Source organism: Carettochelys insculpta, chromosome 3 (assembly GCF_033958435.1).
Source record: "Carettochelys insculpta isolate YL-2023 chromosome 3, ASM3395843v1, whole genome shotgun sequence".
Taxonomy (NCBI): Eukaryota; Metazoa; Chordata; order Testudines; family Carettochelyidae; genus Carettochelys; species Carettochelys insculpta.
Window position 1 is genome coordinate 27,970,064 of NC_134139.1, and position 576,716 is coordinate 28,546,779.

Here is a 576,716-nt window from a genome sequence, read left to right on the forward strand (position 1 = left end):
TTCTAAAGCGGCTGCTCTTCCATGGCTTGCTGAACAAATGGGTCAAAGGCAAATATAGACATAATCCACAGAAATACATGGTTGCCTTGGGTTCAGTGCCCTGTAAGAAATGTCTCAAATACAATATACAAAATTGGTATTTCAGGGGCTTAATGATTAGAAATGATGCCTATGACGAGGTGGTGTGCCTCAGCTAATATACTAACAGCTATTTAAAATGAGACAACTTTTATGGAGTTCTGCTATGTAAGTTACTGAAATATATTGTGAGTTAGGGAACACCTACAAAGAAGCTCTTCAGGTGCAACAATGAAGTAGCCAGAAGTGATGGACATTTAAAGAAAATCAGTTTGCCAGAAGACTTCTCAGAGAGCACATAGATGATGGAAAATCTCCTCTACCAACACCCGACTATTGTGGACTTAAGATGGTGAATTAATTCTTCCCAGGAAAAAGAATTAAGCATTATGAGACTACAAAGCCTGTCAAAAATGCTCAGCCAACAATTGATCTCATGTTTTCACTGTAGTTTCCCATAAGCTATGTGGCCACACAGCTGCCTTGGTCGTGCCATGCAGGTGCTTAAGGAATCTGAGTAGAAAAGGGAGAAGAGCTTCCCCTCCCCACATCCTGGCCTGTGGCTGGGAGAAGTGGGGGATGGTCTGAATGAACTAGGCATCTCCCACCTGCCTGAAGGCAACTGGAGTAGTCTGGGCTGGATACAGGGCCCTCCCACATGGCCAAGACCAGAAGTTCCTCCACCCCCCAGTGTTCCTCCACCCCAGCCCAGACCCTGCCACCATGTCCCAAGTGGCCCACTCCCCTTCCACCCCATGAGCCTCTCTGGCCCTGAAGCCTCCTTCCTCAGACTGGCTCTGAGTCCACTCCACATCCCACCCTCGGCCTCAGCCCACCCCAAAGCCCGTACACCCCAAACTCCTTCACTCCTGAACACCTTATCCCCAGCCCCACCCCAGACCCCGCATTCCCAGACAGACCCCACGGTACTGCACACCCACCACCTGCCTCAAGCCTGATGCACTTCCTACAGTCAAGCACTCCTGTGCCCCACCCTGACCACATGAATATTATGATGTGTGACACATCACCCGCATACTGGTCTGTATTTACCTTTCAAGGGTGTTTCATATAACTTGGGTTTTGGTTGCCCTGATGGGATAAAGGTTTTGAATGGGAGAAAAAAAAACACAGCTTTTGTTCTGTGATTTCAATAGACCGAAGACTCTTTCAAGCGAATACATAAAAATATACATAAACTGCTTTCAAAGCTTCATAGACGTCTTAGCAAACTTAGCAGAAGGTTCAATCATCCCTCTAACCTTAACAGTATAAAAATATTAAAATTACAAGAGTGACTGCAAAGCTCCTCCATTCGTCCATGCTACAGATGCCACATTGCATCTGCAGCACTCACCATTAAAGAAGTAATATTTGCCTGCTGATACTGCATAGTGGCATCTGAGCCATTGTACTAATCCACTATGACTGGCATTGGATAGAAAACAAGGGCAGGTGCATGAAAATATTGGGTCTAACTATGGACATTTTGGGTTGGGGCTGCAAATGTTGAAGGGTTATTTACAGAGACCAACCTATGCAAATACCTGAATGTCAATGACAGCATCCACCTATGTAAGGTATTTTTATAGCCTTGCTACCATAGCAGCAGTGCCTCATACTACTGTATAGCTGGGGAACAGAATTATTTGTCCAAGGTCACACAAGCTGCCTTTGGTAAAGTCCTGGCTTGATCCCAGCTCTAAGGAGTGCTGGTCTAGTGTACTAAACACTAGCCCATCCACCCTTTAGAAGGATCTGCTCACTCTTATATGTAGAATAAAGCTCCAATGAAACCACCTGGCTAGCTTTGTTCTTACTGGAACTCATCAGACATGCATAAACTGCTGTCTATAGTGTGATTGGAACCCAGGACCCCCATCATCATAGTCAAGAACAATACCACATCTCCATAGCATTGGCTGTGGGAAAGGAGTGTATGTAGATCAGTTGGATTGATTGCTTTCCCAGACAATTGAACCAACAACTGTGCTTGTGAATGTAGCACACGTGGCCAACAGTTGTCAGTCCAATTATCTGGGAAAGTGATCAATCCAACTGATCTACTCTTGTATGTATTCCAACCACTGTTAGCTAATCTTCTTAGTAGTTATCCATCTTTTCTCTTTGACACCCAAACTCATGCTGAATTCTCACTTTGCTGTCAACTTATATCAAACTCTGTTCATGCCTGAGTCAACTTGTTTGCGTTATGTATATATTGTCTCCTAAAACTCTAGTTATCTTAGGCTCAACATATATATATTTGGAAATATACAGATGCTACATTACCCTACAGACACACAAACAACTTTGCCTTTTGTATATTGAGTATACAGCAGCCTTTTTATTCTTTCAGATGCCATGTGGTGTAGCAGCTTGCAACTTTTTTTAGCTCTCCAGTTACTGTTGAATAATTAAAAATGAGATTTCAGTGATGAATTTTGCTTGTGAGTTAGGTAGATGTGTACAATTACTTTTAGAGTTTTTGACTTGATCAATGCCACTTTCCTTGGGGTGTTTGTTTCTTTGACACCTTACACGCTTCTTGTGCCCATGAGGCACATACTATATTAACGAAATAAAAAACTGAGGATGTTTTGCTTGTAAGCCAAAACCCCAGTGTTCAAAGTGTATTTCTAATAAGCTCCATACTCACAATATCCAACTTACTCTAAGCTTTTGAAATGTTAAATAGAAACTCACATTCTTCCATTTATCTATCAGATTTTCTCCAAGTCTTATGCCCCTATGGTGTGATGTGACTCTATATTATATTCCATTTATATTTGAAAACTATAACAAACATTTTCATGTTGGGTGATCATCTGAGTGATTTTGCCTTCAGCATGTCTTGCCAGGGATGTGTGCTGTCACATTAGGGGACACGGTGGACAAGGCAGTTAGTCAGTCAAAGCTATAAGCACAGTAAAGGAATCATGGACTCTCCCAGTTTGGCTTCAGAATTGGCAACCAAAACTTCCAAATCCAGCAGACTGCCCCCCCCCCAAGCTGCTGATTTTCCTCCCACTTGTCTCTCATGATGCATTCATACATTCAACTGATTCCTAAATGCTTCTGTTTTTACACTACATGTGCTGTAACTTCCCCTTCCGACCCTTCTGTGTGAGTTAGTAGGCAGAGACCCTAAACTGCCAAATACTTACTCTGAGCAGTTTGGAAACTGTTTAGAATTTGAAGTATGCCTACAGTTTGCTAATGTGTACACACACCACTCCCAGCAGATAAAGCTGTTCAGTAAGTATAGTGTCTTCACTGCTGGCCTCCTACTTCTTGTTTTCCTCCCCCAGGGCTGGGGGAAGGGAGGAAAGGTGTCAACATGATGCTGTCAGATCCTATTCCAGCTCATTATGAGGCCTGTGATCCTACTGAATACTGACATACATGTGATACCAACAGACCAAGGTTGCCCACCCCAGGAATAGAACCTGTAAGCATAGGCCTAAAACCCTGAACACTACCATATGAGCTAAAGGCCAACTGGCACTCAGCTGAGGCTGTAGAGCAGAGACTTCACTCACCCCAGATGAGGTCTCAATGCCGCCGGGTACTACATACACATAGCTGGAAATCAGTCTGGCTTAGCATTGGTGTTAGTATATTGGTTTAAATGTAAACTTCCCATCACATGTATGCAGGGAAAGGTGGGTTACGAAGTACATTTGTTAACTATGTTCGGTGCTTGCTACTGCTGTAACCCACCTCTGTGCCATGGATGACTTATTTTATTAATTGGTTGTAAATATTCACTCAGTAAAATGTGATGATACTTAGAAGAATGAGTTTAGTCTATGCTTGTAGAATTATTTGGGAGAACTCCAACCAAGCCCCATGGGTCCTGCACTTCTTGGCAGTTATTCTATGCCTCAGGCTCACTGACACCCTCCACACTGCCTCTTACCTTTTTTTCTAGAGGCCAGGATCACAGTTTACTGAGCCATCCTCATCATTGGGGTAAAACTGCTCCATAATCCATACCCCTCCCACTCAGTTTCCAGGAGCAGACTTTTTGTGGTGTGGGTAGGGTTGGGGCGAAACTCAACTTCAGGTTTCCAGCTCAGAGACCCTAGGTAGTGGCAACCGATGGGGTTTTCCCTACCCCCAATACAGCAGCCTTTTTCCCTAGGCAATTTCCCCAAACACTCCCCTAGTACTTGAGCAAATCTTGACACCTCTCAGTCCTTCACTCAACACCTTCCCCAAACTTTACCTGAAGGGAAACCTTCTAAAGTAGCCAGCAGGCCTCAGTTGGTTGCAGGGGCCTGATTAGCTTGCTGCTTCCAGCTAGCTCTTAAGTAGCGTCAGGTGCCTGCCTTGATTACACGGCAGTAGTCTCTGTCAGTTTTATTCAGGGAACAGAAAACCATTCATCCAGCTCCTAGTATGTCTGTTCTCCACCAAACTATTGTAGCCAGCTGCCCTGGGTCTGTCTCAATTGATACAGGCAGTATCCTACTTACAGTATTTCTAACCCATGCTACAAGGCAACATTTACTCTGGGACTATAAAAATATTTGCTAAGATTATAAATCCCACCCTCCCCATACCCCCAGTTGGCATTAACACATGTGAAATACCAGTTTACAACAGGAGCTGTTATCTCTTCCCCAACAAAAGAAGCTACACAAATATCAGACAATCCATTGTAGATGAAAGACTTTGCTTCCCTTGCACCACTTAAGAATACATTCACAAGATCCTTGTCCTATAGGAGCTTGAATATTGGGGAAAGGGAATACAATGCGTGTTAAAGAGAAATTGTTATCCCATTGCTGCTTGATCTCCGAGGGGTGAAGATTTCTAAGCATAAGTAAGGAGTCCCTAGCTACTCAGCTTGTGTTAGCTCTAAAGGACATGCAGAGTTTGAATATTATAGACCTATTATCTTGTGTATTTGTCTGGTTTAACCCTGTAACTAACTCACTACTTTTTCCCAGTTAATTGCAGGGTTGGCAATAAGTATTGTCCTTGGCTTGACATCTGAAGTACAGATGAGCTTGGGTAAGTGGCTGTCTCTTTGAGACTGGGAGTAACGTAAGTATTGATGTGAGTTTTGTGTGTAAGGGACCCTCTAAGACTGGCTTCTCTGGGTGGCATGATAGATTGGTGTGCCTGAGGGCGCTGCCTGCGGCTTTGTTATTATACAACCATTTTGCGGTTTGTTTCCTTTTCTGGGCAGTCTGCTCTGAGAATGGATTTTTTTTTTCTAGGCGTTTGTAGGAATTTAATCTGGTGGTATGGTTTGTAGATTCAGGAAGGTTTGATCGGTTAGTGTAGCTTCTGTGACAGAAGGAAGAATATATTGTCTGCTAAATTAAATGTGGATAGATGAAAAATGGGAAAATACAGGACTGTCTGCCCTGCACTCACACTTGTGAACTACTCCAGATAACATGATAGCTGGCTCTTGGTAGGGTGACCGTATTCCCATAGGCTAAATACAGGACACCTGATGGTGAGGATGGGTGTCCCAGCCAAAACAGGAGGGATGGTCATCCTGAGTCAGGCAGTGACTGCCCTGTGGGGGCTGCCACTCTCCTGGGTGGTGGAGTGCTCCCTGGCTGCTGGGGTCAGCTGTGGCTCCTGGCTGCCCCATGCCTTTGGATGCTGGGAACTGGCTGCAGCCCAGTGGGTGAGATCCTTATGCCAGTGCTCCTCCCAGCTCCCAGAACCACAGAGAGCTGGGAAAGCGGCAGCCACACCAGTTCATTTCCCTGCTCCCGCAAGCACTGGAGAGCCTGGAGCCAGGTGTTGCAGCACTGGTCAGTTTCCCGGCTCCCCCAAGCTGTAGGGACGTGGGAACCAGGCATCAGCTGGGCCCTTGTGTTCCTGACTCACAGCTGCCATGCGAATATGGGACAATTAGCCGCTTTTTAAAAATAAAACAGTCCTCCAGGAAGGCATCCCAAATACAGAGCTGTCCTGCCCAAAATGGGACAGATGGTCACCTTAGCTCTTGGTTTTAGCTGTCGTACTTCCAGTTAGTATATCATTCACCCCTGTCCACTGAGCATCCAAGAGGAATGCATGTACTGTGTGATCATTCAGTTGGTACTAACTAAAATTTTGAGTTGGGTCCTTTGACTGATCTAGATTCAGAACACGTGTATCCTGCAAGTTAGACTGACGGTGACAATAATAAGAAACCAATGCATCCAGGAGGGAGTCAGTCATCACCACAAGACAGTTATGGTACATAATGTTCACTGTACAGTGGCTCTGATGAAAAGCCCTAGGCCTGTTTGCTTTCTGAGATTATTGAAAACTGCCACAAAAAAGCCTTGCTTTAAAGTGCTACAGGACTGCTTGTTATATGCAAATGAATTGGTACACTTAATGCTCTTTTGAGAGTCACACCCAAATGAATAGTTCTGAGACTCTGACCTGGTCTGGTCTGTCAATGTCACAGTTGCCACTTGTCATGTCCTGCCATAAATTTAGTTGCACTTCTCAGCATGGAAACCCTGTATTTCTTTTTGTACATCTCACCTTTGAACACTATAAAAATATAATGTAATTCCTAGTGTGTGGAGAAGGCCCTTCTGTATCATCATCTTTCCTAAGAACAATAGGAGAGGATGTACCAGGAATAATATGTGGTGTGATGTGGAGGGTCATCTGAGGTGTGCTTCCCTATCAGACTGGAAGCAGTGAAGGACTAGTGCAACTCACACACCTAGGGATGTGTTTCACTGTCCCATATAGTGGCACCTAGACCACCTATAGGCTATGTGTAGACTGCTGGGTTCTCTCGACAAAACAGAAATTTGCGTATCTTTTGCCAAAGTTTCCCAGCAGTCCATACACAGCCATCGAGAAAAAGAGAGAATGAGTTTCCTCTACAGCCTTAGAAGAGAGTCAACTGGCTTTTAGCTCAAACTGTAGGGCCTGCAGAAATCCCAGGTTGGAGTCTGCCTGTGGGTGGTTACACTTAGCGCAAGGTCCTGACTTCTGACCTGTGCAGAAGCTGAGGATCTGAAGGAGAAATCAAATTTTGAATCTTCACAGCAATTCCCCTCCATGTGCCTACTGGCCTGCAACACGAATGCTACCGCTCTCGTTGCCACCCCTTTGGTGGTGAGGCAAAGGAGGACTTCCTGCTCTGAGGAACAACACGAAATGTATTATGTTTTTCATTGTACTATTTCTGGGAGTGGGGGGGGGGCACATTCCTTGATACATTTCCTGAAGCTACTGGACATATTCTTTGTTTCTTTCTTTCTTTCTTTCTTTCTTTCTTTCTTTCCTTCCATTGCAGCTCTTTTAAGCAATGGTGCCATTGCTAGACACAACATAACCTAGCAAAGCTGCACAAATAAAAACAGTAGCAATGCCATATTAGCACCATTCAATTCCATGTGGTGTACCAAGCTTCACCTTCAGAGATGTATAGATGAACATGGAAGACGGTGCTACAAAGCTGACAGATGAAAAGAAGCCTGGGCTTAGATGCATGTTGTCTGTCTCCTTCCACACTATCTGATGCTGGAACAGATTTGAAAGTCTGGCTTCTACCCTCCTCCTCCCCACCAGAATTTCCGAAGTGTTCGGCCCTCACATGTAAAGAGATTTATTCAGATGCATAAATGGGAGCCGTTGCATACTGAGCTCTTAAATCTGGTCCTGTTGCATTATGTGTGGATAGCTAGGCAGATTTCTTACCTCCCTCGCACCTCTCAACTCACCTCCTGGTAAACAGAGCACTTCTTCTCTGGCTAGAGCTCAGTACCAAAAATGGAGGCCCTGGCTACACTGTTTCTTCACCAGTTTCGGGAGTCAACCACTGTGGCTTTTTTCTGTCCGTCCCTCCACACTGAAAGTGTTAGTCGGAGTGCACTTCTGATAGTTGGACTATTCAAGATTCACATGCAGGATAGTATGCTTTATAAAGGATGTTAAATATTACAAGCACATATCTCTGGGCTTAATTTACCCGAAAAGCACCCAAATATATAAGCTCTGACTCTCCACAGCATCACTTCAGCTTTGTTTGGTGTAATTACCTTTTATTTGAATGCTGTAATACTGGTATAAATGTGTAGCAATACAGTGGCAAATCAATTCAGAAATCACTTTAGGGAAAGAATGATACCAGTCATTCTGGCAAAAAATATTCAGTTCTTACATTTTAAAGGGAAAAACCCAGAGACTTCTGGGGGACCTGCATTCATATAAATGGATTCCATCCTGCTATGCAGAACGTTTCTTTTAGATCTCTGTTGGGAGGATATTTTTCTATCTAAATATCGAATGTCCCCTGGAAGGTAAGATGCAAAATTCTGAAACACTCTTAAGAAGGACAGATTTCCAAAAAATAATTACCATATTGTGATAAAATAAGAGCTGTGGTAGCTTTTGCAAGCTCTGCAAATGACTTGATTAAAAAACTTAAATAATTACAAATATACGTAAAGTTAATAAAAAAGGAAAGGAAAGCTCATAAACCTTTTGTCAGTTAGAGAGGGGTAAATTCTATTAGGCTTATATGTAACTTCATATATAAAAGATTGGGGGTGTTCAGGATATAGTTTTGGCAGTTATATTAAATGCTACAAAGCCAATGACTTTAGTCTATCCTGACAGATTTTGTAAAGGTTGCTGATCTGAGAGGGTTCAAAATGTTAAATGTCTGTAGACAGGCTTCATTAAAGTGAATACATTTCATTAACTGATATAGTATGTGTAGCTCCTTAATTAGCACTGAAAAGAGTGTTAACTAAATGCTTGGGACCTTGACAGTTGTCAGATCTGAAAAATTACTTGGGTTCTCTTGTTTAAATAGTTCAAGACAGGGAGACACATTAACTGAAGAATTTTAAGGTTGAAAACAAGTAAACGTCCTATTTTGTATTTACATTATGCAGATAAATATTCAAAATTCAATGAGGTGTGACCTAAGCAGTTCTTGTTATCTAAATATTTTTTCTGTGTGTGTATATACAGAAATGTAAAAACCCCACTTTTCTCTGTAGTTTGATTAAAGCAATTATTCTGTTTTTGAAAAGGTATTTTGGGAAGACAGGGGAAAAAGGCCTGACTTGGCTAATTGTGACCAGAATACGCCTAGCCTGCAGCTCATTAAAATCAATTATGGCCTTGCACTCTTAGGCTGTGTCTACACGTGCCCCAAACTTCGAAATGGCCATGCAAATAGCCATTTCGAAGTTTACTAATGAAGCGCTGAAATGCATATTCAGCGCTTCATTAGCATGCGGGCGGCAGCGGCGCTTCGAAATTGACGAGCCTTGCCGCCGCGCGGCGCGGCCAGACGGGGCTCCTTTTCGAAAGGACGCCACCTTCTTCGAAGTCCCCTTATTCCCATGAGCTCACGGGAATAAGGGGACTTCGAAGTAGGTGGTGTGCTTTCGAAAAGGAGCCCCGTCTGGATGCGCCGCGCGGCGGCAAGGCTCGTCAATTTCGAAGCGCCGCTGCCACCCGCATGCTAATGAAGCGCTGAATATGCATGTCAGCGCTTCATTAGTAAACTTCGAAATGGCCATTTGCATGGCCATTTCGAAGTTTGGGGCACGTGTAGACGTAGCCTTATTGAAAATAGCAAGAGACAATAACAGATAAACAATAACAACTGAATTTAAAACATTTTTCTCCTGGCGTTCAGGCAGCATTCCCAACTGTGACCCAAGTCAGAACCTGGGTTCAATAAGCTTCTGCCCATACTTCAGCTGCCAGGCTGAAGTGAGGTGAGAGTTTGTCTTGTGTATCTTTTTTTTCCCCCATCAGTTCATGATCTGAGGGAGGGCATTCCCATGGAACTTCAGTGATAGAAACACTAAAAATTATAGCATTGTGAGAATACTGGTGCTATTAGAAAGCAGTCTTAAAAGATCACTTTCTCTGACATCCTGTTTGAAAACAGAGGCATGGGGAATGTAATAGGACAATCAGAAACACACAGAGAAAGAAGTGGTGATATGGGCCAGGTGCAGAAATTACTGAAAATAACAAGCAATTCTGTTCAGGGATGATGTGAGACAATGGTAGCCTCTCAGATAGGGCTGTGTAGATGGAAACAGCCACTCGAGATTTGAACCCCCATTTCTTGCAAGCAGTCTCTTAAGCAGTGCCTTGTCGGTGATGACAACCTTTCATAGGGACAATTTTAACACAAGGATGAAAATTAATATAAAATAAATGAGAACGGTCCCTATGTGCAGTGTTTTAGATCACTCCATACCTTTGTCATTCTGTGGCAAATTGTTAGAAGTTGTAGCTATTGCTTACAAGAAAATTACTATGGTGATAGCCCCCAGTTTCTGTAATATACAATGCTGTGGGGGTTTTCATTAGTTTTGCAGCTTACAGTGGCCTGGCTTCCAACTGTATTTAGGCACCTAACTCTCCACTTTCAGTGCTTGAAGTCCAAAATGTAGGCACTTCTGATTAAAAAACCCTGCTGCTGCCTAAAATCTCTTGGTGCGTAAGTTTTTGCCAGAAATGATTTCCAGGCATTCTGTTTCTGCAGCTGGCCGTGTGTACAGTGCCTCATTCTAGGTATTTCAGAGGTCTGTCTCTCCCCATAGAGTCTGCAGAAAGGATCTTCAAACCAGGTGAAGACAAACATTTCCCCACCCGCCTTGCTTGCAGGCATGAAAGGCATGCTCAGAGATGCTCCACTTTGGATAAATACTTAAACAGAAATTGGGCCAGACAGGGTACAGGTTGAACTTCTCTAATCTGGCACCCTTGGGACCTGACTGGTGCTGGACAAGAGAATTTGCTGGACCATGGGAGATCAATATTGTCTAGCAGCATTACTTTCAGTGCTTACTGGGCTGTTAGAAGACATTTAAGAGTAAATTTACAGCTGAATACCAGCAAGAACACCAAGAGCCAGGACTGGTGGCTGGAAACAAACTTTATGGGACCATGGGAAACTTGGCCACACCCATAATAAGTGGTCATCCAGCTAACTAAAAAAGTACTGGATTAGATATGTTCAGCCTGTATAAGTGCATCTATATTCTCATGGTCAGGACACCCAGCTGGGTGATTCTGACTATCTCCCAAATCTGTTTTTTTAAAATAATAAACTTACAGTTGATTTCCTTATAACTATATCTAAGTGCTTTGGTGTTTAAGCAAAGTGTCCTGAATTGAATCTTATTATAAACTGGTGTATAGTTTCCTTTGGGAACAGCAGGCCTGGTAATTTCTGGAAGTGCCCCATGGACAATGGGCTGGAATTGGGCGGTTAGTTCCTGTTCATAGTGAGAGGCTGGGAAGTTAGTGCTTATGTTGCCAGATGTTTCAGGGAGCTGATCCACAGCAATCACACAACAAGGCTTCCTTCACTAGTCACACCCGATACTTCAGACGGACAACATATTTTTAGAAAGAGAAGGTGGGTGAGTTAATAACTTTTTATTACTGCAGCTACTGCTGGTGAAAGAGAGAAATTTTGGAGCTTGCACAGGGCTGTTCTTCAGGTCTGGGAAAGGCAGGGTTCTGCTAGACTTATGCTAGCTGCCTGCCATTTTATCTTTCACAATTGGTTTAAACTGTGAAGAATCCTTAACTTCTCAGAAATTTCTTCCCTGACCATAAAGGATAAGGAGTTGTTAAAAAATGTAATGATCAAGACTGACTTGCTAATTCAATTAAAAGTGATTGTACTCCATCAGGCCTCAGTCTAATAAAGTATTTAAATGTCAGGGGAATTTAAGCACATGCCTAATGTTTAAGCATGTGCATGCCTGCTTTCCTGGATTCAATTCACAGCTGTTCTTTGTGAAATGTGTTTAATTTTGGTTCTTGGAGTACTGTCAGATGTTAGCACAAAGCAATGTGTTCACTGTGCCTCCTGAGCTACGTCTACACGTGAACTCTACATCGAAGTAGCCTATTTCGATGTGGCGACATCGAAATAGGCTATTTCGATGAATAACGTCTACACGTCCTCCAGGGCTGGCAACGTCGATGCAACATCGACGTTGCGCAGCACCATATCGAAATAGGCGCTGCGAGGGAACGTCTACACCCCAAAGTAGCATACATCGAAATAGGGGTGCCAGGCACAGCTACAGACAGGGTCACAGGGCGGACTAGCACTTCTGGGGCAACAGCTAGTCGCTCCCTTAAAGGGCCCCTCCCAGACACACTCAGCCTGCACAGCACACGGTCTGAAGAGCCATAGGCACGCAGACCTCGGGCGATGCAGTCATGGACCCCCAGCAGCAGCAGCAGCAGCAGCAGCAGCAGCAGCCAGAGGTCCACCCAGCCGCCCCTGAAGGAGCAGGGCTCACCCTGCTCCATGCCATGCGGGAGGCAGCTGAGAACCTCCTTGCCACACCGGAGGAGGAGCGGCCCGCAGGGGAGCAGGACTCACGCCCCAACCGTGTAGCACCCCGACCCCGCCCCCCCGCCTCACACGCTGCCGCCTGTGGAGCTACCCCACCAGCACTGACTGGTGGGAGCGGCTGGTGCTTGAGGAGTGGGACGACGACCGCTGGCTCAGGAACTTTAGGATGAGCCGTCAGACATTTATGGAGCTGTGCCAGTGGCTCACCCCCGCACTCAGGCACCAGGACACTGCCATGAGGCGTGCCCTCCCAGTGGAGAAATGGGTCGGCATCGCTGTCTGGAAGCTGGCCACTCCAGACAGCTACCGATCCGTGGGACAGCAGTTTGGTGTCAGCAAGGCCACCGTTGGGGCTGTCCTCATGGAGGTAAGAGGACCCACGGGGGGAGTGGGGGAGGCAGCCCTGGCAGGGCAGGGGGGCCCGGGCAGGACAGGGCAGGGGAGTGAAGGGGAGGGGAGGGGAGGGCAGGGGGGCCCAGGAAGGGCAGGGCCATGCACACCCTGCTCACCCCTCATTGGTGCTCTCCCATGTGCTTCCCCTGCCGGTCGTGCGTGCCATCAACACCATACTCCTCCACAGGCTCGTGAGGCTGGGGGACCCAGATGCCACGATTGCGGGCTTTGCTACGCTGGGCTTCCCCAGTTGCTTTGGGGCTCTGGATGGGACTCACATCCCCATCCGTGCCCCGCAACACAGTGGAGGATGCTACATAAACCGCAAGGGCTACCACTCAGTGGTCCTCCAGGCCTTGGTGGACAGCTGGGGCCGTTTCCAGGACGTTTATGCGGGCTGGCCTGGCAGCACCCCTGACGCCCGGGTTTTCCAGAACTCGGGCCTGTGCCGCCGGCTGGAGGTGGGGACCTATATGCCCCAGCGGGAGATCCCTGTGGGGGACACCACCATGCCCCTCTGCGTCATCACAGATGCGGCATACCCCCTCCGGCCCTGGCTCATGCACCCGTACACGGGCCATCTGTCTGCCAGCCAGGAGCGCTTCAACACGCGCCTGAACCACGCACGCCAGGTGGTGGAGCACTCATTTGGCCACCTCAGAGGGAGCTGGGGATGTCTCCTCACCCGCCTGGATGAGGGCCCCACCAACATCCCCCAGATTGTGGGTGCGTGCAGCGCCCTACACAATCTGGTGGAGAGCAAGGGGGAGGCCTTTTTTCGGGGCTGGGCTGTGGAGGCTGGCAGGGCCAGCGTGCAGCCACCCGCTGCCCCCAGTCGCCCGGTGGACCCCGAAGGGACCCAGGTCCGGGAGGCCCTGCGGGCCCACTTCGATGAGGCTGCGGGGTGAACTCTGCCAGGTCCCCCACTGTGCCCCCCCCTTCCTCCACAACACTCCCTGCCCCTACGCCCACACCACGGAGCAACCAGCAGCACCCCCCCCACACTTTTCCTGGACAAATAAAAGCACACACTTGTTTGTAAAATCAAACTGATTTTCTTTGAACTGTTGTTTTAACTAATACCAAACTATATCCAAGAACTTTTAACTATTATAAGTGAAAAATAAAAAAGTATGCATATATTTACAAAAAAAACTCAGGGATTGCAAGGAAGGGGAGAACTATTTACATGGGGGAGGTGAAGGGGCAAACGGGGAGCACAAATAAATAAGTCCAAACTATATATGAGGGGGGAGCCACGTCCTGGGCCCCACGCCCCTATAGTCTGGCACTGGGGGTGGGCGGCCGGGAGCCCCGCCTCGGCCGCAGCCCTGTCCAGGGCTGGCTGGGGGCCGGGCGGACCGGAAGATACATCCGGCGAGTCTCAGCTGGCCCCAGGTCTCCCTCGGTGGTCCGGCCCTCAGTGGCGGGTGGCGGGGCGACGGCAGACGGCGCGGCGACGAGCGGAGCAGCGGGTGGCATGGTGGGTGGAGCACTCAGGGCGGGCACAGTGGCGGCCGGCGTGGCATGGGGGGCCAGGTAGTCCACTAGGAGGTTGAACGTCTCCATGTAGGCCCCCCATGCCTCTTGGCGCCAGGCCAGCGCCCGCTCCTGGAGGTGGAGGTGGCATTGCTCCACCCGCAGGCGCTGCTCTGCTATCTCCAGCTGCCGACGATGGATGGCCAGCAGCTGGGGGTCTGTCACCGTCGGGTGGTGGTGCTGGGTCTGCTGTCTTGCCCGCCGTGGGGCTGGTCGGTCCTCCGCCAAGGGGCTGGCCTGGAGCGATGGCCCAGGAGGGGATTCCGGGACCACTGAAGCCTCGCCGGCGCTCTCCGGTCCTTCCGATGGTGCAGCTGCGGAACACAGGAGGGGGGGAAGAAGAGTGGAGACAGCCGTTAGTGTGGGCCCCAAGCCGTGGCCCTTGTCCCCCAACCCCTGTGCTGCAGGTTCCCCATCCCCGTCCCTGGGAGATGCTGCTGTGATGGGGTTCACGGGTCCCCCTGCACTGCACCCTGTCCCCCGGCGGGAGTGACTCTCACTTCACTCAGCAGGGTCTGACAGGAGAGGTTTCTTAGGCCACAGATGCCCAGTTTCTCCCAGAAGTGACAGTACAGCAGTCAGAGACAGTCCTTCCAACCCGTCCTGGGGAGAAGACCCCGAGGGGTGTCCCTCTGGGGTGTAGCTTTCCCCCTCCTCAGGCTGCTTGCCTTCCAGCTCTCCCTTCCCCTAGCCTCTACCTGCAGCCCCCCACCCCCCGATTCCAAGCCAGCTCGGCTCCTCCCTCCTCTTTGTTCAGGGCAGAGGTGTAACCTGCCAGTTGTAGCCCCAGGATCATCCTTTGCCCCTGGGAGCTATTCAGCTTGTTGCTCATATCTAGCCTGAGACTCGCATTTGCACTCCCCCCACTCCATCACATGCTGTGGCTGCTGCTGCTGCTGCTGCTGCTGCAGGGTGTCCCACCCCCTCCTCCCGGGGGACCCTAGAGATTCCGGTCCCCCCTGCCCCGGGGATGGGGCATGGCACTGTCGTGCTGGGAGCAGGGTCAGGGGCTGATGCACTCCTGTGAGGGACATGGCACTGCTGTCCTTGGGGCCATGGCCATCTGGGCATGTGGAGGGCCCTGGCCACATATCTATTACTCCTGCCCCTCAACCCTGGGGGGTGTACACCGGGGGGGTACATACCTGTAGGTCCACTCCCACGGTCGGGGGACACCCAGGGGGCGTACGCCCGGCTGCTGCTCCGGGATGGGAGGAGGATCTGCAGCCCCGTCTTAGTGAAGGAGGAGTCCCCCTCCTCCTCCTCCTGCTCTGGTGCCCCGGGGGTGGGCTCCAGGGGGGGCCCCTGGGGTGCGGGGCTAACCTCCGGGGCGGACTCCTGCTCTGGGGCCTGCTGGGGCTCCTCAGCCGAGGTGTCAAGAGTGGCCGGAGGGGAGGAGGTGTGCCGGGGGCCCAGGATGTCCCTGAGCTCCCTGTAAAAGGGGCAAGTGACGGGGGTGGCTCCAGATCAGCCGGCCACATCTCGGGCCCGGGCGTCACCCTGCTGCAGCTCCTTCACTTTACTCCGGACATGGTCCGGAGTGCGGGCAGCGTGACCCCGGGCAGCCAGGCCCTCGGCCAGCCGAGCGAACGCATCCGCGTTTCGCCTCTTGCTCCCCATTACCTGGAGCACCTCCTCCTTGCTCCAGAGCCCCAGCAGGTCCCGAAGCTTGGCCTCCGTCCAGGAGGGGCCCTGCTGCCACTTCCCGGCCTGGCTGCCAGCCTGGGAGCCCTGGCTGCCCTGGATCCCCTTGGGGGGGGACCCTGGGGGTGCTGGGGGGGCTGCCGGGTGACCATCACAGCTGGGGTGGCTGTCTGTGCTGGCTGTGAGGCGTGCAGGCTGGCCGCGTGTCTGGGCTGCCACCTGCACGTTCTCTCAGCTTCCTGCACAGGAAAGGGATGGGGAGGGGACCTTTAAGGGGCTGCTCCACACGGCCACCATTGAGCTGAGGGGCTGGAGAGAGAGTCTCTCAACCCCTCAGCTGATGGCCGCCATGGAGGACCCCGCAATTTCGATGTTGCAGGACGCGCAACGACTACACGTTCCCTACTTCGACGTTGAACGTCGAAGTAGGGCGCTATTCCTATCCCCTCATGGGGTTAGCGGCTTCGACGTCTCGCCGCCTAACGTTGATGTTAACATCGAAATAGCGCCCAACACGTGTAGCCATGACGGGCGCTATTTCGAAGTTAGTGCCGCTACTACGAAGTACCGTGCACGTGTATACACGGCTCTGGAGTCCGAATAACTGCCTTAAACATCTGTGTAACATATCTTTTAAAAGTTTTCTCCCACATAATAAAGTTTTATACTGGCATTGGGCACCATTTAGTAAAGTGTGAGCATCACATTAAACACATAAGCAGTCCCATTTGTATCAGTACTACTCAAGAACATAAAGTTAAAAGTGTGCTTAAGTGCTTTGTTGGATCAGGGTCATGAATGGGGACCACTAAGACATCCCATGGCAGGCACCTCATGGGACAATTTATGGGTTAGTGGTGCTGCTAGGCAGAATGGAGAGGGTAGGAAGCTCTCATGGAGGAGTGCTGAATCTTTGCATGAATGTTCCAGGACTTACAATCAGATATCCTCATGAAAACCTGGGCTGTTACAGCTTTTAATGTGTTCTTGTCCCTGTTGTGCGGCCAAGGATCTCCCCTTTGTATGTAGGGGAAGAAGAGTAGCAATAGCTCTGTCTGAGATTTGATTGATTTGTGGTGTTGTGCGTGAGGTAGGATAGAGATTGGCCTGAGGATGAGTTAATGTATGAGTGAATTTCTTGTGTGGGGATTTGAGGAAAAAAAATCTCAGCTTTGCGGTACTCCATCCCAAATTCATGTGATTAGGGATTATTCATTCTTCATGCTCAATATGCCAAGAATAGGCACGAACATACATTAATGATGGTGAGAACTATCAACTTGATCAAATGATGAGATTCTAGGAATGCATTAATAATTTCCTCTTTAATTGCTGGATTTTACTGTCTTATGTATTAAATGTTTGTTCATATTCTTAAAAATATATAAAAAAGCAAATGACTCAAGGAAAATGGTCAAAATCTGGTAACTGGCAACTATGTAGCTGACTGTAACATTCTAAATGCCTATTAAGGCTCCATTGGCAGTAGCATGTTCATTTAAAGTCTGATCCTGTGTCCATTGAACTCAACGGCAAAATGCTCATTGACTTTTCAGGACCTTTACTCACTCTCCTGGACTTTTTCAGTTCAGATTGCCTGAGGTTTTTTCCTGGTATCCTCTCATTATACTTAGCAGATTATAGCCTCACTGTACCCTACAGTGACAGATTAAAAGGTTATACCATGCACTCCCCACTGCTAGAAATGCGAAGATAGGGGGTTTTCTTATTGGCCCTCCTGTCAGATGTCCAGTATGAAATTGGACCCCTCATTTAAGGTTTGATCTCAAGGGGAGTTCGTCAACTGATTTTTTTTTTAAAGCGTGGATGCGGGACTTAATTATCTTGTGCCTCACTTCCTTCATCTGAAAAAAGGGATCATAATACTTGCCTGCCTCATAGGAGTTTGTGTAAATTCTTTGCTTTTGATTAGGTGCTTTCAGTTCAACAGATAGAAAAAGCTGAGAAATGCCATTTTGCTAGGTTTTGGAATTGTAAAAAACACTTTTCTGCTTCATTCATGCAGTAAGTACTGCCTTGGATAACGGGAAAATTGAAAGCTCATTACATAATAAATAAAATTTAGTCTTTAAGGTGCTACAGGACTTCTTGTTTTTGAGGAGAATTTTAATTTGGGACTTTGTGGGGTGGCTCCTCTTCCGAAGATGTCTTCTGGAAGATCCTCTTCTGGAAGAGTGCATCTACACACCAAACAGGACCCCGAAAGAGCCACCCCTTCTTCCGGAAGAGTGCGTCTACACATACATTTGCACTCTTCTGGAAGAACAGGGCAGGAAACAATGTGGATGAGGTCGCACAGACAGGAAGCCTTTCTGGGGCCGCCAGCCATACAGCTCCTTAAAGGATCCCACTCAAACAGCTCCTCCCTGCAAACACTGCTGAGGCCAGCCACGTCTGTGCACAGCAAGCCAGACCCAGGTCCCCGTCCAGCGCCCGCTGACCAGCAGGCATGGACCCCCAGCAGCTGCAGGACAGCAGGCTTGCCCTCACCTGCATGCTAGCCATCCTTCTGGCCACCCTTCTCAGCCTCCTGCGGAGACAGAGGCTCAGGCCTGTGGGTCCTGAACACCCCCCACCCCGCGGGGCCCCCTCCGACCGTTCCAGTGCATCTGGACCCATGCCACCAGCATGGACTGGTGGGACAGGGTCGTCATGGGGGAGTGAAAAAATGACCGCTGGCTGCAGAACCTGCGGATGAAGAAAGAAAGCTTCCTGGAGATCTGCAGCTGGCTCGCCCATATGCTATGATGCCAAGATACCTGGATGAGGCCAGCTCCCTCCCCAGAGAAGCGCATGGCCATCACCATATGGAAATTGGCCACTCTGGACAGGTACTGATCCATTGGGCAGCAGTTTGGGGTGGGCACATCCACTGTCAGGGCCGTCGTCCTCCAGGTAAGCCCTGCCCCAGACCCTGCCCCACTGGCAGGAGGGAGGGGGCCGGTGGGCTCAGGGGACCACAGGCGCCGATTGGGAGGAGGAAGGACCTGGGGGGTGGGCAGGCCTAGCTCAGAAAGGATACCACATGGCTGCTGCCAGAGGGGTCCCCCAGCAGGGGGACCTTGTAGGGAGGGAGAGGGTGGAAGGGGAAGGGGGCAGGGACCCCTCTGCATCTGCCCACAAGTGCGCCCTTTCCCCTGCAGGTCATGAGGGCCATCAACCACATGCTGGTGCGGTGGCTGGTGAGCGTTAGGGACCTGGACGCAGTCATCGAGGGCTTCACCGTGCTCAGGTTACCCCAGTACTTCGGGGCAATTGACGGGATGCATATCCCTATCAGAGCCCCAGACCACAGTGGCAGCCAATACATCAACTGCAAGGGCTACCACTCCATTGTGCTCCAGACAGTGGTGGATGCCCATGGGAAGTTCACGGACATTTATGTCAGCTGGGCAGGCAGGGCACATGACACACAGATCCTGCGGAATTCCACCCTGTTCCACAGGATGGAGGCCAGGACATTCGTGCCCCGGCAGGAGCGTGCCATTGGAGACATCGGGTGCCTCTCTGCCTTGTGGGTGACCCAGTCTACCCACTCCAGCCCTGGTTGATGCGCCCATACACGGGCCACCTCACACCCTCCCAGGAGCCGTTTAACGCTCGTCTCACACAGGCCTGGTATCCCATTGAGTGCACTTTCAGCCATCTCAAGGCATGGTTCAGGTGCAAAATGTTAACATGTATTTAACTCTCAACCTTTAACAACTGTGACCAATGTAAATAGTAAATAGGGAATTATAAAAATAATGGCTAAAACCTCATATGGAACGAACTATATACATAGGGGTAAGGGGGCAGGGGCACTTAAACTTGGATGGGAACTGGGGCAGGAATGGTGGGGGGCCCTAATTAAGGGATGGGGTGGAAGACCATGAGCTCTGGTGCCCGTGGGTGTCCCTCCCACCCCGGGTGTACAGTCCCCTGTGGGGCACTGATGGGGCCAGAAGCACCAGCAGGTAGGACTGGTCAGCACCTGGCTAGGCCTCAGCGGAGGGGCCAGAGGGGGTGGGGTTGTGGCTTGGGCAACCCTCCACAGGGCTCACCGTGGCCACAAGCCATGCTGCAAGGTTCCTCAATGCAGCATTGGGGAGGCCTGAGGGCAGTAGGGTCCTGGAGCTCTGGCTCAGTCCAGGAGGGGGCCCTCTGTTTTGGAGCATGATCAGGGTCTCGGCTGCCCTCATCTGGGTTCCTGGGGCTCCCCTGAGCAGTGCGGGGTGCTGGCCTGCTGGCCATCTCTGCGGGTTGGGACTCGCTGGGCACTGCGGGGCCTCGGGGGTGTGTGGCAGGCAACCCTGCATGTGCTGCCTGTCTCACACTCTCAAGCTTTCTGCCACAGGGTCTCCAGGTCCTTGTAGCTTTAAGGAGGCTCGCTGGGGGTGTGTAGGGCAGCCCCACTCTCCATCAGGCTGCCGCCATGGAGGACTGCTTCTTTCAGAAGAAGGTGTCTGGGAACGTCTAAACATGCCTTCTTCCGGAAGATTCTTCCGGAAGAAGGCCCTCTTCCTGATTGTGAAGTGGAGTACAGAATCTGGAAGAGGGAGCACCTTCTTCCAGATTTCTTCCAGAAGAGCGCCTTGCATGTGTAGATGCTCCTTAGATCTTCTGGAAGAAGGCACCGTTCTTCCAGAAGATCTCGCCTGTGTAGAAACAGCCACTGTGTGATGCTGGAGCAATTTGTCAGACCAGGCAAGGGTAGTCAAAGCACAGCCCCACCCGGCGCAGCCAGCATGGCTTGTCAAAAGGTTAGACAAGGGGTCAACAACTCTGGCACAGGTGCCAAGAGTGGCACGTGAGCTGATTTTCATTGGCTCACGAGGCAGGAGCTCAGCCCTGCCCCTCCTCCTGTCCGGGAACTATTAGTGACTGTAGAAAGTGTCAATGGCATTTCGACTGCACATAGAGGCCAAAAGGTCAAATTTTGGGATTCCACCTCTGACAGATTGCTGCCCCGGGGCTAGACAAAGATGTAGGAAGGCCACCCAGCCTCACGCTGTGTGCATGCAGAAGGGAGGACTGGATCGTTTGTGGCATCAGGCACTCTGTGCTGGTCTGTCCTTGGTGCCTCGGTCAACTAAGTGGGACAGGCAGAGCAATAAGTGGCCAGGAGCAATGAACCCACTTCCGCCTGGATCAGGGCCCATCAGAGCATTCCCACAGGTAGGCAGTGGCTTGAGCATGGGCAATTAGTTTTTTTTTTTTTTTACTTGTTCAAATTCTGTGATGGGCAGTGCATGGCTGGGAAGGGCAATGAGGTTGAGTAGAGGGTTTGGGGGAAAAAGGGGGAGCAGAGTGGGGAGGGAAGTGATGGCAGGAGGAGAGGAGTTATTGATAGGATAGGGTAGGTCTCAGCTCTTTTCTGTGGATGGGAGATTACATTTGCCTGGTGAGAGCAGGGCTGGACATTTGGTTCCTTCAGTGCAGGGGTCTGTCAGTCTGGTGCATAAAGCTGGCCCATGATGCTACCTCAGTGGGACGTTTTACCTTCTGTGAGCTGAATGGGTGCTTTTGTTGTTAAAGCAGCAGCCAGCCAGCCTGTATTTCACTGACAGATCCCCTGTCGCTTGGGGATTCTTATTCATTGTCTGAGATGGTTACTGCCCGTGAAACAATCAACAAAGGCAGCCCGCAACTCAGCTGTAGGAAGAAGTGAAAACGAGGTGGCAACTTTTGCAGTCTGATGCCAGACATTTTCTTCCTGTCCTTTGGGGGTGAGGCCTGACTCCTGGTTTATTGTGTGAAGAAAGACAGAGATTCCTAAATTAGCTTTAACGGGTGCTTTCTACTGTGTGTTTCCCAGGAGCAGTGAGAGGGCTTGGGGCATTTGCAAGCTGCTTGCATGTCAGCTATCAGAGTGATAGTGAGTGTGTGTGCGTGCGGGGGGGGGGGGGGCGTACAAAACATGCTCCATTTTGTTGAGGAAGAAATTGCATGAAAGGGGAGATTTTTCCCAAAATAATTTGCTTGGGTTCAGGGAATTGGCTGGAAGGGGGCAAGCACACAGGGAGTAGGGACATGGAATGCACAGGGAAGAAGAGATGAGAGAGTGTGGGAAGGGGGCATGGTCTGGATGGGGCAGGGGGTGGCACATGGCCAGTGGAGCTACTGCCTCCGGAAGTGGAAACTTCACCCACCACTCAAGGGTTTGGACCTCCTGCAGTGAAGGCTCAATCCAGTTTCCCTTTGAAATTAATGGACATCCTTCTGCTGAATCTAGTGAGCCCTGCATCAGGCTCATCTGTTTCTCTGAGCCCAGGTGGTATGGGGAAGCTCCACTTTGCCCCTACTGAGATCTGTAACTCAAGGCAATACTAGAGTCCCAAGATGCTCTCTTTCAAGCAGGGTAGTTTGATTTAGCACATGGTAATGCAGTCTATAACACACAGCAGTACAATTACAGTATAGAGTTCTCGTTCCTGCTGAAGAAGATGGAGAACAAATCAAACAGGTAAGTGCCCCCCGTTGCTTCATAGCAGTGAATCAGTTTAAAAGGCATACGCACAAACCCCTTTTAAGATCCATAGATTTTCTGCCTTTCCTTTTTTAAACATGCTACATCAGATTCATCAAGAAGAGATTTCCTGAGTAATTTTCTATGAATGATCACTGGACTCGAAGGAGATGTGCGAATTAAATACCCATTGTTTGACCAAATAAGGAGGAAATAAGCATTTGGAAAAAGAAGGGTAACTGTCATGAGGGAGAAATGACCCTTGGGAAAGGCAGGCATCATTGAAACAAAGCCTACTATTTCTAGGGCTATGTCTAGATGGCAGGGTTTTGATGACAAAATGGCTGTTTTGTTGACAAAACCTGTGGAGCATCCAGACTGCCAAGTGCATTCTGTCAGCAGCAAGTTGACAGACCAGAGCACTTTTGTAGACAGCTGCACCCCACTCGCCACAAGGAAGAACACCACTGTCAAGACATCTGTCAACAAAATGTGGGTCTAGCTGTTTTCGGGGAGCCTGCTGTCAACAGAGAAAGCATCTGGGATGCTGTGCAGCTGCCCCAGTGGCCACCCTGTCCACAGCAATCAGCCCTCTATGGTTGCTGCTGCAAAGATCCTGGGGAATCACGTGGCAGGAAGCTGTGTGTTGGGGCAGCAGTGTTCTGCGTGGTTCTCTCCAGTGTGCTAGCAGCCACACCCAGGTGCACCACGGCAGAGCCACAGGTCCCATCAGACCTGCCCCCAGGTCCTCATGGGAGCAGATTCAGGGCTCCCAGGACCCTGCCTGGGGCTTAAAGAGGTGGGCCCTGTGCTGGTCCAGCCCAGTGATTTGAGGCCCTCCAGGATCTCTGGAGACAAAGAGGAGACCCTCCAAGACTGCTGTGCCAGGTGCCGCACCATGGAAATCCATGGCCTCAGCACTGAATGAATAGGGCCACCCCCACTGCAGCCTTTAACAGGTGTGAACCAAAGTCAAGGAGTTGTGGCAGGAGTATGAGTAGGACAGGCATGCTGCAGGATGCTTGGGAGCAGGACCACCCACCTGCCCCTGCTACAGGAGCTGCAACACATCCAGTGTGGGGGACACCTCACCCCCTTGCCTGAGCCTTGACACAGGGCTTGAATCCCCTCCAGCACAGCAGGAGCCCAAGGAGCAGGAGAAAGCAGAGGACCAACCCCCACAGAAGCTGGACTCCGAGGCCAGCATCCTCATCCTGGTGCTGGACGCAGTCCCCAGCAGCCAGACCACATCCTGGGAGTTCTGTCAGCTTGGAGAGGTTCCCTCCACTGAGTACCCTGTGTGTTGCACACCACAGGGTGTGGGAGGCCAGTGCAGATGGGGCAGGGTGCAAGCATTGCTCGGGCAGTACCTCACGCTGTGGTCCCAGCATGCGGAACCACAGGCAGTGGTCGTGTGTGCCATCAGGACCCAGCAGAAGCCCCAGGGCCTGGGCAGCATCCTGTCGCCAGGCTCATGGAGGCTGGATGAGCCTCAGGCCCCGCTGGGGTGGGCCCATCCCAGCACCTGCCACAGCTGGAAGCCAGCTAGCCACAAGGGCGCCAGCCTGACCCCAGACACACCAAGGAATGTGGCACCCGGCACATGGGCATGCCCACAGATGAGAGGCAGCACCTGCTCCTGTGGGCAGCACTGCAAGCTGCCAGTGTAGGAGTGGGCCCTGAGGAGAGGTAGGCTGCTCTTGGTTCACCCATCACCCATGAGGGGAGGCTATAATTGGGTATCTGCAGTCGACTGTAAGGTCTAGTGTAGACCAAATCTCTGTGTGCAAACTGAAATGGTGCAAGTTACATTGATCAGGAGCCAGGAAGGCCTTTTATTTTATTTTTTTTTTAAGTTGCTGCAAAACCAACTTAGTGTGGCTGGAGACCTCACTGAAAGACCTACTGTGGAGACCTGGCTGGCACTGCAGGAAGTGCTGATGGGCTCCCGGTAGAGCCCTGAGAACTCTGTTGAGACCCACAGCACGCGAGAAGTGAAAGGACTCTTTTGAGAGCCATTATAGGAAAGGCACCAAGATGGGCCCTGTCAACAGTACACCCCAGGGAAAGGGTGTGTTTCTCCACAGGGTGTGGCTTGGCCAGAGGGCTGAAGCCAGAATGACTACTCGGACTGATATGGCCAGTGTTCCATTGTGATGGCTAAGTAATTGAAAGACTTGTGGCGTATAGAAGGAGGCTGAGTAGATAAAAATCTTTATTGAACTTTGGGGGTGTGCAGACATTCCCCCCTGCCCCAGATGGGGGGTTCCCACAAGAGATGAGGCAAGAGCCATTACAAGTGATTCGTAACATGTACAGCTGTGAATTGGTTCTGGGAGACTGTTGAAAATAATCCTAATGTTTTGGACAGGGATGAATGCAAGAAAAGCCCAGGGAAACTAACCTTTCCCCCATAATAGAGAGAGAGCATATTTTATCTGGCTGATTCTAAATTTATTACAAAGGAGTTAGCAAAACTATTATTTTATAATAGTCCAAAAATGTATTTTTAAAGCAAAGCTATCACAAAGATAAAGATAAAAATGATGGAAATGCTACAAATTTAAAAAAAAGTCAGTTAAAATGGCTGTATTAAATGAGAAATATCTCTGGGCTGCTAGTTACTATAAATTGTCTACTAATCATCAGGTGACTTTAATTGCCATTTAATTATGTTCCCGTATACAGTTTCAATGTGAATTTTCTTTTTATGTTTGACACATTAATTCTATTTGTTCAGTGTTAAAACAGTGATTCAAACAGAAATCTATAAGAAATAATTATAAGATGCTTACATGATGATTATAGGGATACCATCTGACATATAATACACTTTTATGTATAGGCTTTCAGAAAGTGAGACAGGTGGTGCTTCAGGCTTTTTAGAAAGTATGTGTGCATTTGTGCATTTGCTATAGATAGCTTTTTTTTTTTGAAGGAAAATGACAGAGCTTGGAACAAAGGGAAGAGGGGATTAAAAAAGTCCAAGACCTGTATTAGCCCACAAAATGAACAGGAAGTTGCACTGGAAGTGTGGCATTAGAAGGAAGTAAAAGTATGGACCATTTCCTTGGACCTAGCTAGTTTACTTTTATACTAAACTACCTTTTCCGATTGGCACAGCCTTTCCAGGAGTGTTTAAGGTGCTTGAGACAGGCTAATTTCCTAAGAGGTTCAAATTTGAATGTAATAAGTGAGAGAGAATGTGGATGTGTCTCCTAGTTAAAAGATGTGAAGAGCCAGGAAAGCAAATACAGTAAAACCTTCTATCTTTTATCTTTATTTATGGCAGCTAAGCAACTGTTTTGTGATATTCCCTGAAATGTTTGGTTAATGTTGGTCTTATCTGTTACTTAAATATTCATATAGATTTCATGCAATCATGTCAGCTGTCTGCAATACTTTAAATTTTGCGAAAGCTCATGAGAATGCATTATGAATGAAAAGAACAGCATTTTTATACATTTATAAAAGGAACATTGTACTTTTATAAATCCCCTGCGTAAAAAAAGCTGTGCTGAAATCAAAAATGATATAACTTATGAGGACCACTGTAGCCAACCAGGCTCGGGTTCCCCAGAGACGAGGCTGCACCCAGAAGGCGAGTGCTATATTTGGTTTACTGAAAGCGCGTGACACCCGCGACGGGAGCCCCGGAGACGCCGCAGTCACCAGTGGGGGAAAACCCGACGCGTCGGAGCTTCGCTCGGGGAGAGGCTCTGTAACAGGCCTCCTAACACTAGCTGATAAAGCTGAGCTCATTAACATAAGATTGCCTAAAATTGCCTATGCATTCCTTATCACTATCTCTTGTGGCCTACTGCCAGCGTAGCCTTGAAATCTTGGCAAGCGCGGCTTGTTCTGCAGCTGTTCCCATGGCAGTTTGCAGCTTTCACCTTGCACAGACTGGTCTGTTTAGATTCTCCTGAGGATTCACAGAGGGGTCGATCTGCTCTCATGAGACCGTTACAAACTCTTCTCGCACCCTACAACCACATATTTCTTTTGCTGTTTTTTTTAAGAATAGCTATTTATGGGTGTCCAGGTTTATAATGGCATTAAATGCTGTGTGATGCACGTACAATGTTGTTGTCCTTCAGAAATTATACCACTTTAGTAATCTAGGGGAGGATTTAATAGGTTTAACAAAGTGCTTTGGCAGTACACAGTGCATTGAAGGGATCTTGAGAATTTAGGTGATCAGTGTAACTGGGATCTTGAAACTGCACATCAACAAAAACAGAAATCTTGTCTATAGAAGAATAATGGCACAATCCATTTTAAAAGGAGACAATGTGTATTGTTAAAAAACATCCAAGTTTACAATGTAACAGAATTAGGAATATTATTATCAGGATTTAACAACAAGAGACATCAGTTCAGTGGGAGTATTAGGATTCTGCAGGATTAGAGTGGAAGTGCAAACAATTCTAATTCTGCTTAATAATAGATTTCGGCAATTAAAATTGCTTAGACTGTTACAATAATTTACCCCTCTTGCAAATTACATGTAAGCCCCCTACTAAGTCTATGTCTAGATTGCAGAGATTTGTTGGCAGAAACTTGTGTCAGAAGTTATCTTGAGAAAAAAACTTCTGCTGACAGATTGTGTCTTGACCTTTGGGTGGATTGAAAGAGTAAGCCACTCGGTCGACTGAGAGTGACCAGACTGGGTTGCGTGGTGTCACAGAGGACTTTTCTGTCACAGAAGTTCCCCCCGCAACCCCCTCCCCCTCAGAATATCCAGATGGACGTTCTGTCAACAGTCTGTCAACGGTGACATTTTTTCTTGTGGCATCCTTCCTTCCTTACTGTTGACAGAACGTACTTGACAATCTGGATGGTCTGTGGGCTTTGCCAACAAAATGGCCATTTTGTCGACAAACCCTGTAGTCTAGACATAGCCTAAGATGGTGGAAATCTGTGGGAAAATAGGTTAGAGAGAATCTAGGCAACAGTCTTTTAATTTATTATTTAAGAAGCAGTTAAATATTTATAGCCAGATTGTGAATTTCTAACTCACAGGCAAGCTTCTGGCCCTTTGACTTCAAGCAGATATTTGATTGGAATTTTTATGCTGCTGGGCCATGTATGTTCTGACATGCTGCTATGTTATACGAGCTTGATTTTTTTACAAAGTATATTCTTTGCATCGGGCCTTTATCCCTGAGGGCTTTCTCAGATGAGTAATAGATACAGTGCTGTCTTCTTACCTAGGACCTCATTTGCAAATATAGCTATAAAAGGTTTTTTTCAAACATAAAAATACTGGCTAGAAATTAAAATTATTTTCTGGCTCCAGTCTCATCACTTGATATATGAGACGGAATTTCAAAGAGATAGTTCTCCTGTCCTACGACAGGAGCATGAGCCAGTGTCTCAGTGGCTCATGTTACAGCTAACAAGTGCACTTCTTACTACGGTGAATAACATCATTGATTTCTAATGGTGGTGAAAGTCTGAAAGCATTTGATTCTTAGATTGTAATTTATCTTGAGGAGAGGCTCTTGTCATTATTTGCACTATCATGAGTATTTATGATGCTGTATAAATAACATTATAAATACATTTGATCTTTCAGCTAAATCAAATCCATATGTGAAATGTAGTGTTTTCAGTTGTATTGTCTTCCATTCTCTTGCAGTCTGGAGAAGTTCTCCCACCACTATTGTAACAGTGGTACACATTGGGTTTTTAATGTGCATGCTGCTCAGTGCTTATGTTGGAGAAGGCAGGGCAAATAAGTAATCCTTCACTGGAGGGTGATAAGGTTAGTTCCTGTAGTATGGCCAACCCTTGAGAAATTCTGTCTCCTGCACAGACAAGCTATTCCCTCAGACTTTGAGTGACCCCTGGCAAATTGCTCAAACTCTGCGCCTCTCTTCCTAATTTATTTGTATTTTTTCTCATTCCCATTTTCTGCACGATCTATTGATTTAAAACTTTCTAGGACAGAAATTGTCTCTTGCCCTATGTTTGTACAGTATGCTGCACTGTGAGAACTTGATTGGGACTTGTAGGCACGGAAGTAATACCAATAACAGAACGGAACCCACTAAATACAGGATGTAAGAAGGAATTGCAATATTTTATGGTGCTTACTGGATTTTCAGTTAAGTGAAAGACATTTCCCACTCTGGTTCCATCGATGAGGCATGCCACAAGTGAAATGTTAGCTTGTGATGTGCCTTTCACTTCTCAAAGATACATGCCACACGGTGACAGCATATTGAAAGGAGAGAGTGTGCAGTTCTGAAATTCATGACAAGACAGAGTTTGTGTATGTCATTCAGCTTATAAGGTCAGTGTCAATAAGCCATTTTCAACTGCTCGGTGGCTCAGATAATATCCTCATTATCTGGAGTAACTCATATCTTGTGTCATGAACTATCAAAATTTTAAACTGATGTTTTTTTCCCTATGAAGATTTATTTTTAAATCCTAGTATACATACTTTTTTGTATGGAGGGGGCTGCTCCATATTTCCTAATTTGATTTTTGTCAGGTGTGAAGCAAACATAGACTCATGCACTCCAGAAAAACTCTGACAGAAACTGAAAATAACCATTCAGTCTCAGTCATTATCCCCTAATTATTCTCTAAACCTGTCAAAGTACTTTTTTTCATAAAGTTTCATTCATTTTCTGCATGTTAGTGGTTGAAATACTCTACTCCAACACATTCAGACTATCATCACTCCACTACATGAGCCTGGAGGTCCCGGAGCTTCAGGGACTGGACAATTAAGTCCCCTGGTAAGAGATGGGGGACTTGAAGTTTGAAAAGATAGAGAGGGAACAATTACTTACTTGGACTCTTATGAAGAAATATGGATTTTTTTGGTCTTCAACAATTGGATCCTGCATACTACAGATCACTCCAAATTCATGGAAAGAAGGAGTGGAAGAGCACTTTTGAAAGGAGCACTGTGTTCTTTTAATTAAATTTCAAAATGGTTTCTGTGTGTAGACGCTCGACGGGATATTTTGAAAGACCCCCTTCTTTTGAAAAATATTTTGACAGAACTTGCTAGATCAGATGTGTCTCCTGTCTATACAGCTCCTTTTCTGCAATACCTGTTTTGGACTAGTGCTATTTCTCGTAGATTGAGGTTTACAGAATTCGAAATTTGCCTTTTGCTATTTAGAAATTATTTTGAAATAATGGTCTTACTGTGCAGGTGCTTGCAACGTTATTCTGCAATAGTGGGAACTTCTTGTTCTGTTTTTGACTCTTCATTTTTGATTCTGAAGGACCTGTCTTTGTAAGCTGCGTTGCTTTTGTCTCTCTGACAAGGTATTGAAACGTTCCAAAAATAGGTATTTACATAGTCAAAATTTCAGTGACATAAAATGGAACATGATACAGTAAAAGCAATTATGACCTGTAAAAACTACTGAAGCCTACAACACACCTATCTATTTCTGTAGGAGTTACCTATTTTTCTGAATATTGTATGTGCCTCTGTCAGATTACTAGCATGGCTTCTACCTGGGTAAGAAGAGTTAATATAAGGTATAGCTGCACTTAAAATGCTACTGCTTCCATGTCCCAGTATGTGCACTACTGCAGCTGGAGGGGTTCTGCATTCCTATAGCTCACCCTGCTCCCAAAGAGGCAGTAGCTGGGTCAAAGGAAGATTTTTTTTCTCTTCCATGGCACTATCCCTGCTGGAGGCACAGCTACATCTTTCAGGGCTGTGAATTCTTCATGCCCCAACAGCCGTATAGCTGTGCCAGTGTAAATTTTTAGTGTAGACCAAGCTGTAATCTTGTGAGGGTTCATACATCTGACATAGGCAAACAATGGTTGTAGACAGTGAAATCACTGATGATTAATAAACAATGCAGTTGTCAAAACCTGTTGTTTTGTTAAAATCCAGGGTGTGTGTTCGGGGGGAACTAGCAGCCAAACACAGAAGATTGGAAATGGGAGGTGGGAGAGGGGGGTACCCAGGAGAACAGGAAGGAACAGCTGTTAGAATCTGCTATTCAAAGAGACTGGCTGGCAATGAAAGACGAGACCAGAACCAGCAAAGACACTGCAGAGGCAGATGAGGAAAAGTACGCCCTAGACTCTCTGAAGGACGCTAAGACCCATATAGATCTTGGAGGGGGAGAAAATTGGCATTCAAATGTGTGTGTGTGTGTGTGTGGTTCCCCCCGCATACATCTATATCTCTTGTTTTTTGTCTGAGTTTAACATGTGGTAGTTAGAGGTGGTTTTGCCAAATCTGATTTTTTATTTGTTTTTTTTCTTATTTTCTTTCTTTCTTTCTTTCTTTCTTTCTTTCTTTCTTTCTTTCTTAAGGGATGGACCAGTAATCTAGAGCATCCATGAGGATGGAGCTCAGGAGCGGGCTGAACAGACATTCAGAGGATGTGCAGGTTGGAATATTGGACCACAGTCTATTCTCAGAAAAGGCATACCAGACTTGGGAGTCTGTATCCTGGCAATGTGTCTAAAAGGCCAAATACAGGAAAAGATTCTAGGCACTGATCCGACTCAAAGGCATGTGGAATCCAAGGGTTGGGTCCAGTAGAGCGGCCTGGTGACTGTCCACTATGGTGAAATCAGTCAAGGCTGCAACACTAAGGTACGTGGCCCACATTATGTTAGCATCTGAGCACCACATTACAATGTGTTTATCCTCATGATACAGAAAAGTAGCAATAGCCTCATCCTTTTCACTAAGGTGAAATTCTTGCTACATGTAATTTAGTGGAAGTTTTGCTATTGACTTGGATGGGGCTGGGATTTCACTCTAAGCAACTTACTCATAGCCCAACAGGAAGTCTGTGTCAGAACAGGAAACTTCTCTTGGGTCTCCCAAAGCCCAGGCGAGGTTCTTAGTCCTTGGGTTGTTCTGGCTTGTTTAAGAAGTTCATCTAATGGGAAATTACAATTAGCAAATACAAAACAACTCCCTTTCCCCTATTTGTATTTGATTTTCATTTACCCCTCTAAAATTCCTCAATATATTTCTTTCTTTTTCAAAATTGGATGGGATTGTATTGATGGGAAACAGAACTTCTGTCTGTAATTCGAAAGCTATAAATGCTCTTGTAATGTAAAAATCAGTTTATTTCCTAGGAACTAGTTTTTTTTTTTTTTTAAGAATAAAACTGGTAAACCAAACAAAACCACTGAACTGTTGCTCTTAAGATTTACATATTATCATGTTCAGTTAACTTGAAATCACTTCTCAGGTTACAGCTGCAGGAATAACATATCAGACACAAGTATACTGACTGAAGTTAAGAAAAACATGCCTACTTTAAATCTGTTTAAATGATAACCAAGAAAGAGCCTCAGGGCACAGGAAAACAGCAACAACAAAATCTAGAGAATTATTCATAAGACCCTATGGCTACGTCTACACGTGAAGCCTACATCGAAATAGCTTATTTCGATGTAGCAACATCGAAATAGTCTATTTCAATGAATAACGTCTACACATCCTCCAGGGCTGGCAACGTCGACGTTCAACATCGATGTTGTGCAGCACCACATCAAAATAGGCACTGTGAGGGAACGTCTACACGCCACAGTAGCACACATCGAAATAAGGGTGCCAGGCACAGCTGCAGACAGGGTCACAGGGCGGACTCAACAGCAAGCCGCTCCCTTAAAGGGCCCCTCCCAGACACAGTTGCACTAAACAACACAAGATACACGGAGCTGACAACCGGTTGCAGACCCTGTGCCTGCAGCATGGATCCCCAGCTGCAGCAGCAGCAGCCAGAAGCCCTGGGCTAAGGGCTGCTGCCCACGGTGACCATAGAGCCCTGCAGGGGCTGGAGAGAGAGCGTCTCTCAACCCCTCAGCTGATGGCCGCCATGGCAGACCCCGCTATTTCGATGTTGCGGGACGCGGATCGTCTACACATGCCCTACTTCGACGTTCAACTTCGAAGTAGGGCGCTATTCCCATCCCCTCATGGGGTTAGCGGCTTCGACGTCTCGCCGCCTAACGTCGATGTTAACATCGAAATAGTGCCCAACACATGTAGCCATGACAGGTGCTATTTCGAAGTTAGTGCCGCTACTTCGAAGTAGCGTGCACGTGTAGACGCGGCTTATGAGACCTAAATCAAGGAAAATAACATTCATCTATCACTTAAACTGCTACTCTGAGGCTGGGTCTACACGTACCCCTTCCTTTCGAAAGGGGCACGTTAATGAGTGGGTTTGAAAGATGCTAATGAGGCACTGCAATGAATATGCAGTGCCTCATTAGTGTAATGGTGGCTGTGGCGATTTGAAAGTGCGGCTTTTCGAATCGCACGCCACCCATGGGCCGTTTCTACACAGGCCACTTTCTCCAAAAGTGGCATGGTAATACATGGCCCAAAATATGCTAATGAGGCACAGATGCAAATTCCCCATGCCTCATTAGCATACGGTCACGTGATTTGGAATCCGGAAGACCATTCTTCCCGACTCCAAAACACCGTGTAGAAGCGTGGCCCTGGGGAAGTTTCCAGAAGGAAGTCCTTCTTCCAGACGCCCCTTCTTCCTGAAAATTTTTGGGAAGAAGGGGCCTCCGGAAGAAGACTTCCTTCCGGAACACCCCTCAGGGGCCACGCTTCTAAACGTCGTTTTGGAGTCCGGAAGAACGGTCTTCCGGATTCCAAATCACATGACCATGTGCTAGTGAGGTGTGGGGAATTTGCATCCATGCCTCATTAGCATATTTCGGGTCATGTATTACCATGCCACTTTCAGAGAAAGTGGCCTGTGTAGAAACGGCCATGGAGACGGGACCTTCCGAAAGGACCCCCCACAGTTTTCCAAAGCTCTTCTTCCGATCACCAGATAGGAAGAAGGGCTTTTGAAAACTGGGGGGGGTCCCTTCGGAAGGTCCCGTCTCCACGGGCAGCATGCGATTTGAAAAGCCGCACTTTCGAATCACCGCGGCTGCCATTATGCTAATGAGGCACTGCATATTCATTGTAGCGCCTTGTTAGCATCTTTCGAACCTGCTCATTAACATGCCCCTTTTGAAAGGAAGGGGCACGTGTAGACCCAGCCTGAGAGCTTAAAAAGCAAAGTACTATACCCAATTGAGTCAACTAAATACTTAGCTAGAAATATCAACAACATTGGTGTCATTTTCTTCCTATTCATTATGGAGATATCTGTAGCACTTTCAAGAATTCTTCTTTCTTCTGTTTCCTGGTTTCAACTGGTGCCTGGGAGGCTAAGTCCTTAAAGGTGCAACCTTAGCCCTGAGGTTTTTTTTTTTTTCATTTAGGGATTCAAGTATTTTGTTATATAAGAAGACTATACTGTCTCCTAACTTACAAAATTTACTCTCTCAGTACAGGATACCTTTTTTTTTTTCAAATTCAAAGTAAATCTTTCCATTAATTTGAGTTAAAATTAATTTTTAAAAATGATCCTCTTAAAACTTTTTGCACCCAGTGACAGGCTGTTTTTATTTATTTATTTATTTATTTACTTTTATCCTTTATGCAGACACTTCCAATTTCTAATATAGTTAAAGCTCATTGCAATCTAATGCACAGCCTATATACGAATAAATTAAGTTGTGGCTAAACTAAATTATGAATGACTCTTGTATCTAGCTGTTATGACTATAGCCAAAAGTAGGTTAAAGGTTTGGGCTTTATGTGCCTGCAGCAAAATTGGTAAGGGGCAAATCTTAACTGTGCCTGGTACAATGGTAGCTTTTGAAAATAAATGCTGTAGGATGAATGTTCATTTACTGCATAAAAGTTTAAAGTAGCCAAGCACTAGTAAATTTGTCCCTAAAAGCTAGTTTTAAAAACATCTACTACAGATCTCCAAATGTCAAACTTAGCATTTTCTTTGGCTTTATTGTTTAAGACTGGCCTACAAACATTTCAGTAATTAAGTCTGGGAATTTCCTTTTCAAAAACTTGAGTACATAGTAATCTGGAGAGTTAAGCATTACTGGAATGTTGTAGTTAATTATGAAATCCAGCAACTGAGTTACAATTAAATCAATGTGAAGTTCAAACATATTTGTTGTCGGGACTGTACAGCTAAGGCACCAAGTAACCTTAATTCTGCCCTGTATTGGTACTTGGGGGGAAACAGTCCAAAAATGAGTGTCTTTAAAATTTATTTGGCCAAACCTAAGACCACAAACAATATATAGCAATAATAATTTTATGGAAGTTATTACATGGTGTCACTGCAGATTCTTCCACGTGCATGACATGGATTAATATTTTTAGCTCACATCAGTGGTGCAAGTAAAATGAATTTCTTACCAGTCACTGGCCTCTTGTCTCTCCCATTCAAGTCCAAGTGTTTTGTCATTGACATTCCTTAGAAATATACTATGCAGGGATAGACTGCAGTCCCTTCTGTTTCATAGGCCGTGTCTACACGTGCCCCAAACTTCGAAATGGCCATGCAAATGGCCATTTCGAAGTTTACTAATGAAGCGCTGAAATGCATATTCAGCTCTTCATTAGCATGCGGGCGGCAGCGGCGCTTCGAAATTGACGCGCCTTGCCACTGCGCGGCGCGTCCAGACGGGGCTCCTTTTCGAAAGGACGCCACCTTCTTCGAAGTCCCCTTATTCCCATGAGCTCATGGGAATAAGGGGACTTCAAAGTAGGCGGGGCCCTTTCGAAAAGGAGCCCCGTCTGGACGCGCCGCGCGGTGGCAAGGCGCGTCAATTTCGAAGCGCCGCTGCCGCCCGCATGCTAATGAAGAGCTGAATATGCATTTCAGCGCTTCATTAGTAAACTTCGAAATGGCCATTTGCATGGCCATTTCGAAGTTTGGGGCACATGTAGACGTAGCCATAATTACTCAAACTAGTATATTTCTACTCTATAGCTCTGTTTCGTCAGTTTTGTTACCTGTATCCAGGGCTGTAAATTTACCAATTCTGTGCACTTTTTTTTTTTTTGGTAAACATTTTGCAAATAATTAGGAAAGAAAATTGAGGCATTTTAGTAGTATTGGGAAGTACAAGTGTATAAACATTTTTGTTTTGTCATGCCCAGAACAAAAGAGCACTGTATTCTGATGACAGAGGGAAGCATCTATCCCTAGCAATTGTCTGTAACATTTACTATTTTTAGTTAAGTATTATATTTAATAAAACTAACTCAATTGCTGTTCAATATGTGCTCCTCATATTAACGTTCACATTTCTTAGCTCCCAGGAACATCTGATACAGAAACTACATTCTGTATTACCCTCTAAATTGCTTTGATCATCCACTTGGTTTTTTACTGATTAAGGGAGTTCTACAGCTTCATCAGAGATGAAGGTTTCATTTCCCTCTATTACAGGTCTGGCGGGGGTGGGGGGGAATTAACATGATTGAGCATATAATGTGCTAGCGTAAAGCTGCCTATGTAAGAAACTAAATAGCTTCTCTTCTGCTGTTATTGCTGTTGACAGGCTGACTGTATTATATGCTTGTCATCCAAATAAATTGCTGGTGAGGGCTCTCATTAATTCTAAAAGGCATATGTAAAAATTCTCATATTAGCAGCCTTTAGCTTTTTTCCCCCCTTTGCTAAATGAATGTAGGGAGACATACAAAAAAAATCCAATTACCTTTTTTAGCAGTCCCCAAGTTCTGACTACCTCATCAAAACTGAATTCTAAACAGTTCTGGTTAATCAACAGTTGACAACTTTCTAGCTATAACTGCAGGATTATAACGGCTGACTGAACTGAAGTTAATTTTGACTTGGCTTTTACCTTCTAATTATTAAACCGCTCAGCAACAAAAATCCTTCACGGGTAACATGCCTGCAGGGCCTCTTGTAGGTAGGTGTAGCTCAGTAGAGTTTAGCTACTGATAAAGAAAATTACATCTAAAATGATGTCGAAATATTTGAAAGCTGAGACTTCGCTGCACTTAAGGATGTAATAGAAAGTTATCAATTAGAATTATCAATTACCAATTAGAATGTAAATGTACTAATTAAAAATTAAAACAATAATAAAAATATAATTAAACCAACACCAGTCTTCCTGATGTGCAAAGTTAAATATATGCTGAATACTATATATTTTTAAAGTAAGTTACGCTGTCGTGTAAAACTGGCATATAGCATTGAGTCAACAAAAGGGCAGGAGTGCTCCTAGGTTTTGTCTTTTTTCTGAGATGGTGAGGGATTATTTGTCTACTTCATGAACTGAGATGCACACTAAGCCTCTGTTTTAAGAAACGGGTGTCTTATGTATTCAGCTTTGTGTGCACATGTCCAGGTCCATGTCTGTTTTTGTGCTGAAACCTATTGAACATGTGCATGCCCATTCCTAACCGCCCAGTGCCTTCAGGTGCACAAGTTGTAGGTGGTTTTTGCCATATTAAAATTGTTATTTATCTTAAATAGCATTACCAAACCTGGAAAGGGGTGAGCAGAATTTTCATAGGTTGCCCTTAATGTTTGAATGCAAAAAAACCCCCTGGTAGCTATGAAACCTATAATCTAGTTACATGGCTGTCCTTAAAATACTTTATTAAATATAAGCAGTCCTGTAGCACCTTGAAAGACTAACAAATTTATTTATTAGGTAATAAGCTCAGTCATGAAATCTCATCACCTAATGATTTTGTTAGTGCTAAAGGACTGCTTGTTTTTTGTGAAGCTACAGACTAAAATGGCTATATCTCTGAATATTAAATATATGCAGCATTGTTGCACCCATTCTGGTTTCTGGACATTAGCCCTTGCCTTCATTGCTGTGCTTGATTGACAGAAGTCAGCTTTCATCACCAAACCAGTGATGGTGTTTACACAACAGTGCTCCTCCTGACACAACTCTCTTGTTTTACACTCAAAACAAAATCACCTCAATGAGTGTTGTAAAGCTTTATGTGGCAAAGTTAGAGGGGCCCAATCTGAAGCCGCATGCATGCAGAAGACGCATTCTTGCTTACCCTCAAGAACGAGATATCCGCTTCAATGACTCCTGCCTGTAGAAATTGGCAGCAGAATTTACCATAGCATCCCTAGTCACTAGATCCCCTTGAAAAGCAATCTAGACCCAAGGTGAAAAAAACTTAATCTTCCTGATAGAGGATGTGGCAAGGGTCACTCTCCTCCAGCCAGTCCTACAGTACTGCGTGGTGCATACTACAGTAAACTCTTTCATCCAGTATTCATTCAACTGGAACTCAGATAATCGGCACAGACGTGCTGCAACATGGAAGTAACTCCAATCCCCAGGGCTGCTGGAGTTTCCCCAGCCCCCTTGCAGCTGGAGTTTCCCTGTCTCTGGCGTGTTCCCTTGGCCCTGCAGCTGCCAGTATGTTCCTCTGACCCCTGCTGGCTTCCCTGCCACTGAGCTGCTGGTGCATTCCTCTAGCTCAGACTGGGGATCCTGCATCTTTGTCTCTCCCTGGCTGCCTGTGACACCCCAGCTGCTCTCTGTTCGCCAGCATATTTGCATATCTGGCAACCTCACAGTCTCAGGGTTGCTGGATTTGAAAGAGTTTACTGTACCTGAAACTCCAGAAGTGATTTAAAGTGTGTGGGGCTCTGGCTGCTGCCATGGTAGTGGTGGCCAGGAGCTCTCCAGGCCCTTATAAATGGTCAGGCCTGATGGTACCTGCCCTTTTCACTCCCCCCTTCCTGTTTGCTGGCCCAGCTGGTAGGGCTGGCAGAGCTGCCGCAGCAAGACTTTAATGTCAGCTGTGTATGTACCAGTACTGGTAGCCACTCCTTATCCTTATGTAATACCAGCCCACTTTCACCTCTGACCCAGGCACGTCGTACCATCTTGCATGCCTAACATGTTATTTTAGGGCATTTGTGAAGTCCTATGCCTGCCAAGGGGCAATGAGAAATAAGTGTATTTAACTATTGCAACTTGATGCTGTAAGTTCCCCAATCATTGTGCTCTTCTTTAGTGTTTCTTGTGCTTGTTTGGTGATTCACAAGTGCCTGCAATAGACGAATACCTGTTTCTTGAGGTGACCAACCGTCCCATATTGGGTGGGATGGTCCCATATTTGGGATGCTAAAAAGGTGTCCCAACTTATTTTTTAAAAGGGACAAATTAACCTGTATTTAGGCCCTTGGGGGCTGGGCGTGGGGGCAGAGGTGCCCACTGCTGTCACTTCCCCAGGGCTGTGGGTAGGGAGCACCCTTGGCCACCACGTCCCCGGGGCCCTGGGTGGGGAGGGCTGGTGGCTTCCTGGGGCTTGGTGCAGCTGGGAGGAGCTGCCCCCCCCCACCCCATATGGTTGCCCTACCCTTTCTATTGATCCACTCATTGCAGGATGATCTGGGGACAAAACTGAGAGGTACCATTATATCCCTGCCACTGTTTTCCCACTGCTGCAAAGCCATCCATGATTTCATGCATCCTACTAAGAGTCACATTCCTTCATAGCAGGATATGATCCAGGGCCCTGCATGCTGGTGTGACTGCAACTGCCAAGGTGGGTTACCTGATTCCAAACTGCTTTGTGACTGTCTGGTAGTAGTCTGGCATTGCCAGCTTCCATACAGGGATCGCCACATACTTTTCCATGGAGAAAGCAGTTCTCATCTTGGTGTCCTGGTGCCTCAGTGCTGGTGCAACTGCTGCATGCACATTCATGAAGGTGGTTTTGTGCATCTGAAAGTTCTGCAGACCCTGCTCCTCTTCCCAGACCTGCATAATGAAGCCATCCCACCTTTCCACTCTTGTTTCCTGAGCCAAGTAGCAACAGTCCATTGTGTGCAGATGCTCCATGAATGACCAAAGTAATCTGGTATTGTACCATGGAAAGTAACATGACTGGGCAACCACCTCAGATTCCTGCTCACATTTGAACCTCAGGATCAACGGATTGATCAATAACAATGACTACAAAACTCACTTTCACAGAGAGATGAAGGGTGCAAAGTAACCAGGAACAAGGGCTCCCTGTAAAGATGAGTGCTTGGGTGGCTGCCCATGAGCGATTCAGGTGCTGTTCAGCTGATTAGCAGAGCACCCACCGCCTTCCACAGCTGGCAACATGTATTTCTATTTGTGGTGCACATCTGCACATGCTTTGTTGTACATAACAAAACTTATTCCACCCATGGATGGAAAAAATTAGAGGGGACCATTGCCAGGAATGGTTAAAAATGGCAAGAAACATAGTTAGAAGCCAACACATTTAGTAAGGGTTGATCCTGCTTTGAACAGTGGGCTGGACTAGATGACATCTTGAGATCCCTTCCAACCCTAATCTCCTGTAATTGTGATTCCATGGTATGACTAAACAGAATGAGTCCTATTGAGCCCACAGCCATGATGAACCACTCCTCCTTCCGAGAACTGCTAGCTGCAAAAGGTGGTGAATTGCATAATAGGGTAGCTACCCACAGTGCACTGCTTTCACTGTTGATGTTAGAGCATCAGCTGTGGATGCGAATCACCAGCCCCAGGGAGGATTCTAAGAACATGCAAAATGATGTAATTATATTGGTTTGTGATTGATTGGCATTACTGGTGTCAACTCTAGACATAGTCTTAGCAAGAGAAGGTCATCAAATCCAGTGCCCTACACCCATGGCAGGACTAAGTATTATCTACACAGTTCTTAATAGGTGGTTGTATAACCTGCTCTTAAAAATCTCCAAAATGGAGAGTCCATATACTTGCTAGGCAATCTATTCCAGTGCTAACCACCCTGATCATTAGAGAGTTAATCCTAATGTCAAACATAAACCTGCTTTGCTGCAATTTAAGCCCATTGCCTCTTATCCTATCCTAAGAGGATAAAAGGAACAACTTTTCCCCCTCCTCCTTCTAGCAAATTTTAGGTGCTTGAAAATGATTCTTATGTCCCCTCTCATCCTTCTCTTTTACAGACTAAGCAACCCAGGTGTTTTTCACTCTTGTAAAATTTTCTAGAGCTTTAGTCTTTTTTGTTGCTCTTCTCCTGGACTGTCTGTCTATCTTTCCTGAAGTGTGGTGCCCAGAACTGGACACAATACTCTAGTTGGGGCCAACCAGTGCCAAACAGAGTACAAGAATTACTTATATCTTTCTACTACATTCCAGAGTTACGTTTGCTGTTCTGAAACACTGTCATACTGTTAATTCATATTTAACTTATGGTCCACTATGACCCCCAGATCCCATTCCACAATACTGCTTCCTAGGTAGTCCTTTCCCATTTTGTATGTGTACAACTGATTGTTCCTTCCCAGGTGAAGTACGTTGCATTTATCCTCATTGAATTTCAGCCTGTTTTCTTCAAATCATTTCTCCAAAATTATTTGTACAAACTGGATTTCAACTCTACCCTCTAAATTGATACCATGTGCAGTCTTTATAGGTGCTATGTTATACTATTATGTAAATTATTGATGACAGCATTGAACAGAGCTGGACTCAGAATTGATTGCTGGAGGACCCCACTCATTATGCCATTTCAGCATGACTGTGATCGATTTGATCAATATTCTCTGGGAATGAGTATCAGAGAGGTGGCCAAGTTAGTCTGTATCTTCAAAAACAACAAGAAGTCCTGTGGCACCTTATAGACTAACAGATATTTTGGAACATAAACTTTTGTGGGCAAAGATCCATCTGACAAAGCTGTTCTTTGCCCATAAAAGCTTATGCTCCAAAATATCTAAACAAAAAAGCAGTCCAGTAGCACTTTAAAGACTAACAAAATAATTTACGAGGTGAGCTATTAATTTATTAGGTGAACAGACTGTTCTGGTCTGGCTATGGTCTGAAGAACTGGATCTGTCCCATGAAAGCTCATCACCTAATAAATTATTTTGTTAGTCTGTAAAGTGCTACTGGACTGCTTTTGTTTTGATAGTATACAGACTAGCACGCATTTCTCTCTGTTACTATTCTTAGAATAGCTCTTTATAGGTTGTATTTACCTATGTTGTTTATGATAAGATCAGGCAAGACAATCCTAACTTTAGTATCAGAGAGGTAGCCGTGTTAGTCTGTAGCTTTGAGAACAACAAGAAGTCTTGTGGCACCTTATAGACTAACATATTTTGGAGCATAAGCTTTTGTGGGCAAAGACCCGTTTTATCAGATGCATGAGTGGGGGCAGTTGGGTGAAACCCTCTGAAACCACCCTCCACTCATGCATCTGATGAAGTGGGTCTTTGCCCACAAAAGCTTATGCTCCAAAATATCTGTTAGTCTATAAGGTGCCACAAGACTTCTTGTTGTTCTCTTAACTTTAGTAAAGCTTTTGATACTATAATGTCTACCGCTTCACCCCATCCACAGGGCTTGTCACTCTGTCAAAGAGAGCTATCAGATTGGTTTGACATGATTTGTTCTTGACAGAGCCATGTTGATTGTTAATTATCACCTTGTTATCTTCTAGACATTTGCAAATGGATTGCTTAATTATTTGCTCCATTATCTTCTGGGTACAGAAGTTAAGCTGACTGCTCTGAAATTCCCTGGGTTGTCATTATTTTCCTTTTTATAGATGGGCACTATATCTGCCTTTTTCAAGTCTTCTGGAATCTCTCCTGTCTTCTACGATTTTTCAAAAATAATAACTAATGTTGGAGATATCTCTTCCATCAGATTCTTTGAGTATTCTAGGATGCATTTCATCAGGCCCTGGTGACCTAAAGACATAGTTTTTATTTTGTTCTTTTTTAACCTCATTTTTCACTGGCATTCACTATGCTACACATCCAATCACCATCAACCTTCCTGGTGACAACTGAAACAAAGAAGTCATGAAGCACCCCTGTCGTGTTCACATTTTCTGTTATTCCTCCTCACTCTTGCACTGAGTAGTGGTCCAGTCCTGTCCTTTGTCGATTTTTTTGCTTCTTATGTATTTGTACTTTTTCTTGTTACACTTTATGATTTCAGCTGCTTTGATCTTGTTTTGTGCCTTGACCTTTCTAATTTTGCCATTACATACTTGTGTTATTTGTTTACAGTTACCCTTTTTAATGTGACTTTTTGTAGGCTTCCTGTTTGATGTTTAGGTCATTGAAAGTCTCCTGATTAAGCCAGGGTAGTCTCTTGCTATACTTCCTGTCTTTCTCATGCAGTGGTACAGTTTGCCCTTGTGACTACAATAATGTCTCTCTGAAAAAGTGCCAACTCTTAAGTTGTTTTCCCCCACTTAGTCTTACTTCCCATGGGACCTTACCTGACAACTACCTGAGTTTGCTAAAGTCTGTCTTCTTGAAATCCACTCTTTGTTTTGATGTCCTCCCTCCTACCATTCCTTAGAATCATGCATTTTATGATTTCATGATCACTTTCAATTTCTCAAATGACTTCTCTCTTTTTATCAAAATCAAATCTAGAGCAGCTATCCCTAGGAGTTTTCCTTATGTTCTGAAGTAAAACACTGCCTCCAATACATTCCAAAGATATTTTGGGTAAGCTGTGCCAGGCAATGTTATTTTCCTGAAGGAGGTCTTGGAAGTTGAAGTCCCCCATTATCACCAAATTCCATGCTTTAGATAACTTTATTAGTTGATTTTTTTTAAAAAAAGCCTCATTCATTTCTTCTTCCTGGTTAGAAGATCTGTATTAGACTCCTACCATGACATCATGCTTGTTTTTTTTTAAAATCCATTTTATCCTTGCCTAAAGACTTTTTACAAGTCTGTCTCCTATTTCCATCTCAACTACCCTCCAAATTTTGCCAATATTAATATATTAGTCTTGGGAAAATTCTGTAATTGTTGCATGTGGAGCCATAGCAGAATTGAAGAATGTCCCCAGAATGAAATATAAGGCAACACCTTCCATCTTTTTCCCCTGCCTTCCTGTCTTTCCTGTTCTTCCTGTGATGCCATATCAGGGTCACAAAATAGTGCCTCTGTCTCCCCCAGAAAAGAATCTCCAAGTATCTTCAAGTAAAGTAATGTCTTTCATTGGTGAGACAAAATTCCAAGCTACAGAGAGCTCTTCTTCAGGTCTGGGGAAGGTACTAAGAGTGTCTCAGCTTAAATATAAAATCAAACAAATAGTTTAGTGCAAGTAGTTAGCAGGTATTCTAAGATACAGTTCTAAATGAAGTGGCCCAAGAGCACTTGTGTAGTAATAGAACAAAATGGGGCTTAGTGAGTTACAGATTATTCCAATAAGATGCAAATTCAGTGTCTTTAAGACTAATTTTTGTGGATAGTTAACTTATGAATTTGAGTCTTTGGATTTGTCTTTTGAAGGTTTGTTGCAGTTTTTTTTTTTTTGAAGATGAAGACTGAGAGGACAGATACAGAGGGATCACTTTCTGAAAAGTTTTAAGGTAGAGATTATGAGATGTTTTTGTCTTATTCTCCTATGTAATCATTCAAAGCACAGTGATTAATTTCATTCACATAATTGCTGGAATGTGTAGTGCACTGGATGAGGAATATGTTGTCGTAGGCATCTGTAGGTCCCATGAATAGTCAAAGTTGTGTTGTGGAGGACAAAAGAGGAAGCCACAGAGCTCTTACTTCAGCCACAGCCTGGAATCTACACTGAAATTTTATAGTCCCTCAGCCTGAGTCCTGGAAGTCAGCTGATGCAGGTCAGCTCCAGGTGTTTTATTGCACTGTAGACATACTCTAAGGAGCAATGACAAAGTTAGCTAGTGACCAACCAACTCTCAAAGCAAATTACTATTTATTCAGTACAAAATTATTACAGAGAAAACATATAATCATACAGCGTACGTGCAGGTCTGGGCTCTGGAGCAGTCATCCATTCTCCACCTAGGGACTCTGCTAGGACTAAAGAACCTTAGTTTCTTTTCACAGGCCTTACCTTTCTTGGAACTGAGTGTGCCTGAAATCTCCCAGGTCAGATCCCTTACTTTACTCAAGTCTTTCATATTTTTAGGATTCTCGAAGGAGGCTAAACCAATATATGCTGTTTCTCCAGAAAGTGAAACTCCCAGGAACACAAGCATTAGCTAGCCCCTACAGATACATTTAACACTTATAGAGTTGATATAATAGCTTTTGACTATTCCATGCTTCTAAAGCATTGCATTTGTCACAGATCCCATCTTTCCTCTGAATCATCTCTTTGATTCTCTCCACCTAAATTTCCTTCAAGCGGTGCGACTATGTGGGCATGCAGCTAGCGTTCAAGGTCGCACAGGTGCTCAGGGCTGTGGTGGGGACAAACGTCGCTTCCTGGCCCATTCAGCCTCCCAGACCTGATACAGCGGTGTAAGGTGCCTTTTTTCAGCCCAGCCCCAGAACCGTGGTGGTGAGAGTTTTGGGGGGAGTTATCTCTGTCAGCTGCAGCCTTGGAATACCCTGCACCCAGGCCCCACCCCAGAGCCCTCACCGCCAGCTGGTCCCCAGAGCCCCACCAGCCCTCTGCCCCAGCCTAGAGCTCCCCCCGGCCACTCTGAACCCCTGAGTCCCATCCCCACCACACGTCAGCTCCATATTGGTGCACATAACAAAATTCCTTCCGCACACACATGGAAAAAATTAGAGGGAATCTTGTTCTTCACTCTCCAAAAATACAAAAACAAACAAACAAAAAAACAAACAAAAAAAAGATTGCAGGCAATGATTCCTTTATGTTAAGGAGGAGAGAAATTTCTTGTAGGGCTCACCCCGAAAGCTAGAGCAGGCTCTTTCTAGTGCTTCTATGTGCTGCAGGCAATTTCGTAATATACCTGAACTCCTTAATTCAGATGTCTGTGATCTGAGAACATCCATGGTTCAGCCAGTAAATGAAGCAAGTTAAGTAGGGTGTGTCTTATTCCTGTGAATATCAAAGGTGTGGAAACTGATAAAAGAGGTGAATTCTCTAAGCAGGCCATGATTCAATGTGTCAGACCTGTAAATGAATTCCAGTTCAGACTGTCTGCCCCTGTAATCTTGTTCTGAAGTTCTTCCCCCACCCCCCACCCCCAGATTTTCATGGAACCTGAAATATCAAAGCAAAATGAGTATTTACTGGCATTGCCCACTCCTGCTTCCAGCACTTCAGAACTGGACTGCTGGTGCTGAGTAGACAGTTGCGGGGGTCAAAAAGAGGTTTGGTGTCATCAGATGAGCCTGTCACTTATTCCATAACCTCTACAACTCAGCTGCCTTTTCCACCACTTTATGCTGGGGGTTGCAGCTGCTGGCCACTGCTTCCAGTCCCCTGGAAGTATTCATGGGGCTTTAGGTGGTAGAGATGGGGTTGCCACCAAGAATGGTGTTCCTTGCAGAAATGGCATGTTTTCAGTGCCACACCAGGGTGATTGTTGGTATTCTGTGCCTTCTAGTATGCCTTCTCCTGGATCTTAACCGAGCACTGCTGCCTGTCCCTTCTGTGTAGGGTGACCACACTGCCATATGGCAAATATGGTACACCAGTCACCGGGGACGGGGGGGCTGCTGTCCTGTGTCGGGGCTCCTTGGTGATGGGGGCTACTGCCCCATAATGAGGCCTTGTAGATGGGGTTCCGCAGCCTTCTGAGGAGAGGGAGTGGAGGATGGGAGCTCCACAAGCTCCTGGTGGGGGAGAGGGATGCCAAAAATAAGGGCTCTGCAGCCTCTTGGTGGTGGGGAGAGGAGCAGGGAATGTGGAAGCTGCCCTGCAGCAGGGATCCCTGGCTGCAGGGGCTGCCACAATGGGGAACTGGGGAGCTGCCCCATGGAGACGCCTCCTTGCAGCAGGTGCTGCTTCTCCAAGGCACAGGGAGGTCTCTCACCAAAGGCTGTTAGTTAAGGTAAGTTGTTATGGGATAAAAGGGAAGGTCCTCATGGATTGACAGCTGGTTAAAAGACAGGAAACAAAGGGTTGGAATAATGGTCAGTTTTCAGAATGGAGAGAGGTAACTAGAGGTGTCCCCAGATAGTCCAAACTGGGACCAATTCAATTTAACATATTCATAGATGATCTAGCATTGGCCACTGTTAAGAGGCAGGATATGGGGCTAGATAACTTTCGTCTGTTCCAGTATGGCCATTCTTATGTTGTAGATTAGAATCATATCATAGAATCATAGGGCTGGAAGGGACCTCAGGAGGTCATCTAGTCCAGCTCCCTGCTTCAAGCAAGATCAACACCCACTGAGTCATCCCAGCCAGGATCTTGTCAAGCCGGGACTTAAAAACCTCAATGGACGGAGAATCCACCAACTCTTTAGGCAACACATTCCAATGCTTCACTACCCTCCTGGTGAAATAGTTTTTCCTAATATCTAACCTACACCCCTCCCTCTTTAACTTCAGGCCATCACTCCTTGTTCTAACATCTGACACCACAGAGAACAGTTTCTCACCATCTCCTTTAGAGCTCACCTCCAGGAAGTTGAAGGCTGCTATTAAATCACCCCTAACTCTTCTCTTCTGTAAACTAAACTAGCCCAAATCCCTCAGCCTATTCTCATAGATCTTGTGCTCCAGCCCCTTAATCATTTTGGTTGCCCTCTGCTGAACCTTCTCCAGCACATCCACATCCTTTTGATACTGGTGGGCCCCAAACTGGACACAATATTCCAGATGTGGCTTCACCAGTGCTGAACAGAGGGGAACAACCACTTCTCTAGATCTGCTCAAAATGCTCCTCCTAATGCACCCTAATATGCTGTTAGCCTTCTTGGCTACAATGACACACTGTTTACTCATATTCAGAGTTTCATCCACCATAACACCTAGGTCCCTTTCTGCTGTACTGCTGTTTAGCTAGTCAGTCCCCAGACTATAACAATGCTTGGGAGTCTTCCATCCCAGCTGGAGGACTCTACATTTCTCCTTGTTGAACCTCAAGAGATTTCTTTTGGCTCAATCCTCCAATTTATCCAGGTCACTCTGGCTTCTGTGTCTACCCTCCAACGTATCTACCTCTCCCCCTAGCTTTGTGTCATCTGCAAACTTGCTGAGGGTGCAATCCAGTCCCTCATCCAGGTAATTAATAAAGATGTTGAACAACACTGGCCCCAGAAACGAGTCTTGTGGCACTCCACTTGAAACTGACCTCCAATGATTGTCAATGATGCGCTGGAGGGGTTTAAGTTGGGGGCTATAAGAGATGAGGGGTGTATGGGGTGTACAGGGAGGGGTAGTACCTCTGTTGGAGGGACTTGGCATACCCCTTTGGGGGTAGTCCATCCACTTTGGTCCCCACCTGTCACTCAGCTCTCACTTGTGGCTCCAAGTAGCTGCAGCATGTGCAGCGGCCACACCCCGGGCAATGGCTTTGACAGGCTGGCCGAATCAGGTGAGTGTAACCAATGGGGCTCAACCCCTTGGTGAATTTTCGGATGTGCCTACCCAGCATGTGAAGTCAGTTCCGGCGGACTGGGCGGAAGAGCTCATTTAAATCCAACGGCCAAGAGGGCAGTTCTGCAATGCTTTGTGGAAAGTGAAGGGCTTGACAAGGCACGAAAGACATCAAGGCCATCCACTGCAACCAAAGAAGTTACCAGTCGTGACAATTCTACATACCACTGGTGCCTGGCTTCCAAGGTCGAGAGAGTGGGATTGCTCTTGTGCAAAGGTTCTACCACTTAAAAAGCTTTCACGCACAGGTCCTGTGCAAATCATCATATCATCACATCACCCAAGTCCTGCGGCGATGGGGGAGGGGCGAAGCGACAGGTGGAGGTTACCACTGGGAGTCGTAATCCCAATTCTGCATGTAGGCGGCCTGTGGACAAGTGGTCGTCCAGCTCTGTATCTGGGGCAGCAGAGTTGCCCAGCAGCATCCCTGGTGTCTGAGCAGTCCTCTTTAGGATAGCACTGCTTACCCTAGTAAGGGAAGGGCCTACAAAAGGTGGCCTAAAAATTGCCTGCCCTACAACAATAACTGGCCAGGAAGCCGCGGCTGGCAGTTCAACCCTACTTGCGGTTGAAACCAAAAGAAAAATTTGAGAAAACTTACTATTGGTGTATGGAACGTTCGTACACTCATGGATCAAGAAGCTGTTGCAAGACCTGAGAGAAGGACAGCTCTCATGGCTTGTGAACTAGCCCTCTATAACATCAATATAGCAGCATTAAGTGAAACAAGATTGGCTGGGGAAGGTTTCTTGAGTGAACCAGGAAGTGGTTATACCTTCTTCTGGAAGGGTAAGACTGAGACAGAGGATAGAATACATGGAGTCGATCTGGCAATAAAAACCTCATTGATGCGTCAACTCCCAGACCTTCCAGTGGGTATCAATGAAAGATTGCGGAAACAATGCTTCCCACTAAATGCCAAATGTCATGCCACCATCATCAGTGCATATGCACCCACTCTAACATGCCCTGACAACTCAAAGGAACAATTCTATGAAGATCTCAACAGACTGATCAAGGCCACACCTGCAACAGACAAACTACTCCTACTTGGAGATTTCAATGCCCGAGTCGGGGCTGACAACGAGAACTGGAAAGGAGTAGCCGGGCCACATGGTGTAGGCAAAATGAACAACAATGGACTACTCCTTTTGAGCCTTTGTTCTGAAAACAAGCTGACTATTACCCACACTCTGTTCCGACAAGCGGATAAATACAAAACAACGTGGATGCACCCTAGGTCTAAACAGTGGTATCTGATAGATTATGCCGTTGTCAGAAGGCGAAACATCCGAGACGTACTGATCACCAGAGTAATGCGAGGCACAGAGTGCTGGACAGATCACAGATTAATCAGGATGACTCTTCAACTTTACATCGCTCCCTCTCGGCACAAATGCCTTAAGCATGTGTGACCTGCTTTTAACATAGCCAAACTGAAGGATGCCCAATGTTTAAACAATTTTCAGAAGAGTTTCGATGACAAATTAACATCCCACGGTCAACTGGTCGGTACTGTAACCGAAAAGTGGGATCAGTTCAAGCAGATAGTGACAGACAGAGCAATAACATCGCTTGGACCAAAGAAAAGAATACATCGGGACTGGTTCGATGAGAACCAAGAAGAAATATGTTCAGCACTGGAAGTAAAGAGAAAAGCCTTTATTGAATGGCAGAATGACCCCTCCTCAGCCTCCAAATGGGACCATTTCAAGCACCTTCAGAGCAAAACACAGAAAGACCTCTGTCAGATACAAGACAGCTGGTGGGAGAGCAAAGCCAAAGAAATTGAGCACTATGCTGAGACCCACAACTCAAAGATGTTCTTCAGTGCTATTAAGACTGTCTACAGACCTTCTAAACCAAGGACTACCCCACTGGTCTCATCAGACAACACAACGCTGGTCAAAGACAAAGGGGGCATCAACGAAAGATGGCGAGAACACTTTAGCAACCTCCTTAACAGACCATCGACTGTGAATAACAACATCCTCAATGAAATTCCACAACAACCTGTCCTGACAGATCTTGACTTTCCGCTCACTATAGATGAGATTAAGAAAGCTGTTAGCCAGATGAGTTCAGGAAAAGCTCCTGGAAAAGATGGGATACCAGCAGAGATATATAAAGTGGCAAGTCCAGCAGCACTAGCAGCGTTCCATAGCGTGATCATCAGCATCTGGGAGGATGAAAACATACCACAGGACCTCCGCGATGCTATTATTGCCTCCCTTTTTAAGAATAAAGGCAGCAAAGCGGAATGTGGAAACTACAGAGGCATATCCCTCCTCTCCGTTGGAGGGAAGATCATCGCCCGCGTCATCTTGAACCGCCTGATAGCCAGTATTTCCGAGGCAAATCTACCTGAAAGTCAATGCGGTTTTCGACCTGGCCACAGCACAGCCGATATGGTGTTTGCTGTCAGATACATACAAGAAAAGTGCATTGAACAGAACATGCACCTCTATGCTGTCTTCATAGATCTGACAAAGGCGTTTGATACCATCAACAGGGAAGCCCTTTGGACCACTCTAATATGACTTGGCTGCCCAAGAAAATTCATCCAGATTATACGCCTTTTCCATGACGACATGACAGGTGAAGTACTGTCTGATGGAGCCACATCAGCCCCCTTCAACATCACCAACGGTGTGAAACAAGGATGTGTTCTTGCTCCTGTCTTATTTAACCTGTTCTTTGCATGCGTCCTTAACTATGCAATGAAAGATCTGGACCGAGGTATATACTTGAAATACCGGCATGATGGTTCACTTTTTGACCTCCGTCGCCTGAACGCAAAGACTAAGACAGTGCAGAAACTCCTTTCTGAGGCACTCTTTGACGATGACTGTGCCCTTATGGCTCACACTGAAAATGATCTTCAGCACATTGTCAACAAGTTTGCTGAGGCCTCACAACTTTTTGGACTATCTATCAGCCTTGGAAAGACAGAAGTTCTCCATCAACCTGCACCTGGATCAAATGCTCCTGTCCCGAGTACCTCCATTGATGGCACTCAGCTTAAAGTAGTGGAGAACTTTAAATACCTGGGTAGTGTCATATCCAATGATGGATCACTGGATAAGGAGATCAACGCGCGAATATCCAAAGCGAGCCAGGCACTTGGCTGTCTGCGTGTCAAAGTTCTAAACCACCATAACATCCGGATGTCAACAAAACTGCTTGTGTACAGAGCTGTTGTTCTTTCATCTCTTTTGTATGGGTGCGAAACATGGACACTATATAGGCGTCACATCAAGCAGCTTGAAGCATTCCACATGCGCTGCCTCCGTAACATCATGAAGATCCGCTGGCAAGACAAAGTGCCCAGTCTTGGGGTCCTCGAGAAAGCCCAGATGACAAGCATCGAAATGATGATTATGAAGTCACAACTACGTTGGACTGGTCATGTCAGCCGCATGGATGCCAGCAGAATCCCTCGCCAGCTTCTGTATGGTGAACTCTCCCAGGGCATCCAGCATATAGGTTGTCCACGGAAACGCTACAAGGATGCCATCAAAGCCAATCTGCAGTACAGCAGTATCAAACCTAGGGACCTTGAGAATGCCACCAGTGACAGAATACAGTGGCATGCAACAGTCAGAAATACCTGCATTGCCTTTGAGGAAGACTGATGCCGGCATCTACTAGAGGCACGTGAACGACATCACAGAGCATCAGCAATGCACCACCCACAGATTGCAAACTTCCCATGCACCATCTGCGGCAAAATGTGCACCTCTAGAATTGGCTTATGCAGTCACCAGATGGCACACCATAAGACCAATAACAGATGATCTGCACAGATTTGTCATCATCCGATCGATGGACTACCATTATTATAAGAGATGACCAGTGGCATTCTGGTATTTTCCTTGCCGAGCCTGTTTTGAAGTAGGTAACTTGTAGACAGCCCCTCAACTTGAAGCTCATATATCTGCACATCCACTGATGTGATAAATGACAGCAGTGCCCCTCTGCCATGTATATTGGCCAAACCAGGTAGTCTCTTTGCTAGAGGATAAATGGACACAGATCAGGAATCGGAACACCCATAAACCTGTATGTAGAGGAACATCTCAACCTACCAGGACATGCAATAATGGATTTAAATGGATTTAAAAGCAGCCATTCTTGTACAAAAATGTTATCACCCAATTACATAGGGCTGAACTGGAGTTCATTCACAAATTCAACACTATTACCTTAGGTTGGAATAAAGATCTTAACAGGTTAATGCATTACAGTTTCTCTGCCTTTGATGTTCATATTGCTACGTCATGTGCTAAGAATGAGACACATCCAGCCTGACTTAATTTGCTTCATTAGCACTGGTCCTACAATTGACAGGCAACTTCTTTTACTGCTATATACACCAGGATTCTGTAATTTCCATTCTAACTCATCTGAGGAAGTGAGATTTACCTACAAAATCTAATAAACCTTTTCGTCTGTAATGTGTCACAGATATGAGTCTGCCAGGAAAATGGACTCCAGAGGTGGCGGGATGCATCTTAAAGAGGTCTGTATCAACTGTGTATAGTACATAAATGTTTTTCCGTTAATTGACAGGCCTGCAATCTACAGCTGGCATCTTAAAGCCCAGCAATGTTCTGTCTGGCTCACCGAACACTACTACAAAGTGTACCTTGTTGGTGCAGGCTATTAAGATGTTATAGTGCAATGAAGAACTGTACTTCTGAACACCTGGACATAGTCTGGCCTGAGAACTCAGGGTGTGTGTTGGGGGGGGACATTGGCATGGAAAGAATGTGTGGAGGGACATACTGTAGTCTTCCCTGGGATCTGTGAACAATGTTCCCCATAAGTTGAGCACTTGGGCAGCTGCCCAGCAGAGAGTCAGGTGCCACCCAGCTGATTAGCAGAGTGCCCACAGCCAGCATCATGTGTTTGTGTGGGTGGTGCACATCTGCACATGCCTTTGTGCACATAACAAATGTTTTCTGCACGTGGATGGAAAAACGGAGAGGCAATCCTGTCTGTGAGCCGTGCAGATGTTATGCTAACAGGCAGAATCAAACTCGAGACCTCTGGAGCTTGGTATACGAGCTAAAAGCCAGCTGGCTAGCAGTTAAGGGTGTAGAGCAGACTCATTATTTTCTCTTAGTGGTCTTGTTACCACTAGGTGGGATAATACAGTGCATCTAGAAGGTGTATGGATTACACATTTCCCTTAGCTGAGGCATCTTCAGAGACTTCCCAGCTGAAATCCCAGACAAGTACCCTTTATAACACTATCAGGCAGACTTGAACCTGGGATATCTGGTGCTCGGTACACAAGTCTCAACCACATAAGCTGGAAGCCGACTGGCTTGGAATTAAGCCCTCGTCCAGTGGTGTCCAACAAGAATTCAAAGATCACCTTTGTTGTGGTTGTCTTCCTTCCATATTCACCACAGCCCCCACCTAAATAAATGTTCTTCCCCTCCCCCAGAGCCAGGCACCCCCGGCTCTGCTCCCATTCTAAATCAGTGCCACTGAATCACCAGAGCTACTGCTGGGGTGGCCACAGCCAGCAGGGCTGGAGCTGCTGGAACCGCTGGTGCTGCCCTCACACACTTCTCCCACCAAGCAGTGGGGCATGTGCGCAGAGTAGACAGGCAGCACTCCCTGCATGCAGCCCTAGGAGGAGCTGCATTCAAAGGCTCCAAGAGCCATATGAGGCTCCAGAGCTGGAGCTGCCACACCACAGTGTCCTGTTCATCACATGTGGCGAGTGGTGAACGTAGTGTACACCGCAGCTCTTGTCTATACTTACCAGGGAATCGACATTCTGGAGGTCGATCTTCCGGGGTTTGATTTTGCAGGCCTAGTTGGGGTGCACTAAACTGAACAAAGCCAGCAACCCTGTCAACCCTTCTACTCCTCTGAGCCCTGAAGAGTAAGGGAAGTCAATGGAAGAGTTTCTCACATCGACCTCCCACTGTGGTAAAAGTGTCAAAACTTGATGTAAGGTACATTGACTGTCTCCAGCTATGCAATTCATGTAGCTGGAGTTGCATATATTGCACTGATTTTTCTCTCCTAGCGTAGACCTGGCCTAAGGTGGTAGATCTATGGTTTTATTTTCTTTGTAAGTGGTTTTGGTGCCACTGGATGGGACAGGACAGCACACCCACAAGGTGTCTGGGTTACACAGGCAGGGCAGATTGTTACCTTTTGGGGCATGTAACATACGTAACATAAAAGTGAACAGTCTGAAGTCCCCCGTTTTGTGGGTGTTGTGCTATTGACTGCTCATTGGCACCATGGAGATATGTAACCTGGGAGCCAAAGAAGGGGCAAAGGGATGTAGCATTGATGCACACGTGTACTCTGAGGGGGTTTGTTGGGTTCTGAGGGGGATAATTCGTTCTTTGTTTCATGGGAGGGCAAAACCCAAAACATATGGGAAAGTCCTCAAGATTTTTTTTCTCTTTGCAACAAGCTTCTACATAGAAAGCAATAAACAGGTCTTCAGTTAACTCTGATATAGGGGATGGAATACCTCATTTTTGTCTTACCAGTGTTTGGTATGCAGAGCTCATAAGAGTAAAGAGTTGCATATCATTGGCACTACTATTACTTAAGTCAGCAGATATGACTTAGAATGCACAAGGGGCTATCTGATGAGTAAGGCTATATCATTTTTACAGATCATACAGTTTCTTTTGCTGGTCCTAACTGTACCCTGTACATTTAAGAAGAACAATGGATAAATAAACTCCCCAATATCTGTGCTGTTTCTTTGTTCTGTCCAGGGTTTTGTAATGTCACATGGAAGTAAATTCAAATGTTCCCACAGGTACAGGATTTGTACTTGTCCGTTAGCAGAACTCCAGCAATCTGCCCCATGCTTTACCAGCTACACTAATCTTCAGTAGCAGAGATGTTCTCATATTTCACTTTAGTGGACTTAAAAGGATGCATCATGCAAGCTTTCTCAGACCATTATTTTCCTGCAAGGAAGGAGTTAAAAAAAACAGAAGATAGTTTTGGTCAGACAAGCAAGTAGATTAGGCATATATGCAAGGAGGTGTAGGAAACAACCAAAATTAGCATTTGTGTTGGATCTAACTGGCTAGCAAGGCCTTGCAGTTATTACTGAAAAGGTTGCCTATGGCAACATTTGACTGGATCTTTCAACGTATTTTGCAGGGGAAGAGTGGGATTTCTCAGTCTTGTCTGCCTGTGATACAAGAAGGCGAAATAAGGCTTAAAGTTAATCTGAATATTAGTCTTTCCGAACAAGAGGAACTGATGCGTTATAAGATTTTTAGTTGTGACACTCTGGCTGAGAAGCACAATGGCCAGGAGGCATTGCTAAGGTTTTTAAGCTGCAAGAAGAATGGTTGGTTGAGATTTCATGACTTGGAAAGGAACCCCAGTTGGGGTTTGATGGGGACAGAGAGGGTTTGTGTTCTATCAAAACAGAGCAGCAGTCATGTAGCACTTTAAAGACTTACAAAATAATTTATTAGGTGATGAACTTTTGTGGGACAGACCCACTTCTTCAGATCAGAAAGAGTTGTGACTGGCCTGCTATGTTACCTGGTTCCAAGGATCCCAGGGGAAAGAGGCTGAGGTAGAAGTACAGGATTTGGTGATAGCAGTAGACTTGTCTTTTTGGGCAAGGTAATTACTGCCTGGAGAGTGACCTCTAAAAGGGGAGTTTTACTTGCTCTGCCATGCCAGCCAATAACCTTTTGAATCCTTCTGGAGAGCTAGCTCCCTGCTTTCTTCTGTCTAGAAATTCAGAGTTTGTTCCGACAGTCCTGACTGGGGAGATGTTTTCACACCTGGCATGCCATCCCTAGTGAATTCTTCACTTCAGCCACCGCAACTGCCCGAAGGATGGGAGGAGTGGGGAGGGTTGAGGGCTGAGGCATGGCAGAGGCAGCAGGCCCCCCCCCCCAGTACTCACCACATGGGCAGTGGGAGCAGCAGCCTGCCATGCCCTACTGCACTGCACCATGCTTCCCGCCAGAGCATCCTGTTGGTTCCCGCTCTCTCTGGAGAATGAGGTGTATTAGGCCGGAGGGTGGCTTTGCTCAGCAGAGTGGAGGTGGCTGCCACTCCTGCCCCCGATGTGGTAAGTGTGGAGAAGGGGAGATGACCCCTGCTACCTCCACCACACCCTGCCCTGGGTCCTAAGTAATCCTCAGGCCCCATTTCCTGCAGAGAGAGAGAGAGAGAGAGTGTGTGTGTGTGGGGAATGGGACCTGCAGTATGGGAGGGGAGATTGTTGGGGTCCCCATGTCCGGAGGATGGGGTTGATTGCCCCAGGCCCTGCCCCTCCTTGCAATGGCCCTGCATGTGGTATCTGCTCCCACACAGTGAAAGCCCACCACCCACTGAAACTCAATATGGTGACGTGCTCCTGACACCTTGCTGTAAATTCTGAGAGTAGGCCATATTTAAAGTGCCTCCAGGTGAGGGACCTTTCTGTAGTTTCGGTGTCCCCTCCCTCTTCATTTCCTCATTGCTGTGCACCAGATGTTGCATTTATTTACCTTTTGTTGGGCAGAGCCAGGGATTTTAAAACCCCTGCTAGTTTTTTTCTTCCTGACCCCCAAATATGATTCAGCTCTATATAGGTGGTAGTCAGGCAGAGGAGTTATTTTCTGCTTCTTGTACATGCCATATATTTTCCATGAAGAAGTTGGTAGTGGTATGTCCCTTAGGAATGATGGCTAGAGCGTACTCTCTGGTTCAAAAAGCAGAGTAACAACATGCTTAACATTAAGTATACTTCTAAGCCTGCATGATGTGTTCTGCTGAATTTGGGGCAAGCTATAATCTCCATTTATTGCCTGTAAATGTTTTGAAAAACTGAGTATGCAAGCAATAACTGTCCTCCATGCACACATCCCTTGCCTGGCCTATAGTCATAAATTTTTCCTGAGCATGAGTGCATTATAGGGGTCACCTAATGTCTTCAGAGAGCTGAACTGCTTTTGAGCTTTTTCTCCAACACATTAGGTACACTCTTCCTTCAGTGTCAGGCAGACCCTTTATCTCTTTCTACCTACTTCTTTTTTCTTCAAAACACAGTTTTGCAGGCATTGCACATAAAACTAGTCTCTGTTAATGTTTTAAAACCTGTTTGGAGGTATCTCAAAGCAGTGATTGAGTGTAAGAGATTAATCAGTACTTGCAATATGTCTTTTTTGGAGAAAAAATCTGTTCAGGAAGACTCCAGTGACAAAGAGAAACTGGTCAAGTTTATTACTCTGTTCCATCAGAAATTCCCTTCCACCGCCCCTCGCTCCCCTATAGAGAGGTAGGTTTATTTAAACTTTCTCAGTTAGTGGAGATTCAGAGTGGCACAAACAGGTTATTCTTCTAGGCCCACAGGCCTTCTCAGTTCAGTTAATCAATCCTAGATATTGAAGACAGACAATGACAATGAAAATTCCACTTTGTCCCTTTTTTAATTGCTCTCTTTTATCTGTCTGGCTACAACACTTTGAAATTAAGGTTTCCTCAGCATTTCAGTTCTAATCCCTTATTTTTTCATAACTGTACAATGTTCATCCTTCAGGATTTGATCAAGTCACCTCAGGCATGTGACATGTAGGCTTCAACATTTGAGCACAAATGATTTGATGTGGGAATATATGAGATGTGTGTGTGAGAGAGACCATTTCCCCTTATTTAAAATAAAGACTTGTCACATTGTTTGGAAGAGGTCTAGCAAAATGGCTGGCTGAGGAAGGATGAAATTTGACAGAGACACAGCCCTCATTGAGAGCTGTTAACTACCATCTTAAACCACTTTGGATACGGACTAGATTAATGCTTGTGAAACTCACTCCCACCCATGTGCATCACAATCTATGTACTCTTAAGCACAATGTCAGGCAAAGACATTGACTGAAGAGAGCTGTGGGACACGGGAGTATCTAAGAACACGTAAAGTAAACACAGAATTGGCACTGCCTTGTCTAGATTAGCTGTATTGCCCAGCTCAGTCTCTGCTCCTGGTCTGAGTGAATGGCTGGGAGACACAGTGGGAAGGTGGCACTTCAAAGTGTCCTAAGCTGTGTCTACACGTGCACGCTACTTCGAAGTAGCGGCACTAACTTCGAAATAGCGCCCGTCGCGGCTACACGCGTCGGGCGCTGTTTCGAAGTTAACTTCGACGTTAGGCGGCGAGACGTCGAAGTCGCTAACCCCATGAAGGGATAGGAATAGCGCCCTACTTCGACGTTCAACGTTGAAGTAGGGACAGTGTAGACGATCCGTGTCCCGCAACGTCGAAATTGCCGGGTCCTCCATGGCGGCCATCAGCTGGGGGGTTGAGAGACGCTCTCTCCAGCCCCTCAGCTCACTGGTGGCTGCGTGGAGCGGCCCCTTAAAGGTCCCCTCCCCCGCCCTGACTCTGCAGGAAGCTGAGGCAACGTGCAGTCTGCAGCCTGCACACGCGGCGAGCCTGCACAGCCATCAGCCACCCACCCAGTGGCGATGGCTAGCCAGGAGCCCCCCCAGCGCCCCCAGGGCCCCCCCCCCCAAGGGGAGCCAGGGCAGTCAGTCTGGAAAGCGGCAGCGGGGCCCCTCCTGGACGGAGGCCGAGCTGCGGGACCTGCTGGGGCTCTGGAGCGAGGAGGAGGTGCTCCAGGTAATGGGGAGCAAGAGGCGGAACGCGGATGCGTTCGCTCGGCTGGCCGATGGCCTGGCTGCCCGGGGTCACCCTGCCCGCACTCCTGATCATGTGAGGAGTAAGGTCAAGGAGCTGCGGCAGGGTTACGCCCGGGCCCGGGATGCGGCCAGCCGATCTGGGGCCGCCCCCGTCACTTGCCCCTTTTACAGGGAGCTCAGGGACATCCTGGGCTCCCGGCACACCTCCTCCCCTCCGGCCACACTTGACACCTCGGCTGACGAGGCCCAGCAGGCCCTGCAGCTGGAGTCCGACCCGGAGGCAAGCCCCGCACCCCGGGGGCCCCCCCCGGAGGCCATCCCCGGGACATCGCGGCAGGAGGAGGAGGAGGAGGAGGAGGGGGGCTCCTCCTCCGCAGAATCCAGCCTGCAGATCCTCCTCCTGCCATCCCGGAGCAGCAGCAGGGCCTCCGACCCCCGGGGATCTCCGGACCGTGGGAGCGGACCCACAGGTAGGTACCCCTCTCTGGTGGACACCCCTGGGCTTGAGGGACGGGGGTAACAGAGATGTGTCCAGGGCCCCCCCACATGCTCACATGCCCATGGCCCCAAGGACACCAGGGCCATGGCCCTCACAGCACTGCAGCCATCAGCCCCTGCCCCCCGCCACCCTGCATGACAGTGCCATGTCCCATCCCCGGGCCAGGGGGGAGCGGAACCTCGAGGGGCCACCGGGCGGAGGGGGTGGGACACCCCACAGCAGCAGCAGCATGTGATGGAGTGGGGGGAGTGCCAAAGGGAGACTCAGGCTACATGTGAGCCACAAGAGCCGAACAGCTCCCAGGGCCAAAGGAGGATCCTGGCGCTACAGCTGGCAGGTGACACCTCTGCCCCGAACAAACAGGAGGGAGAAGCCGAGCTGGCTTGGAATTGGGGGGCGAGGGCGGGGGCCACAGGTAGAGGCTAGGGGAAGGGAGAGCTAGTAGGCAGCCAGCCAGAGGAGGGGGAAAGCTGCATCCCAGAGGGGCCCCCCTTGGGGTCTTCTCCCCACGACGGGTTGGAAGGACTGTCTCTTCCGACAGCTGGTGCTGTCACTCCTGCCAGAAACTGGCCATCTGTGGGCTAAGAAAGCTCTCCTGCTCTCAGACCCTGCGGGGTGAAGTGAGAGTCGCTCCCACCAGGGGACGGGGTGCAGGGCAGGGGGACCCCTGAACCCCATCCATCACAGCAGCATCTCCCGGGGACGGGGATGGGGAACCTGCAGCACAGGGCGGGGGGGACAAAGGCCACGGCTCGGGGCCCACACTAACGCCTGTCTCCATTCTTCTTCCCCCCCTCCTCTCCTGTGTCCTGCACCTGCACCTGCACCATCCGAAGGACCGGAAGAGAGCGCCGGCGAGGCCTCAGTTGTCCCGGAGAGCCCTCCGGGACCATCGCTCCAGGGCAGCCCCTCGGCCGAGGAACGACCGGCCCTGCGGAGGGCTAGACGGCGGACCCCGCGCCTACTACCGGCGACGGCGACGGATCCCCAGCTGCTGGCCATCCTGCGCCGGCAGCTGGAGGTCTCGGAGCAGCACCTCCAGCTGCAGGAGCGGGTGCTGGCCTGGCGCCAGGAGGCATGGGGGGGCCTATATGCAGACATTTAACAGGCTTGTCGACTACCTGGCCCCCCATGCCGCGCTGGCCGAGCCATCGCCTGCCCTGCCCGCTCCTGCAGCCCCACCACCAGCTGCTCCGGCCATCGCCGGGCCGTCCGCCGTAGCCCCACCACCCACCCGCGAGGGCCAGAGCGCCGAGGGACCCCTGGAGCCACCTGAGACTTGCCGGCACCGATACCTTCCGGTCCAGCCCGCTCCCACCCAGCCGCGGACCAGACTGCAGGCACGGCGGGGCTCCCGGCCGGGCACGACCAGAGCTGGGCTATAGGGGCGAGGGGCCCGGGACGTGGCCCCCCCCTTCTCGTATATAGTTGGACTCTTTTGTTCTGGTGCCCCCGTTTGCCCCGTCCCCCCCATGTAAATAGTTCTCCCCGTTCTCCTCCCTGGTTTCCTTTTTTGATGGCGCACAGTTGTTTGCTTTGTTGTATTGTTTTATTTGTGCACATATTGCTTTTGTGGAACGTTTGTCCCTACTTTTTGGTTTGTGTTTGACATACATTTATTGACCCAAAAAAAAAAAAGTTTCTGAAAGACAAAAAAAAAGTTTACGTTCAGCCACAAGTTCGTGCTGTCATTTGTCCAGGACAAGTGGGAGGTGGGGGCGGTGGGGTGCTCCATGGTGTGGGCGTTGGGGCAGGAGTGTGGGGGAGGAAGGGGCGGGCAGTAGGGGGCCTGGGCAGAGTTCACCCCGCGGCCTGTTGGTCGAAGTGGGCCCGCAGGGCCTCCTGGACCCGGGTCCCCTCTGGGTCCACCTGCCGACTGGGGGCAGCAGGTGGCTGCACGTGTGCCCTGCCGGCCTCCGCGGCCCAGCCCTGCAGAAAGGTCTCCCCCTTGCTCTCCACAAGGTTGTGCAGGGCGCAGCAGGCACCCACAATCTGGGGGATGTTGTTGAGGCCCGCATCCAGGCGGGTCAGGAGACATCGCCAGCGTCCCTTGAGGTGGCCAAATGAGTGCTCCACCACCTGGTGCGCACGGTTCAGGCGCTCGTTGAAGCGCTCCTGGCTAGCGGAGAGATGGCCCGTGTAGGGGTGCATGAGCCACAGCCGGAGGGGGTAGGCCGCATCTGCGATGACGCAGAAGGGCATGGTGGTGTCCCCCAGAGGGATCTCCCACTGGGGGATGTAGGTCCCCGCCTCCAGCCGACGGCACAGGCCCGAGTTCCGAAAAACCCAGGCATCGTGGGTGCTGCCAGGCCAGCCCACGTAAATGTCCTGGAAACGTCCCCGGCTGTCCACCAAGGCCTGCAGGACGACAGAATGGTAGCCCTTCCGATTGAGGTATCGTCCTCCACTGTGCTGCGGGGCGCGGATGGGGATGTGAGTCCCATCCAGAGCCCCGAAGCAGTTGGGGAAGCCCAGGGTGGCAAAGGCGGCGACAGTGGCATGTGGGTCCCCCAGCCTCACGAGCCTGTGCAGGAGCATGGCGTTGATGGCACGCATGACCTCCAGAGAAAGCACATGGGACAGCCCCAATGAGGGGTGAGCAGGGTGTGCGTGGCCCTGCCCTGGCCCCCCTGCCCTGGCCTGCCCTGCCCTGGCCCCCCTGCCCTGCTCTGGCCCCCCTGCCCTGCCCTGGCCCCCCTGCCCTGGCCTGCCCTGCCCTGGCCCCCCTGCCCTGCCCTGGCCTCCCCCTGTGGGTTCTCTTACCTCCATGAAGACAGCCCTGACGGTGGCCTTTCCGACACCAAACTGCTGCCCCATGGATCGGTAGCTGTCCGGAGTGGCCAGCTTCCAGACAGCGATGCCGACCCGTTTCTCCACAGGGAGGGCACGCCGCATGGCAGTGTCCCGGTGCCTGAGTGCGGGGGTGAGCCACTGGCACAGCTCCAGGAATGTCTGCCGGGTCATCCCGAAGTTCCTAAGCCAGTGGTCGTCGTCCCACTCCCCAAGCACCAGCCGCTCCCACCAGTCGGTGCTGGTGGGGTAGCTCCACAACCGCCGGCGTGTGAGGCGGGGGGTGGAGCGGGGTGCTGCAGGGGTAGGGGTTGAGCCCTGCTGCCCTGGGGGCATCTCCTCCCCTGGGGCAAGGAGGTACTCAGCTGCCTCCCACATGGCATGGGCCAGGGCAAGCCCTGCTCCTGCCGGGAGGGCTGGGCGGACCTCTAGCTGCTGCTGCTGCTGCTGCTGCTGCTGCTGCTGGGGGTCCATGACTGCGGCGCCCAGGGTCTGTGTGCCTATGGCTCCTCAGACCGCGTGCTGTGCAAGCTGAGTGTATGTGGGAGGGGCCCTTTAAGGGAGCGGCTAGCTGTTGCCCCGGAAGCGCTAGTCCGCCCTGTGACCCTGTCTGCAGCTGTGCCTGGCATCCCTATTTCGATGTGTGCTACTTTGACGTGTAGACGTTCCCTCGCTGCGACTATTTTGACGTTGGGCTGAGCAACGTCGAAGTTGAACATCGACGTTGCCGGCCCTGGAGGACATGTAGACGTTATTCATCACAATAGCCTATTTCGATGTCGCAACATCGAAATAAGCTATTTCGATGTAGGCTTCACGTGTAGACGTAGCCCTACTGTCCTTGTGGCAATGCGGAGCTTACTTTCAAGCACATCCTGGAGATGCAGGTTGCCAATGGCTGTTTTGGCCTGGGAAGATGATGCATTGTGCTTACATGTGGGTGCGGTGGGGGAACTGGCATAATCACTATTTAGTATATTAAATAATTGATATTTAGTTTTTAGCCCACTTCTTTATGTAGGGAAAGATTAAAAAATAATCTGAGGGACCATCTGCTCTTTCTGTAAATCATGTAGATGCCTCCTTCCCATGATTCTGCTGGAATGCTCTGAAGGCAATGTGCCAGCCAAAGCAGGGCAGAATTACAGCAGACAGCTCAAGAGCAAAGCTGGCCGGTGACTCATTGCCCAATGTGAGAGGAGTGGTTCTTGTAGACAGGAGAATTCTTGGCAAGTGATGTCTCTAAATATTGCACTTCCTATCTATGGAGATAGACAGGAAGCAATCTCATCACCTGGCACTTTCACAGACAGCATCTTTCTTTCCCTTCATCCCACAGAGCAGATTGTACCATCTTACAATGGCTGGGTCACTGCATCAGTTTGTTTTGGCTTGTTTGGGATGTGCATAGCGTCATAGTCAACCTGTGGAAGTCTTTTGCAAGACCTATTGGAAGGCCAAGACTATAAATTCATGCAGGATAGATCCATCAACAGCTATTAGCCATGCTGAAGTATCTCTAGACTCTGTTTGCCAAAAGCTTGGAGTGCATGACAGGAGATTACTCATCATCTGATGATGATGAGTAATGATGATAATGAGTAATGATGATGACAGATCATGTCAAACCAATCTAATAGCTTTCTTTGCTAGAATAACGAGCCTTGTGGATAAGGGAGAAGTGGTGGATGTGGTATACCTAGACTTCAGTAAAGCACTTGACACGGTCTCACATAATATACTTATCAATAAACTACGCAAATACAACTTAGATGGGGCTACTATAAGGTGGGTGAACAACTGGCTGGATAACCGTACCCAGAGAGTAGTTCTTAATGGTTTTCAATCCTGCTGGAAAAGTATAACTAGTGGGGTTCCGCAGGGGTCTGTTTTAGGACTGGTTCTGTTCAATATCTTCATTAACGATTTAGATATTGACATAGAAAGTACACTTATTAAGTTTGCAGATGATACCAAGCTGAGAGGGGTTGCAACTTCTTTGGAGGATAGGGTCATAATTCAACAGGATCTGGATAAACTGGATAAATGGGCTGAGGTAAACAGGATGAAGTTTAATAAGGACAAATGCAAAGTGCTCCACTTAGGAAGGAACAATCAGTGTCACACATACAGAATGGGAAAGGACTGCCTAGGAATGAGTACAGCAGAAAGGGATCTAGGGGTTATAGTGGACCACAAGCTAAATATGAGTCAACAGTGTGATGCTGTTGCAAAAAAAGCAAACATGATTCTAGGATGCATTAACAGGTGTGTTGTGAACAAAATACGAGAAGTCATTCTCCCGCTCTACTCTGTGCTGATTAGGCCTCAGCTGGAGTATTGTGTCCAGTTCTGGGCACTGCAGTTCAGGAAGGATGTGGAGAAATTGGAGAGGGTCCAGAGGAGAGCAACGAGAATGATCAAAGATCTAGAGAACATGACCTATGAAGAAAGGCTGAAAGAATTGGGCTTGTTTAGTTTGGAAAAGAGAAGATTGAGGGGGGACTTGATAGCAGTTTTCAGGTATCTAAAAGGGTGTCATAAGGCAGAGGGAGGGAACTTGTTCTTCCTTGCCTCTGAGGATCGAACAAGAGGCAATGGACTTAAATTGCAGCAGGGGAGGTTCAGGTTGGACATTAGGAAAAAGTTCCTAACTGTCAAGGTGATCAAACACTGGAATGAATTGCCAAGGGAGGTGGTAGAATCTCCATCACTGGAGATATTTAAGAAGAGGTTAGATAGATGGCATTCAGGGATGGTCTAGAAAGTGCTTGGTCCTGCCATGAGGGCAGGGGGCTGGACTCGATGGCCTCTCGAGGTCCCTTCCAGTCCTACTCTTCTATGATTCTATGATTACTTATTCTGTTCATTCCCTCTAAAATACCTGGCATTGTCCACTGTTGTAAGACAGGATATTGGGCTAGAGGGGCCATTGGCCTTACCTGGTTTGGCCCGTCTTAACATTTGTATAATCTCTGTGGGGTATAGACAGCATGGCCCCTTTAAATCTTTGTCCTGAGGGAGAGGAAGTGCTGATTGTTCCAGGAAGACAAAGTACTATTCGAGGGGAGCAAGGAGACTGGGAGAGCAAGTGGGTGTGTGTGTCTGCAACTCCTGGCAGAAGGGCTTGAGCAGGGGTGGGCAATAATTTTTGATAGCAAAATCTTGAAGTGGCCTCTCAAGTGCCCAAGGGTGGCACTTTTCTACAGATGGGGCTCAGGGTCTGAGGTGGAGGTTAGGTGCAGAAAGGAGATTGGAAATAGGGGACCAGGGTGCAGGAGACAGTGGGGGATCAGAGAGGGAGTTTGGGTGAAGGAGGGGGTTGTGACCTAGAGCAGGAGTTTGGGTTCAGGTTCAGGAAGAGGTTACAAGTGCAGGAGAAGATTCCGGCCCGTGGGAAGGCAGTAGAATCAGTGCAGCATCTGTGAGGGAGCTGTGATCTGGGGTGGGAGAGAAGAAAATGCAGAGGGTTTGGGTGGTGACCAGAGACAAGGGGGTGGGGTACAGGGCTGAGGAGGGACCATGGCTGCTGGAGAGAATTCTAACCTGGGGAGGGGTGTAGGACCTGGGAAGTCATTGGAGTGTGGTGCCAGAAGCAAGCTCTGGCCAAGAGACTCTTACCTGGGCAGATCCTGGACAGCAGCACTCTCTGGCAAGGTTCCCTGCCTGCCAGGAGCCCCAGCCCACTGGCTGTTCCACATGATTTTCTGTGCTGGGTTGGGAGGGGGCTTTAAGTGCTTCCCTCAACCCCAGCAAAAATTTTAATCAGCTCCTATTGGCTGTAAACTGGCCACTGGAAGCTGAAAAGCTGTGCTGCTTCTTGTGGTGCTGAAGTTACATTTGAGTGAAAATTCACTGCCATAGCCCCTTATATGCGGCTCATTACCCTTTCTTCAGCATTTTCCCAGGGTTTACCCAAGCAGACACATGATGTGAGGGATTAGCCATACCTCACTGAGTGGTCCCAGAGAATCAGGGAATTACAGACTGGTCAGCCTTGTCTCAATCCCCAGAAAAATCATGGAGCAGGTCCTCAAGGAATCCATTTTGAAACACCTGGGCAAGCCATGCCTGACCAACCTAATTGCCTTCTACCATGAGATAACTGGCTCTGTGTATATGGTGAAAGTGGTGGACGTGATATACCTTGACTTTAGCAAAGCTTTCAGTATGGTCTCCCAAATGGTATTCTTGCCTGCATGTTAAAAAAAGTATGGCTTGGATGGACAGACTATAAGGTGAACAGAAAGCTGGCTAGCTTTCTAGGCTCAGTGGGTAGTGATCAATGGCTCATATCAAGTTGGCAGCCGGTATCAAGTGGAGTACTTTAGGGTTGGCCGTGGGGATGGTTTCATTCAATATTTTCATTAATGGTCTGGATGATGAGATGGATTGACACTAAGGTGGGGGCAGAGGGAGATATGTGGGAGGGTAGGGATAGGGTCCAGATGGCCTGGAAAAATTGGAGGATTGGGCCAAAAGAAATCTGATGAGGTTCAATAAATACAAGTGAAGAATCTTTCACTTAGAATGGAAAAATGAAGTGCACTGCTACATCTGGGGACCAACCAGCTGAGCATAATTTCTGCAGAAAAGGACCAGGAGATTACAAGGGAGGAGAAGCTAGGTATGAGTCAACAGTCTGCCCTTGTAGCCAAGGAGGCTAAAGGCGTATTGGGCTGCATTCATAGGAGCACTGTCAGCAGATCGAGAAAGAGATTATTCTCCTCTATTTGGCACTGGTGAGGCCACATCTGGAGTATTGTGTCTAGTTTTGGGCTCCCTACTACAGAAAGGATGTGGATAAATTGGAAAGAGTGCAGCCGAGGGCAGTGAAAATGATTAGGGGGCTGAGGATCCTGACTTACAAGGAGAAGCTGAAGGACCTGGGCTTGTTAGTCTTCACAAGAGAAGAATGAGGGGTGGCGGATTTGCTAGCAGCCTTCAACTATCTGAAGTGGGATTCCCAAGAGGATGGAGGTAGGCTGCTGTCAATGATGGTAAATAACAGAACAAGTAGCAATGGTCTCAAATTGCAGTGGGGGGTAGTCTAGGTAGGATAATAGGAAAAATATGTCAGTATGAGGGTGGTGAAGTATAGGAAGTGGTTGCCTAGGGAGGTGGTAGAATCTCAGTTCCTAGAGGTTAAGACCAGGCTTGACAAAGCCTTGTCTGGGATGATTTAGCTAGGGTTGGTCCTGCTTTGAGCAGGGGTTGGAACAGATGACCTCCTGAGATCTCTTCCTATTCGAATCTTCTATTATTCTACGAGTGGTGTTTGTATTTCTGATGTAAGTTTGCAGTGTCAGTAAGGGTTCTTGCTGTTATCCATGAATCACCACATAAATCCTATTTGTCTTCCTCTATTTACTACTCTGGGGCTGTGTCTACACGTGCCCCAAACTTCGAAATGGCCATGCAAATGGCCATTTCGAAGTTTACTAATGAAGCGCTGAAATGCATGAGCTCATGGGAATAAGGGGACTTCGAAGTAGGCGGGGCCCTTTCGAAAAGGAGCCCCGTCTGGACGCGCCGCGCGGCGGCAAGGCTCGTCAATTTCGAAGCGCCGCTGCTGCCCGCATGCTAATGAAGCGCTGAATATGCATTTCAGCGCTTCATTAGTAAACTTCGAAATGGCCATTTGCATGGCCATTTCGAAGTTTGGGGCACGTGTAGACACAGCCAGGGTCAAGTATGGGAATTGGAAACAACTCTCCAACTCTTGCTGTACTGTGATTGTCTGAGGTGACAGGCAGCTGTGTTATGATAATCCCCATGGCTCAAAATGCTGATAAAGGCATCAGGAGCCACATATTCTAAATTTTGGCAATGCCCAGTCTCAGTCTTGAAAACATTCCCAATTTTCAGATCCGAACAGCATCCGAATGCCCAGATCACTTCCTTTGAAAATTTCCCTTTGTGGCATTGGTTCAAAATCACACATGAACTTTGTGTCAGAGCTGGGAGTAGAAATAACATTTCTATGATAGACCTGTGACTTGCTCCCCTGCATTAGGGATGCTCATAAAAATGGTTTCAGGTGAATGGCTTCTAATTGGTCTCTGAGCACATATTTGCAAAATTCTGTGCACAAGTAACTCATTGTTCAATTCATTCTGTACATTCTCCTTCATGCATGCATAACCCGTGGGTCAGTGTGTGTCCTCTATCTTCCTCTGTGTTCAACCAGCAGAGGATAAAATTGCTGCAGCTTGCAGCTGTAGTACTAAGTCATTTAGCTTGAGCTGTAAAAAAGCTAATGTTTAGCTTCTGCAACTTATAGGTTCAATCCCAATAGATGGTCAGGCTCGTAATTCTTATGCAAACAGGTTTGCACCTTCACTTGGGAAACAACTGCAGAATGCAAGTTTGCACCAGAAAAAAGCTCATTAGAAGCAATGGGCTTTATGAATGCAAATTCAGACACGTTTGTACACAGATGCTAGATTAAAGTGCACATGTAAAATATCTTCAGTGTGCATGAATGTTGATGCAAAGCTCTGCGCACATAGTTTTGTACATTGTGAAAAACAGAAGCTGGCTTTTGAAAACTTGGATCGTGTTGTCGCTCAGCAGCCATCACTGGTAACTGTTGCTCAACGTTGCATTGCATCTTTTTTCCAACTCCTTCATGGGCTTTGCTGGCAGCAATAAACCTAATCATAGCCAGTATAGTGTGCAGCATTACATTGCTATAGTTCCAATTCCTTACTTGCTTTTGACCACTGCCTTTAGCCATAATGAAACATATCGTGGGACATCAGGAACCCCTGCAGATGAGGACCCTGCCAGTCCTTGGGTTGAGTTCTCACTCCCTATCAACACATATTAAATAACGCCTAGGAGAACCCAAGCCTGAACAGCCTGACAAAAGCTGGATGGATGAGCAAATTCCCAATTGATAGGCGTTTGCTGTGGTAGCTCTGTGAGGTGGAATGAGTCCGTCCCACTAGATATCAGTGACCTCTGTGGCAGGGTGGGGCCAGGAGTGGGGAGACAGGAGTAAAAACAGAGAGGAGACAGAGCTGGCAATCAAAGTGGGAGCAACTGAGGAGTAGGCCGCCCTAAATCAATTAGGGACAGCTGATCCTACTCAGGGCTACCTTTATAAGATCTTCTACATGCAGGGCAAAGTGAAGGTGGTGAAGGAGAGTTTGAGAGATGAGGGACACTGGACACCTAGGGCCATGAAAGAAGAGAGAAGCCTCAAAGCCAGGGGGGCCTGGACCCCACCAGAGACTTTGAGGAACTGTTCAGCTGAAGGAGCCAAACTAAGGAGGGGACTTGCTGCCATGGCTACCACTAGAGGAAGGTGGCACGAGGGAGAAGCGTTGGGGGAAGTGGCCCAGGGAGTGGAGCTTCAGGGGCCAGGGTGATGGGAGTTAGCCCTCATGGGCAGTGGCTGTCCAGGGTCCCTGGGCTGGGACCTGGAGTGAGTGGGTGGGGATGGGGTTCCCCCAAACTGCCCCCTGCCCCAACAAGGGTAATGGCGTTCATATGGTGGGGCCAGTGGACTAAACAGGACCTGGGGCCCAGGAATGAGACTGACTCTGCCATACCTCCCGCACACCAAGCATTGAATATTTGGTCCTACCTTCTCTCACTATTGAGGGAGTGCAGGAGGTGCTTTAGGGGTGTTCAAATGGGGATGGGGGGTTGGAAAACAACTAAATTGGCAACACTGTTTATTGGATAAGGTAACTAGTTGACCACTGGGGGAGGAGTTGAGAGTTTATGAAGGATATTGGAAAATCTGTGTAGAAGTTACTGTAATAGTACTTCCATGGCCCTTGCTATGGGAAAGGAGGAGAACAAGGTCAAGGTTTGATTAGTATGATTGAAACTAGAAAGAAGGGGGGGTGGGATCCCTGAAGATGGAAGCATCTCTTTTCTCTGGCTCCTTTTCCCCTTTTGTCACCCTTTTTTGGTGAGGTTCAGTGTCTTCATTTCACACTGTGTTCCCTGTCTGTTTCCTTGGTAGAAGGCCTATTTAGCGCTCTTACTCATACAGAGACCTTTGGGCAACACTGGACATTCAAGCCTTTAGCTGGCAGAGGAACATATTCCCTGCTGAGGCACAAAAGAGGCCTTCCCTGCCCACATTCTCCAGAGCCCAGCTGTCTAGAGTGGAAACACCGCATTCACCCTTTGTGCAGCTGATCTTCCCCACTGTGTTATTCTGAATATGCACCTCAGAGGACTCTTTCTACAGAGTCAAATATAGAAATCATTAAATTTTTCCTCCTTCCCTCTCCATTTAATTTGCTTTTAAGTGCTATAGTGGATGACACTTTCACAGCTCTTAAAATGGCTTTGTTTATATATTAAGGTAGTCTGTGAATTAATGAACTAAATCACTTTTGTAGGTAGGAGTCAAATTTAGCAAACAAATCATTAAAGTAATTTGAAACTGATACGCCAAAGCATATTTTCCCCATGAATTCTGCAGAGGTAGGTTGGATTCTTCTCAGACAGAACTGCAGATATTCATTTAATTACAATGATACAGTTTGTGAACTGGAGGGCTATTTCCCTCCCCCCCTCCACACCACTAAAGCCTTTGACTCAAATTCCAGCATGCATATTTATATCAAATCCATGTAATTAGTTGAAGCAACCCACACACAAGTTCCAAGGCCCGCTTTTCAAGTGTTCAGCACCCATTAGTTTTTAGTACTCAGCAGCTTCTGTTCTAAATCTGGATTTTAGCACAGAACACTAGAACTGGAAGGAACCTCAGGAGATCATCAAATCCACGCCCCTGCTCTCATGGCAGGGCACCATCTAGTCACCACAAAAGGGCTTTGAGCATCTAAATGCGCTTTTCTTAAAATCAAAAAGGGTGGAGGGGAGGAGGGGGGTTCTGAGCTCTCTTGACAGTAAACTTCCCTACACACCCCAAACAACATCCTGCTTATCAAATGACTTTGGGCTGGCTTTTCAGAATATTGAATCAGAATATTTCAGAATATTGAATTTTCATTGAATATTGATTTAATTCTGCTCCCATTGAGGTCAATGCAAATTTTACCACTGACTTGCATGGGAGCAGTATGAGACCAAGGCTGAATGTGATTGAAAATCCCCTTATACAATGTAAATTGCTATATAGGGCTAGATCTTTAAGGATACTCAGTAATGAGCAGCTCTCACTAAGAACAGTTTATGAATTTTGAAAATCTAGTTAACAGTTTATAACTATAGTGTTCTACACCTGTATCCAGACCACCTGGTGATATAGACTCTGACAACATCTGTAGCCTGAAAGGAGTCCTCCAAGCAGTATCCTGATGCTTGTGATGGGGCACATCAGTTCCACACTGGTACTGAAAGGGCTAATACTGCTCTTTGGGCTGAGCAGGCCACACCCACATGGCCCTGATGGGCATGCTCCAACTGGGGACCAGATAAAGGCAATAGTGCAACTGATTCAGGGCAGGTGGCCAGAGAGGAAGGGCTGGTGGCAGGAGAACTGCTGAACCTTTGGCTGGAAAGCCCTGCATGCTGACAGAGCCTGAGCCCAGGGCCACCCAAGAATATACTTTGCAGAGGAGTTCAGTGGCGCCCCTGGATGGCAGTCTCAAGTTGCAGGGTAGGAAGTGACCCAGATGGAACAAGGAAGGGGCACCTCTCACCCAAGGCAGCATGCTGCTATTGGATTCCCTGCTGACCCACTGGTGGGCCACCACTCTGCAGTTAGGGCCCGCAGGAAGAGGGCTGCAGTGATTGACTTTGGCCACGCTGTCCTGAGAGTAAGGGTTATGGCAACTGTCCATTAGGCCACACTGTCCCAGAGACTCATTTTGACTCTGGCCCTCAGGCTATGCAGCCCTAGAGACAAGAGTTGCTGCAACTGAGTATAGCCACTAGGCATCATTGCCTGAGGGCAGGGGCTGCTATGATTGACTCTGGTCATTAGGCCACTATCATGAAGACAAGGCCACTGGTACTGAGCCTAGGCACTAGGCCATGCTGCCCTAAAGACAGAATCTGAATCAGGCCATTAGGTTGCAGAGTTTTAGATGTGAAAGTGGGATCATGGGGCACATAAATAGCTCCTTCCCACTCCAAGTGGGATTGGGATGTGTCAGCCTTGCAAAAGTGCTGGAGAAATATTGTTAATGATTTAGCATTTAGCATGCTGCCCACTGATTCAATGCTGACGCAGTGCTCTAGCAAGGGATTAGAGCACACTGTGCAGCTAGAGGCACCATCTTCAAAAGAATCCAAACTGCAGAGGTCTGAACACCTTAAAATATTTTTATTTAGGGTCAGAGATGCTTGTGAATCGTTACAGCCTCTGTCCACAACAGCGTAAACTCTAATTTGGATAGCTACATTATAAACAATTTCCTGGGGAAATAAGGAATTGTTTGCCAGATAATATATACATCACAAAAGCTACATGGCAAAAATGTTCCCATTTAATGACATCAAAAAGTTAAAAGTAAGGGACTGGTCAGCTAAACTTATGTAAATAAAATACTGTAATTTGTTTTCTTAAAAACAGATGCAAAACCAGACATTTAAAGAACAAGCTTAAATTGAGATAGCAAATGTAGCTTTTATACTGAGACCACTATTGTTTGTTCATTAAATGTTGGATCAGGTCTGGGGCCCCTGGATTCTACTGGAATAAAACTAAAGCAGACAAAGGATCAAAATAGGTTCTCATTGGCTTTGCTGATATTGACATCGAAATCCAAACCTTGTGTGTTCTGAGGGATAATGATCTAGGGGCCTTGCAATGGATTTTAATGGAGTTATGATTTAACTCCAAGCATGGTGAGTCAGTTTCAAATGCAAGTTAAAAAGGGTTTCCAGATCTAGGTCCAAAGTTGATATGCAATATGAATTCAGTTACAACATAAAGAATGTTTGAGAAGCCCTTGCAATCCTTTTGCTTTGTATTTTCCACAAAAAAACCCACACGTTCGTTACAGAGAACAAGGTGTGCACAACAAAAACAGGGCATTTCCCTTGCTGAAATACAGTGTAGTGTAGCAATTTTCACCTCCTATAGGGTGATCTTTGGGGAAGCAAGCATCACTTTTTTTTTCAGATGTCAGTTTGAGCTGGAAGCTCCTGCTTATCAGATCATTACATCCATTGCCTGAGAAAATCTACCCTGAACTGCAAAAGAGACATTGCTATAGTCAACCTGCCAGAAGTTATGACTTACTGGTTGTCTGCTGATTCTACAATAACTGGAATGTGTTTCTGATACATCTCAAAATCATATATGTGCTTGGTCATGGTTAAGGGGCATCATTGGAAGCAGTGAAGTATAGACACCTTAACTGATGAGAGATTGTCCAACATAGTTCCAGACCAGATAAATTCTGCCCCCACAGTCTGTCCAGTGCAGCTGCTTCATATGCTGGGGAAAATCTTAGCTATCTGGCAAGCTCAAAGAAAAAAATCTGAGTAGGACAACTGGTGCTTGTGTGGCAATATGTATGTGAGTGCACGGATTGTAACCAAAGACTGATCTTGTTGTATTATCCCATTTTGATGCTCTCAGACAAGCTCAGTCCAGAGCCATAGGCCAATTCACTTGTGGGTAGATGTCAAAAAGTGTTAAATGTATGAATATGCTCCCGTTCCTGCCCTCTGGGGCTCTCCACCATCCTTTCCTGTTGAGAGCCAGAAGCTCTGGTCTCACCCAAGCAAGGGCCAGCGTTAGGGTTACCACCTGCCCTGCAGAGCAACAGATGCTGAACCATCTCAGCTCTGGGAGAGCTCAGCTATAAGGCCCATTGACAGCATCTGGGAATCCAACCCTCCAAAAGGGACCAAAATCCCAGACAAATCTACCTTACACTGTGAAAAGTTTTATGCAGAGACAGCTCATAAGGTCAGCCCTCCTTAGCAGTTAAAGGGAGACTGCAAGTAGTTGCTCCCCCCTCCTCCACCCAGGTAACCATTATTTACAGTGGGTTTGATAATAAACAGTTTTTGTTAAATATAAAAAGCAGGATTTAAGTGCTTGCAAGTGAAAACTGACAGATGAAAGCATGTTACTAAGATAAAATAAAATACTCCAGCAAATACCAATATACTAAGAAACCTGTTACATGCAAATTCTTTCCCTAAATGGCTGTTCTTATCTCATGTAAAATACTTTAAATCAGGGCTTTATCTTACTCTGGACTGGGTCTACAGCTTTTCTTCGAGTTTGGTATGGTGTTTTGCTTTCAGGTTTCTTCATGTGTATCCTTTTAGAGTGGGTGAGGCAGATTGAGATGATTGCTTTCCATTCCTTAAAGAGACTTTCCTTCAGTGAAGGAACGTTTTGCTCAGTCTCCCACTCCCCATGGAAAAAATATAAGATTTGAAATGGATTCCAGTGCCAGATGGCATGGTCATACATCTTTTCTAGGAACAACCACAATTTGGATTTAATGGACAAACAAGACCATTCACAAGTCAGTGGTTTGCATACTCAGTCATTGAGTTTCTAAAGTATCACGAATGGCCCTCCTTAACATATTTAGAATTAAAGCCAGATTCTCACATTGTATTTCTAATTTCACATGAAAGAATGATACATGCACAAAAATAGGATATTCACATTCAGCAGATTGTAATCTTAAAATTGATGTTACAATATATTTTGAATAAAACAGCTTGGAGTAATGCATATTCATAAGTCATTTTTTGTAAAGCATGAAGAGGCCATGACAGTATGTATTCAGACTAATTTGTCTGTATGCTAAGACAGATCAAAAGGGATCCTCATTCTTTTGTATTTGCCTATCTGTTACCAGTTGTGTGTTATTAGATTGCATTTATGTTGCATATAATTACATTTACATTATGTATAAGCATGTAATTAGATAATCCTAGATTAAAGTATGTGCTAGTATGAGAATATATTCATATGCTCAGCTCAGGAATATTGGTGAAATAGCAATTTGAATTAGTGTATAACACTGTAACTAAATTACCCACCAAACAAATCTTCTGAAATGCTAAGAATTTAAGAACTTTAACAGAAAATGTTAATTTTACAATAAGTGGTCACTGTACATGATAACTGAGGTCAAGGACTCTAAGTCGTTCCTCACTATCTGTTATCAAAGAAAAAATTCACATGGTTAAAAATGCTAACAGCATGATTTGTAACAAGGAAAAGCTAAAAGTATGGATTCAAGAAGGAAGCCATAATCTCTGGGCATATTGGGATCTAACAGGGTAGAATAACTGAACAAGAAGACTGAGATCCCCAGAGTTATTCTGGTTAGCCCTGAAAAGACTTTGGGGAAAACTGAAGAATTATTGCATTTCTGCCATCATTTTGGACTTCCAAATCTGACTCACTTGTTGTTTTACTTTATCTGCTTTAGCATCTCAATAACTCTTTCTTTCTTCTTAGCTAATACACTTGTAATTAATTTATAAGAGAATTGGCTGTCAGTGTTGTCTTTTGTATAAGATCCAGAGTATCAGCTGATCTGTGGTAAGTGACTGGTCCCTTGGCACTAGGAGAAACGTGAGATTTTTGGTTTTAACAGATTTTATTTACAAAGTTCAGTTTATCTGGGTGGCAAGATAAGATGGAAAGCTTAAAGAGACTGTCCGTGACTTTGTGATAGAACTGATATAATGATCCAGGAGTTCATTTGTTATGGGCTTGGTGTAATCTAGTTATAGAATATCCCACGACTTTGGCATGTCTGCCCTGTTTTATGACTATCTGACCGAAGATTGGCACTCACGGTTGTGATCCTCTCAGCATGATAATTGGCACAGTTGTGACAGGATTCACTTGCCACAGGTCAGCTGGGATTAAAGATTATAATTTATCACTATTAAAAGTTAATCCTTACAACACCCAATATCAAATTTAAAGATGAGTTATAATGGCTGATTCACAGTTATGAGAGTCTTGAGAGAAAAACCTTCAGCATTTCTGCTCACAAAGGGGGTTACAGTTTAAGAAGAAAACCTAAGATCAGAAACTGAGACCTTTGCTCATTGACTTTAACCAAAAGGTAGGGCCTGAGCACCAGATGTAGCAGCAGAAGAAATCACTCGGCGCTGGAAGCTCAGAACCATTGTAAACATGAATGAATAGCAATGGGGTAGTGGGTCAGAGGAACAGGCTGAGAAAGAAGGCCACCAAAGAGGCATGAAACATATGACATCCATCAACTCTCAGTTAAGGCTCAGCTCTCTTGTTCTGTTTGAAGTAGAAAAGTATATCAGTTCAAAGCAAGTTTCTTTTCTCATGAGTATAGTGGTGTGTATCCCTGCCTGTCATGCATGAGACTGGGGTTCAATTCCCCACCAGGGAGTTGGTGGTCCCTTTGCGCTGGTGAGGGTGAGGCTGCATCTTGAATATTGTGCCCAGTTTTGGGCCCCCCAGCATAAAAAGGATGTGGATTTGCTGGAGCAGGCTCAGTGGAGGGCAACAAAAATGTTTAAGGGTCTTGAGCACAAGACCTATGAGGATAGGCTGAGGGATTTGGGCTTACTTAGCTTACAGAAGAGAAGACTTAGGGGTGATTTAATAGCAGCCTTCAACTTACTGAAATGGAGCGCTTAAAGAGGAGGGTGAGAAACTGTTCTCAGTAGAGTCAGATGTTAGAACAAGGCGTAATGGTCTGAAATTAGAGGGAGAAGTGTAGGTTAGATATTAGGAAAAACTACTTCACCAGAAGGATGGTGAAGCATTGGAATGTGTTGCTTAGAGAGTTGGTGGATTCTCCATCTGTCTAGGTTTTTAAGTCCCAGCTGGACAAGATCCTGGCTGGGATGACTCAGGGGGGGGGTTGATCCTGCTTGAAGCAGGGAGCTGGACTAGATGACCTCCTGAGGTCCCTTCTAGCCTTTTGATTCTGTGAAAAGCACTGAGAAAGCTCAAGTTATGAAAGCATCTGGGTATCTGTTTTAGCCTTTATTTTCATTGTAAGTTTTTCTTTTTATAGAATACTTCAAAATATGGTATAAATGTTTGGGCCTGTGCAACAGCCCAGGCTTTAGGACCCTGTGATGTGGGAGGGTCTACATTGTAGTTAAACAGCCCCAGAGTCTGAGCCCGAAGAGCCTGAGTCAGAGGCATGGGCCAGCTGCAGATACCTAATTGAAGGCATGCCATGAGGGTACATCTTTCTTGGTGCAAAGTATGAGGCATTAGTGAGCATGACCCCCATTAATTACAATTGTTATCAAGTCAAAGGACTGTTCAGAAAAGGACTTTTGAAAAAACTTTTGTTATGTGTAAAACAAGAACCGATCTATTGACTCTGTTAAGAGCCTTGTATTTTGTAATGTATTGTAAATCTTGTGAATTGTGGAGACATATTGGCTATGTCTACACTAGCCAAAAGCTTTGAAATGGCCATGCAAATGGCCATTTCGAAGTTTACTAATGAAGCGCTGAAATACATATTCAGCTCCTCATTAGCATGCGGGTGGCCGCAGCACTTCGAAATTGATGCGGCTCGCCCAGTTGGGGATCCTTTTCGAAAGGAACCCACATACTTCGAAGTCCTCTTATTACTATGAGCAGATGGGAATAAGGGGACTTCGAAGTAGGCGGGGTCCTTTAGAAAAGGAGCCCCATCTGGATGAGCTGTGCGGCGGTGAGCCGCGTCAATTTCGAAGTGCTGCAGCTGCCCGCATGCTAATGAAGCGCTGAATATGTGTTTCAGTGCTTCATTAGTAAACTTCAAAATGGCCATTTGCATGGACATTTCGAAGTTTTTGACTAGTGTAGACACGGCCATTATGAATAAAATATCTTATAGCAGTCTGGAAAATAACCCTGCATTTTAGTACATTTATTTAGTGTTCCCTTGTAGACATCTGGGGAGCCTCTCATAAATTACATTAGAGTGTTGTTGGGTTTTCTTGTTTTTTAAACAGAACTCCTCTGCTCTTAGATTTTATACTGCATTGTTCCCAAATATTTGTCCTGAGCTCTGTAGCTAATTAGATCATGAGATAATATGCAAGATGTAGGATACTGTAATTAAAAAAAAAAATTCTTAATTTTAAACCTCATTTCTGGACTATTTGAAATGTATATGAAAATAAGTGTGTAAACAAATGTTAGCCCTAACAAAGACAATATAAACAGTGTATTCATCTCAGTTGCATCCCATACAAGATCATGTCAGCTCACTAAATTTTCTGAGACTGTATGTAGGAGTTGTTGGTGACAATATCTTTTGGGGGCTGGATTAGGTGGTATTTCCAACTGTATGTAAAAGGCTATGTGCACTGAATATGGTCACAAAATTCCTGCTTTTAAGACTTTGGTTTACTAACAAGTGACACAAATTTGAACTTTAGGCGCTTCTCATGATAGTCTGTTTCACTTTTGTGATGACACAACCAATATATTAGATTCCAGTGCTCAGAGCGTGTTCTCCTCCTTCTTAAATCAGTCTGAGGTTACTGAGATATACCTGCCACAGTTAACCCAGCAGAACTTAAGTAACATGTCTCTGTAGAGTCACTAAAAGTGGGCCAACAGAACCCAGCTTTCCAGTCACAAAAGTGGGCTGTTAACAGAACTATTATGAGTTTCATTCTGATCAGAAGTAATTGTTTTCACACAGCGTATTACTCCATTGGTTATTCATTTTAATCTAGTCTAAATGTGATCAAAGTGAGGCCCTAAGCACCATTTGAAGTTTGCTGACTGAAATATGAATATTTTGTCTTTCTGTGCATATCTTTTTTGGGCGGTGTTCTACAGCGGATAGGTTCGTATTTTAAGTGAACCTTGTCGGGGAAAGAACAGATGGGGATGGGAGTGGCAGGTTTGTGGAAATTTTGATTGTGCCCTCTTGCCTAAGCTCTGGGAGGAAGTTTGAGTGTGGGCTCTCGGAGGGAGTTTGGTGCAGCCAGGGGTCTATGGCACCGGCTGCGTGAAGGATTTTGAGTGCAGCCTCTGGGGTGGGACAGGGGATAGGGTTTCAGGAAGGGGTGCAGACTGGGAGGGACTTTGGGGATATGGCACTTACCTGGGCACCCCTCTAGCAGCAGCTCCCAGGTGGGGGGTTGGGAAGGTTTCTGTATGCTGCTGCCAACAGGCAGTGTCCCTATAGCTCTAATTGGCCACCAGGACGCTTGGGCTGCTCATGCAGCAAGTTGGCAGGAAGCCACTCTCGCCCCATTGCTCTGCTGGTAGTGGTAGCATGGCCACCCAGCCCCGCTTACATCATCTGGGGGTGGCAAGTGGGACCAGGGAGAGATCCAGCCCCAGGCCTGCTGACAGGGGGCAAAGGAGGCAGTTGCCCCAGGCCCCTCTGAAATGCTGTGACGATGCTCTGCTTCCACTCTGTGAGTGGCTATGAGGAAACAGGGGAAGAGGGGCTGGAGGGGGAGCAGGACTGACTGCCCCAAGCTCTGTCCCTTCCATCCTTGGCCCTGGCCCTTTCGGATGGGGAGCCATGCCCCCCTCTGCCCACCTTGACCTGGGGCCCCTGGTGAATGTCAGCCCCACTGCCCAGTCCCACACTTTGTTGTAGCCAGGTGCCTGGGGCTGGAATGTTCCTGGAACCTGGGCACCATGGGCCCTTATAAATGGATGTCTCTGGAGGGGACTAGTTTGTTTTTTTTTTGTTCTGTGTCCATACAGCCCCTAGCTGAATGGGGTCTATGGTGATACAGATAATAATTAGGTAGTATTTCATTGTACAGGTTGAATCTCTCTAGTCAAGAACCCTCTTGACTGTCAACCTCCATAATCTGCAATGATTTTAGTTATCCAGATGACCATTTATCATGGCTGCAGCCAACTTTCCTGTGGGCCCATAAAGTTAGTTTAAGCCTCCAATCCAGGCTCTGTGTTCTGTGCTGCTATTTAGCTGTAATTTACCCCTAAATGTATTAATAGCCCAGTATTAAAAAAGGGATAGGAAATAAGACAAGGAGGCTGTGTCTACACAGGCACAAATCTTCGAAAAAGCCGTATTTCAAAGATTACTAATGAGGCGCTGAATTGAATATTTAGTGCCTCATTAGCATTAGGATGCTTCCAGCCGCAGCGCTTCGAAAGTGCTGCTTTCAAAAGTGTGCAGCTCGGGGCGACTACACAGGGGTCCTTTTCGAAAGGACCCTGCACCTTTCAAAATCCCCTTATTTCGATCAGTGAGCAGGATAAGGGGATTTCAAAAGGTGTGGGGTCCTTTCAAAAAGAACCCCCGTGTAGCCGTGCCATGGCCGGAAGTGTCCTAATGCTAATGAGACGCTGAATATTCAATTCAGCGCCTCATTAGTAATCTTCAAAATGGCCATTAGCATGGCTATTTTGAAGATTTGTGCCCCTGTAGGCACACCTGGAGTGTCTCACTGCCCCTACATAAATCTATGGTATGCCCACATCTTGAATACTGTGTACAGGTGTGGTCTCCTCACCTAAAAAAGATATCCTGGCACTGGAAAAGGTTCAGAAAAGGGCAACTTGAATGATTAGAAGCTTGGAACAGGTCCCATATGAGGAGAGGCTAAAAAGATAGGGGCTTTTCAGTTTAGAAAAGAGGAGGCTGAGGGGGATATGATAGAGGTATATAAAATTATTACAGGTGTGGAGAGGATACACACCTCTCCTAGAACTAGAAGGGACCTTGGAAAGTCATCTAGTCTAGTTGCCTGTTCTCTTGGCAGGACTAAGCACCATCCTTGATGCTTAGTTGCCCCAATTGGCCTCCTCAAGGGTTGAGCTCATAACACTGGGTTTAGCAGACCAATGCTCAAACCACTGAGCTATCCCTCCCTCTAGGAATAAGGAGAAGTTGTTTACTTGTGCCCATAACACTAGAACTAGAGGCCACCAAATAAAATTAATGAGTAGCAGGTTTAAAACTAAAAAGAAAGTTCTTCACTCAGCACATAGTTAACCTGTGGACCTCCTTGCCAGAGGAGACTGTGAAGGCTACAACTAGAACAGAATTTAAGAAAAAGCTAGGTAAATTCATAGAGGTTAGGTCCATAAATGGCTGTTAGCCAAGGGTAGGAATGGTGTTCCTGGCTTCTGATTGCCAGAGGCTGGAGATGGATGGCAGGAGACAAATCACTTGATCATTGTCTTCAGCCCACCCCCTCTGGGGCACGTGGCACTGGCCACTGTCAGCAGACAGGCTACTGGCTGGATGGACCTTTGGTCTGACACATTACGGCCATCCTTATGTTCAGTAAGCAGTGGAAGTGTTGCTAATGTCCTAGACAATATTGCCCTCCTGCGGTCTGGCAAATTCTATTGTTCAGCACCAGTCAGGTCGCAAGGGTGCTGGATGAGAGAGGTCAACCTGTAGCACATTTCACACATTTGTCAAACATGTAGACTCAGCCTTCCAAAACTGAACACCTGGTGCATGCCCTTATCTCTCAAGACATTAAATTGTACAGCCAGTTAATCTACTATGCAATATTAAGACCACTTATGTAGGGTGACCATATCCCCCTATCCTGAATATGGGATGGGGGAGCAGCTCCCTGGCTGTGCCTGCCAAGGGCTGCCACCCCGGGGGAACCTCCCTGGCTGCCCCATGGAGTGCTGGGAACAGGGCAGCAGCTGTGCCTGTGTGCTCCTGGCCTCCCCTTACCTTGAGGAGCAGGAACCAGGTGGCACCTGCACTGGGGGAGGGGGGGAAGGGGGCGGCTCCTGGCTCCCTGCACCTCAGGGAGCTAAGAAGGAGGCGGCAGCTGCACTGTTGCTCCTCCAAGGCATGGGGAGGCAGGAACCAGGCAGCAGCCATGCTGATGCGCACTCAGCTTCTGCAAACCTCAGGGAGCTGGGAGCCAAGCAGCAGCTGTACGGGTGCACTCTCGGCTTCCTCAAATATGGGGCAATTAGCTTCTTTTTGAAAAATAAATTGGGCTGCCTTCCCAGTGCCCAAAATACAGGGCTCTCCTGGCAGAAACGGGATGGACGGTCACCCTGTTAGCATGTCTGTGGCCAAGTGGTCCCATAAAGTTTGTTTACAGCCACTGTCCTGGCTCTCAGTGTTCTGTGCTGTTCTTTAGGTAACAGTCCAGTAAGCAGTGGAAAGTGTTGGTGATGCTGCTGCACAATCTCGACCTCTCACAGTCTTCCAAACTTTCTGGTTCTGAACCCACCAGGGGCTGAGGGTGCCAGACAAGAGAGGTTCAACCTGTAAAAATATGGATTTGAAGGTCGGTTGAAGCATTTGAATAATTACTAGTACGATTAGTATTTTAGCAGCCAAAACATGGTCTTGCTAAACTCGTTTGGTTTTTAACAATTCATCCATTCAGAGATCATATTTAGAAGTAGCTATTTTTATATATTTTCTGGAGACTTGACAAATTACTCTAATTAAAAATACAGGATATCTGCTTTTCTATTTCAAGCTTTTAATAGGGCTACAAAATGATTCATACCAAACTTTAAATTCAGTATTATTGCAAGCGTAGATACCTTAAAGATACAGCAATTTCTATCTTTTGTAGTTTGGTCTAGATGAAGCTGCTTACACAAATGATTGATATTTTATTTTAATAATCATAAAGTAAACATTTTATACCTATTTTGAAATGAGCTATGCTGTGAAATCATAGGAAACGTTACATAGAGTCAGAAAAGGGGATTGCCATTTATAATTTTGCACCAGAATATAATAGCACCATGACAATTAAGAGATGGCATACATTGTGTATGATATTATGAACAGCTAGATATAAGCTGAAATGGGTACACCAATCACCTGATCTGAATATTACACCTGTGCAAATAATTGTCTTTTCAAGCTGCTGCAAGCTCCAAACAAAAACAAAACAAACAACTCCCTCCATTGTTTGGGATTTATGCAAAATCTGTGGATATGGGGAAGTCAGTAGATGTGATATAACTTGACTTCGGTAAAGCTTTTGATACAGTCTTCCACAATATTCTTGCCCCTATGTTGAGGAAGTATGGACTGGACACGTGGACTATCAGATGGATAGAAAGCTGGCTTGACAGTAGGGCCCAACAGGTAGTGGTTAGTGGCTCAATATCTGGATGACGGTTTGTTTCAAGTGGAGTGCACGAAGGCTTGGTTCTGGGGCTGATGTTGTTCAACATCTTTATTTATGACCTGGATGAGGGACTGGATTGCACCCTCAGCAAGTCTGAGGATCACAACAAGCTAGAGGGAGAGCTAGATACGTTAGAGGGTAGAGATAAGATCCAGAGTGACCTGGATAAATTGGAGGATTGGGCCAAAAGAAATCTGATTCGGCTCAATAAGGAGAAGCATACAGTTCTGCACCTGGGATGGAAGAATCCCAAGCATTGTTGTAGGCTGGGGACCAACTGGCTAAGCAGCAGTACAGCGGAAAGGGACCTAGGGATTATAGTGGATAAAAGGCTGGAATGAATGAACAGTGTACCCTTGTAGCCAAGAAGGCCAATTGTATATTGGGGTGCATTAGGAGGAGCATTTTGAGCAGATCTAGAGAGGTTGTTGTTCCCCTCTATTCTGCACTGGTGAGGCCACATCTGGAGTACTGCATCCAGCTTTGGGGCCCCCAGTATAGAAAGGATGTGGGAGTGCTAGATCAGGTTCAGTGGAGGGCAATGAAAATAATTAAGGGGCTGGAGCACATGACCTATGAGGAGAGGCTGAAGGATTTAGGCTTATTTAGTTTGCAGAAGAGACGACTGAGGGGTGATTTAGTAGCAGGCTTCAACTTCCTGAAGGGGAGCTCTAAAGAGGAGGGTGAGAAACTGTTCTCAGTGGTGACAGACAGCAGGATAAGGTGTAATGGTCTGAAGTTACAGAAGAAGAGGAGTAAGTTGGATATTAAGAAACTACTTCACTAGGAGGGTGGTGAAGCACTGGAATGTGGACGTGGTGGAATGTTCATCTCTGGAGGTTTTTAAGTCCCAGCTTGATACAGTCATGGCTGGGATGACTTAGTTGGGGTTGATCCTGCTTGGGGCAGGGGGCTGGACTCAATGACCTCTTGAGTGCTACTGGACTGCTTTTTTGTTATACTCTAGTGTAGACATAGCCTAATTGAAGAATTGGGCAGACTAGAGAAGATAGAACTAATATAAATTCAAAAATGGGATTCTTCTCTCCCTTTCCCACTCAAACCCCAGTGAAATTTTTGACTTTTCATTGAAAAGAAAAAAAATCAGTTGAAAATCAAAATCTTTGGATCCAGAAAATTTGGATCTAATGAACTGTCTGGATATTTCACCATTCAAATGTTTCATTTTGATTGGTGGAACTATACTGAAAGATTTGTTTGTCTTGGTTTGGCAATAACATTCACCCTCTGAGGCACCTACTGTGCCTGATGGGAGTTGTAGTTCAGGTGCCTCATGCCCCCATGGTTTTCTATGTGCAGGTCTCCTGGCCTGGACTACATCTGTTATGATGATGCACCTTTTTCATGCCCCTTGCAGAGCTGGCGCAGTGCTCTATGAAAAACCCCTGTGTGTCATGCATCAAGGGAGGTGCAGTTTGGCGAGGGAGCCCAGCTCTAACAGGAGAATGGAAGCACGTGACTCTTGAAGCGCGCCCCACAAGACACTAGAGCTTTCTGAACTGAAATGGTCAGATGTTGGTGTTTGTTTTTCTTCTTCCAATCAGAAGCAATGTTTTATGTGTTCTGAGGCAAGTGTGAATGTGCACCATCAGTAGCAAGAAAAAAAACGAGCTGTGGGCAATCTGCTAACCAGCTGTGTGGTATCTCAATCACTCCTGAATGGCCAGACAAGTGCACAGCACACAGGGAACACAGATCAGAAATCTTAACTTTCTGTTGAAAAGGTATACACTTTGAGGAAAAAAACTGAAACCCCAATTTTCTATTCATAATGGTTTCAGTGGGAAATTTTTCACCAACATGGAGATAGAACATTCCCTTAAAGGGGAGAAGCAAGGAAGGACATAGCTCATGAATATATTAGAATTCTGTTCTGCAGTTTTGTCCGGTTCTGTGCACTTTAAATAATACACTCTTTAAAGTGTTTTAAAATGTGAATGTGTTGTCATTCCAAACGTCTTGTATTTCATCACTCACTAGTGAAGTTTGCCCAGGGCTTTTGAGCTTCTGAATGATGTATTTCATCCCACTATAACTGTATTATGCAAAATTATGTTTCATTTCATTTTAGACATTAATTCCTTGGATTTACAAGAGTGTAGACTATTCTAATATATCTCTATGGCTGTCTTCAAAGATATACTGCAGGATAGAGAACGGACATCCAGAGAAAATTGTATACTGCAAGATTTGACAAGGAATAGATCTAACATTTTTCAAACACACAACTGTGATATAAATCAAGTATAGCTGATAACTTCAGCTGGTAGCTAGTACTGAATGATGCACTTGCAATGACTAATTTATTAATTGGATTTAGCCCTACCTTCCATTTTTTTATTGTTGGTGGATAGAACACAATTTCCCAAAATTTGTCAGTTGTTTGAATTTATTCTGCAAGTAGCTTATAAAAAATAACTCAGCCTACGGCTTGCATGTGAGCTGCTAGTTGTGAGCTTTGGAAATCTGAAATGTAAAACTTGAGCTGGTACCTTGCTTGGACATAAGGTATTTGATATATTTCTGGACCCAGGGTATAGAACTCTTTCTATAATTGCTGTATTTATAATCCTATCCTGCCCATGGAGTTGGGTATATGTTACCTAAATTTTACCCCAATATTTGATTATACTTTAACATGAGGTTATCCAAATGAGTGATGCAAAATCAGAATTTCCATAAACTCAACAGTTATCAAGTACAACCAAAGCCCAAAACCAAAATGCCTGTCTCCCAGGTGTCTGTATACCTCAGAATGCTTTTACTTTCTGTTCCCACAGCTTCACCCTACCACCCACCTCCTAAAGTTCAGCTGGTGCAACAAAGAAAACACCATCACAATATTCTAAGTGTAACAAACACCAGAGTACTACAGGCTGAACCTCCCTCCTCCAGCACCATTGGGACATGAGTGGTGGCAACTAAGAGTTTGCTGGAATATGGGAGGTCAATATTGCCTAGCACATTACCAACACTTCCACTGCTTAGTAGGCTCTTTGGAGACATTTGGGGGTAAATTACAGCTGAATAACAGCACAGAACACTTAGAGCCAGGGTTGGTGGCTGTAAACAAACCTTATGGGACCACAGAAAATTTGGCTACACCCATGATAAATGGTCGTCTGCCTAACTAAAACTGTGCCAGATTATGGATGTTGCCAGATGAGAGAGTTCTGGGTTAGAGGGGTTCAATGTGTAGCAATGTTGTTGTCATTTCTGGTGGTTTTATTGTGAGTTTTCTTAGTGTTTTTCCTGAAGTCACAGATCCTGGAGTCATATGCTCTGAAAAACCCCCAAACCAAATAGTTTTATAAAGTCTCAATGTTTCATGGTGTTTTGGGAACACTATGAATATCTTTATGGTAAATTTTTCTTTTTCAGTTGTATCTACTACAGGGACATCTCTGGTTACAACTATACTTTAGGAAGAATATTTTTTCAAGCTATTTTCACTCTGCATAGCATACAATTATGCCACTGTGGTCTCAGAGATTGACAGGAAAAACAGAATTGCTCCTGTGTGGGAAATTCAGAGATTTTGAAAATTAAAGTACAACTCTGTTTTTTGGTGAAATAAGAGATTTTGACATGATTTGAAGGCTCTGTTTTGAGTTGTTACATAATGTTATAATAAAATTAAAATCAAAATGAAATTTCAATATTAATGAGACTTCAAATGTTTTGAAAGGAAACATATATTCAATTGAAAATTTCTACCAAATTAATACATTACCATGAAAGGTTTTTATTTAGTTCAATCAACATTTCCTGATTGAAACTTTTCCAGTAGAGTTATGCTTTCCATAGTATCTATCCTCAGACTCTTCCTCCAGCACTCCTTTTCCTAGCAAGTGTACCAGGGTAGCCATATTTTAAGCCATTGTCTTATTTACTATTCCTTTTCTTTCTTTCTTTTCCAGTTGACATATCTCATGTTAGCCATATTTTGACACCCTTCCATCAAGAAGCTATTGAGAAGCCACCGCAGCTCCTTTACATCTCTTTGTTGCTTGTGTTGGAACCAGTTGTGGTATACAAAAATCCACTCCACCAATGGAGTTTTTTGTGACAAGTAAATTGGTACAAACTTTCACCCATTTGTATCACAATCTCTAGATAATAATCACTTCACTCTCTCAAGTACTGACCCCAGGTGTTCAAGTTTTATTGTTTGACTTGAACAGAATGCATTCACTTGATTATTCATCATAATGAAAGCGTTAATCTTTGAGAGCAAAACAAATTTGGTGGGTGCACATATACACCTTTCTATTTCCTAACCTAAGCAAATAAATACACTATACAATTCCCATAAGACATTCTTTTCAAAATCTATCTTGACAGATTTCCTTTCTAAATGTAGAAATAACATAACTACATGTATTTGGTTGAGATAAGCAGTGTTCAGTGATTAGCAGCATAACTATAATCATGTACTAATGACTAATAAGTTACAGATTGGAAAACTTGCTGAGTCTGGTGGATGGGATGTTGGAATCAGATCACCTGGATTCCAGTCTCAGTTCTGTCCCTGACTAACAGAGGGGAAATGGACATATATTTCAGACTATTTTTTAAAATATGATTACAGTTTTGAATACCTTTTTTTCTGACAGCCAACCTGAGACAAACACATCAAGCGGGACACTTTAGAAATGCTAGCCTGAACTTCTCAGTTTTCCCTCTTATGCAAAATGCAGATAATCATCCTTAAGCTCCTTTGTGAACGGCTTGACATCCTGGCTGTGGCCACACGAGCCCCTCCTTTCAGAGGGGCTATTGTAATGTGGCACTTCAGGAAATGCTAATGAGGTGCTGTCATGAATATGCAGCTCTCCATTAGCATAATGGCGGCTGCATGCGTTTCGAAACTGCCAGCTTTGAGATGCATGCCGCCTGTGTAGCTGGGGGACCTTTTCAAATGACCTGAATTTCGAAAGCCCCTTCTTCCTCAAACCAGATGAGAATAAGGGGGTTTCGAAATCAGGGGGTTGTTTCAAAAGGCTCCCCAGCTACACAGGCAGCTGCATTTCGAGACCAGCAGTTTCGAAGCCCTTGTGGCTGCCATTATGCTAATGAGGTGTTGCATATTCATGGCAGTGACTCATTAGCATATCCTAAAGTGCCACATTACAACAGCCCCTCTGAAAGGAGGGGGTAGTGTGGCTACAGCCCCTGAGATAAAAAGTGCAATATCAGAGCTTAGTATTGTTGTATTGCTGTTTGTCGTATGGTGCATTCCATTAGTTTTGTAACATTTTGAAGCCATAATTAATTAAGCTTATAACAGCTATGTAAAGTCAGCCTCAAATGTTTTGTATTTAAAATTTACCCACCAGCAGTAAACTTGCAACTATCTTTAGTTTACTTAAAATATTTCTTTCAGTGAGAAATTAATCTGTTGGCTACACGGTTAAGATTAGGTAGTATCCCTGTTCCAAAAACAGAGTTCATGCCCTCTCATCTTGCAACATAATAATCAGACTGATTCCTAAAGGTATCCTGCCCTGGCATTTAATTTAGCAGACTCAGCTTATAGAGGCTCAAAATAGATTAGTGTGAAGAACAAAAAAATTGTATACTGCCCTCAGGGCTTTTCTCTTCTCCACAGGATAATAAAGGAACATTGCCTTCCATGAGATTCTAAATGAATCACTGAGTTTTTCACTGCTTGGGGTGGGGAAGGAGAGAGGAATTTCCCTTTTGATCTGACACAGAAATCCCTCATTCCTTCCCTGAACAGGTACTAAACATGTATAGTCCCAACAGCAAACCAAGAGAGTTTTCAGCATATTTCTATGATGACATGAGTCTTTCCCTGAATCTGAGTACATTATAATCTGTACACCTGAGATGTTAATTTCCTGGTACTTCCCACATTGAAGTTACCTTTTCCAGCAAAGCTGAGGGCCATATGCCTGCAGATTGGGTAAGGTGTGAACAATATTCCTGCATGAGTATCAAAACAAAAAAGCAGTCCAGTAGCACTTCAAAGACTAACAAAATAGTTTATTAGGTGATGAGCTGTCATGGGACAGACCACTTCTTCAACCATAACCAGACCAGAACAAACTCAATATGTAAGGCACAGAGAACCAAAAACAGTTATCAAGGTTGACAAATCAGAAAAATTGTAATCAAGGTGGGCAAATCAGAAGAGCAGAGGGACGGTGGCGGGATGGGAGGGAGGTCAAAAGTCAGATAAAAGAAAGTATGTAAAAGAGTCCATATAATGACCCAGGTAATTGGCGTCCGGGTTCAAACCATGTATTAATGTACTGAATTTGAATATAAAAGAGACCTCGGCACTCTGTCTTTGCAGGCAATTCTTAAAGTTCCTTTTCAGTAAAACACAGACTTTCAGGTCATTAACAGAAAGCTTACCACCTAATAGATTAATTTGTTAGTCTTTAAAGCGCTACTGGACTGCTTTTTTGGTTTGATAGCATATAGACTAACATAGCTTTCTCTCTTTCATATTCAAATTTGACCCAGTAACACGTGGTTTGAATTGGGATGCAAATTTTCTGGGACATTATAGGGCTCTTTGGCATACTTGGCTTAATCTAATTCTTGACTTCCCCCCTCTCCCACCCCTCTGCTCTCTGATTTGCTCACCTTGATAATTGTTGTTCTGATTTGTCAACTTTGATTACTGTTTTTGGTTCTCTGTGCCTTAAATATTGAGTCTGTTCTGGTCTGGATATGGTCTGAAGAAGTGGGTCTGTCCCACGAAAGCTCACCTAATAAACTATTTTGCTAGTCTCTAAAGTGTTACTTGTCTGCTTTTTTGTTTTGATAGCTTTCACTCTGTTACTATCCTGCATGAGTATTTGTGACTTCACTTTATGGGGCTTTTACTATCTAAAAGCTCTTTAAAATATAATGGAGAAATTATGCAAATCTATTTGAAAGTCTTTGATGATTCTCAAAGAAAAATTTATCATATACATTTAGCCTTTTTTTCTTTTGCATATTGGAAAGGCTTTCATGATTCTCAAAGAAAAATTTATCATATACATTTAGCCTTTTTTTCTTTTGCATAAGAACTGCAAGCAGACTGATTTCCTCACACATTTGTGATGAATTAGTATTTAGCTAAATAGTTTGCCTTCTTCTTAACTCATACATTCATTGCAAAGATTGTGCTGCAAATGCATATTAAGCCCAACATAGTGAAAGGAGCATCCCACGCTTTCATAAACTTTGGTTCACAAAATTAGATTGAACTTGCATTGATATTTGAACAGCATATGTTTTCTGGTAGGTTAGATAAGCTTGTTCCCTTGGATGAATGGAGAGGTAATGCTGGTTTAGCCCTGATCTATGCTACAGTCTTACGTTGATTATAACTATGTTATTCAAGAGTGTTAATCTTTTCTCTGAGTGATACAGTTATGCTGAGTCAGCTTGTGGTGTAGACAGAGCTACGCCAATGTGGGGGTTGATATATGGATGGGAGGGCCTCTCTTGTTGGTGAGTGTAGCATTTTCATTAAGTCAGCCAGCAGTGTAGCTGCTCTACTTGCAGCTCTGTAAGTATAGTTAGTCTAAATGAGCCCTTGCTCACATCCAGGGGCCATGCATGGGAGAGATCACATGCACCCCCTCCAAACATTTTCCCCCACTCTTCACTCACCATCAGCACTGTGCCACTTCAGGTTAGTGTGAAGATGATCGCACCCCTCTCCCAGCGTGGCACGGCCCTAAAGCAGTGTGAGCTTCCTAGCTCATGCTAATTTGGGCCATGCCACTCCGGGGATGGGTGGGACTCCTGCCACACTCACTGGAAATGGCGCAGGCCTTCCCGAGGAAGAGGCAGGTGTGGGTGGAGCAAGGGAGAGGGGACATAAAAAGGGCAGGGAGGGGTCAGGGCATGTGCGGAGCAGGGATGGAGAGGGGTGAAATGGGTGGGGAAGGGGCAGGGCATTGACAGATGGCCAGTGTCCTCCAGGAAGCCTCACTGCCACTTGCCACTGCTCACATTTTAGTTTTCTGTGAGACCAAAAGCCAGTAAAACTTGAATGCACAAGGGATAATGGAATGTGTGCACAAACAGGGCAGGAGCTTGGCCAAAGCAAGTTCATTATCACTTGCATTGTAAGTTCACTGGGAGCAGAGACAGTCTTGTGTTCCGTCTCTGCATGATGCCTAGCACAGGGAGAGCTTGGCTCACCACTGAGATGCCTATGGGCTACTGCATGCATATAGCAGCTAGAGAAAGTAAGTAAATAATCATGCAAGGCAGTACACACTGATAGTAGGGCCCAACTGGTGGGCAGTGGCTGCTAGACTAGAGTGCAGGGCCTTGAAGGCAACTTCCTTGCTCTGTCTGTCCTAAGGCTGGGCCTGTGTAAGTCCAACTTTCCATAAACTTGTATGTTTTCTAAAAAGAATGCCTCTATGTTTGAACTTGAAAATTGAAACCGTCAAACTACTTCGAAGAAATTAATGTGGCCCTGTAAGGGGGCTCAGCTACAATAAATTCACATGATCTGCTGTTGCAAATAAACTCACAGTCAGTCACAGTAAGGCCGTGTCTACACTAGCCCCAAACTTCGAAATGGCCATTTGCATGGCCATTTCGAAGTTTACTAATGAAGCGCTGAAATGCATATTCAGTGCTTCATTAGCATGCGGGCAGCTGAGGCACTTCGAAATTGACGCGGCTTGCTGCTGCGTGGCTCATCCCGACAGGGCTCCTTTTCGAAAGGACCACTCCTACTTTGAAGTCCCCTTATTCCCATCTGCTCATGGGAATAAGGAGACTTTGAAGTAGGTGGGGTCCTTTCGAAAAGGAGCACCGTCGGGATGAGCCATGCGGCGGCGAGCCACGTCAATTTCAAAGTGCCGTGGCCGCCCGCATGCTAATGAAGCGCTGAATATGCATTTCAGAGCTTTATTAGTAAACTTCGAAATGGCCATTTGCGTGGCCATTTCGAAGTTTGGGGCTAGTGTAGACGTAGCCTAAGGTTCATAACCAGAGAGACAAATAAGTTCACATAAACACATCACCTTTCTCTTGCCCCACAATAAAACACAGTCCCAGTCTCAAGTGTGGTTGCAAATTCACTTATGTCAAAGATTATCTCTATTAGCTGCATATCTAAATTGTGAGGTGGTGTTAATTTCATGTATCAACATGAAATAAAACCAAGCCCACAAAGATTTGTCCAAAACAGGATGAATTTTGTAATACCTTGGAAAAGTACCAAATTCTAGTGTGGCACAGTCCACCGGGTCATGAGTGATATGGCTGGGACAGTTCACACATCTCAGAAATTGTTTCTGGGTTTTTGTTGTCTCAGGTGGGCAACAGTTTGCAATCAGTGTCAAGAATGGGAACTATCTTTGTGACCATAAGGGGAAAAAATGTTTTTTAAAAAGAGCTGAGATTCTGACACACAATTCTGCAGTGAGCAGAGAATCCTGAGGCAGAGCTCCACAGTTATGGTTATACACAAGGTCCTTCTGGTGACCTTGTGTATGGAGCCCAATCTTTGCATTTGCCTCCCAGGCTTTCATTCATCATACCCTTCCATTAAATACTTGTGCAAGGAAAGCTGTAAGATGGATTTTTTTCCTCAAGGAAGGAGCAGTCACTCTGCATCCAGTCCCATCCAGGCATGTTGACAGACCTTTTTGGCCAGATTGTAGCTGGTGTGAATTAGAATAAATGAATGGACTGCTAAGGGTCTGGTTCTTCAGGTACATGGCTGTAGGTGGTTTAAAAGCAGAATCAAAACTTGATATTACATCCATCTTCTAGAGACGAGAGGAATGTTAACACACTTTGTTTTCTCCTTGCCCCTGAACAGGTTGTAAAACAGAGCATAAAAATGAAGGAATAGTGGAGCATACACCTTCCTTTATGGAAAAGACTTAAAGAATTAAATAGAGCATGGTGACCTGCCTTTGTTTCATAAACACCTGAGGTAATTTACCGGGGGTATTACTCTATTAAAAGATGTTTTTGGAAAAAGTTAGATAGGCTGAACCTCTCTAATCCGTCACTCCCTTGTCTAACAATATCCATAGTCTGGCCTCATTTTAGTTAGGCAGATGCCCACTTATCATGGGTGCAGCCAAGTTTCCCACAGCCCCACAAAGTTTGCTTAGAGCTACCAGTCCTGGCTCTAAGTGTTCTGTGCTGTTTAGCTCTAATTTATCCATAAATGTCTCCTAAGAGCCCAGTATGCAGTGGAAGTGTTGGTAATGCAGCTAGGTAATATTGATCTCATGTAGTTCAACGAATTGTCTCATTCAGCCTGTATTTCTCTAATTTCAATAAAATATTGTTTCCACTGCTTTGGGGTGGGAGAGGACAGAGGAATTTCTCTTTTGATCTGACACATAAATCCCTCATCCCTACCCAGAACAGGGACGAGTACTGATTGTTTTTTCTAAGTGTCATTTCCATAGGGTTCTATTAGCTTTGGTCCTGTTAAATTCCATGGTACATCTTTTGTGATGGCGTTTGTTAATTGGTCTGAGCAGTACACTGGCCTTTATTTGATGTGTAGGAAATAATTTGAGGCTCTTGATGTTAGCACCTACACTCTGAAGAGTAAATTTTGTGTTACTGCTGGTATTTGCATTGCTCTTAAATATTCATCATGCACACTTTGACTGTAAGCTTTTTTTTCATTGAGGCAGGTAAATTCGGGCACAATTTTTGCTCTTTCATTATTTGCTTTGTCCTAGGATAATGTATCACCTTGATAGCATACCTTTGATCTGGCAGCATTATGGGAGGCACAGATGTTTTTTAAACGTTACTTTCATCATTACCTGCTACATAAATGGTGGCACCCACTGATTTGGAGAAATGATATAAACTACCATCAGTCCTCTCTGTGGGCCAGGCTTCAAACATTGGTAAGCTGCAAATACTTCCATACAAAAACAAAGGGCTGTACGACCTGCAGTCCTCTTTGTCCATATAGGAATTTCCTACTGAGATGAATCTCTCAGACTTAATTTATGGGATGCTGAAATCACTCTGTCAGCGCTTTTAATTTATTGAAAACCTGGATTAGTTTCAATGTGTATAGTCTCATCACCACTTATGGTGCACTTCACTTGTGCACCGCACATTGTATTGTTAACCTCCGTGACAGTAACTGTAGGAATCCAAAAGGCAATGAAGAGTAGATGGATTTAGACTTCAGGATTTCAGTTTCCCAATGTTTTAGTCTCTAGGAAGTATTTTTTTATAATCATTTGTAACTCTATTTTTCACATCTGATCTCGCTAAAATCCTATCTCTTTTGTTAATGAACTTATTTGGCCTTCAGTCTGTACTGTTTGGAATTGAAGTGATAGTTAACTTCATTTAAAGTCCTAAGCTGTGCAGTTTGTTTCTTTGGAGGAGCAAAGGACTATGTTCCTCTGAATGTCTAGGAGAGGGCTAGACATTGCAGAGCACAGAAAACCCCTTTCCCGGGTGATAGTGTGTTAATTTTCATTAACATAGCCAAAGGTACACCCATTCGAAGGAAAAAAATGTAATTTCTCAGAGAAGAAATTATAAATCATAATGATAGAAGAATAATTTTTTCCTCTTCCAGACTTCAAGTAACATTAAATAAGTGATCTGTATTTAGGTGCCAATCCAGAAAAAAAAAACGTATATAATTAAGTATCTGAGTGAAATTTATTTTTGCTTCAAGATGTACTACTCTTTTATCAAATTGATAACTGTGGTATAGACTGATCTAGTTGAGGATTTACAAGTTACTAAAAATATTCTTTTCCTTTGTAGGAATATAGAATTTTGTAAGAAATTTATAAACTTGTCCCAACTCCTTCAGCTGGCATAAATTGGTATAATTTCCTTGAAGTCAAAGAAATAAGGAACTGCTCCAATATTTGTCTGTAATAATTACTGTGCCAATAACTTTTTTCTTTGGTCAGCCTTTAGATCTTTCTCCTTTTCCTCCCCTACTTTTAATTAATTGGCAATATATGTTATGCAAACAATCTTGGGGTAAACAAAATTATGGAATTTAATATCAAAATGCATTTTGAAATAAATATTTGGTTACTATGTTAAGTGGTAAAGGGTGTGTCTTGCAAATGAGCATTTATGTAGTTATGAATACAAACAAACAAAGTCTTAAAATGGGCATGTAAAGTTTCTAATTTTATGTATTTGAAAGAGGCTGATTTTCAGAAGTACTAAGCAGCAACTATCAACTTCAATGGCTGTGGACTCATCATGGCATGGAAGGCAGTGCTGCACAGCCCTTTGAATGCAGAGTAGTTAGACATGAAGAGATAAGAAGACATATAAGCACCAATATTGTGGATGTTTATCCAAACTTCTGGTACTTTTGAGGTCTGTCCTCAAGCTCCAGTTTCTGGGACGCTTGCTTCTACACCTTCTATTCCTAAGACCTCCAATGGAATCTCTTCCTCCACCTCTTTCTAAAAACAGGACTTACAGCCTACTTTCTCTGTGACCTCTGACAAACACCGCTCTACCTAATAGACCCTCATTTACTTTCCTTCCCAGGGTCTGCAGCTGGGTCCTAACCTTTCTGTATTTTTTTTGGGCCATTCCTAATCTTTGAAAATCCTCTTTTGGAAAGTGCACTTGCCTTGGTGGCCACTGTTCAGAGTCTGAACTGGAGCTTTCTCATCATACATATCTCAGAACACACCAAATACTTTCCACAAGAAAACACAAGAACTTATAAAACATAAACACTGTGGGTTGCTCACCTCTGCAAAAGGCACATCTCAGTTAACAATACTAAGAGGAGAAAATCTGTCTCCAGTTAGGGAAAAAAGAGAAATTGAGCTTTTTTGAATATAATTAGTAATGTTACAATCCTATTACTGATTCAGCGGAAACCTGGTTTCAAATTTCCAAAAGCTACTGATATGCTCCAGCAGAGACTCAAGCAGACGTGTTTAGATTTGGAGAATTTTAACACACTCTTTGCCTTGAAGAAGAAAGAAAATCCCTGTATGGGAAAACTTGGAAGGATTCAACACTGTAATTAGAAAGCTGGCGGCTCCTCCATTCTGATCAGGAATGGCACTCTCATTGAAGTGAACAGAAGAAGATGTCAGCATATGTGCACATTATCTCAGGTTACACTGCAAGAGTGCTTAGCATCTTAGTTTCAAGCTTCAGTGTGAGCAAAACAATTGGGCAGGAAAGCAGCATGCCAAAAGCACTGGGATTTAGTCTTCAGCATGAACCAGACTCAACACGCTGCTGCCTGACTCAGGCAGAGAATTCTTGTGTGAGCGGCTCAACTTTCAAAATTCCAGGTGATTTAGCATTGTCAATTTCCATGCCTTTGATTTTGAAAAAAGGACTCTGATAGCTTAACAGCAGATCTTTGTAACTGTTCCTAATGCTGACTGGCTCCAGTAGATGTCACTATGGCCCCCAAATTACAGCAAATACATTTTTAGGTGTTATTTGGTATGGCATACAATGTACCTGGTATCAACAACATTCAAATGTCTTTGTAATAATGGCTCTGAATTATGATATTTTCTGTGTTGCCAAATTTGGCTTTTTACTGAGCAACAAGAGGGCAGATACCTGACATTTCCCTGCTAAACTCTAGCAAGGGATGAAAACAAATGCATACAGAAACTGTGATCAGCTGTAGCAGAACAAATGAGGAAAACATCCCAGTGGAAAATGCTAGAGAAATTCTTTCCACAGACACAGATGATTGTGTGCCCTTACAGAGAGCTGGGGCGACGCTGAAAGCACCAGGGATCATGTGCGCCCCCTCCCCAACACCAGGGGAGGGAGGGAGGGCAACAGGCTGGCCAGCAGGAGGACTACATGTGGGGGGACCTGGCACCCACAGCAAGGGTCTGCCCCCATTGCACTCACCAGAACTGGCAGGGAAGCTCCAGCTTGCTCTGCTCTCCCAGCCATGTCACTGGGGAGCGGGGTGGGACCATGCCTGCGCTCATGAGCAGGAAGTTCCTGAAATGGATGTTTCAGGATTAGGCGCTGATTTAATTTCTTCCTATGAAGGATTTTTCACTGAACAGATTTAAAGGATGGCAAGTGGATTTTGACACCTTAGCCTCATGGGTCTTAACTTGCAGCCACCGTCAGGGCCATAATTCGGGTGAGGGGGTGAGGAGCATCTGCCCTGGGTTCAGAGCCAGTAGGAGGGGATGTAAAAATGAAGCAGTGCAGAAATGGGTAGTGCAGTGTCAGTGTCAGCCTCCCTGCAGGATTGGGCCCAGTGGTATCAGCCCGCTTCCCTACAGGACTGGGCCCAGCAGCAGTGGCAGGAGGCCAGGGTGTTGAGCGTCCTCCCACCCCACAGAATTGTGAGTCCAGTGAGCTCACCTGGCTTGCTGTAAAAGTTTCTTGCAGTAGGACTGTGGTGGCAGATGGGCAGGATGGGTTGCACGGCCGAGCTGTGTGCAGCCAGAATGGGATACCAGTGTGCATGAGGAGAGCGGGGCAGCAGCTGGGGTGCATGGAGGGCAGGCAAATGGTGACTGAAGCACAATTGCAGAATAGGGGGCTAGAAACCAGGACACAATTCTTGAATGGGGTGTGGGGGTTGAGTTCCGGTGGGAAGTCTCTTGGGGCGGGGGAGGGGTGCATTCTGACCTGGACAGGGCAGGCGCATGTGCCAGTCTTGTGTTGGAGGGTCTGTACACTGGGGGCTCATTCCCAGAGGTTCTGAATGATGGGGTGGGATGCACAGGGGCAGTCCCAGGCTGCAAGGGCTCCCTGTCTTTTCAGGCAGGCTCCACAGCTGTGCTCACCAGGTGCTCAGCCCAGCCACATGCCTGGGTGCAAAATGGAAGTGAGGGTAGCAAAACTCTACCCTATATTTCCTCTGAGTTGCCCCAAGAAGAGGTGCCCCTGGAGCTCTGAGCAAGGGCCCCACAGCTGTCCCACTGCTGTGGATGGTGGGGGATCCCAGAGCCACAGCAGTCATGGGTGTTGGAGACTTCTCCCTGCCTCTTTTGTGACCGGTATTTTTAGTACAATGTTACTGACAGGTCATGTGGCCTGCCCATGACTTTTACTATAAATATTCGTGACGGTCTTAGCCTTACATATAGCACATAGAGAGCTGCATATGTGGCACACAGTGGTAATTAGCTCGAGAACCCCTGCCTTAGGCTATCAGATATGGAATCTTCCCCTGGAGATGCAGAGTGTGAGGGCAAACCAAGCAAAAAAGCAAGGAAGAAACAAAATGAAGCAGAGACAAGACACAGCTAGATGAGGACGCCCCAGGATGCAAGACAGAGTGCGTCTTCTCTGGAGTAAAGAGGGAGAGAAAAGAAAATGTATATGAAAGGGGAAAATGAAGCTCTGATAAAGTAAGAGAATGAGGGAAAAACATAAAATCTATAGTAGCATATCAAGTGCTTGGAAAATGCTGAGTTTTTGTTTCAATTATGACTGATCTCTGGTGTGCCCTCTTTTAGCTTTCTTCTTAGCTACCTTGTCCCTGCAGCAGAATTTTTATGCCCCTCATCTTTCCTTCAAAGGCAGTGATGACATTTTTTTGGGATGAGAAGCAGACAAGCATTCACCTTTACTATGCTCAGACTGCACAGAGCCCTTCACCCAACTGCCCTAGGGGGAAGCTGGTGTGGCAGCTCCACTTCACAGCTGGGCTGGCATTTAAAAATGTACTGAAATCTTTTTTCCTTTTAACAAACTAGGCAAACTTTCCACAGTCCCTGATATGTGTGCTCATTTTCCCTGTGGTTCTAATTAAAACACAAACATAGTGCAATAAGAGATGCTGAAAAGTGCTACATTATCACTTAAGGGCTTGGTTTGACATAAACACACACACACACACACACAAAATGTAGCAGGAAAAGCTTTTGAAGAAGTCATCTCACTGCATCATCAACAGTTGTCTGCATTGAATCACAGTACAGATTCAGGGCTGGAAGCAGAGGGGTCCAGCTCCCATCTTGCAATCCCTGCACTGGTCATGCCCCCGCCTCCCCCTTCCCTGCCCCTGCCTCTCCTCCCATTCCCCTAATCCACCCATGCCCCACCCTCCCTTTGCCACTGCCTGCCACTTCTGGTGCATGCGGGGCAGTGCCTCTTCCTCACCCCATCCCTGGAGCTGCGTGAGCTAGGAAGCACATGCTGCTCTCATGCCGTGCTTCTCTCACGGAGGCCTTTGCACTCATCAGAAGTGGTGTGCTGCTGATGGTACATATACAAGGTTGATGTTGGTTGGGTGCCTATGGCTCCCTGTGCACCTGCACACATCATCTATGGCCAGATGATCAACTATAGATATATTTCCTCTGCATCCAGTCCAAGAAAAGCGCAGAGGCAAAAACTGATGGTTGTGCATCCCCTTTGTGGACTTAACCAAAGCATTTGACAGAGTGGAGCAGGTCCTTTTGCAATAGTAGAAAAGATGGAATGCCCATAAACTGTGTTAAGTCCGACATGCTCATTCCACAGCACTATGAGAGCAACTGTCAGGTCTGACAGGTCCACTTTGGACAAGTTTGAGAAGAAAAGTAGAATGAAACGAGAATGTGTTCTCGCCCTTACACTCTGTGGAACCTTCTTTTTGGTACTCTTGAACTTCGCATTTACAGACAGGAAAGATGGAGCATATCTCCACACGAGATTGGATAAGAAAATTTTTGACCTGTCCTGGATATAAGACCAAAGTAAAAAAAAAAAAAAGCGCTAATCAGGGAACTTGTATTTGTTGATTTGCTCATAGCCCTAAATGAGGAGCTACTACAAGAACTCACAGACCACCTTTAAAGTTACCTGTGATGCATTTGCATTCACCCTCAGCTTTAAGAAAACAATTTTATTAGGACTGGGGTTCCACAAGATCCTTCAATTAATCTTAAATGCAAAACCCATATAGAAATAGTCCAAAACTTCAGCTATTTAGGTTCTACAGGAACCACCAATCTTTTGTTGGGTGAAGAAATAAATGTTGCCTTGGAAAGGCTGCCACAACCATTTGCAGATTAAGTAAAAGAACATGGAATAACTTAAAGCTTACCATCAAGACCAAATGCCAGTGTACCAGGCTTGCATACTCAGCACTCTCACGTATGGTGGGAAAACATGGACAGCTCATGTTAACCAAGAGAAAAGATTAAACAGATTCCATTTATGTTGTTTATGCCACATACTCAACACCAAAGGGCAAGATCAGTCATCAACACATCAAGGGAGCTATCAAAGTGAACAAGACAATAGGACATCCCGAGTGTCTCTATAAAGACACGTACAAGCGAGATTTGAAGGGATTTGGATTTTATCCTGATCAATGCCATCATCTCCATCAGGAACTGAAGTCCAGGACAGCTTGAAAAGAGCCTGGAAGAAGCAAGCAGTTCCCAGCCAAGACACATATATTTACAATAACTGCCAAAGATCATGCAAATCTCAGACTGGACATTTCAGTCACACAAGACTGAAACGAACCATTTACTTCATAGGCTGCAATTCCCACCATCCTTTGTAGGCAGAAGGATGCCAACAAAATATGTTTTGAAACATGGGGCTTGCAATGGAAAGTTAGAGACTGTTGTTCAATGAAACAAACTTAGGAGGAGCAAAAACATCATGAGCAGCAGGTGAAAAACAAGTTGGGGAAGGCAAGCACACACCTCGCCCATTCCATTTAAGACCTCCCTCCTGTGGTGCCAAGCCCACTCTTCACTGTAGCAGCTGGCGCCCACCCCAGGCTACTGACCCCATCCCCAGAGCACTGACAGATGCCCCTAACTTTCCCTCTCCCGGCAGGCAGTGTGGCTCCACCCTTCTCAACTGGCCAGGCAGCCCCAAGGCCCAATCCTTCCCAGCTGGGCAGCTGCACCACAATCTCAGTCTTCCCAGCTGGTCAGGCAATTGTGCTGTGGCCTTATCTTTCCCAGCTGGCTGAAGTGTTGGTCAGCTGGCTATCTGTGCCATAGCCCAATGCCTCCTGGCCAGCCGGGCAATCGTCATGAGGTCCGAGCCTTCTCAGCCAGCTGAAGTGCCTGTAGACCAGGTAGCCACATGGCTCACAGCTGTGCTGCTGCCCTAGCCTCTCTGGCCAGCCATAGCCTAGGCAGCTATAGGAAGGCACTAGCTTCCCTTACCTACATTACCCGTCACCTATGGTAGACATCACTGCGAGTACTCGGCATAGGCACCAACACCATGGGTACTCTTGGCCTGGAGCACCCCCAGGGAAAAATTCACTATTGCTCAGTACCCACCGACAGCCAAACTCTCCCTTCAGCTCCCCTTCCCGCAGCACCTCCTGCCTGCAGGTGGCCCCGCTGATCTGCTTCTCCCCCTCATCCCAGTGCCCCCACCACAAAACAGCTGTTTGCTGGGTTTAGAAGAAGGAAGACTGAGGGTGCAGCACACTCAGGGGAGGGGACAAAAAGAAGCAGGGTTGTGTGGTTGTGGCAGGAGCGGGGGTTTGGAGAAAGGGTGGATTGGGGAATGCTTGGGGCAAAGTGGGGGGACCTGCCCTGGCTAGAGCAGATGCTGGCACCAGTGGTGCTCAGGGCCTCTCCAGTTTATGCTAAGGGCTCAGATGGGCCAAGTTAGAGGTATCAAAAGTGTGTGCTAGAAGCTTCCACTGTCTCCCCCACATGAGCATAAGCCTGGGCACAGTCCCACTGGATGTCCAATGTTGCTGTGCTAGCTCTGCTTTGGAGCTGCTGCCTGCAGGAATATGGCAGGCTCCTGGCCCTTCCCCCATCTGCACACCAAGGCTACGTCTACACGTGAAGCCTACATCGAAGTAGCCTATTTCGATGTGGCGACATTGAAATAGGCTATTTCGATGAATAACGTCTACACGTCCTCCAGGGCTGGCAACGTCGATGTTCAACATCGACGTTGCGCAGCACCACATCGACATAGGCGCAGCGAGGGAACGTCTACACGCCACAGTAGCACACATCGAAATAAGGGTGCCAGGCACAGCTGCAGACAGGGTCACACGGCGGACTCAACAGCCAGCTGCTCCCTTAAAGGGCCCCTCCCAGACACACTTGCACTAAACACCACAAGATCCATAGAGCCGACAACGAGTTGCAGACCCTGTGCATGCAGCATGAATCCCCCGCTGCAGCAGCAGCAGCCAGAAGCCCTGGGCTAAGGGCTGCTGCACACGGTGACCATAGAGCCCCGCACGGGCTGGAGAGACAGCGTCTCTCAACCCCCCAGCTGATGGCTGCCATGGCGGACCCCACAATTTCGACGTTGCGGGACGCGGATCGTCTACACGGTCCCTACTTCGACGTTCAACGTCGAAGTAGGGCGCTATTCCGATCCCCTCATGAGGTTAGCGACTTCGACGTCTCGCCGCCTAACGTCGAAGTTAACTTCGAAATAGCGCCTGACGCGTGTAGCCGTGACGGGCGCTATTTCGAAGTTAGTGCCGCTACTTCGAAGTAGCGTGCACGTGTAGACACAGCTCAAGTCAGATAACTTTCAATTGTTTTTCCGAAGCATGCTAATTAAATGCAAAAAACCACAACCCCCAAATGGTGTCTGGGAATGAAATAGGGGAACCATGTACTCAGAAGTCTGGGTAAGACAATGTTATAAAAATCCTCCTCAGGGCACATAGTAAGTAGAAAATAGGACCAGCTCCTCTTCTGGTGTGAATCATCTTCAATGGAAACATGTTTTATGGCAACTGAGATCTGCTGTGCAGTACGTTCACTTCCTGTGTGCCATCTGAAGTGTACAGCTCGAATCAACAATAATGGCAGTGGGGTCTGCCATCCTGAAATACCAGGTACCAGGGAATGGGAGCCTTGCAAAATATGGGACAATTTGCCCATTTTCTTAAAGTCAGGACGCCAGTGAGACATCTTAAATAAGGGACTGGCCCAATAAGAATGGGACGTATGGTCACTTTACCCATGTGGGATGCAATGTTCTTGACCTAACAGTGATGGAGCAATCTTAACCCTCAGGCTCCCTCACCATCTGATTTGATTATGAAGAATTAATTTTAGGGAAGTTTTCCACTCTGTCAGTCTAACCTAGCCCCTTTGTTTGTGGACCCTATCTCTGAGTATGAAAGCACAGTAGTTGCAGGACTAGCTTGGACATGTCCTTGAAGAGATTAGTGTTCCCTCCAGAAATGCCTGCTTCTCGTTTTTTAAAAGCGCTGAACTATTCTGATTTAGCCAGTGCAGTTCTGGGTTCTTTCCTTTCCTATTCTGTCATGGGAGGCTTATGCTAAAGGTTCTCAAACAGAAGGCCCTTGAGAAACACCATAATCCTAGCCTGGAGCAAGAGGCAATAGACCTGTCAGTATTACTGCAGCATTGGTAATGCTGCTGTAACTCATATTCCCTCAGCTTTTCCATTATAAAGCTCTGTAATAGTGGCTTTGCATTGTGCTATGGCCATTTTACTGTATGTTGTATTAAAGTGTGCTAACCATGTTGTCAACTTAGGTGCAATCTTTTCCCCATAAACTCCTTCTGCAAAACATGCTTAAAATCCATTTAATTACATTTTGTATATGGTACAGTCAAACTAAAACTTAGACTCATCTAACCAAATTGTTAGGAAAATATGAAAGCCCAGGCACAAAATGTTTTTCTGTAATCTGTTACTATGGAGATATAGCATATTGAAACTATGAATGAAATTTTACTTGCTACTTTAAAAACATAACCAGATAACTTGCTCTGGGTAACAGTTGCAAAGCTTTCCCTGGCATTTATAGACAATTTTGTTTGTCTGGCTGAAGCTAAAGGGTGTTAAATTAAAACATTACCCACCCTTGTTTTGCAAAATGGATTAAGTGCTTTTATTTGTAAATTTATGAGCAGTGTGTATACCTTATTCAACTAAAGGGCTCTTTGTGTATAATCAAAACTCTTGGGGGTCTGTTCCTAGTCCTGTGGAAGCCCATGACAGTTTTCATTTAATTGGAAATCTGTTTTTCAAAAAAAAAAAAATCAAGTTTTTTTTTTAGAGGAATACTCAAATGGCAGAAAATGAGTTAACACTCACTACACATATTCACTATGCACTATACATATACACTTGATGCAACGATATTATTGTAACAGCCAGGCCCACTGACAGGGGAGGGGACAATGGGCAACTGCCCCAGGCCCTGGAATACAAAAGGGCCTGAGGTTCTCAGCTACCGCCATCACAACTGTGTCAGCATCAGCAGTGGTTACTGGAGCCCCAGACACTTTCAGTCACTGCTGGAACACTGCTCAGTGCACTCTGGACGGAGCTGAGGGCTGGCTGCCCCAACCCCAACCCTTCCACTGAAGATCCCACCCCTTCCAGGCATGGATCAGGGCTCCCTCGCCTTACCCCGGGGGGCCCAGTGAGGTTGTCAGCCCCACTAGTTGTGACAATAAATATCCACGTGTGTACTTGAAAGTCCATTGTTATAATATCTGAGCCCCCCACACTAGCTGGTTTAATAGATGATCTGTGGGTGCTGGTTAAAAATACATACCAGTGAACGCAGGACTTGTGGCTTCCCATGTGAACGTTAGTGGGAGCAGATGTGGCTGTGCATCAGTGGCTTCCAGCCTATGCATTAGGACTGTCTAGCTCACAAGAGACCCTGTAGTTGTAACTCTGCTGGTAATTAGATAACTGTACAGTCTTAATTTCTTACCAAGACTCATAACCAAGGTTTATTTACTGTTTATTCATTCAAAAATCACAGCTTTTATAGGTACAGTGCTTGCTTAGTTGCTAAAACATAGCTATAAATGAATTATTAGAAACTGATAAATTCTAATCTCATAAGTACTTTCCTCGAACACTTGAATCACTTTTAATTTGTTCAAGTATCAGTTTTTTGAATTTTGTATTACATAAGTCCCCCTGCCTCCCAACAGCCAAGATTCACTATATTCCAATTGAAGAAATGGTCAAAAACCGTCTTTGAAAAGCTCAAAGCCAGTGTCAAACTATAATATAATAGCCTAAAAATGCTCAGTACCAAAGAAATAAAGTGAAGGAAACAATTACCCCATAATGAAAGCAGGATCTGTAGTGATGACCCATTTCCTACTCTACAAAGAAATAATGGGAAAAAGGGATTGACACTAATTTTTAAAAAATGAAAAACCTGTTTTAGATCTTGGTTTTTGGCAAACTCTTGCTGCTTTGCTGCATGAAATAGTTCACAGAGCACTGCTCCTGAATGCTTAAGAAAGAATCTGGTGTGCTGTAACACTGGCTAGTATTACTACTGTTAGTCTTTAAGGTGCTGCAGGACTGCTTCTTTGTTTTATAACACTGGGGCTACGTCTACACGTGAAGCCTACATCGAAGTAGCCTATTTCGATGTGGTGACATCGAAATAGGCTATTTCGATGAATAACGTCTACACGTCCTCCAGGGCTGGCAACGTCAATGTTCAACATCGACGTTGCGCAGCACCACATCAAAATAGGCGCTGCGAGGGAACGTCTACACGCCAAAGTAGCACACATCGAAATAAGGGTGCCAGGCACAGCTGCAGACAGGGTCACACGGCGGACTCAACAGCCAGCCGCTCCCTTAAAGGGCCCCTCCCAGACACACTTGCACTAAACAGCACAAGATACACAGAGCCGACAACGAGTTGCAGACCCTCTGCATGCAGCATGAATCCCCCGCTGCAGCAGCAGCAACCAGAAGCCCTGGGCTAAAGGCTGCTGCACACGGTGACCATAGAGCCCCGCAGGGGCTGGATAGACAGTGTCTCTCAACCCCCCAGCTGATGGCTGCCATGGAGGACCCCACAATTTCGACGTTGCGGGACGCGGATCGTCTACACGGTCCCTACTTCGACGTTGAACGTCGAAGTAGGGCGCTATTCCGATCCCCTCATGAGGTTAGCGACTTCGACGTCTCGCCGCCTAACGTCGAAGTTAACTTCGAAATAGTGCCCGACGCGTGTAGCCGCGACGGGTGCTATTTTGAAGTTAGTGCCGCTACTTCGAAGTAGCGTGCACGTGTGGACACAGCCTGGCAGTAACCATAAAATGTCTGCCAAGCTAGCTTTAAAGAGTTGCAACAGTTTTATTTTTATCTGGCTGTGACTTAATGTAAAAGATCACAAGGACCTGGATGGCTAAGAGGACAGGGAATGGTGTGAGTGTTCTTATTCCACTCCTTAGCTACGTCTACATGTGAAGCCTACTTCGAAGCAGCCTATTTCGATGTGGAGACATCGAAATAGGCTATTTCGATGAATAACGTCTACACGTCCTCCAGGGCTGGCAACGTCGATGTTCAACATCGACGTTGCGCAGCACCACATCGAAATAGGTGCTGCGAGAGAACGTCTACACGCCAAAGTAGCACACATCGAAATAAGGGTGCCAGGCACAGCTGCAGACAGGGTCACAGGGTGGACTCAACAGCCAGCCGCTCCCTTAAAGGGCCCCTCCCAGACACACTTGCACTAAACAACACAAGATCCACAGAGCCGACAACTGGTTGCAGACCCTGTGCATGCTGCATGGATCCCCAGCTGCAGCAGCAGCAGCCAGAAGCCCTGGGCTAAGGGCTGCTGCACAGGGTGACCATAGAGCCCCGCCGGGGCTGGAGAGAGAGCGTCTCTTAACCCCTCAGCTGATGGCCACCATGGCGGACCCCGCTATTTCGATGTTGCGGGACGCGGATTGTATACACGTGCCCTACTTCGATGTTCAACTTTGAAGTAGGGCGCTATTCCCATCTCCTCATGGGGTTAGCGGCTTCGACATCTCACCGCCTAACATCGAAGTTAACGTCGAAATAGCGCCCAACACGTGTAGCCGTGATGGGCGCAATTTCGAAGTTAGTGCCGCTACTTCGAAGTAGCGTGCACGTGTAGACACGGCTCTTGTGTATGTATTACACCCATCTGTTCCCAGTCAGAACCACCAAAGGCAATGGGTACAGGCTGCAAGCTATAGGGGCTTAAGGTACTTGAGCACCATGAATATTGAGGGCTGGAGGCTTAGCTCTAGCAATGTTTGGAGCCAGGTCTCTCTGCTGCCTGAATGTGGCTGCTACCTGCATCCTGGGCAAGGACGAATGCTTTAAATGAGCTTCAAACAAAGGAACCATTGCAGATTGCGGTGTCCTTTGAAGCAGTTTTGGAACAAATTGATAAATTTAACAATAACAAGTCATCGGGGCCAGATGGCATTCCCCAAGAGTTCTGAAAGAACTCAAATGTGAAATTGTGGAACTATTAACTATGGTTTTTCCCCCGCAATAATGAGTAACACGTCTTCATGTCACCCTCCTTTTTGTGAGTCCGTTGATGGCTGATCAGCACAATTCTGGAGCTGCAGCTCTTATCACAGAATGGGTAGAAGTTAGCTTTTGGAGAAGTGTGGGGCAGTTTTTGATGCTCTTTTCTTCTCTGCCTGTCTTCATCTGCACTGCGGCAGGACCCCTCAAATTGCACCATCCCCTCATTGATTCATGTTTTCTAGTGGGGGCAGTCTTGGGCAAGGATCTCCCAAGTGTCAACACCAGTGCTGCACTTGTCCATGCGTTCCTTCAGCATGTCCTTATATCGCTTCTGCTGGCCCCCAATGCTCCTTCTTCCTTCCTCCAATTTGGAAAACAGAATCTGTTTTGGATGTACTGATCAGACATCTGAACCACATGACCAGTTCAATGAAGTTGTTGATGACCGATAAAGGCTTCATTGCTGGTCATGTTCAACACTTCCAGAACACTAGTGTTTGTGTGTCTATCCTCCGAAGAGATATTTAGGAGTCTGCTGAGGCAGCATTGATGATATTGTTCAAGTGCCTTCAAATGATGCTTATATGTTGTCCAGGTTTCACATGCGTATTGTAGCATTGGAACAACTGCTGCATGGTATACAAGGAGCTTTGTCTTGGGATGTATGTCCTGGTTCTTGAAGACCCTTTGTCTCAGGCAGGCAAAAGCAGAGCTTGTTTGGTTCAGACAATGCTGGATTTCTACATCAATGTTGACTTTAGTGGAAAGATAACTTCCAGGGTGTGGGAAGTGCTCCTCATTTTCTAGCAGTTCTCCATTGACTTCAATAGAAGGTCCCACCAGTGAAGGCTGGTGGAGCACCTTGGTCTTTTTGATGTTCAGTGTGAGGCTGAGATTCTTGTAGGCTTCAGTGAAGCTCTTAAGATGGTCTGAAGGGCTGTGGGAGAAAGAGCAACAACCATACTGTCATCCATGTACTAGAGCTCCATGCTTGAGGTTGTGGAGGTCTTGCTTTTAGCCTTCAGTCTTCTGAGATTGAAAAGCTTCCAGATCATTCTATAGACAATTTTCACACCATCTGGAAGCTTGCCATCAGTGAGATGAAGGGTTATGGTGATGAAGATGCAGAACAGTGATGAGGAAATGAGGCAGTCTTGCTTCACTCTTGTTTTGACCTCAAAGGGGTTGCTTTGGGATCTGTTGTTGCTCAATACTGTGGCTGTCATGTTGTCCTGAAGTAGCATTAAAATGCTAATGAATTTTTTGGGGCAGCTGATCTTTGAGAAGATGGTCCACAAGGAGCTATGACTGACTGAGTCGAATGCTTGGGTCAGGTCAATGAAACTCATATATAAGGCTTGGTTGTGTTCACAACATTTTTCTTGCAGTTGCCGGGCAGTGAGGATCACGTCTGCTGTTCCTTGGAATGGTTGGAAGCCACACTGGGATTCTGGAAGAATTTCCTCTGAGAGTGGCAGGAGCAGGTTTGCAAGGGTTTGAGCTAAGATTTTCCTTGCTGTTGCCAGGAGGGAGATATCATGATAGTTTCCACAGTCCGACTTGTCACCCTTCTTGAAAACACTGATGATCAGTGTCCCTCTGAAATCTTGTGGCATCTGCTCCTTACCCCAGATCTTGAGACTCAGGAGGTGGAGCTATTTGTGGAGCTCTAGCCCACCTTCTGTGAAGACTTTGTTGGGGATTCCATCTAGTCTGGTTGCTGTGTTGCAGTTCATAGCTTTAATGGCAGCTTGCACCTCACTCAGGGCAGGAAATAATGCAGTATTGTCTCTAGGCAGTTGCTGAGGGTTTTGGTTAAGGGATTCTAGAACCATGGTGGAGGAGCAGTTCAAGAGCTCATTATAGGGCTCTCTCCAGCCAGAAGTAACGGCTTCATTGTGTTTCAAGAGCTGAGTACCATCCTTTGATTTCAGGAGATTGAATCTATAGTTTCTTGATCCGTAAACAGCTTTGATTGAATTGAAGAAACCTCATGTATCATTGATACCTGTAAGATGCTGAAGTTCTTGCACCTTCTCAATCCACTACTGGTTTTTCCGAGTCCTTGTTTTATGTTCACTTCTGCTTGGTCTTGGCTTGTGCATCTCTCTTCATTGTGCAAGTAATGTCACTTTGTCAGTCCCTAAAGGCTTTCCTCTTTGCCTCAATCAAGTGTTCACTTTCTACATCATTCTCATCAAAGCAGTCCTGATGCTTCCTGGTCTGATAGCCAATGGTTTCTCCACAGCTCCAATGATGGCACTTTTCAATGGACACCATTGTTCTTTCACATCTTCAGGGTGTACTGTTGGAAGCTTCCTTTAGAGAGCTATCTGGAAGTCACTTTGTCTGATGGGGTCCTTCTAGCCTTGTACATTGATCTTTCATCAGATCTGTTTCCTCTGACTTCTCCTTTGGTGGATTGCCATTGTGGATTGAATAAGGTGGTGATCAGTTCAGCAGTCATCAGCACTAGTCATTGCACATGTGAGAAGGACATTATGCCAGTCCTCAGTGTGGATGATGACATAGTCTATGAGGTGCCAGTGCTTCTACTGAGGATGTTGCCATGAGGTCCTAAATTTGCTTTTTCTGGTTGAATATGGTGTTCATTATGACTGCTCGTTTTCTGCACATTTTGTAAGGAGGTTCACTCCACTGGAGTTGCTGTTTCCGACTCCTTCTTTCCCAATGGTAGTCTGCCAGTGACCTGCCCACCCTGACATTGAAATTCCCCAAGAGAATACTCTTGTCTTCTTTGTTTATGTTTTTCAGGACTGTGTCCTATGGGGTGTTGAGCTTCTCCTTCACATCATCGTCATCACTCCTGGGTTCATTGGAACACACAAGCCCACTTACCATGGCAAGGTGAACCAGATCCAATGAACCCCAGAGTGATGCCACAGGGAGTCTCATGCTCCCAGCAGTGTCACCCTTGGTGGCAAGATCAAGGGGGAGGGTCCAGACAAAGAGCAATCCTAAAAGACGTCAATGGCAGAAGAGGCGGAGGATAGCAAGGGTAATGTTACAAAGGCTGTGAAGGTGGATGAAAGCTGCAGTGGACCAGAGACTCTCATATGTTGTGGAGTCCATACCATTTGACCTGAGTGTTCTATCAGTCAAGAACTGTGTGGTGGCTGCAGTGCAACAGTCTCCCCATTTGTTAAAAGAAGTCACGCACAGGCATCTTCCTCTGTGTGGTTTGTAACCTATCATTCAAATCATCTTCTATACCTAATGACTAGAAGACAGATAGTGCAAGACCAATATTTAAAAAGGGCTCTAGAGTTGACTCTGGCAATTACATATTGGTAAGTCTAACATTAGTACTAGGCAAATTAATTGAAACAATAGTAAAGAATAGTAATATGCTAATATATTTATGGCTGACCTGGAACAACAATTCCTCAGTTTCGTCCCCTATTACACCTCCTCTACTTATAATACTTTGATGACATCTTTATGATTTGGAACTATGGTATAGAGACTCAAGAAGAATTCCACAGAGACTTTAACAATCTGCACCCCACCATCAACTTATGCCTCGACTACTCCACGCGAGAGATACAGTTCCTGGACACTACAGTACAAATCAAGGATGGCCTGATCAGTACCACACTTTACCAGAAACCCACTGATAATCATACTTACATACATGCTTCTGACTTCTATCCTGCACACATAAGTAGATCCATTGTTTACAGTCAAGCCCATAGGTACAATTGCATTTGTTCTGATCCTACTGACAGAAACCAAAAACTACAAGATCTTTACCAAATATTCATAAACCTGAATTACCCACCAGGAGAAGTAAAAAAACAAATTGACAGGGCCAGACGAATACCCAGAGACCAGCTACTCCAAGATAGGCCCAAACAAGCCAAGAACGGAACACCACTGGTCATTACCTACAGCCCCCAACTCAAACCACTGCAACGAATTATTAAAGACCTACAACCTATCCTTAATCAGGATGCCATGCTCCAGAAGGGCCTAGATGACAGGCCTGTTCTCTCCTACAGACAACCTCCCAACCTTATGAGGATTCTCACCAAAAATCAGAGCCTATATTGCAGGAACACCAGTCCTGGAACTTTTCATTGAAACAAAGTCCATTGCCAACTTTGTCCACATACCTATTCTGGAGATACCATCACCGGACCTAACCAGGTTATTCACAGAACCATGGGCACATTTTCATGTTCCTCAGCTAACATCATATATGCCATCATGTGCCAACAATGCCCAGATGCTTTGTATATTGGACAGACTTCAAACTCTCTTAGACAAAGAATTAATGGGCACAAAGCAGACATAAAAACACTCCTGATCCACAAATTGGTCAGTCAACATTTTTACAGAGTGGGCCATTCTGTTAATGACCTGGAAGTTTGCATTTTACTGAAGAGGAATTTTCACAACAGTTTGGAAAGAGAGGCTGTTGAACTCTTTTTATATTCAAATTTGACACATTAACTTGTGGTTTGAACCGGGATGGGAATTTTCTAGGCCATTACGGGGGCTCTTTTGCATACTTGGCTTAATCTAATTCTTGACTCCCCCCCACTTCTGTCCCTCTGCTCTGTGATTTGCTCATCTTGATATTTTTTTTTTCTGATTTGTCAACCTTGATTACTATTTTTGGTTCTCTGTGCCTTAAACATTGAGTCTGTTCTGGTATGGCTATGGTCTGAAGAAGTTGGTCTGTCCCTTGAAAGCTCACCTAATAAATTATTTTGTTAGTCTTTAAAGTGCTACTTGACTGCTTTTTTGTTCTTGAGTTTGGTTTTTGTTGCCAACATTAAAGGTTAAAGAGGTTGCTGTCAATCTGACATTGGATAGCAGTGCCATATGGTTGATGGTCTTGTGTTAATATTTCCATAGCTGCTAAGGACAAAAAGGGTGAGTGCCAGCACACAACTTTGCTTTATGCCAGTTTGCATAACAAAGGCTCAGAGGTACAACCACTGCACAGGGTGGACACAGTCTTGTAGTCTTGGTGGAGTCTTTCAATGAGGATAAATTTGCATTGGTCAGCCAAACTTTGACGTGATTTTCCACAGTGCCTCACTGGTTGGCAGAGCTGAAGGCTTTGGTCAGCTCAACAGAGGAATATACAGCTCCTAGTGTTGTTGGCATGAGTTTTGCAACCACGCAGGCCCTGGAAAAATGTCAAGAAAAATATTTTATTCTGAAAATGAAGCAAAACCAGCAATACTAGGCTAGACGCACAGCTGGTCTAAATTGGCATGACTACAGTGAAGGTGCAAGAGAAGGTGTGGAACTGCTCCAGTTTACACCAGATTTGGCCCAGGATGTCAGGAATGAAATTAGTCAAAACAGTCCTATAAAACAAAATGTTGTTTATTTATAGACCAGTTTTATTAACAGCATTTTAATACATTTAGTTCATTAGAAGCCAATTCTGCTCTCTCACAAGTGTAACTGAACTGACTTCAAGTCAAGTTACTGTACTCTGAATTTTTTTCACGAGCAAAACTAACATCAGAACCAAGTCCTATATCTAAGTACTACTATGACAGCCCATGGCATGAAAGCAAACAAGAGGGAAGCCATAAAACAGTCCTTAGTAGCAGCAGCCTTCATACAGCAGCTGTTTTCGGTAAGTCACTATTGCCTGTTGTTGGGTAAAGGGAGTTGATGAAAGCAAACCTGGTCAGCATTTCTCCCACTCCATTTTTTTCAGACTTTTTCTGTATTAGGTGATGCAAAGTGAGATTCCTGGCATGGCTCAGACAACAGGGGGCATTAGAGATAGCTGAGTTGCCAATTTCCTGATGAATAACAGAAATGAGTCTACAGATCATTTGTTTGCTTAGAAGCATTGAGAGAATTACATAGGTCAAAACAAAAAAGCAGTCAAGTAGCAATTTAAAGACTAACAAAATAATTTATTAGGTGAGCTTTCGTGGGACAGACCCACTTCTTCGACCATAGCCAGACCAGAACAGATTCAATATTAAAGGCACAGAGAACCAAAAACAGTAATCAAGGACGACAAATCAGAAAAAAATGATGTGAGCAAATCAGAGAGTAGAGGCGTAGAAGGGGAAGGGAAGGTCAAGAATTAGATTAAGCCAAGTATGCAAACGAGCCCCTATAGTGACTCAGAAAATTCCCATCCTGGAATTTTCCCATCCTGGGATTTTCTGAGTCACTATAGGGGCTTGTTTGCATACTTGGCTTGATCTAATTCTTGACCTCCCTGCCCCACTCTCTGATTTGCTCACCTTGATCATTTTTTTCTGATTTGTCCTCCTTGATTACTGTTTTTCGTTCTCTGTGCCTTAAATATTGAGTCTGTTCTGGTATGGCTATGGTCTGAAGAAGTGGGTCTGTCCCACGAAAGCTCATCACCTAATACATTCTTTTGTTAGTCTTTAAAGTGCTACTTGACTGCTTTTTTGTTTTGATAGTATATAGACTAGCACGGCTCCCTCTCTGTTACTATTTTACATAGGTCAGTGTATGATTTATTTAAAAAAGCAAAACTGCTCTTGAAGAAGAATAATGTGCTCCTCATCATGTGGGAGAGGTGTGCTAATCTTATGGCACCAGGTGTTTAACTGGAGGATAAATTATCGCTGAACAGATTGGACAGATGTCCAAGTTAATAAGAGCTAATTTTTGGTAATGATCATTTGGGCTGGGTGACTCACTATTGGGCACTCCCACATTATATTTAGCATCTTCTCAGAAGTGACAGGTTTACATAAGTCCACAGAGTTTAGGCAGGGTTAATTTACCTGAGAGATACTGCATTTGAGAATGTAGGTCTGAGGCCTCAGTGGAACATACGTTTATGCAAAGGTGGCAAATTCCATTCAGAATCATGCTATTCTCATTAACAGTTACTCCTAGGGGCAGGCCTAGCCCAAAGTCGAGGAGGACCAGCCATGAATGAAGCAAGCTAAGATTAGGGTAGCTTACATTTAGAAGTGCTCAGCTTTTATCCCTATCAGCATTCATTAAAGTACCAGGTTCCAACTTGAGTATTTTGACTGCTTCCTTCTTCTTGGCTATAGTTAGCTATAGGTTTTCCAGATAAGTTTGTGAGCACAGAACAGAGACTGAGCAGTAAAGTCAATAACCTGTCAGTCATGGCTATCAGTTCCCCAAAAGCTATAACAAATTCTTCCTCCTCACCCTTAATTGCAAAGGTTCAGTTTTGATCCTGCTGAAACACCACTAAAACTGCAGAATAATTTAAACAGAGCTGGCTGACACTTTTTTGTCCAAACTTATTTTGATGAAAAAAATGGCTTTTTTTCCCTCTCAACAGGAAACTTTTGCAGAAAGATTTTGGGGTTTTGATCAAAGCCAGAAACTCTAAATGTTCAAAATTGCAATTTTGTTCCACCTTTTTTCCTTTTTCCTACTAAATGTAACAGAATGTTCTGTTTCAAACTCTGCCAAATGGAAAGAAACTTAAAATTTAACTTGTCATGAATTCTTCTCAATTTCTTAAAGCAGTAACTCCAACTTTTTTTTTTGCTCTATCTTTAATAACCTCAATGAACTCTTATGCTTGTCTAAGAATCCTACAAAATCCTCATGGAAGAAAAAGATATGCTGCCCTTTCAGTAATTTGTACTGGGCAACTCACTTAAAAAAAGTATTTTATCTTTCAAACAAGCAGGAATATAATGTTGGGTCTTGATCACTTCTCTTTCTACACATAATACCCATTCCATAGAAGTGACAGAATGGTTCCTGGAGATTTCTTGTTCCATGTACAAAAGAGCACTCTGAATACTTTTTCTGATTCTTAATATCACTGAAGCTGTGTCTACACTTGGACAAAGTTTTGAAAGGGCCATGCTAATGGCCAAATCGGAGAATAATAATGAGGTGCTGAAATGAATATTCAGTGCCTCATTAGCATGCTGCGGGCTGCGTTTCAAAAGTGCTGTGTTTTGATCATGCGTGGCTCGTCTTCTACAGCTGATAGGAATAAGGGGATTTTGACATTTGCAAGGTCCTTTTGAAAAGGGCCCCGTGTAGACGAGCCATGCACGAGCGAAACACGGCACTTTCGAAGTGCTGCGGCCAGCAGCATGCTAATGAGGTGCTGAATATTTATTTCAGTGCCTCATTAGTATTCTCTGGTTTGGCCATTATTATGGCCCTTTCAAAATTTTGGCCAAGTGTAGTCAGATTGTCCTGCAGGTCTTTTCGTCACTTGACGCACTGCACAAGACTTGCAATAATCTCTGAGATCATTCTGTGTTCCTGGCTAGTAGAAATTCCATTTTAGTATGTCATAAGTTCTCTGTACCCTCAAGTGAACAGCAAACAGACCAACCGGGGCTAGCAGCACTGGGCTTCTTTGAAATTCCCTCTAAACTTGCAGTAACGGTTAAATAAAGAGGCTGAGTCTACACTACAGTGATTCTTGGAAAGAAGTTCTTCCAGATAAGATCATCCAAAAAAACCTTATTTTGAAAACTCGTGTTCAGACAGCCCCTGCTCTTTGAAAAGAATGGGCTAGGGATTTGAAAAATCTGGCAGCATGAGGACTGCTCCTTCAAAAGCAGGGTCAATGGAGTGTCTACACATGCTTTTTTTCAAAAGAATCTTTTGGAAAAAGGCACTTTTCCTTATCTAGGAGAGGTAGAGAATAATACACTAGGCCAGCAACCTTTTCACCCTTACAACTACAAAGATTTGATATAAAATCTGATAACATTTAAACCCTCCTCCCTCCTGATGGTTAACGACAACAAGTTCAGTGGCTGAATAGTGACTGGGATCTTGAAAAACTTGTAAACAAACGGTCTTGTGTGTATATCGTTGTGTGTCTACCCTTCAAGGTAATCCGAACAGAGTTTTAAGTCCTGCACTAATAATAGAGGGCACAATACAAGTGATTCCCATTTCACATAGGCATTGACCTGGTAAAAGGAGAGATTTCCCAACTCTTTGACTTGAAATGGGTTATGCCAATCATTAACTAATGAACCAAATCCTTTGTGAGATTGTTTTGAAAAGGGATAATGGAAGAAGTGTAAAATGCAATGCAGAGCCAGATTCTACAGCCCTTGAAATGCTGCTGGCTTAAGTGAAAGTACTGACATGAGTAAGGCTGGCAATAAAAAATAAAAGTTAATAACACAAATGAGAGTAGAAAGAGACATCTGGGTTGCGCTTTTAATACACGGTAACAGGATAATGTAATTGGGTAAATCTAAAGAATTAGACATTATTTTCCCTGTTTATTAGCAACTAAAACATCTATAGCAAAATGCTCTGTGTTCCAGTTTGTCTGTGTTTCAGTAAACTTGGCAAGAGACTGGAAGGTCAGTGTGCTTCTCAAGGGCTTTTCCATGGTTTTCTTTCATGTTATGTTTCTAAATACTAACTAGACTTGTGATTGTATCGTTGGTGTGATTTTTGTAATGTGTGATATAGCGTAATATTTGACAACATGTAGATCAAACACCATGGAGCCAAGAAGCAATCTTACAGTGATGAAGGAGGTCACAAAATGGCTGAAGAAGGATCCTCCTTTATAGTCTTTAGCCAGTGGTCAGAGTTCCTACTGGGTTATTTGCAACTCTTGGTTCGATTCTCCTTTGTGCTTGAGCTGGGACATGACTTTGGGTTATCTTCGTGTTATTTCACTTCATTTCAAGTGACAAGCAACAGCAACCCACTGCAGATCAGATAGATCATTTTAACCCTTGAACTATGGAATAATTGTGTCTTTCTCTGGCCAACTACTACTCATGTATTTTATAGAAAATAGAACACCTTCAGCATAGGAGGTTGAGAGGGATCTATCCCACAAGCCAGCGATTAGGATTTTTTGTTGTAGAAGACCCAAACTGTTAGTCCTTCACATCAGTCACAGAGAGAGAGAGAGAGAGAGAGAGCGAGAGAGAGCTAGATGTCCTGCATCCCAGGGGCATAAAAGTTTAAGGGAAGCACAACCTCTTTTTCTGGCCACTTTGTGAATGCTACCCTTTGATTTCCTCTGCTTTTATATTAAATACTCATCAACAAAACAAAAAGAACATCCCCACCCCCACCCGAAGTTTGAACTGAATCAGACTGAAAAATCTTGGCAAAGGAAATATCTGGCAACTTTCTTGAGTCACCGTTTTCTTCTTTTTCAGCATTTTCAGGTTTTGGTAAAGTCAAAACAAAGTTTTTTGTTTCTCCTTCCCCCACCCCCTCAAATCTTTTTTTTGAAATGGTTAGTGAAGCTGGTGCATCTGGGTGGCTCATGCAATTCTAGTTACCACTTCAGATGAGCACTTAGCACTTACCCTGATCTGGTAAGCTGCTCCATGTGACAGGGATTCTGTGCTGTCACAAGAGCTTCATGCATGTTCAAGGAACTGCCTGCGTAAAGCAGCTTGCAAGATTAGGGCCCAGATCCTTTATATGTCTTGTATAATGTGAAAAGTAGGGTGAAAGGCAGGATGTCCATACACATTCTGCGGAAGGAAAGAGAAACCATAATGTACAATTAGATCTGGAAAGAGTTATCTTATTAAAGAGAAGAAGCAAAATAGAAAATGCAGGCTGCAGTACACCCAAATGCAGCATAACCACTCGGGCTCCCACTCACAGGGAAGGGAGATTACAAGACAAATAGTTCAGTTATATCATTCAAGACATTTCAATTAATCTTTTAGTCAAGATTACAACAGTAAGTGATTGAAGTTTAAAAATGCATTTGTGGAGTAGCAGGGTCTGTATTTGTGTAAAAGCACATACTGCAGCAAAGGCCTGTTTGCTCTAGCAGTTTGTTTGATACAGAATATTCCCTGAGGAGGGAAGCAAACTAGGCAGCCAGTTCAGAAGTTCTAATCCAGTGAAGTTGTTTTTGGCTTGTTCTGCTGGGGTATTATAAATTTTGAACCACGTATATACCTCTAAAATGAATGAGCTACATGTTGTTATGGTAGCTTTATCACCTTAGGAAGGTATTTATTTGTTTTAAATATATCGGGCTCTTTCTGTTAACTGCTAGTATCTGGTAATGCATTAATTTTAGTTATCTGTATAGTAAGATTACTATTAACTACAAAAATTATTGGATATTTTGGATGATATGGTAATAAGAAACTATTTTGAGAAGTAAAGAATGTAATTATTTTAAAATCCAGAAAATGTCTGATAACTCACAATTTATACAGCATGATGGAGTCAGCATAGTTAACAGACAGTTATGTACCATTTAAGTTAGAAAACTCTGGACTTTATTGTGTGTGCAGAACAATGTGTGAAACACTGAGGTGTCTAGGCATGATGTGCCTGATCTGCTGTGAGTTGTTGCTTGTTGTTAAATGTAATTTCTGTGGGGCTTTATACATGTGGATACATTGGAAACATGGGATAAGAACTGGTTTTAGCCCCAAAGAGTTTATAGTCTAAAGGCTGAGAGTCACACAATCAAATTCATGTTTGCCTACCCTTGCACCTGTGTGGCATTCCACTTACTTTAGCAGAGTTTCAAAAAGTTACAAAGATCCCTTTCTGCAAATACAATAGCTGGTTGAAGGCTGAGTTCAACAAAGCAGACTTGGCAGATGCTGGTCAGGGATATGAAGGACGTGGGAGCTGCTTGTAATATTTTATGAATTTTAATGTTCATATATTTAATTTTATGGATTTGTTGTGCTATTTATTGTACATATAAAAGGGTTAAATGGGTTAATTGAAGAATGGTTAGCAGCCCCCTACAGGAGAAGAGTGGAGAGGGAGAAACAATGACCTGCTGAACGTTGTGCTGTAGAAAACCAACTGCTTTGAAGCTTTCTTTTTCACTCATCGAAGAGCCAGCCAGACTGGCGCAGGGGAAGAACAAATGGCTTCATTGGACTTATAATGACACTTACAAAGAAGGTTTTTGCTCTAGTGAGCCTAATAAAGCCAAATGCCTTGTGCTTAGGGCAGCCTTCTAGAATGTGAGAGACATAGGTGCTGGTTCCTCTTCCAGAGTAAAGATTTGAACGTGGATCTCTCACAACCCTGGGAAGCACCTTGGGGGTGGAAGTGTTATGTGTTGCCTATACATGCATTCTATATAAATTCAGGCATTTTTATAAGAAGTTATAACTGGAGACATGCATCTCCTAGAACTGGAAGGAACCTTGGGGGTTGTCTAGTGTTGTCCCCTGCCCTCTTGGCAGGATCAGCCACTGTCCCTGACATCTATTTGCCTCAATCCTTAAATGGCCTGCCTCAAGGACTGAACCTACAACCCTGTGTTTAAACAGGGCAATGCTCAAACCACTGAGCTAACTCTTGCTCCAAATGGTGCAAAGGGCAATTAGTTCCCTGGTGGGTAATTGAACCCCAGTCTCCTGCATGATAGGTGAGGTTACTCACCATTATACTAACAAAGAAAGGCGTACAGGTGTGAAGAAAGGGACACATTCCACTTGAATTTTTGACTTTGCAAATTTAATGTACTGCATTCCACAGTTATGTGATTTCAAAAGTATCAATAGTATCTGTGTGCTATAAGAAAGATGCAAGTAACTTAGCATGAAGTGCTATAGATACTGAGAAATAACATGATTCTTGCTAATGGAAATGTAAATACCAATACTCATAAAATTTCAGAGTAGCCACTTGGAGTTAAATATTGGCCATGCTGATGTCAATGGCAAAGCTCCCATTGACCTAGCAGTATTAGGATTTCTGCCTTGGCTCCTACAGGTGTGATCACAGGAGGGGATGACTGTTCAATCTCGCTATATGTCAATAAGAGGAACGAGGCAGGGCTATTGTGTGTGTGTGTTTTTTTAAACTAGCAAATAATCACATTTGGTACTGCAAAATGTTAAAAATGCATTATAAAGACTTCTGCTATCATTGTGCTGGGTCACACTGCTCTGCCATGCCATGTTACTTTTTTTCTAATCTGATCTGACATGATTTGATGTTGCAGACCCACAGATAACCAAAAATCAAACAAGGTAATAACACTGAACCACTTTCAACATTTAAATAGAAAATATTTTAATGATAGCTATTCTAATTTCATTAGCAAATAATCAAGCCAGATGATATTTCAACACAAAGTAGCAATTCCTCAACCCCTTCTCTCCGGCAGCGCCAACTGAATGGTAATGCCATTTGGAAGATGCCAATGAGACTATATGTCTTTATGTTCCTTTTCAAACTTTAGACTTCATAGCAGCTGGAACATGACAGAAACTCTGGAAATTTTACAAATACAACAGATGCCTAAACTGCAACCAGCTCAAACTCCATAATAAAAGGACTCTTACCACTCCTCTCACTCTTATTGCTGGCCTGTGTATGGCTCCCAAGAGTATCTACTATTCCCCTGGATAGGTTTGTGTAGCTCTGAAGCACTTTATCTGTGGTTCTGAAGTAACAATATCATTCCTAGAAGACTGGACTAGAAAGAGTCTATGGTGGTCAAGGCAGGTAGACTGATCCATGTCTGAAAGTCTTACCATGCTAAATTGGTGCTTCTATGATATAGAATTTAAAAATATTCATTTTCTGGTTTACATGCTCCAGAGAAGAAATCCACCTCTGTGTAGAAGACCACCTCAAGTCATCAACTAAGTCCCACTTAAGCTCTCTTACATCTTAAGAGGGACTTAAGTGGTGTGTGGGACCATGCTGGTGCTCAGCACTAGAATATTTCACCCTTTAGTTGTGAAAAAGTCTCACTAAAGTGAACTTGCATTGTCTTTAATTAGGAAATAACTTATTCAACTCAAGTTATGACAAGTTACATTTCAGTCTTAGGGTTATAGAGGATTTGTGGGGAAATAGAACTCTTTGTACCACTTATTTAGGCTCAGCCAGGAGCATAAAAGTTTGGTTTGAGAAACACACTGTCAGGATTATAAGGGACCATATTTGTTTTGTTTTGTTTTTGTTTGTTTGTTTATTTTTGCATATGTACACAAAACATTGGCCAGAATGAGTAAACAAATTTATGATATCATAATGCATGCAGAAAAAGAGTTGTGTGTAGGGAAACTCTACTCAAATTCTCTACTCACATAACTTTAATTTAACTTCACTGGTCATACCCCAGCAGAGAACTTGGCCCTGTGTTCCTTTTTTTTTTCCTGAGTGCAAAATAACTGGTTATTATTTATATTATAGTAGCATCCAGCTAAGACTGGGGACCAGCCAAGACTGGTAGGCACTGTATTTTTATCCTATAAGAGAGTTTATGCCCAGAAGAGCTCATGATTTTAACAGACTAGAAAAGAAAAGAAGGTGGTGGTATGTTGCCTGTTTCCAAGATGAGGAACTCTGGCCCAGAAACATCACGTGACTTGCCTGTATGTCAAAGCAGAGTTCTGTGGCTGAGCTGGAAATTTAGTCCAGAAGCCTGAGTGCCTTAATCGCATGACATTCTTCCTTTCTAATTAAAATAATATTTACAATAAGCCTTAGAGTTACGAATACATCAGAATGGAGGTTGTTCATAACTCCGAGATGTTCATAACTCTGGACAAAACCTTATGTCTGTTTTCTAAAATTCAGGACTGAATATTGACTTAAAATATCTTTTAAACTTTATTGTGCAGAAGGAAAATGCTGTTTCACTTTTTTAGTAGTTTAAGTTTTACATGGTACTGCACTCTATTTGAATGTTTTGGTGGTCTCTCCTGCTGCCTGATTGTGTTCTTTCAGTTTTGGACTCGTAGCTTTGTTAGTCTGTATTCTAACAAAACAAACTTGCAGTCATGTACCACTTTAGAGACTAAAACAATAATTTATTAGGTGATGAACTTTCGTGAGACAGACCTACTTCAGATCAAATGAGGTGTGTGTTTGATTGGTAAATTTGTATCTCTCATGTTCATAACTCTGAGCTTCTCCTGCACCCCAGCTTTAAACATTTTATTTCATCATTCTTGTCTTCAGTTTAACCTCTGGAAACTCCAGACATTACTTTGAAATCAAGTTGGTAAATGTCTTATCTCTTTCTTGTGACAATGTTGCGCTGTCACTATTTAAGAGGACTCCCTTCCTGGGGATAGAATGCCCTGTGTTATTACAGAATCATTTATCCTGGAACTGCCAGCTTTGCTACTAAGGGAAACATACTGGATTTATGTCTTCAGAAACTGAAATATCAATGATACATGTTCTCCAAGCAGTTTGCATCTAGGTAACCCAGAATTCAATTCTGCTGTCGGGGAACTAAACTTAATTTTAATTTTTCATACATTATAATTGTTGTCCACATTAACCTTGTTTATATTTTCCAGAAACTCTTTTTGATGTACTAGTGAACTCCATCCAAATATCAGTACTCTCATCCTGCTTTTCTGACTTATATATGGATGCAAATCCAGGCTCCCAGATGCTAAACTATAGAAGATATTTTCCAGTGGCAACACTTCATTCCTTGGCAGTTACTACAAGCAAATGAGGCAACTGTTTTGATGATATTTGGAGTCACATTTCATGTCTGTCACAGATTTCATGTGATGATGAACTGATTGGTCGGCCTTGTTCTCCTGGATGCTCTTTTTGGCTTTGATTCTCCATTAATTCTGTTTGAAAACAAGTTCCTATGCCAGTTCCATTCCACAAGGGGAAAGTTGCAGATGACTGTTCATGATCAAAAGGAAATGGTGTTTTCTCGTGGCCATATGCTTTTTTTTTTTTCAAATCTGTTTGTTGCTCTCAGAGCTAATGTATATCAAAGTTGGGCACCAGATTACTGTTCAGAAAAGGTTGGAAAAAAATGAAATAGCTAGAACCAAAGGAAATGATTTTGGTGAGAGAACAAGAGATTCATATTAATGAACCAAAAAATAAAATCATCAAAGATTTTGTATCAAATGCTATGTAATTCAAAAGCAAGACCCAATGTTAAATCACTCAGTGGGGAGCTTATCTTGTAACGTTCTATACATCTTCAGTTGGATGAGGGCCATGCATTCCCTGCACGGAGTCTACATTACTGGAGCATGCAGGAAGTAGGGGTTCCATTAAAAAAACAAAAACAGAAACAACAACAAAAAAACCCTCCAAAACAAAAAAAAAAAACCCGATATAGATGCACATTTTAGGTAGGTATTTTAGCAGTTATCATTGAACAAATCTATAATTTTCTAAATAACTCACTAAAGATTTTTTTTCCCTGAGAGCATATTGCTGATTCTGTCTCGATCTGTGTGCAGACTGCATTCTGTATAGATGTTCAGTATTTATTTTATTTTTAAAATAGTTGGAATAATTGACAAAATTGAGGATGAATGTCTAGGTTCTGGCTCTCCGCTGGCACTCATGGTGATTTTATTTTTCTCTTTTAATTTCAAAAGAGAAAATTTGATGTGTGTTAAAATACGAAAATCATCATAGTCCTACATTACTGAAGTCCATCAAATGCCAAACTCACCGTTAATGAGAGGCTGGTTATGGGAGACACCATTTACAGCATGTTGCTAAAAGAGTCACTTTCTTTGCTATTAACATCAAACAAATGAATAAACAAACATAACAAACCTAATAAACAACGTAAGAACCAGAGGGTTGTAGTTAGTTGGCCTCCGTGACAATTATGTCTTATGTCTGCTGCACTGACTACTATGTTTTATGTGGTGCTAATATTGAGAATTAGACCATGTCTAGGCAAAGTAGCAGTGGTTGTATATTGAAAGGGTTCATGGTGTAAATCCAAAAGCCATATTGAATATTCTAACTTATATGTGTCTAGTCATATCAGAACCCTTTGCTTTTTTAGAATTATGGAGATTACTTCACAGCACTGTACATGTAACTTTCACAATTGAGAAACAATTGAAAAACATTGCCAAAGGGGTAAAATGTACCGAGTTCTCAAGATAATTTACAGGGCATTCCACTTAGGCCACATTTTTTCTTCCCTTCAGGGAAAGTGTCTTCATGTCAGTGAAACTGATTTGCTGATCTGGAAAACTGTATCATCTAGAGATGTTCCCAAGTAAATAGATAATGGTCATTCCAATGGTCAGAACCTCTAAGCATAGTCTTTAAGAATATCATTAAATTGAAAACAGCAGTGCATTTGCAAAGGTGAGACTTTTGACCTTGCTCTAGAAAAGCCTTGAAGAACATGCTTGATTTAAGCACACACATATTCCCAGTGAAAGATGCTATGCCAGTGAGTAACAGTACTGATTTAGCCCTGATTCAACAAAGAACTCTAGTGTTGGTTGATGCACACAAGTACTTCCAGAATGAACTCAAGCACATTGTTACGCAGTGACATTTATTTAATATGTTTAATTTATAAAGGTTCAAATTCCATTATGAGCTTTTGTCATAATATATATTCTCATCCTTTATTTTTTCTCTGGAATTCTATCCTGAGTAAGGACTTAAGGATTTGGACACACACACACACACACACACACAAAATTTGGTTCCCAGTGGAATGCGGTCCTTGGGTGCTTAACAGTGCATTGCAGCACTGATGAACAGCAACTAAGGAATATCTCATCTTACTGAAACTGCAGAGGGAATTTAGGAAGGCAGAATGTAATTGCCTAAGTTGGACTTCGACCAAGACTTGGCAGCTAACATCCCCATCCTTCCAAATATTTCCAATGACTATGAGTCATGAGGAACTTTCTTTTATTATTATGTTTAATCTGCAATGCAGTAGTTAATGCTGTTGATCTGGGAATGATTTGATATGATTCACTTGTTTTGGCAAGAAATGGCTGATTGACACTGACAATGAGTATGAAGTACACATGTGAAGAACTTCTTGTGTCAAGTGTAGGCAGATCTTCCTTTGGCAAACTTATTTTAATCAGTAACAGCTGTAGGAACCTCTGAAGGATATTCTAGTTCTTTTCCTAGTTTAACCTTTTCCCTTGACAAATCCAAGAACTGTTTGAATGCTTATGATATTTTTTAAATAAGTGGAGTTTATAATCTGGTTTCTGTTTTTAGAGATATTTCAAAATTAGCAAATTGAATGCATATATATATATATATACCATCAAAAACTAGAGGACTGTTAGTGCCAGTGATATTTTTACATCTTAATTCATTACTCCTTTGTGTGAAATTGAGATTTGTATGTGTAATGCTTGTTAGTTTTAAAACTAATCAAGCCCTTAAATTCAAATTTTCCATGAGTGGGTACATAACTTGTAGTTTGGCACTGTTTGCTGTTTGCCAAGTTATCAACAGTAGAACTTTGGGCTACAGACACCTTGGGAATGGTGGTTACTCATAACTCTGAAATATTCATAACTCTGAACAAGCCCTTATGGGATACACCTTAGGGTGTGCTGCTTAGAGCGTTGACTCCCAGCTAGGTAGTGACGGCCGAGTGTGTGGAAGTAGGATAGGAAGCTTCTTTCTAGACTCTTGGCTGCAAGGGTGACAGACCTGGGGAACTGCAAAGTCAGTGAGTGCACAGTGCAGGCTGTGGTTCTTTAAAACTGGGCTGCTCCTCCAAAGCGCAGCGTGCAGACAGGAGCTTGGGCTCCAGCTCCAGTAGCTTATGCTCCAGGTCAGGTGTCAGTAGCAGTTTGGGCAGCTTCTTACCTGTCAGAGGTGAAAGTGGGCTGATGAAGGAGAGAACGGCCCATTGGCAAGAACTGGAATCCCATAATGGCCCATATGTGGCCCGTGTTAAAATGCTGCTGCCAGATGGCCTTAAAGGCCCTTGCCTAAAAGACCTGCCACTGCAGTGTTTCAACATCACTGCTGTGTTTGCTCACCACAGTCAGCAGCTGTGCTGGTGGGCAGCACTTCTGGACTCTACCAGCAGTGCTGCCAGTGAGGATGAGCAAAAGGGGCTGCTGTCCTGGGGCTCAATGATAGAAGAGGGCTCAGCTGCAAGGCCCAAGCCTTTCAAATTGCTGCCAAAGCTCTGGGGTTCCCAGCTTCCACTGCTGCAGCCCGAGGCCCTGGACATCGCAATAGCAGCAGCCATGAAGGGCTGGCTGGGGGATACTGACCACAGCCCTGCCCTTCCACCCCTTCCAGGGGCTAGAGCCACCCTACTCCTTTGCAAGGATGCTGGCACAGTGCACATCAATAAGTCTCAGCATCTTCCTCCCTATTTCCTGGGGTCTGAGCTTGCAAGAGCCTCTAGCTGGGTTGGCGGGAGGAAGGAGGGAAAACAGCCTTCCCCACCTCCTATGTGTAAATGGCTGCCTTGCACAGTGGTGAGTGAGGGGCACAGGTGGCGACTGACTGGTCAGTACGTAATTCTAGAAATGGAAACTTTGAGGATATATAGTACATGCAAGTGCCCCAAAGGGCATTCCTGGGGCTGGTTTTTTTCAACATCTTAACTGATGACCTGAAGAAGGGGAGGGATTGCACCCTCAGCTAGTTTCCGGGTGACATAAAGTAGGGAGAGTGGTATATGCTGGAGGGTAGGAATGGGATCCAGAGTGAGCTAGACAGATTGGAGGATTGGGCCAAAAGAATGAGGGTTGACAAGGACAAATGCAGAGTCCTGCCTTTGGGAGAGAAGAATCCCAAGCATTGCTGCAGGTTGGAGACTGACTGGCTAAGTAGCAGTTCTGCAGAAAAGGACCTGTATGAAAAGAGGATGAGAAGATGGATATGAGCTAACAGTGAGCCCTTGTAGCCAAGCAGGCTAATGGCATATTGGGGTGCATTCATGGGAGCATTAACAGAAGATCTAAGGAAATGATTATTCCCACATATGGAATATTGCATCCAATTCTGGATTCCCCATTACAGACAGGATGTGAACACATTGGAAAGAGTCCAGTAGTGGGCAACAAAAATGATTAGGGGGCTGGAACACATGACATATGAAGAGAAGTGGAGAGATTTGAGCTCATTTAGTCTCCAGAAGGGGAAAGTGAGGGCTGATTTGATAGCAGCCTTCAACTACATGAAAAGTGGGTGGGGTTTCACAGAGGATGGACAGCAGCTGCTTTCAGTGATGGAAGATAACAGAATGAGGAGCAATGGTGTCAAGTTGCAGTGGGGGAGGTCTAGGCTGGATATTAGGGGAAAAAAAAACTATTTCAGTAGGTGGTTGGTGAAGCACTAGAATGCGTTACCTAGGCAGGTGGTAGAATCTGCGTCCCTAGAGGTTTTTAAGTCCCGGCTTGGCAAAGTCTTGGTGGGGATGATTTAGTTGGGATTGGTCCTGTTTTTATTTTGGCCACCTGAGGTCTCTTCCAACCCTAGGATTCTATACTTTATTTGTGAATTTTCTATTCCAGTAAGCTGAAGTGAAAACTTATATAAAATATGGACCATACTTTGAGCAGAGATGACCCTGATCAATGCAGTTTTGAGCTGGATCCATATTCAAAACCACTTATTTCTTGAAAAAGACACAACTAGGACTTCAGCACATATTGAAGTCTGTGGGATTTAGAGGAGTTAGAAATTTCTATTGAGTATATCTTTTAAAATTAAGCACGGATTCTAGTATATGCAAGGAGTTCCACTTGCCACTTTTTCATAAGTGACCATAGAGCCCCGCAGGGGCTGGAGAGAGACCATCTCTCAACCCCTCAGCTGATGGCCGCCATGGCGGACCCCGCTATTTCGAAGTTGCGGGACGCGCAACTACTACACGGTCCCTACTTCGACGTTGAACGTCGAAGTAGGGCGCTATTCCTATCCCCTCATGGGGTTAGCGACTTTGACATCTCGCCACCTAACGTCGAAGTTAACTTCGAAATAGTGCCCGGCGCGTGTAGCCGTGATGGGCGCTATTTCGAAGTTAGTGCCGCTACTTCGAAGTAGCGTGCACGTGTAGACACGGCTTTAGTGAGAAATGTTCAAAGGCTCATAGAGTACTTTACAAGTGCTTTGAAATTAATTGATTTCTTTTAAGCCTCAGTTTAGTAAAGTACTTGAAAATGCACTAAACTATGAGCCTGTTGAAACCAGTATGACCACTCAGATGCAGGTATTTAAAGGCACACTGCAGGTGCTTCAGGATCAGACCTATTTATGGATGTAGCTTAATATACCCCCTGCACAGGCTGCCTTTTGAAGATGACTGACACTGATGTGGGGAACACCTGATTTTGAGAATTATTTTCAGAGCTCTGCTTCAAAACAAACTCTATAATTAAAATAGTGGAAAAATATATTTTTCTCTTTCTGAAGGTTAAGAAAGCCAAATCTTTGTCAACACGCTACTGCAACAGAACATGTTTAGTTGAAATGAATTGACTCCCCCAGAGAAAGACCTTTAAAAACTGAGATAATGCAAAAATTGAGTGTTCTACCCTGATAGAATGTCAGCCATCTGCACTCGGTGCTTGAGTGACGCAGCTGTCATTTAGGTTGGTATTTTGGAATCAAAGTTCTGCTGTAAAATTTCTGAATCTTAAAGTACAGGTGGGAGGCTGATTTTCAAGGAAAACAGGAAAATAATCAAGAAAGCTGGTACACTGCAGCAATATATCAATCCTGCTACCACTGGGTCTTTGTACATGGCAGGTCACAGAATCATAGGGTTGGAAGAGACCTCAGGAGGTCATTGAGTCCAACCCCCTGCTAAAGGCAGAAAAGTCACAAATAAATCATCCCATTCAGGGCTTTGTCAAGCTGGGACTTAAAAACCTCTGGGGATAGAAATTCCACCACATCCTTAGGCCACCTGTTCCAGGGCAGCACCCTCCTAGTGAGAACACTTTTTTTTTAAACTATCCAACTGTGACAAATTCCTCATCAGTCCCCTTAGAGTTCTGCACTTCCTGGAGGTTTCTTATATTTCTCAGAGACTCATGGAGGCCCCTTTGCTGCCTTGGGTTTTTGCAAAGGCAAGGGTCTCCACTTACCAAGCCATTATCATCACAGACCAGTCCTAAGTGGGGGAGGAGAAGGCCCCCTCCACAGGTCTTGGACTGCTCTGGTTCCCCCAGCTATGCAGCCCTCCAGGGTTAGGGTGAGGGGAGTCCAGGCCCATCCACTACTCTGGACTCCAGTCCAGGGACCCTAGGGAAGAGAGAGCTGGCATGGCTTTTGCTCCTTCCCTACTGCAGCAACCCTTCCTTGGGCCACTTCACCCATCACTTCCCTCTGGTACCTTTCCCCTTGTACTTTATTGCATTGTTCTGCTCTGCTCTGCTCTGCTCTCACCTCCAGCCCCCTTCCTCCTTGCACACCTCTCCACTTCTCCACTCTTTCCCCCTGCTACCCGGCCGGCGGGGGGAGTAAACCTTTTATGGGGAGCCTAGAGGCCTTAACTGGTTCCAGGTGCTTGATTAGGTTCTGTTGCTGGCTGCCTCCTAACGAGCCCCAGCTGTTTATCCAGCCTGCAGGGCTGCATCCTCTGTGAGCCTAGGAGGGGAGCAAAAAGGCACTTATCCAACATCCAAAATGTTCACCCTCCATCAAGCTCTTGTTATATGCAGCCTGTGATCTGCCACACCATCTCAGACCTTCCCCATTTCAACTTGAAACCATTGCTCCTCATTCTGTCATATGCCACCACTGAGAACAGCTTCTCTCCATTTTCTTTGGAAACCCCCTTCAGGTAGTTGAAGGCTGCTATAAAATTCCCCCTCAGTCTTCTCCTCTGTTGACTAAATAAGCCCAAATCACTCAGCCTCTCCTCATAAGTCATGTGCTTCAGCCCTCTAATCATTTTCATTGCCTTCTGCTGGACACTCTACCTGGGCCTTTTCCTTCAACAGGGAGGATGGACAAGAGCATAACTGGTACCTAAAACTCTTTGGTCCTTCTTCCCAGCACCCTATAATCTGCAGTAACCTGCTCAAGGTCATTCTTGGCAGTATCATTGGTTCCTATGCGGAGAAGTAGGAATGGGTCTGAGGGCTTGATCAGTCACATCACATTCACTCAGTCACATCCTGAATTCTATCTCCAGGCAAGCATCACACTTGTTGAGTTTCTCAGTCTGGGCAGCAAGTGGATGACTCTGTCCCACATATGAGGGAGTCCTCAACCATCACCACCACTCTCCTTCTCTTTGGAGTGAGGGTCATGGAACACCCATCCCTAGGACCATGCATCCCATGCCTTCTGTAAGATGGGGTCTCCTTTTGATCCCTTCCCTCAAAGGTCTCCTCAAGCAATCTCCACCACACTACCTGTGCAGAAAGTCTAAAAATTGTTGCTCACCTCTGTTTGGATTCAGGATACCTGCATTGTCTTCTTCTCCTGGAGATCACATGCTGTCAATTTTCTTCCCTGTTCTGCTCTGCTGTCTCTGGTTCTTCAGCATCCTGTGCCTTCACTATCAAATGCTGACTGCTATCCAGATAGTCTTTATTTTCTCTGATGGAACAGAGGGTTAATACTTGGGCTTCTAGTCTCTTGACCTTCTCTTCCAATACGGAGACCACCATGCGTTTCATACAGAGAAAGTCTCTTCTATCCTCTGAGAGGAAGACAAGCATGATACATCTTTTGCAGCTCACAACAGCTGATATCTCATTATCCATACTGTCTTCCTTCTGAGAGACTCCTCAGATGTTGTATTTATCATTCCCTGAAGGGATAAGAGAGAGAAAAAAACCCTCTATGTTTGTCAGGCTCCCCTGAAGTAAATTTCTAGGCAAACTCCTTCTGTTAGCTGCCTCTCTGCTCACTGCTCATTCAGTTCACTCTGGATGCTCTTTCTTATGTCTGCTGGTTGGAAGCAAGTGCTCCAACTCAAAGCCTGCCCTCCAAACCAATCAGCACCTCAAAGTCCACCTGGAACAAAGCACACCCAATCCACACTTTTCACTCAAATTTTTCAAAGAAACACATGGTCATACAGTCCCTGCAACTAGCACCAGTCAAACAAATGGTCACTGACAGACAGGCACTTGGATACTCATCCCACCAGCTCACAACACAGCCCCTCCCAATGCCACACTCATCTTAGCTCCTCTCAGAGGCTTCCCAGGCAAACTGCCTCTGTAAGCTGTTGCTCTGTTTGCTGCTCAGAAAGTACCTCCAGAAATGGAGAAAAACATGGGAAGTTTTGGAAAACAGAATGGGCAGGGGCTTGGTAATACTATAAATACTTGGTAAAACTGTAATACTGTGTTTAGTTTCACATATGCATGCATTCTGGTATAGAAAATTTTCATCTGGCCACCCAAATATTAGCAATGGGGAAAACTGATGTCATATATGAATTGCTGTAAAGCTAATAAAACAAACACTCCAACATGAAGCCTCTAGGGGTTCCATGCCAGTCCAAAGCCTGGATAAAGGAGGAGCGTTGGTCAGATGAGTGCTGATGCACTGATGATGAAAAAACAAGACAAATGAAATCTGATGCTAGTTTGACTAAATGATAAAAGACACTGGCTCAGAACTCATCTGGATAAACAAGGTTCGCAACACGAATCGAGTGACCAGTTTGGGTCAATAAGTTGGCTACTAAAAGAAAACTACAACTAACTAACACATATGCTATCAATTGGAACATCTGAACACGGTGGGTGACTGGAAAATTAGAGCTGCTTTGGAAGGAGATGGAGAGATACCAATGCAATATACTTGGACTGGTGGAGAGGTGTTGGACGGCATCAGGAGAGATGTGTGGTGGCAAAGTCTTTGGTCAGGGGACAAAACAAAGCATGAAGCAGGAGGTGGATTCCTTCTTAGCAAAAGAGCTAAAGGAGCATTATTAGGATACAAACTGGTGAGTGTAAGAATGACGGTAGCGAGATTCGAAGCAAAATTTTTCAACATTTTGGTCATTCAGGTGTATGCACCCACATCAGATGGTACAGAGGACAAGACTGAGTTATTCTATAAAGGCTTGATGCTGGAGGAAATACCAAAGAGAGATGATTGATCATTGGAGGAGATTGGAACACAAAGGTTGGAACAGCTAATGAAGGTTGGGAGAGAATCATGGGAAGATTTGGATACAGATAAAGAAATGAACAAGGTGAGGAACTACTAGAGTTTGCTATGGCGCATGATATGGTGAGCTGCAATGTGAAATTCCAACAAAAGGATTATAGGAAGTGGACATGGTGATCGAATGATAGGAAGTCCAAGAACATGGTAGAAATGATTGTGATAAGAAGAAGATGTGTACCATCAGTACAGCAGTGATGAACTTTCCAAGGAGTGGACATAGATTTGGACCACAGTCCAAGAGAAAGCGTAAGATGCAGTGTAAGAAGAGGCAAGATGTGGTGAGGCTAGGCAAGGAAGAAATGGGGAATGAGTACAGAACAGTGCTTGAAGAGAAGATTAGGAATGCGGATGCAGAGAAAGACCTAGATAAGAGAGTCAAAGGGATAGCCAAGGCGAAAGAAGAGCAGACTGTTCTGGAAGAAGGGAATATCAATAAGAAGTGGATTACACAGGAGACACTGAAGTTGGTCCAAGAGAAAAGAGCATTGAAGATCAGAAGGGATGTTTCTGAGAGGGTGGAACAGCAATACAGGGTGAAATGCAATGAGGTAAGGAAAGTGGCTGGAAAAGATAAGGCAAAATGGTTAGAAAAGCAGAGTGAAGTTATAGAGAGGTTTTACGGCAAATGTAAGACCAGGGAGGTATATAAAATGATTAGTAATATTACTAGGAAGTGGCAGCCAAATCAGATGGCAATCAGAGATGAGAATGAAGAGGTGCTCATGAACAAGAAGATTGTGGAGACTTGGACGAGATATTGCACTGATCTATACAAAGCACAGTTGGACCCGAGCATCTCAGAGAGACTGATCAAAGAACTGAAAGAGATATCCCCACTGAATATCAAGACCAAGACCGATATTTCGAAGGAGGAAGTAGAAAGAGCAGTGAAATGACTAACGAACAACAAGAGCCCCAGAAATGATAAGGTCACGGGAGAGATGATTAAATATGGCAGAGAAAGTATGATTCAGGAAATACACCGACTATGTAATAGGTGCCTTTCCTTCTTTCCATGCTATAAGGAATGGACAAGATCCGTGCTAATGACAATACTCAAGAAAGTAAGTACACGGGAGTGCAAGAACTACAGATCGATTGCCCTAACGAGTCATCTAGGCAAGATGCTGATGATGATACTGACAGAGACACTAAAGCTGTGTCTACACGTGCACGCTACTTCGAAGTAGCGGCACTAACTTCGAAATAGCGCCCGTCGCGGCTACACGCGTCGGGTGCTATTTCAAAGTTAACTTCGACGTTAGGCGGCGAGACGTCGAAGTCGCTAACCCCATGAGGGGATCGGAATAGCGACCTACTTCGACGTTCAACGTCGAAGTAGGGACAGTGTAGCTGATCCGCGTCCTGCAATGTCAAAATTGCCGGGTCCTCCATGGCGGCCATCAGCTGGGGGGTTGAGAGACGCTCTCTCCAGCCCCTCAGCTCACTGGTGGCCGCGTGGAGCGGCCCCTTAAAGGTCCCCTCCCCCTCCCTTCCTGTGCAGGAAGCTGAGGCAATGTGCAGGCTCCTGCCTGCACACGCGACGAGCCTGCACAGCCCTCAGCCAGCCAGTCAGCGGCGATGGCGAGCCGGCAGCCCCCCCAGCACCCCCAGGGGACCCCCCCCAAGGGGAGCCAGGGCAGCGAGCCGAGCCAGAAGACCAGCCAGTCTGGGAAGCGGCAGCGGGGCCCCTCCTGGATGGAGGCCGAGCTGCGGGACCTGCTGGGGCTCTGGAGCGAGGAGGAGGTGCTCCAGGTAATGGGGAGCAAGAGGCGGAACGCGGATGCGTTCGCTCGGCTGGCCGATGGCCTGGCTGCCCGGGGTCACCCTGCCCGCACTCCGGACCATGTCCGGAGTAAGGTGAAGGAGCTGCGGCAGGGTTATGCCCGGGCCCGGGATGCGGCCAGCCGATCTGGGGCCGCCCCCGTCACTTGCCCCTTTTACAGGGAGCTCAGGGACATCCTGGGCTCCCGGCACACCTCCTCCCCTCCGGCCACCCTTGACACCTCGGCTGATGAGGCCCAGCAGGCCCTGCAGCCGGAGTCCGACCCGGAGGCAAGCCCCGCACCCCGGGGGCCCCCCCTGGAGGCCATCCCCGGGACATCGCGGCAGGAGGAGGAGGAGGAGGAGGAGGGGGGCTCCTCCTCCGCAGAATCCAGCCTGCAGATCCTCCTCCTGCCATCCCGGAGCAGCAGCAGGGCCTCCGACCCCTGGGGATCTCCGGACCGTGGGAGCGGACCCACAGGTAGGTACCCCTCTCTGGTGGACACCTCTGGGCTTGAGGGGCGGGGGTAACAGAGATGTTTCCAGGGCCCCCCACACGCTCACATGGCCATGGCCCCAAGGACACCAGGGCCATGGCCCTCACAGCACTGCAGCCATCAGTCCCCACCCCCCCAACCCTGCATAACAGTGCCATGCCCCATCCCCGGGCCAGGGGGGAGCGGAACCTCGAGGGGACCCCGGGCGGAGGGGGTGGGACACCCCACAGCAGCAGCATGTGATGGACTGGGGGGAGTGCCAAAGGGAGACTCAGGCTACATATGAGCCACAGGAGCCGAAGAGCTCCCAGAGCCAAAGGAGGATCCTGGCGCTACAGCTGGCAGGTGACACCTCTGCCCCGAACAAACAGGAGGGAGAAGCCGAGCTGGCTTGGACTTGGGGGGCGAGGGCGGGGGCCACAGGTAGAGGCTAGGGGAAGGGAGAGCTGGTAGGCAGCCAGCCAGAGGAGGGGGAAAGCTGCATCCCAGAGGGGCCCCCCTTGGGGTCTTCTCCCCACGATGGATTGGAAGGACTGTCTCTTCCGACAGCTGGTGCTGTCACTCCTGCCAGAAACTGGCCATCTGTGGGCTAAGAAAGCTCTCCTGCTCTCAGACCCTGCGGGGTGAAGTGAGAGTCGCTCCCACCAGGGGACGGGGTGCAGGGCAGGGGGACCCCTGAACCCCATCCATCACAGGAGCATCTCCTGGGGACGGGGATGGGGAACCTGCAGCATAGGGCGGGGGGACAAAGGCCACGGCTCGGGGCCCACACTAACGCCTGTCTCCATTCTTCTTCCCCCCCTCCTCTCCTGCGTCCTGCACCTGCACCTGCACCATCCGAAGGACCGGAAGAGAGCGCCGGCGAGGCCTCAGTTGTCCCGGAGAGCCCTCCGGGACCATCGCTCCAGGGCAGCCCCTCGGCTGAGGAATGACCGGCCCTGCGGAGGGCAAGACGGCGGACCCCGCGCCTACTACCGGCGACGGACCCCCAGCTGCTGGCCATCCTCCGCCGGCAGCTGGAGGTCTCGGAGCAGCACCTCCAGCTACAGGAACGGGCGCTGGCCTGGCGCCAGGAGGCATGGGGGGCCTACATGCAGACATGTAACCACCTGGTTGAGTACCTGGCCCCCCATGCCGCGCCGGCCGAGCCATCGCCCGCCGCGCCCGCTCCTGCAACCCCACCACCAGCTGCTCCAGCCGTCGCCGGGCCATCTGCCATCGCCCCACCACCCACCCGCGAGGGCCACAGCGCCAAGGGACCCCTGGAGCCACCTGAGACTCGCCGGCGCCGATACCTTCCTGTCCAGCCCGCTCCCACCCAGCTGCGGACCAGACTGCAGGCACGGCGGGGCTCCCGGCCTGGCACGCCCAGTGCTGGGCTCTAGGGGCGAGGGGCCCGGGATGTGGCCCCCCCCTTGTTGTATATAGTTTGACTGGTTTTTTTTGGTGCTCCCGTTTGCCCCTTCCCCCCCATGTAAATAGTTCTCCCCGTTCTCCTCCCTGCTTTTCCTTTTTGTTGATGGCGCACACTTGTTTGCTTTGTTGTTGTATTGGTTTATTTGTGCACATCTTGCTTTGGTTGAACGTTTGTCCCTCCTTTTTGGTTTGTGTTTCACATATTTATTTATTTACATACAAAAAAAAAAGTTTCGGAAAGACAAAAAAAAAGTTTACGTTCAGCCACAAGTTCGTGCTGTCATTTGTCCAGGACAAGTGGTGGGGTGCTCCATGGTGTGGGCGTTGGGGCAGGAGTGTGGGGGAGGAAGGGGCGGGCAGTAGGGGGCCTGGGCAGAGTTCACCCCACGGCCTGTTGGTCGAAGTGGGCCCGCAGGGCCTCCCGGACCCGGGTCCCCTCGGGGTCCACCTGCCGACTGGGGGCAGCAGGTGGCTGCACGTGTGCCCTGCCGGCCTCCGCGGCCCAGCCCTGCAGAAAGGTCTCCCCCTTGCTCTCCACGAGGTTGTGCAGGGTGCAGCAGGCACCCACAATCTGGGGGATGTTGTTGGGGCCCGCATCCAGGCGGGTCAGGAGACATCTCCAGCGTCCCTTCAGGCGGCCAAATGAGCGCTCCACCACCTGGCGCGCACGGTTCAGGCGCTCGTTGAAGCGCTCCTGGCTAGCGGAGAGATGGCCCGTGTAGGCGTGCATGAGCCACGGCCGGAGGGGGTAGGCTGCATCTGCAATGATGCAGAAGGGCATGGTGGTGTCCCCCAGAGGGATCTCCCGCTGGGGGATGTAGGTCCCCGCCTCCAGCCGGCGGCACAGGCCCGAGTTCCGGAAAACCCGGGCGTCGTGGGTGCTGCCAGGCCAGCCCACGTAAATGTCCTGGAAACGTCCCCGGCTGTCCACCAAGGCCTGCAGGACGACAGAATGGTAGCCCTTCCGATTGAGGTATCGTCCTCCACTGTGATGCGGGGCGCGGATGGGGATGTGAGTCCCATCCAGAGCCCCGAAGCAGTTGGGGAAGCCCAGGGTGGCAAAGGCGGCGACAGTGGCATGTGGGTCCCCCAGCCTCACGAGCCTGTGCAGGAGCATGGCGTTGATGGCACGCACGACCTCCAGAGAAAGCACATGGGACAGCCCCAATGAGGGGTGAGCAGGGTGTGCGTGGCCCTGCCCTGCCCTGGCCCCCCTGCCCTGGCCTGCCCTGCCCTGCCCTGCACTGCCCTGGCCTGCCCTGCCCTGCCCTGCCCTGTCCTGGCCCCCCTGCCCTGCCCTGCCCTCCCCCTGTGGGTTCTCTTACCTCCATGAAGACAGCCCCAACGGTGGCCTTTCCGACACCAAACTGCTGCCCCACGGATCGGTAGCTGTCCGGAGTGGCCAGCTTCCAGACAGCGATGCCGACCCGTTTCTCCACAGGGAGGGCACGCCGCATGGCAGTGTCCCGGTGCCTGAGTGTGGGGGTGAGCCACTGGCACAGCTCCAGGAATGTCTGCTGGCTCATTCTGAAGTTCCTGAGCCAGCGGTCGTCGTCCCACTCCCCAAGCACCAGCCGCTCCCACCAGTCGGTGCTGGTGGCGTAGCTCCACAGCCGCCGGCGTGTGAGGCGGGGGGTGAAGCGGGGTGCTGCAGGGGTAGGGGTTGAGCCCTGCTGCCCTGGGGGCATCTCCTCCCCTGGGGCAAGGAGGTACTCAGCTGCCTCCCACATGGCATGGGCCAGGGCAAGCCCTGCTCCTGCCGGGAGGGCTGGGTGGACCTCTAGCTGCTGCTGCTGCTGCTGCTGCTGCTGCTGGGGGTCCATGACTGTGGCGCCCGGGGTCTGTGTGCCTATGGCTCCTCAGACCGTGTGCTGTGCAGGCTGAGTGTATGTGGGAGGGGCCCTTTAAGGGAGCGGCTAGCTGTTGCCTCAGAAGCGCTAGTCCGCCCGTTGACCCTGTCTGCAGCTGTGCCTGGCATCCCTATTTCGATGTGTGCTACTTGGGCGTGTAGACGTTCCCTCGCTGCGCCTATTTCGATGTTGGGCTGAGCAACGTCGAAGTTGAACATCGACGTTGCCGGCCCTGGAGGACGTGTAGACGCTATTCATCGAAATAGCCTATTTTGATGTCGCAACATCGAAATAAGCTATTTCGATGTAGGCTTCACGTGTAGACGTAGCCTAAGATTGCAGATAGAAGAACAGCCAGTGGATGAACAAGCAGTGTTCAGTAAAGATGGAAGTACCCTATAGCAGATATTGGCACTAAGACTGATAGCAGAGAAAGCGTGACGAAAGAATAAGAGCATCTATACTTGCTTCATCGATTTTAAGAAGGCATTTGACAGTATAGATCAGAAAGTGACTTGAGGGGTGTTCGAGTCATACGGAGTGGATAGCAGACTGATATGGTTGTTGAAGGATATCAATGACAGTCTGGAGGCAGCAGTGAGAACATGCAGGGAAGTTGGTTTAGAATGAGTAGAGGTACGAGAAAAAGAAATCCTATATTACCGTATCTTCATCATACATCTAGAGAGAGTGATGGGAAGAGGGATCAAGGAAGAGGTAGAAGACACATCTGTGCATGGGAAAAGAATTAACAACTTGAGGTTCATGGATGATATAGTTATCTTTGAGGAAGATGTGGAGAAGCTAGTGAAAATGGTGCAGGTGCTACACGAGGAAGGGAAGAGGTATCGACTGATTTTGAACATCAATTTAAATGGTATTTGGAGACAAGGAAATAAGAAGGAAAATCGACGTAGGTAGGATTGAACTAGAGAATGTAGAGAACTTCATATATCTGAGAGCAGCATAACATATGATCTAGATGGAAAGAAAGAAATAGCGCCTAGAATAGTGAAAGCAGGAGTGAGTTTGAAGGCAATGGATAAGATCTGGAAAAGCGAAGCAATTGGCTTAGAAACGAAGCTGAGCATCTTGAAAACTTGTATTCAGCAGCATGTTGTACAGATGTGAGACTTGGGTGGTAATGAAAAGATTCAGAGAAGAATATTGGCATTCGAGAGGAGTTGTTATAGAAAGATCCTGAGAATAGGATGGATGCAGAAGGTCACCCATAAGGAATTATATAGGAAGATACAGATGAAAGAGAACCTACTGCAGAAGGTTATACAACGGAAGTCTCAGCTATTCAGCCATATTTGCAGAATGAACAATGAATGAAAAATCAAGACCCTGGTATTCGGCATTATGGCTGGTTCGAATAGAAGAGGCAGACCCCACAGAGAATGGGTAGATGATATAGTAGATTGGTGTGGAGCTAGTCTACAGAAACTAAACCACCCTGCACTGGACAGGGAAAGATGGAGGGAAATAATGGGAGGCATCAGACACTAATGGGTGCTGAGCGCATGGTTGTTGCTGATGATAACAAAACAATACTACTACTTTGCATTTATACAGCACCTTGCATTGAAGGATTTCAAAGCCCATTACAGCTTTTAATGAAATATCCGCAAGTCCCTGAGAAGTACAGTAGGTTGGTATTTTTATTCTTGTGTTACTATTTTGAAACCTGTGGCACCGTCTGTCTATAAGTCAGGGGCAGAACTAGCAACACAACTGAGACTTCCTGACTTCTGGACTTGTGCTTTAAGAAGTAGACTCTTGACTCAAATCCCACTGAAGTCATTGGGTATTTTTTCATTGTCTGAAATAGGCTTTGGCTCGTTCACTGATGCCCATTGAAAGACTACTGTTGACTTCAAAGGACTTTGGATCAGGCCCATAATCACACCATCTGTTTTCCTTCTTCAATATTACCAGTTTGCATGCTGTGGCTGTGTATGATCTGGGACCTTTTCAACAGCAAATAGTATGTTTGCTATCAAATTCTTTTAAATGGAGGGATAGCTCAGTAGTTTGAGCATTGCTTTCCTCAAACCCGGAGTTGTGAGCTCAGTCCTTGAGGGGGTCATTTAGGAGCTGCAGCAAAAGAGTTTTTTTTTAAAAAAAGGGGATGGTGCTTGGTCCTGCCAAGAGGGTAGGGGGCTGGACTAGATGACCTTCTGAGGTCCCTTCCAGCTCTATGAGATGCGTATCTCCATATATTATAACTGAGATAAGGGTCATCTGTTCAGATCTCTCATTAGCTATAGAGTACTATGCTTAGAGGATGTCATAGCACGTTATTATCATGTTTTGTAAATTTCTTCACCTGGTGAAACAAAGACTTCTTCACCAGGAAGGTGAAAATGAATAAAAATATGTTGTTTATTTATGGAGCACACCACTAGTAAAAAAGCCTTGCACAAAAATGGATAAAAGAGAATGGAATCAAACTTGAAAAGAAAAAGAAATTTACTGAAAACTTATCTTTCTGGATATGCTGGAAACATAAACTAAAAATGTCAGAAGAAATGTCTCAGAGGGATAGCCATGTTAGCTGGCTAACAGATTTATTAGGGCATAAGCTTTTGTGGGTAAAACCCACTTCATTAGATGAACTGGAGTGGAAATAACACTAAATAATATTTTTTCTAAAAACATCAGTCAGTTGTAAGCACTTAATGTCAGTTCTCACCTACAAACTCGATTCTGAGAAACTACAATTGCTGTCACTTGCTACATTCAGCAATCAAACCCAGATTGTGAGATGCTATCTCTTTACTTGTTGTCAAAACAAAAAGCAGTCAAGTAGCACTTTAAAGACTAATAAAATGGTTTATTAGGTGAGCTTTCGTGGGACAGACCCACTTCTTCAGACCATAGCCAGACCAGAACAGACTCAATATTTAAGGCACAGAGAACCAAAAACAATAAGCAAGGAGGACAAATCAGAAAAAGATAATCAAGGTGAGCAAATCAGAGAGTGGAGGGGTCGGGGGGAAGGTCAAGAATTAGACTGAGCCAAGTATGCAGACAAGCCCCTACAGTGACTCAGAAAGTTCCCATCACGATTTAAACCATGTGTTAATGTGCCGAATTTGAATCTCAGAGACAGTTCAGATGTTTCTCTTTCCAAAACGGAGGGTTAATTCCTTTTCTGTAACACACATACCTTTAGGTCATTGACAGAAAGCCCCATTCCATTAAAATGTTGACTAACTGGTTTGTGGATCTGGAGTGTTTTGATGTCTGTTTTGTGCCCATTGACCCTTTGTCTAAGGGAGTTAGAAGTCTGTCCAATATCCAAAGCACCTGGGCATTGTTGGCACATGATGGCATATATGATGTTAGGAGAGGAGCATGAGAAAGTGCCCGTGATTCTGTGAGTAACCTGGTTAGGTCCAGTGATGGTATTTCCAGAGAAGATATGTGGACAAAGCTGGCAGCGGGCTTTGTTGCAGGGAAAGGCTCCAGGACTGGTATTCCTGGGGTATAGACTGTGGCTGTTAGTGAGGATCCTCATGAGGTTGGGAGGTTGTCTGTAGGAGAGAACAGGCATGTCACCCAGGGCCTTCTGGAGTGTAGCATCCTGATTAAGGATAGGTTGTAGGTCTTTAATAATTCATTGCAGTGGTCTGAGTTGGGGGCTGTAGGTGATGACCAGTGGTGTTCTGTTCTTGGCTTTTTTGGGCCGATCTTGGAGTAGCTGGTCTCTGGGTATTCGTCTGGCCCTGTCGATTTGTTTTTTTACTTCTCCTGGTGGGTAATTCAGGTTTATGAATATTTGGTAAAGTTCTTGTAGTTTTTGGTCTCTGTCAGTTGGATCAGAGCAAATGCAATTGTACCTAAGAGCTTGACTGTAAATAATGGATCTAGAGGCTCTAGAGGAATTCCACAGAGACTTTAACAATCTACACCCCACCATCAACTTATGCCTCGATTACAACATGCAAGAGATACATTTCCTGGACACTAGAGTACTAATCAAGGATGGCCTGCTCAGTACCACACTGTACCAAAAACCTACTGATCGCTATACTTATCTACACCCTTCTAGTTTCCATCCTGCACACGTGACTAGATCCATTGTTTACAGTCAAGCTCTTAGGTACAATCACATTTGCTCTGATCCAACTGACAGAGACCAAAAACTACAAGAACTTTACCAAATATTCATAAACCTGAATTACCCACCAGGAGAAGTAAAAAAACAAATCGACAGGGCCAGACGAATACCCAGAGACCAGCTACTCCAAGATCGGCCCAAAAAAGCCAAGAACAGAACACCACTGGTCATCACCTACAGCCCCCAACTCAGACCACTGCAACGAATTATTAAAGACCTACAACCTATCCTTAATCAGGATGCTACACTCCAGAAGGCCCTGGGTGACATGCCTGTTCTCTCCTACAGACAACCTCCCAACCTCATGAGGATCCTCACTAACAGCCACAGTCTATACCCCAGGAATACCAGTCCTGGAGCCTTTCCCTGCAACAAAGCCCGCTGCCAGCTTTGTCCACATATCTTCTCTGGAAATACCATCACTGGACCTAACCAGGTTACTCATAGAATCACGGGCACTTTCTCATGCTCCTCTACTAACATCATATATGCCATCATGTGCCAACAATGCCCAGGTGCTTTGGATATTGGACAGACTTCTATCTCCCTTAGACAAAGGGTCAATGGGCACAAAACAGACATCAAAACACTCCAGATCCACAAACCAGTTAGTCAACATTTTAATGGAATGGGGCTTTCTGTCAATGACCTAAAGGTATGTGTGTTACAGAAAAGGAATTAACCCTCCATTTTGGAAAGAGAAACATCTGAACTGTCTCTGATATTCAAATTCGGCACATTAACACATGGTTTAAATCGTGATGGGAACTTTCTGAGTCACTGTAGGGGCTTGTCTGCATACTTGGCTCAGTCTAATTCTTGACCTTCCCCCCGACCCCTCCACTCTCTGATTTGCTCACCTTGATTATCTTTTTCTGATTTGTCCTCCTTGCTTATTGTTTTTGGTTCTCTGTGCCTTAAATATTGAGTCTGTTCTGGTCTGGCTATGGTCTGAAGAAGTGGGTCTGTCCCACGAAAGCTCACCTAATAAACCATTTTATTAGTCTTTAAAGTGCTACTTGACTGCTTTTTGTTTTGATAGTGTATAGACTAGCACAGCTTCCTCTTTTTTACTTGTTGTGTGTGGGAAAAAATAGACAAAGCTTACAATCCTATACCCAGTCCTTTTGCCCACCATCCAATGCCCTTGGGAGATTACTTTCCCTCTTCTTTAAACCTTTTCCTCTATTTCCTTACCTGATATGTCCTTCTATTCCAGGAAATCACCCATAATTTTCATGGCCATCATGGACTTGGGAACTGGGATGCAGCCAACAGAACCTTCCACAGCAGCTGCCCATTAAATTTCACTTATAATGTGTACTTTGCTCACCTATTACAAGCTTAAATCTGATGAGGTACAAATTCTTGATAATGTAACTGATTCCAAAAATCTCACTTATCCTAGGCATCACTGTTATCCTGTTTATAACTAACCTATCAACAGGCTCTAGAATATATTATGTCTCAAGTTAATTAGCAGGTATAAGATGATGAGAGAGGAGCTACCAAAGTTTATGAGAATTTGAGGAGTCTTTAAGTATATGGATGCTTATCCAAAGCTTTTCCAAACTATCAGAACCTTTTCAGCTTCTTGAAAGAGGCCATGTACTTTACCAAGGACTTACCTGACAAAAGGATGGTAGATCCTATTTTTGGTTGGTCCAGATGTGCCTAAGGAACAGAAGTTCTTGCATCATGATAGCCCTTCTACTTCCAGTGAAGAAGTGTACAAAAATAAGACAATGGAGTAAAACTATTTAGAATACTGAGTGAAGTGTCAGGTCTCCAGCCATACTGGAGTTGAGTCTTAGTTACTGGACCTAGAAATTGTCAGAAATTTTGACCAAATTTTTTTGTTTTGAAAATGGTGTTTTCTCTAAGGAAACATCAATATGGATGAACCTATTTATTGATCAGAAAATTTTACGCAAAACATTTGATTTTTGAAAGTAGCTTTTCAGCAGTTAGAAATATTCTTAATTGTCAGTGTTTCATAATGAAATGTTTTGTTTTGAATCAACATTATAACATGAAACATTTTATTTTGATCAAATATGTTATCATTTTTCATTTGCTATTTACAAATTAGAAATTTCAGGACTTTTGTGCCTATAAAACTTTCTATATTTCGACTTTTCATCCTGTTTTGGGATCAAAACAAACAATGTTTTAGAAATTCCCATGGGATGGAAACTTTGAAAAATTATTCTAGTTGGTCTTGATTCTTTTTTCCCCCCACTGATTTTACTTGATAGGGCTCAACCAAAGTACTTTGATATATGCTACTGTAAATGGTAGGATAGTTATAGCTCTGGGTTTTAAAGTACCTGACTTGTCCCTGTTTGATTGTTTAATAACAGGAATAGTCACTTTACTTAGTACTAGGAGTTTCAACATGTCCCTTAACATATATGCCCAGTCATAAGTAGAGCTGAGTGAATGATTAATTTTTGGTGACTACACTCACCCCTCATTTAATGAGTACTTTACTTACGAGTACTCGCTAAAATGAGGGACACATATACTCACCATTGAATAGTAACAGAGAGATAGCCGTACTAGTCTATATACTATCAAAACAAAAAAAGCTGTCCAGTTGTACTTTAAAGACTAACAAAATAATTAATTAGGTGATGAGCTTTCGTGGGACAGACCCACTTCTTCAGATCATAACCATACCATAGCAGACTCAATATTTAAGGCACAGAGAACCAAAAATAGTAACCAAGATTGACAAATGAGAAAATTATTATGAAGGTGAGCAAATCAGAGAGCAGAGGGGCAGAAGGGCGGGGGTGAGTCAAGAATTATATAAAGCAAAGTATATAAAAGAGTCCTTATAATGAGCCAGATAATTGCCATCCTGGTTCAAACCATATGTTAATGTGTCGAATTTGAATATAAAAAAGAGTTCAGCAGCCTCTCTTTCCAAATGGCTGTTAAAGTTCGTCTTCAGTAAAACACAGACTTTCAGATCATTAACAGAATGGCCCATTCCATTAAAGTGCTGGCTGACGGGTTTGTGAATCAGGAGTGTTTTTATGTCTATTTTATGCCCATTAATTCTTTGTCTCAGAGAGTTTGAAGTCTGTCCAATATACAAAGCATCTGGGCATTGTTGTCACATGGTGGCATATATGATGTTACTTGAGGAACATGAGCATGTGCCCATGATTCTGTGAATAACCTGGTTAGGTCCAGTGACGGTATCTCCAGAATAGATATGTGGACAAAGTTGGCAATAGGGCTTGTTGCAAGGAAAAGTTCCAGGACTGGTATTCTTGTGGTATAGTCTGTGGTTGTTTGTGAGACTCCTCATAAGGTTGGGGGGTTGTCTGTAGGAGAGAACAGGCCTGTCACCTAGGGCCTTCTGGAGTGTGGCACGCTGATTAAGGATAGGTTGTGGGACTTTAATAATGCGTTGCAGTGGTTTGAATTGGGGGCTGTAGGTAATGACCAGTGGTGTTCTGTTCTTGGCTTTTTTGGTCTTATCTTGGAGTAGCTGGTCTCTGGGTATTCATCTGGCCCTGTCGATTTGTTTTTTTATTTCTCCTGGTGGGTAATTCAGGTTTATGAATATTTGGTAGAGGTCTTGTAGTTTTCGGTCTCTGTCAGTAGGATCAGAGCAAATACGATTGTATCTAAGGGCTTGACTGTAAACAGGGCTTGACTGTACACTGAAAATGGATCTAGTTGTGTGTGCAGGATGGAAGCTAGAAGCATGTAGCTAGGTATAGTGGTCAGTGGGTTTCTGGTAGAGTGTGGTACTGATCAGGCCATTATTGATTCATACTATAGTGTCCAGGAAATGTATCTCTCATGTGCAGTAGTCAAGGCATAAAGTTGATGGTGGGGTGCAGATTGTTAATGTCTTTGTGGAATTCGTCTACAGTCTCTATACCACGGGTCGAAATCATAGAGATGCCATTAATGTATTGTAAGTAAAGGAGGTGTAATAGGGGACGAGAGCTGAGGAATTGTTATTCCAGGTCAGTCATAAATACATTAGCATATTGTGTGGCCATGCGGGTGCCCGTAGCAGTTCCACTAATCTGGATGTATAAATTGTCCCCAAATCAGAAATAACTGTGAGTGAGAACTAAGTTACAGAGGTCAGACACTAGATTGGCTGTGGTGACATCCGGGATGGTATTTCTCATCGCTTGCAATACATCTTCGTGTGGAATATTAGTGTACAGAGTGTCTACATCCATGGTGGCAAGGATGGTGTTGTCAGGAACCTTTCTGATGTTTTATAATTTCCTCAGGAAGTCAGTGGTATCTCAGAGATAGCTGGGAGTGTTGCCAGCATAAGGTTTGAGAAGAACCGGACTATCCAGTTATGTAGACTCCCTCCTCAAACCCTATGCTTTCAGCACTCCCAGCTGTCTCCGAGATACCACTGACTTCCTGAGAAAATTACAAAACATCTAAAAAGTTCCTGACAACACCATCCCAGTTCCAACATTCCCCCAGCCCACAGATCTCCACGCAACTCCCCTAGCCCACTCCCAACACCCACCCCATCCTGTTCCAACCCCCCTGGCCCCCCGCATCCCCCCAGGTACCTCTGCTGCAGCCAGTAGGAACAAGCCACCACCTCCTCCAGCAGAGCCACCTGCAGGTTTTAACCCTTGCTCCTGCTAATGGCCCCAAACTGCTCCCAACCTTTAACCCCCTCCCAGCCACAGGTTCACTTACCTTTCAAAAGCAGCACCACCTGCTGCCACTCTGAGCACTTGGAACCAATCAGAGACTTTTACATGTATTTTAATAGGAATTTAGTGTCCCTCTTATGATTTTTCACCTACAAGCAAAAAGTTAGGAACCGATTGTGCTCATACAGCAAGGGATGAGTGTAATTAAATTAGCCATTTATATTCAGAAATTTGATTTGAAACAAAATTGCAAAATAGTTCTTTTTGGCATTCCTGATTTCCCATCCTCTCTTGCCCTTGGCATTTTGGGTAAAACTATAAGCTGAATTTCACCCAAATTCATGAATAGTTTTACTAACTTGTTAAAAACAATTTTTGGCAAATTTACTACCTGGAAAAAATTCAGAAGACTCATTATTACAGAGGGCTTAGGCACATACAGATGCTTGAACTGTATCATAAACTTTACTGTAATACCAGAAGCAGAAGATCAAACTACTGTCAGGCCAAGGCACATCATTCACCCTTTCTAATTTCAAGGTCCAGTGAATTCATGATATTACTAGCATGTGTGAGAGACAAGAGGCTATAAACAAAGGAAATTTTAGGACAAATACAGTTTCTTTTGAGTATCTTTCACACAGCACTTTGCAGAATTTTTCAGTCAGTCTGTTTGTGAGATGGGAAATAGTAAAATTAAAAGCTGTGAAGGGATAAACATTCTAATCTTGGTAACAAAGTTAGAGGTATTTTAAAAAGCTTATTTCTAAGTCTGATTTCCCTGACCTTTTACCAAGTATGCACAGACCTATGCAAGACAGTATAAAATCCTGACAGAGTTCTCCACTCACTTTCACTTGTCGTATATTAACTTTCCACAAATAAAAGTGACCGCTGAAAGAGTAAATCAGAAGAGCACTGACTCCTTCTTTTGCAGTTACATTTCCTTCAAGATTTTGTTTGACTGTTCTTGAGATACTTTGACAACGTTTTAATATGTAGCTAGAGAATATTTAAATGCATGCTTTTGCGAAGTATATTTTGCACACACACACTGATATCAATTATAGTGGTACCCTAGTAATATTTAAGAAGTAATGCATGGAGAAAATATACATTTGCCCTGTAACACAACTGACTAAAATCTCATAGGCCATGGGCTTGCCTGCCTGACGCCTGGAATGTTTGGCATTCAGCTGTGCGGGCAGCTAGCCATTGCAAAGGAAATAAGGTTGGCAACACTGAAGACCAAGCAAAAAAAAAACAAAAACCCACCCTCTCTGGGAGTAGTGAGGCCATGTAGCTGCCACTGAAGTCCAGTTTTTCCTTGTGACTTTATTTTCTTTTGTTCATTATTTTACTTTAGCTCTTTAAAGAAAATACTAACAATTTAGATTATCTATATTCTGATTTAACCACTCCTTGTGGCTCTCTAGCATATTAGTTAACCTTGGATTCATTGTATCTCCTTAATACTTTCTCCTTTTTATATACTGATTTTTCCATTCCTTAAAAAGATTGAGGGAAGTAGTCTAGAAAGAGGCTGTATTTCATTGGCTGCCTGGGTAGGACCCTGATCCTGCATTTGCATCCTTTTCCTCCCCCTGCCCAAGTCAAATTCTCCTTCTGTCTTCAACCAGCTCGGAGTCTCCCTCTATCTTAAAGAACCAAGAAATTTGTAATTAACTAGTTTGTTTGAACCAGTAGTGATATTGTTTGTACATATTGTTGTTTAATATCAACAGTATTAGACTCAATAAAACTCCTAGAACCTCTTCAAAGGTTCTCTGTTTTTATGCACATGGGAAGCTGAAAGTTTCAGGGTTAAAGCCAATTGCTATTACAGATTATCAAGAGACCTAATGTGAGTTTTGTACATGTTCCTCTAAAGCATCTTGTATGGTCCATTTTCAGAGACTCAGTTCCTGTCTGACATGGCAATTCCTAAGTTTCTACCATAAACTGTTTACATTGATGCTGGTTGTCCTTAATTGGCTTATAAGCCATTTCTGGGTTTCCCAGAGTCCACTCCGACACTTACAAACCATGGTAGTTGCCGTTCCCGCTGGGCAGCTCTGTCACAGTTCCAAGGAGGAGTGTGTTCTGTGAAAGTTCTAAAGGTTATCAGTGTGTCGTGGAATAGTGAAAAAATATAAGTTGAACTTTTCAGCTTTTGGCCAAACCGGCACTAAACTGGTCAACACAGAAATCACAGCCTGAACTGGTCCTTAACACAACTGAAAGACTAATCTAGCTCAGCTGATTCATAGGCTATTTATCACAGGCTGAAGGACTTTTGTGGACATGTGAATATGAAATGCTGTGCAAACATTCTAGAGAGTTAAACTGGTTCTTAGAATGAAGACTTTTATTTAGGCCCTTGCACTTGCTGCCACTAACTGCTGGGCTGCCTGTTCCTCTTCTCTTCCCACTTTAGGTTGGGTCTCACAGATCTATTCTCTCCAATACTTCTGTTACTATGCAGACAGCCAATAGTACTGTAAAAGAAACAGTAGAGCCAATGTGTTTGTCAAGAAGGGAGCAGAGCCAAAAGGTGAGGAACCTGTGATATGGTTTTTCCCACCTTGGAGCCACCAGAAAAAACAAAGGAAGGCCATTGATACCTGATTTTCCTGTGAGGAATCAGCCCTCCCATTTGCTACAAGCTGGGACTTAAAACTTTAGGCCTTGTGGAATTGGGGTATTGTTTTGCACAACACTTTGCTTATTGTGCACAAACCCCTCTTTCTCTGAACTATATGAGATCCATGATGTGGCTTTCATCTCATAAGTTATCCACTTTGCTTCATTACTTCTGTCAGATTATATTCAGTAGCACCATAAAAAGAATGTTCACTAAAGCTGTTATTTGTAATGTTCACTTGAAATGTAACCCATGCAGCTTTGGTTGCTCATATGTCTGAAGCTCAGTGGTGTGAAACCATTTTAAAGCCACCCTTTGCTAAGGTCACTAACACAGTTGTCATGCAGTCCTAAGCAATCCTTCATCTGTACCTTAAATATGGTTTTACTTCTCTTACAACAACACGGACAATACTACCTTAAGAAAGAAGAGATTTTACTCTAGCACCAGTACATTCTCTGTCTCATTTGCAGTAATCACTTCATGTGACTTGAGATCTCAAACAATAAGAACATTTTATGTACTAAGCACCAATGCTGCACAAAGTAAAGGTTAAACAGCCTTTATTGTTACTGTTAGGAAAAGACACATTTACTGAATGTTCTGAGATTGCTTTTCCCCATTACGACAATTGCTGTTCTCACTCTCAAAAGCCTATAAAATGGAGTCCAGATGGCTGCCCATGAGTTAATATTGGTTCATATCAACAGAAAGCCAGGTTTGCGAGCTGCTTTTTCAGCTGCCCCAAAATACTACAGTTCAGTTTGTATCTGATTTTTTAAAGAGAGAAATAGATGTAAAAGAAATAGCTTAAAATGTCTAACTCTGGACAGTCAAAATCCATCGTGAATTTCACCATTAATACCAATAGGAGAAGTAGGCTGCGAATAAAGCAGGAAAGGTGACTGTAAGCTTGGGCACTGCAGATACATTTTTAAATCCAAATAGGTGCACACTGCTTCCTTTCATTTCTCTTTCAGTGTTTAAGATCCTTTATTTCTTTTGTTGCTGCTCATGACCTCACTAGCACCAAGAGCAGTGTAATAATCCTCCTTTTATAGCAACCTGACATCTGAAGATGTCTGATTTGCAACCATGAATAAACTGCACCTCAAAACACTCCAGTGATGTTGGTAATAATTATATTTTCTATTTTATAGTTGGAGAAACTGAAGAACAGGCTGTCTAATTTTACATAACCAAATGTGCACAAAAGGTCACAGCTCACCTGCCTAAAGTTTACTAAGGAGTCATAGTGTCTTCAAGGCAGGTCTTTTTGGTTAAGCTGAGGAGAAAATTTTTTTGTATGAAATTGTATTTGTAATATTTGAGCCTACATAGATATTCTATGGGTGACGTTGCATCTTCAGAACTATCTGAACAGTCTGGGACTGATATACTGACACACAATCATCGAATTGTAGGACCGGAAGAGACCCTGACAGGTCATCTAGTTCAGTCCAATGCTTTCATAGCAGGACTGTGTTTACTAGACCATCCCAACAGAGGTGTGTTTAACCTGCTCTTAAAAAGCTCCAGCAATGGAGATTCCACAACCCCTAGGCAATTTATTCCAGCACTTAGTCACCCATAACAATGGGGTAATTTCACTGAGATAGCATAGGATAAAACCTGTTGTATTTATACTTTAAAAAAATCATGACTCTGGATTTCTGGATCTTTTCTTTGTTTTGTGAGAAGATGCATATGGAGTAATTATCATGCCCAAGGAAACTAAAACCGCCTCCCGACAATCCAGAGGAGTGACAGTGTGCCTTACAAGATATCATTTTGTTAGTCTTGTTTATGTTACAGTTTTATCCTAAAATCCCCTCACTTTTGTTACAGTAAAGTATCTTTTTTGCCTGGAATGACTAGTTTATGTGCATTTTATTTTTCTTGCAACTGCTGTGAACTTTGAGGATATTTATTAATCTTATCACGATATGTACCAAAGATAATTCCATTCTACACATTACCACAAAAAGTAGCTGTCAGTTTCTTCATTTATTTTAGTTTTATATTATATTGTAAGTTAATCAAATCAACTTGAAATCTGAAGTATTTACCATTCTTGGATTCAGTGTAACTCCTACACACCTCATACTTTCTTTTATTCAGACAAATTTCTATTTATCACAGCCTATTTAGGATTGTAATCTAGAAAGAGGCCTGATGAATGTATCCTGGTGTTTCCTGACCGTTTTTTTGTGTAGCTCCCATAGTTTAATATCTATATCTATTTTCCGGTAGTGAACTAAAAGCAGAACAAACTTTGCATGTGTTATCGCTTATTGTTATTCACAAAATACTAGCATATGCAAGACCCAAAGTATAAGAATTAGAGTTGTCTCTATGCAGTGAAAATTTTAAATAATACTGTCCAGAGAAAGATAATTACAGCCCAACACATTTGTCAGTCATGAATAATTGCTGTCTAGATTAGAGGGTTAAATGGCCCGATAGTGTAAACCAACTCAACTCCATCACATTTTCATTAATTCTGTAGGCATGAGCAGAGGCTGAATTTGGCTTACATGCTTTTTATAACACACAGGAGCTGCTCGTGTCTCTATTTCAGTCTGCACTGCCACATTTGCCTAAATCATTGTGGGATAACCCTTTTCCCCAAATGGAGAGGAGAATTTAACCAAGGGAGGAGAATTCCAGTTTTGTGCTTTGTTCTTTCTGCCACCTCCTAAAGGAATGTGCCCTAGAAGGTTTTGGAGCTGGAAGAAATTGTCTCAGCTCCGTGGACCCCCTTGCAAATCCACTTCATCTTGTTCCCCCGCTTTCACTCTTGTTGTGCAGCTGAATTGGGACTCAGCCAAAACAGCCATGCTGCTGTTGACTAGAGACCAAACACTGTGCTGGAGGTATGAAAAGGGGCAGATGTCCATACGAATAACTTCTACCTTTGTGGATCTAGGAATGACAGGTTTGAGAGGCCTTGCCTCCTATATACTTGGTGGCCCGTACCTTAGGGAAAGCTTCACAAGATCAGCTGATAGTATTTTAATGCCTCTCTGTCTCCCTCCTGTGGGGTTTCTCTATAGGCTAGATCAATTGAAATTCCTGGGCTGGTATTCCTCACAGACCCTAAATGCCTATTGAGGTCATCAGGAATTTTAGCTGCATAAAGAAGTGATTGGTTATTTCTCCAGATTTTAAGAATACTTTAAAAACATACAAAAAATTCTAGGAGCTCTGGCAATTAGTTGGCCTAACAACACTATAATGACAAGTTTGGGCCCTGAAATGCTAGCACAAACATGTAGTGATTTTTTATTTTGTTTTTTAATGGTAACTTCATTGTTCTGTAGCATCAAGGTTCGAATAAAATTAGTCTATGACGGCTGGTAGCCTAAACCAAAATCTATTTTTTTATTTCATTCATATTGGACATACAGAGCCAGACCATGGACCTTATTTGTCCTGAGACTATCTTAGTAGTGGAGGTCTTCAAGTCATGTCACCAAATGACTACTTCAAACTGTCTTAAGCTCATGGTTGGAGACAAAAGGAAAAAAGTAATAAGCAAACTAAAAATAGCTACATGTAATCAGAGAAGGACACGCAGGTTTGCACCACAAAATTATAAATGCAAGTTATTTGAAATGGTAATTTAAGCTACAGTCAGGGACACTGACAATTCTATTTTCTGTGTGTGTGTGCATGCATTCAACATGTTTTAATTTGAAGGGTAAATCCCCCTGGATAGCAAATAACCACTAGAACAGTTATTCTGAGGGAATAACCTCTTTTGAATTTTTAAGGGTACTGTTTGACCTGGGAACCATGTTTCATAATGAAATGGAATTTCTCGTGGAGTTGAGTGAACTATTAGCATCAGGATGGGGTGGGGAGGAAGAAGAAGAAAGACTGGAGACTGAGATGGTACAAACTCCCTTTTATAACGATTTTTTTGAGATATTCAAAAGTTGGTGGAGGCCAGAATATAGAAATGTTCCTCATGAATTGTAGGATCAATGGTCTGTTCCTGGGAGGTAGTGCTGAGTGCCATAATCTCCCTAAGAGATGTTTGGAACCAGCCCTTAATTGGGATCCACCAATTATATTATATTTATCACTTGTGATCTACCTGTCCAGTAGGAAAAATGTCTATAGGTCCCTTGGACAGAGCTGATAGTGTGGGTTTTTGGCCAATATGTTCTTTATCATATCTGAAGAATTACTCTATGGGCTTGTCTACACTGCCATCTTCCTTTGAAGGAAGGATGGTAATTAGGGTGTTGGGAGTTTACTAATGAAGTGCTGCTGTGCATAGGCAGCACTTCATTAAGCAAACTCCCCCCTGCGGCAACTTCGAAGTTTTAAACTTCAAAGTACCGGCACGCATCTAGCCCTGGCTCACCCACTGGTACTTCGAAATGCTGGGGCAACTTCAAAGTCCTCTTACTCCTCTGAGTAAGTAAGGGGACTTTGAAGTTTCCCCGACACTTCGAAGTGCCAGCGGGTGAGCTGCAGCTAGATGCATGCGGGTACTTCGAAGTTTAAAACTTCAAGGTTGCCACAGCGGGGAATTTGCTTAATGAAGTTCTGCCTATGCACAGCAGCACTTCATTAGTACACTCCCAACACCCTACCATCCTTCCTTTGAAGGAAGATGGTAGTGTAGACAAGCCCTACAAGTGAATGAAGGGGAAGTTTAAGCTGAAATTAAAAACAGTTATCACTTAGAAAAAAGTAACTACCAAGGACCCCTCATGTGGTCCAATCCACCAACTGGAAGAGAAATTCAAAATGATGAGTAGTAAATTCTAAATGGTCTTGAGATATTTCATTGTTTCTTTTAGAGAGCTCTTTACAAAGAATTGCTCAGCTTTTTATAGCCTTTTGTGTTAGCGGGATGCATGTCAAAGGTCAAGATCACTTTCCACATGTAATCCTTGGGCTGGTTAGAATTCTCCTCCTCTTCCCCCATCATATCTGTGCAGACCTTTTCTTGTTTTCTTTTCTTTCATTTATTAATGTAAAGAATTTCTCTGTGCCGTGGCAAATGGTTCCTCTTGCTCTTGGCTGCCACAGCTTTTATTTATTACCTCAAGTGATGTCTAGTAGTTCAGGATGCACTCTCTGTCTATGTCTTTTCCCCCTCTCCTCTTGACAAAATGGATCACAAAACAGTGAGATTATCTACTGTGGAACTCATTTTAACATCTCAATTTTCCATATGTCTCCAAAGTGTCAGTACATTAATGTGGACCACATAGATTCAGTTACTTTGAAAGTAATGGAGTGCAACCATCCAAATAGTTATCCTGAAATTGTTGAGTCTCTGGATGGAATAAAGCTAAGCTGAAATGTCTCTGTGGAACATGAGCAGCTTCCACAGCTGTAATACAGAAATTTATGGCACAGCAGGGCATATCAGATTTTCTTCTTTACTATTGTAGGAAAGGGTGTGCAAGCTGAATAATTGTATTTACAATAGGACTTTTGTTACAAAAGTCTTGGACTACTGAAACCTTCATAAAACTGGGATGCTGAGAAGGAGTCTGGGGGAATGGGAAATAGCCTCCATACACAGCAGTATTCCAGATAGTGAAAGTACAACTGAATACCAAAATAAGAACATAAGAACATAAGAATGGCCATACTGGGTCAGACCAAAGGTCCATCAAGCCCAGCATCCCATCTGCCGACGGTGGCCAATGCCAGGTGCCCCAGAGAAGGAGAACAGAAGACAATGATCAAGTGATTTATCTCCTGCCATCCATCTCCTGCCCTTGTTATGAAGGCTAGGGCACCATACTTTATCCCTGGCTAATAGCCATTTATGGACCTGACCTGCAAAAATTTATCAAGCTCTTTTTTAAACCCTAATAGAGTCCTGGCCTTCACAGCCTCCTCGGGCAAGGAGTTCCACAGGTTGACTGTGCGCTGTGTGAAGAAAAATTTCCTTTTATTAGTTTTGAACCTACTACCCATCAATTTCATTTGGTGTCCCCTAGTTCTTGTATTATGGGAAAAGGTAAATAATTTTTCTATATTCACTTTCTCCACACCATTCATGATTTTATATACCTCTATCATATCGCCCCTCAATCGCCTCTTTTCCAAACTGAAAAGTCCCAGTCTCTCTAGCCTCTCCCCATATGGGACCCTTTCCAAGCCCCTAATCATCTTAGTCGCCCTTTTCTGAACCTTTTCTAATGCCAATATATCTTTTTTGAGGTGAGGAGACCACATCTGCACGCAGTACTCGAGATGTGGGCGTACCATAGTTTTATATAGGGGAAGTATGATATCTTTTGTCTTATTATCGATCCCTTTTTTAATAATTCCTAACATCCTATTTGCCTTACTAACTGCCGCTGCACACTGCGTGGATGTCTTCAGAGAACTATCCACTATTAAAAATCTCATATTAAAGATTACATCTGAGCATGCTCAGGTTTTTAGGAAATAATTGACATTTTGTATTAAGCTTGTACATTCATCTCTACTAAAACTGATAACAGTGTATTAGTTTGTATCAGTTTATCTAGGTCAACTTCATGACAACCTGAATCATCAAAACTATTCTTTAAACTAGGTGTGGGTTAAAATGCTACTATATGTAAGGATATTAGCATCTAAGCCTTAGCTATATGAGTCCTGACAATCTCAATCCACTGTCACCTGACATGTCAACAGGCTGAACAAAAGATATATCAAAATATTTGACTATGTAATGGAAGACTAAATAATAATACAAAGATTTTTGGTTTTATAGACATTCTAAATTCAGGCATTTCCTAACTTTTCTGAATGCTTGACTTTGCATCTTTAGAATTCTTTTCCCATGTATGTTTCTAGTGCAATGCCATATGATTTTAAGAAATATGATTTTCATATGGAATTGTACTGAACCCCATACTGTAGATCGAAAGATCCCATGGAGTTGGGATCTTTAGAGCTACAGTACAGTTCTTTACCATTTGAGTAAAAGTATAGCTAGTGGCAGTAAAATACTTCTATGGGCACTTGTCCCTGGAGGTGGGGGATAGAAACACACTCTCGTGGGATTCAGAGCAATTTTCTAAACAAACAAATGTTGAGACTCAGGAATAAAGGTTGCATAGAAAGGTGTTCCTTAACAGCCACAGACAGGTACTCCTTCCCTGTCCTTAACAGTCTCTTTGGTTACAATTTTCCTGCTCCCCAGCCACTATCCGACTGGCTCTATTCCCCTCTGCCTTCTACCCATTCCCACTTCTCTCTCTCCCTCAGATTCCTTAGCTGATGCCTTTTCCCCCTGTCTCCTAACTTGCACCTGTCCTCTGGCTCCTAGCTGCCTCTCCTCTTTCCCACTTTGTTCATGTGTTCTCCATCTTCTGTCTACTATCTTCTTGTGAAAGCATTCAGCTGACGCCTACAAAGATTACCTAGGCCGTGTCTACATTAGCCCCAAACTTCGAAATGGCCACTCAAATGGCCATTTTGAAGTTTACTAATGAAGCGCTGAAATGCATATTCAGTGCTTCATTAGCATGCGGGCGTCCGCGGCACTTCGAAATTGACGTGCCTCGCCGCCACGTGGCTCGTCCCAATGGGGCTCCTTTTCAAAAGGACCCCACCTACTTCAAAGTCCCCTTATTCTCATCTGCTCACGGGAATAAGAGGACTTCGAAGTAGGACTGGTCCTTTCGAAAAGGAGCCCCATTGGGATGAGCCGCGCGGCAGCGAGGCGCATCACTTTCGAAGTGCTGCGGCCGCCCGTATGCTAATGAAGTGCTGAATATGCATTTCAGCACTTCATTAGTAAACCTTGAAATGGCCATCTGCGTGGCCATTTCGAAGTTTGGGGCTAGCGTAGATGTAGCCCTAGTGAGCTATAAGGATCCCTTAGAAAAGGTCACTATTGTTGTTGGGTGTTACCTGCATTTCTTAAATACTCTTTCTCTCCCCACAGTTTACAGCACAGTCTGTACATTCATTCACATGTCAAGTTGACTGTGTAAGTTCTGATGAAACTGATCTTCTACCATTCTCAAATTTTATGATGGTTATGCTATGTACAGTCTTCTAATGCCTCCAGTTAAATTTTAAATGTAATCTTTTCTATAATTTTGTCACTCAGTTGTATAACAAGTTGCTCATTATATAATGAGGTTTATTTTTAGGTGGTAGAAGACAGTACAACCACTCTCTGGTTCTATGTTTGTCTCTCTGAAGAATTTTCTGAGTTTGGGAAGGATGCCAACATGGGTCAATGTTGGCAGGGGACGCTGACTCTAGAAGTTATGTCATGTGTTATATAGACCCCACAATCACCAAGAAGGGGTTATAGAGAGCCTTATTCAACCACAACCAATCTGCTGCAACAGTGAGAGATGTCAAGCCTGGAGGGAGGTTTTAAAAGGGAAAAAGTGCAGCTGAGTCGGGACTTACTAGGAGAGGAAACTGGACTTCTTGAGATAGCTCCCTAAAAGACTTATCTGGGACTGCTTTATTTCTCATGATTAATGTTTCCTTTTAGACTAGAAAGATTGTTTGTTGCTTTGTGTGGGTCCTGCATAAGGCCAGAGACTGACTGTGATACTCAACATCTGCCAATAATAAAGCTGTATTGATTTGATCCTATCAGAACCCACACAGTAATCTGTCATTTGGGGCTGAGTCACTTTGGCTTTCCACAACAGGGAAGATAGGAGAAGGCGAAGGGAGGGGCATAGAAGATGGATAAGAGGAAACTACTGTAATAAAGGTGAGAGAGGAAAAATGCATATCAGAACCTAGAGGACTTACAAAACATCTGGATGTCGGGGGAGAAGAAGAGAGAAATATCCTAGGTTGGATATTAGGAAAAACTATTTCAGTTGAAGAGTGGTGAAGCACTGGGATGCGTTACCTAGAAAGGTGGAGGAATCTCCACCCCTAGAGGTTTTTATGTCCCAGCTTGACCAAGTCTTGGCTGGGATGATTTAGTTTGGGTTGATCCTGCTTTGGGCAGGTGGCTGGGCTTGATGACCTCCTGAGGTCTTTTCCAGCCCTAGGATAATATGATTTTATAATAAATAAAGGTGACTTAGAGGTTGAGATTCCCAGAGACAGGAAGAATAGTGGGGGTGGAGACGGAATGACCCATATCCTTCTGATGAATCAACATTTGTGTGTAACATGCTGGGCCCTACCTGGTGATCTGACCCAACCCATTGTAAAGAGCCTCTCAGAGAAGTGTGAAGTGGAAGTAAGCGGAAGAATAGATGCCCTGCCCTGGGGTACTGTCGTTCCCCCAAAAATAAGAGACTTGGGAAAAATAGGAAAGTTTTAATTGTAATGTAAACACTGTTTGTGGTGTGTCAGCATGTTTGTTTCTTGACAGCAGAGGAAGATCCCAGTGGGGATCTTTTGAGGTGCTGCTCTTAGAGTCAAGCATTTCTGGGTGACAGAGCAAAGAATAGCCAGTCCAGGTGGCTGGGGAGGAGAGAGAAGAGTGAACTAGCTTTTCAATCAGTGTGGCTGGAGGCAGGTAGAGGGGTGGGGGGACCATCAGAGAAAGAGCAGAGCCAGAAATGCATAAATAAAGAGTGCTAAATTCCTTACACGACTAAGCAGAGGAGAGGCTGGAGCCAAGTTCCTGCAGGACCTGTGTTCTTGGGGGAGGGTGGGGATGCTGTCTCGATAAATGACATCTCTGGCAGCAGGGCTAAAGCATTTTCTCTGCCTGCTCTGGTTCCACATGGCTCCCAGAAGCAGTGGCTTGTCCCACTTCCACCTCCTATGAGTAGTGACAGTCAGGGGGGCTCTGCACATTGCCTCCATCCCAGACATCATCTCTGCAGCTCTCACTGGCTGGAAACCATGCCAATGGCAGCTGCTGGGGGGCAGTGCCTGCAGACAGGACAGCACATAGAGCCCCTGGCCACACTTCTGTTTAAGGGCTGGACAGGCTGTTGCTTTTGGGAGCTGCTTGGTTCCTGCTCCCAGTGCCCCCACCTGCTACCCCTTTCCACCAGAACTCCTTGGTTCCAGGCCAGGGCACTCAAACCTGTTATCTTCAGCCCCATCCCAGAGCCTGCACTTTCAGAACCCCACACTTCTGCTCCAGCCCCCTCCTGTAGCTAGAACCTGTCATTTCTGGCTTACCCTGGGAGCTTGCACCCCTAGCCTAGAGTCTAGTACCCCACACCGCAATCTCCTGCATCAGCCTGCAACCCCCCTCCTGTACTCCAAACCTGAGCCCCCTTTCACACCCTAATCCCCTCACTCCTGGCCCCATCTCAGAGACTGCACCCCCAGCTGGAGTCCTCACCCCCTCTTGTATCCTAACCCACTGCCTCAGCCCAGAGACCCCTTCCACACCCTGAACTCATTATTCTAGTCCCAGCCAGAGTTCTCACCCTCTCTCACAACCCAATTTCCTGCCCCATCCCATTGAAAATAACCAGGTGAGTGAGGGTGGGGAGAGCAAGCAATGGGATTGAGGGGGGTGCGTGAGCAGACATGAGATTGCAGAGAAGGGGCAGGGTAGAGGGCCTCAGAGGAGGGGCGAGGCAAAGGTGTGTGGTTGCATGTATGTAGAAAGTAAGCAACCCTAACAGGGAGTCTGAGGTAGCCAACCATACTAGAGGGTCCTAGTCTGGAACCCAGAGGTGAAGGAGAACTTGGATTCCATTACCTGCCTCCAAGGAAAGAGGTGTAAAGCCTTCCAGATTCAAGGGGACAAGGACTCCTGAGCTCGCGGTGGGGCTGAAGATGTGGCATAATATCATTGGACACTATCTGTTGGAATCTTCTTACTTCCCTGGAAGGGTTTGGGACTCTAAAAAACCTAGCTGGAAAGCTGAGTCATGAAAAGGAGCAAACTACCACAGGCTTGGAGTAGCTGTTGATAGGAAGTGCCATATTTGAAGAAGCTGTTACACAGAGCCTGGACATGAGGGGTACACTGGCTGGTGATCATCTAATTAATAAGCTACCTTGGAAACTGTAGTACAGTTCATTACTCCAAAAGCATACCTCCAAGCCCGTTTATATTTCTAGCACTTTCTTTTTGTCTATTCACACCAGTCCTATCTGATGTGAATAAAACAAAACACAAACCTTATCTTAGCTGAATGAAATGTGCCCTGTTCATTTGTTACGGTGCATAAAACTTTAAAGGCAGTTATGACCAGTCCATGGTGCTGGGTTATTAAGCAAAGCTTTAACTAGACATAGGTAAAGCTATTAATGATGACATGGTAGATGGGATATATAAATATCTGAGGCAAATTACAAACACATGCTATTTATTAGTGGACAACAATCCACAAGTCCAACAATCTTTTCAGTGCAAGACCCACTGGAAATCAATAGAGATGAAATACACATCTTGTTTGAAACAAAGGGCTATTTATAAAATGGAACAGTTCCATTATTGGTTTGATATGAATTTCTTTGGAACATTGGAAGAGCCTTCAGGTGCTAATAGTGTGTGTGTGTGGCTGTGTGCCACTCTCACATTAGATGGATGGCAGCTGGCTGTAGTCTGAAAGAGACTGGAGGAATACAAATTGCCAGTGAAAGTTTTAGGCATAGTGCTGTCCCTAGTCAGTTCTAAAGGAAGCGGGCCCTGCTTCATGAGCTCTCTAATACTATGGCCTCACCTCATTCATTTATTTAGCTAAAAGTTCTCAGACTTCATTGCATGGCAATCCCCTTCAGACAACAAGAATTACTGATGGCCCCAGGAGGGGAACAGAAGCCTGAGCCTACAAAACCGTAAGGGTTTAGCCCTGGGCAGGGGGACAGTAACCTGTGCCTGGGCACTCACGGCTGAAGCTGAAGCCTGACTCCACTGTTCCAGGCTAAAGCCCTTCAGCTTTGGGCCTGGACATGAAAGTCAGGCTTCAGCTTGGCCCTGAGCAGTGGTGCTCAGGATTTGGCCTTGGGCATAAGCAAGTTAAATGCTAGTCCTGACAACCCACTTTGGGGACTTGACCCACAGTTTGAGGACCACTGATTTAGATAACACTGATGCTATACTATATATACAATGAATATGCTCTTGTTGCCACCAATTTTTGTCCACTTCCACAGGGTTGGTCTGTATCTTCACAGAACAGAAAAGCAGTCCGGCAGCAGTTTAAAGACTAACGAAGTAATGTATTAGGTCAGTAGTGTCCAAAACAAATGTTATGGATTGCCACAGCCCATCTCCTGCCCCTGAGGCACCCGCCAGGGACTGCCCCTCCCTGCTGCCAGGCACCCCCCCTGACACACCTCCCCCACGCTACTTACTGGAGCCATGTCATGTGAGCCATCCTGGGGCTGGAGCCCACCAGGACCAGAGGAGCACTTCCACTCCTGCCACCATGTGGTGGGGCACATGTGACGAATGGGGAGCGTATTGAACAACGCAGTATTAGGTGATGTGCTTTCATGGGGCAGACCCACTTCTTCAGAAGTGTAACAGTGTACAAGGTATGCTTTATGAAATCATAATGCCATTAGTGTGTCAATTAGAGTCCTTAAATATATGTAGTCTTCTGTTCCTTATCATTAACGGAAATGTCTTGGATTAAATTTTCAAAAATGCCTCTTATTTTCAAAAAGGACCTAGGCTGCTAGTCAAAGATTTTTAAAGATATTGAGGCATTCTCAGCTAAGCAAGTGATTTAGGCTTTGATTTCCAATGAGACTTAGACTCATAGGCCACATTTACACAGTCCCAGTCTTCAGCTGCTGGCAGAGCTATGCTAAGCAGGCATAAGGTACTGGCGACAGAGTGGGGTTTAGCCAGCAGAGGCATGTCTACACAATCTCTTTACTGCTGGCAGACCCCTCTGCCATGAGCAAAATGTTGTGCAGCTATGCTAATTAGCTGTGTGAGTATGCAAATGGAAGCCATTTGCAATTTCCAGAAACCTGCTTAGCATAGCTCCATTGGCAGAGGAGCTGAAGCCGGGGCCATGTAGACATGGACATAGTTTTCTAATCACAGAATCACAGAATCATAGGGCTGGAAGGGACCTCAGGAGGTCATCTAGTCCAGCCCCCTGCTTCAAGCAGGATCAACCCCTACTAAGTCATCCCAGCCATGACCTTGTCCAGACGGAACTTAAAAACCTCAAGGGATGGAGAATCCACCACCTCTTTAGGCAACGCATTCCACTGCTTCACCACCCGCCTGGTGAAGTAGCTTTTCCTAATATCTAACCTACACCTTTCCCTCTTCAACTTCAGACCATTACTCCTTGTTCTGCCATCTGACACCACTGAGAACAGTTTCTCACCCTCCGTTTTAGAGCTGTCCTTCATGAAGTTGAAGGCTGCTATTAAATCACCTCTAAGTCTTCTCTTCTGTAAACTAAACAAGCCCAAATCCCTCAGCCTATCCTCATAGGTCTTGTGCTCCAGAACCTTAATCATTTTTGTTGCCCTTCGCTGAACCTGCTCCAGCAAATCCACATCTTTTTTATACTGGGGGGTCCAAAACTGGACACAATATTCCAGAGGTGGCCTCACCAGTGCTGAATAAACAGGAATAACTACTTCTGTAGATCTGCTTGAAATGCTCCTCCTAAGCCGCGTCTACACGAGCTGGCTACTTCGAAGTAGCCGTGCCAACTTTGAAATAGCGCCCGCCATGTCTACACATGGCGAGCGCTATTTCGAAGTCGAAATCGATGTAAGGCAGCAAGACGTCGAAGTCGCTATCCCCAACAGGAGATGGGAATAGCGCCCTACTTCGATGTTGAACGTTGAAGTAGGGCTCGTGTAGACAATCCGCGTCCCGCAACATCGAAATAGCGGGGTCCGCCATGGCGGCCATCAGCTGAGGGGTTGAGAGATGCTTTCTCCAGCCCCTGCAGGGCTGTATGGTCACCGTGTGCAGCAGCCCTTAGCCCAGGGCTTCTGGCTGCTGCTGCTGCAGTTGGGGATCCATGCTGCATGCACAGGGTCTGCAACCAGTTGTCGGCTCTGTGGATCTTGTGTTGTTTAGTGCAAGTGTATCTGGGAGGGGCCCTTTAAGAGAGGGGCTTGCTGTTGCCCGGGAAGTGCTAGTCCGCCCTGTGACCCTGTCTGCAGCTGTTCCTGGCACCCTTATTTTGATGTGGGCCGCTTTGGTGTGTAGACATTCCCCTGCAGCGCCTACTTCGATGTAGTGCTGCCCAACGTTGATGTTGAACATCGACGGCACCAGCCCTGGAGGACGTGTCGACACTATTAATTGAAATAGCTTATTTCAATGTCGCTACATCGAAATAAGCTATTTCGATGTAGCATACACGTGTAGACATAGCTCTAATGCACCCCAGTATGCCGTTAGCTTTCTTGGCTACAAGGGCACACTGTTTACTCATATCCAGCCTTTCATCCACCATAACCTCTAGGTCCCTTTTCATCGTACTGCTGCTGAGCCAGTCGGTCCCCAGCCTGTAGCAATGTTTGGGATTCTTCCGCCCCAGGTGCAGGACTCTACACTTCTCCTTATTGAACCGCATCAGATTTATTTTGGCCCAGTCCTCCAATTTATCCAGGTCCCTCCGGATACTCTCTCTACCCTCCAATGTATCTACCCCTCCCCCTAGTTTTGTGTCATCTGCAAACTTGCTGAGGGTGCAACCTAGTCCCTCATCCAGGTCATTAATAAAGATGGTGAATAACCCTCGCCCCAGGACCGAGCCTTGAGGCACTCCGCTTGAAACAGACTGCCATCCAGATATTGAGCCATTGACCACTACCCATTGGGCCTGACCATCAAGCCAGCTTTCTATCCATCTTATAGTCCAAGGATCCAATCCATATTTCCTTAACTTATGGACAAGAATGTTGTGGGAGACCATATCAAAAGGCTTGCTGAAGTCAAGGTATAACACATCCACTGACTTCCCCATGTCCACAGAGCTTGTTACCTCGTCATAGAAGCTAATCAGATTGGTCAGGCAGAACTTGCCCCTGGTGAATCCATGTTGGCTACTTTTGATCACCTTCCCCTCTTCCAAGTGCTTCAAAATGGATTCCTTGAGGATTCCCTCCCTTATTTTCCCAGGGATTGAGGTAAGGCTGATGGGTTGAAAGTTCCCTGGATTGTCCTTCTTTCCTTTTTTAAAGATGGGCACTACGTTTGCCTGCTTCCAGTCATCTGGTATCTCCCCCGATGTCCAAGAGTATTCAAGGATAATGGCCAAAGGTTCAGCAATGACCTCTGCCAATTCCCTCAGTACCCTGGGGTGCATTAAATCCAGACCCATGGACTTATGCACATCTAGTGCACATCTAATGGCATGTCTACACAACTGCAGCATAGCTAGGGTGCTGCAGTTCTGCTACTGTAGCATAAAACTTATGGAGATGTAGTAAAATCACCTTTGAGAGTTCTTCCATCCACCTAACTGCATCTACCATGCGGGTTAGGTGAACCAACTATGACACATGGTGTACAAAACATTTTAGAACCCTCGGAGATGTTGTTTGGTCAATCTAATTTTTAGGTGTAACCTGGCCCACCTCACTTTTTTTTTTTTTAAATGTGACAAAGACTACATCTATGTGGCTGAGAAGACAAACCAGAAAACACTTGGCTGCAAGTCTCAGAGCTCAGGTCAGCAGGCTTATGAGTATAACACTACAGGGCCAAAAACAACAGCTCCTGCTTGGGCTCTGAAACCCAGCCAGTGGATTTCAGAGCCGAAGTGCCTGCCTGAGCTGGAATGTGTACATTGCTGTTTTCAGCTCAATAGCATGAGGGTCTCATCGGTTGACCCAGCTCTAGGACTTGCTGCAAAGTATTGTGCAGTTGTTTTTGTTGTTTTGCAGTGCTGACGTACCTTTAGGCTCCTAAGTCATCCAGGTCTTGAAAGACTGAATGAAGCAATGCCTAAATAGCTTGAAAAATCTGGGCCTTGGCCTGCGTCTCGCTGAAAGTCATTGGGAGTTGGGCTCCTAAGTGACTTAGGAGTCCAGGAAATTTAGACTGTGTTTGAGTGGCATATGCAGAGTTTCTGGTAGTTCAGCTGGAAACATTTTTTTGTTTTCTTAAACTATTTTTGATTCACATATGAATAATCTTATGTCAGTATTGCCAAAGGGCAGGTGAACTAAAATGAATGCAGTAAACTCTTTCATATTTGGCATTCTATCACCCAGACTCTCAAATACCTGGCATTTTAACCATATATACATTTTAGTTATGTTTTCTATTAAGTACAGTATAGTGAAAGTAAATGTAAATAGAGCACATGCTGCATAAGTTTACAGTGTACAATACAACTGTTGTTGGTAAATAAAGTATCTGCCTACATTTTTGTTTGTTTCTTAACAGCTAATCTTGTTTTTCTTTAGCATTACGCATTGCTAGGTATACCTCTCTGTTATCCAGAATATTTGAATATCCAACAACCTCCCAGTCCCGGGGCTGCCGTTTATGAAAGAGTTTACTGTAGTACTGCCTCTTTGAAAACACAGTTGCTTTAATACCTTTTATATGCTGTTTGTTGGCATGGAAACATGATACTGGAGCTTTGAGAGCTCATCTGTGAAGGAAGACTCCCTGTCCCCGCCCCCATTTTATCTGCAGTCTGCAACTACATCCTAATTAGTGCCAGAGAATGGAGCCAGTTTCAGCAACAAAATTCAACAAGCATTGTACTATATAATGCAGTAGGGAATAAGGGAAAAAATGCTGGGGCTTGCACAGGACATACTGATCTATAATATAGAATAGGACTTTCTTTGTTAGCTACTGTTATTTGCTTATGTCAACAGCAGTTTATACCCAGTTTTCATGTTATTATAGCAACAATATATATTTGACTCATTTATGCTTTCCATCTGATCACTGCAATAATTATTCTTTGGTCCCAAGGACATTGGTATATGTATACTTTGCCAAACGAGTTAGAGGCTGATAAGAACAATGGTAAGTGGCTCGCAGATATTCACAGACTCTTCTTCTGTGTCTACACTACTCCTCCCTTTTGGAAGTGGTATTTAAATGATATGAAGTGGTGGAATTAATTTTGGGAACAAGGCAATTTCAAAGCCTCTGGTTTATTTCGAAGCACCCGCGTCTACACGGCCAGTTTGCATTTCGAAAGCAGCACTTTTGAAGTGCAACTGGTTGCCATTATGCTTATGAGGCGCTAAATATTCATATCAGTACCTTATTAACCAGTTGTAATCCATGTAAATTAAATACCCCTTCCAAAAGGGAGGGGTAGTGTAGACATGGCCTTTGTGTTGCAAAAAGGCTTTGACTGGATATTTTATTAGCTCTTGCAAACAGGCTAACAGGCAGGAGTTTTGAGTGGGGCTCTCCTGGTGAAGGAGGGGGGCAAACTTACTTCAGGTAAGTGGCTGTCTAGAGTGTGTGGGTGTTTGTGTTTGGGGGTTCTGGGCTTGTGTTTGTCTGTTTGTTTGGAGTGCTGAGCTGTCTGTTTGAAAGGCCGTGTGTTCAGGCTGGCAGTTGGAAGCTGTGAACCTTTATTAGGTTTGAAGTCTAAACCTCTGTGCTGATTGGCTGAGCTGTAGCCAGAGGGAGGGGCTATCAGGAAGGCTAGAGCCTTTTAAACCCCGCTGGCAAGTGACCAGGGTGCTTGCAACTGGGGCTCTTGCAAACAGGCCGACTGCTAACAGGTGGAAGTTTTGAGAGGGGAGTTTAGAGGGGGAGCTTAGAGGGAGCTAGTTACTTCTAATGTCCTTAAATCTTTTGTAACGTCCCCATCTGAAACTTTTACTTAAGAACCCCATATAGAACTAAATTAAATCAGAGGAGGAAATGGAGGCAGAAGACCAGTAGCAGAGCGGGGGCTATCCTGTTTATTGCACTGAGTGTAATATGTATGATTACCTACCCTGTGGGTGGGTGGCTTATGTGTGCACTCGATGCAAGGAGCTCCTGGCCCTCAGAGATCAAGTGTGGGCTTTGGAGACCAGGGTGGCTGAACTGGAGGAGCTAAGGGAGGCAGAGAGCTATGTTGATGAGGCTTTCCGGGATGTAGTAGGGCTGTCCCACCTCCAATATGACAGCCCTGATGCTGTTAAGGAGGATGAAAGTCTCAGGGAAGGAGAGCAGTCAATGGGGGCAGAGGGAAACCATCCCATAGTTGGGATCCTCCTTCCAGAGGGTGCTGTGGTATCCTCTCGCACCGAGGATACCTCTCCGGGGGAGGGAACGCCAGTTGTTAGGAAGAGGCAGGTGTTAGCAGTGGGTGATTCAATCATTAGAAATATAGATAGTTGGGTTTGTGATGACCGGGAGAACCGTATGGTGACTCGCCTGCCTGGTGCAAAGGTAGCGGATCTTTCGAGGCATCTAGACAGGCTTATATGCAGTAGTGGAGAGGAGCCGGTGGTTGTGGTACTTGTAGGTACCAATGACATAGGGAAGGGTAGGAGAGATGTCCTGGATGCCAAATTTAGGTTACTAGGAAGGAAACTGAAATCCAGGACCTCTATGGTGGCATTCTCAGAAATGCTTCCAGTTCCACACACAGGGCCAGGTAGGCAGGCAGAACTTCAGAGTCTCAATGTGTGGATGAGACGATGGTGTAGGGAAGAAGGGTTTAGATTTATTAGGAACTGGGGACACTTTTGGGGTAGGGGAGCCTATACAGGAAGGATGGGCTCCACCTAAACCAAGGTGGATCCAGGCTGCTGGCCTTAAACATTAAAAAGGTCGTAGAGCAGTGTTTAAACTAAGAGATGGGGGAAAACTGATTGGTGCGGAGAAACACATGGATCGGGCGAAGACTTCTCTTAGGCGAGACTCCATTGATAGCGATTCTCTAGAATTCAGTCAGAAAGAGAAGAAGGGAGATGATAGAGTATGGGCCAGATCAGATGAGAAAAAATCACTTATAAAAGAATCCAATACATCAGGGAAGGGCAGGCATATGAATAGTGGTCGTTTTTTAAAGTGCTTTTACACAAATGCTAAAAGTCTGTCTAATAAGATGGGTGAATTAGAGTACCTTATATCAAAGGAGGAGATTGACATAATAGGCATCACAGAAACCTGGTGGAATAAGGACAATCAGTGGGACACTATCATACCAGGATATAAAATATATCGGAAGGACGGAATGGGTTGAGCGGGCGGCGGAGTGGTACTGTATGTGAAAGATAATATATAATCAAATGAAATAAAAATCCTAAATGAATCAAAATGTTCCATAGAATCACTGTGGAAAGCAATTCCTCCCTCTGATGGGAATATAGCACTAGGGATGTACTATCGACCACGTGACCAGGACAGTGATAGTGATGCTGAAAGGCTAAGGGAGATTAGAGAGGCTATCAAAAGAAAAAAGTCACTAATAATGGGTGATTTCAATTATCTCCATATTGACTGGGTACATGTCACCTCAGGAAGGGATTCAGAGAGAAAATTTCTTGATGCCTTAAATGACTGCTTCTTGGAGCAGCTGGTACAGGAACCCACAAGAGGAGAGGCAATTCTTGACTTAGTACTGAGTGGAACACAGGATCTGGTCCAAGAGGTAACTATTACAGGACCGCTTGGAAATAGTGACCATAACATAATAACATTTAATATTCCTGTGTTAGGAAGAACAGCGCAACAGTCCAACACTCTGGTATTTAATTTCAAAAAGGAGAATTACACAAAAATGAGGAGGTTAGTTAAGCAGAAATTAAAAGGTAGAGTAACTAGAGTAAAATCCCTGCAAGCTGTGTGGAAACTTTTGAAATATACCATATTAGAGGCCCAACCTAAATGTATACCCCAAATTAAAAAACACAGTAAGGCTACGTCTACCCGTGAAGCCTACATCGAAGTAGCCTATTTCGATGTGGCGACATCGAAATAGGCTATTTCGATGAATAGCGTCTACACGTCCTCCAGGGCCGGCAACGTCGATGTTCAACTTCGACATTGCGCAGCCCAACATCGAAATAGGCGCAGCGAGGGAACGTCTACACGCCCAAGTAGCACACATCGAAATAGGGATGCCAGGCACAGCTGCAGACAGGGTCACCGGGCGGACTAGCGCTTCCGGGGCAACAGCTAGCCGCTCCCTTAAAGGGCCCCTCCCAGACACACTCAGCCTGCACAGCACGCGGTCTGAGGAGCCATAGGCACACAGACCCCGGGCGCCGCAGTCACGGACCCCCAGCAGCAGCAGCAGCAGCAGCAGCAGCAGTAGCAGAAGCAGCAGCTAGAGGTCCACCCAGCCCTCCTGGCAGGAGCAGGGCTTGCCCTGCTCTGTGCCATGCGGGAGGCAGCTGAGCACCTCCTTGCCCCAGAGGAGGAGATGCCCCCAGGGCAGCAGGGCTCAACCCCTACCCCTGCAGCACCCCACCCCCCGCCACCTCACACGCCGGCGGCTGTGGAGCTACCCCACCAGCACCGACTGGTGGGAGCGGCTGGTGCTTGGGGAGTGAGACGACGACCGCTGGGTCAGGAACTTCAGGATGAGCCGGCAGACATTTCTGGAGCTGTGCCAGTGGCTCACCCCCACACTCAGGCACCAGGACACCGCCATGCGGCGTGCCCTCACAGTGCAGAAACGGGTCGGCATCGCTGTCTGGAAGCTGGCCACTCCAGACAGCTACCGATCCGTGGGACAGCAGTTTGGTGTCGGCAAGGCCACCGTCGGGGCTGTCTTCATGGAGGTAAGCGAACCCACGGGGGGAGGGCAAGGCAGAGCACGGGGGCCAGGGCAGGGCAGGGCAGGGCCATGCACACCCTGCTCGCCCCTCATTGGTGCTGTCCCATGTGCTTTCTCTGCAGGTTGTGCGTGCCATCAACGCCATGCTCCTGCACAGGCTCGTGAGGCTGGGGGACCCACATGCCACCGTCTCCGCCTTTGCCACCCTGGGCTTCCCCAACTGCTTGGGGGCTCTGGATGGGACTCATATCCCCATCCGCACCCCGCATCACAGTGGAGGACGATACCTGAATCGAAAGGGCTACCATTCTGTCGTCCTCCAGGCCTTGGTGGACAGCCGGGGACGTTTCCAGGACATTTATGTGGGCTGGCCTGGCAGCACCCACGACGCCCGGGTTTTCCGGAACTCGGGCCTGTGCCGCCGGCTGGAGGCGGGGACCTACATCCCCCAGCGGGAGATCCCTCTGGGGGACACCACCATGCCCTTCTGTGTCATCGCAGATGCGGCCTACCCCGTCCGGCCGTGGCTCATGCACCCCTACACGGGCCATCTCTCCGCTAGCCGGGAGCGCTTCAACGAGCGCCTGAACCACGCGCGCCAGGTGGTGGAGCGCTCATTGGGCCGCCTGAAGGGACGCTGGAGATGTCTCCTGACCCGTCTGGATGCAGGCCCCAACAACGTCCCCCAGATTGTGGGTGCCTGCTGCGCCCTGCACAATTTGGTCGAGAGCAAGGGGGAGACCTTTTTCCAGGGCTGGGCTGCGGAGGCCGGCAGGGCACAAGTCCAGCCATCTGCTGCCCCCAGTCGGCAGGTGGACCCTGAGGGGACCCGGGTCCGGGAGGCCCTGCGGGCCCACTTCGACCAACAGGCCGCGGGGTGAACTCTGCCCAGGCCCCCTACTGCCCGCCCCTTCCTCCCCCACACTCCTGCCCCAACGCCTACACCATGGAGCACCCCACCACACCCCCCTCCCACTTGTCCTGGACAAATGACAGCACGCACTTGTGGCTGAACGTAAACTTTTTTTTTTTCTTTCCGAACCTTTTTTTTTTAACTGTAAATAAATATTTGAACCACAAACCAAAAACTATGTACAAACGTTGAACAAAAGCAATATGTACAAAAATAAAACAATACAAAGAAACAACTGTCCGCAATAATAAAAAGAAAACCAGGGAGGATAAAGGGGAGAACTATTTACATGGGGGAGACGGGGCAAACTGGGGGCCGAAAACAACAGGGTCCAACTATATACAAGGGGGGGGGCCACGTCCTGGGCCCCTCGCCCTTAGAGCCCGGCACCGGGTGTTGGCGGCTGGGAGCCCCGCCGCGGTTGCAGCCTGGTCCGTGGCTGGGTGGGAGGGGGCTGGACTGGAAGGTATGGTGGCCGGCGAGTCTCAGGTGGCTCCAGGGGTCCCTCGGCGCTCCGGCCCTCGCCAGTGGGTGGCGGGGCGACGGCGGACGGGACGGCAACGGGTGGAGCAGCTGGTGGTGGGGCTGCAGGAGCAGGCAGGGCGGGCGATGTTGCGGCCGGTGCGGCGGGGGGGCCAGGTAGTCCACCAAGCGGTTAAATGTCTCCATGTAGGCCCCCCATGCCTCCTGGCGCCAGGCCAGCGCCCGCTCCTGCAGCTGGAGGTCCGTCGCCGTAGGCGGTTGGTGGCGTGGGGTCCGCCGTCTAGCCCGCCGTGGGGCCGGTCGGTCCTCGGCCGAGGGGGTGCCCTGGAGCGATGGTCCCGGAGGGCTCTCCGGGACGACTGACGCCTCGCTGGCGCTCTCTTCCGGTCCTTCTGATGGTGCAGGTGCGGGACACAGGAGAGGAGTGGGGGAAGAAGAATGGAGACAGTGTGGGCCCTGAGCCGTGGCCTTTGTCCCTCCAGCCCTGTGCTGCAGGTTCCCCATCCCCGTCCCCGGGAGATGCTGCTGTGATGGATGGGGTTCAGGGGTCCCCCTGCCCTGCACCCCGTCCCCTGGTGGGAGCGACTCTCACTTCACCCCGCAGGGTCTGAGAGCAGGAGAGCTTTCTTAGGCCACAGATGCCCAGTTTCTCCCAGGAGTGACAGCACCAGCTGTCGGAAGAGACAGTCCTTCCAACCCATCCTGGGGAGAAGACCCCAAGGGGTGCCCCTCTGGGATGCAGCTTTCCCCCTCCTCAGGCTGGCTGCCTTCCAGCTCTCCCTTCCCCTAGCCTCTATCTGTGGGCCCCGCCCTCGCCCCCCAAGTCCAGAGGTGTCACCTGCCAGCTGTAGCCCCAGGATCCTCCTTTGCCCCTGGGAGCTATTCGGCTCTTGTTGCTCATATGTAGCCTGAGTCTCCCTTTGGCACTCCCCCTACTCCATCACATGCTGCTGCTGCGGGGTGTCCCACCCCCTCCTCCTGGGGGCCCCTCGAGGTTCCGCTCCCCCCTGGCCCGGGGATGGGACATGACACTGTCATGCAGGGTGGTGGGGGGTCAGGGGCTGATGGCTGCAGTGCTGTGAGGGCCATGGCCCTGGTGTCCTTGGGGCCATGGCCATGTGAGCATGTGGGGGGCCCTGGACACATACCTCTTACCCCCGCCCCTCAAGCCCAGGGGTGTCCACCAGAGGGGGGGACCTACCTGTCGGTCCGCTCCCACGGTCCGGAGATCCCCGGGGGGCGGAGGCCCTGCTGCTGCTCCAGGATGGCAGGAGGAGGATCTGCAGCCCGGATTCTGCGGAGGAGGAGCCCCCCTCCTCCTCCTGCCGCGATGTCCTGGGGGTGGCCTCCGGGGGGGCCCCCGGGGTGCGGGGCTTGCCCCCGGGGCGGACTCCGTCTGCAGGGCCTGCAGGGGCTCGTCGGCCGAGGTGTCAAGGGTGGCCGGAGGGGAGGAGGTGTGCCGGGAGCCCAGGATGTCCCTGAGCTCCCTGTAAAAGGGGCAAGTGACGGGGAGCGGCCCCAGATCGGCTGGCTGCATCCCGGGCCCGGGAGTAACCCTGCTGCAGCTCCTTGACCTTACTCCTAACATGGTCAGGAGCGCGGGCAGGGTGACCCCGGGCAGCCAGGCCGTCGGCCAGCCGAGCGAAAGCATCCGCGTTCCGCCTCTTGCTCCCCATTACCTGGAGCACCTCCTCCTCGCTCCAGAGCCCCAGCAGGTCCCGCATCTCGGCCACCGTCCAGGAGGGGCCCCGGTGCCACTTGCCAGCCTGGCTGCCCTGGCTCCCCTTGGGGGGGTCCCCTGGGGGCGCTGGGGGGGCTGCCGGCCAGCCATCGCAGCTGTGTGGGGGGCTCAGGGTGGTGCAGGCTGGCCGCGTGTGCAGGCTGGAGGCTGCACATTCCCTCAGCTTCCTGCACAGGAAGGGAGGGGGAGGGGACCTTTAAGGGGCTGCTCCACGCGGCCACCAGTGAGCTGAGGGGCTGGAGAGAGCGTCTCTCAACCCCCCAGCTGATCGCCGCCATGGAGGATCCGGCAATTTCGACGTTGCAGGACGCAGATCGTCTACATGGTCCCTACTTCAACGTTGAATGTCGAAGTAGGGCGCTATTCTGATCCCCTCATGAGGTTAGCGACTTCGACGTCTCACCGCCTAATGTCGAAGTTAACTTCGAAATAGCGCCCGACACATGTAGCCGCGACGGGCGCTATTTCGAAGTTAGTGCCGCTACTTCGAAGTAGCGTGCACGTGTAGACACAGCTTAAGAGACCTAAAAAAGAGCCACCACAGCTTAACAACCATGTAGAAGAGGCAGTGAGAGATAAAAAGGCATCTTGCAAAAAGTGGAAGTCAAATCCTAGTGATCAAAATAGAAAGGAACACAAACACTGACAAATTAAATGTAAAAATGTAATAAGAAAAGCCAAAAAAGATTTTGAGGAACACTTAGCCATAAATTCAAAAAACAATAGTAAAATGTTTTTTAAGTACGTTAGAAGCAGGAAGCCTGCTAAAAAAGCAGTGGGGCCCCTGGATGATAGAGACATAAAAGGAGCAATCAAGGATGGTAATGCCATTGCAGAAAAACTAAATGGTTTCTTTGCTTCAGTCTTCACAGATGAGGATGTCAGAGAGATTCCCAAATCTGAGCCGTCTTTTATAGGTGATGAATCTGAGGAACTGTCCCAGATCGAAGTGTCATTAGAGGAGGTTTTGGAACTAATTGATAAGCTAAACAGTTACAAGTCTCCGGGACCGGATGGTATTCACCCAAGGGTTCTGAAAGAACTGAAATGTGAAATTGCGGAAATATTAATGGTGGTTTGTAACCTATCCTTTAAATCAGCTTCAGTATCCAATGATTGGAAGACAGCTAATATAACACCAACATTTAAAAAGGGCTGTAAAGGAGACCCTAGCAATTATAGATCGGTAAGTCTAACGTCAGTACCGGGCAAATTAGTAGAAACAATAGTAAAGAATAAAATTCTCAGACACGTAGAGGAACATGATTTGCTGAGCAAAAGTCAACATGGTTTCTGTAAAGGGAAGTCATGTCTTACTAATCTATTAGAGCTCTTTTGAAGGGGTTAACAAGCATGTGGACGGGGGGATCCAGTAGACATAGTATACTTAGATTTCCAGAAAGCCTTTGACATGGTCCCTCACCAAAGGCTCTTATGTAAATTAGGTGGTCGTGGGATAGGAGGAAAGATCCTTTCATGGATTGGGAACTAGTTAAAAGACAGGAAACGAAGGGTAGGAGTAAATGGAAGGAGGTAACTAGTGGCGTTCCCCAAGGGTCAGTCCTGGGACCAGTCTTGTTCAACTTATTCGTTAATGATCTAGAGAAAGGGGTAAGCAGTGAAGTGGCAAAGTTTGCAGATGACACCAAACTGTTCAGGATAGTCAAAACCAAAGCAGGCTGTGAAGAACTTCAAAAAGATCTCAGCAAACTGAGTGATTGGGCAGCAAAATGGCAAATGAAATTTAATGTGGGTAAGTGTAAGGTAATGCACATTGGGAAAAATAACCCCAATTATACACACAATATGATGGGGACAAATTTAGCTACAACAGATCAGGAAAGGGATCTTGGAATTATAGTGGATAGTTCTCTGAAAACATCCACACGGTCTCCAGCAGCAGTCCGTAAAGCAAATAGGATGTTAGGAATAATTAAAAAAGGGATACAAAATAAGATGAAGAATATCTTACTTCCCCTATATAAAACTATGGTACACCCACATCTCAAGTACTGCGTGCAGATGTGGTCTCCTCACCTCCAAAAAGATATACTGGCATTAGAAAAGGTTCAGAAAAGGGCAACTAAAATGATTAAGAGTTTGGAACGGGTCCCATATGAGGAGAGGCGAGAGAGACTGGGACTTTTCAGTGTAGAAAAGAGGAGACTGAGGAGCGATATGATAGAGGTATATAAAATCATGAATGGGGTGCAGAAAGTGAATACAGAAAAGTTATTTACTTGTTCCCATAATATAAGAACTAGAGGATACCAAATGAAATTAACGGGTAGCAGGTTCAAAACTAATAAAAGAAAGTTTTTCTTCACACAGCGCACAGTCAACCTGTGTAACTCCTTACCAGAGGACTCTGTGAAGGCCAGGACTCTAACAGAGTTTAAAAAAGAGCTCGATAAATATTTGGAGGTTAGGTCCTTAGATGGCTATTAGCAAGGGGTAAGGTATGGCGACTAGCCTTTTGTCAAAGGCGGAGATAGATGGGAGGAGACAAATCGCTTGATCATTGTCTTCGGCTCAACTCCTCTGGGGCACCTGGCATTGGCTACTGTTGGCAGACAGGATACTGGGCTAGATGGACCTTTGGTCTGACCCAGTATGGCCGTTCTTATGTTCTTATGTAGTGCTTTAGTGTAAAGTTATTCTCTCTAAGGACCTGATCCAGAAAAATGCTTACATTTAAGCATATGAATTGTACTTGTAACCTAGAGTTAAGCGTGTTCGTAGGTGCTTTACTAGACCCTGAGGCCTGAAAGCTCCTTAAGATATTTGTTTCCAACCATGGTATTATGGTGCTTTTTTGATCTTCTGCACTGTCATTTCTTTTCTGGGAAATAATAGCAAAACAAACCTGGATAAAACTGATTTCCTCTTTTTTGCTCACTGCACTTCAATTTTAATCAGGTCATTAGTAAGAGATTGTTAACATATTTCCCCAAATATTTCAAATGAATCTTTGTGCAAATAGCTTGCTGCAGGAGCTCATTTCCTAGGCAAGTTTAAAGAGGATGATGATGTCATTTAATCCACTACACATTTGACACAAATCAGTGCAATTGATGGTCTTAGTTTCAAACTGGCCCTTAGTGGCACAAATAGCCTTTCATTCTAGCAGAGTAGTGGTTTTCCATGTCAAAGTGTATTCGAGAAATAGTATGATTACAACTGTATAGTATCCTTGGCCCCATTCTGGTGATAAAATATATATTCAGCTTGCAATGGGTTCTGTACACCTCATTAAATGGAACCCTTTTCTCATAGCTGAAGTGCAGTTTGAAACACACTTTTATGGCATATCAGTATCCATTTTTCAGTGTGAGATAACTGTCATTTTGAAAATTCAGACTGGTATGTGAGCTACTTACTTTCTCTCTTTGCCTTCTCCACTGTCCTTCTACGCCTGGAAAAGCCACTCAAGTCAGTTGGCAATATCATGGGAAAAATTATGTATACATCTGACCTTATTGGCTTTACAAAGGCTAACTATTTAAGATTTATTTCTTTGTGTCTATATAGCATAAATACGTGTGCCTTTATTTTTACCACAACTTTTCTTTGAGACTAAGAGGCATTAAAATAACAAAACAGAGATTTGAAATGAATATTCACGTAAAACAGTAACTTTGAAGGGCTTATGTGGGCAATAAGAACAAAGGTTTAAAATATGAAGTCCATAACATTCAGGTGGTGGTAGTCTGAAAGTGCACATTTAATGTATGTGCAAATTATTTCATTTTCTTCATGCTGATTTTAGCAGGGAATTGCTAAAGATTGAATAGAAATAACCACTTGTGGTCAGATTCTGACACCATTATTGTGATGGATATCCCCCATGCTTTATAGAAAAGGGGTTATGAATATAAATATGCATAACTCAGAATTCTTAGACAAATACCTCTTGTAACTAACTTATCATTAAAGTTATAACCTGTTGGATCTGTAAATCCTATTTTTGTTCATGTGTCATTTTTGTAGTTGAAGCTACATGTATTGTTTCATATTTGTGTTTCACCTGTGCTTGTCTGTGAAGACTGCAATGGAAGGTGTGGTTACCCTATTGTGAGCGTATGTCTCGAGAGGGGATCACAGTACATTGCCAGCAAAGAGTTTTTAATGAGTGTCAATCCATATCCAAAGGACATTGCTCTCTAGGTTCAAACCAGCTCGTAGGCAATGGCTAATTGCCCACAAAGAACAGGAACAGGTGATTTCACTCATGTGACAGTCTCCATCTTGGAGAATACTTTTACACAAAAGGAACAATGAAATTCCCTCCACAGGGAAAAGTTATAAAGAGGTCCGTGGGATTCCTCCATCTTTCGTCTTTAGTCTGCTTGGAAATTGCTTGACATACCCAAAGAAAAACAGAGAACTTTACTGGAGACCAAGGTCAGGATAAGATTATTTCTGACCTGAAGATTTCACCTGATATAAAGGCAGCTGTTTAGGGTAAGAACTCATGAGCAGCTCGATTTTTAGGGCAACAGAATTAGCTATGCATTTTCTCTTTTGTTTGATTTGGTAACTCACTTTGATCTGCTTGCTCTTATTGATATCCACTTAAATCCTACTGTTTTGCTTAATAAAAAGATTTTTATAATCAAGTCCAGTGTAAATTGTTTTTACCTCAGGAGGCTGCCCCTATGAATATCTCCCTTTCATTGATAAAGGAGGCTTACCTAATGAATACTCCCTGTGCAAATCTTTTGCACAGAACGAGACAAGTTTATTTGGGATTTTGGTTCCTGGGGATTGATTTCCTGGGTGCTGTGCCCTAGAACTGTGTCCACCCAGAACTATGGTTGAACAGTGTCTGCACTGCTGTGCTGAGGGGTAGTTACTCCAACTCTGTGCCTTGGCTGGGAGGGAGACCAGAGGAGCTGGCTCAGCAGGACAGGTAAGTGGGGAGCCCCAGAGAGAAGAAGGTGGGTGACAGTGGCATGATCAGCACACTGGAAAACATCCCAAAGGTTTTCTGTGACCACATCTTCTCAGAGGTACACCATGAGTAAAGTAGCAGAGGGGTAGCTGTGTTAATCTGTATCTGGAAAAAATAACTAGAAGTCCTGTGACACCTTGTAGACTAACAGATATTTTGGAACATAAACTTTTGTGGGGCAAGACCTGCTTCGTCAGATGCAACGATCTGGGTGAGATGCAATGAAGCAGGTCTTTGCCCACAAAAGCTTAGGCTCCGAATTATCTCTTAGTCTATAAGATGCCACAGGGCTTCTTGTTGTTTTTACTGTGACTAAATTTCATTGGCTGAAGAGGAGATATTTCAGGTTGCTGGTGTAATGAAATAAGAATCCAGCCTTTTGTATTCAGCAGCAACGACAAAAACCCAACTTCACTGGCTGGCTTAATGGAACAGGGCAGGGCTGTCTCACTCCCATCCACTTGCACTGATGCTTCTAATACTGCCGTTTCAGATACTTTAAATGGCTCTCGCTGTTGTCACCACTGCCCATTGCTGAGCATTGGGTCAACTGTCACACACTAAATACCTTTGTGTCATGAAGATGGAAACAAATGTAATCTTGGTGGGAGAGGATAAGAAGAGAAGCTTGAAACACAGATCTATTAAAATAAGAAAGACACTTGTAGAATAGTAACAGAGAGGAAGCCATGTTAGTCTGTATTCTAACAAAACAAACAAGCAGTCAAGTAGCACTTTAAAGACTAACAAAATAATTTATTAATTGATGAGCTTTTATGGGCCAGACCCACTTCTTCAGATCTGGAGATATGCCATTTCCAGTACAGCACTGATAATTTTGTAACACTGAGATCCAAAAAAACTGAAATAAAAACTGACAAATCAGATACACAGCACTGAAGTGGGGGGTGCGTGTGGGGTGGGGGGTGGAGGTGGGGTTGTGGGGGAAGGAGGAAGCGAATTACTAAGTGTCCTGTCTGAGATCATTATGTATATCAAAGGTAGGGGAATTGTCTTTGTAATGCATGAAGTAATTGTGATCTATATTAAGGCCAAGCCTTGATGTATTAGATTTGAGCATAAACAGCAGTTCGCACATCTCCCTTTGGCATCTTCTGTTAAAGTCTCTTTGTTGTATATTCTCAGGATTTTAACAGTATGGCCCACTCCATTGACATGCTCACTGACAGGTTTATGTGTATTCAGGCTCCGAATGTCTGCTTTGTGTCCATTCATTCCTTGGCAAAGGCACTGTCCATTTTGTCGAATAAACATAGCACAGGGGCATTGCTGACACATGATGGCATATATAACAAGTAGAGGTACAGTTGTAGAAAGCAATATTTTGAGGAGAACAATATACACTTCTTAAATAAGATGAAAGCAAACTTCACCATTTACACCAACAAAAACCATTCTATGAGAGCTTGCTGGCATGCGAAGAAATGCCCATCTGATGGTGAAAACGATAGCTATATAACATTCCTCAAGAACTGCTTGTTCTTCAGATAAAGATTTCCACTGTAACACAGTCGGTGCTGGTCAGGCATTGGTTTCTCTCCCAGACGAAGACTGAATGATTTAATTCTTGTCAATCTTATGCCTGAGATTTGAGCCCTTTCAAAAATTGTAAAGGGTGTGTGGGGCAAAGAGTGTGGGGAGAAGGAGAGCAAGTTACTCAGGCTGTGTCTAGACTAGCCCCAAATGTCGAGGGGGGCATCGTAACTAGGGTGTTGGGAGATTACTAATGAAGTGCTGCATATGCACTGCAGCACTTCATTAGTCAAAATCTCCCCCGCAGCAACTTTGAAGTGTGAAACCTCAAAGTGCTGGCTTGCGTGTAGCCAGGGGTCAGCTGCGGGTACTTCGAAGTGCCCGCTCTACTGTGAAGTGAGGAGTAAAGGGACTTAATGTAGCATGGGAACTTCAAAATACCTGCAGCTACCCACAAGCTGACACTTTGAAGTTGCCACAGGGGAGGTTTTGACTAATGAAGTGCTGTATGTGCACCACAGCACTTCATTAGTAATCTCCCGAAACCCTAATTACCATGCCCCCTTTGAAGTTTGGGGCTAGTCTAAACACAGCCACAGTAGGACCGGATGTCCACCTCTTCTCTGGGTTTGCGGCTGTTGAGTACATGCCGAGTATCTCATTACATCTTACAACTTAAAGTGGAATCTTTTTACTCTACGTGTTTCCTTCCAATTTAAGTAAAAATCGGATTCCTGAAGAAGGCAAAGACCCTGGATCTGATTCTGATCTCTCTCGCCATGTAAATCAGAAATATGTCTCTTGGGCTGTGTCTACACTGGCACAAAACTTCAAAATGGCCATGCAAATAGCCATTTCCAAGATTACTAATAAGGCGCTAATAAGAATAAGGGGGTTTCGAAGTTGGCCGGGTCCTTTTGAAAAGGACCCCCGTCTGGGCAAGCTGCGTGGGAGTGAAAAGCGGCAATTTCAAAGAGCCACGGCGGGTGGCATGCTAATGAGGCGATGAATATGCATTTCAGTGCCTCATTCGTAATCTTCAAAATCGGAGGGGTAGCCGTGTTAGTCTGGATGTGTAACAGCAACGAAGGGTCCTGTGGCACCTTATAGACTAACAGAAAAGTTTTGAGCATGAGCTTTCGTGAGCACAGACGCATCTGATGAAGTGAGTCTGTGCTCATGAAAGCTCATGCTCAAAACTTTTCTGTTAGTCTATAAGGTGCCACAGGACCCTTCGATGCTGTTATCTTCAAAATGGCCATTTGCATGGCCATTTTGAAGTTTTGTGCCACTGTAGACGTAGCCGTGGACTCTAACTAGACGGATAGCCATGTAAAGGTAGAACTTGGCCTGTATGCATTCTGATCGACTCTACTATGGTAAATAAGCTAATCTTTCATAAATGTGCAGCTGTGCTTTTGCATGCACCAGGCTTGTCTTGTTTTATCGTGGATTTTAAATAACATATGGCTCTGATCCTCAGCTGGTGTAAACTGTTGAGCTGCAATAAAGTTCAGAGAGCTATGCCAATTAGGCTAAATGAGGATCTGGCCAATAATGTCTATTTGGACTTTTACAAATGTACATACAGAAGCACATAAAGAAACTACAAAACAAACAGCTATTTTGGAGCATAAGCTTTCGTGGGCAAAGACCCATTTCATCAGATGCACCTGATGACGTGGGTCTTTGCCCACGAAAGTTTATGCTCCAAAATATCTGTTAGTCTATAAGGTGCCACAAGACTTGTTCTCGCAGCTACAGACTAACACGGCTACCTCTCTGATACTTACATAAACAAAGATATCTCGAGCATTTGTTAAGTACTATGTACCTTAAAAAGAAAACAAAAATATTTGTGGTCTGTCCATTGCTTATTCTCAACAACAGGGTTTCAGCTTCAGTGAGTGTTAATGCTTAGTCAAGCCTTAGTTTCAAACACAGCTAGCAGCTGAAATGGCAGCTTCAGTGCCCCAGACTGTTGGCTATATAGAGCTCATAAATTTTGTTTACAAATGCTGTCCAGAAAGGCATTATTCACAGTCTGTGTTTGGTTAGAAATACGCTTTTCTTATTCTGAAGGATAGATTAATGCAAAGGGCACAGAGCAGGGTAATACTGTGGCTAACATACTGTATTTCAGCTGTGGTGCAGGTGTGAGCCACATGATGAATCAATAGACATTAGGGGACAGGCTAAAGTTCACACTTATGTTTGAGTTAGTTTCATATGCTTTAAACTACTCCTGCATGCTTGCATCTCAGAATGCCAATGCTGCCACCTGGGCTTCCACCAATAGCCTAACTCCTGGAGTCCCACATACACAGCATGCATCTGCCTAGAGTACCAGATGCCCCAAAGTTAGTGGTGCCCTATGCAGCTGTGTATTTTGCATATGCCTGAAGATGGCCATGTTTGAAATGTCCATTTAAATAGAAAATGCTTTTCTAACGTCCTTTTTCATATGTGCAAATTTATTGTCTTTCTCCCCCACCCAACTGGGCTTTTCTCTGATCTATTTTGGACCAAGCAAATTTTTACTTTAAAACCCTATCATTCTGAAAAACTGCTTTATATTTATAATGAGAACAGAGTGAGCAGTTTACAAAGAATAACTTTGAGCTAGCATTGCATTTACAAGCATGTTGTAGTTTAGAAGTTTTAATTATTTGATTTTTTTTTCCCCAGTAAATACCTTTTTCAATGTTTCTGGTAAATACTCAGCATTTGAGCTTTGTGCCTTCATGCAGCACATCAGAAGAATCACGATAGTCTTTCTGTTCCTGGACTAACTGAATGAATGAATTTGCCACAGATACTTTTTTGGGTGAATTGGAAGTTTGGTTTCCATGAATGCCATTGCATGTGTCTTTAAAGATTTGCTTCCCACCAGCCTTAGGACACTTAAACTATGTGGATTGGTGTTTACAGAAGGCCAAGAGTTCAAACATGACTGAAACTAATTCATTAAAAATCAGTATAAAGAACTGTGGAAATCTCCTCATAGCTCTAATTCACTCAGCTCTATTTAGAGCTAAGTAGATATCTGGAAGCTCTGCAGGACCAAGTTACCTGTATCTCCAAGAAGAATCATTTGAATTATCACTGTACAGCAACCAACAGAAAAGCTGTTAATAAAACTAAAGCCTTCTCCTTCAATCTGGACTTGTGCTCTGTGGTCCCAGCCCTGCGATCTGATCCATGTGGGTGGTAGTTAATGAAATTCTGCTTCAGGACTGGTGTTTCCTGCCTCACCCACCCCCAGGGGGTCTGCTCACAGGATTAGGGTTTTTAATGGTATGTTGTCATGTTTCTTCTCCTACAACAGATAACGTAGAATACTCATGTTGGAAGATCAGAATTCAACGTCACATTGTTTCTTATTATTCAGAATGATAACATACAAGACCTCCAAAACCACGGGCATAGCCTTTCTGATTTCCATAGAGGTAACCCACACCCACTCCACCCCAGCCATGCCTCTGCTTACCCCACTCTGTTCCCTTTCCACTTCTTCCTGTCCAGTTGCAGACTCTCCCTGCGAGTGCCTTACTCTCGCTCTGTCTCTTCCTTCCCCCACTTCTCCTCTCCAGTGCCTCCTGCCCTCCACTGAATAGGTCATATGAATTCTTAACAAGTATTCAGATCATGATAGCACTATAACTTGGTTAAAGATGTATCTGAATTCATTCAAGTTATTACTATTAAAATTGCTAATCCTGTTTATTTTAGAACAAGTTAGACTTCCGTTCTAATACTACTGACAGCTGCTCATTTGACATGCAGAATTTAGTAGAAACTCTGTATTCTATATTGTGGGGGACAAGTAACTTTTGCGGGATTTACAAGCTTCCTGTTTTCTTAAAAGTCAGCCACAGTTATTGTTGTTTTAGTGCCTGGGCTGTTTAACATAGACACCATTTGCAGAGGAAGCAAATAGGTATATATATCAGACCAGGGCTTAATGGCAGGGAGGGAGTAATGGATTTATAGTGGCACATCCCAGGCACATCCCACTGTTCTGACACAACCAAATCCGTAGCTTACTTTACATTATGGTAAAAGGAAGCTGCATACCAAATTTGGTGGTCCCAGGTCTTACTGTTTAGTGGGACTTCTTGAATAAAAACTCGCAAAAAGGTGGATGGACTGACAAAAACCACTCACAGTTTCTAAAATATATCGTATATTAAAATTATATAAAAAGTATAATATATAGCATATATTTTAAATATATAGTAAATTAAAAAAAAGAATTTTATTTAAACAAAGTGAAACGATGCTTGTGCTTGTTAATAGGAAGTGCAGAAAAGAGACTTTCCAGAAGTACTTAATTTTTATAGTGCAGTATGCCATGGTTATGCTGATAATGTGTTTAAAGAGAGAGACAGACCTTGGTTCACTTGGATGCATTCAAAACAATAGCCAACAACGCTTGTATCACTGTCAAACAAACATCTTTTATGAATCTCAAGATTCTTAGTGCATTTCAATTCAGCTACTTTCTTAACATGCTCATACTTTTGAGTACCTAGGGGTTGAGAAGTGGGGGATGGGGTGAATAGGTTTTAGGGAATTCAAATGGGCAGAGATAGAAGTGTCAGAGGAATGTCAGAAAGGAAGCTTGCTCAGAAACAAGGCCAATGTATTTCCAACTTTTCCAGCAGATCTAGATAAGTTATTATTCCCCTTTATTTGGCACAGATAAGGCCACATGTGGAGTATTGCATCCAGTTCTGGGCCCCCCAGTATAGAAAGGATCTGGATTCATTGGAGAGGGTCCAGAGAAGGGCAACCAAAATGATTAGGGGTCTGGAGCACATGACCTACAAGGAGAGGCTGAGGGATTTGGGAATATATATAATTTTCAGGAGAGTGAGAGGTATTTTGATAGCAGCCTTCCAGTTCCTGCAGTGGGGTTCTAAAGAGGATGGAAAGAAGCTTCTTCTCAGTAATGGCAGTTGACAGAACAAGGAGCAGTGGTCTCAAGTTTCAGTGGGGCAGGTCTAGACTGAATATTAGAAAAAAATATTTCAGTAGGAGGGCATTGAAGCACTGAAATGTATTACCTAGAGAAGTGATAGAATTTCCATCCCTAGAGGATTTTAAGTTACAGCTTGACAAAGTCTTGGCTGGGATGATTTAGTTAGATTTGGTCCTGCTTTGGGTAGGGGGCTGGACTCAATGACCTCCTGAGGTCTCTTTGAGCTCTAGGATTCTATGATTCTGTCCGAATGACATCTCATTCTAAATGTGAACGTTTACAGAACACTTGAGATTCTGTATGAGCCTCTGACTGAATGAAGCATGTAGGTGGAGAGTAGGCAAAGCTATGCAGCTAATATTTGAACAAGAGCTTCCCCAACAGATTTCCCCAGAGAGATATTTCCTCCTTAGCCTGTGACAAATGCTGCAAGTCCTTGCAGAGAGAAAGGGGAACCATGCTGTTGTTTTTTTCCCCTTTTCATTAAAATGTTAACTATAGCAAAAGAGGAACCAGCACTAGGCAAATATGAGTTAGGTTCTGCCTTGCCCTGCATGTGCGTGTGTGTGTGTGTGTGTTTGTGTGTGTGTGTGTGTGTGTGTGTTTTGGGAAGATGGGAACATTCTTTCTTTTGCTTCCTCACAGTCTACTTCCTCATTCCCCAAACAATCTTTGCCTTCTCCAGCCCCTCTCCCTCATTCCTGGGAGCCTGGAGACCATTCCCTCTATGCACCTCCAGAACAAGGCCAGGCATGGCCCCATCACCTGTGCTACTTAGGCATATATGTAGAGAACAATGTGCTGAGCCACTGGTGCAGCATGCACAGTCTTCCTGTGTGCCAGGCACAATCTCTCCCACAGCATCAGTGCAGCTCCATATATCTCCATGCGTGGGTGTGTGTGTACACTGTACAATCTGTTTCTGTGCTGAGACAATGCCTTCTCTACCAAAAAAGGAGTGCTTTACAGCAAGATAGCTAATTCAAGACAGCCATCTCTCTGTAAAACCCTAGCAGGAACAAGGACTGGATGAACTTTTTATGTCAGTGCAGTGAAGGAAGATCAACTTTACACCACCTCGACTTCCCCACCACAAAATGTTGATGAAATCTAGCTGCAATGAGGTAATAAGTACACAGGTGTGTTTCCATGAGGATGTTGTGGTGAGTTAACTAACGTGAGCTGGGTATATTGCTGTAAAAACACATCTCTTTACAGCACATAGTTTCAATATACTGATCTTCTTAGAACGTATCACTGCTGCCCTAATTCCATGCGATAAAGTCCTGTGTTCCTGTGAATGGAAGAACAACAATCCCCTTGGTTTTATGCTGGGATTTCTAATGTTTGTTGGGTTGATTCTGGGCTCTAGAATATTTTTATCTACCCTTTGTTTCCATGTCCCGGTGTGTAAAGTAATGTCAAATTCAGGATGCCAGAAAAATGCCACCTGGGCTCTTACTCTTATTGCACAAGCTTTCCCCTCCCCATCTCCCAGAAATACATTAAATCTTCTAAAAAACAGGCAAGTGCAGCTTGTATTTCAAAACTTTTCCAGAGAAGCCCTCCCTGTCTAACATCTCACCCCACCGCCCACAACCCTTCAAATTGCTTTGGGTGGCTGCTTAGTTACTTCACCAATTTTAGGGTCATCATCTTAGTATCTATAGACTTGCCTACATGACAATTTCTAATGCTTCAACACACATTCCAATGCACATGTCAGTTGCAATGGTCACTCAAGTACACTTGTTCCTTCAATATAATTCCTTTTTACAGTCCAGCTAGGGATCATGTCTTAAAATATAACCCTTATGTGGTTTACTACCCCTTTAAGGGATAGCCTCCAGCTTACAACCAAGGCATCTTAGATACAATCATGGGCACTCTGTCAGTCTGGGGGCTGGACTGTATAAACAGGAAAGGAAGCTGAGTAAGGAAGAGGGGACTAGAAGTCATGCTGGCCACTACAGATTGTAGGTGTAGGTCACGAGCCTGACCTGAGTCCCAGAGACATCGTCTCTGTTTAGTTGCTCTGACTGAAGGCACTGATGCAATGCCTTTATGTACTGAGCTAAGTGGCTTCTCTCTGACTTGATGCCTAAGAGAAAGGGAGCAAAGATGGTCTCTTAGATCAGTAGGTGAGCTGGGAACTCTGCCAAATTTGGTGCCCTTTTAAAAGGTAATATGTTTTGTTTTTTTACCTTCTGAGTTTACTTTTAATCTCCTCCTTCTTGGCTCCAGGACTCCCCTCCAAGGTTTCATTTATCAGAGGTGCTGAACACTCACAGCTCTGGCTACCAGTGTGTGGCCACCTTGTAATAAATGTTTGAAAGAAATCCAGGGGTGAAAGTAACTTATATTTCTTACAGGTCCAGTTGTGTTGGAAACCTCACCCCACCTCCACCAGGGAAGGGGGCTGCACTGCTCTACTTTTACCTCTGATTGTACCTCAGAAACAGCTACCTCAACTAGCTTCCTAGCTACCTCAACTAACTTCATAAAATGAAACATCACTTATTCTTGGGGCTATCTGTCTTCTTCAGAGCAGAGAATATGTTTACCCTGCAGAGTGAGCAGCTGGGAGCTTATACACAGGAGCTGGGATTGGGATCCATTAAACCCAACTGGGCAAAAGCTCTGCCTCTATGGTCTAAATGGGCATTTACTCCTGTTGGAACTGCAGCCCCTATTTAAGTCAGAGAGTGGAACAGGAAGTATAAGTAGGCAACACCGAGCCCTGGATCACTGTCCTACCTTCCCTTCCCCCACCTCCCCCCCAGTATCAAGCCCTAGGCTGCACTTCCCTTGGGCTGGCTCGGATAGACTCCTGACACACTCAGTTCACATCGGCCGCGTCTACACATGCATGCTACTTTGAAGTAGCGGCGGCAGCTTCGAAATAGCGCCCGTCACAGCTACATGTGTTGGGCGCTATTTCGAAGTTGAAATCGACGTTAGGTGGCGAGACGTTGGAGTCGCTAACCCCATGAGGGGATGGGAATAGTGCTCTACTTCGAAGTTGAACGTCGAAGTAGGGCACGTGTAGATGATCTGCGTCCTGCAACATCAAAATAGTGGGGTCCGCCATGGCGGCCATCAGCTGAGGGGTTGAGAGACGCTCTCTCTTCAGCCCCTGCGGGGCTCTATGGTCATCGTGTGCAGCAGCCCTTAGCCCAGGGCTTCTGGCTGCTGCTGCAGCAGCTGGGGATCCATGCTGCATGCACAGGGTCTGCAACCAGTTGTCGGCTCTGTGGATCTTGTGTTGTTTAGTGCAACTGTGTCTGGGAGGGGCCCTTTAAGGGAGCGGCTTGCTGTTGAGTCCGCCCTGTGACCCTGTCTGCAGCTGTTCCTGGCACCCTTATTTCGATGTGTGCTACCTTGGCGTGTAGACGTTCCCTCGCAGCGCCTATTTCGATGTGGTGCTGCCCAACGTCGAAGTTGAACGTCGACGTTGCCAGCCCTGGAGGACGTGTAGACGTTATTAATCGAAATAGACTATTTCGATGTCGCTACATCGAAATAAGCTATTTTGATGTAGTGTGCACGTGTAGACGTAGCCATCCTGAGCTATTCTCTTATGCCTCTAGCTCAGTGGTCCCCACACTTTTTGTGTCATGCACCCCAACCCATAGTGGTACCTCTCTTTGCTAGGCTGGGGCTGGAGCAAAAGATGCAGCTGGGGATGGGGACAGGGCCAGAGCTAAACTAAGGCAGAGTGGAGATGGATGGTGTTTTTCCTCCCTGCCTTCTATGGGGGCTGGTCCAGGCCCCGTTGTGTCCCAGTGAATGGTGCTGTATCCCTTGGAGTGGCATACCCCCAGAATATGGGGACTTCTGCTCTAATATTATAAAATTTGTATTGTAAGAGAAACAAACTTATCCTGAAGTTTTCTGTTTGGAGGTACAGAAAATAAAGACTTACTGACCCATGTGACTGTCTGATCCCTATTGACCCACCCCAGCAGAGGGTCAAAGGCCCATTGGAAGGAGCGTTTCTCAAGCCTGTCTCTCTGGAGTTCTCCCTTTAAATCGCCAGAAATCAGCACCATGAGCCCTAGCACAGCTATTTCGCACTTACCTGCTGCTGGTTGCATCCCTTCTTGCCTGTAGCTAGTAAACTGCTCACTTCCATTGTTTCCTTCTGTTTTTCCTTCTTGTGGCACTTCCTCACAGAAAAGACAAATGTCTCAAGCACAGTCCCCTCATACATTTGTCAAGTGTTATGTTATCTTACCATATGAGATAATATAAGCAAGAAGAGGAAAGGACTGAGGTCACCAGACAAAACAATCTGCCTACTCTCTAGATGAAGAGAATATTCTTCTCCATCAGAGTAGCTGAGTGCTAACTTTAACGTGCCTTCCTTTGAGAGAGAGATGAAGAAGCAGATGCACAGGTAAATGAAAAAATGTTCACAAAAACATATTCCAGGCTTGGAATAGTTTATTATTTTGCTTTGCTTTGTTCATTCATTCAAGTTACGGAGAGGGAGGTGTAGGTTGAATATTAGGAGAAACTATTTCGCTAGGAGGGTGGTGAAGCATTGGAATGTGTTATTTAGAGAAGTGGTGGAATCTCCATCCCTAGAGGATTCTAAGTTCTGTCTTGACAAAGTCCTCGATGGGATGATTTAGTTTAAGGCTGATCCTGCTTTAGGCATGGGGCTGGATTTGATGACCTCCTGAAGTCGCTTCCAACCTGAGGATCTATGATTATGATTCTTGTGGTAAGGAGAAATGTTCTCTTAATCCAGTGCTTGTAAGTTTATTGTTATATCACAGTAGTCCCCAGAGATCCCTATTGAAACAGTACCCCAATTGTGATGGGTGTTAAGGAAGTACCCGGTAAGGAACTATGTCTGCCAAAGGAGCTTACAGCCTCAAGAGAACAGAGTGTGTGAGGAAATAAGGTGATATGTTCTTTTTACAAATAGGGCAGTGAGGCCTAGAAAGATTGACATTTGCCCAAAGTCTGACACAGAATTTGTGTCACAGTCAAGAACTAAACCCAGTAGCTTTGCCATAAGATCACATATTCTAAAGATGTCTTCATTCTCACCTAGTTTAAGATCCTGCTGGCCATTCATTCAGTTTGTGCTGACAGCTTGAACATGTTGCATGCATTTAATATACAGTGCAAATGACTTTTTGAATCAGTGATTTTTTTTGTTGATTTGGAAGAGAACTTTTTCTTATTATCCACCTGCCTTGTATGTGTTTCTTTGTGCCTCAGACACTAAAATGTTCTGTTGTGCAATGGAATGAGAATTCATTTATATAATTGCTCACTAATTTGAAGGGAAGGGGAAATAGACTTCAAATTTCTACTTTCACAGGCAGGAATAGTTTCTGTACCTACCTTTAAATTCCATTTTCCCCTCTATTGTATAAAATGCAAAGTTTGGGACCTGGAGAGCATGAAATGAATTGTTTGCATCATTGAACTGTAAATGATAACTTCATTTTAACACATGGATTCTTTGCTGTTTCTGAGCACATGAGGTGCTGGGAAAAAGGTACCATATGGCATGCATGGAAATTTTTATTTAATACCTGAAATGTACTATCAAAACATTGTTTACAAAGTGACAGGTATAAACAAGTCAGAATAACTCATTCAGAGTACATTTGGCTGTACTATATGTGTAGAAGACAATTTTAGAAAGTTGTTTCTATTTAACCACACTGGCATATTGCTGATAGTTACCTAAGGAAAAAATGGTTTAGATTTCTTGCTGATGATCTAAGGAACATGAATAACACTGTTGGCAGATGGCTTATACATATCATTTTGAAATACCTTATACTGACAAATAACAGTATGTATAATTAGTACTATGCAGATGGTATGCAAAATGTTCTTCTGCATCCTAGCACAGAGGTTTTTTTGACAAAGATTATTTTAAGGGTTCAGTTTGGAAAACGCTGCATCTCCATTAAGGATTGTTCTGATTGCTACCTGAGTGCCAGCAGAGTCAACACTAAGCTTCTTGGGGCAGAGGCTGTCTCTTTGTGTTTGTACAACATCTAGACCTAGGAGGCTCCTGGTTCAGGACTAGACCTCCTGGGTGTTACTGCAAAACAAATAATATATAAAAGAAGTAAAAGTAGACCAAGTTTGAATTTGCAGATCTTTAAACATGACAGTGAAAGTTTTAGAGTTTTTTCTCCAGTTTTTTGGGAGCTAACATGAGAAAAAAAAACCCAAACCACCATTTTGGGTCTTAATACCCCTCCTTTCCCACATTAAGGACTCTACTGTGATTTGTATGCTGGGTGCTACTGGTTATCCCCTTGATGATATGATTTTAACCAGGCTGATGGCACTGCTGACACATAGAACCACAGAAAGTTACAGTTGAAAGAGACTTCAGGAGATCATCTAGTCCAAAGCAGGCTCAGTCCCAGCCAAAACATTCCAGCCAGGACTTTGTTAAGCCTGTCCTTAAAATCCTTCCTAGGCAACCTATTCCAATACTTCACCCTTCTCCTAGTCAAATAGTTTTTCCTTATATCCAGCTTTGACCCCACCCTGCAGCATGAGACAATTGCTGGACGGTTAAGGAGCTTGACTATAATCCTAAAGGCTGTTGGTTTGCATTTTGCTTGATCTCCTGTTGAAGGATGATGTGTAGTTCAGCTAAGCGCATCCTATGAGTTACAGCAGTCAAAGTGGCTTGGACTAGATGCTGGGCAAACCACTTCCTTAGTGACGTTAACTATAAAAATTACATGCCTGAACCCAACAGCCAAATGGCTCATCAGTGTGAGGGAAATAATAGCAAAGAACGAACTCCAGTAGTGAGTTTGTATGGTGGTCCTTGCCCTAAAGAGCTCACCGTCTAAACATAAGAAAAGAAGCATAGCCATACTTTGTCAGACAAATGGTCAATCTAGCTCAGTAGTCCCTCCTCCAACAGTGGTCAGTGCCAGGAGATTTAAAGGGAATGAACAGAAGAGGACAGTTATTGAATGAATCATTCCTTGTCATTCAGCCCCAGCTTTTGGCAAAAGATGGATTCAGACAGAAGGGGTGGTATTAGGAAGCCATATGACAATATTGGACAGCATGTTGGGCAATTGTCTCACCACATTAGTAGCCTGGTCATGGTTATGTTTTTTTGTTTTTCTTTTTTTGTCAGTATCATAGCGAAGGAGAGTTTTAAGGAGTATTTTAAAGAAGGACTACGAGTCAGTTTTTGTGGTTTTCATAGTGGTCTCCCCCAAATGTCAGACTGGGAGAAAGGCCAAAAATATTTGTTTGGAAGATGTTTCCAAATGGCTGACATGGTTGTCTGGCTGAGGTAGGAGTGGACATCCTGATAGAAGACCCTGAAAATGAAGGCCATCATCTTATGCTTGAGGTAACGGGGAAATGGGAGGAATGCAGAGATAGAGGGGAAATGACCAACATTGGCAGGGTAGGAAAGTGATCCTTGCAACAGATTGCATTTGTCAAGGCCCAAGAAACAGTAACAGACTTGCAAGGTAAAAGTCTGATCAAGAGTTTTAGCTGTGTGGATTGATTTAAAAAAAAAGTTGCATCTTTGAGGTATTATGCAAAAAGAGCTCACAAGTCTTAGATGTAATATAGATGTGAGAGCACATGAGAGGGTCTGAGCTGAATAATATACCCCAATATGGGCCTGAATGACAGATAAAATTATGCATGGGGAGCAGGTTCTGTTCTTGTGGAGAAGAATTGGGTGGTGGTGGTGGTGAAATATTAAGAACTCTGTTTTACTCATACTGGCCTTTAGCTGACCTCTAGACACACATTTGGAGCTGTAAGAGGGATTTTAACTGGAACAGAAGGAGACAGGTTTGGAGTAGATATAAGTAGCCAGCACAGAGGTGGTAATTAAATTTGTCATTTTGGTGGAGATTACCAAGAGAAGATACAGAGAGAGAAGAAAAGGAATCAGAACCTTTGTAAAAAGCTGGAGAGCAGATGCGAAGTATCATCTGAAGGATACAATTAAAGAGGACTTATAGGCTGTGTCTACACTGCCACCCTCCTTTGAAGGAAGGATGGTAATCAGGGTGTTGGGAATTTACTAATGAAGTACTGCGCTGCATACTCAGCACTTCGTTAAGCAAATTCCCCCCCACGGCAACTTCAAAGTTTTAAACTTCAGCTGATTGGAATAAGGGGATTTTGAAGTTGGCAGGTCCTTTCGAAAAGGAGCCCCGTCTGGATGAGACTCACGGCAGCGAGATGCGGCAATTTCGAAGAGCTGCAGTTGCCGGCATGCTAATGAGGTGCTGAATATATATTTCAGCACCTCATTAGTAATCTTCGAAATGGCCATTTGCATGGCCATTTCAAAGATTTGGGCTCATGTAGACCCAGCCTAAGTGGGATGAAATCCTACCATCAACATAGCACTGTCCACACAAGGAGTTGGGACAGTATAATGGTGCCTCTCACTCCCTTATTTTATGCTGACATGGGTTTGTTGTGTAGACCGTGGCTAAAAGTGCTAACCATCTGCTGAAATACCTGTGTGTGCTACAACCCTCAGAAACATGCAAATTTCTTTCTTTATCTTTCTCAATACCTATCTTACTGTCTACTGCCCCAAAACCTAGTTCACCAGAGAGCAGTAGGATGAGTAGTTAGGTGAGTGAATGTGAGAGCTCATGAAAACAAGACTCGAAACAAGGAGTTAGCCTAGCGCACAGTATAGCATGAGTCTCTCTGGCCTGTGCTTTAGCATGCCTACAGTTCTTATATTTTATTTGATACTATCTCATAACTTTCTGAGGTTATGTTTAAGATCCACTTATGCATGTCTAGGATTAATAGATTAATAAAATGATTGCTCAGACTTGGGATATCCTTTTTTTGTTCTTCTTTTTTTACCTATTATGCATATAATTCTTCTTATTGAATGATCTGAATACAAGAATTGTTAAAAGCAATAGCAAAGCTTACTCAGATGTACTGCCACTTTCAGAATACCAGCAAAACAGCTTGGAGGTCACACTCCCCACTAGAATATAGTTTTCTTAGCTCTTCTATTCAGTGCATTCAAATCTTTTCAACAAACACATTCCTCGATTGTCAGTGAAAATCAGTACCTCTGCAGGCATGTGAGATTGTGGGATGTGCTGTTCATAGTCTAGACCTTCACATGGAAGGATTCATTTCATGCCTGTTGTATGGCTGTCACATGTGGCCTTTCACTAGCAACAGCTTCTGTTATGCTGAAACTAAAGGAATAAGTGATGGAACAAGTGTGTGGGGAGCCTGAAAGCTGCCTCTGGGTCAAAGGGTATGGGAGTTGTCCTGAAAATTTTGGAATAAGTTTTGTGTACTTCCCCACCCTTTAAGGTTCACCCAATGCTTTTTTTGAACAGTTAAAGCATTATATTACTTTATACAGGCATAGTCCCTGGCCTCTTACAGCTTCTGGTGTCACCCAAAATTTATGAACTGCCCAATTCGGTCATAAAGAATAATTATTTAGGTTGTATGGTTCTGATTTCCAGAATTGTACTTTAATAATTTAGGGGCTAATATTAGTTGTGTTGAGAAGGAGAATCTGTGCATTGCTGGTTCTCCTGCTTGAGTTTGGATTTATATGTAATCTATTATATATAATCTATTAATCTGAATTTCAGTAGCCATGATCTCCTTCTGGGGTAAATTGCAGCCAGTTAGTGTAAAGTGATTGGTAAAAGAACCAAATATGGTCTTAGTGAGGCATTGCATTTCTTCGATGAAGTCAAACACTGGCAGTTAGGCTAAGTGGAACAGTTAAATTTACTCTGCCTTTTTCAAATGCATCTAAATCCTCACACTTCTCTAAAAGGCAAAATAAAAACCTTTCAACCAAGTAGATGACATTACCATGCACTGTGCAGATATACTTTCACAGCACATGTACGGAGTTTCACCTTGTTAGCAGTTTTGCTGTTGTCAGATATACTAATGATACGTCAATTAATTAATTAATTAATAATAGCTGCTGTTTGGCTGTTGGTGTCACTGTACATGCTTCCATGTCTGTCCGCTTAGTTCCTCATAAACTCTTGACATGCTGTGGTTTCTTTCCAGAGGCATGTCCAATGTTAAAACGATGGCCTCTTTTAGTAGTACTTCACCACACACAAATGCTCCTCTTACCCCCCGTTCACCAGTGAGACCACCATCTCCACATCCTGGCCTCTGCCACTGTCTGGCTTTGAAGCCAACCAGCTGTGCCAGGGAACACATGCACAAATGATCATCCCCTCTCACTCCTTCAGAAAGTGTCACTTCAGCTCCCCTCCTACTTTTTCTTCAGGATGGGTTAGCGGCACCTGCATAACTTTAACCATGCGAAGAGAAAAGGGGTCAATATAGCCAGAGGGGGCATGTCACAGCAAGTCCCTCTCACCCCAGGAAGAGATGGAATGAAGAGGAGGGGGAATGGGACTGGTTACAGAGAGAGGGACAGTTGATTTCCTAATGCCTATAGGTAGTGTATACAAGATCTTATATAATCTGCATTTGCCCTTAATAGGATATGCTGGCCCTGGACAGCAGTGATGGCCATTCAGCCCTGGTTTATGACCCCTGTTTAGTCACTATACAGGTGCAAGGTGACCACCAGGACTCTTCCCAGAGAATAGTTTTGGTTCAGGAGGCCTTCCCGCCATGTGCAGAACTGATATGGCTGGTTCTATACCACCCTCTTCATGATGCACAGCTGGGGTGTGCAGGCGATTGCCAAGGGCATGGGGATGTCTGGCACTGCCATGCCCAATGGCACAAAGGGGACCTTTTGGCTGGGCTGCAAGTTAGAACAGCCTTCAGGAACAGCTCTCTCTGTGTCCCTGTGCTGAGCCTGGCATCAGCTCACGGATGAACTGGTTGGTCAAACGAGACTAAGCAAGTCTATGGTATAGTAACAGAAGGTCAGTGCTCTGAAAGCAATCCCAAGAAAATTTTGGAGAGCTCCTTTTTTATCCCTGTGCTAAATTTTTCTCCAGCTGAGTCAGTACAGTAATAGCAAAAGGACGCCTTTGTGGATTGGAAAGTGAATACAGGTCATAAAGTACCTGGGTGTGTACATCATATCACAAAGCAAAAATAGCTACATATGCAGGAGCATAGCAGAAGCCCAGCTGAGGATCTCATTACATTTTATTGGTACTCAGTCTTAAGACTTGAAATTTAACAATTAAAAAGACACAGGGAAGAAAGTAATGTTCCATTTTGGTACATTAAATGTCTTGTTTATGTTTCACTTAGTGGGCTCTCAATGTTTGCTGCTTCAAAAGTGAGGATTTCCTTTATTTTGGAGGGAAGCAAACAACTGAGGCCAAAGCCCTTTAATTCGGGAGCAGGCCACAATACTTTGTGCAAAAAATGCTGATCTCTGTTGGGCATGGATAAGAACTTGCACTCATTTGCAAGTAATTTGTATGTATTACCATACATAAAGTAAGTAGTATGCTATTGACATAAGGCAGATTATGCAGCTCTGATTCAGGCAAAATCTCCATTCATTTTAATGGGTTTTGCCTGAGTCAGAACTGAAGGATTAAGCACATTTTTTCTAAAAGTACTCATAAAACGGAACGGATTTTGGTTAAAATGGAGGCACTGGACTATTTAGTTTCCTCTCATTAGGCTTGGTTCTTGTTTTAGTAATACCAGTGTAAATCAGGAGTAACCCTATGGCAAAACCCTCTAACATTGTAAATGTGAGGAGAATCAGATCCATAGGTCCTGACATGTCTCAAAACCAGGGAGCGTCCTCTGTTGTGTTACACTCTTATCTCCCCTGAATTTTTTGGAGTGGGGTGGGGTGAGAAACTGTTGTCTGTGTAATCAGTGTCTTCTAATTGTATTATTTGTATTTATTCCGGTGATCCATTGTGTGACAGTCTCCACCACAGCAAGATTACCATTGAAACAAACAGTGTGTTAAGAAAAAGTAGTGTTGCCCACAACCAGCTACACGCACAATACTTTTGGTGGCATGTAGGTAGAGACGATGCATGGAGGTCCAAGGGGGTCTCGTGCACTCCCCAGTGTGCGCCCCAACTCACAATCTGTGCTATACCACTTCTGGTTCCCGTGGTGACAGTTCCGCCTCTCCCCTCTGTGGTGCAGCCTGAGAGAAGTGTGAGCTTCCTGGCTTGTGCCGCTCTAGGAAAGAGGCAGGTGGGGGCGGAGCAGGGGTGGGAACAGGGTAAGGCATGGACAGAGCAAGGGGTATTTAGTGTGGGTAGGGAGAGGTGGGAAGGGGTGGGGGTGGGGTAGCAGCACGTGGCTGGTGTCCTTCCCCCACCCCCCGGAATCCCTGTACTAGTTGCCTCTGCCCGTAGGGTACATTTAGCTATATGCTGTAGTGAAAACCAGGCAGCGTCTACTTGGTGGTATGTTGCTATGCATGTCAGTGAAAGGCTCTGGCAGAAGGAGGCAATGGAACAGCTGAAAATATCGATGTAGATCAGGGTGGCACTGTTTAGGTGAGCAGAGGGGTGTGCAGGGCATACCTTCGGGCAGGTACCAACATGCTTCAGGAGTTTTTTTTCCTTGACTTGACTAAGCAATGTCTCGCCACCTACACTGCAAAGTATTCCTGTCCTTGGAGGTCATGTAGTGTATGTAATCTACATGCCGCTGTGAGGCGTGTGCCATGATGTTGTACCTTTAGTGAGCAATGTGGTGGTTTTCAAATGTCATGTTAGTGCCAGGATATTTTTTGTGGTGTGTGCATGTGGGGGTGGGGGTGGGGGTGGGGTAGGGATTTGTTGTGTGGGGATTAGCTTAACAGAACAACAGAAAGAAGATGAGATATTGAAAGGAGGCTGTGGAGTGGGATGAAGGAGGAAAGAAAGAGTCAAGCATGGCAGTAGGATTAGACTGGGGGCGGTCAATAATTTTTGATGGTGGTGGGGCATGCCTTATACAAAGGTAGTGCAGGATCTGGGGTGGAGGTTGAGATAGGCAACTGAGGTGCAGGAGAGGGTGGGGAGTCGGAGAGGGAGTTTGAGTGAGGGAGGGGGTTGTGACTTGTAGCAGGGGGAGAAGAAAGTGCAGAAGGTTTGGATGGTAGGAGGGTGCAGGGTCTGGGATGTAGTTGGGGTGCAAGGGGCGTGCCAAAGGTAGGGTCTGATTGGAAAGGTCTGGCTGGGACGTGTTTATCTAAGCAGTTCCAGGCCAGCAGCACTCTTAGGCAAGCTTCCAGGCTGCTTGCAGCTCTACAGCACTACATGTAGCTCTGGCTACATCTACACGTGCAGCCAACATCGAAATAGCTTATTTCGATGTAGCAACATCGAAATAGGCTATTTCGATGAGTAACGTCTACGGCTACGTCTACACGTGCAGCCAACATCGAAATAGCTTATCTCGATGTTGCGACATCGAAATAGGCTATTTCGATGAATAACGTCTACACGTCCTCCAGGGCCGGCAACGTCGATGTTCAACTTCGACGTTGCTCAGCCCAACATCGAAATAGGCACAGCGAGGGAACGTCTACACTTCAAAGTAGCACACATCGAAATAGGGATGCCAGGCACAGCTGCAGACAGGGTCACAGGGCGGACTCAACAGCAAGCCGCTCTCTTAAAGGGCCCCTCCCAGACACAGTTGCACTAAACAACACAAGATACACAGAGCTGACAACTGGTTGCAGACCCTGTGCCTGCAGCATAGATCCTCAGCTGCCGCAGAAGCAGCCAGAAGCCCTGGGCTAAGGGCTGCTGCCCACAGTGACCATAGAGCCCCGCAGGGGCTGGAGAGAGAGCATCTCTCAACCCCCCAGCTGATGGCCGCCATGGAGGACCCAGCAATTTCGACGTTGCGGGACGCGGATCATCTACACTGTCCCTACTTCGATGTTGAACGTCGAAGTAGGGCGCTATTCCTATCTCCTCATGAGGTTAGCGGCTTAGACGTCTCGCCGCCTAACGTCGAAGTTAACTTCAAAATAGTGCCCGACGCGTGTAGACGTGACGGGCGCTATTTCGAAGTTGGTGCCGCTACTTCGAAGTAGCGTGCACGTGTAGACGCAGCCTACATGTCCTCCAGGGCTGGCAACGTCGATGTTCAACTTCGACGTTGCGCGGCACCACATCGAAATAGGCGCTGCGAGGGTACGTCTACACGCCAAAGTAGCACACATTGAAATAAGGGTGCCAGGCACAGCTGCAGACAGGGTCACAGGGCGGACTCAACAGCAAGCCGCTCCCTTAAAGGGCCCCTCCCAGACACAGTTGCACTAAACAACACAAGATCCACAGAGCCAACAACTGGTTGCAGACCCTGTGCCTGCAGTATGGATCCCCAGCTGCCGCAGCAGCAGCCAGAAGCCCTGGGCTAAGGGCTGCTGCCCACGGTGACCATAGAGCCCCGCAGGGGCTGGAGAGAGAGCATCTCTCAACCCCCCAGCTGATGGCCGCCATGGAGGACCCGGCAATTTCGACGTTGCGGGACGCGGATCGTCTACACGGTCCCTACTTCGACGTTGAATGTCAAAGTAGGGCGCTATTCTGATCCCCTCATGAGGTTAGCGACTTCGACGTCTTGCCGCCTAACGTCGAAGTTAACTTTGAAATAGTGCCCGACGCGTGTAGCCGTGACGGGCGCTATTTCGAAGTTAGTGCCACTACTTCGAAGTAGCGTGCACGTGTAGACACAGCTTCTGTGTGCTGCAGGAGTCTTTGCGTACCCCCACCCCCAGCAAAATTTCTCCTCTGCTATTGGCCAGAAAGATGATGAAAATAAATGTGCATTGGTCTGCACAGTTTTGGAGCATTATCTAGCATGGACACATGTCCTCTGGGATTATGGCTGAAGTATGAAGGAACATATGATTCTTTTGCATATCTGGCACATAAATATCTTGTGATGTTGGCTCTAACAGTGCCATACGAATGCCTGTTCTCACTTTCAGCTGACATTGTAAATCAGAAGCAGGCGGCATTATCTCCTGAAAAGATAAACAAACTTGCTTTTCTTAGCAATTGGCAGCTTAGTAAGTAGGGTTGAGAGAACTTTCCAAACTCCAAAGCTTTATGCTGTTTTATTATGTGGTTATTTTTGTACGTAAGTCTACATTTGTAAGTTGAAATTTCATCATAAAGAGACTGCACTGCTCTACTTGTATAAGGTAAGTTGAAAATACTATTCTATTTCTTCTATTTTTTACAGTGCAAATATTTTTAATAAAAATAAATATAATGTTAGCACAATACATTTCATATTCTATGTGGTAATTGAAATAAAAATATTTGAAAATGTAAAAAAATCCACACTAATTAAATTTTTTCTATTATGGTTTAACAGCCCCTAATTATATGATTACTCATGATTAACTATCTTAATTAATTGACAGCCCTAATTTCCAGTAATGGAGAATCCACCACAACTTTGGGAAAATTGTTTCAATTGTTAGTTGCCATGACAGTAAAAAAGAAAAATCTAGTTTGAATTTGTCTAGCTTTAGCTTCTCACTAGTAGAATTTGCTAAATTTTGTCAGCCAGATTAAAAACTATCCATTTTATGTTCCCTCTTTGGGTAGCTAGAGTGGACTCAAATCTTCTCTTCATCCTATTTAACTTTACAAACAGAAAGTTGAGCTCTATAAATCACTGTAAGCCATGTTTTCTAGGCCTCTCATCATTTTCATGGCTGTTCTATGAATATTTTCCAATTATCATCGGCCTTCTGAAAATGTGGATATCAGAACTATATCCTGCACTCCAGTAGAGGTCTCACCAGGGCCAAATACACAGGCAATATAATCTCTATACTCTTACTCAAGATTCCCAAGTCAGTATATCCAAGAACTGCATTAAGCCTTCATGGCCACAGTGTTACTTTGACAGCTTCTGTTTTCTGATTATCCATCATGACTCCCATATCTTTTTTAGTCACTGCTTCCTGGGGCAGGTCCTCCATTTTGTAAGTAGGGTCTACATTCTTTGTTCCTAGATGTGTGACCAGGAGTGAGGATAACACTGCTACAGGTACTGTCATATCGCAACCCTTCCTCCTGGGGGAGCGTTTTCAGGGCAGGAGGTTGGGGTGTATGACACAACAGTACCTGTAAGGAATTTAAGTGTGGGGTTGAGTTCAGGGGGCTCAATACATGGGGGCAGGGAGTTTCACACTGTGGAGGGGCTCAGGACAGGAAGACAGGAGGTAGGGATGTGTGTGTGGGGATGCAGGAGTCAGGGTTGGAGGGTGTGAGGAGGGCTTTGGGGAGGTGGCTGAATGTGGGGGATGCAGGAGTCAGGTTGAGGATGAGCAGGGGCTCAGGGCAGGGGGCTAGAGGTGTGGAGGGCTGAAGGCAAGGGGTTTTGGTGTGTTTGGAGGGAGGCAGCGGTTGTGGAGATGAGCAGTGGAGGAATCAGGGTTGGGGTGAGGAGGGGCTCGGGCTGGGGTAGTTGTATGTCTGGGTGTGTGCAGGTGTGGAAGAGAGCTAAGGCCTCACGCCTCGATTCATACCAGAATTGCTATCTGTGCCCCTTCCTGTCCCTGTCAGAGAGTGAGAGAAAAGTGCACAGCTCATCTGCCCCCTGCCTTCTCCAGCCAGAGGGAGAGGAACGCAGCAAACAATGCGTTTTCCCCTCAGCCCCAATAGTGACAAAGGAGAAGAGCAAGCAGTGCTCCTGTATGAATCTGGCGGGGGCGGGGGGGCCTTCAGCTGCCCCCACCTTCCCTAAATATGCCTGTGGAGGCCTTGGGGCATGGGCAGTCCTGGAGCATTGGAGTAGCACACCTCTTTCTGGCCACTAGCACCTGCCTGGATGCCTGGTGCTTAGTGCAGCAACCACCTGGGCTGGGAGTGCACCCCACCTCCTACTGAAGACAAGAGCCCCAGCCAGCCACCTCCTTCTTACCAGAGTAGCACTCCGGTGTGCATTGGCTTACTTTTACCTCTGACTGAAACCCACATTGCTTGCTTAGTCTGAGCTTATCAGGCTATCCAGATTGTTCTGTGTCAGTGCCATGTCCTCTTCATTATTTACTACTCTCCCAATCTTTGTGCTTCCTGTAAACATTGCCAAAAATAGGTTTTCTTTCTTCCAGCTCACTGATAAAAATATTAAGTGGCATAGGACCAAGAACTGCTCCTCTTGGACCTCACTAGAAGCAGTCCTGCTCCATTGTTGTTATTCTTTCACAATTATATTTGTGGACCTATTAGTTAGCCAGTTTTTAATCCACTTAGCACAGAACATGTTGATTATTGTAGTGTTCTTGTTATCAATTAATATGTAATTCAATGGCAGATCAGCTGCCTTGCAGCATTTTCTACAATTCCTAGCTTCTAATTTATATTCATTACTGTCTACTTGCCCTTTTTGAACGTCTGAGTGTTTAGAACGGTTATTTATGTATTATAATTTTGATTGATGGTAAAGACTGTTATCCATAGACGTGATGTCATCCCTACATAAAATATGTCAGGAAGACTTCTTTCCTGTCATGACTTGCCACTGGCAATCCATTTTAACTGAGTTATTTTAGGATAATACCATTAAAGCTGCAGAAAGAGTTACTGCATCTAATTCACCAGGGCTACCAGAGCAAATGCAGGCTCACTTCCTGCTGCTTACATTTTAGACAGAAAACTGTTCATAAGAAGTGCCTCCTTTTAAGATTTTCAAATGCTGTTCTTTTTATTGGAAACATTAAACTCTCTTAAAGAAAGATTTAAATATTTTTGCTAGTGTATACTATTGTTTGCAGTCAAAGGGACTGATCTTTTAGATGCTATGAATCAACCTCCATTATCTACCTATCTATCTATCTATCTTAGGCTACGTCTACACGTGAAGCCAACATCGAAATAGATTATTTCGACGTAGCAACATCGAAATAGGCTATTTCGATGAATAACGTCTACACGTCCTCCAGGGCTGGCAACGTCGATGTTCAACTTCAATGTTGCGCGGCACCACATCGAAATAGGCGCTGCGAGGGAACGTCTACACGCCAAAGTAGCACACATTGAAATAAGGGTGCCAGGCACAGCTGCAGACAAGGTCACAGGGCGGACTCAACAGCAAGCCGCTCCCTTAAAGGGCCCCTTCCAGACACAGTTGCACTAAACAACACAAGATACACAGAGCTGACAACTGGTTGCAGACCCCGTGCCTGCAGCATGGATCCCCAGCTGCCGCAGCAGCAGCCAGAAGCCCTGGGCTAAGGGCTGCTGCCCACGGTGACCATAGAGCCCCGCAGGGGCTGGAGAGAGAGCATCTCTCAACCCCCCAGCTGATGGCTGCCATGGAGGACCCGGCAATTTCAACGTTGCGGGACGTGGATCGTCTACACGGTCCCTACTTCGACGTTGAACGTCGAAGTAGGGCGCTATTCCGATCCCCTCATGAGGTTAGCGACTTCGACGTCTCGCCGCCTAACGTCGAAGTTAACTTCGAAATAGCGCCCGACGCGTGTAGCCGCGACAGGCGCTATTTCGAAGTTAGTGCCGCTACTTCGAAGTAGCGTGCACGTGTAGACACAGCTTTAGAGAGTTTGTGCATCTGTCTGTCAGTCTGCAAGTCTGTTCAAGAACTCCTACCGAACAGTAAGAGCTAGGGCCACCAGATTTAGTTGCAGCTTTCTCCTACCTTAACATATAGCAAATTTGGAATGGTTGTGCCAGGAAAACAGGAAGTACCTAGAATGGGACTGTTTCCCGGAACATGGAAAGGGAGAAGTGTGGGAGACAGTTCTACTGCAGTGTGTCCCTCAGACATCTGAACTGGAGTTTATTTACAGATTCAACACTATCAACTTAAGCTTGAATAAAGATCTTAAATGGTTATCACATTACAAAGGCAATTTCCCCACTTTTGATTTTCACATTTCCATGTCACATGCTATGAATGTGACACTTCAAACCTGACTTAATTTGGTTCATTAACACTGGTCCTAGAATTGACAGGTACCTTCTTTTGCTGCTATGTATACCCTCGATTCTATAATTTCCACTCCAATTCATCTGATGAAGTAGACAAAGACTTATAACCTAACAACTTTGTTAGTATCTAAGGTGCCACAGGGCTGTTTGTTATCCCTCAAGAGGTTAGTTTCATGGTTGGTTTTTCTCTTTCAGGAGTGAGTTCTGTAGTGCAGATTGGCCTCATTAAAACTGTTTTCAATTCTCAAAAGTAGAGTCATGAAGAAAGTTTCCATGAAAACCTTCATTAGGTCCAAATTTTGTTCCTATTCTGAACGAAGATGAAAAGTCACACCATTATCCACAAAAATAATTTTGGGTCCGAGGAGCTAGGGGTAGGGAAGCTGTGGGAGGGAGTGCTACTGGGTCAATCAAAACATTTTGATGCAATGTTGACTTTTTTCTTGTTTAAACTTTTAGTCTAATTAGCTTAACATTTTAAATAAATAATTATGAATTGCAAAAATGGAAATTTTCTATAGAAAGCACAAAAACAAAACCTACAGATAATTTCAAATCTTTTTTTTCTTAATTAGTTAGGAAATTGTCAAAACCAACCCTGTTTCTCAAACAACATCAATAAACTAGCATTTTTCCTCTGAAAAATAATTCCCAACCATGTTTACTCAGGAGTCCCTTGTGTTGATCCCTGGTTGTATTGTTCCAGTAGGGATCTTTCAGGTAGCTTGTATTACTTCTATGCAGGGCTTTTATTATCAAGGCAGAGACTCTGAATGTAACTCTGTATTCAGTGAGGAGCCAGCATAGAATATGCTGACATCATGTGTTCACAGCTACCTGTCTTGTTATCATATGTCCTGATGCATTTTGTAGAACACAGGGCTCTGCTAAGCAGTGTGGCTCCATTCTTAGGTATTGTTGAATAAATTGCAATCTTCCCTGGCTTTATGTGTATCTTATGACAGAAAGAAGAGGAGGAAGGCCTCCCCAATTCCACTGTGCTTGTGTTGATAGTTTTCCATTGCTTCTTTGGGAATGCTCTTTAATCTGTGAATTAGTGGGTGGGGCTTTGATAAAGCTTGTTTTGTTTTTAAGGGAAGCAGAAAGCAGCCGATGATTAGGACTTCTGAAAATCCTCCTCTATGCGACTGTGACAGTGTTGATCCCAGCAGTTTGTTTTTAGTCTGTATTTGTATATTTATTTTAAAAGTTGCAAAATCTGTATGCTGCACTCATCATCTCCATTGGACAAACAGAAAGGGGTGTGAACCCAAAAACCTCTTGGAAATTGCTGTTGTCATACAACACACGTCAAACATACCATTTAAATCCTTTTGGTTAGAATACTTATTGCAATGCTGTTACAGGCTAAAGTGGCTCATTTCATTGTATGTTTTCCCATTCATTTTGAGATACATAGAAGTCTTTTTCTCAGTATTTTGAATGTAAGAGCCTGTTAGCCATGAAACAGTTTCCAATTCAATGGTAACTTCCCTTTCACTTGCAAGTTTTGTGCACATATCCTGTGGGCTGATTCTCAATAATTTGAGAAGAAGAAGACATTATCTGAAGCAAAGGAAAATGCCAACTGTGGTTTTCATATGCTCTATCACAAAGAACTGAGAATTTATGGAAGTTATTCATAAATATTTACATATGGTGATCATTAGTTATTAGGTACCTACAGCGTAGGTGCTTTCTGTTTATGAAACACTTTATTTGGAGTTCAGGGAATTTTTGAGGTAATTCCAGCTATGAGGGAACAAGTATTTCTTATGTGCCCAGGTCATGTCAAACCCAGAATGCATTTTTGAATGAGATGGAAACTGAGAATGAAAAAGGAAACTAAAAAATTGAGATAGAGTTGGCACCAAAAAGCGACAGCAACAAAAGATGAGGCTGGAGAAAGGTGGGAAGAAGTGGGAGGAAACATAGAAGGAAACAAAGTAAGTTTGAAGAAGGGAAGAAAGAAAAAAATGACACAGAAGTGCAATAAAGAAAGATATGAGGAAGGCCAAGCAGTGATAGCAGAATGGGATGGATGGAAAAACAAAAGAGAGAGGATGTCGTGGTAAAGGCTAACTCTTAATAGTCTCTCTGTCTGTAAAGGAGGCTACAAATGTAACAATTAAATGACAATCAGCACATCCTAATCATTGCCATTTCCCCCAACTGTTATTGATAACTATAATCTACTCAGCTCTGAGCACATGTAATTATACAGTTAGTACCACGGTGACTGCAAAGCATTCATTTGCATTCACAGAGAATACTAATTTCATTTTGATTCAGTCAGATGACAGCAGATTTTCCCATGTTCCAGTTACTTTTTTAGTCTTCTTTTCTCTTCCCACTCTTTGCAGAACTCTGTTTTCTGTTTTCTGTTTCCATGACCAAACACAGTTGATGAAGATAAAAGAAGCATGGGAAGGATACGGACAAATTAATACAAAAATAATTTCAAATATTGGATGGCAAGCTGTCATCTACAACAATGATTCTCACTTCAGATGTGTGAGAACCTGAAAGAAAAATAAATACCCACACCATACCTCACTCAGTCTATCATATGCCTTCAAAGTGTCATGTGATACTAAAATATCTTTCTATTATTCCCCAAGACTGAATGGAAGTAGTACATAGGAAGGTACGCATTCATTGCATCTTCTTCTCTAACTGCTATCTGTATGTGGGTTTCTGTGAGGCGCTAGTGGGAAATGTTATAACACATTCATTTCATCTAGATTTTTTAGACGGACAAATTTGGAAAAGTATCGGTCTTGAAAATTGTGAGCATTTTTGAGTTTCTCTGGCTACGTCTACATGTGCACACTACATCGAAATAGCTTATTTCGATGTAGCGACATCGAAATAGTCTATTTCGATGAATAACGTCTACACGTCCTCCAGGGCTGGCAACATCAACGTTCAGCTTCAACATTGGGCAGCACCACATCGAAATAGGCACTGCGAGGGAACGTCTACACGCCAAAGTAGCACACATCGAAATAAGGGTGCCAGGAACAGCTGCAGACAGGGTCACAGGGCGGACTCAACAGCAAGCTGCTCCCTTAAAGGGCCCCTCCCAGACACAGTTGCACTAAACAACACAAGATCCACAGAGCCGACAACTGGTTGCAGACCTTGTGCATGCAGCATGGATCCCCAGCTGCTGCAGCAGCAGCCAGAAGCCCTGGGCTAAGGGCTGCTGCACATGGTGACCATAGAGCCCGCAGGGGCTGGAGAGACAGCATCTCTCAACCCCTCAGATGATGGCTGCCATGGCGGACCCCGCTATTTCAATGTTGCAGGACGTGGATCATCTACACGTGCCCTACTTCGACGTTCAACTTCGAAGTAGGGCGCTATTCCCATCCCCTCATGGGGTTAGCGACTTTGACGTCTCGCCGCCTAACGTCGATTTCAACTTCAAAATAGTGCCCAACACGTGTAGCCGTGACGGGCGCTATTTCAAAGTTGGCACCGCTACTTCGAAGTAACGTGCACGTGTAGATGCGGCCTCTGAGCCAGAAGTGTTCTGATTGGCCATTCAGTTCTGATTGCTCTTCAGTTATGCCAATGTTCAAGCCTGCTCATGTTGCCCAATGGTGGCAATGGCAAAATTGCCACAGGAATTCAAGAAGGTCAGAATTGGGCCTCTTTTGGCTTACAAGCATGAAACTGAGAGGAAAATTTGGACCTCTGACTTCACATGGGTGTTTATTACTCAGTGTCTTACTTTCTCCAAAGTTTTTTACTGTGAAATTGCAATTTCACTTTGAAATACAAATTCTCTTTTACTACCTGCACTGTGAGATTGCCAAAAAGTGCATGAAACCTTCTGTATCAAACAAAATATATTGTCCAAGGTCAAAAGCACCCTGTGTTCAAGGTATTTTCCACACTATGCTTATATGCGGGCATTGGCTTATCCTCTACTACAACTTTAAATGGTAATGGAATACCAAAAACAAAAGACATAATAAAATGGTTAATTACTTTACAACACACTATTAAATTGATTGTTATAGACTTTCAGCTTTACATAAAGTGTGTAAAGGATATAAATTTATCTAATAGGAAATAATAAAAGTATGTAATAAAACATGGGAAAATAATGAGTAACATGGTTAATGAGGATAGCATTTTGATGTTGCGTTTTGTATATCTAGTAAATTACTTTTGTAAATATATGAAAAGGACAAGTTTTATACATCCCATTTAAACTTATATGTGCTCTTTGTGACTAACACTAAGCTGTTTAGCAGCCCTTTTCCTTTGCTACTGGCAAGATAAATTACACGAATATTATAAATGTAGTTTGATGATCATGAATACCAGGCCTGGAAAGTGGCATGGAGTATGTAGTCTCACAAGTATACTTAAGGACACTCTCTTGTAAAGCTGCAGAAAAAAAACATGGATTCTGTGCAACATAACATTTATTTAACTGGTATTTTTCCTGGCATGGCAGTAACCGTTCTTTCAATAGCATGAACAGAGGTTGTGTTCTTTTGTTATCCCAGCCTTGCAGAAAAGTGTGACCAGCTAACATATAGCAGTACTAGAGATACGTTTGCTCAACTTTACTTATTCTTCCTTTATGCTTTGATCCAGGATCCAGCAAAGCACTTAAGCATTTGTCTAACTTTAAGCAGGGGACTACGCATCTGCTTAAAGCTAGGCATATTCAAAACATACTTGATTAAAGTAGATAAAATTGGAACTACAATTCTACATAGTCAGTATCTGGTAAGATATCTGTATCATCTATATCTGTCTAGCTGGTTTCTCCCAAAAAATTGTTAGAGTAATATAAATAGTATTGATATTTCTTGTCCACTCTATATTGCCTTCATCAACCTGACCAAGGCCTTCGACTTCGTCAGCAGGGATGGACTGTTCAAACTGCTCCACAAGATAGGCTGTCCACTACGGTTTCTCAAGATGATCCAGTCTTTCCACGAAGACATGAGAGGAACCATCCAATATGACGGCACATTATCGGATGTTTTCAGCATCAGGAGTCAAACAAGGATGCGTCCTTGCTCCGACATTGTTCAGGATCTTCTTCGCGCTCCTCCTGAAGCACGCCTTTGGATCTTCAACAGAGGGCATCTTTTTGCACACAAGAGCTGATGAGAAACTGTTTAATCTTGCAAGCCTGAAAGCTAAATCCAAGATGCGGGAAGTCCTCATCAGAGATTTGCTGTTCACAGATGACGCTGCTGTAGCGTCACACACAGAAGACCAGCTTCAGAAACTGCTAGATCGGTTCTCCAAAGCATGCAAGGACTTCGGGCTTTCCATCAGCCTAAAGAAGGCAAATATACTTGCTCAGGACGTTGCTGACCCTCCATCAACGAGCATTGACAACTATTCGTTAGAGGTCGTCCACGAGTTCGTTTACCTCGGGTCCACCATCACTGACACCCTGTCATTGGAGTCTGAGCTAAATAGGAGGATCAGAAAAGCAGCCACAACTCTGTCCAGACTCAGCAAGAAAGTGTGGAATAACATCAAGTTGTACACCCACACCAAAATGCAAGTCTACAGAGCCTGCATCCTCAGCACCCTCCTGTACGGCAGCGAGTCTTGGACCCTGTATGCCCGCCAGGAAAAGAGGCTGAACGTCTTCCACTTGCGCTGCCTCAGGTGCATCCTTGGAATATTGTGGAAGGACAGAGTGTCCAACACCACCGTCCTTGAGCAAGCTGGAATCCCAACCATGCACACCCTCCTCAGGCAGTGGCGGCTCCGCTGGCTTAGCCACATCCACAGGATGAATGATGGAAGGATCCCAAAAGATACCCTGTATGGCAAGCTAGCCTCTGGCAAAAGACCTCCCGGATGCCCCCAGTTGCACTACAAAGATGTTTGCAAGAGGGACCTCAGGGAGGTAGACATTGAGCCAGACAGCTGGGAGGAGCTGGCAGACAATCACAGCAGATGGAGGCAGGAACTACACAAGGGCCTTCAGAAGGGTGAGATGAGGATCAGACAGCTAGCAGAGGAGAAGCGAGCCCACAGAAAGCACGGTAAGGACCTTCCAGACACCCATTACACATGCAACAGATGCAGCAAGGACTCCACTGTCATGTGGGCGTTCACAGTCACAGCTGACGCTGCAAATGATGATCCCAAATGGAACTACGAAGGGCGCGATCCATAGTCTACATAGACTGAAGGATGCTGCTACCGATATTTCTTGTCTTGCAGAAAAAAAAGGTGGATTATCCTGCTTTTGGTTACTTTTCACACATTTCCTGTGAGATGTAAGATTTATTTAACTGATTTTTTCCTGGCATTGCGGTAACCTTCCTGTTGACAGCATGAACAAAGGTTATGCTGTTTTGTGCTTTTTGCATGTGTTTGTTCATATAATTAATGCTTTTTAACAGTAACAGGCAGGGCAAAAGAGGGAACAAATGATCTCTCATGTAGAGCTGAATCATAGAAACATAGGTGGTGAGTACAAGAGGCAAGGGGAGACAATGCCTTGCCTGGGTCTTAATGCTCAAACTCTCCCCAATTCCCATCCCTGTTCTGACCATTCCTGAAGGCTCCCACAACAGTCTGTTGCAGTGTGCAGACTGAGGAGTCTTCCCCCAAAGTGGATCTGGTAACTTAAAAGTGAAAAGCCTTCCAGTTTGCCAGACCTATTAACATAACATGGAACCTGTGAAAGAGCCATTTTAGTAGTAGTAATGAAGCCATTTAACAGGCATATGCAACCCTGAATTTAATGACAAAAACAGTTGTTCATCACTATGGCTACAGGGCCCTAACTTAAAATTTGCTTTAAATATTTCATTAGTTTGTTGCTGAAGTTTATCAAACCACACGTTTAAAAAGCCTTGCAGAGATTGTTAGATGCACAATGTGAGTATTCAGCTTTAGCCTTAAATGCTTAACCCTTCAGACGTACCATTTTTAAAATAAATTCTTCAAAAGTCCACCCTTATCTAAAAATATATATTTTAGTTTTAATTACTATAGTACAAAAACTTGCTTCCAAAGTCTTCCTATTCTTTGTGTCCATCCTGGCTCTCCTTTCTCCAACCTGTTGAACAGAGCCTGTAAAGAGGCAACATCCCTTTTCTTCCAGATAATGGGAAAATGAGTTTCCCTTTCTTTACTTCTGACTATTTGATGAGCTAGTTTTAAGGGGATCCTCCACCCAAATCAATACCTTCTAAGATATAAAATCCTTTGTTAGGCCTAAAATCTTCAGAAACTTATTTTAATATAAACATATGGTGAAATTTCATAAATATGTCCAGTGCTATTTTTTTGAGAAAAAATGGTGCTGGAACTCAGCCCCAAACCTCCCCTCCATGATTTACCTGCCTCAGAAGACAACTGTATGCTCTGCCCACTTCCCTTGGCTACTGAGGTGTGAGGAGGCGGCCGGGAGCCAGTGCCCATCCAACCCCTCTCACAGCACAGGGGAATGGTGCAGTTCAGGCAGCGGTGGCTCTAGTGCCGGGTGCAGCAGATGAGCGATTCCAAGCTGGTGACAGTAGCACGGAAGCAGGGGGAGCACACACCTGGTGGAAGAGTCTCTCGTCCCCCTTTGGCTGTGCCTCCCTGCCACAGGTGGGGAGGAGCTGCCTGATCTCCTGCTGGCTGATGCCTCTGGGCACAGCACCTGGTGCGGGCTGCAGCAACTGTGCCATGCCAACTGGGTGGCTGGGAGCAGGGCGGCAGTTGGAGGACAAGGACCCCCAGGCTGGGAGCGGAGGAAGCGGCACTGGCCATGGGGTTAAGCTGGCTGCTTTCTTCCCTGTCTCCTTGGCACAGTCAGGGGGCACCCACAGGTAGGGGATGGGGTGAGCCAGGTTTGTGCTCTGCTCCTCCATGGCCACCACCTCCCCCCAGCTGCTCCTCCCTGCCTCTTCCTTCTGAGGCTCTGTTGGGCATGCTCAGCTGCTCTTCATAGAATCATAGGGCTGGAAGTGACCTTAGGAGGTCATCTAGTCCAGCTCCCAGCTTTCCTGCAGGCTTAGGCTCCCCCCGCCGTGTGGAGCACATGGGAAGCTCCCTGCACTTCTGGCTTCCTCTTCTGGGGATCCCTGCCACAGCCGACTGCTCACTTGCTCCGGAGGCTGCCCCCACTTAAACAAAATATTAAGGTCAGTTTTAATGGTGGTCATTGTTTAAGTGGCGGCAGCTTCCAGAGCCACAAATGGAGTCAGCAGTGGCAGTGCTTGGAGCTGCAGGTTGCTGACCTCTACACATGCAGCTTGGAGCTTCCAAAAAAGGTGCTGGAACTCCATTCAGGTGTGTTCCCCCAGGAAAAAAAGCCCCGAATATGTCTATTGTTATTGAGATAGCACAAAATAAATTAGCGATCCCTTTTTCTAAAAGCAGTGAACTTTGTCACGAACACACTGAACTGCTCTGACCAATTAATTTCAAACAATGTCTTTGTTTTAGTGCGTTAAATATGTAGTAAGATGGAACGATTACTTTACAAAGTTTTAAGAGTACATTAGAATTACTGATTAAGAAAATGTAAAAGAGAAGAGCTGCATCTTGTATTCCTGACATTTAATGTTGTATTCAGCGGGACAGCTGACTTGCCCTTACTACGAAATTTTTGCAAATAAATTTCTGACAAGTTCAGGCTATCAAAACAAACAAACAAACAAAAATGGTGTCAGACATTTTTAGTTCCAGATTTTGTGCTTTTAATTAGGTACTTTCTGCATGTCCAGTCTCCATAATCTGGTGTGCACTGGAAAACATGCTCTGTTTTCTTTAGAAAGAAAATTTAGCAGAGAGGTTTTTATTTCAAACATTTGCTACATTAATGTTCAGGGATTTGGCTGGAAGTGATGAGCAGAGAGAGGAAGGGAGAGAAGAGGGAGATAGTGGGGAAGGAGTGGGCCTGGGAAGAGTGTGGGTGTGGCCTGTGCAACACAGGGATGGAGTATTGGCAGAGCCACAGGCTGGGGAGCTTGCTTCCGTAAGCAGCAGCTTCACTCACTGCCCATGCATAAGGTCATGGAATAGTAGAAGTGGAAGGCATTTCAAGAGGCCACCAAATCCAATTCCCTGCACTCATGCCAGGACCGAGCACCAATTAATTCAGAAATTTCTCGCTCTAATCTGTTGTTAAATTCTCTGTGTTGCAGGACACAAATTCTCAGGTCTTTAGCAGAATGGTCCACTCCATTCAAGTGTTCACTGACAAGCCTATGTGCATTGCGTTTCTTGATGTCTGCTCTGTGTCCATGTTTTCTTCTGTGAAGGTTTTGCCCAGTCTGTCCAATGTACGTAGTGTCAGGGCATTGTTGGCACATTATCTCATATATAATGTTGATGGAAATGCATGAGAATGTGCCTTTGGTCTTGTAACTAACATGATTAGATCCAGCGATGGCATCCCCAGAGCTGGACAGAGTTGGCAGTGGGTTTGTTGCAAGGAAAAGTTCCAGGATTTGTTTTACTGTGGTGTAGCCTGTGATTGCTGGTGAGAATCTTTCTCAGGTTAGGAGGTTGTCTATAGGAAAGGACAAACCTGTCACCTAGGCTGTGTCTACACTAGTCCAAATCTTCACAGTGGCCAGTGGAGGGGAAAAAGGGGATTTTGAAAGGTGAGGGGTCCTTTCGAAAAGGACCCCCATGTAGCCGTGCCAAGCATCCTAATGCTAGTGAAGCGCTGAATATTCAATTGAGCGCCTCACTAGTAATCTTCGAAATGGCCACAGTCTTTGAGACTTCAGTCGTATCAGCATAATCCTTTCCCAGTGCTTATCTCCTGATTTGTAGTAATTTATTTTCTGGCGTGTACCCCCTGAAATCCTTTTGCATACTGCTAGCGGCACACTAGTGAAACATGGAGATATGCATGTCTCATTGAACTGGAAGGGACCTTGAGATGTCATTGAGTCTGGTCCCATGCACTCACAGCAGGACCTATCACCTTTTTAAGGAGCAGGCTGGGAGCTGAAGCCCCGCCAACTCCCCATCCATTTGGGGGCTGTGAGGCTGCTGTGGGGCTGTGAGGCAGAGCCCTGGTGCCCAGGCTGGGAGCTGGAGCTCTTGCCAGAGCCCCCCACAGCAGTGTGGGGCTGGGAGCTGGAGCCCACACTGCCCCTCCAGCAGCACCAGCTGTGGGATTCCATACCAGCCTCTCTCTCTCTCTCTCTCTCTCATTTTTTTTTTTACAGAAAGAGCACTGGAAAAAGGTAACCAGATTACAGAGGAAATGAAAAATTCTATATAATAAACAAGCAATTAAATTAAGGTGTGGAGAGAGATGTGAAAATTGAAAGCAATTACTATAAATTAGAAGCTAGGAACTGTAAATCATTGATAAGGGAAGCAAAGGGACATGAAGAGTCATCAATGGCAAGTTGAGTTTTAAAGGTATCTTAGGGAAAAGAAGAGTCCTAATTATGATATTAGTGCAATTGAAATGGTTGAATTGTCACTAATAATACCGAAAATTCAGAATGTTTACTATGTATTTCTGTTCTGCAAATGGCTAAAAAAGCCAGATCTGAAAGTAACTCAGGAAGTTGTTAAACACCAGCTATTAAAGTTAAACATTTTTCAAATTGCTATGTACAGAGAACTTGAACCTGTGAGTTTTATAAGAGCTGAATGAGGAGCTCACTGAATTATTAATATTAAAAATATTCATAAGTCCTGGAACACTGGAAAAATTCCAAAGGACTGACAGAAAACTGATTTTGTGCCAATATTTAAAACTGGTAAACAGGATAATGATATGCCTGTCTGCCTGACATCAGTCCCAGGCAAAATAATGGAATGGCTGAACATGAGCTCGTACGGTTTGTCTACACAGAAAAGTTATTTCAGAATAATGCCACTATTTCAAAATAAATTTGTGAGTGTCTACACAATGCAACCACTATTTCAAAAAAGCTTATTTAGAATTTGGTAAACCTCCTTGTATGAGGAATAGTGCCCGATCTGAAATAGATATTTTGGAATAGCGGTTGTATAGACAAGGAATAGGGACTATTTCAAAATAGAGGGCCTTGGGCTATGCCTACACAGCAGCATTATTTCAAAATAGCTGAGAACTATTTTGAAAAATCCTGCGGAATGTTTACACACAAAATGGCTATGTCTACACTGCAGAGATCTTTCGAAAGAAGCTCTTCTGGAAAGCTTCTGGATCTTTCGAAAGAGTGTGTCCACACGTAAAAAAGTGGATCAAATGAGTGATCTGCTCTTTCAAAAGAGAGCATGCATACAGCCCCACTCTTTCAAAGAACAGGTCAGGAATCGAAAATGAAGATTGTTCTTTCGAAAGAAGGGCCCTGCAGACCATCTACACATTTTCTTCTGAAAGAAGCTTTTGAAAGGGCTCTGTCTTCCTGAAATGGGAAAGGAAGAGTGATTTCGAAAGGAGCACCACATTCTTTTGATTTACGTTAGAAAGAGCAGGTTTTGTGCGTAGACGCTCCATGGGACCTTTCGAAAGAGCCACCTTCTTTTGAAAAATCTTCTGAAAGAACTTGCTAGTGTAGAAGCAGCCAATATGTTCTTTTGATATTAAATCAGAATAACACAGAATTATTTCCGGTGACCCTCTTCCTCTCTTAGACGACAAACAGCACCTTTTTTTGAAAGTTTCTTTTGGAAAAAAAGCCCATAGATGCTCCAGGGGTCCTTTTTCCAAAAGAACCATCCTCATGGTGCCTCATTTTTTGATCGCTGGCCTGTTTTGAAAGAGCAGAGGCTGTGTGTACACTCTATCAGAAGAGTAGATTGGTTTTTTTGATACGCTTTTTTGTGTGTGGATGCACCCTCTAAAAAGAAGGTTTTATGGAAGAGATCTTCTGGAAGAACTTTCAAAGGATCACAGTAGTGTAGACACACTATTTTGAAATATATCAGAGAGGTAGCCGTGTTAGTCTGTAGCTTCAAGAACAACAAGAAGTCTTGTGGCACCTTATAGACTAACAGATATTTTGGAGCATAAGCTTTCATGGGCAAAGACCCGCTTCATCAGATGCATGAGTGGGGGTGGTTTCAGAGGAGTATTTAAAGAATGGGGTCCCAGTAAGAGGGAGGGCCAGAGCTGACAAAGTCTATTCAGCAAGATGGAAATGGCCCAGTATCAACAGTACTTATCAAAAGAGGAAAAAACACGTCAGCTCAGACAGGGGGTTGTGAGCCTTAGTCAGAGTCTAATGGACAGACATGAGCACCCAGAGCGGAGAAACTGCCTTTGTAAGCTGCGAGCCACTCCCAGTCTCTGTTTAATCCATGGTTAATGGAGTCAAATTTGCATATAAGTTGCAGCTTGGAGATTTCTCTCTCCATTTGATTTCTGAATTATTTTTGTTTCAGAACTGTCACCCATACATCTGCCACTGAGTGTCCAGGGAGATCGAAGTGGTCCCCCCCCAGGCTTCTGTACATTACCATTCCTGATGTCTGATTTATGTCTGTTTATTCTTTTATGGAGAGACTGTCCAGTTTGGCCAATATAAATTGCAGTGGGGCATTGCTGGCACATGATGGCATATATTATATTAGTAGATGTGCAGGTAAAGGAGCCCCTGATGTTATAGTTGGTGTTAGGTCCTGTGATAATGTCACTAGTGTAGATATGTGAGCAGAGTTGGCAGCGAGGACTGTTGCAGGGGCTGGTTCCAGGCCTTGAGTCACTGGTTTGTGATTTGTAGTGTCTGGGGAGGATTTGTTTAAGGTTATTTTGAAATAAACTATTCTGGAAAATCTCTCCTGGAATAGCTTATTCTGAAATAACCCTGATGAGTAGATAGAGCCCTAGTGTGACACCTTAGTCAGAAAGACTAATGTGATTCTTGGATGAGTCTAGAATAAAAGTGGAGTGATAATATCGTCCCTTTACTGAGGGACTGGTGAGCCCTTCACTAGAATATGGTATCCAGTTCTGGTGTGAACAGTTTCAAAAGAATGTTGAATGTTGATAAACTGGAGAGAATTCACAGAAGAGCTACGGGAATGATGAAGGGAGTGGAAAACTTTCCTTTATAATGAAAGAACCAAGGAGCTGAACTTATTTTTTATATAAAAGAAGGTTATGGGGTAGCTTGGTCAGTCTAGAATTATAAGGGGAACAGAAACTGGATGGCACAGGGGTCTTTAACCAAACAGACAGAGGTAAAATAAGATGAAATGACTGGAAGTTGAACCTAGTCAAATTAGACTCAAAATAAATTGTGAATTATTAATAGTGAAGGTTATTAAACATTGCAATGACTTACAAAGATTGTCATCTGTTTTTCAGCCACTGGAAGTTTAAAACAAAGATAGAATGTTTTTCAAAAAGATAAGCTTTTTCTCAAAAAGGCTTTCCTTCAAGAAAATCCTTGGGCCTCATTAATACAGACAGTCCCATGATCACTGCGGTCCTTTCTGGCCTATGAATAAGCAATGTCAAAATTATTTGTTAAAAATATTGTTTTTGGTTTGGCTTATAAAATGCATGAAAAAAAATCCTACAATCAGATGGATCATTGTGAACCTTATGCAAAGTAAGAGCATCACACAGGTAAGTTGTGCCATGCATTGACAACTCTGAAAATGCCCCACTTCTTTGAAAGAATTCTGGGAGAAAGTAGATTTTTTATTCCTGATTATCTCTAAAAACTTGATCAGTAACAGAATTAGGAAAAGGTAATAGTACAGTAGCAGAATGCAATTGATTTGCATTCTTCAAATGGGTTACATGTAGGTTAATATACAATAGATGGAGACCTTGAGGGCATAGTTTTATACCGTAGTACATTATCAAGTGGACAGCCTGGCAGTGTATGAGCTGAAGGTCAGGGATTCATCATCCTTTCATTAAATAACCAAAATGGAAATCAAAGAACAATAAAAAAGGAAAATCAACAGCAATAGTGGCAGCAAGATTAGAGCTAAGGCTTGCAGAGGGATTACTATTAAAGCTTGTTCGATCTTAAATGCAAGGTTGCTGTGGTTGAATGCCAGGAGCTATTTTCTTCCAGTGCAGTGACCTTCTGTAGTAATTTTTCTTTGGGCAAACTGAAACAGTGAAAAAAGAATGGGAAGATCTTCATCCAGTTTGTTGTGGCCATTTATATTCTCATTAGGAACTCAAAATTCTATTAAATTAGTCATCCTTTTTTATGCTTTATTTGGAAACTTATGAGTGATTTAAATTGAATGCTCAGGGGAAAATACCAGCTTCATTTATTCCAGTAGTTTGCCTTCTGTGAACAATTGTATTCTTTCTCAGTAACTATGTAACTATTACCTGATTTGTTATGTTGAAACTTTATTCAAAGAAAGGCTTGTAATTTTACGCCTAATTTCAAGGATGAGATTTTCGTTTACCATATTTTTTAAAATGTATTTTAATTATTTTAATAACATAAGTATGTTTGCTCTTTTGGGCTTGAAACACTCTGGGCTTGTCTACACTTGCCTGCATCTTCGAAGGGGGTACGTTAATCAGGGTGAAAGGAAATTACTAATGAAGTGCTGCGGTGAATATGCAGCATTTTATTAGGCTAATTCTTCCCCGTGGCAAACTTCAAAGTGCTGGCATTCATGTAGCCCCGGGCACTTCGAAGTGGCCACGCTACTTCAAACTGCTGTTACTCCCCAAAATTTTGAGGAGTAAAGGCACTTTGAAATAGTGCAGGCACTTCAAAGGGCCTGTGGCTATATGCATGCTGGCACTTCGAAGTTTGACACTTTGAAGTTGCTGCAGGGGAGAATTGGCCTAATGAAGAGAGGAATATTCACTGCAGCACTTCATTAGTAATCTCCCATCACCCCGATTAACATGCCCCCTTCAAAGTTTGGGGCAAGTGTAGACCCAGACAGTGATTAAAATAAACAGATGAATTTATTCTGCATAGATCTATTTGGCATGCCTGTATCTGTAAAATGTGCTAAACCTTCCTTCCTCATTGCTGAAGTCTGCTATTTCTGTAACCTAATCTCTGTGTCAAGAAATGTACTGGTCATACCATCAATTGGTCACACTGATAAGTTTAACAACATATTTAGAGCAGAGTCCTGTAAGTCTGGCCAGCAATCCAGTATCCAAATACTTCTGTATATTATTCTTTTTTTTCACTGGGTTTGATTCTATTTCAGTGAATAGTATGTTCTTCTTTCGCCAGCACAGTGGCAGACCAAGGTGAGAGTACAAGAATATTCTATTAGCTGAGCTAAAGGAGCAATTCTTCCTGGTAAGCTTATGTCTGTCTTTGAAAGCGGAATGTATTGCTTGTTCAGTTTCAGTCTGCTTCCTAGACATGCTACCCTACCAGCTAAATAAATAGGCCCTTCCTCCTATTTTCCTACATTGCCTTCTTTAAGTCTCACTTGCTGCTAATTACTGTGACTGCAAACACGTAGACACTAGAGCTGAAAAATATTGAAAGGAAATCTGCAAGTATTTAGTTGACTATATAAACAAATCAGTTGTGTCTGTATCGAGACACTTTTTGGGACTCTTCTCCTTAGTACGTTTTGTACCAGAGATATACTTCTAAAGCAATGAATTTATTTTATTTTATTTTATTTTGGAAAACAAATTTCAAAATGATCACAAGTATTCCAACTGAAAGCCTGCTTCATCAACAAACTGTTGGAGTTATTCAAATTGGTGCATTACCCCATGGATTAAAGAGCTCATTAGTTTCCAAAGCTTCAAAAAGGTTAGGCAGAGAAACTGCCTATTTACACCTTCAAAGAACTTGGCCTATAACTATCTTGATAGAGATGGCCATCTGGGTGCCATTACTTGGGATGTGCACCATTTACCCTCAGGGAAATGAAGGACTTTAATGCCAAAATAAATGTACTATGCCACAGTTTTAAATATATATTTAATTGATTTAACACTCCTGTCTTTCTCTTTCTCCTGAGGCTATAAGAGCCCTGCAGTGCTCACATTATCCATGAGCCATTGTGAAAATGCATGCTCAAAGTCTCACTATTACTTTTTATAGTAATCCCCCATTTAAATTTTCCAGATGCTTTTCCTAAACAAAAGGATTTTCACTTTTAGCCCAGAGTACTCCATGACATACAATGAAGGAATTGTTAACTGGGGTTGGAAATGAAGAAAGATGTAGACCAAGAGAAGCAAATGAAGAAGGAAATAACCCTCACTGCCAAAATCCTTTGTGCAGCATTACATCTGTAGTTAGAGAAGAGAGAGCGGGAGAGCTATAGAAATTATTTTTGACCGGTAAATTTCATCTCTGTTAATTTATTTATGGGCAAACGAGGGGCAAGATTTGACTGAGATGAGGCAATTCTACGAAGCCGAATTGAAAAGAACATAAAAACATACAGTCTAGTTTATGCAACTTTTTACCACTAATCATTCTCACATAATTGAAAAGGACTGTAAACGTTTGAATAACATATGCTGTTCTTTAAAGGTAATAGGTGAGAATGAAACATATTCCCACTCACCTTTAATACAGTTTTATGGAGCAAAACTGAAAAAATTGAACATAATTGACTATTTTAAGGAACAAACTAGAGATGACAGATGGTTCAGTGGCTAGCTTGCCACCCTAGGCTGTAGGAGACTTCAGGACAGAGGCTTGGAAGGGACCTCCTGGGTCACTGAGTCCAGACCCATGCTGGAGCAGACAATCCTCTCATGTAATCCACTTGATAAATTTTATCAAGATGCACTTTAAAACTAGCTGAGGAGTTTGTCCCCACTACTCCTATTAGAAGATTATTCTAAAGCTGTCCTACTGGAGACCAAGGTTCTATTCCCTGTGGGAGCCTGGGAAAGTCATTCACTCTGCATGACCCTATCTGTGGCCATGTCTACACTTGCAAGTTCTGTTGGAAAATCCAGCCCTTTTTTGAAAGAAAACATGGAGCGTCTACACACAAAAGTGCTCATTTGAAAGTAAATCGAAAGAACACAGCTCTTTCTTCAGAGGTGCACTTCTGCTCCCAGGTCAGGAAGAGCACCTTCTTCCAGAAGAGTCTTTTGGGAAGAAAGCGTGTGTAGACGTTCCACGATCCCTTCTTTTCAAAGAGCAGTCCTCCATAGTGCTGGCTAGTGGAGATGCCCCTGCCAGCACTATTGGGGCTCTTTGGTCTCTGCCTCCAGGTGCTCTTAGAGCTGCAGGGACCCAGAAACCCCATGGCAGGAACCTGAGAATGTGAAGGCAGCGAGCATGTGTGCTGCTGTGACCCGTTCCCTCCAGCACTCCTGCACCACCCAGGGGGCCCCCAGGGAGCTGGCTGAGGGGTCACAGGAGTCCACCTGGGGCGTGAAATGGAGGGCCCCCTCATGAACTGATTCAGAGCTCCAGGAACTCCTGGGGCTCTGGCAAGATGAGGAGGTCCTCTGGGACACCATGAGAGCCACTGGTGGAATGTCCCCACCTGCACCTGACTGGCCAGTGGCTTGGTCACCAAAGGCTACCCTGCCTGGACCACTGACCAGGTCTGGTGCAAGGTAAAGGAAATGCAGCAGGCATATATGTGGGCCTGGAACAGCGCCGGGCAGTTGAACAGGCCCTGGCCACCTGCCCATATTATTGGGAGCTGCACAGGCTCCTCAAGGGCAAGGATAGCTCCCCACACTGCAGCCTGCTAGACATGGCAGTCCAGGAGCCTCCTGCTGCACCATCCTGGGAGCCAGGACCAGATGGGGAACAGCCTGGACCTACCAGCCAGGCCAGTGTACTGGACCTGGAGTCAGAGGTCCCATCCGAGGATGAGTCCACAGACAGGACCCTTGTCACTGAGGCGCCCTCAGCACCCTCAACACAGGCCACCTCAATCTGGGCATCCCCTGACCTCTTTGAGGGACCCTCCAGTAAGTTTTTGGCACATTGCATATCCCAGGGTGGTTGTGGGGCACCCCTGCCATGGCCTGAGGTGATCCAGGCACATTGGTGATGGCCCAGCTCCAGAAGTCCCACCCAGGTGTGCACCCCTGGCACATGGTGATGCCTGCAGGTGATACCGAGCACCAGCCCCCGTGGACAGTGCTGCAAACTGCATGCATGTGTGTGGTGGTCCAGGAAGGCCCAAGCTGCACCCAGCTCACCTGCCACCCAGTTGGGGACCACCCTTTGCCTGGACAATTCCACTTGCCCACTAGGCCATTCCCCATGGGGGGAGCTGGGGACCCTGCAACAGTCAGCCCCATCCCCAAGGTGTGGTGGAGGCCATATGTGGCATGGCCCACTGTGCAGCGTACATATGCCTTAACTCCCAGGACATCCCCATCCCTCAGCCCAGGGGTGAAGGCAGCTGTCTGTGAGAGGCAGGGGGCACAGCAACAAGGGAAGGTCTGTGGGACTGACATGGCATCTTTCTTGCCTCTTCCATCCCTTACAGCTGTGCCATCTGAAGGCTGGTAGAGCCCCAGCACACGCCCAGGGCTGACCAGCCTCATCCAGGCTGTCAAGCTGCAAAGTCTGAGACGGGAATCTAAGAAGGCTGGACCACCCACACCACTAGTGTCTGGGCAGCTGGAGAACATGTCACCCGTGGTGGAAGGTTGAAGCTACACCTACACAGCCCCCCTCCACCACCAGAACATCCTGGCAGAACCGCAGCTGATGCTGGTGGTGGGAGACATGGGCAGAGGTGGTGGGCTTGCTGTGCACAGTGTGCATAGCCCTCACTGAGTGGCCAGCCCAGCCTCCCACACCCACAAGGCCCCCACTAGTGTCCCTGAGGCCTCTGCTGTCCAGCTGCTGTCAGACCTCTCCCCTGCTGCCCTATGGAGCTTTGCAGCCTGGATCATGGCCAAGGTGGGCCTTGCTGAGGCAGCCCCTCCTGCCCCACTACCAAGGCTGAGCACTCTGAACCCACCACCGAGGCTAAACCCACTGAACCCCCACTTCCCAGTGCTCCCAGCCCTATCCTTGCCCCAGTAGGGACCCTGCATCTGAGGCGTGAATACCACCCCTGCCCTGGACAAATGCCCTTGGCCCCACCCCCTCAGGATGAGATGCCTTTTCATCCCAAGCCCCCATTCTCCACTGTAGATAGTTAAGTGCACCGCTTTTAGTTTTCCAAACTTCCTATTTTTCAGTAAATGGTTTAATTTTTCAGCACCCCCATTTCCCCTGTTATGGATAGAGAGAGATGAGGGGTGGGTGGGTGGAAGGAGCCTGTGAGAGGTGCCCAGAGGAGGGTCACTGTGGTTCATGGGCAAAAGCCTCCTGGAGGGGGCTTCCCTGATGTGAAGCCTATCATGGTGGACTGGACAGTCAGGGCTGCAGTGGGCTGCTCATAGCCATGGCTGGTCTCAGATATCGAGCCCTGGGGAAGGTCTCCTCTCTGGCCTCTATGAGACTGTGGAAGGCACAGCAGGCCCCCATGACCCCCATGCCCTGGGGGGACGTTCTCCACCCTAGCACTGAAACACTTGAAGAGGCACTTAAATCTTGCCTTCGAGCACCCAAAAGTGCACTTGGGGGGATAGTGTGTCTGGGAGAGATGTCCATTGAAGAGCTCCTGGGTGGAACAGAAGTGGCCTGTGTACAGCCGCATAAACTAGGGCTGCAGGGAATAGATTGGGTTGCCAACCATGCAGAGGGGCATGGCAACTTCCCCAGTGGTGCGCTTCCACTGGGGAATGTAGGTCCTGGCCTCCATCTTGCAGTAGAAGCTGGAGTTCTGGATCATGGGCACATTGTGTGCCAGGCATGGACAACCCCCGTAAATATCCATAAACCAGCCCCGATGGCCCACCAGTGCCTGGAGCACGACGGACTGGTCACCCTTCCTCTTCATGTAGTGGCCGGTGCTGTGGTCCGGGGCAATGCACATGCCACTGAGCACTCCAAAGCAATCGGGGAAGCTGAGGGTTGTGAACTTAGCAGCGGCCACATCCAAGTCCCCAACACGCATGAGCCTCCAGAACAGAACCTGGTTGATGGCCCTCATGACCTGCAGGGAATAGAGAACAAGGAAGCTTGTGGGTATGAACGGGGGGAGCCCTGCCTCCACCCCAGACCCTGCCATAGGTCCCCTTCCCCTGCATCCTCTGGTTCCACCCATGAGGCCACCCCTCCAGCAGTGGGTCTGTGTATGGGTGGAACATCACAGTCCCCCAGGGCAGGGCTTCACTGCACCGTCTGCCCCACCCCCTCACTCCCCTGCCCCAGACCATGAAGGTCTCCTTGCCTGGCAGCTCCCTCTCCCGTCCCCATGCTGGGCCAGCAAGTGGAGTGCATCTTAACTCAAGGACGATGGTCCCAACAGTGGACTTGTCCACCCCAAGCTGGTGCCTGATGGAATGGTAGCTGTCTGGGGTGGCGAACTTACAGATGGTGATGGCCACATGCATCTCCACCAATAGGGCTGGCTGCATCCGGGTGTCCTGGTGTCAGGATGGGGGCGAGCCAGTTGCAGAGATCCATGAATGTGGTCCTGAAGTCAGTGTGCGTCATTCCATTTGTCCAGGATCACCCAGTCCAACCAGTCGGAGCTCATGGTGTGGGCCCATACGTGCTGCATGGCCTGAGAGTGGTGTGGTGCAGCAGGGGTTGTGGTGGGTTGGGACCCTTAGGGCTGGGTCTTCAGCACTGCAGAAGGAGCAGGATGGCCCTAAGTAGGATGGCCAGCAGGCCAGCCAGGGTGATCCTGTGGGTCTGTACCTGCTGTGGGTCCCTGGCTTTCAGACGTGAGGGTCAGAATTGGGCACAGGTGCAGCTTCTCTGTAAACAGCTCAGCAGGCCTCAGCAGCATATGCAGGGGGTGGTGTTTGGGAAGGGCCCTTTAAGGGACCATGTGGCTGACCCTTCCAGAAGGGCTTTCTGGCCACGTGATCCCATCTGCAGTGGCTGTGTGGATGTGCTCTTTTGAAAGAACAGATTGCTCTTTCAATCCATTTTTTATGTGTGGACACAATCCTTCAATAGATGAGCTTCCAGGAGATAGCTCCTGGAAGATCTTCTTTTGACGGCTAGCTGTAGTGTAGACACAGCCTGTAAAATGGAGATACCAGGACTTCACAGGGCATTAATACACTCAGGCTATGTTTACACTACAGCAATCCATCTACAGAAATTACTGTCAGAAGAGCTCTTCAGGCAAAACTTCTGTTGACACATCATGTCCACATACAACAGTGGATCGAACGAGCATTCTGCTCTGTTGACGGAGCAGGTTACTCCTGCCTGGTTATGCTCTTGACAGAAGGGCCACCTGGAAATTCAGCAAGCAGGGCTGCCCAGTGAACTGGAAGCCCTGCCTGTCGATAGAAGGTTCCCCCATGGATCATCTACACAGATTTTGTTTGGCAGTAACTGCCAACCAAGGCATTATTCCTCATTGTGAAAAGGGAGAATGCTGTTGGCAGAAGTGCCGAGTTTTGTCGACAGACTGTCGAAAAAATGCATTTTATGTGTAGATGTTCCATGAGTTTTGTAAACAAAACTCTCTAGTGTAGTCATAGCCATACAGAACAGCAAAAAATTCAGAGGCCACTATTTAGCCAAAGCTATTTCCTTAGAATAATATATTGGATCATGTTAGTAGTATGAATTTTAATTTTTTTAAAAAAGGATTGATAAAAACATGTTAATGCTTCAACTTCCATTAATGGAATTTCAGTCCTACAAAATCACATCTTTTTGATACGAGTAAAAATGTAAGAGGCTGACAATACATTAGATAGAAGCTGACAGGGAGAAGAATTATATTCCTTTGGGAAATAATATAATCTCCTCTGTTCCACGCCCTGTTTCTATGTGTATGGTCGCTATGTCTGCATTAGCCCAAGAACTTCGAAAGGGGCATCATAATGAACCTAATTGAAAGATGCTAATGAGGTGCTTCCAGGAATATGCAACACCTCATTAGCATAAGGGCGGCTGCAGCACTTCGAAAGTGCCGCTTTCGATCGTACACAGCTCATCTACATGAGGTCCTTTTCGAAAGGACCCTGCACGCTTTGAAATCCCCTTCTTTCTATTTGGTTATAGGAATAAGGGGATACTGGAGAAATACTGCAAAGAGAAACAAAGTCAGTTATCTGTAATGATTGTAAGCAATTTAATTTTGCTATGTTTATATGTTTAACTGACAAAATGCAGTTAATTGGTTTAATTGCTTATTGGACAGACTCTGAAAATGCAGCTGTATTAAAAGAAGATTAGTTTCACTCTGAACTGGTTACACAGAGCCCAAAAGATGCTGCACCTAATTGTTGTTTGTAATAATCATTACTTAATTCTGGTGTAGAGCTGAACTAACTTTTCACAGTGGCTTGGAGGTCAGAATTAATAGCATGAGCAAAATTCTTGGAAAGCCATCAAGCTGGTCATAATTTGATTTCAAAAGTGTTCTATATTTTAGCAATGTCAAAAGTCCTAGTGATCTTCTCAAATTCCCATTACTGGCCAGACTTGTCACGCTTGTCTTAGTTTTACTTCCCACTCAAATGAAGGAGAAGAGAGAACGTTCAATTTTTTTTTTTTTGGAAAGATTGACATCCATTCGTTGAGCGTTGGACTAAATGGGCCCTGTCCTCTGTTATCCAAATAAAGCAGGCAAATTCTGAGCCATGGTTTGAGTTGAATCACCAAGAGGAGTTTTAAAAACTGGAGATGGGGCTACATAGCAACATAAAAAAGCACATAAATAAAATGTGAAACCAAATTAGATATTTAAAGAAATGTGGAAACTAAATCCTCATGGTTCATTAGCTTTAAATTAATTAAATTCAGTTTTATTATTTTATTTATTTTTACATTCATTTAATGGATTGTTACAGTGTGTTTTTATTTAATATTTTACTCTAATTTATTGATTTTGCATTTTTTATTTTGGTCTCTGAATATTTTAATTTGCTGTAAATGTAATGTGAGCAATAATATACAAACCTAATAATATTTGTACTATCAAGTGTTTTCCAAATAGATGATCACGAAGACAAAGTGATATACAAAATATATTATTGAATTGATAAAATAGGTTTCTTTTTCATTAGAGTTGTATAAAAACATTTTCACTGATACCTCTATTTCATCAACTGACCCTGTGCCTAAACCACTGATGGTTAGCTATAGTCATCAGGGATCTCTGACCATTCAGGTTATTGTTCCAATCATCAAATAATTGTTTTTATTAAAACCCACTGGTTTGTATAGGTTATAGCATTCTCACAGGTCCTAGAATTTAGTATATGTTGGGACATTTAAGTGTTTCATATGTAATGTTAGGCCACGTGAAACAAAACTACTGACTATTGGATTTCACCAAGGGCCAAAGAAGAGAGTACGTGTCTTAAGCAGTGGCCTGGGAAGTCTCACTCTTTGGCCTCGAATCTCTCTTTCTGTGGCTGCAAATCTCACTTTTCAGGACAGTGACAGAGGGGTAGCCTTGTTTGTACTCCAACAAAACAAAGTGGCAGAAATGTATCACTTTCAAGACTAACAAAATAATTTATTTGGTCATGAGCTTTCGTGGGACAGACCCACTTCTTCAGATCAATTTCATTTCCAATACAGACTGACATTTGTAAGTAAAGAGGACTGAAAGGAAAAAAAATGCAATAAAAACTGACAAATCAAATAGGGTAGAAGGAAGGGTGTGAGAGAAGGGTGATGTTAAATGTCCTGTCTGAGATAATACAGGCAGCACAGGAAGAGAAGCAGTCCTTGTAATGCATGAGGTAGTTAGCTGATGTCTTTGTTCATACCACGTTAGTGTGTTGAATTTGAATAAGTACTCTAGCTCAAAAGGAAGTCCTGTGGCACCTTATAGATTAACGGATATTTTGGAGCATAAGCTTTTGTGGGCAAAGCTTATGCTTTTAGTCTGTAAGGTGCCACAGGACTTCTTGTTGTTTTTGAAGATGCTGACTAACTCGGCTACCTCTCTGATACTCTAACTCAGAAATCTCTCGCTCTAATCTGTTGTTAAATTCTCTATGTTGCAGGACACAAATTCTCAGGTCTTTAACAGAATGGTCCACTCCATTGAAGTGTTCACTGACAGGCTTATGTGTATTGAGTTTCTTGATGTCTGCTCCATGTCCATGTATTCTTCTGTGAAGGTTTTGCCCAGGGAACAAAACCTTCTGATTCCTATCTGCTGATAGGAATAAGGGGATTTCAAAGTTCCTGGGATCCTTTTGAAAAAGACCCCCGTCTGGACGTGCTGCGCAGAAACGAAACGTGGCAATTTTGAAGAGCCACAGCTGGCGTCATGCTAATGAGGTGCTGAATATGCATTTCAGTGCCTCATTACTAATCTTCAAAATGGCCATTTGCATGGCCATTTCTAAGATTTGGGCTAGTGTAGTTACATCCCTAGAGCCTTCTGGAGTGTAGCATCATGATTCAGAATAGGTTGGGGGCTATAGGTGAGGACAAGTGGTGTTCTGTTATTGATCTTGTTGGGCCTATCTTGAATTACGTGGTGTCTGGGTATTTGTCTGGCCCTGTCAATTTTTTCTTTCTTTCTTTTTTTTTTTTTTTTTAAGGACAGACAACCTTAGCATCTCTGAGGTACCTGCCTGTGGACATTGCGTTTCTTGCCTGTCTTGCCACTGTGCAGCATATCAGGCTCTGAGGAATGTTGTCATTCTCCGCGGGCTGATTTTCTAAACGTGGAGTGGATTCTTCCTCACAAGAGTCAAAAAAGGAAGAACTAGGCAATGTCATCTGATGCATTTCAATCAGCTCTCTTCTCCACAGAGAAAGGGTCTCATGGCTTGAAAAAAATCAACCTTCCTTTTCTCTTGTCCTTACTGTGCCTGCTTTGCAAAGTCTGCCTGTGATGGGGTGTGATCACAGAAGACCCCGTGGGATGTTCACTGGTGTACTGATCATGCCACTGACACCTGCCCTTTTGCTTCCTGGGGCTCCCTACCATGCTGTCCTGCTCAGCCAGATCCTTTGTCTTCCCCAGCTATGGCACAGAGTTGGGGTTTTCTTCCTCCTGCAAAGCAAAGCAGATACTGATTAACCACAGCTCTCTGAGGAGGCAGTTCTAGGGCACAGCACCTGGGAAACCATCATCCCAGGCGAAAATCCCAAATAAATCCATCTTTCTCTATGCAAAAGATTTGCACAAAGATAGCCTATTAGGTAAGCCCCCTTTACCAATAAAATGGAGATATGCACAACAGTAGCCCTCCGCAGGTGAAGATTCAATACACGGAGCTTGATTATAAACAAAATAAACAGGCAGAAGATAAAAAGGCAGCTCAAAGAGGGTTACCAAATTAAAATAAAGAAAATGCATAGCTAGGTCTAGTCTACTAATAATCTAGTTATGTGTAAGCTCTTACTCTACACAGGTGTTCTTACATCAGGTGAAAGCTTCAGGTCATACATTTTAGAATTCTCCCTGATGGAAAAAAAAATGAATCCCGAAATGGAAGTTTGACATTAGCATGCTTAAACATATAAACAGACATACTCTCCATATTTCTAACGTCACACAGAAGAATGGTACATGCACAAAAATATGGTATACAGATTCAGTAGGTTATAACATTAAAATATTATAAGTAGTGTTTTGTCCAAAGCATCTCTGTGTTATGCATATTTATATTCATAACCGATTTTCTATAAGGCATTGCAGGGAAGCAGGGGTAGGGGGTCAGTCACAGTGTCCTGTAGGTACTGAAGTTCTCTTGGAGAAGCAGCTTTTACTGCCAGCAGCAGACTCTCTCTGGATATTGCTATTCTGCTCTTTGTGAATGGTTTAGATGTTTTGGTCCAGCAGCACTGCAGTTAGAGACGTGTTTTTTATTGTAAATGTTCCTGGTAAGACCCCCTCTTTTTTCTTTTTTCAATCTCATGTTTCTGCAATAACTTGCTCAGAATGGGCGTGAGAGCACATTCATTTTCCTGAAGGGTAGCTATGAGAGGGCCATATCATAGGAGGAGAGAGGGAATATGAGAGGCTCTCCATTTCTGTGTGTGTATGGTCACCTGTCGCTATTGATCATTAACTAATCTTGCTAGCAGTATGGCTTCAATTTTCTTTTTTCACTGTGGATTAAGCAATGTTGCCAACATACATTTTTCTCTGTCAGATATTACAGTAAATGTGTGGTGCACAACAAGGTCAAAACCGGTCCCCCTCAGCCACTGTTTAATACAGCCTTTTATTTTAAATGGATTAAAATTTGCAGATGGATACTGTTTAATGGTATTAAATTGAGAACATTACCCTTTCAGCTGTCTTAAATGGCTGCAGAGAGGCTGCAAAATGAACTACATAATTCTTTTGTGAAGATCAATGGAAAAAGCAGGAGAAAGGCAGTTGTTTGCTTTGTAAAAGGCTGGAATTGTAACAAGCTGTTTAGAAACTGACCGAGGGAGTACGGGAATTTGGTGCAGAGGACACTGGAGGAAAGGAAGGTGAAAATGACTTCAGACAATGGTAGAAAGGAACAGGAAAGCCTTGAGGTGCCACACTTAGAAGTGACACTGAACAGTCATGTATAGAAAATGTCTAGAATGAAAAGTATTTTCTACCTGAAAATAAATGTAAGCAATAGTGTCAGTGGTTCATAGGTGAGGACGTCATGAGACAGTTTGTACCTGTGAATGTGTCTTCCACTGTGGGAATCTGGCAGGTCTCTTATTTTCAGTGTTTCCAAGAACAGAAACAGGCCCATTGGAAAAATTGCTGCAGGTAAATACTAAGATGATGCTAAAAAATACATGAAGGATCTACATGCTCCTCTATTCCTGTGACTTTCCAGCACTATCCAGACAGGAGCTTGAAGAAGAACCTATTTGATCAAAATTTATCACAAAGTCAGCTCTCAAGAGCTATAGTGGCTATGAGCCAACACACTTCACAATGATTTGTTATTGTCTAATAATTCAGCTTGCAGTTGTTCGGACTTTACAGTGTTATGAAACAGAGGGCTTATAACTAAAACTGTATAAGAAAGTTGGGAATAAAAACGATTGATAATCTTCTCTCTTCCTTGCAATAACATGCACAGGGCAGGGAAAGCTCCATAGGTGTTAATTTATTTGGGTTCCATAGAATTTTTCAAGGAATGTGTATGAAAGAGCCCAGCACTTCCATTTTCACACTAGCTTATCTGTCCAAGGCAGCACAGCTGTGCCTTGACTGCAAGCTGCTCCCTGTGCCCCAGCATGCTATAGAGAAAGGGTGAGCAACCTTTCCAAGGCAGAGTGCTGAAATTTGACCTTTTTGACCTCTACAGACAGTCCAAGTGCTGGTGATGCTTTTAAAAGTCACTAATAGTCCTCCTTACAACAGCTTCATTAATAAATGAAGACACAGAGCTTTACCCTTCAGGGGGTGGTTGGAAGCATTAGCTGGTCTTTTGTTAATCCACAGGCAGTATGGCTTTGAGCAAGCTTCCATCTGCTTGGGGGCAAAGGGGTGGGGCTGGGTTCCCACCTCATGTGCTGATGAAAATCAGCTTGCGAGTGACTCTTGGTACCTGTGCTAGGGGTTGCTGACCTTGGACTGCACATCTGCTTTTATGGATTTCCCCAGATTTCCCCCTGCCTCTGCTTCAAGAATTCTCCTAAAGGAGAAGTGAACAGCATAAATTATTTCAGGCTACAGCCATTCATGCTGCTGTGGATCGTGTTTATGTGTGTGAGTGTTGGAAGGAACTCTAGCCGGCTCTTAGATGGGATCCACGGCGTAGGAAGTCATTATGACAGGGGAAGAAAGGTTAAAAGCAATAATAAAGCGCAATAATTCTTTGGACTGGGAGTTCAGGCGTGGGGTAAGTGTGTGGCAGGCATACTTGTGCCTTCTGCTTGCGCTAGGGCTATGTTCTTTACAGGGTGGGCTAACTAGTGACTATGATGAAGTTTATATTGTACCAAAGTTTTAATTGCCTTATCCCAAGCAGCGATGAATGGTACACATACCTGGGTCCTGATAACGGCAGTGAAATGTAGGACCCTTGGCAGAATTCACCATCTCAAGAGCAGTGCTGTGCTGTGACATTTTGAGTAAATGATGCAATTCTAAACTTGCGTGCAAGGTGAAGCTGCGTAGAGGACACCATTTTGTGTTAAAAAATGCCATCCTCCACAAGTGTTTGGGGACTAGAAGGAATTGTCCCATAGGTACAGATGGGATGTCATAGTCAGGGCTTTAATTGAATCCAGTGCCTGGGTTGCATATGTACTCCTAAAGAGGATGATTTATGATCTACACTTAAAAAAAATCCCCCAACAACAATGGAGTGCTCTCCGGCCAACCTCCACTTTTCTCTGATGATCTTTGCTTGTGACCCCCTAAATCAGCTTGCAATAGTAGGTGTGAGTCAGCTAAGAGCTGCAGCACTACCATCAACTGAAATAAAGGGAGAGCACCTTTTTAGAACTAAGCTCCTTACATCTGGGATTTGCTTTTCTAGACTTCAGCTTATGCAACCTGAAAAAGGAACTAACATTCCACCAGCATTTTAACATAAATACACAGAGCACATTGAGCTCGTAGAAATTCTGACACAGCTGTATTAGTGCCTGAGAACAGCTATAAGAAACTGTAGGTCAAAGAAAAGGAAAACATTAGATAAGCAGAAGAGAAATCAAGCCCCCAATAGCATTATAGGGCTGTTACCTAATGGTGAGAAACTGAAATGTGCATATATATCAACACATATCATGCCAAGCTGCTGAAAATTATAGCAAAGTACATATTAGGGAAACATAGGATGTGGCAAAAAGATTTGTCTCTAAAGTCAGGATAGATGGTTGTTTGAAATATTGAAAGAATGAACAGGGGAGGCCAGAGGTGTAGGATTAATGGTAGACAGGAGATACACTGAATAAAAGAGAGGGAAGATAGAGATGTGGGAACAAAGCACACTATTGATAAAGAAACTACATCTGCCATCTCTCATACAGCAGCATGAGTCAGCAGAAGTTCAGAAGTTTAGAGTAAAACACATCTAAAAAATGACTCATTAGAAGCAAGCTGCATATTGTGTTTCCTGAACATCAGAGGATGAAATAACCAGATAAAGTTATCACTCAAGTGCCAGTTTAAGAAAAGGAGGTTTTGCTCCCAAACTATTCACTGACAATTCTTACAAGGTGCAAAAGCAGTAGCAGTGATGGCCCACAACATCGTGCTTTCATTAAGGAACATGGCATCGCCTTGCCAAGAATTTTTTTAGTTGCTGGCCAATGGGAAGCAACGTAGAAATGGTGGTTTATTGGCAGGACCAGTGGCAGAGATACTAACTTTCACTGAATCTGGAAAGTAAGGCTAGTTGCTGACAAACTTGTTGATTGTCCTGAGAAAACCAAGGTGATATGTCAATAAATTAGTAAGAAAAAAAAGATATTTAAAGTCAGATTTCTAGATGTCTATAGCATACCTAACTTAAGATACAACATATAGGGCTTGTCTACACTAGCTCCCTGCTTCAAAGGGAGCATGGTAAGTAAGGTGTCAGGAGCACTTCATTAAGCTAATTCTCCCCTGCGGCAACTTTGAAGGGTTAAATTTCAAAGTTCTGGCTCGTGTGTAGCCACAGCTAACCCGCCAGTACTTCGAAGTGCCTGGGCAACTTTCAAGTCCCTTTACTCCTCAAAATTTTAAGGATCCATGGCTACACGCAAGCTGGCACTTCGAAGTTTAATACTGGGGTGACTTAATACTTCGGGGACTTCGGGAAGTTTAATACTTCGAAGTTGCCGTGTGGGAGAATTAGCTTAATGAAGTGCTGCATATTCACTACAGCACTACATTAATAATCTCCCAACACCCTACTTACCATGCTCCCTTCGAAGTAGGGAGCTAGTGTAGACACTAGTAGCCATAGTCAAGTAGAATAATTAGAATAATTAGAAAATTGCTAGAGATAATAATATACAATATTTATATAGCATGCTTCATCCATAGATATCAAGCTTTTTAAAAGCTGGGTGCCATTCCAATTTTGCAGATAAGGAAGATGAAACACAGATTCATTAAGGGTCTGTTCTGCTCTATAGAATAAGTGCCATACTAAGAAGTCTGTAGCAGAGCTCTCATTATAAACCACTAGCACGTAGAATGAAGGTGTTTTGTTATTTTAGATTATGTACAATGTTGCCCTATATTTAGTCTGCAGGAGAGCATTATGGGTCAGTGCTTAACATGTTCTTTGTGTATGAGCAGATGGGAATAAGGGGACTTCGAAGTAGCCAGGGTCCTTTAAAAAAGGAGCCCCGTCTGGACGAGCTGCGTGGCAGCAAGCCGCGTCAATTTCGAAGGGCCACGGCTGCCCGCGTGCCAATAAGGCGCTGAATATGTATTTCAGTGCTTCATTGGTAAACTTCGAAATGGCCATTTGCATGGCCATTTCGAAGTTTTTGGCTCGTGTAGAGGTAGCCAATACGTAATAATGGCAGATGTGCTTACCGACTTCTTTGTTTGTGCTTTCACCAAAGAGATTTGTGGTGATTGTATACCTATGAATGCTGGAGAAAAAGAGGTAGGTTCAGAAGTTAAAACAGGAAAAGAACAAGTTAAAACTTACTTAGAAAAGTTAATATCTTCATGTTACCAGGGCTTGATGAAATGCATCCTAAAATATTCAAGGAGCTGATTAAGAATATAGCTGATCCATTAGCTATCATATTTCAAAAGTCATGGAAGATAGAAGAGATTCCAGAAGACTGGAGAAGGACAAATTCAGTGCCCATTTATAAAAAGGGAAATAAGTACAACCCAGTAAACTATGGACCAGTCAGCTTAACTTCTGTGCCAGGAAAGATAATGGAGCAAATAATGAAACCAGGCTACATTCTTAGCACTGCACTGGAATGACTTCTAGGTTCTGCATGCTGTTAACACGAAATCAACAGGGAATCTTTTGGAACTGGGCTGCTGTCTATCCTTTCTGTGGTGTTGCAGAGCAGAGGATGAAATCCAAAATGTTTCCCAACAGTCTCAGTTTCTAATGAGTCCAGAAAGTTGTAGAACAAAACTGTCCCCTAGACCAACTCTGGGGCATGCCACTGGATGCCAGCTACCAAACAGACATTGAGCCATTGATCACCACCCATTGACCCTGAAGATCTAGCCAACTTTCTGTCCACCTTATAGTCCATTCATCCAAGACATACTTTAACTTGCTGGCAAGAATACTGTGATAGGCTGCATCAAAGCTTTGATAAAGTCAAGGTATATCATGTCCAGTGCCTTCCCCATATTCACTGAGCTAATTAGCTCATCATAGAAGGCCAACAAGTTGGTCAGGCATGACTTACTCTTGGTGAATCTGTGCTGACTGTTCCTGATCACCTTCCTCTCCTCCAAGGATTTTCCCAGGAATGAAGGTGCTTCTCAGCTGGTCAGAGCTGCCTGGATGTCTCCACGGCTGGCAGAGACTTTGGGGAGCAAATCATAAAGTGAGGCTAAAAAGAGAGAAAGAAAATACCAAGGAAAAGTTAAAGTTTACTAAAATAAACACTAGGAGATGTAGCATTGTTGGAGCAAAAAAACGATTTACCAGAGTCTGAAATTGAACTGCACTGATTCATCCATTTTATGTTATCAGCCTGAGGTATTTTGTTCATCACTGCACAGTGCCTTATAGGAAAGTTAGAAGATGGTCATAACAGTGCCAGAAAACAAGACATATCGTTTTCTCTATATGTATCCGGAGCCACCCACCTCAGCCCTCACTCAAAGACCTTCCACCCCCTGCCCTGACCCCCACCCACTCAACCCTGGCCTCACTCCTGAAGCCATATCTGCTGACCAGAGGCTTTCACCCACACTCAACCCCCATCCTTAACTCCCCCAGTCCTGCCCTGACTCCTGCACCCTCCACTCCTTTCCTTGAGCCCCCCCATGACCTGCCTTATGCTATCATTTCAATAAAGCACATACATTTTCTTTTAAAAAAATATTAGTCAAGGACCAAAACAACACCGAGTACATCTGCTAGTCTCCAGTATTTGCAAATAGTTGTAACTTCTGACCACCAGAAACACCAATACAATGGTTTAGACCAGTGCTGTAATACCTGAAATTGAGATTCCCACCTTTGCTACCAAGTTGAGTCCTTTCTCTCATTTTGCCATGCAAGTCCCTTCATTAGTCCGTGATTGGACTGACTTTAATGCAGGATAACATGGTAGAATCTTTATGGCTAGATTCAACAATGAGCAATTTAGCAAAGAACACAGCACTGCCCACTAAGGAAAGGAGGTGACTGCAGATGAGTCATGCTGCCAAAAGCCTGTCCTTTGTGGTAGGATGTGAGACTAAAACAGGCTATATATAACAAATGCCCAAGTGAAGTATAATTTGTCTCTTATGCATCTAACTTTGCCAGCATAAACTGAGATGTAGGGTAATGGATTTGGTTAATGTGACTGTCAAAATGCTAAATGATACCTCAGTGTTAGCCCTATAATTAAATTGTAATTGGAGTTGGGTTTAAATCAACTGTAAAAGAGGCGTTACAGTTAAAACCATGAGAAGGGTTATAATTCAATGGTATATATTTATTTACTTATCTTTTTTGTTGCCTGTTTGCATTGCTTGATTATAAAGTATTTTGGGTTGGAACTGATTTGTTGTGACGATTATAACTGTATTTTGTCTTGTCATCTAATGACTGTTTATCAGCTAACAAATCCCAAGAGGCACTGCCAGCATCCTTGAACGAAAATGGTTAGCTGATCATTTCTAGCTATGACAAATTCAGGTGACTTAAAATGAAACAACAACAACAGAACACATTGAAATTGCAAGCAGAATGTCAAAATGAAGTTAGGGGACCCAAGTAATTGAATGTTTAGTGTTTTTTTTTTCTTTTTTGATCTTAAACAGGCTATACATAGTAGTAGAGAAACAGGTACATAAGCTAATGCAGATACATCATTCTTATGTAACAGCCAATTCCAGAAGTGCATGAGGATATGTTTTTCCATGTGAATTTAAGTATACATTTTGTTTACAAGAATGTGCATGGTCTTTTAAAACCAGAATGTAACTTGCTCTTGAGTAAATGGGATCATCACTCTTCTGTCCAATCCAGTAGAGCGGAAGCAGTATCCATTATCAATTCTTTGAGTAGATCTGTTTTTGCCTTTATTAACATGAAGGGACATGCAAATTAATGAATTTTATTCAAATACCTAGCCATGTACTTTGCTGTATGTTCAGATACTTATCTCAGACCAAGTTTTATTTAAGTTAGATGATCCAGTAGGAGAAAATGCAGCACTACTCAGAGTACAGAAAAGGAAACATACATATCAGATCTGTGGTTGGAGAAGAAAGGCTCCTGCTTCAGTTCACTTCTTGAAACTCACCTCTTCTCGACCGCTCAGAACAAAGAAAAATCCTTTCCTATATTTGATCTTTTTTTTGAATTGATAAACCAATGATATTTAGGACTAATTCATCACTGTTAGGGCCATCTGTGATGAAATCAGCTCTTAATACATAAATATTAATCCATACATTAATGCTTTGCTGGTACATTAATTATAGCACACAGCTGCTATTCCTTGTCTATTTTGTTAATTAACAAGGTTAATTACAGAGCCCTTATCAGCTTCCTTATCAATTACACTGTTTTATCCATTAAAACATACCTGAAAAATAACAGGTTTCCAGCACAAAAACATTCATTAACATTAGAGTTTAGCCAACATCTTTGTCTAACACAGAAAAGATTCTGAAATGTTTGGTGAAGAAAAATCATGAGTTTAATATAAAAAGGATAACAAAAGATTGATATTTGTCTAGGACCTGAAACACAATCTAAACAAGACAGTTGTACTGGCATAATGTACAGGAAACAAAATGCTGGATGACTTTGACAAGTAACTTTTTATTACAGGAATTGTCCATGATGTATATAATACAGTATCAGCAAAATTGCCATGTTACATTTTGCATGACAATTTGCTTTGTGTTGCATAGTTTTGGGGGATATAAGATCATGGAACAGCTCCTTCAGGCTCGAGGGGTCTGAGGAAGGTCAACCCCTGTTAGAGTGGGACAGATGGAATTACAAAATCTAATCTATTACCTCCCAGTCTGGAGAGGCCATTAGAGACTAAGAAATTTTTCCTTTCACTCCCCCCTCCCCGCCCCAGCCCCCATTATGCCAATGATGAGAGTGGCTAAAGCAGATATGGCTTGCCCCTGAAGTAAAGGGGTTAGACTGAGAGCTACAATAAGCCACTGAGCTAAGCAATTAGACAAGGAGTTGTCATTTCCCAGAGGTGCAGAGAGCTAATACTCAGCCTACTGCTACCCAGAGAAGCAGGACCCACTGCATGAAATTAGCAACTTCAGTACACTGCCAAGTCATACTCTCGTACCCGCTAGCTCACTACTAACTTGGCTCCATTGGAGCTGTATTACCAGCTTATTACCAATAAGGAGCTCTGCATAAAAGGTAAAGGAAATGGGACTGATATACCTTCCCCCTGGGGGACCTGTTTTTCTTCCAAGCCCTATCACCCTATCAGTTTCCTCCCTTTCCTCTTTATGGATTCCAGACCTATGGATAGCTCTCTATGAGCCTGGGGGAGAGTCCAAGATGGTCAATTGACTCTGTGCTCTACACACACATAGATATGGTGTGTGTGTGTGTGTGAATGTTGTCTTGAATCTACCACTGGCTGAAAAGTTGAGTATTTTGCCACTAAAAATTGCAATAAAATGTATTTGTCTAAATCAAGCAAGAGGACCCAACACTGACCCTGTGGGATCCTGCTAGGTATACTCTCACAGTATGACCGTGAACCACTGACTACTATTCTTTGACTACCTTTCTCAACCAGTTTCAATCACACCTTGCAACTATTTAGTCTAAATCAGCATTCCCTATTTTGCTTATGAGAACTTCATGTGGGACTGTGTCAAAAACCTTACCAAAATTAAGATTTATCACTGTTCTGACTTAAGTCAAAAACAGCATGCAAAATCCTAAAGCTTTCCTGTTTGTGGGTGACTGTTACAAATGAAAGCACAATAGAAATATTAAGAGGTTTAATAGACTGAAATACTGGGCTTTTAATACTCTGCAGATTTACCATAGATGAGCCAATTCACAGCAATAATGGGTTTCTTTCCTCTTTAAAAGACTTATCCTGTTAATTCTGGCACTTCTCTAAATAATGTAACATTTCCTAGGAAACTGGCCTTCCTTCTGAGTCATCCAAAGGGAGGGACATCATTTCATTCTTTAAATTTAATCCCTGCCTGCCTGCAGTCTGAGTTCTTTAGCAATTTTCCTTATAGTGCAGGAGAATTGTTAGAAACTCAGAAGCCTCTCCACTTCTGCTGATAGTCAGACCTTAAAATAAAAAGTGAACTCTAGCATATATTTTAATAGGATTTTTTAAAAGGCCTCAGATGCTGAATGTAATTCACATATCTTCTGAGTGAAGGCTCTGTTCACTGGTGAAATATTTTCGTTATTGTCCCTGGCAATAATTTTTATACCTGATTATATCTGACTAGTGAAGGTGGCAGTTGGAAGAGCTGAGGAAACAGCCTGAAACCCCTTTTGAGAGGGGAATGTAAACAACAGCTGGAAAATCAGTGTTTTTCATCTGATTTGTAATTCATAGATAAAGGGACTCCAAAAAGTGCTTACCAGTGCCTATCTGCAGGTCGTGGTCCTCATTTGATTTAGGCTAAAAGCATCTATATGTCTGCACCTACACTACATACTTACTTCAAAGTTAACTTATGTCATAGTAGCACGCAGAGCGTCTACACACACTTTCCCTTACTTCGAAGTAAGGGAGGCTAACTTTGAAGTCACTACTCCATTTCTGGGAGTGCAGTAGCGCCTTACTTCAAAGTTTAACTTCAAAGTAAAGTGTACGTAGATGTTCTGCACTCCCTATTTTGAAGTAAGGGGTCCGCGATGAAGGCAGCACCTCCCCTAGTCCCTGACGGCTGCCTTAAAGGAAGCAGCTCCCTGGCAACCCCTGGCAAGAAGCTGATACTGTGCCACAAGCAGGGCAGCATAAGCTCTCCCTTGGACTGCCCCTGTTGGAAGCACCAGTCAGCCTCCGCACCACTTGCCTACCATGGCAGCAAGCTGGGACCCTCCTGCCCCAGCCCCCTGTGGGTCCTGGGTGAGGAGTCCGAGGGCTCACACCACCCTGGCAAGGACCGTGTCAGGAGGGGAACCCCTGGTCTAAGGCCGAGATGAAGGACCTCCTTGCTCTATGGGGGAAGGAGGTCCTTCACCAAACTGGTGCCCAGCAGTGCAACGCTGAGGCCTTCGACCGCATGGCCAGCAGCCTTGCCACCCGAGGCCACCCCAATGATGCTGGCAGCAGTGACAGGATAAAAGTGAAAGAACTGAAGCAGGCACACATCAAAGCCCACGATGCTGCCAGCCAGTCGGGGGCACAGGCCATGCATTGCCCCCACTATAGGGAGCTGCACAGGCACCTGGGGCAGAGGGAGACAAGTGCCCCAGAGCATCTTGTTGATGCTGCCAATCCCTCTCTGCATACAGCAATGAAGAGGCAGGCTCCTCCAGCACCACCAGCCCCCCATGCAAGTACTAACCCACCAAGACTGCGAGTGATGATCAGGGCTCCAGTGACAGACCCTTGTCATCACTCTCACCTCCAAGACACCCAAGCAAGCTTCGTCCACGCGAGCCTCTCCTGAGCCCTGGGAGGTTGCAGCCACTATGTACAGGGTGAGCGGGATGTTGCAAGGGCTGGGCTAAAGGGCTGAACAGCCTGGGGATGAGGGAGGGGGGGAGGGAACATGGGCCGACCCTCTGCAGGCGGGAAACCCTGGGCACCTGGGATCTCATGGGGGTCACGGGCCATTGGGTGGTAGGGGAGCAGGGTGGGGGCCAGTAGGGCAGGGCCCTGAGACACCTGGTCACCCAGGTTTGGGACCCAGCACCTACAGGCTGTCTCTCTGTCCCTTCCACAGGTCCATTGTCAGAAAGCCACCACAGCCCACTGGAGTGGGCTGCAGGGTGCTGGGAGGCCACCCGATCACCTCAGCCTGCATCCCCCTGTGGCTGCAGCCTGGCCTCCCAGAAATGACGCTGGAGGGACGAGGAGGCTGCAGCCAATTGGACAATCATGCGGGAGATGACTGGGGTGCTCCAGGGTTGCTTCAGGACTGGCTGGTGATGGGAGCAGAATCTGTGGGTGCAGCTGGCTGGCAGCCTGGATGCTGTGGCGCAGGCCTTGGCCGCCTGTCTCGCCCAACCTCCCACCCCTTCACCAGCCCAGCCTGAAGCCTCCATCCCTGCAGCTTCCCCTCCAGCAGCCACCCACTGAGTTGCGGACCTGTCTACATCAAGCTGGCTGTCCGCATAAAGCTGGCTCAGTGGCTGTGGAGGGCACACCTGGCCCAGCCCCAGTGCCCAGCCCCTGCACACCTTGGCTACATCTACACATGCCCCAAACTTCGAAATGGCCACGCAGATGGCCATTTCGAAGTTTACTAATGAAGCGCTGAAATGCATATTCAGCGCTTCATTAGCATGCGTGTGGCAGCCGCGCTTCGAAATTGACGCGGCTTGCTGCCACATGGCTCGTCCAGACGGGGCCCCTTTTCGAAAGGACCCCGCCTACTTCAAAGTTTGGGGCATGTGTAGACACGGCCCTTGTGGAGGCTGAGCCTGCAGCACCCCCACCCCAGACCTACCTCACTTTGTTTTCAGCCCTGTTGCAGCCCTGCAGGGTGCTCTGGACCCAGGGCAGCCACAGCTGACATGGCTGCTGGCTCCCCAATGCCCTGGGTGTCTTACCTTTCTCCCATCCCAGCCCTCCTCCCAGTTCAGTCCACCCACCTAGCCCCCTGCAGCCCATTCACCCCATGCAATGTAAATAGTTTCACAAGGGCTACGTCTACACGTGCCCCAAACTTCGAAATGGCCATGCAAATGGCCATTTTGAAGTTTACTAATGAAGCGCTGAAATGCATATTCAGCGCTTCATTAGCATGCGGGCGGCAGCGGTGCTTCGAAATTGACGAGCCTTGCCGCCGAGCGGCGTGTCCAGACGGGGCTCCTTTTCGAAAGGACACCACCTTCTTCGAAGTCCCCTTATTCCCATGAGCTCACGGGAATAAGGGGACTTCAAAGTAGGTGACGTGCTTTTGAAAAGGAGCCCCGTCTGGACGCGCCGCGCGGTGGCAAGGCGCGTCAATTTTGAAGCGCTGCTGCCGCCCGCATGCTGATGTAGAAGTTTATTGTTCCCACCCTAACCCTGTGTCCCTGGTGCTTGTTGGGAGAGTGGTAACTGGGTGAGAGAGAGGGGTGGCAAAGTCGTGGGGGACCTGTGGTGTGGAATGTGGCTGGGAGGGATCAGGGTAGGCCCTGCATGAAGGCCTGGCACAAGGACTCCTGGACCTGGCTCCATCCCTCTGGGCCTCATGGCATGGGGCAGAGGGCAGCTGTTCATACCTGTCCCCCAGGTCCACAGTCCACCCTAGATAAAGGGCTTCTGCCAGCCCTCCACAAGGGTGTGGAGGGCACAGCAGGAGGCGATGACCCAGGGGACATTTGGGAGGCTGACATCCAGCCTGGTGAGAAGGCTGCGAAACTTCCCCTTCAGCCTCCCAAATATTCCTCTACTGTGCCCCTGGCATGATTGAGATGACCATTAAAGGTGTCTTGGCTGGGATGTTGCATCTGGTATAGGGCCCCATGAGCCACAGTTGCAGCTGGTGTGTGTCATCGGCCATGATACAGGGGGCATCATGATGCCCCTGAGCAGGAGCTCCCATGGTATGACATACGTGCCCTCCTGCATCCAGCATCCCAGCCACAGATTCCAGAACACCCAGGCATCATGGGCCCTGCCTGGCCATCCCACACACATAGCCAGGAATTGGTCCCGCATGTCCACCAGGGCCTGGAGTACTACCGAGTGGTATTCCTTCCTGTTAATGTAGGTGGCTCTGCTGTGGTCCAGAGCCCGGATCACAACGTGCATCCTGTCCAGGGCTTTGAAACAACTGGGGAAACCCGGGTCCATAAACCTGGCGAGGGTGGCTCCAAGTCCTTCAAGGTCAAAAAGCATCGCAGGAGCACCATACTGATGGCTCAGATGACCTGCGGAGGGGGAGGGGAAGGAAGACATGTCCATGAATGCCTGACTGGGAGTGGCCCTTGCCCCCTTCCCCCTGACGACTGCCTGCTGGGACCCCCTGTCCTTTGCCCACCTGGGGCCGCCTTCCCTGTCTCCAGGGTGCATCCATGGTGGGACTGAACTTATCTTGGTCAACACTGCTCCAATGGTGGCCTTGCCAACCCAAATTGGTGGCTGATGGACTGGTGGTTGTTGGGGGTGGCCAGCCTCCATGGTGCGATGGCCACCCTCTTCCACACTGGGAACAGTGGTTGCATCCGTGTGTCCCAGTGCTGGAGGACTGGAGCGAGCCAGTGGCAGATGTCCTTAAATGTCTGGCAGGTCATCTGAAAGTTCCTGAGCCACTGCCTGTTGTCTCAGTCCTCCAGCACCAGCTAGTCCCACCACTTGATGCTGGTAGCAAAAACCCACTTGTGCCAGAATGGGGGGCCCTGAGGGAGGGGCAGCTGGGCTGTGGCCAGGGCCTGCAGGCTGGGTCCCATGCAGGTGACCCAGCCGCACCACTGGAACAGCAGGGCCACCAGCATGGCTAGCAGACTGGCTAGGGTGGAGAGGACATTGTCCTTGGGGAGGGTGTGAGTGGGCGTTGTCTCTGGCTCTTCTCCCCAGAATGTGCTCTGCTGCTGTCCGCAGCCTGGCAGCCTTGAGCATGTGCAGGGTAGGGGTGTTGGGAGGGGTCCTTTAAGGGGTTATCTGGCTGCAAGCCTGGAAGGGCTTGCTGGCCATGCGACCCCCCTGCCTGCATTATTTCCTGGCCCCTTACATCAAAGTAGGGGCTCTTGTGTGTATATGTTTTACTTTGAAGTAGGGGGGAGCCTACTTCAAAGTAAGGGGACGTGCTTTTTGTGCGGAGACTCTCTACTTTCAAGTTGCTTACTGTGAAGTGGTACTTCAAAGTAAGCAACTTCGAAGTTATTATGTAGAGTAGGTGCAGCCTATGTGTAAAAAGAAAAATTAAAATAACATTCTAAGTGGACCCAACTGTATAGTTCAAATTATGTAAATGGCAAAAGGGTCAGGTTCTTTGAGTATTCTCTCCTGCATAATCCCAACATGTGAGGAGTGAGTAGACAAGTCTGTGTCCATCTCATGAGTGGAAGCTGAGCCATGTCTCTAAGGCTGTCTTCTGCCACTGCTAAATCAGACCACGTTAGTGGGGCACTTTGCACTCCTGTCTTTCTTGAGAGTGGCCCTTAAAAGGAGTAACAAAGAACAGGAAGAAAACACAGTTGATATACTTGTGATACTTCAATTACACTGCAATAATGATTTCTGCCGTGTGTCTCTCATTTGCTTTGTGGTCAGAACTCAGCATTACTTACTTGGATGAAGTACACCGGGCCATAGTGAGGTTTTGTCAATATATAGTCAGCTATGGGATGTACAAGGAAGTTTGCTTCGAAGCAAGTTTTGGTGTTTTTCATACACTGCAGTCTAGACTTGAAACTAACGTTAATTTCTTCAGAGCCTGGAACATAAAAGAGTCAAAAGCTTGAGAATCCTAATCTGGGAATATCTATTTTCATCCACTGAAATAAAATTAAAATTGTGTAAAATATGAGAATCAATGGCATCTCTGAGCTCTTGAGTCAAATTTTTGGAAAAAATTCTCTCTGAAAACTCCATTTTAAAATACGAACATTCTTTTCATACTTTGCACACATTTCTTATTCTATGTAAATTTCCTTTTATTGTACCCCTGTCTTTTTTATCTCTATTTGCAACAAATGTTTTTGAATTGGCCATCAGAATGAGATAAGGCACAAAGCATGTCCATTGTCTGCAAAATGAATGGAAATATCCAATTTTAGGAAGAGAGGATTTTGACATTTGCAACTATTACTAATGTTATGCTGAATTTTTGTCACTGGATTATTGAGTGACATTATTGTTTTCTGCAAGACTTTGGTTGACTTACAGATAGTAAAAAAGCAGAGCTTAAATTTCAGTGGAGCTGCCTGAAGTGAAGCTCTGATAAATATTTTCAACACCGTGGAGTGTTTATATTATGTGCAGGGGTGTGGGTGGGAGGACTGTGAGAAATACTTGATAAGAATTCAAGCTTTTCCAAAAAGGGTTGTATTAAAAATAAAAACCGAGTGGGACTTAAGCTCCCAAATCACTTAGTTGTTTATGAAAAAATCCCACATCAACAGCATATGAGGATTGGTCTAAATTGGTGTCAAATTATGCACACTGGGGCATACTGTATGTAAAAATGTTGACAAAGTGACTGCACAAGTCTGGTGTCCCAAGTGTGGGCGAGAAGTTTGATAGCTCTGAGAATGACTGTCGGTTAGAGCCATCACGGATGCAATGTTGTCCAATTAATTTTGGATAACTTTCACTTCTGGCTCACTCACATGGCGGAATGGTTTCTTTACACTTGAGCATGCCTGGAGCTGTGAGGGCATAACTGTAGTCAGAGTACATGGCATGGAGACAGAAGTACGAGAAGCAGACTGTTGTCATACAGGAGGCAAACTGTTGTCATACACAAGTAGGATTTGCAAGAAAAAGAGGGGAGGAGGAATTCTCTGCTCAGACTGGGATGTCGATGAGCCATGTTCCCACACAAGGAGATCAGACTGGGGAGGATTTATGGTGTCTTCAAAGCTCTGCAATTGTCAGTACATTGAGAGTAAGTTGTCTGTGGCTAAAAATTCGTTAGTTAAGCCTGTATTTCTTGTTTTCCTGTTGCTTTATTTCCAGAGGGGTTAGTCTAGAAAAACCCACAGGTCCAACAACCTAAGTGGAAAGCTGAGAGAGGATGTGTAAGTGACTGAGGAGTGCTTGGAAGGCACCACAGTGGTTTTAAGATGAAGGATGAAGGACAGCATGTCAAAGAAGGATGTCAGGCAAGAGTCGCAAGCCTGAGAGTACACCCTACAGTCCTAGGGCTAGAAATAATGATCGATCTAGGTCAGTTTGAAGGACATGGGTCCCAGCAACTGTCTCCAGGCACAACAAACTGGTCACTCTGTAGGAGTACTGGTCAAGTTGCAATAATGATGGCTAAGCTTTACTGTCAGCATAACTTTTACAAAGTGACCAAGTGCCAAACTTAAATTTTGTTGAGTATCTGTGAAAAAGTATGTAGAGTACATTAACCCTAAGGTGATGGCTGATGTTAACCAGTTGTCCTTGACACACTCAGCTGAATCCTGAAATAAATACTCATTGAGTGAGAGCCTCGCTCCAGCTCCATCTTCTCTATGTTATGTTAGAGGTCCAGAATGGCATAAAGGGACCCTAAAAGGACTGCCTGCAACTGAGAAAAGATGTCCCTTGGTGCAGCCAGAGTGGAAAACAGAATTAGCCTTTCATCTGTGGATGCCTTTGCAAGCCTGGGGGTTAGCAGCATACTGAGGTTGGGGCTGGGGACATGTGGAATGTGTTCAGGTTAAGGATGCCACACTCAGTGCTGTGGAAATTCCAGGTAGCACTGCAGCCCCACAACATTGCTGTGCCTTAGATAAGGTACCAGGGCTGGCAAAGGTACACAGAGGACCTTCTCAGCTCCTAGAGAATCCACTGTAGACACCCTTGTTCAAGCAGCTGTATTGTTTCAAAGACTGAGGTTTAGTTCTAACTTAAGCATGCGCAAGTCTATTCCCAGTTTTAAAAGAACACATGGTAAGTAACATGTATTCTATCTGTTGAAATCTTTGTTAAGCATTCATACTGAGAGTACTCATGCAGGTATGGGGGAGCTTTTCCTTCTAATAAATATTCTGTCTCTTTTGAATTATAACGTCCATAAGTGGATAGTTCTACCCTGTCATGTTCCTCTGTTCTGTCATCTGTTGCCAATATGTCTGTTACTCCCACTGTGGGTTTAGTTATTATTCAGGACCTTACAAAATTAGGTCTTTTTATTTTAACATCAATAAAGCCAACTTCATAATAGATATGGATGCCAATGTACATTAAATGTTTTACAACAGTAATTATGTCAACAGCATATTAAACCTGAATGCAGTTCATTACTAAATGTTTATTTGTTGTTTGGTAGCTGCCTCCACTCCCTGATGGAAGGAAATATATTGATCAAACCATTTTGTCCTCATTCCCCAACCCAGGTGGAATGTCCATTTTAGCTAAAGAGAAACCCTTGACTGTGTCTGGGATTTTCAATGCAACTGTTAAAGTGGGTTGAATTATTTCTGAAGAAATTTCTTTCTATCAAAAAGTAATTTTGTCTAAACCAAGAAGTCTCAAGGCTGTATCAATTTCATGACAATTTCATTAGGGAGGTTTGGACTCTGAAGCAGAAAGAGACTGGTGCTTAGCGCACTGGCCCGAGAGACCCAGACTGAAGGTTCTGAACTGTCCAAATGGACAGATCTGGGATGAAAGATTTTTGTCTGTATCATGCTGAGCAGGGACTTGCATATAGTTTTCCCAGGTCAGTGCCCTGACTGCTCAGCTATACGGGGCTTTCTTTCTCTTTTTCTTGCTCATTCTATTGTTCCATATTGGAAGAAATCCAAATTTTGAAACCTCTACATATTGCACAAAATGGAATTGAAATGGAATCCCCTGGCCAGCTTTTTACCAACTACGTACCTAAGTGTGATAGATTTTTGGTAGACCTCACTGTATTACATTGATGTATCACTGTGGAGCTAGGGTTGTGTGTAATTCCTTGGAGTAAAGGACTCCAGTATCTCAGAGCAATAATGGGTGTTCCGGCATATTCCTGCATTGTCACACCTACAGAGAGGTACCTCCCCCTGGAGAGACTTGCATATACTAGTTCCACTGAATTCTGCAGAGGCAAATAAACCAAGAAATGTCTTTTGAGTAAGTGGTTAATTGACTCAAGGCTGTTTTTCTGATCAAGCAAACGGACGGGACCTTCTGTCCAAAGGGAAGTCCAGGTCTTTAGGTTGGTGGGACTCACAGTGATCAGCTTCCTTGTGGAGAGGGAGGTGAGGGTGGTGTCTGGTAAGTTTATTACCATGTGTTTAGATGTTTATTGCTTTTTTATGTTTTCTCTGGACTGCCTTTACCTTTAAATAAAGAAACAAAAAAGCAGTCAAGTAGCATTTTAAAGACTAACAAAATAATTTATTAGGTGAGCTTTTGTGGGACTGACCCGCTCCTTCAGATCATAACCATACCACGTTACTTTAAATAAAGGTGCATGCTTAAAAAAAAGGTGTGGGGTGATGCGGTGACTTGTAACTGTGGGCAATTATGCTGTCCACAGCCCTCAGAGAAAAACCAACACACAGAGGGTATGGTGTCTTGCTGGGGATATCACAGTGTAGGCAGGGAACTATTCAGACTGGAAAAACCGAGGTCAGGAGGGGGTGAGGGATGCGGGTCCCTTCCTGCTTCTCAGCTGTCAGTTCTCTTGGGATGTCTGAATGCATGCCTTTGCTGGAACACTGGGGGGTGGAAGAGGGGTAATAATGAGGCAGGTGCTGTAAGCTGTGACTTTAAGTAACTTTTAAAACACCTAGAATTGAGTTTAACTTTCACATGGACTGGACAAGGAGCATACTTTATGTATGAGTGAGTTAACTAGGGAGAGTTAGAAGCAGTGTCAGTGCAGTATAACAGAGGAATCCACCAAAACAAAAAGCAGTCAAGCAGCACTTTAAAGACTAGCAAAATAATTTATTAGGTGAACTTTCGTGGGAAAGACCCACTTCTTCAGACCATAGCCATACCAGAACAGACTCAGTATTTAAGGCACAGAGAACCAAAAACAGTAATCAAAGAGGACAAATCAGAAAAAGATAATCAAGGTGAGCAAATCAGAGAGTGGAGGGGTGGGTGGGAAGGTCAAGAATTAGACTGAGCCAAGTATGCAGACAAGCCCCTATAGTGACTCAGAAAGTTCCCATCACGATTTAAACCATGTGGTCCACAGAGTATGGGACAGCAAAAGTGACAGAAGTGAGTTAGAAGGTTTCAGAGGGAATGGTTGCTGCTGTTGCTTGTAGCAGAAGGTAAAATCATAAGTGTTTGCCATCAGGACCATACACAGTACCCAAAGAATTACTGAGGTCTCATGGCACTTACTTGTGGCTACCTTGAGTACAAAACATATAAACCTCAATGTTATTTAGCCAAGCTACCTAAAATCCAAACTTCATACCAATCCAGTGAAGGAAAAGAGGACCAGAGTTTGAATGCTCACTTTGGAATCTTCCCTATAGGCCACACAGCCTTCTGTCCCCTCCGGATTCCTCTTCATTCTTGCAGATGGTATCCTTGTGTGGGGAAGGACTGGAAGAATGCTGCTCCTGGTGGTGTCTCTGGGGAAATAACTCCCTACTCCTGCATCACCAGACATGGTTGCTCTTCCTGTACACAACTTGAGGGGCAGAGCAATAACCGGACCACACCACAGATAGCAGCAAGCAGCACAGAATGATTTCTGCTGACAGTCTTTTCCTGTTAGTGACCAAAGGAACGTACAAAATTATACCTACAAAGGTTATGTGTTGTGGGGTTGGAGATCAATATATTTTTATGGAGAAAGCATGTGACCACATGTTCAGAAAGGACTATGCACAAGATAGGTAATGTTTTGGGCATTTAGGGAATGAGGAACTTTCATGTCAGTTGTCTGGAATCAGAAAAGGGGCTAGTGACATTGTCAGGAAAACAAACAAAATAAAAATAACAATGGCTGAGGAGGAGGAGGGGGATGGGCATATGTAGGAAGGATGGAGAGTTGAGATCACAGTAGGTGCGGAACAATTTGTATATGTGTTGTGCATTAGTGTATTGATGCTAGAAGAGAAATTAGGTGAAAAGTCTATAATGACTAACAAGATAAAAGCATCCAAAAATTATTTTACTGGACAATGTAGGTTAATCTATTCAGTAGATGCTTTGGAAATGGTTTACTTATAATTGGAGTAGGATCAATAGCAATTCTCTAGCAGACGCTCTCTACTTCCCAGGGACTGAAAGGAGACATCTATTGTGTACTTTGTGGCTGATGACTAATCACATACAGAAAGAACCTGCAGTGTCTGCATTGCCTGCGTTCTCATACTCCTGAGGTAATATTTAGATAGAGAAAACATGTTAATACTCAAGAAATTAGGGGACTTGACCCCAAAATGATCTGACACAAGGCTTTCCTGAAATTTGGTCTCTAGTTGCATTAGATTTATCTTCCCGGTGACCATAATACAGAAGGCTCTTTTGAGTCTCTGTGTGCAAGGAGATGTTGAATGTTGCTAAGTTTAAATGTATTTAATTAATTATCTTTCTTCTTTGTTCACTGATTTATGTTGTACGCATTTCACAGTATGACTAGATCTGCACATACAAAAAACTTCAAAATGGCCGTGCTAATGGACAAATCAAAGAATATGAATGAGGTGTTGAAATTAATATTCAGCACCTCTTTAGCATGCTGTCGGCCGTGGCACTTTCGCGTTTCGCTCACCCACGGCTCGTCTACACAGGGGCTCCTTCAGTCTTCCACACAGCATCTACGAGCTTGGTGTTCTCCTGAGGATACTCTGGACTTCTTTTCAAAATCACCTCCTCATCTTTTTAGGTTCTTTCTTATCGTACCACTTTGTCACTCCCTCCATCTCCTCCGACCATTCGAAATGGGTGATCTCACTCTGACTGCTAGTGCCTTCCTCAAAGTTCCTCCTCCTGCTAGTGCGTATTTTGTGTACCCTGGCCTTCACATACACACATAAGCAAAGCTTTTCCTGGCACCAGTCTAGATTATTCAATTTGATATTAATTTCCTCCCAGTCAGGGTTTTCCCTGTTTTCCCAGCTCAGCTTTTATAGTCTTTAGTCATTTTCTGGCCACGAGTGCAGCCTGAAAACTCAAACAAATCTGTCTCAAACCTCAGTGCTGAAACCATTTTAAACTTATTTTTAAAATGATTACATTTCATATCATACCTCCACACTGTGCCTCATTTCAAGACACTTCACTGTACCTTATCCCATAATTTCTTATGTTCCACACTAATTTAGGGTCCACTTTATTTCTGAGGCAAATACTTTTTAAAAATAGAACAGTCAGGAAACTGAGGTTCTAGAAAGAGGATTTTACACTCAAAGTGTGACTCCCTCAGCACTTCATCCCTGGAAGAACTTCGTACTGTGTCCTCCCTTTTGTGCTTTCCTCTTGCACTGTGTCAGATGGGTTGGCATTGGCAGGTTGACTGGTGTATGAACAATGGCCCTGTCAGCAATCTGCTGGGAAAAGTCACAACATGTGATCAATATATATCATCTACTAAGGATTTCTGCTGTCAGCTTAAGCTGCACCCAAGCTGGTTCTTCAATCATAATTTAACTTTTCTTTTTATTTGCCACGTCTGTTTAACCAGCCCTTCCCCCTATGAAGAGAAAATGTACAACAGTAAATGTTATCTATCGCTGTTGTTCTTACCTGACTCCATATCAATATTGGAAGGCTGTGACCCCTGACAACTGTTCGTGAGGGATCCTCATGTTGAAAGCCCCTGGATTAGGACTCAGTCAGAAAGCTTTAACACTTCCCATTTATTTCAACTGGAATTTTCCAGCACTTCTGTACCAACCTGTTGTTTAGCTTAATTCACTCTTTTTTTGAAGTGAAAATTAAATAGATTCCAGATATTACCATAGCTGCTAGTTAAACAGGGAGGGGACGGTGCTTGGTGTTGGGATGTTCTGCACCTCTCTTCACACCAACCCCCCCAAGCACTTGACTAAAGTTAGCGGCATAGAAGTGTTCTTGGTATCTCATGCTCCCTAATGACGACAACTGTTAAAGATGCCTAGCACAATGGCAGGTACTATGAAGTAATAATGATCCTAGGCTTACTCCGTCTCCCCATTAACTCAGCCAAAGAGTAGGCTGCATTGTAGCCAGGCCCACCGACGGGGGGAGCAAAGGTTGAAGCTGCCCTCAGGCTCAGCATTTTGCCATGGCAGCCAGAGCTCTGGGCTCCCTTGAAGCCAGGTGGCACTGAGACCTGACTGTCTCTGGCCTCGCCACTTCTGCCCTAGATCCTGCCCCTTCCAGGCTGTGGAGCTACCTCCCCACCACCTTGTCCAGGGGCCCACAGCCATTGTCAGCCGCACTGATTGTAGCACATTTTAGTTTGGAACCTGAAGTCCCCAAGTAATACCAGAAAGACATTTTCTGTTGCAATGCTGCAGCTCAGCTGATGTTCAAAAGGCAAGATGCATACCATAAGTAACAAAAATCTCTTCAGTAAACACAGAATACCCTATAAATCTGTCTTCATGGTCCCATATCATGGTGTGTGAAGAAAAGACCCTTCCTTCCCCTTTCTGCAATCCACACAGATAGTAGCTGCCTTCAGAAAACTGTTAGCAGCAGCTAAAATTGACTTCACTAAAATTTCCTGTAAACAGCAATTATTCTCCTTACCTAACATCACCACTGGACACCTGCAAGTGAAAAAACTGCTGCAGAAGATATGTTGAGGCAGCAATTCTGCTGCAAACTAAAGTGCTTGTGTATCAGAATGAGCTGACTGTCAGAGATGCATCCCTAAATCTTTACTATCAAAATGCCTGCTTTAGTTACTGTGCGCTGATGGGGGCTGTGCTGGGCTGTTTCCTATATTAATGAATAGGAACATGTTGGTGCGAAAACCTGTAATGTTACTTTCTGTACTCTTGGATTAAGCAATTTTCTAGGCTCTTATTCACAGTGTAGGCTGCAGTTGGGAGCCAGATAACCCCCTCCCAGATGTTAGCCAGATGTACATTTTGTTTTGGTTTTACTGCTATAAATTTACATGGCACATCCATCAAACTGTGTAGCAAAAAATTGCTTACAAATTAAAAAAAGAATTTCTCATGCTTCTGAAGAAAATGTTGAGCAAATAGCTTCTCTCCCTCCAATATAATGTAAAGTCACCAGGGAATACCATGCAACCATTTCCTATATGAGTCCATATGCAAGTTTTATAGATCCATGGGTGCAATGCGGTACATTTCTAAGATGAGAATGCCAAAGAAAAGCACTGTCCTTGTTCTACCTGAAAATGTCATATAAGAGGTCAATGAGGAATCCCAGGATCACTTCAATTAGCTACCATAGCTGTTGAATTTTTTAAAATTATTTTTCCCTTATTTATTTCAGTTACAGTGTTTCTTTAGCTGTATTTATCATGTCATTAAAGTTCTATTAAAGGAAAGAGAATCATCTGAAAAAAATCAGAATTGTTTCATTCAGTCTCAGAGGGAATTAAAAGGATTTGCTGTTTAACACCCCCTTACCCCCAAAAACAAACAAACAAACAAACAAACAAACAAACCCAGTAGTCCCTTCCCAAGGAACCCATCAGGGATACTGATCAATGACCTAACAAAGAAATAGGAACCTGATAACAGGCCCCACCCCCATCCATTTTTAATACATTCAACTCTGAAGTTAACATGCATCCATGCCTCCCAATGAAGTCAGTGAGACTTTCTTTGTACATATAGATTGCTGGAGAAATACAATGTGTGTTAAAAGCAACCTCCTAGCATGTTAGTTCCTGTTTCTGGGTCTCAGGACAGCCTAGAGGAAGGGAGCACAGTAGATTGGCGTCATTGTCGTTCATTTCTAAAGTCAAAGCCTATTTAGATCACAACCTGAACATGAACATTATACTACTCTAATCTCCGTTGTAAATGTATTGACATCACAGAAATACATTGGCATCTGGCACAACTTACATGATTAGCAGTCTCTGTACCACACAGGACTGGAAGGACAGGTCTAAATCAGGTCAGGACTGACAGCGCCTGCTGTCCCTGTGCTAGGCTCAGGCTACTGCTGTCAGGCCTTCACTTGCACCAGCATTAGTTACAGACACATTGAAAAAAAAAAAAACCTGGAGTTCAGCATCAGGATGATCTTTGGAATTCTTCTAAACCTCCCAATGGGAAGGAGTTTATCTTTATCCTATCCTGATAATACTAATGAGTGAAAATGTACACATGCTTTTTAATGGTCTAATCCTACTCTTTTGAAGATTAATTTGTCTTGCCATTGCCTTCTATAGCAGTATGGTCAACTACTAAAAAGACAAATGAAACCAGTACCAATGTTCCCTCTAATCTTGTCCATCCACATGTGGATTTTTCCATCGATGTGCAGAATAAATTTTGTCACGTGTGTGTGTGTGTGTGTGTGAATGTACACCACCAGCGGAAACACAAACCTAGCTGCAGGCAACATTTAAATCTCTCCTGAGCAGCCACACAAGCACATGGCTTACATGAAACAATGACCGAATTGATGTGAATGTGGAAGTTAGACATATTCCAAGCAAGGATCAATTATGTTGTCAACAATCAGAATTTTGCCATTTAAACTACTATGAGTAGCAGAAAGACCAATAGGCATGTAGAATAATACCCATGAACATTAAACAGATAAAAATGACTGCTTTTATATACTGTGTCCTGAAATGAACTGTTCGGCCCAAATCTTTGGCCAAAGAACAATGGCGATGGCTTCAAAAATGCAACTGTATCCAGTGAGACTCAAAACCACTGATTTTGCTATGTGCAAATTTGACAATCACACATGGAAATTGTATTTAGTTGTATAATGTGTTCAGTTTTGCAGACAAAAATGTGTCTTTTTCTGTGGTCAGACTGGTTTTAAATGGATGTAATTTAATTGATTTTAGTAAAATATCACCTCATTTAGACTGGCATAAGGGAGAGTTCAGTCAGGTTGTGGATGTGTGTGCATCCCTGGAAATTTTGGCCTCAGTGTTCATTTGTTTTCAGAAGTCTTGTTTCATTATGCTGTAACATGATTATCTTTTTAATAGACTAACCACGTATTTTTCATGCACTGCAGAAAAAAAACTACTTAGTTATACCCTATTTTTGCAACAGAAGGCTGCAGATAGCAGAGTTTGAGCTTCCTTTTGTATATATTACCCATTCATTCTTGTGCGTTGCTGTTCTGTTTATAAAATCCTTTTGCAGCCAACTTGGCTGAGGCACTTACATTGGTGGCAATTAAAAACATCCTATTTTTTCCCCTTTGATAATATTCCCTTGTTAATGGCAATATTGCCCCTATGAAATTCCAGAGAATACTACAGATGCTTGAGGTAAGTTATGTTATTTATGGCAACTGAACAGTGCTGAATCATCACCAAAGTACACCTGCTACATACTGCATTGTAAGGATCACAAGTTTAGGGCTTGAGACAGTCAGATGCTGCGTACGTTCAGTTCTCACTGATTTCAGAGGGGCCATGACTACAGTAGCCCCTGCCTTTCGAAAGGACCCCCCTGAGTTTCGAAAGCTCCTTCTTCCCAAAACCAAATGGGAAGAAGGGGGTTTTGAAGTCCAAGGGGTCCTTTAGAAAGGCCCCTGTCCACACGAGCAGCATGTGTTTTGAAAGCGGCACCTTCGAAACACGTGCAGCTGCCATTATGCTTATGAGGTGCTGCATATTCATGGCAGTGCCTCATGGGTATCTGGTGAAGTGGCTCATTAGCATGCCTATTTTGAAAGGTAGGGGCTAGTGTAGCCATGGCCTGAGAGCCAGCTTAAAGAAATGTTTATTACCATGCAAGGTAGAATCCTTATGGGCTCCCATGTTTGGACAGAGCTATGTCATTGTCCAGTAGACAGGGCCCTGGCTGGGGACTCAGAAGACCTCAGGTTTTATTCCTGATTCTCTTAGTGACCTGCTACAGGCAAGTCACTTAAAATCTTGGTGCTTTTGTTTCCCTTCCAGTCTGAATTGTTTATTGTAAGCAGTGGGGCTGACAGTCTTGCTGGGTCCCTGGACAAGGTGAGGAGGTGGCTCTTTGACCCCAAAAGGGGTGGGGCTTAGGTAGAAGGGACAGGGCTGGGGCTAGCTTCCTCCGTGCAACCTCAGCACTACCCAGAACACATCATGCCTACCACAGGCAGCCCTCACTACTGCCCAGAGAACACTGTTAGGGGCTCCAGACACCAACTGCTGGGAGCTCCAGGACCCTTTGAATTGCTAGGCCCCAAGGCAGTTACCCCCTTTGCTCCCACTGTTGGTGGGTCTGATTGTAAGACATTTGGGGCTGAGACTATCTCTTACTATGGATTTGCTCTATGCCTTTCATAAGGACCCCTCCTCTCAGTTGGGTTAACTAGGGTCTAATGTACTACAAATATATACTGAGCAACAGTAAACTCCCAGGCCACTGACAGTGCAGTGTGAATGCTGATGCTGTTATCAAGTCTGGCTTGTGGCACTGGTGAACATCATATGACTTTTGAAGGAATCAGACTGAGCTATTAGCTTCATAAGAAAAAGGGGAGCAGGCAAGTCTGAGAGACAGGGAATAAAACAAACATGTCAGTGGTGTACTTCTTTGGTCTGAACAACAAGTTGGTTTTTGTATTCAGAAAACATCTTTCCAGGAATAAATTAACACCAATGTTTTATTAACCTGAAATATACTGCTCATAAGTTTAATCCATTGGACAACATAATGCTAGGAAGAGTATCAACTGATACGATAGATTCCAAATGGCATCAGATTTACAACTATGCCACAAAATAATTTCAAGATTCTATTTATGAGTTAAAATAGCTACTTATAAATGTATTGGTTTGGTGTTTGTAATAAACTGGGGAAGGGAAATACAAATCTAACTTTGGAAGACAATTAAAGCTAGTTCAGTCAGGCTTACATTACTGTTACTAGCAACTATTAAAATGGAAAGGATTTTAACCTCCGAGTAAATGAAGTATGGAAGCAGGTATTATTCCATCAAAAATAAGTTCAGGATTTTCATTTATTTGTTTTGTGTACTTTGATATCTGATTAAGAGCTGGAAGGAGATTACTGTTTCACAGACCTAGAAGCTCACAAAAGGCTCTGAAATTGTCTGAAAAATGTGGTTGTAAGTGTAGTCTTTTTTCTCCCACCAAATTTTAGAACTGTGAGGCAGAGCTCTTGAGAAAAGTAAGCCCAAAATCTTGTAGAATCACTTTTTCTCTGCCAAAAGTGAAGCTATCTGACGAACTCCAGCAGTTTCTTAAAGATGGAAAGAAGAGGGGGCAAACAACAGTAAAAATAGAAATATGAATAGAACATAATATTTATTTGGAGCTTTGGCTTTTGTGGCTGTTTTCATGCTTGACTTCGTTATAATGGAGAGATTTAAAAGCATGTTCTGTTTCCATAACTGAATCAGTCTATACTGCTACTGATGCTACTGCATTATATGCAGTGTAATAGAAGGAAGTGGTAGAAAAGCTTGTTATTCTTTCTACTGCTATTCCACTTCTGCGCTCCAGGTGGCTTCACACGACCATTTCAAGTACATACATGCCTCCTCTCTATAAATATATTCTGCTTTTCAGTCACTGTGTCACAAGCATTCGTTATTTTTAATTATTGGTAATGTGATCAGGCTCCAAATCATACATTGGGGCCAATCATGCTAAACAGTGGTCAAATGTAGCAAAAATGTGCCCCACTCTGAAGAGTTTACAGCCTGACTAAAATAATCAGATTTAGTTACAGCCCACACAGGAAAACTGTGCCCTGGATATACAAATGGCAGAGACTTAGGCACTGACATGCTGAGCATTGCAATGCTTTACTTTTAGGTGCCTAAAAAAATCAGAGGAAGAAAACTGTGATCCAAAAGCTTGAGCTCCACATTTAGGGTCCCTGTGCAATAAAAGAGATAGGCACTGCAGAAAGCAATCAAAAAAAGCCAGAAGGCTAGGCGGGAGGGAGCAGAAGCTCACCAATGGGAGGGTTTAACAAGGAGAGCATTCAAGTATCAAAATCTCTGACCCACTCACAGTTGAAGGCTTCTCTGAACAGCCCAGAAATAGACACATCTCTGCTAGCAATCCACAGACAGAGGATAGGTGCTTCTTCCAGCTAACTTGTCACATAAAGAGATGCTCAGAGGTGGCCTAACTTGACACAAGAAGCCAGGGGCAGGGTAGAGGAGGAGCAGAACCTTTTCTCAGATGGGATATGGGACCCCCCCCCACCTCATGTCCCCCGACCTCATTAGAAGGGATTGGAACAGGGATCTGAAGTCAATGCCCTAACAACTGGGCTATGGGATAGTCTGAAGTTAGGCTACCTTAGGCTTGCCTATTGCAGTTCTTCCACTTTAAATGCAGAGTTTTAATATTATGAAGGCCAGCGAGCGTGAGACTCATTCTGCAGCCCAGTGTCTAATTAACTCACATTAATAGTGGTAAATCCTTCACTTCATGACAGTGGATGAGAAACAGAAATCTGCCAGTTCAGCTGTACTGTCATATATGAGAGCTCCAAAATCCAATCCCAGTGCCCTGGTGTCTTAGGAGTCAGTTGCCATCAGAGTCTGGAGCATATGAACTAGGCACGTGTGACACAGAAGTTATGTTGGCATAGGTTCCTCATCTCTCTGCTGCACTGCAGTTACCTTCCATGCTGGCCTGCTAAGGGCCCATTTCAGCATCACTGGCCCATGACTACTGCTGTCAGCATGAGGGACCAGCATCTCCACAGACAGCTGTTTGCACTCCAGGCCTCGGCCATAAACTATATGAAATACTATGTATCTTAAGCAAGATATAAGAAGTAATTCTTCTGTTTTGCTCCATAGTGATTAGGCCTAAAGTGGGGTGTTGTATCTAGTTCTGGTCCCACATTTCAGAAAAGATGTAGACAAATTGCAGAGGAGAGCAGCAAAAATGTTTATTGCTCTGATAGCAATACAGGCAACCCTCAAAGTTCTGTGTACCTATAGTGCTTCTGCTAGTGTCTTCAGAGGAAGAGGGGGGATTTGAACCACAGGCCTACCCTATGCAATCTAAGTTACCCTAATCACTGCACTGAAAGCTATGGACAACATCTATGTCCTTTTGGCTCATCCCCACTGTTCTCCCCCAGCAGTTTTGTGTAGTATTTCGTGGCCTCAGAGAATATCTATGGAGCCAGGCTCTGCACAAAAGTAAGGCAAAGAAACACTTAACTTCCTATGGCTCTTGGATTTCTTGCATTCTTATGTAACTCCATTACCTTCTTGGTGTTGTGTACTGCCTCATCTAGCGGCACTGAAATAACTTATAATGAGAATAATGAGTCTGCGCTACAGCTGGCTTTTCACTCATGTAATAGAAGCTCAGGTTATAAGCTCTAGAGGTCCCATGTTTAATTCTCCCCAGAGCTATCTGGGGCCTGCCGATGTTACGTTTACACATAGGTTGAGGCTGCAATGAATTCAGGTGCTCAGAGAACTTTTATTGCAAATATGTAACACTGAGTGAGGTATGCACAGGGTTAAGCTGCTTGGCATGACTTTTGTGGATTCCATTGGTGTCTAAAAATGGTACATAGGTGCCTACATGTGGGCATTATGTACCTACGTACTTCTGTGGATAATCTTTAGGAAGAGAGAAAATGAACCCATTGTAAGCCAGAAGGAGGCTGTGTTTAAAAAAATTAAAGAGTGAATGTGTCCTGAGCGGTCTGAAGAAGCTCTCTGCCTTTCAGATGTTTGCTATGATTGAGCTGATATTGATTTTCCTGTTCCAGACGCTCAAATGATTCTCTGTCCCTCACAGGTCATATTCAAAGTACTTTCCATCTGCTCTTTCTTTGCTGAGGATGAGACTCAGCTTCTTTGGCCAGAGCTAAACCTCCTGAGTCATGGTAGGTTCTTCCTGTGCCTGTTCCGTTTCGGCTGCAGCTTGGCTACTTGGAACACTCTCAGATGAGTTTCTTGTTTTCCACTTCCTCTCATTCTTCTCAGATAGTAATGCGTAGGGAAAATGTTGGCAAGTATACTTATTTGAAATGTGGATCCATTAGCTTTCTGAGGAAAAAAGCATATTATACACTTTTCTTAGGGTCCTCTTAAGAGGAACTTCCATCATTCTTTAGCCATATCTTCAGTTGCAGCACTAATGTACTTGACGTGTACAGCCTTTTTACCCAATGATAATATAACACATGCCCACTTGGTGCAGTGCTGTCTTTTAGTGGTGGCTAGGTCACGTGTCCATGACTATGAGTTTGCTACAGCCTTAGCTAGTAGAATTGGATCTTTTACCTCAGGCAGGATGGGCTTTGGCTTTCAGAACCAGAGGTCTTAGATTGAAGCTGTGGGGCATTATTACAGTAGTTTACTTAGCACAGATTTTGGTAGTAATACTAAATGCGGAAATAGAGTGGGGATCTTCAGGGCTCAGAGGACCTGTGGAAAATGAAAGACAATTGCAATTGTTTTTGAAAAATCTCTTCAGAATCACTGAAAAGAAGCTATTTTTTAGGTGTGGTCTGAGGAATCATTCCTCCAGAATCCATACGGTGACGAAAGAGGCAGTTTGCAATGGACTTTCCTCTACTGCAAAAAGAACCTATCTCCTTGGCTCTGGGAGGGCAGGGATAAATGTATACAGAGAGCAGGAAGGTGACAGTGTGATGGAGAACATAATTTGTCCTCCAACAGTACAAAAAACCCACCAGAGGGCTAACTGGAGTGCATGCATTAACCGTCTCGTGTGCGAGAGTATTACTGGCCCATTGATCCATCAATATGAATTTTCCATATTTTTCTACAGGTAACATTTTCTCTATTTTAAAACCAAACCAAACCAATGCAAATGCAAATGAGTCAAACTTGAACCATGAGTCCACAAATCCTTCAGAATTTTTGAGGGGTCACTTTCAAAACCACAGTGTTTTTCACTAAGGTCGTGGCTACACTAGCCCCTGCCTTTCGAAAGGGGTATGCTAATGAACCACTTTGGCAGATGCTAATGAGGCTCTTCCTTGAATATGCAGCACCTCGTTTGCATAATGATGACAGCACGCCATTCAAAAGTGCTGCTTTTGGAATGCATGCTGCTTGTGTAGATGGGCCTTTTGACGGGAACCCCTGGACTTCAAAAACCCTTCTTCCCAAAACCAAATGGGAAGAAGGGGCTTTTGACATCTGGGGGTCCTTTTGAAAGGCCCCTGTGTACTCAAGCAGGTTGTGTTTCAAAAGCAGCACTTTCGAAATGCAAATGGATGTCATTATGCTAATGAGGCACTGCATATTCATGGTAGCACCTCTCTACCATCTGCCAAAGTGTCTCATTAGCATATCCCTTTTGAAAGGCAGAAGCTAGTGTAGCCGTGGCCTAAGAGTTTGCACCATTTATATGGTGTTTTAGGCCCTAGTGCTGTTAAGTGTCAACTGTTTGTTTAGAAGTTTGTTGCATGATTAGATTGCACTAGATTCCTACCATACCCCAAATAAGAGAGACTTACAGTAATAGGCTGTGGCCACACTTGGCCAAAATTTCAAAATGGCCATGCTCATGGCCAAATCAGAGAATACTAATGAGGTGCTGAAATGAATAGTCAGCACCTCATTAACATGCTGCCAGCCAGAGCAATTCAAAAGTGCTGCATATTGCTCACAAGCAGCTCGTCTACAAGGGGGTCCTTTTCAGAAGGACCCTGCAGACATTGAAGCCCCCTGATTCCGATCAGCTGATTTAGATGTTGGCGGGGTCCTTTCAAAAAGGAGCCCCGTGTAGCCAAGCTGCGCAGGAGCGAAATGCGGCACTTTTGAAGTGCTGAGCCAGCGGCATGCTAATGAGTTGCTGAATATTCATTTCAATACCTTATTAGTATTCTTTGATTTGGCCATTAGCATGGCCCTTTCAAAATTCTGGCCAAGTGTGGCCATAGCCATACTGTGGTAATGCTTGGCATATCCTGACTTTTTAATGGGAATTATTTGAGTTCTATCTCCTCCTCACACCAATACTTTGTCCTGTACCCTAAAACTAACTGGATCCAAAAACAATTTTTATGACAAACCTTATTATGCAACATTAACTTGCTACTATTTCAGATGAAATCTGTCTTATAGTCACTAATCAGTATAAAGTCCATTTTGGCTGAATTACTACTTCTCTAATTACCACAGATATTTCTGTATTGTAACTATTTCAGATAGAAGTGTTAGGTAATTTACAGAACAAATTATATCTATCTATCTATCTATCTATCTATCTATATATCTATACACGCATATATATTATATTTGTTAGCATTATCTATCTATCTATCTATCTATGTAGTAGTAGTAGTAGCATCCTTCAGTCTACGTAGACTATGGATTGCGCCCTTCATAGTTCCATTTGGGATCATCATTTGCAGCGTTGACTGTGACTGTGAAGGCCCACACGAGAGTGACAGTCCTTGCTTCATCTGTTGCATGTGTAATAGGTGTCTCACAGGCCCTTACTGTGCTTTCTGTGGGCTCGCTTCTCCTCTGCTAGCTGTCTGATCCTCATCTCACCCTTCTGAAGGCCCTTGTGTAGTTCCTGCCTCCATCTGCTGCGATTGTCTGCCAGCTCCTCCCAGCTGTCTGGCTCGATGTCTACCTCCCTGAGGTCCCTCTTGCAAACATCTTTGTAGTGCAACTGGGAGCGTCCGGGAGGTCTTTTGCCAGAGGCTAGCTCACCATACAGGATGTCTTTTGGGATCCTTCCATCATTCATCCTGTGGATGTGGCTAAGCCAGTGGAGCCGCCGCTGCCTGAGGAGGGTGTGCATGGTTGGGATTCCAGCTTGCTCAAGGACGGCGGTGTTGGAAACTCTGTCCTTCCATGATATTCCAAGGATGTGCCTGAGGCAGTGCAAGTGGAAGATGTTCAGCCTCTTTTCCTGGCGGACGTACAGGGTCCAAGACTCACTGCTGTAAAGGAGGGTGCTGAGGATGCAGGCTCTGTAGACTTGCATTTTGGTGTGGGTGTACAACTTGATGTTATTCCACACTCTCTCGCTGAGTCTGGACAGAGTTGTGGCTGCTTTTCTGATCCTCCTATTTAGCTCAGACTCCAACGACAGGGTGTCAGTGATGGTGGACCCAAGGTAAACGAACTCATGGATGACCTCTAACATATAGTAGTCAATGCTGATTGATGGAGGTTCTGCAAAGTCCTGAGCAATGCTATTATCTATCTAATGCTTACAAATATAATACCTAATATGCATTTAATACTTTATTCAGTACAATTTATTCTTCTAACCACAATCAGTGTGATTATTTTTAACTGAACCTCAGAAGTTATACAGAATATAAGTGCTATATCAGAAAGTCAAAGGGTTGAAAACAAAATTCCATTGAGAAAAGCATTCTGTAAATGTGACATAAAATTAGAGCTGGGCAAAACTTTTTGAATTAATAGTTGATTTGCTGAATATTGCAGTTTTAGGTCAACTGAAATGATCTGATAATTCCACATGAATAGCCATAAAATGGTTTGGCTAAAACATTTTTTTTCAAGCTAAATTCTCAAGAAAGCTTGGAAACCATTCATAAAAGCAGAGAAAGAAGCCATGATTCAACCTAATGTAAGCAGGACCAGAAGGAATGATTCCAGTACAGCTAACTGGGAGGGTAGAGAAACCGTGGGTGTGTTTGTGTACATACTGTTTGGTCCTGGTTTGCTAAATGTGTTAGCTATTTGTCTGATGGAGTGGTGTTTTTCTCATTGTAATCAAGTTGGCTGGTGTGGTCTTACAAGTTATGTTATTACTAAATGTAAGAATTGTGAAATATGAACACCAATGCTTATTGTGGGAATACAGAAAAGTCAGACTGTTTAACCCATTTCAAAAGAGTGAGATGCTATCAGTATAAAGAACCTCAGATGGACAAGGGATCCCTCCTGCCAGAGCTCTGTGTGGCTGAATGTGGAAAGACAGGGTTTGAAGTCATCTGGCTATAGTCTTTCCAAGGTAAGTAGTGAGACTGTTTCAACCTGTTTCTTCTTTTCGTTTCAATGGTAGAGCTAAAATAGGCTCCATAGGGAGTCTTTTCTATTATTTTAAATTCACTGCAGGGTTTGCTGAAATTTCTTATGTTTGAACTGTGCTTTGGGGCAAGAGCTGAAATCACTGGGCTTTGCCCAGAGCCAAATCCACAACAAGGTGGTTGGAGCTGGAGGGTGGCAGTGCAATGGCTGGTGGTGGCACAGTGTGTGGCCAGCAGGGCAGCGACAGTGAGCAAAGTGGATGGCAAGCAACCAGTGGGGTGGGTAAGAAGATTCTTTACATACTCAGGATGGGAGGTTGACCCTGAAGTTGTACCTCTGAAATCTGACCTTGATCCACAATGGCAACTGTAGGAGGGGTGCAGAGAAAGACTAAGCATTTAGGTTGCTAGACATAAGAACCTGAAAGCAAGAAGACGTTGTCCAACCTTCTTGAGATGGGACTTTTACTCATCGTTTTGTTTCTGACCTCTGTTTGTAGTGTTTTCCCAAAATTAATACCAGGTTACTTCCCTCCATTTTTATTAAAAGTTTGCTCGATCCATTCATATTCTGTGCTTGTGAGTGGGGAAACATTACCTCTCAGAGGTATTCAGAGGCGGTGTGTGAATTTCCCAGGTTACTGAGTAGGAGCTCAAGCCAGTTTTGAGTTGGACGGATGGAGAGAAATCCCCAGGTCGTTTCCACACGTGCCACTTTCTCCAGAAGTGGCATGGCAATGAGCAGCCTGGAAGATTCTAATGAAGCATGGATGTAAATTTCCAGTGACTCATTAGCATATGATCACATGATTCAGAGTCCGGAAGAAGATCTTCTGGATTCCAAAATAGCCATGTAGATGCCTGGCCCCTGGGGATCTCCTGGAAGGAAATCCTCCTTCTGGAAGCCCAGTCTTCCTCAAAATTCCTCCTCTGATTTTTTGAAGGGTGTTCTACATTTCTTTTTTGTTGACCAATTCTGCCAAGAAAGGTGTTCCGCCTCATGGGTGTCGACAAAAGAGCCATATTTTTCGCATGGACACTGCAAGGTTTTGTCGACAAAACTCTCTAGTGTAGCTGTAGCTATACGGTTTACCTTTAGAACACTTTATCTACAGTTACACTAGTGAGTTTTTCTGACAAAACCCCTGTTTTGTCAACAAAGCTGGTGGAATGTACACACACACACACACACACACAGTTTGTTGACAAAACTCAGCACTTTCTCTGGCAACATTCCGCCTCTCAGTTTTGAGGCATAAAGCTGTTGTTGACAGATTCTGTCAACAAAAAAGTTGTGTGGACACTCTTGGGGCCTTCTCTCAACAGACCGGGCATCCAGAACAATGTGCAGCCCTGTCTGCAGAGCTTCTGGGTGCGTGTTTTTTCGAGAGAGCAGCCAGGAAGTCCCTTGTCAGTTGTCTTAGTGCCTCTGGGTTACACACAGATATCAGAGAATCAGGTTTATGTTGCACATATAAAAGAGCCCTAAACCACATCATCTCTCTGGACTAAGCTGTTTGCTTGGATTTCTGAATTACAAACACCATCACTTAGCTAGTTTTTCCAGTTCTGTGGAGGGAGGCGCATCTGGTGGAGGAGGTGGTGGATTCTTTGGGCTGTACCAACGGTACTGTGGGGAGGAAGTGTGAGGAGTGGCGGTCCGGGGAGTTTCGGGGACTGGGTTGGGTAGGTGTTGGGAGCAGACCGGGCTGGGGGATGTGGGGTGAGCTGTGGGCCATGGCTAGAGGCACCTGACCACCTGTCTCTGGGAACCCTACCATGTGATGGGAGCTGCTTCACTGCACACAGCTGGAGATGCCACCACGCAGCCTGGAGAGGCTGTCACTGGAGCTCCCATGGACGTATGGTGGCTTCTCTGGACTGCACCAACAGTAAGTCCTTTGGCTTAATTGCGGGGGATGCAGGGAGCAATGGGCCGGGTGGGGGTTCTCAGACTGGACAAAGGGGTGTGGGGGGAGCTGCAGGCCAGATGGTGTTGGGAGTGGGCTGGGCCAAGAGGGGTGCAGGGGGAGCTGTGGGCTGTGAATGGGAGCTCAGCAACAGGGGAGTGGGTGGTGGTGGGGAGGATTGAGCTGGCACATGCTATGGGATTGGGCCAGAAGTGGAGCCAGGTTCGGCGGCGGAGATTGGGTAGCAGTGCGGGCTGTTGGGCAGGGGTGGAGGTTCAGCGATTGGTTGAGCTGAGGGGGGTGTGGGGTGTAGGGTTCAGGCAGGGCCCAAGGGCGCTGCAGGGAGTGGACCAGGCTGAGCAGGCCTGGCCATGGCATGTGGCCTGGAGAACGAAGCTGCATGCTGCCTGGTGCATGTTCAGCGGAGGGCAACAGAAATGATTAAGGGCCTGGAACACGAGACCTATGAGGAGAGGCTGAGGGATTTGGGCTTATTTAGTTTATAGAAGAGAAGACTGAGAGGTGATTTAAAAGCAGCCTTCAACTTCCTGAAGGGGAGTTCTAAAGCATAGGGTGCGAAACTGTTCGTGCCTCATGTGCATTTTCTGCAGCGCTCATTACCATGCCTCTTCCAAAAGAGGAGGCCAGTGTAGATGCGACCCAGGAGCAGAGGATTCCTCTTGCATGAAGATCTCAGGTTGCTGGGGGCCAAGAATACAATACTGTTTGTTTTTCTATGTGTCCCACGTGGTTTTATTCACTGTATAAATTCAGGGTCCCAACTGCATCTCTAATCCAAACCTGGTCTTAGCTCCTATCACCTCATCTTCTAACAGTTTAACAAACTGCATGTTTCCTGCAGCAATATAGATGCTGCTGCTAAAGAATCTAATTCGGCATCGCACACTGAAGAAGGTTGATGGCTTTGCCTTTCTTATTCAGCTAACTGAACACTCTTGTCTGCTGTCACATTATAAAAACCCTTGGGTAACTGGAGCCACCCTGAGCCCAAGAATAAGAAATCATCCACATAGTGCTGGATATACATTAAAAGCATCGGAGTCTGGGCAGGAAATTAAAGAGCTCAGGGGCTTAGCTGTAGAAACATTTAACTTGTTCTAGGAAACAAAAACATACTTATTTCAAAATCAGCTGTGTTTACCAGCAAAGAGAAATGACAAGCCAGATTGTACTTGCTTTTTTACTTTTTTCCTGTTCACAGCAACTACAGCCTAACCACAACACTGTACCAGGTATTTACTTGGCCCTTTTAATGTGACAGATGACAGAAAGTAAAGTCTGTATAACCATTTGCCAGTTCTGCCTTTGGAGTTAATAAACACAGTTTGAGCTTGTATTCCCTAGCTGGCTTATTTTGGGGGAATTGCCCAGAACTATGACATCTGAAATTTCAAGCGAAGAACTTAGGAAAGGGAATATCTAATTCTTTAGTCTATCTTATGTTTTATTGCTTAAATTAATCTAGAGTTTGAAGGCTGACAGAAATATGAAAAAATACTGAAGTGGCAATCTATCCCAATGGTTCTCAACTGTTTTGGGCTCAGGACCCATTTGTAAACCTTAAGGACCTGCAGATGAGCACATCCCTCTCCACCAGAGGTCCTTCAAGAAGTCAGGAAAAACAGAGTTAAGATTCCATATACTTTGGCCAGCTAGGGAACGCTTTTACAGGCAACTGGGAGAAAAGGCACTGACTGACAAGTCCCCCACCAAAAAGTCATGAAGGCAGATTGCAAAAAGTAGGGAACATGGGGGTGCGTCTGGAAGAGAAGCAGAAAGAGCACAGGCCTGAGGTGTAGTGTAGAAACAGATGAGGATTGGGCTGCGGGGGGTGGGGGGGCTGTGGAAAGAAAAGAGGGCAGAAGAACCTGGGGTAGGGTGTAACTCCCATGCATGACCCATGATGGGAGGGGCTAAAGAGGTGGAGGGGAGGCAAAGGGGTGGTGTTGGTGGAAGTTGGGAATAGATCTAGGGAGTTGGTGACTAGGATATTTGGTATGTCAGAGAGGGATTTGGCCAGCTCTTGGGCAGGGGTATGGTGGGTAGGCTGTTCAGGAGTCAGATGGGTGGTGTGGGGGACGGTATGGAAGATGTAGTGTCACTTAGCTACAGGGCAGGAGGTATCTCAGAGGACCAGCATTTTTATTTGAGGACATGACATGAGTTAATCCCACCTGGCTTCTGTTGTGTGGGGCTGGTGGCTGGGCTCAGCTCCCCTTTCAAGAATTTATAGAAACCTCTGGAGTTGCGAGGCAGCTCAGGTTTGGACACATTGGGTCCTGGTGCCTCTCGTTCAAGTCTGGCACCTATGTCCCCTATCAACATGCTGAGGGACTGGTGATGGACTAATCTGGGTGGTCCTGTGATCCTATGCACCAGGTTGCAATGCTTGAAGTAATGACCCAATCCAGCCAGTCCCCTGACACTTTGACTCATTCTGGCAGCCCCCTTTGGATTAGACAGTTAATAGCTGGCATTAAAAATATGTTGGGCTGCAGAGCTTTAGCATATAGGCCCATTCTGTCCTTTGGAATATAGGTAAGTTCATCATCCCTGCTTTGGATCATTTGAAAAGGAGGAGTGAACATTAGTGAAAAGTACTACCTGATATTCTAGCTGTATAATTTGCATTAGGCATGGCAAATATGACTTTGACTTCTTCTTTAGTGTGATTCTATGTGAATGCTAGTGTGATACGTCAGCTACAAAATACAGTTTGGAACTCCATTTGACTTTTAATTTATTATTAATCTTTACTAGTTGAAAAATAATCATTTAAATTCAACAGAGGTTTATAGGTAAACCTCAGAGTTGACTCTCATTTCTCATGCCACTTGAATCCAATTTTCATGCAAGTTCACTGATGTAAATCTGTCATGGACAAAAAATGGTCTCTAAGGACATGTATGCAGTTCAGATATTCACCAGTTTTAACCAGGTTATAACATAGTTGTCTTCACACAAAGTTGATATCTGAAGTACCAGGATCAGCTAATCCTCTTCTTTCTCCTGTTATCTGAGGAAGAGGGTATCCAATGGACTGCACTGAACTGCACCATGTGAAAGATGCCCAGGGCTTGATAGTTCTGTGTGTAACTTTGACTAATGTGGATATGAGTCACATATGCATGAACAATGGGATAATGAGGGCTGCACAGTTTTCTGTATCCCTTTTTGCATATTTCTTGCAGTCTCCTCCCACGCACATTTTCAGGGCCAGATTCTGTAGTACCCACTTACTCTGGTGTGAGCGCTGACTTAGGCCCCAATTTAACATTTTACATCTCTCCTCTCTCTCGGTGGTCACTGGAAAACGAATAGGATGTCTTTATGTCACCATCCTATTTGTGAGTCTGCGGATGGCCAGTCAGGCCAATTGTGGAGCTGCAGGTGTTGGTAGCTGTTGGAGGGACACAGGACAGTTTTTGTTGCTCTTTTCTTCTCCAACTCTCCTCGTCTGCACTGCAGTGGGACCTGTCAGATTGTGCCACTTCCTCATGGATTACTGCTCTCTGCTGGAGATGGTCCTGGGCAAGGTTCTCCCAAGTGTTGACACCGATGCAGTTTTTCATGTGTGCCTGTGCCTAACTATAATAATATAAATCCATTGAATAAATAATAGTAGTAGTAGTAGTAATAATAATAACCAATATGAAATACCTAGCTCTTATATAGCGCTGTAGCTCCCAAAGAACTTTACAAAAGAAACCAGTGGCATAATCCCCCTCTTACATATAGGTCATCCAGCAGGCTAGTGGCCAACCTGGAACTAGAATACAGGTCTCGAGTCCAAGTCTAGGGCTCTATATAGCCAATGTTGAGATACGTAGGATCACAGAAATCCCTTTGGGGGTGTCTGCAGTGTCCTGCTGGCCCACAAGCTCTGGTCTGTCCCAGCCAAGGCACAGAGTTGGGGTAGTTGCCCCTCAGCAGAGTGACACAAACATTAAATCAGCTCAGCTCTGGGAGGACTCTATTAGAAGGCCTTTGACAACACCCAGGAAATCAGGCCCCCTTCCCCTAGGGTCTAAATCCCCAGATAAATCAATCTTATCCTGTGTAAAACTTTTACACAGAGAAAGCTCATGAAGATGTTTGCCCCCTTTACCAACGAAAGAATGATATGCAAGGTGGTTGATCTCCCCGGCATCCCAGGAACCAATTATTTACTCTGGGCTTGAAAATAAACAAATGTGTTTTGTTAAGAATAAAAAGTAGGATTTAAGTGATTGCCGGTGAAAACAGATCAAAGTAAGTTACCAAATTAAAATAAACAAAAGAATCCAGCTAATTCTAATACACTGAGAAGCTTGTTGCATGCAAATTGTTATCCTAACCATTTGTTCTTTATCTTGGGCCAGAGTTGATCTTTTCTGACATAAGCCCTGTAACTTTGCCTTCATCTTTTCACTATACTTCTTCATTTCCATATCTTGTCATGTGTATTCTTTTAGAGTGGAACAGCAATGTCAAAAGACAGCTGAAGACAAAAGACTGATTGCTTTTTGTTCCTTCAGTGGACTTTCCCTAGGATGGAAACCCTTTGTTTAGCACTACTGGTCCTCATAGAAAAATACCAGATTTAAGATGGATTCCAGCATTAGTTGATATGGTCACATGTCTTTCTAGGACCAAGCATAATTTGGATTAACAGAGAAAATAAAACCATCCATAGGTCATTGTTTTGAGTACTGAGCCATAAGTTCCTAAAATATTACCAATGGCCCTGATTAGCACATTTGTTATTAAAAAATAGATGCACACTTCATATTTCTAACTTCACTTACAAGCATGATACATGCACAAAAATAGGATATGCAGATTCAGAAGACTGTAACTTTAAAATATGTTACGTGACCTGTTTTATATAAAACATCTTCAAGTTATGTATATTTATAGTCAATTTTCTTAAAACTTGTGGGGGTGGTATGAAAATATATGATTGAGTATCCTGAAAAATAAAGTCCTCAAAGGCTATGTCTAAGCTACAGAGTTATTTTGACATAAGATATTTCAAAAAAGGAACTCCTTGCCAGAGGAGGCTGTGAAGACCAAGACTTTAACAGATTTCAAAAAACCAACAAACCAACCAAACAAAAAACAAACAAAAACAAAAAAACAAAGAAACAAAAACAAAAAACAAACAAAAAAACCTACAGTAAACCCTCCAGACTCTTGCAGGGAAACCTGGCTCATGGCTGTGTCCCTGACAGGAGTGTCTTCCAGTCAGGCGTGGCAGCTGTGAGTCAGGCTGCCATCCCTGACAGGAGCAGTTTCTGGGTCCGGAGTGGCGGGTCAGTTTCCCAGCTCTGCAAGGGGAGGGGAGCTGGTTCCCAGCTGTGAACTTGTCAGTTTCCCAGGTCCTGCAAGCTGCAGGGACCTGGGAACCAGACAGCAGCCTGTCTCCTGTCTCCCCTCCCTTTGCAGAGCCAGGAAACTGACAAGCACATGTCAGGTCAGTCTCCCGGGTCCTGTGAACCCCAATGGAGCTGGGAACCAGGCTACAGCCAGTTCCCATCTCCACTCGACTTGCATGAAACTTTGAGTTATGTGGGGTGTGTGCAGGAATACAACCTCCACATAAGTTGAGGGTTTACTGTAGATAAATTCATGAAGGTTAGGTCCATCACTGGATATTAGCCAGGATAGGCAGCAATGGTGGCCCTAGTCTCTGTTTGTCAGAGATTGGACATGGATGTCAGGAGAGGGATCACTGTGGTGATTACCTGTTCTGTTGTCTCTCTCTCTGGGGAATCAGGCATTGATCTCTGCTGCAAGACAGGATACTGGGTAGATGGACCTTTGGGCTGACCCAGTGTGGCCATTCTTATGTGTGTGCATGTGCGTGAAAGAGAACTCTAATTACATTTTGGTAAGAGAATATACTCTGACAGCCAAAAACAGCTATAAGCAACCAATAAATATAGATTTCTCACAAAACATTTATTTATTGCACTTATTTTTCTTATTTGAAAAGGTAGTGGCTTTGGATACGGTGTTGGTATTAAGAAACCTTTTGTGCTCAGGAAGGCTAGCCCATTCACTACTTTTGTGCTCAGGAAGGCTAGCCCATTCACTACTTTTGTGCTCAGGAAGGCTAGCCCATTCACTACTTTTGTGCTCAGGAAGGCTAGCCCATTCACTACTTTTGTGCTCAGGAAGGCTAGCCCATTCACTACTTTTGTTGCTGTGACTATGCTTCTCTGTTTAATACACTTGCTTAATGAGACCTGACATGGGCAGTGGCTGATTAACGCATCCACCCCCGCAACCCACCTCCAGCACTCACCATCATACTTGTGGTACTTCTGGTGAGTGCAGGATGGTGCCACCCATACCCTGGAGTGGCACAGCCTGAAAGCAGTGTGAGTTTTGTTTTTGGATACAGTGTTTGTATTAGGAAACCTTTTTGCTAAGTAACAGTAACATTTCTATTAATTTTTCTGACCCTCAAATAACTTTTACTTCCACCTTTCAATTTTTTCATTCTTTGACATTCTGCTTGATTTTTCTTTCTGAATAAAAGTGTCTGTTTCTTTTAAACATAGAAAGGATGATCATAATCAGCTCTCACTTTAGGATTCTGGAGTATTTCATTCAACTGAACATGAAATAAAGTTAATTTTATTCCAATGCAGGAAGACTTTGCTTTGTGTTGAACTGAGGAGTTCTTCAGGTTGTATCCATAGCAACCAGTGTTCACAGAAGTCTGCTGGAGAATGTACGTCCTCCATCACTGACAGGTTACTAATCCACAGTAGACTATGCAGGCAGCTTCACTGTCACAAACAACACACCCAGTTTCCCTCACCCATCAGTTAGTTTTTTTCATGTGATGATAAACCAAAGAGCATGGCCATCCTCAGGTAATTCATGTAGGTTCTGCAAACAGGAAGTGATTGTGCTCAAGTAAAACTGGTGGCATATTTTCATCCGGACAGTCCATTATTTTCTGTATCTAACAGCCTGCGCTTTGTATCAAAAACATTCTCTCATCCCCTGTGTCTTCAGCAGAGACATCTTGTTTTAAATGACCCTCTGAATTTCTTGCCATATTTGGCGTACCAGACTTATCCAACTATAAAATATTTGCTCATATTTCATCAAGAGGTTATTTTCCCCTTTTACCACAGAGGGCCTGTGGATTGTCTGGAGCCATTCGTAGGGTTACCAACTGCAGTTGGAAAAATTCCTGGATATTTCATCCATAACATAGTCTTTAATTACCAGTGATATCAGGACAATCCTGGAGGGTGGCAACCTTAACCTTTGGGCATAGGCCCCATGCAGTGGCAGCTGGTGAGGGATGCTGAAGGGGTGGACCAGCCACGTGCCACCCCCTCAGCTACCCTCCACTCCAAGCCCATCCCCTTTCGTACCTTGCTCCGTCCCTGCCCATCCCCTGCCTGCCCTTGCTGCTCCCCTGCTCTGACCTGCCCAGCCTCACCCCACCTTCGTCTTCCTCTGGAAGTGCTGTGCTGTTTTTGGAGAGGTTTGGGGCAGTTCTGCCTCTCCTCTGGAGTGGTGGTGCCCAAGAGCAGCTTGAGTCAGAGACGCTCACACTGCTTTCAGGCTGTGCTGTTCCGGGGGATGTGTGGGTATCATAGGTAGGTGGAAGGCAAAGCCTTTCCAAACTGCCTCACTTTGTGCCATCCGTGCCCTACCAGAGGCCCTCAGGATCCCTTCCCCAGCCTGCCCTTGTCGGTGGCATTGATTAGGAAAGGTAGGCTTAGGGACAGGTACAGCCATGCTACCTACCAGCCTCCTGGAGCGCTGGGGCCATGCTTTCATGGGCTGGGGATCAGCAGCCCCATTGTATGTGTGTGTGGGGGGGGAAGGGAGGGTTCGACAGTGGCCACAGTGGCAGGGCCTCAGGCAGAAGGGGCATGGCTGGGGTGGGAGGGTCGTGCCTTCCCAAGTCATGGGGTCATCCACTGCCCATAGAATCATGGAACACTAGGACTGGAAGGGACATCGAGAGTCATCGAGTTCACACCCCTGCCTCACAGCAGGACCAAGCACCGTCTAGACCCTCCCCGATAGATGTCTATCTAACCTGCTCTTAAATAGCTCCAGCGACAGAGATTCCACAACCCGCCTAGGCAATTTATTTCCATGTTTAACCACCTGGACAGGAAGGTTTTTCCTAATGTCCAGCCTAAAGCTCCCTTGCTGCAGTTTAAGCCCATTGCTCCTTGTCCTATCCTCAGAGACCAAGGAGAACAATTTTTCTCCCTCCTCCTTGTAACCCTCTTTTAGGTACTTGGAAACCACTATTATATACCCGCTAAATCTTCTGTTTACTAAACTGCTAAACATGGGGAATGCTGTACAAAATCAAACCTGGCCAGGCTCTCCCAGTCTCAGGCAAGCTTCCTCTGCCATCAGGAGAGTGACATTACAGTCCCTAATTGTGAACCTGGGCCTTCCTGCCCTAGCAAGTACTGCACTGCTTGATGCTCTGTTAGGTCAGCTGAACAAGATTAATCATTGACCAGCCATATTAAAGTGTTTTCCAAATTGTAAAATTGCTGGCTTATAATTTACCAGCTGTCTGTAAAACCTCTATTAACCTACATCAAGAAGTATTTTTTTTGAGTGAAAATTTTAATCAAACAACCACAGCCAGTAACTGTAATTTATTTAAATTGGCTTTTTGTTCCCCACCCCCCCACTCTGCCAACATTTTGTTATTAGTTCTGACTAATAATAAAACCTGAGCTACATTACTCCTGATAAGATCACTGCCAAAATGACACTTCAGCTGCACCATAAATAAAACAAACTTTATTTTTTTTAATTTTCACTCAGATTTTAATGGCTGAAATGTCAGCCTCATGGCTCATTAAGTCTTTCAAGTGTACACAGCTTGTAAAGAAAAGATCACTTTCCTGATAAAGATGAACTATTTCAGCCTTGGGATCTGCTCCCTAATTAGAAAGCATGTGTTGTTGCAAGGAAAATATAGTAAATATGCACTAGGATGAGCAGATAATATATTTCAAATAAATCATACTCATTGCATCATTTTTTTACCTTAAACATAAACAAAAATTCCATTGAATATGGAAGAAAATCAAAAGTAACCTTAAAGCATCTCATTTCTTTGTCTAGATTGTAGGATCCTTAATTCTCATAAATGTGTATATCTTGCCTATATTCCTACTTAGGCTGCATCTACATGGCGCTCCACCCAGCACCACTGCCGGCAGAGCTATGAAAAAGGAACTTCTCGGGATTGCAAATGACGTGCTATTTGCATACTCCTGAAGCTCATTATCATAGCCCCGCGAGAGTTCGACATCGGCAGAAGCGGGTGCCGGCACTGCAGAAACCATGTGGACGTGCCTTTGCTGGCTAAATCCCCCCTCTGTTGCTAGTCCCTTATGCCTCAAATGTTTGAGGCATAACGGACTGGTGACCGAGGGGTCCTTAGCCAGCAGAGGCACCTCCACATGGCCTCTGCAGTGCTGGCACCCCCTTCAGCCAACACTGAACTCTCATGGGGCTATGGTAATGAGCTCAGGAGTATGCAAATCGCGTGTCATCTGCAATCCTGAGAAGCTCATTTTGCACAGCTCTGCTGGAAGCAGTGCTAGGTGGAGTTCAGTGTAGACATATCCTTAATGTTTTTATTATTTGGAATGTCAGACATATACTAATTAAAGATTATTTTCCATAATCTTTTAACTATTATTTTGTGATAAATCTTGAGTATAATTTTGCAAATCTTCATTTGAATATTCTTATTTCGAAATAGCTTCTTTTGAAAGAAGAAAACCCGTGTAGACACTGATCTTTCAAAAGTAAACCCCATCTTTGAAAGAATCCTTCTTCCCATCCGCCCTCTGACCCCCACCACCCGCAGTGAACGCCCCCCAAATGCCCGACCTTGCTGCCCTGGTTCCAGCCCACCTGCCCTGGCTGACCTTGTCTAGCTGGCCCACATGCTGCTGGTGAAGGCTGGCCAGTGGGAGGCTGCAGTTCCCACCCCCCCGGCTCTCCCCGTTCCAACCCCACACAGCCCACAGAGGCCTTGCCCCAGGTGCACCCTACCTGCCCATGGCACTGGCCCTGTCCTTGTCCCTGTCCCGGCCCCAACAGGGCCCCCAGGCACAGGGGGGGCGGGCAGGGTGTGGGCAAAGGGGATCATGCCCTTTGAGCCCCCAGGAGGGCTAATGCTGCCCCCCTCCCTGGGAGCCTTCCCGGGGCCACTCCACCCCTGCAAATAGTTACCCCCTGTCCCCATTACCTGTTCCACCCCTCCGTAAATAGTTGTCTAAAAAAAGACTCAACTTTGTTATTTATATTAAAATGTTTATTTTTGTGTTCTACCCCTTGTCCCCTGTGCATGTGTGGTGGTGGGAAGTGTGCAGTGTGGTAGTGCGTGTGCATGTGTGTGTGCGCACATGCAGTATGGTGGTGGTGTGTGTGTGCAGGGTGGGGGGGTTCACCATGTGCCCCCTCAAAGGCCTGGCACAGGGTCTTCCAGATCTGCATCCCTATCCTGCAGGGCCAGGCAGCACAGGGTTGCGGGGGGCTGCTTGGACCTGTGTCCTGGCTGGTGGCACACCCCTGCATGTAGGGCTCGTTCTTGGCCTCAACAAAGTTAGGCAGGGTGCAGCAAGCCCTGACCATGGCCAGGATGTTGGCCAGGCCCACCTCCAGCCTCATGTGGAGGCACCTGAAACTCCCCTTGAGGTGGCTGAATGCCTGCTCCACAGTAATGCAGGCCCGGTTCAGCCGCTTGTTAAAACAGTCCTGGATTGTCTGGATGTGCCCCATGTATGGCCTCATGAGCCAGGCCTGCAGGGGATAGGCCTTATCTGCCACAATACCCGGCAGCATTGTCGTGTCCCTGACGGGCAGTGCCCACTGGTGGAGAAAGGTCCCCTCAGCCATGCAGCATCGCCGACCTGAGTTCCTGAAAACTCATGTTGTGGGCGTGGCCAGCCCAGACCATGCAGATGTCCTGGAACCGGCTGTTGTCATCAACTAGCATCTGCAGCACCACAGAGTGGTAGTCCTTCCAATTCACATAGGCCCCGCGACTGTGCTCCGGTGTCCTGATGGCGATGTGGGTGCCATCCAGCGCCCCAAAGCAGTTGGGGAAGCCTAGCTCTTGGAAGCCCTGCATGGCTTTGTCCAGGTCCCTGATGCAGATCAGCTGCTGTAGGAGCATCTTGTTGATGGCAGGGAAGACCTGCAGGGCAGTGTGTGTGTGTGGGAGAGGTGCGCTCATGAATGTGGCCTGGCCTTAAACATGCACTCCCACCCCCAACCACTCCCCACCCTGTCCCCGGTGGGGGATGCCCCACCACTCCCCACCCCTGCCCCTGGTGGTGGATGCCTCACTACTCCCCAGTAGTGCCCCTTGCTGGGGCACCCCCTGTTCCCCGCATGAGGTATGGGTGTGACCCAGCCATGGCTTATCTCGATGAGGAAGACCTCAATGGTGGCCTTGCCAACCCCGAACTGGTGGCCGACGGATTGATAACTGTCTGGGGTGGCCAGCTTCCAAAGGGCGATGGCCACCCTTTTCTGTAGGGGGAGCGCTGGCCTCATGCAGGTGTCCTGGTGCTGAGGACTGGAGTGAGCCAGTGGCACAGTTCCAGGAATGTTCCCTTAGTCATCCAGAAGTTCTGTAGCCATCAGTCGTCACCCCAGTCATCCAGCACCATCCGGTCCCACCAGCTGCTGCTTGTGGAGAAGTTCCACAAGTGGCAGGTGACCTGGGGGACCAGCAGGGTACATCATGCCCTGAGGATGGCCTGTGGGACGGCAGCTAGCAGAGTGGCCACCCAGAGCTGCTGGAGCACAACAGCCAGGACCATGGCCAGTGCACTGCTCACAGCCTCAATGCTGGAGTGCTGCTGCTCGTGGTCCATGGGGCTGGGATGCCTGCTCTGCTCTCTCTCTCTCTCTCTCTCTCTCTCTCTCTCTCTCTGCCTGGGGACAGGCCTGAGGAGAGGCCCTTTAAATGGACAGTGGGTGGTGGCCCCGGAAGGGCTCGTCCACCATGAGACCCTGCCCATGGTGCTTCCTGCCCCTGCTCTTTCAAAAGAGAGCCCTGGTGTGTGTGGACGCAGTCTTTCGAAATTGCACTGGGGGCCTTTCGAATGGATGGACCAAACCTTCGGTCCCTGCTGGCATGTGTGGACGCTCCATTTCGAAAGAGCATGTTTCAATGTTCTCTTTTGAAAGATGTTCTTTCGAAACAGAGCTATAGTGTAGATGCGCCCATGGTGAATATGGAAAGATGAGAACCACAAGTGTGGCGAGCTTTGAATTCATATTGGACACAGCTGTTCTAGAGGTTCAGTCAAATAGAATTTTGAGGACTGCTCAAAAGACTTTGCACCAGGTATTTAAGCCCATTCCAGCCCTGTGCCCAGGCAAATGGATTCAGAGGAAGATTAAATATAAGTTGTGCAGGCAAATTGGAAAATGTCATTTTATAATGATTTGAAAAGGCGTGTTGTGAAAACTCTGACATAGAGTAGAACTCCATTTATCTGATAGAACAAGGGATGTTGAATTTCTTCCAATAAGTGAGGCTATAGATAGGAGAGGAGTTTTCAGTGCAAACGATACACATCGGGGGACATAATTCAATTTTGCATAATGGGAAGATTCATAAAATTGGAACCCGGGCAAACAAGTCTCCAATATGCTCTGTATTGTATTTAAATATAAATTTGTCAACTATTTTAAGTAATTTCCACTTATACTAATTGTCAAAGAGATAGCATTGGAATGCAAGCAAGGGTTTTCACACTCCCTAGCCTTTTGCTTCATTATGCCAAGAAGTGATCATTATCAACATTTATGATGATATAGGTGTTTACATGGCAGCTCACTGGAAGCATCAATGCAGGATGAAGAACAAAGCAAACCTGGGCTGTGAAGGAAGAAGCTCTTGTTCTTGTAACCTTCCATAATTAGCCATTACAAGAAGGATGCAAAAATATCAAGTAAATTGCATTATTGCTGTCATGTACTCCTTGGTCATGTTTGCCTCCAAGTGAAAGTCAGTCCTTAAGCATGATGCATCTCTCCTGATATTGAGAAAATTCAAATCAGCTAAATGTGACTATGGGACAAAAACTTAAGACTCTCAAAAACTTGGAACCTAGTCTTTAGCCCTTTGAAATTAATGAAAAGACCCACATTTGTGAAGTCTTCAGGTCTTTGGATTAGCTCCATAGGGAAAATGTGATCTTCACTGCATTCCATTCCTCAGAGTAGCTCTATATAAGTCATTATAGCTTTATTGATAGTATCTCCACTGAAGTCAAGTGTGAGCAGAATTTTTGACCGTTCTGTTATTGAGTAGATTGTCATGACTTTTGTAATGGCATCAGTTTGGTAAGGGAGACAATGTAATGCTTATATAAGCCCTGCATATAGTGTAATAAATTAGAAATTGTAATGATAGGACTGAGCTCTGAGTTGCATGAAAAGGGGGATTTTTCCATTAAAATTATTTAAAGCTGAGTGATTTTATTGCTGAGTAGAGTCGGAACTGATTATTACTGGTATGTTAGGCACAATGTAGCAGAATACTGTGGAAGCTTCCTGCAATAGTTTTGACAATGAATCTGCGTTTGGAGTTTAGGAATATCAGTGATAGTACCCTGGTCATGTTGGCATCTGGAAAATAATGAGTGTCAGTGTCCAGAAGACTAAATCTGATTTCCTTTGTCAAACCCACATAAATGGACGTGTGGTAGAAGAATTCCATTGGGCTGGAATGGACAGAATCCTTCTTCATAATCAAGTTGTTGGCATTCAGTCCTACTAGGTGGTGAGAAAAGGTGGCCAGTGGATGACTAGAAATATCAGTGCAACATCCCATCCACACTGTTTTCCTGAATATTTTTCTTCTGTGCTTGAAACCATGGTGGAGCATAGCTTTGCAAAAGGTTAACAGCAGAAATGTAGCACTTTAAAGACTAACAAAATGATTTCTTTGGTCATGACCTTTCATTGGACAGACCCACTTCATCAGATCAATCCCTTCAATCAATCAATCCCTTCAATCAACTTCATGTCTCCATCTCATGAAAGCTTATCACCAAATAAATCATTCTGTTAGTCTTTAAAGTGCTACATTTCTGCTGTTTTGTTTTGTTGGAGTACAGACGAACATGGCTACCTCTCTGTTACCTTGCAAATGGTAGTGTGCTTGGCATGAAAGCTCCCTGCATCTTCCCCACCATCATGAAGCTGGACCATACCATTTCCAAGGCATCGATGGAAAGGTGAGCATTCGTAAGCAGCAGGAGACTTTTTGCCTATTGATACAATGGCAAGAGCGGTAAGTTTGTAAAAGGAAAGAAATCCAAAGAAGAGAAGGGGAAAGAATCTGGAGCCAAAAGAGATAGGGAGAGCTATAAACTCAAGTGCTACACACTGATTTAGAAAGGTCTTGGGACAAATGCAAGACAATAATTAATAATAAATCAAACAAATTCATAACTGAGGTGACATTTATGGAAAGAAACCAAGTAGACTGGTAGAAACACACAAGACCCCTGTACTCTGGAAGATTATTGTGCTCGCTTTCAAAGGAGCTGAATTGCCTCACTCATTCAACTCCCATCATAGTGGATGGTACATCTGTGACCATGTAGATGTGCTGAAAGTCTGTATTTGCCACTAGGTTTTTGCAACATTCCCACTAATATTACATATTCATGGGGACGTTTGTCATTTCATATTTTCCAAAGTGACTGAGTCCATCTCTGCCTTTTATTTTCACTAATATAATCACTGCTATAGTGCACAAATATATGTTTTAGGGGAATGAAGACCTTCACAATAGCGACACTATGATGAAGTTTTTCTATAGCATCTATTTTTCCTACTGAGACAGTTTAAGTCCATTTTATCACCACGACAGGAGATTTTAATTATGTTCTAGTTGGGTAATAACTAGATCCTCCTCTATTCTGAGTCCAAACTCAAAGCTGTCCTTTGTCTGATTGAAAACAAATAGCTGGATGTCTGACGGATGATACCTGACACCGTTCATGTGACTGAGGCAAATATTCCATGTGATTTTTTTATTGTTTAAATTACATTTTTATATCAATAAAACTAACCTCAGCAGTTTATATTCTGACACATTTATTACATCAGCTAAATCTTCCTTCTTATTTGCAACATCAGTGCTTTGCAGGTGTGGAATGGCTGACTCATATGCCATATGCAAGCTGATTTTTCTGTTCTGTATCTGTACATTAATATCTGTAGAGACAGGGTGAGATGCTGGGCCTATTGAAAGTTATAGCAAAACTCTGACTGAGTCCAATTCAACCCTAGAATCTGTGTGATATTGGGAGTTATAGCAAACTGCTGCAGCTAAGCCCAGCATTTCTATTCTCATCTCCTGGTTTCATTCATTTATAACTTTCTGAACCTTTCACCTTAGGGGATGAATTACTTCCACTCTCTTCCAACACGTCTTCATTTGGCATTTCAGAGAGCAAGGACTTTGAAAACCAACTAACCGACCAACCCTCCCAACTTTCCCCATTATAAAATACACATATATACTTTTTGGAACATTTTAATGCTGCATCAACTGCGGATAGAAAACTGAAATATGTTTTGGAAATACCTGTTTTTTGAGTACAGATGCCTTTGAGTGTCCTGGTGAATATTTGGTTAATATGAATGATGCACTAAAAATAGCACTTTGTGTACACTGCAGGAATAACTATTCATTAGTAGTGTTTTAGCACTGTGATGAGAGTGAGAGAGTGGTTTGCCACACACCTGCAGGTGCAAGTTGTATAGTGAAAAACCTGGTGCTGCGAATGAGGCCCAGCACCACAGCAGTGCCAGCTTCAAACAGAACAGAATATGGCTCACACTGAACTCCATGGCAAAGCTCCCACTCTCTTTTGTGTTGCAGAATCACAGCCTACAAGCACAGCTTTTGAGCTGTGAATGAGACAGGAGTCCTTGCTTCATACATTATACATCTGGTAAGGATAAAAGGTGAGGCAGATCCTTTTATTGACAAGTGAGGCTCTTTCTCTTGCAGACTTCCTAAAGAAGGGACTTTCTCCTTTTAACATAAGAAGATTTCTTATGGAATTATGTAACCTATGAAGTTGCATATTATGGTTATGTTTTCATTCTTCCAGTAAGAAAGAGGAAATGCAATGAGAAAAACCAATCTGTACTATTAAGCACTTAAAGGACAAAGTTCAGAAATGGCAAAATTCACATTGCAAATGAGAACTTAGTTCTGCCCTGTAAAAAACGTATGACACATAGATATTCTGGTAAAACAAATCTCTAAATTCCTTGGTACCCCATAACTTGATATAAATTAGGATTTCAAAAAGCTAAATCCGTGATCATATGGGAGGCCTCAGTATTCAGGGGCCCGTGTGGCTATTTTTTTCATTGGCCCACCACATGTGTGACCATTGCCTCTCATTGTTCTGAGAGGGACAGAAACCTCTCTGTGTTGTCAGGAGGCAGACAGCAACATCTTTGCTAACAGTTGATTGTGGCTTCAGTTTAATTGAGAACAATATGAAATGGAAGCCGTTATGAAAGAGGGCACTTTTTCTGTGATATCTCTGAAAAAATACGCTTCAGTCTTTACATGGCTGCTTTCGTATTGTCATTGATATCCTTCAACAACTGTATCAGTCTGCTATCCACTCTGTACAACTCTTAACACGACCCAGGTCACTTTGTGATCTATACTATCAAGCGTTTTCTGAAAATTGACAAAGCAGTTGTAGATGTTCTTGTTTTTTCGTCAAGCCTTCTCCATTACAAATCTTAGTACCAATATTTGCTGTAAGGTGCTTCTATCTTTCCTGAATCCTGCTTGCTCATCCACAAGATGTTCTTCTATCTGTGATCTTAGTCTCTCTGTCATCAGCACCAAGGAGATCTACTATTGCCAAGTAATTTCATCATGCACATAGAGAGAGTAATGGACAAGATCAAGGAAGAGGTAGAAGGGATATTTGTACATGTGAAGAAAATCAACAACTTGAGGTTCACAGATGATATAGTTATTGAAGAAGATGAGGAGAAGCTAGTGAGAATGGTGGAGGTACTAAATGAGGAAGGGAAGTGGTACAGACTGATTAAGAACATTGACAAAACAAAGACAATGGTCTCTGGAGGTAAGAAAGTAGGAAGGAAGATCATTACACACAAATCTCGAAAGGGGGGACATCGAAAATCTAAATCAAAACAAGGGATTTCAAAATAACGCAGCTACACACATGCAGTGCGTCTACACTTGTATTCCTCTTTTGAAAGAGGCATGCAAATGAAGTAAATGGAAAAGGCAAATGAGGTATAAATTTGCATATTCAGCACCTCATTTTCATATTCTAATTTCAAAAGAGCTTCTTTTGAATGAAGAAAGCCAGTGTAGACGTTGCTTTTTCAAAAGTGAACCACATCTTCGAAAGAATCTTTCTTCCCATTAAATAAAGGGAAGAAGGATTCTTTTGAAGATAGGTTTGCTTTTGAAAGAGCAGCACCTACATTGGCTTTCTTCTTTTGAAAGAAGCTCTTTTGAAATTAGAGTATGCGGATGAGGTGTCAAATATGCAAATTTATACCTAATTTGCATTTTTATTTACCTCATTTACATGCCTCTTTCCAAAGAGGAATGCAAGTGTAGACACACACATAGAGTGGATTGCCGTACCGGTCCGCTATTTTGAAAGAACCCTCCAGCCTTTCAAAAGGGAGCAACCACACAGCAATGTAAGCACTTTTGAAAGAACAAGCCCGGAAACACCATGCATGGGGTCACATGGCTGACAAACCTTTCCAGCTCCCACAGCCAGCAGCTCCCTTAAAGCCCCTTCCCAAACATACCCACCCTGCACACACAGAGCACAGCAGAACATCAGACAGCACTGTGGGGACTGTGCTCTGGGAAAGCCGCTGTACATGGAGCACCAGCAGCAGCCTGAGGCTGACGCCTCTACCCACACCTGGCCACAGAGCAACCACCACACCCCATTCCCCATCCCCTACTGTGCCTCTGGAGCCACCCCAGCAGTGGGGACTGGTGTGAGAAGCATTGGAAATGCCAGTGGGTGGTGAAAGTTGGCTCCAGAACTTCCAAATGTTGAGGCAGGCATTCATGGAGCTGTGCCAGTGGTGCTGCAAGCCCTCGTTGATGCCCAGGGCAGGTTCAGTGACATCTGCATAAGCTGGTCTGGGCAAGCCCATGATGCCTGGGTATTCTGGAACTCCTGGCTGGGGTGCCGCGTGGAGGAGATTATGTATGTTCCTGACCTTAAGCTCCCTGTGGGGGACACCATGGCCGTGTCTACACTAGCCAAAAACTTCGAAATGGCCATTTGCATGGCCATTTCGAAGTTTACTAATGAAGAGCCGAAATACATATTCAGCACCTCATTAGCATGCGGGCGGCTGCAGCACTTCGAAATTGATGCGGCTCGCCACCGCATGGCTTGTCAAGATGGAGCTCCTTTTCGAAAGGACCCCTCCTACTTTGAAGTCGCCTTATTCCTATGAGCAGATGGGAATATGGGGACTTCGAAGTAGGCAGGGTCCTTTTGAAAAGGAACCCTGTCTGGATGAGCCGCGCGGCGGTGAGCCGCGTCAATTTCGAAGTGCTGCAGCTGCCCTCATGCTAATGAGGTGCTGACTATGTATTTCAGCACTTCATTAGTAAACTTCGAAATGACCATTTGCATGGCAATTTTGAAGTTTTTGGCTAGTGTAGACATAGCCCATGATGCCACCATGCATAGTGGCTGATGGGACATATCCATTGCAGCCATGACTGATGCACCCCTGCACAGGACACACCACTGCCAGCCAGGATGCTTTTAATCACCGCCACAAGCACACCTGCAATACTGTGGAGTGGGTCTTCGAATGCCTCAAGGGGCAATTCTGATGCCTCAATGTGCAGCTGGACATCAGCCTGCCCAACATCCCCTGGGTGGTCGCGGCCTGTTGTGCTCTGCACAACAAAGTGGGGAGCAAACATGAACGTTTCATACAGGGGTGGGCTGTGGACAGCAGTCCTGAATAGGAGCAGTTGCCCGTGACTCTGTGCCTCCCAGAACACAGGGACAGGGTTAGGGTCTGGGAGGCCCTCTGGGAGGCCTTTGATCAGGAGCCTCACTGACCCCACCCCCCCATCCGAGCCCCACATGCACCCACCCCACAACACAGCCCCCCCCATGCACCCACCCCACATGACAGACCATGCATGCACAGGGGATGCCGGGGTGCATGACACAACTGTTTACTGAACATCGCTTAACCAACACACATGTAAACAAACAGCACATGAACAAAAAGTGGTGTGGGGTCATCCTAACTGGGAGATAGAGATGGAGGCGAATGGGGGAGAACTGTGTACAAAGGGGTAGGGGCACAGGAGCTGGTCCAGCATGCGGTAGTACGTACACCTCAGGGTAGCCCCTGCCCCTGATCTCCTGCAGGCATCCATGGCCCAGCTATAGGCCTTCCTCAGCTCCTTTACTTTTGAGCGCACTTGATCCGCTCTGCACTGGGGGTGGCCCTGCCTCCACAGGCCCAGCAACAGCCATTCAAAGGCCTCTGCACTGCGGGGCTGCCCAGCGCTGTGCAACAGGATGTCCTCCTCTGCCCAGTGGCTGAGGAGATCTTTAATCTCAGCCTCTGACCATGAGGGGCCCCTCCTGTCTCTGGCTTTCCTCTGGTGACCCATCAGGCTGGGAGGAGGGGCCCTGCTGGGGGTCCCTGGGGCATGGAGGGCTTGCCATCTGGCCAGTAGGCTGAGTGGCACTGCTGTCTGTGCTGCTGGAGCACGCGCCAGGCAGAGCTTATGCTCCTGAGGCTCTGGGCACACTCTCAGCTTCCCACACAGGGTTTCCAGGGCTGTGCAGCTTTCAGAGGCTGGCCCCGGAGATCATAGAGCCTCTCTGGGGCTTGCTAGAGTGTCTCTGCGCTCCCTGTGGCTGCTGCTATGTAGGGCATGCTATTGCAAAATGGCTACCCCGGAGTATCTACACGTGCCCTATTTCAACATTCAGTTTCAAAAGGGGCAGCTCTTCCTGAAATCAGATGGAAAGAGAGATTGCGCAATGCACACCCTTATTTGCGGAAAACAATTTCTAAAGAGGCCATTATGCATGTGGACGTTCCACGGCCTCTTTCAAAATTGGGCCCCCTTTTGAAATTACTTTCAAAGCACAGAGCTAGTGTAGACACACCCCATGGGATTGAACTAGAGAAAGTAGAGAAGTTCACGTACCTGGGGAACAACATAATGTTTGATCTAGACTGTAAAAAGGAAATAGTGACTAGAATAGTGAAAGCAAGAGCAAGTTTGAGGGTACTGGATAAGATCTGGAAAAGCAAAGCGATTTGCTCAGGAACGAAGATGAGTGTCTTCAAAACATGTGCATTCAGCAGCATGTTGTACAGATGTGAAACATGGGTGATAATGAAAGATTCAGAGAGAGAGAATGGCATTCAAGAGGAATTGTTATAGAAACATGTTGAGTATAGGATGGATACAGAAGGTCAGCAATGACGAATTATATAGGAAGATACAGCTGAAAGAGAACTTACTGCAGAAGGTTATACAACAGAAGTTACTGCTATTTGGGCATATCTTCAGAATGAACAACGAATTAAAAATCAAGACCCTGGTATTCTGCATAATGGACGGTTCGAATAGGAGAGGCAGACCCCACAGAGAATGGGTAGATGATATAGTAGACTGGTGCAGAGCTAGTCTATGGACATTAAGCCACTCAACGCTGGACAGGGGAAGACGGAAGGAAGTAGTGAGGGAGGCATCAGACACCAGCAGGCGCTGAGCCAATGGTTGTTGATAATGAGTCTTTATATAACAGGCAGGTTTTATTTATGAAGAATAATGAAAAAATGATTAAAAGTAAGCATTTATCTTCAAAAAATACTCAGCATTTGCATGTCTACCATTTTTGTGCTTTTTGGCTGATTGAAAGCATTTGGTTTTGAGACACAGACTACCTTCAAAGGTTCCTGGTATCTACTGTACATTAATGCTTGCTAATAGGGAAAGTATTATTAAAACTGTAGAGAATTCATTCCTAAATTATTTCATTTTATTCCCACCTTAAGCTGTTGATTCTGACTCCTTTGGAGACTGCACTTTGAGAGCAGATAAAATGTATGCTATGCAGCATTTAATTGCTGTCTACTTTGAACCTCGCAATACAGCCTTGCTGTTCTATTCATTATATCTAAATTAAGTTCCCTTTAATTTTGCAAAGGCTTTAGCATAATTCAAACACTTCTTCAGAATGTGACTTGATGGTAGCAGGAACTAATGATAAAGACTGACCCTTGGATCCTATTCACTTGATTGGCCAAAGCATTTCACTGTATGGCATTTTAATTGCTGGTCAGCAGTGACATAGCTGATGATTCATGAACAAGAAGGCAACCAGTTCTGCTAGGCACAGCTGCTCTTCACATTTAAGCTGACTTGCTCCCTTTATAAATATTAAAACTCATTTTTACTGGCATGTGAATTTTTAAACCATCTTCTTAAGCTACTGGGATTACTACTATTTTCAAAGAGCCCCACTGTAATAATATTCAAGGTAAATTCTGCATGTACAATTTTCATTTTACCTAGATCCTTACCACAGTATCGAAGCAAATCCGACAAAAAATTGGTCAGTGAAGTATAATGAAGACAATTATTTACATGACACACCAAACTATGGATTTTAACATACATTAGCTTTCTCTGTGGTTTATTTTTACCAACTGAACATGCACTGCACAATTGTGGCTTAGCAGCAATGTGACAGAGCAATGTTCCTTGTACACTATTTTATTGATGGAACAATTTGGTTGATGTCTGAAGGGAATATCTGGCCATGAGAGGAATGATTGCAATACTAGAGTAACATCCAAGGGAACTGGGGTACACTCATAGCCTTTTCGGCTGTTGCCTGAATACATGGCACATGCAGTACACTGAACTCTGGAGATCTAGTGCCCTTCCATGTTTTTAATCTCAGATATATTTCTGCCTTCTTTTAGTAGTTTAGGGAATTTTTCAATATTTTAGTTCTTGTTTCTCAACAGGTCTAGAATTGCCTACATAAATCTCCATGAGGTAATAAGGCATTTCTTTCATAGAATGTGTTTCAGTTTTATGCATCCTTCCTCAATGAATGTCAAAAGTTTTAAAAGAAAACATCTCACTGATGAATGAAAAGAAGAATGATTAATCTTTCTCTTTTTATTTAATGCAAACTATGGTTTTGCATTCCTTTATATTTCAGTAAATATGTAGATATTGCAAAATATGAGAGTGAAGAATCTAGTGGTTAGGCCAAAATATTGGGATTCAGAATTTTCCAGGGTTCTCTCTTTAATTCTGCCATTGATCAATTAGATGATTCTGGGCAAATCATTTAGTCTTCTTTTAGTTTCCATTACCCATCTGTTGCATTTCTATACTAATGTAATTCTTTGCATCTTTCCTTGCCAGTGTTGCAAGACACAGTCAATTAATTAGTGTTCCTAAATGTTTCTGGGATTATTGAATGGAAGTTACAATATAAATACAAAGGTCCAGATCCTAATTTGATACAAATGCACTTCAGCAGAGCTACTCCAATGTACACCTTCTGAATACTGGATCCAAAATATTGCACTACAAATCATTCAGGTTTATTTTCTTATGTATCATAGATCAGAATATTGTTGTTCCCCTAAAGCTAGACATGTTTGCTGTCACCAAGTCCTGAAACATTTTCTTTTACAATATCTATAAAATTCACTCCCCTGCCCCTTCTTGTCTTTATGGCCAATCTCATCTGCTACAATTCCATCATTTTGTGTCATTTCTATATTAACCTTACTGAGGTCCACTTCAACTGGGATGCTGTTGCCAAAAAAAATCTTTCCCACCTGTCACTTTGGCCATATACATCCTCTTCCCTCTCCTCCTCAAGTCTTATCTTTGATTTACTTCATTGACTTCCCATTATAATGGGCAACAAATACAAGCTTCTTGTCCTTGCTGTAATGGCCCTGTGTTGTTTAGCTCTGGTTTGTCATGTTACCTTTCTCACCATGTTTAAGTCTCTTCTAAACAATTTCTCCTTGTGTGATGCTTAACAATAGGTGGAGGAGGGGGAAGATATTTATATCCTATGCTGGCTGGTAAGAGCTCTTGCCTGCAGTTTCATCAGTCAAGATTGTACAAGGCAGAACAATGCTTATGCCTGTTTGTAAAACATCTAGCACATTTTCAATTGTCTGAAAAATATGTGATTCCTCCAGGTGAACTTTAATGTCAAAGGAAGGAAGGACATTGACTTGGCTGATGCAATTTTCAGCTGTGGTGTGTTCCAAAGCCGTGAGAAAGCAAAATGAAGACACTCGTGCACCTTCGGGGAGAGAAGAGGAGGATGAAGAACCAGCTGTGCTTCACAGTTAAACTGTTACAATACTCTCATAGAAAGACTGCTCCGGCTACAATGCTACTTAATAGTATTTTGTAAACAGATAGTGTAATGCAGTCAGAGTTGACCAGTGCAGGGATCCTGAGTGGGATCCCTGAGTGGGAGAGACCTTTGCCCTTGTGCCCTTGCCCCACTCCTCTCCACCCATGCCCCATCTGTTCCCTGCTCATTGCCAGCCCCTGTTCCACCTCCACCCACTGCTTCCAGTGAGTTTGGGGCAGCCTTCCCCTATCATTCCCCCAGAGCAGCGTGGACTAGGAGTAGCACAAGCTAGGAAGTTTGCACTACTCTGAGGCTGTGCTGCTCCAGGAGAGGCCCCAACACTTATTGGAATGGGCATAGTGTTGGCAGTGAGTGCAGGGGTGGTGGTGATGCTGCATGTCTGTGTATGGCCCTCTTTGTACTGCCAGTGTTGCCAATCTATGCAGTGATCACCAGCAAGTAGATCAGGATTTACTGGTAGAGTTTGGAGTCTTTGGCAGATGATCCTGACTGGTTTGGCTGGGATACCGTCAACAGCTGCCCCCTAGGAGCCCCCTACTGTTTTGTCCTAATAGCTCCTTAACCTTAGTTGACCCCTCCCAGCCAATCATTAGACTGTAAATCTGATATATGGTAATATTCCCTAATGTCAGATAGAAAAGAAATTAATATATACAATAGCATAATCATATTTAGTAAATCATAACCTTTTCAATGACATCTCACATGACCTATCTTGCATAAAATACATAAGAATTATACCATAATCATATCATAATAATATCTCTGTGAAGAAAATGAGGTGCAGTGTCAGTTAGAATGACCAAGAAATGTCTAATTTCGTAATTTTTTTAGTCAAGTTGTTATTTACTTACCAGCAGAATGATTCGGAAATCAAAGGGCAGAGGTTTAACAGGAGATGCAAAGATGTGCTTAATTTCTCATGTAGTACAGCTACTTGGTATCCTTGTTATTTACACTGTCAATTGACTCTGTCTGTACAAAACCTAAGAGAGATGTGACCCCTTCCCCACACAGCTTGTTCTCTGTTTGGACAGAAGAAGAATGCAGAATCAAGCTGACTGGAGGAAGATTATTACCCAGAACTGCAATATTTTAAAATAGGTATGCAAAGGGCAGCAACAGCACTTCTATCTGAGATGTGCTGCCATTGGGGGCCTGGTGGAAGGAAGCAAAAGACGAATGGCTGAGGGAGAAGTATGCAACAAAAAGAGAAGTAAGAAAAATGAAAATAGAGACGCAGGAAGGGAGAAGCTGTGTACAGGACCTTGTAGGTAGGGTCTACAATCAGGTCTGGCTTGAGCGTAGAAACACAGTCATATCTGTGAAAAATAGTGACAAGTAAATTAGTCAGATGTTTGAGCTCTGTAAAAGGATAGTCTTAGTTAAAATACCTGAAGTTTGGTTAGTAGATTTGGGGCTGCAGTTCTCCTACTGTTTTTAAATAACACAAACAATTAATAATAACAGAGAGGTAGCCATGTTAGTCTGTATTCTAACAGAACAAACCAAGAGTCATGTAGCTCTTTAAAGACTAACAAAATAACTTACTAGGTGATGAGCTTTCATGGGACAGACCCACAACTCTGAGGAAGTGGGTCTGTCCCACAAAAGCTTGTCACCTAATGAATTATTTTGTGGGACTTTAAAGTGCTACATGACTGCTGGTTTGTTTTGTATAAAAAATTAAGTGATCTTTCAAAAACAACTGTGAGATAGAGAAGTATTTATGGCTGGTAAACTGAAGCACGACCAACTATGGGCAATTGGGTTTCTGATTTGGGCTATCTTTCTCGGACCAATTTGCCAGGAAAGTGGGTCTGCCAGTCACAGACCTGCTTTGGATTATGCTGTAGTGATTTCTGAGAGTCTTGCTGGTGGGTAGCTTTCTTCCCAGCCCAAAGAACATTTAATACATTGGCCCATTATAAGTCCTCTGACATCTCTCTAGAGTCTTGTCATGGCATGACAGAATGAGCAGGAAAAGCCTGAAAAGGTTGAAAAGCAACTTGTAGAGATATCAAAACAAAAAAGCAGTCAAGTAGCACTTTAAACACTAACAAAATAATTTATTAGGTGAGCTTTCGTGGGACAGACCCCCTTCTTCAGACCAAGATATGTAGAGATATGTTTTTAGAAGATTGTAATTTGGAGATGCTCCCTTGCGAGGGACAGTATTATGAACATAAGAATTTAGAGATGTACCCTGAAGGCAGAGGCAGACATGACGTTGTGGGGTATTTTGATCTATATTGGGACCATTACATGGTGGTGTGCCACAGTTTACCATTGTAGTACTCCCATTTGTTTGGTTAAGGGTTTGTTCCTTTTTCTATCATTGCTTTGTTATTTAACAACCCTCCCACCCCCAAAACTAGTATACCAGTGGAATAATATTTGCCTTAACAAGCCATTTTGACCTTCAGAATATTCTTGCTGCTGTGATAAAAAGGGTTCTGGGGCAGACTAAGCATTCAGAATGAAATAATTACCTCTTGGGTTTTTTGAGACTCTCCGATCCCCTAGAGATATTTGAGTCAATATGATTATCCTTGCAAGGATGGAACATAAACAGGAAATGCTGATTTATTCTTCCTGCGGCTCATCCCTGAGCACTACAAATATTTCTGCAAATACATTAGGCAGAGCTGACCTTTGGGCTCTGAGAAACCTGCAGCCCTAGGTCTTCCTTGGTGAGGCAAAATGTAAAGGAGAAACTCAGCTTTCATCTAATAATAGTCATTTGCCTTTGTTCTTGTGGGGCCAGTGTTGGAGAAGGCTGCTGTTGTAATGCAGTCAGTAGGTATGACAGGAGTAAGCAACATCACCCCATTCTTTAGCAGCTGGTCAGAGAACTTTCCTCCCCAACCACTCCAGAAAAAAACAAGTAAGATGTTTCTTATCTGTGACTGTAAATCAGTAGGTAACACTATGTATCAGGTAATAAGTATGGGAGTGACTATGCTAACGCATGTGTTAACAGGCCTCTGAGCACACTCAGTGTGAATGAGCCCTTTACAGAACCCTGGAAAGGCTCTCACAGAGGGGAGTGTACTTAACAAGGGGATGGGTCCTTTCCCCCATCAGTCTGAGTGCTCACTGTGGTAGAGGTGTGTTTGCCTTTCCATCTCCCTGTGCAACTCCCCCCAGAGGTTTCAAAGACCTTTGGTTGTCTCACTTGTGCTTTGAGTCTTGCTTACGTGGCAGCTGGAGAAAGGTTCTGTGACATCTTTGGAGGTCAAGGATTTCCTAGTTCTTTCTTTCCTTTTGTTCCTCCATCTTTTCTGAACTGATAAGTGTTTATCATTACAACAGGAGCAGAGGTGGTGTGTGGGGAGCACAAAGGGTCATGTGTCCCCTTCAAATGCCCTGGTGGGAGGGGCAAGGGACTGGCCAGCAGCTGGCAGAAGACTAGCGGAGCAGCCTGGTGCCTCAAGTAGTGATCCATCCCCGGCACGCACCAGCAGCAGCAGGGAAAGTGGAGTAACGGGGCCCCCGAGCATCACTAGTGGGAGGGGTCAGGACCTCTCCCACACACTGCTGGGAAGAGGAGCAATGCAGACAGAGGAGCATACACCTCTGAACAGAACTAAGTAGCCAGTGAATGCCTGTTGCATTTTGTTTTTCTGTGAATGCAGCATAAAATGGCTGGTCTATTGCTTCATTGCAGGGCAGCTAATGTGGAGTTAGCACTTAGTGGAGGCATTACCAGGGACGATTCATGGCACAGAGTTTTGCAGCAGCAAGCATTGCTGTGCCCTTTGAAAATCCTGTTTCATGGAGGGAGCATTTTACGCTCCACATCTCACACCTCCCCCTCCTGCCAGGTGTAATTTTTTGGCAGGCATAACTCTCTGAAGCCCCAGCTGTGGTTTCCTTAGAAAAAGGCTTGTAGGCACAGAAATCATGGGTGCCAGAGATTGCATATTCGAGTGTCAAATTCATTGGTGCAAACCTTTTGAAAATTTAGCCTTCACAATAAAGGAAACGCAGAAAGCAACAGAAAAGACTACGCCATATTTGGGATAGTCCCCCCTCGCTCTTTGATAATGTCTCTAATAAAAAGTCAAAGAAGAATCAATGGGAGATGCTGTGTACTTCTTCTGTAGCAAACGTAAAGGTAAATAATCCATTCATCCACTTATATATGCCAGAATCAAAGACTCCTTCTGAAATTTAGTTTTTGTAAGGCTGGCTCAGAAAACCTGGAGCAGAAACTTGAGTCTTACTTTTTTTTTTTTTTTGTATTTTGATGCCAGTCCATATCTTTCTGCATGCAATACACATAAATACACTAAATGTGAAATAACTTTCAGTAAGGGGGCTGGTGTATGTAAGGTAGTGTCATAAAAAATGAGCTTCTGAGGTAAAAAGCAAAGTTTGTTGAAACGAACTGTGATGTTGATCTAATTCCATTACTTTCCAACCTGTAATCGCCATTGAAGCGTAATGATGCCTTAGAAGGAAAAGGAAGGTACTCATTCACAGATTGTAAAAAATCTGTGTCCTTTCTTAGATTCGTAATAGCCTCTCAGAAGTTCCAGCATTAACTCCTTTATGCTGTCATACATCTGAACTAAAAATAGCCTTTGTTCCTGCACCAATTATGTTTCTGGAGCTGTTCAGTGGCAATGGTTCATGCTTGCTAGAAGCTCTTGAATCCTAGGAAGATGATTGGTTTCACTGTGAGCTCCCTCTCATTAAAGCGGGACAAGGGTGCTATGAAAGTTTTAGCAATCAGTAAGAAAGTTAATAAAACTTCAGCACAGAGAAATGGATATTCCAGAAAAAATCAACTTCTGTATGTGAGATAGGGTCCCCAGGGTGCAACCTGAACTGTGGAACCACTAACCCTTCCAAACACACAAACTTGGACTGCCTGTAACAGTGAAATGCTGTCAATCAATAACCTTCTGGCACGTACTGCACTTATAAAGTCATCCACAGGCAGGGGCACACCCAACCAAGGCACATGAATGTTTTCCCAGCCACTCAGAAACCATCACTTACAGGGGCTCCAGTGTACGTTAGTTTGCCACTGCCTAATAGGAAAGTGGGCATGCACCAGCTTTTGCAACATGAGCAGATTTCCTGAGCACTTTCGATAAAGTCACTGGCAGGTGCGGGGGGGAACCACCATTGCTGATTAACTACAAAGAGAACAATTTTTAATGATTATAAGTTGCAGGCATAAAGATCAGAGATAGTTACCATAAGAAAAGAAAAAGTAAATACACTTTTTAAATCCTGAATTTTTAATCTAAGCAAGAGTTGAATCGAACAGCTTTTCTCATTCCCACAGATGGTACAAGCTCTTCAACATTGTCCTTCCAACGGTGGGACCATTCTTTTGCAGTTCACATACAATCATAGTATATGGAAACCAATAGAACAAAGTACGCAGTTCTGTAGCACTGTAAAGACTAAAACATATTATTTATTAGGTAATGGGCATTCATGGGAAAGACCCACTTCTTCAAATTCTGGAACTCTCAGTATTCTGTGGGTACAAGTCAATGTAGCACCACTGATTCTTTTTTAAAGGAAAAAAAAAGCCTCAGAAATGTAGCACTTTAAAGACTAACAAAATGATTTATTTGGTGATGAGCTTTCATGGGACAGACCCACTTCTTGGATCTGAAGAAGTGGGTTTGTCCCATGAAAGCTCATCATCGAATAAATCATTTTGTTAGTCTTTAAAGTGCTACATTTCTACTACTTTGTTTTGTTGGAGTATGGATTAACATGGCTACTTCTTTTTTAAAGGCTCTACACTAATTTATACTAGCTGAAGATCTAACCCAGTGTTATTGTAATTTGTTTTTTTAAGCCTTATACATATATTGTTCTTGCCTAGCATTTTTTTATTGATATCTCTCTTTGAAAAAATTCAAAAACGAATATGTATCTCTAGCGGGAATAAAATGCACAGTTTTGCCTAAGGATAAGAATTCCACCATGTTCTGTGTCCTCAAACAAGTCTTTGGAAATGGAAGAAACATTTCAATATTTATACACTTTTCTAATTTGAATGCTTATTAAGTAGGAAAAAACAAATCGTATTTCATTGCTTTAGTGACAAGGACTCAAATTAACCCTTCTATTAAAACGCCCAGAACACTGGATTTCTGTGATTTTCAGACAGTATTAAGATAGGAGAAAGACGACTGACAGTGTATTGATCTCTACTGAAGTTACTTGGGTGGTACTGTATTGGTACTCTAAATCTAATCTAGGTCTTAATCATCTATACTCTAAATTCTCCCATAGACAAATGGCATCTTTGCCTCTTCCCTCTCTTCTCCATCACCCCCATTTGTTTTTTGTATTATATTTTCTTTATTTTCCCCCTCTTTTCCTTCCATTCTCTCCCTCCCCCATCTCTTTTTGTGTTCCCTCAAGGCTGTCTTCAGGTCAGATTCTCCTGGCTGATGAATCTCATTATCCAACTGAAATAACTGGTAGCCACAAGTGCATCTCTTGGTAGTATTTGATGCGTGTTGTTTATGTATTTATTTATTTGTTTCTTTGTTTGTTTTTCCCCTCAGAATTTCCCTGCATCTCTGTTGTTTCTCTGGTTCCATTCTGCCTATCTGCTTGCTTCCTTTTTCACTCATTGCCCAGAACTGCAAGTGCACTCCCCCCAGTATTGCAGTCATTTTACCCATGCTTCTATACTTCTGCTTTGCCAGTTCACCAGTTGTAGCATTCCATACCAGTTCTCTCATTTGTAGTGTACAGCCCCAGAGCCTGACTCTCTATCAGCTGAATTGGCCTTCTAGTGACTTCAGTGGGAATTGGTCACAGTAAACAATTGGTGACTTGGGCCCCTAGTATGAAACTTAAACATTTTCTTTGTACGCCACTTTAAACCAGTTTCTTAATTGTTTGAAAATTTGCTCTTCCAATTATACAGTAGTTCAGAGGTGTGATCCTCACTGCCTTTATATAAATAATCTTATGTAGAGTCACTGGCATGGGCGCTGAAGTAGGGTAATGGATGAGAAACCGGCTAAAAGACAGAAAACAAAAAGAACGAATAAATGGTCAGTTTTCACCCTGAAAGAAGGTTAACCTCAGGGTCTCTCAAAGTTCCCTGTCATAACTACAGGTTTTGAATCCATTTATTAATGATCTGGAAAACGGGTTGAACAGCGTGGTTGCAAAATCTGCAGTTAACTGAAAAGATTTATGCTTTGCCAACTCCTGAGACGCCTGTGAGGAATTTCAAACGTCACCAAACCAGATGAATAGATAGGCAATGTGATGGCAGATGAAATTCTGTTTTGGTAAAAGGAAATTAAGGCACAGTGGAAAAAATAATTTGAACTAGTTATGCAACTTATTTGTTTCTAAATTAATTTTATTCCCACAGGATGCATAAGAAACAGCATAGTGAAATAAAGAAAATATGCCATTACTTACATCAGTGGTTCACCCTCATCCTAAATGTTGTGTTCATTTCTGGTCACCCTATCTCTAAAAGAATATAGCAACAGTACAGGGGATTTAGAGGTTGGTGATGAGAACTATGAGGTGCATGAGAAGAAGAGAAAATCAGAAGAATGCAATATTTACCTTAGAGATGAAACAAATGAGAGGAGACAGTAAAATGCATAAAACCATGAAAATTTTAGTGAATGTATGTTGGGAGCCTCCTCTCTCTCGCATAGTACAAGAAAAAGATGCTATTCATTGGAATTAAAAGGTGGCCAGTTCAAAACCAATAAGAGGAGGTACTTTTTCATACACAAAATTAGAGTGCAAAAAGGAAATATTACATTGGACAAAAGTTTCAGAAGCAGTATAAACCCTCATGCTTCAGGCTTTAACCAATATCTAACATAGGGGTCAGCAACCCCTGGCACAGGTGCCAGTAGTGCCATGCAAGCCAATTTTCATCAGCACATGAGGGAGAACCTCAGCACTGCTTCTTGTCCGCCACGTAGCCAGGAGCTTGCTCAAAGCCATGACACCTGTGGATTAACAAAAGACCAGCTAATGCTACCAACCACCACCTATTAAATGGTAAAGTGCTGCATCTTCATTTATTTATTAATGAAGCTGCTGTAAGTAGGACTGTTAGTGACTTTAGAAAGTATCACTGGCACTCAGCTGATGTATAGAGGTCAAACTGTCAAATTTTGACACTGCTTCAGAAAGGTTGCTGGCCCCTGATGTTGACCAATTAAGGGTTGACAGGAACATTCCCTGAAGTGTTTATCCACTGCTGCCTAATGCATGGATTTTTATGCCTTTCTCTGAGGCATCTGGTGCCTAACACCATAGATGACAGGGTACTGTACTTGCTGGAGCACCAGTTGGCAGGTTCTGTGTTGTTTTTGCTTTGCACCTTGTGGGTTCTCACATTAGTTTAACATAATCAAAACAACTGAACAAATGAGAAGGTATGAATTGCTTATGAGTATTTTGATGAAAATATATACAGTGTTGCTTTTTGTGGAGGGAAAGGTTGGTGCTGGAGTTTCTTTAAAGTTTAATGCTCCCCAGCCACTCTTTAGCCAAGCCTGGTTTGTGTTCCAAGTTTGTAATGTGAGTTGAAGCTGTGTGAACGTTTGGTGATTTTAAATTTGAATGCGAGACATCGGCACAGCTATACTCAAGAAAAACTATGTATAGGCTGTGAGCCAGCTACTAATCTCCTATTTTATATGATCGCCCTTAGGTCACCTCACATATGCCCCATTCTTACACAGGGAAATTTCCTGTTGAGTTCAGTTCATGTTTTTCCTAGACAAGACATTCAGGACTGGATCAAATGTGCATTCAAAATTGTAGATGTCAGGCAGAGATATACTGAACACCACCAGCTTCCCCAAAGTTAAAGGTTTTGGAGCAGCTGTTGGGGGAAAAAAAATCTGTGGTGATAATGTGAAAATTCAGAAGCAGTCTGCGTTTTCTCCAAAATGATGAGTCGAGTGCTCTGGGTTTCATTATACAGGCAACTGTTTCAGAATCTCCTAAAGGATTCCATTTCTCTACTGGCCTCCACGTAAACCTATAATACATATTATATAGCTTTAGTTCTCCATTTACATTATTTAAAAGGTGGTAAGTACCAAGAGCAGGTAAATAACACAGATAAACCAGTAAGAAAAGGCAGTTTAAAAAAAAAACCCTACCAGGGTGTTGAAATAAAGTCTGGATACTGTGTGTGAAGCAACATAGGTTTATTACAACCAGCTGGCGGAGTGATTCTGAACTTGGTTGAGTTTCAGAATGCACTGACAGGCACCAAGTTGTGATTGGTTATATATAGAGATCTGATAAGCAGAGGAAAGGATAGGAGCAGACAGTAAGGAAATGAGCATAATCAATGAACAATCAATGGGCAATCCATGTGAATTAACAAACAATCTGGGAGTTACAAAGAATTTCCATGCGCAGTTTACAGAACATTTTTATCTACAAACAAGTCCTCTGAAGAGTGCAGTCCCCAACACGGATGTATAAAGTGGTGATATCTCGTCTGTAATACACTGATGTGTAGAGCAGTGATGTCTCGTCTGGCATCCTGATGTAATCTTCGCAGGGACATGATGATTTGTGTTATCGCTGCAGAATCAAAGTAAGTGGGCAATGCAGGATCAAAGCAGAAGATAGGGAAAGAATCGTGTCAGTCGCCCTATAACTATAGTCTAATTGCCCTCCCCACAGGGTCCCTTCCTGGAATCAGACTGCCTAGGGAGCGATTTACATCAATTGGGATGCCCTCCCCAGATGGCTGGGGTGAGGAGGTTTACCAGACTCCATTTTGGAACAATGGTTCTTAGCAAATGTCATGGCCTACTTCAAAATTTTATCCTATACAGGGCTTGATTAAGAAACGGGCTTTAGGAGTTGCAGGCAGGGGCCCTGCAAAAAGGGGCCACTAAATGTACAAACCTTATCATGAGGACCTGGGCTGCAGTCACAAAAGTCCCTATGCATTATCTGGCCCTGCCTGCCTGGGAGAGAAGGTGGCATGCTGCTTCCCCTGCTTTGGGCTGGAGCCTCGCTGCAGTGAGTGCTGAGGAAAGCACTGTCCCGTGCTGCTTTCACCTGCAGGCTCCACCTGTAGGTTCTATTGGCTAGAAGTCCTGACCTACGGGAGCTGCAGGGGTGGTGTCTGCAGGGCAGCGTGGGTTGCACTGAGACACCTTCTTCCCCCTAAGGGGAGCTGCCTCAGGTAAGTGCCCATCACCCTAACCCCTTCATGCAGCTCTCAGCCCCCTACTGCACCCTAAGTCCCTAACTCCCACCCAAACACTGCCCCCCACACCAAAGTGAACATCCTCCCTTACTCGAAACTCTTTGGTCCCAGCCTAGAAACCCCTTCCCGGACCCCAAACACCTCAGCCCCAGAGCTCACACCCCCAGTGGGAGCCCTCCCTCCCTCTTGCACCTGCCCTTCTGCCTCAACCCACAGCCCCTCATGCACTCCGAACCCCTCATTTTTGGGCCTCTTAGTGGAGCCTAGGGAACTCCACAAAATCTAATAGTCCTAGGCCCCCAGAAAAGTTAATCACCTTTTAATTATTGTTGGGATTTGTCATGTTTTTATGGTTTGAGTTTTTTTATCACTAATATATGAACTTCAGTGTAATAGCAGGTCTAAATTTAACACCATATGTTCTCAAGGAAAAGTAAGTGGCATGAAAAGGATAGAGAACAGAACCGATGAAAAAGCTATTGAATTTAAGGTCAAGGCATTTTTTAAACGTAATTGTTTAAGTTTGGATTCTTATGGAGAGTTTCATGGAACTGGGCAAGGAAAACTCAAAGACCAAAATTTATGTCGTCTAAGAGATTCTCTTTCTCTGCCCCATTTGGTCTAACTTCTAGAAAAAAAACAAGTTCAAAGGTTTAAGTATTGGCAGCTTGAACAATTGTTTTCCTCAATGATCCTGTTCCAAAGGCTGTATCCAGGGAATATTTCCAGGTGAACTGAAAAAGGTTGGTTTACCAGAGTTTAAAAGAAAAGTAATCAAGTTTCAGTATGGTTCAGTACTTGTGATATATATGACAAACTTGGATTGCTTTGATATGAATTCATGCACTCGACCACGATTCCAGAAGCCCCACATCGCAGGCACTCTTTTCCCACCAAGTGACTAACAATCTATTGGGTTTTCAGTTAATGTCATTCTTTGCAGGACAGCTTAAAGGGATGAAATATAGCTCAGTGTTTCTTGGACGATTCAGATTTTTGAAAGAGTTTTACTAGCAAATAGGTTCTGTCCAGCATTTAACATTTACCATATAAACAAGATTTAAAGCTTTAGGTAAGTCAAGAACTGAGCATTTTGTTAGAAACTTCTGTACTTCAGATCATGTTTGGCTCACTTTTCTAGTTTAGCAGCTTATCGTGCATTGTGTGCCCTGTGAACTGGCACCAATGTAAGCCAAAACATATACATGATAGGTTGTATTTTATTTTGTAGAAAGTATTAGCTTCAATTTTTAAAATATATAATGTGACACTGTCTACATAGATGCTGTACATAAGAAGTAAAACATTTTATTTGGAGCTGTATTGTAAATGCATTTTTAAAAATGTCTGTCCTTCTAACTTAGCTGCTTTCGTTAATGAACAATGCAGTTTTGGAGTTGTTCTTTTATCCCTGCCATCATTTGGAACTAGAGTTACTGCAGTTGAACTTCTTTCTCAGAAATCAAGTAAAGACCCAGGGCCAGATCTTCAGCTAACATAAGTCATGGGCGATGTGCTGGGTGGGGAAGAAAAGGGGAGAGGGCAGAGCAGGGATAGGGACAGGGAGGGGAGAGAGTGAGATGGGTCCTGGAGCAGAGCAGAGGGTTGTCGCAGCCACTGTTTCCTGTGTGCTTGGGTATTCACCTGAGAGAGATTCAAATGCTGCCCAGCTGATTAGCAGAATGCCCACAGCCAGCAGCATGATTTTCTACTGGTGGTGCATAACCATACATGCTTTGGTGCACATAAGAAAATTTATTCTTCAAATGGATGGAAAAAGTGGAGGGAACATTTGTCCTGGCCCTTCCCTAGGTTCAGGGGAAGGTTCACATGGTAGGTGCCCCACCCCGTGTCAACCCTTCACCAGTCACCCCTCTTGGGGAGTAGGATGTTTTCATAGAAAAGTTTATCACCAGGATCAGACCCAAAATAAGTTTTGGTTTTTTTAATTTATTTATTCTTAATCAACTTTGGTAATCTGTGAGGCTGTTTTCTATGACTTTTAGAGCACTGCATATCTCTACCAGAGGCAGTATGACATACTCTGAGCATTCAGAATTCCTAAGTCAGATGCCTTAAAAGTGTGAAATTTAAATTTCATGAGATTAAAAATAAATTATTTTTTTTTCCTTTCTGGTTTCCAAGGCTTTCAGGTTCAGGCTCTCAACATTTTCTGAATGACCTTGAGTGCTAGAATCTTCCCTTATCTACAGATAAAAGCTGAGAGTTTTATATAATCACCGGACTCCAGGAGCTGACAATTCAAGACAAACACTAATTTTGGCAGGGTAACAATGGTACAGGATTGTACAAGCAAACAAGTAACTGTTTTGTTCCTTCCCTGTAAGCACTTTCTATCCAATAGGTGATGTCCCACATGATAGAAGAGGTGGGACTTAGGTCTAATAACATGCAAAAGAGGTTCTTCATTATTGAGACTCACATATATAGGTTTATTGCTGTGTGTCTGACAAATATAGTTTATGATACAAAGTGTTATCATTCAAGAGCTTGCATTCTGAGTGGGTCAGAGACCAATTGTGTTGCTTGGGCAAAAAGGGTTAAGCAACTGGCAGGCTAGTTGACTTCTGGATATATATTAGTAGTTAATGATTATGAGTTTGGAGTGGCTCTTACCCAGGAAAGCTGATCACCTAATAAACTTGTTAGTCTTTAAGATGCTACAGGACTGCTTGTTATTTGTGAAGCTACAGACTAACAGGACTACCCCTCTGAGTCTCTTCTCTGCCTTGGTGGTCACTTGGTAACAAATAGGACATCTTCATGTCACCCTTCTATTTATGATCCTCTTGATGGCTGATTATCCCGGTTAGGGAGCCACAGGTCTTATCAATGAAGGGGCAAGTGCTAGTAGTTTTTAGAGAGGTGCAGGGCAGTTTTTGAAGCTCTTCTCCACTTCTCATCTAAAGACTGACAACATAACAAGACAGAACCGCAGAAATGTAGCACTTTAAAGACTAACAAAATGATTTATTTGGTGAAGAGCTTTCATGGGGCAGACCCACTTCTTCAGATCAAGTGGGTCTGTCCCATGAAAGCTCATCACCGAATAAATCATTTTGTTCGTCTTTAAAGTGTTATATTTCTGTTGCTTTGTTTGGTTGGAGTACAGACTAACATGGCTACCTCTCTGTTACTAATGTAACAAAGTTTATTGCTGTATTATGTTAACTCAGAGATCAAAGGGAGATGTTAACATTTAAATAAACTGATATCACTGTCTTAATTTCTCTTTGAAATTTGTAGTAAATCACCTGCAAATGGTGGGAGATAGTCAGTTGCCTTATATTAATCATTGTAGCTAATTACCTGTGATACATACAGAAATAGATGTTATAGTACTTCAAAAGCCTATTGTTCACACAAGGACTGTTACTGTCAAGAGGCTGCAAAAATCTCTATAAACACTCTTCTGACCTGATCCTTTCACGTCAGATTTGCTTATGCTTTATCAGGGGAAGCATTGGACCATAAAATTGAGGTCTGTAATTTAATTTGGATTACCCCAAAATCGAACATGTGGTTTTTTTTTACTCATAAAAGCTCATGTCCTAATAGATTTGTTAGTTTCTAAAAAAAAAAAAAAAAAGGCACTAAAGTAGCACTTTAAAGACTAACAAAATAATTTATTAGTTGAGCTTTTGCGGGACAGACCCACTTCTTCAGACCATAGCCAGACCAGAACAGACTCAATATTTAACTTTAGTTTTTAAAGTGCAACAGGACTTCTTGTTATTTGTAAACCAATGGACTATGGACCAATTTGCAATTTCGAAACTCACAGTCTCTACTACGAAACTGATCTCAGAACATTACTCATGCCTATGTGTAAAATATTTTAACCAATATTCTTACTTGTCTTTTAAAATAAATTTTAGTTTTGTTGATAAGAATTGGCTATAAACTTGTAAGTTAAGATCTGAAATATTCATTAACCAAGGAGATAATGCATCTGATTGCAAAATTTTTTTATATGTTGAACAAGATTTTCAGTAATCTGAATCATATTTGACTGGGAAGTCTGAGAGAAAGCCTAAGGTTGAGTTGCTTTAAGGCAACTACATTTTTGGCTTCTGGGTAACCAATTGTGGAAGCTGTTTTGTTGCTGGTTTGGCAAATTCGAGTATTGGAACAACCACCAGTTTTGGAGATTGTCTGTCCCATTCTTTACAGTTTGCCCTAAATGAGCCCATCCTCTCAACTGGGTCACAACACAATCAGAGGGTAAATGGAGATTTGCCCAAAGTCACATAGCAGGTCAGTTGCAAAGTTAGACATAGAATTTAGGGTTCCTGATTCCTGGTACAATGCCATATCCACTAGATCTCACTGCCTCTCAGTCAAAAACCTGAACTATTTTAGACTGATCTAACAATCCGATGCTTGCATCCCAATTATATTCTGTTAATTGACTGTTAACAGAAGTTTATTTTTTTCATTAGCTCGAAGTGAAACCACTGTAATACTCTCCTAGTGACCAAGCGAGAAAGATTTCCAGAATGTTCACAGTAGTTCTCCTAAGTCTTAGAAGCAATTGAAAATGTTAGAGTAGACTTTGGTCTGCAGCCACTGATTGCCCATGAAGAATTCAGGTAGTAAAACAGCCGTCTCTTTGAAGCAGACCAGTAGCAACTACCTGTGATCTTTTTTCTGATCAATAGAACTAATCCTGGTCATGTAGGAGTACTGAAATATTTCTTTAGTTCTTGATTTGACATTTTGTAACTTTGTTTTGCTTTTTATGTTTGAGAAAAATGCTAAAATACAGTTTTCGAAAATTCTGGGTGTTTTTTTGTTGTTGTTCTTGTTGTTGTTGTGCCCTGGTTGCCATTTCAATGTTGCCTTTAGTGGCAGAAAAACAAAACAAAAAAACAAAACAATCCCCCTCCCAAAAAAATAAAGAGAGAGCATGAATCTTTTTAATAAGAGAAGCATGTAACTTAGCTGTGTATGTGAGGTATTGCCTAAACTGTCTTAGAAAAAGTTTGGCTATGGGAGGAGGAAAGGAAGATGAAAAGTTCCCTCATAAATGAGTTTTTTTCTCTTTCACATGACAAATAATAATTAAATAAATGCCATCCATGTAATTTGTTTTTTGATTTACAATGATTAGTGTTTTTTAAAGAGGATGCACATAATGAAACTGGTTATTCACAGGTTTCTTGCTTGTTTGGTTGCTTTTTCTTGTAACTGGAACTGAAAAGTGCTACAATCCAGTGACCTCTCATGTCCTGCTTTCATGTTCTTGCCCTTCAGCAAAACATTTTTCTCTCCACTACCAGCAGCTCCTTTTGTGGATTGGATCTCATAATTACAGCACCATAAATTGAGATGGAAACACTAACAGTCACCTGACAGCCCAGAAGAGATTAATACTCCTCATTTATGAAGTGGCAGCTAGAAACAAGATAAGGTCCTTTAGAGCTGGGTTTAAATATGAATTAGAGCTTTAGAATTGTAAAAAAACAGTAACATCTTTTGCTTGCTAATTTTGTTAGTGTTAAGGTGCATTGTAATTTGTTTGTGGGAGCCAAGGAGTTGGAAATGCAAACAATTAGGTGATCGATGAGAGGTTGTACCGCATATCGTATTATCCTGTCCCTGAAATAATTACTTTGTGATATAATCTGTTTTTCAGTCTGCCCAATACATACAAATATTTTAATCTTTCAAATAGGATTTAGTAAATAGGGACTGGGATCATGGAACTGCTTTAGCAATGAGTTTATTGCTCCAACATTTTAGGAAAGAGGAGAGGCTGAACCATAGAAAAGTATGCCACCCATCCCTAGGGATACCATAAATGGTGGTAATGCCGTTAGTGCGGTTGATATTAATATGATAAGGTACAGCAAATTTGAGAATTTATATATCTAAAGTTCAACATACTGAACTTTGAAACAATTTGAGCGTCACTAACAATTCCGTGCACGTGGCCTGCATGGTTTATGGAACTGGAACAGGTAACCAGTTAACCAAGTGGATGTTGAAATAGGCCTGAGATGATACATTATTTCCAACTCGACCATCTCACCCATGTTCATGGAAATTTCAGGCTCATATCTGAGTCCACATCTAAAATTTGCACTTGAGCTATTCCCTTGTTAACACACTTAGGCTATGTCTACACTAGCCCCAAACTTCAAAATAGCCATGTAAATGGCCATTTCGAAGTTTACTAATGAAGCGCTGAAATACATATTCAGCGCCTCATTAGCATGCGGGCGGCCGCGGCACTTCGAAATTGACACGGCTCGCTGCCGTGCGGCTCGTCCCGATGGGGCTCCTTTTCGAAAGGACCACTCCTACTTCGAAGTCCCCTTATTCCTGTGAGCAGATGGGAATAAGGGGACTTCGAAGTAGGCGGGGTCCTTTCGAAAAGAAGCCCCGTTGGGATGAGCCGTGTGGCGGCAAGCCGCATCAATTTCGAAGTGCCTCGGCCGCCCGCATGCTAATGAGGTGCTGAATATGTATTTCAGTGCTTCATTAGTAAACTTCGAAATGGCCATTTACATGGCCATTTTGAAGTTTGGGGCTAGTGTAGACACGGCCTTAGTGTTTTTTTTTTCCAGAGACACTAAAAACTGACTGGGCAATCAGAGGTCTTTTTTTCTATCATTGAGGAATGCTGCAAGGCAGTGTGAGAAAACTTGTTTTGTCATTGCCTATGTTTTTTCACAGGATTAGTTCAAAGAATATCAGTTTGCCACATTTCATAGCTCCCAGATTCACATTTAAGTGAATTTATAGATATGGAATACAGGTTGCAACTCTCAGATCTGGGATTCTCTCATTTGGCAACATTCCTGGTCCAGCAGGGCCACAGATGTTCCAGGACCAGAGAATCCTGGGGCTAGGGGCAGTCTGGCATCCAGCCAGAGCCTGCAGAGACTGGGCCAGGGTTAGAGCGGAGCTGGAGTCCCTTGCCTGCCCTATGGCAGCGTGGGGGTTGGAGCCCCCTTGCCTGACTCATAGAAGCACGGGGGCCAGAGCCGGAGTCTCCAGGCTCCATCATGGCAGGGCTGGAGCAGTGTGGCGCCCCTGGGGAGAGTGGAGCTGCTTGACAGCAGATCTCCTCTGGTCTGTGTGAGCCGATGCCCAGGTGCCAGCTAAGGGTCTGGTGGGGCAAAAGGGGGTGATGCCACACCAGCAGCCACTCTAAGCAGCCAGGGCAGGCTGGGTTCTTTGGTTTGCGTTTAGTTCAGGTACAGCAGCAAGAGGAAAATTGCACTTAGAGAGGCTTTAACAGTTACTTTTTATTTATACAAAGATAGAAACAATTTAACTAAGACAAATGATTAAAGTACAAGTTAGTACTCGTGTTTTTTAAAGGGGAAACAACACAATTTAACTTAAGAAAAGTTTTAGACAAACTAGCTAGCTTAAACTAATACAAGTAATGTATACACAAGAAAGGCACGTTGCAGGTGTGATTTTCACCCCTGCCTCTTAGACCTGGTGGAACCAGAGTCTTTCCCTCAATTCCTATAGGAAAGAAGTGTAATACAGGTGTAATTCTTACCCCTGCCTCCTAGATCCAGTGTGACCCAGAATCTTTCTCTCAATCCCTCGGGAAGAAGTAGATATGAACCAGGCGTCCCCAGTCTCGGGAGTTAATTCCAGACCTGGCCAGCGGGTTTAGGTGATTGAAATTCAAAGCGGGGGATGGTCTGCCAAGCCCCTTTATACTCCTTTTGTCACGTAGGCTTCTTCCTGGTCTCAAGTGGCCAACTGGAAGGAATATGTTTGAACCCCAGGTTTCCCAGGGAAGATGCAAGGCTCAATTCGCACCTGTGAATTGTGGACAATTGGGCACCTTTGGAGGTGATGGGCAGGGGTTCCCCGTTCTTCCTGGGGATGTGATCAAGGCGTGTCAACCACCGAGATCAGCCAGAAGGGTGGCCATTAGCTAGCCCATTCACTGTCTGGTTTTTGTGTATAGTAGAGAGGCTGGGCGAGACAGCACACCTGCGTTCCCAGGACATCAAAGGCTACCTGTCTCCCCTGCTTGTTTCTCTCTCTGTCTCTCCCAGTGGAGGGGGGGAGAAGAAGAAAAGGCCAAATGAGGGGTTCATGTCTGGCTACAGTCTGGCAAATTCTTTTGTTCAGGAACCCTCTGTTCCTAAACATGCTGGACCAGGGAGGTACACCCTGTATTGTCCACCCAGAAGGATAGCATCATTCTTCTGGCACTGGAAAGCTTGGATGTGAAGGGATTGGCAGCCCGAGCACAGATTATATGGAGATAGTAGGTGGGGCCCAGAAACTGCAGATTTGCACTGACATGAATTATCGTTACTCATGGAAGTCAGCCCACTGAAAGCAGTGAGATGACTGTGGTACTGGTCAGATTATTGTGTCCTGGTACTCTGCAAAAGGCTAGCTCTTCATAGGATTGGGTTTGACTGGAACAAGAGAGTGGAAATTACAGCAAGCAGGCTATCTTGGCCCTGTGTAATTGATTCATATTGTTTATGCAGTGGGGCTTCTCCACACTCAAGACTTCTCCTTAAGAAAAGGCAGCTGCAGCCAGAGACACCCCTAGCAACATGTTTGTAAGGCAGTGTGGAATGGGATGGAACCTGGGAATTTCCTGGCTTTAGTGCCTAGCAACAGGTTCTTGAGCACTGGGAGAAGAGAGATGCAAGCTCTACCTCCTTGTTGAAACAGCATGGGGGTAATTTTGGGAAGAAATGTTTGCATTGCTCCTCCCGTGGACTTTTATTGCAGGAGGGTAATCCTGCCCCTTTTTAAAATTACTCATTTCACCAATAAGGATTTTTGGAGCAGACCTAAGTGAACAGTACCCTGGTAGTGCCTTCTCTACTGCAGTACCAATGTTCTTGTTATAAATTAAAGCTGCTAATTTGGGGATTGAAATTGCACATTGGGGGTTTCTGTTGTACATAATCATGCACAATTACAGTGCTCCATAAACACATAAATAATGAGAATTCTACCAGAGGATTTTGGCAAAGTACACTACCCTTTATCAGAGGAATAGCTGCATTAATCAGTATCTGCAAAAACAACAAGAAGTCCTGTGGCATCTCATGGACTAACAAATTTGTGGAGCATAAGCTTTTGTGGGCAAAGACCCGCTTCATCAGATGCATGACATCAGATGCATTAATTCCCTTACTACTTTTAACACATTTGGTCATGTGGTATTCTGTCAGCTGTTAGGAGTACTCTGGGCAATAGCAGGGTTTTGCTACCAGTGTTTTATTTGTAAGTGTGCTGCTGTCTGCCTTTAGCAGGGAAGGTTACTTATTGTATGCCAAGGGTATTGCACAGTAACAGAGAGGAAGCCGTGCTAGTCTATACACAATCAAAATAAAAAGCAGTCAAGTAGCACTTTAAAGACGAGCAAAATAATTTATTAGGTGAGATTTCGTGGGACAGACCCACTTCTTCAGACCAGAACAGACTCAATATTTAAGGCACAGAGAACCAAAAACAGTAAGCAAGGAGGACAAATCAGAAAAAGATAATCAAGGTGAGCAAATCAGAGACTGCAGGGGTGTGGGGGAGGTCAAGAACTAGATTAAGCCAAGTATGCAGACGAGCCCCTATAGTGACTCAGAAAGTTCCCATACTGGTTTAAACCACGTGTTAATGTGCCGAATTTGAATATAAAAGCCAGATCGGCTGTTTCTCTTTGAAGAATGGTGCGAAAGTTCTTCTTCAGTAACACACATACCTTTATATATATATATAAAGGTGTGTATATATATGTGTGTGTGTGTGTGTGTGTGTATATATATATATATATATATATATATGGACCTATATATAGAATGCTTTCGCCGACACACACAGGCAGAAATTGTGGAGAGACAGCATCGTTTGCCTCACAGCCTCAGTCGTGCGGAACGCAATGCCATCCACAGCCTCAGAAACAACCCTGACATTATAATCAAAGAGGCAGATAAAGGAGGAGCTTCTGCCATCATGAACAGGTCTGACTACCAGAAGGAGGCTTCCAGACAACTCTCCAATACCAAATTTTACAGGCTGCTTTCCTCAGATCCCACGGAGGAATACACTAAGAAACTACACCATCTGCTCAGAACACTCCCTACACAAGCACAAGAACAGATTTATACCAAGACACCTCTAGAGCCCTGTCCGGGGCTATTCTACCTACTACCCAAGATCCACAAACCTGGAAATCCTGGACGCCCCATTATCTCAGGCATTGGCACGCTCACTGAAGGACTATCTGGTTATGTGGACTCTGTCCTCAGACCCTATGCCACCAGCACTCCCAGCTATCTCCGAGACACCACTGACTTCCTGAGAAAACTGCAAGACATTGATGACCTACCAGAAAACACTATCCTAGCCACCATGGATATAGAGGCTCTCTATACCAACATCCCACACAAAGATGGAATAAATGCTGTCTGGAACAGTATCCCTGATGATGCTACAGCACATCTGATGACTGAGCTCTGTAACTTTACCCTCACACACAACTATTTCAGATTTGGCGACGACATATACCTTTAAATCAGCGGCACAGCTATGGGTACCCGCATGGCCCCTCAATATGCCAATATTTTCATGGCTGACCTGGAACAGCACTTCCTTAGCTCTCTTCCACTAACACCCCATCTCTACTTATGCTACATTGATGATATCTTCATCATCTGGACCCATGAGAAGGAGACTCTGGAGGAATTCCACCGGGACTTCAACAACTTTCACCCCAACATCAACCTCAGCCTGGAACAGTCCACACAGGAGATCCACTTCCTGGACACCACGGTGCTAATACACGATGGCCACATCAATACCACCCTGTACTGTAAACCCACTGACTTCTACGCCTACCTTTATGCCTCCAGCTTCCATCCCAGACACACCACACGATCCATTTTCTACAGCCAAGCACTAAGATATAACTGCATTTGCTCCAACCCCTCCGACAGAGACAAACACCTACAGGATCTCTACCAAGCATTCTTGAAACTGCAATACCCAGCTGAGAAAGTGAAAAAACAGATCAACAGAGCCAGACGTGTGCCACGAAGCCTCTTACTACAGGACAAGCCAAAGAGAGAAACCAACAGAACACCACTAGCCATCATCTACAGTCCTCAGCGAAAACCTCTACAGCGCATCATCAGGAATTTACAACCCATCCTGGACAATGATCCCCCACTTTCACAGGCCTTGGGAGGCAGACCAGTCCTTGTCCACAGACAACCTGCCAACCTGAAGCAAATCTTAACCAGCAACTATACACCGGACCACAGTCACTCTAACTCGGGGACCCATCCATGCAACAAACCTCGTTGCCAGCTCTGCCCACATATCTACATCAGCTACACCATTACAGAACCTAACCAGATCAGCCACACCATCGTGGGTTCATTCAGCTGCACATCTACCAATATAATTTACTCCATCATGTGCCAGCAACGCCCCTCTGCTATATACATTGGACAAACTGGACAGTCTCTACGTAAAAGAATAAACGCACACAAATCAGACATCAGAAATGGCAATATACAAAAACCCGTAGGAGAGCACTTCAATCTCCCAGGCCACACAGTAGCAGACTTAAAAGTGGCTATCCTACAGCAAAGAAATTTCAGGACCAGACTCCAAAGAGAAATTTCTGAGCTACAATTCATCTGCAAATTCAATGCTCTCAGCTCTGGCTTAAACAAAGACTGCGAATGGCTGGCTAAATACAGAAGCAGCTTCCCCTCCCTTGGTGTTGACACCTCCAGATCAACTGCTGGTAGTAAGCCTCACCCTTGCTGACTGAGCTAACCTTGTTATCCCCACCCTTGCTCTGGCTTATTTATACCTGGCCCTGCAGATTTCCAAGACCAGCATCTGATGAAGTGAGTCTGTGCTGACGAAAGCTCATGCTCAAAACTTTTCTGTTAGTCTATAAGGTGCCACAGGACCCTTCGTTGCTGTTACAGGTCCAGATTAACACGGCTACCCCTCCGATACTTGATACATACCTTTAGGTCATTAATAGAATGCCCCATTCCATTAAAATGTTGGCTAACTGGTTTGTGGATCTGGAGTATTTTGATGTCTGTTTTGTGCCCATTAACCCTTTGTTTAAGGGAGTTAGAGGTCTGTCCAATATACAAAGCATCTGGGCATTGTTGGCACATGATGGCATATATGATGTTAGTAGAGGAGCATGAGAAAATGCCCTTGATTCTGTGAGTAGCCTGGTTAGGTCCAGAGATGGTATTTCCAGAGAAGATATGTGGACAAAGCTGGCAGCAGGCTTTGTTGCAAGGAAAGGTTCCAGGACTGGTATTCCTGGGGTATAGACTGTGGCTGTTAGTGAGGATCCTCATAAGGCTGGGAGGTTGTCTGTAGAGAGAACAGGCATGTCACCCTGGGCCTTCTGGAGTGTGGCATCCTGATTATGGATAGGTTGTAGGTCTTTAAAAATTCATTGCAGTGGTCTGAGTTGGGGGCTGTAGGTGATGACCAGTGGTGTTCTGTTCTTGGCTTTTTTGGGCTGATCTTGGAGTAGCTGGTCTCTGGGTATTCATCTGGTCCTGTCAATTTGTTTTTTTACTTCTCCCGGTGGGTAATTCAGGTTTATGAATATTTGGTAAAGATCTTGTAGTTTTTGGTCTCTGTCAGTTGGATCAGAGCAAATGCGATTGTATCTAAGAGCTTGACTGTCAACAATGGATCTAGGTATGTGTGCAGGATGGAAGCTCGAAGCGTGTAGGTAAGTATAGCGATCAGCAAGTTTTTGGTGCAGTTTGGTACTGATCAGGCCATCCTTGATTAGTACTGTAGTGTCCGGGAAATGTATCTCTTGCATGTTGTAATCGAGGCATAAGTTGATGGTGGGGTGCAGATTGTAAAAGTCTCTGTGGAATTCTTCTAGAGTCTCTGTACCATGGGTCCAAATCATAAAGATGTCATCAAAGTATCTTAAGTAGAGGAGAGGTAATAGGGAACGAGAGCTGAGGAATCATTGTTCCCGGTCAGCCATAAATATATTAGCATATTGTGGGGCCATGTGGTGCCCATAGCAGTTCCACTAATCTGGAGGTATAAATTGTCCCCAAATTGGAAATGATTGTGTGTGAGAACAAAGTTACAAGAGGTCAGACACCAGATTGGCTGTGGTGGCATCAGCGATGGTATTCCTGATTGTTTGTAACCCGTCTTTATGTGGAATATTTGTGTACAGAGCCTCTACTTCCATTGCGGCAAGGATGGCATTATCAGGAACTTTTCCGATGTTTTGTAATTTCCTCAGGAAGTCGGTGGTATCTCGGATATAGCTGGGAGTGTTGGTGGCATAGGGTTTGAGGAGGGAGTCCACGTAACTGGATAATGCAGTGGTAAGGGTGCCAACACCTGAAATTAAAGGGCGTCCAGGGTTTCCATGTTTGTGGATTTTGGGAAGTAAATAGAATAATCCAGGCTGCGGCTCAGATAGTGTGTCTGAGTGAATGAGGTCCCAAGTAGCAGCAGGCAGTTCCTTCAGTAGTTGTTGTAATTTCCTTTGGAATTCCAATGTGGGATCAACGGAGAGAGGTCTGTAAAATGGAGAGTTGTCTGGCTGCCTCCTGTTCATGGTCTGACTTATTCAGGATGACAACAGCACCCCCTTTGTTGGCTGGTTTGATTATAATGTCTGGGTTATTTTTGAGACTGTGGACAGCATGGCATTCAGCATAGTTGAGATTGTGTCTCATTTGGCGTTGTTTGTGTATAATGTCAGCCTGAGCATGGCTGAGGAAGTATTGTACGTAGAAGTCCAGACTTTCACTACGACCCTCAGGGGGAGTCCACATAGAGTTCTTCTTTTGTTGTTGGTAGGGGGGGTCGAGAGAGTCAGACTGTTGTTCGTAGGTGTGCTGGAAAAATTCCTTTAGATGGAGGCGGTGAAAGAAGGCTTCAGGGTCACCACAGAATTGTATTAAGTTCGTGGAGGAGGTAGGGCAGAAGGAAAGACCCCGGGATAAGAGAGACTCCTCTGCTGGGCTGAGTTGGGAGTTTGAGAGGTTAACAATGTTGTTGGTTGAGCTGTTGTTATTGTGGTTGAAGTATCCTGAGGAATGAATAGGATATTGCAGTATATGTACAGCAATATTGCAAGCCTGCATTTGTCAGGCTGTTGTCTCCCAAAGCAATTACAACAGCAGTACTGCTCTGCTCAGTATTAAATAACCTTTAGGAAACTGAAAATGAATGCTGCCTAGGAAGATAACATCATGACAGTGGGTTTGATCATTAGTTGGTGTAAATTAACATACCTCCATTGACTTCCACGATAGAGCTAACTCCATAACTCCATTGACTCATGCCAGCAGGGAATCTGGCATGGCATTGTGTACTGAAAAAATTAGTGGGTTTAAATTGGCCTATTGCCCTGCAAATTAATACTTTTCTGCTTACTGTGGTCATGCTTACAGCAACCATTTAAGACCCTCCTGATTCCAGGGTAGGGTGGTCTAGGTGAGCTGTGAAACCCTTCACTGAATTTTAGATCTAAATGAAGTCCCTGGTTTTTGCAACAGAGGAGTACCAAGATGTGCTCATTGAGGTCAACAGGCAGGCAGCAGTATGCTTCTTTCACCTAGAAGAGGTACTCTGGAGGCTAAAACCTGTATGGCTTACAGTGGGGAACTGGTAGGTACCCATCACTCTTGAACATCTTATTTAGATTAAGAACTGAAATTTAGACACAATCATTAAAAAAACAAACACATGGCCTTAGTTGTTCTTCCCAAGTTATTTCCTTCCCCCACCCTAATACTTTTTTAAGTAATGGTTTGTACGATGAGCATTCAGTACCTGCTACTACCACAGTTATCCCAGGAGGATAGATGTGGAAAAAGTCGGCTAATATGTTTTACATACTCATGTTATGCATCCTATTTAGGCTGCAATGTTACAGTTGAGCAAAAGCTCTGATTTTCACCATGTAGGAACCATATACGAAATGGGATTATTTTGTTCCAAGACAATATTCCTCCAAGTGAATAAAGGTGGGTTATTGCTTGTTTTGTAATGAAAAGAGTAAGTTTCTACCATCTTACAAAACTGCATTTTTTGGCCTCCAGTGGGTATTTGCCAGTTTATCAGCAACAAAATGCAGCTTGTTGCAGTGAAAATTATTTTTTCCAGATGAAAAATCTGGTGAGTTTTTTTTCAGAAACATTGAGGGAAGGATTTAGAACAATTTGTTTTTCAATGAGCCTGTATAGCAGCAGTCAGCAACCTACAGCATACAAGAGGGGAGCTCAGTCCCACCCGTCCTCCCACATGCAACCAGGACTTTGATCAAAGCCATACTGCCTGCGGATTAACAAAAGACCAGCTAATGCTACCAACCACCACCTAAGCAGTAAAGCTATGTGTGTTAACTTAATTATCAATGAAGTGATTGTAAGTACGACTTTGGAACTCTAGTCATGGATTCAGAAACCCACTATGTTAGGTGATCACGACAGATGATCCTCTGGCAGTCCAACTACTGGTCATGTGGAGGGGTGACTACTGATCCCCCTTCTACAACTCTAGTCTTTGATCATATTGGCTACGTCTACACTTGCATTCCTCTTTCTAAAGAGGAATGCAAATGATGGAAATCAAACATGCAAATGAGATGCTGATTTACATATCTCATGCTTCATTTGCATAATCTCTTTTCAGAAGAGATTCTTTGGAAAGAAAAAAAGCAGTGTAGATAGAGCTCTTTTGAAAACAAACCCCATCTTCAAAATAACACTTCTTCTTGAAACAAAATAGGAAGCAGAGTTCTTTTGAAGATGTGGTTTATTTTTGAAAGAATCTCATGTACCCTGCTGTTTTTTCTTTCAAAAGAATCTCTTCTTATGCAAATGAAGCATGAGATATGTAAATCAGTGCATTTTATGCATTTTTGATTTCCCTCATTGCATTCCTCTTTCGAAAGAGGAATGCAAGTGTCGATATAGCCATTGTGGTTCAGCCTTTCTTCTAGGGCCACATTCCAGTTTACCACTTTTGGGGTATAAAAAGGAAAACCTAATAATGGAGGACTCTTTTGGTGCCCACACTGCTCAGAACTTTCTCTTGAGACTTGGGGTATGGACCACTGGGCATTCAGGATCTTCCTCATCTGGATTCCCCACTGAGGGGGTAAACTCCTATTGTCTCACCTTCAGCAATTAGCAGGGGAGCCTGGGCCTCTGTTGACCACCTGACTCTGATTTAGAACCCAATGACGGACAGCTACATTCTGCACCTTGGGGTGTTAAATAGTTGCCTTCCTGGATCGCTTCCTACCTGAATCTCCACTTTCTGTTCCTCCACAAAAGTAAATAAAACACCTGAATGGAAAATAAGGTTTCTGACCTTCCCAAACTATTACCAGTCTCTCCTTTGCATGCTTGTGCAGGTCAGGTCTCAGGCAACACGAGCTCCCAGGCTGTTGTTTCCTCCTGAGGCCCAAGCAGAGATTTGTCATTTTCCCATGCTTGCCTCCTTCTGAGCTGCTATCTTCCCCATTTAAATTCTGAATTCAGGTTGCACAGGCTTGTAGGCATGGCTGGGCAGGGCTGCCTGGACCCAGAGCTACCACTGAACTCCTTGCCAGAGCATCAGATTTGCATACATTTTGGTGATGCCCAGAATGCCAAGAGCCCAAGCCCCTCCCCCATTCAGACCCTCCACTCCTACTCAATGCTCTGGGAAGGAGTATGTTTAGCAGGCTTCCTGCTTTTGAATTAAAAGAATGTTGCTTTTACATTTTGAGACCTTGTCTAGCTGCTCTTCAAATTGTTTTTGGATCTTCCTAATTATATTTTTATACTTCATTTGACATAGATTATGTTCCTTTCTCTTTTTCTTACTAGGATGTAACTTCCACTTTTCAAACAATGCCTTTTTATTGCTCACTGCTTCTTTCACTTGGCTGTTAAGCCATGGTGGCACTTTTTTGGTTCTCTTGCTATGTTTTTTTTTCTTTTTTTTAATTTGGGGCATATATTTAAGTTGAACCTCTGTTATGCTGTTTTTGAAAAGTTTCCATGCAGCTTTCAGGGATTTCGCTTTTGATACTTTATTTTTTTATTTTCTGTTTAACTAAACTTCTCATTTTTTAATAATTTACAAGCAGTCCTGTAGTACATAAAAGACAAATTTACCTATTAGGTAATGAGCTATTGTGGTTAAAACCCACTTCCTCAGATTTGGAGTAGACAATTACAATACAGGTTTATATAGCAGGGAGAGAGGGCAGGAGGAAATAGGGGGAGAAAAGAGGAATTTACCTGTCACTAATAGGACCAGTATAAGAAGCAAATTAAGTCAATAAGGATGTGTCCTATTCCTATAAGCACCAAAGTTACCCTTATAATGCATGAGATAATTGAGATCCCTGTGAAGGCCTAATTTAAAGTGTCAGATTTGCAAATGAATTCTAATTCAGAAGTCTCCCTCTGTACTCTTGTGGTAAAATCTTTTTGTAGAAGAATGGCTACTTATAAATCCTTTACTGAATGTCTGGAGAATTTAAAGTGTTCTCTTATAGGTTTACGTGTATTCCTTTTCTGAAATTAAATGTCATTGTGTTGGGCTGCTGCGGTGTTTGTCCCACTACAGGGTTGTTAAAAAATATAATCATTTCACTATTTCCAAGCAGTCCAGCTATATTCACCTCCTGAACCAGATGCTTGCTCCACTTAAGACTAAATCAGGAATTGCCTTTCCTCTTGTGTGTTCTATAACCAGATGCTCTGAGAAGAAGACATTTAAGGTGTAAAGAAACTTTATCTTTGCAGCCCATCCTAAGCATGTGCTCTGTCAATATGGGAATTGTTGAAATCCCCCATTATTACTGAGGGTTTTTTATTTTATTATTTCTCTCTAATTCATCTTAGCATTTCACAGCCACAATCATCATTATCAACCTTGTCAAGTGATTGTTAATATAGCACTAATGTTATAGTCTTTTTATTAGAGCATGGAATTACTATCCATACAGATCCTATGGTGCAATTTGGTTCATTTGTGATTTTTATTTCATTTGATTCTATGCTTTCTTTCACATATAGTACCACTCCCACAACAGCATGACCTCTTCTGTCCTTGCAGTATATTTTGTACCCTGATATTGCTGTGTCCCATTGATTGTTCTCATTCCATCAAACTTCTGTGATGCTCGTCATACTGTCTCTAAAATCCATTGCAAAGCTCTGCCTAATGCATATTATATTTTGATTGAAGAACTGACAATGCTATTGGGACAATCTATTGATCCTTAGTTTGCTTTAATGACAAGACTTTTATTGTGTTAATCACCCTTGTGACGGATCCCCCCATGCTTTATAAAAATTGAGTTATTAATATAAATATGAATAACTCCGGGATGCTTTGGACCAAACACCTCTTGTAACCTATCATTTTCAATGTTATAATCTGCTTGATTTGTATATCCTATTTTGTGCATATATCATTCTTGTATGAGAAGCTAGAAATATGGAATGTATGTCTGATTATATGTTTAAATGTGTTGATGGGGGCCATTAATAGTGCTCCTGGGACCCTGATAACTGGGCAATCAGCTGGATGGCTTCTAAATAGTTTTGCTTTTTCCTGTAAGTCTGGGAAGTGGTTGACCTAGAAAGACTTGTGATTCTATCATCTGGTATGGTATGGGGGAAATGCTAAACAAAGGGTTCCCACCCTTTTCTCTGACCAAATCAGAGAAAACAACTGCTCTACTAGGAAGATTTAACCTGACATGAGAACAGCTCTTTAGGATAAGAATCAGTCTCTTAGGGAAGTTAGAACTAGCTATGAGTTTTCCATTTATTTTAATTTGGTAACACATTTTGATCTGTCTGTTTTTAGTTATAACCACTTAAATCTTACTGGTTTTGTTTAATTAAAACTTTTTTAAAACAAGCCCAGTGTAAGAAGTTACTACCTGAGGAGGACCACCACCTTTCATTGGTAAAAGGGGTGTACCTGAGGAGTCCTCTCTGTGCAAATATCTTGCACAGAGAGAGATGGATTTATCTGGGGTTTTGATCCCTTTTGGGGGTTGGTTTCCCGGCTGCTGTGCCCAGAACTGCATTCTCCCAGAGTTGAGGTAAATCAGCATCTGTATTGCTCTGTGCGTGGAGGGGACAGTAACCCAAGTTGTCTGGGGGAGACCAGCAGGACAGTGTGGTAGGGAGCTGTAGATAGCAAGAAAGTGAGTGTCAGTGGCACGATCTGCTGTAGCCAGACAGAATCCTCCCCTTGCTTCCTCTTCTACTCCATCTTGCCTGCTCTACTCCATCTTGCCTCTTTTCGTGCTTTAAAGCACAAAGGACCAAACAAACAGCCCAATCTGGGAATGCCTGAGAGCACAGATGTGCTAATCTCAAGCACAGTCTTTGATGCCTCAGAGCACAGACAGACTGCCTCATCATGACCCTGAACGGACCAAAACCAGACAACAGAAGACAAATGGGCTAGCAGACGACCAGGGCCTCAGGCTACCCTTGGCTAGTACTGGTGATTGACACACCTACACATTGTCCCAGGAGAGGAATCTCCCACCCATAAGAAAAGAATGTCTAAATTATCTCCATCTCGCAGGTGTGAATTAAACCTTTGAAACTCCCTGTAAGAACTAGTGTCATGAGTCGATCTAACACAATTGGCACCTTTAAAGATACGGAACAGTGTACGTGACCCAATGAGTATAAAGTAGGGTCCGGCAACCCCCTCTAATAGAGCTCCAATTACCTTCACCGGCCGGTCAGGAAGGTCTTTGCTTCCCGAGGTTCCAGGGGATGCCCTCCTCATACTTCTTCTTCCCGAGGGATTGAGTGAGAGACACTGGCCACACCATGTTGGATAACGCATAGGTGAGAATAAGACCTGCTGTGTGTCTTTGTTTTGCTTTTGTGCGCATTTAATAATAGATCTATGAATTAAAAGTACTTTTCTGTTATATGCTAGCTATTTGCAATCTAAGAACATAACATATAAGCCTTGTAACCATAAAGTTAAGTTCTTCTTATCAAATAAATAGTAACTGTTTAAGTTTTAATCTGACTCTTCCTGTTACTGTGCAAACTGAACACAAATAAAAAGAACCCAGCTGGTTTTCGGCTGCTTTAGCGTGGTTGTTGGTGAGGCGTACTGAGAGCTGAGTGCTGAGTCATGCTGCCTCCGCAGGGCAGACTCTTAGGGCACCCATCAGCCTCCATGGCTGCCCTCTGTGAATGGACTTTGTCCTAGCAGTTAAACACTCGTGTGGTAAAAGCTTGGGGCATCTGTCAGCCGACCCTGGCTGCCCGCTGCGAAGGGACTGTCTGTCCTAGCAGTTAAAGACTTAGATGAAATAAGGGCGCATGTGGTACCTCGCCCCTGGCCATTGGCTAACATCCACATAGTGGGAAATATCACATGGGATCTTCTGTTACTACACTGCGTCATAATCCTGCTTCTGTTTATAGACAAACTCGTTGCCAGAGAGGCTGTGTTGCTCCTGAATTCATCACAGTCACACTCAGGTTGTGTTGGGGGAGCTGAGCCCCTAGGCTTGAATAGTATCAGAGGAGTAGCTGTGTTAGTCTGTGTCCACAAAAACAACAAGAAGTCCTGTAGCACTTTATAGACTAAAGTTGTGTCTATGCTAGCCCCTTCCTTTCAGAAGGAGCATGGTAATGAGCAAGGTCAGAAGATGCTAAGGAGGCGCTGCCATGAATATGCAGCACCTCATTAGAATAATGGTGGCCGCGGCCATTTGAAAGGTCTGCTTTCAAATCACACACTGCCCATGTAGATGTGGGCCATTCGAAAGGACCCCCCCATCTTCGAAAGCCCCTTCTTCCTATCTGGTTTTAGGAAGAAGGGCTTTTGAAGACTAGGGGGTCCTTTCAAAAGGTCCCTATCTACATGGGTGGTGTGCGATTTGAAAGCGGCACTTTCACATCCCTGTGGTCGCCATTATGCTAATGAGGTGCTGTATATTCATGGCAGTGCCTCATTAGCATCTTCCGACTTCACTCATTACAATGCCCCTTCCAATAGGAAGTGGCTAGTATAGACACAGCTTAACAGATTTATCAGAGCATAAGCTTTTGTTTGCAAAGACCCATTTTGTCAGATGCTTGAAACATAATATTTATTCCATGGTGGTATTTTTCAAAAGTCTTGTCTGGCACATCGGATGCACATCATGTCTCTCTTCCCTTTCATGCACCCTCGCCCTGTAAGCTTTAGGCTTGAATGCACCTGGAACCCAAGTGACTTGCTGCTTGTGCTCCTTGCTCTCCAGTGTCAGAATTGTGCTCCTCATCACATCACTGTATAAACCCAGAACTGAAAGATGGTCCCTGCACCAGGGAGCTCACAATCTAACTTTAAGGCAAGAGGTATAAATGGGCGGGGAAGGAAACAAGGAGACAATATTAGCCAGCATGATAAGCAGTGGTCTCTGTGCTTCAGACCTTCATCCTTTTGGAGGTGGACACAGTCACTAGCACTCACTTTTGGATAAAACCATGAACACCTGGGTCTTATCTCCTTTAAGTGGGCAATAAAGACACTGCCATTCTAAGGGCAAAGGTCTGCCTTGTTGCCCAGAGTCAAAATCTGTCTTTTCTGCAACTGTTATGCAGGGTGCCATTCAGTTGCCCCTTCCGCCCTACAGTTGTCTGTCTTTCAGTGGTTTTGGATGTACTGTATAATCATGAGTGGTTTTAAAGCCACTGTATGTCAATATAGAACATTATTTGGAACAGGCAAGGCTGTATTCAATGATTACTGAGTAGAACTGTGTAAAGTGTTAATAAAGATGTAATTTTTTGAACCTTTGAGGCAAAACTGATCTAAGCTTGAAGCAGTCCTGCAGTGACTCTTATAGAATTAATGGTTTTGAGCTGTAAGCATGTGATTCAGAACTGGCATGAATGGTTGGAACCCACAAACCATAGCAACTATACGAGGTGAGAGAAAGGGTTGAGCAGAAAGGAGAAACTTGCATGAGCGGAATCAATCAAAAGCATATCACAACTCACAGAATCCTACACTGCTGCTGACCACACATCTCTTCTTCTGGTTTCTGTTCCCAACTCTGCAAACAGTTAATGTTATTCATTAATTAGGCCAACATCTTCAAACTTAGACAGCTAAATTTGGACACTTAAATCCACATGGAAATATGTAAATAAAGGTGGCCTGTGTTTTCAGGATGCTAAGTACCTGCAGCTCTCATTCAGGATGGGTAGGATTTCCTTTTTTCCTTTCTTTCTTTCTGTTTTTGTTTTTGTTTTTCTTGGGGCTGAGGTGCGTTATTGGGAGATGTTTTCCTTTAAGGAAAATAATATCTCTTTACATTTAGGAACCATTAGTCTTAAAATTTTAGTGGCATATAATGAAAAAGTACTATATTATTACAGTTAATGTCTTGGCACCCTTTACACTTGAAAGAAAAGTTGCTGAAATAACATTTTTGTCAACAGAACACTAATATTTATATGATCTGCCTTAGATCCTTCGTAATGTTATGGAAGAAACTTACTGAGATATTTGTCTAATAAGGGAGGGGCAGAAATTCAAATGATTCATTTGTCTGATTATTGAAGGTTATTTTGTTTTGGAATTTTTAAGTCTGCAGGCTATATATTATTATGTTAAGGGCTTTTCTTTAGGCTTTTATCTTCTTGGTGATTTGAATTGTATTTTAAGTGAAAACTGAAAAATATGATAGAATTGCCTGGAGCCTTTGTTTAAATTGCTTATTTTTATATGGTGCACTGAAGAAACATACTATTATTCCATAGTGGTGTTTTTCAAAAGTCCTGTCTGGCATATTGGATGCACATCCTATCTCTCTTCTCTCCCTGTACCCCGTCCTGTAAGCTTCAATAACACAGTCACAAATGCCTTTAACAAAAAAACCCAACAATGACTAAATATAATATCAGTTTTGCTTTTTGCAGGTTCTGCCAGGGCGCATTATACAATTGCGTTTATTTTTTTTCCACATTACAACCCAACACATTGCCCTAACTACATCAATAATGCAGCTGTCTTTGCTTCCCTCACCAGCTAAGAGATTTTTGCTACATCAAGCACTACACCGTACAGTATCTTACTAAAATTTTATCTCCCAAGCCCTGTATTCTGTGACAACGCTGGAACTCCAAAACTAGGTGATGAGAATAAAACCAGAAGAATAAGACGATGTTTGGGGGAAATCTTTCAGCACTGTCTTAAACTCCAGACTAACTATTCCATTTCAAAGTGTCAGATCAACAGGGGTTATTGATGTATCAGGGCTGCAACATTCCATTATACTAGTAAATGGATGACCTTAGTATAGAACTCCGGATCTGATTAGGGCAGTGGTGTTTCAAAGCCACTTCTAGAGGGAATCCATCCACAAGGTATGGAGTGGATTGGTTTATTGTACTGACAAGCAGGGTTGGCCCTAGACCAGTTGGTACTGTAGATGAGGAGCATCTTCACCACCCTTACTGCATTTGCTAAACTTTGGAATACCTTATTTTTTAGCATTTGTATCCTATTTCATGACTTCAATGCAAGATTTGCGTACATGATAGGGTCATATAAGATAATGTAATATCTTATAAGATATAAGATATAAGATCTTATAACATAATGTAAATCTGTATTTATTCTTGTCATAAGCAAAAATTGGTTTCCTCCAATCTTATAGAAACTGTTTAATTTTAATTATAATTTAAATGTAAAAATATCAAGAAATAGATCAATGTACCAACATTGGACAGATCAGTATTACACAGTTTAAAGTAGGTGATAGCCTTAGAATGCTAAGCCTTTAAGTCCTTTAGTTCACGAGGTTATTTTTTTTCACCTTTTCTACCTTGGCTCTCATTATCAAGCATCTTCCTTGCAGTAAGGGCAGTCAATTCACAAACTGCTCAATGTAGTTGCTCATGCATGTCACTGTACTTCTCAAGAACCTCTACAAAAATGAGGAAATCACCGTTTTAAGTTCATTGAACAACTTATTTGACAAGTCCAAAAAGCCAAATTATTGTTGGCAAGGGAGAACATAAATGAGATCAAGCACGTTCCTTCAATGCTGGGTTTCTGCATTAATAATGCACTGTTTTTGTATATGTGTACATTTATTTGTTGAGCTTGGACTTGACTTCCATCCACTTGGAATTGGCTATAAAATGGCTGACTGACTTTTCTTGTAGTTTCAAAGCATCAGCTAAGTTATACCATTAATTGTACCAAGAAAGCATGAGAAGTTACTTGGTATTCTTCTGGAATATTTGCAACAAAACCAGAATACTTTGTTAGTTGATTACAAGTAAAGTAGCCAATGCTGATTTAGTTTCTCACCATTCCTGATCACTCTTTTACAGTGTGACTCTGAGAAGTGTCACTTCTGTTCATTTACAGGAAACGCCATAGCCTCAGTGTTGCATGGATTATTCAAAGTTGTCTGATCAATATCTGCACTGCTTAGGATCCCTGGATGTAAAGCAGATACTGAGGTCTCAATCTATGGTGTGCAATTTTTCTCACTGCTGTTTCTGTCATCATGGAAGGCTGATTCTGTTTACTGTTTCTCTCCTTTTCACGTAAAGCAGGTTTTTCTTTGTTATTACTCTACTTTCATACAAGACGTATACTTACTTTGATTGCTCTCCTTTGTGCTGCAAAGAAAGCTGGATGATTCTCCATCACTTTTCTCATATTTACATTCCTTATCTTTAGGTAAATCTGCTAATTCTTCAGTAATAGCACTTCCATCATTTACTCTTTATTCCTCAATTTCTTCTGAACTTGAATGATTGGTACTGACTAAAGCCTCATCTATATTTTTCTGTTTCAATATTTTCCCATCAGATTTGCTTCTTCCTGCAAACTAGATTGCAACTGAGCTTTTCTCTTCCTATACCGAGCTCTTGATCTGTCTTTTGGGGGCATTTTTAATATTCTAAGGGAGAAAACAAATAGTATTATGGAGAGCAAAAGTCTTATATTCCACAGCCTTAGAAAGTCATTAATCGTGCCGTGTTATACATGGCAAAAGAATTAACAGTATTTATCTTATATTGTTGCATAGATGGAGGTCAATCGATATCTTTGGCATCTCATTTAATATGTTCTTTATACTCTTTGCAGTTGTTACTTTCACTCTTCATATGTTAAAACACTAGTAGGCTTTCACAATTACACTAAAACAAGATTCACAACATTGCAACTGGGCTCTCACTTCATTTCATTCTTATAGCTCATTGACTGACTGCCAATCCCCTGCTCCTTTCTGTATGCCTGAGGGCATGGCTGACGTTTTAGAAGGTTCAAGGAAAAGCTTGTTCTCAGAACACGATCTGGATGATTCCATGAGATTCTACAAAGGTCCAGAACATTCCATGAGGTTAGTGATGAATCCATATATGGAATATCTGAAATAGTTTACTTAAAACATTCAATTTTACTTTTAACATTCACAAAAATAGCATCCCAAGCTCAGCACCTCTTAAACCCTATGCCCCAGACAATCACCTGAGTTGTCCGCCCCAAAATCCATCCCCGTTGAAGAGACTTTAGTGTTAGAGTTATGGACCAAGCCAGCTGTCCTGCTTCCCAGCAGATGACTTGTTACCACAATTGGGACATGAGAGAAGATGGTGGGACTGCATGTCACTACTCCCTTGCAGTTTGGATCTATAATTTAAAATTTTACAGGTCTTCCCCCACTCTCCCATAAATAAAGTTCAGTTCATGGAGATTTGGGTCTGGAAATTATTTTAACTAAACCAGTTTTCCTATTCCTATTTGTATCCTATCATGAAACATGAATTTTCTGTAGCCTGCTCCAAATCAGTGCATGAAATGGTGGGTCATGGCAATCAAATAAGCAGTGAATCATTTCTCTGTACAAACTTTAAATAAGAATCTTGCTCAGATCCTCTCTGGCTTGTAGCTGGCATTTACTATTTTCCCAGCAAACAGGTCAGAAAGATTGATTGCATCTGACATAAATTAATATGATTAGAGCTAGTTGAGACTTTTTAGGCATAATTATTTAGGAGAGAATGGGTTTTGATAGATTAAATTTTCTAGGAAAGGCACCTGCTTTTCCTTAACATTTTTGAGATTTCATAATTTTGTAAAATAAAAACAAAAGTTGTGATGGAAACTTTTGGTCAAAATGATTTTTCTCTTTGAGTTTCCCAACAGCTCCAGTTCTGACCTCTCAGACATTCTTTTTGGAGAAAGTGACTGAAAGATCTTCCAAAGAGTTGAAGCTGTTGGCAGGAAAAATAATTCATTATGTGTAGGAGGACTGCATTAGCTTCACAAATGATTGTATCATTTCACCACTGCTCCAGTTGATCTGTGTCAATGTGAGTCAATTCGGCACTGTTTCAGACAACAAAGGACAGCTTTTCCATGCTTTTATGCACTGCGTATAGTTTACCCTACAGCTGGTTTAGGCACTTGGTATATAATTTATGGACACCTTGCCCATTTTGTGAAGATTATATCATTTCTGATCCATTGGAAAACAATTGACAGAACAAGAAAACAATGTACCAATAAAGCAGTGCTAGCAAATGCTAAGAAGTAATTTGCAGTAATCAACCCCTTTGATGTTTTTTCCAGTTCTTTACAGTAACATCTCTAGTACTCTTCCATCACTCCTGGCATTCACAAGTACCTATACCTTTCAAAAGAAGTCTAGGAGATTGTAAAAGAGCAGCCTTTGTCATGAAGTTTTATCTGACAGAAACCATCTTTGGTATCTGAAACTGGCAATGCTTCCAGGCTATATCTACACTGCAGGATTTTTTCAAAGTTACTTATTTTGATGTTTTAACTGGAATATCACAGCCACAGCATTGCAAAATGAAGAGTTCTCATTTACAGCCACAGTTCGCAGCCACAGTATTATAAAAGCAGCCTTTATATGAGTCGATAATGGCTGTGCTTTTTTCACACACATTCTGTTTTTTGACTTTATCTCCAATTATCCTGCTTGGCTCTGTGAACGCTTTGGGCTTGTTTTTTTGGGGGGGAGGGTGGGGAGTTATTTTTCCTGGGGAAAAAAAAAGAAAAAGTAGACAATCCCTATGAGTCTGACAGAATTTCTTCCTTTCTCTGTTGAAGGATAAAAGAGGTGGTCTTAGAACTTCATTGAGTTGTAAGAGTTCAAAACATGCACATTTTGACTGTACGTTTTTAAAGAACTCCCATGCCGCTGAATCTGTCTATGGGTTTTGTAATTATCTTTGAGACATCTAGTTTCACAAAGTTGTTTGTCAATAAGGTCCCCCCAGTAAGCTTGTAATAAACTACTCCAGAATTGACCAGAGCCACAGGTTGCAGAAGACTACAGAACCAAAGGAGGTAACAGGACAATTGGTAAGATGACATAGGGATCCTGAGCTGAACTCCAGTGGAGCGGGTGGTATCATGTTCCTGTGCTTACTCCTTAACAGTGAATTAAGAATCAATGAGGGTTCCAGGCCCTTGGAGGAGAAACTCTAGGTAATTTCTGCACAACACAAAGGGAAGTCTGAACACCTCTATGGAAGAGAATTTAACAACCTTGCCTCCAGAATAGGACACTTAAAACTCAGACCAGAAGGGTGGTCTGACAACCTCTCCTATGTAAACAGACTCTGAGCAATGCCCAGCCTGACCAAAGGAAGGTGCTGAGGCACTAGGACATCAGCCCACAGTAAGCTACCTTGCTCTTGGATGTCCCACTGAACATGCAGGTGGAGATTTCTTGTGATGGCACTATGTAAACAGTACATTTCAGCTGAGAAGTAAGGTTGCCATGTGCCCAGTTCTCAACTGGAAAGTTCAATTGAAAAGGGGACCTGGCAACTTCTGGTCAGATATACCAATTACAACTGGAAAGTATGGGGGATGCATTAAGTCATCAGTCTACGCCAGCCCCTGCTCAGCCAGTGCTACTTCATACCTGCATCTCATTGGCTACGTCTACACGTGCCCCAAACTTCGAAATGGCCATTTCGAAGTTTACTAATGAAGCGCTGAAATGCTTATTCAGTGCTTCATTAGCATGCGGGCTGCTGTGGCGCTTCGAAATTGACGCGCCTTGCCGCTGCACGGCATGTCCAGACGGGGCTCCTTTTCGAAAGGACGCCGCCTACTTCGAAGTCCCCTTAATATGTGGGAATAAAGGGACTTCGAAGTAGGCGGCGTCCTTTCAAAAAGCAGCCCCGTCTGGACGCGCTGCGCGGCGGTAAGGCGCGTCAATTTTGAAGCGCCGCGGCAGCCCGCATGCTAATGAAGTGCTGAATATGCATTTCAGCGCTTCATTAGTAAACTTCGAAATGGCCATTTGCATGGCCATTTCGAAGTTTGGGGCACGTGTAGACATGGCCATTGGCAGTCAGAGTCCACATCAGGCTGCAGGTCCCAAGCAGAGAAAGTCCAGTTGGAGGTGGAGTTGTGATGGCAAGGATCTAGCTAGGAGGAAGTGAGAGAGGAGAGAGAGCAAGAGGTGGGAGGATGAGAAGAAAGAGGAGCGAGTGAGGGGTGGGACTTTGGGGGAAAAGGTGGAGTAGAGTGGGGTCTTGGAGGAAGAGACAAGGTGAAGAGGTGGAGCAAGGGGTAGGGCTGAGAGCCTAGTTATTAACAGATAAAGAAATGGCAATGCTGAGGGTGGGACTATAATATTAGTCTGCAAATAGGGTGGTAATGCTTCTCTTCTGTCCACTCCCTATGGACATATCTGATGTGGATCCGTTTGACAGGCTTGGCACATTTTACCTTCTATATGGAAAAATCACACTCCTTTTCTTGCTCCCTATTTGGGATGTTTTGGTGTTTAAATGAGTGGCAATCAGTGATATTCCTTATGTGGTGTAGGTGACAGTATTTGTACTTAAACTACAAATGTGTGAAAATAAGAAAGTTTTACACCTGAACTTGAACAGCCATGTTTAAAATTTCTAAATCACTGCATAGTATTTGGGTTTATTCCAGTATGCTTTGGCAAAGGCTTATTTATACTCCCAATGTATGTGTCAAATTGTGTGCATGCTTGTGTGTGTGTGTGTGTGTGTGAGAGGGAGAGAGAGAGAGAGAGAGAGAGAGAGAGAGAGAGAGAGAGAGAGAGAGAGAGAAATGTGTAATTTACCAATGTGCCTTTCATCAGAGAGCAAAACAAATAAAATATAAGCCAACCTAAGTGCAAGAACAATGTGAATTGCATGTATTTCTTTTAGCAACAAGCGTCTGAGCTGTGGTTTATCAACATTATTAAAAGTGATAGTTGGTAATTAGAATGTGCTGGTTTATTCCTTCTAAGTAAGCATATGCCTCCTATCAAAGAGCAAATGAATGATCTTAAATAAATTAGTTCTCTATATTCAGACATCTTATCTTCTGCCAGATTCATATGTTGCCATAGCAACAATTGACTTCACATGGCCTGACTCAGCTCCTAAGAAAATATGAAATTTCCTGTTTTCTGTAATCTGGTGTAAGTCACAAATGATTTCCTGAGATAATTCATTAGCAGTAGAGGATCCCTAAATCTGAATTTCTATTCCTGAATTTAGAACAATAAATAATTTCTTCAAGAAGAATAAATTACTTTTCTCATTTTAGTAGCTATGCTACAGTTTTATAGAATGAGTGCTTAGAAAGGTGATGTATAGGGGATGAAGACAGGAATCCTCACCTTTACGAATTATTCTGTTTTTGAAAATGAAGAAATTCTGTGTATGACTCAGAATCCAGTATATATATAAAAAAAAAAAAAACAGCTAAGGGCCAGATGCTGTGCTTCTGGTACAATATTTTCATTGTATGATATTTAGCTGTACAAAAACAGGTAGGACTGTGGTCTTAGATGCTAAAATTAAAAATTCCAAATTAACCCAAAGGAAATGGAAGCAAGATTAAGAAATGGGGAAGCAAGTGGAAAAGAAAAATAAAAGCAAGTGCTGATCTGGGGGGAGAGGTCAGGCTTGCCGGGTGGGGTTGGTAGGGGTTCAGGATTGTGGATGACTGAGCGGGGACTAGGCAGGCCAGGAGCCCTGAGTGCTCCCACAAGACCGCAGTCATGTCGCACAGGTGGGACATTAGGTCCTCCCAAGCCACCCTCTGCCAAGTGTGGTGGGCCTTGTCCATGCAGAGTTTCCACTCTGCCACCTCTGCCAGGCAGCGAGTGGCATCTGCAGCAGCAGCCCGCCAGTGTGTCCTCCTGCTGAGGGCCCCTCATGGTGCTGGTGGGGGTGATGACTGGTCCCCCTCCTTCCCTGGGCTGTTTGGGACCACTGATGGGTCAGAGCTCTCCTGGCCCTCTTGTGGTGCAGCTTCAAGGACAGAAAGGAGGAGACTGTCAGTCCCTTGATACACCCCTGAAGGCACCAGACCCCATCTAACGGCAAGGTGGCCCTGGGGTTTCAAGGGCACTGAGGGGGTACCCGCATGTGTGGGGTGGCCCGAACCATGGATCGGCCCCACCCACTCCCTCCCTTGCAGCACTGTCCACAGGAGTGGGTACTGAGCATCTCCAGCAGCCATTGTGGTGTGCTGGGAGCCATGGCCTGCTGGGATGTGTCCTGCCCGGGTCTGCTGGGTGTGTGAGTGGCCTACGGGCAGCTGTGGTGCCCCTACCCTGGGTACTTAGGAGGGGGTCCCTCACTGAGGTCCAGTGATGTCCAGATGGCCATCGCCTGGTTCAATGACTGCGATGGGAGGTCAATGAGGAGGTCCTCTTCCTCACTTGACACTTCAGGGGGTGGCTCCAGCTCCAATTGCATGGGGCAGCCCTCAGGTCCCATCTTCTCCTCAGCCTTGGGGTGCAGCTCATTTGCTGGTGTGTTGGAGCTCCTGGTAGTAGGGGGCAGGTTGCAGAACCTGCCCCTCAGCAGCTGGCAGAGTCCTGAGCCCTTGCATAGCCCTGCCAGAGCTCCTTTACTTTACTCTGACCTGTTCCTGGGTCTGGGCAGGGTGTCCCTGCTCGGCCAGTCCTTTGCAAGGTGGGCAAATGTGGCAGGATTCCGCCACTTGACCCCCATCTCCCGGAGAACCTCCTCCTCCTTCCAGAGACCCAGGAGGTCCCTGAGCTCTGCTCCCATGCGGGGGGTGGGTCTCTTCCTTTAGTTGGTGGCCAGAGTCCTCCAAACCCTCTGAGGGCACTTGGTTGTGGGGATGGGGGAAATCTGGCTTTTGCTGGTCTGCAGGGTTGGCTGTGAGGGTATGCTCTGAGCAGCTCATGCCTTCCCTGCTTCCACCACGCTCTCAATTTCCTGCCACAGGGTTTTTAAGTCTGTGGCACTGTAAACACAGCCAGACACAGGAGGCATAGAGCTCCACTGCAGCTGGCCAGGGCTTTTGAAAGAACACATTTTGGCCATTTCTACACATGCCACTTTCAGAGAAAGTGGCATGCTAATAAATGGCCCAAAATAAGCTAATGAGGTGCAGATGTAAATTCCCCACAGCTCTTTAGCATAAGGTCATATGATTTGGAGTCTGGAAGAGCATCCTCCAAACTCCAAATCATGTGACCTTATGCTAATGAGGCACAGGGAATTTACATCTGCACCTCATTAGCATATTTCAGGCCATTTATTGTGTAGAATTGGCCTTTGTGTGTAGAGGCTATGCGGGCTCTTTCAAAAGAGACCCAGCTTTTGGTTTATCTTTTGGAAGACCATGCTAGTGTAGATGTAACTAAAGTATGGACTATTTTAATTCAGAGTAACAGCTGAAAGCCACGTTAGAGTCTTCTTGCATAGCACCAACAAGTAAAGTTTTACATTTTTAAAAACTGAGAAGTCCTGTGGTACCTTATAGACTAACAGATGAAGTGGGTCTTTGCCCACAAAAGCTTATGCTCCAAAAATCTGTTTGTCTATAAGGCGTCAAAGGACTTCTCATTGTTTTTGTAGTTAGAGACTAACACAGCTACCCCTCTGATACTTGTTAGATTGTTAACATTCTTAATAATTAGAGGATGATGCACAAGCTAGATCAGATTCCAACTCACTCTTCAGTACCTCTAAGAGTAGTATAACTTGCTGTCAAGTAACCATATATAGCTTTGCACAGACATAGGGAGCATAATAAGAAGGTGACATTTATGCACGGTTACATTTCAGAGTATTAATAGTACTTCACGGGATTTTATGTATATTGTGTGCATGTGTATATATATATATAGTATTTTGTAAAGTAAATGTCTGACTGTATATAAAAGCTAACATATCTATTCAGACAAAATTGCAACAGCGTTACTAGCATTTCTTAGCAAAAACAGGTTGGTTTTCTTAATATCATTATGTCACAGTTCATAGAAAATTAAATAACTTAATAGCAAAGTTTTAAATTCCTACCTCTCTACAGATTAAGGTACAATGCTCTCATCCTGCATGTAAAGCAGAGCCCCTGCATGTAATTGGAATAAAATGCTTTTTAGTAAGAGTTAATAGTTGGTTAAAAGATGGTATAATGTAACAGGTATTGTATAATGTAGTTCTACTGAAATTTTCACATTGAATTAGCATTATGGACTTTTAATGGATGCTCTAATTAGACAAAGTTTCTGGTGGGAATATGGCCTAAATTAAAACCAAGACAAATATGTGCAATACGCTCATTAGCATTTGCTGGGGAATTCTTGTACATCTATACTGACTCAGTATAAACAAAGAAAAAAGGTGCTGTCCTGAGGAGATGGGATTTTAGTTGTCTGTTTGGCAAAACAAAACCCAGACTTTCGATTTGTGAATGTTAAAACATTTTTCTTTACATCTTTCCCATCAAACTGTAGTATATGAACATTTTCAAATCAAAATTTACCATGATAAATATTTCAGCATAATTACATTGCATCCCAATTTGTGTAAAAAGAAATATTGAAATGCTGGAATTTCCAGTAGAATTCATGTTTTGAACATTTCTAACTGCAATCTTAATGTTTACAAATTTCAAAAGGCACTATCCCAATGATAAAGAAACTTTTCTATTTTTATAGAGCCTTAAATCTCAAAGTATTTTAAAAACTAAACTTTACATGTCACTGTTTTTTATTGTTATTTATGTTTTGCTCCTTGGCCAATGAAATTGTATCTAGGCTGTCAACTCAGTTTTGTTCCATGGTTTCCCCATAGTGACACAGTGGTGTGTTTAGATTTCCCACAATCTAGGGGGATGAATAATTCCTGCCCCTCAAAAAAAATTCAGTAAAAATTTCCTCTTACAAGCTTTCTAAAATTTTCGATACCTAAATTTGGGGTAACAAAGTCCTTGTACAAAAATGAGCTAACCCTGTTTTCCACTTACATCAATAGTAGGGGTGACATAATAGGAACTTTGCAGGGAGTGTAACAAACAACTTGAAGGGCACTTGGAGGGAGGAACACAATATGCATGAAGGAAGTTTGGAGATGGTACCGGGACATGGATCTGCATGCACATGACTGGAACACCAGCTGAGACCACAGTGTCTCTGTGAAATGTTCTTTTAATGAAGAGCAAATGGAGTTTTAGAAACACAGAGTCTTCTCAAGTTATTACCCAGCATGAGGGCCTTGGAACAGGGATAATCAAATTTAAGGAAAAAATATGACAAACTTTTCCATCGCTTCCACTTTATTGGGTGGCAGAATTTCTGGTACTATATGCAGTACAGCGGGACCAGGTCTTTTGGATTAGCCATTCTCCAAATGTACTTGCTCTCTTATAATGTATATATTTACAGTTGCCACTGAGGGCAGAGTGTGAGTACCAGAACTGAAAGCAGAAAGCTGGTCATTCCTGTGCTCTAAAGGCCATCTCCATTTAAAGCTCAGGCAGAATGGAGAAGCAAGTTGCCTAATTCTGAGGCAGTGGGAATATGAGAAAACTTGCAGGTGTGACAGGGCAGTGCACTGAGACAATGAGCCTAAGCAATGGGGAGAAGGTGTGAAGTAGGATTAATACTTGTGAGTGTCATCTGTAGGACATCTCTTCCATTTGTGGTAGAAGCTGGAAGGTGTGTAGTGAATGAGTCAAGGCACTGTAGGATGAGTGCTCCCATGGGATATTGGATTCTATTCCTACTTCTGTCACACAGTTTCTGTATAATGCAAGTCACTTAATCTGGTCTATTCAGAGTTGGTCTCTACAGGCATGCCTAGGCTATGAAACTATGCTGAAATAACTAAAATGGAGCTCATCATCATTATCATCAGCAACCATGATCTCAGTGCCTGTTGGTGTCTGATGCTTCTCTCTCTCCACACTCATCCCTCACTATACAAGCACGATTGGTTCCCAAATTTCTGCTGGTAGGCAAAAACTTAGAAGAGTGATGCTAAATTCCCATTAAAATACACGTAAAAGTCTCCAATTCATTCCAAGGGCTTGTAACTTGACATAAACCAGTTGAGTTTAGGTGCTTTTCTGATGTATTGGAATAGTTTGGCACCAGAAGTAGGATGTAGTGTATGTATGTAGAGCAGGGATTCTCAATTGGTGGGTTGGGACCCAAACATGAGTCCCATTAGATTTGTTAAAGTTCACCAGCTGGGAAGTTCCCAGCTGCATGTGGCAGTTAAAGAAGCCATTTGCAGTTTCTTAACACTTCTGCCTCGGGCAGATATCTATCAATAGAGATAGCTGCTGGAGTTGGCAGCTGTCCCTATTACTAGGGATAGTATCAAAACAAAAAGCAGTCAAGTAGCACTTTAAAGACGAGCAAAATAGTTTATTAGGTGAGCTTTTGTGGGACAGTCCCACTTCTTCAGACCATAGCCAGACCAGAACAGACTCAATATTTAAGGCACAGAGAACCAAAAAAGTAATCAAGGAGGACAAATCAGAAAAAAATGATCAAGGTGAGCAAATCAGAGAGTGGAGGGGTGGGGGGTGAAGGTCAAGAATTAGATTAAGCCAAGTATGCAGACGACCCCCTATAGTGACTCAGAAAATTCCCATCCTGGTTTAAACCACGTGTTAATGTGCCAAATTTGAATATAAAAGCCAGCTCGGCTGTTTCTCTTTGAAGAGCGGCGGGAAAGTTTTTTTTCAGTTACACACATACCTTTCTGTCATTAATAGAATGCCCCATTCCATTAAAATGTTGACTAACTGGTTTGTGGATCTGGAGTGTTTTGATGTCTGTTTTATGCCCATTAACCCTTTGTCTAAAGGAGTTAGAAATCTGTCCAATATACAAAGCATCTGGGCATTGTTGGCACATGATGGCATATATGATGTTAGTCGAGGAGCAGGAGAAAGTGCCCATGAGTCTGTGAGTAACCTGGTTAGGTCCAGTGATGGTATTTCCAGCGAAGATATGTGGACAAAGCTGGCAGCGGGCTTTGTTGCAGGGAAAGGTTCCAGGACTGGTGTTCCTGGGGTATAGACTGTGGCTGTTATTGAGGATCCTCATAAGGTTGGGAGGTTGTCTGTAGGAGAGAACAGGCATGTCACCCAGGGCCTTCTGGAGTGTGGCATCCTAATTAAGGGTAGATTGTAGGTCTTTAATAATTCATTGCAGTGGTTTGAGTTGGGGGCTGTAGGTGATGACCAGTGGTGTTCTGTTCTTGGCTCTTTTGGGCCAATCTTGGAGCATTCGTCTGGTCCTGTCTATTTGTTTTTTTACTTCTCCTGGTAGATAATTCAGGTTTATGAATACTTGGTAAAGATCTTGTAGTTTTTGGTCTCTGTCAGTTGGATCAGAGCAAACGCGATTGTATTTAAGAGCCTGACTGTAAAAAATGGATCTAGGTATGTGTGCAGGATGGAAGCTAGAAGGGTGTAGGTAAGTATAGTGATCAGTAGGTTTTCGGTACAGTGTGGTACTGATCAGGCCATCTTTGCCAAGTACTGTAGTGTTCAGGAAATATATCTCTTGCGTGTTGTGTTTGAGACATAAATTGATGGTCGGGTGTAGATTGTTAAAGTCTCTGTGGAATTCTTCTAGAGCCTCTGTACCATGGGTCCAAATCATAAAGATGTCATCAATGTATCTTAAGCAGAGGAAGGGTAATGGGGGGCTAGAGCTGAGGAATCATTGTTCCAGGTCAGCCACAAATACATTAGCATATTGTGTGGCCGTGTGGGTGCCCATAACAGTTCCACTAGTCTGGAGGCATAAATTGTCCCCAAGTCGGAAATAATTGTGTGTGAGAACAAAGTCCTTATGCCTAGGTGCTGAAACCTTAACACTTGCATTAATTGCTGGGAACAGGAGGGTGGGGGAGCCACCCAGCCTAGCAGCATGGGTGAAGAGGCTGCAGGAGAAAGAGGAGTGTCTAAGACTGGGGCTGTTGAGGGATGTGGGGTGGGGGGGTCTAAGACTGGGGGAGGTTTGGGGCTGCAGAGGGGGTTGTAAGGCTGGGGGCAGTTTGGGACTTTGGGAGGGCGAGGGGTTAGAACCTGGCTGAGGGTTAGGTCTGCAGGGCAGACTGGTGGCGGGGAGACGGCGTGCTAGTAAAGTAAACCATGGAGTTACCCAGGGGTTGGTCCTGCAGCCCCTGAATAACTTAAATTTTCCTGCCAGGGAAGGGGAGCCAGGAACCACTAGGGCTGGTTAGTTTCCTGACTCCCAGAGTGGCAGGAGCTGGGAACCAGGGACACGCTGGTTCCAGTCTCCCCATGGCTTGCGGGCCTGGGGAACTGATCAGCTCATGGATGGCCAGTTTGACTCTCCCACCAGTGCAGGGGAGAAAACCAGGCTAAGAGCCTTCTCCCTCTTCCCCCAGCTGCAGGGCTGTCAGACAGCTGCATGTCTGAGGGAAGGGAGGGAGAAGGCTCCACCTGTAGGGCTGCAGGTCTCCCCGCACCCTGGCTGGGACTCTGCAGCTGGCTCCACTCCAGCCATGGTGCTGCAGGTCTCCGCGCCCCCAGCCAGGGACCGCATGGCTGAAGCGGAGGCAGACACAGGGCTGTGAGTCTCCCAGCTTCCCGGCAAGGGACCCCATGGCTGTCTCTGCTCCAGCTGTGGGGCTGCGTGTCTCCCCGCCCCTGGCCAGAGACCCTGCTCATATAAGTGGGGGAAGTTCACTCATATACTGAATAAAGGTAGGTATATATGTTCCTCGTTTTAGCGCGTACTCATTCGTAAAGTACTTATTAAATGAGGGATGAGTGTATTTCCTTCAATCTTTTCCTGTCCAGTGTGGAGTGGCTTAGTTTCTGTTGACTAGCTCCACACCAATTTACTATAACATCTACCCATTTTCTGTGGGGTCTGCCTCTCCTATTCAAACCGTCCACTGTGCTGAATACCAGGGTCTTAATTTTTAATTTTTTCACTCATTCTGCAAATATGCCTGAATAGCTGTAATTTCCATTGTATAACCTTCTGCAGTAAATTCTTTTTCGGCTGTATCTTCCTATATAATTCCTCATTGGTGACTTTCTGCATCCATCCTATTCTCAGGACCTTTCTATAACAACTCCTCTCGAATGCCAATATCCTTTCTTTGAATCTTTCATTATCATCCCTTATTTCACATCCGCACAACATGCTTCTGAATACACGTTTTCAAGACACTCAGCTTCATTCCTAAGCTAATTGCTTTGCTTTCCCAGATCTTATCCATCGCCCTCAAACTCACTCTTGCTTTTGCTGTTCTAGTCACTATTTTCTTCTTATAGTTTAGATCATACATTATGTTGCTCCTCAGATATGTGAAATTTTCTACATTCTCTAGTTGATCCCATCTACATTGCTCTTCCTTCCTATTTCCTTATCTCCAAATACCATTGTTTTTGTTTTATTGATGTTCATAATCAGTCCGTACTGCTTCCCTTTCTTATTTCGCACCTGTACCATTTTTGCTAGCTTCTCCTAATCTTCCTAAATGATAACTGTATCTTCCATGAAACTCAAGTTGTTGATTCTCATCCTGTGCACAGATATCCCTTCTACCTCTTCCTTGATCTTGTTCATTACCCTCTGTAGATGCGTGATGAAGACACTCGGCAATATCGGATCTCCTTGTCTTGTACCTCTACTCATTCTAAACCAACTTCCCCGTTCCCGGCACGTTCTCATCACTGCCTCTGCATTGTCATTGATATGCATCAACAACTCTATCAGTCTGCTATCCACTCCATATGACTCCAACACTGCCCAAGTCACTTCCTGATCTATACTGTCAAATGCCTTCTGAAAAATCGACAATGTGAGTGTATATATTCTTGTTTTTTTGTCGAGATTTCTCCGTTGCCAATCTTAATGCCAATATCTACTGTATGGTACTTGAATCTTTCCTGAACCCTGCTTGCTCATCCTCTAGATGCTCTTCTATCTGTGATCTTAGTCTCTCCATTTGTATCATCATCCGCACCTTGCCTAGATGACTTATTAAGGTAATTATTCTGTAGTTCTTGCACTCCAATGTACTTCCTTTCTTGAGTATTCTCACTAGCACAGATCTTGTCCATTCCTTAGGTGCCTTCCCTTCTTTCCGTACTATATAACATAGCTGATGCATTTCCTGAATCATACTTTCTCTGCCATATTTGATCATCTCTCCTGTGATCTTATCATTTCCAGGGCTCTTGTTGTTTATTCATTTCACTGCTTTTTCTACCTCCTCCTTTGAAATATCAGTCTCACTCTTGATGCTCAGTGGAGATATTTCGATCAGTTTCTCTGAGACAATTGGGTCCAACTGTGCTTTGCACAGGTCGGTGCAATATCATATCCATCACTGCACAAACTTCTTGCTCATGAGCACCTCTTCGTTCTCATCTTTCATCACCATCTGCTTCGGCTGCCACTTCCTATTAATATTCCTAATCATTTTATACACCTCCCTGATCTTACATTCATCATAATACCTCTCTATATCTTCATTCTGCTCCTCTAATCATTTTGCTTTATCCTTTCTCATCACTTTCCTTATCTCATTGCATTTTGCCCTATATTGCTGTTCCACCTTCGCGGAAACATCCCTTCTGATCTTCAAATTTCTCTTCTCTTGGATCAACTTCAGTGTCTCCTGTATAATCCACTTCTTATTGATCTTCTCTTCTTCCGGAACAGTCTGCTTAATTGCCTCTTGTACCACCATGGCTATCCCATAGACTCTCTCATCTAGGTCTTTCTTTGTGGCGGCATTCTTAATTTTATCTTCATGCACTGCTCTCTACGCATTCCCTATTTGTTCGTTGCCTAGCCTTGCCACTTCTCTTCTCTTCTTAAACTGTGTTTTACACTTTCTCTTGAGTTTTATCTTGATGTTTGTGATCACTAGACTGTGGGCAGAGTCTATATTCGCTCCTTGGAACTTCGGCGTTGCTGTACTGATGTTACCCATCTTATAAAATCATAGAACACTAGAACTGGAAGGGACCTCAAGAGGTCATCGAGTCCAGTTCCCTGCCCTCTTGGCAGACCAAACATTGTCTAGATCATCCCTGATAGGTATCTATCTAACCTGCTCTTAAATATCTCCAGTGATGGAGATTCCATAACATCCCTAGATAACTTATTCCAGTGTTTAAGCACCCTGACAGTTGGGAAGATTTTCCTAATGTCTAATGTAAACCTCCCTTGCTGCAGTTAAAACCCATTGCTCCTTATCTTATCTTCAGAGGCTAAGGATAACATTTTTTCTCCCTCTTCCTTGCAACCCTCTTTGAGGTACTTGAAAACCACTTTCATGTCCCCTGTAAGTCTTCTCTTTTCTAAACTAAAGAAGCCCAGTTCTTTCAGTCTTCCCTCATAGCTCATGCTCTGTAGACCTTTAATAATTGTTGTTGCTCTTCTCTGGACATTCTCCAATTTCTCCACATATTTCTTGAAATGTGGTGCCCAGAACTGAACACAATACTCCAACTGAGGCCTAATGAGCACTGAGTAGAGTGGAAGAATGACTTCTTGTGTCTTGCTCATGACACTCCTGTTAATACATCCTAGAGTGATGTTTGCTTTTTTGGCAACAGCATCACACTGTTGACTCATATTTAGCTTGTTGTCCATTATGACCGCTAAGTCCTTTTCCACTGTACGTCTTCCTAGACAGTCTCTTCCCATTCTATATGTATGAAGCTGATTGTTTCTTCCTAAGTGGAATACTTTGCATTTGTCCTTATTAAATTTCATCCTGTTTACCTCAGACCATTTCTTCAGTTTGTCCAGATCATTCTGAATTGTGAGCCTATTCTACAAAGCAGTTTCAACCCCTCCCAGCTTGGTATCATTTGGTATCAAACTTGGTATCAAACTTGGTATCAAACTTAATAAGCATACTCCCTATGCCAATATCTAAATTGTTGATGAAGATATAGAAAAGAACTGGTGCCAAAACAGATCCCTGTGGAACCCCACTTGTTGTGCACATCCTGTGAGACTGCAAACCATTAATAACTATTCTCTGAGAAAGGTTATCCAGTCAGTTATGCACCCACCTTATAGTGGCCCCATCTAAGTTATATTTGTTCAGTTTATTAATAAGAAGATCGATCATGCGAGACTATGTCAAATGCCTTACTAAAGTCTAGGTATACCACATACGCTGCCTTTCCCTTATTCACAAGACTTTTTATCCTGTCAAAAAAAAAGCTATTAGATTGGTCTAGCATGATTTGTTCTTTACAAATCCATGCTGGCTGTTACCTATCATCTTATATTCTTCCAGATGTTTGCAGATGAATTCCTTAATTGTTTGCTCAGTTATCTTTCCTGGCACAGAAGACAGACTTCAAACTCTCTTAGACAAAGAATTAATGGGCACAAAACAGACATAAAAACACTCCTGATCTACAAACTGGACAGCCAACATTTTAATGGAGTGGGCCATTCTGTTAATGACTTAAGAGTTTGCATCTTACTGAAGAGGAATTTTCATACTACTTTGGAAAAAGAGGCTGCTGAACTCTCTTTCTTATTCAAATTTGACACATTAACATGTGGGTTGAACTGGGATACGAATTTTCTGGGTCATTATAGGGGCTCTTTTGCGTACCTGGCATAATCTAATTCTTGACTCCCCCCCCACCCCTTCTGCCCTCTACTCTCTGATTTGCTCACCTTGATAATTTTTTTTTCTGATTTGTCAATCTTAATTACTACTTTTGGTTCTCTGTGCCTTAAATATTGAGTCTGTTCTGGTCTGGCTATGGTCTGAAGAAGTGGGTCTGTCCCATGAAAGCTCACCTAATAAATTATTTTGTTCGTCTTTAAAGCGCTACTTTACTGCCTTTTTGCTTTAATGTTTTGATTTCTTGGGTCAGCATCCAGGATAAATCTCTGCCCTTATGAATCTATGCTGGTGTTGCAGAGCTACTAGTTAGAGAAAGGTGAATCAGAAATTCTGTGCAGCATATCTGTTAAAACTGTATTTTATGGGATTAATCAGTTACTGAATGTATACATTTTTCTCTACCTCTCTTCAAAATGTCAGGTGACAAAACAACACAAACGGCAATTAAGTCCTTTTGTGGGCTTGGGCACAGGGAGTTGGGAATAACAGCAGCAACAATAAAATGCTTTCAATGGCTAGGCTACCCTGGACTTAGCATTTTTTTTTAAATGCAAGAAGTTATCTGCTAACAAGTTATCACTGCCTTGATGATTCATCTTATGCAGCAGGTAATGCCTACAGGACCACTCATTATGAAGGAAAGTGTGAAAGGGTACATAGCAGAACTGGGACAGAGCAAACCTCCCAGGATGTTATACTAGCCCCATTTGTTTAGCAACAATGTAACCATTTACAGTCTATTAATTGTTGTGGTACCTAGCATACTAGGTTCTTATCTCAGCTTTTCAAGGAAAACAAAAGGATCATATAATTTGGGTTATTAGCATTAGAAACAAAGCTGATTATATCTTCTGTATCAGAGTGTGTATTTATTGGTATATAGTGTATTTGTTTCCCAATCTGACAAGTAGGAACTTCACGTTGCACTTTTATTCATATGTATTTTATTCGTTGACTTTCTAGCAAAAGGATGTGAAGTTTCTTGGCATATTTGTGGTGGAAAAGATGAAGTGAGACTGAAATAAGTGCTATTCTCAGCTGGATTTATGAGAAGGAATCCTTAAAAGTAAACAGGTATCCCTCTTTAAATATCACAACTTACTTACCAACCATAGGTATTGGAGATTGAAAAGACCATTTAGGTCATGCAATTCATGCCTCTGGCAAGGCAGGTTTCCTCCTTGTGGTATATTTTGTATGTGTTGGTCCAGTTTTAATTAAAACCATCTAACAGCAGAGCAAGGAAAGATCAACTTTCTTGCAGTTTGTTTTTCAAAGGAATCTTAAAACACCTTTCGAAAGTTAATCTACAAATGAAAAATGTTGTCTTAGAAATTACTTACAATGCTCAAAAAATAGAATTCAGAGAGATAAAAAGTTCAGTATGATACTATGCTCTGGGGTTAAACAAATATTTATTTTCCTGTGTATTCTACCCAACTGTATTGACTAATTCCATATTTGTCTTATTCTGCCATGCTAATTCCTACCCTTTTCTAGATCTGTGTGTTAAGAGGTGGTCAAAAATTAAAAATTACAGCTTTGTGAATGTACGTAATATGGTTCATGGCTTGCCAGTGGTGCCATGCTGCCGTATAACTGGGATGACAAAATGGTGAACAAAACACGAATAATATAGTGAAATGGAAAATAAAATAACAAAGAATACTCAACTATCTGATTTAAAAATGTAGCTTGAGTGGCTTCTGTTCATACTTTCTGAGGCCCCAATACTACAAACTACTCTGTGGCAGCAAGTATTTATGTCTATAGGCAGCCCCATTGTTTTCTCATACAGGCTGGGATCTGCTCAGCAAAAACTAGATTACAGAATTGGCAAAGAGAAGGTATCTACATTAAAATGGGATGTCACAATTTGTCCCCAGATTGTTTTTCTTTTTCTTTTTCTTTTTTTATATCTCATCTTTCAGTCAGCTACAAAGAGCCCCAGACTTCAGTCACAGGAGAATTATTCTTGATCATGTCATGAGCACATGAAAATACAGATTTATTGTGGAAGTATGGTTATTGTGACACTAGAATGCTACTAATAAAAAAAAAGTGAACAGACATGAGTTGTGCATGGTATTTGGCTGTCTTAAAATATGGAGTGTGACTGACTTAGCTTTTTCCTAGATAAATATATTTTTCTTCCCTGTCTCAGTGGCAAAAAAATAAACTGTGAAACTAAACATGGGCAGTAGCATGGGAAGCCTTTCCATTATGGACTCTTATAATAAAGAATACTGTATTCAAAAAACAAATTTTAAAGAGAAATATGTAAGCAGTCTTAATACTGACAGTAAATTACGATTATCTGCTGACAATTTCTGCTCTAATTTTGCATAGTTTTCTATTTGTGCTGTCTACAGTGAGTAAAACAAAGTTTTTTTTTTTTACAATCTGTTCCCAGTCATTAATGGTGCATTCAATGTATAATACATGAAATATTCTTTATTGACTGACTCATATTTTCTCCTCTCACTTAAAAAAGTAACAATCTTTATAATCAGGATAGGTTGTGTTAGCTAAGGCGAGACATGATGCATGTGTAACCCTTCTGCCAGGGACACCAAGACCAGTCAAAGGCTCAGTCTTCATTTTCCAGTATTTCTCTAACACATTAATAACTTCAGCTTGAGACCCCACCCAATCACCAGGGAACTGATACACATTTACATCACATTGGGAATCCTGGGTAGGCAACTTATTCTCCACTCTCAAGCACAGTGACCAACAAGTTGTAAACAGGAAACATTTGGGTGTGGAAGTGTAAAGGCAGTGTAACTTTATTTAAATTGTACAATTTAAGAGTGTCTAGCATCATTAACCCAAGTTCTATGACTCACAAACCCTATCTTTGTTCCTCTTCAGCCATGAATGTCTGATGCATTATTGTCACTTTCCCAATCAATTAGTTGGTTGGTTGGTCAGAAAGTCCACGGAAATTCTGGGTCTAGACTGTTAAGCAGCACTGGGCTTGACTAGATAAGCTGCTATAGTGACACTCAGCTGAGTTATTTGGGTCAGGAAGGCCTCACCAGCGTTCCTAGGTGGGATGGACAATGAGACCCGTAATCCCTCACATTTACTCTTCATATACTCAGTGCTAAGTAACACTTTTCCCATTCAGCACTTCTTAGTAGTCCAAATTGCCACCTTTCTCTGTCCATTGGCTGTAATTAAGAGCTCTGATTTAGGTGCTGCTGGTGGTGGCTGCTGCTGGTGGTAGCCTACAACTGCACCTCTACTCTGGCCATTGGCTGTATTTGTCAGCTGGGGACTGATCTGATGCTCTGCTCCCTTCACAGGATTCAGTTACTACCCTCAGTTCAGGTTTAAAAATAAAGAGATTGTAGTATAAGAAACCCTACACAGAGTCCCAGCCAGCCAGAGAAATGCCTTCAGAAGCAAGTCACAAACATAAGTAGTCTTTGGTTCTGACTCAGGTCTGTAACCCAACCTTTACAAACGTCACTCCTGTCAGGAACAACAAGAAGTCTTGTGGCACTTTATAGACTAACAGATATTTTGGAGCATAAGCTTTTGTGGGCAAAGACCCACTTCATCAGATGCATGAGTGTGGGGGTGGTTTCAGAGGAGTATTTAAAGAGTGGGGTCCCAGTAAGAGGGAGGGCCAGAGCTGCCAAGGTCTATTCAGCAAGGTGGAAATGGCCCAGTATCAACAGTACTTATCAAAAGAGGAAAAAACATGTCAAATCAGACAGGGAGATGTGAGCCTTTCTCAGAGTCTAATGGGGAGATATTAGCACCCAGAGCAGAGAAGCTGCCTTTGTAAGATGCGAGCCACTCCCAGTCTCTGTTTAATCCATGGTTAATGGAGTCAAATTTGCAAATAAATTGCAGCTCAGAGATTTTTCTCTCCATTTGATTTTTAAATTTTTTTTTGTTAAATGTGCCACTATATGTGTCCCTGGACAGCTCTGAAACAAAACAGGGTGACGCTTTTGAAACAAAAAAATCTCCCCATTAGACTCTGACAAAGGCTCACATCCCCCTGTCTGATCTGACTTGCTTTTTCCTCTTTTGATAAGTACTGTTGATACTGGGCCATTTCCACCTTGCTGAATAGACCTTGGCAGCTCTGGCCCTCCCTCTTCCTGGGACCCCACTCTCTAAATACCTCTCTGAAACCACCCCCCACCACTCACGCATCTGACGAAGTGGGTCTTTCCCCATGATAGCTTATGCTCCAAAATATCTTTTAGTCTATAAAGTGCCACAAGACTTCCTGTTGTTCTCGAAGCTTCAGACTAACACGGCTACCTCTCTGATACTTTTCACTCCTGTCAGGGTGACCGCAAGCCCAGCCCTTGACCAGGTCTTGCGGAGGTGATTCCCAGAATAATGGTATCTGAAATATTGGCTCCAGGAACAAAACTTGAACAGTTTATGCCTCTATATCCCCCAGTTAAACTTCAAATAATATATTGTTCATCCAGTCAACTCTACTTGCTCTCTGGCAGATGTCAGAGGAGAGCTCATTCAGTTACCTTCCTTCTCTTAAATGCATCAGGCCACACAAAGAGGATTTCACAGGAAGGAGTTTTTTCTACATGGGATGAAGTAGTTATGATCAGTCCTGGCATGATCATTAGGTAGTAGGAATGCTTTTTAAAAGGACTGTGTCTTTCATAAATAGCTATTGGAGAATCTCAGAAGGTGTTTGGTTAACTGGACGAGTATACAGTACGGAATTCACCTTCTTTGCAGAGATACATCACTCACTGCAAATCCAAATGTCATCCTTGGTTTCCTCCTATTCGATAAGTTTGTTTCTTTCATTATGGTGAAGAAGATCTAGCGGTCTTCTACTGCCAAAGCTAGAGTAACTGGATGAGAGCAAAGTAGGTGAATATGTATGTTGAGTCCACATCTGGACTCAATGAAAGGTGGAAAAAGAACTGAACATTAATAGTACACATAAGACCCTGCTCCTCTACTTCTCTAATTCATTCAGTGAACACCTTGGCAGACCTACAGATGCTTCACCACATGTTGTTAGCTCATGCATTTGGAATTTTCTCAAGGTGGTCAGGACTGTGAGTCATCTTCTTATCCTCCTTGATTTGCTTATGGTCAACTGGGTGTCAGCACCCAGATGTAATAAGTTTCCCGGTTATCCAAACAATCCCTTCAGGGCTTTGCCATTCATTCCTTTGCCTAATTATAGGTACATTCCAGCAGCTGAGCACCTCTGAAAGTTGCTCCATGTAATATCCATCCTCTGTCGTTGAAAAGCTAAGAAGAAAACAAAAATTACAAATAAATTGTCCCCAAAGGAACATGGTGCATACAGTTTGACTGGTATAAATCAGGATCAAGCCCTTTATAACATCATAGTCCTGAATTTTTACAGTGACATGATCTTAAGTTTTTTATCAAGGTTAAGTTTTAAGACAGTGAAAAAGGATAATAAGCACAAGCAGAAATGGCTACATGTCTAGAACAACAATCATAGGTCTACAGCCTGTAGAAAACTTTCCTACTTAATAATAGAGTTTTTCTCTCAAGGGTTCAGTTTTTTGACAGATCTTCTGGTTTTCAGTCAACCTGAGTATCCAAGTGTTCACAAGCACCGTGTGCCATTTAGGGCATTCCCTGTTGGTAACAATGTCATGTTTGTCCCCCAGAAATAAACCAGTAAATTTTTGATGTGCACTCCAGGTAAGAATCCTCTTCTCCATTGCTTGTTCTTCTGGTAGACTTCACTTGCCTCTGTTATCTATTAGCATCTAATTCAAACTGGGGATGGAAGGCTTATTGTGAAACAATACAATGCTTAAATGAGATGTTCATTAGCTAGCTGATACATACTTCTCATCAGAAAGTAAACCTGACTGTTGCTGACTCATACCTTATTCAGACTCTTGGGATATATTTTCAAAATATATACACATAACTCCCCAAAGATCATCTGAAGATACATCTCACAATGATTATAAACAATATATGAGAAGCTTTTATTAGATAACTTACAGTGTGATATTTTTATGGACAAAAATAGTAAAGAGGTACAGTAAATTTGTCAGACTGAATAGTGAACACTTTGTCAGCTAGCATGAGTGGTTTTTGTTTTGGGCCACCATGGTAGCCCACACTCCTGTTACGTCGGGTAATATGCTGCTGACTTTTCCTTTTTATGGATGCCTGGTCTCTCACACTCAGAGACATGTCAGTTAGCAGAACTTTGAATTTTCTGCTTCACTCCAGTTTGAAGAGTAACCGTTAAAGCAGCATCCTTGTGTTAAGGCTGTGTCTGCACCATTGCTTAAGTCAGTATAGCTTATGTCATTTGGTGATGTGAATATTCCCCTACTCCCTAATGACACAAGTTACACCAACATATGCATTCATGTGCACTGTGCCACGTCAGCGTCTCATGCTGACATCACTTATGCTGCTTGTGGAGGTCGGTTCTTTATGCTGAAAGGAGAGTTCTTTCCTGTAAGCATACAGAATCTGCACCACATGCGCTGCAGCGGCACAATGGTGTCTGTACAGCTGTGCTGCTGCTGTGCTATAGACATACACGTACCTGGAATAAATGAGTTTCAGTGACTCTCAGAGCAAATTTGTTTCATTTCTGAGTCACTGGGTATAATTTGGAAGTGGAAGATGGGAGCTACTGAGCTCTGTACTCTTCTCAGTGGGTACAAATAACTCTCTTTAGCTCTGTTCTATGGACAGGTGCACTGGGAGACCACGCAAAGACACTCAACCATCCCTTTGTCTCTGCATAGATCTCAAGAGATGGGCGTGTGCTCTTGAAGGAGGGAACAGACTCTGACTTTCTGAGGAAAGAGGATGTAATTTTGCTTGGGTGAGAGGTGAGCTGTATAAAAGGTAGAGTTTTGTGAAAAGGAACATTATGTGCATTTTCCCCACTCCTCTATTTCATAACCCCATAAAAGGGCCAAGCAAATCTGCCCCTTTATTCAGAAAGAGTCCAGTTCGTGTAGGACTGAGAATAAGGAATCCACTCTCTATAACATCAGTGGTACTTTTGATAATACACATTTTTATTTTTGCAATGATAATTTTACTAATTAAAAATGTATTTAGCCACTTAATGTGGAAGAATAAAATTACACAGATGAAGTCTCAGTGACACAAGAGGTTCCTGACTCCTGCCAATATGTTATTACCATTTGAGAATTTTATGAGAAAAAATATGCAGCAGTAATTATCTAATTAATGGACACCATAGTTCACTTCTGCAATCATTTTTCAGTCCGTGTGACGTTTATAGGAAGCAAATTTGCACTTTGCATAACTCTAGGGTTAGGCTACCAGTAGGGCACTGCACAATTAAACCTGAAAATTCATAACTGAAATGTTAATAAACACATTAAGACTTGCCATTTGTGATAAGACTTCCTCCCCTGCTCTAATGTGCAAATCCTCAGGCAGCACTTTAGATAGGAAAACACATGCATTTTACTTTTTAAAAGTAAATGTTCTGTGTACCTTGCTGAAGTTAAAGATCATTTAATTCCTGTACATTCTTATCTTCCCCATTTATAAAACATTTTCATTGTCACGCTGTTGTATCCATCTAAAAACGTGGCATCCCTGTTGAACGTGAGAGAAAAGATGTTTAGAGGTTATGAATCAGGAAAACTATGTCTACACTACAGAGATCTTTCAAAAGAAGCCCTTCCGAAAGAATTTCTTTTGAAAGAGTGTGTCCACACACAAAAAAGCGGATCAAAAATGTGATCTGCTCTTTCAAAAGAGACCATCTACACAGTCCCCGCTCTTTTGAAAGAATGGGCCTGGGGCTGAAAAATCAGGTGTGATTGGGACTGCTCTTTTGAAAAAAGGGACCGGGGAGCATCTTCACGTCTTCTTTCATAAGAAGGTTTCAAAAGAAGGTGCTTTTCCTGAAATGGGGGTGGAACAGCACTTTCAAAAGGAGTGCCAAATTACTTCAATTTAATTTTGAAAGAATGCTTCTTGTGTGTAGATACTCTGCTGAATATTTTGAAAGAGCACCTTCTTTTGAAAAATATTTCAAAAGAGGTTGGTGGTGTAGACACAGTTGAAGAGAGAAAGGGGCAGCTGATTAGTAGAAAGTACAGTGACTAATCTCAGATCAGATTTCTAGCTCTGCAGTTCATTTTCTCACCCTGCATTATCCCCTATCATTGCTAGAAGTAGCTCCTTTCCCACTCTTCTGAGGCAAACTTGGATCCTTCTTCTCCCCTCTTTCCCCAGCATGGAGATAATCCAGTGTCAGTAAGAAGGAACTCAATCATAGGACTGGAAGGAACTTTGAGAGGTCATCAGCTCTGGTCATCTGCACACATGTCAGGACCGAATGCCAAATATATCACCCATGACAGGTGTTTATCTAAACTGCTCTTAAAAATTTCCGGTGATAGAGATTCCACAACCTCCTTAGATAATTATTCCAGTGCTTAACCACCCTGACAGTTAAGCAGCTTTACCTAATGCCCCACCCTAAACCTCCCTTGCTGCAATCTAAGCCCATTGCTTCTTGTCCTGTTTTAAGAGGTTAAGAATAATTTCACCTTGTTACAGATGTTTGTGTACTTGAAGCCTGTAATCATGTCCTCTCTTAGTCTTCTCCTGTCTAGACTAAACAAACCCAGTTCTTACACTCTTCTTTCCTAGCTCGTATATTCTAGGAAAGAAGGAATATTAATCATTTTTACTGCTCTTCTCTGGACTGTCTCTAATTTTTCCACATCTTTTCTGAAATGTAGCTTCCAGAACTGGACACAATCCTCCAGCTGAGGCCCAATCAGAATGCAGTAGAATGGAAGAATTACTTCTAATGTCTTGCTTATAACACACTTGCTAATACATCCCAGAATGATGTTTGGATTTTTTTTGCAACAGTGTCATACTGCTGACAAAGACTTAGCTTGTGGTCCACTAGATCCTTTTCCATAGTGCTCCTTCATGGACACTCCATTTCCATTTTGTATGTGTGCAACTGATTTTTCCTTCCTAAGCGAAGTAAGTTTACATTTGTCCTGTTGAATTTTATCTTATTTACCTCAGACCATTTGTCCACATCTTTTCGAATTATAATTCTATCCTTCAAAGTACTTTCAACCCGTCTCAGCTTGGCATAATCTGCAAACTTTATAAATGCACTCTGCCATTATCTAAATTGTTGATGAAAATATTGAACAGGAGTGCACACAGAACTCATCCCTGTGGAACCCTACTCATTATGTCCTTCCAGTATGACTGTGGACCATTGGTAATTATTCTCTGGTAGTAGTTATCCAAGCACCACCGTATAGTAGCTCCATCTTGATTGTATTTCCCTAGTTTGTTAATGATAAGGTCATGAAAGACTGTATCAAAAGCCTTAGTAAAGTTTAGATATACCACTTCTAAGCTGTGTCTACACGTGCACGCTACTTCGAAGTAGCGGCACTAACTTCGAAATAGCGCCTGTCGCGGCTACACGCGTCGGGCGCTATTTTGAAGTTAACTTCGACGTTAGGCAGCGAGACGTCGAAGTCGCTAACCTCATGAGGGGATCGGAATAGCGCCCTACTTCGACGTTCAACGTTGAAGTAGGGACCGTGTAGACGATCCGCGTCCCGCAACGTCGAAATTGTGGGGTCCTCCATGGCAGCCATCAGCTGGGGGGTTGAGAGACACTGCCTCTCCAGCCTGTGCAGGGCTCTATGGTCACCGTGTGCAGCAGCCCTTAGCCCAGGGCTTCTGGCTGCTGCTGCTGCAGCGGGGGATTCATGCTGCATGCACAGGGTCTGCAACTCGTTGTCGGCTCTGTGTATCTTGTGCTGTTTAGTGCAAGTGTGTCTGGGAGGGGCCCTTTAAGGGAGCGGCTTGCTGTTGAGTCCGCCCTGTGACCCTGTCTGCAGCTGTGCCTGGCACCCTTATTTCGATGTGTGCTACTGTGGCGTGTAGACGTTCCCTCGCTGCGCCTATTTCGATGTGGTGCTGCGCAACGTCGATGTTGAACATCGACGTTGCCAGCCCTGGAGGACGTGTAGACGTGTAGACGTGTAGATGTCGCCACATCGAAATAGGCTACTTCGATGTAGGCTTCACATGTAGACGTAGCCCTAGTGCTTCCCCCCCATTCACATATTGTTATCCTGTCAAAGAAAGCTATTAGGTTGATTTCATATGTTTTATTATTGATAAATCCATGCTATTAATTATCACCTTATGGTCTTCTAGCTGCTTGCGCACTGATTCCTTTATTATTTTTCTGTATTATGTTTCCTGAAACAGATGTTAAGTTGACTGGTCTGTAATTCCCTGCCTTGTCTTTATTTCCCTTTTAAGAGATTGGCACTATATTTGCCATTTTCCAGTCTTCTGGAATCTCTCTTATAGTCCAGGACTTTTCAAAGGTAGCTAATGGCTCAGATATTTCCTCAGTTAGCTCCTTGAGTATTGTACTATGCATTTCACCAGGCCCTGGTGGCTTAAAGACATCTAATTAATCTAAATAATTTTGAACTTGCTCTTTGCCTATTTTGGCTTCTCAACCTATCTCATCTTCACTGGCGCCCAATCGTAATCAACCATCTGGGTGAAAAACAAAACTAGTTATTAAGCACCGCTGCCATTTTCACATTTCCTGTCATTTTTTTCCTCTTCATTGACAAATGGGTTTACTGTGTCCTTGGTCTTCCTCTTGGTTCTCATGTATTTGCAGAACGGTTTCTTGTTACCCTTTGGCTGTGTCTACATGGGCACAAATCTTTGAAATAGCCATATTTCGAAGATTATTAATGAGGCACTGAAATGAATATTCAGTGCCTCATTAGCATTAGGACGCTTCTGGCTGCGGCACTTCAAAAGTGCACGGCTCAACATGGCTACATGGGGGTCCTTTTCGAAAGGATCCACACCTTTCGAAATCCCCTTATTCCGATCAGTGATAGGGATAAGGGGATTTTGAAAGGTGCAGGGTCCTTTCGAAAAGGACCCCCGTGAAGCTGAGCCGAGCCGCACGCTTTCAAAAGCGGTGCTTTCGAAGTGCCATGGCCGGAAACGTCCTAATGCTAATGAGATGCTGAATATTCAATTCAGTGCCTCATTAGTAATCTTCGAAATGTCCATTAGCATGGCTATTTTGAAGATTTGTGCCTGTGTAGACACAGCCTTTATGTTTTTGGATAATTTGATCTCATTTTGTGCCTGGGCTTTTCTAATTATGCCCCTAGATACTTATTTTATTTGTTTATATTCATCCTTGAAGGATGAGGCAGAAAGGGGAGTCTTATTTGTTGAAGCATCTCAGTGCTTTGGGTATTCTGACATCTGGATTACGGGCAGTGAGAATCATTGCAGATCCAATTACATTGAACTCCCTCTACTAGGCATTGGATTTAGTGTATGCTGGGGTGAGTGTGTCCTGACAGTCTCCATTTGAGGGCAATAATAGGAACAGGAAAGGTCTCAGCAAAGAACTTAAGCATGTCCTTATACCACATTAACTTCTATGGGACTGAAAGTTAGGTGTGGACTTAAGTGGTTTTCTGAACACCAATGGAATTCCCTAAGCATATAATTAAGTAAATCAGCCTCTTATTGGCTTCTTCATGCCCCAGTTCAGAATGGTACTGGAATTTGTCAGTAACTATAAGCATGTGGGCATTCCTATTGAATTCATGGTTTGAACAGCAAAATATAAATGTAGCCAGGGCGACCCATGGGAGGAAGGGATAAAGGGGTATAGCAAGGGGAGTGAAGGAAGTGGCTGATTCCCCAGACTGTGTCCCTCATCAGTGGTCTCAGTCATTGATCCTCTTACTGTTGGTGGCCTGTGATGTGCTCTGTGCAGATGTGTCAGAACCATTGGATAGTGTGAAACACCATCAGCTGCCTCATGAGCTGGGCATTGCACCAACAGCTTCCACACACTTGCAGCTTTGGGGTCCCATGTGTCTCTGACCCGCACGAGGAGGGTATAAATCTACACCTAGTAGCCCCAGGCCCTCAGTGTGTCTGCTAGTGGCCTCTGTGGAAGGCCTAGGTCTGGTTCTTGAGAGACACTGTGACGTCCACCATTATGAACTTCTTCCACTCCCTGTTGGTCTTGATGGTGGTGGGTTGCAGTAGGGTGTCCGTTCTGGGAATGACGGAGCCCATAGCAATGCTTCCCAGGGTCAGTAGGATGGCTTTGATCAGCCAGTCCTGAATGGCATTGTGGCAGAAATTCCAGGCCCTGGAGTGGGTCTGGCATCTGCACAGGATATGGGGTAGCATCTCTTCAGCAAAGCCACATCTCCTGCACCACTTGTCACGAACACCTTAGTGGTCATTGATGGGATGCAGTTGGGTCCAGCTGGCGAACCACCAGTCTGTGAAGTGGATGAAACTGCCCCCACAGAAGAAGTGGTTATTGGTGTCCAAATTGCTAGTCATCTGAAACACTTTGCCCTCGGCCGGCTTAAGGTTCCTCACATAGTGGCAGAGGATGGCTTCTTTCAGGGCCCTCTGCAGCAGGGTTTTGAGGGGCAGGGTGATGACGGTGTGTCACAAGGTCTTCACATACACTACCAGGACTCCCGGTTCCTAGAGCTCCTTGCACCTTGTGTAGCAGCAGCTGATCTTCTTTCCAAGTTGTTGTGAGGCATTGCACACCATCCCTGAAAGCTGCATTAAAAGTGTGAATGATGGTCCCTTTTGCTGGTGGACTGAGAATCTTATGATCCTATCCTAGTGAAATAGAAAGTTCTACTGAATATTCAGTATGTGACTTTCAAAGGTAGAAGAGGATTTGAAAATGCAATTTTCATTAATTTCTAGAAGAACCTGGACATCCACATCTTTTAGGTGGATTTGACAATCTCCCAAAGGCAATAAAATTTTTATTTAAGATACCATTTTAATAATATTGTTCTCTAAGGTTATAACAACCATATGAGGCCGTTGGTACGGTGTTTAGGTTGCAGAGATGGCTATAAACTTGTTTTAGAAAACCACTATGATTTATGTAGACATAGGTCATTATGGTGATTCACTCCTCTAATCATTTGTTAATGGAGCCTAACTGCTAAGCTCCTCTACAACCTTAACAAACATAAATTCTTTGCTAATGCTATCTGAAGAAAGGTAACAGGATATTGTTACTGTTTTGATCATAACTCTGATTCTCAAGGGAGGAAGGAAAGTTGTATTAATTGTATAAATAGTAGACTATCTGCTTGGTTCTACCATCCCAAGGTTAATAGCCACAATAATGACTGTAAAAGAGCTGTGAGAACTAAGAAACAACACTGCAGGTGAGTTAGCTCACTTTAAAAACAGAAGATTATGGAGCTCTCAGGAAAGAGTTTAATTAAAATCACTGGTGATTCTCCTCTTTTCTGACACTCCGAAAAGGATAAAGCAAAATAAAAAGTACTCACAGAGTTTCTGGAGTCATCTGGTTTTTCATCTCACAGTCTTTTCTGATTCACTTAACTTCAGTGTGCATACATATATAACATTTCCACATTAACTCCTTTGTTAATTTAATGTTAAGTGTGGTTAACTATTTCCTCACAATTCCACATGCATTAAAATGCAAGGAAATCGTAAACTGAAGCAACGCAATCACAGAAGGCAAGCACTATTAGCTTGTAAGCATCAGGACACTCAGGCACAACAACATACTGACATCTTCTCTCTCACTTTCAGTTCAACAGATTTATTCCCTTCAGTGTACCCATAAAAACTGAAATTCACACTGCAGCTTTTAGTGTTCCATCCAAGATGTTAAGATCTACCAGGGGAGAGGACAATGAGCAGGGTTAGATACCCAGTGCTTTTGACACTTCACATTTGGAGGCAGGCAGTGTCCCAGGACTCCGCATTCATTTTCCAATTTTTCTTCAAAATTTCATTTTGACACACATTTATGAACAGCTGTAGTACCTGGGTCCTCAGTGCTTACACTGTGTGTTACCGCCTACTGCCCATTATCATGTCAGCTTGTATTTTTAATACAGCCAAGTACACAATTGTACACTACTTGCTTCCGAGGGCAATGAAGGTAACGTCTTTGTTCACTGAGCATGCCCTGCCTCTTCAAACAGATTTTATCTAAATGGTCGTCAACCTCCACGTTCTCAGTATTGTGCTCTGGTCTGAGCTGCACCTTTGACTCTTCACTTGGATAGGTTTGAAATTCACTTGTGATTGAACAGCATGGCACTGTTGTTTTCAACTAATTTCAACTAATTTCAACTAATGGGCCTAAATATTAGATATCAACAAATTCACTATCTTATTAACACACATTTGGTGTTTTTAACCAAAATCTGAACCATTTACCAGTTCTATGACATAATTATGTCATAAATCAATTCTAAGAAAACTGTCCCATGACCTCTCAGCTTCCATAAATTTATCATTTTTAATGCATACTCTTAGACATTTATTCCAGGCCTTTTAGAGATGATACCAGGAATGATGTTTCAAATTACTCTCCATTGTATCTTTTATAGAAAAGAACTCTAAGAAATTGAAGTGGAGGCAAATTACAAAACAGGCTTTGGGTGCCTGGCACTTTTTTCCAAACATAACCAGGATGACAGGGTGATTGGGGAAACGAGTCCTCAGTGTATACTTCAGCTTAAAAGTTGTCAGCCACTTTGATACATTCATTCAAATCCTTTGTGCAAAACCAAGCTCCTATTCTAGGCAATATTGTCATAGCTGCAAAGGCCCCAGAATATTAGACGCACAAGGTGGGAGAGGTCACATCTTTTTAATAGACCAACTTCTTTTGGTGAGAGTGACAAAGTTTCAGTCTCTCACAGAGTTCTGCTTCACATCTTCTGTGTATATGTATTCTAAGCAAATTTAAGGTGAAGCCCCATGCTGTGATAGTCTAAGGAAAATACACTGTCATTTTTCACGTGGCTTATTTTTTGAATCCTCCGTCTGCATTTAGACTGCACCTTGTCCTGTAAACCATTGCAGACACACATAGACTATTACTCATATATAAAGCTAAGATTTTGTCGCATAGGTCATGGAAGTCATAGAATCCATGGCTTCCACAGTCTTCTGTGACATTTTCCAATTTGGCCCCTGGAACATTGGCTGGAGATGTCACTTGGCGGGGAACCAGTTGCCATGGACACACCCCACAACTTCCAGCTAAGAGCCATGCAGTGGTTGGGGGGAACCCTGATATGTGACAATGGGGACCCAAAGCCCCAGCAGTGGTGGGTTCTGTACCTTCCTCCCTCCCTATTTAATCATGGTTGGTTTTAGTGAAAGTCAGGAACATATCACAGGCCTCCATGAATTTTTGTTTATTACCTGTAACAGAGAGATAGCCGTGCTAGTCTATATACTATCAGAACAAAAAAGCAGTCCAGTAGCACTTTAACGACTAACAAAATAATTTATTAGGTGATGAGTCTTCATGGTCTGAAGAAGTGGGTCTGTCCCACGAAAGCTCATCATCTAATAAATTATTTTGTTAGTCGTTAAAGTGCTACTGGACTGCTTTTTTGTTTTGTTTATTACCTGTGACTGGCTTGTGAATTTTACTGAAACATAACTCAGAAAATTGTAACCATGCTAATCTAAATAGTCCTGCTGACCTTGATGGGGGCTACAAGAGTCAACTACTCCATACATATAGTACAATTTGCAGGAGTGAGCTTACAGTTTACTTTAGCAGAATAAATTTCTCAGTGACAAATATATCAACCATATCAGATGCCTAGCTGCATGAAAGTACATGCTCACATTTCTCACTTTTCTTATAACTTCTTAGAGCATTCATTATATTTTCTGGTACTGAACTTGATTTCATAAATATTGTTTAAATCATGAGGCTCAAGTAGACTTTAGTACTTATGCCTAAGGTGAAAAAAAATGCCAAGCCTTGCTTTTGGAACTAGCCATTAATTTACATTGTTGACTCTTTACTTCAACTAATTACAGATAATTAGTGTTTGTGGCCAAAGTCAGACTCATAGGAAGGATGTGCCTTTTCAGGCATTGGAAGGTTCAAAACCCACTCATGAATAAAGCAAACATTAGTAATTTCTGTATATTAGTGTTCAAATGTGAATACGGTTTTGTGTCTGTGTAATTGTGGATTAAGGGCTATGGTATAAAATTAGCTAAGTAGTATAGTTGTATTGAGAGGGGCAGAACTCTTTTATTCTAGAGTCCTGTCTTCATTTGTATTTTTTAAAAAGTGAGTGTCTAGCTATTATAATGAAAGCCTTCAAATGTGAAGAAAGTGTAACATCTCATGCAGAGATGTCTGTTTGAGTTTGCAAAGAGCATGGAACAATTGTTTTGAGATATTAACTGCATCATCAATTTCACTGGGTGCTAACTCAGGTACCAGTGATGAGGTTTTAGCTATCAACACTGCTAACTTTTCATCAGAGTATGTAAAAAAGAAGAGGAAATATCATTTTGAAGATATACACCAGAAGTTACCCAATAGGAGTGTTGTGAAGGACTAGCTAAGACAAAGAAAATGTATAAATTAAAATATATGGGCCATTTAAATATATAGGGTATATCTGATGAAGTTAAAGTTTGAAATGAATGATTTCCTATTTCTGAAATGGTTCTCTACTTTCAAAACTTCAGGGGACATTAAGATGAAGAAAAACAAGGGAAGGCAATGATAACATTATGAATTAAAAATGTAATTAGAAGTTGACCACTTTAGATATATATTCTGGAATTCAGAGAGGGAAACAAGAAGAGTATTTTATTGTGACTGTGTCTATTGGATATAGATATACACAGATTTCCTGAGACTTGAGAGGCACAATTTCCTGGCACATTGAGAGTTAGGATGGGTAGCTGGTAAGCATCCCATCTTTTTTGCCTAATGTTTTTGTAGATTTGTTACATTTTTGCCATCTTTACAATAATTATTTAGCAACAGAGAGGTAGCCGTGTTAGTCTGTATTCTAACAAAACGAACCAGTAGTTATATAGCACTTTAAAGACTAACACAGTAATTTATTAGGTGATGAGGTTTCTTGGGACAGACCCACTTCCTCAGATTTAGAGAAATAACATTTCCTGAACAGAACTGACAGTTTTATAACACAAAGATAAAAAAAATTGAAATAAAAACTGACAAATCAGATACATAGAACTGAAGGGAAGACATGAGGGGTGCAAAATACTAAGTGTTCTGCCTGAGATTATTATCAATACCAAAGGTAGGGAAACTGTCATTGTAATACGTGAGGTAATTGCTATCTCCATTAAGGCCAAGATTCATTCAAATGTATCGAATTTGAGCATGAACTCCCCTTCATGTCTCTCTTTGTAATTTGCTATTAAAGTCTCTTTGTTGTGGGTTGCATATTCTCAGGTCTTTAACAGAATGGCCCATTCCATTGAAATGCTCACTGACAGGTTCATGTGTATTCAGATTCTTAATGTCTGTTCTGTGCCCATTCATTCTTTGGTGAAGTGAATGTCCAGTTTGTCTGAAAAAAAATAGCAGAGGGGCATTGCTGGCACATGATGGCATATATAACATTAGTTGATATACCAATGAACCCCTCATCTTGTAACATGACTAGGTCCAGTGGTGGTATCCCCAGAATAAATATGTGGACAAAGTTGGCACTGGGGTTTGTTGCAAGGAAGAGTTCCAAGCTTAGTATTACTGTGGTATGGCCTATGGTTCCTAGTGAGAATTTTCCTGAGGTTAGGTGGTTGTGGGAGAGGATGTTATCTCAGATTCCATAGCAGCTTCTTAATGGAGCAGATGGGTATTTTGAGGCTTTGTTGGTTCTTCTTTATACGACTGCTCTTGGGAATCAAGAATGACATAATAAGGCAAGCATAAATCAGAGGGACTTGTTAATTAACTGTAATGGAATGGGAGTTGGTGTAGTTATTTCGGAGGGGCATTTGGAATACTGGAACTCCACAAATAGTTTTATGCTTTTTTAATTCTTTTTTTGATTGGCTTCATTATATTACTGTTAAGCGTTGCCCAAGATTGTTTCTGAACACTGTCCTTTTCAGACAGCTTTTCTTTTCTTTATTGTAGACACACATATCACATATGCTATGAAAGAAAAAAATGATCTGACTTACAACTAATATAATCCCAATGATTACAACAGGGTTTCCTGGTATGTAAATTAGGGCAAATATTTAATCCGTGTGTGTGTGTATCACATCTTGATCTAGTGTCTCTGCAGAGTTCTTTATTTCAGCATTCTACCTGTGGAAGTACAGTACTTACATTTTTTAAACAACTTTTGAATCAGATACAGACATATGACAATTTGTCTAAGTCCACATAACAGTTTAAACTATAAATCAGCAGTTCAGCAGACTTAATTTGCAGTCCTATACTCTCAGCACCAGACCATAACCCTTTCTAATGTGTGCAGGCAGGCCAACAACCTCACCAGGCCCCTGGCCAAGGCTGGGAGGGGGGCTTTTTTTGCTCCCAAAGGGACTGGAACTCCAGTGGAAATGGTGGGGTCACTGCACCCTTTGTAACCCTTGTTGGCAGGCCTGAATGTGTGTTACAGTAATGTAAAACGTGCAAAAGAGGAAAATCATAGGGCTAAATTCTCCTCACAGATACACCATGCCAGTCCAAAGTAACCTTAATAAGGTAAAGGGTTTAATCTGGATTTGCACTGGTGTATATAAGAGTGGAAGGGGTTTACTATGTAGGTATAAAATCTGACCGGTGACTGGTTTCTTTCTCAGGGACCATTTTATGTGACTAATCTAAGTTTTGTATGTATGGCCATCAGCTTCCACTAGTCAAGAAAAGAATATGGTATTTCATGGAAGTTTCAGCCCAACTAGAAGCAGGAAATACAGGAAATGGCATGAGATTTTATGATTCTGAGATCAAGGTCTTAGACCCAAGACATTGGCATAGCTGACAGATATTGAGCTTCTAAACTTGTGGATGCTCCACAGAATTCTTTCAAGTATTCATTAAAACCATTATGGCAGCATGATATAAATAAACATGTAAAACACCCTCACAAAATACTGATCTTTAATATGCAACATTAAAGTCAATTTAAACCAGCTAAGGATCTGGGCAAACCAGGAGGTTCTCTTAAAAATGACATAACCACTGTCTCTAAAAATCATTTGCTAGTGAAAAATTCAATCCATAAAACCAAAGCATGCTTTTCAATGACAGGCTTATGTTTATTTATTCAGTATGTACATAGCCACCTACCCAAGCAAATGGCATCTTCAGTGGTGTGATGGAGTTCTTCTAGACTGCCATTGAACAGAGCTAGCAGGCGTTCATCAACAACGTGTGTCATTGTCTGTGGTGTGCGGCAGCTGCACAAAGGGCTATCACAAGGGCCCCAGTAAGACTGGTTGGCTGCCCAGAGATCTTGCTCAATCTGGAACCTGTTCAGCAGGGACCACTGATGCCAGGAAAGGTCAAAACCAGCCAGGCAGATTGTGGGGTCGAGGTCAAGGGACTGTTTGGTAGTTATAATGGAACAGTGGATCAGCGTTCTCATTGCACCATCTATTAGTACCCGGCAGCAGTCAGGGAAGCTAATGATCCAATCAGCCAGCTGAATTCCACAAGCACCAGCTCAACAAAGTCTGGCACCGTAATCACTGACAACCCCAAAATGCAGTATGGTGAGGTCTATATCTTTGGGGACCAGCTCTATGTACGTTACAACTCATTGATGTTGATAGATGTGATAGAATCTCCATCACTGGAGATATTTAAGAAGAGGTTAGATAGATGGCTTTCAGGGGTGGTCTAGAACGTGCTTGGTGCTGCCATGAGTGCAGGGGGCTGGGCTTGATGGCCTCTCGAGGTCCCTTCCAGTCCTACTCTTCTATGATTCTATGATGAAGGTTTGTTAGTTGCCAAGCATGATTTACTCATCTGACTAATGGAAATATTTCTCCAGAAAGCAAATTTATATTTTGGGGTTGTAACAGACATTAAATATCAGTGAAGAGTGAAATATTGCAGCTGAAATCCCTTAAAGTGTTCATTTTTAAGGACCTACTGACAAATCTTCTGCCATCTTAATTGGTACTACTGTAATGTGGCAATTTTTTTTCCAAGCAGGATGACACAGTAAAGTCATATTTGGTGTAGTGTTTAGTGTAGGCAAGTATTTTTACAGCACCTAGTTAGAGTTTACAGGGAATGAATTCTTTTGTCTCTTTGGTGTCAGATGTGCTATAAATGCATCTCCCACTTAGCAACCATTTCTGTTCTCCCATGACAGCTTGCAGTTTCTTTTTATTCACAGCATGCTTCTTGTGTCATCACTTCTCAGTTTCTGTCTTCTGCTAACACCAGGGATCCTCCTGAGACATGTCATCTCCATCACTGCAAGTCAATATCCATTTGCTTTCTTCAAGGTCCATAGCTCTGTCCCATACAATCCTAGAAAGAGCCTCATTGTTAAAGCAGTTAAGCAGAAAGCCAGTCACTGGTGGGCTTTTGGTCCCAGCGTACACAAGTCCTAAAGACAATAAATGGTAATTTACCCAACTGATTATCCACTGCTTTAAAAACCAGTCAACTGTTAACAATGGACTCATTTCAGTCAAGCAATCTGAAACTAAAACCTGTAAAATCATATTGGGGATTTCAGACTTACATAATGAGAGTTTCTCATTCAGTATAGGTCCCTTTAGAGCTGGTTTAAAGTAATAGTAAACAAAGCAATTAAGATAAGAACTTGCAAATAATAAATGATGCCAGTTCATTTTTTTAATCAACTAAATATGAATTGGAATGAGGACAAATATGGAGTAAAATGTTCAAAAGAGATCATATTTTCCTTCCAAACTCTTTTGCAGGTTCACTAAATGTAATTTACATTTAGTCAGGTACCGTTGATCATTTACACACCATGCTGAGGAACAGATTTACACCTCTTTTATAAATTTGCTTTTGTTTTATTTAACTGTTTAGGGGAACCAGTTAAAAGGAGGACTTTCACTTAAAAATTAAAAAAAAACCAACAAACAAAAAAGTTATTGTAGAAAATGAAATATACTTTAACATAGTTTTCCCTGTGTTCCCAAAAGTAACATTTAAGGTATTGTCTAAGTATTTGAATGATCAACAGGAACAGATAAACACAATTTTTAAGCAAATGAGTTGTACACAAGGAAGCAGCCAGTTAAGTTAGTTCCCCTTATTAGTAGCTCCTTCCAAAGGGCATTTCAAGGAGTTTTCTGCATTCTTCTCAGGTGGTGTTCAGAAGCTTACAACTGGACTTGCCATTCATTTTGATTGTATGAGCCTCTGGTGCTTGGAGGGCGGCAGGGGCTGTTTTACCTTGCTTGGGTTTGATGCTGCTTTGAACCAATATGTTAGTGTTGTTTTTCTTTTGGCTCTCCGGGATACATTTGCTTGCATTTCTCACATACATCATGTCTATATTCAGTGATCGTGGTGACTTTCAATTCAAAAAGATACTTTTGCCCAATAGGGCTACGTCTACATGTGCAGCCAACATCGAAATAGCTTATTTCGATGTTGCGACATCGATGAATAACGTCTACACGTCCTCCAGGGCCGGCAACGTCGATGTTCAACTTCGACGTTGCTCAGCCCAACATCGAAATAGGCGCAGCGAGGGAACGTCTACACGTCAAAGTAGCACACATCGAAATAGGGATGCCAGGCACAGCTGCAGACAGGGTCACAGGGTGGACTCAACAGCCAGCCGCTCCCTTAAAGGGCCCCTCCCAGACACAGTTGCACTAAACAACACAAGATACACAGAGCTGACAACTGGTTGCAGACCCTGTGCCTGCAGCATAGATCCCCAGCTGCCGCAGAAGCAGCCAGAAGCCCTGGGCTAAGGGCTGCTGCCCACGGTGACCATAGAGCCCCGCAGGGGCTGGAGAGAGAGCATCTCTCAACCCCCCAGCTGATGGCCACCATGGAGGACCCAGCAATTTCGACGTTGCGGGACGCGGATCGTCTACACGGTCCCTACTTCGACGTTGAACGTCGAAGTAGGGCGCTATTCCTATCTCCTCATGAGGTTAGCGACTTCGACGTCTCGCCACCTAACGTCGAAGTTGGTGCCGCTACTTCGAAGTAGCGTGCACGTGTAGACGCAGCCTAGAAGTCCTATGTGGTTTCGTCACTAGGGCTGTGTCTACACGTGCCCCAAACTTCGAAATCCCATTTCGAAGTTTACTAATGAAGCGCTGAAATGCATATTCAGCGCTTCATTAGCATGCGGGCGGCAGCGGCGCTTCGAAATTGACGAGCCTTGCCGCCGCGCGGCGCGTCCAGACGGGGCTCCTTTTCGAAAGGACCCCGCCTACTTCGAAGTCCCCTTATTCCCATGAGCTCATGGGAATAAGGGGACTTCGAAGAAGGTGGCGTCCTTTCGAAAAGGAGCCCCGTCTGGACGCGCCGCGCGGCGGCAAGGCTCGTCAATTTCGAAGCGCCGCTGCCGCCCGCATGCTAATGAAGCGCTGAATATGCATTTCAGCGCTTCATTAGTAAACTTCGAAATGGCCATTTGCATGGCCATTTCGAAGTTTGGGGCACGTGTAGACACAGCCTAGGTATCAAAGAGCCTGTTCACATTATTGGTGTTGTAACTTGGATGTGCAGGGCAGTTGGGAAGCTCAAGCTCACAAAGATGTAGGGAACTGAAGACAGGGCATTGCCAATAGAGGACTGTCAAGTCCAGAACTTTCTGTTTCTCCCTCTGATTCAACAGAGCCTGAGTTGTCTGGCCTTCAAGACAGTCCTATTCCATGCTATATAGATTCTTATATACTGCCCTCATCAGCGATAATCAAAGTACTTTCTAGTAGAACATTAAACAACATGGCTAACACCTGATGTTATAAAACAAAAGAGCAGAAATATAGCTCTTTAAAGACTAACAAAATGATTTATTCAGTGATGAGTTTTCGAGGGACAGACCCACTTCATCAGATCAATGTTATTTTGGGACATCCATTGTGGGAATAGAAGGTGTTCATGGAGACCAAATGGGCTCATTACCTTTGCTGATTGAAGGCTGACAGAAAAGCTCTCCTTGGAGGAATAGGCTCAGCTATGCAGATAGCTACGTGCGGACAGAGGCAGTAGGTAAATAGGCTGTAGTTACATCCTGAGCAAAATGAACTGGTCTGGCAAACTAGAGAAGCAGGAGTTCACTGATGTCAGAAAAAGCCCAGGCAAGCAGCAGCAAGAGGTAGGAATGTACGAAGATTCTGTATGCTTGTTATAAGGTCCCTGGGCTGGAAGCCGCTCTAGAAAATGGGCCTTCATTCCCCTACCCACCACTACAACAGTAGGAGGGATAGCTCAGTGATTTGAGTGTTGGCCTGCTAAACCCAGGGTTGTGAGCTCAGCCCTTGAGGGGGGCCATTTAGGCATCTGGGGCAAAGAGATTAAAAAGAAATCTATCAGGGATGGTGACAGGGGGCTAGAGTTTATGACCTCTCTCAAGGTCCCTTCCAACTCTATGAGATAGGTATATCTCCATATACAGATAAGAAGGCAGCACAGCAAACCCTGTGAGCAGCTAACAGAGAGCTTGCCTAGGAAAGCATCCTTGAGGAGCTCAGGAGAGTGTGGCATTTGGGGGGGCTGTGTTGTGAGCTGGTGGGTTGAATTTCTTGTCTGTGCATTTCTTTCATTTTGCAGAGGGGGCAGTTTGAATAGCTGCCTGTGTGCCTGAGCATCTGTTTTGCAGAGAGGGGCAGCTGGAAAGCGTGTTTGGCAGTTTGGCAAGTTTGTAAGGTGTGAATTGGGAGAGCTTCCTTCCAGGTGGGCCTTCAAGGGCTGATTAGATTGGAGGCAAAGGCTTTGAGCCAGGCCTAACCAGCTAGCAGCTTTATAAGAAAGCAGGCACAGTGAACCCTGTGAGTAGCAAGCAAGAGCAGCTAACAGGGAGTTTGCCTGAGAGTTCACCTTAGGGAGGAGTCCCATACCTGTTTTTCCCTTTGATATACAGTGTTTCTCTTGTGCACTTCAAGGTGCCACTAGAAACAAATACGGGATCTCTGAAAAGGGAAAAAATGGACAGTGGCATGGCTGGTGAGAGGTCTGTTGTTGTGACCTGCATGTCATGTGCCATGTGTGTCTTCCTCTCGGACAATAGAAAGGATTTTCTATGTACCAAGTGTAAGCTGGTAGCCATTTTAGAAGAGAAGGTTAAAGGACTTGAGGCACAAATATCAACTCTCAGGTCCATCAGAGAGGGTGAAGACTTTCTGGATAGAAGACAACATAAAATACCGCAGGAACAGCAGGCTGCTCAAAACAAGGAGGAGAACTGGAAGCATGTTATCTCCAGGAGGAGAAAACCAGTTCAGGTATCTCCAATTCCAGTGGAGTTAAGTAGCCATTTTCAGCTTCTCTCCACAGATGATATGGCAGAGATAAGTGGGGCTGTTGTTTCACAGGGATTGGATCTGAGAGAGTCCCCAAGGTTTATAAGGCATGGGATGCGCAGTCCTAGGGATGGGAGTTCTATGGCCACCACCCCTAAGAGAAAAAGATGGATGGTGGTGGTCGGATACTCCCTCCTAAGAGGGACGGAGTCATCTATCTGCCATCTGGACCTAGAATCACAGCGATTTTGCTGCTTTCCTGGAGCTAGAATCTGGGATATTACAGAGTTCCTGCCAAAAATTGTTAAACCTGCAGACTATTACCCCTTCCTACTTCTCCACGTCAGAAGTAATGATACAGTTAAGAGCAACTTTGAAGAGATTACGGCAGATTACGTAACCCTAGGAAGGAAGATCAAGGAATATGGTGCACAAGTGGTGTTCTTGTCTATCCTCCCTGTGGAAAGAAGGGGTCCGCGTAGGGATCGTCAAATCACAGAGGTAAATGCGTGGTTGCGTAGGTGGTGTAGCAGGGAAGGATTTGATTTCTTTGACCATGGGATTCTCTTTCATGAACAGTGATTGCTGGGAAGAGATGGGATCCACCTAACGAAGAGAGGAAAGAGCAACTTTGCAGGTAGGCTTGCAAACCTAGTGAGGAGGGCTTTAAACTAGGTTTGTCGGGGGGCCCTGAGGACACAAGCCCTGAGGTAAGTGGGGAAGGAGGAGAGAACAATGAAGTAGGTTTCCTGGGTGAAGAGGAGAAAGTAGGCTAATCAGCCACTTCTCTAAGATGCTTGTACACTAATGCCAGAAGCCTGGGGAACAAACAGGAAGAGTTAGAGACCCTTGCACAGTCAAAGAAGTATGAGGTGGTTAGAATAATGGAGGCTTGGTGGGATGATTCGCATAACTGGAGCAAGGTCAGGGAAGGTTATAAACTGTTTAGGAAGGATAGAGAGTGGAGAAAAGGAGGAGGAGTGGCACTGTATGTGAGGGAGCAGTAACATTGCTCAGAGCTCCAGTATAAGGAGGGAGAAAATCCAGTTGAGTGTCTTTGGGTTAAGCTTAGAGGCAAAAGTAACAGAGGTGATGTTGTGGCTGGTGTCTGCTATAGACCACCAGATCAGGGAGATGAGATAGATGAGGCTTTCTTCAGACAGCTAAGTAAAGCTTCCAAATCACAGGCCCTGGTTCTCATGGGAGACTTTAATCATCTGTCAAGTATCGGAGCGGTAGCCGTGTTAGTCTGGATCTGTAACAGCAACGAAAGGTCCTGTGGCACCTTAAACGCACACAAATCAGAAATGGCAATATACAAAAACCCATAGGACAGCACTTCAATCTCCCAGGACACACAGTAGCAGACTTAAAAGTAGCTATCCTATAGCAAAAAAATTTCAGGACCAGACTCCAAAGAGAAATTTCTGAGCTACAATTCATCTGCAAATTCAACGCCCTCAGCTCAGGCTTAAACAAAGACTGTGAATGGCTGGCTAAATACAAAAGCAGCTTCCCCTCCCTTGGTGTTCACACCTCCAGATCAAGTGCTGGTAGTAAGCCTCACCCTTGCTGACTGAGCTAACCTTGTTATCCCCACCCTTGCTCTGGCTTATTTATACCTGGCCCTGCAGATTTCCAAGACCAGCATCTGATGAAGTGAGTCTGTGCTCACAAAAGCTCATGCTTAATACTTTTCTGTTAGTCTATAAGGTGCCACAGGACCCTTTGTTGCTGTTTAATCATCTGGACATTTGTTGGGAGACCAATACATCAACACAGACAATCCAGGAAGTTTTTGGAGAATGATGGGGATAACTTCTTGGTACAAGTGCTGAAGGAACTGACCAGGGGCCGTGCGCAACTTGACCTGCTGCTCACAAACAGGGAAGAACTAGTAGGAGAAATAGAAGTGGGAGGAAATCTGGGCTGCAGAGACCATGAGATCGTAGATTTCAGGATCTGGACAAAAGGAAGAAAGGTGAGCAGTAACATACAGACCCTTGATTTCAGAACAGCAGACTTTGACTCCCTGAGAGAACTGATGAGCAGTATCCCTTGGGAAATGAAGATGAAGGGAAAAAGAGTTCAAGAGAACTGGCAGTATTTTAAAGAAGTTTTGCTGAAGGAACAGGAACAAACCATCCCACTGCTTAGTAAAAAATGCAAACATGGTAGGCAGCCAGCTTGACTTAACAGGGAAATCCTTCATCAGCTTAAACTCAAAAAGGATGCATACAAGAAATGTAAACGAGGACAGTTGACTAAGGAGGAGTATAAATATACAGTTGGAGAATGCCGGGGAGTAATTAGGAAAGCGAAAGAACATTTGGAACTGCAGCTGGCAAGGGATGTGAAGAGTAAGAAGAAGGGTTTTTACAGGCATGTTAACAATAAATGGGTTGTCAGAGAAGGTGTGGGGCTGTTACTGGATGAGGGAGGTAACCTAGTGACAGATGATGTAGGAAAAGCTGAAGCACTCAATGCTTTTTTACCTCAGTCTCCACGGACAAAATAAACTTCCACATGATGGTCCTAGACAATGCAGTATAAGAAGGTGGCGGGCAGCCATCTGTGGGGAAGGAACAAATTCTGAGCTATCTAGAAAAACTAGATGTACACAAATTCATGGGTCTGGATTTAATGCACCCTAGGGTACTGAGGAAATTGGCAGAGGTTATTGCTGAACTTTTGGCCATTATGTTTGAAGGCTCTCTGGAGATTGGGGGAGATACTGGATGACTGGAAAAAGGCAAACATAGTGTCCATCTTTAAAAAGGAAAGGACAATCCAGGGAACTATAGACCAGTCAGCCTTACCTCAATCCCTGGGAAAATAATGGAGGGAATCCTTAAGGAATCCATTTTGGAGCACTTGGAAGAGGGGAAAATGATCAAAAGTAGCCAACATGGTTACACCAGGGGCAAGTCCTGCCTGACCAATCTGATTAGCATCTATGACGAGGTAGCAGCCGCTGTGGCCATGGGGAAGTCAGTGGATGTGATATACCTTGACTTCAGCAAGGCTTTTGATACAGTTTACCACAACATTCTTGTCCATAAGCTAAGGAAATATGGATTGGATCCTTGGACTATAAAATGGATAGAAAGCTGGCTTGATGGTTGGGCCCATCAGGTAGTGGTCAATTGCTCAATATCTGGATGGTGGTTGGTTTCAAGTGGAGTGCCGCAAGGCTCGGTTCTGGGGCTGGTGTTATTCAACATCTTTATTAATGACCTGGATGAGGGACTGGATTGCACCCTCATCAAGTTTGTGGATGACACAAAACTAGGGGAAGAGGTAGATATGTTGGAGGGTAGAGAGAGAATCCAGAGTGACCTGGATAAATTGGAGGACTGGGACAAAAGAAATCTGATGCGGTTCAACAAGGAGAAGTGTAGAGTCTTGCACCTGGGGAGGAAGAATCCCAGGCATTGTTATAGGCTGGGGACCGACTGGCTCAGCAGCAGTACGATGGAAAGGGACCTCGGGGTTATGGTGGATGAAAGGCTGGATATGAGTAAACAGTGTGCCCTTGTAGCAAAGAAGGCTAGCGGCATAGTCGGGTACATTAGGAGGAGCATTTTGAGCAGATCTAGAGAAGTAGTTATTCCCCTCTATTTGGCACCGGTGAGGCCACATCTGGAATATTGTGTCCAGTTTTGGGTTCCCCAGTATAAAAAGTATGTGGATGTGCTGGAGCAGGTTCAGTGTAGGGCATCAAAAATGATTAAGGGGCTGGAGCACAAGACCTGTGAGGATAGGCTGAGGGATTTGAGCTTGTTTAGTTTATAGAAGAGAAGAGTTAGGGATGATTTAATAGCAGCCTTCAACTTCCTGAAGGGGAGCTCTAAAGAGGAGGGTGAGAAACTGTTCTCAGTGGTGCCAGATGGCAGAATAAGGAGTAATGGTCTGAAGCTGAAGAAGGAGAGGTGTAGGTTAGACATTAGGAAAAACTACTTCACCAGGAGGGTGGTGAAGCATTGGAATCCATTGCCTGGAGAAACGGTGGATTCTCCATCCCTTGAGGTTTTTAAGTCTTGGCTGGACAAGGTCCTGGCTGGGATGACTTAGTGGGGGTTGATCCTGCTTGAAGCAGGGGGCTGGACTAGATGACCTCCTGAGGTCCCTTCCAGCCCTATGATTCTGTGCTTCTGTGACTGGGAAAGAGTGGAAGCAGGAAGACTTCAATGATCTGGTTGGAGTACCAAGCCACAGAAAGGAAGTTGAAGATTTGGATGTGAGCTGGACAGCAGAGTGGGAAAATGTAGGAAGAGACAGTAACACCAGAGGGAGAGAGCTGACAAAGCTAATCCTCAGGGTGACTAACAGCAGACATGGCTTGTGGTGAATAGATTCTGTGATGTTTAGATTTTTTTCTCTCTCTTTCGCTTCTTCTTCTCCCTATGGGGGAAGTTTTGGCTGTAGTGTGATGTATTTGTTTTAAATGTATATACTGCTTTGTCTTGTATCAGAGAAGGCTGGTCAAAGAAAGGTGTCTGGCAAGTGAACTGGCAGGTATCAAGTTTTTTTTTTTTTTACGGTTCTGAGTTCCTGTGGGATTTTTAACTTCAATCAGGAAGTGGCCCTTGAAACAGCGCTGTCCTGCACTAGTGGGATTTACTTCAAGGTTCATTATTTTGTTTTTCCTGGTGGGGTGGGGGGAGGGTGTGATGAGTATTTGCTGAAGCAAGAGGATTTCAGCTTGTCTGGAAGACTGTAGATGTGACTGTGACTTCTGGATAATCTAGCAAATGAATTGTCCATTTACTTGTGTATTAATTTAAATCTTTGAGAGTTAAGCCTTCAAGGTGTATGTCTTTTGTTATTTAATTTGCTGTAGATGTATAAAGTGGTCTTGAATTACATCCCCTATATGCTATTCTTTGACACAAGCTTTCTCTGTAAGGGATAACTAAATAGGAATATATTCAAGGCCCACCCTTGCTCCCATGAGAACAGAGAAGCTTTTCTTTTGATACTAATGCCCATAATGCTGACACAAAGATAATTTGCAGTGTTTCAGAATTCTCTGGAGCAATAATGCTGTCATTCAGTCTGCCAAGGAACATTATGATTGTTTGTCTTCAGCCCATAATGTACTACTTTAGTTGTGCTCTTCAAGTCATTCTTCCTATTTGCTTCTGGATGTAAAGAAACAAAATATTTAAAGATAAAAAAATCTGCTTGTGGCCAGAGATGCTTTGACAGTCAGCTAAGGTGTGGTGGACTGACAGTTCCTAGTTTGAACTCGTTGGGTTATTTTCAGGACCCAGAAATAAACTTTACATTTAAGGCAGGCTTTGTCTGAGTCCTGAAGTAACTTTCTTCTGTCAATATGTAGACCTCACAACTAAAGAAGCCTGACCTCTCAGTCAGGTATTTGTCTTTTTGTTTTTGCTAGCTGTGAGATGTCCTTGCCTTTCTCATATTTGTTGTAAGGACTGAAAGTTTGGCTGTGGGCATGCATTATCTGAATACCTGTAAAGCCAACACAGGGAAAATTCAAGACAAAAAGTTCTGCAGTCTTCACAGACCTGAATATAGTCTTACAAAAACATGATTAAAATGTGTACTGGGTCTTAAAGTCATGAGGGACTTGAGAGTCTAATCTAGAATTGCTGGTAGCATAAGCTTTTTATGCTTCTGCAAGTTCAGAATGTTCTTTTGTATTTCTTTTGGGCATGGAAGTTTGGAGGAAAGGATTAGACCTCACATAAAATTTGAAAGCTAAGCAGGGAGCATACAATGTGATTGAGGTTGTGGTTCTGACATTAGATTATCATTGAGCTACCTCATCAGCTTTGAATTATAGATGTGATCCATTTGAGTGAAGTTCTTCAGCTGGGCTTTCAAGGGTGCTGTCTACTTGGTTATAGACTCACTTTTAGAATCTATTTTTGGTATTAATTCTAAAGACTTAATTCCAATGCAATATTGAGACTGACTTTGTTTCATTTTATGTTCATTTGACGGTATTTTATTCTTAGTTTAGTTTATTATGCTTCACAGTACCTGAACTTTGGTGATATGTTTTATTTCAGTTTGTTTTGAGATGTGTAATAAACTGGATGAAATAGAAACAGAAAGAAGTCATAAGCAGCACAGGACCAGAAGCTTTGCACGGCCCATGATGAGTGAACTGGAATGTTTCCTGAGGGTGAGTGGGATGCAGTAATGCCATGGGATAGTGTTGTCAACTCTTGTTTCTTCAGGAATACATATGAGTCTGGCTGGACTTAGAACCAGTCTCCTAATAAAGCAAGATCAGACACAGTAAATTTTAGCTTTCTCTCTCCTTGGCCCCATCTACACGAGCAAGTCCTTTTGAAAAAAAATTCAAAAGGAAGGCCTCTTTCGAAATATCCTGCAGAGTGTGTATGCACAAAATTATTTCTTTCAAAAGGAATTTTGAAAAAATGTGGCCTGCCTTACAAAATTGCTCTTCCATTTCCATTTCAGGAAGAGTGCACCCTTTTGAAAGGCTCTTTCAAAAGAAAAAGTGCTTAGACACTCCTCAGGCTGCTCTTTCTAAAGAGCAGTCCTCTTTGGCACTGGCCAGCTGGAGCGTGTAAACCTCCCTGCCAGCACAAGCAGAGCTCTATGGCCTCTGCATCTAGCCATGTTTAAAGATGCATGGACCCAGAAGCTCCATGGCAGGAAGCTGAGAGCATTCTGGCTGCAGGGAGATCATGAGCCTCCAGCAGCACTCCCTTCCTCTGACACCAGACTGGCAGCAATCACCCCCTCAGCTTCATGGCCAGTAGCCAGGACCTTTGCACCCCGACTCCTAGAGTGAAGCCAAGATTAAGGACCTCCTAGGACTCTGCGGGGATGAGGAGCTCCTGCTCCACCCAAGCATCTGGCACTGGAATGCTGCTGCTTTCTCTTGGCTGTCAACTGGCCTGACCTCCTAGGGCTAACCCCCCCGGCCCCACCCTCACAGCTTACCAAGTGTGCAGTAAAGTTAAGGAGCTGCAGCAGGCATACTGCTGGACTAAGGATGCGGCCAGCCGTTTAGGGGCAGCAGCCACCACCTGTCCCCCTTTGATGTGCTAAACTGTCTTCTCAGACCCATCCCTACCTCCCCATAGTCCTGTCCCGATGGGGCCCCTGGACTCAGGGCAGTAGGGGGTCATGGCCCCCAATGCCCACGGAGGAGTAAGACCCACCAACATCCCAGGACCCCCAAGCTCCAGGTATATGGTTAACATTTCATTGAGTAATAGTTCACATGTCACATATTGCTCAGTAAAGAGTTTATTTTCCACCACCTCTATGTCCCTTGTGCATGGTGGGGGAACAGCGAGGGGTGGATGTGAGGGAGGAGGGTGGGTAAGTGGTGAGGGGTGAATGGGCAGGAGTGGGGTGGGGTGGGGGAGTGGTGAGGGCTGGATGTGGGGGAGTCAAGGTGGAAAGTGCCTGAGGGAGGATCAATGAGTGCCTTGAGTGAAGGCCTTCCTGAGGGTGACCCACACCCCATCCTGGTGCATCTGGTGACATGGGGCAGTAGCCCACCCCTGCATGAATGGCTTGTGCTTTCTCTCCACCATAACCCCATCATGGTTGGCTTATTGTAGAGCTGACCTCCAGGCACATTAGGAGGCACTGAAAACACCTCTTCAGGAAGCCAAATACCTGCTCCACCATGTTCCGGGCTAGGTTCAAATGCTTGTTAAAAATGTCCTGGGTGGGATCAATAGGTCCAGTGTAGGGCTGCATGAGCCATTCGTGCAGTGTGTAGGCAGCACAGGCCATGATGCAAGGGAGCCTTGTTGTGTCCTGGACCAGGAGGTCCCACGGGGAGGGGGGGGTCCCCTCCTGCAACCTGCGGCCAAGCCATGGTTTCCTATACACTTGGGCATCGTGGGCCCTGCCTGACCAGCCCATGCATATGTCCATGAACTGCCCTTTGGAGTCAATGAGGGCCTGGAGCACCATGGTGTGGTACCCCTTGGAGTTCATGAAGGCACCTGTGCTATGATCTGGGCCCAGATGGTGATGTAGGTCCCATGCAGTGCCCTGAAGCAGTTGGGGAAGCCCAGGTCCCTGAATCCTGTGAGGGCAACATCGAGATCCCCGTCATACATGACCTGGTGAAGAAGGACAGCATTGATCACCCTGATGACCTTCATGGGGTGGAGGACAAACACATCTGTGAGTCTGTGGATGGGTGCTCGGCTTCCCCCCAGTTCCCTCCAGGGCCTCCCCCCAGTCCCCCAAGGCACCTCTTGCCTGGTAGCCCCCTCCCCATGGTGAGTGGGTGACCCGAACATGGCTTACGTCCATGAGGACAGCCCCGTCGGTGGCCTTGCCCACCCCAAACTGGTGGCTGACTGACTGGTGGCTGTCTGGGGTGGCCAGCTTCCATAGGGCAATGGCTACCCTCTTCAGGGGGAGCACAGGCCACATCAGGGTGTCCTGGTGCTGGATGGCTGGGGTGAGCCAGTGACATAGCTCCAGAAACATCTGCTTGGTCATGCGAAAGTTCTGGAGCCTGCGATTGTCATCCCAGTCCCCAAGCACCAGCTGGTCGCACCACTCAGAGCTGGGGTGATAGTCCAAAGGCACTAAATCACTCAGGGGAGGGAGTGTGGATGTCACCCCATGGGGGCAGCCTGCGGGACAGCAACTATGAGGTTGACCCCTTGGAACCGCTGGAGGACAGCCAGGAGCACTGTGGCCAGCAGGCTCACCCTGGCCTCAAAGAGATCTCTAGCAGGGAGCTGCCGGAGATCCATCTGTCAGTGGAATAAGCACCTGGTCCCTGGTCCCTGGGTATTCAGTGCTGTGTGTGCAGGACATGGGTACTTGGGAGGGGACCCTTAAGGGAGTGGCTGGTTTCCTGACCTGTTCTTTTGAAAGAGCACCTGTAGCTGTGTGGACACTTCCTTTTGAAAGAATGGACTGGTCTTTTGAAAGAGTGATTCGTGACCTCAATCTGCTTTTTGTGTGTAGATACATGCTTTTGAAAGGTGATCTTTCAGAAGGTAGCTTTCAAAAGGTCACATTTCAAAAGCACACTGTAGTGTAGATGTAGCCTCTGTGTGTGTGAGTAACCCTCTGTGATTAGCTGTTCCTCTCATCTGGTGGGGCAACCAGTCAAACTGCTGCAGGAAGCATCAGAAAAGTCTGCATGAGCCCCTCAAGGGGCAGAAGAGTTGAAACAATTTGCAAAGTGGGGTTACTGAGAGCAATTGAACTGAACTTTAAGTCCTGTATAATGGAAACCGCTTCAAGCCAGGGAGTGTAGCAACATCCAGCACCACTAGTTCCAGACCTATGGAGGAAGGTGAGGGGACTAGAAAGATCTCAGTAGCTCTGCCCACTCCTGTGAGCACAGGGCTGTCTCTCTCTCAATCTCTCTGTCTCCCTCTCTCTCTCTCTCTCTCCGCCCCCCCGCCCGGCTTTCAATAGCAGGCCCTGAGAAGGGGTGGAAGGGGGAGTGAAGAATACCTGCTAAGTCCCCTTGGATTCCCTGTAAGAGTTGGACATATCCCTGGAGGTATCATTACATAACAATCTTTAATTCCTGAAAATTCTAGGACAATCCAAGAGGGCTGGCAACTGTAGTGCCCTCTCCAACCTGGAAGGAGGAGAGAGGGACTTTCTGTATTGTATCCTACAGAAGGCTTGGAAGAGGTTGATAAAGAGTCCAGGAAAAGTAAGGTCAGGCTGGGGATGATGGATAGTTTAGGGGTAGAACTGATGAAGGGGGGCAAAATTAATTGGTGGGCAGGGAGACAAGCCAAGATGGGAGCCAGAGCTACTGCAGGAGGGACCAAAATTACTTTGAGAAATAAAAGCATTGGCAATAATTCTTAGTCTGGAGGGAGGAGGTTAAACTATCAAGACAGACCTTCCTATGCGCACACTCTAATTTGAAAAATCCCTTGACTTTTGAAACTTTGGGATTGGCAATATTGGATGTAGGGAAGATATTCTGTAGATGTATGATATGAACAGGCTGTGGAAGGTATGCTGAGCACTGCTTGTTATCATTGCATTGCTGCTGCTATTATTATTAGTAGGGGGCTGTTGGTGGATACTCCTTATTGTTAGAAGAACTGTACATACAGTGGTTCAATAGCATAGCAGATGTTTGTGTATATCCATGTTTGTTAAATACACCATCAGCCTTTTTTTTTCTGTTATGGAAGAGATCACGCTGTGTCAGAATCACCATGTTAAGCTGATTTCACTTCTGCATTAAAGAGGAACCGATGTGAATGTGACCTGATGCAGTGCACGTTCATTTAAACACATAGCATTAGACAAGTCCTAGCAACTGCAGAGAGCCTGCAATTCTCATCATAGGAGTGCTGTACCTGCCCTGTTGAGTGGGGAGCAAACAGAAATACATCTGGCAGGGAGGAAGATAAGGGTATTGTTGTCACTCTGCTTTTGGCCCCTGCACACTCAATAAAAGAACAGGAGCAGCAAAAAGGTGTTTTAAAATCCTCAGCTCTGACCTGGGGAGAATTCCTTGAGAACAGGCATTGTAGAAGAAAGTGGTAAGGCTGTTCTCCAAGGACCATTCCATAAAGCCTGCTATAGAAAGAGGTGCAGGAGCAGAAGGGGATTTGTTAAGAAGAGTATATTTTATATATATATATATATATATATATATATATTAGAGTTTGAAGGAGGCCTCAGGAGGTCATTTAGTCCAAACCCTTCTCAAAGCAGGACCATTCCCAATTAAATCATTCCACTCAGGGCTTTGTCAAGATTCAGCTTAATCTCTATGGCCACCACCTTCTTACGCAACCCATTCTTCACCAGGCTTCACCATCCTCTTCATAGTATAGTTATTCCTAATAGCCAACTTAATTTACCCCCACTGTAGCTGGAAACGATTGCTTCTTGTTCCGTCATCTGCCACCCCTGAGAATAGCCAGGCTTCATCCTCTTTGGAAAACCCCACCAGGAAGTAGAAAACTGCTATCAAATCCCCACTCCCATTCTTCTCTTCTGAACCCTAAATTAGCCTATTTCCTACAGCCTCTGCTCATATGTCATGCACCCCAGGCCTCTACTTATTTGGATTGCTGAATGTCCAGAGGAGGGCAATTTTCCTATCTCCTTTCTGTAGGGGGTGGGCAGGTAGCTCAAAACAGGATGCAATACTCCAGATGTGTCCTCACCAGTACCAAATAGAAAGGAGTAATCATTTTCCTTGATCTGCTGACACTGCTCCTATTAATGCGGTACAATATGCCATTAGCCTTCTTGGCAGCAAGGGCACAGTGACTCATATCTAACTTTTCATTGACTTATCCCCAGGTCCTCTTCTGCAGAACTTTCACTTAGCTAGCTGGTCCCCAGAGTGCAGCAATGCATGGGATTCTTGTGTCCTAAGTGGAGGACTCTGCACGTGTGCTTTACTGAACTTCATCAGATTTCTTTTGGCCCAATCCTCCAATTTATTTAGGTCCGTATGGACCCTATCACTATCCTCCAGCCTATCTACCTCTCCCTCCAGCTTAGTATCATCTGAGGACATGCTGAAGGAGCAAACTAAACCATCCTCCATATGATTAATGAAGATGCTGAACAAAATCTGCCCTAGGACCAACCTCTGAGATACTGTGCTTGGTACAAGTTGCCAACTTGTCATTGAGCCATTGATCGCTACTTATTGAACCCAACCATCTAGCCAGCTTGCTATCCATCTCATAGTCCATTAATTCAGGCCATTCTTTTTAACCTGACAGCAAGAATATCATAGCAGACAATATCAAAAACTGTATGTAGCCAGCCAGGCTTGGGTTCCCCAGAAACGAGGCTGCACCCAGAAGGTGAGTGCTATATTTGGTTTATTGAAAGCGCGTGACACCCACAATGGGAGCCCCAGAGACGCTGCAGTCACCAGTGGGGGAAAACCTGACACGTCGGAACTTTGCTCAGGGAGAGGCTCTGTAACAGGCCTCCTAACACTAGCTGATAAAGCTTAACTCATTAACATAAGATTGCCTAAAATTGCCTATGCATTTCTTATCACTATCTTTTATGGCCTACTGCCAGCGTAGCCTTGAAGTTTTGGCAAATGCACCTTGTTCTGCGGTAGTTCCCATGGCAGTTATTTTGCAGCTTTTCACCTTGCACAGACTGGTCTGTTTAGATTCTCCTGAGGATTCACAGAGGGGTCGGACTGCACTCTCGACCGTTACAATGTTTTCTCACACCCTACACTGTGCTAAAGTCAAGGTATTTCACATCCACTTTTTCTCTACCACAGATCCAGTTAGCTCATTGTTTCCCTTATACCAGAGAGGTGTCTCTAGTTCTGAGTCCACCAGGGTAGGGAGGGTGCTAAAGTGGCTTAATGCCATCATAGGTCACCTCTCTTAGGATGCGGGATCTGTGGTACAGCACAGAATTTAACCCTTCTTAGTTTCATATATTTGAAAATATGTGTTTTTCGTTACCCCAGGGGCAAGCTCAACACAGTATAATCAAAACAGTTAATGTTTAGAAAAGCAATCAGTGTGCATATTAGAATTTCATTTTCTAAGATAACTTCAAGAAACACATAGCAGCACTAACAATATCCACAAAAACCAAATTCCCAGCAAGCTGAAAGCTTAATTGAAACAGAACACTTCTACTGAGTTCATTGTGCTTTGGATCTAGTCTTCAAGGAAGCAAGAGAAGAAGCCTCTTCACCCTTACCTGTCTGCCTGTGCTTTATCTTCCTTTTAGGCTATGTCTAAACTATGACATAAATTCGAATTTAAGTCATTTAGCTCAATATTACCCAATGACTTTCTTCACTGTAAATACCATCAGCTTGATTTAGGGAGCACTAATATTGATATTATAATATCGTCGGTACCTTCTGGGTGTAGTATCAAGTTTGAATTTAAAAGTTTAAATAAAGGCTGCCCTAACAAGGAACTGAGGGGCTAGCTGCTACTGGGGGGAAGTCTCCCCTGGCAACTAAGATTTTCGGTGCCTTTCTGCTGCCGGGAGGAAGTCTCCCCCAGCAGCTATGAATTGCAGGGGCTTCCATCCTCACAGGAGGAACAGTTCAAGTGGCCCTTAAGCCATGGACCCCACACCACAAAGGCAAATAAGGGCTATGTCTACACTAGCCCCAAACTTCGAAATGGCCATGTAAATGCATATTCAGCGCCTCATTAGCATGTGGGCAGCCGCAGCACTTCGAAATTGACGCGACTTGCTGCCGCGCGGCTTGTCCAGATGGGGCTCCTTTTCGAAAGGACCCTGCCTACTTCGAAGTCCCCTTATTCCTGTGATCAGATGGGAATAAGGAGACTTCGAAGTAGGCGGGGTCCTTTCGAAAAGGAGCCCCATTCAGACGAGCCGCGCAGCGGCGAGCCGCATCAATTTCGAAGTGCCGCGGCCTCCCACATGCTAATGAGGCGCTGAATATGTATTTCAGCGCTTCATTAGTAAACTTCGAAATAGCCATTTACATGGCCATTTCAAAGTTTGGGGCAAGTGTAGACACGGCCAAGGTGTTTGGGGAATATGTCAACTGACCATTCAACTTCCCAAGCACCAAACCGCTCCACGATGGCAATGAAATTTGGCATTCCCCATTCCCATGTTGGCAATTTCTGGGTAGTGAAGATGGAAGACAAAATTCTTTTTTCCTAGGCTTTTTTATCCTCTTTCTTCTAACTTTGGACCCCTTCACACTGGGAAGTGTAGGTGAAGGGCCAGCTGAGAAGACAGACTGTGCACAGAAGCTGTATAGTGAACTGAGAACCCAAAAGCCCTCCCCACAACTCTTTTTTTCCAAATCTTTACTATCTACTCTTTCTTCAAGCTTTTCATTGCCCCTTTATGATTTTCAGGGATCAGATGCAATCCGGTGGTGGGAAGAGGGGTGGACAATTTGGTGGCGGGCTAGTTGAGAAGACATGCACCTGCTGATTTTATAGAATCTTTGCTAATATTGTTACAGCTGCAGTTTTAAAAAGCAATTCAGTTATGAAAGAAAGAGATTCCTGTGAATTTGGCGATCTTTGTTGAATGCCTACTTTTCCTTCCTTCCAAAAGGAAAAATGGATGTTTGCTTACCATGGGATGGGAATGAGGGCAATACAATGTGGGAAGATAATGTCAAATACCAGCAAAAATACCCAGAATGCTATAAGGATGAGGGAACTGTGGGATAGGTTCCCACAGTACACTGCTTCCGCAGTCTATGTGTGGCAGCAATAAGTCAACTTTATGAAGAGCATGTTGAGACGTGAGGATAGTCAGATTCGAATGTATAAAATCCAGCGTTACAAAATCAATATTAATAAATTGGAATTTATCTTGTTGTGTAGATGTTGCCTAGACAATGTTGACAAAAGCAGCCACTTTAAAAAGAAACTTTAATTTTTAAATTACCTGCAACTTTGCAGTCTATTGAACTATTTGTTAAGGATAGTTTTCTCTTAAATAGCATTACACTTGTCTGCATCAGAGTCATGTAGTGTATACTCTTTTTATATTGGCATGTTTGCTGGTGGTAACAGAAACACCTTAGGCAGAGGAGCAGTGGATAAGTTTATCATTACCTTGATTGAAAGAAAATGCCATGCAAGATGAAATCTTATTGTGGGAAAGATTACAACCATATTGCATAGTGGATCTGTCTCAATTGAAAAAATAAAAGAAAATGTATCAGTCTCAACTGTGCTGGAGTAATGTACAGTTCTCTTGGTCTTCTCAGGCTGGTTGAGAAAGCAAAGGGCAATATGGGTATATTGAACCACGTTTCCTTTCATTTGCCCTAAGCACAACATTGCTGGCTAGAACAGCCCAATTCTGTTTTGTCTCTGGCCCCTGGGAAGAGAGGCTGTGGTCACTTTGAGCCACTGATTCTCTGCTAGGGTCGACACCAGCAGAATATAAACTAGACCATGTGCTGGATGTGCTTCAGTATATTTCAACATTATTATCTTCATATTTCTTTGGATCAGATCCCCAACTGTTGTAAATGTCTCCATAGTGACTTTCATTGGCTGAGGATCTGTTGCTTTGTCTGGTGTAATTAGGCTGTTATAGGCATAGTTCTTTCTCTTATTTAGGACTTTGACTCCCACAGTTCCGAAAGAACACATGCAACTGAGAATATCACCCTCATTCACCTTTTATTCTCAAAGTCGGAGTAACAACAATTTTCTGTTTTTTTTCCAGTTTATTGAAGTATATAAGTAAATGCTGATATGTGCCACCTCCCAGTTGTGTTTAGTTGTAAAAAGTACAGTCCTTAGGAGTCTTGTATGGGACAGCTGCCAGAGAATGGACATTGATGTCTGCCTGAGCTCTTTGCTGAAAATGGAATTCTAGCTTAGATTTCTTTTACCTTTCTTGTCACTCATTCCCCTTCTCTTCTCGAACTATGCAGACAGTATCCTCTGCTCTATGAGACATAAGCACTTTAAACTAAAAGAGGATTACTTAAAGATTAAATGCAATGATTCCTCTCTGCTACATAGAAAATAAATCCATAAAAACCATTAGTTAAAATGCTACCTTCCCCTTACCTTTTCACTGCTGAAGGACTGTAACTTAATGGTTTATATTGGCATTGCTCCCATCCTGTGTTTGCTTTTTTCCTCCTCTTTGCAGCTACTGATTTTTTTTAACTCCCATTACACCCCTTTGGAAAACATCTGATTTTTTTAACATCCACTGCAGGCACTAACTATTCATTCATATCCTGCAATTCTAGGATCATTTCTGCATGTAGAAAATTAAGCAGATTTTTTAAAAGCATTTTACAGAAACAGTTGATCAATATGAAGAATGGTTTTGAACTCCTACACTTTAGCATTTGTAAAAGTACAAAAATCCTTTTTATTCTCTCTTTTTTAAAACTATTCCCTTACTTGTCAAGAGAGCTCCTTAAATGTTCTGCGAGCCTCTGGATATATATTATACCGATTTATATCTGTAGGGTAGGGTTTCTGAATAGTCTGTGGATAGACAAAGAGCAAACTTTCTGTAAGATACAGTAGGGTCTCAACACTTGCGAGGGTTCTGTGTTCAGAACCCTCATGAATGTTGATTTTTCATAAATACATGGGGGTGTGGGGGGAGGTGCCCAGGGGAAGGGGTGGCTGCAGGCACTCCTGCCTGGGGCCCCATGGAAACAGCTGCTCAGCTGCTCACGACTAATTGAATTTGCAAACATTAAGTTTGCGAATCGTGAGACCCTCCTGTACACAGCGCTCTTTGTGTGCTCATACTTGCTGGTACTGATTACCAGCACTTCAGCTGTCCTGGCCATGGGAGTCAAATCATTTGCATATACATATGCATGAGGGCTTAGTGTAAGAACTTAAAAGGAAGTGTGTTCTAATAGACTGTGAGATTAAGACTAGAGTTCAGGAGTAGAAATTGGCAGAACTTTTTGGCCAAGCTCTTTCTCTCTGGGGCCTAAGAGGGGAATGGAGTCATATTAAAATGAATATGCAAATAATTGTCAGATTTGACAATGTTTCAATCACAGTAAAGCTTGGAAATCATTTTGATCGTATCACAATAAAAGTTTGGATTGTAGGGGATAGATTCACAAATTGCAGGATGAGGGTGTTATAGTCCCAGCTCCAGAATGGGGCTTTGAATGTATCTCCTACATCTCAAGTGAGTGCCCTAATCACTGGACTATTAGGCACAAAATTACCACTTCCTCCTGTTTCTCCTCCTGTACGGCTGTTTCTAGATTCAGTCCAGCTGCCAGAAGCATAATGCAAATATGGCTTCACAAAATTGCAAATGGCCTCTCATTTGAATATTTGTGTGACTCATTTGCATATTTGCAGCAGAAAACAAGCTGTGTAGGTGTGGTTCTGTCAGCAAAAACCCCCTCTGTCACCAGCCCCTTATCCCTGAGAAAAATCAGGGATAAAGGGCTGGTGACAGAAGGTTTTTTTGCCGGCAGAGCCATGTCTATAATGCTTGTTTTCTGCTGTAAATATGCAAACGTGCGTCCATTTGCAATTTCATGAACCCTCATTTGCATCATGCTGCTGGCAGCCAGACTGAATCTAGGTGCAACCTATGAGTTCAGCCTTTCCTTTCCTTTCATTGAAAGGTTTATAAAAATTGTTTCAGGTAAATCATATGTGTTGTTTTATCTCAATGTGTTTTTTCTGTTCTTAATATACAAAAAAATAAAAAGAAAAGAAAAGTCAATTTCAGTTCAGCTCAGATAGAAACCTTTTTTTTAGATTTGCCAATAACCTAAGTATATATATATATTCATGCAACTTCGGCTCCAGCCTCTGCCACTAAATTGTAATGATTTTTGGCACAATTACTTAATTTTTCTTTCTCCATTTTCTAAAATTGGAATACTGCTGCTGTTTAGCTGCTTCATGAGGTCATTTTGAGGTGCTGGTTAATATTTGTACAGCACTTGGAAGATTTGAAGTGTCATATGTTTCCAAGCCTTGGAACTTACTGTATATATGTTATCTTACCTATATTGCAAGGAGTGGTATTTTGAAATTCATTTTAGTAAATTAACTTTACATGAAGCTTGTAAAGCTATGGAAGTCATGTTAAATCACTGGGGTGACAGTAAATTTTAAAAACAAATTTGATTTGTCTATAAGCTCATGTTTTGTGCTTATATTAACAACTGCAGACTTCTGAATGAAATAGACTGTGTTGCACATGCTCTTAAGGATGTAACTAGCCAACTATTTGCAGTGGTAAAAGTAGACTAATTGTACCTTCTTGTGTCACATTTTGGACTTGTATCTTTGTCACATATGCAAATACTTACAGACAATACATTTATGTTCATGTCCTACACATATGGATGGAGTGGGATTGTAATTCATGTAGAGGGGGATGGAGTCTTCTGCTGGTCTAGGTGATCAGTAGCTCATTACTGCTCCCTCAGAGCTGAGGCAGAGCACTGTGACTCTCAGCTCTATGTTGTATCTAGCTCCTACACAGAGTGCAGTTATGTAAACCGGTCACATAAAGCTGAATTTGCTGTTAATGGCTCTACTCAGGACAAGAAAGTGGATTCAAAACCTGGGCCCAGAATATTCCTTCAGCATCAGCTGATCTATTTGAGTAGTGGATGCGTGTTCTGAACTGACGTGCATCAAGAGCCATAGAACTTGGATCACATGCATATGCCCATTATGGAATGTTTGCTGCATGTACAGTGGAATTCCAGTTATGTCTAGTCATTAAGAATGTATAACTTGTACATTGGTTTATGCAGCTGTGCATAAAAATGTTCTTTCTCTTCTGCTGCTGTATTAGTTGGGGCATAGCACATTATGATGGAAACCTTCTGGAATTGGGATACAAATCTGGCTCTAATCAGACACTCTGTTACTGGCTCCCACTCTAACAGACTTCTGATGGTTTCTTTAGATAACAGAAGAGCCACTTCATAGATGTTATCTTCTTTCTCTTTTCCTGACTATAATAAGGTCTATCCTGACAAAAGCCTAGCTTCTCCAGCGGTGTTCCATCTGGCCTCACAGATGCCTAGGATGGAGAGTTTGTACGTTTGCATTTCTTTTGCTGCTTGTGGTCATCTCCCTTGTTCTTTCAGCGTTCTTATATTCGATGTGCCAATCATCATGCCTTTCTTATGTGAAAATAGCTTGCTTTTTAGGAGTGTCTGGGGTCAACTAAGGGTCATAGGTATGACAGAGTCCTTTTGAGTTTTACTGTTGTATGTCATAAATCTCTGCTGAAGAGCCTTTGGTCTTCCATGATGGAAAATTGTTGGAAAAATTCTTGGTCACAACAGGTGTACACCAAGTCTGCCTTCTTTCTCCATTACTCTTTCTGATTCTCCCAGACTGAGTCACAAAAACAGCATATGCCAAGTCAGGAAGGGGACTCCAGTGGACCCAGACTAGGAAACTTGAAGACCTAGAGTTTGCAGATGACTTAGCCCTGCTTGAAGATAAACTAGAGTAGATGCAAGAGAAGACAGATACCCTACAGGAAACAGCTGAGTGAGCAGGCCTCAAGATCAGTCAGGAGAAGACCAAGTTGATGAGCATTAATACTAGACAGGAAAGAGAAATTATAATTGAAGGAAAAGCAGTGCTAGATGTTGACCAGTTTGTATACTTGGGAACTGTTGTCAGCTAGAATGAGGGTACTGAAGAGGATATCAGAGTGAGAATGCCTAAGGTGCAACAAGCCTTTACCATACTATGATCAGTCTGGTGTACAGGAGCCATTTCAACAAGAACCAAACTATGTATTTTCACTTCCCATGTAAAATCAGTGCTCCTGTATGGCTTGGACACTTGGTGCATTGTCCAGAGCAATATTAAGAAAATCCAGACATTTGTCAATAAAAGCCTTAGACATATTAGCTGTGTCTACACGTGCACGCTACTTCGAAGTAGCGGCACTAACTTCGAAATAGCGCCCGTCGCGGCTACACGCGTCGGGCGCTATTTCGAAGTTAACTTCGACGTTAGGCGGCGAGACGTCGAAGTCGCTAACCTCATGAGGGGATCACAATAGCGCCCTACTTCGATGTTCAACGTCGAAGTAGGGACCGTGTAGACGATCCGCATCCCGCAACGTCGAAATTGCGGGGTCCTCCATGGCGGCCATCAGCTGGGGGGTTGAGAGACGCTCTCTGTCCAGCCCCTGCGGGGCTCTATGGTCACCGTGGGCAGCAGCCCTTAGTCCAGGGCTTCTGGCTGCTGCTGCGGCAGCTGGGGATCCATACTGCAGGCACAGGGTCTGCAACCAGTTGTCGGCTCTGTGTATCTTGTGTTGTTTAGTGCAACTGTGTCTGGGAGGGGCCCTTTAAGGGAGCGGCTTGCTGTTGAGTCCGCCCTGTGACCCTGTCTGCAGCTGTGCCTGGCACCCTTATTTCGATGTGTGCTACTTTGGCGTGTAGACGTACCCTCGCAGCGCCTATTTCAATGTGGTGCTGCGCAACGTCGAAGTTGAACATCGACGTTGCCAGCCCTGGAGGACGTGTAGACGTTATTCATCGAAATAGCCTATTTCGACGTTGCTACATCGAAATAAGCTATTTCGATGTTGGCTTCACATGTAGACGTAGCCATTCTCTAGCTAAACTGGTACAATAGAATGCCAAATGAAAACTTGTGGTCCAAAATAAACCAGAAGCCAATGTAGGTCCAGATCAGGAAGAGAAATTAGTGCTGAGCAGGCCATGTCCTGCATAAGGACTGCAAGGAATGTATCACAAGACAAGTGTTAGAATGGAATCCAAAAAGAAGGAGGAAAAGGGGACTTCCCAAACAAATATGATGACGAAGTTTCCCAGACAAAGTAAGAGCAGCTGGCTTAATGTGGAATCAAATCAAGCCAAGGATCATGAGAAATGGAGAATGACTGTGGAGGATCTATGCGCCACTAGAAGCCCAAAGGATTAATCATCATCATCATCATCATTATCATCACATTGGTTTATGGATGCAAACTCCACAACTTGGGACTTAGATTTTTTTTTTCACTTTCCCTATTCATGCCAGCTTTAAATAGTCTTATGACAGTTAAAATACATTTTTATCACACTTTAAAAGTAGATATGCAATATAGAACGTCAGTGTTTTATACAAGACATGTTCTGCTCAGGATACTGTGGCAATTATGTTGTGAACATTTGCTGGAGAATACATTGCATGCTCTAATCGAAGTTATTTAATGTTCAGGGATAGAGCTTGTTTTTAATATTGCTGGATCAGCTTTTTCTTTAGTCATTACTAAAAGTTTGAATGTGTTTAGAATTTACTTGTTCCAGATTTTCCTGGGTTTTGTCCATTCTGTACTCACCTTACAGCCTCTGGTCTGATCTGTGACCATAGCTATAACTAGATGTGCTCTCCTTTGGGACATTTTTCATATATCACTGTCTTTACAAACTAGAGAAGCCATAATCTAGTCTGAGGGTCCCAAGGGATGTCAAAGGTATATCTTTAACTTATCTTGGCACAAGAATAAATGCTGAAAGCTATTATATTAAACTAATTGACTCCCTATTTGATTGATTTCCAAGTGATGCTATACTTTAATTCTCTGATCTGGATCTCTATAATCTCACTATCTCATCACTGAAGGATTTAGGGAAAATCAGACTGATTTACAAAGGACAAACAGGATGATGATAATATATATTTAGGAAATGTGTGAGGTTTTAATAAAGCTTTAATAGGATAGTATTTTTATGGATAAAAGTTTTCCTGTGTGTAATAGAGTTTCTTGAGTTTCACTTACAAAAGACAGTGGCTGTGGAGTAGCTTTTGTGAAGACTATTTCACCTTCACCCAGACACTAAAGTGTCTCAGTAACTTCCATCAGTAATTTGATTTGAGTGACTTTTCAGGTGGCTCATGAATCAGGAGATGACTGTTTCAATGTCTTATTTCAAGTCAACATGATTTCTAATTAAGTTGTGGTGTAGCGCCAATGGAGAACTCAGCATCTCATAACCTATCAGACTTCTGCAGATTTTCACTATACCCAAGAGACAGAAAATGCTGACAATGACCACTCCAAAGTACATTTTCAGTTAGTAATTAGTTGCTCTATTTTAATTCCGAAAACTTCTCAGGCTCTCAGCTCTAATAAATCAAGAGTTCATAAGAGCCATTTAAGCAAATGTGCTGGCTAGACTTCTAGTAACTTATATTTAATCTTTTTAACTACAGTAAAACCTCAGTTACAAACACCAGAATTATGAACTGACCAGTCAGCCACATGCTTCATTTGGAACTGAAAGTGTACAATCAGACAGCTTGTGTGGTGGGGTGATGGGGAAATGAGAGGAGGGAGAAGAAAATATAGTCCTGTTAAATGTGAACTACTAAAAAAGAGAACAGTAAAGTTTCAAAGCTGTCAATATTCAAGTCAATATTGAAGTCAATGTTCAGTTATAAATTTTTGAAAGAATGTTTTTTTCAGAGTAACAAACAACCACCATTCCCAAGATGTCCATAACTTTGAGGATCTACTGTAAGATACGCTGGACACCCATGTACAATTAGAATTTCTAGTTACTCTTTTTCATTTCAGCTATGCTAGTGTCTGATATAGGCAATTTCTATATAACGAAACTGAACTTGGAGTCCTTGCTTGTAGTTTAACAGTTGTTAATGCAATATGCCAGTCCAACGTTAGTTAGTAGATCCCATACCAATAAGGTGATGGCAATCACTCATTACTGAGTATGATCATATTCTATGGGAGCTGTGGATCCTTAGGTGGCTGGTAATGGCTATCCTTGAACAACACATTCTATTACAGTGAGGGCTGAGGGCAGACATTTCCAGGTCTCTCTCCTTCCTCCCGCACCTCTTGTCCTCCACGGCTTGCTGGCAAGCAAGTTTTGTGGATGATACTGAGCTATGGGGAGAGGTAAATGCATTGGAGAATAGGGATAGGGTCCAGAATGACATAGACAAGTTGGAGGTTTGGGCCAAAATGATGAGGTTCAATAAGGACAAGTGCAGATTACTACACTTGGGACAGAAGAAGCACAAGCGCTGTTTCAGGCTGGGGACTGACTGGCTAAGTAGCAGTGCAGCAGAAAAGGACCTGGGGATGATAGTGGATGAGAAGTTGGATGTGAGTTACAGTGTGTACTTGTAGCCAAGAAGGCTAATGGCGTAATGTTGTGCATCAGGAGGAGCATTTCCAGCAAGTCTAGAGAAGTTATTATTCCCTGCATTCTTCACTGGTGAGAACACATCTGGAGTATTGCATCCAGTTCTGGGACCCCAATATAGAAAGGATTTGGATTCATCGGAGAGGGTCTAGCAGAGGGCAACCAAAATGATTAGGGGGCTGGAACACATGACCTATGAGTAGAGTGACCATATTTCCCTATGAAAAATAGAAACACCATGTAAAATTGCTTGGAGTTAAGTGAGTTCAGTGACAATACATTAGAACTATTCAGTAGAAACATTCAGTGTAACATTAAGCTGTTTTTAAAAACAGACTAATTGTCCCATGTGTGGCAAAGCTGGGACCTGAATTTTAAAGAGACAGCCTTTAAACAGCAGGGGTTGTCTGTTTAAAGAGCCTGCCCACCTCCTCCAGCCTCTCCAGCTAGCTGTTTAAATAGAAAACCCCTGCCACTTAAAGAGCTGTCTCTTTAAAATTTAGGTCCCTGCTTTGCAACATACAGGACAATTAGCCTGTTTTATTTAAAAAAAAAAGTTGGGGAACTCTCCAGGGAGCTAAAAAAAAAGGGACAGTCCTGGATAAAATGGGACTGATGGTCACCTTCACTATGAGGAGCAGCTGAGGGATTTAGTCTGAGGAAGGGAAGAGTGATGGGTTATTTGATAGCAGCCTTCAAATTCCTGAAGAGGGATTCTAAAGAGGATGGAGAGAGGCTGTTCTCAGTAGTGGTGGATGGCAGAAGAAGGAGCAATGGTCTCAAGTTACAGTGGGGGAGGTCTAAGTTGAATATTAGGAAAAATTATTTCACTGGAAGAGTGATGAAGCACTGGAATGAGTCCCTCCATCCCAAAAGGTTTTAAGTTATGGCTTACAAAGTCTTGGTTAGGATGATTTAGTTAGGGTTAATCCTGCTTTGGGCAGGGGCTAGACTTGATGACCTCCTGAGGTCTCTTCCAGGCCTAGGATTCTATGGTTTTAAGTTCAAAATGCAGGGGACCATTGCAATCATATAGGTGGAAACCAAGAATGGCATTTATCAGTATTAATACATTCCTGACAAGACTTTTAGTAAACTCAGTGATCTATGAGTGAATTCCTGGTGGAAAAATTGATGCCATCCCATGATCTGGAGATCAAGGAAAATAGGTTGTTGCAATATAGTCAATGATTAAGGCAAATAATAGACAAATATGATAGGAAAGTTTGGAAAATACCTTCCCTATGCAATTAACTGATGTTCAGAGTGATGTGAGACTAATTTAGAAAATGTCTTCTCCCCTGCTTCCAAATATATTACTTAGCCTAACCTTTAAGAATAATGTTCCTGAGAGACACAGGCACTCTTCTGTCTGAAGAGAGAAATTAGTCCATTGCACATGGAAAATTTGATAACCTAATTTGTTTGAATAGGTTTTATGCCTCCTAGACAGAAGGCAATCTGCTCTGACTACTCTGTTTCATTTCAAAAGCACACCTAATGGACATAGAGGTAAAGTTTAGCAAAGCTGAGCAACAGCATCCCTCAGCTAAGAGCCTCCAAATAAACTGAAACTTTAGGATAGTTTCAGGCTAAGAAAATTTGTCACATACTCATAGCTTACTGAGGGCTGTTCTACACTAAAACTGTAAGTCAGTCTAATGGCATGTCTACACTATAAACTTTTGTTGGCAAAACCCCCTTTTTTGGTGACAAAACTCCAATGGCATTCACACTGCAGTGTAAAGAAAGACACAAAAATGCCCAGTTCCAGCAACAAAAAAGAATTCCACCTCCACAGTGTACTTTTTCCTTTCACCCTCCTTCTACTCTCAACAACCATAGGTGTGTGACTGTGATTTGCAGTGATCAATAAAGGCAAACACTAATAATGGTACATTGGCTTTGTTTTCTCTTCTGCGACTCATACCAATCACTCACGCCCCTGGTGCAGGCAGTTAAAGCCCTTTCTGTGGCAGAAAGGCATTACTTGGGTTAAGGAATGAAATGCATCTGGGAAGCACCCTCAAAAGGGAGACATTTCAGTCACCCTCCATTGTCAGTGATTCCTCAAAGGGTTTCTGATGTTAATGGTAGGCTTAGTGTCTAGCTGATCCGATTGTGCAGCCAAGTGCTGTGCCTCCGACCAGATGAGAACAGTGCATAGCTACCAATGCTAATGCAAGAAGAGAAATTTCTGAATTTTAGGAATAGAATATATATGTCTGTTATTACTGGTTTTGGAACTAATTGCTATAAATTGTGCATTTAAATAACTGTTGTTATCTTAATAGATCTGAAATACAAAGAAGTCAAGTTAATAGATCTGAATAAAAGGGTGAAAAGCTGTTTTGGAAAATAGTAGTACATACACCAAACATGATAAGCAGCAACAGTGGCAAAGCCTTCTTTTGGCTTCCCTGGTCAGCAGTAAGACTGCTGGCATTCTGATTCCAGAAAACCATTGTGGAGCTGTCCCACCCCTACCTCACTCCACTCACCGCACCCTCACTCATTTTCACCATGCTGGGACAGTGGGGTGGTGAGGGTGAGGGTGAGGATTTCAGGTGGGGGTGTAGACTCCAGCTGGCATTTGGAGTGCAGGAGGGGCTCCAGCTGGAAGTGGAGCCAAGGGGTTCAGTGTTGGAGGGGGCTCTGGGCTGGGCTGTGGGAGAGGGACTCATGTTGGTGCCAAGGAGGTTAGGCTGTAGAAAGTGGGCTTCAGGCAGCATTACCTGAGGCAGCTCCTGCCAGCAGCAACATCCTCTGGTCCTAAGTCCAGGGGCTGCCAGGGAGGCTGTGAGCAATAACCTTACCCACAGATGACACTCCCACAGCTCCCATTAACCTCATTTCATGGCCAGTGGGAGTTTCAGAGCCAGTGCTCAGGGTGGGGCAGCTCACAGAACCTCCCTGGCCACCCATGCACCTAGGGCTACAAGGATGTGATAACTGCTTCCAGGAGACGTGCAGAGTCAAGGAAAGCAGGGAGCCTGCCTTAGTCCCACTGTGCCACCAATCAAACATTTAACAGGCCAAGGAGAGGTGCTGACCAGAGCTGCTGAGGTCCCTTTTCAGCCAGGGGTTCTGGCTGAAAACCAGGAATCTGGCAGCCCTAATCAGCAGGGGTTAAAACTCTACACATGTTCTTCCTGACTTATTTCTGCAGGTGTGGCCCAATAATGCCTGGCCCTATCAAGATGTGATTGGCCCTTGGAGCAGAAGGAACTGTGATTGTTGAAGGGAAATCCTACAAACATTCAAACACAGGCTGAGGTTTATACTTTAATTTTGAATTACCTATAAAATCTAACTTAAGGGTGGGAAATGGACACTATTTTGAGAACTGAACCTACTCACAGTTGGTAACTTATGAGTTGGTATGTTACCTCCTCAGAATTACTCCCTGCTACATGAACATCTTGCAATGATGAATTTCAACTTCGATATGGGTTTCTTCTTTCCCCAGACTCATAAAATGCATTTGGAAAGTATCTATATTATTGGAAAACCACAGAAGAAAGATAAGTCTTGCATTTCATTTCATGCCTGGCAAGTTTTGCAGTTACACTGGCTTCTTGTGGAAGAAGATCTGTGATCTTATGAGAAAGTGCCTTCCTCCTCTATGAATCTTGTCACTGAAGGTGATGTTCTGTTGCTCTTAATGATGATAGCTGGCAAATGAAGGAAATAGTAAATAAACACCGAGTATTGCTTAGTTAGCTGATAGTGTTATGGGGGATATGAGCTCATTCTAAAAAACTGTAGGCCAGATCCTTAACTGAGGTAAGTATAACCAACAGACTATAGTGGAACTACATCTATTTACTCCTGCTGAGAACTTGATCCAAGATTTCAGCAGAAGGCTTCTAGAAACATATAGGTTGTGGTTACGCTGCCCCTCGCTTTCAGAAGGGGCATGCAAATGCTGCCAATCCAAAATACAAATGAGGCATGGATTTAAATATAATGTGCTTCATTTGCATACTTGCATGGGACCTTGATTCCAAAAGAGCTGATTTTGAAAGCCAAAATAATCTTGTGGAGGGGTTCAGTAGAAAAGAACCCTGCTTTCGAAAGCACCCTTCTTCCTGAAAAAAATTAGGAAGAAGGGTGCTTTTGAAAGCAGGGATTTGTTTCAAATCCACCCCATCTACATGTCTCTTTTGGCTTTTGAAATCAGCTTTTCTGGAATCAAGATGCCACACGAGTATGCAAACGAGGAATGAGATATTTAAATCTGGGCCTCATTTGCATTTCAGATTGGCTGTATTTGCATGCCCCTTCTGAAGGGGAGGGGCTGTGTAGCCACAGCCATCTTGATTACTCTTGTAGCTCCAGGGAACAAAATATAGGTGCTTTTCAGACTGTTGTAGAAAGACTTGCTTTTTATTACACTGTTATACCTTTTTTCTCTGTTCTGAGAATCCTCAGAAATAGGATCTTTATCTCAAATTGAAGCTGTGCTAGATGAACTCTCAATGTTTTACTTATATGCTCTACATACTTTATATGTTTCCCATTATGAAATAAAATGAATAGTATCAATAGAATAGCTTCTTTTTTACTGCTGTTTCACTCTGCAATGCATTTTCTGCAACATTTAATTTCCCAGCCGCAATTCTATTTAGTATATAATGAATGTAGGGCTTGTGAAATCTTATCCAAAAATCTCATTAATGAACAGTCTGCTAAAATCTGTTAATGTATCCTAATAAAATAATGTAATGACTTCCATAATAGTTTTGAACTTTTTTGTTACTTAAAAGCATGGTGTGGGGCAAATTTTGGTCTCCCCACACCATCAGAACCAGTCTGCCAAGCCTGTCTACTTTGACTTGATAGAGCACAAATTGTCCTCCTAAATGTTAGACACCAGCTAGTCATGTTTATTTTTTTAAAATCAGAATTATGGAAAAGCATTCTGTAATGCTTAGTTCTTTGCTTCCTAGAAATTGTGGGCCACACTTCTTTCTCTTCTACGCATGTGAGTAGTTCTGTCGACTTCAGAGAACTTCTGGATGCAACAGAAATATGTGATCTGTTCCAGAATTTACTTTTCTGTGTTAGACACCAGCCATCTTTGCCTACATACAAATCCAAGTGATTTCATATGCTTTCGTCATAGGTATTTTTCAAAATAAATCTGTTTTACCCTGCTGACATGAGAAGCAAGCAGAGTTTTTTATTTACGTATTATTCACTGCATTTTGTTTAAATCTTTTAGAACTGCAGGTATTTCAGAAACATAACAAACTATAGTTAAATATAAAACAGCATTAAAACTTGTCAGGAAATGGAATTGAGAGGAAAAATACTCATTTTAGGAACATTTCACTAAAGCCTAGTTGAAAACACATTTATTCCCTGGGGTAAGTGCTATATTTTTTGTTTGTTTTGCCTTAACATGAACATATTTCTTTTTGGCAAAAAATGAAGTTTGTTTTTGAAAATATGAACAAATGAAATTTGTTTTTGAAAAATAAATCTTACTCAGCTGAAGACAAGTATGCTGCCTCAATGGACACCGTTTTAACTTCTCCATTCCTCATAAATCCACTCCGGAAATATTGTATTACAGGCTAGTGGAAGTTATGGCCACTGCTTCATTTCCCACCAATCCTACAGGTCTTTTTTGATAAATATTTTGACAAAATATTTCCATAGTTAAAAGACCAAACAACAGATTGTAGTGTTGGTTTTTTAATGTGTTTATTTAAACCACAGACAGAAAGAGTAGGACTGTGGATGCTCTCAGCCTCTGAAAATCAGGTGAAATTCAGCTGGGACTTTAGGGTGATCTAAGCAGTTGGTTAGATATTTTCCTCCCACATGGCTGTCTCTCATGGCTGGCATGGTGCCTGGGAAGAACTCTGACTGTATAAAAGAGGAGGAGATGTCTTGGCCCCAGACAGCCAATCTGTAGCTATAAGGCTATGTCTACACGTGCAGCCAACATCGAAATAGCTTATTTCGATGTTGCGACATCGAAATAGTCTATTTCGATGAATAACGTCTACACGTCCTCCAGGGCCAGCAACGTCGATGTTCAACTTCGACGTTGCTCAGCCCAACATCGAAATAGGCGCAGCGAGGGAACGTCTACACATCAAAGTAGCACACATCGAAATAGGGATGCCAGGCACAGCTGCAGACAGGGTCACAGGGCGGACTCAACAGCAAGCCGCTCCCTTAAAGGGCCCCTCCCAGACACAGTTGCACTAAACAACACAAGATACACAGAGCTGACAACTGGTTGCAGACCCTGTGCCTGCAGCATAGATCCCCAGCTGCCACAGAAGCAGCCAGAAGCCCTGGGCTAAGGGCTGCTGCCCACGGTGACCATAGAGCCCCACAGGGGCTGGAGAGAGAGCATCTCTCAACCCCCCAGCTGATGGCTGCCATGGAGGACCCAGCAATTTCGACGTTGCGGGACGCGGATCGTCTACACGGTCCCTACTTCGACGTTGAATGTCGAAGTAGGGCGCTATTCCTATCTCCTCATGAGGTTAGCGACTTCGACGTCTCGCCGCCTAACGTCGAAGTTGGTGCTGCTACTTCGAAGTAGCGTGCACGTGTAGACGCAGCTTAAGTGTGCAAAGTACTTATTGGATCACACATTATATTGTTTCTAAATGGTTAATGAAGGGTTAATTATTAATAGCTGGCTGATCAGTAGTTGTAGAAATAAATCCCACAAATCAATAGGGCTGTTTGAAACAATCTCTTATAGGCATTTATGACGTATGTCAGTAATGTCTCGAAAATCTCCCTGTGAAGGAAGAGCTCTGTGTATGCTCTCTGGGAACACAAGGCTTCATGCAGCCATGTAATTTTGAAGTAGAAACAGGAGGGTAGAGTCAGCTGAAATACCAACGGGTAAGACCATGAACAGGTAGCTGCAGCAGGACCTTTCAGATGCAGGTGAAATCATACATGCATGACTGTTTACTGCAGTGATTTTTTGTTTTTAATATGTTCCCCTACCCAGAACAGGTTCTTCCCTTTACCAATTGCCCATGTATTCCAAATCCACCTGTCTTCCAGGCTCTCTTTGTCCTCTCTTACTTTTTCTTTCTGCTAACACCCCCAATTGAATGGTTCCCTCTTCCTTTCAGGGTGCGTCTACACTAGCCAGCTACTTCAAAGTAGCTGGTGCAACGTCGAAATAGCACACATCACGTCTACACATGCCATGCGCTATTTTGACATTGAAAGTGACGTTAGGTGGCAAGACGTTGAATTCGCTATTCCTATCTGAAGATGGAAATAGTGCCCTACTTCGACACTGAACACCCTACTTCGACACTGAAAGGGCTTCTGGCTGCTGCTGCTGCTGCAGGTGGGGGTCCATGCTGTGTGCATGGGGTCTGCAACTGGTTGTCGGCTCTGTGGACCTCGTGCTGTACAGGCCAAGTGTGTCTGGTAGGGACCCTTTAAGGGAGCGGCTTGCTCTTGCCCCAGAAGGGCTAGTCCAGCCTTCCGCAGGCTTTGCTGGCCCCTTATTTTGATGGAGAGTGCTTGTGTATGTGGACGCTCCGCATTTCATTCCATGGCAGCTCCTTTTGATGTTCCCTGTTGCTACTTTGACATTGAACGTCGAAGGCACCAGCCCTGGAGGACGTGTAGATGATACGTGTCAAAGTAGCCTATTTGGATGTTCTTACTTCAAAATAGGCTACTTTGACGTAGTGTGCAAGTGTAGACATAGCCCCATTGTCACTAATCAATCCCCATTTTCCCTGATCCTTCATCCCTCAAAAGAAACCCCTAACAAATTTATGCCTGCCTCAATATGGAAGAGACATAGCTATCTGCAAACATCTCGTGCATTAGGCAGTCTTGCATTTTTCTTAAGCAACAGGGGCAGGATTTAGCTTGAAGAAAGCAATGGATGCATGTTTCTCTAAAAAATCAGAGTCACTATTTCCCACGCCAATATTTCATCTTGATGATTTTTGATATTTGCCATTAAAGTGGGTAACTGAGGGAATGTATGGTCCCTGTGATACTGGTTGTCCTAATTTTAATTTCTGATTGATTGAAAAATTGACACATATCTGCAAAAATATTGCCCAGGGTGTATTGTATTGGCTAGTTACTAGCACAAAAACTCAGTAGCGGGTACATGGGCTTGTTAGAAAAGCAAAGGTGCACTACTCCATGTTCTTTGTAATAAGCCATGATCTTTCCACTTTAATAGAGGAATTTTTCTTTATGACTGTGACATATTTAATTGACTCTCATTTGTTTTTTTACTTCATTCATTTAATTTCCCTTCCTCTTGATTTCAGTGATTTTTTCATATCAACAGTTTCTTCTGTCAAAATTATTTAAAGAAAATTAACCAAGCTGCATCTCATGAAGACTAAGAATGTTAAACTGACATTATCCAGTTTTGATATTTTCAACATTTATGAACATTAAGTGAATATATGAAGTCACATGTCAATTTTTGGGTGCATTAATATCTAACTAATCAAGATAAGAATATATGTATATAGGATACGTATACTATAGTAGGTGTGAGAAGTGATTAGTAGATCAACATATGCAAGGACTAATCAAGTTATCAATCAAAAAATTACAAAAGAATATCATATGGTATAGCTCTTCAACTGAAGTCAAAACTTCTCATTAGTGTGCTGGAAAATAGAAAATAATAACTGTGTCTCAATTCATTGAGGACTGGGAGTGGGTATCCAATATTCTGACAGCACAGCTATGCTTGCAGTTTATCCAAATAATAAATTTGAGAGCTGGTGTTAGTTAATACAGAAACATAATAGCTGCTGTTTTTTTTTTTTTTTTTTTTTTGGTTTTGTTTCTTTCCCTCATTTATTCTTAAAAATACTAAAACCATGTGTTTGGTTTAGAGAAGGGTGTTGGGTGGGTGAGAGCGGAATGACACAACTCAAAAACCATCTGTAGCTCAGTAAGAAAAAGACACGTGCTCCCAGACGAGGTTGTAACTAGTATGCTTTTTATGTCTGTGGCTCACTCTTGTAATTGTGAATTCAGTGGGACCAGTCACAACTGTTTGCACTATAGCCAAGATACTCAAAAGCAATTAGTGATTTGGGGTGCCTTAATTAACAGGTGCTAAGTTCCATAATTTACAGGAACTTGACTTTCAAAATGAAGGCTCTCAACTCTGTCTTAAAAAAAAAATCCAACCTCTTCCAGGCATCTTAATTTGGGCACCCAAATCTGTTCTTAAATTTTTCAAAGTTTTGTCCTAGATCTGTAAGTAAGGGTGCGTCTACACTTGCATTCCACTTTGGAAAGAATTGAATTGAAATGGAATTGAAAAGTGCAAATGACATATAAATTTGCATATTTGGCACCCCATTTGCATATACTAATTTTGAAAGAGCTTCTTTCGAAAGAAGAAAGCCAGTGTAGATGCTGCTCTTTTGAAAGTAAACCCATCTTCGGAAGAATCCTTCTTCCCTTTATTTAATGGGAAGAAGGATTCTTTCGAACATGGGGTTTACTTTCGAACGAGCAGCATCTACACTGCTTTCTTCTTTCAAAAGAAGCTCTTTCGAAATTAAAATATGCAAATTAGGTGCCAAATACGCAAATTCATACCTCATTTGCATTTTCAATTTACCTCATTTTCATACCTCTTTCCAAAGTGGAATGCAAATGTAGATGCACCCTAAGTATGTGGGGGATGAAGTCATGTAAAAGCTACCGATTTTTTTAAAGCAAGAATCAAGAAACTGCAGAAATAGGGAAAAAGGTAATTGTGTGGAGCCTAAGTACTTGATGTAGCACATCTCAATACCCACCTGATTACTATTCAGTATAGAACAGCACACAGAGGGATTAACATTTTTGCTGTTTCTGAGTACTGTGAACTCCTTGAAAAGTTGTTGCAACTATTTCAACTGCAGGAATGTTCCCTGCCGTTTTATGTTCTCTACAAGAATATGCAAGAAATCTTGTCTTAGTCAATATTTTCTATTTCTTGCTTTTTCTTATTGTATATATAGACCTGTTGCCTTTGACCCATCATACACCGAAAAGACAGTGGGATGTTTGTTTAAATAGACCATAGAGATTGCTTGCACAGTGTTGAAACAGTATGTTCAGCCTGAATTGATATCTTCTCTCTGCAAGTAGACTCACTGATTCAAATGAGACAGCTCGCAGATTAGGTGTTTGGTAAGAATTGCAAAATCTAGCCCAGAGTGATAGGGCTGGCTGCATTAATTTAATTACATTTAAACCTCAAGTAACTTGCTTGAAATGATTAAAGATAAACAATAGAATACTAATAGAAATTTATTATAAAAGCATCTAAAATATTTAGAATTTTCAAATGCATTTATTTCAGTTACAACACAAAATACAAAACGTACAGTCTTCATTTCTTTATTGTTTTAATATAAATATTTGCACTTTAGAAAGGAGAAAAGAAATCATAGTTTTCAATTTACCTCATGCAAGCACTGCATTGCAGTCACTTTATTGTGAATGTACAATTGTACATTTTTGTTAGGTAATTACATTAAAAACAAGCCAATGTAAAACTTTAGAGCCTACAAGTCCACTCAGTCCTCCTACTTGTTCAGCCAATCACTAAAAGAAATATGTTTGTTTACAGTTATGAGACATAATGCTGCTTGCTTTTGACAATGTGACCTGAAAGTGAGAACAGGTATTCCTATGGCATTTTTGGGCTGGCATTCCAAAGTATTTATGTGCCAGATATACTAAAAAATTTAAATTTTGAACACTATTCAAGAGAACATGTTTCCCTACTGACCATGCTTATTTTAAAAAGTGCATTATTTAAACTGAACTTCTTGGAGAACAGTAACAGAGAGGTAGGTGTGTTAGAATGGTATGTTTACTTCTGTTTTACCTGCATTCTGTGATATATTTCATGTTACATCAGTCTCAAATGATGTCCCAACACTTGTCCATGAAGAGATTTGACAAAATTCAAAAACGGTACCAATGTAAAATTTCTAGAGATGGCTACAGAGCTCAATCCAATGTTTAGGAATCTGAAATGCTTTCCAAAATGTAAGAAGGACAAGGAGTGGAGTATACATTCAGAAATCTGAAAGAACAAAACAAAACAAAACAAAACAAAAAACACCTCTTTGATACAGAAAGTTCAGAAACCAAGCCACCAAAAAGGAAAATCAACCTGCTGGTGGCAGCTGACTCAGATACTGAAAATGAACTTGCATTGTTCTGCATTGCTTTGGGTTATTATTGAACCAGTTCCATCATAACACCGACTCAAGTGCTCTGGAACGATGGTTGAAGCAAGAAGGTACCAAGGAATCTTTAGTGCATCTGGATCATACTTATCTTGTGATGCCAGCTGTAACAATGCCATATGAATGTCTGTTTTCACTTTTCAGATGACATTGTTAACAAGAAGTAGGTGGTATTATTCCTACAAATGTAAACAAACTTATTTCTCTAAGCAGTTGGCAGAACAAGATGTAGGACTCAGTGGACTTGTAGATACTAAAATTCTACATTGTTTTGTTTTTGAATGCAGTTAAGTAGCAAAAGCTATAAGATCAAATTTCATGATAAAGAGAATGCACTGCAGTTCTTATATGAATTGAATTGAAAAATACTTTCTTTTTAATGCAAATATTTTTAATCAAAATATGAAGCAAGCACATATTCTGTGTGGTAACTGAAATCAAAATATTTGAAAATGTAGAAAACATTGAAAATATTTAAATGGATAGCTTTTTTGAAGGTTCCTTAGAGCCCTAATTCTAGTACTTGTTTGTGTACACACAGTCATTGGAACTTACAAATGTAGACTCACAAAGATAGCCATATAATTTTATGCACATACAAAAGGAGGCAAACGCAAAGCCTGGCTGGAAACTTGAACCCTATGTTCAGCTGCTAGTAGCTGAGTTTGCTTCACAGAAGCCAACTGGGCTATATCAAACTATAATAGCCAAGGACATTTTGTACATAGGCACTGTTAATTATATCCCATAACGGGTGTGTGTGTGTGTGTGTGAGCGTGCGCACGCTCGCAAGTGCATGCAAAAAAATCTGGAACCAGATTGACTTGATGCCGATAATATTTTGCTTTGATGCAAAGCAAGGAAATTCAGTTACAATGCCTTTACAGCACAACAGGATACCTCAATCTACCATCTTTCTAAATCCTGGCAGATAAGGACTTAAAGGCCACATCTACCCTGAGCTGTACTCCCAGCAGCTCCATACTAATGAGCAGTCTCACAATTGCAAACGGCTGCTCTTTAGCATAACCACTTGGCTAATTAGCATAGATGCGCAAGATTTTGCTGTCAGGAGAGGAGGCTGCTGGCAGTAAAGAAGCTGTGTGGATATGCCTATGCTGGCTAACCCCCCTCTGTCACTGGCCCCTTATCCTTACTGCTGGCAGCTTCCTCTGCCAAGAGCTATGTTAATTAATCACACAATCATGCTCATGAGCAGCCATTTGCAATTGCAAGACTGTACATTAGCATGGAGCTGCTGGAAGTGCAGCTCTGTGTAGACGTGGCCATTGTAGTTAAGCATACTTCTCAGAACTAATTCATTTGTAAGTAGCGGACTGAATCTTTTCTTCTTTAAGTAGTTTGAGAATACATTTTTCACACACTCCCACATGATGAATATAAGTTACCAAGGAAAAATGAATTGAGATGGAATGCAGTTGCCTCCTTTCTCAATGTCACTGACTGTAAGGTATAATCATGCAGCAAATGCCTCATCAGACCATTTGTTTCCCATTGAGATTTCCTTTGACCTCTGCTCTTGTTTTGTTTACAATGAATGCAAACCAAATCAGTGCAACTGATGGTTTAATCCCACCATAGCTGTGTCTACACGTGCACACTACTTCGAAGTAGGGGCACTAACTTCGAAATAGCGCCTGTCGCGGCTACACGCGTCGGGCGCTATTTCGAAGTTAACTTCGACGTTAGGCAGCGAGACGTCGAAGTCGCTAACCCCATGAGGGGATCGGAATAGCGCCCTACTTCAACGTTCAATGTCGAAGTAGGGACCGTGTAGACGATCCGCATCCCGCAACGTCGAAATTGCCGGGTCCTCCATGGCGGCCATCAGCTGAGGGGTTGAGAGATGCTTTCTCTCCAGCCCCTGAGGGGCTCTATGGTCACTGTGGGCAGCAGCCCTTAGCCCAGGGCTTCTGGCTGCTGCTGCAGCAGCTGGGGATCCATGCTGCAGGCACAGGGTCTGCAACCAGTTGTCGGCTCTGTGTATCTTGTGTTGTTTAGTGCAACTGTGTCTGGGAGGGGCCCTTTAAGGGAGCGGCTTGCTGTTGAGTCTGCCCTGTGACCTTGTCTGTAGCTGTGCCTGGCACCCTTATTTCGATGTGTACTACTTTGGCGTGTAGGGCTGCGTCTACATGTGCATGCTACTTCGAAGTAGCGACACCAACTTCGAAATAGCGCCCGTCGCGTCTACACGCGTCAGGCGCTATTTCGAAGTTAACTTCGACGTTAGGCGGTGAGACTTTGAAGTCGCTAACCTCATGAGGAGATAGGAATAGCGCCCTACTTCGACGTTCAACGTCGAAGTAGGGACCGTGTAGACGATCCGCGTCCCGCAACGTCGAAATTGCTGGGTTCTCCGTGGCGGCCATCAGCTGGGGGGTTGAGAGATGCTCTCTCTCCAGCCCCGGCGGGGCTCTATGGTCACCGTGGGCAGCAGCCCTTAGCCCAGGGCTTCTGGATGCTTCTGCGACAGCTGGGGATCTATGCTGCAGGCACAGGGTCTGCAACCAGTTGTCAGCTCTGTGTATCTTGTGTTGTTTAGTGCAACTGTGTCTGGGAGGGGCCCTTTAAGGGAGCAGCTGGCTGTTGAGTCTGCCCTGTGACCCTGTCTGCAGCTGTGCCTGGCATCCCTATTTCGATGTGTGCTACTTTGACGTGTAGACGTTCCCTCGCTGCGCCTATTTCGATGTTGGGCTGAGCAACGTCGAAGTTGAACATCGACGTTGCTGGCCCTGGAGGACGTGTAGACGTTATTCATCGAAATAGACTATTTCGATGTCGCAACATCGAAATAAGCTATTTCGATGTTGGCTGCACGTGTAGACGTAGCCTAAATGTCCCTTGGGAGGAGTAGACAACTGCTGTCAGATTTGTCTGCTTCTGTAGCTGATTTAAGTTCCATGAGACTTAGCTTATGTAGTGAAGTATTTTGCCTATTTTTAATATAGTATTATAGATAGACAGATTGATTTATTCAGTAAGCTAAGATTGGACACTCAAGTTTGAATGGAATGGGAGTTGAATCAGAGCCATAGTTCTTCACAACTGTTTTCTTCAAATACAAAAAAAGGAAAAGTGAACATTTCCTATTAAAAAAAAAAGAAAAGAATTTACATGAAGAACTTGGCGTTCCCATGGGTAATGATGATAAATATTTGGGAGAGTTCTGAAAGTGTGGCAGGTTTGGTTGGAGTTGTGCCTTATTGGGCCAGCCTCATAAAATAAACTCTTGTTTAGCTGGTATTTGATCAGCCAGAACTCTCAAATATATGGCATAACTCTGGCAAAACTTGAGCCACAACGCAGCTCCCTCCTTCCCTTTCTTTCAGACAGTCCCAGGGTGCTGCATGAGCCTCCCTGCCCCGCAGGCTGAGTGGTTTTATGGGCAGGCACTTGGCCATTACAGAGGCAGCAGGTAGCTCTCAACTCAGAGCTGCCAGGTGAGTCCCACTGTGCTGTGGCTGCTTCTCTCAGCGCCAGCCAGGGCAATCACAGGTCCATGGTATCCAGGCCAGGGTTGCTAAAGGTGAACACTGGCTTTCTGGGGTCTTCAGGCTTACTGGCCAGTGTCAGGCACTGGGCCTGCAGGGTGGCATCCATGAGCTCCATGCAGCTGCCCAAATGTGCTAGTGCCAGTGCCTGGCCTAGCTGCAGCCCCAGGAGAAGAAGGCCACCCTCGTCTGGCATCTTCATCATGTTTTTGTCCAACAAGTTCAAGCTGGCAGTGTTGGCAAAAGTGCCCTTGTCAAAGCCAAGGTCTGTTGGGGTGTCCAAGATGAGATTAAGCACCTGGCTGACCCCAACAGATCCATGGCAGTAACCCTCCCTCCTCCTCAGTGACCTCTGTGTGAGCACCATGGCTGGCACTGTGCGGAGAAAGTCTGAGTGCAGGAGCAACTCAGCCCCTCGGGTGATGCCCACACAGCGCCCACCCTGAATCCCTCTTTGCTGCATGTGTGTGCAGCTGGTGAGCGCCTCTGCTCTCCCACCTGGTGTTTGCCACCCAGAGCAGCTCCTGCACAGTGCAGCCTTATGTGAGCTCCGCAAGTGGCGAGGCCATATGTGAGCTCCACAAGCAGCTCCTGGCTTGGCCATGGGCAAGCCCCACAAGCAGCTCCCACTGTCCCCACCAATGGGGCAGCAGTTGAGTGGGAGCTGGTGCTGGGGAGTGGAAGGAGCTGAACTTTCTTATTGTGGGAGGGGAGGGTACTGCCCCCAGCCTGTACATCCCCTCAGCTGCTCTCTATTAACCAGAATATTTGAATATCTGGCAACCTTCAGGTCTCAGGGTTGCCAGATATGAAAGAGTTTTCTGTATTTGTTATAGTGCAAAACTTCATCACCTCATCAGGCAGTAGTGGCTGACTGCGGAGGTAAGACCTTCTGTGTAATCTAATCGGATCCTCAGTCATGCCCTTGCCTGCTCCTGAGAGGCAGTAATCTTGGCTAACCTTGTACCTCATACATAGTACTTCCCACTGCGCTGGCTGACACACTGGGAGGGAAGGAGCACAGTCAAGGCTTAGCTCACTCACTGCCCCTACCTGCCTTCCGTGTGTGACCAAAAACAGATAGCCAAGGCAGAGCAACATTCAGGCTTTATTTCTCCCTCTACGTGTATTGTTCCGTCTCATGAAGCATGTCCTGAAAATAGATTTCTCCAAGTTCCTACAATCAATTTCACTATTGTGTCTCCTATTGGTGAAAATATTTGTAACATGCAGTCCATCTGTGTAGGAGGGGAAGTATCAGCCTATGGAGGCTGCCCTTATGCTGTGGAATAAGAGGATTTCTTTCTCCGTTTCATTCCCTGTACAGACACATAGGCTATGTGTACACCAGAGTTTGTTGACAAAACTTGCAGAGCATCTACACATAAAATGCATTTTGGTGACAAAAACTGTCAACAAAAATCCATGTAGATGGTCCAGGGGGCCCTTTTGTTGACAGAGTGGATTGAAAAAATTATCTGCTTTTATGTGGCGTTATGATCTGTTGGCAGAAGTTTTGTCAGAACATCTCTTCCAACAGTAACTTCTGTTGACAGGTGCATCTAGTGAAGACATAGCCATGCTGTAGGTCAGAGTCTGGCCCTATCTCATTGTCACCAAAACACAAATTTAAAAAGTATGAGAAAGTTTTAGCAGACTATGGCATGTGCACTCCACCTCACGTTTGCATTATATGGAAATGTTGGATACTAAAGTACAGTTGGTTTCTCCTTTTGCATATAAGATAGAAAGCTGAATGTGGCTTTCTGTTGAGAAGGATGCTTGGCTCTGAGGAGCAACATTCAAATAAATCCCTGAAGAATCCATCTGGAAAACACTAGCAATCTAATCATCTGAGCACAGTTATCACAGTGCAATGGAATATCTTGTAACTTTAAAGCATTCCAGGCAACACTACTAATTTTCGTTATGGGCAAGGTTTTACAGACATCACTGCAATTATTTCTGAGGTAACTAAAGTTAAAAAAAAACTTGTTTTAAGTGATTTCAGTTGTTTGCAGTTATGAAGGCTTCTTGTATGTTGTAGTTACTGTCTACAGAGCTTTTCAAGTGTCTGAATGCTCTTTTTATTTCAGAAATTCTCTTCTTTATTTCTAAGAAAAATCCATTGTGTGTATGTAAAACACAGTACGATCAGCTCGAATGTCACTTTTTTTCTGCAGAAGGTGTAATAATCTCTAACAAGTGAGTCAATCGTAACAAAGTACTCAATTAAAAGCAGAACTTTACAGACATGGGGGTGGGGGAAATCCTTGCAGGCTCTAATTTGTTTAGAAAGGTGGTAGCTATTTAAGAAAAATGATTTCTACTGGAATATGCTTCAAGGACACATTGTTCCTTCATATTAATAAAACTTGACTGTCAAAATGGCATTTCAGAAGTGTTAGAATGACATTACTACCACTGAAGTTAATGATATGGGAGGTGGTGTACTCTGCTGTGATGCTTATTCATTGATCTTAAAGGATCTTGCTCACTACTGAAACCTGGTATACATCAGCTGTATGGAGTACATCATTGTTGATAAGTATCAGAGAGGTAGCCATGTTTGTCTGTATCTTCAAGAACAACAAGAAGTCCTGTGGCACCTTATAGACTAACAGATATTTTGGAGCTTAAGCTTTCATGGGCAAAGACCTGCTTTGTCAGATGCATGAGTCATGTCTGATGCATCTGACAAAGTGGGTCTTTGCCCACGAAAGCTTATGGTCCAAAATGTCTGCTAGTCTATAAGCTGGCACAAGACTTTTTGTTGTTATCATTGTTGATGCATGCTTATTTGGAAACAACATGTGGTGATATGAGCAATCTTCTGTTGCGTGAGTAATTCCACTCATTTCAGCAGGGCCGCTTCATTAGGGCCGCTTTCCTTCGTAAGGGGTGCATGCACAGATACTAGATGCCACTATATAACACAAAATAAAATCTAGACTTCATTTTTGGCAGACTTTTTCAGTTCCCTGATGAGTTACACCCTGTCAGACCCCACTGTCTTCAAAGGGAGTAAGGCCATGTCTAGGCTACCACCTATGTCAGCAAAACATGTGCTGCTCAGGTGTGGAAAAAAGCCCATCTCCCAAAGTGACATATGTCAGGATATGTGGTGTGGACACCATGCTATGTCAGCAGAAGGCCATATTCATTGCTGCAAGTAGAGCTACTGTTGCTCATGGACTCATGGAGGTGGTTTTACTATGTGGATGGGAGCATGACATAGGCAATCAAACAGTGGCACAGCTACACTGGGTACAGCATTGCTGCTCTAAGGGAGGGTAGTGTAGACATGGTCTTAATGGCATGTTTACTCCTCCAGCTAAAAGCATGATTCTGTGAGCACTTGTAACATACTTGAACCTCCTTAGTCCTGGCACCTGCGATCCAGGAATACATGTGTTATGGACCCCTGCATGGCTGGAGCATGAGCACTGGCTCTCTGAGCTTTATCAGATGGATTCAAACAAGCCACAGGCTGAATGCATTCCACAGGCTCTTCCTGGCAGGGGGAGGAGAAAGTGGCATCTGCTCCCCTGCTTACCTTCCAGCTGGGGGAATGGCAGCGCACTGCAGCACTTATCTGGAGGCTTTTCTCCCCACCACAAATTGTGGCCAATTGGCACGGCTGGGGACCGTGCTTGGGAGTGGCAGGGCACAGGGAGGGGGCGCAGAGGCCCATGTGCCCCCAGCAGCAGGATGCTGGGTAAGCACCCCACTGTCTTAGCCCACCCTCCCAGAACCTATTTCACCCACTCCCCAAAACAGTTTAAGTACAATGCATTAAGGCTTTACCTTATGACAGTGTTATACATGGACAGTACTCTATAATGGTTTGCAGATGCAAAAGTGTTAGTAATAGACTTTGTTTATCCTTCGTTATGGTGATCACCCATGGTCCAGAAAATTCCACAGTCCAGCATAGTTTATTTGCGAAGGTTGCCAGATTAAAGAAGTTCAAGAGTATGTGAGCAAAAGCTGCAAATTCATTCCCAAAGCCAGTCATCACTACGAAGTTCTGTGAAACGATTAGAATTAAAACAAGCACAGGAACCCCAACTGATAATAGCCCCGACAAACATTCCCTGTATAAAATGCTGGAATATTTGGATATGTTCTTAATTTCACCACTGCAATTACTGGAGATCTCACAAGAAAGCTCATACTGTTGAGATTTTTGGTGCAAGTTTGCATGCACACAAGTTTCAGATGATTTAAGCTTTTCCACACTAAGGTTTATCTAAACAGCACCTGAGCTTCAAATTAGAATAAATTCATCTCAACAATGTACAGCATACATTGCTACAACAACATCTTCAGAACTCAAAACCTTCAGTTTTCATGAGAGTTTATGGATGTCTACTCTCACCAGCTGAACCTTAAAAACTAGTTTCAGTAAATGACTAAGTCCTGTCACACATAAGGTTTGCTTGGTGACTGGCATTCAAATTCTCCTTTCACCTTCCGTATTGTAGAAGGTCAAATCCTACTTGGTTGGGTAGCCATGTTAAGTCCCCAGCAGTAGAACACTTACAAAGAGCCAAGCTGGAGCAGTGACATAGAAGGACTTCATGTCATCTGGGAGATGTGGAGCATCACTGTCTGGTGAAACTCACAACTGGGATTTGGAAGCAGAGTGTTGCCGGTGAGACTATAAACTAAATAATTCCACTGATAAAAATCCCCAGGTCAATGGCTGCAGTAATAGTCCGTCAGAGGTGCTTCCAGATTGTGTGTATGTGTGTGTGTGTGTGTGTGTGTGTGAAGAATGTACAGCCCTAAATCCCCCTGTACAGCCCTAAATTCCCCTGCATAAAACTTTTTCATTTGTGCTTTGCACAGTGAAATGATAAATTGGCCATGAGCTTGGGCAGCTAGTTTCATATACAAAGAAAACAAACTGTACAAACAAGTACATTTGATTAATTTTTCTGTGTAATGGTGTCTGTGTACTCCCTTCTTGTTTCTTATTAGTCAATAATGTGCCAATCAGGATTCTCTTAAAGGGCCTAGATGAATCCTAGAAAGGTAGTTGTCTAGGCCTAACAACACTTAGACTCCCACTTCCTCAAAGATTGTGTGGAAAAAAACTGAGCTACAACCTTTGTTTAGTATTAACTGATTATTTCCTTTTTAACTTTACAATAAGACAGACAGATCCATGAATCACCCAATTCATTGTGACAAATATTTATGATTTTCAATATACTGAGGAACTTGGTCTATGGAAGTAATTCAATATCTATCATGCTTTCTGCAGCAACTTGAGTAGGCCCTGAGGAGCTTTCAGATAAAATATCATAGTGACTAAAATATTAAAAAGGGCAAATGTGAATAACTGCTCCACATGGGCCATGGCAGGCAAGTTCCTGAAATATATATACAAAAAAAATAAAAAAATAATGGCATAAAAGAAAACCCTTTCATACAGACATGCCATGAAAAGCATCTAGTTAATCCCTGTTACGTAGGGAATTCAGATGTGGAGGCTCCCATGCAAAGGGCACTTGAAGGTAGGACAGGGATGAAAGGACTATTGTGGCCTGTAGAAAGGTAGAGGCTTGGGGGAAATGTGTGGTGTGGAAATGCATTCTCACTGCTTCTGCACCACAGTTGTCATCTATAGGGGCCCTTTCAGTGGGGGCAAAAGTTAGGGAACCCATAAGGTTGTCCTGATCTTGCCCAGAAACCAAGTCAGCCCCTGAATGAGACAGAGGTCACTTCCCATTTTTCACTACAGTGGCCCTTGTCCCACTGAAGGGTTCTGAGCCTGTGAATGTTTTTATGTGCATGTAAAGTTGTGTAAGAAGTGCCTTTTTTGTAAAAAAAAAAAAAAAAAAGAGGTGCCAGTACTCAGCCAGCTCTCTGTCCCATCCTGCCAGCTAATCCCATGGCTGAGAACACCAAGGTGCCAGTACTGGCAAATACCGGCGTGCGCGCACGCACACACACACACACACACAGAGAGAGAGAAAGCACAGATGTTTAGAACTCATATTCTATAAAAACAATCTGTGCTCTGTGGTCTATTATTCAAGGGGTTTTGAGTTCTGGAAGGGAAGAACCATCACAACAAAATCAAGGTTGAGTACCAAATTCTGAGGGGAGGAAGAAAATCACTTGCTTTATGGTTAACCTGATTTTTAATTGCCAGGCTGTCAGATCTTTAGAAATGGAAGATTTAAAAACATAAAATGTGTTTCTATCTGGCCTGATGGTTTCAGAGTGCCAACTATGCTTTAAAATAGTCTGAAGACCAAATATTTGGGTAAGCATGGCAGGCTTTGAAGCTAAGGGAATATATCCTAATTGAATCTTTTTTCTTTCATTTATTCTATTTCTAGAGGGGTTCTGCTGGTATGGAGAAGGTAGACTTCTACTCATAATTTTGATTGCAGAAGTGTCTGTTCAGCAAATCACTGCCCCATCTCATAATGTAATGATAAGAATTAGCAGGCAGAACTTACTGTAGCTATTTTATGAAGGCTGGGGTGATGATGATAAACCTCAGGCTAATTTATTGAACAAAAACAGTCAGCATGAGCAAGCTTTCTCATTTAAAAATTGGATAATGATCATCTTAATTCTGATGTTTAAATTATACATCAGAAAAGGAGCTGGATGCATCCTCATTTACTTAGCTTATAATTGTCATCTCAAGTGGTAATGACAGGATAGGCCAACATTTGTGAGTGGATATAGCAGCTGTTTTAAAAATCCTCTGGGTGACAGTCTGGAAAAATCTACATTTGCTTATATTTTGGAAAATAACATCTGGCATTCTTTTTTCATTTTTTTCCCTGACAATTGGAACCAAATGTTTTATCATGTCATACATTGCCTAGGGACACACAGTAGTATTGACCCTTACATTTTTTACTTGTTCCTTTCTTGAAAGTAAGTGATTTTCCACAGGAGAAAGTACTGTCTAGGGTAAGGCAACAATAAACTGTGTCAGGTGTAGACATGGGAAGAATGGGTAGAGACATCACCCATTTGCACTGTGCATGGTTAGAGGTATCATCTTGCTCATCCTTAAAATCTGGGTAAAAGAGGAGATGGCCAGTGAAATGAGGGACACCCTGACTGTCACCCTCTTCAAGAAAGGCGATAAAGCAGACTGTGAAAATGTTTGTGGTATCTGTCTCCTTGCCACTGAAGGCAATGTTGTGGCATGGATCCTTGCACCTTGCCTTCTGCCCTTGTCAGAAGAAATTTTAACAGAGTCAGAGTGGTTTCAGACTGTCTTGCAGAACTCTGGATATGAATTTCACAATATGGCCACTTCAAGGAAACTGTTGGGAGCAAAACTGACCACTGTCCGTGGCTTTCATTGATCTAATGAAAGCCAGTGAGTCACCATGCCCCCTGGATTGCATTTTTGAAAACTGGATGCCCTGATAAATAGCTCACTGTCCTAAAGCTGCTTTATGACAATGTGAACATAACTGTTCTGGGTAGTACTGGCTCCCAGAAACAACCTTTCAAAGCATAAACAGTAGTCAAACAGGCCTGCATCATTGCCCCACTGAAGTTTGCAGTTTTTACTGCCCATTCTTTTCCCAATTGCTGGGCAACTGGAATTGAAATAATTTATAGAAAGGATGGGAAACTGTTCAGACTTCAGAAAGTCAATGAACAGATGAGGGTGAGCCATATTGATGGGGCAAATTTGTTCTGGGTACTTTCCTCATCTGCTATCAGTAAAGGGTAAGCAAAATACAAGTGGGGGAACGTGTGTTGTTTCATGGCCTACTTGTCTTTTATGCATAACTAATGGAGGACAGAGGTGGCTTTAATGCACCTTTGTGTGCATGTGGTCCCTAATCCAAGTTAGTGCAATTTTAAACCTTAATCTGTGGTCTCCTGATATCACCTCAGCAGACAGGACTTGAACAGGGGCTGTGATATTCAAGCCATGAACCTGATGTCAGGCACACCATAGCATTCCACATGTGGTAGCACTCCTATTGGCAGTTTTGGCACCTTCGTAGTAACAATGAAGAGAATTTGCAGAATATATGAGGCTGGAGTGGATACAACTATCTAGGTGCAATTGAAAGCTGCAAACTACCTAGAGAATAAAAGAGTTATTTAAAGTGGTGCACTGTGAAGTTCTCAAGAGCGACAGGATATGTGTGATGGGAGCTTAACATGTAATTTACATGTACAGGTTGAACCTCTCTCATCTGGCAACCTTGAGACCTGACCAGTTCCAAACAAGAGAATTTTCTGGGCCATGGGAAGTCAATATTGTATAGTAAATTGACAACACTTCTACTGTTTAATGGGTTCTTAGAAGACATTGGCCGTGTCTACACTAGCCAAAACTTCGAAATGGCCAAGCAAATGGCCAAGCAAATACATATTCAGTGCCTCATTAGCATGCGGGCGGCTGCGGTGCTTCGAAATTGACGCGGCTCGCTGCCGCGCGGCTTGTCCAGATGGGGCTCCTTTTCTAAAGGAGCCCGGCTACCTCAAAGTCCTCTTATTCCTATCTGCTCATAGTTCAGCTCCAGGAGGGTTTGGGTATAAGGGTTCAGAACCCAGGAAACCAAACCCAAAAAGGGACCAAAGCCCCATATACATCTGTCTTCCTCTGTGTAAAAGTTGTACACAGAGAAAGCTCATCAGGTCAACCCTCTTTATCAATGAAAGGGATATATGCAGAAAAGTTGCTCACCTAGCCCCCTGTCCCCTCCCCAGTCACATTTATTCCGGGTTTAATAATAAACAAAAGTGTTTTAATAAGTGAAAAACAGTCAGATCAAGATAAATTGTTATATTAAACTAAACAAAATGTGCCAGCTAATCCTAATCTGCTAAGAAACTTACTACATGCAAATGATTCCCTTTATAGTTACTCTAAATGTTTCTTTCACAAGCTAAGCAGCCTCCTAGCTTGAACATCTATGAGCTGTGTGTGTGTGTGTGTATTCCATATAATCCTTCCCCCATTTGCTGTTTCCAGCAGTAATTGCAGGTGGAAAAGTGTGGGTGGGTGTCTGCTGGTGCCTGGCAGCTCCTTTATTTTTTGCCCCCATGACCAGTATCCTTTTTGCCCAAAGTAGGAATTCTTTTTGCTCAGTTCAAAGTTTTCTCACCATGAATGGAAAAGTACAAGATCCAAAATGGTTTTTAGTTTCAGGTGCCCTGATCACATGTCCTCCTAAGACCAACCACGGTTTGGGCTTACAGGACAAACAAGACTACACACAGGTCATTGACTTGATCACCAAGATATTAATTTCTGGGGCATCATTGGTGACCCTCATGAGCACAATTAGAATTATAAATAGATCCACACTTTATATTTCTAGCTTTACCTGCAAGAATATTGCATGCACAAAAATACAATATACACATTCAGCAGATTGTAATATTAAAATGAATGTTGTGGTATTTTGCCTAAAGCATCTTTGAATTATGCATATTCCTATTTATAAGCCAATTTTCATGAAGCATGGGTGGGGGTCCAGTAACTATAAGTGACTTATTCCTCAGGTAAAGTACCTAAAGGACCTCATTGTTGCATCTAAATGAATTGACCAGAACTTCAAAATGCTTGGCACCCAGCTGCTCTCGCTTACAGCAACAAGAATGCTCTATCTCAAAAAAAGTCTCCATTGAGAAAGTCCTAGAAAATATTTCTGCTGTGATCCACAGTCACATGCACATGGCAGATGTCAGCTGCTGTTGTGTATAAAATCTAGACTGTAAGTTGTCATCACTAGGATATCTTGCTACACAATTTTGTGAGCAAATATAGTTTTCAGCAAATAAACCCCAAACTTTTGGACCTAATACATGTGATTTAATCCTATTAAATTTATTTTTCTGTTTTACAGCAAAACGACCCGAGAGCAAAACAGTGATTCTGTGTCATTAAAGTTTCCCAGATGTAATCTGTGCCAGAGATTACTCAAACAATGCCATTAAGGGTTTCTGAGAGGCTCCTCTGAGAAGCAGAATATGTGCTATATTTTCCAGATGTCTTCATAAGTCTGAGTGTGGAATTAGACTTATTGTTGGAAACCGAAGCATGCATCTAATGAGCTAATAAATAATAGACTTCAACTGTGACACCAAAGCTGAGAACATATATCACTCAAATTCTTTCATTTTCATATTTAACACCACACAATATCATATTATAGATGCCCTTTCTATTGCGCTAAGATCTCAGATTGGTTTTCATCCCAGGATGGACAAAACTTTTATCTGAAATCAGATGATTTAGAAGAGAACTTCCTGAGTAGCTTTGGTTTTCAGTTTCGGAAAAGTTTAAGCATGGGATACAGTGTATCACACAATATTGTGTGTTACTGAAATATATATCTTTCTGGTAACTTTTGTTCTTTTTTATGAATCAGACAGGCAATTTTGTTTTAGAAAGATTTTTAGCTTGAGTCACATCATGCTTCTATATTAAATGTATTATCCTACTTGAAACTTTTTTTTTCTAGCAGTAGATGGAGGGTTCTGAAATCTTTTCAAAAGACTTGGATCTGACTTTGAACTTGAAATCATACCTGATGATTTTTTAATCAGCTCAGCTGCAGTCCAAACTGAAGCTGACTGAATCTTTGCAGGGGTTGTGTTAAGGTATGTTTCGGTTTGGCTGACACATATTTCAGCAGTCTTTTAACTGTCAGGATCAATATTGTTGATCTGTGTTTGAATGTTTGTTTGTAAGGCCATAGTTAGTAAGGAGGGGAGGCAATCTGATGCTGGAAGGTCAATCAAATATTTTTAATAATGGTTCAAAGATGTTTTCAGTTTGCTCACATTCAGAAGATTTCTTGCACATTAATTATCTAGTTATACCCATAATGCCTCCAAATATCTGAATCTAATTCAGATAGAGCAGGAAAAAATGGATATTTCACATGAAATGTTTTAGCATGGCAAAATCTCACTCATAATTGATGTCAGTAAAACTGGAGAAGAGAACATTTTTATCTTGAAATCAAGGAATTTTATATTTATTTTATAAATCAATAAAATACTTTAGTATCAGGGCATGGGTTTTGTCCTTCAAAATATTTACTTTCTAATCATCTTTTAAGAGAGGCTGATTTATATCCATTAACAGACCAAGCTAATTTTGGGGGTCTGACTTAATTAAAACCGCAAAATCAAAGCTATTGATGAGATAGTTGCTCTTCTCCAATTTTCTTGTTCCCAGTCTGTGTGCTGCAAAGGCCTGAGTTCAGTTTTCTGGTGATATGTAACACATATGGGCTACGTCTACACGTGCACGCTACATCGAAATAGCTTATGTGGCGACATCGAAATAGGCTATTTTGATGAATAACGTCTACACGTCCTCCAGGGCTGGTGCCGTTGATGTTCAACGTCGACATTGGGCAGCACCACATCGAAATAGGCGCTGCGAGGGAACGTCTACACGCCAAAGTAGCACACATCAAAATAAGGGTGCCAGGAACAGCTGCAGACAGGGTCACAGGGCGGACTAGCGCTTCTGGGGCAACAGCTACCCGGTCCCTTAAAGGGCCCCTCCCAGACACATGCAGCCTGCACAGCACGCGGTCTGAGGAGCCATAGGCACGCACACCTTGAGTGACGCAGTCATGGACCCCCAGCAGCAGCAGCAGCAGCAGCAGCAGCAGCAGCCAGAGGTCCACCCAGCCGCCCCTGTAGGAGCAGTGCTCGCCCTGCTCCATGCCATGCAGGAGGCAGCTGAGCACATCCTTGCCACAGAGGAGAAGCTGCCTGCAGGGGAGGAGGACGCAACCCCCAACCCTGCAGCAAACCGCCCCCCCACCTCATATGCTGCCGGCTGTGGAGCTACCCCACCAGCACCGACTGGTGGGAGTGGCTGGTGCTCAGAGAGTGGGACGACGACCGCTGGCTCCAGAACTTTTGCATGAGCCGGCAGACATTTCTGGAGCTATGCCAGTGGCTCACCCCTGCACTGAGGCACCAGGACACCTTCATGTGGCGTGCCCTCACTGTGGAGAAACAGGTCGGTATCGCTGTCTGGAAGCTGGCCACTCCAGACAGCTACCGATCTGTGGGCCAGCAGTTTGGAGTCGGCAAGGCCACTGTCGGGGCTGTCCTCATGGAGGTAAGAGGACCCACGGGGGGAGGGGGAGGCAGCCCTGGCAGGGGAGGGCCACACACACCCTGCGCACCCCTCATTGGTGCTCTCCCATGTGCTTCCCCTGCAGGTCGTCCGGGCCATCAACGCCCTGCTTCTCCACAGACTCGTGAGGCTTGGGGACCCGGATGCCGCCATCGCGGGCTTTGCCACCCTGGGCTTCCCCAATTGCTTCGGAGCTCTGGATGGGACCCACATCCCCATCCATGCCCCAGAGCACAGTGGAGGACGCTACTTAAACAGGAAGGGCTACCACTCAGTGGTCCTCCAGGCCTTGGTGGACAGCTGGGGCCGCTTCCTGGACATATATGTGGGCTGGCCTGGCAGCACCCATTACACCTGGGTATTCCGGAACTCGGGCCTGTGCCGCCGGCTGGAGGCGGGGACCTACATCGCCCAGCGGGACATCCCTGTGGGGGACACCAGCATGCCCCTCTGCGTCATCGCAGATGCGGCATACCCCCTCCAGCCCTGGCTCATGCACCCTTACACGGGCCACCTATCAGCCAGCTAGGAGCACTTCAACCTGCGCCTGAAACATGCACGCCAGGTGGTGGAGCGCACATTTGGGCGCCTCAAAGGGCGCTGGACGTGCCTCCTCACCCGCCTGGATGCGGGCCTCACCAACATCCCCCAGGTTGTGGGGGCATGCAGCGCCCTCCACAAACTTGTCAAGAGCCAGGGGGAGGCCTTCTTTCAGGGCTGGGCTGTGGAGGCTGGCAGGGCCGATGAGCAGCCACCCGCTGCCCCCAGTCGCCAGGTGGACCCCGAAGGGACCCGGGTCCGGGAGTCCCTGTGGGCCCATTTCGATGAGGCTGCGGGGTGAATGCTGGCAGGCCCCCCACAGTACCCCTCCATCCTCCACAACACTCCCTGCCCCTACGCCCACACCACAGAGCACCCAAGAGCACCCCCACACCTTTCTTGAAAATAAATAAAAACAGACATTTGTTTGTAAAACCAGATCTCTGTTGAACTCTCCTTATTATTAATCTCTTAACTAACTATTTACAGGCCGAATAAATATTACATGTACATATATATTATAACTCCAATAAGATGAAAGAAAAAAAGGGGGATGACAAGGAAGGGGAGAACTATGTACATGGGGTGGCAGGTATCAGAATCCATAACAACAACCATATAACAACAGGGGTCAATAGAAACTATTTACAAACAAACATAAAACTGAGGGGAATATATACAAAGGAGTGGGGGGGGGCACGTCCTGGGCCCCACACCCCTAATGTCCAGCGCTGGGGGCGGGCGGCCGTGATCCGCGTCTCGGCCTCAGCCCTGGCCAGGGCTGGCTGGGGGCCGGGCAGACCGGGCGATAAGGCTGGCGGGTGTCAGCTGGCCCCAGGTCCCCCTCGGCGGAAGGGCCCTCGGTGGCGGGTGGCGGTGCGACGGCGGGTGGAGCAGTGGGTGGAGCAGCGGGTGGAACAGCGGGTGGAGCAGCGGGTGGAGGGGGCAGGGTGGGCAGAGAGGTGGCCGGCGCGGCATGGGGGGCCAGGTAGTCCGCTATGCGCTCGAATGTCCGCATAAAGGCCCCCCATGCCTCCTGGCACCAGGCCAGCGCCCTCTCTTGGAGTTGGAGGCGCCGCTCCTCCACCTGCAGCCGCTGCTCGGCGACCTCCAGCTGCCGACGATGGATGGCCAGCAGCTGGGGGTCCGTCGCCGTCCGGTGGTGGTGCTGGCTCCGCCGTCGTTCCCGCCGTGGGGCTGCTCGGTCCTCCGCTGAGGGGCTGGCCTGGAGTGATGGCCCCGGTGGGCTCTCTGGGACCACTGACACCTCGCCGGCGCTCTCCGGTCCTTCTGATGGTGCAGCTGCGGAACACGGGGGGGAAGAAGAGTGAAGACAGCCGTTAGTGTGGGCCCCAAGCTGCGGCCCTTGTCCCCCCACCCCTCTGCTGCTGGTTCCCCATCCACGTCCCCGGGAGATGCTGCTGCTGATGGGTGTCCCACCCCCTCCCCCCGGGGGACCCTAGAGGTTCCGCTCCCACTAGCCCCGGGGATGGGGCATGGCACTGTCGTGCTTGGGGGCAGGGGCTGATGCACTCTTCTGAGGGACTTGCCACTGCTGTCCTTGGGGCCATGGTTATCTGGGCATGTGGAGGGCCCTGGTCATATCTGTTCCCCCCGCCCCTCAACCTCGGGGGTGCACACCGGGGGGTACCTACCTGATGGTCCGCTCCCACGGTCGGGGAACAACTGGTGGGCAGACGCCCGGCTGGAGCTCCTCGAGGGCATGATGATGTGCAGCCCCACATCACTCGAGGAGGACTCCCCCTCCTCCTCCAGTGCCCCGGGGGTGGGCTCCTGGGGGGGCCCCCCGGGGTGCGGGGCTTATCTCTGGGGCGGACTCCACCTCCGGGGCATGCTGGGGCTCGTCGGCCGATATATCAAGCGTGGCCAGAGGGGAGGAGGTGTGCTGGGGGCCCAGGATGTCCCTGAGCTCCCTGTAAAAGGGGCAAGTGACAGGGGCGGCCCCAGATCGGCCGGCCACATCCCGGGCCCGGGCGTAACCCTGCCGCAGCTCCTTCACTTTACTGAGTACATGATCCGGAGTGCAGGCAGGGTGACCCTGGGCGGCCAGGCCCTCAGCCAGCCGAGCGAACACATCCGCGTTCCGCCTCTTGCTCCCCATTACCTGGAGCACCTTCTTCTCACTCCAGAGCCCCAGCAGATCCCGAAGCTCGGCCTCCGTCCAGGAGGGGCCCCGCTGCCACTTCCCGGCCTGGCTGCCAGCCTGGGAACCCTGGGTCCCCTTGGGGGTGTGCCCTGGGGGCACTTAAGGGGCTGGGGGGCGGCCATCACAGTGCTGGGGGTGTTTTCTGGCTGCAGAAGAGCGTGCAGGCTGGCCGCGTGGCTGAGCTGCTGCCTGCACGCTCTCTCAGCTTCCTGCACAGGAAGGCAGGGGGTGGGGAGCTTTAAGGGGCCTCTGCATGTGGCGACCATCGAGCTCAGGTGCTGGGCAGAGCGTCTCTCAACCCCTCAGCTGATGGCCGCCATGGTGGACTCTGCTTTTTCGATGTTGCGGGACGCGCAACGACTACACGTTCCCTACTTCGACATTCAACGTTGAAGTAGGGCGCTATTCCCATCTCCTGATGGGGGTAGCGACTTCGATGTCTCGCCGCCTTACGTCGATGTCAACTTAGAAATAGCTCCCAACCCGTGTAGCCGTGATGGGCGCTATTTTGAAGTTGGTGCCGCTACTTCAAAGTAGCCAGCACGTGTAGACGCGGCAAGATGTAGTTTTAAATTCTTATTAAAGAGGCTCAGGAAGATGAGGGATATTTCTCAACTTTGTGGGATGCATTTATTTGTGCATATAGTTTATGATAAGCCTTACTACCTGCTTCAAACTGAAAGCTTGAAAAGTCATTTATATTAAGCAACTAGGTAGCTCGTACACATTACACCCAAATATTCAAGCGTTATCATCCTTGCTTACTTCTCCACTCCAGGGAAATAACATCTGCATGTGTGTGCAAAGTGTTTTTTCAGAAACTGGACAGGACAAAACAGTGGGATACATCATTGGTAACAACCTTGCTGTGGCTTCAGGAAGATGGTTGAGAAGAATGTTCACACTTTTTAGTTTATACCTTCTATAATCGCTACTAGGAAAAGGTGGATACTCCTCTGTAGTAAGTTTCCATATCTTATTTGAAGGCATTTCTGCCCTGCACTGTGTAACGATGATCAGTAGTTGTCATAATAGTTAGGGAAAATTACTCTGAAAACTGACAGAATTGACAGCAGCATCTCAATAAGAATTCCACCAATCTACCTCCTTTCTCCCATTCATTGTGCTTCTTGCATCCCACGATGCCTCTCTGATCAAATAGATAGAGCTGGATGAACTCTGCTCAAAAAACAACCCAATTTGCACATGTTCATGTAAGTAAAAACTCTCTCCATTGCAATCTTTTTTTCCCTGCATATTGTTTATAAGTATGTGTGTGAAAAGAAAGTGTTATGAATTGCTATGCAAAATATGCATTCCCACAAGTACTTGTGCCAAAATGTTCAGTGGCTATCTTGAAAAGTCTGAGTTACAGCAGTCAAGAAACGGAAATGTAGGTAGTCCGTCGTGTCCAATGATGACGTCTTAAAAAAGATGACAATGTGCAAAGAACCTGTGTGGGAGAATGTTTAAAGTGGAAAAGCCATTGCACAGGGGCAGTTCCACTCTCTTGACCTCAGAAACCTGGTTCCAGTGGTATGAAAAGTCGTCACGGCTGGGACTTCCTAGGCTGCAGTGGATGGCCATGCCGTCTTTGGTGTCTTGTCATGCCCTGCACTCTCCACAGAGTATTGCAGAACCACCTTCCTGGTTGTTGGATCTTGCTGTTGATCTCATCCATCCAATCCGCTGGGGCTGACTTTGCATGCTGGGATAGGCAATTCCCTATCTCACCGCAGGTTTCAGACCTGCCAGCTACCCTCACCTGGTTTAGCCCACCCATTGAAGTGGTTTATTAGGGTATGGCCACTGCGTGTTACAGCTTCTTGGAGCCACAGGTGAGAGCTGGGTGCCAGGTGGGGACCAAAGGTGCATGGACTGCCCCCGAAGAGACACGACAAGTCCCCACACCAGAGATGCTACCCCTCTCTAGACACCCCATACACCCCCAAGAAACAGAAATACCATGTGATTTAAGTCACCTATCACAGAGGGCTAGTGCTGAAACAGAAATATTGAATTCACAAAGCAGTAGTCATGCTACGACTCACAAACAATACTGCAGACATATTTAACACCATACAGAAATATTTTATGTACGTTTTCTTTTGAAAAGGCTTTGAAAGCTCCATATCTTGTGTTATTGACCCCTTTTCTATGAAGTAAAGCACAGGCTTTTTTCCTGATGGAACACTCTGGAATGGTGTTCTGGCACCTTTTTTTTCAGGGTGCAGAGCTGAAGGGGTGGTGTTAAAGGCAGCAGTGCCATATTTAAAAGCTGGCTGGGCGGTTCCGTCCAAGTGGGATGTGGCTTTCTAAGAGCCATTTGCAGGTCCTGATGCTGCCACCTCTGGCTGACTCCTCCTCTGCTCCTTCCCCTCCCTGCCTGCCATGCTGAAATGCCAGAAAGGATGAGCTACACAGAGGGAGACGTGATGGTGGCATTGTACTGGAGGTAGGCTGTGAGGTAGGGTGTGAGGGCTGGGGGGGGCGGGATGGGGCTGTGTGTGGGGTTGTTGCCGGGGTGGCTTGGGCCCCTCTGGGGAGTGGTTAAGCTACCAGGGGGTGGCTTGGGCCCTGCTGGGGGGCAGTTTTGCTGCTGGGGGGTGGCTCGGGCCCCACTGTAGGAGGTGGCTCAGGCCTGCCCAACTACACGGTGTGGTTAAGCCTGGTGGGGCAGTTAAACCACCAGGGGAAGCTTGGTTCCCACCAGGGGCAGCTCAGTCCCCATGTGGGACAGCTGAGGTGACCTGGGGCAGTTTGGGCATTGCATGGGGGCAGTTAAACGATGCAGGGGGAGGTTTGGGCCATGCACAGGGGGATTAAGTTGCTGGGTGGGGAGTTCTGCCACCTTTTTTTTTCTAGAAAAAAGCACTGATATGTTTTATATTACCTAAAAAGAAATAAAAATTGAAAAGCAAGGATCAATAGACAGCTCTTACTATGTGCTCTGAAGCACAAATATTCATGGCTTTCTTTTTTCACGCAAAGATGAATGAATAAGTACAAAGCTGATGTCCCCACCCAGGGGAGAATCACTTGGTGGCAGCTCTTTCTTTTACTTTATTTCATTTGCCTCTGCTGGTCATATGTGGGTTACAGCATTCTCACACATCTTGATATTGTATCCATTCAGCCAAACCAAAGAATCTATCCCAATTTTCTCAAGCAGTGCAGGTTTGACCAGGGCAAAAAATATTTTTGGCTACTCTGCCCTGTACCCAGAAAGGTCAGCAAAAAACTCAGAACAACTGTGCCTGGCCAGTCAGCTAAGTGGAGGAGGTGGGGAAGACAAGCAGCAGAGCAACATGAGGCACAACTCCCCTGCAGATGGGTGTCCAGGACAACTGCTCTGTTCACCTACCCCTAAAACAGACCCTGTCTCTATGTCCTCTGTGTTTCATCTGTGGTAAGTAATATGTCAGGCAAGCAGGGTCACAGGAAAACTGTTAAGCCCATGGAGTAGCCAGTGTTATGTGCTGGTGCTCGAGGGCTGCTTGGAGAGACTTGCTTTCCTGAACTCTTGGGCTATGGTTACACTACTGAGTTTTTCTGGCAAACCCCTGGTTTTGTTAACAAAACTTGTGGAGTGTCCACACACAAAATGGGATTTGTCCACAGTAGCTCAACAAAACCCCACACTTCCACCTACAACCTTCTGCCTCTCCCAGATGAGGAAGATGGCCTTTGTCGACACATTCTGTAGACAAAAAAGCCGTGAGAATGCTCTGGGAGGCCTTCTTTTGATAGACAAGGCATCCAGATCAATGGACAGCCCTGTTTGCTGCACTTCTGGGCTACGTCTACAAGTGCAGCCAACATCGAAATAGTCTATTTTGATGAATAACGTCTACACGTCCTCCAGGGCCGGCAACGTCGATGTTCAACTTCGACGTTGCTCCTCCCAACATCGAAATAGGCGCAGCACGGGAACGTCTACACGTCAAAGTAGCACACATCGAAATAGGGATGCCAGGCACAGCTGCAGACAGGGTCACAGGGCGGACTCAACAGCCAGCCGCTCCCTTAAAGGGCCCCTCCCAGACACAGTTGCACTAAACAACACAAGATACACAGAGCTGACAACTGGTTGCAGACCCTGTGCCTGCAGCATAGATCCCCAGCTGCCGCAGAAGCAGCCAGAAGCCCTGGGCTAAGGGCTGCTACCCACGGTGACCACAGAGCCCCGCAGGGGCTGGAGAGAGAGCATCTCTCAACCCCCCCAGCTGATGGCCGCCATGGAGGACCCAGCAATTTCGACGTTGCGGGACGCGGATCGTCTACACGGTCCCTACTTCGACGTTGAACGTCGAAGTAGGGCGCTATTCCTATCTCCTCATGAGGTTAGCGACTTCGACGTCTCGCCGCCTAACGTCGAAGTTGGTGCCGCTACTTCGAAGTAGCGTGCACGTGTAGACGCAGCTCTGGATGCCTGTTTTGTCGAGAGAGCAGCTGGGCAGTCTGTCCATTTTGTCGATGGAGCAGAGCACTCTTCCAGTCGGCTATGGTATGTGGTTGCACACTGTCGACAGAAGTTTTATCAGGAAATCTTTTCTGACAGTGACTTCTGTCAACAGCTCACTGTAGTGTAACCATAATCTTGGTGTCTCCTGAAGTAGGTTCCTCCTGAAACCTGAATCTTTCTGTAGGGAATGTGCCAGCAGGAACTCAGTGCTGCTGAAGGCTGGGAGGAGTGTGTCTCCTAGAGATCATTTGCATGAGAATGAAAAAGTGTGCGGATGTGATACCTTGCAAACAAAGACTGATAGGTAGCAAGGAAGCAATGAGATTTTGTCTATTGTAAACACATTGTTATAAAATCACAATTTATGCTAACACTCAGTATAAGAATTGTGAAATCTCACCAATGCTCCCATTGTGGGGGACAGGGCAGTCATCATAACTGCATAAGCATGGACTACATAGGGCTCCCTAGTTTAAAGCATTGTAAAGCAGGAGGGGGAGGGATATGGGTTGAGCTGGCTGGCTGGCTGGCTGGCTGGCTGGCTGGCTGAGTGAGTGCCTTGGCCCTGCTTAAGCCTTAGCCATACAGCTATAAACCTGGTTTGACTAGACCTCCACACCTGTTAAATGATAGAACTGGATCCTAGTGTTTGTATCTTGTACGAGACTCTACTTTGGTGGATGCTGCGAGCTGAAACACAGGGTGGCAGCTAAGGCGGTTAAGAGCTGAAATCACAGGGTGGCAGTTAAGGCCACTAAGAGCTGAAATCACAGGGTTGTGCCTCAGGACAAACCCACAGTGAATGTCAGATAGCTGGTAGGAGCAGTGGTGGATGGATGGTGCTACTCGTGGCAGTTTGGTAGGAGGAGCAGTGGACAGATGGTGCAGACGGCTGGTTGGAGCAGGGGGTGGATGGATGGCACAGCTGGCCAGTAGGAGCAGCAGGCAGATGGACGGCGTGACCGGCAGATGGACGGTGTGACTGGAGGATGGCTGGTAGGAGCAGCAGCGGGCGGATGGTGCAACTGCTAGACAGCCAGTGTGGCAGCTGGCAAGGTGCAAACAGAATGCCAGACCAGCGCAAAGGTGGCATTGCCTCAGGTTCCATGTGGGAATGCATCAGTATGAGGTATCAGGGCTTGCACGGACTGGACCAAGTTGTAAGTGGGGCATTTGAATTGTGGGGTACGGAGAAAGTTGGGTGTGTGGATTGGCTGTTTACAGGATTGGACTGGTGAGCCTGAAAGGCCAAGGACATTGCTCAGTGCATTTGAGCTGGGACAGTTACTTGATGATTGGTTATGAATTCTGGGTGTGGTATTTTCCCACGCTTATGCTAATTGAACTTTCTGCCTCTTTTATTAAATGTTCTTTTCTACACTCAGACTCTGTGCTTGCAAGTGGAGAAGCATTGCCTTTCTGAGGCACCCAGGATGTATGAATTTCCCAAGCTACTGGGTAGGGGCTTGAGCTGGTTCTGTGTGAGATGGATGAAAAGGAACCCATAGATGTTGAACCCAGCCCTGGTTGCTGCCAACTCCTGCCTGCAGAAGGGTTACATTTCTTTGATTTCAATAACCAGATTATGTTTCAGAGTTTTATGGGCCAAACCAACACCTGGGCTATGCCTACACTACAGAGCTCTTTTGAAAGAAGCCCTTCTAGATCTCTTCCAAAAGAACTTATTTCAGAAGAGTGTGTCCACACACAAAAAAGCAGATCAAAAGCTAGAGCTTATCTTTTGAAAGAGAGCATATACATAGTCTTTTGAAAGAACTGGCCAGGGATCAAAAAATCAGATGCCATGAGGACTGCTCTTTCGAAAGAAGGGCCCCTGAGGAGCAGCTACACACATTTTTTTTTTGAAAGAAGCTTTTGAAAGAAGTTGTTCCTCCTGAAACAGGAATGGAAGAGTGCTTTTGAAAGGAACACCGCATTCTTTCAACTTACTTTTGAAAGAATGCTTTCTGTGTGTAAACGCTCTGCAGCATCTTTTGACAGAACCCCCTTCTTTCAAAAATATTTTGAAAGAACTTGCTAGTGTAGATGCAGCCCTGAAGTTCTATTTGCAAATGGATATGCAGCCAATGCAGATTCCAGAGCTCCCAAGTCTGAGCCCAGGGCAAGGACCAAAAAGACCTGAGATGTCTAGGTGAAGTAACAAATATCCCCCTACAACATTTCATGTAATCTTTAACAAACAAACAAACAAACAAACAAACAAAAAAGAAGATCAAAAGACTTCTTGCTTATATAATCCGTTATTGAATACTTTAGCATTGTAAACAAGTTCATAAGTTTTTATGGGTAATGTACAAACAGAAGAAGAAACTAAAATATTTTAAATAAATTGTTTACTGTCAATAGTTTACCAGCTCTAACAATGAACATTAAACAATTTGTTTTATTATTCCATTTTGCATAAATTATGCCTTTAGATTTCCCAAAGCTGAGAGCTGTCAATGATATGGACACAGTTCAGCTATTGGGCATGATTGTGTATTCAGCTTATAAATGATACATCTGAATTTAGAGTTTGCATATTCATAGTAGGCTGTTATCTAATCTTCTTCCACTACTGTGTGTATAAGAGGTTTAAATAAATAAAAATACTCTATGAACAAGCTCTGCTTTAATTATGACTATTTTAGAAGTACTGTATTTGTTTTAATGTCTACAGGTAGTCACTCACGTTGTTGGACTTATGGCCTGCAAGATTTATATCAGCCACATTCATATCTTTAAATCAAACCATTAAATTAAAACCACTTTTAGAAGAATAAGTGCAAAAATATGAAATCCCTGGCAGCCTTTTTTTCTCACCCATATTGTTTAAATACATCAGTATCAGTTTATGAGCTGAAGGTAAGAGCACCATCTGCTAAATATGGGTATAACTGTATTTACTTCAGTGAAAGTGTATGAATTTATATCAGCTGAAGATCTGGTCGCAAATGGTTTTATGTAATTTTTAATTAAGAGCTTTGTTCCTGGAACACAAATGAGTGAGATGGGTCTCAACAATGGTCAATTCAGATAAAGTCTTCCTAAATCTAGGAAAGAAGAGGTATTTATGTATAGAAATACTTTACAATAGAATCATGAATGATGCCTTTGTATTATCATTATTGGATTTGTCCACTAGGAATAAAAGTACACTTACTATAGCTGCTTTATGAAAGGAACATTGTTAGAAAAATCATATCAACAATATATCCTCAAAGTAAACAGCTTCATGTGCTATTAGTGATTTTATTATCTCCTACATAGTTTTACCTTTTTTCAGGTAGTTCTGAAGAAATATATCAGATTAAGAATAAAGCGCTATTACGTTGCTGGTCGCAATCTTTTCCATCCGCAAGTGGATTTTTTCCATCCATGTGCAGAATAAATTTGTGTTCTGAGGCATGTGTGAATGTGCATTTCCAGCAAAACCCAAAAAACCTATCTGAGGGTACTTTGCTAGTCAGCTGGGCAGCATTTGAATCTCTCCTGAGTGGCCACACAAGCATACAGATTATGGAGAACACTGCCTGGAAGGCAGAGATTATTTATATGGCCACTTTAACTTAGAAATTAGAAAATATTGCCAAAGGTACACACTGATTTGCTAAAGATTTTTATATGAATTTTCACACTTCAATTTTGTTTGCTTTCAATGAACATTTGTATAATTTAGATTTACCAGCATGAATGTTAACAGTAATATATTTAAGTGTCATGCAATTACTAAAACATAGGCTAAATTCATTAGATAAATTATTAATTGAGAATTAGTCACTTCAATTACTGAGGATTTCAGCTTTGTATGTGCTACTCAAATAGAACTTTTTCCTTCAGAATCAGGATATTTATTTATCCACAGCAGATTGTGAAATACATTTATGTTACACAGCAATTTACCAAGAAACACGGAGCTACCTGTTGTCTCCTTTCTGCTTCTTTGCATTTAAAAAAATAAAAAAGCATACAGGTTGAACCTCTCTGGTCACTTACTCTCTCATCCGGACACATCTGTGGTCCAGGTAGTTATCTGCATATCTGCTTATCATGGGTGTGGCCAAGTTTCCTGTGACCTTACAAAGTCTTCTTACAGCCACTAGTCCTGGCTCTCAGTGTTCTGTGCTGTTATTTAGCTCTAATTTACCCCTAAATGTCTTCTCAGAGCCCAGTGGAAGTGTGGATAATTCTTCTAGACAATATCGACCTCCCATGGTTCAGCAAACTCTTTCATTTGGCACCCGTTAGGTCCCAAAGGTGCTGGAGTAGAGAGGTTTAACCTGTACTAAAAAGGCTGTTTGTATGCTTTTAGAAATCATAGTTGCTATGTATGATACTTTAAAAACCTGGGAAAGGACAAGTGCTTTTCAAGTGTCTTTCAATTTGCCAGAGTGGTCAGCATACTGAAGTACAAAGAGAAAAGGATAGCAAGAAAAGTCCCCTAAATCAATAGGTTTTCAATTTAAAACAATCAGACATTATTGATAGCTTTAAATGAAGGATCTTTATCTCAGAGATGCTCAAAACTTATAAAAAACGTAACACTGAACAGTTGTCATAGCCGCGGTCTATACTGGAGGGGTAATTTTGAAATAATCCCAGTTAGTTCGAAATAAGGAGGTGTCCCTGCACACAATATGACCTGTTATTTAGAAAGAACTGAGAATGATTTCAAAATAACATAGTCCTGGTTTTGAAAGGAGTAAGGCCTGTTAAGAAATAACACTAGTGTGTATGGTGAAGCTGTAATTTCAAAGTAATTAGCCACAAGGGGCCTGTCACAGCTGCAGATCTGACCACTATAGGCACACCTGTGGCCAACTCTACTGCCTTAAAGGAGCTGGCCACAGGCAGAAAGCCAGGCTACACTTGGCCTGCCCTGAAACCCTGAGATGCAACACAGGCCAGTCAGAGAGAGCCTTGAGCCAGAGCAGAGCTCCAAGTGAGCTCTGGATGATTGACAGCACAGCAGGTGCTACCCCCATGACATCAAGTGCCCCAGGAAGCAGGCGAATGCCATACTGGACTGGCGCAGAGTTCCTGGTCCTCACAGAGCTCTGGTGGGAAGAGTGGGTGGGAATAGAGCACTCTCCAGGATTTGTGCTTCAGGAGGCAAAATGCCAAGGTCTATGGCTGGATCGAGTCCAGCCTGGCAGAGAGAGGAACACCCAGAGTCTGGATCAGTGCTGGCTCAAAATCAAGGAACTGTGCCAAGGCTACTTCAAGGCCCTGGAGGAGTCCAGCCACTCTGAGGTAGTACCTTACAGGTGCCACTATTATAAGCAGCTAGATGCCAGCCTGAGGTGGGACACATCACTCCCTCCACAGTCACGGAGTCTAGTTGGCCTACATCCAATGTCACCCTTGAGGTGTTCAAGGATGACAACGATGGGAATGAGGAGGAGCAGGAGGAGCTCAACTACTCCACCACGTCTGCCAACCAGGAGATACTGCTGACCTTGGAGCCAGTACCCCACTCCCAGGACATCCCTCAGGATCCCAACAAGGTCACGTCATGTGAATTTGAAACTTTTTCATATCACCTAGGCAGCATGTGGTGGGTGAAGGGATGCACTCTTGTGGCCCAAGTGGCCTGGGTGTTGCAGAACAGCCCAGTCACCTGTCTGCACATGACTTGTCAGTCTGGAGGAATCAGCTCCAGGATGCTCCCACATGGGAACCCTGTGATCCCTCTCACAAGGTTCTTGAAGACCCCTGCTAAGTTGTTCTGGGGTCAATGACACACACAGCAGTTCCACTCATGGCCCAAGGTTGTTCCCATGCTCATGGCCTTGTGCAGAATGGGAGACAGATTTCATGCAGAGAAACCTGTGGGGAAGGAGGGACAAGGCAGAGGAGGGGAAACCAGTGGTCCTCTTCCCAGCAAATAGCATCTGCCACTCACACATACCTCACCCAGTACTCCCTCTCCATCTGGCACAGATAGAAATCATGCCTTTGGGGGATGCTACAAATACTGGACGTGGGGTGTGTGGGACTCAGGCAGAAGATGAGCCACTCAGTCCCCCTCCCTCCTGCAGGCCCATGGCCTGGCTGGCACATTCCTTTGCCTGCTCATCCCTGGGTCATGGGTGTTGCAATGACCCCTGGAGGGTCTGCACCTCTTCTGGACAGTTCCTGTTAACTGGGTGACATATTGCCATGCTCTAAGCACATCCTGAGTATCTAAAGCAAAGTCCTTGGTGTTGGCTCAGGGACTGGGGCTGTGCATCATACATGGGGTCTCCTGTGATGACAGCCCTCATAACTTGTCTTCACAGATGGGCCAATTCTGAGTGTGGCTCACCACTCAGCTCCAATGCCATTCACCCACTTGCATGGGAGCTGGAAGAGGAACTGCTCCTGGACAACCAACTGTGGGAGCATATGGCTTGCCTGTGAACCATCATGGGGGGCCTTCAGGATGAGCAGGCAGAATGCCAAGCATAGTAGGAGGACTTCCAAGCCGCTTGAGACCCCCTGGTATGCCAGCAGGACACCATTGCCATGGAAGTGGAGTGTCTGGTGTCCTCCACTGGCTACATCCCTTTACCCTCCCCAACCTTCCCCCCGCCAGTCTCCAAAGGGGCCACTGGGATCCCAAAATATGGGATAGAGGGAACCTCCCAGGACCCATGGCCTCCTTACCATGGGGGGACTAAAGGAGTGCTTGCAGCCCCATCTGGGAGCCCCTTGATCCCTCCCACATTCCAGGTTTCTTCCCTCCCCTCCCTGTTGTATGTCCCCCAAGTAAACACGCTGTTGTGTTCCAGAGAGGTGGGAGATGAAAGGCACGTGAGAAAGAAAGGGTGCCTGTAAGGGGGAGGGGGTAGAGTGTCAGAAGTAGCCCTGCAAAAAACTGTCCTTCAAGGCCTCCCTGATAAGTACAGCCCTTTGATGTGCTTTCTGTATGGTACCTATGTGCTTGTAGAATGTAGTCAGAAATTCTGCCTCAGCCCCTGCATGCTGGCAGGAAACCCTCTCCCTTGATCTCTCACACAAATTGTGGAGCACACAACAGGGTACCACCACAAGCAGGATGTTGAACTCACTGAGGTTCACGAGTGTCAGGAGACACTGGAACCTCCCCTTGAGATGGCTGAATAGGCATTCCACCCCCTTGCGGCACCTGCTCAGCCTAGCATTGTAGTCCTCCTTTGACCATGTTCAGGCTGGCTGTGTAGGGTTTCATGAGCCAGGGGAGAAAGGGATAGGTCGTGTCACTGAGAAGGATAATGGGTACATCCACCTCCCTGACTCTGATGGTGTGCTGAGGGAAGAAGGTGCCAATGTGCATCTTCTGGAAGAGACAAGATTTGCAAAAGATGCATGTGTCATGATACTTTCCGAAACATTCTGTCTGTAAAGTGGTTCTTGTGGTCCATGAGGGCCTATAGCTCCTTGGAGAAGTAATCCTTCTGGTTGACATAGTCCACAGCCCAGTGGCAGGGACTAGGATGGGGATGGGTGTAACATCTAGGCCCACCCTGCAACTGGGGAAGCCCATGGCAATAAAGCCATCCATGATGGTGTCCATATGTCCAAAAGTGATGACCGTCTACAGCATCACTTGGTTGGTGGCATGGATGACCTGCTAGAGCATGACCCTGATGGTAGATTCCCACGCTGATCTGCTTCTCAATGGAGCAGTAGCTATCCAGAGTTGTGAGCTTCCACAGGGTGATGGCGATGTGCTTCTCCATGGGCATGGCAGCTCTCATGTGGGTGTCCTCTTCCCTGAGGGCAGGGGTGAGCCTCTCACAGAGCTCCTGGCAGGTGGCCTTCATCATGTGGAAGTTCCACAGTCACTGCAAGAGCACCATGACCTGGGTGAGGGGGTCCAATCGGTTCTTGTTGTTGTCCCACTGAAGCAACATGTGGGTGGCTTGGAGAAAGTGTGCCATGAGATGCAGCATGAAGCTTGTGAGCCCCACAGTGATTTGTAGCTGCTTCAGTTCCATGCTGTGAGTGTTGTGACATCTGCAAGGACAACTAGAGGACAAGGTTATATGTGCCCAATGTGTCCCCTTTACGTCCTGGGAGGGGGAAGCAATGGTGGAGGGACTTGTGAGACAGATGGTCAGAGAGACCAAGCAGCCACTGAAAATACCCTTCCTGGTGTCCTCCCCAGAGTTCTTCCAGGGACTCTAATTTGAAATAGGCTTTACTGTGTGGCTGCATCTACACTAGCAAGTTCTTTTGAAATATTTTTTGAAAGAAGGAGCTCTTTTCAAATAGCCAGCGGAATGCCTACGCACAAAAGGTGTTCTTTTGAAATTAAAATGAAAGAATGCTGCTCTCCTTTCGAAACGGTTCTTCCATTCCTGTTTCAGGAAGAGTGACTTCTTTTAAAAAACAAGTATGAGTAGATGCTCTCTGGGCCTTTTCTTTCAAAAGAGCAGTCCTCACGACACCTGATTTTTTGATCCCTATCACATTCTTTTGAAAGAGCTAGGACTGTGTGGATGCCCTCTTTCAAAAGTGCAGATCATTCTGTTGATCACTTTTTTTGTGTGTGGGCACTCTCTTTTGAAATAAGTTCTTTTGGAAGAGATCTTCTGGAAGGATTTCTTTTGAAAGATTGCTGTAGTATAGACATAGCCTGTGTGGATGGGTTATTTCAGAATAATAACTCCAGAATAAACTATTCTGGAATAACTTGTTAGTGTAGACAGGCCCTAAGGGTGGGATTTTTAGGCTAACAACGTGATTCCTATCTTTTTGTTTAAGTTGGTGTTAAAATCTCACTGACATTAATGGGGTCAGAATCACGGTAACACTGAGCACTTTGCAAAATTCAGATTTAAAATCTGATAAACAGCCCTGTGTAGATAATGTATTCAGTAGTCCATTCCAATCCAATTTTGTGCTAGGATTTAGGTAAATAGCCTGGAGCAGTTTCTGCTGAGTATTTTGTAACCTAGAGCAGCAGGGAAGTTTACAGATGTGTGTTCATCTCGTGATGTAAAACAGGAGTACCCTTTGGCCTTTTCAACACAGGCCATTTTCTTCAAAAGTGGCATGGTAATATGCGACCCGAAATATGTTAATGAGGCATGGATGCAAATTCCCTGTGCCTCATTAGGATACGGTCACGTGATTTGGAGTCCGGAAGACCGTTCTTCCGGACTCCAAAACGCTGTGTAGAAGTGTGGCCCCAGGGGGTCTTCCGGAGAGAAGTCCTTCTTCCGGAGGCCCCTTCTTCCCAAAGATTTTTGGGAAGAAGGGGCCTCCGGAAGAAGGACTTCCCTCCGGAAGACCCTCCCTGGGGGCTGCACTTCTACACGGCGTTTTGAAGTCTGGAAGAATGGTCTTCTGGACTCCAAATCATGTGACCATATGTTAATGAGGCACAGGAAATTTGTATCTGCGCCTCATTAGGATATTGCGGGCCATGTATTACCATGCCACTTTCGAAGAAAGGGGCCTGTGTAGAAACAGCCTTTGTGTTTACTGCAACTTCCTGCCCAGCAGAAGGAAGGAACTTAAATGTAGAAGCTATGAACAAAGACCGAAGAAATTGTTGCAGTGGCAATGAGTAAATTCAGTGTATTTTGAATGCTTTGTAAAATTAAGAATTTTTTTTCCCACAGAACCATTCTAACTGTGCCATGTTACAGTAACATTTTACTAGCTTGTTTTGTTAAATAATTGGAATGTGCAAGAGATTTCCCAAATGAAAATATTAAACAATTAAATCTGTGTGTTTTGGAAAACTCCATCTGCATTCTGTCAAGACTCGCATACCAAATTCATATATTTATAAATTCTAAATAGTCTCTCCATTCCAAAATAGCATCAATGAAATCACAATACATCAAGATGCAAAAGTGTCTGTTATTAGCCAAAGAAGGAAATGGAAATGTGCCCAACAGTAATTTGTTTGAATCAGGACTATTTCAATGGGCAAATACCTCAAATTTTGGGAAAGTTTAGATCCAGAACTGGTTCTGACCTTTTTGGCTCATTATCTCCAAACTGATATAACTTAAAACTTCAGATTGAAATGTTGTGGAATTGGAGAAAGCTGAGTTACAGATCAAATTTAGCAAGATTAGTTTTTTCTTTTTTTTAATCCAAAACTGTTTTAACAGAAGAATGAGATTTTCAGGGCCCTGTAATTTTACACCATTCAAATTTCTGTTTTCCTTATTCTATGTAAGATTTGATACATTTATACCTATACCTATCTCATAGAGCTGGAGCCTGCAGAGGTCATTGAGTCCAGTCCTCACAGCTGGACTTATCACCATCCCTGACAGTTGTATTTTTTAATCTAATCACCCCAGATCCCTAAATGTCCCCCTCAAAGATTGAACTTATGGCCCTGGGTTTAGCATTTTACAAACTACTGAGAACAGCTGAGATTTCTAGCTCTTGTTGCAAACTTTGGAGGAGACATATATTCTAGGATTTTAAGCATTTTGTTGCGGTCTATTGGTTTTCTTAGCTTAATTATTTTAAATAGCACAGAGGTAAACCCAAAATATATACACATGCTGAAAATATGCAATAAATAAGGCTAATGAATTTGATACATATTTTTCAAATAACAAGTAGTCCTGTAGCTTCTTAGAGACTAACAGATCATGGGCTTTCACGGGTAAGACTCAGTTCTTCATAGACAACAAGAGCTGCGTCTACACGTGCACGCTACTTCGAAGTAGCGGCACCAACTTCGAAATAGCGCCCGTCGCGTCTACACGCGTCGGGCGCTATTTCGAAGTTAAGTTCGACATTAGGCGGCGAGACGTCGAAGTCGCTAACCTCATGAGGAGATAGGAATAGTGCCCTACTTCGACATTCAACGTCGAAGTAGGGACCGTGTAGACGATCCGCGTCCCGCAACGTCGAAATTTCTGGGTCCTCCATGGCGGCCATCAGCTGGGGGGTTGAGAGATGCTCTCTCTCCAGCCCCTGCGGGGCTCTATGGTCACCGTGGGCAGCAGCCCGTAGCCCAGGGCTTCTGGCTGCTTCTGCGGCAGCTGGGGATCTATGCTGCAGGCACAGGGTCTGCAACCAGTTGTCAGCTCTGTGTATCTTGTGTTGTTTAGTGCAACTGTGTCTGGGAGGGGCCCTTTAAGGGAGCGGCTGGCTGTTGAGTCCGCCCTGTGACCCTGTCTGCAGCTGTGCCTGGCATCCCTATTTCGATGTGTGCTACTTTGACGTGTAGACGTTCCCTCGCAGCGCCTATTTCGATGTTGGGCTGAGCAACGTCGAAGTTGAACATCGACGTTGCCGGCCCTGGAGGACGTGTAGACGGTTCGATGTCGCAACATCGAAATAAGCTATTTCGATGTTGGCTGCACGTGTAGACGTAGCCAAGAAGTCCTGTGGCACCTTAACAGATATTTTGGAGCATAAGCTTTTGTGGGCAAAGACCTGCTTCATCAGATATATAAGTGGGGTTCTAGAGGACGGTCTAAATATATAGGCTCATGAAAGGAAGGGAGTGCCAGTCAAGAGGAGGACAGGGTCAGTTCAGTCATGAAGGATTGGCCCCATCAGCAGCAGCTAATGTGAGGTTGTGAACATGAAGAGAGTAGAAACCAGGTCAACTCAGTCAGGAAGGATGTAGCCCATTATAAGTAGCTATTCACACCTCCACATTAGCCACATCCTCCATGACTCAACTGACCCTGTCAACTCTGGCCCTTCTCTAGTCTATAAGGTGACATGGGACTTCTTGTTGTTTTTGAAGATACAGACTAACTTGGCTACCTCTCTGATACAGCTCTTCATATGATTATCATAAGTTTTAATGGGTAAGACTTGCTTCTGTAGATGCTCGTCTGAAGAAGTGGGTCCTACTTATGAAGTTCATGACCTAATATATTTGTTAGTCTCTCAGGTGCAACAGGACTGCTTGTTATTTGTGAAGTTGCAGGCTAATGTGGCTACCTCTCTGAGTCAATTTTTCAAAAATGTCTAGTATTGAGAATTTTAAGAATTCTATTAAAGTACTGGATCCTGAAAACAGCAGGATATGGAATTTACTGAAAGGACAATCTAAATTTGGAGGGAGGATTGGAGAATGATATTGAGCATGCAAAGGAAACAAAGAAAGTTTTGAGTTAATACAGCAGAGACTGTATGGAGTGGAGACAATGACTGGAGGGGACTTTCAATGCTTCCAGTACTGCTTTACAGCTATTAAAGAAAGTAGATCAGGAAATCCATTTGATGGATAAGATCTGTGAAAAAGCCAGAGTTTGGATTGTGGGGTGATTTCAAATTGGCTCAGTCAACTTTAAAACTTCAGAAAGGGAAACTTTTGATAAGCAGGACAAGTTAGTTTCCTATTCAGCTTTCAGGCCTTAACTGAAATGAGACAACTATGTGACACAGTCCTGAAGCTGTGGGAATCTATGGTTTTCTGTTTCAAATGTCAGTAGATTTGACATTTTCATGAGGGTAGGCAGCAACATGAGGGATTTCTGCCTTTAGAATGTTGTCTTTGAGTAAATGTGAGATGCCCAAGGGTATTTTCATTGCAATCCCATATTTTGAGGAAACCACTGCAGAAAAATTTGTTTTAATAGGCTTTAAATAAGCTTTTCTTGTTCAGTTTCAAACCGCCCCCTTAAAAATCTAAAAGGCTGCATAATTAGCTGGTGTGTGTCAGGATAGCTCCATAGAGTTTATTGCACCTATGCCAGGTTACACCAGCTGAAGAACTAGTACAAAATGACTTAAAAAATCAAAACAAAAACAAAACCTAGAAAGCTTCCCAAAACGTATATAGTCTGATTGGCAAGGAGATACAGGGTAATAATAAGAAGTTTAAAATAAATAAGAATAAGAAGAAGTTTAAAATAAATTCTGCATGTTAGTCAAGGACAGATCCTTAATTGGTAACAATCGTAGCTTCATTTCTGCTCTCTGACGTCTAGCCTACCTTTTGTTGATGAGAATAAAGGTCTCTTATCATCAAGAAAAGAATACCTTTTACAAGCATATTTGCAGCAGAATAAAAGGATCAGTGATCCAATAAAATAAGAGAATGTGGAACTGAAGATTTGCCGTTCGCACATGGTAGATTTATTTTCTCAGCTGCATTCGTTCTGTCTTGATGAAGGTGGAAGAGAAGTGAGGGTTGCTTTCAAGTATTAATTGTGTGTCCTGGTGTAGCATGAGAAGAAATTATAGAAATGGTTGTTCAAAATCTGATGTCTCCTGTGATGAAATCCCAAGTTCAGACGGCATAGGTCCCTCAGCTTTAAAGGCAGCAAGGGCAGAAAACAATTAACTGACTTCTGAGCTAATTTTAGAAGTTCTTAAACAACAAATCAGAGAACTGAGGCATCCAGTTGTAAACCTCCCACTGTTATCCCTTAAATGGACATGAGATTTAGCAAGAATGTTTATGTTGCTTGGATTGAGCCTTAGAGAACTCTTTAAATATCATATCATGTGGATCATGTTTCAAAAATGGTGTGGTGGTAGAGGGGGAAGGATTGGAAGTTTTCTGAATGCTTGTTAGAAAGAAGTTCCTGTCCTGGAATGTGTGCAAGGCTAAAAATCACTTCATCATAGTATTGCAACCCACTTCACCATCACTGTTTATTGTTTGTTTGGTTTTGCCCCCACCCCTTTTTTTTGTTTGTTTGCTGCTACTGGTTTCTAACCTTTTGATCAGTAACTGACTTGTTGGGAAACTAGAACTGCACAGAAAACAGGCTGGGGCTTCAGGAGTAGCTGTCCTAGAGACAGCAGGAATCAGCTGTTAGAAATGTAAGGTAGCTACGCTGTTGGAATCATTGGGATATGTAAGGGGAGGGGAAGAGAGATGGTTGGGATCCTCTTCTTTTTGAAGGAGTGATCAGAAGACAGAATCATAGAGCAGTAGAACTTGAAGGGACATTGGGAGGTCATTGAATCCATGAGGGAGACGAGTTTCTTGCTGGGTTCTAGAAAGAAGAGAAAGGTATTTAAGAGAAGATTCTTCCTCTTTACAACCTTAGTGAAGAAAGTTTATACAGTCCTTGGCATCCTAGGGCTAACATCAGCTAGTGGATGCTGGAATTTCTGATGCATCATTTCCAGTATGACTAACTAGTATAAGTCAAGATAGATTTATCTGAGGAATGCTTTGCTCATTTGTGTCTGAGGAAACACAGTGGGCCTTTCACTATAGTACCTGAGCATTGAATTTTTGGGACAATGTGGACTCTTAAAGACATGACAGCCATGATAAAAAAGGACATGCTATTTTGATTTTTTTCAAAGAAACATTTGATAATATTTCTTATCTAAGTTGAATGTGAAGAGCTGAATGTGACTTTCCTTCAAAAAAAGTTAAGCATATGCATACACATAATTGTATGAGGATTCTGAATATAGTAGGACTACTCCCATGCTTAAAAGCTTTGATGAATTGGGGCTTAAAGTAAGAAGAGAGGGTATGGACAATTGGCACTAAAACAAAGGAAAGGACTCAGGTTCACCTTAAACAATGTTACTGCTGGATTCCAGAGGATTGCATTTGTTTACTGTACAGGCTTTGCTAGAAAAGTAAGAATTACCATCGTATTTGCACCTCTGTTACTGTAGAATTAATGACATTCCATTTTATTTCATACTTGAAGTGCAGTCCAAGTACTTCAAATGCCACAAAACCCCAAAGTACATGGTTCTTATTGGATTGTTAAAGGAGACTATAGCAGGTATGCATGAACTAAACATGAATTTGTGTGGCATTTGGTGCTATTTAAAATACTACATTAAATTCTGGAAAACAATTTCATCCCCTGTTCAGCAGCACATAGATTTATCTGAAAGCTGAAGTTTCATGTGCAGCCACATTCAAAACTGTAAGTCTCAGGGAGTCTCAGGGCAACAAACAGTATATTAAATAGAGAAATCATAAAGCACACAAACCAGGAAAATGTTTATAGGTTTTGCTACTGCAAATCTTAGAGGCCAACATTCAGCTATACAGTTGAAATACATAGAATAGTGGGCAAAATCAAAGTTTACCAATATGATCAAAGCATTGAAACCACATAATAGTATTGACAGTGGTAAAACGTGAATAAACATTCACTTGTTTCATTGTACATTGCAATGTTTTCATTACAAGCTCTGTAAGATCTTCCGTTAATCTGCTGTATCTGAGATGAACCCAATGATTCAAATTTCAGATTGTTGGGCATTGGTGATCACAGGTTAGAAACCATGGAGGGAAACATGGAGCAGGGAAACAGGTAATAGAAGATTTCACATAGTTTTGTGGAATCTAATGAGCTTTAGTTAGACTTCTGAATGAGTCAAATTAAATCCTGAAGTGTCCAAGTCTTATCCATTTCAGAGGCTACTATATATCTGGGAGGGACAACCCAGCTAAGATTAAATGATTCAGTCTATCTCAAAAAACTGTTGTAAATGTTTCTGCTCAGCCAATCACACGCATCCATATCTCGAGCCCATGCACTGCAGCTATCTTGATTACCATTTTTTCAGTGCTAAATCATTAATTCTTTCCTCCCATGATATAGGTGATGAAACTGATGGTTCTATGCAAACCTTAACCCTATAGCATAAACATCACCAAAAAGGCAGAGTCGCAGCTGCTGCTCATTTTCCTTGATAATTACTCACATAGTCAGTGCTTGATAATATGGTCCTTATTTTCATGATATGCTTGGTCTACTCTTTGCAGATAGGGATCATTTTCCAAAATTCTGTGTTCTATTCTCTGTTTTTCTCTGCCCTGAAATACAGTAGATTATGTTTCCTCTGCACGGTAATATTACCGCTCTCTTTAAATAAATAACTGCATCTGTAATTTCCCCCATACCTCTTAACCACTTTTGCATTTTGGTCCTATTTGCCTCACCTCTTTAATAATATTCAAAGCATCCAAGCAGTGAGAGAGGCCTTGTTAATGCACCTTTTTTTTTTTCAAATGAACAGCATTTATCTACAGACACTTTAGATCAAAGAAAAACAGAGTCAGAAATTTTAATTTTAATAAGACGTGCACAACATGGCATACAATTTTTATTTATGCAAATCATTGTTAATCCAGCCAGTCAATTACCTATCATACTCTACAACAATGAACTGCAATGCAAAAATGTGATGTTACTGGATGTTTACATATGGATTAGACATTTTTAATTCCCCAGAACTACAATTATGTGATGCTAGAAAGATGTTTACAAAGATTTCAAGAAGTTTAGCTGAGACACCGTGAAATCAATTTTGCACAAAATGTGGGTTCATGGAAAATAATTGGACAAAATCTAACTTTTTTTTACAAACTTTGTTGATAAAGGTAATACTGTTGTTGTAGTAGCTTCTGTAAGGCATTTGACATTTTAATTAAGAATTTACAATGACACAATCAACATGGCATGCATTACATGAATTAAAACCTGGCTAATGGATAGGTTTCAGAATGTTATTGTAAATAGAAGATGTGTTTCTAGTGGGGGTACCAGACAGTTCAGCTCTATCCTATTTAATAGTTTTGGTCAATAGCTTGGAAGAAAATCTGTTAAAATCTTTACTGGTAAATTTTGCAGAAGAGGCACAGGTTGGAGGAGTGATCAATAAGGAGGACAGTCTTAGATGCAGATGATCTGGATCCCTTGATAATATAGCCACAAACAAACAGTGCTTTTCACCCCAGACAAAATCATAAATCTAGGAACAGAGGATGCTGGCCACACTGAGGCTATGATTGGACTACAGCCATCTGTCAACAGAAGTTACTGTCAGAAGGTATCTTCTGACAAAACGTCTGTCAACAGATCGCGACCACACATGAAGGCAGATCGCTCCATCAGGCCAGACTGCCCAGCCACTATCTTGACAGAATGGCCAACCAGAAGCACAGCAGACAGGGCTGCCTGGTGACCCTGGGAAACCTCGGCAGTACCTCAGTCGATAGATGGCATCTACACACAATAGCAAATTGAAAGAGCAAGCCACTGACTGGGGCCTCCAGACAGGGCTGCTGGGGGAAGTGTGTACATGGGCACACTGTCGACAGAGGCATTATACCTTATCGAGAACAGAGATAATGTTGCTGACTGAACATCTGAGTTTTGTTGACAAACGCTTGACAGAGAGCTTTTACAGTGTAGGCATGTGGCGAGTTTTGTCAACAGAAGCTGCTCATGTAGCTGCAGCCACAGAAGCTCCATCTGTTGACAGAGGGCCTCTGGGAGCATCCACATGGCTTTTTTGTTGTCAGATTCTGTCAAGAAACGCTTTCTGCCTCATGGGGGAGAGGCAGAAGGCTGTTGACAAAAGTGCCAAGTTTTGTCAACTGAACGTATTTTTAGTGTGTCTCCATGAGTTTTGTGGACAAAACTCTCTTGTGTAGAAGTAGCCTTACAGAATAGGGGACACTACCATGTGAGGCAGTGCCTGTCAGTAAAAAGATTAGTGAGTCATAGTGGATAATAGGCTGAATTTGAACTTACTCTGTGACTCTCTATGCAAAAGGTCTGATGTGCGTCTTGAATATATAAACAGTGCAATAGTCAGTAGGAACAGAGAAGCCATATTACTATGACACTCCCCTCCCCACACTTGTATTCTCACCCTAAACCATCATGTAAAGAATTTTTATATAAAATATACCTTGCGGGATCATTTGGAAGGTAATAACTTCCTGCTTGATATGATCATGGTGAAATATATGGAGGCACTTAATATGTAAAATTATGAATTTTTCCTGTATGGTGATACCACATGTGTCAAGACCAGACAGCCTTGCCGAGGTAGACAGGTGCACCCTAAACACAGGCTTGTGGATGTGCTTCAGTTTACATATAAACTGTGAACAAGGCTGTCAGACTAACAAGGGAAGAATATTTCAGGAAACAGCAAATTTCATTTTTTATTAACACAATCTGAGTGGGAGAGTGCAGCATGGGGTTTCCTTTACCCCCAGACTCCATGTAATTCTCCTCACAACTTGAATACATTTCACTTTGAGGGGTAACCTTTGGAAGAATCCATTTTTGGACTGTGCAAAGGAGCAAACTGCTGTAAGTTATCTTTCATCAAAATATCCACTCTCCCCACATCCTCAGTTTAACTAGCTGTATCTAATGTGCCTATTGAATTTCATGAAGTCATGTGGTCTTTTCCCTTAGCTGATTACATGCATAAACAGCTAGAATCCCTTGTGTAGGAATGCGCTGTATGATTTTCCCTGGCAGCCAAGTGATTTAGGAGTACATATCTTATGCTGTTAAATCACTTAGGTTAATTTGATAACAAGTCCTGTGGCACCTTATAGACTAACAGATATTTCGGAGCTTAAGCTTTTGTGGGCAAAGACCTGCTTCATCAGATGCATGAGTGGAATCTCATGTATCTGACGAAGTGGGTCTTTGCCCACAAAAGCTTATGCTCCAAAATATCTGTTAGTCTATAATGTGCCACAAGACTTCTTGTTGTTCTCGAAGATACAGACTAACATGGCTACCTGTCTGATACTTAAGTTAATTTGTAAATTCCATTCCTTGGACTGAAGATGACTGGGAAACAAGGGAGGTATGGCCATGTAGTCATAGAACTCCCAGCGTTCCCTCTAGTTGTGTTAAGGGTATTAAAGGTATGTTTAACTTTGGGCTTATTTGCATATTGAACAAATGTGAGAAACACCCCTGGTGGAATGGTGATATACATTTTCATAATCTGTTTTTAAGTTATATAAGGCTGTGTTAGGTAAAAGTGAGGAACTAAGCTGCTTGAGCAACAAGTTGTGAAACTGTAACCAAACTCTTAAGATAAATAAAGATGGTAATGGAAAACATAATATTGTCCCACAGGCATGCCAGAAATGTTAAGCAAATTGTGACTTTAACATATGACTGAGCAATGCATAAAGCATTTCAAACTACTAGGTAAAATGAAATAAATGGTTAGTAACTGATAAATTGGCCCAAACTGTTGCAATCTTTCTGTAAGGTGGAAATCTAAAGTATTTAGGGCACAAAGGTGTTATATAAACCTTCAGCTCAGTCCAATACAATGCACGTATAAGTCCTGTAGCTTTCTGTAAGTTTATTTTGTACCAGTTGCTAGGCCTATATTAAGTGTTATGGCTGTAAGAAATCTTGATTGTTCCTCTCTGTAAAATAAATTGCTTTTTGTACCAGGGAGAGAGAGAGTTCAGTGGTTTGCAAACTGGCCTGCTAAACCCCAGTGTGTGAGTTTGACTGTTGAGGAGCAGCATAGCTTTTTTTTTTTTTTTCAAATGGATGGTGCTTCGTCCTGCCAAAGCAGAGGACTGGACTCATTGACCTCCCAAAGTCACTTCCAGCTCTATAAGTTGTGTATCTCCATAAAGTAAGCTTTCCTTTGTGTGAGTGAGGAAAATGTGAATGTGTGTGCGCAATGGAATCATTCCCTGAAGCTGGCCTGTCTGGACTACCAGGTCCCAGCAGCACCCTGATGGCCAGAGAATAATAGGAGCTGAGCCCTGCAAAACAATCCACCCAAGAAAGAGAGGAAGACCGCATCAAGAGAATATCAAAGTCCCATCTGCTGTTAGCTGATGACTTATGTTCTTAAAGAGTCCTGAGCCGGTGGTGATGACTCATGGCTTTACAACATCCTAGGGCAGTGAGACTGGACTGAAGCATATAAAAATGACTGCAAAGCTTTAGGTGTTCTTCTTTTTTCTGTTTCTTGACATCTCCTCTCTGCAGGAGTCAGTATCTCTGGGATAGATGGTGCTGCCTGCCTTCTCCTGATTACTACATGGACAAGAAAGAGAGCAAGCTGACAAGGAGGTCATACAATCAGTTCTCTGCCCCACATTCATGACTGTAGCCAGACACACTGGACCCTCTATACCTTGGCTTACTCTGCTGTCCCTACGCAACTCTTCATCTGGGTGAGGTCACCTGTGTAAGTGTATTAGTGAAGTAGGGTATGTGTGTGAGTGTTTGAAAGCTAGTTCCCCTTGTTCCTTTAATCCAATAGTGGCAGTTAATACAATATACATCAGGATAACCCTGGGGTGGTGTTTAGTGTAAATTAGGCTAACAAATGGGACGTATGTGGCCTAAGCTGTAGACTCTGATGGAGACATCTGATGGTGACTGGATGATGCTAGGAGTGTAACTACCCCCAGATTTTGTTTGTATGCACTGCGTAACAACCCTGTGAACGATGATCAGTTTTGGAGCAGTGACCACTGCAACTTTTATCCCCAGAAAGGTGAGTTAGAGCTATCTTAACTTCTGGCTTTCTGTATTTGTATTCTGATTAGTTCTAGATGCATAATCTTGGATTGATTACAAAAACTGGTGTCTTAATGATTTGATAATTCAAACCAAACACATTCTTACAGAAGGACTTGAAGATAAGGGGTGGCTTTTGCCTCAGCATAAACAGAAGCCATTATAATTCTCACACTATCTGGGTAGTATGAACTCCCACAGGAACTGGGTCATGACACATCTTGTGTTTCAATCACCCTTCTTTCATAGAGGAGGTAGTATTGCCAATGTTCCTCAATCCTTTAGTTAGTCATTAAATTCGAGAGAGAGAGAGTGAAAAACAAAGGACAAAAAGAAACTGAGAAAAGGAATACCTATGGACTTGGAAGGTAATTAGACAAATGAATCCAATTGCTGACGTGGAAGATTTTAATGATAAACAAGGTGTGTTAGAGTAACTGTCTACTGAGTGTGGATTTTTGTCCACCTTTAGTGGTTATATGTATTCTAGATAGAATAAAGAGAACTGTAGGTACAAGGCTTTAATAAGAACAAAAGGTTCCGAAAGGAGAAATCAAGTATAGATCAAATAGAAACTTTACAGATCATCAACTGTCCCTCAAATGACAGTCTTCTCTTTGAATTTTACTGATTTCCAAAAAGTCTTTGATACAGTGGATAAAACTATTCTAGGGAAGTTGCTACAGCACTATGGAATTCCTCAAGTTCTGAACACTTTTCAGTCTATGAAAATATGACATGATATATAGCAGCAAACTGACAGCCATCTGAAGTTACGGCACACATCAGACACAGATGTGTTATGTCATCCATAATATTTTAACTGGCTGTGAATTGGATAACTAAAAAAACCCCCATAAAATAGCCTTTTACGTAGAAGTTAGAGGAAATTGTACAGATGACATCAACTCACTGTTCCATAACCACTGAGACCTGCAAGTCAAAACAAATAATCTACATGTCTATGCATAATTACTGGGGCAGATAGACAACACTGAGAAGTAAAGCCTTGATAATCCATCTACAAGAAACACCAATAACACTTTCTGGTAATGACGCAAGATGTGATATTTCACATTTCTTGGCAGCAATATAAATACAAAAGGTGAAGACATGAAAGATAACCCGGAGAAAAGAAAATCTTGCCATTGAAATTAAAAATTAAATGTTTAACACCATGGTAAAGTTACTGTCCAAACTCCAAGTTTTTATAAACATCTGCTTTAGACAAATCCTGCGTCAGATGGCTAGAAAAAAGGTACAAATGAAAAACTCGGAAGGAGAATGAAACAGAAACCACAAAGACATGAAATTAAAGAACAAAAATGGATATGGATAGGACATACAAGCCGCGCCTACACTAGCCAGCTATTTCGAAGTAGCCGTGCCAACTTCGAAATAGCGCCTGCCACGTCTACACGCGGCGAGCACTATTTCGAAGTTGAAATTGATGTAAGGTGGCGAGATGTCGAAGTTGCTATCCTCATGAGGAGATGGGAATAATGCCCTACTTTGACGTTGAACGTCGAAGTAGGGTACTTGTAGACTATCCGTGTCCCACAACATCAAAATAGCGGGGTCCTCCATGGCGGCCATCAGCTGAGGGGTTGAGAGACGCTGTGCCCAGCCCCTGAGCTCTATGGTCGCTTCATGCAGCACCCCCTTAAAACTCCCCGCCCCCTTATTTCCTGTGCAGGAAGCTGAGAGCTCATGCTGGCAGCAGCACTGCCATGTGCCCAGCCTGCACGTCCCTCTGCAGCCTCAACCCAGCACCCTGCACCCCATGGCAGCCAGCCAGCCCCCCAAGCGCCCACAGGGCACCCCCCCAAGGGGACCCAGGGCTCCCAGCCTGCCAGCCAGTGGGGGAAGAGGCAGCGGGGAAGGCCGAGATCTGGGACCTGCACCCCAGGGGCCCCCCCAGGAGCCCACCCCTGGGACACCAGAGGAGGAGGAGGAGGAGGAGGAGGAGGGGGCCTCCAGCGATGGGGGGCTCCAGATCGCCCTCCCCTCCCTCAGCTCCAGCAGGGCATCCGCCTGATGGGTGTTCCCCGACCATGGGAGCGGAGCGTCAGGTATGTACCCTGTGGTGCACACCCCCGGGGTTAAGGGGTGGGGACAAGAGACATGACCAGGGCCCTCTACACACCCAGATGACCATGACCTTGAGGACAGCAGTGGCATGTCCCTCAGAAGAGTCCATCAACCCCTGCCCCCCAGCAGTACAGTGCCATGCCCCATCCCTGGGATGCGGGGAGTGGAACCTAGGGTCCCTGGGGGGGGTTGGACACCCATCATCATCATCATCAGCATCTTCGGGGGACGGGGATGGGGAACCAGCAGCAGAGTGGTGGGGGGACAAGGGCCACGGGTCAGGGCCCACACTAATGGCTGTCTCCACTCTTCTTCCCCCCTGTGTTCCACAGCTGCACCATCGGAGGGCCCGGAGAGCACCGGCGCGCCATCTGTGGTCCTGGAGATCCCACCAGGGCCATCCCACCAGGCCAGCCCCTCGGTGGAGCACGGACCAGGCCCAGGACGAGCCTGACAGCAGTGGGGCCATCTGCAGGCGTCCACGGACCCCCAGCTGCTCGTGACCCTCCGGCGTCAGCTGGAGGTGTCCGAGCTGTGCCTGCAGGTGGAGGAGCAGTGGCTCCACCTCAAGGAGAGAGCACTGGCCTGGCGCCAGGAGGCTTGGGGGGCCTTCATGAGCATGTTCCAGGACATCGCGTGGCACTTGGTCCCCCCTGCCACTCCACCCGCCGCTCCACCTCCCGCTCCGCCTGCCCTCCCTCCACCATTGGCCATCCTGGGGCCTGCCACTGAGGGGGACCATGGGCCTCCGGACACCGCCCGGCCATATCTGCAGGTTCTCCCGGCCCCCACGCAGCCTCGACTGGGCCCCCGGCCAAGACGTGGGTCGCGCCCCCCCAACACCAGGCGCAGGACAATAGGGGTGCGTGGCAGAGGAAGTTGCCCCCCAAGGCCCCCTCCTCAATCCCCCTATGTTTGTGTAAATAGTTTTTGTTCTATCCCTGTTTTGTACCTGCCCCCCCATGTACATAGTTCCCTCCTTCTTCTTCTGTTTTCTATTAATAATACAAGAGGTTACAGGGTTTTGTTTAAAAAAAAATCCATTTCTTTATTGTACAGAGGTGTGGAGGAGGTGCGTGCTCTCGGGTTCTCTGTGGTATGGGTGTGGGGGCAGGGAGTGTTGTGGAGGATGGGGGGGTACAGCGGGTGGCTCACCCGCAGCTGGCCCTGCCAGCATTCACCCTGCAGCCTGGTCAAAATGGGCCCGTAGGGCCTCCTGGACCTGGATCCCCTCAGGGTCGACCTGGCGACTGGGGGCAGTGGGTGGCTGGACGTCAACCCTGCCAGCCTCCACAGCCCAGCCCTGGAAGAAGGCCTCTCCCTTGCTCTCCACCAGGTTGTGGAGTGAGCTGCATGCGCCCACAACCTGGGGGATGTTGAGGAGGCCTGCATCCAGGAGGGTGAGGAGACACCTCCAGTGCCCTTTGAGGTGGCCGAAAATGTGCTTGACCACCTGGCGCGCATGGTTCAAGTGCGTATTGAACCGCTCCTGGCTGGCTGTGGCATGGTCCGTGTACGGGTGCGTGAGCCAGGGCTGGAGGGGGTACATTGTGTCTGCGACGATGCAGAGGGGCATGGTGGTGTCCCCCACAGGGATCTCCCACTGGGGGATGTAGGTCCCCGCCTCCAGCCAGCGGCGCAGGCCTGAATTTCTGAACATGCGGGCGTCGTGGGTGCTGCCAGGCCATCCAACATAAATGTCCAAGAGGCAGCCCCGGCTGTCCACCAAGGCCTGGAGGACCATGGAATGGTATCCCTTCCTATTAAGGAAGTGTCCTTCGCTGTGCTCCGGGGCACGAATGGGGATATGGGTCCCATCCAGAGCCCCAAAGCAATTTGGGAAGCCCAGGCTGGCAAACCCCGCAATGGCAGCATCCGGGTCCCCAAGCCGCATGAGCCTGTGGAGGAGCAGGGCATTGATTGCGCGGATGACCTGCAGGGGAAGGACATGAGAGAGCACCAGTGAGAGGTGTGCAGGGTGTGTCTGGCCTTCCCCCCCGGGCTCCCCCCTACACCCCAGGGCTCCCCCTCAGGGCTTCCCCCCCGGGCTCCCCGCCCAGGCTTCTCCCCCCAGACTCTCTCCTGGGCTGCCTCCTGGGCTCCCCCATTCCCCTGGGTCCTCTTACCTCTGTGAGGACAGCCCTGACAGTGGTCTTGCCCACGCCGAACTGCTGCCTTACGGATCAGTAGCTGTCTGGAGTGCCCAGCTTCCAGACAGCGACGCCGACCCATTTCTCTATGGTGAGGGCACGTTGCATGGCGGTATCCTGGTGCCGTAAGGCAGGGGTGAGCCACTGGCAGAGCTCCAGGAATGTCTGCTAGCTCATTCGGAAGTTCCGGTGCCAGCGGTCATTGTCCCACTCACCGAGTACCAGCCGCTCCCACCAGTCTGTGCTCGTGGGGTATCTCCACAGCCGGTGGCGTATGTGGCGGGGGGGGAGGGGCTGGGAGGGCAGCAAGGTCTGGGGCTGCTTCCTCATCTCCCGAGGACAGCTCATCTTCCTCAAATAAAAGATGGTCAGCTGCCTCCTACATGGCACTGAGCAGGGCAACCACTGCTCCTCCAGGGGCGGGTGTGTGGGCATCTGGCTGCTGCTGCTGCTGCTGCTGCTGCTGCTGCTGCTGCTGGGGGTCCATGCTGCTTACACGGGGTGTGCGTGCCTGTGGCTCTGCAGACCGCGTGCTGTGCAGGCTGAATGTGTCTGGGAGGGGCCCTTTAAGGGAGCGGCTAGCTGTTTCCCCGGAAGTGCTAGTCCACCCTGTGACCCTGTCTGCAGCTGTTCCTGGCACCCTTATTTCGACTTGGGTCTCTTTGGTGTGTAGACGCTCCCCTGCAGCACCTACTTTGATGTAGTGCTGTCCAACGTTGACGTTGAACGTCGACGGCACCAGCCCTGGAGGATGTGTAGACGCTATTCATCGAAATAGCTTATTTCAATTTCGCTACAGAGAGCAAGGACCCACACAGCATAATAAGACTAGTGTTGACTGGAACCCCTAGGGCAAGAAGTAATAATGAAGATACAGACTTGAAAGCTACTAAAATGAGACAGAAAAAATATAAGACCACAGCAGTCAATGGGCAAAGGTGGAAGTCAGTATCTTTCTGTTGGAGCAGAGATGCATAAGAGATAGAGAAAATATACAAAGAGCTTAATGAGTCTATACTGTCTCCAAGCAAATAAGCCTGATTCTGTAGCTCAGGCAGTTGATTCATACTTCTAGTTCCAGAGATCATGGCCTTTAATCTCTGCAAACTGCAACCAGCCCAGAGCTGTTCACCTGTGAATTGGTGTTGTTAATTACTACCATTTTATTCTGGCAAATTCCCCATTCCTCTGCTAACAAGAGTGATTCTGATTTTTTTAATTTGTTTAATGATGATGTATCCAAGCAGCCTCTTCAACAACTTGGTTTCAAGCTTGCCACTCATTTTCACTTGGTCTTTACATATTTCCTCATTGCTCTTAGGCAACAGAGGAAGGATGTTTGGGGATTTTAAAAAAGCAACAACAAAAGTGAAGACAAGCAAATTTGGTCAGATTTCTGCTTAAGTTCTCCCATTGCATAGTAATGTAATACAATACTAAAACTGTTTGAGCCATTTTTTTTAGGGAGATACCAGGAAAGAAACATAAATGTCTCTAAAAGTACAGAAGCCTTATGCACAATACAATAGCATGTTTTTCCTTGCTGTAAAAGCTTTGGTTATAAATGAAATAACTGTTTTTGGCAAGTTGCAGAAGACTTTATGCATGATAAAGAATTCTCTCTTCTTCCTTAAGCACTTTTATAGGCCTCCAGCTCCAAACAATATTCTGATACTTTATTTAATTCTAGTTCAAGCCTGAACAATCAAAACTAAAAAGCCTCATTCAACAATATTATACTGTTAACATTCTCAAGGTTGCCTGGAGGAAATCCTGAAAACGCTAGCAAATTGCCAGCACACTAGGATGTGATATGCTAATTCAGAAACTTAAACATTTTCTTAATAAAAAATGCATAGTGCTATGTAAGTATAGCAAGTTGTTTTACTACAGTTTTTAATCTATGAGAGCAAATTTTGGCAGTTAAGAGGTGTTGTTGAGGTGGGAAATCTGTACTGCATCAGCTTGCTGCTAAGTAATTCACTGTGGCTACGTCTACACTAGCACACTACTTCGAAGTAGCCTATTTCGACGTAAGGACATCGAAATAGGCTATTTTGACACGCATTGTCTACACATCCTCCAGGGCTGGTGTTGTCAACGTTCAATGTCGAAGTAGCGACGGAGAACGTGGAAAGGAGCCGCCCCGGAACGAAATGCGGAGCGTCCACACACACAAGTGCTCCCTGTCAAAATAAGGGGCCAGCAAAGCTCCAAGCTGCTCCCTTAAAGGGCCCCCCCACACACACGGCCTGCACAGCATGAGATCCACAGAGCCGACAACTAGTTGCAGACCCTGTGCATGCAGCATGGACCCCCAGCTGCAGCTGCAGCTGCAGCAGCAGCAGACGCAGCAGCAGCCAGAAGCCCTGGGCTAAGGGCTGCTGCACGAGGTGACCATAGAGCCCGCAGGGGCTGGACAGAACGTCTCTCAACCTCTCAGCTGATGGCCGCCATGGAGGACCCTGCTATTTCGAAGTAGCGGGACACGGATCGTCTACACACGCCCTAGTTTGACGTTGAATGTTGAAGGAGGGTGCTATTCCCATCTTCGGATGGGAATAGCGATGTCGACGTCTCGCTGCCTAACGTCGATTTCAACGTTGAAATAGCACACGCCGCAAGTAGATGTGACGCGTGCTATTTCGACTTTGTGCCTGCTACTTCGAAGTAGCCGGCTAGTGTAGATGCACCCCGTGTAGAAATTGCACTCCAGTTGGTTCCACATAGCTAGTTACTGTGCAGCAAGATAGTATGCAGTTGATTCACACCCTGGTTTGACACACAATCATTTCCAGTGTAGACAGGCCCCAAGAGGCCTGATCCTAGTTTCACCAAGTTAGTAGAGTTTGTAATTTATAATAGGGTGCATGAATGTGTCAGGAAAGTTTGTATCTCTGTTGTGGTCATGATCATGATGACTTAACTTCATGGAGTATCACAGTCTTAAAAAAAGGTTCTATAAGCTTTATCATGTTGTTGACCCAGACAGAGATCTGACACTAGTGACATTAAAGTCCACAAAAGAGATATTTTTATTAAAACCTGATCCATTCAAGTGCTTAGACTTGTGGTGTGGGCAACATTGATCAGAGACTGTCATCTCTCATGGAGCCATTGCATCCCAGGTAAGCATGGCACTTCCATCCACTGCCCCTGAGAACACTCCATTCCATTCCCTGCAGATTCTGCCCTCCCCTCCCCATCTTGCCTCCAAATTCCCTCTCCCGCCTCCAAACTGCCTCCCAGAACCTGCACCCCAGACTAATGTTCCCTCTAATCTTGTCCATCCATATGCAGAACAATTTTTATGTTCACCAATGCATGTGTGAATGGGCATCACAAGTAGAAACAAAAAACTGTGGGCACTCCACTAATCAGCTGGGTGGTGCTGGAATGTCTCCTGCGTGGCTGCACAATTGCACAGCTTACTGAAAACACTGTCCCAGACCCCCACTTTGATCCAAACTCCCTCCCAGAGCCTGCACCTCTCCTTCACCCCAGCCCCCAAACTCCCACCCAGAGCCTGCCCTGTCCTCGAGTTCCCTGCTACAGTCCAGAACCTGCACCCAGCACTCAAACTTCCTACCAGTGTCCACTTCCCTCCCACATCCAAACTCCCTCTCAGAGCATGAGGCAGGTGGCAGGGAGGGATACAGGCTCTGGGCATTCCGGACATGACCAAAATTTTTGCAAACGTGCCAGCACTGGATGGCTGGGGAGAAAGCTGCTGAGAGGCAGCCAGTCCTCACTATGCGGGTGAGTGAGAAGTGGGTAGGGTATGGATGGAACGTTGGTCAGAGTGGCTGAATTGGCAGCTAAGCTGCTCCTTACGGGGTCTAGTTGTTTATGACATAGTGCAGGGATCAGCAACTTGCAGCTGCATGAGGGTCTTTCAGGAGTTGCTTACGACTGTGAGCACTGCAGCTGCTGGCTCCTCTTGTCGTTCTGGAGGCTGCTACCACTTAAACAATGCCGTCCATTAAAAAGGAATTCAAGCTTTTTTTGTTTGTTTGTTTGTTTGTTTTTTAAGCAGAGGCAGCCTCTGGAGTCACTGAGCAGTCAACTGCAGCATGGGGGGCGGTTAGGGAACAGGCAGGGCAGGGAGCCACCCTTATGCTCCATGTCGGGGAGGTTAGCCTGCAGGAGAGCTGGGGGAGGGGCAGCCAAGCCTCTCTTGCCATTGCTGCACAGCTGCACTGAGGAGGAGGCCGCAGCAGGGAGTAACGGCAGTACATGGAATTTGTTGGATGAGGCAGGTAAATCCTGGAGTTGGGTGGGCAGTTTGGGGATGGAGGGGTTAAATGTGGGGTGGGTGGTGATTTGGAGCTGAAGGGGTTAAACCTGGGGTTGTGGGGATGGGTTTGGGGGATGCAGGTAAAGCTTGGGGTAGTGGGTAAGTTTGGTGCGTGAAGCCTGGAGATGGGAGTAACTTACCTTTCTATTTGGTAGAAATCATTGTGTGCTCACTGTTCTTACTATAGGTGTGACAGAAAGTAGAGTTTGACATTATTTATTAAGGACTGTCTCCTATTCATATGCACTGCAGCTCTTGAAGTATTGACTTTGTAACTTTGAAAAAATGGCTCTTCTTGCTATTTTGGTTGCACACCCCTGACATAGTGAGAGAGGAAGAAGAAAGTGATTGAAAGAGCAGGAACTGCATTAATTTTCTAACCTACTGTCTCCTATGCTGAGTTGAAAATGTAAAATTAATAATAAATACTAGAGGAAACACTGAACAGAAAAGTAAGACACTAGTGATGGGCTGAATTAGAAAAGGAAATGTACTGGGGGCAGAAAAATAAGGTTGATCTTGTTAAAACTTTAAGAAATATTAAGCAATTTAAACACTTAGTCTGAGGGACTATAGCCACTGAGAGTGACCAAGAAAGACGAGAGGAAGAAGAAGTGTATAAAGGCAGAAAAAAGGACAAGGGATGTGCAATACCCTTTATTTAGATTTAAAATATTTACATTTAAAATATGGCTAACATTTACCTTTTAAGGCCGCGTCTACATGTGCACGCTACTTCGAAGTAGCGGCGCCAACTTCGAAATAGCGCCCATCACGGCTACACGTATTGGGCGCTATTTCGAAGTTGAAATCGACGTTAGGCGGCGAGACGTCGAAGTCGTTAACCCCATGATGGGATGGGAATAGTGCCCTACTTCGAAGTTGAACGTCGAAGTAGGGCACGTGTAGACGAAACGCGTCCCGCAACATCGAAATAGCGGGGTCCGCCATGGAGGCCATCAGCTGAGGGGTTGAGAGACGCTCTCTCTCCAGCCCCTGTGGGGCTTTATGGTCACCGTGGGCAGCAGCCCTTAGCCCAGGGCTTCTGGATACTGCTGCTGCAGCTGGGGATCCATGCTGCATGCACAGGGTCTGCAACCAGTTGTCGGCTCTGTGGATCTTGTGTTGTTTAGTGCAACTGTGTCTGGGAGGGGCCCTTTAAGGGAGCGACTTGCTGTTGAGTCCGCCCTGTGACCCTTTCTGCAGCTGTTCCTGGCACCCTTATTTCGATGTGTGCTACTTTGGCGTGTAGGCGTTCCCTCGCAGCGCCTATTTCAATGTGGTGATGCCCAACGTCGAAGTTGAACGTCGACGTTGCCAGCCCTGGAGGACATGTAGACGTTATTCGTCGAAATAGACTATTTCAATGTCGCGTGCATGTGTAGACATAGCCTAAACATTTTAATGAAAAAAATCTATTCACCTAGACACCTTACAGTTTATGACCATGATCTTGCAGGTGAAGCTATCCTTCATTCTTCTAGTGATGCTGTTCAAGTCCTCCTCCTCACCACCAAAAAGTTAAGTCACTTCTGCCTTCATTTTAGGTTTGCCCAACTTTGACAGAATACATACTGCAGTGATTGCTCCTGTTTCTTATTCAAATGGTATATAGTCCTCCACATTCATTGTACACACAAGTAATTAAAAAAGACAAGGAAGGCTGTTGGGTGATGACAATAAACCTAACTATTGCATCATTTGTGAAACAAAGGCACTTAAGAGCTAGGAAATAAATAATGATAGAAATAATTAATCTTACATTGCTCACTGTCTTACTGTATATTTCATTAGCATTAAAATGTGTTAAAAGAGAATGTTATGTAGGCTACAAAATCAAGCACTTACAACTCAGAAAGGTCCAGATTTACAATTGCTCTTGCAATCTTAGTTCCATGCCCTTATGTATCCTCGCTCATACACTGAGGTTATGTCTACATTAGGCCAAGAAAGTCGACTGCTGATAAACAATTCTAGCTATGGCAATTGGACAGCTAAAATTGACATATCTGTGCTTGGCTGACTTGGCTGTCTGTACTGGGGAAGGTCAATGGGAGAGTTTCTCCCATCAACCTCTCTTACCCTCACATCTCACGAGGAGTGCAGGGGTCGACTGCGACCTCTGAGAGGTTGATTTCACATGTCCATATTAGACATGCAAAATTGAACCCTGGAAGATTGACCGTGAGTGGGTTGATCTTCAGGGTAGTGTAGACCTGCCCTGACTGAGGTAGGGATCCTGGAGAACAAAGCAGCATATAATGGCTATATCATAGTGCATATGCACAAGGGGACAGAATTACGATTGTGCAGGCATCCTTAAACTTGGCGTCTTCACAAATTAAAGGTTAGATTGTTGCAACCAAACTGTCTATTCTACTTACATAAGGTTTTTAGATTTATCACCTGTATCTACTAAAAAGTCCAAAGGATTAACCAAACTAGCTTGGAGAAGGTACAGACCAAGCAATGGGTTCTAAAGTGTGGTTGAGGGTACCCGATTAACCTGGCAGTGCACATGCCTGTACTCTCTAGCTCTTCTACCTACCCTATGCTGCCAGTTTCCTGAGATTTGGGGGAAGCTCCTATGCCCACAGTTTAGGTAGATATAAAAATACTTTATAAATGAAAGGTTTTTTAAAGGCTAGAGAGCTGTTACTCTCTAGGACTGGTAACCGGATCAAGAAGGGGGAACAAAACCAAAACTTAAATCTTATTCATCTCAAATGCAATATTTCTGCCTGAACACGCTGCTTTTACTATTCTGGCTCAATCTCTGATGTCAGAAAGAAAAGTCAATATAGTGCCTGCAGGTTCTTTTTCTTTGTTTACTTATTATTCAATCTTCTAAGCTTTTTATACACACTTTCATTTTGTAGAAGGTTTTCTTACATCTTGCTTCAAAAATAAATGCCACATTTTTCTTCATAAGTTAATCAACCAAGAGCTGTATTTTGGGGACTTCCAACACCGACATGTTCCTGGATCCATTCAGTTCTCTATGTTTTTGTTCCAATGTATCCCTATATTCCTTTTTTCCAAGTTTCTTGGGAAAGCTGGCCTGTTCTGAAGCTGCTTGCCCATTATACAAATTGCAGTTTTGGGGTTTATAGTCCCTAGACAGTTATCTGCTAGGTAGAGCTTCCCATACGAGACCATTTTGGAGAGAAAGGATCTATTTTTGTTTTTTTAAGGAGGGATTGATGTGGGTATATATTCATTATTATGATTTCCAGTATTGTGTATTTGGAGTTTTTGTCTCCATTTTGTTCTGATTTAGTACCTGCTGAAGTCACAGGTAAAACTGACTGCTCAAGCTGTGGACAGATTTCCATGGATCAGGCATTTCAAAACCCAAAATTACAAGTGAACATGCATGGGTTGCTTAACTGCTATCTCATTTCATCTAATTCTGCAGAGATCTCACAGCCATCAGAAGCAATAATATGTTCAACGTTTACATAGCTAGCTATTGACTATTTTGCAAAGGTTCATACACTTCACATATATTTACCAGTGTAGTACACTCTTTTCAGTTGTACTTCTAGGGCAAATTATTACATAAAGTAATGTTACTTGCCTTAAATTCTATTGTGCTTACGATTTAGTATGAACTAACATTTGCAGAAAATAAATTTCAGATTTGTCTCTGAATTTTTACATGAGATATTTGATTTTAATGTTTATTCTAATCTATTTAGGTTCCCTGGGCCACATCTCAAGTTGCAAATATTAAAAACCTAAAGCAATACTCTCAGTGAACAATTCGAAATACAGCTTATTGCTACTGACAGAGCAGTCCCATCCAATTTCTTTTGATGGATCCTGTATGCCATTTAGCAAGTAAATGTTGGCATGCTGTTAAGATTAACACATTCCGCTATGTCATTTGTACTTGAAGATCTTTCTTCAAATTCACCTTCTCCTAAAAGTTGCCTATTGAAGTTATAAACACTACACTTAAGACAGCTGTTTTAACAGAAATTTGATTTTATGGCATTATAATTGTGGCAGTTCTGCTGTTTAGGCACCTATTGAAAACATAGGAAAAATACACTTTTTAATTCCAGTTCAATGCCTTATTCACAGAAGCTCTTTTAATAATATCACATTCCCATCCTCCAGCTGTACCATGCTTCTAACTGGGAAACACATGCATGTGTAGGCAACTCCAGATGATAGAAGCATTTTAGATTGGGAACCAATGCTTTATCGAACAGCTCAGCAGCCACAGTTGCATACTCTAAGAGGCATGATCCAAGATACCATTACTCAACAAACGCATATACATATTACATTGTCCCTCCAAAATTTTGTTCTCATGCAATTGCTGTCTTAGATGCTTCCTAGAGACACAGCATGGTCATGTAGGCTGGTCATGGGACTGGGACACAGGAACTTTCTCAAAGCTTAGATTCCAAATAGGTGGCATTTTCAAAAGCTCTCACAGTTAGTCCCACTGAATTTGGTGCCATTTTACCATTTCTACAACGGAAGTAGGCAAGCCACCACTGAGAGCTTTTGACAATCACAAACACTGTGTAAGTAGTAAGTATTTCTAGTATGGACTAGATTTTAGTTGTATCATTTTATTCTTCATATTAATGGACACTGATGTAAGCTAATCAGATTATTCCATACATGTCCAGAGTATATTCTGGCTTTAAGTCTTCCATTAAATGTGCTTTTGCAAAAGCCATATTATCTTTGGGAAGACTCTGTATGCACTTGAGACTTTTCTGCTGTGCTGAATTTATGAATTGCATGCCTCTTTTCTTTAAATGACCTGAAGTCCCCCACTCCCTGCTGCAGAGACAGTTGCAATATTGTATTTAGTTACAGCCTTCTACCAGGAAGGGAAAGACATTGTTAAGAGCCATGGATATCTTACTTTCCTTCTGTCTTGTTCTGTGGAGTTATTTGCAATTTAAGTATACTTGAGCACATTTTGTATGGAACAGCACCCAGGGAAATTTGATTTTCCTGAAAAATTGGTGTTTTAGGAATATTTTCCTTGCAGAATGGTTTTATATTTTCAGTGAAAAACAGGGTTTATTGTCATGAGAGGAGGATAGCACTATATTATCTTCAAGAGCAACAAAAAGTCCTGTGGCACCTTATAGACTAACAGATATTTTGGAGCGTAAGCTTTCATGGGCAAAGACCCGGGCCTTTGCAATTTAATTTTTTCAAAGACCCGGGTCGTTGCCCACGAAAGCTTATGCTCCAAAATATCTGTTAGTCTATAAGGTGCCACAGGACTTCTTGTTGTTCTGAAAGATACAGACTAACACGGTGACCTCTCTGATACTTGTCATTATGCTATCTGTAACTAAACTTCTGAAATCCTGAGTGTACTATAGTTAATGCTAAAACTCCCATTGTTGACCATGGGCCAATCATCCTCAGAGTATACGATGTGGTAAATCTGTATATTTGCTGTATATTGCGCATACTGTATTGCTAAAATAAGACCATCAACTTCTGAAGATTTAACCATTCTCTATTAGTGGGAATATCAGAAGAAATTTCTTTACTGGTTTTATAACAATTCCCCTTGAGAAGTAAGTCTTCTCTTTCTGCAGACCAGTTCTTAAAAAGGAAAACAAACAAACACACACAAAAAAAAAAGAAACGAAAAAACCGGAGCATTCCAGGAAACCGTTCTTTTCTCTAACTGTAATAGCCATGGACATCCCTAACAATCTTTCTGTATCTTCATTTTTCACCACATGGGTCTCACTTTCTCGGACATAGCCCATCTTCTGAATTTCTGCTTTAACTCTGATGCAATGCAGTTTTGGACAAGCAAAAGGAAGAAATAGATGACTCTTTTTATTGAAGATAATAGCGGTTTATAGAAAACTTTCAGGTAGGCTCAAAGTGCCCTGGCTGAGATATTAAGGCCTTTGCAATTTAATTTTGTCAGATTGCAGTGCAGGAGCAAGCAATCTTCCATTAGAATCACAATTTCCCAGAGTTCTGTGTTAATGGGGATTAAAGGCCCCCTTAATGTTTGCAATTCCTGTAGGGGCCAGGTTACCTGCTAGAAGCAGATAGTTTTTTAGACCTACCGCTGCACCATATATTCAGCCACAATATGTGTATTAGAAAGGGGTTGAGTGTAATACAAACTCTCTTGAAAGAATGATGGTCAGATCTGCCGAAGTAAATCCAAACACAGTGAGATTGTTTCAGCATAAAACAATACTAAAATGTCTCAATGTTTACGTCATGACACGAAGACTAGATTGTCCCCGGTCCTGCCCTCCCCTTGGGATGATCTTGTAATCTGCAGCATATTCTAGAAAGAGCAACATTACCAGAAAAAAAAATATATATATATATCCATGTGGAGCACCACTGAACATTTCCATAGATAACACAGGAAATAGGATTCAGAAAAGATCCCAAATCCATATGTATGTCTATTTTCATTTTACGATTTTGTGGCTTCCCACAGCTGTTAATTGGCCAATTCCCAAGATAGTACTTTCTCTGTGTGAGAGACAGCTACTGAGCATATTTATTCATGTGAGGACAATTTTATAGAACATCTAACTGTGCGATAGAACACCAACTGTTAGGTTTCATTGAAGTGTGCAGCACTCATCTGTACTTTATTTGATTTTTTGTGTGTTTAGATTCATTAACTCTTAAAAAGCTCCACACCATTTGTATATATCAGAGTAAAGTTAGTTTAAAGTGATATGTTTCCTTTTGTGCTAGATACTTTCAGATTCTTTTTGCTTGTGTATGTACTGTATATAATATAGCTGCAGTCTTTTCCTCTTTGTGCTATGAATATAAGGTAGCTCTGTATTCTGTACAACATCATAAAATGCATTCAGTTCTTATACTGCTTGATTTACAATACATATTGTAAAATGATTAGCAATTCCTGTGACTATTTATACATGGCCATATTGTGGTGAAAACTGTGATGATGGCAACAATGTTTAAAGTTTAGTTTTATCATATGTTACTGTGACATTAGTTGATACAGGGATTTGTTGATAAAGTGGAGTTATGAATGGAACAACAATGTACACCTGATGGACAGCTGCAGTCAGTACATGATCTATCTTTTGGTATGGGATGTGAACAAAAGTGCTCATCTTTTCACTGAATAGAATGATATATGACTGGCCCATCACTGAAGAAGGCTGCTCTTATTGCCATGGTCAAATTGATCTCCCAAGTGTCAAACCCACTCTCTTCATCACACAGAAAGATCTAAGATATGAAGTATCCTCAAAATCAACAAATTTCAAAAGGAAACGTCATTTTGAAATGAGAAATCAAAATATTTCCTTCAGTTATTCAGCTGAAACTAGTCACTGAAAATGACCCAAATCCGCAAATGTTGTCCTGGACAATGAATTATCCATCACATTTTCTATACAGATAAAAACATCACCAATCTCTAGTACAGACTAAAGAAGCTGGTTTATGATTCTGGCTGATACAATAATGTTGTGTTCTAAGTGTTTCCACCAATTTGCAGTAGCATGGTATTTCAAATGCATCAAGAGCTAGGTATATGAAAAATTCAAGGATGTTGTGTCTGATCAGTCCTGAGGATCTTGTGGTGGATCAATTACTATTTTCTCCTATGATTTATGGCAAGAATGACTAGCTTTAGTGTTCAGAAGTAATGTATAGATAGTAGGGCATCTGCCTGCCTGTCTTCTTGTACATATTGGAAGCTAGAGGGAATGAAAAAAGGCAGCTTGATACCTCTGAAATAAGTCTTTTGGTGCTGGATGGAAACTGTAGCCTGTTAAAACTAGTTCCCAAACATGAAAGAAGGCCAAATAGGATGGAGCTGGGCCCTGGAAGGAGTGGTCTAGCTGAAAAGAGGGAATTAAATTTAAATTTTAAATAGAGAACTTAAATTAGCTTTGGGAGCATATGAGAACTTCTGGATGCATATTTAATCTGACCTCTATAGTTTCTGAAATCTACTCCTCATTATGAAAATGAGAAGTCCAGAAAAGGTTGAGCATGAACTGTTTTGTATTTCTCACCAGGGAATAACTTAAGAAGATCAGTAGGTAAGACAAATTAGATTCAGGAATAAATAAAACAAGATCACTGTAAAAGTGAAAATTGTGGCATAAAAGAGGGAAGATTGTGAAACAGGAACACGAGACTCCAATATACATTGATTTAATGGGGATCTAATTCCAATCTAGTCAAAATGATAGTTTGCAAATTCCTCTGACCTCTGTCTGTTTGCAAAGACCCGTAATGACTAAAAGATAGTCTAGCTATCTGTCTGTTTTATCTATGCTTTTCTGCTAAAACCATCACATCAGTGTCCAGGCTGTAGGAAACATTAATACTATTGTATTTGGGTAGTGAGTGCATAGGAATCCAGATCAAGGTCCCATGATGCTATGCACTGAAAAATGAGAGGAATACAGACCATCCCTGCCCCACAGAGCTCACAATGTAGATCATAACAAGACTGCAAAAAGAGATAAAGTTTCACCCTGCTCCAAAGCTCCTGCCATGAACTTCTTTACTGTCTGCTTCATTTTGTTCCTCATATAAGCCGTGTCTACACGTGCACGCTACTTCGAAGTAGTGGCACTAACTTCGAAATAGCGCCCGTCACGGCTGCATGTGTTGGGCGTTATTTCTATGTTAACATCGATGTTAGGCGGCAAGACGTCGAAGCCGCTAACCCCATGAGGGGATGGGAATAGCGCCCTACTTCGAAGTTGAATGTCGAAGTAGGGCACGTGTAGACGATCCGCGTCCCGCAACATCGAAATAGTGGGGTCCGCCATGGTGGCCATCAGCTGAGGGGTTGAGAGGCGCTCTCTCTCCAGCCCCTGCGGGGCTCTATGGTCACCGTGGGCAGCAGCCCTTAGCCCAGGGCTTCTGGCTACTGCTGCTGCAGCTGGGGATCCATGCTGCATGCACAGGGTCTGCAACCAGTTGTTGGCTCTGTGGATCTTGTGTTGTTTAGTGCAAGTGTGTCTGGGAGGGGCCCTTTAAGGGAGCGGCTTGCTGTTGAGTCCGCCCTGTGACCCTTTCTGCAGCTGTTCCTGGCACCCTTATTTCGATGTGTGCTACTTTGGCGTGTAGACGTTCCCTCGCAGCGCCTATTTCAATGTGGTGCTGCCCAATGTCGAAGTTGAACGTCGACGTTGCCAGCCCTGGAGGACATGTAGACGTTATTCGTCGAAATAGACTATTTCGATGTTGCTACATCGAAATAAGCTACTTTGATGTAGGCTTCACGTGTAGGCGTAGCTATAAAAACACATAACTTGTTAATGACAGTATATTTATTGTGTTGAACAAAAATGGGGCAGGAGGCATGGGAGTTTTACAGGGTTTACAGGCCAGCATGTATCATAAAGGGGGCACCTCTTTAACAGAAACGGACATGACTTCCATGTTGCTGTCTGGTTATTCATAAAGCTGTTTTTAAAGCCTCCATAACTGCCACTTGCCATGTTTTCCTTATTGCCCTGCTGGCTGGCTGCTCATAATTACTGGCCAAGTGATCTGCCTTGGCCCTCCAGCTTGGCATGAAGTTTTCTCCCTAATTCTCATATAAATTATGGAGCACACACCAGGCTGCCACAAGGGGAATGTTGCTTTCACTGCAGTAAACTAGCTCCTGAACCTACCCTTTAAACTACCATATGCACATTTTACTACCGTTCCGCACTTGCTCAGCCTTTACGTGAACTGCTCCTTAGTGCATCCAGGCTGCCTGTGTATCGCTTCATGAAGAGCCAAGGGAGCAAGGGGTAAGCTGGGTCTCCCAAAATCACTAATGACATCTCTACATGTCCAATGGTGATTTTCTTGTCTGAGAAGATAGTTCTTCTACTGCAGCTTTCTGCAGCTTTCTGGTCAGACCAGAGTTCCTAAAGATGCACGTGTTGATGTCTGTGAAATATGCTTTGTGATCCACAAATACCTGCAACACCATGAGGAATTCCCCGTTTGTGGTTTAAGTACTCTGTAGCGAGGTGGTCTGGTACCAAACTTGGGATGAGTGTTCCATCTATTGCCCTGTCACAGTTAGGGAATCCCATCATGGGAAAACAACCCACTATGTCCTGCACATTTTCCAGAGTCACCGTTCTTCATGGCAGAAGGATACTATTGCATTGACTACCTGGGTCACAGTAGCCCTCACTATAGGTTTACCCACTCTGGCTGGATTGCCTTGTGACCTGTAGCTGTCTGGCACTGCATGCTTCCATAGACCTATCACCACCCACTTCTGAACTGTCATAACAGATCTCATTTTGGTATGCTGTAATTCAGAGTGGAGGAAAGCAATTCATAAAGTTCCTTGAAAATGGCTTTATGCATGCAACAGTTTTGTAGTGCTGCTGATCATGCCATACCTGCACAAAAGGGTGGTCCCACAAGTCTGAGCTTGTTTCACAGCACCAGAACTAGCATTCCACTGTGCACAAAACATGGATTGCAGCCAGCATCTGCCCATTGCTCTCTTCCAGTGTTGCACCCATGTGCATGTCCCTGTCCTCCTCAGTCTTGATCACTCTGATGGCTGCTTCTTAATCTTTGCACATATGCATAGATATCCAGTGAAAAAAAGGGTTCAAAACGACTGTTGTTATTGCTTTGTAATGGAAGGGAGTGGAGTCAAGTGCACTATAGGAAGCTGACAAAACATACCCAGAACCACCTGGGGCACTGTTTTTGTCCTGTCAGGCAATGGGAACTTAACCCAGGATACAAGGAGGCAGCAGGATCTGTGGGGTGGGTATCCACAGTGTATTGTTGTTGAAGTCAAAGGAGCCCATCTCCATCGACTTCATGTGCCAGTGGGGCGTGCAACCTTGAGTTTACAAAACAGGGTGCTAAAAAGTCAACCTTACTAACTTCAACTTAATATCCCTATGTAGATATACCTTAAGTGTGGAACAAGATAATGATGATATGTATGTTTGCATAAATAGGCAGTGGTCAGATTAGCTAGGGGTAGCTGTCATCTTAGAACTGAAACAACAGGAAAACTTTTCTGATATAGGACCTAAACTCATCACCCTTATACTGCCATTGGTGTCAGTTGTCTAGTGACTCTTCTGCTACTCAGTTGTAGGGAAACACCTACCAGAACAGTTTTGCAGCCTACTTGAAATGTAGCCAGGCTTGGATACCTGCTTGTCTTGTGAGGTGTCTGCTCTGAATTAATACAAACATAAATTTCAGATTTATAATATTTACCTTTGCTATAATGTAAAAAAGGCTACTAACAATGAAGCAGATAAAAAAATGCCTTGCAAGTGGCAAGACTGAGACTCTATTTTTATGATCATTTGTGTCGTCATTAATCCAAACAAAAACTGAGTGTATTATTAGACCTATGTATTATTTTACTTTTAAAGAGTACCTTGTGGGTAATGCTAATATCAATATAAATAGCTTCTGAGATTAACAGAACTAGCTAGGTAGTATAAAAACGTTACTAGTCTGTACAATAATATTTTCTGTTGGGAATATCATAAATCCTATGAAAAGCTGCAAGGACTGATTGCGTCTCTGATTCTATACTGGTTTCTTTCTTTCTTTCTTTCGTTCTATTCAGTCACTATTAAATATCCTACAGAACAGCACTTTTGTAGTGGATATCTACATAAATACATGTAGCTTTATTTCAATGCCTAATCATCAGATATCTTCAAAAGAAGATGAAATAGCAGCTATATCTTTGTGGTGTACCTACTTTCCTTTTCTTTATTTGCAGCTGGAGCTCAGCGATGCCCTGCCCAGTGCTATTGAATCTCTATGCTCCCTGCATCGTGCCGCCTCAAAGGCTGAGGGAGTTCTGGAGACCCCATGACAGGAAGCTGTGAGAATAGAGGCAGCAAGAAGTTGATAGGAGCAGCCCCACGCCCTCATAGCCATGCCCGGCAGTGACCATTTCTACCATGGTTGACAGCCAACCACCCCATGACCCGTAGGGACCTCTTCCTCTCCCGGGCCCAGGGAAGCAACTGAGGAGACCCTGGAATGTGCCTGGGCCACCAAAAGAAAGGACCCCTCCTGGACTGAGCCTGAACTTTGGGAACTCCTGGGCCTGTGGCAGGATGAGGATGTCTTGAAGGTGACCACCAGGAAGAAGCAGAATGCCCCTGCATATGGCTGGCTGGCCACTGGCCTAGTGGCCTGGAAACACCCAGACTGGACCCTCAGTCAGGTGTGCTCCAGGGTAAAGGATCTGTGTCAGGGTATGCCCAAGCCAGGGATGCAGTCAGGGACAGGACTGGCCACTTGTCCCTTTTATGGGGAGCTACACAACCTCTTCAGGGGTGAAGGCAACTCTCCCTGCCCGCACCCTCTTTGACACAGAAGTGGAGGAGCCCTCTGCTGCACCCAAGGAGGAGCTGGGACTATCCAGTCACACCACTGTGTTGGAGCCAGACACAAAGGCCCCCTCAGATGACAAGTCATGTGACAGGACCCTGGTTATTGCCATGTCCTTGGGCTCATAGAGTCAGGTGACCTCAAGCAGGATGTCCCCAGACATCTTCAAGGTACCTCCAGTAAGTGCCCTGTGCTTTGCACACCCTGGGTTATAGGGGGTGGACCTGCCCCTTCAATGGCTGGAAGCAGGCCAGCCACACAGATGATTCCCCCACCCTGGACACACCACTGAGGAGTGTGACCCTGGCAGGCAGGTTAGCCTACATGTGACAACCAGCACCCACTCCTGTGGACAGTGGTGTGGGCTGTACGCATGTGGAGTGGGGATGGAAGGGGCCTCTCCTCTGGGACTGGCCAATCGCATCCAGCTTGTTGTGTTGGGAAGCCCAGGACTGGTGAAGGAGAGGGCTGGGGCAACCTCACCACTGGTGCTCAGGCAGGTCCATGCCTGGAGGCCATGTCGCCGCACCCAAGATGCTGATGTCACCCACACAGCTGCTTTCCACTGCCAAGATGAATTGGCAAAGCAGCTGTGCATGGATAAGGTGTATCTGGCATAGCAGCTGGAGGCCTGGGCTGAGCTCCCTAAGGGAGCAATCTAAGGACCATCAGCGGGGCCCTGAGGGATCAGCTGACCTGGTCTCCTGCCCCTGCCACTCCCTGTCCCACGCCCTCTCTGCTCCCTCACTGCCTCCACCCTATGCCCTCTCCACTTTCCCTGCTGCCCCACTCCCCCACTGCCCTGCTCCCATCCAAACACCCCGGCCTTCATGCTCGGCTTCACCCAGTGGATCATGGCTGCAGTGGACACCACCATTCCAGTCCCCGCCTGCTGCTGTTCCCCCTCCCGCCAAGTCTCCCCTTCCCACTGCTGAGTCTGAGCCTGCTCCCACCCCTTCCATGGTTGAACCTTCTTGTCATCCTGGCCCCATCCCAGCCCTGACAGGAACCCTGAACCTGTGGTGGTAGGGGATCCTATGGCCACCATGGCTTGAACCCCCACTCCCTTGGAGGATTAAGACTCTCCACCCATTGGCCCAAGCCCCCACTCCAAGTTCAAATGCCCCACCCCCTGGCCCAAGCCCCCCCCAAGGTATATAGTTCCTTCCGTTCACCCCAGTAAATAGTTGTCTGCATAACTTTGATATCTCAAAATATTTCATTTGTCTAAGTGAACTGTTTATTTTTTCACCACTCCTGTTTCCCTCATTATTGAGGGAGTGGTGAGGGGTGGATGGTGGGAGGGGTCATGGGTGGGGATGGAGTGAGGCTGTGGACTGGAGGACATTGCAGGGGATGTCCAGGTGAGAGTCACTGGGGTCTGTGGGCAAAGCTCTTCTCCCAGATCCACAACCCTTCATGGTGAGCTTGATGTTCGGGGACCCTGGCTGGCTGGTCAGACCCAGGGCCAGCCTCAGACATCCAGCCCAGGAGGAAGGTCTGGAGGACTTTGTGCATCTCAACATCCAGGCATGTGAGGAGACACCTGAACCACACCGTCAGGCAGCCGAAGGCACACTCCACCAGACAGTGGGCCTGGCCAAGCTGGCCGCTGAACAGGTCTTGTGTGGGGTCCATGAGCCAGGGCTGCAGGGGTAGGCTGCATCCCCCACCATACACAGGCCATGGTGACATCCCCAGCTGTAATCTCCTGCTGGGGGATTTAGGTCTCCACCTCCATCTCTGGCAGAGGCTGGAGTTGTGGAAGACCCATGCATTGTGGGCCTGGCCTAAGCAGCCCATGTAAATGTCCTTGAACCATCCACTATGGTGGGCCTGCAACACAATGGAGTGGTAACCCTTCCTGTGACTATAGCAAGCTGAGCTGTGGGCCAGGGCATAGATTGATACATGTGTGCCATTGATGGCACCGAAGCAGTGGGGGAAGCCGAGGCCAGTGAACCTGATGACAGCTGTGTCCAGGCCCCCATGTGGATGATCCTTCTGAGCAGCAGCATGTTGATTGCCCTCAAAATCTGCCCCGGTCCCCTTCTCTCCTCCAATCCCTTGCCCCATCCGAGGCCACCCCTCTGGTAGTGGGCCAGCACTGGGGTGGGGCAGCATGATCCCCCAGGGATAGGCCTCCTTGCCCCTCTGCCCCAACCTGTCATACTCACGACCCTGGTCTCCAAGGGTCCCTCTTGACTTGAAGCCCCCTCCTCATCCTTACTCCTCATGCTGGTCCTGAGGGCTGAGCATGCCTTATCTCCATGAGGACAGACCCAATGGTAGACTTGCTCACCCCCAATTGCTGCCCCACAGAGTGGTAGCTGTCCAGGCAGGCCAGCTACCACACAGTGATGGCTATGTGCATCTCAAAGGATAGGGTAGGCCACATGTGAGTGTTCTGGCATCACAGGCTGGGGGTGATCCAGCTCCAGAAATGTTTCCTCCCCCATGCAGAAATTCCAGAAACACTGCACATCATCCCATTTGCCCATCACCAGCTGGAACCACAAGTTGGAGCTGGTTGGGTAGCTCCACAGTACCTGATAACCCAGGAGGGGTGCATGGCCAGGGCCCTGCGGGATTGAGCTCCTCAGCCCTGGTGGTAGGCCTGTCCCACCGTATGAGTTGCAGCAGAGCCATGATGACAGTCGCCAGCAGCCCACCCAGGGTGTGGTTGCAGTGCTGAAGCTGCTGTGGGTCCATGGCTGTGGCCTAGCAGTTTGTGGTCCCTGCACTGGCTCTGCTTCCCTTTGGTCAGCTCAGCAGGCCTCAGCATGTGCAGGTGAGAGTGTTTGAGAGGGGCCCTTTAAGAGAGTGCATGGCTGGTAATTCAACTCCCTCTGCTGCATTTCTTGCCTCTTTCTTTCAAAAGAGCATCCAGGTCTGTGTGGCCACTGTCTTTCGAAAGAAGATTTTTCAGAACATCTCTTCTGAAAGAACTTCTTTTGAAGGACTGTTGTAGTGTAGCCCTAGCATGAGAGTATAAATTTTATGTGTAATACCCATACACCCCTTTGGTCTTTGCAAACACTATTATGTGAAATGGAATATAAAAGTTATTTACAATAAAAAGGCTGGGACAAACCAAATCCACGTTTGTTGACTGATTTTTATAAATGTTTCTATTTTAAACAATTAACAGCTGTAGAGACAATGGGTGAACACTTGTACTGCCTCTCTGTGGCCCAGCACATCACCTACAGTCTGGCAGCTTTATACCATCTTGCCACCCTCCCAAACTTGGAATCTTTTGTGTCCCTAAGGTAACAACCTGTTTGGGACTTGTCATATTATGATAGTCTGAGCCATTGAAGGTAATGGAGCTATTCTGATTTGTATTAGCTGGATAATCTGGTCTTGAGTTTTTGGATTAAGGGATTATTCTTTAAAACACTGGGAGCTGTTCTTTTGAGCAGTGTAGGAAGTACATACTTTGAACCTCTTGACCCTCCGTATGTTGAAGTTGTTGGTAATTACAGACTTCATACAACTGAAAAATGACTAATATAGAAAGCATTTGTTTTATACGCTTTCACCATTGGGTAGTAATTTTCTTGCAACAAAATATGTCTTCATGTTTATGGAATGAATAAAGAAAAGAGAACTATACAGAAGTGGCTTAGTATGGTATTACACGCATTACAATTACTGGGCAGCTTACGCACATATTCTTCTAGTTTAACAAGTAAATTGGTTTAGCAAGGCTTCTGTTCTTAGCTGATTATTAAACAGAAGTGAGAAAGTATTGACCTGCAGTTTAGTAATGGTTGTATTCACTTCTGCATCATTAACTTGAACTATTTCGTGTTCCAACTCATTAGCACACTCTTATTAGAATCATAGGGTTAGAAGAGACTTCAGGAGGTCATAAAGTCAAACCCTGGCTAAAAGCAGGAGCAATCACAATTTAATCATCCCAGACAGTGCTTTGCCAAGATGGGACAGAAAAACCTCTAGGGAGATTCCAGCACCTCCCTAGGAAACACACTCCATCCACCCTAGTGAAATAGTTTTACTAATATCCAACCAGAACTTCCACACTGCAACTTCAAAGCATTGCTCCCTGTTCTGCTTTCTGTCATGACTGAGAACAGCCCCTCTCCATTCTCTTTGGATTCCTGCTATAAAATCCCTCAACTCTTCTGTTCTGTAGACTAGATAAGTCCAAATCCCTCAGCCGCTCCTCATAAGTCATGTCTCCAGCCCCCTAAACATTGTTATGTCCCTCCACTGGACACTCTCCAATGTGTCTACATCCTTTCTGTAACAGAAAGGCCCAGTATTTGACACAGTACTCCAGATGTGGTCTCACCAGCGCTGAATAAAGGGGAATGATTGCTTTCCTAGATCTGCTGGCAATGTTTCTACCAATGCAGCCCAATATGCCTTTAGCCTTTTTGGCTTATTCATCCACCAAGCTTTGAGGTTTGGTCTTTCAGAGCTGTACCTTGGGTTCCCTTCTCCTGGATCATGAAATGGTTCAGAACCAACCAGTCTTCTCTGAAGGTGTTACATGGGAAAGCCTGGGTGGCTAGTGTTGCTGCACTAAATAGCCATAACAGAAGAGAGACTGTCCTCTTCTTTACTTCTGATTCAAGAAAGACTTCAGGCCATTGTTTGTGTTTTCAGAATGGCACGGGGACTTTTAAGAGACATCTTTTAATGTTGCACTCTCCTTCTGCAGCTTGTTTATCATCTGCCTCCTCCAAACCGGTTTCTTTTATTCGGACATTACTCACCTGCAGTTTTGTACCCCATGCCTGACAGATGGGCACATGAAGCACAAGTATTTCTTTCCTACCATTGCCATCAGTATGTAACTGTCCTTTCTGCAAGCTGTAATTGTGAGTGGGGTGGTACACCAGTCCCTTTCAGAGAGTAGATAGTGTGATCTATTTACCATTAACTCAGAATCATAGAACACTAGAACTGGAAGGAACCTCAAGAGATCATCAAGTACAGTCCCCTGCCCCCACACCAGGACCAACTATTGTCTAGAGCTTGGAAGTAAGTACTGAATAGTCCCAAGACTCTAGCCCTTAGCGAATCACTGTTAAGTACACTCTTCTAGAAAGCAAAATTTTATTTTCTTGACTAGCAGACTAGAATGGGTACAAATACTTGAGTACAATGGCTTAGTTTCCATGTAAGGTCAACACAGGAATTCCTAACTCTTCCCATAGTCCAGTAGAGGGGTTCACTTGTACCCATATGGACCTTCTCTTGCCCAAAGCCTGGTGTTTTTCTTTGGGTCCCTTCATGCAACTGAGGGTTATTAAGTGCTGGTTTGCAGATCGTTCTGGCCAGAGCTCACTCCTAGTCTGGTCTTCTGCATTGTCACTTTGCCATGTGGTTCACCTATCCCTCTTTAGCTAATGTCAACTCTCTGGCTCTCTCTCTGGCACTTGCCCAGTGCTTTCAGAATGTAAGCTCTTCTTCATGTTTGCTAAGAACCACAGAACCTGGTTTAGAAGCTGAACTGGTCCCTGTGCCTCATAGAAAGATGTGTAATCCAGACCTCTCCTTCTAGCTCTCTTCAGGGGCACCGACACAAGAAAGGAAGCTGCAGGATCAGTATAGTATATGCCAGATGCTGTTTTGCTCAGGTTGTTTGCAGTGGTAACTCAGCTGCAGTTTCTGTTTCTTTACTGCTGATTTCATCATCTTCTATGAAGCTCAGTTTAATTGTTCTTAATTACCTGTTAAAATTAGTGCATAAATCTCAGACAAAAACTGTGGGTGGAATAAATAAGTCTGCCTGTGTCATGGGATGTTTCTTCTATCCATTTTTGTGTCCCCTCCAGGGGTTACATTGGGGAAAACCTTGGTTGCAAATGTGAAAAATGGTCATTGATGGGAGGAAGTCTTCAGACTGATAACATTTTGATTTTAGTGGTTCCATGGAAAAACTGCATAGGGAGCGCTGCATATGTTTAGATGGAGTTTCCCAAACAATTATTACTGCAGCATTCCTTTTTCTCAGGGGTACACTGCTTTGTGATTCTGAGCAACATTATATCAAGAAAAGAAATCTCCTGGTCTATTTATGTATTAGGTATTACCTACAGATCTAGCTTAATGGTCCCTCTTTCAGCTGAACCGCATTCCCTCCTTTGGAAATGTTCCAGGGCAGAACTGGCGTATTGCTCTTCATTAAAACTCTCAGGGCTAGATAGGGCTTTGTAAAGAGGATAATGCCGGGCACCGCTGCCCCAGAAAGAGCACTGGGAAGTACACAAAGACTCTGATCACCACCCTGGTTTTGTGTGCCTCAAATTGTTTGTCAAACTGAATGTGAGTTTTTCTCCCTATTGGCCATGTAATTTTGGCCAGTTTTATTTCCAGGGTGACCAGTTTTATTTCCACTTTACAATATTTGCCTGAAGATCAGTTTATGCTATGTACAGTATTAAGCATAGAAGAACACTCCTATAAGCTAGGCAGGCACAAGCAGGTCCTATGGTCATAGATCATATTTTTAAATATATTCTCTTCTTGCTCCCTCTTTCTTTTTATTATTTCTTAATCTTCTTGTCTTCTTGAGTTTTTGCCTGCTGTTTCAGTCTGCCCTTATGTTAGTCCTTTCTCCTCCCCAGGTCTGAACACATTTTTATACATATTGGAGAACTGCACAATAAACTCTAGTTTGGTGTATTGAGTCCTGATGGGGAATAGGAAGGAACTGTGTCTACAGCCACTTCATGGGCACATTAGCATTGCCTGGACCATGGCTTTGGATTCTATGGGTAGAGTAGCAGCTAAAACCCACGTGCTTCACAAGCAAAATGGTAGGCACAAGTGCCACTAACTTTTTATGCTGGCTGGGCTTGTGGGAGAAGCCTGATACACCCTTTTAATGCCCATTGCAATTTTGTCATGCAATGCAAAAGAAGAGCACTCGAGGAACTGTATTGCATCTGAGGCTAAATGTATCTCACTGCTCTCATAAGCTGTGAATACACGTGCATGCTACTTCGAAGTAGCGGCACTAACTTCGAAATAGAGCCCGTCACGGCTACATGCGTCGGGCGCTATTTCGAAGTTAACTTCGACGTTAGGCGGCGAGACGTCGAAGTCGCTATCCTTATCAGGAGATGGGGATAGCGCCCTACTTCGACGTTCAACGTCGAAGTAGAGACCGTGTAGTCATTGCGCGTCCCGCAACTTCGAAATAGCGGGGTCCGCCATGGCGGCCATCAGCTGAGGGGTTGAGAGACGCTCTCTCTCCAGCCCCTGCGGGGCTCTATGGTCACCGTGGGCAGCAGCCCTTAGCCCAGGGCTTCTGGCTGCTGCTGCTGCAGCTGGGAATCCATGCTGCATGCACAGGGTCTGCAACCAGTTGTCGGCTCTGTGGATCTTGTGTTGTTTAGTGCAAGTGTGTCTGGGAGGGGCCCATTAAGGGAGCGGCTTGCTGTTGAGTCTGCCCTGTGACCCTGTCTGCAGCTGTGCCTGGCACCCTTATTTCGATGTGTGCTACTTTGGCGTGTAGATGTTCCCTCGCAGCGCCTATTTTGATGTGGTGCTGCGCAATGTCTAAGTTGAACATCGAAGTTGCCAGCCCTGGAGGACGTGTAGACGTTATTCATCGAAATAGCCTACATCGAAATAAGCTACTTCGATGTAGGCTTCACATGTAGACATAGCCATACAGTCAGCACAGATGTGCACACTGCTTTTATGCAGGGAGTGCCACAAAGTACAAAATGTTCCTAAGGGTATATGTAACTTCTGGCATTAAAGCATGTCTTAAAGTGACACCATAGGGCAATTGTGGAGAAACTAAATGAATTGGAAAACATAATCCCTGAAATACAGATAAAATCCTGGGATCTAAATTAGCTGTTGTCACTCAAGAAAGAGATTCTGGGGTCATTGTGGGTAGTTCTCAGAAAACATCTGCTCAGTGTGCAGCACCAGTCAAAAATGTTGATAATCATTAAGACAGGGATAGAGAATAAGACAGAAAATATTTTATCTCTAGGTAAATCCATGGTACACCCACATCTTGAAAACTATGCACAAATATGGTTGCCGCATCTCAAAAAAAGATATATTGGAATTGGAAAAGGTTCAGAAAAGGGCAACAAGAATGCTCAGTGGTATGTTACGGAGAAATCAACAGGACTGGGATTTTTTTAGCTTGAAAATAGATGACTGAGGGGGATATTATAGAGGTCTATAAAGTCATGTGGAGAAATTAGATGAAACAGTGCTATTTACTTCTCATAATGCAAGAACTAGGGGTCACCCAGTAAAATTAATAGGATGCAAATTTAAAACAAACAAAAGGAAGTACTTCTTCACACAGCACCTAGTCAACCTGTGGAATTCTTTGTCAGAGGATGTTGTGAAAATCAAGACTATAACAGTGTTCAAAAAAGAACTAGAAAAATTCATGGTCCATCAATGGTGATTCGCTATGATCAGCAAGGATAGTGTCTGTAGCCTCCATTTGCCAGGCACTGAGACTGAGTGCTGGGGAAGGGATCACTTGATGATTATTTTGTTCATTCCCTCTGGGTACCTGGTATCCGTCATGGTCAGAAGACAGTATACTAGGGCTAAATGGACCTTTGGCTGACTCAACAAAGACATTTAAATATGTTTAAAAAACCCTTCAAACTTTGACCTATATTACTAATAACTCCTTAATTATAAGAACAAAAATTAAAAATGTTTAATACTTGTGATTTCGTCTGAATTTTTCTTATTTCTCTTCCTAGCTATTGAAAACTTGAGAGTCAATTTCACAGGTTTTTTTTTCCTGTCAGTTGCTATGAAATGTCATGGTACAGCACTGCCATGTTTAGGGTGGAAACACAGAAGGAGACTAGTGATTTGTGTAGAAACATTTCTTTCAAAATATATTTTTTAAAACATTCTAAACATTTCTACTGCAGTAAATAATTTTTTAAAATCAAACCGAAATTTGAAGGCGAATTTTGCCTTGCATTGTCATTTTAATCACTGTATTACAAAAAAGCACAAGATTGGAAGGCAGATGTTGTACTAACCTCCACTGATTGCATTCTGATTGCCAGTTTATTTGTCTTCTTCAGTGATTTAAAATGGCCATATGGGAAATCAGCAATGATGATCATTGTTAAAGTACCAGAAGTCAGGTACTGTACCTACACACATTGCCTGGAAAAAATCTGAACCCAGTTAGAAAATATCTGATACTGGCAGAACACATTGATCAATTTAAAATTGGTGCAGACTGCAAAATGAAAGGAAAGCATGATGGAGCAGAAGAAACATTAGCAAGCTTGTGTGTTTTGCATTTAAATAGGGAATGTGTAGCCACAGTAAATCAGAATATCTTCATTATCCTTTGTGAATACCAGGCACTCACTATCAGAAATGGAGTGACTAAAAGGCCTGTGATATTTTTGTTGGGTTGTTTTTCATGCAAAAGATTTTGAAAATATTCCATTTCTATTGATGTTTGGGAAAAGAGATTAGCTGAGAAAAAAGCTGGGAAAATTCAAGCTACCAGGATTTATAGGAAGAAATTTTAGCTCAGAAAATATCATATGGTGGTCTGGTTTTATAGCCTATTTTAGTATTATAATTGTGACAATTCCTTGGATTTTTTAATCTACATGATAAAATCCCAGAATTGTAACTCTGTGTCACCGTGGAGCCTAAAATGTCTGAGTCAGTGTGGAGCAATGGAAACAAAGATGTTTGTTCATAATAACACCAGGTAACTATGAACCACTGCCTCTTTTTTTAATTCCTACTACCACCAGCTTCAATCATCACTGGGATCTCAGGCCTGTCACTTTTCAGTTTAAGTTCCCAGTCATGTGCAGTTTTTTTACACACGACCCTGAATTACTCCAGAACAACAGCATGTGTTTGAAGCTGCCAATTTTTATTAAAATAACAGGATGCCATCTGAATAATAATTTGGAATTCTTAAGCTTTCTCTAAAATTCTTTGCCAGCTGTGTGACTTAAACTAAAACCAAAAAAATTACTGTCATTAGGCACATAACCAGACTATTCACCTGCTAAAATAAAAATGTAAATGATACTTGTGGAAGATGCAGTTTCACTGGACTAAAAGAAAGTGAATTTGGCTATTTATCCTTACAGCTTCTCTGATATAGAATCATAGAATCATAGAACAATAGAGCTGAAAGAGACCTAAAAAAGCCATCAAGTCCAGCCCCCTGCCCTAGGCAGGACCAAAGCCATCAGATCAGCCCAGCCAGGGCTTTAACAAGGTGAGAGTTAAATACCACCAGGGATGGAGACTCCACTACTTCCCTGGGTAGACCATTCCAATGCTTTACCACCCTCCTAATGAAAAAGTTTTTCCTAATGTTCAACCTGGACCTTCCCAACTGCAACTTGATACCATTGTTCCATGTTCTGCCATCCATGACCACTGTGAACAGCCTCTCTCTAGCCTCTTTGCAACCTCCCTTCAGTAAGCTGAAGGCTGTTATCAAGTCCCCCCTCAGTCTTCTCTTCTACAGACTAAACAGTCCCAATTTCCTCAACCTTTCTTCATAGGTCATATACTCCAGCCCCCTAACTATTTTGGTCACCCTCCACTGGACCCTCTCTACTGTATCCACATCCTTCCTATAATTGGGAGCCCAGAACTGGACACAGTACTCCAGATGCGGCCTCACCAAAGCTGAATAAAAAGGAATAATCACTTCTCTGGATCTACTGGCAACACTCCTCTTGATGCAACCTAATATGCCATTAGCCTGCTTGGCTACAACGGCACACTGTTGACTCATGTCCAGAATCTCGTCCACTACAACTCCCAGGTCCTTTTCTGCAGAACTACTACTGAGCCAGTCGGACCCCAGCTTGTAACAACACTTTGGATTCTTCCGGCCCAAGTGCAGGACTCCACACTCATCCTTATTGAAGCTCATGAGATTTCTTGCAGCCTAGTCTTCCAATTTGTCTAAGTCACTCTGGACCCTGTCCCTACCCTCCAGCGTATCTACCTCTCCCCCTAGCTTAGTGTCATCCGCAAACTTGCTGAGGGTGCAATCCAACCCCTCATCCAGGTCATTGATAAATATGTTGAACAGAACAGGTCTCAGAACCAAACCTTGTGGTACTCCACTAGAAACCAACTGCCATCCTGACATCAGGCTGTTGATCACTATCCGCTGGGCCCAGACTTCTAGCCAGCTTTCTATCCATCTCACCGTCCATTTATCCAATCCGCATTCCTTTAACTTTCTGACAAGAATATTGTGGGAGACCGTATCAGAAGCATTGCTAAAGTCAAGATAAATCACATCCATTGATTTTCCCCTATCCACAGAGCCAGTTATCTCATTGTAGAATCTAATCAGATTGGTCAGGCATGACTTGCCCTTCATGAATCCATGCTGACTATTCCTGATCACTTTCCCCTCCTCCAAGTGCCTCAAAATGACTTCCTTGAGGAGCCCCTTCATGATTTTTCCAGGGACTGATGTAAGACAGACTGGCCTATAGCTCCCTGGATCATCTTTCTTCCCTTTTTTAAAGATGGGCACTACATTTGCCTTTTTCCAGTCATCTGGGATCTCTCCGGATCTCCGTGACTTTTCAAAGATAATGGCCTAGTGCTTGTCAACGACATATGCCAACTCCCTAAGAACCCTCAGATGAATTAGGTCTGGGCCCATGGATTTATGTATGTTTAGCTTTTTTAGATAGCTCCTAACCTGTTCTTTCCCCCACCAAAGGCTGTCCACCTTGCCTATATGACTTGCCTATATGTTTGAGCTGTGTTTTGGAGGATCTATAGTGTATCTCCGGTACTTCAGTCACAGGTTTTTCTTCAGGGAGTTTCAAACTGGGTGCTTATTTGTGCCAATCCTTATGCTGGTCACCTCAGGAAATGAATTAGTCACCAGCACATATGAGGAAAGGATGCCATTTCCCTCTCTCTGCTCTCGGTTACTATCATGTCATTTGTTGGATGGAGTGAGATTCTTGTCCTGCTCTACCTCTGGATTAAAACTAATCTTTGAGATATGGAGGTGTTTGATTCTTCTCCCTCCCATCACCCAGCTGGGTCAAGGAGCCTCTTTTACTCCTCTTTGTCCACTGGTTCCACACTGCTGGAGGCAGATGCTGCTGCTACCAGTTGCTTACATGAAACAGACCTCGTTTCCCCTTGGGCCCTCTGAGTGATACAGTTCCAGGGCTTGTGCTGCAGCACAAAACCGAATATTTACACTGCAGTTAAGTAGCCCTTTAACCTAAACCCTGAGCATGAGTCAGCTAGTGTGGGCTTGCTGTTGGTATGTGGATGTATACTCAGAAACATTCAGCAAGAGGTAGGTCTTAAGGGGCTGGCCATCATCCCCAACTGTCCAATAGAAGCACTGATACCTTCCCATATCTCCAGAATAATAACATCCAAAGTAGCTAAGCCAATAATTAACTGTCACAGTCTGGCTTTACTAGTCCATATGCAATTTCATTCCATTTTGCTTTTGATAAGATACTTGTTTCTGGCAATAGACTCAGAGTGGTAGATGCGTTAGTCTGTAGTTTCACAAACAAGCAGTCTTAGAGCACCAAATCTGAGGAGGTGGATCTTACCCATGAAAGCTCATTACCTGATAAATAAATTTGTTAGTCTTTAAGGTGCTATAGGTCTGCTTGTTATTTGTCTATGGAAAGACTATCCTGTAGCATCCTGTAGCATCATGGAGTGCTCTGCCTGACAGTATTCCTCATGTTAAGGTTAGATGCATTCATGCCACTTCAAAAACATGCAAGTCAAAAACACTTAGTAGTCCATTGTTAGATTCTGAGATCTTGAAAATACTTTAGGAACCTTTCTAGTTAGCTATCCCCACGGCACCTAAAACACAGAGCACTTTGCAAAATGATTCATAGGGAGAAAGCGCATTAAATCAATTTGTTGCAGATATTGCATCACCACTCCCATTTCAGACCTCTTACTGTTCATTGTATCAGACAATGGTACCAACATAATGTGTTCTGAAAGGCAACACTCAGCTGAGAGATTTAGAGACTGTTTATTTTGTGTCAAGTAATTATCAATTCATTTACTATCTATTGTAATACTATGAATCATAATGAATATATTTGCATAATATGTGGTATCACATGAGCTCAATTATGATTCAGCATTAGTTAAATGTACCATGAAAATAAAATGTTTCCACGTAAAAGTGGGCTATGGTTGAACTATAAAATGTCTTACACAGTGAGTACTACAAAAATACACATGGACAGTTTTTCTATTTGTAGTATTAGTCTCCAAAGAGACTTTCTTATGGCACTGAGAGTTCCACATTTTTCTGCTGTACCCTTTCATTAAATGTCTTTCAGGTGAACTCTGAAGATTCAGGATTTCCAATCACAAATGTTCAGAAATCAGGAGTCAGGCTCACCAAAAATCATAGGAATGGCTTTAAAATCATGAGATTCTGGGGAAAAAATAGATTTGATGTTCTTTTTATTTGTCTTCTAGTCTTTTGAGCCTTTAGGTAACATCATGGGTCACATTCTGAAGCTTTCTCCACAATCACAAGGGCAAAAATCATTTTTTTTTCTGAAGAAAGAAGGCTGAAATCATCAGACATTCACTTGACTCCAAAAGCTGGGGATTCAAGAAAAACAATAATTGTCATAAGATTGATAGCAAAATCATGAAAGTTGGCCACACTCGGACTGAGCAGAGGACACTCAGGAACCTGTCTCTGCTGATTAGTTGTTCTGTGGCTACTGTGGAAGATACTGCCATAAGACACTCCTTCCCAAAAGGGTTGAGCACATTGCTTGACTGCTGCTCCAAGACCTGCCTTTCCAAGGCTGAATAACTAAGCTGAAGAACCATTGGAGGCATATCCATGCATTACATCAGTGGTGGGCAACCTGCAGCCCATGGGCCACATTTGGCAATTAGGTTAATTCACTGGTGGACTGGGAGGCATTTTGCTGATGCTGGCTATCTGCAGGGACAGCACACAGCAGCTACCATTAACTGAAGTTTGCTGTTCTTGGACAAGGGGAGCTGCAGGAAGCAGTGCAAGCCACAGGAACGTGTTATCCATCACTTCACATAGTTCTCATTAGCGGGGAATGTTGAATTGTAGTTAGTGGGACCTGGAGCAGGGTCCTCACCTTAAGTATATGCAGATCTCAATACTCTAAAAATGACCATTGTGTGAGCGTTTATATCTATAAGATTCATACATTACATACCAGTAAAAGTTAGCAGTGGGGTGGAATATAGAAAGGTTAGTTAAACTAACAGAAAGCATTTTTGATAACCCACTACCATGGATGGTCCCTTGGTAGTGGGTTATCAGAAATGATTTCTGTTAGGTTAATTAACCTTTATGCATTACATAATTTCCCTGAGAAGGATGTGTGTGCTTACTTTCTAGATATAAAGCTTGATTTACATGAATTGGCCTCAAAATATAGCAAGGATATCTGATATGTAGTGAAAAAAATGAGAAATTTCCACAAACATAACTTACTTGATACTTGATGGTACCTCGCAACTTACTTAGTCTGAAGTACATCTTGAAGTTGCATCATAATGGTAAATGTCTAACATAGTTAACAACATTTAATTAATTTTGGCTCCTGTTACCATTGGCTTTACAATGTGATAGAAGTACATTGCAGGAATTCATGAGGTAGTACCACATTTGCACAGCACTAAATCTCTTAGAAGAACTTTCTGGGGCCCAGTGTCACCTCCTTGCATATTAATCAAGGCAAAGTTTCTTAGTTAGGATTCTGAATCCTGTAAGGAATGAATCAAAGCACCTTGTGTGTTACACTCTCTTAAACTGGCCAGGCAATAGGAGTGGTGCAATGTTGCTATTGGATTGACCTGTAGACATTAGAGATATTGCAAGTACATTACAAATTGTATCTATATTGCAGCTATTACATTGGAAAAATATTAGGTGTATAAAACAAACAGTTTGCAAAATACTATATTTATGTGCCACTAAATTGGGCCAAATTTAGGTCCTGATTATGCAGCGATTTAGGCACCTATGTAACTTTAGTGTCCTTGAGTAGTGTCATTGGCTAAAAGGACTCATACTGTGAAAGACATTACAGTAAGTTTTGCTGGGTCATCTCCTTCGTGTGGATGTCATTCAGAGAACTGACCTTTAAATTAAATCATGCTATTGGATGATGACTGACTGTGACACACTGTTGACAAACATTTTGTGTTATATAAATTATTGGGTTAGTTAAAACTGGCTGAGGGTACTTAAATAACAGGTGGAAAAATTTGGACTTCATTTTGTAATATCAATTAAATTGATTAAACAAGAAAAATGAAAAAAACACACAGGTTATACAAAGGGTATTTTCTGGTATTGTTCAATACTTTATATTTCAAAATGTGTCCCTTCAAAATTGTCTTTAAAACAGTAATTATTTTTTTAAATAAATGTCTTCTAATATGATAGTTACTTATCCAGTTCAGACAATTCTACTGGGTGGGAGGCAGAGCCAATCAACAAATGTGCTTATACAGAAAGTATGATGATGAGCATGGTCCCAAATAATATGGAAAACACGGAAACTATTTGTCTGTTTATCACTCTTTGTATGCTACAACTAATTTTTTTGTTGTGGGAGCCTTAATACATTAGTCAATGAATAGAGCCCACCAGCCCATTTCATACATGCCAGTCTGCAAATAGTATTGACTTTCCATTTCACCTACTCTTTTTGCAGCCCATCACAAGTGCAAAACAAATATCCTTTTCACAGAAGCGCTTTAATGCCTAGAGTAGATGACTAGTTGCATACGGCTGAAATTATGTTGATAGCTGATGTAGATGTATGATCACTCATAACATCCTGGAAAGTGAGGAAAGTGATGTGTATCCATTTGTTCAATTGTTTGTTTTCTCCTTCAATAGTTAATGCCTAATCAAGGTGCAAAGTTCATGGCGTGACAGCAACTGGATCAGCTGCTAAATTTATATTGTGTCTTTTATGCTACCAGCAGGACCTATTAGTGGTTTTCATCTGGTACACAATTATGCTTTGTACTAGCAGCTATTAGTTTTCTATCTGTGTTTGTTTTCTCCTCCTGAAAGGAAGGATGACAAGACAGTGGAATTGCTATCCAGCAATAATTTAGGGGGCATTTCCTGTTGGATTTATGACTAGCACTGATGTCGTGTGAATGGAAGACACTGCCACATTGTTTCTTAACACTGCCTGCAGCTAGGATCAATGTGTAATGAAGAAGTAAAAGAAGACTGTAAAAAACCCATCTAAATTAGGATTATAAAAACAATTATGCATTGTTTCACTCTTTTGATCATTTAAAAAAACTTAATCTGAACAACCAAAGCATGCGTTGAAGATTTTAATGCTAAATCATTTATTTTAGGAGAAAAATTCTGCAACTGCCTTCAATAGTCAAACCATACACAGGGCTCAATAATACTTTACATTTACTGCTCCTTATGTTGGGGTTGATACAGAACTAGCCTGTAGGAGTGCAATGAGTCACAATGCAATATGGAAATTCTCAGGTTGCAAGACTGGCCCAAGGTGAAAAGCAGTAAGATGGAAAGCCAGTACTATTTGCAGACTGGCTTATAAGAAATGGGCTGGTGGGCTGTATTCATTGACTAACGCATTAAGACTCCCTCTACCAAAAGATCAGTTGTCAAGTACAAAGATCGATAACAGGCAGTATAGTTTCAGTATTTTGCTTATTCCAACATCTCCAGTATTTTAGGTTGCTGCTCCATCCTGTAGGAAGGTGTAACATTCACTTCTCTCACATGGTAAATAACAATTTGCATGAGCAAGCAGTGGAGAGTCTGGCCCCTAGTGTGTTGTGATGTTGATAGAGTATTTAAGCATCAATTTTTCAAACTAGACTTCAGTTATAGAAAATACACATTTCCATTCACTATATATTAAAAACCGAATGCCCTTTTTTCCATCTTTGTTTGCGGTTTTGTGCTAGCCAAGTTGGGCCCAGGGTATTACCACGAGAAGAGTGGTGAAATAAACTTTTTTTCCATGGGATCAACTTGCTTTGGTGAATGAGGCTTTTGAGTTAGAAATTGGTCCAACATGTATTAACCCAACTTGTATTTTTCCCCATCCAACATTATTATTTTAAGGCGTGTAAGCTGGAAGCCTGTTATCCTTTTATAAGGTTTCAGTGGCCTCCCAGCTAACTAAGTAAAACTATAAAATCAACAGCAACAGCAGTGACAGCAAGTATGAGAGACTTCTCTTGCTTACATCGGCTGTGTCTACACTTAGCAAAAATTTCTCAATGGCCATGCTAATGGCCATATCAAAGAATACCAATGAGGCGCTGAAATGCATATTCAGAGACTTATTAACAAGCCGCCGGCCATGGCTCTTTGAAATTGCTGCATTTAGCTTCCACGTGGCTCATCTACACTGGGGTCCTTCGAAAGGACCCCACCAACACTGAAATCCCCTTATTCTTATGAGCTCAACAAAATTAGAAAATGACTGCCACCCATAGACTAAATTTTTTATAACAAAATAGAAGTCCATTAATAGTTAGAGATTAGAGAATCAGAAGCCCCATAATGGCCATGTCTACACTTGGCAAAAACTTCAAAATGGCCGAGCTAATGGTCAAATCGAAGAATACTAATAAGGCACTGAAATACATATTCAGCGCCTCATTAGCATGCCACCAGTTGTGGCTTTTCGAAATTAAGCTCAGGAATAAGGGGATTTTTATGTTGGTGCGGTCCTTACAAAAAGGACCCTGGTGTAGATGTCTATGTCGGCTGGCCTGGCAGGGCACAAGACACCCTCATCCTTCAGAACTCCTCTCTGTGCCACCAGATGGAGGCGGGCGCATATGTCGCCCAACGGGACCTCGTCAGTGGCAACGTTGCTATGCCTGGTAGCATATCCCCTGCAGCCATGGCTGCAACACCCCTAAACTGGGCACCTGACCCCATCACAGGAGCTCTTCAACACACATCTGGACACTGCACACCTGCTGGAGCATCCTCACCACCTCCCCCCAGGTTTCCTGGCACCATCGGAGATCTTCTGCCTCCAGGGGTAGCCTCCTCTCTGCCACATCATTTTGGTGGTGGAGGGCGGCTGCATATCCGACTGCATCCTTGCACAGCTCCAGCACTGGGCCCTCTGCACCCACCATGCTGCAGCCATGCGCATGGGTCATGCTCTCCCAGGCAGCTGCCAGCCATTCTGGCCTGTGCACTGCCAGCTGGGTCCCTGCTCTTCTGGTGCCTCTCCTGTCCCCAGGATGGGGCCACTGTAAGACAAGAGGAGAGGAAGAGGGGTTAGAGACCCAGCCAAACCCTGTGTGGTGGTCTCCTGGCCCAGGGGTGCCTCTCCGGGCCAGACCCAGGGGGCCTTTGTGTCACAGGCCATGGCCCGAGCATTGCAGCCTGGGCAGCCCCTTGCCTTAAGAATGCTGACACTTGTGAAGGACGCAGTCCAGGAACAGGGCACCAGGTAAAGGGGAAGTGGTTGGGCGTGGGGGTCACCATGCCCAGGCACAGGTACACTGGGTGCAGTCGTGTACCTGGGGTTTCCCCCCTGCATGGACCACCATGTGCACGGCATCTGGTGGGGGGGGATATGAGGTACCCTGCAGCTCACGTGCAGCCCTGGAGTGTACTCCAGTGTGGGCCATTGAGGGAGCTATGGGTGGGGGGCCTGCATGTGCCCACACCAGGGGATGTCCCGTGCCATGCGCTTACCTGATGGGACCTTGTATAGGTCCAGGAATGCCTGGCTGGATGCAGTCCAGCAGCTTGGGTCTGAGCCCAGGGCTATCATGAGGGACCCCTCAGGGGGAGTAGTCTGAGGGTCCCTGGGGCTGGCCGGTGGTCTTGCCTTCCTTCCTGGCCTCTTTGGACGATCTGCCATCTCCCCCCTCTGGTACAGCAGAGGGGTCCATGGCTGCCATGTCCACAATGTGGTGTGGTGTCATCACCCCATAGGATGTCCTGCAGCTCCCTATAATATGGACAGCTGGCTGGGGCCAGCCCCAGAGTGATAGCAACTGTCCCTGGCCCATATATATCCCTGCCACAGTTCCTTTATCTTGCATTGGAACTGGTCTGCAGTCTGAGCAGGATGGACACGGGTGGCCAGGGCTATGGCCTATTGGGTGTAAGCAGTGACATTCCGCCAGTGCCCAGATGTATCCTTGAGGAAGTCTTCATCTTGCCAGAGCGTGAGGAGATCCTGCAGCTCTGGCGTGGTCCAGGAAGGGGCTCTCTTTCTCCAGGGCTGCTCCCACTCTGGGTTGCCATCCTCTGACTTCCCAGGGCTGCCTTGGGAGGTACAGGGGAGCTGGCTGCTGGCCATCTAGCTGCTGGTGGTTGGGTCTGGGGTTGCTGTGGGCTGGGTGCTGTGGTTCAGCATGTGCTGCAGTCCAGCACGTGCTGCCAGGCTCAGAGCCTGTGCTTCCTGCTCTGTGGTTTCTGGGTCCTTACAACTTTAACTGCTGCTGGACACAGGCACCATAGAGCCCCCAGGGGCTCTGCAAGCATCCACATGTGCTTTCTTCCAGAAGAAGGCATTATTCCCCTTGCAGAACTGGAATTTGGGATCCAGAAGAAACGGTGTGTTTTTCTGGATTCCTTCCAGAACAGTGCCTCACATGCATGGACACTCCCCAGATCTTCTGGAAGAAGCCTGTGTTCTTCTGAAAGATCTGACATGTAGACACAGCCTTAGAAAATACACTAGGAACTGGAAGAGAAGACCCTTGGCATTAAAAACAAATGATCAGAAATCCAAGCCACACCCTCTGTGTGCATCCCTACCATGTACAGATTGATATTTATTTGCAAAAAACATAACATTAGATGCCCAACTCCATGATCTGCACTTGCAGTTACCCTTGTGGTGCAGGATTTGTACCCTCAATGAGTAACAATCAAAATCAAAGCACATTTTGCCCCAGTGTGAATTGAATAGTATCAGAGGGGTAGCCATGTTAGTCTGTATCCACAAAATCATACAGAAGTCCTGTGGCACCTTATAGACTAACAAATTTTTTGGAGCATAAGCTTTCATGGGCAAAGACCCACTTCATCAAATGCATATGTGTCTTTGCCCATGAAAGCTTGTGCTCCAAAAAAATCTGTTAGTCTGCAAGGTTCCACAGGACTTCTCATTGTTTTTAGTGTGTATTGAAATATTTTGCAGAAACGATTTCATTGCATTTTTAAGTGGTACCTGATGTTTGCTTTACGTGTGCAGAATCTTTGAATAAACTGCATAAATAAAAATTTTAATCAAAACCATGTTATTTTTGTGTTTGGTTTTATTATTTTGTTTAGTGGTTTTCCAGGTCAAGACCCATAACTCTTCAGAGCTGTGCATTTGTATGATTATGTACTGGAGGGACCATTAATAAATTATTGTTGCTTTGTATCTGTTGCTGCTGTTTTATCAGAGTTAGGGCTTAAAGTCATAAGGTCAAATTCCGAGGTTTATTCAGATTCAGGGCCAGGAGGGACCAATGTGATGGTCTAGAATGACTTCCTGTATATCATAGGCCACAGAACTTCCCCCAAATAATTCACTCTGAGCTGAGCATGCATTTAATAAAATGCTGCACCATCCCCTTTCCTGAGTGAATTTAGAGCCCAGTGGGCACTCGAAATGGTGCAGCCCTGAAAGCGCTGAGTGAAGGGGAAGAGATAGTTTCACAAAGAAATTACTGTTGCAAGTGAGAGAAGTTCTCTGCTGTGCTTCTTCTGTGGTATCTTCCTGGGGAAGGAACACAGATGTGGCCAAGAGCTTTGTGATTACTGAGCTCCACTGCTAGCCCTTTTAATTTGCCTTAGGTTTTCCCATGGGCTACTCGATCTTTGTGTGCCTTGGGAGAGAATACCATTCCTCTAAACTCTCTCAAAACCTTTTTACTAGGTCTTTGCTTCGGAAAAGAGGATTTCAGCTGTAGGAAGTACCTCATGGTATGCACGATGGCCATGATGAGTGACACAAGGTAGAATCTTTGCTATTTGACTTAAACAACTAACCTTGTATAATTACACTACAGTTATCATACAAAGTGCTACGTTTTACGTATAGCTTCCTGAACACTGTGTCTTCCTAGCACAAAATCACTGGTGCTAGGCAAATCTCTGCAGTTTGGGCTGAATTTCACATTGAATGTAGGGACTTAGCTGAATTTGAAACTCAAAGCCAAGGAGCCAGAGCTATGAGTTTGAGAAATAAAACCAAGCTAGAATCTTGAATCTTCAGCTGTGCAGAAAATGAACAAAACCAGATGAGTTTAAAAATCAACTGCCCAAGACAAGGGGCACAAAACAACAGTAATTTTTTCCCCACCATGCTTGAATTTCCCATCCTTCTGTGAGCATTAATGACAAACTCAGACTTTCAGATAGCATGAGTCAGGCTGAGACAATGAAAAGATCATCTTAAACCACCTGAGATATTTAATATATTTATTTAGATTATAAAACTTAGGATCTTTTCCCTCTGTTTTTTGAGTGGTCTTTAAGAGTTTTGGTACCAGCAGACATAGACATTTATAGCTGGAGCTTTAAGAAAAGCACTAAATATCCAAGTCCCATGTTAAACACATGAGTTGGCACAAGTGTACAAATGTTGTAACATTGGCTCAGACATTTATTCTATAAATTTCACCGCAACTAACTACTCTTAAAACCAATGAGGAATTCCAAAATGCAATGAATGAGGTTAGCAAATGAGGACCTAATAAATCCCCAATGCCACAATTAGCTTATGGGAAGTGTGCTGTTCCCTAAATGTAAGAATTATATTGATTTTAAGGAAAGGACAAATGATCCTAGCTGCATCAGAATTTTAATGAATTTAGGCATTTATCCTGACTTTTGCTGAATAATCTGGAGAAATAATTGACAGAAACTGGGAATTAATAAGATATTTATTAAGTGTGAGTTTTGGCCTAACTCTGCTTTATCCAAATGAACGGTGATTTCTCATTCCATATGCTAACGAACCTTCCTACTTCCACATGCTCTAGTCTCTCTCATTTTCTGGAGGTCTTTTTTTGCTGTATCTGTTATGTGCAGCACCGTGAATACCTGTTGGATGGATATTTTTGTAAATAAGACATATTAAAGGAGGACGATCATTTTCTGGCCTTTCCTAGAAGCACTTTGGGAACAGTCACTGAAGATAACTCTGTGCCCCTGCTGGTGGGATGGAGGAAAAACAAACCAAAACAAAACAAAACACTGGAGTGAGATAACATCAGTGATCATGTTGACTTCCTGAAACTGTGGGGAGGGGAAAGACCAGAATGAGGATAGGATCTTGGCTCACATCACCCATTTTATTCGTCAGCAAAGCAAGTTCACATAAAAGAAATGTGATCTGAATGGTTTGAGCATTGGCCTGCTAAACCTAAGTTTGTGAGCTTAACCCTTGAGGGGGCCATTTAGGGATCTGGGGCAAAGAGATTTTTCTTTTTTTCTAAAAGGAGGATGGCACTTGAGCCTGCCAAGAGGGCAGGGGACGGGACTCAATGACTTCCTGAGGTCCCTTCCAGTTCTATGAGGTGCATGTGTGTATCTGCCAGAATCCTTCCATAGACTTATATTGTTGGATAACCCTGGCTCATCCTTTGCAGTTCACATCCTCTCCCTGTTGTCTTCCATTTGATCAAGAATGCACCATCTAAAATGAGTTAAATATTTCATAGTGATAATAAAGAAACTTCAGATACTATCACATTAACCTTTCTGTGTCTGCCTCCCAATTTTGTTGACTTTCTATCACAATCAAAGCATCACAGAGAATAACTAATCAAATTTACTGAGCAGAAATGCTGTGACAGTGCATTTTAATCAGCATTTGCATAGGTATCCAATAGTTTTCTCTGTACTCAGCGGGTGACATTTTTAAAAGTAGAGAGGTCAGTTAGGGCCCAGTATCCAGTGAAACTTTGTTGGAATTTAACACCTAATTCCCATTTATGATTTTGAAAATCTTCCCTTACATCTTTTCGTTATGGGATAGAATTTTAATGTACTAATAGGAAAATATGCCAAACAATGCTCCCCAGTGCCCCTCTTCTCTCCAACTGATTACTAATGCAGAGCAGCAGGCAATATGTATATCCCAGTAATATTTTGTTTAATAGTGTATAATGACTTGCTTTAAGACCCTGATATTATATCTGGTTAAATAAGTGTTCATGTTTTCTTAGTACTAAGATGAATTTTATAATGAATTCAGCAATGTTTCTTGCCTCTTTAATACTCTGCCTTTATTCACGTTTGAGCAACTTAAATTTTAATAGCACAAATATCTATAGGAAGAGAATTTCAAAGTCAGAAGTTCAGTTATTCTTGGAAATCAAAATTTATGTTGGCATGGTTATTCTTGCCACAAGTGCTTCTTTACATACTGAGTTTGAGAAACTGTGTATGTTGGATCAAGCCCATTAATTTCCAATACTCCTGGAGAAGAAGTAGGTCAAAGGAAACTGGGACAGATTCAGCTAAGGTAGCACTATTTGTGATGTCCCCTAGTACATGTGGGAGTTTGTTCCACATTGGCTACGTCTACACGTGAAGCCAACATCGAAATAGCTTATTTCGACGTAGATGAATAACGTCTACACGTCCTCCAGGGCTGGCAACGTCGATGTTCAACTTCAATGTTGCGCGGCACCACATCGAAATAGGCGCTGCGAGGGAACGTCTACATGCCAAAGTAGCACACATCGAAATAAGGGTGCCAGGCACAGCTGCAGACAAGGTCACAGGGCAGACTCAACAGCAAGCCGCTCCCTTAAAGGGCCCCTTCCAGACACAGTTGCACTAAACAACACAAGATACACAGAGCCGACAACTGGTTGCAGACCCCGTGCCTGCAGCATGGATCCCCAGCTGCTGCTGCAGCAGCCAGAAGCCCTGGGCTAAGGGCTGCTGCCCACGGTGACCATAGAGCCCCGCAGGGGCTGGAGAGAGAGCATCTCTCAACCCCCCAGCTGATGGCTGCCATGGAGGACCCGGCAATTTCGACGTTGCGGAACGTGGATCGTCTACACGGTCCCTACTTCGACGTTGAACGTCGAAGTAGGGCGCTATTCCGATCCCCTCATGAGGTTAGCGACTTTGACGTCTTGCCGCCTAACGTCGAAGTTAACTTTGAAATAGCGCCCGACGCGTGTAGCCGCGACGGGCGCTATTTTGAAGTTAGTGCCGCTACTTCGAAGTAGCGTGCACGTGTAGACACAGCTATTATTGGACAGTATTGGACCAGTCCCCAAGACTGTTAGGTTTCAGAGACAAGTTTATTTTAGGGGGAAAGTTCCATTGTGACTGAGGAGCCAGGTTGTTGATCGTAGCTTTCATTCTGGATCACAAGGTGGTCTTTTAGAAAAGCTGAGTTTAGACTACTAAGCTCCATGAACTTTATTCTGTAGTCTGTGTGAAGCCAGTGTAAAGAGAGGACAGGTCTGAGGTGCTAGTGACAGCTGGTGTTCCCAAGGAGATGGGCTGCAGCTGGAATTTTCTAGGGGTTGATGGGTTTATACCAAGCTTTACTGAATTGCGTGGGCTATTGAGCTAGAGGAACACTTCACCCTCCCACCCCCACTTTACAGAAAGGCTAAAAAGACATAAGAAATAGGGGCAAATATCCATAGATTTTCACTGAGGTTTAGGCTACTAAGGGTGTGTCTACGCGGCAAAGTTATTTTGGTATAGCAGCCACTATTCTGAAATAACTTTATGAGTGTGTACACAGCAAAACCTGTAGCTTGAAATACTTTTGAAAGAGTGGACAGCTTATTTCGAGTTCTGTAAACCTCATTCTATGAGGAATAGTGCCTATTCTGAAATACATATTTTGCAATGGGGGTCTATAGACAAGGAATAGGGGTTATTTCAAAATAAAGGGCCTCCTGCTCTACACAGGATGCCCTATCAGTGTGGATGCTCTATTTCAAAATAGCTGAGTGCTACTTCCATTTCCATTTTAGCTGTGTCTACACAAGCATGGCCTTTCTAAAGGAAAGTTGAAAACCGGGGCATTTTCAAAAGAGTGCGCGGAGCATCTACACACCAAGCATGCCTTTTCGAAAGAAAATCAAAAGAACGTGGCACCTCTTTCGAAAGTGCTCCTCCGATACCAGATCAGGAAGAGCGGCTCCTTTTGAAAGAATCCTTCGAAAAACAAATGTGTGTCGACGTGCTGTAGGATGCTATTTAGAAAGAGGAGTCTGCCAGGTTGAGTCCCCCGACCTTGCCAAACTCCCAATGCACATAGTTTGCTGTTGCTCCCCACTGTAAGTAGTGTTTGTATACTGGTTGGACACACAAAATGGATCTTAGCATTATGTAAAGTTTTACTTTCATACCACCCATGTCACATGCTCTTTATGGGGCATTGGTGTGGGGTTTGAGTGTTTGTGTGGGGATCATGGTGGGGGGATGGTGAGGCATGTATATGCAGTGGGGCCTTTGTGTGTGTTTGGGAGTGGGGTCACTGGGGTCCCTGCATGAAGCTTGCCCAGAAGGCCTCCCTGATGCAGATCCTGTCCCAGTGGGCCTGGTGGCTTGGGGCAGGGACCAGCTGCTCACAGCCAGGGCCAGACTTGTCCACCCACCTGGTGGGGATGCCTCACCCTTTTCCTTCAAAATATTGTGGAATACACAGCAGGCACCCACCACCTGGGGAACATTCCAGAGCCCAGCCTCTGGCCACATGAACAGGCAGTGCCACCACCCCTTCAGGCACCTGAAGACCTGCTCCACCATGTTGTGGGACTGGTTCAGCCTGGCATTAAAGACCTCCTGGCTGGGGTCAGGGTGGCTGGTATAAAGCCACATCACTGCAGGGGGTATGTGGTGTCTGCCACCTTGCAGAGGGGCATGGTCAGGTCTCCAACTGGGAGCTCCCATAGGGGGACATATATTCCAGCCTCCATATGGTGGCAGAGGCCAGTGTTCCAGACATGTAGAAGTCATGGGTCTGGTCTGCTCAGCCCACATAACTGTCCCGGAAGCACCCCCTCAGGTCCATGAACCTGGAGCACTACTGAGTGGTAGCCCTTACAGTTGACATAGGTCCCCATGCTGTGTTCCGGGGCATGGATGGATATATGCGTCCCATCCAGGGCACTGAAACAGTTTGGGAACCTAAGCCCCTTGAAGCCAGCAATGGCTATGGCCATGTCCTATACGCAGATGATCCTTCAGAACAGCATTGCATTGATGGCCTTCATGGCTTTCACCATCTGTGTAGGATGAAGGGCAGGAGCCTCCCATGAGGGCATGCAGTGCTGTTCCAGGCTTCCTTTACCCAGGCCCCCTTTCCCCAGTTCCCTATCCCCAAGCCCACTCTTCTCCAGCCCCCTCTTACCAGGACCCCTCCCCCAGACCCTCTCTCCCTGGGCCCCAACAGCCAAGGGTCTCCCAGTCCTGGGATTCCTCTTCCCTTTACCTCCCGTGGTGGGTGCCTGACCAGAGCATGCATTACCTCCATGAGGACAGCTCTGATGGTGTCCTTGCCCACCCTGAACTGGTGCCTCACAGACCAGTAGCTATTGGGAGTGGCCACCTTCTAGCTAGCTCTTGCTACTTTCTTTTCCCAGGGAAGGGTGGGCCTCATTCATGTGTCTTGATGCCTCTGTGTGGCAGCGAGCCAGTGGCAGAGCTCCTGGAACTTTGCTCGTATGGAAGTTCTGGTACCCTTTGGCATCATCCCAGTCCCCCAGCACCAGACACTCCCACCAATCAGAGATGCTGGTGTGGGTCCACAGCAGCATGGGTACTCAGGGGTAGCTCTGGTGTGATACCTGAACCCCTGCAAATCCTGAGACTCTCCACCTGCCCTGCGCATGGGAGATGGTCTAGGGTGACCACGAGGACCATGGCCAGGTGGGTGACCAGGGCCTCAACAATGGCCAGCTCACAGAAGATTGCACAGGGTCTGCTGTGCATTGTGGAAGCTTGGCAGCCCTCAGTGTGTGGAGGTTGCTGGTGCTTGGGAGGGACCCTTTAAGGGAGTGGCTGGCTGCAGGCCCCGGGAGGGTTTGTCAGCCATGCAACCCAGTCTGCAGCGTTTCCGGCTCCACTCTTTCAAAAAAGTGCCTCTGGCTGTGTAGACACTCTCTTTCGAAAGAGCGGTTTGGAAGCTCAGTCTGCTGCTTGTGTGTGGACACAATCTTTCTTAAAAGTGAATCAGAGGGGCAAGCCACTTTCTGTGTGTGTGGATGTACTCTTTTGAAAGGTTCTCTTCCAGGGATATTTTCTGGATGATTGCCTTTCGAAAGTGTGGCGTAGTGTAGATGTAGCTCTTGTGTGTAGATGTGCTATTTCAAAACAAGCTATTCTAGAAAATCTCCTTTGGAATAGTTTATTCAGAAATATTGCTGCTGTGTAGACATAGCCTAAGTGTCTGAGCTTTGAAAATGGAATTAAAGCTTCTAAATCAGGAGCACTTGAAAATTTCACTGCAGATTCCATATATTTCAGATAAATATGTGTAAGCAGGGTCTGAATGAGTTCTCCCTGACAGGTAGCTGCGAGAGGGAGAGACCTGAGGACCAAACTACATTTACCTGAATGCACTTGTGTCTTCACAGTTAATCAGAAGAAAGGAGTTGTGTTGCTCAAAGCTGATCAGCTTTGGCTAGTGCTGGGTAACAAAACACAGTAGTACTGAATGTTGGGGTAGCAAATTGTTGTTTCCATGTTGTTATCATTATGCATGAGTTTAAGGGAGTAGAACTGTGCTAAACCTGTCTGGATTGAGGGATTATCCTCATTTGAAAGGAACTCACAAGGCAGGGGCTCAACTGCAAGACTGACTGTCAGACTGAAAGCTGACTCTAATGGCAGCTCAGAGACCAGTATTGTGAGATTAAAATGGATACCAGGAGTGAAAGTAATAGGCTTGGCACGGAGGAAGTTAGGACATATGAAATAATTGTGAGGGATTCCTTTAAAAAGTCTGCTAGCTGTTGTTGGCTTATAAACGCAAGGCAAAGCGGTTGGATATCAAGTATGCTTGCTCATTTATGAGACAAAATGTACAATTGTTAGTCTGTCAGTCAAAAAACTTTGCTACACGTAGATATAACAACATATAATTAGATCATAAAATATCCCTGTAGAGGAAATGACTGTGTCAGTCACAAATCTTGTTAACCATAGATCGGTCAAATCTGTATATATCAAGATATTTGACTGGATAGCTTTGTGAAATCAGAACTTTATTTTTTGTTAAGCATTATTCAGATGTTTGGTGCTAGAAAAAAGTAATTGACTCTAATTGATTTCAGCAGGGCCAGAATTTTATCTGTGTAAGCACCAGTCAACTAGTGCCAGTAACAGATGATAAAGCTATGACTGGAAAAATTGCTCAGTCAAAAAATCCTGATCTACATGAACTAATCTATTGAATAATCCTGTGGTAGTTGATGGAGTTGAAACAAATAGGGTTCAGTAGAAATTACTCTCAAAACCTGTAGAACTAAATTCTATAACACTTTTTATCAGCATTGTCAATGCACATAAGTAAGTGTTATGCAGTTTGGGTGAGAGCCATGTAATGTATAATATCTTTTCTATGGATTTTCAGAATTAACCTATAATATGTAATATTCCTGCTATAGATTCTTCAAATGTTTTTATTAGCAATTCTGTAGCAAGATTATCTTTTAATGCAAATTCTATGTGGAAAATTAAGCACACAGTTATGTGCATTCCTGAATGAAGATGCTTTTTTATTTAAAAACATGATCAATTACTTGGGCATTTTGCTTGGTCACTGTGCAAGTTTGAATGTGTGGCACATTCTTCTTATATCTCATTCTCATCTAATGTTTGTTCTCAGAGTTTATAATTCTTTTTTGAACATGACAGTTCTACCTCTTATGCGATAAAATACTAAAACTTTGCTTAAAAAATCCATAAACAGTAAGCATCTGACACTTGAGACTTAGATGAGATGTAAACAAAAGATGTAGAAAAGCTTTACTGAAAGTATATTACAGCACTGAAGCACGAATCACTGTATGAGGTTCTCTGGCCTGTTATGCAGGAAGCCAAACTTAGATGATTATAAAGGTCCCTGTTGGCTTTCAAATCTATAAATCCATAAATACACACAGCTAAACTTAAAAATCTGTCCTGTAATCCTTCAATCACTCCAATTAGAGCTGTGTGAATTATTTATTCAAATCCCTCTCCAACCAGTCTATCAGAAGTTTAGCTGATTTTTGCTTGGCCCAATTTATGGATTCTGGTGCAAATCACACACCCTCAACATGGCCTGTATTTTGAGTTTCTGGGCTTATGTGAACTGTCATTAACTGAAACCAGTACAAAGCACATCTCAGTAGAAACTATTACAACTTACATAGCTCTAATCACAGACCCTACAGAAGTCAAGTTCGTTTGTCTGAGGCATGAAGACCAGCAAAAGGCACAGGAGAGGTGGGGATAACAGGCTAGGTCTATATGGGCAGCCTCTGTCGGTAGACGTCACTGTCAACAGAAAACAGCCACACTGCCCTGCCTTCTGTCGACAGAATGGCTGACTGGCAGCTCTGCAAACAGGGCTGCCGGGGGAACCGGAACTGTCTACATGGGCTTTCTGTCCACAAAGCACTGTCGATGGAGGCACTAGTCCTCACTGGGAGCAGGAATAAAGCTGCTGATTGAACAGCTGAGTTTTGTCGACAAACTCTAGACAGAGTGCTTTAGTCGTGTAGATGCCCGGTGAGTTTTGTCAACAAAAGGGCTGTTCTGTCCACAGAAGCTGCTCGTGCAGATGTGGCCACAATGTATAATACATAGGTATTGAACAAACACAAGGGGAGACCCAAATCAATGTAAAGTGCAGGTGTAAGGAAATTATGCTAGTAGGAAAACTCAGGAGTCCACGAAAGTCATTTTGCAATTCTCTTAAGGGTCCCTTCGCACAGTTATTCCTCTCTCAGGTATGTTCATTCACCAGATTAACAGCTCTTCCTCCAATGAAGTATGTTTTGCTGTGAAGAATCCAACTGCTCTGGAATCTACCTCCTATGGGCATAGTTTGAGATGCATTGGTACAACATCAAGTCCCCCATGATGACATATATCCTTGACTTTCCCTCCTTCTGTTCGCCCCCGCTCCACTCCTTTTCCTTAGTCTTTGCCCTACCCACACCCTGTGCCTTCCCCCAAACTCCCTCCTTTTCCCTCCCAGCACATCCCAGACACCTCTAAACAGATATTTACAGCAGGTGGGAGGTCCTGAGGGGAAGAGGAAGGAATTGATCAACAGGACCCACAGTGGGCAAGAGATGCTGAGGGGAGGGGGTAGTTTCACTGATGGTGGTGCTGAGCACCTGCTAATTTTTCCCCCAGGGGTCCTCCAGCCTTGGAGAATCCACAGACTCAGCACCCATGTCCTATACACCAAGTTGTTTCAGATATCCAGTGTATATGTGCGACCATATTTGCTTCTGAAAGTAAATAAAGGCAACAGGTAAGCCAAAAAGGCAGTAGGGCAGATGGGATGAATATGGGGTTTTATTCTGTTGTTTTGTTGCATGCATTTATTTTTAGAACAGAAATTTAAAAGTTCCAAAATTGTGTGTAGTTGGCTGATTTTTCTATCTTTTCCTTTCCTTCGAGGGAGCCTTTAAATGTGGCCCTGCTTTGCAGAGGCATTTCTTAATTAATAGTGAGTGGGTAGTGTGGTGACAGATGCAGAGGATGTTGCCTTTATCCTGATGACATTAAAATAAGTTGTGTTGAATATTCTATGGTGCTTGAGGAAACTGCTTAATCTTATTACTTCTCTGAGAAGATTGAGCATCTCCTAATGTCGAATAAGAAACCTCAGAGCTGCACAGTGCAATTACTGCTTTCGTAAGTTCAGCACAAAACATATAGAATTTCTTCTACTGTGAATCAACAATGATTTCCAGGCTTGTTTATCACATAAATGTTACCCAGCAAATTATGAGACAGTTGCCATGGGAACTAGGGCCTAGAACTAGAAGGATTTGTTACTGTAAGTGGTTAAGACAATGCTCAGGCCTGCGTCCCTACTGCTAACAGTCAGCTCCTAAGCATGAAAGTGACAGATACCACAGCACCTATTTTTACTGATAACAAACCAATTTAGAAATATTTATTGGACGGCTTTAGCTTTTCTAGAAGGTGTATAAATATTAAGTAGATAATGTACATGTAGGAAAACTCTACAGAAAATATGTTCCTATCTTATTTCATATAGCTTGAAAAAGGTAATAGACATGTCGGTATGTATTGGAGTGCAGAATTTAGGACACATGAAAGTCTTTAGCAGACTTCTTAAACTTACCTTCAGTGTTGTACATCACAGAAATAACATATTCCGTATGCTGATAATTTTCTATTAAATGTTTGTTGAACTAAAGAGGCCCAAGGGCTGGACATTTGGAAAGTACAAATTGTCTCAGATTAAGGAAATATTAAGTACCTGTGCAAAAAAGGAGACATTCATCCTGTTTGGGTGAGCTGATAATACAATCAAGTAGCATTTTGGTACATTTGTTTGTGGACAGTAATGGTAGTGTCTTCATTTTCTGTACTTATCTGATAACGTAATTATCCCAGGACTGCCTAAAACTCATCACATGTGTTCCAGTGTTATCAATATGCAGTATTTTGTTGTGAGACTGACCATATTTGATATCTTTCCTAAAGACAGGTGACTACCTGAAAATCTTAGCTGTATTAACATCCGTTTCTCGCCCTCGTGGTTGCAGAGAAAAGGTTGAAGATGTGACCAGAATTGCTAAAACCTGTGTAAAAGTTGAGTGGAGGCGAGGGGTGATCTGTCACCAGCACTTGAACAGTGGCACTGCTCCAGTCTTTCCTCTTGCTTCCCAGGGCACTGCTCCCTGGCCAGGCCAGAAGTGAGAACCCAGCCATGATAAAAGCAGCCTAGGATTCCCAGACTCTCCACCTGCCCTGGGGCAGGGGGCATAAGTGCCTGAGATCAGCCCCCATCTGCATTTCTACCCTCAGGGCATTTGGAGAATCCAGAGATTCTCCTACACAGTTCTTACTGTGGCACATAAGCAGCTTCTGGCCTGGCCACGTGGCAACACATCATGAGGAAGAAAAGGATCAGGGGGCAGGCCCCTCTGGCAATGACAGCTAAACCCACCTGCTCCTGCAACCAGGGGGAGGCTGGGCAGCCCTTGCCACCACTGCTCCATGCTATCCTGAAAGTTACTATGCCCATGTTAAAAAGTGGGTGGGTATGGATCCCCTGGCCTCTCAGTTCTGGCACCTCTGAATGTGACTCCCCAAAGGCTAAAAAATCCAACAGCAGATAATCAGAACCCCAGATGTTTTTGGATTAAAAATCATGAGTTTTTTTTCACTCCATCCCATGATGTTTAGCACCGGACTCACGAATGTTGGTCTCTTGGGATTGGCAAGGTTGATAGGCTCTTGTGCCTGTGGCTCAGTTACTGTAATCCCCTTTTAGTATGCCTTCCAGGAATGCTGCTCTGCTGTTTTCAGTCGCTGCAGATGCAGTAAGTGCCTCCCCATTGGACGAAGTGTCTGAAATCATATTGCACTAGCTGTGTATTCTTAACACTGACTGCTTATAAAGTGGCAGATGCTTTTAAGATAGTCCTGTTGATTTTAGAATTCTTAAGGGGCAGAGAGCTAGCTATAGGCTAGTTTAACAATGCTCATTTGTTTTTATTGCCCATATTTTCAAGGCATCCAACCACATAGCAACTGGGTATGCTTTACATCATTTAGATCAGCTGTGAGTCACTATTTCCACCACATGGGAGGAGGATAATTAATTGCTGCAGGAGGAGAAGGCTAAGTACCCTGGAAGAATCAGGCCTACAGTGCCTGTAGTTAACAAAACAGGCCCAAGAGATGCTTTTTTCAATGTGTGGTAGCCAGGTTTGGTTTTCTGGCCAGGGTGGCTACCAGAATGGAGCACAGGAAATGCCCTTATCCCGGCTCCCATGAGCTTCATCCTTGAAAGAGGAACCTGAAATGTTCCTGGAGAACATAGGTGCTGTACATTACTCCTGGGGGAATTCTGTGCCACTGCATAATGTAGAATTTGTGCAGACATTCATGTTCTGTGTAGAATTTCCAGGCCACCCTCCCAAAATGTGCTATAGGACACTAACAGAGGCCAGTGAACCTGGTAAAATGTTTTGGGAGTAAGGGAATTTCAAAGTAGCATGGGTACTTCAAAGTGCCCACAACTAGACTGATTGCTGGCACTTCAAAGTTAGCAACTTTGAAGTTCATGTGGTGAGAATTATGCTAATGAGTTGCTGCATATTCAGCGCAGCACCTCATTGCTATTCACTGATATGGCTCGTTTTCAAGCCCCCTTGCAAGGAGGGGGCTAGTGCAGATGAGTGCCAAGAGTAGTAAATGGAGGATAAAACATATAGGGCTTGTCTACACTTGCCACCAACTATGAAGGGGGTATGGTAATCAGGGCCATGGGAGATTACTAACGAAGTGCTGCGGTAATTATGCAGCACTTCATTAGGCTAATTTTAACCCTGCAGCAACTTCAAAGCATCAAACCTCAAAGTGCCAGCATGTGTGTTCCCATGCTACTCTGAAGTCCCTTTACTCCTCATAGGGACTTCGAAGTAGTGAGGGCACTTCAAAGTGACCACATCTACATGCATGCTGGCACATTGAAGTTTGCTGCTTTGAAGTTGCCATGGGGGAAAATTACCCATTAGTAATCACCCATTGCCCTGATTACCATGCCCCCTTTGAAGTTGAGGGCAAGTGTAGACACAGCCATATAGTCCCTGGAAATAGATGGGAACCTACGCTATTTAGCACTTTCTAGAACAGCAGTCAGCAACCTTTCTGAGATGGAGTGCCAAAGTTTGACCTTTTGACCTTTATGTACAGTTGAAGAGCTGGTGATACTTTTTAAAGTTACCAATAGTCCTATTTACCACAGCTTCATTAATAAATAAATTAAGATGCAAAGCTTTACTGGCTAGGTGGTGGCTAGTAGCATTAGCTGGTCTTTTGTTAATCCACAGGTAGCATGCCTTTGAGCAAGATACTGGCTGCATGGGGGGCAGGGCAGAATGGAGCTCCCGCCTAACATGCTGATGAAAATTAGCTTGCATGCCACTCTTGGCACCTGTGCCGGGGTTGCTGACTTCTTTTCTAGAGTGTAACTAGTACATGGAATGTCACCTACAAGTGTGTTGGTAGCCTGTGCAGAGAGCCATGCACAGATGTAATATGATGTGTCCTCAAAGGAGTGGTAGCTTCATTCTACTCTATTTGATGCTCCTGAATACCTTCAAAGATGGCCCCAGGTATAGGGATAGGCAGAAGTTGGGCCTTGAGTAGAAAAATTGGTGGATTTCTCTGACAAAGTCAACATTGTGTAAGAACGTAAACAATCTGCTAGCCAGACCATCATAACAGAAGGCAATTTTGGCACCTGCTGCTGCCTGTTATTTCAGTAAGAAAGATGAAGCTAGTAAATCTCCAATACTCTGAACATTTTGGCAATATGAAGACTAGTGCCTAGTCTTCAAAATGCTTCCCCGGCCATCAAATGTCACAAGTACTTTATCATCAATGAGCTTATAATTATTGGCTTTCATTGTGGTGCTCGGTTCCATCAGAAATTGGGATGACAGAAATTGTTCCCTCTGGATCTAATGAAAAGGAGTCAGAGCAGAGTATTTTTATTGCCAATACCTGTCGCGGTAGCACAGGAAACTATCATCTGACGCTGAAAAATCTTCTTAATTATATCTCTGTAATTACAGCCCAGCAGTGGCTACCAATGTTCCTTTTAAGGATTGGTTTATGGAGAATTTTCTGTTTTTCTGTTTTGTTTTTTTTTATTCTTCACCATGTCTTGCTATTATCTTGATCTTCCACCAACTCAGTTTTAAACCAGTATATGACTGATAGATTATGTGTGTCTCACGGGGCTATGGTCTTCTCCAGGGATAATTCTCAAGTGTTCTTACCGAGGATTTCTTTTAGGACTGTCAGATGGTTTTCTTATGCCATTGATGAAAAAGTAGTGTTGATAGACCTCATAGAGATGGGTGAATTCATGTGTGAGTGGTTCTGTTCTTTTCTCCTTCAGACAACTCAGAAGGCAGTACTTGATGACTTACTCATCTGCCTTAGTGGTTTCTTTTATGTGTGGCACTGCACAAGTCTATTTTGTCACCTTTTTGATGTGGATGTGAAGTCATTAGGAGAAAGAAAGAGGTAGCATGGGCTGTCACATTTATAAAATACAAAAAAAGCAAGCTTTGTGTGTCCATTTCATGCAACTTGTATACTATAACTGATCAAATTAGTGAGTGTCCTGTTGAGACTGGAATTCAACCAATGTAAACCCAGTGGGTTGGGTGGAGTTTTAGAGAGCCATATCTATGACTAAGAAGCTACAGTTTAGAGCTGACATTTAATAGTCCTACTCAAGTAAATACCAATTACAAAGCAATTAGATTAGGATACAGTATCCTGGCTTTGTGTCAACAAATTGCTTTGACAACAAGGAAATAATCCACTCTCAGGCTAGATACTTTTGCGTGCTTGGAAACATGGACAGCTAACCACCTTGAGAACCCTCAGAAAATCTTCTCCCAACAGGTAGCTGAACTTTAACACATGCACACATTTTTGTAAGCTTCTCCTTAGTCTTTTTTAATTTCTATCTAGTTTCTGAGTCACATCCTGCCTGTTAGCTTCAGATAATTGTGTTGCAAATTATGGCCCCAGTTCTGAAAAGAATTCAGGTGTGTACCAAGGTGAAACTTAAATCTATGGCTCTCAAATAAAAATATCCCTGTGTTGGGACATTTAAACCCAATACTGGAACAGAGAAACTCTGGGCCCAAGAAGCCCCATCCCTCCCCACTTGCAGAGCTTGCTCTAGCTGACAATGGAGTTTCAAAGGGAGCCAGACAGCTCAGAAGAGAGGTGACAGGGCAAAGAGAGGGAGCTACCCAGACAGCTTCAGGAGAGGGACAATATGGAAACCTGACACTAGCAGAAGGAGCCTGCTTGCTGAGCGTACAGGGGCTGAAGTTTCAGTTATTTTCCTTTTCTGTAAGATGGTGTCAAACTGTAAGACTTAGATGGTGGTAGTATGTGGCCCTGGGAGGCGGCTTTATGGCTCTCCCAGGCTCTGGACACTGTGCTTTCTTTCAGCGTCCAGGGATGAAAAGCCATTGAGTGAGGGTGCCGGGGCTCCCCTACCTCTCTTATGCTACAGAGGGCATAAAACCTCTGTCTTCCAGATGCCCTCTTTGGGGTCCGTAGAGAGAGTAAAGATTTTACAAACTCCACAGCAGGTGCCGAACACCTGCAGGGGCTGAACACCCCTACAATTCCCCTTCAAGAGAGCCTGGGGCCTGATATCTTCCTTCAGAGCCTCTTACTCCACAGAGGATTTCCCTAACTGGTAACCTGACAAAAGGGTCAGGTCGACACCCCCACAAGGCACACTGCTGCACAATGTGTCAGTGGCCAGTGAGAGGCTTTGGAGGTTGAGTGAGTAGAGACCTAGTACCGTGATCGCTTGACGATACTACCAATGAGCACTGCTCATTTCAGTGCCTTAAGAACTAAAGCCACACTTTCAAAATGCCTTGCTCACTTTTTGAAAAAGACATTGTCTCCTAAGTTATTTAGGTACTTTAGAGTGCCTCTTGCCTGGTCTATTTAAAAAGATGAATCTCCTTCACTTGTTTCCCCAAGCCTGAGTTCAGGATTCCATATTCACTGTATAATAGCTGATATGATCATAAATATTGTAGGCCATACACAGCAGTACAGAAAATGCGATTCTGCTTTATTTTAGCTGTTTGTGGCTTCATCCTCTCTGGACACCTCATTTTGAATTCAGTCCATCTTAGGTAAATGAAAGAGAAATTGATTTCAAAAGTTTCATTTGAAGTGTCAGTGTACACTAGTTAATAAATTTCCTTAAAGAAGTGAGACCTCACAGTTTCCTATATTGTTCTTTAAACAAAAGAAGGCTTCATCTACGAAAGGCAAATGAAGCTCATTGAAACAAACTGCCTCAATGTACAGCAGTATAAACATGCATAGGGAAAATATATTTACATTCTGCTTAATATCATCCAGCATCTATTAATGGCAACAGACTCACACTGATATGGGGAATTTATGTTTTGTCTCCTACTTCATCTGTTCCTGGTTAATCAATTCCCTGATGAATGTTCGTGTTCCTATATTAATGGTGGAGAACAAATACCTTGGTAACAAACAGTGGATCCAGCTGCAGTTCGAAATTGTCAGAGTAAGATATTTGGAAATGAGCATGCAATGTAATGCCCCATTCCTTTGCTCATCCTATTAACAAAGCAACAGGCTGTACATAATTGGAAATACAAAGATTGCTGGTTAGTCTAGCAAATTGTAAACTACTTTCTTTTGTTCTGTCAATCTAATGCTTAAATGTAGAAGATTCCCAGATGTTATGGTGAAAGATAAATAGATACAGAGAGTTGCAAACTGAGTTTCTCAGGCTGCAATTCTGTGGGTTATAAAATACAAAGTTTTCAGTGTTCCGTTAGAACATAACCAAATCCAAAGGCATGATGCAGATGGTAGCATTCATGTAGAGAGTCATACCCAGAATTTAGCCCTGAATTATGTGTTTGGGATGTACAGCCAGTGCCTCTCAGGACTGTAGAACTACTGTTTTGTGTAAGAGGCTTGATGATGGCACAGCTGACTATTTAGCTCATATGTCATTGGCTGTCATTTGGTACAAGCATCTGGGAGACTGAAATGTAAATCTCTTCCAATGAAGCAAATACTGTGTTATTGAAAGTAGAGATTTAGAGCCAGTTTTTCAGTCTGTCCTTCACCACACTTGATTTTTGTATTTGCACATGTAGATAATGATCATGGTGAGATGTCTGTGCATCTCACCACATAATTAAATTAAATTCATTTTAATATCTAGATGTCAGATTTGTGTGTGCTTCAGCAAGTCAATTTTCATCAGCATAGCCAAGTATATTTAACTGTGGGTCCAAACTAGGAGTCTGTCAGAGGTTTGAGGTCTCCATTGATTTAGACTGATTACACTGAATTGTCACGAGCTGTTTTTAAGAATTTTCCTCACGGAAATTGTCTAGTAACTTAGGCTGTACTTGAAGCAGACCTAGAAAATAGATGGAAGTAGCCAAAGCAGAGCATGTATGTATGTGTCATGGGGTTGGTTGAAAAGCAGAGTTCCAAACTCAAGCACCCCAGAAATTCAAGGGAGTTGACAACTAAGGTTTAGGTTCGGTATTTGCTTAGCTGTTTGAAGACAGACTGACATTTTTTAATACAATGGTAGATTTTCATAGCACATGGAGCAGGTTTCAGTGAATTTAAATTAACATGTTTTTTCGCACCATTCCCTTCTGATAACATATTAGCAGCTAGGAAATGGAAAAAAAAATCATAGCTAAAGTTCCATCTAATCCCAGAATTGTGGACTTCTAGAGCTGGAAGGGACCTCAGGAGGTCATCTAGTCCAGCTCCCTGCCTAAAGCAGGATGTAACCAACCAGGCTCGGGTTCCCCAGAAGCGAGGCTGCACCCAGAAGGCGAGTGGTATATTTGGTTTATTGAAAGTGTGACACCAGCGATGGGAGCCCCAGAAAAGCCGCAGTCACCAGTGGGGGAAAACCCGACGCGTTGGAGCTTCCCTTGGGGGAGAGGCTCTGTAACAGGCCTCCTAACACTAACTAATAAAGCTTAAACTCATTTACATAAGATTGCTTAAAATTGCCTATGCATTACCCTTACTATCTCTTGTGGCCTACTGCCAGCATAGCCTTGAAGGTTTGGCAAGCGTACTTTGTTTTGCAGCTGTTCGCTTTGAACAGACTGGCCTGTTTGGAATTCCCAGGATTCACAGAGGGGTCAGACTGCACTCTCGACCATTACAATGTCTTCTCGCACCCTACACAGGATCAACCCCAACTAAATCATCCCAGCCAGGACTATGTCAAGCTGAGGCTTAAAAACCCCTAGGGATGGAGATTCCACCATCTCTCTCAGTAATGCATTCCAGTGCTTCACCACACTCCTGGTGAAATAGTTTTTCCTAATATGCAACCTACGTTGGATAAGTAGTCTTTTAAATTGTGTATGCTGGTGGGGGTAAATTTTACCATTAATTGCTAAACTGCTTGGGAAGAAAGAGTCTCAGTCATGTTAGTCCGCAGAGTCCTAAATAACAAGCAGTCTTGTGGCACCTTGGAGACCAGAAAATGTATTAGATCATGAGCTCTTGTGGGCAAAACTCTCTTCCATTTGTTAATCTCTAAGGTGCTACAGGACTGCTTGTTATTTGGGAAGAAAGAGGCTCAGGATGGAGGGGTATTAGCCCTGGATTTAGTTTGAGTTGCACTCTGCTGCTGCTCTACTGGAAGCAGAGGCCCATATTCCTAAAGGGATTTGGGACCAGGGGTTTAAAGCCTTTTGAGGATCCTGCCACAGTGCCTCCCCTAGCATGTGCATGCTGTGGGCTATGTCATATGCACTGTTTGGCTGGGATTCTGGCCATGAGCCTTGGGTGGGGGAGCAGCAGTGAGCAGGGTAGCTAGGCTGCTTTCCTAGCGCAGCAGCATTAGGCATCCCTCCCTGTTGCTGCGGGGGATGAGGGAAGAGAGACTAGGCTGTCTATGCCCTTTCTGTGGTACAGCTCAGCTGTGAAGCCTCACACAAGACTTGGTCCCTGAGATCTGATGATTACGGGTGGTGTCAGATGCGATGTTGGATGATTATCACATTTTCCAGGCAAGCCTCAGCTAAGAGGTACTCTTTCCTTCAAAGGTACAAGGAGTATTTATGACTGGCAAATAGGGATCAGCTGGGTGTTAAATGTGTGGCTATACTCTTGGCTATCTGTGGATGACGGACCACCCCAGTCTCATATAACAGAAATGGGTGGGTGGTGTTGATACTTGAAGAAATGACCTGACAAATGGCTGCTTATTGCTTGATTAGAGATATGGGAAGGAGGAAGCTATGTCGGTATTTCATGCCAATCGACAGCAGCCCCAGCTGGCCCCTATGATCAGTACATGGGTCAACAGAATTCTTTGGCAGGCATTCCATGAAGAAGATGTTTGTAACAGGACTGCAGAGCAGAATTCTTCTTCATCAGCCCCTCTGGGGATGCTGAAATCTTGCTTCTATTGGAATACATTGGAATTTTGCAATTGAGTTGAGTGGAATCAGGATTTAATTTTGATTTTCTCTCCCCAACTGTGCTCCCTCCCACGTTTTATGCAGTTAGGAGGAGAATGAAGGCTCAGTGACTCAAAGCCAGCCTTTGGCAAAGCGCAACAGCACTTTTGTCTTGTTAACAGGAATTGAAACATTTCGTTAAAATATGTCATTTTTGATTAAATTTTATTGCAAAATCAAAACATTGAAAAAAGCATTTTGAAAATGTTGAAAGGTCCCATTTTGACATTTTCAGCATAACATTATTTCAAAATATCCCCCCTGACCATACCATGAATGGTTCCGTAACTACCTCGTAAATTAACTGAAGTACAAAATATAAAGACATGCAACAAATCATGTCATTCCTTCATTACTGATGAAGAGTCAATTATTCTGATATTTCCTACTGCATTTTGGCTGCCTGCTGAAGATCAGCAATATTCTTAGAAGAACTGATGAAGGCAAATGATTCACACCCCTAGCTATGGTGGCTTCTCTGCCCCCACTGTGACGTTAATCTGACTTTCACAAACCTTACTGAATTTTAGAGTCAGTCATGTTATCTAGAGCATGTCACTAAAGACTAAGCAGGATGATTTGAGCTGAGGGGTGACAGTGTGGTTGTGGGATATTGTATTCCCTTTAGCCATATGATACAGATTTCAGTAATACAAAAATAGGATGGCCTTTGCTCTACAGAACTATCTCAAAAGAGTTAGTCAATCACTCTAATTCTGGCTTCTGAATTTCATCCATTTCTGCCTTTTCCCCATCATATGTCTGGTTGAGGCACATTATAGGACAAATCTATAGAAGAATTGGCTTTATTTGTAGAAGAATTATATGAAAGGGGAAAGTATGACTACTTTGATACAGCCATGGAGCAAATAGTGTGCACCCTGCCTCAAAGAGTGTCAGTCAGTTGAATTGCCCTAGTGCAAGGGAATATGCCAGTGGCTACGTCTACACGTGCAGCCAACATCGAAATAGTCTATTTCGATGAATAACGTCTACACGTCCTCCAGGGCCGGCAACGTCGATGTTCAACTTCGACGTTGCTCAGCCCAACATCGAAATAGGCGCTGCGAGGGAACGTCTACACGTCAAAGTAGCACACATCGAAATAGGGATGCTGGGCACAGCTGCAGACAGGGTCACAGGGTGGACTCAACAGCCAGCCGCTCCCTTAAAGGGCCCCTCCCAGACACAGTTGCACTAAACAACACAAGATACACAGAGCTGACAACTGGTTGCAGACCCTGTGCCTGCAGCATAGATCCCCAGCTGCCGCAGAGGCAGCCAGAAGCCCTGGGCTAAGGGCTGCTGCCCACGGTGACCATAGAGCCCCGCAGGGGCTGGAGAGAGAGCATCTCTCAACCCCCCAGCTGATGGCCGCCATGGAGGACCCAGCAATTTCGACGTTGCGGGACGCGGATCGTCTACACGGTCCCTACTTCGACGTTGAACGTCGAAGTAGGGCGCTATTCCTATCTCCTCATGGCTGCGTCTACACGTGCACGCTACTTCGAAGTAGCGGCACCAACTTCGAAATAGTGCCCGTCGTGTCTACACGCGTCGGGCGCTATTTCGAAGTTAACTTCGACGTTAGGCGGCGAGACGTCGAAGTCGCTAACCTCATGAGGAGATAGGAATAGCGCCCTACTTCGACGTTGAACGTCGAAGTAGGGACCGTGTAGACGATCCGCGTCCCGCAACGTCGAAATTGCTGGGTCCTCCATGGCGGCCATCAGCTGGGGGGTTAAGAGATGCTCTCTCTCCAGCCCCTGCGGGGCTCTATGGTCACTGTGGGCAGCAGCCCTTAGCCCAGGGCTTCTGGCTGCTTCTGCGGCAGCTGGGGATCTATGCTGCAGGCACAGGGTCTGCAACCAGTTGTCAGCTCTGTGTATCTTGTGTTGTTTAGTGCAACTGTGTCTGGGAGGGGCCCTTTAAGGGAGCGGCTGGCTGTTGAGTCCACCCTGTGACCCTGTCTGCAGCTGTGCCTGGCATCCCTATTTCGATGTGTGCTACTTTGACGTGTAGACGTTCCCTCGCTGCGCCTATTTCGATGTTGGAATGAGCAACGTCGAAGTTGAACATCGACGTTGCCGGCCCTGGAGGACGTGTAGACGCTATTCATCGAAATAGACTATTTCGATGTCGCAACATCGAAATAAGCTATTTCGATGTTGGCTGCATGTGTAGACGTAGCCCATGAGGTTAGCGACTTCGACGTCTCGCCGCCTAACGTCGAAGTTAACTTCGAAATAGCGCCCGGCGCGTGTAGACGCGACGGGCGCTATTTCGAAGTTGGTGCCGCTACTTCGAAGTAGCGTGCACGTGTAGACGCAGCTAGTGTGAATAACTGAGGTTCTTTCTGTCTGGTGGCTGAAACTGAAAAATCAGAAGAAAACAAATTTTGGGGGCATTGGCCTGAGACTAACATTGTAAAACTCTTCTGCTTATGGGAAAAAAAAACCAGGAAAATTAATTTTGGGTTGAGTGCAATATTTAATTCAACACAAAATCTTGCATTTAGTTTTGAATAAATAAATCTAAAGTGAAATGAATTTCTAATTAAAAAATTGAAATGTTTCATATAGAAAATGTCAGAACAAATCTGCATTTGTGACAACGCCTCCTGAGCAAGTTTTGCACAAAAAATTCTGTGGAACTTCACTGGTGACCTTGTTTTAAATGGCAGTGACCATGCTGTGAAGAGTTTGTGACACAATAGGAACCTTTCATCTCAAATATGAAGTGCAAAAATTTCATTTGAATGAGTGTCAATGCTGTGAAAAACCAGGAAAAGTGCTCACAAATGACCAGAAAAGAAAAGAAAGCTCTGGAAAGAAGAATAGTAAGACTTAAAAATAAATAAATAAAAAAAATAAAGGCAATATTTCTCTCAGATTAGAACTAGCAAAGAAGTTTCTGATGATGATATTGCTCTTGAGCTTATTCCTAATGGGGAAACTATGATCATAAATGTAATTCTGTAATATATAGACTCCTAAAACAGGAAGAGGGGAAAGATAGAGTGGTGATTAAGCCACCTACATTTTGTCTCTTCTATCAAAATATTGCTACATTATTTTTCGCTAGCATACTGAGGGGGATAATGAGAGAAAGTGCAGAATATGAGGAATGCTAGCTTTCAGTACTATCACTCCCCTCCCCAAGCTGTGCTAAAATAACTGTGAAGGATGAACAAGCTTACACAAGTAAATCTATTTCAGGTTGGGGAGAAAGTGTGCAACTGTGTATTGTAACTCATTCATTTTTATTATCATCATTATTGCTATTGAATGTTGGTAACGAGAGTGGGAGTAGAAGCCTCAGTCTGGCAGGGACTCCACTGTGCTGGTCGTCTACTTAGGGCAGGTCTATAGTGCTGCTTAATTTGATGCATCTTCCATTGACACCCTGACTGATGCAAGTGACATCAATGTAAGTGCTGTCCATTCCATGAGCTGAAGACACTCTCCCACTGACATAGTTTCTGCCTCTCCCCCATCAGCACAGAGTGTCTTCACCAGACGTGCTTCACTAAACACTGGAGTAGCTACGCCTATGTATCATTTCTCATGTAGACTAGTCCTTAGTGACTGACATTTCCTGCCCCAAAGAGAGTGTGATTTAAATCCTTGAAACTGAAATAAAGTTGCGGGTCTAATCATAAAACTCTCTAAATGCAAGATAAGGGGAGCCAAATTCCCTTTTCTAGGGCACTCTGTGTGTGTGTGTGGGGGGGGGGGGGATGACCCCAACCCTCTTAAGGTGGATGCCATTGTGAAGTGGTCTGTGCTCCAAAGAAAAAGGCAGGTCCAATTCTTCACAGGCTTGGCTAACTATTCCAAGCGGTTTTGTGCAGGGGTTCAGAGACATTGTTTAAACAGTCTTGTTTAAAAAGTACCAACCTGATGAGGTGATTTGGGAAGAGACATGCCAGAAGGGCTTGGGTAAGGTAAAGGTTCTGTTTTTTGCAAGGCTGGTGCTAGCCAGCCCTGACTTGGATAAGACTTTTGAATTGTGTAATGATGCACCTGACGCTGGCTTGTGTGTGGTACTGATGCAAACAGAGAAAGACAATAAGAAGCACCACTGAGACCCAACCTCTTCAACAGGGGGTTTAGGATTCTAACAGACCAATCACCATAAATATAGCTGAACAGGACCAAAGGCACAAATTCAAAACTGCTATACTAGGTCTTGGGGCTTTGTACCTGGGTGCTGTGTCTAATCTCTTAGAAGGAGCCTTCCCAGAACTGAGGAGATCCTGGTGTATGTGTTGACCTGCTGTGGGCTGTGACCCTAACTCTTTGCCTGTGCTGATGCAGACTGGGGTATTTGGCTCAGCAGGACATGGTGGTGGGGTGCCTCAGAGGAGAAGTGTGTGGGTGCTATCTCAGCACGTCAGTGGTATTGTCTATTTGCATGCATGTGCCATTTCTGTATCTGGAATTGGGAATATTGACTGTAGAATTATTATCTGTACGTTCATGTCGGGAAAAGCCTATTTCCAGACCATCATGAACAACAATGAAGAAGCCCATGAGGCAGCGCTAATAGCCTATGAACAACAGACAGGTGTGTGAGGGAGAGCTGTCTTCCTGCAGATGTGCTACAAAGACATGTGTCCATACCACGTGATGCTGGAAGCCATTTTGAAAACTGTGCTTTTCCATAGAGGTGTGGGGATCAGGTAAGGAAAAGTAAACAATTATTGTCTTTGGCTGGCTTTACAGACTGCCTCCCCACCCTGAGAGGATACACGAAAAGAGCTGGAAACGAAAAGACTCTAATGACAGGATAGACTGCTAGACCGAGGTCATAAAGGACATCTCTGGCCTGAGAAAGACTTCACCTGAAATAAGAACGAGGGTAAGACATTATAATTTGTAGCGAGTTCTCAATGTATTAGTCTTAGCTGGTGCGTTTTGTTTTGTTTTGCTTAGTAACTTATTTTGATTGGTCTGCTATCACTTGCGACCAGTTAAATCCTTTTCATGCTTCACGAAATCACTTTTGTTTATTAGTAAACCTACAGTAAATAATTTTTACCTGGGGAGGGATAACAGCTGTGGATATTTCTTTCATTGATAAAGGGTGTGAGTAATTCATGAGCTTACTTTTTGCAGAGTAAGACAGATTTATTTGGGGCTCTGCACTTGGGTACTGTGTCAAGTCACTTAGAAGGAGCCTTCCCAGAACAAAGGTGATCTTGGTATTGACCTGCTGCAGGCTGTGGCCCCAACTTTGTGCCAGTGCTGGTGGAGACTGGAGTCTCGCTCAGGAGGACATGGTGGTGAGGTACCACAAAAGGCAGATATGTGGGTTCGGTGACATCTCAGCACATCAGGCGATGGTCTCGAGGGGATCTATGTAAACGAAGCTGTCACAGGACGTACACACATTCTGGAGTTTTGAGAGAATTCCCACCGACTTCAGTCTTGCCTTGAAACTGGGATTATCTGAGGTATCGTGCTTTTCAGAAATCCAGACAATTTCCATGAATAGTGGAGTTAAGTAGAAAGATGCTCCTGGCTAATTGGTAAGTATATAGCCACACTGAAAAAAAACCAGATTCTAAATTTATATTATATTTGAATATATATTTACATGATACATATGGAATTTGTGTAAGTTAAAGGTTTCTTGTATGTCTTCCCGAGTAGGTTTTGTATAGTTTTGTCTGCTTGATTTTTTGGTGTGTGTGTGTGTGGGTGGGGCGGGGTGAGGTTTGGGGTGGGGAGCAGGGTGGAACAGATTCCCAAATTTATTTTGAAGTATTATGGTGGATTGGTTCTCTTTTTAGATACATTTGTTACAATTTCAAAGTATAAAATGGTCTTGTAAAAAATAAACCCTGTTAAACATATGAAAACTTAAGGGCTTTTCTACACTTGTCCCCAGCTTCGAAGGGGGCATGTTAATCAGGGCTATGGGACATTACAAATGAAACTCTGCAGTGAATATACAGCACTTCATTAGGCTAATTGTCCCCCGTGGCAACTTTGAAGTGTCAAACTTCAAAGTGCCAGCATGCATGTAGCTGTGAGCACTTCGAAGTGCCTGCACTACTTTGAAGTGCCTTTACTCCTCAAAATTTTGGGGAGTAAAGGTACTTCAAAGTAGCACGGGCACTTCAAAGTTGCCACAGGGGAAAATTAGCCTAATGAAGTGCTGCATATTCACCACTTAACTTTGTTAGTAATCTCCCATCATCATGATAAACATGCTCTCTTTGAATTTGGAGGCAAGTGTAGACCCAGCCTAAAACTCTCTTATCTGCCTTCCAAGGCAGGAAAATAATAGGTAAGATCAATAGGCTTCATCAGCACTATCTATAAAAGCAAATGAGCAAAATGATAACAAAATAAACACATATAGGCTACATCTACACTAGCCAAAAACTTCGAAAAACACTTCGAAAAACTTGTCTACATGAGCCAAAAACTTTGAAATGGCCATTTGCATGGCCATTTCGAAGTTTACTAATGAAGCACTGAAATACATATTCAGCACCTCATTAGCATGCGGGCGGCCGCAGCACTTCCGAAATTGATGAGGCTCGCCGCCGCGCAGCTTGTCCAGACAGGGCTCCTTTTTTAAAGGACCCTGCCTATTTTGAAGTCCACTTATTCCCATCTGCTCATAGGAATAAGGGGACTTCGAAATAGGTGGGGTCCTTTCGAAAAGGAGCCCCATCTGGATGAGCCGTGTGGCGGCGAGCCGCGTCAATTTCGAAGTGCCTTGGTCGCCCGCATGCTAATGAGGCGCTGAATATGTATTTCAGTGCTTCATTAGTAAACTTTGAAATGGCCATTTGCATGGCCATTTCGAAGTTTTTGGCTCGTGTAGACAAGGCCATAGTGTGCATTTATAGCTTTTTTATCTTAGGGGTTAATTGAAATGAAGGCAGCTGTGTTTTGAAAAATAGGAAATTACTTTCCAGTGTGCAGTCCAGGGTGTAACATTTTGCTGTGTATTCAGATGATAAAGATAATGGATAATATAGGGAGACTGAAATGTATTTTATGCAGGATAAATACAGTTACATTAGATAATGGACTGAAATATGAATGATATAATTACTGAAGTGTTTTTTTTTAAATTAGGTCTATTAGCAAAAAGTGACTATGCCATTTTAGAAAATTGCTGGCAATATTGTTAAAATTGGTGTGTATAATAGTTGTATATTGGAAATTATTAAAGAACTCCAGTGGGATAAAAACTACAAAATAGATAAAAGCTTTGATTTTTCACTATTTAGAGCTCATTTAGAAATTCCTCCTAAAATTGTGGGAACTCATTCCTTTCTTGCTTCTACACACACTGAAGTCTTGTACACACTGAAACCCACACAGCCTATGATTAAAAGTGGTGAGGAAAGTACTGTGATTAAACTAACTGCTGATTAATAGAGATTTTTCACATTCTAAAACTGTAGAAATCACAGATTTGGGGGTGCAGAGGCCCATGCAATTTGTCTATTTCAATAAAACACAGTATATGATAAGACAAAATTATAATTTTCATGATCTTTGAAATCAGTTATATTAGGATTTTATATCTATTCTTTCAGCCAAGAACCCTAAAACTGGGTTTCAAAGTTAGGGTTTGCATAGTAAGGACAATATCTTGCAAAGAATAATGTATGTTTCATAAAATTACCAGTGATCTCATCAATTTAAAAGAATTGCTCACAAGGACTGAGGCACTCTGAAGGATCAAAGGCATAATGAGTCTAATCTCTGGGAACCTCATTTTAAAAATACATACCTTAGAATCCTTAATGGAAATATGTATCAAAGAGGTAGCCATGTTAGCCTGTATCTTTGAAAACAAGAAGTCCTGTGGCACCTTATAGACTATTTGGAGCATAAGCTTTATGGGCAAAGACCTGCTTCATCGGATGCATGAGTGCGGGGGTGGTTTCAGAGAGGGTACTTAAAGAGTGGGGTCCCAGTAAAAGGGAGAGCCAGAGCTGGCAAGGTCTATTCAGTCAGGGTGGAAAAGGCCTTTATCAGTAGTATGCATGAAGAGAGGAAAAAACAGGTCAGATATATTCCATCCCACCCACCCCACCTTTTATCTGACCTGTTTTTATCTCTCTTCATACATACTACTGATAAAGGGCCTTTTCCACCCTGACTGAATAGACCTTGCCAGCTCTGGCCCTCCATTTTACTGGGACCCCACTCTTAAATACCCCTCTGAAACCACTCCCCACTCATGCATCTGATGAAGTGAATCTTTGCCCATGAAACCTTATGCTCCAAAATATCTATTAGTCTCTAAGGTGCCACCGGGCTTCTTGCTGTTAATGGAAATACGTTAGTCATGTTTAAAATGTTTTTCCCAAATAAATAGTTTCTTCCTAAAAACTTCAGAAACTTTTGGAATATTTTGTCCTGTTTGTAGTTTTGTACTTATGCTGGAAAATAACTAACACATCAGTGCAACAGTGAATCTGTTGGAGCAAAATGATTGACTTTCTTTTTTTCATAGAAAAGAGTTAATGAAGGGGAAAAGAAAACAAATTGCAGATACTGCTCTTTTAGCATGGAAACATCTAATGATATGTGAGAGCTATTCTTGAGACTTCTAAAAATTAGGAAAAAAGAATGACTAGACGTATAATATCTAAAATGAAGATTAGCTGTTAACTTAAGCATATGCTTAAATTGAAGAATATGAGTTATAGATAACCTTGGGCGATCTTGGCATTTTTATTTGTCAGAGGAATTGGATCCTGGATACTCTGGCCCCCGGATGTGGTTACTGATCCACTGTAGCCGTCAAGTATGTTCTCAGTGATGCTGAGGTTAATTGGTTAGGGTATGTCTATACAGCAGTTATTTTGAAATAAGGGCCATTATTTTGAAATAACTTTGCGAGCGTTTACGCAACGCAACCACTATTTTGAACTAATTTCAAAATAGTGATTGACTTATTTTGAAATAGGTAAACCTTATTCCTTAAGGGCTACGTCTACACGTGCCCCAAACTTCGAAATGGCCATGCAAATGGCCATTTCGAAGTTTACTAATGAAGCGCTGAAATGCATATTCAGTGCTTCATTAGCACGCGGGCGGCAGCCGCGCTTCGAAATTGACGCTCCTTGCCGCCGCGCGTCGCGTCCAGACGGGGCTTCTTTTCGAAAGGACGCCACCTACTTCGAAGTCCCCTTATTCCCATGAGCTCATGGGAATAAGGGGACTTCAAAGTAGGCGGCATCCCTTCGAAAAGGAGCCCCGTCTGGACGCGACGCGCGGCGGCAAGGAGCGTCAATTTCGAAGCGCGCCTGCCGCCCGCATGCTAATGAAGCACTGAATATGCATTTCAGCGCTTCATTAGTAAACTTCGAAATGGCCATTTGCATGGCCATTTCAAAGTTGGGGCACGTGTAGACACGGCCAAGGAATAACACCTATTTCAAAATAGGTATTTGACATAGGGGCTGTGTAGAAAGGGAATTGAGCCTATTTCGAAATAAACCATAATAGCTATGTCTATACTATCCCGAGCCTTTCGTAAGGGGGATGCTAATGAGACACTTCAGTTGCTGCAGTCTTTTAAAAGGTAGCATCCACATGGCCTTAAGCTCTCGTTTGAGAGAAGGAGGCAGGGAATGCCGTGGACAGGGTCCCATGGTTGACAAGCCGTTCCAGGGCTGCAGCCAGCCTCTCCCTTAAAGGGTCCCTCCCTCCATCCTGCATGAGCTGAGTGTTTCCCAGCTGTCCCCAGCCTGGAGGCACAGTAGGATCTCCTTGATGAGGACACACTCATCCTGGACACCCTGCTGTCAGTGCTCTGCACCGTCGTTGCAGCTGCACCCAATCTACTCAGCTGGCTGTGCAGTCCTCCTGCAGCCATGGGCTCCCCCCACCCAGAGCACCGCTGGGTTCTCCTCCAGGTGTCCTGGCGCATCTGGACTTATCCCAGCAGCACCGACTGGTGGGAGCGCCTGGTGCTGGGGGAGTGGGACTACAACAGGTGGCTGCGGAAGTTCCGCATGTAGAGGCAGACCTTCCAGGAGATCTGCCACTGGTTCGCTCCAGCACTCTGGCACCAGGACACCTGTATGCGGCCTGATATCACCCTGGAGAAGAGGGTTGCGATCCTCCTCTGGAAATTGGCCACCCCAGACTCCTACTGGTCCATGGGACAACAGTTCAGGGTGGGCAAGGCCACCATTGGGGCTGTACTTATGGAGGTACAGCAGGCCTGGGTCATGCGCTCCCCATGCGTGGGTGGGTGGGGGCGAGGGGAACCCCTGGCTGCGGGGGGTGGGGGGAAGGCCAGGGCTGGAAGTTAGGGGGGACAGCCCACCACACCTGCACTAGAGCGCATGTCCCCCTCCCCCCCATGCAGGTCGTCAGAGCCATCAACATGATGCTGCTGCACAGGGTTGCCCACCTGGGGGATCTGGATACCACCATCATGGGCTTCTAGGACCTGGGCTTCCCAGATTGCTTCGGCACTTTGGATGGCATGCACCTCCCCATCCGTGCTCCACCACACAGCGCCAGCCAGCATGTCAACAGGAAGGGCTACCATTCTGTGGTGCTCAAGGCCCTGGTGGATGCTAGGGGCCGACTCATGGACATCTACATGGGCTGGGCTGGCTGCATCCATGACACCTGGGTCTTCTGGAACTCTGGGCTCTGCTGGCACATGGAAGACAACATGTTCGTCCTGCAGCGGGAGATCCTGGCGGGGAAGGATGTCACTATGCTTCTCTGCCTGGTGGCAGACATGTCATAACCCCTCCAGCTGTGGCTCCTGTGGCCATACAAGGGACACCTTGACCCCCCCACCCCTGAGGAGGCATTCAACCAGCATCTCAACCACGAATGTTGTGGAGTTGGCCTTCAGGCCTCTTAAGGGATGGTTGAGATGCCTCCACACAAAGTTGGAGGTGGGGGTCCTCAATGTGCCTCAGGTGGTGGGCACCTGTTGCATCCTCCACAATGTTGTGGAAGGAAAGGGGGATGCCTATGTCCACTGGGTTGGGGGGGTGGCGAAGTGGTTGGCACTGGCTATGAGCAGCCAGGCACCATCCCCATCTGCCAGGCCCACCAGGATGGCCTCTGCATTAGGGAGTCCCTCAGCCAGGCCTTTCAGATGGCCACCTGTGACCCACTACCACACCCCATGTATGTACATCACTCGCCACCCCCGTCACCACTACCCCTGACACCGCCTCCACCAGCACCACACCCACACATCCACCACCTACCATCCCTCCCTGAGGAGCATAGCACAAGAAGGTGTGTAGAAAATAAACATTTATCAAGAACGGAATGGTATGTGTAACTATGTACAGGTTGCAGGGATGTGGTGTGGAGGGGAGGTGCGGGGGTACCTAACCTGTAGGGGGGTGGGGTGCCCTGAACTTGTAGGGAGGTGGGGGAGTCTCTGAATCTGGAGGGGTTGGGGAGGCTCATTCTGGGGTGGGGTGGTGGGCCGCGAGCCCCATTGGCTCCTGTGTTCCCTGCCTCCCTGAGTGCAGGGTCTCTGGAGGGGAGGGGAGGAGATGGGGAGCACTAGCAGGTAAGGCCGGGGGGCTCAGTGGAGGCGGTAGGAGCTGGCTTAGTTGGGGGAAGCTGCTGATGTGGGGCAGGAGGCGGATGAGATTGACTGCATGCTGTGGAGCATCTGGCCAATGCCCTCCAGGGTGTACAGCAGTTTCTTCCACACCACTGCCTGCCACTCCATCTCAGCCTCCACAAACCGCAGGTGTCGCTTGGCCACCTTGTCCTGGTGGTAGCTGTCTGGGTCCTCCTTGCCCCGGGGGTGGGCCCTCTGGCTGTGACCCAGACAGCATGTGTTGTGGGGCATTGCCTGGCCACCTGTGATGTCCACTGGGGGATCTCAGTGACCAGCAATGGTAGTCCACTGAGGCTGGGCATCCCATCCGATGGTGATGCAGTCAGAGGGCCTCTCACATGGGTGGGCCTTCCCAGCCTGAGATGCACGGTCCCTGGTGCTGTCCAGCACTGACTGGCTACCACCCTGTGGCTACGTCTACACGTGAAGCCTACATCGAAGTAGCTTATTTCGATGTTGCGACATCGAAATAGCCTATTTCGATGAATAGCGTCTACACGTCCTCCAGGGCCGGCAATGTCGATGTTCAACTTCGACGTTGCTCAGCACCACATCGAAATAGGCGCAGCGAGGGAACGTCTACACGTCAAAGTAGCACACATCGAAATAGGGATGCCAGGCACAGCTGCAGACAGGGTCAACGGGCGGACTAGCGCTTCCGGGACAACAGCTAGCCGCTCCCTTAAAGGGCCCCTCCCACATACACTCAGCCTGCACAGCACGCGGTCTGAGGAGCCATAGGCACACAGACCCCGGGCGCCGCAGTCATGGACCCCCAGCAGCAGCAGCAGCAGCAGCAGCAGCAGCAGCAGCAGCTAGAGGTCCACCCAGCCCTCCCAGCAGGAGCAGGGCTTGCCCTGACCCATGCCATGTGGGAGGCAGCTGAGTACCTCCTTGCCCCAGGGGAGGAGATGCCCCCAGGGCAGCAGGGCTCAACCCCTACCCCTGCAGCACCCCGCTCCACCCCCTGCCTCACACGCCGGTGGCTGTGGAGCTACCCCACCAGCACCGACTGGTGGGAGCGGCTGGTGCTTGGGGAGTGGGATGATGACCACTGGCTCAGGAACTTCAGGATGACCCGACAGACATTCCTGGAGCTGTGCCAGTGGCTCACCCCCGCACTCAGGCACCAGGACACTGCCATGCGGCGTGCCCTCCCTGTGGAGAAACGGGTCGGCATCGCTGTCTGGAAGCTGGCCACTCTGGACAGCTACCGATCCGTGGGGCAGCAGTTTGGTGTCGGAAAGGCCATCATCGGGGCTGTCTTCATGGAGGTAAGAGAACCCACAGGGGGAGGCCAGGCCAGGGCAGGGCAGGGCAGGGCAGGGCAGGGCAGGGCAGGGCTGGCCAGGGCAGGGGGGCCAGGACAGGGGGGCCAGAGCAGGGCAGGGGGGCCAGGGCAGGGCAGCCAGGTCAGGGCAAGGGGGCCAGAGCAGGGCAGGGGGGCCAGGGCAGGGGGGCCAGGGCAGGGAAGGTCAGGGCAGGGCAGGGGGGCCAGGGCAGAGCAGGGGGGCCAGGGCAGGGCAGGGCAGGGCAGGGCAGGGGGGCCAGAGCAGGGCAGGGGGGCCAGGGCAGGGGGGCCAGAGCAGGGCAGGGGGGCCAGGGCAGGGCAGCCAGGGCAGGGCAGGGGGGCCAGGGCAGGGAAGGTCAGGGCAGAGCAGGGGGGCCAGGGCAGGGCAGGGCAGGCCAGGGCAGGGGGGCCAGGGCAGAGCAGGGGGGCCAGAGCAGGGCAGGGCAGGGCAGGGCAGGGCAGGGCAGGGCAGGGGGGCCAGAGCAGGGCAGGGCCACGCACACCCTGCTCACCCCTCATTGGGGTGTCCCATGTGCTTTCTCTGCAGGTCGTGTGTGCCATCAACGCCATGCTCCTGCACAGGCTTGTGAGGCTGGGGGACCCACATGCCACCGTCGCCGCCTTTGCCACCCTGGGCTTCCCCAACTGCTTCGGGGCTCTGGATGGGACTCACATCCCCATCCGCGCCCCGCATCACAGTGGAGGATGATACCTCAATCGCAAGGGCTACCATTCTGTCGTCCTGCAGGCCTTGGTGGACAGCCGGGGACGTTTCCAGGACATTTACGTGGGCTGGCCTGGCAGCACCCACGACGCCCTGGGGGACACCACCATGCCCTTCTGCGTCATCGCAGATGCGGCATACCCCCTCCGGCCGTGGCTCATGCACCCCTACACGGGCCATCTCTCCGCTAGCCAGGAGCGCTTCAACGAGCGCCTGAACCATGCGCGCCAGGTGGTGGAGCGCTCATTTGGCCGCCTCAAGGGATGCTGGAGATGTCTCCTGACCCGCCTGGATGCGGGCCCCAACAACATCCCCCAGATTGTGGGTGCCTGCTGCGCCCTGCACAACCTCGTGGAGAGCAAGGGGGAGACCTTTCTGCAGGGCTGGGCCGCGGAGGCTGGCAGGGCACACGTCCAGCCACCTGCTGCCCCCAGTTGGCAGGTGGACCCGAGGGGACCCGGGTCCGGGAGGCCCTGCGGGCCCACTTCGACCAACAGGCCGCGGGGTGAACTCTGGCCAGGCCCCCTACTGCCTGCCCCTTCCTCCACCACACTCCTGCCCCAACGCCCACACCATGGAGCACCCCACCGCCCCCCCCCCCACTTGTCCTGGACAAATGACAGCACGAACTTGTGGCTGAACGTAAATTTTTTTTTTCTGGCCGAACCTTTTTTTTGGGGTGTAAATAAATATGTCAACCACAAACAGAAAACTAGGTACAAACGTTCAACCAAAGCAATATGTACAAAAATAAAACAATCCAAAGAAACAACTGTGTGCCATACATAATAAAAAGAAAACCAGGGAGGAGAAAGGGGAGAACTATTTACATGGGGGGGACGGGGCAAACGGGGGCACCAAAAAAACAGGGTCCAACTATATACAAGGGGGGGGCCACGTCCCGGGCCCCTCGCCCCTATAGCCCGGCACTGGGCGTGCCCGGCCGGGAGCCCCGCCGCGCCTGCAGTCTGGTCCGCGGCTGGGTGGGAGCGGGCTGGACCGGAAGGTATCGGGGCCGGCGAGTCTCAGGTGGCTCCAGGGGTCCCTCGGCGCTCTGGCCCTCGTGGGTGGGTGGTGGGGCGACGGCGGACGGGCCGGCGACGGGCGGAGCAGCTGGTGGTGGGGCTGCAGGAGCGGGCAGGGCGGGCGATGGGTCGGCTGGCGCGGCATGGGGGGCCAGGTAGTCCATGAGCCGGTTAAATGTCTGCATATAGGTCCCCCATGCCTCCTGGCGCCAGGCCAGCACCCGCTCCTGCAGCTGGAGGTGCTGCTCCGAGACCTCCAGCTGCCGGCGGAGGATGGCCAGCAGCTGGGGGTCCATCGCCGTCGGCGGTAGTAGGCGCAGGGTCTGCCGTCTAGCCCTCCGTGGGGCCGGTAGTTCCTCGGCCGAGGGGCTGCCCTGGAGCGATGGTCCCGGAGGGCTCTCCGGGACAACTGAGGCCTCGCCGGCGCTCTCTTCCGGTCCTTCTGATGGTGCAGGTGCAGGTGCAGGACACAGGAGAGGAGGGGGGAAAGAAGAATGGAGACAGGCGTTAGTGTGGGCCCCGAGCCGTGGCCTCTGTCCCCCCCGCCCTGTGCTGCAGGTTCCCCATCCCCGTCCCCGGGAGATGCTGCTGTGATGGATGGGGTTCAGGGGTCCCCCTGCCCTGCACCCCGTCCCCTGGTGGGAGCGACTCTCACTTCACCCCGCAGGGTCTGAGAGCAGGAGAGCTTTCTTAGCCCACAGATGGCCAGTTTCTGGCAGGAGTGACAGCACCAGCTGTCGGAAGAGACAGTCCTTCCAACCCGTCGTGGGGAGAAGACCCCAAGGGGGGCCCCTCTGGGATGCAGCTTTCCCCCTCCTCAGGCTGGCTGCCTAGCAGCTCTCCCTTCCCCTAGCCTCTACCTGTGGCCCCCGCCCTCGCCCCCCAATTCCAAGCCAGCTCGGCTCCTCCCTCCTGTTTATTCAGGGCAGAGGTGTCACCTGCCAGCTGTAGCGCCAGGATCCTCCTTTGGCCCTGGGAGCTCTTCGGCTCTTGTGGCTCATATGTAGCCTGAGTCTCCCTTTGGCACTCCCCCCACTCCATCACATGCTGCTGCTGCGGGGTGTCCCACCCACTCCGCCCGGGGGCCCCTCGAGGTTCTGCTCCCCCCTGGCCCGGGGATGGGGCATGGCACTGTCATGCAGGGTGGTGGGGGGCAGGGGCTGATGGCTGCAGTGCTGTGAGGGCCATGCCCCTGGTGTCCTTGGGGCCATGGCCATGTGAGCATGTGGGGGGCCCTGGACACATCTCTGTTACCCCCGCCCCTCAAGCCCAGGGGTGTCCACCAGAGAGGGGTACCTACCTGTGGGTCCGCTCCCACGGTCCGGAGATCCCCGGGGGGCGGAGGCCCTGCTGCTGCTCCGGGATGGCAGGAGGAGGATCTGCAGGCTGGATTCTGCAGAGGAGGAGCCCCCCTCCTCCTCCTTCTCCTCCTCCTGCCGCGATGTCCCGGGGATGGCCTCCGGGGGGGGCCCCGGGGTGCGGGGCTTGCCTCCGGGGCGGACTCCGGCTGCAGGGCCTGCTGGGCCTCGTCAGCCGAGGTGTCAAGGGTGGCCGGAGGGGAGGAGGTGTTCTGGGAGCCCAGGATGTCCCTGAGCTCCCTTTAAAAGGGGCAAGTGACGGGGGCGGCCCCAGATCGGCTGGCCGCATCCCGGGCCCGGGCATAACCCTGCCGCAGCTCCTTCACCTTACTCCTCACATGATCAGGAGTGCGGGCAGGGTGACCCCGGGCAGCCAGGCCATCGGCCAGCCGAGCGAATGCATCCACGTTCCGCCTCTTGCTCCCCATTACCTGGAGCACCTCCTCCTCGCTCCAGAGCCCCAGCAGGTCCCGCATCTCGGCCTCCGTCCAGGAGGGGCCCTGCTGCCGCTTCCCAGACTGGCTGGCCCTCTGGCTGGGCTGGCTGCCCTGGCTCCCCTTGGGGGGGGTCCCCTGGGGGCGCTGGGGGGGCTGCTGGCTAGCCATCGCCGCTGGGTGGGTGGCTGAGGGTTGTGCAGGCTAGCCGCGTGTGCAGGCTGCAGCCTGCACGTTGCCTCAGCTTCCTGCAGAGGCAGGGAGGGGGAGGGGACCTTTAAGGGGCCGCTCCACGCGGCCACCAGTGAGCTGAGGGGCTGGAGAGAGCGTCCCTCAACCCCCCAGCTGATGGCCGCCATGGAGGACCCGGCAATTTTGACGTTGCGGGACGCGGATCGTCTACACTGTCCCTACTTCGACGTTGAACGTTGAAGTATGGCGCTATTCCTATCTCCTCATGAGGTTAGCGACTTCGACGTCTCGCTGCCTAACGTCGAAGTTAACTTCGAAATAGCGCCCGACGCGTGTAGCTGCGACGGGCGCTATTTCGAAGTTAGTGCTGCTACTTCGAAGTAGCGTGCACGTGTAGACACAGCTTGTGTGTGGCTTGTGGAGCTGTCCACTGGGAGCGGGTGCTGGGCATCACTGGTGGGCCACCACAGGGTGCTGCTATCCATGGTGTGCTGGCATGTTTGTGGCCCAGGACCACTGGTCCTGTGTGGGGCTAGCTGGCTGGTGCATCACCCCCACCCTCCAGAATGGGTGCGCGCCCCACCATGTATGTACCAGAGGGTCCTTCAGCGACTTCTGGGGATGCCCAGCTCCTGGTCGCCTGGTTGGACAAGTGGGAGGAGATATAGTTGGTGAGGCCCCTCTCCTCACTTGACCACTTGGTGGTGTCCTTGCCCTCCTGGGTACCTGGTCCGGGCAGCTCCTCTGCCTCCAGCTGTGGCTTGTTGGCCAATGTGTATAGGAGGGCCGGGGGTGAGGAGCTGTCCCAGGGCCCCAGGATGCCCTGGAGCTCCTGGAAGTACGGGCAGGTGGCTGAGGCTGCCCTGGAGTGGGTGGCCTGGTCCTGGGCTCGGGTGTAGCCCTGATGCAGTTCCTTCACCTTGTAGTGTACCTGTTCCGAGGCATGCTCTGGGTGGCTTATCATAAGGAGGCCCTGGGCCAGGCAGGAGAATGCTGCACTTCACTCCCATCTCATGGAGGACCTCCTCCTCTTTTCCAGGATGTCTCACAGCTCTGCTCCATCCAGCAGGGGGCCCTTTTTTTCTTCCCCCCCCCGGCCCCCCCTACTGCCGAACCCTGGGAGCACTGTGAGGGCTTGGAGGAGGGGCCATGGGGCTTGCATGGGTGGCTGGCTACTGGCCATGGTCTTTCAGCTCAGAGCGTGGAGCTGGAGCACATATGGGGGATGCTTCTAGCATGCTCTCAGGTTCGTGCCACAGGGTTCCTGCTTTAATGCAGTAGATGCAGGGATAATAGAGCGCTGCTGCTACTGGCTGGAGCTGCCCCACACTCAAGCTGACCAGCACCATGGTGGACCCCTCTTTTGAAAAAGCAGGATGTGGAGCATCTGCGTGTGTACTCTTTCAATTAGTTTTCTGAAAGGGGATGATCTTCCTGATATGGGATCAGAGTTTGGATTTCAACTTCTGTGCCCCGTTCTATCAATTTTCTTTCAAAAGGGGGTGTTGCATGTATAAATTCTCTTCCCATTCTTTTGATGTTTCATGAACATGTAGACACAGCTTAAGTGTACAGTCTATGTATTTTGAAATAGGTAAGTGCTATTTCAAAACACATTTTTGTGCATAGCAACCCTATTTCAAAAAAGCTAATTTGGAATAGCTATTCTGGAATAGCTTATTTCAAAATAACACTGCTGTGTAGAGGTAGCCTTAGGCTGCATCTATATTCTCAAGTTCCCTCAAATGTTTTCAAATGTTTTTCGAAAAAAGGGGCTCTTTTGAAGTACCCAGCGGAGTCTACACACAACAAGCATTCTTTTCAAAGTAAATTGAAAGAATGTGGCTGTCCCTTCAAAACCCCTTTTCCTTCCCCGTCTCAGGAAGAGTGCCTTCTTTTGAAAGCTTCTTTTGAAAGAAAATGTGTAGATGCTCCACAGGCCCTTTTTTCAAAAGAGCCATTCCCATGGCACCTGACTTTTCAACCGCTGGCCTGTTCTTTCGAAAGAGCAGGGGCCGTGTGGACACTTTCAAAAAAGCAGATCACTCTTTTGATCTGCTTTTTTGTGTGTGGAAGCGCTTTTTCGAAAGTTCTTTTGGAAGAGATCTTCCAGAAGGACTTCTTTCAAAAGGTCACTGTAGCATAGACATAGCCTTAGAAACTAAAATTTATAAGGTCATGGGCTTTTGTGGGAAAAAAAAAACGCTTCATCAGAACGTATTCTGCAGATATCCCCGGACCAAATTCTGCTCTCAAGGTAAATCCATTGCAACACTTATGGAAATTATACCCTTGTGGAAAAAAATTAAAGGCTATGGTTTTTTAGTGTTGATATATTGTTTAAAATACTGTAAATTCAAAACTTCTGGTTGTATGGCTGGGGTTGGGAATGAAACCATTGATCACATATAATTAAATGAAAACAAAGCAAGAAGAAGCTAACATTTTCGTACATGGAATACTTACTTGGAAAACAAACAAATATAAATCCAACAACACAGGCTTACTGTGAAGAATCATACATTTCAGAGTATAAATGAATCTTCTGTTGTAGTTCATGGCATGACTGTAAAAGACTGCATATAGGATCTTACTACAAAAAAGGTTATGGTGTGTTTTAGGGCATATTTTAATTATTGCCATGCTTATTAAAATACAGTATCACTATCTATATTAGTCTAAAATTCCCCTACTTTATACAAGCATGGCATAGGAAGGAAAATTGGAGAAATAGCATAAAATATGAATGAAAATGAACTATTTTTGTGGAAGGAATTATAGTTTAAAATAGTTATACTATTCCTGCCATACTATACATTTCTCCCAATTTCAGATTGTGGCTTCACAACAAGCAAAGTAATGGATAGTCATTCTGAATTAATTTCAGGTGGCCTGAAGCTTTCACTGTAGGAGCTTTAATGCCCAACAAACTGTTTCTAAATAAAGGCAGCTGACAGAGTTTTCTTCTAATTGGCATGCTATTGGAGCTGCCACAAGAATGAACAACAGTCTTCATAGGTACAGTCACCAAGTATTTACAAAAGCAATGGTATTCTTTCCCATTACTGCTTCACATCATGCTGCTGAGTTCATATGTACTTAAAAGAAGGGAAGAGGCAATTCCTACACAAACAAAATAATGAATATACATTTCACATCCAGTTCTCTATGTTCTAAAATTATTGAAAGTCGTAATAGCTGAATCTGTTAGCACTAGCCTCCAAAATAGCTGTTTAAAGCATGCCAAGGTTTAGAATATAATTGGGTGCTGCAAGCTGCAGGATCTGTTGCAAGTCATCTCACTCCATGTCTTTTTATGCCCCTCCTTTCATATCCTCTTATTCCCCTTCTGTTGTTTCAACTTTTAGACTACACTATACCCCCATTGCTTTATTTAGTTCTGCTTCCTACAATGTAAAAGAAATGATGGCCCAGGAACAGTGTAGGTTACAAAGCTGAACTCCTTCACTGCCGAGGAAGCTGGAGAGCAATACAATTGAGTGCACTAATGCTTTTCAGTTGGCGTTAGGTTTTTGAAGGAGATTTTCTACCTTGCTGAAGCTTAAATACTCATGGGGTGCAAACCTAAAACAGTACAAAATTGGGATGAGATGAAAACAATGCAGATTTCAGGTCCAGTCACCTCATACTTGAAACATTGTTGGAACTCAGATGACTATTCAAACTTGCTGACTTAGGCCTATTTTTGAGTTTGGGTTTATTTGGGATGAACAACTAAAAGCTCAAGGCTACGTCCACATGAGAAGCCTCTGTCTACAGATGTCACTGTCAGCAGAGATTATCTGGTATAACATCTCCTGACAGAGTGAGGCTACATAGAACTGGCCCCGTAAGCCTGGAAGCATGGTGCGCATGGAAGGCAAGCCCATCCTGGACTGCTAGCCCTGTGTACCCTTAAAGGCTCCCCCTCAACCCACACTCCCTGCCTATGCTTAAATTTGCATATCTCCCGCAGGTACAACAAAGCTAGTGCAGGGCTCCATAGCATTTGAGTAGGACATTGTTCTTACCAGACTGCTACCATCCCAGAGCAGCCCACGGCTTGCCCTGGACTGGGGGCAAGCTTCTATTGGCCCTGCCTCTCTCCTCCTGATCTGTCTCTTCCACCACATCTGTGGGGGAGGAACCCAAGAAGCAGCCCCTCAAGCATGCCCCTTGAGGGCTCAGGCAGGTCTGGCAGTACCCCATCAGCACTAATTGGTGGGATCAGCGGGTCCTGGGGCAGAGGGGTGACCAACAGTGGACACAGAACTTCCAGATAAGGAAGGCCACCTTCCTGGAGCTGTACCCCTGGCTTGCCCACACTATCCACAAACAGGACTTGAACATGAAGCCCGCCCTCACCCTCGAGAAGTGGGTTACTATTGTTTTGTGGAAGCTGGCCACCCCCGACAGTTACCAGTCTGTGCATTACCAATTTGGGGTGAGAAAGTCAACTGTTGGGGATGTACTAATGCAGGTAAGGTACCCTCAGGTTGCACAACCTTCATGGGAGGAAAGGGGGAGGGGGACTGGAGAAAGGGGAAGGGGGGAGACGGGGAGTAGGGGAGGGGAAATGGAGTGAGGGGAGTGGGCTTCAGAGCTTGCCAAGGCCCAGGGCCCAGGGCCCCCATCCCCCCGGCCACTCATGGTCATCTCCCCTCTCAGGTGGTGCATGCCATCAACATGATCCTGCTCTGGAGGCTTGTCTGCATTGCTGACTTGGAAACTCTTGTAGCCAGCTTTGACCACATCCCCAGCCGAGTACCAAAACACAACACTGTGTGCTTTGTAAAGAGGAAGAGCTGCCACTCCTCTGTCATGCAGACTTTCTCAATGTCTATATCAGGGGGTTGGGCTGCATACATGACACCAGGGTCTTCTGGAACTTCTGGAGCTGGCCAAGGGGGACATGTTGATGCCTCTGTGCATTGTGGGAGATGCAGCCTACCCAATCCTCCCATGGCTGATGAGGCCCTACGCTGTGCACCTGGACCTCACACAAAACCGTTTCAGTGCTTGCCTCACTGAGACACAAAACCTGTGAAGCTCACCTTCAGGCACTTGAAGGGGAGGCACTGCTGCCTCCTAATGCAGCTGGATGTGGGGGACCAGAATGTCCTCAACTTTGTGGCTGCCTGTTGCATCCTACGCAACCTGGTGGAGTGCAAGGAGGAGGACTTCCTCCAGGGTTGGGTGGCAGAGGGTGGGGGCCCCTAATGACAACCCGACATGGCTCCCAACCAACAACTGCATGTGGGTGGGGTGCACATCTAGGAGGTCCTGTGGGAGAGCTTTGCCCACAGTGGCCTATGACCCTTCCCAGGGCAGCCCCAGGGTACCCACAGGGACCCGCCAGCCCCACAGCCTACCCCACAATACCCCTCCTTTCCACCACCCACTCCCAGACCCCCACCCAACAAGGAAAGACACGAGGGTGATGCATAGTAATAAACTTTTATTTCAAAAAATAGAATTTGTGCAAAAATAAAGTGGGGTCAAACAACTATTTACAAGTGCCAACACGTACAACTACGTACAGTTGCAGGGGCAGGGAGGACCTGCACTGGAAAAAGGGCATCCAAATTAGGAGGAGGTGCTTAAATGGGGGCAGGGGTGGTGGACCATGAGTCATTTCTGGCACAGGATCCCCTCCCACCCCGCGTGCAGACTTCCCCTTAGGGCTGGGTTGGGACTGGGATCACAGTGAGGCAGGGAGGTGTGGGTTCAGCCTGGCATGAGGGCAGGGAGGGCAGGGGGATGGGGGTGGTCTGGGGGGCATAGGTGCCAGCCACGTCCATTGCCCACTTCAGGGCCTGGAGGAGGACATGGTGCATAGGGTCAGGGACCTTGGGTGATGGGGCAGGGGCAGAATGGGGAGCACCATCTGTGTCAGGGTGGGGTCCATGGGTCTGGGCCAGCCAGGCCTCCACCCAGGTCCAGCAACCAGTTGATCGGGGCCAGCCACTGGTTGGAGACCTGTGCCCGGTCCTGGTGGCACCTCTCCTCCTGCCACAGCCTCCATTCAGCAGTGTTGTTTTGCTGCCAGAGGGTGGCCATGTACACCCATAGGTATCCTCCTCTGGGTGAGCATGTCCACTCTGGGTGCAGGCACACCCGGCCAGTGTTGGATTGTCATCTCCCAGTGGTACCACTCTGAATTCTGTCAGCTCCAGCTCTGGTCTTCCTTGGGGCTTCCTGGGTGCATGGGGGGTGGCGGGGAGGGCTGGCCTGGCACTTGGATAGCGGTGATGTTTAGGGAGAGGGGTAGATGGTGAGACCTTCATGCAGCATGGCCACAGGCCAGGCCCTACCCCACACCACCTGTGAGCAGCAGCCCCCAACCTGGGACATGAGACGAAGTTGTTCTGGGTGCTCACGTCCATGGCCCCTGCACAGTGGGCCCAACCAAGTGGGGAGTGTGTGGTGTCATGGGGACTGGCCTGAGTGCAGAAGGCATGGACCCACATCTCCAGCTTGCTGCTTGGGGCTTCTGGGGAGGCCTGTCCCTTAAGCCCAGCTGGAGGTTGTGGGCATAGAGCCATGCCGATGGTGGGGAGGGCACCTCATGGCTCTGGCAGCCTGGTGCCATGGAGGACATCTCAGTTAACAGTAGGGGCCTAGGAGTGCCTACATAGCATTTTTGTCTACAGTATACTGTCAACAGAGGCATTTTTACCTCAATGGGGAAAAGATATAACACTGATGGTGTATGTGCTGGGTTTTGTCGACAAACTGTTGACAAAGCACATTTTGGCTGCGTCTACACGTGCACGCTACTTCGAAGTAGCGGCAGTAACTTCGAAATAGCGCCCGTCACGTCTACACGTGTTGGGCGCTATTTCGAAGTTGAAATCGACGTTAGGCGGCGAGACGTCGAAGTCACTAACCCCATGAGCAGATGGGAATAGCGCCCTACTTCGACGTTCAACGTCGAAGTAGGGACAGTGTAGACGATCCGCGTCCCGCAACATCGAAATAGCGGGGTCCTCCATGGCGGCCATCAGCTGGGGGGTTGAGAGATACTCTCTCTCCAGCCCTTGCGGGGCTCTGTGGTCACCGTGGGCAGCAGCCCTTAGCCCAGGGCTTCTGGCTGCTGCTGCTGCAGCTGGGGGTCTGTGCTGCATATACAGGGTCTGCAACTAGTTGTTGGCTCTGTGTATCTTGCACTGTTTAATGAAAGTGTGTCTGGGAGGGGCCCTTTAAGGGAGCGGCTTGCTGTTGAGTCCGCCTCGTGACCCTGTCTGCAGCTGTGCCTGGCTCCCTTATTTCGATGTGTGCTACTTTGGCGTGTAGACGTTCCCTCGCTGTGCCTATTTCGATGTTGGGCTGAGCAACGTCGAAGTTGAACATCGACGTTGCCAGCCCTGGAGGATGTGTAGACGTTATTCATCGAAATAGTCTATTTCGATGTCGCAACATCGAAATAAGCTATTTCGAAGTTGGGTGCACGTGTAGACGTAGCCCAAGTCTGCCTCAAAATAAGGACAATTTTGAGAAAAATTAGGGAACCTGTGCTGTCATACAAAGGAAGTTAGATCACCTGCTATTGTAAGTGCAAAGTGGATAGTGCTTTTAATCAAGAACATCACCTCCAGTTTACATATAGTCGGTGTGGTTTTGTTTATATCGATTGTTCGTGGATAAGTCTATCTTGCTGCAGATCTCCTCTCTTATTACTTGCACAATCAGTACTAGACAGCTTCTTAGACCAGTGTTTCTTAAATATTTTCAGACCACGGAACACCAACCTGTTTTTTTTTTTTTTTTTTATGAGGAACACCTATGAAAATAAATCATCACATGCCACACACACACCTTGGCTGACTGAGAGCCTAGCCACCACGCCAGCATAGTGCATGCACTGCATGTCATTGCTGGTTGCTATACCTTTGTACAGACAGAAGATTAAAAGAGAGAGAAGGCTAGCAAGGTGTTTGTCAACCTTGCTCTGTTGCTAGATTACTACTGCTCTCATAAAATGTAGAAGTAAAATGATGTTATAGTATTTTCCATTACTGTTGTCATTGTAAAATGGTTATTTGTCATAAAACTTTGAATTATTTTTCCAGACACTTGAGGCATACCTGCAAGTTGTTCATGGAACACCAGTGTTCCATGGAAGACAGCATAAGAAACACTGCTCTAGATCCACACATGAAAAGGGACATGTGTATGGTTCTCTCACAGTTTATTCAGAAAATGAAGAGAGGTATAGATGTAACCTTTGGTTGGGCTACAGTTCACTTCCCTCCCCTTGTCCAGTGCCTAAATCCCCCTTGGATGAAATAGCTGTTAGCCATTAAGCTAAATGCTGGACTGGGGATTGGTTTAAAAAGACCTGCTGCAAGAAAATACAGAACAGAGACAAGCAAAGGAGAAAATGACTCTTTCCCCATTTCTACACTTTAAGAAAAGTTGGTAAATCACATTAGTTGAAATAATTTGTTAAAAATGTTTGGCTAAAATCAACCAACATTCAATGCATGCAATTCAAATAAATTAAATATTGTCCATGTTATAGGGTTATCGATTCCTCTAACCTACTGCAACATGCTTCAGTGTTAGGGACAACAGACCACCAGCTGCTCCTGGCCTCAGCTTTTCCCAAAGCATGCAGGGGACATGGCCTTTGCAAAGCAGATGCCCTCACTGTTTGCCTTTATGGTCACCTATTGAGCATGTCCAAAATTACAAAACCTAATTCTAGAAGCTTCTGAATGTGCAGTGTTAAATCTGTCTAGCAACAATGACCCAGGCACAGCTCATCCTACTCCTGCAATAGGTCTCTTAAAGAGATATCGCCCTATTTGACACACAGGCTACACAGATACCTCTTGAACAATATCTCCCTTGTATCTGGGATTGTGGATGTTTCTCCACATTGAGGGATCTGTGCACTTGTGATGGTGCTAGGGAAATGGATGTGCTATGAGAATCCTTTATGCTACACCTCTACTATAGGAAACCTAATGGAAAGGCCTGAGCAAAAAGCCTGACTCTCTCTTGTTTTTGCAGACTGCACTCATGCCAGGGAAGAACATCTTCCATTTCTTAGGGGAAATGGCTATTGAGGGGAAACTATCAGCAGGACTTTCCCAGAAGCATGCTGATTAGTGAGTGGGAGAAAGTGAAATGGGACAGAAAAGTATTGCAAAGCTTTCTGCCTGGAAGACTCTGGCTCCTATGAGATCCACCACGATATGTACATTCTGTTGACTGTATACATCCTGTCTGTTTTGTACTGTGCAAACTCTGACCTTTGATGGGGTCTTCTTAAGAAAATTCTCTGAAGGGTATCCCAAGTAATGTTCCTCCTTCCTTACCACTTCTGCTAGCTTTTCTGATAGCAAGGTACAATCCGGTCACTTCTGAAATATTTGCATATCCAGCAACTACACTGGAGGGTGAATAAGAGAGGTATTAAGTACATCCGTTGACGTTTTCCAAGCATTACCACCAAAATGTCACAGCTGAGAGCCAGCAGTTTTTCCATATACTTGGCACAGGAAATATCTGGCATTTGTTCATAGCTGATGACTTTTTAAATGGTAAACTAATTGAATTATTAAGATGGATCACACTCATACATCTCTCATGTGGAAGCATATTTTACATAAAATGAACATCATTTCCAGAAAAAAAACAATAGAAAACGAAACCAAAGACAAAAACCAACCCAAATCTTTCATGCTAGGTAGAACTTAAATGTTTGTGAATCAATTGTATCTATTTGATTGTTGACGCTGTAGCTGATTTTGCCATTGGCCTTCATAATACCTTGGTGGTTAAGTGTTTGGAATTGTGCTCTGTGAGGTTAAATTGAGTGTGTATATATTTTTGAAGGGGTATTAATTTTTAAAACTATTCTTAAGTACAGACATGGAGAAATGCCATAGTCAGCTTTATTTTATTAACTAGGAAGAAACTCCAAGTAAAGATGCTATATTGATAGCTGTTTAACTCCCAAGGAGAACGCACAAGACTGCTTTACCATCTTACTAAGATTTGCCAATTATGCACAGGGAAAATACATAAAGGCATAGCCCTGACTAGTGCACATTAAAAATAGTCTATTTAATTATGGTATTAAGCAGTCTAGGTGGTTAGCTGGTCAGCGTATGTAGAAAAGTGTATTTTTGATGCCCAGGTCTGAGAGAATAAATTACCTGCACATTTTTTAATTTTAAAACAAAAAAGCAGTCAAGTAGCACTTTAAAGACTAACAAAATAATTTATGAGGTGAGCTTTCATGGGACAGACCCACTTCTTCAGACCATAGCCAGACCAGAACAGACTCAATATTTAAGGCACAGAGAACCAAAAATAGTAATCAAAGTTGACAAATCAGAAAAAAATGATCAAGGTGATTAAATCAGAAAGTAGAGGGCCAGAAGTGGGGGCAGGGGGAGGTCAAGAATTAGATTAAGCCAACTATGCAAAAGAACCCCTATAATGACCCAGAAAATTCCTCTTCACAGCCATCTTGAAAGAGAGGCTGCTGAACTCTCTTTCATGTTCACATTTGATACATTAACATGTGGTTTGAACCAGGAAGAACTCAACAGTCATAAAATCAGAATGGTTTTAGATATCTTCCTTCCAGTGGAAGGCTATTGGTGTTGCATTTGCCCATCATCTGGAGCCACGAAAAACCTTGTAGCAACTTATTTCATTAGTAATTTTGAAATGTATATTGGAAATGGGAATAAGGGAATGGGTTTAAGAGCAAAGTGCAATGAAGTTGAAAGCCATATGAGCTTTTTTTATACAGCTGTTTTAAACTACTGATGTAAAATGGGATTTTGAGTAATTTTGAGAGCTGTCAAGGAGTAGAGGTAAAACAGCATATGCCTTTCATTCAGGACTTAATTCAAGTCACAATGACAATTTGTTCAATTCTGATTTGAGATGCATACTTCAGAAAAAGAGTATCAAAGTGAAAATAAATCACAAATTATCTTAGCAGGTGGTAGCTACAGTTAAAAACAATTTGCTGAATACGTTATGTGGTGAACTGAAATATGTCAAACTATATGTTTAATGGAATATTTTGAGTATTTGACTAACAAAATATCTCAGACTTAAAATTTGAGCTCATTGATTCAAAGAGTTTTACTATCTGTAGGATTGGGACCCTTAACTTTTTCAGGCACATTTGCATTCCCAGACTTCCCAACTCTTCCAAAGCATCCTGATACATGCATTTGCAGTCTTTGAACTGGTCTGAGTTATAACTGTTGTTAACAATGAAGGAATACTTTTTCATTTCTGGGCATACTGCACAGACTAAGGAATCTTACTGATGAACAGGTTTCATTATAGGTACTTCAAGCCCTTCTTCTGTAGCTGAAACGCAGACAAAAAACACTGATCTGAACACCTTTTTCTGAGTTTAGTGAAGGAAGAGAACGGTCCTGCAAACTACTTGTGTGTGTGTGTATATATATATATATATTTTTTTTCATTTAATTATTATCAGGCATGCATCCCACTGCAATGTCATATACATTACACAATTTCCATTGACTATATATAACAATAGGAGAGCTTATTGCAAATGTATTTCACATTTGCAAATCTCTGAAACTCAGTCAATAACGTATTTATTTTCTTTAGTGTATAGAACACAGTATATGCATGGAAAATAAGTTCTCATTGCTAACTATAAATAACAAACTCTTCTACATGATGGTCCAGTTATACTGTCCTTGTGTGGGCTAAAGAGAATTTATCCCTACAAGAAGTACAGCATTGCTTTAAAGTAGACAATTCCAAACTACAAAGGCTCAATGGAATATGTTTATAGAATGTAATTGTATTTATGTGTTTTCCCCTGACATGCTCTCATAAAATGAAGCATCTTAATTCAAATTCTTAGAAAGAACAGGCAAATATTGACTAACTTCATCACTTATTTCAACCTGACAGTTTTAGATACGCAGAAATAATATGTATGAAGACCAAAAAAAACAGATGAGCAATATGTGTTAATCCTTTCCTTGCATTAGTATCTGTGAACTAAATCCAGTGACGGATCACAGAGGATATGGTCCTCTGGGCATAATGGGGAACATTTTGACACAAAGTTGTTCTGAGCGTGCATTGTTCCTGCATCTCTGCTCACACCCATGTAAATCAGGAGAAACTCCATTAATATCAATGGAATCACAGCAGTTTTTAAGAGGTGAGAACCAGACACTGAAGATTAAATGCAAAGGAGTAATCTAAGATGATTCTCCTCACATTGGAAGGCAGATCTGCGAAAGCTCTGCACTGTGTTCTCTCCTCTTCAAACGCAGTGAATTTATGATATGAGATTTATTTACTTTTCACTAGTCAAATTAGCCATGGCAGCAGGGACATAATGCTCCAGAGAAGACCACATGGTGATTTGCCATGGGGATACGTCTGTCTATAAATGGTAGGGGAAGCAGGTAAAAGATAAAGGTGCAGGGTGGGTGGGGCTTATCAGGTAAACCTCTCCATGTAGAACCCACTTATTTCAAAGAGAGTTCCAAGGCTTGCAAGTTCAGGCACTGGACACATATGGGTAAGGGAGCCTGTGTGTGCCCAAATTATGTCTATAAAACAGACAGAAATTATATTAACTTCAGTTAATGTTGCTACTATAATGGATATTCTATAGCAGTTGTATGGGTATCATTGTTAAAACATTTAAGCTGTGTCTACACGTGCACGCTACTTCGAAGTAGCGGCACTAACTTGGAAATAGCGCCCGTCGCGGCTACACGCATCGGGCGCTATTTCGAAGTTAACTTCGATGTTAGGCGGCGAGACGTCGAAGTCACTAACCTCATGAGGGGATCGGAATAGCGCCCTACTTCGACGTTCAACGTCGAAGTAGGGACCGTGTAGACGATCCGCGTCCCGCAACGTCGAAATTGCTGGGTCCTCCATGGCGGCCATCAGCTGGGGGGTTGAGAGATGCTCTCTCTCCAGCCCCTGTGGGGCTCTATGGTCACCGTGGGCAGCAGCCCTTAGCCCAGGGCTTCTGGCTGCTTCTGCAGCAGCTGGGGATCCATGCTGCAGGCACAGGGTCTGCAACCAGTTGTCAGCTCTGTGTATCTTGTGTTGTTTAGTGCAACTGTGTCTGGGAGGGGCCCTTTAAGGGAGCGGCTTGCTGTTGAGTCCTCCCTGTGACCCTGTCTGCAGCTGTGCCTGGCACCCCTATTTCGATGTGTGCTACTTTGGCGTGTAGACGTACCCTCGCAGCACCTATTTCGATGTGGTGCCGCGCAACGTCGAAGTTGAACATCGACGTTGCCAGCCCTGGAGGACGTGTAGACGTTATTCATCGAAATAGCCTATTTCGATGTTGGCTTCACGTGTAGACGTAGCCTTAGGCATTTGAAAGTACAGAAAAAGTTACACAAATTGTTCTTACACATAATGGCTGTTTCTACATGTGCCACTTTTATTCACAGTTCATACTGTCTCTCATATGTATTTAAAAATGTAATATACTCTAGCTTCATAATTCAAAACACATTCTAAATTCTGCCCCTTCTATCACCACACATCTTGAATGTGTAGCTCTCAAACCCTCTACAACCCTGGTTATGAATCATGTATATTTTCAGTATCAGTGATGGTCTCTTACTCTCTCTCATCCCAACCCTCTGCTATGATCAAGAGATTTTTTCATCACGAAAACAACAGCTTCACCGTTCTTCCACTGAAGCAGAAAACCTACCATACTCTGTCATCCTCCCCACAGAGACTGGATATCTCAGTACATGCATCTGCCTTTTTATGATCTCTTTGGCTGTGTCTTCATGTGCCGCTTCTTCCAGTAGTGGCATGGTAATGAGCTGCCTGGAAGATGCTAATGAGATGCAGATGTAAATTTCCCACACCTCATTAGCATATGGGCACATGGTTCAAAGTCCGGAAGAAGCTCTTCCGGACTCCAAAATACACATGCACACACATGGCCAGCGAGCATCTTCCAGAAGGAAGCCCTCCTTCCAGAAGCCCCTTCTTCCCCAAAATTTGGAGAAAGATGGGGCTTCCGGAAGGAGGGTTTCCTTCTGGAAGATCCCTGCAGGCCACATGTCTACATAGGTGTTTTGGAGTCCAGAAGAGCGCCTTCCAGACTCCAAACCAGGTGCCCATATGCTAATGAGGCATGGGACATTTACATCTGCACCTCATTAGCATATTCTGGACATCTCATTACCATGCTGCTTCTGGAAGAAGTGGTAGATGTAGACACAGCCATTGTGTGTAAGAACAAACTCCAGTTGAAAGGCCCAATGGTCAGTAGTAATAGTAGTAGTAGTAGTAGTAGTAGGCATCCTTCAGTCAATGTAGACTATGGATTGCGCCCTTTGTGATTCCATTTGGGATCATCATTTGCAGCATCGACTGTGACTGTGAAGGCCCACACGAGAATGACAGTCCTTGCTGCATCTGTTGCATGTATAATGGGTGTCTGGCAGGTCCTTACTGTGCTTTCTGTGGGCTTGCTTCTCCTCTGCTAGCTGTCTGATCCTCATCTCACCCTTCTGAAGGCCCTTGTGTAGTTCCTGCCTCCATGTGCTGCGATCGTCTGCCAACTCCTCCCAGCTGTCCAGCTCGATGTCTACCTCCCTGAGGTCCCTCTTGCAAACATCTTTGTAGCACAATTGGGGGCATCCGGGAGGTCTTTTGCCAGAGGCTTCCTTGCCATACAGGATGTCTTTTGGGATCCTTCCATCATTCATCCTGTGGACGTGGCCAAGCCAGTGGAGCCGCTGCTGCCTAAGGAGGGTGTGCATGGTCGGGACTCCAGCTTGCTCAAGGACGGTGGTGTTGGACACTCTGTCCTTCCATGATATTCCAAGGTGGTAGTGTAGACAAGGACAAGCCCCAAGAAATCTATTATCAACATCCAGACACTCAGTTATCCCAGAAAATGCTCAGAGGAAAATCCAAGATATATACCTGAGCACACCCAAAACCACCTTCAGCAAACAAGGACACTCCACCTCAGTGGTAGATCACATCATGGAATGAAACACCCAAATATCCTGAGAGAATCTGCTTCAATGGAGAAATAAAATTCCCTCTGACCAGATGCACCTACTTGTTACCTATCAGCACACACAAGGATCCATATGAGATTTATCAAACAACTACAATTCATATTTGATGAGGAACCCATGCTGAAAGAATTTTTTCCTGAATCCCCTCTTCTAGCTTTCAGATCCCCTCCCCCACCCAACATCTTTAAGCTTGCCATCAGAGGCAAGAGCTCCACAGACCAGGACCCACCAAGTGAAAGAAGAACTAGGCCCTGCCAGGACACCAGCTGCAAAATTGCAGACGTATAGTCAGTCTTTCGAAGATCCAAACCCTTCACAACCCACCTTTTAAGATACACGGGCCCTACACATGCCTGCCCCAACATGCGACAGTGCACATCCAATTCATTAAACATCCAAATAACAATAATGTGGGTGAAATCAGACAACCATGTGTTCAAAGAAACTCATACAGGAAAATGATAAAAGTCACCTGTGGGTGAACATTTTTTAGCTATCAGTCCTATCACCTGTCAGTCCTAATCCTCAAAGGAAACCTTCAGGACCCTTTCACAAGATGAGCGTAGGAGCTTGTATTTATAACTTTGCAAAAAACTAAAAATCATGGACTAAATAAAGGCAGTGAATTTAGTACAACAGTCTATAACCCACTATCAGTTCCTCTCAGATGTTTGCCTTCCCTTCCTTTCCTATGACTGGAAGGGTGTTAATGGGCCACTTCACATTGACACTTCACTGAAAGATGTGTTAACTACTTATGCTAACAATCTTTTACCACCATGTATGTAGCCATAGTACCCTAAGTAGATTTCTCAGACCAGAAGAAGAGCTCTGTGGAAGCTCAAAACTTGTCCTCTCTTACCAAACAAGATAGTCTAATAAAAGCTATCACCTCACCCACCTTGTCCCTCTCATATTCTGGGATTGACTTGGTGACAACAACACTGCATATATTAAATAAGACTGAGACTGTCACTTGAGGGGACACTGGAGGAGAGTTCTACACCAGCATCTCCTACAGTAGAGTCTCCTGTCACTCAGTACCATCAAATTAGTACATCTCTTCATCTTTACATCAAGATGAGCCCAACAGGGAACTGAGGCAGTTAGTGACAATCTCTTAGTTTCCAAAGGAATTTATGTGCGGTAGCAATTTATATAGAGGTTCAGATCACCAGTTATGCCATGCTGAGACACACATTGGTAGAATATTGGTACAATATTGGTAGAATTCTGGAAGTCTGGTAGCTTTTGGGTAACAGCAAACCTTCATGATTTTAAGTGGTTTGAATTAATATCGAAAATGGTTCAGGGAAGTGTGTCGACTCAAAACATGAAACACATTTACTATAATGTTCTGAGTTCTCTAGTCTAGGTAAAAAAAAAAAAAACCAAAAAACAAAAAACAAAACAAAACAAAAGGTAGTGGTCAAGTATTGGAGGGGTAGCCGTCTTAGTCTGGTTCTGTAACAGCGATGAAGGGTCCTGTGGCACCTTATAGACTAACAGAAAAGTTTTGAGCATGAGCTTTTGTGAGCACAGACTCACTGCAGCATCTGATGAAGTGAGTCTGTGCTCATGAAAGCTCATGCTCAAAACTTTTCTGTTAGTCTATAAGGTGCCACAGGACCCTTTGTTGCTGTTACAAAAGCTAGTGGGTAACTAGTGGGTAAGGCCAAGAGAACATTTCCATGTGGAAAAAAAAATGTTAAGGATTGCTATAGGGATAGGCTTTTATTTACAAACAAACAAACAAACAAACAAAAACCTAAATGCTCAAAAATCAGTTAAAGTTCCAATGTCAACACTAATGGTGCCTTGGTATCCACCTCAGAGAAATTTCAGACACGCAACGGCTTGTTTCAGAAACAAAAATGCAGTCCAGTAGCACTTTAAAGATTAGTCTATATGGGCTGCTACTGGACTGCTTTTTTGTTTTGATAGTATATAGACTAGCACGGCTTTCACTCTGTTGTTTCAGAAAGTTAGGAGAGCAAGTAAACATAGAAAGTACAATGAAATCGGCACTGCAGAGTAATCCATGGGATTACAAATAAATCAATGTCACACTTAATGAATGTGGTTTTCAATGGTGGCTGAAGAAATTGAACAGCTGACTCCTACTGAATTTCAATGGAATTTGGGAACCTAATTTTTCAGTCTCTTTTGTGAATATCAGCCTATCTGAGGTTCTGTAATTCTTGATTGAGTAATGTCACAACCACACATTATGATTGGTCTGCAATTATTTCTCACTGTATATGTGAAAAAAAAGCCCACTGTTGTGTAGCCCTTAGCAGCTATATTCAATTTATGTTCAGAATGCAACATAATTACAAATATATTTTAAGAAGGGTAATCTGTATAGATTTGAATGACTAAAGAGATTGCATTAACAGACACAGGGGTGAGCATTTCACACCCGAAATTGGGAGAGGAAAAGGAAGTGGTATTGCAAAAGCAAAGATATCACAGAACTATATAGCAAAGAGTTAAATGTGCTTTAAACTATTAGGAGTCACTTTGCGTTCCTCGCTGTCTCATTCTACCTTTTAGTTCCAGGACCTAGAGGCGTTTTCACATATTTCACAGCAAAAGTGAAGAGAATGAAGGTCTAAAGGTAAACTTCGTGGCCGTGTCTACACTAGCCCCAAAATTCGAAATGGCCATGCAAATGGCCATTTTGAAGTTTTCTAGTGAAGCACTGAAATACATATTCAGCACCTCATTAGCATGTGGGCAGCCGCGGCGGTTCGAAATTGACGTGGCTCGCTGCCGCGCGGCTCGTCCAGAAGGGGCTCCTTTTCAAAAGGACCCTGCCTACTTTGAAGTCCCCTTAATCCATGGGAATAAGGGGACTTTGAAGTAGGCAGGGTCCTTTTGAAAGGACCCCCGTCTGGACGAGCCATGCGGTGGCAAGCCGTGTCAATTTCGAAGTGCCGCAGCCGCCCGCATGCTAAGGAGGCACTGAATATGTATTTCAGTGCTTCATTAGTAAACTTCAAAATGGCCATTTGAATGGCCATTTCGAAGTCTGGGGCTAGTGTAGATGTAGCCCATATGTTGTAATGCATTTTCACAGGCTGAATCAATGTCACTTTTACTTTTTTCACACAGCTTAATGTATAAGAATGGAGGGATCTCATAAAAGTTTTGGGGAAAAACTAGAACAAAATTAATGCAAAAAATTGTTCAAGGTGTCTTACTTCTTATTGTGTTAAAGAGTAGGAGGACTGGGCAATTGCCAGTGTACACGTGAAAGAGTGGAGAAAATGAAAGAAGAAAAAGTAGGGTAAAAGGAAGTCATGAGATGCAGGCACTAAATGTCTTTCAGCTAATGTTATAGTACATGTTGATTTTGTCTATTCCAGAACTCTCTTGTCTAGAAATATCTGTAAGCCAGCATGATTTAATTAGCCAGACAACCACTTATCATGGATGTGGCCCAGTTTCCTGTGGTCCAGTAAAGTTTGTTTATAGATATGAGTCATACTCTCAGTGTTCTGTGCTGTTATTTAGCTGTAATTTACCCCTACATGTCTTCTAAGAGCCCAATAAGCAGTGGTAGTGTTGACCTCCTGTCATAGCTCCTTCCCCACTCTAGCAAGACAAATGCAGAAGTGGGGGCCAGCAAAAGTACCTCCAAAACCTTATCTACCAGCTTTTGGTATAAACTCCACCCCCCAAAAAAATCCTAAAAACCTTGGATTTTGGGGATAAAATTCGCTGCCACTACACAAGTAACAATAAGGAAACCAGGGAGGGACTACTTGGGAAACCTCAGCTCCAAAAGTAAAAGACCAGGACACAAACATTAACCAATACCAGGTTAATAAAAAGAAACAGAGAGAACTTTATTACAACAATATTCATATTGCAAGCCTCCTGACTAGATGGAAGAGTCACAAAGTAAAACATGTGGGGAGTCTCCACCAAGCGCCGAGAACTTAGTTACAAGGAGAGTAAAAGAACATTTCTAAAAAGTGTACAGACATCAGATCCCACTTCCCAAACCATAAAACAATAAAGCCTAACGGACTTATCTAAACTTTACCCTACTTACAGCAGATTGCAGGGCCTGTTCTTGGAGGGAGATATTCTGTGTCTGTCTCCCTCATGGCTGGAAAGAAGAACAAGGAACAAAGGACAGAAAAGGGAGGAGCCAAAAATTCCTTTGTCTCAGTTTGATATTCTTACCTACATTCCTACAGGCCAACCCCACCTGGCTAAGGAGGTTAGCCCTTTTACTCCCAGGCTGCTGGCTAACCCTCATGATCATGACACCTCCCATGGTCCAGCACATTCTTTTGTTCAGCACTGCTCAGTTCCTGAGGATGCCAGACTAGAGAGGTTCAACCTGAACAGCAATAGATGCAGGGCAGGTGCTTCAATAGAAACAGCTGCATCTGTATCATAACTAATAGTTGATCTCCTCTTTGTAAGGAGGGGTATACATTAGGGGCAATGCCAGTTTCAGCAAGATTCCACTTCCATCTCTTAAATTATAACCCTGATTCAGATCTTACACTAACTTCATGTTGGGATATTATAACATGTGATAATGTAAATGGTGTTGCTCCTAATTTATACTAGTGTGAAGTCAGAATCAGACCTATCTTGTTTGCTACTCTGAGCATGCCATATAAGTAGAGCAAAAATTGTATGTTGTTAAAATGGTTGCCATGCAGTGCTTCAGAGAGGGTTGCATTTCAATGAAGGTGGAGTAATTAAGCCTAATACTGAATATTTTTCTTAGGCAAAATTTCCATTGAGTTTGCATGAGTTCTTACCTTAGTTAGGAGTTCAAAAGTAGATTCTGTAATGTATAAATCTCTTTGGGTCAATGCATGTGTGAAGTTGTAATAGGTATAATAGTACTTGAAAGGACTTGTTTCCTTATTGAAACCAACCACGGACTCTTGTTGTTTGTGAACAGTCTTTTTTATGCCATCTGTCACCATCTTATCCAAGTACTTCATAAACAGTAATGGCTTATGCTTGCAACAGCCCTATGAGGTTTAGAAGTACAAGTATCACCACTTCACTACCAGAAAACAGAAGAAATTAAGGTAAGCTGGTCATATAGAGAATGTGCACCAGAACTGGAAACAGAACAGTAACTTAACTACAAGATCTCATTTCTTCTTCTCCCATTACTGCTTACTCAGGAAAAATTTCCACCAAACATAGGAGCTGTGTCCACACTAGCACCCCTCTTTCGAAAGGGGGATGCGAATAAGACACTTTGGGGTATGCTAATGAGGCACTGCAATGAATATGCAGCACTTCGAAACTGCCACTTTCGATCCTGCGCAGCTCATCTACACAGGGTCCTTTTTGAGAGGACGCTGCACACTTCAAAATCCCCTTATTCCTATTTGGTTATAGGAATAAGGGGATTTCGAAGTGTGTGGGGTCCTTTCAAAAAGGACCCCATGTAGATGACCCACGCATGATCTAAAGTAGCAGTTTTGAAGTGCTGCGGCCTCATTAGCATCCCCCTTTTGAAAATGGGGTGCTAGTGTAGGCATAGCCAGGAATACTTATACTTGATCACTATTGTTATAGTGTTCCATATGGTAAAAGCATATGTCAAAGGAAACTACTTCAAAGGACGAAATCTAAAAAAAGCACATTGGATAAAGTGCTCAGAGAAAGTTCCCTCCAAGTCACTAATTGTGTCAGATTGGGCTAAGCAGTGCTTTTTCAGTTTAAAAAAAAAAAGGAGCCATTGCACTTTTTACACATGCTATGGGGTGTGCATGCAGATAACCATTTAGAAAATGCTTGTGAACAAACAGACACTTGTCTAGCCAGGTGAACGTTCATAGAAGGGATTTGCATGCATGCATAAATTCTTCTGGTAGCGTGCATGCAGAACAGGCACTACCCCTTCCTCCTTCATGAAAATCAGTCTTGGTATTTAATAACATTTTGATCAGATTTGTTCTGAATATTAGCACAATGCTCTATGCTTTACTTATCATTAATATATATTGTTAATTGTACATAATGCACCTTATCCCAGTCCTGTGTGGATTATTGCATGGGCACCTGTCACTGAGCCAGAGTAGCAAAGTGAAAGATGAAAACTTTCATATGAAGCAGGCAGAAATTCTGTCTTGTCATTTAAGGTATTATGAGGATAAATACTTGCATCTATTAGATGCAGCCTGGGTATAGCTTTAGCAAAAGCCCTGTTTTTTTCCCCTCAAAGATGAATCTACTTCATTTCAGCCATCTCTTGTTCCATGCAAAAGTTACTGGCAAAGTAGAAGTGGAACTTGACTTAATGGGCCCACTAATACTTGAGCTGTATTTCTCATGCCAGCTGATAGTCTTGGTCTTGGTCTTTCACACATTCAGCTGACTAAGCTGCATTCTCTTCTACTCTTGAATGAAGCCCATGTCTCACAAGGTGGAAATACTGTTACTATTTGTAAACTAGCCCCTGAAGTTGCCTTTGGTTTATTCCGATTATGCAAGATACTGAACAAGTAAAGCCTATGAAATTACAAAAGGCAGATTTCACAACCCCCATAGCTTCATGAGAAAAGTAGTGTCCATCTTGGCTAGTTTCTCAATTTGAATAAATCAGTGTAGGCCCGTTAATGTTAAGATCTATCTAAACAGAGCCCTCTGCCACTACTTGCGAAGGAATTTATTTCATGTGTAGATTATATTAGATCATACAATAAGTGTGAGCTTTGAAAAACATTAGGCTGGAATTTCAAAAGTATTTAAGTAATTTAGGAGCACAAGACTTTCAATGAGTTTTGGGCCCCTAAGTCACTTGGGATCATTGGAAAAATTCTGCCCAGATAACTTAAGACAAACAAACTGAAAATTAAGAAAATTTCTTGCAATCCCTCCAAATACATGGTGAGTATGTTTGAATTATGCTTTCTACTCCCATTGAATATCAGTGACTTTTGGGTATCTAATGTCTGTAATACGCCTTTTAAAACCTTGCACTGCTTTTCCACAGCCTGCCCTGGCACACACCATGACAAGCCTAGGGGGCTAGTTCTGAGAAATGTAAAATTCAGAAATAAAAATCTGAAAAGTTTCAATTTGGAACTATTGAAAAGGTTTTTTTTTTTTTTGTATTATTGAAATCCTCCACTTTCATAGTGTTATTTTGATTCATTTCATTTTGCCCTGCAGACATGTAGTGGGGGACCAGCTGATGGGTGCAGTGGGCAGCCAGAGAGCCTAGCAGCCAAGTGGTGGGGAGTGTAGCTGGAAAGCCTGGGTTGATTTGTGCTTCCTGTTTCCTTCTTCCTGCTCACCTAAGCTATGGCTACACTAGCGAGATTTTTGACCAAACCTGAGTGTTACCTACAAAACTCATTGCACATCCATACGCAAAATGCATTTTGTTGACAGACTGTCAACAAAACTCAGCACTTCTGTCAACAACCTTCTGCCTCTCCCAGATGAGGAAGAGCGCCTTTGTCGACAGATTCTGTTGACAAGAAAACTGTGTGGACACTGTAGGGAGATGTCAGTCAACAGACAGAGCTTCCAGGTCACTGGACAGCACTGTCTGCCATGCTTCTGGATGGCTGTTTTGTTGAGAGAGTGGCTGGGCAGTCGGTCCACTCTGTCGACAGAGTGGATCACTCTTTCAATCTGCTTCAGCATATGGCTGTACTCTGTCAACAGATGTCTTGTTGGAAAACCTGTTCCAACAGAAATGTCTGTTGACAGAAGTGTCTAGTGTAGCTGTAGCCCTGGAGAACAGTGGAGATGAAAGCGATGGTCAGAAAGGAAAGGTTGGGGGCATTGTGGGATAATTCTGGAGGCCAATAAAATTAATTAAATAAAGCTGTGACTAAATTAGCATTAATCAACCTTGTAAATTAGAATTTGGCTTTACTCCTCATGAAAAAGCTGGAGTAGAAAAGTCAGTCTTAGGATCCCTTAATATTGGCCTAATGATATTTGTAATGAAGACATGCACATTATAAAATCGACCTAACTCCCTTAGAATTGACTTTATACTCTAGTGTAGACATCAGCTGTGTCTACACTACAAGATAAAATAGATTTTATTAAAATAGATTTCTTAACGCTGGGTTTTATCCATTCAATTCTGAGCATCTTCACCTTCCCACATGCTCCCCACAATATCAACTTACCGCTGCCACACACAAGTAGCTTAAATTCAGCTTAAATCAAGTGCTGCAGCAGTGTATTGGGGGAACCTATCCCACAGTTCCCTGAACCCTGTTGCATTCTGACCCCACAAGTAGATGTGGGTATATGGTGACATCTTCCTACATTTCATTCCCCTCCTTCCCTTGCCAGGTTAAGTATGTTTAAGTAGGCATGGAAACTCGAATGAATCATTCTCAGTTACAGCTCGGGGCAAGTAAAAGACCACAGACTACAGCCAGGTTTGGACCTGCAAAAGAAGAGATTTCCTTTGGGCAGCTAACAGACCCCCAGATACCACCAGCCCTGAAAATCGTGACCACTGCTGGAGACATCCCCTGATTGGTTAAAAGACACCCAGCTACAACCAGCCCCTGAAAATCATGATTCTCACCACGTGCCTGACACCTTGCACAGCCCATCCTTTTATTGGTTCGGGATCAAGCCATGTGGTGCAGCTGGACGCGGGAATGTTCCAGACTGTGTGGTGCCTTTGGGGGAAGGGAAGAGAGGGGATGTGGGGGTCAGAACAACATGTAAATGGCTAAAAATTTCTTAAACTACCAGACAAGCATGACCCCCACCCACAGGCTAGTTAACACTTAGTACAGGGAGCCAGTGGCTGGCTCCAGGCAGCACAGAAAATAAGCACCTAGCAGGGATCTGCACAGAACCACAGACCCCACAGCTGCTCTACTAGCAAAGAAAAAAGAAAGATTTTTCAGCCTCTCGTGACTCTACAGCCATAACAGTCTTCTGGTTGCCTAATTCCTCCATGCCTGAGAACAGTGAGAGGCCAGACAGGAGAAGCGTGGTGCATTGTGGGGCACCTACAGGACATCTGTGGAGGCTAATTAATTTGATTTAAAGACATGGTGCATCCTTATTACCCTTCATTTGGAATTTTAAATTCCAAATGAATGGTACATCCATCAGGTTACAATGATTTTAGGATTTCGATATTATGTTGGTTTTAGTGCTCCATAAATTGAGCTAATGGAATGTGCAGTGAGGACAGGCACTTGGAAAAATCAGGCCAACTGACCTAAAATCGATTTTATCTCATAATGTAGATGCACCCATAGCCTCAGTAACACTTTCCTAAACTGCGGTTGAAAACCCAAAACACCAAGACACATTCATATCAGTGTTGAAGTTACTATCCAGTTGGGCCCAATAACAAATCCTCAAATGGTGTATCTTCAGGAGGACAGAAGAGCTGTGGTGATTTAAACCAGCTCAGAATCTGGCCTTAGTACCGTTGAGACTAATTGGATAGTCATTTAAACAGCCATGTAAACTGAATTATAACCAGGGTTTCTGTCACTCTTTAGGAAAACACTACTTTGTATAACAAATTGCTGGGCCAATATTTAGTTAATTGAGAATTGGAAGGGATATAAAGACATTTTCATACCTTTTAGTAAAGCAGCAGGGCTGTGCTTTGTAAAGCATCTCTGTTGTACATAATCTACTACCATCTAAATATGGCTTCTATGTTATCACAAGAACACACCATATTATGAGGCAATATTTAAATACATTCTTGGTCACATGGTCTGAGAACAAAGGATATTGTGATAAATCATTTAATGTATTTTATGGCTGGGCCTTAAGTAATTCACTCAAAATGGATTTCCAGAGAAAACATTTGTGTGTCAACATGCATTTAATTTCTTAGCCTGATTGTAAACAGTAAATGCAATTCTGTTTCTGGAACAAGATGCATATGGTATAATTTAGTTTTGGAGAATATTGAAGCAATCCATAAACTTTGAAGCACATATTGAAATAACTCTCTAAAAAACTTCATAAGAGTGAATATTGTATGCATTTAATTAGCTAAAAATCAATTAAATGAGTTGCCTTTTTTCTGCTACACAATATATCTTACTACTCTACTACTCTACTTTTAAAATATGTCTATTTATGCATACAAAAAGTGGAACAGTTATATCTCCATAGATGAAGGCCAGAATAATCTCTCTTGCTAATACTACACTTAAAATCAAACCTTTCCAAAGTGATTGAAATGCAATAAAGAGTAGTGTATGGACCTCTTACGCATATGATATTGCCACTGATAAGTTGAGCAAAGGAATAGAAACACATGAATCCTATTAACATCATTGAAAATCAGTAGTTAAATTGCCATTTGCTGTTTTAGAAACTGGCCCAGAGTGTTTAAACTCAGAGCAAATTCTGTGGTAGATATGTGGAAGCTTCTGAAAATAGAGATTTCTAATAGAAATGCTGAGAGATATTCAGCTGGAATGCTTCTGCTGATTATAACTGCATTGAACTGATCTTTGACAGGTGTTGGGTGCATGAAGAATGAATGAAAATCTCTCAGACAACTTATCAAAAAGCAAGGCAAAGTGAACCATCAACCATGCTTTTTCTCTAAAGCCATTTCTACACATTCAACTTGTTACGAAAGCAGCATGCTAACAAATGACCCAGAACATGCTAATGAGGCATGAACGTAAATTTCTGGCTCCTCATTAGCATATCATCACCTGATTCAGAGTCTGGAAGATGCTCTTCTGGACTCTAAAACAGCTGTGTAGAAGTGTGGCCCCCTGAGGATCCCCCAGAAGGAAATCCTTCTTCCGGAAGTCCCATCTTCCTGAGATCCCCAGGGCCCACGCTTCTACATGGCTGTTTTGGAGTCTGAAAAAGCTTCTTCTGGATTCAGAATCATATTACTGTATGCTAATGAGGTGCTTGAAATTTACATCCACACCTCATTAGCATTTTCCTGGCTGTTCATTAGCATGTCACTTTCGGAACAAGTGGCATGTGCAGAAAGAGCATAAGATTTTCAGCCGGTTCAGATGCTTTGCCTATAGTTAATGCCAAGCATTGTGGAAGATCTGCCAGTTTTGAGGGGCCAGAAAGGACAAATTAAGGAGTAACATAACTGTTTTTGTAAAACAAAAAAAAGAGATTAAAAAAAATCAGGCACTCTCAAGTGCCCACTGTCATTCTCAGCAGGGAGAAACTTTTGGTAGCAATGTCTATACAGGGAATTGGCTGTGCTTTGATGTATGTGGCACAATATGAAAACAGGTGTGTGGCTTGTAACCACAGTCTGCCTTCACAATGAATTATTCACAGCCATCTCTGAACCCCGTGTGATAGAATTGCTATCAGGTGAGATTAAAATGGACTTGATGCAACTATAAAATGTAATGTTTTCTGAACATCCATGAACACCATTTTGCACTATTTGCTTCCAGAAACAAGCTTTACTGTAATGTCTCTTTTGTAGATGTGTCATGCAGAAATCTGATCTCAGCAAAATTAAAAAGAAACCCTCAGAAAGATACCTAGAACATTTCATTCACCTGAGCCACTGAGATATATTTCTGTAAATTAGCCGGAGAATTAGTTTAGAAGCAGCAGTCTCAAAGACTACGTCTACAGTACAATATTCTGTTGACAGAAGTTACTGTCGGAAAAGGTTTTCCAGCAAAATTTCTGTTGACAGATCAAGTCCACACACAAAGGCAGCTTGAAAGAGCAATATAGTCGGTTGACAGAGAGCAGCCAGACTGGCTAGCCACGCTCTCAGCTGAACAGCCAACTGGAAACTCAGCAAACAATGCTGCCCAGTGAGCCAGAAGCCCTGTCTGTTGACAGAGGGCCCCTGGGAGTGTCAACACAGCGATTATGGCAATAGGAAACTGTCAACCAAGGTGTTATTCCTGACCGAAGAGAGACCCAATGCTGCTGGTGCATGTGCTGGGTTTTGTCAGCAGTCTGTCAACAAACTGCATTTTGCATGTAGATGCTTGGTGAGTTTTCGACAAAAGCCCAGTGTAGATGTAGCCACAGTGTGAATTCAGCAGAAGTATAAGGGTAGAAGCAGACTGTTTGTTCTAAAAGAGTAAGATGTATGCAGTTATTCTACTGCTTGAAAGACTTTGGACTGTGGTTTGAATTATACTATCTACTTTGATATATTTACTTCTAAACAGTGCTTCTTTTTTTAAGAAAAAAAAGAGGAGCTAGTACTCCGCATGCCACTCCGCAGCTAATCCTGCTGCTGGGACTGCTTATGTACCAGCAAGTACCAGCACAAAAAAAGGACTGCTTCTAAATAATCCTTTCAAATGATAAGTTCTGGTCAATATCTGCTGTGGACAAAATTCCTTACATCTGATTTTCCTGAGCATCATGACATGCTGTATGACTTTTAATCCCCTCACCCACTAATTGTTCTCTAGCTGACTTTGACCCCAGTTTCTTAATATTGAAGGAATAAATATAAAGGTTGTCAGCATCCCACCAGTAGAGATTGGGGTATCTTCTTGGATATTTAAGACCAAGGATTTGTTTTCTGTTCACTTTCAGATCCATTATTTTACCTGCATCACATTGTGTTGTCAGAACTAGTCAGTATGTGACTGTTTTTGAGCTGATCTCACTAGCCTGAATGCTCAATTTAACATAACACAACATACTGATAAGTTGTTTATTTCTGCTCTGACTCTTGTCAAACTGTGTGCTAGCAAATGGCCTGGGAGAAAAAGATGCATGTGATTTCTGTGATCCATGGTTTTGAGTATATGCACCATACTGTCTCTGTTCATATTTTCCTCACTGAAATCTAACCTACCAAAAAGGCTGCAGCAGTGACTTTTTAATCTGCCAAATGCATTTTCACTGGTTATTTGACACCCACTGGTCCTGTTGTTGAAATACTCCTTCCTGCTGCCTATGTTCCCAGGGTAAGGCTTCATGAGTTAAAGGGGCAAATGTTATACAGGATCTCCCATGAGCACTCAGTGCTTTTTCAAGAGCCCAGTAACAATGATCTACCATGAGCACCTGCTCAGTGAATACCACCATCAATGACGAATGATTTCTTTCCATGGTGCATATGGATTCTCTTTGTTTCCCAGCTAATGAAATACTGCAGGACCAGCCATGTTGTCTATGTTCGTGCCTTCAAGCAGAGATGCTAGGTCTACAGTTTATGGGAGGCTGTTAGCTATACCACAAAATGAAGTCAGAAGTCCTTGGAATGATGGGACAGAAATACCTGAGTCACAGTATGGTGAGCTCGCTGCCATGATGAACTGTGATTCACGCCCCGAGTTTCCAGCTACAAAGGATGGTGCACTGAGCAGTGGAACAGCTACCCATCATTCAATGCCATCTCTGCCAATGCAAGAGCACTAATTGTGGATTCACTCCACTGACATAAAGGAGTTGTCTACACTACCACCTTCCTTCAAAGGAAGGATGGTAATTAGGGTGTTGGGAGTTTACTAATGAAGTGCTGACGTGCATAGGTAGCACTTCATTAAGCACATTCCCCTCCGCCCCCAGCAACTCCAAAGTTTTAAACTTTGAAGTACCAGCACACATCTAGCCACAGCTCACCCACCGGTACTTCAAAGTGCTGGGGCAACTTTGAAGTCCCCTTACTCCTCAAAATTTTGCAAGTTGCCCCAACACTTCAAAGTACCGGCGGGTGAGCCACAGCTAGACGTGTGCTTGTAATTTGAAATTTAAAACTTCAAAGTTGCTGTGGGGGAGTGGGGTGGGGGAGGGGGATTTGATTAATGAAATGCTGCCCAGCAGTTCATTAGTAAACTCCCAACACTCTGGTTACCATCCTTCTTTTGAAGGAAGGTGGTAGTGTAGACAAGCCCAAAGAGTGCTATGTGGATACAATTAATGTGCAATTAATGTACATTAATGTAATTAAAGCAGCTTATGGTCATCAATGTAATTTAAGCAGACTTAGCTCTGTGGTATGGACAAGGCCTTAGTTTATGGCAGGTAGAATTATTTAGTGGTGGGTGATGGCCTCCGAAAAGGATGTCAGGTGAGATGCATGCTGTATCCATCTCAGAATCTTCTCTGGATTTATCTTGAGCTGGAATACAGAACAGTCCATCATAGTTCTGAACTCTGACAATAAAATTCACAAATCTGTCTTTGCTGTTGAGCCACTAGGGACAAGTTCAATAGATCTGTGGCTGCTATGACAACAGTACAGATCAATCTCCCGTTTGGACCTTTCCTGATATGCCTGCATTGATGGAGCTGAAATTCTTGTCAGACCCAGACCTTTTAAAAATATTGTTGTGTACAGAGACACAACATAGATAGAGCTGAAAAAGGAGATTTTTTTATTTTGGCAAAGATTTATCTAGACAGCTAGTCAGCCTCCATCATGGAAAATTACCTCACTCTTCTCCCTCAGCCCACTGGAGAATATCAGATCGCTATTCTCACACTGGGCACTTGAGGTAAGCACAGCAGGACCTGAAATGAGGGGTTCATGTTGTGTGTGTGTGTTTGGGAGGGACCAAGCTGAAGTAATGGCTTGTGATGCAAGAGAGGGTGAAGGACCTGGCTGGAGGAATGTGAGCTTTGCAGTGGGACCAGGAATGAGATATTTGGGATGCCTGAGGGGGGCTTGGAGCTGGGGGTGGAGCTGATGGTTGGACTAAGGGAGGGGGTAAAGGTTTTGGGTTGAGGTGCAGGCTCTGAGATGGGGGAAGAAATGAGGGGCTCAGGGTGTGGGAGAGGGTCCAGGCTTTGGCAAGGGGTTGGGCTGCAGGGTGTGTGTGAGATGTCTGGCTGGGCGTTCAGACCCTGACGTGGGGCTTGGGATGAGGGGATTGGGTGCAGGAGGTTGTGCTGGGCTGGGGCTGAGGGTTCGGAGCCTGGAGTGAGAATCAGGACTAGGAAAGGGGCTTGTGCCATAGAAGCTGAGGGGTCTGGCTTGGGAAGTAGTCTCTGGGCTAGGGGTATGAGGTGTTCAGGGTGCAGGAGTGTGCTCCAGCCTGGGATTGAAGGGTTCAGAGGCTGGGAGTAGGAACAAGGCTTGGGCACAGGGGCAGGTTCAGGAGTGCAGTCTTTAGGCTGTGCTTCCCTCAAGCAGCTCTTGGAAGCAGCAGCACTGCCCCTGGCTCCGACGCAAAGGAGGAAACAGGTGACTGCATGCTGCCCCATCTGCAGGCACTGCCCTGCAGCTTCTGTTAGCTGCAGTTCCCTGCCAGTGGGAGCTGCAGAGCTAGCACTTGGGGCAAAGAGTAGAGCCATCTGGCTTTTCCTGTGGTACAGGATCTGGGGACAGACATGCTGCTGCTTCTGGGAGCCAGGTGGGCAGCAGGCAGGGAGACTGCCCTACCCCCACTGCACCACAACTGAACTTTTAACTGCCTGGTCAGTATGCTGATGGGAGTCACCGGGGTCCCTTTCAACTGAGTGTTCTGGTCAGAAACTGGACATCTGGCACCCCTATTCCTAATCATGGCTCAGGGGCCCAGTGTGCAGGGAACTGTACATACATATAAAGGAAAAGTAGTCCCTGCTCCAAGGAGCTTACTGAGATTTGACTCCTGGAATGAGGGGGAGGAGAGCATTTAAATGCATTTCATTTACAGGGGTAAGAGTCCTATAGAATCTGAGAAGGTGGTAGAGGAAACAGTAGAGTAATTAATTTCTACTCTAACATACACAAAGGACCAAATTTTATTCTTGATTATCTTGAACTCCAGTCAACATATATTGAACAAGCTAATTTCTGAGCAAGGACTGATGGGGACAGTGCAAGGTCAGTACAGAATTGCTATTACCTTTATTGTACATTTTTGTCCAAGGGCTAATAATTTCTGGCCTGAATTATACTAGGCATAAATTTAATTCTAAACCTAATAGTAGCAGCAGACCATAAGATTTACAATTTGGGTAATCATTTTTCATTGCCTCATGTCTTGTGGGATTTCAAAATGGATTTTATATGCCTCTGAAGTAGCAAAATGCTTCAGAAATTAGAAATCTCCATACACATCAGACATTATGACTAGCAGCAAACTGCTTTTTGGGTCTTGCTTGAATAGGAAGTATTACTTCAAGAAGCAGACACTTAGAGACATGTATTGGATATAATTGGGGTCTAAAATTAATTTAAAGTCAGTTAGGAGACCTATGCTCCTTGCCACTGTGAGATGTAGAATGGAGCAAAGATGAGTGAACTAAAAAGCTTGGAACTTGGAAAAGCTCTAGGTATGCTCCTCCCTTTCCTGAAGAAGCCTCTTTGATCTAACCCTGTGCGATGAGAGCTCTGCAGCTTTGCCAAGGACACACCGTGGCTGGGAGCGGATGGGGTATTAGTTACTTGGTGTTCTTTACTGTTGGTCTTTCTACTTGAAAATCCATCAGATGTTAATGCTGCTAGAAACCACGTTAATTCTGCTCCACATGGGCCAGAACAGGGGTTGGGTGGGACACAGCAAGGCCAACCATAACAGCCTGGCTCTGTGAGAATATAAGTTGCTGAGAGGAATGGGATGCTAGGAGAACACGAAGAAGGAGTACTTCTGCCCTGATGTTGGACATTCTTTTACTCCTGGTTATACCATGACCCTTGGGATTTGTGGATTGTCTTCTCTGCCTGCTCTATAGCTCCCTTAGATCCTGATCCAGCAAGTACTTTAATACATGCTTAACTTCAGGCAAGCAAGTCCTCTCATTATCTTACACCCGTTGGAATACTGTGCTGGTTTGGAGCCTGAATGGTTGGATTGAGGGATACAGGTGGGATTTGATAAACAGCAGGGAGATGCACAGCATGAATAATGTATTTCAGAACTTCGACTTATGTGACCACTTCCATTTCATTGTGGTTTTGAGAGGCTTTTCAGTACAGCTTAGTGTCAGAATCTCACAGAGCGCTGAACTGGATGTGTGTCCAATGTATGTTATAGCCAGACATATAGGAGTGAGCCATAACCACCAAACTAATTTTTAAACTGTTTATTTAGGAAGTTTTGACAAGTTTACATGTTCTTGCCGTTAAATATCAGAATGTAAACAATTGTTACCACAGGTGCTGATTCCTTGGGTTCCCCAGCCATAGAGCACCCAGGGAAAAAAAAGTAGTTGTTGCTTAGCACCTAAGGTCTCCTTCCTACCCCAACACATGCTGCCCACCAACAGCCCTTGCCAATCAACACCTTCCCCTCCCTCCCAGTGCCTCCTACATGTCATGGAACAGCTGTTCAGCAGACCATGGGTGGGGCCCTGAAGGTGGAGGGGAGCAAGAATGTGGTGTCCTTGAGGGTGGGCTCAGGTGGGATTTTGATGTAAATGGTGAAGTGAGATTGAGGGTGGAGCAGAGGCAGGAAGAGGCAGGCTAAGGGTGGGGAACTGGGGGGAAGTATGGAGTTGGGGCAGGATCTGGGGTTGAGCGTAGCTTAAGCATGCCCATAAAAATCAGAAGCTGGTGCCTGTAATTTTTACAACAATTAGCCTCTTTTAAAGAGACAGAGATATAACACGCTGTTGCTATTTTATAGAGTAAGCACATCACTTCTATTGGTTGTATTAAATTCAGTGCAATCCCTTTATTCGTATTTAACAGAGCACATGTATCTATGAAATGATAATACTAAAAAAGTTGGAGAGGTATGCTTGGTATTGTTTGCAGGTGAATATACTTTGTCTGAGTACTGAATAAAAGGCACCCAAATATCTAAAATGCCAAATATTCTTGGTGTATTTTTCTAGGGACATAATGGGTGTGTTAAATTTTCCATAGCAGAGATGCCAATAGCTGAACAGCTACGAGCAGATGAAAGATTGATTCTTCATTTCCTTTTGTGTGGCCATTTCCACTGGGGAGCTCCAGGAGGATCATTTGGTAGTAAATATCCAACAGATTGTGATATTTGGTTACAGATTACCTCTCAGTACTCTCCAGTGACTAGACATGTCCCATGCATGCATAAAACTTCCTCCTTCTCCACAGCTTCTCCAACATTTATTCCCATTCAGTCCACATATGTATATTTTAACCTGATTGGTGCGAGGTAGGAATGAAGCAGTATCTTAAAGGAATTTTCTTTTATTGTGCTACGGAATGAATTTGGTGGCCCTCTTCCAGATCAAATCCTGTTTCTTTGGAGTGATGTGTCTAGCTGTATCTTTTTGCCAGTGTGCCAAAGGTAAACAATATTTTGTCAGTATTGCCAAAAAGATTGATATAAAGTTATATTACCATTCCTGATTGACTAGATGCCATTATTTATAGGTAATATATAGTTTGCCTACAGTTTAATACATTACACAAGTTGTATAAAGTTGCCCATAGCTTACTAGGCCCACGAGCCTTTTAAAAAAACATGTTCTTTCACTAGCATATATTGGTGTTTATTATTTCACTGTGTATTGACACCTTCTATAACATTGTAACTGTGGATCATACTGGATGCCATGCTTTTTAATGGGTAGAGAATCACTTGTTCACATTGACGTGCGATAATAAAAAAAATAAATAAAAGCTTGGGGAAAATTTTTTGATGGGGGCCACTCCAAGAGTTTGGTAAGTGGTCATGGGTTGCATTTTTCTACTGTGTTGATGGAGGAGGTATGTGGTCTGGGAGGGAGTTTGCTTGAAGGCGACAGATGTGGTCTGGGTCAGCGGATCTGGGTACAGGAAGGGGTGCAGGAAGGGATTGTGAGGTGGGAGTTGGGGGTGTGGGAAGGGGTGCCAGGTGCAGGCTTTGGCCAGGAGGCACTTCCTGTAGGAGGCTAGCAGCCCAGTGGGACCTTTGTAACTTGGCCCCACACACTGCTCAAATCAGCTGGCTGCTGAGGCCAGCATGTCTGTTTCACGTGCGTGACCCAGGGGAGAGGGTGGCGTGGGTTCCGTTTGCTGCCCATGCCTGCAAGCACTGCCCTTGCTGCTCCAATTGGCCAGTTTAAGCAGCATGTGGGGCTGCAATGGGCTGGATCCAAATATCTGATGCTCTGCATTGAGCCTGAGGGCAGTGTTTTGCTCAACCCTGAAGTAAACATACCAATAAGACAATATGGGGTAGCCTGCGGCCCTCACCTGACCTTTGTCATGCCGCAGAACTCCCTTCTTAGAACACACTGATCCAGTGGAGTTGCACAAAACAGACATGAGCTCACTTTGCATTTTTTCTTCACCCCGTCCTTCAGTGGGTTCCGGGATTGCACTCATTCAGGTGTCTTCCAGGCCCTCTGTTCATGACTCAGGCTGGGGGTTCAGCCCTCATCCAGGGGTGGAATGTAGTGGTCAATTGCAGAAGAACTTTGTATGTGAAAGCTTAGGGGTGATGAGGCACACACTCATCCCTCCATGTCTAGTGATCCAGGCACAAGCCTCAGGGAAAAGCTACCAAACAAGATAAGTGGTGGCATTTTAACAGAACAATTTATAGATAGAGATAAAAGGAAGGGCACAAACATGCAACTATCTTGTATGATGAGATGTGGTAAACACATCAGCAGGGTTAAAGAACAAGGAGTAACAGAACGAATGACAGGTCAGTAACAGGCAGCTAAGGAAATAACATAAATGTTAATGAGTGACCTAACAGAACTGTATAATGAGGCAGAAAAACTGTGTATAACCAACACAGAAACCAATGAAATTTGGACTTCACCAAAGGACCACGGAGCATGTGCCTTGGAAGACTAAAGAACTCCCACTGGTCTGCGGCTGAGCAGGGTCCCCAGATGCTTAAGAGATGTGAGGTGCCACTTTCCTATCATGCTTTTGCTTTTTAGGGTTTATTGCTTTGTTCATTGCTAGAGCCAGTCAAGGCAATAAGCTGTTTGTGGTGAACAAATATTTTGTCAGTGTGTTTTGTATTCAGAGAACCTGGTGTTGAACCTGAGATAATTTTTGACTGCAACAAGCCCCAGAGGAGTGTTGTTGCTGTGCTTTTTTGCCAGTGCTGTTGTGGCATCCAGTTTTGTCTATAGTAGCACAAAAGAGACACATTCTATTTTTCCAATTTTATAAACTAAAAATTAAGTATCTTTTAATACAAGACATGAGACAGAACAGACTGAAGTGCAATAATTTTTCTGGATTATTACATTAGTTACAGTGCTCAAGAGATTACATGAGAAAATAGACTGCTGAATATTCCTGAGAGAACAGTTTTCTGGGTTACAATACTTATAAGTAAGGTGATAAAGATTATCTGGCCTTTCCATTAGTACTTCTGTTGTGTACACTGCAAGGCATCTCTCTTTTCTTCTAAGAGATCTAGGGACTATTTTGTAGTTAGTCATTGTAAATCTCATGCCTCTTTTACTAGCACATTGCGATCCGAAAGGCATAGTGATGGGAAAAATTGGACCAAACTCTCTTAATATACATTTTAATTAATGGAATTTCTTAATTTTCTATCTACCCAGCAGAACAGACACATAGGCAGTCAAAAATTTTGCCTGTTTGACAGGCACAAGATTAACAGGGTTTAATTGCTGCAGGAAGCTTTGTTTAGTGTCCATCCATCAGGCGGAGGTTCCATGTGGGAGCTGACAGAGAAAAGCTGGGTAAGAACAGCCAGGTTACTTGATATCACATGGTATTAGGATGAGAAGGTCACTGCACAAGGAGCGTGAAACCAAAGTATCTTTTGAGCAATAACTTCATGGAGCTTGGTGGGAACTCTATCCCAGCACTGGCTTGAATCATAGAACTATATGGGCTTTTTCTTCCTGTAGTGAAATGGCCATCCTGGGGCTAATTGAGTTACTCAAAGCTTTAGAAAATAGATACTTCCTGTTCTGTTAGGTGGAACTCATCCCAGTGCTGTTCTGTTGTGATTCAGTTGAATAAACTGGCAAGCTCCCTAGTAGGAAGTCTTATGAGTACAATGGGATTTTTGTTGCACTGAGTGGCCCCTTTAAAAGTGTTAGAGTAGCAACAGTGATGATTATTAACTGAACTGATTAGCAGAGGGTGACCAGAAAGAGAAAAAGCATCAGTCATGGACTGTCAGAGAACAAACATCAGGAGCTACGGTTACACTAGCAAGTTTTGCCAACAAAACTCATGGAACGTCCGCACACAAAATGCATTTTGTGGACAGTTTGTTGACAAAATTCAGCACTTTTGCCGGCAGCAATCTGCCTGTCAGCCATGAGGCATACCACTGCTCTCAATAGATTCTGTTAACAAAAAAGCTGTGTGGATGCTCTGGGGGCCTTCTTTCAACAGACAGGGCATCCAGAACAATGGGTAGCCCTGTCTGCTGTGCATCCGGGAGCCCGTTTTGTCCAGAGAGCAGTTGGACAGTTTGCCCGCTTTGTCAACAGAGCCGAGTGCTATTCCAATTGGCTATTGTGTGTGGTTGCACTCTGTGAACAAAAATTTTGTCAGGAGAGCTCTTCCGACAGTGACTTCTCTTGACAGATCTCTGTAGGGTAACCATAGCCAGAAAAAACAAAGATGACAGAGCTGTGAGAGTCTCCCAAGTCCCAGTATCCTTCAAGGGGAGGGAGCTTTAGTCTGGGACAGCAGAAGAAAGGTAACCCTAGATTTTTTGAGGATTGCTGTCATCATTCTCCCTTTTCCTCTTCTATTGAGGTGCTCAGTTTCAGCTTGGGCTTGGAGGGAGGCATGTGACTAGGAATAGTAACTCTCAGCCCAGCCATTGTCTCCCACCTAACCAAGGGGAGTATTTATAGCTTTTACCCTTTCTCAGGTTGCCACTGTGCATCTGGGATAAATAGCTCCACACCTTCTCTGATTAGAGTACGGCTGGGTTTCTAGGCCTTGCAGATGGCATCACACTCATTGCCTTTTGGAGATGGGACAAGATTCCACCCCCCACCATCACTGGTGGGCAACGTTATTTTGCTTTCATCTCAGTCATTCAGGTATCCTGGCTGTGAGGTGGTGTAGATTAGCTTTTGAGGTGTTTGAGTGTCACAGTTTGGCCAGTGTAGGAGCTCATGCAGTAGCACCAAGATTGGGGAGGGCTTTCTCTACAGGAAACTGGAGTGATGATGGTGGGGAGGGGATCCTAGGATCTGGTATAATGCAGGGCCATTCCCTCAGCCTTTGAGTACAGGAGGGTGAGATCTCAGAAGCGATGCTGGAACGAGGTAGAAAATACAGGGATTGGGACATTGTGGTCCGCCCTTCCTCATGCAGTACAGATTAATGAAGGATGACTGACCTGCAATAGACAAGTTATTGCCAAATATTTCTCACATGCATTAAAGCTGCATCCAATTAAATACATTCCTGCTGTCCTGTGACGTTTTTCTTGGGTGTCAGAGACAATTCCATCTGCGTGGTAAATCAAAGCATTCAAATAAAAGATGCTGTGTTCTTTTTAATATCCTACCTTAGTGAAGTTACTGATGAAGATGATAAATTCCAAGAGTAGACAGGATCATTGTGATAATCAAGTCTGACCTCCTGTATAACACAAACCACAGAACTTCAAAATAATTCCTTAAGCTTATATTACAGAAAAAGGACCAGACGTGATTTACAAATTGTTGGTGATGGAGAATTCACCACAGTCCTTGCTAACTTGTCCCAATGGTTAATGACTATTGCTGCTAAAAAATATGCTTTATTTCTAGTTGGAATCTGGCTGGCCTCAGCTTCTAGCCATTGGATCATGTTATCGGTATAACTTTTTCTGCTAGATTGAAAAGCCCATTAGTAAATATCTGGGGCCTCCTGTAGGCACTTATTAGCTGTAATCTATAGTCACTCCTTCCCCTTGTCTTTGTTAAAATGAATAGGCTGAGCCCTTAGTGCTCAAAAAGGCATTTTTATAATCCTTCCATCATTCTCATGGCTCTTCCTAGATCTCCATGCCTCTTAAACCATAGACAACACAATAGGACACAACATTCCAGCATTGGCCCCAGGGGAGTGGACAGCCACTGCTGGTCCCTGGGCAAGATGGGGAAGGGGCCTGGCTGTGTGCCTGGGAAGGGCGGGGCTGAAAGTGGGAGAGGCAGGGCCAAGAGCACAGCTAAGGGCTGTAACCCCCTCCAGCCCTTAGTGATGTCCCAAAGCATGCAGTGCAGGTCTCCAGCAGCAATTTATAGGACACATATCTTTGGCTGCCACTGCCAAGCAATACAGATTTCTCTGTCTGAATGACTTTCCCCTTCATTATTTACCACCTTCCCAATTTTTGTCACCTGACATTTTATTCAATTATTATTTCATAAGGTCAATTGGTTATTTTGTTTCTTGGGGGTTGGTATTTCTGTTGATGTTCACTGGGGGCAACAGGCTTTAGCTGTTTAAAATTAGAGGGATTTACTTTAGCCGTGTCTACACTGGCTGACTATTTCGAAGTAGCCAGCCCAACTTCGAAATAGTGCGCATCGTGTCTACGCATGCAGTGTGCTACTTCAAAGTTGAAATCAATGTTAGGCAGCGAGACACTGAAATCACTATCCTCATCAGAAGATGGGAATAGCGCCCTACTTCAACATTTAACATTGAAGTAGGGCATGTGTAGACAATCTGCGTCCCGTTACATTGAAATAGAGTGGTCCTCCAAGGCGGCAATCAGCTGAGGGTTTGAGATGTGCTGTGCAGCCCCTGCAGGGCTCTATGGTTGCCATGTGCAGCAGCCCCTTAAAGCACCATGAACCCAGATATCCTGTGGCAGGAAGCTGAGAGTATGCAGGCATCAGCACACACACATATTCACCCTGCACGTCTTCCAGAAGCTCCAGTCCACCACCCAGCACCCATGGCAACTAGCCAGCCCCCTGAGCAGCCCTAGTACACACACCCCCAGGGGACCCAGGGCTCCCAGTTGTCCAGCCTGGGGGTGGTGGGGAAGAGGCTGTCCTCTCTCTTCCCTGCTCTTTCTGCAGCCACACCATCTGAGGGCCATGACAGCACTGCGATGTCTGTGGTGCAGGAAAGCCCACCAGGGACATCATACCATGGCAGCCAGCCAGAGCAGGGACCAGCACTGGTACCAGCCTGCCACTGCTGGAGCCAGCCACGGGTATCCACTGACCCCCAGGTCCTTGCCACCCTGCGGTGCCAGGTGGAGGTGGTGGAGCACCACCTCCAGTTGGAGGAGCAGATGCTGGTCTGGTGCCAGGAGGCCTGGGGATCCTTTATGCAGACTTTTGACTGCATCGCCAGGACACTGGAGAGGATCATGGGCAGTCTGCCTTCCCTCACTGCTCCAGCTGCTGTCACTCCCAGTGTGCCCCCCCGCCACACTGGAGCCCACTGAAGAGGACCACAGGGCTCTGTAGCCGGCCAGGACATATTTGCTGGTCCTCCCTGCCCCCACCCAGCCTCAACAGGGACTCTGGACCTGGTGGGGTTCGAGTGCCTCCATGCTGGACAAGGGAATGTGAGGGCCCAAGCACTGGGCCACACAGGCGCTCCTCGACTATACATAGTTCCCCCACAACTCTGTTGTAAATAGTTGTGGCCCACCCTTTAGGTTGAATTCCCCCAACCCCTCTGTTCCCCCAGACATAAGTTCCTCTGAATAGTTGTTTAGCGAGTTTGGGTTCTCAAATATTAGTTCACAGGTTTGTTTTTCAAAATGTGTTTGATGTGCTCCTTGGGGGGCCAGTGTGGGTGGTTGGAGCAGTGCGAGGGAGACCCACCAGGGCTGGCCAGGGCAGTGCTCACTCCCCACCCTAGTCAAAAGAGGCCCGCAGGGCCTCCCAGACCTGGACCCCTTCATGGTGGACCTGGTGGCTCAGGGCAGTGGCTTGCTGGAGGTAGGCTGTGTCAGCTTCCACAGCTCACCCCTGCATGAAGGCCTCCCCCTTGCTCTCCACCAGGTTGTGGAGCGTGCAGCATGCGCCCACAACCTGGGGGATGTTGGGAGACCCACATCTAGGTGGCCAATGAAGCCGGACCAGCGGCCCTTGAGGTGGCTGAATGCCCACTTGACCACCTGGCGGGCATGGTACAGGTGGGTGCTGAACCCTTTCTGGCTGGCATTGAGGTGGCCATTGTATGGCCACACAAGCCAGGGCTTGAGGGGGTAGGCAGCATCTACCATGATGCAGAGGGTCATGGTGGTGTCCCCCAGAGGGATCTGAGTGGTAGCCCTTCCTATTTATAAATTATCCTCCACTCTAATCTGGGGTGTGGATGGGGATGTGGGTCCTATCCAGGGCCCCCAAGCAGTTGGGGAACCCAATGCTGGTGAACCCCACAATGGAGGCATCCAGGTCCCCGAGCCACATGGGCCTGTGGAGCAGCAGGGCATTCAGTGCACAGACCACCTGTGGGGGGAGGATATGAGCACCCATGAGGGTGTGCAGGGTGTGCCTGGTCCCCCTCTTGGCCGTCCCAGGCTCCCCTTCCACAGACCCCCTCCCTGGTCTCCCCCTTGGGCTCCCCCCTCCCCTAGCCCCCTTCCCCATCCCTCCATCCCTTCCCATTCCCTATCCCTCCACCCCCCATGGGTCTCCGCCCGGGCCTCCTTACCTCCATGATGACAGCCCCAGAAGTGGCCTTGCCCACACTGAACTGATGTCCTATGGATCAGTAGCTGTCTGGAGTGGCCAGCTTCTAGAGAGCGATGCTGACCCATTTCTCAACAGTAAGGGTATGCCACATGTGGGTGTTGTGGCACCTCAGGCTGGGGGTGAGCCACTGGTAGAGCTCCATGAAGGTCTGCCGGTGCATCCGGAAATTCTGGAGCCAGTGATTGTCGTCCCACTCCACCAGGACTAGGTTGTCCCACCACTCTGAGGTGGTGGGGTAGCTCCATAGCTGGCGGAGCAGCCGGCGTGGGGCAACCAGAGGGGCCCATGGTCTGGGATAGCCCCTTCAACCTCCAGGGAGGGCTTGCCTTCCAGGAGGTGCTGGGTGGCCTCCTGCACAGCACTGAGCAGGGCGGCCTCTGCCTCAGTGACATCCCTGAGGGCTTCTGGCTGCTGCTGCTGCTGGGAGGCCATATCTGTGTGCACAGGGTCTGTGACTCTGTGTCAGTTCTGCAGGCCTCGTGTTGTGCAGGTGAAGTATGCCTGGGAGGGGCCCTTTAAGGGACCGGTTTGCTGTTGCCCCAGCGGGGTAGTCCGCCCTGTGACCCCATCCACAGGCTTTCCTGGCTCCTTATTCCAAAAGGGGACACTTTTGTGTGTAGACGCTCTCTTGAGGTGCCTCTTTCGATGTTGCACATCGCTACGTCAATGTTGAACATCGACGGCACCAGCCCCAGAGGTTGTGTGGACACTACACATCAAACTAGCTTATTTCGATGTCACTACTCTGAAATAAGCTACTTTGATGTAGCATGCTAGTGTAGATGTAGACTTTGTGTTTAAAATCTTTTGAAAAGATTATTGAAAGAAGTGCAGAAATGAACTAGTTCAAGAAATAAGCCAATCACTAGACAATTTGGCTACGTCTACACGTGCACCCAACTTCGAAATAGCTTATTTCGATGCTGCGACATCGAAATAGGCTATTTCGATGAATAACGTCTACACGTCCTCCAGGGCTGGCAACGTCGATGTTCAACTTCGACGTTGCTCAGCCCAACATCGAAATAGGCACAGCGAGGGAACGTCTACACGCCAAAGTAGCACACATCGAAATAAGGGAGCCAGGCACAGCTGCAGACAGGGTCACGGGGCGGACTCAACAGCAAGTCGCTCCCTTAAAGGGCCCCTCCCAGACACACTTTCATTAAACAGTGCAAGATACACAGAGCCAACAACTAGTTGCAGACCCTGTATATGCAGCACGGACCCCCAGCTGCAGCAGCAGCAGCCAGAAGCCCTGGGCTAAGGGCTGCTGCCCACGGTGACCACAGAGCCCCGCAAGGGCTGGAGAGAGAGTATCTCTCAACCCCTCAGCTGATGGCCGCCATGGAGGACCCCGCTATTTCGATGTTGCGGGACGCGGATCGTCTACACGTCCCTACTTCGATGTTGAACGTCGAAGTAGGGCGCTATTCCCATCCCCTCATGGGGTTAGCGACTTCGACGTCTCGCCGCCTAACGTCGATTTCAACTTCGAAATAGCGCTCAACACGTGTAGACGTGACGGGCGCTATTTCGAAGTTACTGCCGCTACTTCGAAGTAGCGTGCACGTGTAGACGCAGCCTTTGAGTATTAGATTACTCATATCCAGTGCTTTTTTTTTTTTTGGTAAAAAAAAAAATGAGGAGCCAGTACTCAGCCATCTCCACACTTCACCCCCGTGGCTGGGGCTGCAAAGGTGCTGATGCTTAGTACTGGCACAAAAAAAAAATCACTCTTCATATCTTTCAAAGACTAGCTACAACCATGCATATTGTAGGAATTTCTGTAAGCATTTGTACATAGTTCCATCATTGCACAGAAATCCTGATTTGCAGTGGCTTGTTGTGCTGGTAATTAATCTCTCCTACATATATGATGATTACTGTTGCATACAGTTTGAATGAAACCAACATGACGTTTGATGACACTAGGGTTCGGCAAAAGGTAACATGTGGATAATCCATACAGATGATCATTGTTTCGATTCTGCCTGAGTAAGGGTCACAAAGTCTAACCCTTAATTTGTAACCTAGAGTTTCTGAAAATGATATTTTACTGTGATTGTATATGTAGCACCCCTATATAGTCACCTACTTGTACTCTCAGCTGGAATGAAGATAAAATGAAAGATGCTTCCAAGGAGAGAAGAAAAATGAGGTACTGTGAATAGGGGTAGAGATTAAAAGAAAAAAAATAGTGAGGGGATCATTAGCATCAACTTGGTTGGGAAAAAGTACCCCAAGGGAAATGCGATGCATTTTCCTTTGTTAAAGCTACCACTTCAAAATTAGGGCTGTGAAATAAAATTCAAGATTGCATTTTTATTCTTTAAAAAAACAAATAAATCTGGAGAAACTTGACAGCTAAATTATGCTCAGTGAACAGTAACAATGACAAGCAGGTCAGCAAGGAAAAAAGAAACAATCAGTCTATAATTACCATTTTTCTTTCTAGCCCAAACATTTTCCTGATAGGCATATTTGCAGATTACAGAGAGATGCTACAATCTTGAGTTAACACAAAAGCACATATTCTCACATTTCATTTTCTTTGCAGTCAGTGGAACCTAGGTGCCTCATTGAACTGAGTTTCTCATAAACAGGCAACAGGGGATTCTCCTCTGTAGGGAGTGTGGAAAGGACCTGGGGGATATAGTGAATGAGAACCTGGATATGAGCTAACTGTGTGCCCTTGTAGTCAAGAAGGCTAACAGCATACTGAGGTGCAATAGTAAGAGCACTGCCAGCAAATCTAGAAAAGTGATTTTTCCCCTTTATTTGGCACTGGTGAGGCTGCATCTGGAGTATTGCATCCAGTTCTGGGTCCCCATTACATAATGGATGTGGATGCATTGGAGAAAGGCCAGCGGAGTGTGACAAAAATTATTAGGGGGCTGGAGCACATGACTTATGAGGTGAGGCTCAGAGAGTTGGACTCATTTAGTCTACAGAAGAGAAGAGAGAGGGGAGATTTGGTAGCAGCCTTCAACTACCTGAAAGGGGGTTCCAAAGAGGATGGAGAGTGGCTGTTCTTAGTGGCAACGGATGACAGAATAAAGCAATGGTCTGATGTTGTGGTAGGGGAGGTCTAGGTTGGGTATTAGGAGAACACAATTTCACTTAAGGAATGGTGAAGCTCTGGAGTGGGTTACTTAGCAAAACTCCTTCCCGGGAGGTCTTTGAGTCCTGGCTTGACAAGGCCTTGGCTGGAATGATTTAGTTGGGATTGGCTTTGCTTCCAGCAGGGGTTGAAGTCAATGAGCTCCTGAAGTCTCTTCCAACCGTGTGATTCTTACAGAGGTTCACAGTTCTAGATCCAAAAGTCCAGGATTCAATACCCAGACAGGGGAATCACTACAAGAGTTGCAAATGCCTTATCATTGATAAGAACCAACCCTTCTATTGCTTACATTCTTTACCATGGGTATTGAAGCATGAAGTCATTGTGCCTTATTGAACAGAGTACTGGACTCATACACAGGAGGCCTGCATGCTCTTCCTGGTTCTGTTGCTAGCTTGCTGGGTGACTTTGGGCAAGTCACTTTCCCCATTTGTGTAATGAAGCTAAGGATACCTTCTTTGCAAAATGCTTTGAGAGCTCCTGATGAAAAGTGCTGCTTAAGAATGAGGGGTTATTGCTATTTCTTGTGAAGGTTCTTGTAGTATTCCTCCTTTATAAGTTTTGTAGTAAACTCCAGTTTTGAGATCAGCTGGTCAAATCTGCCATGTCATGATTGAATTGTTTGTGAAATACATATTAAGGAGTTTGTGACACTGAAATGTAAGTTGAATAAGATCTATTGTTAGTATAGTGCCCTCCACCTGCCCCTCCAGCAAGTGACTTTAACAGAATGCATTGAAGAAGAGAGCTCCTTTAGGACCATCCATTTGAGATATCCCTAGAGTGGACATGGGAAACATCATAAATGAGAGAGACAATAAATCCCTCGAGAACACATTGTAACCTTCTTTTAGTTCAAAAATACTGTTTGGGAGGGAAAAGAATAAAAGGCAATCATATTAAACAGAAAACAAGAGGTTGAATGTTCAAGAAGAATACAGTCACAGACATCACTTCTTTCTAAACCTATGAGGTCTGCAACAGCAACTAGACTGAGAGTGTTAAACCCTTTTTCCTCACCATTGTTTCTGATGCCCAGGGTTGGACACATTGGTAGAAGAAGCAAAAAGGGCAGAGCTTCAATATCCTCTCCAACACCTGTTGTGTGGGAGGAAAGGTGTGGATAGGAGGCCTTACAGCAACAGTAACACCACCACTCTCTCCCAGAAACCATTTTAGTGAGCACTTGCATGCTTAAATTAATACAAATAGTGGAGTCTCTCTAATCTGAAATCTTTAAACCATGATTTGAGAACTTCAGTAACTGAGGTTAGGTGTCCATTACAAGAATGAATAGGTGCGATTCTGTGGCCTTCAATATGCAGGAGGTCAGATTAAAATCTATGAGTCTGATGCAGACACAGATAACACAGGCCCTACTGGGCAGTTGTCAGAGGGGATTAGATATTTTAAGCACACTGTCCCTTAGAAGTCACTGCGCTGATGACATGAGACCTGGTCAGGTCAGCAATTTCATGTCTATTTCTCTAAGTGTTTTTTTCACTTGTTTGTCAAATGTGTGACTGACAATGAAGCAAGTCTGTTCCTTGAGCTCATCTCTGCAAACTCAGGGGATTGCCGCTGGGAGAAAAAGTGGTTTCATATTCAAAAAATTTAATTCCAGTGTTATAGTTTCTCATCTTGTACTGACATTAGCACATCAGAGTCATCAAGGTTGGTGTTAGAAACTGTACCTACATAGGTAGCAGCTGCTGCATTTTATGGGTCAGGAAGCCTTCATGTTTACCTTTTAATCAGGGAACCAGTGAGCCTAAACCCAGCTCATTCAGACCTACCCATGTATTAGTAACAATATCCTCAGCACTGTTGAACATGCCTGGAGAAAAAGCGAGCAAAAGAGAGTTTAAATGTTTGAGAGAAGGTCACAATAGGCCCTCATTTTATTTTCAGAAAATAGCATGCAAAGCATCTAATGAGACAGCTTTAAAGACTGGATTCATAAAAGGGATGATTAGATAATTCCTTTTTTTGTGTCATTGTGAGTCATGGTTGTTTAACTTTTTTTTTTTTTTAAATACAGGGAAGGCAGTTTTGGAAATAAAGGGTCAAATCCTGTATCCACCGAAAGCACACTGTGGCAGAGTAGGTGGCAGGCTGTTAGGATTTGCCATCAACTGGTTTGGGTAGATAGAGTCCAAAAGTTATCCAGATGAAACAAGTGATTAGGAGCTGGAGTTTATGTCAGGACAAAATACCAGCTACATGGTGGAATTTAGTATGACAGGCTCAAGATCCAGTGCATAGGCACTGACTCCAGGGGGCGTTCCACAGCTGGAGCACCCCCAGGGATAGATTAGTGGGTGCAGAGCACCCACCACCATCAAGATCCCCCTTGCCCCTTCCCCTTATAACTCTCAACAACTAGAGGGCCCCATACCTACCAGCTGTTTCCCCTCCTAGTGCTTCCTCAGTGCCACAAACAGCTGATTTGTGGCATTCAAACTCCAGAAGAGAGAGAGGGAAAAGAAGCAAGTGTGCTGGGTGCAGACATAATAGACCCCTTGAGATGTTCCCCAGTGTGCTGATCATGTCACTGACATCTCTGGGCCCCCCGATACCTTGTCTTTCTGGGTCAGATTTTCTGGTCTCCCCCAACCAACACACAAAGCAATGCACACACAGATTATTTCAGATCTGGGAGGCTGCAGTCCTAGGATATAGCAACCAGAAAACCAAGTGCCAAAAGACATCTCTGAGCAAAAGATTTGCATAGAGAGAGCTCATCCGGTAAACTCTTTTTATCAATGAAAGGAACATAATGAAACACACTGGTAGCCCTTCCCAGATAATAATTACATACACTGGGCTTGAGTATAAACAAAAGTGTTTTTATTAAGCAAAAACAATAGGATTCAAGTTGTTATAAGTAAAAGCAGTCAGATCAAAGTGAGTTACAATAAAAATAAATGAAAATTACATAGTTAGTTGCAACTTTCTTAAGAGAATAGTGACACACAGATTCTTACCCTAAAGAGATGTTCTCATGTCAGGTAAATTTTTGAAACCAGAGCAGTTATTTTCTCAGATTTGGATCAACAGCCTTTCACAGTTCTTTGTTTCTTTTTAGGGTTTGCCAACGAAATTCCAAAGTAGGCTGAAGGAAAAAAAAAAGACTGGTAGCTACCCATTTCCTAAAGAGACTTCTCCATACAGTGGGAAACCTTTGGTCTGCAGCCCACATCCTATGGAAAAACATTAGCTCAGAATGGCTTTCAGTACCAAGTGTCATGGTCACATGTCTTTCTAGCATGAACCATCTCTTACACTTAAAGGACAAACAAGTATATTAGTTTACTAATCATTAAGCTGATCACCCAGCCATTAGGGAACACCCATTTGTTAGGTCTGGGGCAACAGTTGTGCCCTTCATTAGTGCATTTAAAAATATGAACAGACGTACACTCCAAATTTCAAACTTCTTACACAAGAATGATACATGCACAAAGATGGATGTACAGATTCAGCAGATTATGGCTACGTCTACACGTGAAGCCTACATCGAAGTAGCCTATTTCGATGTGGCGACATCGAAATAGGCTATTTCGATGAATAACGTCTACACGTCCTCCAGGGCTGGCAACGTCAATGTTCAACATTGACGTTGCGCAGCACCACATCGAAATAGGCGCAGCGAGGGAACGTCTACACGCCACAGTAGCACACATCGAAATAAGGCTGCCAGGCACAGCTGCAGACAGGGTCACACGGCGGACTCAACAGCCAGCTGCTCCCTTAAAGGGCCCCTCCCAGACACACTTGCACTAAACACCACAAGATCCACAGAGCCAACAACGAGTTGCAGACCCTGTGCATGCAGCATGAATCCCCCGCTGCAGCAGCAGCGGCCAGAAGCCCTGGGCTAAGGGCTGCTGCACACGGTGACCATAGAGCCCCGCATGGGCTGGAGAGACAGCGTCTCTCAACCCCCCAACTGATGGCTGCCATGGAGGACCCCAGAATTTCGACGTTGCGGGACGCGGATCGTCTACACGGTCCCTACTTCGACGTTGAACGTCGAAGTAGGGCGCTATTCCGATCCCCTCATGAGGTTAGCGACTTCGACGTCTCGCCGCCTAACGTCGAAGTTAACTTCGAAATAGTGCCCGACGCGTGTAGCCACGACGGGCGCTATTTCGAAGTTAGTGCCGCTACTTCGAAGTAGCATGCACGTGTAGACACAGCTTATAACATTTAAAACAATAGGTTACATGATTTTCCAAAGCAACTCTGAGTTATGCATATTTGTACCCATAACCCAATTTTCATAAAGCATGGGGGATTCATGATAGTGGGGTAGTGATTGGAGGAAAGGAATGGAGTGGGGGAAGTGCTTAAAGTGTGTGGTGGGGAGCCTTTCTGACTGTAGAGCTCCTTTGGCTCACTTGTAGTAGGGTTAATTTCATAGAGTGCCATTTTGTTTTTCGTTTTTTTCAGCAGATTGTTTGTCCGCGTGAACAACCTGTCTCTTAATTGTAGCATATTGTTTAGGGTTGTGAAGAGCTTGAAGTGATCCAGGTTAGAAACTTGTTCTTCACAGTTGGAATAGCGGCAATCATATTGCTGTAGTTCTTCCCACAGTGTATGGCCATTCCTATGAACCGAATGGTAGCATGAGAAACAACATATATTCTCAAAGTTTTAAATGAAACAGTCTGATGTTACAACATATTTATTTGCCCTTATGAAGTTGTTCAGTGATGTAGGTCAAAGACATGTAAGATTTTGATCTGTGTTTTCTGTTGCCTCATTTTATGACACAAAAATAATTTACACTTGCAACAAGCGGAGCGGTACTGTGTTAATATATGCACTGTAATGGTTTTCATAAGTGGGCAAATATAGATAGATAGATAGATAGATCATTCTCCAGGGACACTTCCTGTCGAATAGCTTTTATGCTCCAGGCACCAAAACGCAGATGCAGATTCCTTACCCTATTGCACACTTTGTGACAAAATACTCTCCTTACCAATGTAAATATGTCTTTCCTTAGCAAAATAACAGGCTTACAACTCAAAACACAAATTCTTGAAGAATGTGGATTAGATTGTGGCATTAGGTGTTCAGATGATTCCTTGTAATCTTTAACTGGGCAAACCTCCCATTGAAGATTTATCAGATAAAATATTCCTTTTTTTTCTCAAAAAGCAATTAGAATGGTTTGCCTGTGATGAATGTAGGTAGGGGTCAATAAAACCTTTATCAGTTACAATTTTCCTTAAAGAAGTATACAGGTGTCACTTTTTGTTATAGCTTAGTACAAAAACAATGAATTTGATTCACGAACAACAGTATTTCTTCATGGAACAGCGAATAATAGGGAAACTGATCCTCAGAAATTGATATTTGTTCTAGATAAGTGTACTTTTCAGGCTAAGCATTTTTTCAATTTCTAAACTAGAGTCCTGTTGTGAAAATATTAGGCCATTTAAAATTTTCCTTAGCAAATCAATGCTGGTTTTTTTACAAATAGATAATCAAGTTTTTTAGACTTGCTTAAGCCTCTACTAACAAAATCAGAACTATAGAACACAACTATTTGAGTATGTGGTTCAAACTTTCACCCTTGATAAAATATTTGTAAGATGGTGGGTGAGTGAATGGATAGAGGGACTGATGAAGTATTCCTTGTACACCTGTAATCGTGTGAATTCAGACTTGCAACACAATAGTGATTAGCTAATACATTATTAATTTGTACATTGTGTCACACATTTTCTGAAAGGATTATTATCAGTCATTTTAAACTATGTAATATTTTAAAAAGACATGCAAGTTTGGAATGGGAGGTTGTTTTAAATTAAATGAGTAAAATTTCTTATAATTCTTATAATTTCTTATGAGCAAAAGAATCATTCCCCTGCCAAAAAAAAATCCTACTCCCCAACTACATCCTGGAGTGTACCAATCTAGGAGAATTAAAGTAGTTTAGGAACTTCCACCCCTCTTTAATTCACCACCTGCAGCGGCAATACATTAGCAACAATTATAGACTTTATGTTCAGATTTCCTTTTGCAGTATCAGAAATTCTATAGTGATCAACGTGCAGCAACTGCCATTGAGAACTACGCTGTCTGTTGTGATCACTTTAGTTAGGTGCCTACTTTGCAGCTACTGGGTGCCAGATTTTCTTTTGAAAATCTGCCTCATGAAGATTCACTTTTGGATTGGAGAAGGACCTCAGCAAAACCCTTCTATGGGGACTGAAAATTAAAATGACAACAAACACATGCATGGAATTAAGTGGCAGGCTATAACTTGTATTAAACTTTTAGAACTGCACATGCACCACCATACTCTACCAGACATGTAAGTAGTTTGTGAGTGTGGGATTACAGGGGTCCTTGCCATACAACCCTTAATTGGGGTAGGCTGAAGAGAACTTTGCTCTCTGTGTCCTAGTACCCTTCCTGCCATGAGGAAGACATAGGGTGTAGCATCATGGGCACTTTCTTTTTTTAACCTCCAGAAATCATTCATTTCATTCTGTCAAACTGCAATGGGAACTGGAAACTGCTAATTCCAGTACCTCAGTTAATTACCGAGTACAGGTGGGCAGGACGGAATGCGACACTGGAGCCAAAAGAAACTCCACATGGCCTCTGTGCTGGACTACATCACGGGAAATACGGAACGCTGGCTATTTGGCATCTTTCTCACCAAACTGGCCAATGTGTGCTGAAGGCTCACTTCCATGGGAGGAGCTATCTAATTGCTCTTTGCAGTTGCCATCCTCCCTTGCTATTCAGACTGTACCCCTTTCACCACTGCCCCATCTGCCTGTTGAAGTGGCTAAGTGGAATGTAAGCCCTGTTTTGGGCAACCCCACTGAGGTGCCAAAAATAATATGTGTTCCTTAGTATCAGTTAGAAATAGTTATCTTGCATTACAAAACAGCTACAAAGACTTAGTTTCATAATACAGCTGTGAGAATTCCTTCGTTTTAGTTCACAGGCATTAATATGAGACTTATATATGCTTATGATTCACCAGGCTGCACACTCCTCGGTTTCCTTTTGCTTTTGTTGTTGGAACAATCACCTTTTAATCAAAGCAAGGCTCGCATGAAATTCCTGAGTTTCAACTGCTTTTCTCTTGAGTCTATGAGAACTGAATGTTTTTCACAAAACACAATAAAATTGCCCACATTTAGTAAAACTGACATCAGATTTCTATGAGTCAGGTACCACTAGATGCATATTGGTCAAGTTGCAAACTTGCATTGAAACATTTAATCAGGAGAGCTATTCTGGTTTTGTTATGAACCCAAATTGCTTATTTCAGCTGGAATTGTGCTTACACTGTTACCTAATTTCTGTATGTTTCTATGACTGACCTTGTTGTTTTGTTTTGAGTTTTTTCATGACTGAACAAAGATGGTTTGTAGACATGAATACCCTACATAATCATTTTGAAATTAGTACAGTGATAGGTGACTCCAAGAATCTAAAGTAAAACAGCCTATGCCCAGAAAAGTCTTGAAAATTATAATTAGTATTTTCAAGAAGAAATGACAAAGAGCATGTCTGCCAACTTTGTGTAGTATATAGTATATGAAAACTATCACAATGGATCTGATTCAGAGGTAGTAGATATGTAGATTCCAGAAGAAAGCATTGTGATCTACTTGGTTCTCCCATATAACATGCCATGAAACAGCCCCAAAATAATTTCTAGAGCATGTCTTTTAGAAAAAAATATCCAATCTTGATGTAAAAAGTTGCCAACAATACAGAATCTGTCACGACACTTTGCAATTTGTTCCAATGGTTAATTACTTTTCCCCTTAAAAATGATCACATTATTTTCAGTCTGAATTTTTCTAACTTAAACTTCCAGCATTTGGCTCATGTTATACCTTTTACACTCATACCTGCCAGACTTCAGAACCCATAATCAGCTATTTGGTCCCCTTGTAGAAACATATAGGCTACATCTACATGAGAGGGTTTTCCTGGAAAAACTGGGCTTTTGTTGTGAAAAACTGCAGAGCGTCTACATGCAAAATACACTTTTACCACAGTTTGTTGAGAAAACCCAGCACATCTACCAACAGCCTCATACTTTTCCCCATTCAGGTATAATGTTTCTCTCAACACTGGTCCATCAACAAAATAGCCATATCGATGCTCTGGGGCCCTTTTGTCAACAGACAGAGCACCTGGTTCACTGGGCAGCTCTGTTTGCTGATCTTGTGATCAGCTGTTCTGTTGAGAGAGGGACAGGCAGTCTGGCTGCTCTCTGTCAACAGAGAGAGTTGATCTTTTGATCTCCTTTTATGTGTAGATGCATTCTGTCAACAGAAGTTTTGCCAGGAAATCCCTTTTGACAGTGACTTCTGTGTATATGTAGCCATAGACTGTGACAAACTCATTCACTTTCTTTTTTGTTAAGCTAATCACTCTGAGATATCACTATAAAACATGTCTTCCAGACCTTTAATCATTCTTGTGACTCTGAATCCACTCAAATTTGCCAACATCCTTCTTAAATTGTGGACACCAGAACTAGATACAGTATTCCTGCAGGATGATCTAGTGCCAAAGAGAAAGATAAAATAATATCTCAAGTAGGAATAGAGAATTTCCTGTTTATGTATCCCATGATCATATATGCTATTTTGTTCACAGTGTTGCATTGGAAGCTTATGTTTAACTGATTAGCCACCACACTCTCCACTCTTTCTTTAGCATTACTCCTTCACAGGACAGAGTCCTCAACCCTGTAAATGTTTCTATACTCATTATTCCTAGACGTATATGTTTGCATTTATCCACATTAAAATTCATAGTTTGCTTAAGCTCAGTGTATCATAGAATCATAGAACACTAGGACTGGAAGGGACCTCGAGAGGCCACCGAGTCCAGCCCCCTGCCCCAATGGCAGGGCCAAGTAGCATCTAAACCATCCCTGATAGACATCTATCTAACCTGTTCTTAAATATCTCCAGCGATGGAGATTCCACAACCTCCCTTGGCAATTTATTCCACTGTTTGACCGCCCTGACAGTTAGGAACTTTTTCCTAATATCCAACCTAAACCTCCCTTGCTGCAGTGTAAGTCCATTGCCTTTTGCTCTATCCTCAGAGGCCAAGAAGAACAAGTTTCTCCTTCCTCCTTATGACTCCCTTTTAGATACCTGAAAACCGCTATCATATCTCCCCTCAGTCTTCTCTTTTCCAAACTAAATAAGCCCAATTCTTTCAACCTGTTTTCATAGGTCACATTCTCTCGACCTTTAATCATTCTTGTCGGCCTTCTCTGGACCCTCTCTAGTTTCTCCACATCTTTTTTGAACTGCGGTGCCCAGAACTGGACACAATACTCCAGCTGAAGCCTAACCAGCGCAGAGTAGAGCAGAAGAATGACTTCTCGTGTCTTGTTCACAACACACCTGATAATGCATCCCAGAATCATGTTTGCTTTTTTTGCAACAGCATCATATTGTTGACTCATATTTAGCTTGTGGTCCACTATAATCCCTAGATCCCTTTCTGCTGTAGTCATTCCTAGACAGTCTCTCCCCATTCTGTATGTGTGAAACTGATTGTTCCTTCCTAAGTGGAGCACTTTGCATTTGTCCCTATTAAACTTCATCCTCTTTACCTCAGATCATTTCTCCAATTTATCCAGATCATTTTGAATTATGAGCCTATTTTCCAAAGCTGTTGCAACCCCTCCCAGCTTGGTATCATCTGCAAACTTAATAAGCGTACTTTCTATGCCAATATCTAAATCATTGATGAAGATATTGAACAGAACCAGTCCTAACACAGACCCCTGAGGAACCCCACTTGTTATACTTTTCCAGCAGGATTGAGAACTATTAAGAACTACTCTCTGTGTATGGTTATCCAGCCAGTTATGCACCCACCTTATAGTAGCCTCATCTAAATTGTATTTGCCTAGTTTTTTTATAAGAATATCATGAGAGACTGTATCAAATGCTTTACTAAAGTCTAGGTATATCACATCTACCGCTTCTCCCCTATCCACAAGGCTCGTTATCCTATCAAAGAAAGCTATCAGATTAGTTTGACAAGATTTATTCTTTACAAACCCATGCTGGGTGTTTCCTATTACCTTACCACCTTCCAAGTGCTTGCAGATGATTTCTTTGATTACCTGCTCCATTATCTTTCCTGCCACTGAAGTTAAGCTGACTGGCCTGTAGTTTCCTGGGTTATTCTTATTCCCCTTTTTATAGATGGGAACTATATTTGCCCTTTTCCAATCTTCTGGAATCTCTCCTGTCTCCCATGATTTTCCAAAGATGATAGATAAAGGCTCAGATACCTCCTCTATCAGCTCCTTGAGTATTCTAGGGTGCATTTCATCAGGCCCTGGTGACTTGCAGACATCTAATTTTCCTAAGTGATTTTTAACTTGTTCTTTTTTTATTTCAACTTCTAACCCTACCCCTTTCCCACTAGCATTCACTATGTTGGGCATTCCTTCATCAGACTTCTCAGTGAAGACCGAAACAAAGAAGTCATTAAGCATCTCTGCCATTTCCAAGTTCCCTATTACTGTTTCTCTCTCCTCACTGAGCAATGGCCCTACCCTGTCCCTGGTCTTCCTCTTGTTTCTAATGTATTTATAAGAAGCCTTCTTGTTTCCCTTTATGTCTGTAGCTAGTTTAAGCTCATTTTGTGCCTTAGCCTTTCTAATCTTTCTCCTGCATTCTTGTGTTGTTTGCCTATATTCATCCTTTGTAATTTTTCCTTGTTTCCATTTTTTATACAATTCCTTTTTTATTTTGAGATTGTGCAAGATCTCCTGGTTAAGCCAAGGCGGTCTTTTGCCATGTTTTCTATCTTTCCTACACAGCGGGATAGCTTGCTTTTGGGCCCTTAATAATGTCTCTTTGAAAAACTGCCAACTCTCCTCAGCTGTTTTTCCCCTCAGTTTTGCTTCCCATGGGACCTTACCTACCAGCTCTCTGAGTTTACCAAAATCTGCACTCCTGAAATCCATTATCTCTATTTTGCTGTTTTCTGTTCTACCCTTCCTTAGGATTGTGAACTCTATGAGTTCATGATCACTTTCACCTAAGCTGCCTTCCACCTTCAAGTTCTCTACCAATTCATCCCTATTTGTTAAAATCAAATCTAAAACAGCTTCCCCCTGGTAGCTTTTTCAACCTTTTGGAATAAAAAATTGTCTCCAATACAATCCAAGAACTTACTGGATAGTCTGTGCCCTGCTGTATTAGTTTCCCAACATATATCTGGATAGTTGAAGTCCCCCATCACCACCAAATCTGGGGATCTACTTGACTTTGTTAGTTGTTTAAAAAAAGCCTCACCCACCTCTTCCACCTGGATAGGTGGCCTGTAGTAGACTCCTGTCAGGGCATCACCCTTGTTTTTTACCCCTCTTAGTCTAACCCAGAGACTCTCAACACGTCCATCTCCTACGTCCATCTCCACCTCAGTCCAAGTGTATACATTTTTACAATATAAGGCAACACCTCCCCCCTTTCTTCCTTGTCTATCCTTCCTAAGCAGGCTGTACCCTTCAATTCCAACATTCCAATCATGTGTATTATCCCACCAACTTTCTGTGATGCCAATAATATCATAGTTGTATTTATTTATTAGCACTTCCAGTTCTTCCTGCTTATTACCCATACTTCTTTCATTTGTATACAGGCATCTAAGGTATTGATTTGATCCTGCCTCCCTGTTTTGCCCTGACCCTCTTTTTACTCTGACATTGTTGCCCATGCTGCCTCCCATTTCTGACCCATCACCCAGGTTTCCATGTTCTCCACTTACCTGTGGGCTTTGCTCCCCTGCCCCCGTCGAACCTAGTTTAAAGCCCTCCTCACTAGGTTAGCCAGTCTGTGTCCAAATACGGTCTTTCCCCTCCTTGAAAGGTGAACACCATCTCTGCCCAGCAGTCTTCCTGGAATAGCATCCTGTGGTCAAGGAAGCCAAAGCTTTCCTGGTGACACCATCTTTGAAGCCAGGCATTCACCTCTAGGATGCACCTGTCTCTGCCTGGGCCCCTACCACTGACAGGCAGGACTGAGGAGAATACCACCTGCGCCCCAAACTCCTTCACCCGTGCCCCCAGAGCCCTGAAGTCACTCTTGACCTGCTCAGCATCATACCTCACAGTATCATTAGTGCCCACATGGATGAGAAGCATGGGATAGTAGTCAGAGGGCCTGCTGATCCTCGACAACGCCTCCATAACATCTTGGATACGGGCCCCAGGCATGCAGCATACCTCCCAAGATGAAATGTCAGGGCAACAGATGGGCACCTCTGTCCCCCTCTGAAGAGAGTCCCCGACCACCACTACTCTACATTTCCTCCTTGCAGTGGTGGCAGCAGACTTCCCAGCCTTGGGGGTACGAGGCTTCTCCTCTGCTGTACGGGGCAATTCTTTGTCTCCTGTATCAAGTACAGCATAATGGTTTCCCAGCACCACAGTGGGAGGGTTCTGAGCAGGGGTGGAACGCTGCCTGCTGCCAGAAGTAACAAGCTGCCAGTGTCCACCCTGATCTATCTCCTCCTCCACCAGTGGTTTATCAGCTGTCCTGTGTACTGGGACAGTTACCTCAGCTGTCTCCACACGAATACTATCCAGGAACTGCTCATGGAGTCGGATACTCCTCAACCTGGCCACCTCCTCCTGTAGCTCCTCCACCTGTCACCTGGGAGATTCCACCAGCAGGCACCTTTCACACTGAATGGTCCCCCCAGCCTGGATATCAGTGAGTGGGAGTTGCAAGCTACAGTCCCTGCAAAACAACACCAGGATCTGGGTAGAGGCACCCATGGTCAGGCAGTCTGTCTGGCTACAGGCACAGGTGAAGGAGACAGCAGTAGTGCTGGCACAGGTGTTGTGGGTCTTCCTAACCATCGTAGGTCTCCCTCTGTCAAACTCCCTCTTAAACTCTCCTGTCTGCAACTCCCTGTCTGCTTCACTCCCCTGGTTGCCCTTGCCTCTGGCTTTTAAAGCCTTCTGGCCTGGGTTAGATCCTCCCCCTGTGAGTCACACAGGGGAAGGCCAATCAGGGGGAACTAAGGTCAAGCAGGCAGACCCAGCTGCCACAGAAACTGAAACTGAAACTGAACTGACCCACCTGAAATCAAAATGGCAGTTCAAATTCAAACAGATTCAAACAGTGATCCATATTTTTCTAAATCAATACTCTATTTCCTTCATTATGTATTACCCAACCATATTGTGTGTGATCTTTATTAGTGATGATTTTATGTTTTCCTCCAGGTCACTGATAAAAATTTGAAGCAGCACAGACCCAAGACCTAATCTTTGCAGGATCATACGTGCTCAACCAGGAGCCCCAGTTAACATCTACAGTGCATAGTTTACATTTTGAGCAGTCAGTTGTTAGTCTATATAATGTATGCCATGTTAATTTTATATGGCTTTAGTTTATTTAATCGCAATATTATGTGGTACCAATGTGAATGCCTAACAGAAGTTTATTAACTTAACACTATAACCTTTTTTAACCAAACTTTTAACCTAATTGAAATGTTGCCACCAGAGATGGCGGTGAGGTACTTTGTTCCTGGTGCGCAAAGCTAATTCATCACACCGAGAGTAGAAGAAGAATCTTTATTTGGCATGCCAAGTAAGGCGCAGGGGGATCTCTCCTCAAAGCCTGCGCGCCCAGGGTCTGGGTGATAGCACGTATAAGCCGCGTCTACATTTGCCGGCTACTTCGAAGTAGCCGCGCCAGCTTCGAAATAGCGCCCGCCATGGCTACGCGTGGCGGGCGCTATTTTGAAGTTGACATCGACGTAATGCGGTGAGACGTCGAAGTCGCTATCCCCATCAGGAGATGGGAATAGCGCCCTACTTCGACGTTGAACGTTGAACGTTGAACGTTGAACGTTGAACGTCGAAGTAGGGCACGAGTAGCCGTTGCGCATCCCGCAACATCGAAATAGTGGGGTCCGCCATGGCGGCCATCAGATGAGGGGTTGAGAGATGCTCTCTCCAGTCCCTGAGCTCGATGGTCACCGCGTGCAGCGGCCCCTTAAAGGTCCCCGCCCCCTGCCTTCCTGTGCAGGAAGCTGAGAGAGCGTGCAGGCGGCAGCCCAGCCACGTGGCCAGCCTGCACGCCCCTCTGCAGCCACAGACACCCCCCCCGCTGCAATGGCCGCCCGCCAGCCCCCCAAGCACCCCCAGGGCACCCCACCCCCAAGGGGAGCCAGGGCTCTCAGCCCGGCAGCCAGCCTGGCAAAAGGCAGCAGGGCCCCTCCTGGATGGAGGCCGAGCTTCGGGACCTGCTGGGGCTCTGGAGTGAGGAGGAGGTGCTCCAGGTAATGGGGAGCAAGAGGCGGAATGCGGATGCATTCGGTCAGCTGGCTGAGGGCTTGGCCGCCCAGGGTCACCCTGCCCGCACTCCTGACCATGTCAGGAGTAAGGTCAAGGAGCTGCGGCAGGGTTATGCCCGGGCCCAGGATGCGGCCGGCTGATCTGGGGCCGCCCCCGTCACTTACCCCTTTTACAGGGAGCTCAGGTCCTTCCTGGGACCCCGGCACACCTCCTCCCCTCCGGCCACTCTTGATACCTTAGCTGAGGAGCCCCAGCAGGCCCCGGAGGCAGAGTCCACACCAGAGGTAAGCCCCGCACCCCAGGGGCCCCCCCAGGAGCCCACCCCTGGGGCACCGGAGAAGAAGAAGGAGGGGGGATCCTCCTCCAGCGATGGGGGGCTCTGGATAGACATCCCGTCCCGGAACTCCAGCAGGGCATCCACCCACTGGGTGTCCCCCGACCGTGGGAGCGGACAATCAGGTATGTACGCCCCCAGTGCACACCCCCAGGGTTGAGGGGCAGGGGTAACAGACATGACCAGGGCCCTCCACATGCCCAGATGACCATGGCCCCAAGGACAGCAGTGGCATGACCGTCACAAGAGTGCATCAGCCCCTGCCCCCCCCAGCATGACAGTGCGATGCCCCATCCCTGGGGATGGGGGGAGCAGAACCTAGGGTCCCCCGGGGGGAGGGGGTGGGACACCCATCAGCAGCAGCAGCATCTCCCAGGGACGGGGATGGGGAACC

The 576,716-nt window shown here is 44.5% G+C and overlaps 1 long non-coding RNA gene across 2 annotated transcripts; it reads left to right on the top strand.

Annotated features, from left to right (window-relative positions):
* The first annotated feature begins 198,692 nt into the window (after positions 1–198,692).
* LOC142010231 (uncharacterized) lies at positions 198,693–462,333 on the top strand. Of its 2 annotated transcripts, XR_012644737.1 has the most exons (5): positions 198,693–198,845; positions 217,743–217,811; positions 339,951–340,061; positions 439,654–439,855; positions 460,478–462,333. It is a non-coding gene; the product is annotated as an uncharacterized LOC142010231 (long non-coding RNA). The 2 variants fall into 2 exon arrangements; XR_012644736.1 differs by lacking the exon at positions 217,743–217,811.
* Positions 462,334–576,716: the final 114,383 nt, after the last annotated feature.